Here is a 576,716-nt window from a genome sequence, read left to right on the forward strand (position 1 = left end):
TTTTATTTTGACCATTTCTCCTTTTCAGTAAAAAACTACAAAATTTATTGCTTGGAAATTCGGAGACATGTTGTCAGAAGTTTATAGAACAAAAGAAAAATTTTCATTTTACTCAAAAATATACCTATAATGACAAAAAATGAGACAAACTGGAAAGTTTGCAGTGATCTCTTAATTTTTGCCAGAGCTGTATATATTGGGAAGATGTCCGGGATGAAAGACATTACTACATAATGAAGGGAGGCAAACATATATGTCTTTATAGGCTACAGTGCAGTGGGAAGGACCCACGTCCAAATTTTGCACTGAGGCCCATCAGACTCTAGTTACGCTACTGAATGCACCATAACAAGGGCTAGATGGACTGTTTTCTACTATGGAAAAATTGTTCTACAGACACTGTTAAATATCAGTCACATCTAGTGTTCTCGATATGCTGAGCAGTGCAGAAAGAAGAAAATTGAAATAACCTATTAATGACGTTAAAAAGGCCAATTACATATATGCTATACCTGTAGAGATTGGAGGATCTTTCACAATTTAATTTTTTTGTTGAATGCATACACATTGTGGCCACAGAGCAGAATAAAACATGCTTTTTGACATTTCTGTTAGAGTAATTGCACACAACTGTTTTTTGTCCATTACAGAAAAATGGTCCTATTTTTCTAACCAAACTCTGATCAAAGTTTGATCAGAGTAGCATCAGTTTTTCTTGGAGGTGTAGAGAAAGAAATGTTTCTCCATTCTATGCATTTTTTCAGTCTTTGAAAATTGAACTATACTATGATGTCATTCAAGTACGGGCCAATGTTTTTCACGTACCCATGGACTTGTATTGCCAATTTTGATCCAACACTCAGATCAAAATTGGACATGTCTCTGTTTTGTTTCCTTGGACCATTAGGTTTGAGAAATAAAAATCAAACATGTGAACAGCCTCATAGAATATTATGGCTACTAGTGCTATCCATGAAAACCATGGATAGTACTCGTCTGATATAATCTTTTATGTGCACAGACCTTATGAAGAAATTTGCAATCAAAATATTTGGAAGCTAATGAATTAATTTTCATTAAAGTGAACCTGTCACCCCCAAAATCGAAGGTGAGCTAAGCTCACCAGCATCAGGGGCTTATCAACAGCATTCTGTAATGCTGTAGATAAGCCCCCGATGTATCCTAAAAGATGAGAAAAAGAGGTGAGATTATACTCACCCAGGGGCGGTCCCACTGTGGTGGGCTTCGCGGTCCAGTCCGGGGCCTCCCATCTTCTTACAATGAAGTCCTCTTCTTGTCTTCACGCTGCGGCTCCGGCGCAGGCGTACTTTGTCTACCCTGTTGAGGGCAGATCAAAGTACTGCAGTGTGCAGGCTCCGGAAAAGGTCAAAGAGGCCCAGCACCTGCGCACTGCAGTACTTTGCTCTGCCCTCAACAGGGCAGACAAAGTACGCCTGTGCCAGAGCCGCAGCATGAAGACAAGAAGAGGACATCATCTGATGAAGATAGGAGGCGCCGGACCGGATCACGACACCCATTGGACCGGACCGGGACCGCCCCTGGGTAAGTATAATCTAACCTCTTTTTCTCATCTTTCAGTATACATGCTGTAGATAAGCCCCTGATACTGGTGGGCTTAGCTCACCTTCAATTTTGGGGGTGACAGGTTCCCTTTAAGTGTCTGGGAAAAAATAAAGTTAATTTTCTCCTGGATGCCGCACTTTCAGTACAGTGGATGAGCACCTTCATAATGCTGTTTACCTGTAGATAAACCCTATATCTGCAGGTGAATAGCGTTATCTGACGTGTTAGGTTTCCTTTAACATTGAACTTGTTAACCATGCTTCTAACTCTATTTCTAGGAGCATACATTTTATCTTTTTGTATTGTTTTCCCTGTTTATATAAAACAATGATTACTGTCTTGACTTTGTGATATTTCTAACGTAAATCAAATGATGAAGTCAACAAACATCCTGTCAGTCCAGATATTTGATGTGTTTTATATCAACCACACCTGATGTAACTAGTGAAGCTATTGTGTGCATGTGACAACATCTGATGTAAAAATGTATGCTCCAACGAGGGTCTCATTTCAGAAGGTTGAACAACTTTGAGAGTGCAGTGGTCAGTAAAAAAGCCATTTCATCTTGAATTTTAAGAAATTATTTATTATTCTTGTGTTGAGCTATTTATATTGTTCCTGCTTGAATGCTATGTTGCAAATAACACAGTTTGTAAATTATGCTAATGAACCTAATAAATTAATTTGCAATGTGGCTGAGTAATTTTGATATCAACTATGTGTGGTAGGAGAATTATATATAATAGACTGGACGCAGCCTCGCTCAATACAAGTGTATTAAATGAGGAGACACCTACGAGACGGGTTATGGCAGAGAGTATGCACATTGCATACTTGAGCACCACTTCCGGCGCAGACACCAGCAAATCCCAGCAGCACACAGCGCGTGCTCTAGAAAGATTCACAAGTCTACAGTCATAAAGAGTTACTGCAGACTTATCATTTTGAACTTGACAGCACCTTTAAGTAGAGAATTTCTTTTGGTGGTTTGTAGAGTTACTTTTTTTAGTTGTTTCTCCATATTCTATTGTCTCTACCGTTCTATTTTTGCAGTGATGGAGCTATGTGAGGGCTTGTTGTTTGTTTCACAAGCTGACAGTTTGGTAATGTTTAGATGAGCATATAAGAAATCCTTCATAATTTCATCCAGAATACAATTTTTGTCTCACTTGTCAGCATTGTTTTACAAGACTATTCACAGTTTACTATGCTACCGTATTGCACTTTATCTGGAAAAAAATATATACTATTTTGTGGCTCTGTATGGCATCCAATTTCTTTTTCACACCTATAGTCTTTAGTGGGCAACTCTCATCTGATTTAGAGAAGAAAATAGTGAATTCTGTAATTTTATTCAAACGCCGATTTGGTCAGTAAAAAGAATCATTCATCTGCAGTGCCCTATTAAATAACATTATTCCCAGTGCTATCCGTTTTTTTTCATGGATAGTATTTGGACTAAAAATAGGGTTGTGTGAACATGAACTTTTTGGTAATACCACTTTGTGCTGCAAACAACATTTTGATCAGTTTCTATTGCATTTTGTTAGGGAAGAGTAGTTACCGAAAAAAATGTAATTCTGTTGTTTTTATTTTATTTCTTGCTAAGCTACGGTATTTACTCAGCTAAGCTTATTAACTAAAGATGTTGATTGATCTGACTCTTGCAAATGCAGCAATTCCAATAGTTTTTTTTACATCTTTAACTTCTTTATGATGGGGCAAAGAGAGGGTGTTAAGCATCTAGATTTTATTGCTGAAAATATGATGGATCCCAAGCCTTATCTGCCTCTGCGGTCTGCCATTCAGCTTCGGTTGCTGCGTGTGCTTCTGAGCATAGACATCGGTACCAGCATCTTGCTCAGACTTGTGCTGTTCGTTTGGTTACTGCTGGCTTTCCAGCCAAGTCTATGATAACCAGCGATAGGCAACGGCGACCGGACGCTCTGGAGTCTAAGCCCAGAAATCACTCTACTGAGCATGTCTATGATGTGGCATCTTCCTATTGGTGGTTGGATGTCTCCAGCTCTGGTGATGTGGAAGCTTCGGATTGGTCCACGTGCGAGTCTTATGTATAAAAAGACCCCAGTGGCGCACACGGGCACGCTAGTATCATTTTATGTACATCTATGTGAGTGGAGTCTCTACCACTCTGTCTGCAAGTGGTGTGTGTCTGTCTAGCTTGGGACTGTACACGTAGGCAGGCAGCTAGCATCAGTGAAGGCAATTAGCTGTTGGGTTAGCATGTGGTTCATACATGTGTGTTGTTAGCACAGTAGAGTTCCCGAGCAAGCAAAACCCTAGTCAGAGTATTAAGCTCAGAGCATCTGATCCTTTTCTGTGTGCGAGTGACACAGTTCAGTTGCAGAGCATTTATTTCATTTCTGTGTGCGAGTGACACAGCTCAGTTGCAGAGCATTTATTTCATTTCTGTGTGCGAGTGACACAGCTCAGTTGCAGAGCATTTATTTAATTTCTGTGTGCGAGTGACACAGCTCAGTGGCAGAGCAGCTCTTTTGTTTCTGTGTATTCAAGTAAATCACTTGCCGTGTGTTCCATTATTGCTCACTAGCAGCAGTTCAATATCTCTGCACAGTGGACCCCGGGTTGTGATTGCACTTTATTATTTATTTTATTTAATGCAATCCGCCAACCCTAACAGAGGGGATTTCAACTTTTAAGTTTTTTTTTTTTTTAATGTAATCAGAATCTGTTACCTTTTTAATTTTTTTTTTGCTGTCTCCTTATCTGACTTGAATCTGTGATCATTTGATCACAGATTCAAGTTCCATATGGAGACAACAAAATATATGTTTAAATAACGCAATCTTGCAGAACACTGTGTAAATCTCTGTCCCCTTTGAAGCTCAGCATATATCTGAGCCAGACAAGAAGAGGCGGCCTTCAGCGGACCCCTGGCTATCATAGTAGTTCAGCGGCACCTCCCAATCATGTTACAGGGAGCTAGTGGTAGTTGGTACTCATGAACAGTAGTTGACAGTGGCATTTAAAAGATTGAGAGCTCATCTCTCAAGTTTCCAAAAGGGCATCACATCCAGCCAACATGATTCTGAGTGATACCAGGGACTAAAATACATATCTGAAAAAGCAGAAAGTATAGCGTAAATAAGTATAGATCTGATAGTCCATGATGGCCACCATACTAATGAAAGCACATATAGTAAAACTATATACATATATAGTATAAATAATATATATATAATGTATTACAGGGGTGGATTATAATGAGGTCAATCTGTGCGGTAGCCCAGGTCCCAGTGGTGTGTGGGGGGCCCTGGGCTACCACTCAGATTGACCGCCGCCATCAGGGCATTACTGCCCTCACTGGCGTATTGGCCCGGTGGGCCGAAGGAGTGCGGTGAGAAGAACTCATTTTTTTTTACTTTTTTTATTGAGAGTGGCAATCCTTGGGACCCGGGCCAGAATGCTGGAAACTGGGGGCAGAGATGCTGGAGACTGGAGGCAGAGATGCTGGACACTGGGGGCAGAGATGCTGGACACTGAAGGCAGAGATGCTGGACATTGGGGGCAGAGATGCTGGACACATTTGGGGCAGAGATGCTCAACACATTGGGGGCAGAGATGCTGGACACATTGGGGGCAGAGATGCTGGACAATGGGGGCAGAGATGCTGGACACATTGGGGGCAGAGATGCTGGACACTGGGGGCAGAGATGCTGGACACACTTGGGGCAGAGATGCTGGACACACTGGGGGCAGGACTGGAGACAGATGGGGCAGGATGGGAGACATGGGCAGAATGTTAATACGAGGCATGATTGGAGACACGGGGCAGAATGAAAAACATGGGGTAGGATTGGAGACAGATCATGCAGGATCATGGGGCAGGATGGATTCGATAGAGACTGATAGGGCAGGATGGGGAGATCATATGGGGCAGGATGGATACTCATGAGGGCAGGATGCGAGAACATATGGCTGGGGCCAGTAATGAGATACACGGGGCCAGGATGGGGCATATTATTATTACCATAGGGGCTAGTTAAGGGATAATATTACTGCAGTGATGTATTTATTTTATTTATTGAGTATACTGTTTTAAATGGGGGGGCGGTTCTGGTACAGTGCAGAGTGACACTATGTCGCCTTTTTTTCTTCATGTGGTGTAATGTAGAAGTTGGGAAAAATTAAGTAATGTGTTCTGCAAGCGGAGCTCGAGATAACTGTTATTTCCTGCAGAGACGAGTCCTGGCTGGATGAAGTGATGGCGGTATGCGCTGGATGAAAGATAAAGGACTTCACCTAGAGATGTCACTGGTGAGTCAGTGTGTTACCTATACACTGACACTATACAATGTATACTATATACAGAGGTCCTGTGTATAATGTCACTGGTGATCACTGTATTACCTCTACACAGACACTGTATACTAAGTACAGATTTCCTGTGAATACTGGCACTTATGGTGATAGTATTGTGTTTTTTTATTACTGATCAGTATTGTAGTATTCAGTCACTATGTGGTGGTAATATGTGGTCTGATCTTGGTGTTGCGGTATGTGTCCCTTGTATGTGCTATTTGGTCACTTTGTGGTGGTAATATGTGTTCTGGTCATGGTGCAGTGGTATTTGTTCTTTTTATGTGATATTATTTGGTCACTGGTGGTAATATGTGGTCTGGTCATGGTGTTGTATTTGTTCCTTGTATGTGATATTATTGGTCATTTTAAAAATTGAAAAATAAATAAAACTATACCTAAATTGTATTGCATATTTTAGCAAATATTTAATAGGTTACAGTAGAGTAGGGCCCGATCAAAAGTGTCTACCGTGTTATGGTGGCGGCTTGAAAAATCTTTTGGCAAAAACAAAAGCTGCCGGTTATATGTGTGATCTGGTGATGGGAACTGTTAATGTGTGATAGGTAAGAAGTGGAGTTTCACTCAGCAACTATTTTTCTGGAATAATCTGGTTCAGGTATATGATAACCCCGTTGCATGACCCCATCGCATGACTAGGGGGCCCACAGAGTCTGAACAGCCCGGGGCCCTGGCTACCCTTAATCCACCCCTGACTGTATATAATACCAATCAGAGGTAAGGGGGAAGTCAAGATACTGAGACAGCTAATCACGGGCCTTTAAATGAAACATATAACACAAAAGTTATTTCTGCAATTTTTCAAGACTTCAGAACATGGATACATTTTTTATGTTTTTTCCTATTAATGTTCATTGAAATAGACCAAATATGTGCAGTCATGACTCATGACCAAAATTTTGAGAATGACACAAATTTAGCTTTTACAAAGTTTGCTGCTTCAGTATATCTAGGGCAAACGACAGAAGTCTTGAAAAATAATCATTCTTTGCCCTGTAAATATTGAGTCTATGCATAAACTTGATTTGTCATTAAAAGTATGAAAACGTATAAAATGCTTATAATTGTACTTAAGTATGCAATAGGAATATCTGACTACAGACTGCCTTACACTTCAGTGATTTTTTTTGCAAATTACAGTCCAAATTTCATCTGTGTTTTTTTATCATGGTGTCACATTTCTGAAACCTCTCCTACTAAACAGTCTTTGAAGAATGGACAGCACACGAATGGTATCCTAGTGCTGTCTGATTATTTTTTTTACATATCCATAGACTTACAGTGGAAAGTTTAATCCAACACCAAGGTCAATATAGGGCAAGTCTCCATGCTTTTGTGAGTACCAGTCATTCATAGGAAAAAGTTAGATATGTGAACTACCAAATAAACTGTAGGGCTACTTTCACACTAGCGTCGGGCCGAGGTTCCCGACGCTAGCGTTGTCTCCGCCGCACAACGGGGGCAGCGGATGCACTTTTCCAGCGCATCCGCTGCCCCATTGTGAGGTGCCGGGAAGTGCGGGGAGGTGGGGGCGGAGTTCCGGCCGCGCATGCGCGGTCGGAAAAAGCGGACCGTCGTTAGCAAAAAGCGTTACATGTAGCGTTTTTTGGTCCCAACGGTCCGCCACAACACGGCGCAACCGTCGCACGACGGTTGCGACGTGTGTCAATCCGTCGCAATACGTCGCTTAATGTAAGTCTATGGGAAAAAACGCATCCTGCAAGCACTTTTGCAGGATGCGTTTTTTCGGCAAAACGACGCATTGTGGCGGATTGCAGTTAACGCTAGTGTGAAAGTAGCCTAATAGATACGAGTGCCCTAATAGAAGTACAAATATTGAAATAGTAAGCTGAAAACATTTGTCCACAACTTTCCCCATTTGGAAAATGTAAATCAAAGTTTAAATGATAAGGTTACTATTTTTTAGTAAGAACTATTTATTTCAGCACAGTTAATAATTGAAGTGGTTGTGGCTAATGAGGGTAAAAATTGTTATCTTTGGCAGAGCATGACAGTTCAGAATTTACTGATATTTACTTTTAAAAGTTGTGGAAAAGCTATAGGATAGCAAATGGAAAATGTAGAAACAAGTGTGTGAACATATATTTCTGTAAGCATGATGTACATGTTTGTCATTCGTACACCTAGACAAAGGAATAGTATCTTAGTGAAAAATGTCTTGGAATTCAAACCCATTTATCACTGAAAATGGAAAAGCAAAGGGCACAGGAACAAACTAACATCACAAGCATCACAAAACAGAGAGAAATAAAGTAAAGACAAAAGATCAGTGTGTGAAGGGTAAACTGATAAAATTCAGAAGTATGCTTGACTCCCAACCATATCGAAAGCAGTCATCTACTTTTAAACTGTTATGGTTCACACGGGTTTCAATATGAATTTATAAGAAAGATTATTACTATTTCTCTACTCTAAAAATACTAAAACTGTTTCTCTAATGGACAGATTATGTAAAATGTTACAATTTTATTGTCTCTGAAACAGAGTGCTAACAATTGTTGCTGTAAATTGTATTCTTAAAGTGAAGCTTTGACATTACATTTACAAATTACATTTTTGTATACAATAGGTTGTAAAGCACATTGATTGATTTGTTGCTGTTGCTCAAATGCTCAAACTTCTAACTGGATCTACAGAAAAAAACAATCTAAAGTAGAGGTCAGATATACAGTGGGGCAAAAAAGTATTTAGTCAGTCAGCATTAGTGCAAGGTCCACCACTTAAAAAGATGAGAGGTATCTGTAATTTACATCATAGGTAGACCTCAACTATGGGAGACAAACTGAGAAAAAAAAATCCAGAAAATCACATTGTCTGTTTTTTTATAATTTTATTTGCATATTATGGTGGAAAATAAGTATTTGGTCAGAAACAAACAATCAAGATTTCTGGCTCTCACAGACCTGTAACTTCTTCTTTAAGAGTCTCCTCTTTCCTCCACTCATTACCTGTAGTAAAGGCACCTGTTTAAACTTGTTATCAGTATAAAAAGACACCTGTGCACGCCCTCAAACAGTCTGACTCCAAACTCCACTATGGTGAAGACCAAAGAGCTGTCAAAGGACACCAGAAACAAAATTGTAGCCCTGCACCAGGCTGGGAAGACTGAATCTGCAATAGCCAACCAGCTTGGAGTGAAGAAATCAACAGTGGGAGCAATAATTAGAAAATGGAAGACATTCAAGACCACTGATAATCTCCCTCGATCTGAGGCTCCACGCAAAATCCCACCCCGTGGGGTCAGAATGATCACAAGAACGGTGAGCAAAAATCCCAGAACCACGCGGGGGACCTAGTGAATGAACTGCAGAGAGCTGGGACCAATGTAACAAGGCCTACCATAAGTAACACACTACGCCACCATGGACTCAGATCCTGCAGTGCCAGACGTGTCCCACTGCTTAAGCCAGTACATGTCCGGGCCCGTCTGAAGTTTGCTAGAGAGCATTTGGATGATCCAGAGGAGTTTTGGGAGAATGTCCTATGGTCTGATGAAACCAAACTGGAACTGTTTGGTAGAAACACAACTTGTCGTGTTTGGAGGAAAAAGAATACTGAGTTGCATCCATCAAACACCATACCTACTGTAAAGCATGGTGGTGGAAACATCATGCTTTGGGGCTGTTTCTCTGCCAAGGGGCCAGGACGACTGATCCGGGTACATGAAAGAATGAATGGGGCCATGTATCGTGAGATTTTGAGTGCAAACCTCCTTCCATCAGCAAGGGCATTGAAGATGAAATGTGGCTGGGTCTTTCAACATGACAATGATCCAAAGCACACCGCCAGGGCAACGAAGGAGTGGCTTCGTAAGAAGCATTTCAAGGTCCTGGAGTGACCTAGCCAGTCTCCAGATCTCAACCCTATAGAAAACCTTTGGAGGGAGTTGAAAGTCCGTGTTGCCAAGCGAAAAGCCAAAAACATCACTGCTCTAGAGGAGATCTGCATGGAGGAATGGGCCAACATACCAACAACAGTGTGTGGCAACCTTGTGAAGACTTACAGAAAACGTTTGACCTCTGTCATTGCCAACAAAGGACATATTACAAAGTATTGAGATGAAATTTTGTTTCTGACCAAATACTTATTTTCCACCATAATATGCAAATAAAATGATAAAAAAACAGACAATGTGATTTTCTGGATTTTTTTTTCTCAGTTTGTCTCCCATAGTTGAGGTCTACCTATGATGTAAATTACAGACGCCTCTCATCTTTTTAAGTGGTGGAACTTGCACTATTGCTGACTGACTAAATACTTTTTTGCCCCACTGTATATGGATCAAACACCTCTTTCCCTTGCGTGAGATTTTTTTCTTCAATAACAACCTACCTACCCTTCTCACTACAAGGTTGTTATATTTCCTTAATTCCCCTTCTCATCTGCTGTGGTGATGGTCAATCTCAGTTACTACAGGTTACTATGTGAAGTCTGAGTAAGGATTCAGAGACAGGATAAATGACTAGAGAAAACCATCTGTGTGTTGTGTGCTGTAGAACGTAAAAACATTATTATAATATCATCCACAATTGCCTGTTTTGACTGGAGTGGACAACATATTAATGTGTCAATGTGTAGAGTCTCAGTAGGTATTTGGAAAAAGAGTATTAAACATGCTAAATTTCAATGTCTATTCTACATGCAAAGATGTTTGATGATGTCTATGTTCCCAATAAGCTGGTAAAATTAAGAATGGAAAAACAACCTAATAATGAGGTCAGTGACCATGAATAACAGATATACTTGTGTGATAATTTTTTAATCATTTCCAGCACATACAGCTCAAAAGTAGTGTTGAGCGATACCTTCCGATATTTCAAAGTATCGGTATCGGATTGGATCGGCCGATATCCAAAAAATATCGGATATCGCCGATACCAATAACCGATACCAATACAAGTCAATGAGACACAAATATCGGAAGTGATCCTGGATGGTTCCCAGGGTCTGAAGGAGAGGAAACTCTCCTTCAGGCCCTGGGATCCATATTCATGTAAAATATAAAGAATAAAAATAAAAAATATGGATATACTCACCCTCGGACGGGCCCTGACTGCCACTGCTGCAAGAGTCTGCCTCCGTTCCTAAGAATGCAGAGTGAAGGACCTTCGATGACGTCGCGGCTTGTGATTGGTCGCGTGACCGCTCATGTGACCGCTCACGTGACCAATTACAAACCGCGACGTCATAGCAGGTCCTACACTCACTGCATTCTTAGGAATGGAGGCAGACGCTTGCAGCTGTGACAGCCAGGGCCCGTCCGAGGGTGAGTATATCCATATTTTTTATTTTTATTCTTTATTTTTTACATGAATATGGATCCCAGGGCCTGAAGGAGAGTCTCCTCTCCTCCAGACCCTGGGAACCATACGCACCGCACACGCCTGGGAACTTATAGGAACTTCCGATTCCGATTTCCGATATCACAAAAATATCGGAACTCGGTATCAGAATTCCGATACAGCGAATATCGTCCGATACCCGATATTTGCAGTATCTGAATGCTCAACACTACTCAAAAGGAAAAGTGGTAAGAGTTTACAACATAATCAGTCATCATCACATCTTTTTATCACCATCATGAGTGCTGAGTCAATCTTGCATAAGTTTGTGTAAGATCACGATGTCATGACACCACGACATGTACCTTGACCTTGAAAACACATGCGCAGAACTGTACTGGGCCTCTTCAGAGACCAAAGTCTTAATTTAGCATGAAAAGGTCTGACCTAAATTGAACAGGCCAGGAGATGTGGTTTGCAGGGGGGAGGGAAAGTGGTGGCTCTGAGGACTAGACATCAGATAGTAAGCAGCGGATAGGCTCTTAGGCAGGTAAGCAGTAAGATGATTATTATTGTTATTTATCATTATAAGCACCATTTATTCCATGGCACCTTGTATGTGAAAGGGGTATACATAATGAAACATAAGTTCCAATAATCTTGAACAAAAGTCACCGACTGGTACCGGAGGAAAGAAGACCTGCCAGCGAGGGCTCACACTCTACAAGGGATCGGTAAGGGTACAGTAGGCGAGGAAAGAGCTGCTCGTGCAGCAGTAGGTATGGTGGAGCAAGGTTTACTGCATGTTGTAGGCTTGTCAGAAGAGGCAGGTCTTAGGGTATGTGTCCACATTCAGGATTGCATCAGGATTTGGTCAGGATTTTTCATCAGTATTTGTAAGCCAAAACCAGGAGTGGGTGATAAATGCAGAAGTGGTGCATATGTTTCTGTTATACTTTTCCTCTAATTGTTCCATTCCTGGTTTTGGCTTACAAATACTGATGAAAAATCCTGACCAAATCCTGATGCAATCCTGAACGTGGACACATACCCTTAAGGTTCCTTTTGAAGGTTTCCACTGTAGATATAATGTTTTCGTCTGTTATTTTTTACATCTCACAATTCTTGCACTCTGGGTTAAAGAGGCACCAGAGCATAATAATAAACATTTGATTTGCAGAGGATAACTTTGCTGCAAATCAAATTTACCATGAAATTCCATGTGATTTTGGTAGACTCTCTCATCTCAATTTGCTATTTCTATTTTCCATCTATTCAAATTTTTTTGTAAAGAACAATTAATATGGCAATAAATTAATAAATTAACCCTTTCATTACCAAGCCTATTTTGACCTTAATGGCCTGGCCATGTTTTCTGACCAATGTCCCTTTATGAGGTAATAACTCAAGAACGCTTCAACGGATCCTAGTGATTCTGAGAAAGTTTGTTTGTGACTTATTGAGATTCATGTTAGTGGTAAATTTAGGTCGATAATTTTTGTGTTTATTTGTTAAAAAAAAAACGGAAATTTTGAAAATGTTGCAATTTTCAAATTTTGAATTTTTATTCTGTTAAACCAGAAAGTTATGTGACACAAAATAGTTAATAAATAACATTACCCACATGTCTACTTTACATCAGCATAATTTTGGAAACAACATTTTTTTTTGCTGGAAGTTATAAGGGTTAAAATTTGACCAGCGATTTCTCATTTTTACAGCAAAATTTACAAAACCATTTTTTTTAGGGACCACCTCACATTTGAAGTCAGTTTGAGGGGTCTATATGGCTTAAAATACCCAAAAGTGACACCATTCTAAAAACAGCACCCCTCAAGGTGCTCAAAACCACATTCAAGAAGTTTATTATCCCTTCAGGTGTTTCACAGGAGCAGTAGCAACATAGAAGGAAAAAATGAACATTTCACTTTTTAGTCACAAAAAATGAACATTTAGCAACAATTTTTTTAATTTTCACAAGGGTAAAAGGAGAAACTGGACCCTGAACGTTGTTGTACAATTTGTCCTGAGTATGTCGATACCCCATATGTGGGGGGAACCACTGTTTGGAAGGGAAGGAGCGCCATTTGACTTTTTGAATGAAAAATTGGCTCCAATCGTTAGCGGACACCATGTCGTGTTTGGAGAGCCCCTGTGTGCCTAAACATTGGAGCTCCCCCACAAGTGACCCCATTTTGGAAACTAGACCCCCCAACGAACTTATCTAGATGCATAGTGAACACTTTAAACCCCCAGGTGCTTCACAAATTGATCCGTAAAAATGAGAAAGTACTTTTTTCACAAAAAAATTATTTTAGCCTCAATGTTTTCATTTTCACATGGGCTACAAGTTAAAGTGGATCTTAAAATGTGTTGTGCAATTTCTGCTGAGTACACCGATACCTCACATGTGGGGGTAAACCACTGTTTGGGCACAAGGTAAGGCTCGAAAGGGAAGGAGCACCATTTGACTTTTTGAATGAAAAATTAGCTCCAATCATTAGCGATCACCATGTCACGTTTGGAGAGCCCCTGTGTGCCTAAACATTTGAACTCCCCCACAAGTGACACCATTTTGGAATCTAGACTCCCCAAGGAACTCATCTAGATGTGTGGTGAGCACTTTGATCCCCCAAGTGCTTCACAGAAGTTTATAACGCAGAGCCGTGAAAATAAAAAGTAATTTTCCTTTCCTCAAAATTATTTTTTAGGCTGCATTTTTTTTATTTTTACAAGGGTACCAGGAGAAATTGGACACCAAAAGTTGTTGTGCAGTTTGCACTGAGTAAGCTGATACCCCATATGTGGGGGTAAACCACTGTTTGGGTGCATGGTAGAGCATGGAAGGGAAGTAGTGACGTTTTGAAATGCAGACTTTGATGGAATGGTCTGCGGGTGTCATGTTACATTTGCAGTGCCCCTGATGTGCCTAAACAGTAGAAACCCCCCACAAGTGTCCCCATTTTGGAAATTAGAGCCCCCAAGGAACTTATCTAGATGTGTGGTGAGCACTTTGAACCCCCAAGTGATTCACAGAATTTTATAACGCAGAGCCGTGAAAATAAAAAATCATTTTTTTCCCACAAAAAATAATTTTGTAGCCCCCATTTTTTTATTTTTCCAAGGGTAACAGGAGAAATTAGACCCCCAAAATTGTTGTACAATTTTTCCGGAGTACGCTGATACCCCATATGTTTGGGTAAACCACTGTTTGGGCGCACGTCGGGGCTTGGAAGGGAGGGAGCACCATTTCAATTTTTGAATGCAAGATTGGCTGGAATCAATGGTGGCGCCATGTCGTGATTGGAGACCCCTGATGTGCCTAAACAGTGGAAACCCCTCAATTCTAACTCCAACACTAACCCCAAAACACCCCTAACCCTAATCCTAACTCTAATCATAATCGTAATCACAACCCTAACCCAAACACACCCCTAACCCTAATACCTACCCTAAACACAACCCTAACCGCAACACACAAACATCCCTAATCCCAACACTAACCATAACCCTAACCACAAGCCTAACCCTAACCTCAACACACCTCTAACCCTAATCTTAACCCTAATTCCAACCCTAACTCTAGTTCCAACTCTAACCCTAAGGCTACGTGCCCACGTTGCGCATTCCTGTGTGGATTTTTCCGCACCGTTTTTGAAAAATCTGCAGGTAAAACACACTGCGTTTTACTTGCAGATTTACCTCAGATTTCCAGTGTTTTTTGTACGGATGTCACCTGCGGATTCCTATTGAGGAACAGGTGTAAAACGTTGCGGATTCCACAAAAAGAATTGACATGCTGTGGAAAATACAACTCAGCGTTTCTGCACGGTATTTTCCACACCATGGGCACTGCGGATTTGGTTTTCCATAGATTTACATGGTACTGTAAACGTGATGTAAAACTGCCACAAATCCACAGCGGCCAATCTGCACCGTGTGCACATAGCCTAATTCTAACCCTAATTCTAACCCTAACCCTAATTGAAACCCTATCCCTAATTCTAACTCTAACCCTAATTGCAACCCTAACCCTAGCCCTATCCTTAGCCCTAACCCTAACCCTAGCCCTAACCCTAGCCCTAACCCTAGCCCTAACCCTAACCCTAATCCTAAACCTAGTTCTAACCCTAACCCTAGTTGAAAAATAAAAGTAAATATATTTTCTTTGTTTTATTATTGTCCCTACCTATGGGGATGATAAAGGGGGGTTCATTTACTATTTTTTTATTTTGATCACTGTGATAGGTTTTATCACAGTGATCAAAATGTACCTGGAATGAATCTGCCAACCGGCAGATTCGGCGGGTGCACTGCGCATGCGCCCACCATTTTGGAAGATGGCGGCGCCCATCACTGAAGACGGACAGACACCGGGAGGGACACCGGGACTTGGTAAGTATGAGGGGGTGGGATCGGACAGTGGGGGGGGTGGAGGGCAGAGGAGGCAGCGGAGCACAGAATGGAGGGGAAGGGGCAGATTGCGGTCTCCAGCCATGGCTGATGATATTACAGCATCGGCCATGGCTGGATTGTAATATTTCACCAAGTTTCATAGGTGAAATATTACAAATTGCTCTGATTGGCTGTTTCACTTTCAACAGCCAATCAGAGCGATCGTAGCCACGTGGGGCAAAGCCACCCCCCGGGCTGAAATACCACTCCCTCTGTCCCTGCAGATCGGGTGAAATTGGAGTTAACCCTTTCACCCGATCTGCAGGGACGCGATCCCTCCATGACGCCACATAGGCATCACAGATCGGATTGGCACCGACTTTCATGACACCTACGTGGCGTCACAGGTCGGGAAGGGGTTAATATCCTTTTGGACCTCTCAGAGATAGGAAAGTGACATAGTAGGTTTTGCTGCAGAACCCTGTAATTTTTCTGTAAATCCCTCTGTCCTTCCAAATAGGGTGGAAAAGAATAAGCAAAATAAAAAGTCTAACACTTCTTAAGGTTCTATGCCAATAATTAATATTTGAACATAAGGTAATGCCACCTTATTTAACAAGCTTTACAAGAAAATTGTTTTTTTAGATCCTTTTTCTAAAGTCTGCACAAAACATAAAAAATGCACAAGATAAACATTGAAATATAAAGTCAATAACGTCTTCCCAGTATCCTATTTTTCTAATACTTTACTCATTATATGGAAATTCTCCCCAATGTATATTGATCATTATTTACTCCAGCACACATATTGTTGCTCATGCATTGTCAATTTCTATGAAGCACAGTTGCAATGAAAAAAGGTGTCCTACTCCTTACCCAAGAAAGGATGAATGTGCAACACTTAACAATGCTTTCAATTAGACAAGTGACAATAAATATTGCAGACCTTTCATTGGTGAAATGTTTTCACTTAGCGCTGTTTTAAATACGGTATCTTGCCAAGTCGGAAAATGAACAAAAACAATGATTTAAAAACATGCACTGTTATGCAGAAAATTTCCAGAGACTGAGTTACTACTGAATAGACCCCTTGGCGAACTAAAAGTTATTTAAGCTGAAAATAAAGGACATTGGTTCATGAGACTCATGCTTTTTTAATGACTTTAGCACCTCTATTCTTCACTCAAAGTGACTGAGGCCCAGATAATAGCCAATGCAGTTGCTTTTATTGCCTTTGGAAATGGTATTATACTTCAAACTTGCTAACGTCTACCAGGGGAAAGGCAACATTCTAATGAGAGGATGCTTAGTGAACTCCTGTCTCACAGAAAATGTGTCCAGCTCTAATTGAAATCACTGCCTCAGTTCCAGCACCATTTACAGCAAACACCTTTTCATTACTAATGAAAGATGGCATTATGTGCAAAGTGGAGCCAATAACTAAGGCAGACAGCAATCCTAAATGCAAAGCAGCTAAAACAAGTTATGGAAAGTCACTGCAGAAGTTATCAAGCACTTTGATTTCTAAGTTCTTACAGTTCAATTTCAGATATATACAGTATTTCTTACTGCAGATTCCGAATTGTTGCATAGCTCTCATTGGCATAAGTTACACAATATTATTTGCAAGACTAAATGCTGCTTTGAAAATGAATATCTTCATAACATGAATGCATGTACAAATATTTATATTGCTAACATGATTTCAGAAGGGTATTCATACAAGGAAGTATTTCAAAACTCTGTCTACCAATGACATTTTTTGGAAATAAGAATGCTGAAAGAGTATAAAATGAAACAAAATAAAATTGGAGTTCTATTGCACTTCCCTTGAGCTCTGTGGGAGCCTTTCATCTTCTATAGGATCTTAGTTGTGTTGTTTCATGTGTGCTTGGTGCATCAATAAGATATGAAAATTATATGTGGATCAGCATAAGGATTGATATCTAGAGAATAAAGTTAAATAAATAAGGTGCACATAAGTGAACAGCAGAGGTTGGCAAGGTGAGCATACTTTAAAGAAAATGTCAACTCCCAAAAGGCATTTTTAATGGGTTATAAGACAGTGATGTAGGGGTATTTGCCCTTATAACAGCTGTACTTGCACTATGCTTGTTACTGTTACAGTCCCTGATAAAAAAAACCATTTTCATTCACATGCAAGTTTGGAGGCTTCAGTGCACCTTAAGCGTTGCCAAGTGATTAGTGCACCGTTATGTATTTTCATTTACATAGTGGGGCCCTGCCTAACCTTCTGATTGACAGTGCTCAGTTTCCAGAGTGAGTGCGGTATGAATTCAGCCAATGTGTGTGCAGCCGCAAATGCACGCAGTGGCCGGGCATGCTCTCCCCCTGTTTCCTTTCTTCTGATGCCATTCCCTGAACTTCTGGGTGTATTAGTGTAGTGGATGACACCAGAAGAAAGGAGACCGGGAGGAGATTGTGCATGGCTACTGCGTTGGGAGCTCGGCCCCACAAGTGCTGTTGGCATTCAGAATGTGGTCACTCTGGAAATCAGACACTGACAATCAAGTGGAGAAAGAGCCCTAACATGTAAATTAGAATGCATTATGGTACATTAAACTCTTGGCCAAGGCAATGGAGCATAGAATCCATCTCATTTACATATGAATTAAAAGTTATTTTCTCAGGCACTGTACCAGTAACAGATTCCGTGCTAGGATGGTTGTTATTTGAGCCAAGTCCCTCAAAACACTGTAAAGCTAATTGAAAATGCATGTTTGGGATGACAAACTCCTATAAATATGTTATGGCATTCTGGATGTTTTTAAAGCACAATCAGAGAGGAAAGCCTCTGTCTACATGGATCTTTATTGTGAATTAAAAGTCAGGTACACACAAAGGATTTGTGAAAAATAGAGGGAAATGTGGATGTCTCTCTTCATTCTGGTATATGGGTATTATGGAAACAAGTAAATATGTTCTTCAGAAATAGAATGGGATTTCTGGCTCTGATGAAACTTGAGAGTTCCGACCAAGTGCGGGAAAGGTAATAATGTCATAATATCATGACATGGGCCGTTGCCTTGCCAGGACTAATTTAAGCATGCTGGAATAGGAAGATATGATAAGAAGCAGACAAGTGACTGTGAGATGCAAAACTGCCAAGGAGGAGAGAGATAAGTTGAGTGCAAGAATTTTTACATTTTTAACAACTTTTAGATGATTCTTTAAAATGTAGAAAAATTGCAGCCAGCAGTCAACATTTCACTAAGTCCTTACAGGAGTGAATAACTGTATTTACCCAAGTAAAAGCCAGCCCAAGTATAAGCCGAGGCACCTAATTATATCACAAAAAGCTGGGAAAACTTATTGACTTGAGTATAAGCCGGTATACATTGTCCCATCATCCCTATCCTGATATGCATGGCTCCTGATCCCCATCCTGGTCTGCATGGCCCCCTCATCACCATCCTGGTCTGCATAGCTCTCTCATCACCATCCTGGTCTGCATAGCTCCCTTATAACCATCCTGGTATGCATGGCTCCCCATCACTATTTTAGTATACATGGTTCCTCATTCCTATCCTTGTTTGCATTGTCACATCATCCCTATCCTGGTCTGCATGGCCCCCTCATCCCCATCCTGGTCTGCATGGCTCCTCAACCCTATCCTGGTATGCATGGCTCCTCATCCCTTTCCTTGTATGCATGACTCCTCATCCCTATTTTTATATGCATTGCTCCTCACCCTTATCCTGGTATGCATGACCTCCTCATCTATATCCTGGTATGCATGGCTCCTCATCCCCATCCTGGTATGCATGGCTCCTAATCCCTCTCTTTGTATGCATGGCTCCTTATCCCTATCTGTGTATGCATGGCTCATTATCCCTACCCTCATATGTATGGCCACCATAAAAAACATTAAAAAAATAAGTAATCCTACTTATCTTCCTGTGCTCCCTCACAGCATCTTGTTCTGATGCCAGCAGCTGATTTATGCTTGTAAGCAGCGCATAGCAGGAACTTCATGCACTGCTTCCAAGCAGAGGACAGCTGCCAGAATACTCACTGCTCCTCATGCCAGGACTATGTGTGTGGAGGACAGTGAGTATTCATTTTTATTAAGAAGTGCGCACAGTGTCAGTTGCAATCGCTATACAGTCATGTGTGCCCGCTACTTAAGAGAAATGAATATTCACTTCTCTCCACTCCAATGGGAGTGGAGAGAAGTGAATATTCATTTCTCTTAAATAGTGGGCACACTTGACTGCCCAGCCACTTCAGGAAGCCGGTGGCTGCAGCTGAAACTGTGCGCGATATTACAGAAAAATGAAAAACATTACTGCCAGTTCAGTGAATATTCATTTCTCTTTAGCAGTGGGCACGGGCTCTTGTTGCAGCAGCCGGCTCCTGATTCCTGTGATGCACAGCTCCGATGCTACCATTCCCTCCATCTTCTGGGACTGTCACTCGAGTATAAGTCGAGGGGGGGCGTTTTCAGCACAAATAAATGTGCTGAAAAACTTGGCCTATACTCGAGTATATATGATACTAAAAATACGCATTTTGGCAAATATAGATTTTTGTTTGAGCAGAGGTAAATTTCACTCAAATGAACTTGGTTATCTTTTTTCTTTTTATAATGGTACCAATAACCTTTTAATAAATTTCTTGTAGCTTAAATCCTGTTTCATATTACTGCTGTTTTCTGCATTGGTTTCTGAAACGCAAATTAAAAGGGGTTTCCATAAAATGATTGTGCTAGAATCCGTCTATAATCAAGCATTATTTGTATTACAAAACACCACATTTTAGAAATAGACAGCAAATATTACACAGAAAAAAACACAGGAAAATAATAATTAAAGTGAGCGATCATCGCACTTCTAAGTATCATACTAAGATGTTAAATTGAAGTAATACACACTATGATTGCTATATAAAGACTTGTGCAGCTCAGAAATTGCACAAAGCAATAATACAGAATTGTGAGTAAACCCTACTCCATTTTTGACCTTGTGATATCTAATGAAGGAGTTCTGGAGTTATTAAACCTTATATTGACGTCACAAAAATCAATTTGAATAAGCGCTGAACTACAGTTGTTTCTTTAATTTCCCAGAACACATCTTGAGCAGAACAATAAAATCCTGAATCATCTTTCATTTTCTGTTTTATTTTCTATTGCTACAAATGTGCTTTAAAATACTCAGTAGGCAATTTTAAAAGCAAATGCCACAAAAAGCAATACAAGAAAGACATTCAAAGCAGAAATTCCTATTTCCTAAATTAGGTACAGTTTGTGATATTAATTACACCAAATGTCATTTTTTTAAATTCCTTGTGGTTTTGCTCCCCCAGTGTTGTTAACCAGCCACATTTACAAAAAAAAGCAAAAGTTTTTTTCAAATGCAAATAAAATATCCTCGTCTCCGAAAAGGGAAAATTTTGAAAGCAAGATAGTATAATAGTGAAACATAATCTTAATTACCATAAAACCCTAACAAACAGAGCTCACATCTCATTAACTTACAGTACAATATGACAGCAGCAATAGTCATCTCCCTGGAGAGTACTTATCTGTAGAAAAAGAAGATAAAAGTTTTGCTAAGAACTGCCACTAATGACAACATTAACTTTACTTATTAGGGAATTCAATTCATTTTAGAAATTCATATCTTGCTCCATCTTATCCTTCCCTCATATATTTTATGAAGTAGAATAGAATATGATTGTTTAATTTGTATTTGTCAGCTTAAGACACTTTTTCTAACTGCTGGTTAATGCTGAAACAAGAAGAAATGTTTTGAATGTGCCTAATTCTAAATTGCATGTTGGATTTTAAAATATCTTTCCTTTTCAATAAAAAGAAGACACTGGAGCCTTCAAAGTTAGACAGTCTGTAATATAATACATTATATTGTATTCAGCAGACTGGGAAATTTAGTGGCTTTAGCGTTTTAATCTGTGCCTTTTTTTAGTAAATGTGGTTATGTCAATTATGTTTTAAATGGACTTTAAAACTTTTTTTAAAATTAAGCCGATCTATAATAAAAACCATTCTTCCCTTAATTTACAATAAACAAATAATTATAGCTTTCATACAGAGACAGATACTCACAGAAAGTGACCCCAATGTAAGGATAATATCCAGATCCTCTGATCTCAGATAACCCATATCAAACCTATATTTAAAGGAGGTGTCCATTATTGTGGACACACAGTTCAAATTATATAAGCATACATTCTTTTTATTTAATGCACCACACTAAAGTCATTCATAAAGTGTTTTTCCATAGCATACACCCCCTTTTAGTATTCTGTCATCCACTAGTAATTGTGAGCTATGAAATTGTGACCTCCGCTGCCACTGTCGCTGCCTGGGTCACTGCCCCTGCTGGGTCATCCACTGCCACCGCTGCTACCCGGTCCTCTGCTGCTGCTGCCCGTCTTCTCGCCGCTGCTGTGTCCTGGCGTGCTGTCCCTGCGCGGCCCCACCGCACATCTCCTTGGCTTCCGAGCGTGCGCTCTGTGATGGATTCCTGGCACCTGTGCATGCGTCCTGGATCACTTAGAGTGTGGGTGCATGCAGCACCAGCCTTTTAAAGACTCTAGGTGTCCTGACCCGGAAATCCTTCTGGCCAATCAGGGGTAGGATTAGGGTATTTTAGGCTGCCTCCTCTTAGTGGAGGTGCCTGATTATCTTATAGGTTCTGCTTATTCTTCCCAGGCCCCCTGTGTCTCTGTGCGAGCTGCTGTCTCCTTATCCATTTTCCTCCTGAGCTACCCCTATTGGTTTTGGCTACTGTGGTTTCTGCAACCTCTGGGCTTTCCCCTAATGGTCCCTACAGTTGTGGCCAAAAGTACTGACACCCCTGCAATTCAGATAACACTCAGTTTCTTCCTGAAAATGATTGCAAACACAAATTCTTTGGTATTATTATCTTCATTTAATTTGTCTTAAATGAAAAAAACACAAAAAGAATTGTCCTAATGCCAAATTGGATATAATTCCACACCAAACATAAAAAAGGGTGGACAAAAGTATTGTCGATGTTCGTTAATAGCACCTGTAACTTACCTGTGGCACCTAACAGGTGTTGGCAATAACTAAATCACACTTGCAGCCAGTTGACATGGATTAAAGTTGACTCAACCTCTGTCTTGTGTCCTTGTGTGTACCACGTTGAGCATGGAAAAAAGAAAGAAGACCAAAGAACTGTCTGAGGACTTGAGAAATCAAATTGTGAGGAATCATGAGCAATCTCAAGGCTACAAGTTCATCTCCAAAGACCTGAATGTTCCTGTGTCTACTGTGCACAGTGTCATCAAGAAGTTTAAAGCCCATGGCACTGTGGCTAACCTCCTTAGATGTGGACGGAAAAGAAAAATTGACAAGAGATTTCAACGCAAGATTGTGCGGATGTTGGATAAAGAACCTCGACTAACATCCAAACAAGTTCAAGCTGCCCTGCAGTCCGAAGGTACAACAGTGTCAACCCATACTATCCGTCGGCATCTGAATGAAAAGGGACTGTATGGTAGGAGACCTAGGAAGACCCCACTTCTTACCCCGAGACATAAAAAAACCAGGCTGGAGTTTGCCAAAACTTACCTAAAAAAAAGCCTAAAACGTTTTGGAAGAATGTTCTCTGGTCAGATGAGACAAAAGTAGAGCTTTTTGGGCAAAGGCATCAGCATAGAGTTTACAGGAGAAAAAAAGAGGCATTCAAAGAATAGAACACGGTCCCTACAGTCAAACATGGCGGAGGTTCCCTGATGTTTTGGGGTTGCTTTGCTGCCTCTGGCACTGGACTGCTTGACCTTGTGCATGGCATTATGAAGTCTGAAGACTACCAACAAATTTTGCAGCATAATGTAGGGCCCAGTGTGAGAAAGCTGGGTCTCCCCCAGAGGTCATGGGTCTTCCAGCAGGACAATGACCCAAAACACACTTCAAAAAGCACTAGAAAATGCTTTGAGAGAAAGCACTGGAGACTTCTAAGGTGGCCAGCAATGAGTCCAGACCTGAATCCCATAGAACACCTGTGGAGAGATCTAAAAATGGCAGTTTGGAAAAGGCACCCTTCAAATATCAGGGACCTAGACAGTTTGCCAAAGAAGAATGGTCTAAAATTCCAGCAGAGCATTGTAAGAAACTCATTGATGGTGACTGGAAGTGGTTGGTCGCAGTTATTTTGGCTAAAGGTTGTGCAACCAAGTATTAGGCTGAGGGTGCCAATACTTTTGTCTGGTCCATTTTTGGAGTTTTGTGTGAAATGATCAATGTTTTGCTTTTTGCTTCATTCTCTTTTGTGTTTTTTCATTTAAGACAAATTAAATGAAGATAATAATACCAAAGAATTTGTGTTTGCAATCACTTTCAGGAAGAAACTGAGTATTATCTGACAGAATTGCAGGGGTGTCAATACTTTAGGCCACAACTGTACATTGCAGTCTGTTCTCACCAGGCCAGCTCACCCAGGGGTAGGCTGGTTCCACGGTCCAGAGGGTCCATTCCAGGTAGCTTGCCCTCTGGAGGTGTTACAGAAATTCATTGGTTTAAGTCTTCCTGATAGACAATTGGGTGCTATTCTTATGGTAACCCTGATTTCTCATAACTATTGAGCCCCCACATAAATGCACTAGTTGCCACATTGGATGTCCACTCTTACTCTCTGTCATTTCCATGTCTAAACAAGCAACCAGGACAAAATCAGCAAGCAGGTAAGTGTGCCCTGACTTCATGGAGTAATATGTAGATTGGTTTTAATTAGTCTTATGAATCATTTTTGATCAGTGGGGGTATATTGACTGGTTCTTATGCTAACATAGGAAGCAAATGTTTCTGTAGATATTATGAAGACAAGAGATAGCTGTAGCTTCCATACAAAGCAAACGTGGCTGTTACAATGGACCCAATGTGGATAGAATTACGGGTTCCTGAAGCTGGTGTGGAAGAAACTATCACAAGCGATGAGGGCATAAAGTATGTAGCTTTATCCATTGAGGAAAGATATATAGCTGCAATTCTATATGACTACTATAGCTGTAACCTACGGACTTTTGCATGTAGCATGATGGCATCTGTAGCTATCATGAAGGGAAGAGGTGGCTGGATATCAGGGATTTATATGTTATTGTAATTGGTTGCAATATAGTTTTGACCTGTCATCATAGAAAACAGTACATTTTGTTATCGTATGACATAACATGCAAGGTATACAATTGTTCAGCCAGGGCTAATTTTGGAGGAGGAGGAAAAACTAAGTTCACAGCATGGTGACATTCAAAGCAGCTTACGGGCATTACTGGGGAGTGGCTGGGGGATACAGAGATTACAGACGATACAGAGAACCCAGACAATAAAACTCCCATCAAGGACAGCTTGTTTCCTCCGGGCATCCTGGCACACATGAGGCAATACGTGTTGCTGTGCCTGTGAAAAGACCCCCAAGTTGTTTGGATTTTTACAAGTACCGATTACTGTGTAGCCACTTTGCTGGATCCCCACCTCAAGCACAATGTGACAACATTACTTCTGTCATTAGTGCGTGATTGGAAAATGCAGGAATAATAGCGCATGCTGGAAAACGCACTACTGACAGTGTCTACACCTGACAGCTGAGGCTCAGTGGCAGCACAAGGCACAAGAGGATGAAGTCACCAACGCAGCTGGGGCAATAGCACCACCTCAGAAGGGAGAGTTAGCATGGCAGAAATGTAGAAAACCTTACCCAGCACATTGCAACATCCAGCTCCCCCATCTGATACAATTGGTATTGACAGGTTGCAGCATTTAGGTTATTCCTGTATAGCAACTCAATCAATATTAATAGGCTAGATGGACTCCTGTGTTAATCTAGAAAGAGTGCAGCTATAAAACAGAACCCAAACACCCAGAGAAAAGGTGTGTCTCCTGTGGCTTGGCAGAAAGAGAAGCCAACCACAAAACACAAGCTCAAGGGATCAAATCCATGAGCATGATCAGTTTCAACAACTTGGTGGAAGAGTAAGTGTCCACACGTCTCTACATACTGAGTGATAGGTCTAGCCATTTAACTTCTACGTCTTCAAATTGGACACGTGGCCTGAGCTTGCCTTTTACACCTTGGAGGTGCTGACCTGTCCTGCAGAAAGTGTACTGTCAGAATGTTTGTTTAGCATAGTAGGAGGTGGGATCACAGACAAGCTCATGCGCCTGTCCACAGCCAACGTGGACAATCTCACATTCAATAAAATTAACTAGTCATATATTCCACAGGTCTTATCCGTACCTTTGGCTGAATATAGGAGCATACCAGCTGCACTCAGCCAGTGTTAGACTTCATTGTAGTTTGTTTGTTCTATTTTCCATTCAAAATCTTTTGGGGACTACCCAAATTATAATAAAAAAAGAGGGTGTTTTGCAGAGTACACTCACACAGGCTGCTTTGTAGAGTACTCCTACGGAGGTTTTTTTTTCAGACTACTCCCAAGGACAGGCAGGCAGAGTACAGACAGGTTTTTTGGCACATTATACCCACAGACACGGTTGCAGAGTGGAAAAATGTGTTTTTACACACAGTGCTCCCACAGATAAAGGTGAATAGTATAACTTTTTTAGTCCCAAAACTCATACTGACACAGCGGTGTTAAATAATAGTTAATGATTATTATTTATTCTTATTCTCAATTCGGTATTGAGCACATTGCCTCAAGGAAGGTTTAGCTGACATTACATGTGGTTTTTTTGTACATTTAGCTCAGGGTAGATGTTAACACCATATAGAGAGAACACGTGATTTGTGGGACATACATAATCACATGACTCACAGGAAGGCTCACACTTCAAGCACACTTTGCAGTGACATCAGATGGACACCAGGTTGTATGTTGGGCAGATGGTATGTGAGTTAACCACATTGTGACATTTTCTTTAGAGCATCACATCTGGTAAGGGTCCTGAATAAATAAATATACAAGATAAGTATATCTTACAAGCAACAGAGTATAATTATTTTTTAGGCACACTACTAGTACAGACACGGCTGCAGCATACACAAAGACTTCTTGGCACAGTACTCCCAGAGGCTTTTTGGCACAGTTTACACAGAGGCTTTTAGGCACAGTATACTCAGGGGCAGGGTTTGTAGAGTACACACACATTATTTTTTGGCACAGTATGCCCAGATGGTTTTTGGCACAGAATTCCCAGAGGCAGGGGTGCAGAGTACATATAGAGACTTTTTGGCACAGTACTCCAGTGACTTGTTGGCACAGTCCACATAGTGTCTTTTTGGCACCATACTCCCAAAAGTTTTTTGGCATAGTACACAAGGAGACTTTTTAGCACAGTATACACAAATTATTTTTGGCACAATACTACCAGAGACTGGATTGCAGAGTATACACAGAGGTTTTTTGACACAGTAGACACAGAGGTTTTTTGCCACATTACTCCCAGAGGCTTTTTGGCAAGGTGCTCTCAGAGGCAGTGTTGCAGAGTACACACAGAGGCCTTTTGACACAGTACACAAAGATACTTTTTGGCCCACAAATGGGAAAGAGACGACTGAAGAGTAGAATTATTTTAGTCACACTATTCACAAAAAGACAGCTGCAGAGTATAAATATTTTTAGACACACTACACATGAAAAGACATCTGCAGAGTAGAGTAGTTTTTTAGACACATTACTCACAAAAAGACATCTGAAGAGTAGAATAATTTTTTAGACACACTACTCACAGAAAGACGGCTGTAGTGTGGAATACATTTTTAGACACACTACTCTTATAGACAGTGGTAGAAAAAAATATTTTTATGGCCCACAAATTGGAAGAAGATGGCTGCATAGTAAATTGATACTTTCTATTACTCCCAATTTTCTTTAGGCCTCTGGCTGTCTTCACCTTCATTTTTATGTACAGATGATTTTTTTATGGGAGGGTGGATCAAAAGTAGGAAATGGACCCCTTTGCAGGGATTGAGTCAATGGGCAAAAATTGCCATATATACAGTTATATGTAAAAGTGTGGGCACCCCTATTAATCTTAAGCTTAATGTTTTCTAAAAATTGTTTTTTTTGCAACAGCTATTTCAGTTTCATATATCTAATAACTGTTGGACACAGTAATGTTTCTGCCTTGAAATTAGGTTTATTGTACAAACAGAAAATGTGCAATCTGCATTCAAACAAAATTTGACAGGTGCATAAGTATGGGCATCCTTATCATTTTCTTGTTTTAAATACTCCTACCTACTTTTTACTGACTTACTAAAGCACTTTTTTGGTTTTGTAATCTCATTGAGCTTTGAACTTCATAGCCAGGTGTATGCAATCATGAGAAAAGCTACTTAAAGTGGCCACTTGCAAGTTGTTCTCCTGTTTGAATCTCCTCTGAAGAGTGGCATCGTGGGCTCCTCAAAACAACTGTCAAATGATCTGAAAACAAAGATTATTCAACATAGTTGTTCAGGGGACGGATACAAAAAGCTGTCTAAGAGATTTAACCTGTCAATTTCCACTGTGAGGAACATAGTAAGGAAATGGAAGAACACATGTACAGTTCTAGTTAAGGCCAGAAGTGGCAGGCCAAGAAAAACATCAGAAAGGCAGAGAAGAAGAATTGTGAGATCAGTCAAGGACAATCCTCAGACCACCTCCAGAGAGCTGCAGCATCAACTTGCTGCAGATGGTGTCACTGTGCATCGGTCAACTATACAACGCACTTTGCACAAGGAGAAGCTGTATGGGAGAGTGATGCGAAAGAAGCCGTTTCTGCAAGCACGCCACAAACAGAGTCGGCTGAGTTATGCAAAAGCACATTTGGAGAAGCCAATTTCTTTTTGGAAGAAGGTCCTGTGGACTGATGAAACCAAGCTTGAGTTGTTTGGTCATACAAAAAGGCATTATGCATGGCGACAAAAAAAACACAGCATTCCAAGAAAAACACTTGCTACCCACAGTAAAATTTGGTGGAGGCTCCATCATGCTTTGGGGCTGTGTGGCCAATGCCGGCACCGGGAATCTTGTTAAAGTTGAGGGACGCATGGATTCCTCTCAGTATCAGCAGATTCTTGACAATAATGTTCATGAATCAGTGACAAAGTTGAAGTTACGCAGGGGATGGATCTTTCAGCAAGAAAATGACCCAAAACACCGCTCCAAATCTACTCAGGCATTCATGCAGAGGAAAAATTACACTGTTCTGGAATGGCCATCCCAGTCCCCAGACCTGAATATCATTGAACATCTGTGGGATCATTTGAAGAGGGCTGTCCATGCTCGGCGACCATCAAACTTAACTGAACTGGAATTGTTTTGTAAAGAGGAATGGTCAAAAATACCTTCATCCAGGATCCAGGAGCTCATTAAAAGCTACAGGAAGCGACTAGAGGCTGTTATTTTTGCAAAAGGAGGATCTACTAAATATTAATGTCACTTTTCTGGTGAGGTGCCCATACTTATGCACCTGTCAAATTTTGTTTGAATGCAGATTTCACATTTTCTGTTCAATAAACCTCATTTCAAGGCAGAAACATTACTGTGTCCAACAGTTATTAGATATATGAAACTGAAATAGCTGTTGCAAAAAAACCAATTTTTAGAAAACTTAAGCTTAAGATTAATAGGGGCGCCCAAACTTTTTCATATAACTGTAAAATTGTTGTTGGTCTTCTATATCTCCCGATTTTCTTTGTCTCTTTTTCATGGTAATTTTTTTGCATATGAATTTGTTAGGGGAAATATACTGGGGTGAATTCCTTTGATACAACCATATGCATGATTGGGCCCCTGTGCAAGGATGGGCAGAATGGGCAAAAATTGTAATACATTAGGAAAAAAAATCTTGATATTCCATGAATCAAATTTTTGTTAACAAACTTCTCAATTTTTGCATAAATATTATTTAATTACTTTTTTGAAAGGGTGAAGGCTCCTAGTAGAACCCTGTAGAAGACTGGGCTTATGCCATGAATGGAGAAAATTTTAAATGCTCTTTAGCTTCCCTACACACAGCCAATGCTCTTAATTTTATGGAGTTCCACTTTCCACAAGAAGTGCTAATAAATGACAGAGGGCACCTTTAGACTTAACTGTAGATTGCTTCCCTTACATCAACTGACATTTTAAAGAATAATGGGCTTGTAAATTGATATTATTACAGGATATTATAGATTAAATAGCATTAACCATTTAATGTCCTTAACAGACTATGGTTTTTGGAAACAGTAATGTATAGTCACTATAAATTATTTAATTATGGAAGAAGTCTTTAAGTAATTTCAGCAATAGTAAGAGCTACATTATCTTCCATGCATAGATTTTTATTAGTGTTTTCAATTAAAACATGCAGAGACTTGATATTTTGGATTGAAGTTCTAGAATCACAATTTACAGTATGTTATTTAGCATAAAAGTGCAGCTACTATTGGTATTGTAGTAGATTTATTGTTTGCTTCTTCTGTAGTCAAGAAATTGGTTGTAATTGTTTTTATTTCTGGAATAATTCTCTAGATAAACAAATTGAATGAGTTTTTCCACTTTCAAGAAAGTGGACCACAAATGGTTTCATATACCTAAAATAACAAATAGACTCACCTTCTTTGGGTCCAGTGTCAGTACTGAACTGTGCTTCAAGTATCTATATTTTGGGAACAGTGGTGACGCCAAGTCAACAGCGTGTTTCACTTCTGAAGATAGTTGCTGAGATGGAAGTGGTTTTTAAAAGTTGTTAACCCCTTCACAAACTTGGACATACTCATACATCATAGTGCCTGCCGATTGCCGCTGGGAGCCTGGCTTAAGTAAAAGCTGAGACCTGGTTGTCACTTTCAGGAATGATACTTGCCCCACCTCGGGTATTTTAACCCCCTGAATCATATGCTAGATATAGAGTCAGGGACTCATCAGCGCGAGGGCAACCCCACAAGCTGGGAATAATGTATGAGCATTACAGTGTAATGGACACTACACTGTCAGATTTTCAAGCGGCAACATCCACTACTGCTTGTTTCTGGAAAACACCCATGAGGGGTGTAATTTATAAAATGGGTTCTATTGAGGTGGGAGATTTCTTGCATTTAGGGGCTCTTTATATTGAGTCCACAAATGATTTTATAATAATTGGTTCTACAAGAGTCAAATAGTGCTCTTACCCTCCCGAGTCTCGCCGCATGGCTAAGCAGTACTCTATAGCCACATGTGGGGTATTTCTACATTCAGCAGAAATTGAAAAATGACAAAGTGACAAATTTTGTTTGCATTTTTACCCATTTCTACATGTGAAAATGTAAAATCCAGGGCTAAAATTATTTTTTATGGTAAAAATGTAATATTTTTTTTCTTCATTGCCCAATTGTATAAAATTGTGTGACACACCCGTGGTGTCAATATGATCATAGCAATCTTAGATGAATTCATTAAGGAGTGTAGGTGCACTTCCAGTAGCATTTATCACCTGAAAGCCATAATAGGCAAATCTGCACTACAATATGGTGCTCCTTCTCCACTGAGCTTTCCACTGTGCCTGAAAAGTGATTCCCAATTACATGGACATTTTTCCTATTAGCCCTAATAAAATTAAAAAAAGGGACTAAATCAATATTTTAGTGGTAAAAAATTAATTATTCTTTCTTCATCACATAATGGGAAAAAAACTATGTGAGGTATAAGTGGTGTCAATATACTGAATTCATCCCTAGATTAATTCACTAAAGGGTGTAGTTTGCAAAATTTAGGAACTTATGGGGGTCTTGCTTTTCTGGCACCTTTGGGCTCTGCTCCTATGATGTGGCACCCTCAAACCATTCCAGCAAAATCTGAACTCTAATATGGGTCTGCTTATCTTCTCAGCTTTCCGCTGGGCTTCAAAATTTCTTTTTGACCATATATGGCATATTGGTGTGCACAGGACAAATTGCTTAACAAATTGCATGGTTCATTTTCTCCTATTATCCCTTTGAAAATGAAAAAACTTTGGGACTAAAACAACATTTTAGTTTTCCATTGACTCAGCCCAATGTTATACAATTCTGTAAATCGCAATAGGGTTGAAAATGCTCACTCATTCTTAGATTAATTCTTTAAGAGGCAAATCAGAAGGCCAGATTTCCACATAAAAATCATTAGGCCTACTATAGTGATGCAGCCACGAGGCTCAAATAGCTACTCCAAATCGTTTGTGTCAAAACTGTTTCAGTGGCAAATCAGAAATCTATATTTCCACTTAAAAATTGTTAGGCAATACAGTGTTGTTCAGACACATTATCTAAGAAAATAAATAGCAATTGTTCATTTAGTGACAGGTGACTGACAGATGTGGGCCTAAGGTTGTCAAACAGCATGGTACAAGAGGGGAAGGCTACTTACAACATGAATGGGAAAAGTGAGATCATGGTGGAAGGCGGAATAGGCTTGGTGTTATTGTGAATGAAAGCTCAACTAAACTGAACCATTTTGTCCTATCCAAAGACCACTGACAACATCTGTTACTGGTCAGCCTACCTGACTCCCTTTCTGTGACAGCCGCACAGTGGTACGCCTTGTAGATGAGGCTCAGAAATAGCATGTGCTCGAGTGGATGGTCAGCACTGCCTCAAGTGGCCTATCCTCCTCTTCCTCCACCATAACATCAAACAATCCTCATAGGTGGCACCTCAATCAACCTTGTTTCCACCCGCATCAAAAATTTCCACTGTGGGGAACCTCAGATGGACCATTCAGAAGAGATGTTCACACATTGTACTCCATGGGCATCAGAGGTATGCTCCGAAGAATTACAGAATCCAGAGGAGAAAAGCATCTGCACTGATGCCCAAATTTTTTTCATGTTGAATCTGGGGCCTGGACAAAGTAGGGTCCGAGCAGAATCAAGAACCTTGTCACCAGATGTTAACCCAGAGGTATACAGCTGAGTAGCTCAGCAAAGAAGGTGGTGGAGGAGGAAATAGAGGAGGTTACTTTGCAGCTTCTCACACAGACACAAAGTGATGCAACCATGACAAGCAATGCATCCTTAGATCCAGTTCTGCCTGTGGCCAACACGGGTCCCGATTGTGCAGTTCTCAAGGGAGGCTAGGGTTGCCTAGCCTGTACATATTTTGAGACCACAAAGGATGCCCCAACACACGTTATCTTTCAAATTTGTAAAGCAAAATTCAGTAGTGGCAAAAATACCAGCACATGCATGATAAACATGCCTTAGTGTGGGAACCTCGCTGCACAAAAATGCAGACCAGCAGTGTCACCACTGACACCAGGATGAGCAAACATGGGCATTACATCTTGCTGACTGTTCACTGGGTGACTCTGGCGGTTGCCGGGGCAGGTGGTCAAAGGGCTGCTCCACATGTCTTTGAATCCCCAAGGCTTGAAAGGACAAACCTCTGTATCTAACAGTTCCTTCCCTGCTTCTGCCTCCTCCACCTCCTCTAGGGCCTCTAGCTGTGCCCTCAACCTCTTCGTGCAGACAGAATCTCCCCCACTTCCGTACTGCTCAGCCATGGCTCACCGCAATCATGTAGTGTTTAAATTAATATGCCTTAGAGATCACAGTCACACAGTTCAAGAGTTGTGGACAGCTATCCAGGCCGAGTTAAAGCAATGGCTGTCTCCGCTAAACCATTTCCACCTCACACTTGTGCTTTGTACAGCTCATGTCCACAACCTGGTGGTATAGTAATTTCTCTGCCACTATCCTGGCCTTGATAATCTGCTACAGAAAGCATGGTTGCTGTGTGCTCACTTTCACTGATCGCACCTCGCAGGTCATCGACTTGTATCGCTACAGAGGTCTTTCAGCCTACCAGTTAACCGTTTGATTAGCGATGTTAGGACATGATGGAATTCCACTCTGCACATGTTGCACCCTGGTGGACCATGTCCTTTTGCATAGCCTGGGCCAATGCAGTCCAGACGTTGTGCAAATCGTGCTTGCGGAGTGGGCACAGGTAAAGGACCTCTGCACCCTTCAGCATAGTTTTGAAATGACTGCTAAGATGGTTAGTTCTGATGATGCCATCCTCAGCATCACTATTCTTCTCATCAACATGTGTAGCACACTTTGAATAGTCTGTGTAAGGAGGTGATAGTTCTGGAGGATGCAGAAGGGATAACAATATCTCAAATTTACAGACTGTCATATCACAGGCGGGTGTCATGGGAAAGGTGGCTTACAGCAATAAAGGAGGGCTCATGGTACCAGACAAATTGCTGGTGAAGATGATGAAGCCGAAGAACTAATTGAGGAGGATGAGGAGATGGACATGCAACAGTCAGGAGCTGAAGAGGATAATAATACACTCTGTTTTCCATGGTTGGCGGGAGGGGATGGAGGAAGCAACCACGAGTGTTACCCCACCTCAGAACAGCATGGACTTAGACCTCATAAAAGCTCCTGACACATGAGCGCCTTCTTGCGGCACTATCTTCAACACGATGCTGTATTCTTAAGGTTAGAAATAGTGCTGACTACTGGGTTGCCACTCTGTTAAATCCATGGTACAAGAGTAAATTTAGCCAGATGCTTCCCCCCTGAAAAGGGATGCATGCATGCTGGAGTATTAAAATATACATGTAGACAATTTTAAGAGTGGTTTTAACCAAGACAGCAGCGAGGCACACAGTGTGCATTTCAGTTGAAGACGTCCAACCCCGGGAATGTCAAGGCATCATCACAAAACATTAGCAGCAGTGTAAGTGGCATAAGTAATTTCTGTGAGTCATTTAGCACATTTTTTAGACCAGTTTGGGCACCAGCATAACAGAGTTCAAGTCTGTAATGTTGTAAATGACAGGAGAGGATGGTGCAGGAATATCTGGAGCTCAATATCAATGCCATTGAGGGAGTTTGGACCCTTTTACATTTTGTTCTTCAAAAAGGGAATAGTGGTCTGAGCTTGCCTGTCACACCTTGGAGGTTTTGTCATGCCCAACTGCCAGCCTTCTCTCATTACATGTTTTCAGTGCTGCTGGTGGTGTCCTGACTGATAGGCGCATCCGGCTGTCTCCTCAAAGTGTATACTGCCTAACTTTCATTAAAATGAACAAGTCATAGAACTCCGATGACTTTTGCACCCCAGCTGCAGATTGGGCAGACTAGGCGATGGTGTCATTTTTAGTGACATGTATTGATCTCGCATAATTACAGTCTGTGCCATCTTTGTGGTGCCATCTGTGCCTGCTGTTGCTACTGCTGCTGATGTTACAATTTTTTAAATTGTGGAGACTCCAAGTTTTTTCTTCATCTGGTGGATTGCCTGTGGAGAAAGGTGTGTCAGATGCCTATTATACTGTTTCTACTCTGTGGTAATTGATGCCACTTTAGTGCTGTGTAACAGTTTTGTTTTTTTTAAATGTCGAGACTCCAAGTTGAGTCTCCACCTGGTGGGTTGCCTGTGGTGGAAGATGTGTCAGAAGTCTAAATTATAATTTCCATTCTGTGAAAATTGATCCCACTCTAGTGGTGTGTGATAATTATTTTTTGAAATGTGGAGACTCCAAGTCGGGTCTCCATCAGTTGGGTTGCCTGTGGTGGAAGGTGTGTCAGATGCCTATTATACTATTTCTACTCTGTGGAAATTGATGCCAATTTAGTGCCATGTGACAATTATTTTTTGAAATTTCAAGACTCCAAGTTGGGTCTCCATCTGGTGGGTTGCCCGTGTAAGTACATCTCCCACACAGGCAGGCCTGCACTTACTTTCAGTCAACCACCTGTGTTACGTTCCTTACATTTTTCTACCAATAGTAGTTTATAAAACTGATGTTTGTTCCATCTGAGTGTGGCTGGATTAAAAAAAGAGGTGTTGCATGAGATGTGATGTGTCCCAGCTAATAAGGCTTAAACCACCAGGTTCTCATTGAAACCAATTCCAAGCTGTAATGCTGAGCCAGGCCCTGATACCTTATGCATGGCTCATGGCTGACTGCTGCTGTGCCATTTGCAAATTTCTACTGTAGGTCAATTGATGCCACTTTTCCTGGTTTCTTCCCTAATTTCAGCTGCTTGGGAAGCTTTTTGTCACCCCTTAAGGTATGGTTTATGCATTTATTTTTGCCTTCCACTGAATATAAGGGGTATTTTCTGCGAACTGTCCCATTGTGATGGAAATATATATATCATGTAGATCTCACTTGCATGTATACTCCTCTATAATCATATATACTCTTATACTCACAGCTAATATATACATTATAATCAATGGATTAAAATGGCTGACAATGAACTGATATGAGCCAGACAGATTGTATGGGGTTTTCCATCTCTCAAAAGCAGAAGAGTGTCAGATGTTTGGTGACTGCTGATCAGATGTCTCCACTTTGTCCTAGACACAGAACTCAAGTTTAGTTGCTTAATCCGCTGTCATATGAGCATTAGTCACAATATTCCATATATGTTTAGATAACCAATGACAGAGGAGCTAGACAATATGGTAATTAACTAACCACCCCTGACAACCCCTAACCACTCCTTTCTATGTGAAAATATAAAACTATGTATGTACAATAAAGTATCAGTATTGATGGAATGTTGTTCTGTCACAGTTGTGTACAGTCCATTCTTGATGAGCGCTCAAAATACTCAGTCTAATTGGGAGCGGCCGCAGCACACACAGAGGGATAAATTTATCCAACCCTAATATTTCCATAACATTAATGGCCCCCAACAGCGAGGCATGGATGAAACGCACGGGATCCTTCTAACCGGAGATACGGAAGTTGTGGCCGTGGCCTTGGCACAGGGGCAGGAGACTGCGCAGCTCCATAAGTAAGGTAAGAAAATGTTATCATCTTACCTGAAAGTCCCCTGTGCCCAGTCCTTGTCTATACCTCTTGCCGGTCAGGTGTGGTCTGGTCACAAATTCCCAGGTAGTGTAAAAAATCCGTAGCCACGAATCCACCCTGGGAGGTGTCTGCTGTGGACCGTGTATGTGTTTGTGTAAAATCCGAGAGAAGAAGGAAAAAGTGACTTTTGTTTGTGGTTGCTGGGAAACAGACCGCAGGAGGTCAAATCGCTCGATAAGTTATTGCAGGATTCCCGTGCATAGGAGGAACAGGTAGAGTTCCGGGGCAGGTAGTCCCATGTTCCAGGCACGGGTAGTGATAACTTAGAGGGCTACTGCAGATTCCCGTAGCCGGCGGCCAGTCAGGATGACCGGAGCGGAGGGTGGTAGTACCCGGCATATGCGTGCCAGTGCGATTGGCAGTAGTCTGTTCCCAGCGCAACCTGCACGTGTCACAGAATTAAAAAGGGCATCTCTCGGATTGTCTATCTGTTTCTGTTTGTGTCATGTACTATTGCCGCTTTAAGGGCATATAACTGTAAAAGAAAGTTTTTTTTCTTTTCTCTCTCTCTTCTCCGAACTTCCTCTTTCTCCGTGCTGTTTAGCAGAGAGATATGCATTGTAAATCACACTGTCACATCGGGGGTTTTTTTTTTACTGACTGTTTTCAGCTGCAATGCTGGCTATGTGTAGCTTTTTGTGAAGAAGTTGAGTTAAATTGTATCTATCATTTTTGATGTGAGATACATGTTTTCAGATATGTGATTTTAGTGACATTTGATATTATTGCAATAGCATACGGAATAAAAAGAGGAAATGTGTCTCTGACTGCATTTGAGCGCAGAGATTCTAAAACAAAAAAACAAAAAAAAAGGAGAAGAGAAAAGCCGTTTTCATTTTTAATTTTTTTTACTCTCTTAAAGGGTCTTTTTCTTTTTGCGGCATTTTAAAATTTTTAATTAAGTTTTCCTCAATCTTCAATCTCTTTACCTTTTTACTTTTTTTGGGGGAAAAAGTTTTTTTTTCTTTCCTTTTGTATCAAAATTTTGAGTTTTTGGTTATGAGCTAAGTTTTTGACGGTTTTTCTTATCGTTTTGGGTTTTTCTTAGAGTTTTATATACTAATTTTTAGAAGTTTTTTTCCTTTTTTTAGCACTGTTTTTTTTTCATTTTTGTGTGTTTTTCATTTTTTTGCTTTTGCCATGGGGAATAAAGTGGCCGAGCAACAGGAAAGTCTTTTTACTTCCTGATGAGAAAACAGCCCCTAGATAGTGGCAGGACACGAAGGTGTTAAGTATGTGAAGATTTTTGGAAGGTATAAAGTACGTGAAATTCATTAGAATGGCAGATTTCAAGCTGCGGAGTGGCATGACGTAGAAGGGAAAATAAGGGAAGTTAGCTGATGTTAGATTGCTGAATACTAATACATGGTATGAAGTAGCAGCAGAGCTTACATCGTTTAGGTGGTACAGAAAGTTATGTGAGCAAACCAGGAAGTGATTTTTGTAGGCATTGAGATGGGAGAATCTGCGCAGTCTGCTTTTAGCAGAATCCATGGTATAGGTAGTTATTTTTGCACAGTATGTGGTGTGCCCCGTCTCTCCCTACAGGGAGAAGGCATAATTGCTCCTCTCTATTATTCTTGTTGTTCTCATCTATCCTCTTTTTTTCTCTATCAGTCTTTTCTCTCCGCATTCTCTCTCTCCTTTCCTCTCCTCTTCCTCCACATTTTTTTTTCTCTTCTCTCTCTTCCCCTCTCTATCTCTCTCCTCCATACCCTCCATCTTCTCCTCCCTCTTTCCCCACTCCCCCACCACACCTTTCTCCTCCTTCTTTTCCTTGACCACACCCATCTCCTCCCTCTTCTCCTCACCCTCTCTCTCTCCTCCTTCTCTCTCCTCCCTCTTCTCCTCACCCTCTCTCTCTCCTCCTTCTCTCTCCTCCCTCTTCTCCTCACCCTCTCACTCCCCTCCTCCACTCCTCTCTTCTCCCTCTTCTCCACATTCTCTCTCTCCTCCTACTATTCCTTTGTCTCACTCATCAACCCCTCCTCCTTCTTCTTCCTCTTTTTCCCTCTTCGTTGCCGGCTGGGCCAACGCCCAATTCAAACAATATGGTGCTTACAGCACAAGGTTTCCCTCTATGCCCCTGGCACAGTCCAGCCATTGCCAGTTGTGATATCGGGGAAAGAAGTGGGCAGCCCCAGACACATCAGGTAGCAGACAGCTCAGCCCTGGGTGCAGAGGGGGGAGGAATGATATCAGAATGAGCTCACTGACAGATCCTCCGTTACCTCATTTCACAGTCAAACAATATTGTAACCCTTAAGGTACAACTTCAGCACCGGTCAGAGCTGCCTACATTCACACCAACATAGAACTATAAGCCTAATCCATCACAGCTTCAGCAAGGGGGGAGACATCCTCACATAAAAAAGCAACTTCTAAGTCCAATATCAGTCAGTGTACGACCCCAGTACAAGCTATCACAACTATTCCTCTGATGAAGATGAAGAGGGAACATCATACATGCTGTCCAGTACTAGAAAAGAAACCCACAGGCACCAAGAATGCAGGGGCAGATAGAGGCACCACCATTACACTATGTACACTCCACCCCAAGTCAGGTGACAATCTTCCAGACCCAGGGATGCATCCCATGCCATTTTACCGAAGAAAGTAGCAGAAGCAGCAAACATATGCAGCCAGCTGGAATGATCTCTGGGCCATGAATGAAAATAGAAGCAGGTGATGCACTCTGGCCAATCATGAAGGAACAATTCAAACTTCCAGCAGAATCAGACGTACACGCTTGGGAGTCAGGGCCACAGCTAATTGAACAGCTCAGAGAGTGGGCCAAAGGCAGATTGGCAGGACAAGCCATGACATGAGCCAAGATAAGACAGAGTCTGTAAAGAAGTTTCATGGCAGAGTAATGCAAGTATTCTAAGACTTGGGCTTCACCATTCATGACCAGATACACAGGCCTTTGGGCATGGACTGAGACAGCCAATCAGGAAACCACTGATAGTGGCTAGGCCTAGGAACAGGTCAATAGCAGTGGACTGGCCCAGAAAAAAAATGTTTTATGTGCGCCTAGGAGACTGTTTATTGCTAATTGTTGCCAAAACTGCCGCCATTATAGCACCACAAAGAGCGCAAAGAAGGAAAAGGGTGCCATGCTGCTGAGAACACCAGAAGGGAAGCCAGAGGTGAAGATGCTACAAAGTGCCGATCGACACACCGGAAGAACCGCTGCAGACTCCAGAGAGGAGACACCGACCTCATTAAGGTTAGCAAAGGGGAGAAGCTATGTCGGAGCAGGAGGAAGAAGTGATGGCAGATGCAGCCACAGCCCCTATAATGCCCCAAGACCTTGGGTTGGATGCAGCCGCCGGTCTCATGGCACCCCGGGCCTCGCCACGAATGCACCTGCAGGCCCCGTCTTACCACCGCAGCTTCAATCAGCAGGCCGGACCCCGCTGCCGCTGCAGTACCCATCATGTTGTCCACAGTAGCCAAAGGGATTGAGTCCCAACCAGGGGTGCAGAAGACAGCCCCTCTCATGGTGACCACTGACCTGGAAGCCCAACCACCCTACAAAGACAGAAGAAGTGCCAAGTGTTACATCTGTGGCAAGTTTGGCCATTTCCAGAACCAGTGCAAAGCACCCACGCCCCCGAAGAGACTGGACCCATGCAATCCAAGAGTTGGTCCAGAGAAACAGGTCAAGGAGGAAGTGCAGAAAGCAGTGAAGTACCCCGTCCATAGGACAGAGGCAAGCAAGCCAGGCCCGCAAGACACTATGCTCCTGACATGTAAAACTTCATCTGCAAGACCACTACCTCAAATTACCCTTAAAATGGATGGCATTGTCAGATCCAACGTGGTGTAGCCAGAAGTGTGATGACACCTGTGGAACTCACTGATCCCACCTGCCTATCAGAATCCTCTGTGTCTCGCATGGGCATTGATGGTCAAGTCAGACATTCTCAGCTTACAAAGCCACTGAGCGTGTGCACTCAGCCAGGACACTCTATCCTGTCCCAGTTTGTGGTGTAAAGGACCTGCCACTCAACCTACTGGGAGCGAACCTACTGCAGAAGCTGAAGGCAACCACAGTGTTCCAGGAAGATGGGACAGTGACACTTTCTTCATCCCTGACCCGAGAAGAGTCATGCTGGCGGCCCTACAAGAACATTAAACAATCGATGAGGCCTACCCAAGGAGGTACTGGATGTAGTACCAGAAAGTCTATGGTCTAAGGGTCCCCAGCACATGAGAAAACCTCAAGTTGCCCCAGTACGGGTGTCAATCAAGCCATGTACCCCGTACCCTCGTAAGGCCCAGGCCAGGCCTAGAGTCAAGCTGCCTCTGACCAACTGAAGGTCTACCTGGAAATAGGAATCATTGTTCCTCGCACATCGCCTTGCAATACCCCGCTTTTCCCCGTCAAGAAAAAGACTGTAAAAGGAGAGCCAGCCAAGTTCACAATGGTATATGACCTGAGAGCTGTGGATGACGCCACGGTGTTTGAAACTACAAATATGCCGAATCCGCACAATCTGCTCTCAAATGTGCCTACCACAGCAAAAGTGTTCACAGTGACCGACCTGGCTAATGTTTTCTCCAGTGTTCCCCTTCATCTGGAAGACCAGTTCCTGTTTGCCTTAATGCACCAGGGGGGACACCACACATGGACAGTGATGCCACAGTGGGCCCAGAACAGCCCTTCACAGCTCACCAAAGCAATGTCCACAGTTCTCACCAACTGAGTCACAGAACAAGCAGAAGTAACCCTGCTACAGTACATGGACAATCTACTCCTTTGTGCAATTGACTTTGACACGTGTAAAGCCCATTCCTTTTATCTCCTACTCTACCTGGCGGAGCAGCACAGCAGGATCTCAAAGAACAAAGTCCAGTGGTGTCTGAAGCAAGTTACGTTCCAGAGACACTGTATTGCTCACCAGGCGAAACACCTGACAGATGACCGGAAGACCACAGTGGAGAAGATGGTCCCTCCGAGAACTCCAAAGGTGCTACAGGCCTTCCTTGGTCTAGTTTCGTATTGCAGAGCCTGGATCCCTGATGCTTCCGTCCTAATGCAGCCTCTGTGTGAATACGTCAGCGTGACCCCGTTCCTCCGGACAGATGTGGCCTTCAGTTCGTTCAAGAAGTTAAAAGGCTCTGTAGTCTCAGCGCCAGCACTAGGCCTATCTGACTACAAGAAGCCATTCCGTCTCTACTTGATGAGAAGAGAAGGCCTTGCTACTGGAGTCCTGACACAACTTCAGGGGGGAAAGCAGAGACTTTCGGACTACTTTTCAGCTTGCCTGGATCCAGTTGCAGGGGAAGCCTCTTCCTCCCGCATGAGAGCAGCAGTTGCAGCACACGCCCTCCTGGACAGGACTACTGACATCAGTGGAAATAACCATTGGAAATCCTGGCTCTGCATGACATCTCAGCAATCCTCAACCAAACCCAGCTAAAACATCTCTCCACAGCCAGGCATCTTCGCCTCCAGTGCTCTCTACTCCTGCCCAACAATGTCACCATCTCCAGATGCACAGTCCTCAACCCGTCCACTCTACTCCCACTCCCAAGGGGGGATACAGATATGGACCCTCAGATAAAAAGTCTGATCAAAATCTGCATGACACCTTCTGCAGGGATCTGAATTTGCTCCGGACGGATGACCATGATTGCTTCAGCATCATGCAACAGGAAACAGCAGGACTACCCAAGGTGGCAGAAGAGCCACTGACCAACCCAGAGTTGATCCTCTATGTGGATAGCTCCAGATTCGCAGATGATGAAGGAATATTTCACACGGGATGTGCAGTGACCAGCAATCAAGAGATCCTGTGGTCCAGAAGTCTGCCGCCCAGTCTGTCAGCCCAGGAAGCAGAACTAATAGCGCTGATGAAGGCCTACCAGATGGCAGAAGACAAGACTGAGAAAATGTATACCGATTCAAGGTACTTGCATGGCATAGCACACGACTTCGGACCCATCTGGGCTGCAAGGGACTTCATCACAGCAAGTGGAACAACCGTGAAGCATCATGGAGCCATTAAGGACCTGCTGAACACACTTCAACTTTCAAAAGTGGTGGCAGTACTAAAAGTCAAAGCGCACGGAAAACTAAACACAGTAGGGGCACGAGGCAACAACATCGCGGATATGGCAGCCAAAGAAGCAGTCAAGGGAAGACAATATGGAAAAGTGGAAGAGGTCGCAGAGCCAGACGGCTACTACATGACGACTGAAGACAAGAAACCTGACCAAATGACGTCCTGTGATCTGCTCAAAAAGCTGCAAGAGCAAGCCCCAAAGGACAAGAAGGAATGCTGGATGCAGAAAAGAGCAGCACATGAAGAAGGAAGGGTATACTAAATGGACTACAAACCCGGTTTACCCCGAAGCATGTACCCTATGGTGGTCCAGTGGGCACATGGGCCCACACACAGATTAAAGACACAGATGAATGTTCCGATTGGTGCTTACTGGTTCGCTCCAGAAATCTCCACCCCAACAGCCAAGTTCATAAACAGCTGTCTGACCTGTGGCAAATGCAACCCTGGAAGAATGAAGAAAGTTCCCACACATCATCTTGCCAGACCACTGTACCACTGTTCCAGAGGATCCAGATAGACCACATCCAAATTCCGCCAAGTGAAGGATTCGAATATGCCCTTGTGGTCGTGGACATGTTCTCAGGATGACAGCCAGAAGCTTTCCCAGTGCGGAATCAGTCAGCAAAGACTACTGTAAAGAAGCTACAATCAGAGACAAGATATGCAGCTATGGGGTCCCAGAAGTGATAGAGAGTGACCAGGGACCCGCATTCACAGCAAATCTCACACGAGAGATCTAGTCAGCAGTAGGGTCAGACTTAGGCCTACACACTCCCAATCACACTACTCAGTGTTAGGCACACTTCCAGAGGCCCAGCAAAGCTGTCACTATATGAAATTTTGTTTGTGTCTAGTCCCAGGTTAGGGGTATCTTTTCCCTCAGCAGCTGACTATGTAATATGATACTTTGTCTGCTTATGTAATTGAACTCACCAAGAAACTTGCTAACATCCATTCTCGAGTTTTTTTCTTCATTGCCAGATCCAGATTCAGTGTCCGGTATGCACTCCTAGAAGCCAGGAGACTGGGAGTTGGTGGAAAAAAGTTTGTAAGGAGAACACCACTCGATCCCAGATTTGATGGTCCTGTTCAAGTGCTGCTGATGACACCAATCTCTGTGAAACTGGAGGGAAGACCCACTTGGATCCACTCATTGCATGGCAAGAAAGCTCCCCTACCAGAAGATGACACCCAAGCCAGAATGATGTTGCGGCCTGACCGAAAAGATGACCTACCTGATAAAGACTATACATCGCTCACTACACATGCTATTGACTAAGAGACTGATTGCAACGAACCCCCTTTAGGGAAAGATCTCTGTACGGAGTGGGGCACAGGCGTTAGGCTTGTGTCAGTTCGCCGACAGCACAAAAGAGTTGCAGCGCTTTGGGACAGGAGACTAGGATTAGGGCAAGTGATATCTAAGGGGGGCTTGTGATAGAAATATATATATCATGTAGATCTCACTTGCATGTATACTCCTCTATAATCATATATACTCTTATACTCACAGCTAATATATACATTATAATCAATGGATTAAAATGGCTGACAATGAACTGATATGAGCCAGACAGATTGTATGGGGTTTTCCATCTCTCAAAAGCAGAAGAGTGTCAGATGTTTGGTGACTGCTGATCAGATGTCTCCACTTTGTCCTAGACACAGAACTCAAGTTTAGTTGCTTAATCCGCTGTCATATGAGCATTAGTCACAATATTCCATATATGTTTAGATAACCAATGACAGAGGAGCTAGACAATATGGTAATTAACTAACCACCCCTGACAACCCCTAACCACTCCTTTCTATGTGAAAATATAAAACTATGTATGTACAATAAAGTATCAGTATTGATGGAATGTTGTTCTGTCACAGTTGTGTACAGTCCATTCTTGATGAGCGCTCAAAATACTCAGTCTAATTGGGAGCGGCCGCAGCACACACAGAGGGATAAATTTATCCAACCCTAATATTTCCATAACACCATGAACGGAGGTCTGTTCGGCAAATCCGAACAGAACTGAACCTTGAAATGTTTGCTCATGTCTATTTAAGAGTACACAAAAAGATGCCAACCAGTGGTATGGGGGGTGTTATAGCATATAACATCAGTTATAGCACGGTTAAGCATTCTGAGCACAGGTACTGTAAATCTGCAGAAGAGAAAACAGTGATTGAATGAAAATGACAGCATTCATGTCAGTTACTGAAACACCATGGGTAGGGTCCACTCTCCTGTACCAATTGTTTATTGTTTAAGATTACTGCACCCCTTTTCGCATGTAAAGCACCATGGAATAAATGGCGCTACATCAATAAATAATAATAATAGTAATAATCATGGGAATAAGGGTCTCTGTACTTACATCATGCTGCTCTCAGATTACAGAGCAAAACATGGTGACAGATTTCCTCAATAACAAATATGTTCTAAAGGTATGACATCGATCTTCAAAAACCCTATGAACCTGCATGCATCTGTACATATCTGTACATATCAATCTCCCTTACTCATGAAGATTAAGGCAATAACTCTGCATACATACTCGCAAGTCAACACTATGTTTTCCTGTTTTTTATCTTTAGACATATTTCAACGAAAAAAGCAAATGTTTCTGTAATCATTTTAAAATTAAAAAAAAGTATTTTGTCAAAATTTCTTTTTCATAATATGATTAAATACTCATAATTTTTTGACAACTTTTTGAAGCATATATTTAACTAAATGTTGACGGATATGATAAAAAATTACAATTTTATGTATTCTATAAAGAATCAAAATCTGACACAAATCTATCTTTGGGCAATGAATGTGCTTGCTATTACGGTGCAGGAAGCAATGTCCTAGAATTTAACTATCTGTAAACAAAATGAAGTTATGCTACTTTTAACTTAATCTCTAAGGCAGTTTACAGCATGATGTGACAGGTGGCCTTATGTTTAAAGATGGGCATCTTGTTGGATAACTTCATCATTAGATGCCCTCGTACTGCCAAAACAAACACACGTTTAAAGTGAGAGATATATTCTGCTAATCGGTTGACAGATGTTTCCTGCAAGCAGGCCAGTCTCAAACATTCATTGTATTTTCTGCCTTAATGAGCACATAAGATGAGAATGCTTGTGGGCATCAGTGATATCTTTTGGACCAGATGTTCAGAGAAAAATGGATTAAGTTTATAGTAAGACCAGATCTATTGGCAGTCATAGGATGGGTTGCTTTCTGGGTGACAGTTATATCAGCTCTAAACTAATATCAACTGTAATGATGCCTCCAGGGATCAACTAACTACTTTTATCACTCAGACCATTCATGTTTACAGGAAATCCTATATATTTCATACTGTATACTATATACCTGCACAACTTGGTAAATTAACAAGGTAGTGAAATATTGAGCAATATATTGAATTATTAATAAACAGCTTTTTTCAACTTTTTCTAAAATAATCATGTTATAATGAAATGTAAAAATGATAACCCTAAATATTTTACCATAAGCTTCATTAAGCACCAAATAAATATGCAATAATCGGAATATAAATATAGAGATCTATATATATGTATTTATGCAGTGCCTTGAAAGAGTATTCACACCCCGTGAACTCTTCCACATTTTTTCACGTTACTCTCAGAAACTTAAATGTAATTTATTGGAATTTTATGTGATATACCAGCACAAATTAGCAAGTTTTTGTGAAGTGTAAAGGATGTTATACATGGTTTTCTAATTATTAAAAATATAAACCTGAAGATTGTGATGTGCAATTGTATAGAATCATCATAAACCAAGGAACACAACAGACAGTTATGGAGAAGAGTAAAGCAGGGATAGATTATTAAAAAATAAACCACACCCTGAACATCTCACATAGCACTGTTCAATCTATCATCCAGAAATGATAGAAGTATGCCACAATTGCAAACCAAGACATGGCCATCCACCTGAGCTGACATCAAGCAAGGAGAGCACTAATTAGAGAAGCAGACGAAAGACTTGGTGCAAAAACTGCAACGAAAGGTAGTCCTACAAAGTATTGACTCAGGGGAATGGAATACAAATACACTTCACAATTTTCAGATTTATATATTTTTTAAATAATTAGAAAAACATGTATAATTTCCTTTACAATTCAGGGATCCAAAGGGTAACGCTTCTCCTTGTGGAGAGTGACAAGCAAGGCCTTGCATGTCAGAGTGAGAAGACTTGTATATGCCATGCATGCGCCTCTGGGAAATTAAATATGCAAATGGACTTTTCAATTCACAAATACTTGCTATTTTGTGTTTGTGTATCCCAAAAAATCCAAATAAAAAACATTTAAGTTTGTCGGTGGATAGTGAAAAAATGTGGATGTATACATATATATTAATTAGGAATTAATTTATCTGAGTAAAATGTAACTTCTGCACGTGTGATCACCATCAGATGTCAGCTAATTCTGACAGCTAACATCCAGCACTCAGTGCCAGAAGTAGTGTCCACACTGCTCACGGCATGTAAACCCCCTAAAAGCATTTAGCATTTAGAAGGCAGTCAGAGGAAGGGAGCTCCCTCTGCCCTCTGATCGGTGCCCCCCGTGATGCCATCATGGGGGCCGGATTGTTCCCATGGTGACCCGATGTCATCTTGACGACATCCAGGTCACCAGGCACTAGCAAGTTAGTTAGATTATGTGCAGTTCATGATCTAATTAACTTGTGTAGGGCTGACACATTATAAGCATTGAATTCTTTATTACTGTGATAAATTGCAAAAAATGAAAGTGCCATAATAGGATTCAGCAAAAATTAAAAAAGAAAACACACATTTTTTGTATTGCAGCATCTGAAGTGACCTGATCTATAAAACTGTCCCACTAGTTAACCTTTTCAGTGAACACTGTAAAAAAAAACTGACTGAATGCCGGAGAGGTATGGTATATTTTTGGTTTGTTATTTTTTCATTTATTACAGGAGATCGAGGGTGTCACATGGATTAGCAGTAACAATAAAATGGTCAATCTGTGTTAAATGTTTTATTTCATTAAAATACTTTATCCTGGCTGTGTCCTTATTTAACCCTTTAACAATTATAGGATTAGTAATTGATAGGTGTCTTATTGACATGTCTCCATTGTTAAGCCAGCTTGATGTCACCTTACAATACAAAGGTGTCATCAACCCCACAACTTCAACCCCTGGCAAAAATTATGAAATCACTGGCCTTGGAGGATGTTCATTCAGTTGTTTAATTTTGTAGAAAAAAAAGCAGATCACAGATATGGCACAAAACTAAAGTCATTTCAAATGGCAACTTTCTGGCTTTAAGAAACACTAAAAGAAATCAAGAGCAAAAAATGTGGTAGTCAGTAATGGTTAGGCTCGCCCTAACACACAGGTGCTAAAAAATGGGCAGCACTCACATGATGTGAGTGCTGTGCATTTTTTTCTCGCATCCATTGACTTGCATTGGCTAGTCTCATGTGAGATACGCAGCAAATCGCAGCATGCTGCAATTTTTTTCTCAGTCCGATTTCAGCTGAGAAAAAAATTGTAGATGAGATGTCACCCATTGAATAACATTGGTCAGAGTGCAATCCGATTTTTATCGGATTGCCCACGTCCATTTCTCGCACAAAGGGGTATGAGCCCTAACTTGAAGAAAAAGCTGTCTTATTAATTTTAAGATGCACAGGGAGGCATAAAAAAGCCCCAAAAAACAATTCCTGATTCCTGGAACAGAATAAAAAGCAATCAAAAAATGTCATGTGCCCGTAAATGATGCTAATAAAAACATCAACTCGTCCCACAAAAAAACAAGCCTTCACATGACACTGTCTGCAGAAATATGGAAAAATTGTAGCTCTCAAACTATAGTGATGCAAAAAAGCGTTTATTAGTGTATGACAGCAGGCAAACAGAAAAAAATCTACATAAATCTGGAATTGCTGTAATCGCACCAATAAAAAGTATAAAGTTGTCTAACCACTTATAAGTCACGAAGATCATCATAAAAAATAAAACCAATTCTTCACCTGCTGTTATTTTTTTCATTTTGCCTCCCAAAAATCGCAGTAAGGCTCGGCTTACAATTATCCTGAGCTTGTGGAGCGCCCATTAGGACCCTGGGGTACTCGGTACTGGGTCCGGTCGTCATTAAAGGGGTAGTCATGGTGGCAGTGATCCATTCCATGGCCTGGGAGTCCAAGTTAAAGGGAAGGTCTTTAAAGGGCTTGTTGTGAATAAAGAATGTTTGTGACGCCACCTGTGGTATTCGGTAAGGGATGACCGACGCTGCTTCAAGGGGTCCACTGAGGATGATGCTATTGCAGCAAGGATGGTATGGCTTCTCACAGGTGAAGCTTAGTCCCCAGGACTCCTGGTGTAGTGGGCAAAGATGACAGACGGTGTAGTGCTGGAAAGAATTGGAGCTAATATTTGAAAAGAAAGGGGAGACACAAAGCGCAAATAGGGTCTTATCTCACAAAAGGAATAGAGGAATCACCAAGAAAATCGCTCACCTGGTGAAGCTGATAGCAGGCTTGTAAAGATTTTGGCTGCCGCAGATCCACAGGCCGGTCACCGACTATATGAAGCAATATACTGGATAGGTAATGTGGATTAGATCTGCGCTGCCGTAATAATGAAGTTCCAGTTAATAGTAGAATTAAAATAGTGGTTTATTCAATGCATTTCAATGCTCCTATGGCCCCTTCTTCAGGATGTACCTCATACAACATACTGTATGTGGTAATTCCTGAAGAAGGGGCCATAGGAGCCTTGAAACGCGTTGAATAAACCACTATTTTAATACTACTATTAACTGGAACCTCATTATTATGGCAGTGCGGATCTAATCCACATTACCTATCAAGCATATTGGAAAGTATTGGAGGACATAAGGTTGCAGTCTCTTTACCTTTTCCTGGTAGTATGCAGCCGCAGTACAGGATACGGATCACAGGTGATGGTGAGGTCTGGCCAGCCTGGAAGCAATTCAGAATCCCCCTAGCCAGGTGGGGTTGGAAGCTTTCCTTACTGTGCTGTGTTGTAGTCCCTAGCTGCCTAAGGCTTCACACAAGGTCTACACTTCCTCTGTCCTATTTGCAGGACAATAATCTGTATGACAGGCAACTAGAGCCTTTTTACAGGTGTCCCTGGTTGCGGCAATGCCGGGCTCTATATGCTGCTGTGCCTTTGGATGTGATGGTGGACAGGAGACTTGAAATCTCCTGCCCGCCGGTTTCTGCTGTGGGGCATACATTTACCCCCACAACCTCGGAATTCTGACCTCTGCTATTCTGCGCTTCAGCATCGAGGGAGCTCAGTTGCAGCTCTCCTCTAGCTCTTCACTTCTCCTATGCTCCTTCTCCCCTCACAGACCCTCACAGACTGCTCTGTCTCTCTATCTTCCCTTTCCAGGAGCTGCAGAACCTCATATTAGCATGGCCCCAGTTTTCCACTCCTCACTGAAAGACTAACTAACTCCTCCCACAGCCAGAATATAAATATAGGGAAGCTCCCCTGAAACTGGGTCTAGAGCTCCCCTGTTGTGAATTGGACTTTTTGGCTCCCTCTTGTGGTCACTAGCGACATGACACTTTGAGCTTCTTTCTCTAGCTTGGTACCCACCTGGCTCGTTAGTCCAGGGGTGTTGCTATTTAAGCTTCCTGGATTTTCAGTCTGGTGCCTGGCATCGTTGTAATCAGTTCCTTTCTGTTTGCTCCTGTCTGCTGGTCCTGGTTCTTGCAAAATAAGCTAAGTCCTGCTTCCTTATTTTTTGGTTAATTGCATTTGCTCTTATTTCTGTCCAGCTTGTACCAAATGTGATTCCTGATATAGCTGGAAGCTCTAGGGGGCTGATATTCTCCCCCCGTGCCGTTAGACGGTTTGGGGGTTCTTGAATATTCAGCGTGGAAATTTTGATAGGATTTTTGCTGACCGTATAAATCATCTTCCTATATTCTGCTATTAGTCAGTGGGCCTCTCTTTGCTAAAAAAAACCTAGTTCATCCTTGCGTTTGTCTTTTCTTCTTACCTCACCGTTATTATTTGTTGGGGGCTTGTATCCAACTTTTGGAGTCTTTTCTCTGGAGGCAAGAAAGGTCTATCTTTTCCCTTCTAGGGTTAGTTAGTTCTCCGGCTGGCGCGAGACGTCTAGAACCAACGTAGGTACGTTCCCCGGCTGCTGCTATTTGTGGTGCTAGGTTCAGGTATACGGTCAGCCTAGTTACCACTGCCCTATGAGCTGGTTTTTTGTGTTTGCAGACTTGGTTATAAATTCTGAGACCCTCTGCCATTGGGGTCATAACAGTATGCCAGGCCAAAGGTGAATGTTTAATGCATTGCAGAAGTGGGATAATAAGAAAGGAAATTCTGAGTTTTTTTTTCTTTCTTCCTCCCCTTTACCTCAGAGTGGCTTGAGCTTGCTGCAGACATGAATGTCCAGACCTTGATTACTAATGTGGATCAGCTTGCTGCTCGTGTGCAGGGTATTCAAGATTTTGTTACCAGTAGTCCTATGTCAGAACCTAAAATACCTATTCCTGAACTGTTTTCTGGAGACCGATTTAAGTTTAGGAATTTCAGGAATAATTGTAAATTGTTTCTATCTCTGAAACCCCGTTCGCCTGGAGACTCAGCTCAGCAAGTTAAAATTGTTATCTCTTTCTTGCAGGGCGACCCTCAGGATTGGGCTTTCTCGTTAGCGCCAGGAGATCCGGCATTGGCAAATATTGATGCGTTTTTTCTGGCGCTCGGGTTGCTTTACGAGGAACCCAATCTTGAAATTCAGGCAGAAAAAGCCTTGCTGGCTATCTCTCAGGGCCAGGATGAAGCTGAAGTGTATTGCCAAAAATTTTGGAAATGGTCCGTGCTTACTCAGTGGAATGAGTGTGCTCTGGCCGCAAATTTCAGAAATGGCCTTTCTGAAGCCATTAAGAATGTGATGGTGGGTTTCTCCATTCCTACAAGTCTAAATGATTCCATGGCGCTGGCTATTCAGATTGACCGGCGTTTGCGGGAGCGCAAAGCCGCTAATCCTGCTAATCCTCTGGTGGTGTTGTCTGAACAGACACCTGATTTAATGCAATGTGGTAGAATTCAGACTAGAAATGAATGGAAAAATCATAGACGTCTGAATGGGTTGTGTTTTTACTGTGGTGATTCTACACATGTTATATCAGCATGCTCTAAACGCCTAACAAGGGTTGTTAGTCCTGTCGCCATTGGTAATCTGCAACCTAAATTTATTTTGTCTGTGACTTTAATTTGCTCATTGTCTTCCTACCCTGCTATGGCGTTTGTGGATTCAGGTGCTGCCCTGAGTCTTACGGATCTGTCATTTGCCAAGCGCTGTGGTTTTGTACTTGAGCCGTTGGTAAATCCTATCCCTCTTAGAGGTATTGATGCTACGCCATTGGCGGAAAATAAGCCGCAGTTTTGGACACAGGTAACCATGTGCATGACTCCTGAACATCGGGAGGTGATTCGTTTTCTTGTTCTGCATAAAATGCATGATTTGGTCGTTTTGGGTCTGCCATGGTTACAGACCCATAATCCAGTTTTGGATTGGAAGGCAATGTCAGTGTCAAGTTGGGGCTGTCAGGGAATTCATGGTGATTCCCCGCCGGTGTCTATTGCTTCCTCTACTCCTTCGGAAGTTCCTGAGTATTTGTCTGATTATCAGGATGTTTTCAGCGAGTCCAGGTCCAGTGCTCTTCCTCCTCATATGGATTGTGACTGCGCTATAGATTTGATTCCAGGTAGTAAATTTCCTAAGGGAAGATTATTTAATCTGTCTGTACCTGAGCATACCGCAATGCGTTCGTATATCAAGGAGTCTCTGGAGAAGGGGCATATCCATCCATCCTCTTCCCCTCTTGGTGCGGAATTCTTTTTTGTGGCCAAGAAGGACGGATCTTTGAGACCTTGTATAGACTATCGGCTTCTGAATAAAATCACTGTTAAATTTCAGTATCCTTTGCCTCTGTTGTCAGACTTGTTTGCCCAGATTAAGGGTGCCAAGTGGTTCACCAAGATAGATCTTCGTGGTGCGTACAACCTTGTGCGCATTAAGCAAGGAGATGAATGGAAAACTGCATTTAATACGCCCAAAGGTCATTTTGAGTACTTGGTGATGCCTTTTGGGCTCTCTAATGCTCCTTCAGTTTTTCAGTCCTTTATGCATGATATCTTCCGGAAGTATCTGGATAAATTTATGATTGTTTATCTGGATGATATTCTGTTTTTTTCTGATGATTGGGACTCTCATGTTAAGCAGGTCAGGACGGTGTTTCAGGTTTTGCGTGAGAATGCTTTGTTCGTTAAGGGCTCAAAGTGTCTCTTTGGAGTACAGAAGGTTTCCTTTTTGGGTTTTATTTTTTCCCCTTCTGCGGTGGAGATGGAACCAGTCAAGGTCCGAGCTATTCATGATTGGACTCAACCCACGTCAGTTAAGAGTCTTCAGAAGTTCTTGGGTTTTGCTAACTTCTACCGTCGTTTTATCGCTAACTTTTCTAGCGTTTTTAAACCTTTGACGGATATGACCAAGAAAGGTTCTGATGTTGCTAACTGGGCTCCTGCAGCCGTGGAAGCTTTCCAAGAGCTGAAGCGCCGGTTTACTTCGGCGCCTGTTTTGTGCCAGCCTGATGTCTCACTTCCCTTTCAGGTTGAAGTGGATGCTTCTGAGATCGGGGCAGGGGCCGTTTTGTCGCAGTGAGGCCCTGGTTGCTCTGTAATGAGACCATGTGCTTTTTTTTCTAGGAAGTTTTCGCCTGCTGAGCGGAACTATGATGTTGGCAATCGGGAGTTGTTGGCCATGAAGTGGGCATTTGAGGAGTGGCGTCATTGGCTCGAGGGTGCTAAGCATCGTGTGGTGGTCTTGACTGATCACAAGAATCTGATGTATCTCGAGTCTGCTAAACACCTGAATCCTAGACAGGCCTGTTGGTCATTGTTTTTCTCCCGTTTTGACTTTGTGGTCTCGTACCTACCAGGTTCAAAGAATGTGAAGGCTGATGCTCTTTCAAGGAGCTTTGTGCCTGACTCTCCTGGAGTTTCCGAGCCAGCTGGTATTCTTAAAGAGGGAGTAATCTTGTCAGCCATTTCTCCGGATTTGCGACGTGTGTTGCAGAGATTTCAGGCTGGTAGACCTGACTCTTGTCCACCTGACAGACTGTTTGTTCCTGATAAATGGACCAGCAGAGTCATTTCCGAGGTTCATTCCTCGGTGTTGGCAGGGCATCCGGGAATTTTTGGCACCAGAGATTTGGTGAGTAGGTCCTTTTGGTGGCCTTCCTTGTCACGGGATGTGCGGTCATTTGTGCAGTCCTGTGGGACTTGTGCTCGAGCTAAGCCTTGCTGTTCTCGTGCCAGCGGGTTGCTCTTGCCTTTACCTGTCCCGAAGAGGCCTTGGACACACATTTCCATGGATTTCATTTCAGATCTTCCAGTGTCTCAGGGCATGTCTGTCATCTGGGTGGTATGTGATCGCTTTTCCAAGATGGTCCATTTGGTGTCCTTGCCTAAGCTGCCTTCCTCTTCCGATCTGGTTCCTTTATTCTTTCAGAATGTGGTTCGCTTGCACGGCATTCCTGAGAATATCGTGTCTGACAGAGGATCCCAGTTTGTTTCCAGGTTCTGGCGATCCTTTTGTGCTAGGATGGGCATTGATTTGTCATTTTCGTCTGCCTTTCATCCTCAGACTAATGGCCAAACGGAGCGAACAAATCAGACTCTGGAGGCTTATTTGAGGTGTTTTGTTTCTGCAGATCAGGATGATTGGGCGACCTTCTTCCCATTGGCTGAGTTTGCCCTTAATAATCGGGCTAGTTCCGCTACTTTGGTTTCGCCATTTTTCTGCAACTCTGGTTTTCATCCTCGTTTTTCCTCGGGACATGTTGAGCCCTCTAACTGTCCTGGGGTAGATTCTGTGGTGGATAGGTTGCAGCGGATCTGGAATCATGTGGTGGACAACCTAAAGTTGTCACAGGAGAAGGCTCAGCGTTTTGCCAACCGCCGCCGCGGTGTGGGTCCCCGACTTCGTGTTGGGGATTTGGTGTGGCTGTCTTCTCGGTTTGTTCCTATGAAGGTCTCCTCTCCTAAATTTAAGCCTCGCTTCATCGGTCCTTATAAGATATTGGAAATCCTTAATCCAGTGTCCTTTCGCTTGGATCTTCCGGTGTCGTTTGCCATTCACAACGTGTTCCATATGTCTTTGTTGCGGCGCTACGTTGTGCCTGTGGTTCCTTCTGTTGAGCCTCCTGCTCCGGTGTTGGTTGAGGGCGAGTTGGAGTACGTGGTGGAGAAGATCTTGGATTCTCGTCTCTCCAGACGGAGGCTTCAGTATCTGGTCAAGTGGAAGGGCTATGGTCAGGAGGATAATTCCTGGGTGGTCGCCTCTGATGTTCATGCGGCCGATTTAGTTCGTGCCTTTCACGCTGCTCATCCTGATCGTCCTGGTGGTCTTGGTGAGGGTTCGGTGACCCCTCCTTAAGGGGGGGGTACTGTTGTGAATTGGACTTTTTGGCTCCCTCTTGTGGTCACTAGCGACATGACACTTTGAGCTTCTTTCTCTAGCTTGGTACCCACCTGGCTCGTTAGTCCAGGGGTGTTGCTATTTAAGCATCCTGGATTTTCAGTCTGGTGCCTGGCATCGTTGTAATCAGTTCCTTTCTGTTTGCTCCTGTCTGCTGGTCCTGGTTCTTGCAAAATAAGCTAAGTCCTGCTTCCTTATTTTTTGGTTAATTGCATTTGCTCTTATTTCTGTCCAGCTTGTACCAAATGTGATTCCTGATATAGCTGGAAGCTCTAGTGGGCTGATATTCTCCCCCCGTGCCGTTAGACGGTTCAGGGGTTCTTGAATATTCAGCATGGAAATTTTGATAGGATTTTTGCTGACCGTATAAGTCATCTACCTATATTCTGCTATTAGTCAGTGGGCCTCTCTTTGCTAAAAAAAACCTAGTTCATCCTTGCGTTTGTCTTTTCTTCTTACCTCACCGTTATTATTTGTTGGGGGCTTGTATCCAACTTTTAGGGTCTTTTCTCTGGAGGCAAGAAAGGTCTATCTTTTTCCTTCTAGGGTTAGTTAGTTCTCCGGCTGGCGCGAGACATCTAGAACCAACGTAGGTACGTTCCCCGGCTGCTGCTATTTGTGGTGCTAGGTTCAGGTATACGGTCAGCCTAGTTACCACTGCCCTATGAGCTGGTTTTTTGTGTTTGCAGACTTGGTTATAAATTCTGAGACCCTCTGCCATTGGGGTCATAACACTCCCCCTTCTGGCCTGGTATCAGAACAGTGTTGTGTGTACATATTACCTGTTAAAGGGATCCTCGTCGCATCCAAGCATGGCGTCACCCTCCCCGTGAGGAAGGTAATACCACTGTGACAACCGAACTCCTGGGTAATCACACTTGCATCTTCCTTTTCTTGTCCTGATGAAGAAGTCTATAGCACTTTGAAATGTATTGACTAAATAAAAAAAGCCACATATACTGGATTTGGATTTATAATATGGGATACCTAGCGCAGATTATCAGCAAATCTGTGTTTTCCCAGTCTGATGACCAGTTGGATCTGCAGCAGCTAGATGTATACAGTACAGACCAAAAGTTTGGACACACCTTCTCATTTATAGATTTTTCTGTATTTTTATGACTATGAAAATTGTACATTCACACTGAAGGCATCATAACTATGAACTAACACATGTGGAATGATATACTTAACAAAAAAGTGTGAAACAACTGAAATTATATCTTATATTCTAGGTTCTTCAAAGTAGCCACCTTTTGCTTTGATGACTGCTTTGCACACTCTTGGCATTCTATTGATGATCTTCAAGAGGTATTCACCGGGAATGGTTTTCACTTCACAGGTGTGCCCTGTCAGGTTTAATAAGTGAGATTTATTGCCTTATAAATGGGGTTGGGAACATAAGTTGTGTTGTGCAGAAGTCTAGTGGATACACAGCTGATAGTCCTACTGAATAGACTGTTAGAATTTGTATTATGGCAAGAAAAAAGCAGCTGAGTAAAGAAAAATGAGTGGCCATCATTACTTTAAGAAATGAAGGTCAGTCAGTCTGCAAAATTGGTAAAACTTTGAAAGTGTCCCCAAAAGCAGTGGCAAAAACTATCAAGCACTACAAAGAAACTGGTTCACATGAGGACCGGCCCAGGAAAGGAAGACCAAGAGTCACCTCTGCTTCTGAGGATTAGTTTATCCGAGTCACCAGCCTCAGAAATCGCAGGTTAACAGCAGCCCAGATTAGAGACCAGGTCAATGCCACACAGAGTTCTAGCAGCAAACATCTCTACAACAACTGTTAAGAGGAGACTTTGTGCAGCAGGCCTTCATGGTAAAATAGCTGCTAGGAAACCACTGCTAAGGACAGGCAACAAGCAGAAGAGACTTGTTTGGGCTAAAGAACACAAGGAATGGACATTAGACCAGTGGAAATCTGTGCTTTGGTCTGATGAGTCCAAATTTGAGATCTTTGGTTCCAACCACCGTGCCTTTGTGCGATGCAGAAAAAGTGAACGGATGGACTCTTTATGCCTGGTTCCCACCATGAAGCATGGAGGAGGAGGTGTGATGGTGTGGCGGTGCTTTGCTGGTGACACTGTTGGGGATTTATTCAAAATTGAAGGCATACTGAACCAGCATGGCTACCACAGCATCTTGCAGCAGCATGCTATTCCATCCAGTTTGCGTTTAGTTGGACCATAATTTTTTTTTCAACAGGACAATGACCCCAAACACACCTCCAGGCTGTGTAAGGGCTATTTGACCAAGAAGGAGAGTGATGGGGTGCTACGCCTAATGACCTGGCCTCCACAGTCACCAGACCTGAACCCAATTGAGATGGTATGGGGTGAGCTGGACCGCAGAGTGAAGGCAAAAGGTCCAACAAGTGCTAAGCATCTTTGGGAACTCCTTCAAGATTGTTGGAAGACCATTCCCGGTGACTACCTCTTGAAGTTTATCAAGAGAATGCCAAGAGTGTGCAAAGCAGTCATCAAAGCAAAAGGTGGCTACTTTGAAGAACCTAGAATATAAGACATAATTTCAGTTGATTCACACTTTTTTGTTAAGTATATAATTCCACATGTGTTAATTCATAGTTTTGATGCCTTCAGTGTGAATGTACAATTTTCATAGTCATGAAAATACACAAAAATCTTTAAATGAGAAGATGTGTCCAAACTTTTGGTCTGTACTATAAGTGATTGAAATGTTATTTATACACAACTAAATCAGGTTAGTATAACCTCATTTAAACACCTTTATCTTTCATAGATAAAACCCTATTGCGCTGTATTTTTCCTCCTAGTTTTTATTCTGTTTCTTCAACTCTCTGAATGAAGGTCATAAAAAATGTTTTTTGAAAATAACAACATTTTAAAAATGTTTGCCAAATTTAATTTTTTTCGCAAACTAAAGTCATATCAAAGAAATGTTACCACAATCATGAAGTACAATATGTAAAGAAAGAAACAGAGGCACTCCTTATGTGAATCAGCCCAGACTGGCTTACTCGAGCCCAATACTGAAAAGGCTCACCTGGAATTTATTGGCAAACTCAGTCACCGCTCTGATGTTAGCACACTTCAGCCGTTGTCATTAGCACCAGCTGAGGGAGAAGTTACCAATCCAAACAAAAACTTTTAAAAGAAGAATGGCAAACCAATGGTGCTGTCATTCCATTTAATTATTAAAAACAATGCCGATACGCCTTTTAACGGTGACAGTTAAGGGTACTTATTCCTCAGCGCTTCTTTTTATTGGCGATGAGAAATAAGGGTATAGCTCCTCTCAGCATCAGAAAATCTCTGGAATCTCAGCTATAGGGGTAGCTTAAAGCCTGGAGAAAATGATCAGTGCCCGGTTTTTACAGTTCCTTGGCACGTGATTGCTGTGAATCACCAAATAACGGCGATCACATAAAAAAATCCAACTTAAAATTAATTTATCTCTTCCCTAGTATGACATGTCAGAGAAGAGAGAAATGGGGTCCTCTGAGAACCCCCAATACCGCCACCATCCCAAGGTCCTTCCTACTCCATCCCCCAGCATCTTCCTGGAAAAAAATGGCAGATGCATGTGCAGTGTGCCTACCGATTTCTGCCAGCTGGTACCCGGCAACAATAGGGATTTTTTTTCCTATTGGTTCCTTTTGATCACTGTGATAGACACTATCAGATCAGTATTGTCTGGCTGCTGGATGGGAAGCTGGAAACTCTCTTACTTTTTTAGATCCCTGTTGTGGCATTTGATTAGCTGGGCTACCTTGACGTCATCTGCGAATCACAACACAGTGATGCTGCTGTGCCAGCCCATGTAGATATTCTAAGAATTATGGCTAGATATAATCTGTAATGTATAAATTTTCCTCATAGAGGGAGTGATTTTTAATAAAAATAAGCTTATTTTGTGAGATGATTTATGTGTAAGCATAGATTTATACATTTGCATTTATACTGAATTAAGTGTCCATAACATGTTTAAATAACTGCAATAAATGTTTCTGCTTCACAAATGGTGAGGATATTTAGTCCAGATTTTACTAATTCTGATGCAAGATTGGCCAACAAGGATTAGTGTTTGTTTTGTTCAAAGATTTCAGATGTTGCTGTTTTTCACAAAGAAAGTGTTTTGGAGTAATTTGCTCCATGCCATGAAAAACAAGTCTTGCAAACAAGCTAAATTAATATTGTTTACAATGATGGTAACACAATCTGGTGACTATTTTTCAGTTCGTGCATGTGTCCTAATTTTTCCAGCTACAATGTTACTTTTTTCTTTTATATTTTAAAAGCATAACTTAATTAATTAGTCATTGATTTGATATGAAATGCGACAAAGATATAAAGTACCCCAAAATATTTTGGAGGGCTTAAAATATTACAATATAATTTTACCAGGACCTGTTAAGAGAAGGTGACTTACAGTGATTAGCTTAAAAAATAAAACTATAGACAAGTGAAGCGAGTGTTATTGGTTTTTACAATAGTACCTGTCAAGAGGTGAGAAACATTAGGCAACGGTCAAATAGTCAATCTTAATTGATATGCTGGAAGCAGATAAAAAAACAACTAGAATCATCTTGGTGACTTCGACAAGAAACTATTTGTGATAACTTGAAGACTGGGTCACAGCATCTAGAAGATGGTAGGTGTTGAGAGATGCTACTGGTATGTAGTGGTTAGTATCTTCTAGAGATCGGAGCATCAAATAAATTTTGAATTTGTCTCTTTGCACAAAGTTTTTTACAGGAATTTTGATTCACAAATATTCTTCATTAATTTAATGTTACATATTATCTGGAGTGTTTACATTTTTTTTTAAATAGTTATACTCAGCTTACTGTCACCTCTCCGGCCCCTACGCTGCTCACTGTCACCAGTCTGGTTCCCGGCGCATCTTCTTACCACCACTGCAAGTGCTGAATTCATGGGTCAAGGCTTAGACTGGCCTACAGGGAAACAGGTTTATTCCCCAGATGGGTCCCTGTTCAGGAGTGGTCCGCCTATCTCCTTTTATGAGCAGTAGTTGGTACAATGCATTTGATTCCCTATGTATAGACAAAGGCAGTCTTACCTCATTTATATAACATACTACCCAGTTTATTATTATGTCGAAGCATAGGTAAATTTGTGACTGAGGTTTGGGTAGTATGTGAGGTCATACCGTCATGACATCATGACGTACACTGTGACATTGCGGTTCTCTTACTCTCTCTATTATAGCAATTAAGCTATTATAGCCAGAAGGGTTCATTCTGTTGAGCAATTAAATGCTTTCCAAAATTGAGATGTGTGCAAATTTGTCTGCATTAAATAACATACGGGAACATCTTGCAAAGTCGCCAAATTCTAATTTCAAAACATCTTATCATCTTGACTGACTATGATAGTAGAGTGTGTTTCAACTTACTGTGTTTGGGATGTTTTGTCACAGTATAATCACAATGACTATTCTCACCCCTGTCCACTAGCAAAACAGCAACAACATGTAATATAAACACTGAACATGGAACATAATAAATAGACCATGAAAGATGGTGGGTCTACATTGAGAATTCAGATTTTTTTACATTTTGCTGATAGCCAATTGCATAAGATGGGTAGCTGGGGTGTATTGATACTTGTGAAATAAATGCAAAATACTCAACTACATTGTGCTCTAGTGTATAGGAAGGAGATAGCTGTACTAGAACAAATGCGGAGAAGAGTGACCAAGTTTATTTAAGGAATGGGTGGACATGTTATCGAACTTAGTGTTATTTGGTTATTAGGAAAAATGAAAGATTAGTTGAAATCTAATTATACTGAACACACACATTATGAATAGACAATATAGAGCTTTTTTGAATAGTCATTTTGCATCTATGCCTGAAACAATGACAAAGGATAAGCTTTCAAAGAGGAGAAGGAATGTGAGCACTCACCTGATCTTAAGGTAAATCAGTCCATTTTTATTTTCTTATCATCCTGGACAATAACATAAAGTGCAGTAGTGCTATTATTGCAGGTGCAGGGATTTCAAAAGAAAATGATAGACATGATGGACAACGACCGTTTGCGCTTCACTTGCACTTCTACAGATCCTGGTCGGATAACACCCGACATGCTTGGATAAGATGTTATCCGAGCAGTTCGCTCATCACTAGTTATGAGTAATGTAAGGGGGGCACAAAGACTGGTATATGCCCCTACCCCTTTAAGTACATCCCGGTTGCTGCACTGTGTAAGGATAAGTTAATTTAGTTATGTATATGGTGTCTTCTAAATGTTTGCTGTTATGTGAACGTGTTGCACTACTGTGCATAGTGTTTTTCCATAATTATATAGGGACAGTGTAGTACCTTAGTTGGGACACAAGATTGGTACATAATAAATAGTGGATTATAGGAGGAGTTTACTGGGGTAAGGCAGGAACAGTTTCCTGGTTAGAGTCAGAGGGGCTAGGGAACCCAAACAGCTTGGGTGGGCCTTAGATCCTGAGCTACTCAGTAGCTCCGTAATGTTATAAGTGAGAAGCCCAGCCATCCAGGGCCCAGGGGGGCAGAAGTACAGCTTGAACAGCAGTGTGCCAGCAGTGGTGGAGAAGAGGTTACAGCAGCGGTCATAGCAGTATGAGATGGCTCTATAATGTGGCAGCTTACTGCATGGGCTGATGCCCTCAGATCAAGTGCAAAATGGATGAGGGAACTCCTGAGCATGGTGAGTCTGAACAGGGAGGATGCTGCGTTACTGCAAGACATGGTAGGACCCGGGCACATTCTGAGGACCGTAGGAAGAGATGCAGGGAAAGTGGACTATAAGGACTGTATGGAACCCTATTCTGTTGTATCAAATAAGGATGTGCTGCAAAGAGAAACAAGTAAAGTTTTGCATTTCAATTTACAACTGGACTGTCTCTGTTTGTGCGCAAATGTATGGAGAAGATCTCCAGCAACCTGGAAGAGAATTTGAAGAGATGGAGAACAGAGAGACAGGTACACTGATTTAAGCACAGCCTTTTCATATAAACGGAGACCAGAGCATGCAAGATCTATTATGCTCAGCCATGGCTATGGCTCTGGTGCTCCCTCACAGTACTACATGCTGTGATGATATGTGTTAGGAGTCAAGTTCCCGCCGCTGCACAAGGGGAATCTCGAGCCATGTCTGCTGCGGTCTCCCATTCTGCATCAGCCGCAGTGGAGCCTGCTCAGCGGAGATGTCAGTCCCAGCATCTCGCTCAGTCTGATATTGTACAAAGGGTTACTGCTGCCTTTCCAGGCTCTGCTATTGTACCCTTTACTGGTTTGCGGCAAGCAGGCTTTCCTGGACTAAGTCCTGCTTTGCACACACTGAGCATACCCACGGGAGGGCCACTCATTGGAGGTCGGGGGTCACACGCTCAGGCCCTGTTGCAGCTCCCATTGGTCCTCCAGGAAGGTCCTGTAGAGCTGCAACTTTAAAACATCTGCAGGTCCGCACGGCCATGCGCTAGTGTCAATTTATGTATACATACATAGCTCCTTTGGTTGCCCTCACCAAGAAGGGAGCAAATCCCAAGTTGTGGTCAGAAGAGATCTCTAAGGTCTTTCTCTCGATTAAATCACACTTTGCTAGCGCTCCCATCCTACATCGTCCCGATGTAGATAAGCTGTTTATCATGGAGGTGGATGCCTCATCCATTGGTTCTGGAGCAGTCCTTTTCCAAAAGGATGCTCAAGGTCGGAAGCATCCTTGCTTCTTCTTCTCCAAGAACTTCACACCGGCGGAGAGGAATTATTCCATCGGGGACAGGGAGTTGCTAGCCATGAAGTTGGCTTTTGCAGAGTGGAGACACCTCTTGGAGGGAGCTCGCTTTCCCTTCCTAGTGTTCACTGACCACAAGAACTTGGTGTATCTACAGACGGCCCAGCGGCTGAATTCTCGCCAGGCTAGATGGTCCCTGTTCTTCTCCTGGTTTCATTTTACTCTCCATTTTCTCTCTGGGGAGAAGAACACTCGTGCTGACGCTCTCTCCCGCTCCATAGTGTCATCTGAGGAGGAGGAAGAGAAGCCTTGGCTTATTGTCCCTTCTGAGAGCCTGAGAACTGTGGCTCTGGTTTCGCTAGAGTCTGTGCCCTCGGGAAAGACTTTTGTACCAGCAAATTTGTGACCGGAGGTTCTCTCTTGGGCTCACTTGTCCAGGGTGGGTGGACATTTTGGGACCAAGAAGACATCTGAGCTTCTGGCAACGACGTACTGGTGGCCGCATACGGCTCATGACGTCGGGGACTATATTAGGGCGTGTGTCTCCGGCGCCAAGAACCAGTCTCCTCGGCAATGGCCTGCTGGGCTACTTTACCCCCTGCCGGTGGCAGACAGGCCTTGGGAGATTGTCGGGATGGACTTCGTGGTGGGCTTACCCAAGTCTCATAACTGCACCATTATCTGGGTAGTCACCGATCATTTCTCTAAGATGGTGCATTTGGTGATGCTTCCGCAGTTACCTTCTGCACAGGCCTTGGTGGCGTTGTTCGTAAAACATATTTTCCGTTTACATGGAATGCCTGATAAAATTGTCAGTAACCGGGGTCCCCAGTTCGCATCTCGGTTTTGATGAGAGCTCTGTCGTTTACTCAGCATTGAGCTAAATCTCTCCTCTGCATATCATCCCGAGATGAATGGGTTGGTAGAGAGGGCCAACCAGACTCTGGTGACATAGCTGCGACATTTTGTCTCTGCTAGACAGGATGACTGGGCATCTTTGCTACCTTGTGCAGAATTTGCCTTGAACAACGCCGTAGCCGATTCCACTGGGCAGACTCCTTTTCTCCTTAATTACAGCAAGCATCCGCTTGTCCCTGTGCCCATGCCCGTGTCATCCACCGATTCTAGGGGGGCAGACTGGGCAGTGGAGGCACGTGACATTTGGAATCGCACACAGGATGCCATCCAGGCCTCCAAGGAGAGAATGAGGGTTTCTGGTGATGCACACCGGCGCCCCGCTCCGACCTTTGCTCCTGGTGACTTAGTGTGGCTCTCCGCCCGTAACATCAGGCTGCGAGTTGAGTCCACTAAGTTTGCGCCTCACTACATTGGTCCTTTCAAGGTTCAGGAACAGGTCAACCCTGTGGTATACCGTTTGGCTATTCCTCCGCACCTTGGTATCACCAACACCTTTCACGTTTCTCTCTTAAAGCCCGTCCATTTGTCCCGGTTTTCCGAGTCATCTGCCGGGACATCAGGTTCATCCACGGATGAGTTTGAGGTGAATGCTATCATGGGGTGCAAGGTGGTACGTGGCAAGAAATAATATCTGGTGGACTGGAAGGGCCACGGTCCAGAGATTAGAACCTGGGAACTTGTGGAGCACATTCGGGCTCCGCTGCTCATTGCAGCTTTTGAGCATAGCGAGGCTCAAGGAGGGGGGCCCTAGGAGGGCAGGTAATGTTAGGAGTCAAGTTCCCACCGCTGCACAAGGGGAATCTCGAGCCATGTCTGCTGCGGTCTCCCATTCTGCATCAGCCGCAGTGGAGCCTGCTCAGCGGAGACGTCGGTCCCAGCATCTCGCTCAGTCTGATATTGTACAAAGGGTTACTGCTGCCTTTCCAGGCTCTGCTATTGTACCCTTTACTGGTTTGCGGCAAGCAGGCTTTTCTGGGACTAAGTCCTGCTTTGCACAAACTGAGCATGCCGACGGGAGGACCTCTCATTGGAGATCGGGGGTCACATGCTCAGGCCCTGTAGCAGCTCCCATTGGTCCTCCAAGAAGGTTCTGTAGAGCAGCAGCTATAAAACATCCGCAGGTCCGCACGGCCATGCGCTAGTGTCAATTTATGTATGAGCTCAGCGCCAGTGTGGTCTTGTTTGTATGCAGTCAGGGACCCGGCTGAAATAAGCCCCTAGAATGCTGGCACCTCCGGCAAGGAGTTTCGTGTGTGTGTATTCAGGGACCCGGACGAAATAAGCCCCTAGAATGCTGGCACCTCCGGCGAGGAGTTTCACGTGAGTGGATTCAGAGCTGGCTTATAGCCATTAGAATTCCGGCTCCACCGAAGAGGAGCTGCGTGTTTGCATTTGACTGCATGACCACTATCTGCTCTACTAAGTAGCTGTGTTCCTCTGTGAGCTAAACAGGGCACAGCGTTCTCTTTGCTAACAGACTCTGTGAAGTAACAGAGTTTGTTTATACTACTATATGGTACCGCCATATCTAGCAGCAGGTTCTTTCTTGCACGGTGGATCCCGGGTTGCGAACGCACCTACTACTTCTAATAAATACATATTTGGTGCATTCCACCAACCCTAATAATATGTTAATTTAAGAATCTAGCTTGATTGCCTTTTTTTCAAGATGGAAATTATTCCTTAATATGGGGATATTAGCATCTGCCTCATGGTGTTGGCCTTCCTTGGTATCAATATTTGAAGTTATAGATTGATCTAAATGGATGTGTGTTTTCTTTATTATTTATTATTGCAGACATTTTACTCATGTACATGGTGACAGTAATCCCTGATGGCGGTAGTCACTTTCATGAGGATATTGTACCACATCAGCTGCAAAATAGATCAGATATGTTTCGAGGAATATATGAAATGTACCAGATGTTAACTTGGTCTCCAAATCTTCAGGATCTCAATCTCATTGAGTAATGGAAGGATGTGCTATTAAAACAAGCCAAATCAATACATCCAATAAATCCATCTTTCAATTTACATGATTACTAATGCCTTTTTGTAGATTAGGAGGAATTACACAATATAAAGTGTCAGTTCTACAATTATGTATTATTCAGATTTGGCAAAAAAATTCAGTATTGTGTTATCTAAATAAAACTGCAGAAGTCATCACATTCATGAGACTATTGTTACAATACTAAAATCTCAGTAAGGAACTTTTTCAGCAAATAATTGCAATAATTCTATTTTATGAGAAATTAAAAAAAAAAATAAGTTAGAGAGGAAAATTACATTTTAATGTTTATAAATGACCGAGAATGCAAATGGGATTTAATGTACAACAGATAAGAATTGAAGCACTACTCCAACGGTTTTTCAAGATTTTACTGCTGGAGTGGTGCTTCAAATCTAAATCCACTGCCTCATGTCTTCTACTCACCTCCAGCATCTTCATCCATTATCACGGCCGCACCCTTTGGGGAACTGGAGGTCACAGCTCAATACAAGTCTATGGGAGCCACGTTCCGGCTCGCATAGACTTGCATTGAGATCTTGTGATGTAGCTTTTGACATCTAGTTCGTCAGAAACTGCGATCAAAAGATGACACTGTGGCACTGTAAATCTTCAGTTGCTTTCAACAAAGCTAGCACGTGATCTGACATTGAAGTTAGATTTTGTTTCTGTAAAACCTATTGGGTTGTCTTGCTTATGCTTTTATGTGCATTAAGAATTAAAACATGTAATTATAATTCAAATGCAGCATGATAAATGTCATTTACACTGAGTCTGGTCCTGCTATTTGCATCTCTTCTATCACGCTTCCCCTATCACTTGAATGTCAGTTTTGTTACCTGACTACTACTTTCATTTTCTTCACTGCTGCAGTTATACAACCCATTTTTGTCTTAAAAATTTATCCAATTCTTCAGCTCTTTCATCATCTAGCTCTACTGTTGAGCTGTTAGCACAGACATACTATCACTTTCCTATAATCAACATAGAATGGCTGCAGCATGCCCGGTTTAGGCATTTATTTTTAGAATGTTTAACTTTTTGAATTTTTTAAGTTGGAAAAGGGTGGTGATTTAAACTGTAATATATATTTTAATTTTTAATTACCTTTTTTATTTCTTATTTATTTTTTTACTCTCTCTTAGAGGACTTGATGCTGCAATAATACAAGTGCATGCTATATACTGTAATACTACATAATTGCAGTTTATAATGAAATTGTAGTTCTCCAAGGAAGCTCAGCCTGTTTGCTGAGTATCACAAGAGTGCTAACATGACAAGGGGGCCTTGATCAGACACTTGGATGCCATGGTAAAGCATCATCAATTTGAGACTTGAGAGTGCATTGCAAGGAGCCTGTGGGAGTGTGTGCGCATGCACACTTGAAGTGGCATCATTTAACCCCTTAACAACATATTGTGATGCCACTACTCCCGGACAAATCATGAGACATGCTAGTAAGCTGGTCTGAGGTCAGATACCAGGAGGGCTCATAGTACCGAGGAGCAAGACAAAGGTGTGGTAAGGTAACAGTCCGGTGTCAAAAGTCAGAAGTGAACGTGAAGACAAGGGAGTAAAGCAATTGAATAGACAGAGGCCAAGTCTGAGGTCATATACTTAAAAACAGCACATAAACAAGCCTCAAAACTTCTGGACCAAAGTAATTTGAAGTGATGAGACCAAAATTGAACTTTTTAGCCACAACCATAAACGTTACATTTCGAGAGAGGTCAACAAGGCCTATGATGAAAGGAACACCATTCCTACTTTAAAGCGTGGAGCTGGATTGCTGATGTTTTGTGGATGTGTGAGCTACAAAGGCACAGGAAACTTGGTAAAAGTTGAAGGAAAGATGAATGCAGCAAGCTTTCAGCAAATACTGGAGGCAAATTTGTACTCATCAGCCTGGAAGTTGCGCATGGGACAAACTTGGACTTTCCAACATAACAACGATCCAAAACAGAAAGCCAAGTCAACCTGTCAATGGCTACAGCAGAATAAAGTGAAGGTTCTGGAGTGGCCATCTCAGTCTCCTGACCTCAATATCATTAAGCCACTTTGGGGAGATCTCAAGCGCGCAGTTCATGCTAGACAGCCCAGGAATTTAGAGGAACTGGAGGCTTTTTGCCAATAAGAATGGGCAGCTTTACCATCTGAGAAAATAAGGAAACTCATCCACAACTGCCACAAAAGACTTCAAGCTCTCATTGAAGTTAGGGGGGGGGCAATACACGGTATTAAGAAAAGGGGTATGTAAACTTTTGATTAGGGTCATTTGGATGTTTTGAGTTGTCATTATTATTTAAAAAGAGAAAACACAGTAGTTTGACAATAAATGGCTTCACCCAACCACTAATCATGAGTGGATAAAAAGTTTTGGTGTTATCATTCATATTCTCTGAAAAAGTACAAAAAAGCAAAAATTCTACCGGGGTAAGTAAACTTTTGAGCACAACTGTATGCATTGCACACAGTGTGTGCCTGGCTTGAAGCAGGTTCACCTACTGAGCTGGCCTAATACAGCCCTTAGTAATCTATGACAAAAAGGTACATCGTAGGTTATTAAGTGATTGATGTGGAGTACAAGGAAGCAGTAAACAGTCATTTCTCAAAAGTGTCTAAAATACAAACTGTCTTTGTTACCTGTTCATTTTTAAACTGCTCTGATAAAATGAAATATGCACTGTGATTGTGTAACAAATACAGTGTCTCTTTTAAACACGTATGCTAAATCTGCTCCATAATTTTTTAATACCTGCTCTTAACCATTTTACCTCTATAGGCCCTGCCATCTGAGCTACTCATTCTTTAATTTGACTTATTACCAGACTATTTTCTTTTTTTATGATATAGTTTGTAACTACCATCATGTTTTGTTTATTCACACAGACTGTAGACTCTGCTGTCTGACCTTTTCCACATTCTATAGTATATAGCATTGATCATTCCCACAACCCACTATTTACTGTAAAAGTAGCCAGGGTGAAACTAGAAGCATAGTCAGCTAATCAAATGCAGAATATTGAAAAGGTTAAGGTCTGTGTCTATAAGTCTTTTCAAAGTTCATAGTATTTAGTAAACTGGATATGAGATTAAAATTTGCATGCTGTGTTTTTTCTGGCAGGACAGAATTCAGAATTTCTTGCCACATGTTAATTAACATCTCATGTAATATGAAGGAGTATACAAAACACATCATGGAGCTAGAGCATTAAACATTTTGTATGTAAAACATAAATACAAAGTAGTAGTAACTTAAGTAATTAAAATAATTAAATCTTGACAGAGAGATCTATTGCAGTCAGAAGAAAAAGCACTTAGCTCAGTTAATATTTAAAATTTATATTCTGTTCGGAATCATACTTACTGTGATTAAAACTGCTTTGCAAAGTTAATTTGTAGCTTGACCCCTTAGTGACAGAGCCAATTTGGTACTTAATGACCGAGCCAATTTTTACAATTCTGACCAGTGTCACTTTAAGAGGTTATAACTCTGGAACGCTTTATCGGATCCCACTGATTCTGAGATTGTTTTTTCGTGACTAGTGTTGAGCGATACCGTCCGATACTTGAAAGTATCGGTATCGGAAAGTATCGGCCGATACCGGCAAAGTATCAGATCCAATCCGATACCGATACCCGATACCAATACAAGTCAATGGGACTCAAGTATCGGACGGTATTCCTGATGGTTCCCAGGGTCTGAAGGAGAGGAAACTCTCCTTCAGGCCCTGGGAACCATATTAATGTGTAAAATAAAGAATTAAAATAAAAAATATTGCTATACTCACCTCTCCGAGGGAACCGGCAGCGTTGTTTGCTTAAAATTTGCGCTTTTCTTTCCTTACGTGAAGTCCCGGCTTGTGATTGGTTGCGTGCCGCCCATGTGACCGCAACGCAACCAATCAAAGCAAGCCGTGATGTAATTTCAGGTCATTCAGTATTTTAAAATTACGCTCCGGCTTTGTGATTGGTTGCGTCGCAGTCACATGGGCGACGCAACCAATCACAGCAAGCCGTGACGTAATTTCAGGTCCTTAAGGATTTTAAAATTACGTCCCGGCTTTGTGATTGGATGCGTCGCAGTCACATGGGCGACGCAACCAATCACAAGCCGTGACGTCACGGGAGGCTGGACACGCGCGCATTTTAAAATGTGCGCGAGTCCAGCCTCCCGTGACGTCCCGGCTTGTGATTGGTTGCGTCGCTGTCAACCAATCACAAGCCGGGAGGCTGGACACGCGCGCATTTTAAAATTCGCGCGAGTCCAGCCTCCCGTGACGTCCCGGCTTGTGATTGGTTGCGTCGCTGTCAACCAATCACAAGCCGGGAGGCTGGACACGCGCGCATTTTAAAATGCGCGCGTGTCCAGCCTCCCGTGACGTCACGGCTTGTGATTGGTTGCGTCGTCCATGTGACTGCGACGCAACCAATCACAAAGCCGGGACGTAATTTTAAAATACTGAATGACCTGAAATTACGTCACGGCTTGCTGTGATTGGTTGCGTCGCCCATGTGACTGCGACGCAACCAATCACATAGCCGGAGCGTAATTTTAAAATACTGAATGACCTGAAATTACGTCACGGCTTGCTGTGATTGGTTGCGTTGCGGTCACATGGGCGGCACGCAACCAATCACAAGCCGGGACTTCACGTAAGGAAAGAAAAGCGCGAATTTTAAACAAAGAACGCTGCCGCTTCCCTCGGTAAGGTGCAGGCTGCGTCGGAGAGGTGAGTATAGCAATATTTTTTATTTTAATTCTCTCTTTTACACATTTTTACATTAATGTTGTTTCGATACCGATACCCGATACCACAAAAGTATCGGATCTCGGTATCGGAATTCCGATACCCGCAAGTATCGGCCGATACCCGATACTTGCGGTATCGGAATGCTCAACACTATTCGTGACATATTGTACTTCAAGTTAGTGGTAAAATTTCTTCGATATTACTTGCGATTATTTATGAAAAAAATGGAAATATGGCGAAAATTTTTAAAATTTTGCAATTTTCAAATTTTGTATTTTTATGCCCTTAAATCAGAGAGATATGTCACAAAAAATAGTTAATAAATAACATTTCCCACATGTCTACTTTACATTAGCACAATTTTGGAAACAATTTTTTTTTTTTGTTAGGGAGTTATAAGGGTTAAAAGTTGACCAGCAATTTCTCATTTTTACAACACCATTTTTTTTTAGGGACCACATCTCATTTGAAGTCATTTTGAGGGGTCTATATGATAGAAAATAACCAAGTGTGACACCATTCTAAAAACTGCACCCCTCAAGCTGCTCAAAACCACATTCAAGAAGTTTATTAACCCTTTACGTACTTCACAGGAACTGAAACAATGTGGAAGAAAAAAATGAACATTTTACTTTTTTTTGCAAACATTTTACTTCAGAACCATTTTTTTTAATTTTCACAAGTGTAAAAACAGAAATTTAACCACAAATTTTGTTGTGCAATTTTTCCTGAGTACGCCGATACCCCATATGTGGAGGTAAACCACTGTTTGGGCGCACCGCAGAGCTTGGAAGTGAAGGAGCACCGTTTGACTGTTTCAATGCAGAATTGGCTGGAATTGAGATCAGACGCCATGTCGCGTTTCGGGAGCCCCTAATGTGCCTAAACAGTGGAAACCCCCCACAAGTGATACCATTTTGGAAACTAGACCCCTTAAGGAACTTATCTAGATGTGTGGTGAGCACTTTGAACCCCCAAGTGCTTCACAGAAGTTTATAACGTAGAGCCGTGAAAATAAAAAATCGCATTTGTTTTCACAAAAATGATGTTTTCGCCCACAAATTCTTATTTTCACAAGGGTAACAGGAGAAATTAGACCACAAAAGTTGTTGTGCAATTTCTCCTGAGTACGTCAATACCCTATATGTGGGGGTAAACCACTGTTTGGGCGCACCGCAGAGCTTGGAAGTGAAGGAGCACCGTTTGACTTTTTCAATGCAGAATTGGCTGGAATTGAGATCGGATGCCATGTCGCGTTTGGAGAGCCCCTGATGTGCCTAAACAGTGGAAACCCCCCACAAGTGATACCATTTTGGAAACTAGACCCCTTAAGGAACTTATCTAGATATTCGGTGAGCACTTTGAACCCCCAAGTGCTTCACAGAAGTTTATAACGTAGAGCCGTGAAAATAAAAAATCTCATTTTTTCTACAAAAATGATCTTTTTGCCCCAAAATGTTTATTTTCACAAGGGTAACAGGAGAAATTAGACCACAAAAGTTGTTGTGCAATTTCTCCTGAGTACGTCAATACCCAATATGTGGGGGTAAACCACTGTTTGGGCGCACCGCAGAGCTTGGAAGAGAAGGAGTGTCGTTTTACTTTTTCAATGTAGAATTGGCTGGAATTGAGATCGGACGCCATGTCACGTTTGGAGAGCCGCTGATGTGCCTAAACAGTGGAGACCCCCCACAAATGACACCATTTTGGAAACTAGACCCCTTAAGGAACTTATCTAGATGTGTGGTGAGCACTTTAAACCCCCAGGTGCTTCACAGAAGTTTATAACGTAGAGCCGTGAAAATAAAAAAATCACATTTTTTCTACAAAAATGATCTTTTTGCCTCCAAATTTTTATTTTACCAAGGGTAACAGGAGAAAATGGACACCAGAAGTTGTTGTACAATTTGTCTTGAGTACGCTGACACCCCGTATGTGGGGGTAAACCACTGTTTGGGTGCATGGCTGAGCTCGGAAGCAAAGGAGCGCCATTTGACTTTTCAATGCAAAATTGACTGGAATTGAGATCGGACGCCATGTCGCGTTTGAAGAGCCCCTGATGTGCCTAAACAGTAGAAACCCCCCAAAAGTGACCCCATTTTGGAAAATAGACCCCCCATGGAACTTATCTAGATGTGTAGTGAGAACTTTGAATGCCCAAGTGCATCACAGAAGTTTATAATGCATAGTAGTGAAAATAAAAAAAAAAAAATTTTCCCACAAAAGATTTTTTTAGCCCCCAAATTTTTATTTTCACAAGGGTAACAAAGGAAATTGGACCCCAAATGTTGTTGTCCAATTTGTCCTGAGTATGCTGGTACCCAATATGTGGGGGTAAACCACTGTTTGGGCGCACGGCAGAGCTCGGAAGAGAAGGAGCGCCATTTTGGAATGCAGACTTTGATAGAATTGTCTGCGGGCGTTATGTTGCGTTTGCAGACCCCTAATGTACCTAAACAGTAGAAACTCCCAACAAGTGACCCCATTTTGGAAAATAGACCCCCCAAGGAACTTATCTAGATATGTGGTGAGAACTTTGAATGCCCAAGTGCTTCACAGAAGTTTATAATGCATAGTAGTAAAAATAATAAATATTTTTTTTTCCCACAAAAGATTTTTTAGCCCCCAAATTTTTATTTTCACAAGGGTAACAAGAGAAATTGGACCCCAAATGTTGTTGTCCAATTTGTCCTGAGTATGCTGGTACCCAATATGTGGGGGTAAACCACTGTTTGGGCGCACGGCAGAGCTCGGAAGAGAAGGAGCGCCATTTTGGAATTCAGACTTTGATAGAATTGTCTGTGGGTGTTATGTTGCGTTTGCAGAGCCCCTGATGTACCTAAACAGTAGAAACCCCCCACAAGTGACCAAATTTTGGAAACTAGACCCCCTAAGAAACTTATCTAGATATGTGGTGAGAACTATGAATGCCCAAGTGCTTCACAGAAGTTTATAATGCATAGTAGTGAAAATTAAAAAATATTTTTTTTTCCCACAAAAAAGACTTTTAGCCCCCAAGTTTTTATTTTCACAAGGGTAACAGGAGAAATTGGACCCCAAACGTTGTTGTCCAATTTGTCATGAGTATGCTGGTACCCACTATGTGGGGGTAAACCACTGTTTGGGCGCACGGCAGAGCTCGGAAGGGAAGGAGCGCCATTTTGGAATGCAGACTTTGATAGAATTGTCTGTGGGTGTTATGTTGCATTTGCAGAGCCCCTGATGTACCTAAACAGTAGAAACCCCCCACAAGAGACCAAATTTTGGAAACTAGACCCCCCTAAGGAACTTATCTAGATATGTGGTGAGAACTTTGAATGCTCAAGTGCTTCACAGAAGTTTATATTGCAGAGTAGTGAAAATAAAAAATATTTTTTTTTCCCACAAAAGATTTTTTTAGCCCCCAAGTTTTTATTTTCACAAGGGTAACAGGAGAAATTGGACCCCAAAAGTTGTTGTCCAATTTATCCCGAGTACGCTGATGCCCCATATGTGGGGGTAAACCACTGTTTGGGCGCACGGCAGAGCTCAGAAGGGAGGGAGCACCATTTGACTTTTTTAGCGCAAAATTGGCTGTTGTGTTTGGAGACCCCCCTGATGTACCTAAACAGTGGAAACCCCCAAATTATAACTCCAACCCTAACTCCAACACACCCCTAACCCTAATCTTAACCCGATCCATAATCCTAATCACAACCCTAACGATAATCACAACCCTAACCCCAAAACAGCCCTAATCTCAACCCTAACCATAACCCTAATCAAAACCCTAAATCCAACACACCCCTAACCCTAATCCCAAACGCAACCCTAATCCCAACCCTAATCCAAACCCTAATCCCAACTCTAACCCTAACTTTAGCCCCAACCCTAACCCTAACTTTAGCCCCAACCCTAACCATAACTTTAGCCCCGTCGTCACAAAAAAAGTTCAATGTAACCTTTTTTTTGTACGTCGCGTCCGCCATTTCCGCGCATGCGTGGCCGTAACTCTGCCCCCTCCTCCCCAGGACATAGACTGGGCAGCGGATGCGTTGAAAAACTGCATCCGCTGCCCACGTTGTGCACAATTTTCACAACGCGCGTCGGTACGTCGGGCCGACGCATTGCGACCACCCCGTACCGACGCAAGTGTGATAGAAGCCTAAGGCTACTTTCACACTAGCGTCGTACTCGGCCCATCGCAGTGTGCCGGGCCGACGTACCGACGCTAGCGTTGTAAGCGCCACACAACGGGTGCAGCGGATGCTGTTTTTTCAACGCATCCGCTGCCCCATTGTGAGGGGAGGCGGGGGCGGAGTTCCGGCCGCGCATGCGCGGTCGGAAATGGCGGACACGTCGCACAAAAAAGTTACATGTAGCTTTTTTTGTGCCGACGGTCCGCCAAAGCACGACGCATCCGTCGCACGACGGATGCGACGTGGCAATCCGTTGCAATGCGTCGCTAATGCAAGCCAATGGAGAAAAAACGCATCCTGCAAGCACTTTTGCAGGATGCGTTTTTTCTCCGACGCATTGCGACGGAGGCCAAAAAACGCTAGTGTGAAAGTAGCCTAACCTTAGCCCTAACCCTAACCCTAAATTTAGCCCCAACCCTAGCCCTAACCCTAACCCTAACTCTAGCCCTAACCCTAACCCTAACCCTAACCCTAACTCTAACCCTAACTCTAACCCTAACCCTAACTCTAACCCTAACTCTAACCCTAACCCTAACTCTAACCCTAACCCTAACCCTAACTCTAACCCTAACCCTAACCCTAACCCTAATTTTAGCCCCAACTCGTCTTCTCCTGCCGGCCGGCAGATGGCAGCAGATGGCGGGCGCACTGCGCATGCGCCCGCCATAAGGAAAAAGCCGGCTGGCAGGAAAAGACAGAAGAGGACCCAGGGACACCGGGTGAGTATGTTAGGGTCCCCGAATCCCCCTATTTCTCTGTCCTCTGATGTGTGATCACATCAGAGGACAGAGAAATACAGATCGCTTTTTTTTTTTTTTTTTTTTGCGGTCGCCGGTAACCTGTTAATTACCGGCGATCGCAAAACAGGGGTCGGTGCAAACCGACCCCGATCATGTTCTTTGGGGTCTCGGCTACCCCCGGCAGCCGAGACCCCAAAGAACATCCGGGTGCCGGGCGGCGGGCGCACTGCGCGTGCGCCCGCCATTTTTTCCCGGAAAAAAGATGGCGGCGCCCATGGGGACCCACGAGGAGCACCGGGGGAGGTAGGTAAGTATCGGGGGGCTATTGGGGGCCATCGGGGACCCTATTTCTCTGTCCTCCGATGTCACATCGGAGGACAGAGAAATTAAACGGCACATCGCGTTTTTTTTTTTTTTTGTTGCGACCGCCGGTAAACGGTTAATTACCGGCGATCGCAACTCGGGGGTCGGTAAAAAACCCCCGAATCATGTTCTCTGGGGTCTCGGCTACCCTCGGCAACCGAGACCCCAGAGAAAATCCGACTCTGGGGGGCGCTATTCACTTTTTCCACAGCGCCGTTAATTAACCCCTTAACGACCGCCGATACGCCTTTTAACGGCTGCCGCTAAGGGTACTTAATCCACAGCGCCGTTAATTAACGGCGCTGTGGAAAAAGTGAATAGCGCCCCCCAGAGTCGGATTTTCTCTGGGGTCTCGGTTGCCGAGGGTAGCCGAGACCCCAGAGAACATGATTCGGGGGGTTTTTACCGACCCCCGAGTTGCGATCGCCGGTAATTAACCGTTTACCGGCGGTCGCAACAAAAAAAAAAAAACGCGATTTGCCGTTTAATTTCTCTGTCCTCCGATGTGATCGCACATCGGAGGACAGAGAAATGTGGTCCCCGATGGCCCCCAATAGCCCCCCAATACTTACCTACCTCCCCCGGTGCTCCTCGTGTCTCCCCATGGGCGCCGCCATCTTTTTTCCGGGAAAAAATGGCGGGCGCACGCGCAGTGCGCCCGCCGCCCGGCACCCGGATGTTCTTTGGGGTCTCGGCTGCCGGGGGTAGCCGAGACCCCAAAGAACATGATCGGGGTCGGTTTGCACCGACCCCTGCTTTGCGATCGCCGGTAATTAACAGTTTACCGGAGACCGCAAAGAAAGGTCCCTGGGTCCTCTTCTGTCTTCTCCTGCCAGCCGGCTTTTTCATCATGGCGGGCGCATGCGCAGTGCGCCCGCCATCTGCTGCCATCTGCCGGCCGGCAGGAGAAGACAAGTTGGGGCTAAAATTAGGGTTAGGGTTAGGGTTAGGGTTAGAGTTAGGGTTAGAGTTAGGGTTAGGGTTAGGGTTAGGGTTAGGGTTAGAGTTAGGGTTAGAGTTAGGGTTAGGGTTAGGGTTAGAGTTAGGGTTAGGGTTAGAGTTAGGGTTAGAGTTAGGGTTAGGGTTAGGGTTGGGGCTAAATTTAGGGTTAGGGTTAGGGCTAGGGTTAGGGTTAGGCTACTTTCACACTAGCGTTTTTTGGCTTCCGTCGCAATGCGTCGTTGGAGAAAAAACGCATCCTGCAAAAGTGCTTGCAGGATGCGTTTTTTCTCCATTGGCTTGCATTAGCGACGCATTGCGACGGATTGCCACATGTCGCATCCGTCGTGCGACGGATGCGTCGTGCTTCGGCGGACCGTCGACACAAAAAAAACTACATGTAACTTTTTTGTGCGACGTGTCCGCCATTTCCGACCGCGCATGCGTGGCCGGAACTCCGCCCCCGCCTCCCCGCACCTCACAATGGGGCAGCGGATGCGTTGAAAAAACAGCATCCGCTGCACCCGTTGTGCGGCGCTTACAACGCTAGCGTCGGTACGTCGGCCCGACACACTGCGATGGGCCGAGTACGACGCTAGTGTGAAAGTAGCCTTAGGCTTCTTTCACACTTGCGTCGGTACGGGGCGGTCGCAATGCGTCGGCCCGATGTACCGACGCACGTTGTGAAAATTGTGCACAACGTGGGCAGCGGATGCAGTTTTTCAACGCATCCGCTGCCCAGTCTATGTCCTGGGGAGGAGGGGGCAGAGTTACGGCCACGCATCTGCGGAAATGGCGGACGCGACGTACAAAAAAAAGGTTACATTGAACTTTTTTTGTGACGACGGGGGCTAAAGTTATGGTTAGGGTTGGGGCAAAAGTTAGGGTTGGGGCTAAAGTTAGGGTTAGAGTTGGGATTAGGGTTAGCGTTTGGATTAGGGTTGGGATTAGTGTTACGTTTGGGATTAGGGTTGGGATTAGGGTTAGGGTTGGGATTAGGGTTAGGGGTGTGTTGGATTTAGGGTTTTGATTAGGGTTATGGTTAGGGTTGAGATTAGGGCTGTTTTGGGGTTAGGGTTGTGATTATCGTTAGGGTTGTGATTAGGATTATGGATCGGGTTGAGATTAGGGTTAGGGCTGTGTTGGGGTTAGGGTTGGAGTTAGAATTGGGGGGTTTCCACTGTTTAGGTACATCAGGGGGTCTCCAAACACGACAGCCAATTTTGCGCTAAAAAAGTCAAATGGTACTCCCTCCCTTCTGAGCTCTGCCGTGCGCCCAAACAGTGGTTTACCCCCACATATGGGGCATCAGCGTACTCGGGATAAATTGGACAACAACTTTTGGGGTCCAATTTCTCCTGTTGCCCTTGTGAAAATAAAAACTTGGGGGCTAAAAATCTTTTTTGTTGGAAAAAAATATATTTTTTTATTTTCACTACTCTGCATTATAAATTTCTGTGAAGCACTTGAGCTTTCAAAGTTCTCACCACATATCTAGATAAGTTCCTTAGGGGGTCTAGTTTCCAAAATTTGGTCACTTGTGGGGGTTTCTACTGTTTAGGTACATTAGGGGTCTGCAAACGCAACATAACGCCCGCAGACAATTCTATCAAAGTCTGCATTCCAAAATGGCGCTCCTTCCCTTCCGAGCTCTGCCGTGCGCCCAAACAGTGGTTTACCCCCACATATGGGGTACCAGCATACTCAAGACAAATTGGACAACAACTTTTGGGGTCCAATTTCTCTTGTTACCCTTGTGAAAATAAAAATTTGGGGGCTAAAAAAATCTTTTTTGTGGGAAAAAAAATATTTTTTATTTTCACTACTCTGCATTATAAACTTCTATGAAGCACTTGGGCATTCAAAGTTCTCACCACATATCTAGATAAGTTCCTTGGGGGGTCTATTTTCCCAAATGGGGTCACTTGTTGGGGGTTTCTACTGTTTAGGTACATTAGGGGTCTGCAAACGCAACATAACGCCCGCAGACAATTCTATCAAAGTCTGCATTCCAAAATGGCGCTCCTTCCCTTCCGAGCTCTGCCGTGCGCCCAAACAGTGGTTTACCCCCACATATGGGGTACCAGCATACTCAGGACAAATTGGACAACAACTTTTGGGGTCCAATTTCTCTTGTTACCCTTGTGAAAATAAAAATTTGGGGGCTAAAAAAATCTTTTTTGTGGGAAAAAAAATATTTTTTATTTTCACTACTCTGCGTTATAAACTTCTGTGAAGCACTTGGGCATTCAAAGTTCTCACCACATATCTAGATAAGTTCCTTGGGGGGTCTATTTTCCAAAATGGGGTCACTTGTTGGGGGTTTCTACTGTTTAGGTACATTAGGGGTCTGCAAACGCAACATAATGCCCGCAGACAATTCTATCAAAGTCTGCATTCCAAAATGGCACTCCTTCCCTTCCGAGCTCTGCCGTGCGCCCAAACAGTGGTTTACCCCCACATATGGGGTACCAGCATACTCAGGACAAATTGGACAACAACTTTTGGGGTCCAATTTCTCTTGTTACCCTTGTGAAAATAAAAACTTGGGGGCTAAAAAATCTTTATTGTTAAAAAATATATATTTTTTATTTTCACGACTCTGCGTTATAAACTTCTGTGATGCACTTGGGCATTCAAAGTTCTCACTACACATCTAGATAAGTTCCATGGGGGGTCTAGTTTCCAAAATGGGGTCACTTTTGGGGGGTTTCTGCTGTTTAGGCACATCAGGGGCTCTCCAAACGCGACATGGCGTCCGATCTCAATTCCAGTCAATTTTGCATTAAAAAGTCAAATGGCGCTCCTTTGCTTCCGAGCTCAGCCATGCGCCCAAACAGTGGTTTACCCCCACATATAGGGTGTCGGCGTACTCAAGACAAATTGTACAACAGCTTCTGGGGTCCATTTTCTCCTGTTACCCTTGGTAAAATAAAAATTTGGAGGCAAAAAGATCATTTTTGTAGAAAAAATGCGATTTTTTTTATTTTCACGGCTCTACGTTATAAACTTCTGTGAAGCACCTGGGGGTTTAAAGTGCTCACCACACATCTAGATAAGTTCCTTAAGGGGTCTAGTTTCCAAAATGGTGTCATATGTGGGGGGTCTCTACTGTTTAGGCACATCAGCGGCTCTCCAAACGTGACATGGCGTCCGATCTCAATTCCAGCCAATTCTACATTGAAAAAGTAAAACGACACTCCTTCTCTTCCAAGCTCTGCGGTGCGCCCAAACAGTGGTTTACCCCCATATATGGGGTATCGACGTACTCAGGAGAAATTGCACAACAACTTTTGTGGTCTAATTTCTCCTGTTACCCTTGTGAAAATAAAAATTTTGGGGAAAAAAGATCATTTTTGTAGAAAAAATGAGATTTTTTATTTTCACGGCTCTACGTTATAAACTTCTGTGAAGCACTTGGGGGTTCAAAGTGCTCACCACACATCTAGATAAGTTCCTTAAGGGGTCTAGTTTCCAAAATGGTATCATTTGTGGGGGGTTTCCACTGTTTAGGAACATCAGGGACTCTCCAAACGCGACATAGCATCCGATCTCAATTCCAGCCAATTCTGCATTGAAAAAGTCAAACGGTGCTCCTTCAATTCCAAGCTCTGCGGTGCGCCCAAACAGTGGTTTACCTCCACATATGGGGTATCGACGTACTCAGGAGAAATTGCACAACAACTTTTGTGGTCTAATTTCTCCTGTTACCCTTGTGAAAATAAGAATTTGTGGGCGAAAAAATCATTTTTGTGAAAACAAATGCGATTTTTTATTTTCACGGCTCTACGTTATAAACTTCTGTGAAGCACTTGGGGGTTCAAAGTGCTCACCACACATCTAGGTAAGTTCCTTGGGGGGTCTAGTTTCCAAAATGGTGTCATTTGTGGGCGGTTTTTACTGTTTAGGCACATTAGGGGCTCTCCAAACGCGACATGGCGTCCGATCTCAATTCCAGCCAATTCTGCATTGAAACAGTCAAACGGTGCTCCTTCACTTACAAGCTCTGCGGTGCGCCCAAACAGTGGTTTACCTCCACATATGGGGTATCGGTGTACTCAGGAAAAATTGCACAACAAAATTTGTGGTTAAATTTCTGTTTTTACACTTGTGAAAATTAAAAAAAATGGTTCTGAAGTAAAATGTTTGCAAAAAAAAGTAAAATGTTCATTTTTTTCTTCCACATTGTTTTAGTTCCTGTGAAGTACGTAAAGGGTTAATAAACTTCTTGAATGTGGTTTTGAGCAGCTTGAGGGGTGCAGTTTTTAGAATGGTGTCACACTTGGTTATTTTCTATCATATAGACCCCTCAAAATCACTTCAAAGGTGATGTGGTCCCTAAAAAAAACATGGTGTTGTAAAAATGAGAAATTGCTGGTCAACTTTTAACCCTTATAACTCCCTAACAAAAAAAAAAATTGTTTCCAAAATTGTGCTGATGTAAAGTAGACATGTGAGAAATGTTATTTATTAACTATTTTTTGTGACATATCTCTCTGATTTAAGGGCATAAAAATACAAAATTTGAAAATTGCAAAATTTTAAAAATTTTCGCCATATTTCCATTTTTTTCATAAATAATCGCAAGTAATATCGAAGAAATGTTACCACTATCTTAAAGTACAACATGTCACGAAAAAACAATCTCAGAATCAGCGGGATCCGATAAAGCGTTCCAGAGTTATAACCTCATAAAGTGACACTGGTCAGAATTGTAAAAATTGGCTCGGTCATTAAGTACCAAATTGGCTCTGTCACTAAGGGGTTAACAGTGGTTTAAGTACCCTTAGCGGCCGCCGTTAAAAGGCGTATCGGCGGTTGTTAAGGGGTTAAATATATGCATTATTGTTACTAATGCCTTCCAAAGAATATAAGAACAATATCTAGGTTTTGCATGCAGATTGGAATTATAATAATATAATCCTAATCCTTAAACATGACAACAAAGATTTATTTGAAAATTATTCACTCCTTTCTTGTAAAATGTATGAAGGTACCTTTGCTTTTTAAAAATATTTACTTTGAAATGTAATCTAATGCTAATTAAAGTATTTCAGCTTCCCAATCTTTGCTTGTGCTGCAGGCATGTACAGTAGGTAAGCAGAATTCTTAGTTACATTTCTATAGGTATAACCAGTAAAAAGAGGGATATTTCCTCCCAATGCATAGAGTTCTAATGAGATTACATCTAGAATACTATGTCCAGTATCAAGAGTACTATCTTCCATTCTTTACAAAAATAAATAAAATAAAACTAGAGATATGCAAATCTGTGGAAATTTAAATTTGTCAGATTTGTTTGAATACAGCCAGGAAATATGATTCACATTAAATAAATAAAAGAAAAATCCTTTCAATTGGAGGGTATTGAGAAAAGCCAGATAAGTATAGTTGGTGGGACATAAACACAAGTGTGTAAATCGCATACATTCGAGCATGTAACGGCTGAGGGGAATAACGTAAAAACATGTCAGCATGCACATTGCATGTCTACATTTACATAGGGTAGCTGTAGACTTTTGTCCCAAGTTGAGATGAGTGAATTTATTTTTATTTGAATTTTCCTGCTTTGCTGAATTTTAGTAAGAAAATTTGTTTTGCCTTGAGTTACATAACTAAAAAGGCTCTAATTGCCTTGAATATATGTGCACAACATTATGATCTCCCATTTGAATCTATTGAACCCAATTTTAGGTCTGTAATGCAAATGCAGCCATTTTTAATATTTACGTATCCTTACCCTATCTGGCGACAGGAAACTGGATGCAAACAACTGGTAACCAACACTGAAGTTTCAGACTTTGTAGGCTACTAATATCATATAATCAGTTTAAAAATGATATAAGCTTAAAAAAAACTGCTTAGAGTAATCACAAAATAATCCAAAAATGACAGATCAATAGCTTTATTAAGGACACCAAAATGACATTGCAAAATAAAAAAACACGAACCACAAGAGATGAGTAAAAGCCACATAAATACATTAAAAATAGGAGGTGGATAGATAATAACTTGAATCAAACATGGCCCTATGGAAATAGGATAATAAATAATTAAGTGTATAAAGTGGGAGTGCAGAATAAAATTTAATTATCAACAATATCAATTAAATATGATGTGGATGTTGCCGCCTATCAACACTCCAACGCTCATTTCACACAAAATTCCAGTATGAGGAAGTGATTATCATGCTTCTGGATTTGAATCCTTGAGCCTGTGCTTTGTCGTCATCTTCTATGTCTGCGGATCAACACAGATATACCAATTACATCAATGGACTTATGCAAATTTACACCATTTGGCTTATGAAAATTTCAATTTCAAAATGTGCAGTTTAAAAATAATGCCTGCTTTGTTGTTGCTTTTTAGACAGATTGTGCAAATAGAAAAAAAGTGATATTTTAAAAGTTTGACAGCAAAAGACCTTCAGAAAGATTTTGCTGACTCTGGAGATGTGGTACATTGTTCTACTTACTGTTCAGAGTCACCATCACAAATATGGACTTCATTAAAACTGTCATCAGAAGAAAACCTCTCCTGCATCCTCACCATAAAATTCAGCATCCAGAGTATGCAAAAGGATATCTAAAGAATCCAGATGCATTTTGGAAACAAGTCGTGTGGAGCGATGAGCTTAAAATCCAACTCTTTGGCAATGATGATCAGAAGTACGTGCAAAAAAAAGCACAGAATTTCAGGAAAAGAACATTTGAATTGAAAAATTCTTAGATGAATAAAAAATTATTTCTGTTTATAGACTATTAAGAGATTAGCAATTTGATAAATGTAAATGTAATAGCTTTTTCACAAGCTATCCAAAAAATATGCCAATGAAGGTTATCTGTCAGGCGGATTATACCCCCAGCTATTTATTTGAGCATGTAGCTATTTTAAAGAAACATCCTGGATAGTGTTGAGCATTCCGATACTGCAAGTATCGGGTATCGGCCGATATTTGCTGTATCGGAATTCCGATAACGAGGTCCGATACTTTTGTGGTATCGGGAATCGGAATCGGAAGTTCCCAGTGTATGGTTCCCAGGGTCTGAAGGAGAGGAAACTCTCCTTCAGGCCCTGGGATCCATATCCATGTAAAAAATAAAGAATTAAAATAAAAAATAGGGATATACTCACCCTCTGACGCACCCTGGTAGTAACCGGCAGCCTTCTTTGCTTAAAATGCGCGCGTTTACTGCCTTCTGTGACGTCACGGCTTCTGATTGGTCGCATGCCGCCCATGTGACCGCGACGCGACCAATCACAACAAGCCGTGACGTAATTTTCAGGTCCTGAATGCCGAATTCTAGGCAATCAGGACCTGAAAATTACGTCACGGCTTCTGATTGGTTGCGTGCCGCCCATGTGACCGCGACGCGACCAATCACAACAAGCCATGACGTAATTTTCAGGTCCTGAATGCCTAATTCTAGAATTAGGCATTCAGGACCTGAAAATTACGTCACGGCTTGTTGTGATTGGTCGCGTCGCGGTCACATGGGCGGCACGCGACCAATCAGAAGCCGTGACGTCACGGAAGGCAGTAAACGCGCGCATTTTAAGCAAAGAAGGCTGCCGGTTCCCTTCGATAAGGTGCAGGCTGCGTCGGAGAGGTGAGTATATCAATATTTTTTATTTTAATTCTTTATTTTACACATTAATATGGATCCCAGGGCCTGAAGGAGAGTTTCCTCTCCTTCAGACCCTGGGAACCATCAGGGATACTGTCCGATACTTGAGTCCCATTGACTTGTATTGGTATCGGGTATCGGTATCGGATTAGATCCGATACTTTGCCGGTATCGGCCGATACTTTCCGATACCGATACTTTCACGTATTGGACGGTATCGCTCAACACTAGTCCTGGAATAACTTTACCTAGACAGTCCATTCCTCCATTTTGGAGAAATCAGCTTTCAAATTGATTTGAAAATGGGGCTTAAGATGTAAAGTGGCTGGTGTGACTGTGCTGCAGTAATACTGTAGTAGCACGTTAGAATGTTAGATTGAGGCAAACAAGGAGATGTGTGGCAGTTTAGAGTCAGCAATAACAGCACGGGAAGCAGCACTGCAATCTAGCACTATGAAACACAATAGGGAGTCAGGACATGTGTGTCTAACATGGTTGTTGCACTTATGGAAGTGAAATAATCTTAGTTTGATATGTTTAAACAATTGAGATCTTTCTGACAATTATCCGGCCACAAAAATTTCTCAAGAATTTTGGAAAAAATATATTTGTGAAGAAAATTTTACTTATGGAATTCAAAGAATTTTTGGTAAATAGTTTTAGGAATTCTTCCCTTTCTGACGTGCTATGTACATGGTTCATACATGCAAGGAAGTTTTAACTGAAGGGAGCAGAGAAGGGTCATCTGGATATACAAACATTCAGCAACTATCTGCTGTATGAAAGCTTAACCATTTAGGGCACATCGATTTTACACATAATATGCCAATATATATGCCTCAAAAATGTCTGAACACTTTTGGAAAAAATGACACTTTTTGGGAAGAAAATTTCACCTAATCAAAGAATTTTATTTTGATAAAGTTAAAGAGGTACTCTTGTTTTAATTTTGATTTCATAAATTATTAGATCATTTGTACATATGAAAATAAGAAACCTAGTAATATACCTTATCAGAGAAATCAGTTTCTCATCTGGGACTGATTTGTTGCTCTCACATTTCTCAATTCATGGGTAAGATCTGTATTCAGTGAAGACAAGCTTTGCTATAATGCTTGTCATAATACAGATGTTATACTGAAGTTATATATGAATCTAATCTTTTTAGGCTTGATTAATGTATACACCATGGTGAAATGTTGAAATGCCTCTGAGTAAAATAATTGTTTAAAATTAAATGTAAGTTAACAGACGAAGTGCGGCTGCACATGAGTAGATTAAATACTGGCAAAAGCCCAGGATGTAATGCCATTCATGCAAATTATTGAGAGAGTTGAACTCAGCAATTGAAACATCACTTTATCTCATATTCTGAGCCTCTCTTGAAACAAGTTCCATGACCCATTACTGGAAGATGGCTGATGTGGTACTAATATTTATGAAGGTAAAGTGAGTGGATCCAGGCAAAAGACAAGTTATGTCCAACCAAAATGCTGGATTTGTTTGAGAAGTGCAGGATTTCATGCTCTTTGGTAGGCATTAGGCCTCAAGTAGTGCCCAAATTCATGAAGTTTTTTGCTTTCCACAAACTCTACAGCACCAAAATAAACCTAAAAACATAAATCCCTAGCCTTTTTAAGGAGTAAGGTTTCTCCTTGTGGAGAGTGATATGCCAGGTTTGGCAAGCCAGTATGAGGAGACTTAAACACCTTGCATGCTCCTCTGAGAAATGAAATATGCAAATTGTCTCTTCAGAGAGGAAAATGACTTGAACTCTAGTGCCACCTATTGGAAGTAGCAATAATACAAGTCATTATTGACCCTTTAATGAGACTCGAAATATGACTTAGAATAAGCAATACCACGAAACACTGTGTCTACAAATTGAGATTACAAATTGATAGCTTTTATTCTAAGTCTACAATTGATTTAGCTTTTATCCTAAGTCAGATTTCAAGGCTCATTAAATGTTCGATAATGACTTGTAGGATTTCTACTTCCAATAAGTGACACTAGAGTTCAAGTCCTCTTCCTCTTTGAATAGACAATTTTCATATTTAGCCTTTTCCAGGCGCTAACTAAACAGAACAGACCCTGGATACTCAAACATGGCTGATCCAGTGACAGCTTGGTCAAACAAAACAGCAATCAACCATGGGAACCACTGATATTTGTGGTTTTATGCACACTGCCTGTGTGCATAGATTTCAAGCCTGCCTCTATATTTCAGCATCAGGACACATCCAGTCGGGTCAGCTTCCCTGCGCTGACTGCTTTAGATAAGCACATAGCATGTTTATATGAAGAGCCAGCCAGCTGCACCCAATTAAAGCCTGCAGCTTAGGATTTAACTCTATCCTACCTGGAGCTGCTACAGGAGGTAAGTGCAAATCTGGATGTTGGTCATCTGGCTGATATGATATATCTAGACTTTGCAAAGTCATTCATTACTGCACCATATAACAGCCTTGTACTGAAGATACATAAGTAGAGACTAGAGAAAACTATATACACATAGGTAAAACTGGTTAACGGACAAGAAACCTAGAGTCATTTTAAGTGATACATTCTTTAGGTGGGTTAAAGGCAACAGCGGGATGCCAAAATAATCAGTATTAGGCACAATTCATTTTATTCTCTTTATTAACCCATTAGCTGCCAATGTCCTTTTTTTGGGACGCCTAATCTTTAGCTTCTAGCAACTAAGATTTTATAATTTTTATAATTAGGTCCAATTTTTGTGTTGTGCTTGTAAAATGAATGATTACAAAATAGGAAATCATGTCATTGTCATTTTTAATTGAATATTGGGATGCCCTTTTCTGAAAAATTTGTACCTGAAAAAATTTTGCAAATTATGTTTCTGATTCATTAGGACCCAAATCATTAAAAATCTGTCTTTAAAAGAAAAGAAAAATGAAAATTGCTAATTTGGCAAGTAATGGGTTAATGAGCTTTTGGATGTAATTGAAAGCAAAGTGTCATGACCCCAACCATTGTAGGATAATATAATAATATAAACTCGTAAGTCCTCTATATGTTCAAGCAGGTCATAGAAAGTGGAATAAAATAATACTTTGATATCTACAATCTGATGGTTTATCACAAAGAAGTCCAGTTTTTTCAATATGTAAATGAGCTGTTAGGATCCATGGTCTGGACATAAATCTATTTGAGAACCTGCCTACATGGCTTATTTTTAATTAAAGGAATGTTACCAGTGTGAGATATGTAATGACTGACTGTCCGCTCTTTGATCGTCATGTCTCATACTGATGACGCCTCAATTCATTTAAAATAAACTTTGGAGGCAGATTTTCATGAAGATCTATATCAGATGCCTTTTCATATTACAAAATTATCTAGATAAGATGTCTGCATCAGCAAACACATGGCAGATAAAATAAATTTTGATAAATATAGAGAAATGCACCTAGGCCACAGTAATAATATTGCACATATATTTTGAACGTAAATATATTACAGATTACGGAACAGAGAATGATTTGGGTATTTGTCATGGTTTCCAATGGCAGGGACTCAGGCAAAAATGGACTAGCTCTAGGAATGATGGAATCTCAGATGACCGCGACGCTGAACCTAACACGCAACTAATAGTAGCCAGGGGGTGTGTGTTGTGAATTCGGTTTGTGGGCTCCCCCGGTGGTTTGTTATGGTAGTGTCTCTTATGTGCCTTCTTCCATCTCTGATTACCTGTCGCCACCCTCTAGGGGAGTTTCCTATTTAAGGCTGCTTGGCTGTTAGTCATATGCCGGCCAACAATGTGCTAGTAGCATTCTGTTGCATTCACCTGCTTCAAGTCCCAGTTCAGCTAAGTTGAATTTTGTTTCTTGTTTTGCTATTTTTGTCCAGCTATCTGCAATGTGACCTTTCAGTGCTGGAAGCTCTTGTGGACAGAAAATTACTACTCCAGTGGCATGAGTTGTCACTGGAGTTTAAAGTAGTTTCTGGATGGTGTTTTTGAATAGTGTTTTTAGGTTGACCGTGAAGTAACACTTTCCTGTCCTTCTGCTATCTAGTAAGCGGACCTCACTGTGCTAAATCTGCTGTTCATCCTACGTATGTTATTTCCTCTGAACTCACCGTCAATATCTGTGGGGGCCTACTATCATCTTTTGGGGTTCCTCACTGGAGGTAAGGCAGGCCTGTATATTCCTCTTATAGGGGTAGTTAGATCTCCGGCTGGCGCGTGGTGTCTAGGGCATCGTAGGTACATCCCCCGGCTACTGTAAGTGTTGGGTCAGGTTCAGGTCACGGTCGACCTTAGTTTCCATCACCCGAGAGCTAGTCCGTTTTGTATTTTTATTCCCCTGGTCATTGGGGTAACCATAACAGTTTGGCCGGCCGCTAAAAAATCTATGTGTTAAAATATGCACTAAAGCAGGAAGGAGGAGAAAAGGTTTTTTTTTTTTTCTGTGTTTGAAAGTGTACCTTAGTTTGCTCATTTGTATTCCTTGCTTAAATTGCAGTCTTCAGCCTTTTTTTTTTTCTCCTCTCCTCTTAACCTCTGAATGCTTGGGTTACACCCATTTGAATCATGGATTCACAGAGTTTAGTTGCAGGTTTGAATAACCTTGCGACAAAAGTACAGAACCTACAAGATTTTGTTATACGTGCTCCAATGTCTGAACCTAAGATTCCTCTGCCTGAATACTTTACCGGAGACAGATCCCGGTTTTTGAGTTTCAGGGAAAATTGCAAATTGTTTTTGTCTCTGAGATCTCACTCTGCTGGTGATCATACTCAACAAGTTAAAATTGTTATCTCTCTACTGCGCGGCGACCCACAAAGTTGGGCATTTGCATTATCGCCAGGGGATCCTGCGTTGTTAAATGTAGATGCGTTTTTTCAGGCTTTGGGGTTGCTTTATGAAGAGCCTAATTTGGAGATTTTGGCTGAGAAAGCCTTGATAGCTCTTTCCCAAGGGCAAGATGAAGCTGAGATATACTGCCAGAAATTCCGTAAATGGTCGGTGCTTACTAGATGGAATGAGTGCGCTTTAGCAGCTAATTTCAGAGAAGGTCTCTCTGATGCCGTGAAGGATGTCATGGTGGGGTTCCCTGTGCCTACAGGTCTGAATGATGCCATGAAATTGGCTATCCAGATTGATCGGCGTTTGCGGGAGAGCAAATCTGTGCACCATATGGCGGGGTCTTCTGAGGAAAAATCTGTGCACCATATGGCGGTATCTTCTGAGCAAAAACCTGTGCACCATATGGCGGTGTCTTCTGAGCAAAGACCTGTGCACCATTTGGCGGTGACCTCTGAAAAGGCATTAGAGCATATGCAATGCGATCGTGTTTTGTCTAGAGGCGAACGTCAAAATTACAGGCGCAAAAATGGATTGTGCTTCTACTGTGGTGATCCAGCTCATGTTATATCAGCATGCTCTAAACGTATAAATAAGGTTGATAAAAAGGTTGATAAATCTTTTTCTACAGGTACCTTGCAGTCAAAATTTCTTTTGTCCGTGACATTGATTTGTACTTTATCATCTGTTACTGTGAATGCTTATGTGGATTCTGGCGCCGCTCTGAGTCTCATGGATTGGTCCTTTGCCAAGCGTTGTGGGTTTGATTTGGAGCCGTTGGAAGTTTCTATTCCCCTGAAGGGTATTGATTCTACACCTTTGGCTAGCAATAAACCACAATATTGGACACAAGTGACTATGCGTCTTACCCCAGACCATCAGGAGATTATTCGTTTCCTTGTATTATATAACCTACATGATGTCTTAGTGCTTGGATTACCATGGTTACAGATTCATAATCCCGTCTTGGACTGGAAATCTATGTCTGTGTTGAGCTGGGGATGTCGGGGTATTCATGGGGATGCACCTTTGGTTCCTATTTCTTCATCTACTCCCTCTGAGATCCCAGCATTTCTGTCAGATTTTTATGATGTCTTTCAAGAGCCTAAAGTTGATTCTCTCCCTCCCCACAGAGAGTGTGACTGCGCTATTGAATTGATCCCCGGTAGTAAGTTTCCTAAGGGTCGCTTGTTTAATTTGTCTGTGCCCGAACATACTGCTATGCGGGAGTATATCAGAGAATCCTTGGAAAAGGGTCATATTCGCCCCTCGTTGTCTCCACTAGGGGCAGGATTTTTCTTTGTAGGTAAAAAGGATGGTTCATTGAGACCTTGTATCGACTATCGACTTTTGAATAAGATTACAGTTAAATACCAGTACCCGTTACCTTTACTGACTGATCTGTTTGCTCGTATAAAGGGGGCTAAGTGGTTCACTAAGATCGATCTACGTGGTGCGTATAATTTGGTGCGGATTAAGCAGGGGGATGAGTGGAAGACCGCATTTAATACGCCTGAAGGCCATTTTGAGTATTTGGTAATGCCTTTCGGTCTCGCAAATGCCCCTTCCGTTTTTCAGTCCTTTATGCACGATATTTTCCGTGAATATCTGGATAAGTTTATGATTGTGTATTTGGATGATATTCTTGTTTTTTCGGAGGACTGGGAATCTCACGTTCAACAGGTCAGGAGAGTTTTTCAGGTTTTGCGAGCTAATTCTCTTTTTGTAAAGGGCTCAAAGTGTAGTTTTGGAGTTCAGAGAATTTCCTTTTTGGGATATATTTTTTCCCCTTCATCTATGGAGATGGACCCTGTCAAGGTCCAGGCTATTTGTGATTGGATGCAACCTACTTCTTTGAAGAGTCTGCAGAAGTTCTTGGGTTTTGCTAATTTCTATCGCCGATTTATAGCGGGTTTTTCTGCCATTGCTAAACCTTTGACTGATTTGACCAAAAAGGGTGCTGATGTTGCTAATTGGTCCTCTGCGGCTGTGGAGGCCTTTCAAGAGCTTAAGCGCCGCTTTTCTTCCGCTCCTGTGTTGCGCCAACCTGATGTGTTACTTCCGTTCCAGGTTGAGGTGGATGCTTCGGAGATCGGAGCAGGTGCAGTTTTGTCGCAGAAAGATCCTGACTGCTCAGTAATGAGACCATGTGCGTTTTTCTCCCGAAAGTTTTCGCCCGCTGAGCGAAATTATGATGTGGGAAATCGGGAACTTCTGGCCATGAAGTGGGCGTTTGAGGAGTGGCGTCATTGGCTTGAGGGTGCTAGACACCAGGTGGTGGTCCTCACTGACCACAAGAATCTAATTTATCTTGAGTCGGCCAGGCGTCTGAATCCTAGACAGGCGCGCTGGTCGTTGTTTTTCTCCCGATTTAACTTTGTGGTGTCATATCTGCCTGGGTCCAAGAATGTGAAGGCGGATGCCCTCTCTAGGAGTTTTGAGCCTGACTCGCCTGGTGATTCCGAACCTACCGGCATCCTGAAGGATGGGGTGATATTGTCAGCTGTCTCCCCAGACCTGCGGCGTTCTTTGCAGGAGTTTCAGGTGGATAGGCCTGATCGCTGTCCGCCTGGTAGACTGTTTGTCCCTGATGATTGGACCAGTAGAGTTATCTCGGAGGTTCATTCTTCCGCGTTGACAGGTCATCCTGGAATTTTTGGCACCAGGGATTTGGTGTCTAGGTCCTTCTGGTGGCCTTCTTTGTCTCGAGATGTGCGCATGTTTGTGCAGTCTTGTGATGTTTGTGCTCGGGCCAAGCCCTGCTGTTCTAGGGCCAGTGGGTTGTTGTTGCCCTTGCCTATTCCTAAGAGGCCTTGGACGCACATCTCTATGGACTTTATTTCTGACCTTCCGGTTTCTCGTAGGATGTCTGTCATCTGGGTGATTTGTGACCGTTTTTCTAAGATGGTTCATTTGGTACCTTTACCCAAATTGCCCTCCTCCTCTGAGTTGGTTCCTCTATTTTTTCAGAATGTGGTGCGTTTGCATGGTATTCCTGAGAATATAGTGTCTGACAGGGGTACTCAGTTTGTGTCTAGATTTTGGCGGACGTTCTGTGCCAGGATGGGTATCGATTTGTCTTTTTCGTCTGCATTCCATCCTCAGACTAATGGCCAGACTGAGCGTACTAATCAGACCTTGGAGACTTACTTGAGGTGTTTTGTGTCCGCTGATCAGGATGATTGGCTTGACTTTTTGCCGTTGGCAGAGTTTGCCCTTAACAATCGGGCCAGTTCTGCTACTTTGGTTTCTCCATTTTTTTGTAATTCAGGGTTTCACCCTCGGTTTTCGTCCGGTCAATTGGAGTCTTCGGATTGTCCTGGAGTGGATGCTGTGGTTGATAGGATGCATCGGATTTGGGGACAGGTTGTGGACAATCTAAAGTTGTCCCAGGAGAAGACTCAACAGTTCACTAATCGTCATCGGCGTATTGGTCCTCGTCTTTGTGTTGGGGACCTGGTGTGGCTGTCTTCTCGATTTGTTCCTATGAAGGTCTCGTCTCCTAAGTTTAAGCCTCGGTTTATCGGCCCTTATAGGATTCTGGAGGTTCTTAATCCTGTGTCCTTTCGTTTGGACCTCCCAGCATCTTTTAATATCCATAATGTTTTCCATCGGTCATTATTGCGGAGGTATGAGGTACCGGTTGTTCCTTCTGCTGATCCACCTGCTCCTGTGTTGGTTGAGGGTGAATTGGAGTATGTGGTGGAAAAGATCTTGGACTCCCGTGTTTCCAGACGGAAACTTCAGTATCTGGTTAAGTGGAAAGGTTATGGCCAGGAGGATAATTCTTGGGTGACAGCATCCGATGTTCATGCTCCCGATTTGGTTCGTGCATTTCATAGTGCTCATCCAGATCGCCCTGGTGGTTCTGGTGAGGGTTCGGTGCCCCCTCCTTAAGGGGGGGGTACTGTTGTGAATTCGGTTTGTGGGCTCCCCCGGTGGTTTGTTATGGTAGTGTCTCTTATGTGCCTTCTTCCATCTCTGATTACCTGTCGCCACCCTCTAGGGGAGTTTCCTATTTAAGGCTGCTTGGCTGTTAGTCATATGCCGGCCAACAATGTGCTAGTAGCATTCTGTTGCATTCACCTGCTTCAAGTCCCAGTTCAGCTAAGTTGAATTTTGTTTCTTGTTTTGCTATTTTTGTCCAGCTATCTGCAATGTGACCTTTCAGTGCTGGAAGCTCTTGTGGACAGAAAATTACTACTCCAGTGGCATGAGTTGTCACTGGAGTTTAAAGTAGTTTCTGGATGGTGTTTTTGAATAGTGTTTTTAGGTTGACCGTGAAGTAACACTTTCCTGTCCTTCTGCTATCTAGTAAGCGGACCTCACTGTGCTAAATCTGCTGTTCATCCTACGTATGTTATTTCCTCTGAACTCACCGTCAATATCTGTGGGGGCCTACTATCATCTTTTGGGGTTCCTCACTGGAGGTAAGGCAGGCCTGTATATTCCTCTTATAGGGGTAGTTAGATCTCCGGCTGGCGCGTGGTGTCTAGGGCATCGTAGGTACATCCCCCGGCTACTGTAAGTGTTGGGTCAGGTTCAGGTCACGGTCGACCTTAGTTTCCATCACCCGAGAGCTAGTCCGTTTTGTATTTTTATTCCCCTGGTCATTGGGGTAACCATAACAGGTGTGCCTACGATTATCCCTAGACACCTCGCACCAGCCGGAGATCTAGTTACCCCCTAGTAGAGGAATACACAGACCTGGCTTGCCTCCAGGGAAACCCCAAAAGTGATAGTAGCCCCCCACATATAATAACGGTTAGGTAAGAGGAAAACACGTACGCAGTATGAATATAGATTCAGCAAAGAGAGGCCCTCTGACTAGATAGCAGAAAATACAAAAGAGGACTACGCGGTCACCTCAAAACCCTAAACAGCCATCCTGAAATTACTTTAACTCCGTTATCAACTCATGACACCGGAGTAGTAATTTCAGATCACTAGAGCTTCCAGCAGCAAGAGAAATATAAATGCATGCTGGACAAACAAACACAAAAAATGCCAAAGATCCAACTTAGCTGAGTTGCAGACTTGGAGCAGGTAGCAAGCAACAGAGGTGCTCTGGTAACATTGATTGCCGGCACTAGAATGACTGAGAAGCCAGACTAAATAGGAAACTCCCAGTTTCCTGATGGGAACAGGTGCAAGACAAAAGTCAGCCAGTACCACCAGTAACCACCAGAGGGAGCCCAAAACAGAATTCACAACAGTACCCCCCCATAAGGAGGGGGCACTGAACCCTCATGAGAACCACCAGGGCGATCTGGATGCGCCCTATGAAAGGCGCGAACCAAATCAGAGGCATGAACATCGGAGGCAGTCACCCAATAATTATCCTCCTGACCGTATCCCTTCCATTTAACCAAATATTGAAGTCTCCGTCTGGAAACGCGAGAGTCCAAAATCTTCTCCACAACATACTCCAATTCACCCTCCACCAGCACAGGAGCAGGAGGCTCAACAGAAGGAACAACCGGTACCTCGTACCTCCGCAACAACGACCGATGGAAGACATTATGAATGGTGAAAGATGCTGGTAGGTCCAAATGAAAAGATACAGGATTAAGAATCTCCAAAATCTTATAAGGACCTATGAACCGAGGTTTAAACTTAGGAGAAGAGACCTTCATAGGGACAAAACGAGAAGATAACCACACCAAGTCCCCAATGCGGAGATGATGACCCACACGACGATGACGATTAGCAAACTGCTGAGTCTTCTCCTGAGACAACTTCAAATTGTCCACCACATGACTCCAAATCCGGTGCAGTCTATCCACCACCGTGTCCACTCCAGGGCAATCCGAAGATTCCACCTGGCCAGATGAAAAACGAGGGTGAAACCCTGAATTGCAAAAGAAAGGAGAAACCAGAGTGGCAGAACTGGCCCGATTATTGAGGGCAAACTCTGCCAACGGCAAAAAGGCGACCCAATCATCCTGATCAGCAGACACAAAACACCTCAAATAAGTCTCCAAGGTCTGATTAGTTCGCTCCGTCTGGCCATTAGTCTGAGGATGGAATGCAGACGAAAAAGACAAATCAATGCCCATCCTGGCACAGAACGCTCGCCAGAACCTAGACACAAATTGAGACCCCCTGTCAGAAACGATGTTTTCCGGGATACCATGTAAACGAACCACATTCTGAAAAAATAAAGGAACCAACTCAGATGAAGAAGGCAATTTGGGCAAGGGTACCAAATGAACCATCTTAGAAAAACGGTCACACACCACCCAAATGACGGACATTTTCTGAGAAACCGGGAGGTCCGAGATAAAGTCCATAGAAATGTGCGTCCACGGCCTCTTCGGAATAGGCAAGGACAACAACAATCCACTAGCCCGAGAACAGCAAGGCTTGGCCCAAGCACAAACATCACAAGACTGTACAAAGGCACGCACATCCCGAGACAGGGAAGGCCACCAGAAGGACCTGGCCACCAAATCTCTGGTACCAAAAATTCCAGGGTGACCTGCCAACACAGAATAATGAACCTCTGAGATGACTCTACTGGTCCATTCATCTGGAACAAACAGTCTCCCAGGCGGACAACGATCAGGCCTATCAGTCTGAAACTCCTGCAAAGCACGTCGCAAGTCTGGGGAGACAGCAGACAAAATCACCCCATCCTTAAGGATACCCGTAGGCTCAGAATCACCAGAGGAGTCAGGCTCAAAACTCCTAGAAAGGGCATCTGCCTTCACATTTTTTGAACCCGGCAAGTATGAAACCACAAAATTAAACCGGGAGAAAAACAACGACCAGCGCGCCTGTCTAGGATTCAGACGCCTGGCAGACTCAAGGTAAATCAGATTCTTGTGATCAGTCAAGACCACCACCTGATGTCTAGCACCCTTAAGCCAATGACGCCACTCCTCAAATGCCCACTTCATAGCCAAGAGCTCCCGATTACCGACATCATAATTTCGCTCGGCGGGCGAAAACTTTCGAGAGAAGAATGCACATGGTCTCATCACTGAGCAATCGGGACTTCTCTGCGACAAAACCGCCCCCGCTCCAATCTCGGAAGCATCAACCTCGACCTGAAAAGGGAGCGAAACATCAGGCTGGCGCAACACAGGGGCGGAAGAAAAGCGGCGCTTAAGCTCCCGAAAGGCCTCCACAGCCGCAGAGGACCAATTGGCAACATCAGCACCCTTCTTAGTCAAATCAGTCAGAGGTTTAGCAACACTTGAAAACCCAGTTATAAATCGACGATAGAAATTAGCAAAGCCCAAGAACTTCTGAAGACTCTTCAGGGAAGTAGGCTGCGTCCAATCACAAATAGCCCGAACCTTGACAGGATCCATCTCAACAGAAGAAGGGGAAAAAATATACCCCAAAAAGGAAATCTTCTGAACCCCAAAAATACACTTTGAACCCTTTACAAACAAAGAATTGGCCCGCAAAACCTGAAAAACCTTCCTAACCTGTTGAACATGCGACTCCCAGTCATCCGAAAAAATCAAAATATCATCCAAATACACAATCATAAATTTATCCAGGTATTTACGGAAAATATCGTGCATAAAGGACTGAAAGACTGAAGGAGCATTAGAAAGACCAAAAGGCATTACCAAATACTCAAAATGGCCCTCGGGCGTATTAAATGCAGTTTTCCACTCATCTCCCTGCTTAATCCGCACCAAATTATACGCACCCCGAAGATAAATCTTAGAGAACCACTTTGCCCCTTTAATACGAGCAAATAAATCAGTCAATAGTGGCAAAGGATACTGGTATTTGACTGTAATCTTATTCAACAGGCGATAATCAATACAGGGCCTCAGGGAGCCATCTTTTTTACCCACGAAAAAAAAACCTGCTCCTAAAGGGGATGAGGATGGATGGATATGTCCCTTTTCCAAGGACTCCTTAATATACTCCCGCATAGCAGCATGCTCAGGCACAGACAGATTAAACAAACGACCCTTGGGAAACTTGCTGCCCGGAATCAAGTCTATAGCACAATCACAATCCCTGTGAGGGGGGAGAGAACTAAGTTTGGGCTCCTCAAAAACATCACAATAGTCAGACAAAAATGCCGGAATTTCAGAGGGAGTAGATGAAGCAATGGAAACCAAAGGTACTTCCCCATGAGCCCCCTGACATCCCCAGCTTAACACAGACATTGTTTTCCAGTCAAGGACTGGATTATGAGTTTGCAACCATGGCAATCCAAGCACTAAGACATCATGCAAGTTATGCAACACAAGGAAGCGAATCACCTCCCGATGGTCAGGAGTCATACACATAGTCACTTGTGTCCAGCATTGTGGTTTATTCCTAGCCAATGGTGTGGAGTCGATACCCTTCAGAGGGATAGGAACTTCCAAAGGCTCTAGGCTAAACCCACAGCGTTTGGCAAAGGACAAATCCATAAGACTCAAGGAAGCGCCAGAATCCACATAGGCATCCACAGTAATAGATGATAATGAACAGATCAAAGTTACAGACAAAATAAACTTAGACTGTAAAGTGCCAATTGCAAAAGACTTATCAACCTTTTTTGTGCGTTTAGAGCATGCTGATATAACATGAGCAGAATCACCACAATAGAAGCACAACCCATTTTTACGCCTATAATTCTGCCGTTCACTTCTGGACAGAATTCTATCACATTGCATAATCTCCAGTGTCTGCTCAGAAGACACCGCCAAATGGTGCACAGGTTTGCGCTCCCGTAAACGCCGATCAATCTGAATAGCCATAGTCATGGATTCATTCAGACCTGTGGGCGTAGGAAACCCCACCATGACATCTTTAACGGCGTCAGAGAGACCTTCTCTGAAATTCGCCGCCAGGGCGCACTCATTCCACTGAGTAAGCACAGACCATTTTCAAAATTTTTGACAATATATTTCAGCTTCATCATGCCCTTGAGAGAGGGCTATCAAGGCCTTTTCAGCCTGAATCTCCAAATTAGGTTCCTCATAGAGCAACCCCAGTGCCAGAAAAAACGCATCCACATTGAGCAGCGCAGGATCCCCTGGTGCCAATGCAAATGCCCAATTCTGGGGGTTACCCCGCAACAAGGAAATCACAATTTTAACCTGCTGAGCGGAGTCTCCAGCGGAGCGAGATCTCAGAGAAAGATACAATTTACAATTGTGCTTAAAATTCAAAAAACGAGATCTATCTCCAGAAAAGAACTCAGGTATAGGAATCTTGGGTTCTGACATAGGAGCATGTATAACATAGTCTTGGATATTTTGAACCTTAGAAGAAAGAGCACTCAGGCCTGTAGCTAAACTCTGGATATCCATTTCTCAACAGCTGAGATCTGAGCCATTCAGGGGTTAAGAGGAGAGAAAAAAGCAGCAGATTGCAATTATGGCTAGACAGAACTTCTAAGTAAAAAAAAAAAAAAAGTGTCAGAAACTTCTTCTTTTCTCTCTTTCTTCAGCCAATACCTTTAATACATTTGCGGCCGGCAATACTGTCATGGTTCCCAATGGCAGGGACTCAGGCAAAAACGGACTAGCTCTAGGAATGATGGAATCTCAGATGACCGCGACGCTGAACCTAACACGCAACTAATAGTAGCCAGGGGGTGTGCCTACGATTATCCCTAGACACCTCGCACCAGCCGGAGATCTAGTTACCCCCTAGTAGAGGAATACACAGACCTGGCTTGCCTCCAGGGAAACCCCAAAAGTGATAGTAGCCCCCCACATATAATAATGGTTAGGTAAGAGGAAAACACGTACGCAGTTTGAATATAGATTCAGCAAAGAGAGGCCCTCTGACTAGATAGCAGAAAATACAAAAGAGGACTACGCGGTCACCTCAAAACCCTAAACAGCCATCCTGAAATTACTTTAACTCCGTTATCAACTCATGACACCGGAGTAGTAATTTCAGATCACTAGAGCTTCCAGCAGCAAGAGAAATATAAATGCATGCTGGACAAACAAACACAAAAAATGCCAAAGATCCAACTTAGCTGAGTTGCAGACTTGGAGCAGGTAGCAAGCAACAGAGGTGCTCTGGTAACATTGATTGCCGGCACTAGAATGACTGAGAAGCCAGACTAAATAGGAAACTCCCAGTTTCCTGATGGGAACAGGTGCAAGACAAAAGTCAGCCAGTACCACCAGTAACCACAAGAGGGAGCCCAAAAACAGAATTCACAACAGGTATTCTACTTACAAGTAAGCTAACTCAATGCCAGGTAGTAGCAGCACAAGCAGAGAAAATCTAATTGTATCATTACTCCTCTGTAAATCACATGTAAGACTACATCTTCCCTAGACCCCAGAGCATAATAATGGACAGTAAATTCACATAGAATAACTTCTCTTCAAAATAAATTTCCTGGGAAAATATATGCAAATAGGCAAAGGTCTCTATTATAATGAGAGACTAGAAAATCTGGGGTTGTTTTAGCTAAGAAAAAAGACACCTTAATGTGATCTTATTTATATGTAGAGTATAAATACATGTGTGTACGATACAATGGAATGGTACAACATATATTCCCTCCAAGGTCCATACCTAAGGCCAAGGTCATTCTATCAATGTGGAGGAAAAACATTTCTGCTTGCTAAATATGAAAGGATTCTATGCAGTTAGAATTGTCAGATTGTGGAATGCCCAAATGTAAGAAGTAGTAAAAATGGCTTGCTGCATTTCTCATAGCAAATAGAATAGTGAGTTATGAATAATCTAGCAATATATAATGTATCATTGGTGGAGAAAGGTTAAACTTGAAGAAAAAATGTCTTACATACAGTAATAATGTATAATAATAATGTAACTACATACAGAACTCAGCGTAAATGAGTACCCCCATTTCAAAAGTAAGTTTTCAATACAATTCTCACTGAGAACAAGAACAATTTCCTAAATTTTCATAAGAGTTTCATGGAACATTTTTAACCCATAACATGAAAGTAAGATTAATAATATAACTTTCATTAAAAAAAATCTTCAAGTTCTTGTTTTTGGCATGGCCTCTATTATTTTTAAGGACTGTACCAAGTCTTCTAGGCATGGAATGAACAATCAGCAACATATTGCAACATCTAGCTTTTTCCATACTTCAAGAACAACCTCAGTTAGAGCCTGGATGCTGGATGGAGAGTGATGCTCAACTTGTCTCTTCAGAATTCCCCATAGGTGTTTTGGTTGGATTCAGATCAGGAGACACTTGGCCGCTGAATCACTATCTGTTAAGGCTAAGGGGACACATCTAAAGAATGTATATATTTTATTAGGATAGATGCGTTCGCAGCCCGGGGTCCACCGTGCAGGAGAACCTGCTGCTAGCAAATAGCGGAACTAAATGGCGGTGTTAGCTAACTCTGTTACTTCACAGAGCAGCCGTGAACTCAAAGCACTGTGCCCTGTTAGACTCCACAGAGGCACAGGCTAACTGTCTAAACAAGAACAGTCAGTGGTCTTGCATGCACACGAAACTCCTCGCCGGAGGTGCCAGCATTCTAGGGGCTTATTTCGGCCAGGTCCCTGAACAGACAAGCATACAAACTCCTCGCCAGAGGTGCCAGCATTCTAGGGGCTTATTTCAGCCGGGTCCCTGAACACACTCATAAAGGACCACACTGGCGCAAAGTACATAAATGAAAGCAATACTAGTGCATGGCCATGCGGCCATGCGAGCCTTAAATAGTTGCAGCACGTACAGGACCTACCAAGAAGGACCAATGAGAGGCTGCCACAGAGCGTGAGCACCTACAGGACCTTAGATGCAGTGTCTGATCATGTGACCCTCGATCTCCACTGAGAGATCTTACTCTGGGCATGCTCAGAACGAGAAAAGCAGGACTTAGTCCCAGAAGCGTCTGCTCGCTGCTGCCCAGCACTGACTTCAATGGCAGCAGCAGCTCTCTGTACAGAGTCAGACTGAGCAAGATGCTGGGACCGATGTCTCCGCTGAGCAGACTCCACTGCGGCAGGAGAAGAATGGGAGACCGCAGCGGATATGGCCGGAGATTCCCCCTGTGCAGAGACGGGAACTTGACCCTTAACACTATCATCTTGATTTTCTTCAGAAATGCAATAGGTTTGTGTTTTTGATCATTGTCATATTGAAAAAGTGCATGTCTACCAAGGACAGAGAGTGTTGTTAGGATCTTCTTTCAATATAGAACACTATATTAGTGAGTACAAAATACCATTAATAAAATGTAACTGCCTGACACCAGAAGCACTCATACAGGCTCACGTAAGGACACAGTCACCTCCATGTTTCACTGTAGGCACCATAGAAAAAGGAATTTAGAAATTACTTGTGCTTACAGTGAAGCATGATGGTGGCAGGGTCCTTTTGTGGGGCTACATTAATTCTACATGTGTCAGGGATCTACAATTCATTATTAGTATCATGAATTGACAGTTGAGATAAAATGCTCTATATTGAAAAAGAAAATGTTGCCATCACTCTGTGCCGTAAATCATTTTTTTGTAAATGCATGGCATCGATTGTGAAATATAAGGCCATATACTGTATCTTCATGTGGGGCTCTGTGAGTGCTACTGTTGTCAAGGAGCTACAATTCACTGATGGGACCATGTTTTCACACATGTATTGCTTTAAATTATAACTCTAAAAATGTAAGTGGAAATTATTCAAAATTACTTTCTTTGGTCATGTTTTGTAAAAAAAATATGCTGAATTATTAAAACTCACAAAAATGCATGAAAGGAGAAGATTAGTAAGTAGAATTTAGCTAATTTATTTGAGTGGAATTGGATTGTATTTGAATTGTAGAAAAATCCACATTTTCCAGAATAAATACTAATTCCTGTATAAATCCATGAAAATGTCAGCCAGCTAGCCAACATTTTGGTAAACAATGGAGAGTGGCAAAAGGTAAACAAAAAACACTACTATTCAACTCACTACATGTCTTTACAGCCACCTCCTCTGCTCACTATAATCTAAATGGTCCTTGGCACCTCTTCTTACCACAGACCACACACTAGTGCATATTTATGGATGTTACAAACCTAGTTGCGACTTGAAGTCCTGGCCTGGTGTGAAGATATCCGTGGCAGTGGTAAGAAGAGGCACTGAGGACCATTAAGGCGATAGTGCACTTTGGACATAAGGTCAGTATTACTTGTTTTGGAGTTTTATTTTTCTATTTATTGTGCTGTTGAGTCTCTTCAGACCCCAGAGAGTAATAAAAGGCATTCAATTATCAGAGAATAAGTTTGCTGCAAATCGAGTTTCTGGGTAAAATCTACACAATTTGAATATATCTAGATCCATTCATCTATACTAATAAGTATTCAGATTCAGACAGTTTATTAGTGTATCAATAAGGGCTTTATGGTGACCTAGCTTCAGTGCATTAGAGCTAGTGGCTTGTGCTTTGCAGCTGGAATGGTAAGAATATTAAAATGTAGCTATATTATTTTTAAATATAAAGCATATCCTCACTTTAACAAGAAAATGAATATAGTGCAGAACTCGATAGTATAGTCACTATATCAGTTTTTTATGATAACATGCAGAATGGACTATTCAAAGTCCGTGTTGCTGGCTACTCTAAACTATGCAGATCACTGCTTGTAACGTTATGCTTTATTCTTCAGTGCAGGAGTGAGTTCTGTAAAATTCTATGATACACGCCCCAATGACCTGGCAGCAGGAAAAGGATGCCGCTTAGATTAGTGCTGCCGAAAGCACAGACTTGAGCACTCCATGCTGTGGGTTATCATCAAATACCACTAGTAAGTAATTTAGAAAAACAAATATTCTGGAAAGTTTTGCTCTTTAATTATTTTCTTTAATGTTGAATCAGTTCAAGGGAGACAAAAATCAATACATTACAAATCCTTAGCTAAGAAATATCTGTTGATGACTACAGCAATAGCTGCATAATCATTTATTCAATTTCCTAGAAATTGCTTTGATTTATTTTTCATTATCCTTGAGAAAGAAGTTATCATATCCTGAACATCTATCAGTCTCTTTGGGAATTCTGTGACCATGTCTTGATTTAGTAAAAACATGGAAATGAAAGATAATTATGGCTTTAATGTAGTATTAACAAACAATTTTGTCATTTCATTACTTTTTAATACTTGCTGGCATTTTCTGAAAGTAGATTAAGGCCAGCTGTGATTTCCCATAGTAAAAGTCACTGGTTAAAAATATCAAAACGCTTTCTGTTAGGTGTCGAGTTCTCGCCGCTGCACAGGGGGAATATCGAAACATGTCCGCTGTGGTCTCACATTCTACTACAGCCGCAGTGGAGCCTGCTCAGCTGAGACATCGGTCTCAGTGTCTGGCTCAGGAAGGTAGTGTGTGCTTGGTTACTACTGATCTTCCAGGCTCAGCCATTGTAACTAGCACTATTCTTCAGCGGGCAGATGCTCCTAGGACTAAGTCCTGCTTTTCCTCTACTGAGCATGCCCAAGGGTCGACCTTCCATTGAAGGTCTGGGGTCTCACGCTCAAGTCCTATAGTGGCTCCTATTGGACCACTAGGAAGGTCCTTGTCTGCTACAGCTAAAAAAGGTTCGCATGGCCGCACCTATGTCATGAGCTTTGCTACTTTGTGGTCATGTCTGCATGTGGTCAGGGTTGGCTGAAATAAGCCCCTAGAATACCAGCATCTCCGGTTAGGAGTTTTGTGTGTGTGAATTCAGGGCTGGCATATAGCCACTAGAATTCCAGCTCCACCGGAGAGGAGTTGTTCGTGTGCTAGGCTGACTGCATGACCACTATTTGGATAATTGAAATGCTTTGAGTTATGATGCAAATATCAAACACTGGTTATTTAAATGAGAATGCTATCAAGCTGACAAACTTTACATACACTTCTACTCCCTACACATGTGACCATATTAGCACTGTGATACTGATTAAAACAGTGGTGATATCTGTGGTGAAGAAACGTGTTTTTGTGGATTTTATTTATATGAAATGTAATTATAATCATAGCTTCATTCATTGGGGAAGGACTGTGTGTAGGGTCTTCAGCTCTGCCACGGACCCACCACTGCTCTTGTTGTCTTTATCATTTTCCTGGTTTAAACTTTACCCTGGCCACGGGTGACACTTGCGCACATTGATCTTCTGGCAGTCTTCAGGAAAATGGTCCCAGTGGTGGCGCATATGCATATTGATCCCCCGGTGGTCTTCAGTAAAATGGTGCCAGTGGCGACTCATCATTAAGATCTAATTTTGTACATGTGCTGTTACTGGCACCATTTTCCTGAAGACTGTCAAGAGAACAAAGTGCGCCTGTGTCACCAGCAGCTAAGAAGGCACAAAGTTTAAACCAAGAGGATGATAATGACAACAGGAGCAGCGGAGGGGCCGGGACAGAGCCAAAAACCCTACCCACAGTCCCCGCCCCACAGTCCCGCCGGATGCACGAAGCTATGATTATAAGAAAGCTTTAAATCCTGATTACACAAAATTCATGACATTTCTCTATAAGTGAATATTTTAATTATTTTGCAGGAAATTACACCACAATCAAAATAACGCAAAATTGGTGGTCACCACCGCTGCTGCACCACACTGCTGGACAGATCCGTTTGGCCACTGAGACCCACATCTCAGCCTCTCCCCCTGCCCTGAGGAGCACTGTGGTAGTATTCTAATCTTCAGCCACCACTTTTTCTCCCCCCAGTTTGGGAGCAGCAACATTACTTCCTAGCCTACAGTTAAGTCTAGCGATGTTTGAAAAAGACCCGGACGAGGTCGAAACAATACTTGCTACTTAACATATCTTTCACTCACCAATTTCGCATTATTTTGATTGTGGTGTAGATTCCTGCACATTAATTAAGGTTTTCACTTTGCATCCACCTGAGTGCGGCTGATTAACTTTTTCTAACAATTTTGGATTATTCCGGTTCAGACAGCACCTCTAATTTTTATGAGCTGTGTGCACCTTCCTCTTTTTCCGATACAATTTCTCCATGAGTATCATTTTAATGATTATCACAGCACTAATATTATTATGTGTGTACTTTACTTCACAAAATCTTGCTGACAGGTTGTATTTAAAGTATTTCTCACCAATCCATAGACTTTAAAAGGAGCAACAAGCTGCAGGCTTGACTGATGTGCCACAGAAATACCTTCTAGTACCATTCTTATCGTTGCGAGGAGCAGGGGAGTGCGCACCCTTGCTATGGTGGATTTTGGAGTTCCCAATGATAAGACATATGCCCAACATTTTTTTTAAATTTACATTTCTATGTGTCTGTATGTGTGCTTGTATTAGATGAATTGTCTGGGAATACATATCAGTAAAAAAAGTATTCATTGTCAGTTCACTTTTCTACATTTTGTAACTTTACAACCACAAACTTAAATGTTTTATCTATTTGCTTTTTATGTCCTATGCCAACACAAAGCAACAAGCATATGTACAGTATAAATGAAATGATGCAGTATATGGTCTGTTAAATACTGAAACACCTTTCCGACATCGGGTGTAATAGTACTCCGATGTTGGACACTGTCCCTTTGATGTGGGCTTCGGCGCTGAGCCCACATCGTTCTGGCATGTCAGCTGTTTTAAATAGCTGACATGTGCCTCTAACAGTCGCGGGTGGAATCACGATCCACCCGTGGCTGTTAACTAGTTAAATGCCATTGTCAAACTCTGACAGCAGCATTTAACACGCCCTTCCGACAAGCATGTCAGAAATACCGCCCATCGGTGCCCATGTCACATGACCGCGGGTCACCGCTGGGTTGGCATGACAACCAGAGGTCTCCAGCAGACCTCTATGGCTGTCACTGCTGTATTGCTATGAGCGCCGCCTGTGTTATGATCCGGTGACCTTGGAGCCGCATGACAGACTTTCTCAGGAGAAGGTGGTACCTGTACTGACCACAAACCCTAAACTAACACCGCAACTAGAAGTAGCCGTGGGATGTACCTAACACGTCCTAGACACCTCGACACAGCCGGAGGACTAAATACCCCTATAGATGGAAATGGGAATTCTATCTTGCCTCAGAGCAGAACCCCAGAGGATAGGCAGCCCCCCACAAATATTGACTGTGAGTATAAGAGGAAAAACACACGCAGGCAGAAAAACAGGATTTAGCAAAAGAGGCACTTCTAGCTAAACAGAAAAGGATAGGACAGAATTCTAAGCGGTCAGTATTAAAATCCTAAAAATATCCACAGCAGATAATACAAACATACTACATCTAACAAAAGACATAGAAAGTATATCTGCATCTCCTGAGAATCCAGCATGACTGAAAAATCCAAACAAAGTCTAAGCTGGACAAAAACACAATGAATTGCACTGAATTGCAAAGCAAACTGCATGTGTGCACAGAGACAAAAAACCAGACACTTAGCTGAATTGGCAGCAGGGCATGAGGAGCCAGAGAGAGATGCAATCCCTCCAAGTACAATGGACAACTGGCATGGACTCATGGATCCTGCACACTTAAATACCTAATAGAGCTGCAATCAGCAGAAACACCTGCCCGGATTACAACCCCAAGACAACTGCACTACCACCAACAACCACTGGAGGGAGCCCAAGAGCAGAATTCACAACAGTACCCCCCCCTTGAAGAGGGGTCACCAAACCCTCACCAGAGCCCCCAGGCCGATCAGGACGAGCCAGATGAAAGGCACGGACCAAATCAGCAGCATGGAAATCAGAGGCAAAAACCCAAGAATTATCCTCCTGGCCATAACCCTTCCATTTGACAAGGTACTGAAGCCTCCGCCTCGAAAAGCAAATCCAAAATCTTCTCAACCACATACTCCAACTCCCCATCAACCAACACAGGAGCAGGAGGATAAACCGAGGGAACAACGGGCACCACATATTTCCGTAATAAAGATCTATGGAAAACATTATGGATGGCAAAAGAGGCCGGAAGGGCCAAACGAAAGGACACAGGATTGATAATCTCAGAAATCCTATAAGGACCAATAAACCGAGGCTTAAACTTAGGGGAAGAAACCTTCATAGGAACATGACGGGAAGACAACCAGACCAAATCCCCAACCCAAAGCCGGGAACCAACACGCCGACGATGGTTAACAAAACGTTGAGCCTCCTCCTGAGACAACACCACATTGTCCACCACATGAGCCCAAATCTGCTGCAACCTGTCAACCACAGAATCTACACCAGGACAATCAGAAGGTTCAACTTGCCCCGAAGAAAAACGAGGATGAAAACCAAAATTACAAAAGGTAGCCGAACTAGCCCGATTATTAAGGGCAAACTCGGCCAATGGCAAGAAAGCCACCCAATCATCCTGATCAGCAGATACAAAGCATCTCAAATAAGTTTCCAAAGTCTGATTAGTTCGCTCGGTCTGGCCATTTGTCTGAGGATGAAATGCGGAAGAAAAAGACAAATCAATGCCCAGCCTAGCACAAAAGGCCCGCCAAAACCTAGAAACAAACTGGGAACCTCTGTCGGACACAATATTCTCCGGAATACCGTGCAAATGAACCACATGCTGAAAAAACAACGGAACCAAATCAGAAGAGGAAGGCAATTTAGGCAAAGGCACCAAATGAACAATCTTAGAAAACCGGTCACAAACCACCCAGATAACCGACATCCTCTGGGAAACCGGAAGATCTGAAATAAAATCCATAGAAATATGCGTCCAGGGCCTCTCAGGGACTGGCAAAGGCAAAAGCAACCCACTAGCATGGGAACAACAAGGTTTGGCCCGTGCACAAGTCCCACAGGACTGCACAAAAGAACGCACATCACGCGACAAAGAAGGCCACCAAAAGGACCTAGCAACCAAATCTCTGGTACCAAAAATACCAGGATGGCCAGCCAACACAGAACAATGAACCTCAGAAATCACTCTACTAGTCCATCTATCAGGAACAAACAGTTTCCCCACTGGACAGCGGTCAGGTTTGTCAGCCTGAAATTCCTGCAGAACCCGTCGCAAATCAGGGGAAATGGCAGAAAGGACCACCCCTTCCTTCAGAATGCCGACCGGCTCCAATACCTCAGGAGAATCAGGCAAAAAACTCCTAGAGAGGGCATCAGCCTTAACATTCTTAGAACCCGGAAGATACGAGACCACGAAATCAAAACGAGAGAAAAACAGGGACCATCGAGCCTGTCTAGGATTCAGCCGTTTGGCAGATTCGAGGTAAATCAGATTTTAACGATCGGTCAAGACCACAATACGGTGCTTGGCTCCCTCAAGCCAATGTCGCCATTCCTCAAACGCCACTTCATAGCCAACAACTCCCGATTGCCGACATCATAATTGCGTTCAGCAGGCGAAAACTTACGGGAAAAGAAGGCACACGGTTTCATCAAGGAACCATCAGAAGTCCTCTGAGACAAAACGGCCCCTGCCCCAATCTCAGAAGCGTCAACCTCAACCTGAAACGGAAGAGAAACATCTGGCGGACGCAACAGCGGGGCAGAAGTAAATCGGCGTTTAAGCTCCTGAAAGGCAGAGACAGCCACAGGGGACCAATTCGTTACATCAGCGCCTTTCTTCGTCAAATCGGTCAGGGGTTTAACCACACTGGAGAAGTTAGCAATGAAACGGCGATAAAAATTAGCAAAGCCCAAAAATTTCTGAAGGCTCTTCACAGATGTGGGCTGAATCCAATCATGAATGGCCTGAACCTTAACCGGATCCATCTCTATAGCTGAGGGAGAAAAAATGAAGCCCAAAAAAGAAACCTTCTGCACTCCAAAGAGACACTTAGACCCCTTCACAAACAAAGCATTATCACGAAGGATCTGAAATACCATCCTGACCTGTTTCACATGAGACTCCCAATCATCGGAAAAAATTAAGATGTCATCCAAATATACAATCATGAATTTATCAAGATAATTCCGGAAGATATCATGCATGAAGGACTGAAAAACAGATGGAGCATTAGAGAGCCCGAATGGCATCACAAGGTATTCAAAATGGCCTTCGGGCGTATTAAACGCAGTTTTCCATTCGTCACCCTGCTTAATACGAACAAGATTATATGCCCCCCGAAGGTCAACTTTGGTAAACCAACTAGCCCCCTTAATCCTGGTAAACAAATCGGAAAGCAAAGGTAAAGGGTATTGAAATTTGACCGTGATCTTATTCAAGAGGCGATAATCAATACAGGGTCTCAAATCAACAAAAAGCAACAACAAAAAATCCCGCTCCCAACGGTGAAGAAGATGGGCGAATATGCCCTTTCTCCAAAGACTCCTTAACATAACTCTGCATGGCGGTATGTTCAGACACAGTCAGATTGAAAAGTCGGCCCTTAGGAAACTTACAGCCTGGAATCAAGTCAATAGCACAATCACAGTCCCTATGCGGTGGAAGGGAACTGGACTTGGGCTCATCGAATACATCCTGAAAATCAGACAAAAACTCTGGAACTTCAGAAGAGGAGGAAGAGGAGATTGACATCACAGGAACGTCATTATGAACCCCCTGACAACCCCAACTAGTCACAGACATAGACTTCCAATCCAACACAGGATTATGTATCTGCAACCATGGAAAACTAAGCACAATAGCATCATGCAAACTATGCAACACCAGAAAATGACAATCTTACTGATGGGCTGGCGCCATGCACATGGTCACCTGTGTCCAAAACTGGGGTTTATTTTTAGCCAAAGGTGTTGCATCAATGCCCCTTAAAGGAATAGGGTTCTGCAAAGACTGCAAGGGGAAACCATAACGCCTGGCAAATTCAAAGTCCATTAAATTCAAAGCAGCGCCCGAGTCCACAAACGCCATGACAGAAAATGATGACAATGAGCAGATCAAGGTCACCGATAACAGAAATTTAGGTTGTACAGTTCCGATGGTAACAGAACTAGCGATTCTCTTTGTACGCTTTGGGCAGACTGAAATGACACGAGAAGCATTGACACAATAAAAACACAACTTATTCTGACGTCTGAATCCTTGTTGTTCCATTCTAGACAGAATCCTATCACACTGCATAGGCTCAGGCATCTGCTCTGAGGACAACGCCACAGCGCGCACAGTTCTGCGCTCCCGCAAGCGCCGATCAATCTGAATGGCCAGAGACATAGAATCACTCAGACCAACAGGCGTGGGAAACCCCACCATAACATATTTAACAGATTCAGAAAGACCCTTTCTGAAAATTGCCGCCAAAGCATCCTCATTCCATTTAGTCAGCACAGACCATTTTCTAAATTTCTGACAATACAATTCTGCAGCTTCTTGACCCTGAGACAGGGCCAACAAGGTCTTCTCCGCTTGATCCACAGAATTTGGTTCATCATATAATAATCCTAGAGCCTGAAAAAAGGCATCTACATTATGCAAGGCTGGATTCCCAGATTCCAGGGAAAATGCCCAATCCTGAGGGTCACCACGCAGCAGGGAGATGACAATTTTAACCTGCTGAATGGGATCACCAGAGGAACGAGGCTTCAGAGCAAAAAACAGTTTACAATTGTTTTTAAAACTCAAAAATTTGGACCTGTCCCCAAAAAAACAAATCAGGAGTAGGAATCCTAGGCTCTAAAAGCGGAGTCTGAACAATATAATCAGAAAGACCCTGTACCCCAGCAGCAAGCTGTTCTATACGAGAAACTAATCCCTGAACATCCATGCTAGCACAAGACTCCTCAGTCACCCAGAGGAAAAGAGGGAAGAAAAGACAAAGCAGGCTACAGAAAAAAAATGGCTCTTTCTTCCCTTCTTCTGAGATGCATTTAACTCATTGTTGGCCAGTTGTACTGTTATGATCCGGTGACCTTGGAGCCGCATGAGAGACTTTCTCAGGAGTAGGTGGTACCTGTACTGACCGCAAACCCTAAACTGACACCGCAACTAGAAGTAGCCGTGGGATGTACCTAACATGTCCTAGACACCTCGACACAGCCGGAGGACTAAATACCCCTATAGGTGGAAATGGGAATTCTATCTTGCCTCAGAGCAGAACCCCAGAGGATAGGCAGCCCCCCACAAATATTGACTGTGAGTATAAGAGGAAAAACACATGCAGGCAGAAAAACAGGATTTAGCAAAAGAGGCACTTCTAGCTAAACAGAAAAGGATAGGACAGAATTCTAAGCGGTCAGTATTAAAATCCTAAAAATATCCACAGCAGATAATACAAACATACTACATCTAACTAAAGACATAGAAAGTATATCTGCATCTCCTGAGAATCCAGCATGACTGAAAAATCCAAACAAAGTCTAAGCTGGACAAAAACACAATGAATTGCACTGAATTGCAAAGCACACTGCATGTGTGCACAGAGACAAAAAAACAGACACTTATCTTAGCTGAATTGGCAGCAGGGCATGAGGAGCCAGAGAGAGATGCAATCCCTCCAAGTACAATGGACAACTGGCATGGACTCGTGGATCCTGCACACCTAAATACCTAATAGAGCTGCAATCAGCAGAAACACCTGCCCGGATTACAACCCCAAGACAACTGCACTACCACCAACAACCACCGGAGGAAGCCCAAGAGCAGAATTCACAACACGCCCGGCAGTCATAGCAAGTAAGCAATTCTGCTAAATACAGCCGATCTGATCATCGCCTGTATGTAGCAAAGCCAATCGGATTATGGCAGCTTCTAGTCTCCCATGGAGACTATTGAAGCATGTCAAAAGTAAAAAGAAAATGTTTGAAAAAACATTTTAAAAGTTAAAAAAAAATAAAAGTTTAAATCACCCCCCTTTTGCCCCATTCAATATAAAACAATAAAAAATCAAACATACACATATTTGGTATCGGCACATTCAGAATCACCTGATCTATCAATATATCAATATATAAAAATAATTAACCCAATTTCTAAACGTGTAAAGAGAAAATAAGAATAAACACTAAAATTATGTTTTTTTGGTCGCCGCAACAATGCATTAAAATGCATTAACGGTCAATCAAAAGATCATTTCTGCACCAAAATGGTATAATTAAAAACATCAGCTCAGTGTGCAAGCGATAAGCCCTCACTCAACTCCAGATCACGAAAAATAGAGACGCTACGGGCATCAGAAAATGGCACAATTGTTTTTTTAAAACAAACTTTGGAATTGTTTTTCACCACTTAGATAAAAAATAACTTATACATGTTTGGTGTCTATGAACTTGTAATGACCTGGAGAATCATAACCAGTTTTAGCATTTAGTAAACATGGTAAAAAAAACAAATGTGGGATTGCACTTTTTCTGTAATTTCACAGCACTTGGAATTTTTTACCCTTTTTCCAGTACACAATGTGTGAAAACCAATAATGTCTTTCAAAAGTACAACCCGTCCTGCAAAAAACAAGCCCTCACATGGCCATATTGACCAAAAAAAAAACTTATGGCTCTGGGAATTAGGGGAGCAAAAAATGACGAAAAGTGAAGATAAAAGAATGTAATTTTAACGAAAAAACAAAAATACATCTGGGGGTTAAGGGGTAAAATATATAAATCTAAAAACTGTAATGTGCATTTGTATTCAGCCCCACTAAGTCAATATTTTATAGGACCACCTTTCACTGGAATTACTGATGCAAGAGTTTTGAGGTATGTCTCTACCAGCTTTGCACATCTAGAGGTTGAAATTTTTGTCTATTGTTATTTGCAAACTAACTCTAGCTCAGTAAAATTGGATGGAGAGCATCACTGAACAGCAATTTGCAAGTTCTACCACAGATTCTTAGAGAGATTTAGGTCTGGACTGTGACTGGGCCATTCACACACATGAATATGCTTTGATCTAAAGCACCCATTGTAGCTCTGGCAGTATGTTTAGGGTCATTGTCCTGCTGGAAAGTGAATCAACATCCCAGTCTTAAGCCTTTTGCAGCCTTTAAAATGTTTTTCTCCAGGATTGCCCTGTATTTATCTCCATACATCTTCCCATCAACTTTTACCAGCATTCCTTTCCCTGCTGAAGAAAAACACCACTATTACATGAAGGTGCCACAACCATGTTTGATGATGAGGATGGTGTTTTCAGGGTAATGTGCAGTGTAAGTTTTCTGCCACAGATAGCATTTTGCATTCACTCAAAAATATCTACTTTAGTCTCATGTCACTAGAGCAACTTTTTCCATATGCTAGCTGTGACCCCTACATGACTTTTTGAAAACTGCAAATGGAATTTCTTATGGCATTCTTCTTTAAACTCCTCAATAAATGCCAGATTTGTAGAGTATTTTATTTACAATAGTCCTGTGGACAGATTCTCCTACCTGAGCTGTGAATTTCAGCAGCTCCTCCACAGTATCTATGGGCCTATTGGTAGCTTCTCTAATTGGTGCTCCCCTTGCTGGCATTTCAGTTTAGGTGGACAGCCATGTCTTGTTAGGTTTGCAATTGTGTCACACTTCAATTTTTTTTGATGAATTGAACAGTGCTCCGTGAGATGTTCAGAGTTTGGGCTATTTTTTTATAACCTAACCTTGCTTTACTATTTTCCACATCTTTATCCCTGGCCTGTCTGCTGTGTTCCTTGATTGTCATGATGCTTTTTATCCATCATGTTCTCAAAAAAGCCTCTGAGGCCTTCACAAAACAGCTGTAGTTATACTGAGAGTAAATTACACACAGACGGACAGAATTTACTAATTATGCTAATTATGTGACTTCTGGAGGCTATTTTTAATTATTTATTGTGTATTTTTAATTGTTTTCTACTTTCTTTCCAAAGGAATGTATTATTAAAATCTGTTTATATTTTTAAAAACACAGGATCGGACAAATATATTTCTTGTGTTTACAATTAAATGAAATTAGTCTATATGCAATTTGAAATATAAGTTGAATAACATACGTAGAGGCGTTATTATAGAATCTTAAGAATGAATCTTTGTCCTTAGTTATACTGTACATTTCTAGATGTATTTCTGTATCTATAGTCATTCTTCTGCCAGACTTTTCTGCATAACAAAACAAGAATAACACCCTTCTGTTCTGAGAACTCTAACACCTCTTTTTGGCATTATTGCCTTTCACACTTTGCTCGATGGAAAAAATAGAAATGAAAATATATGTAAAGCTGTTATCTTGTAAATGAGAAGACAAATGACTTAGCTAAAAAAAAAGTAAAATAAATATGGTAATTGATGAGAACTGATAGATAAAATGCTAAAATGTAACTATACCGATAGTAATATAACCTAATATAACATAAAATGTCAAGAAAAAATGTAAATGTAATAATATTGATCACTCCTTTTTGGCTGATTTTTTTTGATCCAAGGATCTGACACATTTGGTCAGTAGTTTACTACCCTCAAGCTAGGGTCACACCACATAATTTTCTCTCAGTCGAAAGAATCAGATAAATCCCACTTTAATCAGAGTCTCATCAGAGGGTGGTCATAATGTGATCTGATTTTCTCGAATGAGAAGATGGAAAATAATCCTGTTTTTCAGATTGCACTTGGACCGAAAATTCAGTCTTCATCTGCATGAGCCCAAAAGCCAAGTACTGATGAACACACTGTACTTTAAATCCAATCTGACCAATTTGCAGCTTATGTGCTAGTGCATGTGACAGACTTCAGGGCAATGTGTAAAAAATTGCAACATTTACTGCAGCTCTAGTAGTAGTCTTTTATAGTGTCTGATGCACATGAACGCATAGAGATGTACACAAAGCTAGTCACTAGGGTTGAGTGAAACGGGTTGGCCATTTTCAGAAGTCGCCGACTTTTGGCAAAGTCGGGTTTCATGAAACCCGACCCGACCCCTGTGTGGGCTCGGCCATGAGGTCGGCAATCTTCTGAATCTGGTATCGGAATTCCGATACCGAGTTCCGATATGTTTGCGATATCGGGAATCGGTATTGGAATCCATATTTAAGTGTTAAATAAAGAATCAAAATAAAAAATATTGATATACTCACCCTCGGACGCGCCCTGGTACTAACCGGCAGGCTTCCTTCCTAAGAATGAGCACGTGAATGACCTGCGGTGACGTCGCGGCTTGTGATTGGTCGCGAGCGGTCACATGGACAAGCCGCGACGTCATCTAAGGTCCTTCACGCGCTCATTCTTAGGAAGGAAGGCTGCCGGAAAGAAGCAGGGCGCGTCCGAGGGTGAGTATATACCTAATAGGAATATACTCACCCTCGGACGTGCCCTGCTTCTTTCCGGCAGCCTTCCTTCCTAAGAATGAGCGCGTGAAGGACCTTAGATGACGTCGCGGCTTGTCCATGTGACCGCTCGTGACTAGTGTTGAGCGATACCGTCCGATACTTGAAAGTATCGGTATCGGAAAGTATCGGCCGATACCGGCAAAGTATCGGATCCAATCCGATACCGATACCCGATACCAATACAAGTCAATGGGACTCAAGTATCGGACGGTATTCCTGATGGTTCTCAGGGTCTGAAGGAGAGGAAACTCTCCTTCAGGCCTTGGGAACCATATTAATGTGTAAAAGAAAGAATTAAAATAAAAAATATTGCTATACTCACCTCTCCGAGGGAACCGGCACCTTACCGACGGAACCGGCAGCGTTCTTTGTTTAAAATTTGCGCGTTTACTTGGTTACGTGAAGTCCCGGCTTGTGATTGGTCGCAGCGGCCATGTTGCCGGGACGCGGACTAATCACAGCAAGCCGTGACGTAATTTCAGGTCCTGCAGGATTTTAAAATTACGTCCCGGCGTTGTGATTGGTTGCGCCGCAGTCACATGGGCGACGCAACCAATCACAAGCCGTGACGTCACGGGAGGCTGGACACGCGCGTATTTTAAAATGTGCGCGTGTCCAGCCTCCCGTGACGTCACGGCTTGTGATTGGTCGCGGCGGCCATGTTGCCGGGACGCGGACCAATCACAGCAAGCCGTGACGTAATTTCAGGTCCTGCAGGATTTTAAAATTACGTTCCGGCGTTGTGATTGGTCCGCGTCCCAGCAACATGGCCGCCGCGACCAATCACAAGCCGGGACGTCACGGGAGGCTGGACACGCGCGCATTTTAAAATGTGCGCGTGTCCAGCCTCCCGTGACGTCCTGGCTTGTGATTGGTTACGTCGCCCATGTGACCACGACGCGCCCAATCACAACGCCGGAACGTAATTTTAAAATCCTGCAAGGACCTGAAATTACGTCACGGCTTGCTGTGATTGGTCCGCGTCCCGGCAACATGGCCGCCGCGACCAATCACAAGCCGGGACTTCACGTAACCAAGTAAACGCGCGAATTTTAAACAAACAACGCTGCCGGTTCCCTCGCTGAGGTCCGGGCTGCGTCGGAGAGGTGAGTATAGCAATATTTTTTATTTTAATTCTCTCTTTTACACATTATTACATTAATGTTGTTTCGATACCCGATACCCGATACCACAAAAGTATCGGATCTCAGTATCGGAATTCCGATACAGCAAGTATCGGCCGATACCCGATACTTGCAGTATCGGAATGCTCAACACTACTCGTGACCAATCACAAGCCACGACGTCACCGCAGGTCATTCCCGCGCTCATTCTTAGGAAGGAAGCCTGCCGGTTAGTACCAGGGCGCGTCCGAGGGTGAGTATATCAATATTTTTTATTTTGATTCTTTATTTTACACATTAATATGGACCCCAGGGCCTGAAGGAGAGTTTCCTCTCCTTCAGACCCTGGGAACCATAGTATCCCATTGCACTGCATTGGGTTTCGTGTTTTGGCCGACCCCGACCCCGACTTTTTTATAGGATCGGCCGATTTCACTCGACCCGACTTTTGAGAAACCCGACCCGATCCTATAAAAATAAAAGTCGCTCAACCCTACTAGTCACTAATCAAATTATCGACATGTCTAGTCATTTTTACATTGACCTTTGAATTCAGATTAAAGATTGAGCTAACTTTTTGGCCTTGAGAACCAGAAAAATTGTTTCGAGTTTTTTTATGTATTTTTTTGCAATTTGGTGGTCATAACTATTTTTACCCCCAGATTGCAGTATAAGCTGTATGAGGCTTTTTATGTGAATAAACTGCAATTCTGTACGTGATATATGTTGGTACATATAATGTACATAAGTGATAAATATACATTTTTTGTTGGCAAAAAAACAGAAAAGCTAATTCCATTTATTTTTACAGCATAAGACATTCATCATAATTGATGCTACAAACATCTTGTACAAGTTGTAAAGGTCATGGATAGAGACAAATGAACCAAATCAGTACACAATTTGCAATTTATAACATTTTTAGGAAATTACAGAACCCCGATATTTTTTATAATTTGCGGTTCAGTTTGAGTGATTCAACAAAAATGATCACCGTTATTTGACACATTGCAGAAAATTGTATCATCCCAAAAAAGCCTCACGTGACATCGTGCACAGATTTAGCAGCTAACTGCTATCAAAAGCTTTGGCGAGAGGCCATTTTTTAATAGTCTCAGAATGAGAGACTTAATGATATTTCTATAACATATGGTTGCAAAAACCATTGTCACTTGTGTATCTGTAGTCTAGTACATTTTCGCACTACTTCATTGCATTGAGATAAAAAAAAGTAGAGTTAAAATCTGTAGTCAAAGAATGTAGAAGGTTCAATAGATTTGTTCTAAAGTAGTGCATTAAAATGCTTTGTGATAAAGACCATATACATTGCAATCTTTTTTCAATTTTCAACCATACACCATGTTCTGTTTCAAAGTTGCTTCATTCTTTAAATTTAATATGACATCTAGTTTCTTTATAATATGACCTATTGATTAATATTTTGTACATTTTTTTTGCAGGTAGAGGAACAAGAATGTTAATGCACTGTAAACATTGCTCCCAGAAAATAAAAATACTTTACATGTTCTATGCAAATTATTCTGTTTCAAAATGTCAGGTTTATTCCTAACTATAAGCTATAAATGCTATTTAGCAAAAGTGGAAACATAAAAAAATAGTTCTAGATAACATTTGTGTATGAATTGGAATAATTTTTCCTAAACTAGATTATGCAATTTTTTCAGTTTATCAACTTTCAGAGAGACAAAAGGAAACAGTCTCATTAATAATTTTCAACCTCTTTAAAACTTTCGTAATTGAACTAACATGTCTGTTCCTCAACCCCTTCCCGACATTTGACGTACTATCCCGTCGAGGTGGGGTGGGCCCCCATGACCGCCGACGGGATAGTACGTCATACGCGATCGGCCGCGCTCACGGGGGGAGCGCGGCCGATCGCGGCCGGGTGTCGGCTGCATATCGCAGCTGACATCCGGCACTATGTGCCAGGAGCGGTCACGGACCGCCCCCGGCACATTAACCCCCGGCACACCGCGATCAAACATGATCGCGGTGTACCGGCGGTACAGGGAAGCATCGCGCAGGGAGGGGGCTCCCTGCGGGCTTCCCTGAGACGATCGGTACAAGGTGATGTACTCACCTCGTACGAACGTCTTCTCCCTGCAGGCCCCGGATCCAAAATGGCCGAGGGGCTGTATCCGGGTCCTGCAGGGAGCACTTCCGGGTCGGAGCAGGCTGCAGATGAAAGCTGCAGCCTGCTCCGATGAAAGTATGATCGCAGATCTGATAGAGTGCTGTGCACACTATCAGATCTGCGATCTGTGATGTCCCCCCCTGGGACAAAGTACAAAAGTAAAAAAAAAAAATTTCCACATGTGTAAAAAAAAATAAAAAAAATTCCTAAATAAATAATAATAAAAAAAAAAATATTATTCCCATAAATACATTTCTTTATCTAAAAAAAACAAACAAAAACAATAAAAGTACACATATTTAGTATCGCCGCGTCCGTAACGACCCAACCTATAAAACTGGCCCACTAGTTAACCCCTTCAGTAAACACCGTAAGAAAAAAAAAAAAAAACGAGGCAAAAAACAACGCTTTATTACCATACCGCCGAACAAAAAGTGGAATAACACACGATCAAAAAGACGGATATAAATAACCATGTTACCGCTGAAAGCGTCATCTTGTCCCGCAAAAAACGAGCCGCCATACAGCATCATCAGCAAAAAAAAAAAAAAAGTTATAGTCCTCAGAATAAAGCGATGCCAAAATAATTATTTTTTCTATAAAATAGTTTTTATCGTATAAAAGCGTCAAAACATAAAAAAATGATATAAATGAGGTATCGCTGTAATCGTACTGACCCGACGAATAAAACTGCTTTATCAATTTTACCAAGCGCAGAACGGTATAAACGCCTCACCCAAAAGAAATTCATGAATAGCTGGTTTTTGGTTATTCTGCCTCACAAAAATCGGAATAAAAAGTGATAAAAAATGGTCACGTGTCCGAAAATGTTACCAATAAAAACGTCAACTCGTCCCGCAAAAAACAAGACCTCACATGACTGTGGAGCAAAATGTGGAAAAATTATAGGTCTCAAAATGTGGTAACGCAAAAACTTTTTTGCTATAAAAAGCGTCTTTTAGTCTGGTTTCACACTTGCGTTTTTATCTGCATGCGTTTTTTAAAAAAACCACATGTGTGAAAAAATGCATGTAAACGCGGTAAAACGCATGCGTTTTTATAGAAAAACACAAGAAAACAAGAAAAAAACAAAAAACCCTAACCCTACCCCTACCCCTAACCTGAAATACGTGGCACTGAAATACGTGGCACTGAAATATACGTTTATATACGTATATACGTATATAAGTGCCACGATATTTCAGTGGCCACGTATATAAGTGCCACGTATTTAAGTGCCACGTATTTAAGTGCCACGTATTTCAGTGCCACGTATTTCAGTGCCACGTATTTCAGTGCCACGTATTTAAGTGCCACGTATTTAAGTGCCACGTATTTCAGTGCCACGTATTTCAGTGCCACGTATTTCAGTGCCACGTATTTTTCAGTGCCTGGAATACGTGGCACTGAAATACGTGGCACTGAAATATCGTGGCACTGAAATATCGTGGCACTGAAGTATTTACGTGCCACGTATTTTTCAGTGCCTGAAATACGTGGCACTGAAATACGTGGCACTAAAATACGTGGCACTAAAATACGTGGCACTGAAATATCGTGGCACTTAAATACGTGGCTCTTAAATACGTGGCACTTATATACGTGGCACTTATATACGTGGCACTTATATACGTGGCACTTATATACGTGGCACTTATGACTGTCAGAAAATGTTCAGTAAACAGTTAGGGGTGAGGTTAGGGGTAGGGTTTCAGGTAGAATTGGGGAGTTTCCACTGTTCAGGCACATCAGGGGCTCTCCAAACGCGACATGGCGTCCAATCTCAATTCCAGCCAATTCTGCGTTGAAAAAGTAAAACAGTGCTCCTTCCCTTCCGAGCTCTCCCGTGCGTCCAAAAAGGGGTTTACCCCAACATATGGGGTATCAGCGTACTAGGGACAAATTGAACAACAACTTCTGGGGTCCAAGTTCTCTTGTTATCCTTGGGAAAATAAAAATTTGGGGGGCTAAAAATCATTTCTGTGGGAAAAAAAATATGTTTTATTTTCACGGCTCTGCGTTGTAAACTGTAGTGAAACACTTGGGGGTTCAAAGTTCTCACAACACATCTAGATAAGTTCCTTGGGAGGTCTAGTTTCCAATATGGGGTCACTTGTGGGGGGTTTGTACTATTTGGGTACATCAGGGGCTCTGCAAATGCAACGTGACGCCTGCAGACCAATCCATTTAAGTCTGCATTCCAAATGGCGCTCCTTCCCTTCCGAGCTCTGTCATGCGCCCAAACAGTGGTTCCCCCCCACATAGGGGGTATCAGCGTACTCAGGACAAATTGGACAACAACTTTTAGGGTCCAATTTATCCTGATACCCTTGTGAAAATACAAAACTGGGGGCTAAAAAATCATTTTTGTGAAAAAAAAAATAATTTTTATTTTCACGGCTCTGCGTTATAAACTGTAGTGAAACACTTGGGGCTTCAAAGCTCTCAAAACACATCTAGATAAGTTCCTTAGGGGGTCTACTTTCCAAAATGGTGTCACTTGTGGGGGGGTTTAATGTTTAGGCACATCAGGGGCTCTCCAAACGCAACATGGCATCCCATCTTAATTCCAGTCAATTTTGCATTGAAAAGTAAAATAGCGCTTCTTCCCTTCTGAGCTCTGCTATGCGCCCAAACAATGGTTTACACCCACATATGGGGTATCGTCGTACTCAGGACAAATTGCACAACAACTTTTGTGGTCTAATTTCTTCTCTTACCCTTGGGGAAATAAAAAAATGGGGGTGAAAAGATCATTTTTGTGAAAAAATATGATTTTTTATTTTTACGGCTCTGCATTATAAACTTCTGTAAAGCACTTGTTGGGTCAAAGTGCTCAACACACATCTAGATAAGTTCCTTAAGGGGTCTACTTTCCAAAATGGTGTCACTCGTGGGGGGTTTCAATGCTTAGGCACATTAGGGGCTCTCCAAACGCAACATGGCGTCCCATCTCAATTCCAGTCAATTTTGCATTGAAAAGTCAAATGGCGCTTCTTCCCTTCTGAGCTCTGCCCTGCGCCCAAACAATGGTTTACACCCACATATGGGGTATCAGTGTACTCAGGACAAATTGCACAACAATTTTTGGGGTCCAATTTCTTCTCTTACCCTTGGGAAAATAAGAAATTGGGGGTGAAAAGATCATTTTTGTGAAAAAATATGATTTTTTATTTTTACGGCTCTGCATTATAAACTTCTGTAAAGCACTTGTTGGGTCAAAGTGCTCACCACACATCTAGATAAGTTCCTTAGGGGGTCTACTTTCCAAAATGGTGTCACTTGTTAGGGGTTTCAATGTTTAGGCACATCAAGGGCTCTCTAAATGCAACATGGCGTCCCATCTCAATTCCAGTCAATTTTGCATTGAAAAGTCAAATGGCGCTCCTTCCCTTCCGAGCTCTGCCCTGCGCCCAAACAATGGTTTACACCCACATATGGGGTATCAGCGTACTCAGGACAAATTGCACAACAATTTTTGGGGTCCAATTTCTTCTCTCACACTTGGGAAAATAAAAAATTGGGGGTGAAAAGATCATTTTTGTGAAAAAATATGATTTTTTATTTTTACGGCTCTGCATTATAAACTTCTGTAAAGCACTTGTTGGGTCAAAGTGCTCACCACACATATAGATAAGTTCCTTAGGGGGTCTACTTTCCAAAATGGTGTCACTTGTTAGGGGTTTCAATGTTTAGGCACATCAGGGGCTCTCCAAATGCAACATGGCGTCCCATCTCAATTCCAGTCAATTTTGCATTGAAAAGTCAAATGGCGCTCCTTTGCTTCCAAGCTCTGCCACGCGCCCAAACTGTGGTTTACCCCCACATATGGGGTATCAGCGTACTCAGGACAAATTGCACAACAACTTTTGGGGTCTATTTTCTCCTGTTACCCTTGGTAAAATAAAACAAATTGGAGCTGAAATAAATTTTGTGTGAAAAAAAGTTAAATGTTCATTTTTATTTAAACATTCCAAAAATTCCTGTGAAACACCTGAAGGGTTAATAAACTTCTTGAAAGTGGTTTTGAGTACCTTGAGGGGTGCAGTTTTTAGAATGGTGTCACACTTGGGTATTTTCTATCATATAGACCCGTCAAAATGACTTCAAATGAGATGTGGTCCCTAAAAAAAAATGGTGTTGTAAAAATGAGAAATTGCTGGTCAACTTTTAACCCTTATAACTCCGTCACAAAAAAAAATGTTGGTTCCAAAATTGTGCTGATGTAAAGTAGACATGTGGGAAATGTTATTTATTAAGTATTTTGTGTGACATATGTCTGTGATTTAAGGGCATAAAAATTCAAAGTTGGAAAATTGCGAAATTTTCAAAATTTTCGCCAAATATTCGTTTTTTTCACAAATAAACGCAAGTTATATCGAAGAAATTTTACCACTAACATGAAGTACAATATGTCACGAGAAAACAGTGTCAGAATCGCCAAGATCCGTTGAAGCGTTCCAGAGTTATAACCTCATAAAGGGACAGTGGTCAGAATTGTAAAAATTGGCCCGGTCATTAACGTGCAAACCACCCTTGGTGGTGAAGGGGTTAAAGCTGTGCAATATGTCCACTGGAATGGTGAATTTACATGTTACAATAAATAAAGATTCTTATGAACATTTGTTCTCTAATTGTGCAAAACAAGCTGCTGATGTCCAATGACGGAGCAAAGCACTACAGGAAACCTGTCGCAATTTTTTTCTGATATAACATACTGCCACCATCTTTCAGTCCCATGTGACAGCATTCTATATTGATGAACATATGATTCCATTTCTCCCTACAAGGCAAACAAAAAGACCTTTTTATAAACTCACCCAAATGATAGTCCGGTCCAACGGACATCACTGGTCTAGGTCCGGTGCCTCTTCTCTTCTTGCGATGCCATCCTCCTTCCTTGTAGATGACGAGGAAAAGGCTAACATATTAAACACCTTCTTCTCCACGGTATTCACGGTGGAAAATGAAATGCTAGGTGAAATCCCAAGAAACAATGAAAACCCTATATTAAGGGTCACCAATCTAACCCAAGAAGAGGTGTGAAACCGGCTAAATAAGATTAAAATAGATAAATCTCCGGGTCCAGATGGCATACACCCACGAGTACTAAGAGAACTAAGTAATGTAATAGATAAACCATTATTTCTTATTTTTAGGGACTCTATAGCGACGGGGTCTGTTCCGCAGGACTGGCGCATAGCAAATGTGGTGCCAATATTCAAAAAGGGCTCTAAAAGTGAACCTGGAAATTATAGGCCAGTACGTCTAACCTCTACTGTTGGTAAAATATTTGAAGGGTTTCTGAAGGATGTTATTCTGGATTATCTCAATGAGAATAACTGTTTAACTCCATATCAGCATGGGTTTATGAGAAATTGCTCCTGTCAAACCAATCTAATCAGTTTTTATGAAGAGGTAAGCTATAGGCTGGACCACGGTGAGTCATTGGACGTGGTATATCTCGATTTTTCCAAAGCGTTTGATACCGTGCCGCACAAGAGGTTGGTACACAAAATGAGAATGCTTGGTCTGGGGGAAAATGTGTGTAAATGGGTTAGTAACTGGCTTAGTGATAGAAAGCAGAGGGTGGTTATAAATGGTATAGTCTCTAACTGGGTCGCTGTGACCAGTGGGGTACCGCAGGGGTCGGTATTGGGACCTGTTCTCTTCAACATATTCATTAATGATCTGGTAGAAGATTTACACAGTAAAATATTGATATTTGCAGATGATACAAAACTATGTAAAGCAGTTAATACAAGAGAAGATAGTATTCTGCTACAGATGGATCTGGATAAGTTGGAAACTTGGGCTGAAAGGTGGCAGATAAGGTTTAACAATGATAAATGTAAGGTTATACACATGGGAAGAAGGAATCAATATCACCATTACACACTGAATGGAAAACCACTGGGTAAATCTGACAGGGAGAAGGACTTTGGGATCCTAGTTAATGATAAACTTACCTGGAGCAGCCAGTGCCAGGCAGCAGCTGCCAAGGCAAACAGGATCATGGGGTGCATTAAAAGAGGTCTGGATACACATGATGAGAGCATTATACTGCCTCTGTACAAATCCCTAGTTAGACCGCACATGGAGTACTGAGTCCAGTTTTGGGCACCGGTGCTCAGGAAGGATATAATAGAACTAGAGAGAGTACAAAGGAGGGCAACAAAATTAATAAAGGGGATGGGAGAACTATAATACCCAGATAGATTAACAAAATTAGGATTATTTAGTCTAGAAAAAAGACGACTGAGGGGTGATCTAATAACCATGTATAAGTATATAAGGGGACAATACAAATATCTCGCTGAGGATCTGTTTATACCAAGGAAGGTGACGAGCACAAGGGGGCATTCTTTGCGTCTGGAGGAGAGAAGGTTTTTCCACCAACATAGAAGAGGATTCTTTACTGTTAGGGCAGTGAGAATCTGCAATTGCTTGCCTGAGGAGGTGGTGATGGCAAACTCAGTAGAGGGGTTCAAGAGAGGCCTGGATGTCTTCCTGGAGCAGAACAATATTGTATCATACAATTATTAGGTTCTGTAGAAGGACGTAGATCTGGGGATTTATTATGATGGAATATAGGCTGAACTGGATGGACAAATGTCTTTTTTCGGCTTTACTAACTATGTTACTATGTTACTATGTTCTATGCATCTGCCCTGATGATGGAAGAACCAAGATACAGCAGTGTGCATGCACTGGTGCTCTATGGCCTCTCCCAGCACATACACACTGCAGTACTTTGCTCTGCCCTCGACAGGACGAGAGATGGGCAAAAGTGCGAAGTGGAACCGAACTGCTTCATAGATGAGTATAATAAAAGGTCTTTTTTTTTTTGCAAGGTGAATTGGAGTCATATGTGCAGCATTATGTAATGCTGTTTCATGAGGCTGAAAGATGGTGGCCATAGTTTATATTAGAGAAAACTGGTGACAGATTCCGTTTAAGTATTTTGTTGATTTGCCAATAAGATCTTCATACTCGGCAGTGCATTGTCGGGACTGGCAATGCAAGAAAAATGGCAGGCTAGATGCAATGAACAGGTTCCTACAGACTTGTTCAATGTGCAAGTGGCCCATGTGTTTCTGGTTCTATAATTGTTCTCTTGTTTCTACAAGACTGGGGAGTCCACTACTCCTCTGTGGGTCATTTGCATTTAACTGCTCCATCCTGCATGTCCACATGGATAGTCCTTCTCTGAACCCTGCTTATACAGGTATTATACAGATGATCAGGTTTTAAATACATCAGATAGGGATTCTATACATTAGTTAGGACTGCTCTATAAGGGTATACCTTGACGATTTGGTGGAGCAACTTAGTATACATTTTTTTGCAAAAAACATATCAACTAAATACCCTGTTTTCTTTACATCTTTTGACTAGCACTTGCTGATTACTGTGATTTTTTTTTTACAACAGAGTATTTTTGACCTCACTGTGCTCTTTTGTGTCTTCATAGATGCAATGAACAGTCTATTATAGGTCATTCAATGTGTATCTGAAGTGCAGCCTGCCTGTGTAAGGCCTCATTCAGATGTCAGTTTTTAACATGCGAGAAAAACAGACCGAGTTTTGCCAGAGTTTGATCAGTTTGGTCAGAGTTTCATCAGTTATTTGCACTTGTGATGAAAAAAGGTTCTCCTCTTTATCCTATCATTTTCTGAAAAGCGGACAGCACATGGATGGCATCCAAATGTTGTATTATTTTTCACACAGATCAGTAGACTATGATTCGCGACTTTTTTTCCGATGCTCTGACATGTCTCTTCGATTTTGCAAGTACCACTCAGTCCTAGGAAAAAAAATCAGACATATGAAAAAACCTATAGACTGTCAAAGGTATGAGTGCTATCAGTGAAAAAAATGAAAAGCCCTTGTTTGTGTAATGGTTAGAATTTACTTTTCTTACCATGCCAAATTGTTCAAATTTGACATGTCTCTTTTCATGTAGTAATAACTTGGGAACGCTTTCATATATCTAAGTGATTCTGAGATTTTTCTTAACACATTGTCCTTTGTACTGTATTTTTGGTAAATTTAGGTCAATATGATTTACAATTATTTATGAAAAAAAATGATTTTTTTACAACTTAAAGTTTAATGCCCTGAAGGATGTTTCCCAAGTGAGTTTTTAGGGAGTTTCTAATGCTGCAAATTTTTGTAATGCAAAAATCACAGCACTTTACAGTTCCAGCGAAGTTGATGTTATATATAGAATCTCATGCCCACTGTGGTTTTTTTACACTGCATTAACTGAACTGGGGTTCATGTTTGAAATCATCAACATGTCAATTTCTCATGTGGATGCAGTGAGTTGAATGTGGTGATTTTCTTCATAGAATTGCATTAGATGCAGAAAATCTGTAGGCTAAAAATGTAGGTGTTAATCATTTTAAGTACATATGGGAATTGTCTGCACTTAAAGGATTATGACTCTGTATTAATCAATGGACACTAATCTGCTAAGAGTTAATGAAGTTATATCTGCCCTCAAGAATTACCTTTTTGAGGGAAGAGAAATGATAAGTAACCCTCCTTATGATATAATACTGATACTGTACCTATAATGAAGTGATTACCATCTTATGAGTGGTTAATGCATAATGTGACATGAGCAGTAGTGCTATAAGCACTATTAATCTAACAAAGAGGTGATATACCAACTCAGTCATGTGCAGATCATTTATTTCTATATGCATTCTTACTTTTTTTTCATGGAAGACTGTGGTCAGTACGCACGTGCACACACGTCAGCACGATGACCCCGAGGCGGATCGGATCAACGTAGATCCAACCTCCAGTAAACTCTCCTCATTGAAAGGGGAAGAACTGAGACAGGGAACCTGAAGATAAAGCGTCATATCCCAGAAGGAAGTAAGGGGGGGCACATGCTCAAAATATGTCTTGTGTATCTTTCCCTTGTTGACTATGTCCTAATAGGTGAGTGCAAATTGCAACAGACTAATAATAATTGAGGTCGATATAACAGAGGCAGGGGTTGGTGAAAGCAATGAACGCAAATGATGCTTTCACTTACTGGCTCTATGCATAGTTCACTTTGATTGAACATCACATTATGACTTCAGAACCAAGCTTTCAATGGCTCAGGTTTTCCATGAGCTCACTCAAACAGCCTCAATACCCCTGATGACGCCAGGTCTCTGGTGAAACATGTCAGGGAGGCTTAGGGTACTTTTTAATTATCATTGGCCATTTATGTATGGTTAGATTGAAGGAAGTGAGGGAGTGGCCGCACCAAGCAATTCCTATAAAACATAACAGAGTGTTAGAGTGGGTATGGAAAGTATTCAGACCCCATTACATTTTTCACTCTTTGTTCATTGCAGCCATTTGGTAAATTCATTTTTTTCTCATTAATGTATACTCTGCACCCCATCTTGATTGAGAAAAAACAGAAATGTAGAAATTTTAGCAAATTTATTAAAAAAGAAAAACTGAAATATCACATAGTCATAAGTATTCAGACCCTTTGCTCAGTATTGAGTGGAAGCACCCTTTTGAGCTAGTACAGCCATGCGTCTTCTTGGGAATGATGCAACAAGTTTTACACACCTGGATTTGGGGATTCTCTGCCATTCTTCCCTGCAGGTCCTCTCCAGTTCCATCAGGTTGGATGGTGAATGTTGGTGGATAGCCATTTTCAGGTCTCTCCAGGTCTCTGGGCCAGGCAAGAATTGTCACAGATTTGTTCTGAAGCCACTACTTTGTTATGTTAGCTGTGTCCTTAGGGTCATTGTCTTGTTGGAAGGTGAACCCTCGGCCAAGTCTGAGGTACAGAGCACTCTGGAAGAGGTTTTCATCCAGGATATCTCTGTACTTGGCCGCATGAATGTTTCCTTCAATGGCAACCAGTCATCCTGTCCCTGCAGCTGTAAAACACACCCCATAGCATGATGCTGCCACCACGTTTCACTGTTGGGATTGTATTGGGCAAGTGATGAGCAGTGCCTGGTTTTCTCAAGAAAAATGGTCTATCTTCATCTCATCAGACCAGAGAATCTTATTTCTCATAGTCTGGGAGCCCTTCATGCGTTTTTTAGCAAACTCTATGCGGGCTTTCATATGTTTTGCACTGAGGAGTGGCTTCTGTTGGGCCACTCTGCCATAAAGGCCCAACTGGTGGAGGGCTGCAGTGATAGTTGACCTTGTGGAACTTTCTCCCATATCCCTATTGCATCTCTGGAGCTCAGCCACAGTGATATTAGGTTTCTTCTATACCTCTCTCACCAAGGCTCTTCTCCCACGATTGCTCAGTTTGGCTTAACGATCAGGGCTAGGAAGACTTCTTGTGGTCCCAAACTTCTTCCATTTAAGGATTATGGAGGCCACTGTCCTCTTAAGAACCTTGAGTACATCAGAAATTCTGTTGTAACCTTGGCTAGATCTGTGCCTGGTCTCTGAGCTCCTTGGCCAGTTCGTTTGACCTCATGATTCTCATTTGGTCTGACATGCACTGTGAGCTGTGAGGTCTTATATAGACAGGTGTGTGCTTTTCCAAATCAAGTCCTATCTGTTTAATTAAACACAGCTGGACTCCAATGAAGGAGTCCTGCTCAAGGAGGATCACAAGGAATTGGACAGCATGTGACTTAAATATGAGTGTCTGAGCAAAGGATCAGAATACTTATGACCATGTGATATTTCAGTTTTTCTTTTTTATTAAATTTGCAAAAATTACTACATTTCGGAGTTTTTTTTAGTTAAGATGGGGTGCAGAGTGTACACGTTTTGATACCCTTGCTGTGAATTGAGATTGTTAGATGTAAATACCCCTTTAAGTCAAGCAAGTTTTTTGGAGGATTCAGGCAGGCACAGCTCCTCTACCCACATGGTCAGTAGTATGACAAACTGGTACATTAATTTGCAGGAAGATCTTCACTAGTAGAATCTTCCATGACATCCACTGTCAGGAGTGGATTAAGTAGACTGGAAAACTTTAACAAAAGCAAATTATGTGTCTGTAAGTGATGTTCTGCTCATAACAAGATATTTGTGTACACACTTAGCAATCATAATAATGTCTGTTTTATGCACAAAGAATTGTGGTTGGCTTTCCTAAGCAGCTTATCAGCAGTAGTCTAACAGTTCCAATTTTGTATTGAAAACCTAGTATAAGACGTTCTTATCTAAGTTTACACCACCCTTTAGTTGACTTATTTTGAGTTAGAAATTTCTGCCAAAAGAATTTGGTGCATTTTTTGGTGCCCAGTGTTGCTTAAATTACTCTTTTTTCCATAAAACATAATCAATATCAGGCAAGTTAATAAAGACAGGGATTTTTTGTAAATTATAACAGAATTATGGCACGATTAGCTTCATAACTATTCCTCTTCAGCTTTATATTTTGTTTATACTAATGTTTGCGGCATTTTATATTATACTTTTATAAGCTCTATATCTTTATGCTTTTCTAAACATATGTATAACACATTTCAACTTACATATGAAAAGACAGGGAGATGAAATACAATTTCTTTCATTATGAAAAAGGATGAAAGCCACAAAATGAAAGTGAAGAATATATAAGGACTATAATCGAACATTTTGGCAAAGACAGTTTACATTTATTGAGTGGCCACTAAAGGAGCACTAAACTAGTAGCCTGTGACATTACAGTCATTTGGCTCTATTTCCTACATAAAAATTTGGTCTTATGCTTTAATATGCTATATTCCTCAAATTATACACATCAAATAAACCCGGCTGCCTTTGGACCTCAGCAGCAAAACTGTAATGTTTGATCATTTTTAATGAAATGATATCAATCTTGATGGAAACTACATCTTTATGTATCTCTCCAGCTAATAAAGATCAAAATATTTCATAGTTAATGCTGCACTAGGCAGATAAAACTCATTTGTGGGCATATGTAAATGAAGGACACTGAAAAATAGTTATATTCATTGTCTATCGGAATATGAATGTGGGAATAAAGAACTTACATGTACTGAAATCAGCAGTGAGAACTATTCAATTCTTTTATTGGAAATTTTGCAAACTTTTTCAAAATTTCTCGTCGTATCAGTTGTATTTTATTATGGGATTTACACATATTGGATGATGATTCTTCCTCAGTTCCTAGTATAATTATTACGTTTCTGTACACTCAAAAGAAGACTTAAGAGGATTGTTTAGGAATATAAATATATGGCTGCCTTATTATTATTTATTATGCTTTTCTTAAATAGTGCCATCATATTCCGCATTGCTTTACATACATTATCATCTCTGTACCCATTGGGGCTCACAATCTTAATTTACTACCAGTAAGCCCTTGAAATGTGAGAGAAAACCAACAAAAACATAAGGGAGAATATACAAATGCCTTGCAGATGTTGCCTTAGTGGGATTTGAACTCAGGACCCCAGTGCTGCAAAACAACAGTGCTAACCACTGAGCCACCGCTCTGCATTCCTTCATGAATAGCACCAACACTCAAGGGATCTGAGTTGCAGTGCCAGACGTGCCCATAGTCATATGTCGCGCTGTTTCTAAATGCCAACATTCTCATTTGTGTATTCCTGTACTACCCCTATAATAATTTACTCCAAATACACTGGTCTAATATGTGGATATCAGCGTCTTCACACTATTAGCCCATTCATGCATAATTTTAAATAGTAGGCAAAGTTTTCACTCTTTTTTTGTTTCCGTAACTCAGCAGTACGCATAAAAATTAAAAACTTTGAAATTTATCTTATCACAGAAACTTGTTTCTTTCTTCTACAAATTTGTTTTTGGTGACTTTCCTATTATAGAAATAGGAGATGGCAGCTGGTTCTCATGAACTTCTATGGAGAGGAGAAGGGAGAAGAAAAGGGAGGATCTGTAGGCAGACACAGACATTCTGCTGCAAGTTCTCCTGAAATAATAGGTATATTTTAATAATGTTTGGAAGCATCATTCAAACCTTCACATCATATCTATAATATAACGCTGGGAGCGTCACTCTGTCCGAAGCCTCTATAGACTGCGCAAGCGCAAGCGCCGGCGCAGTCTGGACCGCACAGAGCGACGCTCCCAGGAGATCGCGGTATGCGTAAACACTGAACGCACACCGCGATCTCCAACGGAGCAGCAGGGACCGCCAGGAGGGTAAGTATCAGCTATATTCACCTGTCTCCCCCGTTCCAGCGCTGCGTGCCGCTCCGTGTTCCGGGTCCTCTGCCTGTGACGTTCACAGTTCAGAGGGCGCGATGACGCGCTTAATGCGCGCCGCCCTCTGACTGAACAGTCACAGCCAGAGGAGCCGGAACATGGAGCGGCACGCAGCGCTGGAACGGGGGAGACAGGTGAATATAGGAAGTGTCGGGGGCCTGTGCTAGCGGCGATACCGGCACCTGACCCCCACAGCGCGCCGGTATCCCCGCCTGCTCAGGCCCCCAGCACAGCCGCCCGCACTCTCAGCACCACCCCGCACAGCCGCCCGCACTCACCCCAGCCACGCACAGCCGCCCGCACTCACCCCAGCCACAGCCGCCCGCACTCACCCCAGCCACGCACAGCCGCCCGCACTCACCCCAGCCACGCACAGCCGCCCGCACTCACCCCAGCCACGCACAGCCGCCCGCACTCACCCCAGCCACGCACAGCCGCCCGCACTCACCCCAGCCACGCACAGCCGCCCGCACTCACCCCAGCCACGCACAGCCGCCCGCACTCACCCCAGCCACGCACAGCCGCCCGCACTCACCCCAGCCGCCCGCACTCACCCCAGCCGCCCGCACTCACCACAGCCACGCACAGCCGCCCGCACTCACCACAGCCACGCACAGCCGCCCGCACTCACCACAGCCACGCACAGCCGTCCGCACTCACCACAGCCGTCCGCACTCACCACAGCCGTCCGCACTCACCACAGCCGCCCGCACTCACCACAGCCACGCACAGCCGCCCGCACTCACCACAGCCACGCACAGCCGTCCGCACTCACCACAGCCGTCCGCACTCACCACAGCCGTCCGCACTCACCACAGCCGTCCGCACTCACCACAGCCGTCCGCACTCACCACAGCCGTCCGCACTCACCACAGCCGTCCGCACTCACCACAGCCGTCTGCACTCACCACAGCCGTCCGCACTCACCACAGCCGTCCGCACTCACCACAGCCGTCCGCACTCACCACAGCCGTCCGCACTCACCACAGCCGTCCGCACTCACCACAGCCGTCCGCACTCACCACAGCCGTCCGCACTCACCACAGCCGTCCGCACTCACCACAGCCGTCCGCACTCACCACAGCCGTCCGCACTCACCACAGCCGCCCGCACTCACCACAGCCGCCCGCACTCACCACAGCCGCCCGCACTCACCACAGCCGTCCGCACTCACCACAGCCGTCCGCACTCACCACAGCCGTCCGCACTCACCACAGCCGTCCGCACTCACCACAGCCGTCCGCACTCACCACAGCCGCCCGCACTCACCACAGCCGCCCGCACTCACCACAGCCGCCCGCACTCACCACAGCCGTCCGCACTCACCACAGCCGTCCGCACTCACCACAGCCGTCCGCACTCACCACAGCCGTCCGCACTCACCACAGCCGTCCGCACTCACCACAGCCGCCCGCACTCACCACAGCCGCCCGCACTCACCACAGCCGCCCGCACTCACCACAGCCGCCCGCACTCACCACAGCCGCACTCGGGCAGTAGAGCCGGAGAGAGAAAGATGGGGGCAACATATGGCAGAATGGAAACAGGAACAGGCAGAATGGGTGCAGCACATTACAACAGAATGGGGGCGCGGGATGGGAGCAGCACATGACAGAATGGGGGCACAGGATGGGAGCAGCACATGACAGAATGGGGGCGCACACATGACAGGATGGGGGTGCAGGATGGGAGCAGCACGTGACAGAATGGGGGCACAGGATGGGAGCAGCACGTGACAGAATGGGGGCACACACATGACAGGATGGGGGGTGTAGGATGGAGCAGCATATGGCAGGATGGGAGCACATGACAGGATGGGGACGCAGGATGGAGCAGCACATGATAGGATGGGGGCGCAGGATGGAGCAGCACATGACAGGATGGGAGAGCAAGATGGGAGTAGCACATACCAGGATGGAGACATATACCAATATAAATGCTCGACACCCGGGCGTAGAACGGGTTCAATAGCTAGTATTTATATACTTTTGGTTCTAAATGCTGCGTGTGGAGTATTATTCTTATTAAAATTTGAGTGTTTCACTATGACTTCCGTGCATTATTTCTGGTCAGCTGTTCATCTGCAGTTTGTTGCATGCATTAGATTTTATGCAAACTGTAAGTCAGCTAGCGGATTTCGAACTTTTCCTCCCAAATTTGCTGTCTGTTCTTTCATATCTGGATGTCACTGATGTTTGTAAGGTCTAAGGTGTAACTTTTCTCCTTGCGGAAAGTGACATACTGGCTGTGGCATGCCAAGGTAAAGAGTCTTATTCACCAATCAATGCTCCTCTGGGAAATGTAATATGCAAATTGTCTCTTCAGAAAAGAAGCAGCCATCCTACAAGTCACCGTTGACTGTTTAACAGGCCTTTAAATGTGACTTAGGATAAAAGTAAAATCAAAACCTCAATTTGCAGAGACAGAGTTTCGGGGTATTGCCTCTCATCACTGTAAAGTTTGAGAACTGATTTGGCTAGATGAGAGGCTCTGGACTGAGGTCTAAGGGGTAAGGTTTCTCCATGCAGAAAGTCACATTTCAAGGCCTATTAATGGTTGATAATCAGTTGTAGGATTGCTGCTTCCTACAGGGGGTGCTATAGAGTTCAAGTCCTCTTCCTATCTGAAAAAGCAATTTGCATATGATGTTTGTGAAGCACTGCTAAAACATGCAACTGTATTAGGCTACGTTCCCATCATGAGCATTTGGTGAGTCTTTGATGCTGCAGGTTTTCTTTGCCATTTCTGCACCTTCAAGCTAAATTAGGTTATTTTGTGTTTTTGACTCTGTTTTTCTCACATGCATTTTTATCACATTTTTTATGTTCCAGAATCAGTGAAACAGCAGCAATTGGAAGAGGTACTTTGTATAAATAAAAAAAAATCACAAAAACATCATCTTTAAATTTCTAGTTGTACAGGTTACTGTGTTAGTGCAAGGCAAATATGGTAGCACGCATGTTTTTTTCCTAAAAACTCTGTGCGGATCTTAGCATTTGCTACATCTTACATTTGTGTTAGATTGCTTTAGCATTTCCCTTTAGCTTGAAAGTGCAAACAATGTTGATATTTGCATGACTGTCGCCAATCTTTCCAAGGACAATATTAATTAATATGAATTGCTTCTAACAACCTTAGGTCCATTTATAGTCCTTGGCCTAAGAGATAAGTCTGTGTGAATGGTGAGTGTATACATGAATCATTTTAAAATAAATGGCTTTGCTGAATTTTTTTCATTTGCAGTGAATTGTTACCCAAAGTGAAATCTGCAATGGAAAGAATTTTGTATTTGTAGATGAATTTAAAAATAATCAATATTTTTTCCGGTAGTGTGAACACAGTTTCCTGATCTGAAATTGTGGAATTATATTAGCATTTTAATTTTCCTGTTGTTTATAGCTGAAGTTTTACCATATCCACTTTTTCAGCAAAAGATAAAATTAGAGATAAGCAGATTGATCAGCGGAGGATCGAGTTTGAGTTGAATTTCATGAAATTTGAGGTTTTATGTGACTTCCAACACTCTTAACAAAGAATCATTGTCCCAAGAGGTCGGCGGGGAGGAGGAGTGGCAGGAGCAGGCAGCTGTCACATCATACTCACCCACTCTTTGCGTGATCACTGCAAGTCCTCCCTGCAACACTCTGTTGTCCCGGTGAGTCAGCTTCTTCCTGTGTTCAGTGGTCACGTGGTATCGTTCATTAAAGAAATGAATATTGATGCGTCTCCACTCCCATAGGTATGGAGCACATATTCTTTACTTTAGTGAGCAGTACCACATGACCGCTGAACACAGGAAGAAGCTGCTGGTCCCGGGACAACAGAGAGATGCAGGGACATGCAGCGACAGTGTGAACATGGTGAAGTAGACTGGGGAGGATGAAAAAGGAAGGAGGATGATGGGAGAGCAGAACGGAGCCATGCATACAACAGGGGGAGGAAGGAAGAGCCATGCATACAACAGGGGGAAGACAGAGGAGCCATGCACACAACAGGGGGAGGATGGAGGAGCCATACACACAACAGTGGGAGGATGGAGGAGCCATGCACACAACAGGGGGAGGACAGAGGAGCCATGCACACAAAAGGGGGAGGATGGAGGAGCCATACACACAACAGGGGGAGGATGGAGGAGCCATGCATGCAACAGGGGGGGCCACACATACCAGCACAGGGATGAGTGGACAATACATACTGGCTTATACTTGAGTCAATAAGCATACCCAGTTTTTCGTGGCAAAATTAGGTGCCTCGGCTTATACTCTGGTTGGCTTATTCTCGAGTATATATATGGTACAATACCAGTCATGGTCCATGGACAAGAGTGGCGCTGTTTGTATTCAAAAGTGAACCCTTATTCCCAATTGTGAATAAATCTTTTAATAAGCAGGACACTATGAAAGTATACCATAAAGATTCTTTTTTATGGAAAGGTGATTTAAACTGTTAAATAAATATGCCTTTTCCTACTTTTGGAGCATTTGACAATGAATGTCCTATTATACATAATCATTGTCAGAAATCAAGCAGTAATTCTACATTGAATTAGTTTTTAAAATAGTATGAACATCAAAAATGATTCTGGAAAACTTGCAAGCTCTTGACCTGCTTAGTGAAAAGTTTTATGAAAGGAACTTTTGGTGTTACGCTCACAGAAGATAACAGCTGTCTGTAGATATAATACATTATGGCAATATAAGTTACACAGTTATATAAAACTAATTGAAAGTCAATGTATAAACCCCATGAGGTAAAAATTAACATAATCCATTGGGTGGTAATTATGCAGCCTTTATTATCAGGCAGAACACACCAGTAATATAGACCAGCAGGGAACAATTTCTAATGCTCAGAATCCCTTGTCCAAAAATATTTAAAGAAATTCCCATTAAAATAGCTTAATGTAGTCTTTTGTAAAGAACTATGATCAAAGTATTTAGAAAGAAGGGACTCATGAGTTTTGTATTTTAATTGGGTTACAACAATATAGGTCTCAATAATGAGGGGAAATGAAATGTATATCTTAGATGAGTCAAAGGTTTTGGGTATAAAGTTGGTCATAATGTGATGTGTATTGTGCAATAATATCGAAAAGTATTAACAATAAAACAAAACTCAGTTTAACTTTGTTCAGCTAAGTGACATATAAAATTGTAATGCCTCGACTATGCTCTTCCGTATGTTTATTCAAATTATGGTAAATGTATTTTCTTAAATCTGCCTCAATTTTGGAAAACAAGTTCTGTTTGTATTAATGACATTTTCAAGTAGTAATCAATGAAGGATCATTTCATTGGGTCTAGCCTCACCGTAATACCTCAAGAGATATGCGATTGAAGCTTAGCTGTCATGTCTAAAACTAAGCCTCAGTCTCCTCTAGCGATAAATTGATCATAGATCCATGTATGTATGTGGCCCTGTTATGTACAGCAGCATATGGGTTAGAGAAAGTGGATGTGGCAAGATTAAAATTCACCAAATTGCATAAATATTCCTAGGAAATTTGATTTTTATGCAAAGCTATTAATAGAGGTTAACAAACTTAAGATATAAAAAAGTGATGCTCATTTTACCTCTCACCCCTGTGCATGCTAGCCTCTCTGACCTCATGGCCTCTTTTTTAGCCATCACATGCTGCATTTCTAGTATTTTCACTCTCAATCAGGATCTCACTTTGATCTTGTTTTGATGTCTCTGCACATCGGAAAGGAAGCAATATAATGATGCAACGTTCGCTGCCATCTTACTATGGCAGTTACATTCAAGGTCTGGTCTTAAGCCCCATTTTAGAGTGCAGACACCAGAGATACAGCAAGTACAAAAAATTCACAATCCTAAGAATACAATTTTTTTAAATGTGATAGGAATTCAATTTCACCCAAATATGTTCACCCATCTCTAGTTAGATTGCCTAAACAAGTTCCATAGCCAATTTGATCTGTAGATCAGTGGGGTTAACAGAGTTTATGTTTGATGTGATCAAACATTAATGACCTGTTCTAACAATGTGCAACTATTGTGACAATTACATCCCTCTATGAGGTCTGGTTCTCAGTGCCTTTTTATATATGGGTCCCTATTTGCTTATGCAGTGAGAGACCTGTCAATCCAGAGCCACTGATGGGGAGAAGACTCCAGGGACCCACCTGTCTGACTACTCTACAGCACATCTTGGTTTCCGGTGGCTTTTAAAGATTTTTTTTAAAGCCACTGCATTTCAGATTTAAACATTCCTGACTTAGATCATACAGCCAGTCTCTAATACATGTTGCCCCTTGATTGGGCAAGATGTTCAAGCTCTCATGTTCACTAGAAGAGTGAACCTTAAAGAAGCTATCCACTACTAGGACAACTCCTTGTCATTACCCATGCTTGGCAACAATAAAACTAAAAAGCCTATGTCACCTCCCGTGCCGGCGCCATTCTCTTGGTGACAGCACTTGCCCTCCCCAGGTCTTCTGTGCGATTGTATGACACGTGACACCTGAGCCCAATCAGCGCTGGCATCATTGTCCCTGCCTCTGAACATGAAGAGGAAGTCTGAGTTTCAGCTGATCTCTGGCTTCCACTTCATGTTCAATTTGTCCAAGGGTAAGGTCAGAGACACCAGCGCTGATTGGGTGCCGAAATCACTTGTCAAACAGCCACATGGAATCTCCAGGAAGAGCAAGTGCCAACACCAAGAGAAGGGGTTGTACTAGTAATGGGCAACCCCTTTATCTTGTTTCTCACAGCAGCCAATTACATTGAAAATGTTTACAAAATATAAGCAAACTTCAGAATGTTTGTTATGGCTAGAAAGACAGTATTTATTTTGATATGGTTTTATAAATCTGCCACAAAGTTTTACACATTTTAAAGTAGATGTGTATTAAACTGTTATCCAACTTTGCAAAAATATTTGTGTTCATTTTGGTTTAGCCTTATTTTCTATTTTAAAATGTGTTATATTCCAGATGCACTTAGAATTTTGATGTAACCAGTTGCCGTGCTTTTTTGCAATCATTAGCCACTCTAAAATAAAATAGAAATACTGAAGTGTATTTCTGCTAAGGCGAAGCTATGAAAATTTGATAATTTTCAATACCGTGCTAAACAGCTTTGAATCATATTTTTCATGCAGTCACTTATATTCTATTTATTAAATTATCATGTCCTCCTTTTCAATACTATTTATTTCTGTACCGTCTCCCCAAAATAAGATTGTCTGTATGTCATTGTTACTTTTTTCTCTAATATAATAAACTGAAAGGATTCCATTTTAGATTCTTATCAGTAGGGTTGAGCGAAATGGATCGGACAAATTCAAAAATCGCCGACTTTCGGCAAAGTCCGGTTTCGTGAAACCCGACCCAATCCCAGTGTGGGAAAAAGGGAGATTCAAATTCTCACAAAGTGGATATACGTCAGTTCTGTTAGATTGTCATATATCAGCCAGCCACGTTCTGCCACTTACATTGTGTTGTAAAATACAGTGGGCCTGAGTTTGGGTTCAGTCTCCCCCCAAAAAAAGTGAGATTGAAATTCTCACAAAGTGGATATACCTCAGTCCTCTTAGTTTGTGGAATATCAGCCAGCCACTTGCTGCCACTCACATTGCGTTGTAAAATACACTGGGCCTGAGTTTGGGTTTAATCTCCCCTCCAAAAAAGTGAGATTGAAATTCTCACAAAGTGGATATACCTCAGTCCTCTTAGTTTGTGGTGTATCAGCCAGCCACTTGCTGCCACTCACATTGCGTTGTAAAATACACTGGGCCTGAGTTTGGGTTCTGTGTCCCAAAAAAAAAAGTGAGATTGAAATTCTCACAAAGTGGATATACGTCAGTTCTGTTAGTTTGTCATATATCAGCCAGCCACTTTCTGCCACTTACATTGTGTTGTGTTATACACTGGGCCTGAGTTGGGGTGCAGTCTCACCCCCAAAAAAGGGAGATTTAAATTGCCACTAAGTGGATCTACATCAGTTCTGTTTGTTTTATATCTGCCAGCCACGTTCTGCCAATTACATTGTGTAGTGTAATACACTGGGCCTGAGTTTGGGTGCAGTCTCCCCCCAAAAAAAGGGAGATTTAAGATCTCAACAAGTTTAGATACACCTTCTACCTTGTTTTACAGTACCATATAACGGTTGTTATTTTGGTTACATTTTCCCAAAAATGAGGAAGTCTGGTGGAAGAGGCCATGGGCGGTCGTTGGCAGCTGGTAATGATGGTGGTGGTGGTGGAGCATCTGGTGGTAGTGGGGAAAGCAAAATAGCACCTAAGGCTCGAGTTGTTGAGCCAGCGTCATCATCTGGCTACAGAAGGCCTCGAAGGCTCCCTTTTCTGGGAGTAGGAAAACCGCTTTTAAAGCCGGAGCAGCAGGAAAAAGTTTTGGCTTTCCTTGCTGACTCAGCCTCTAGCTCTTTTGCCTCCTCTTCAGAAAGTTCCAAATATAAAAGCAGCGAGTCGTCAGTGGATGCTCCCGGTCAGGAACAAGTCGCTTCCTTGTGTCCTTCACCCAAAACAAAAGTGAAGGATGCGTCAGGCGACACTACAGGTTACTCCATGGAGCTCTTTACACATACCGTGCCTGGGTTAGAAAGATAAATTGTTAACAGCCCATTACAAGATGAATCGGACATGGAGTGCACTGATGCACAGCCACAGCTAGATTATTATGCTGTTCCATTGACTCAGATCACTACATTTCCCTCGCAGTGTACTGAGCCAGAAAATGACCCTGATGAGACTATGGTGCCCCATCCCGAACGCTATAGCACCTTATACGGTGACACAGAGAAAGGTGCACATGACATTGAAGAGGAGGTGATAGATGACCCAGTTGTTGACCCAGATTGGCAGCCATTGGGGGAAGAGGGTGCTGCTGACAGTAGATCAGAAGCAGAGGAAGATGATCCGCAGCAGCCATCAACATCACAACAGCTTTCATCTGGCAGGCCCCTCTCAGGCCAAAAACGTTTGTCAACCAAAAAAACAGTTTTAGGACAGCGTGGCCATCCGGTGAAAGTAGCACAGCGTGCAATGCCTGAAAAGGTATTGCATAGTAGGAAGAGTGGAGTGTGGCAATTTTTTAACCAAGATCCGAATGATCAGTGCAAAGTTATCTGTAAGAAATGCTGTAATGGAGAAAAAGGGTCAGTGGGTGCTCTCGTCCACTGGCCCAGCTATCTTTAGCAAGACTGCATGGACCACGGCTCATACCACTGAACGCCCGCTCTATCTCCCAGTGGGCAATACACTACACAGACAACACAGGGTTAAGGTAAAACAGGGTGGCAATACTTTATTTAACCACAACACACAATAGCAAACAGCACAATCCCACCATGACTGGAATTGTTTGGTTACATGGGTGCATATAAAATTTCACTGCGTCTCCACGCATTTCCAGTATGACACGATGTCAGATCTCCCAGGGTCGCTACTCCATCTGTGGATGAACGCACAGAGAAGGGGTAACGACTAGTGTTGAGCGATACCGTCCGATACTTGAAAGTATCGGTATCGGATAGTATCGGCCGATACCCGAAAAGTATCGGATATCGCTGATACCGATACCCGATACCAATACAAGTCAATGGGACACCAAGTATCGGAAGGTATCCTGATGGTTCCCAGGGTCTGAAGGAGAGAAAACTCTCCTTCAGGCCCTGGGATCCATATTACTGTGTAAAATAAAGAATTAAAATAAAAAATATTGATATACTCACCTGTCATGATCTCAATGGCAAGAGAACATAGCATAAGCATATATAGGAACTAGCTCTTGGAAGATGGGAACTGAGCTGACCATGAACTAAACCTAACGCACAACTAGCAGTGGCCGGGTAGCATGCCTACGTTGATTCTAGATGCCCAGCACCAGCCGGAGGACTAAATAAAGCTAGCAGAGGAAAATATTAGTCCTAGCTCTCCTCTAGAGAAATACCCCGAAAGGAGACAGAGGCCCCCCACATGTATTGGCGGTGAGTTAAGATGAAATAACAAACGTAGTATGAAAATAGGTTTAGCAAATTTGAGGTCCACTTACTACATAGCAGAAGACAGAAAGGACACTTTCATGGTCAGCTGAAAACCCTATCAAAAACACCATCCAGAAATTACTTTAAAACTCTGGCATTAACTCATAACACCAGAGTGGCAATTCCTGTTCACAAGAGCTTTCCATACACAGTAACGAAACTACAGCTGTGAACTGGAACAAAAATGCAAAAACAAACATGGACAAGAGTCCAACTTATCTAGTAGTTGTCTAGGAGCAGGAACAAGCACAGAGAGGCTTCTGATAACATTGTTGACCGGCAAGCAACTAACAGAGCAGCAAGGTTATATAGCGACTCCCACAACTTGATGGGAACAGGTGAACAGAGAAGATGAAGACACCAGTTCAATTCCACCAGTAGCCACCGGGGGAGCCCAGAATCCAAATTCACAACAGTACCCCCCCCCTCAAGGAGGGGGCACCGAACCCTCACCAGAACCACCAGGGCGATCAGGATGGGCCCTATGAAAGGCACGAACCAGATCGGAGGCATGAACATCAGATGCATTCACCCAAGAATTATCCTCCTGGCCGTATCCCTTCCACTTGACCAGATACTGGAGTCTCCGTCTGGAAACACGAGAGTCTAAGATTTTCTCCACAACGTACTCCAACTCACCCTCAACCAACACCGGAGCAGGAGGCTCAACGGAAGGCACAACCGGTACCTCATACCTGCGCAATAATGACCGATGAAAAACGTTATGAATAGAAAAGGATGCAGGGAGGTCCAAACGGAAGGAAACAGGGTTAAGAATCTCCAATATCCTATACGGGCCAATAAACCGAGGCTTAAACTTAGGAGAAGAGACCCTCATAGGGACAAAACGAGAAGACAACCACACCAAATCCCCAACAGAAAGCCGAGGACCAACACGACGGTGGCGGTTGGCAAAAAGCTGAGTCTTCTCCTGGGACAACCTCAAATTGTCCACCACCTGCCCCCAGATCTGATGCAATCTCTCCACCACAGCATCCACTCCAGGACAGTCCGAAGATTCCACCTGACCAGAGGAAAATCGAGGATGAAACCCCGAATTACAGAAAAACGGGGACACCAAAGTGGCAGAGCTGGCCCGATTATTGAGAGCGAACTCCGCCAATGGCAAAAAAGCAACCCAATCATCCTGGTCAGCAGACACAAAACACCTCAGATATGTCTCCAGGGTCTGATTAATCCGCTCGGTCTGGCCATTCGTCTGAGGATGGAAAGCGGACGAAAAAGATAAATCTATGCCCATCCTAGCACAGAATGCCCGCCAAAATCTAGACACGAATTGGGTCCCTCTGTCAGAAACGATATTCTCAGGAATACCATGCAAACGAACAACATTTTGAAAAAACAGAGGAACCAACTCGGAAGAAGAAGGTAACTTGGGCAGAGGAACCAAATGGACCATCTTAGAAAAACGGTCACACACCACCCAGATGACAGACATCTTCTGAGAAACAGGCAGATCTGAAATAAAATCCATCGAGATGTGCGTCCAAGGCCTCTTAGGAATAGGCAAGGGCAACAATAATCCACTAGCCCGAGAACAACAAGGCTTAGCCCGAGCACAAACGTCACAAGACTGCACAAAGCCTCGCACATCTCGTGACAGGGAAGGCCACCAGAAGGACCTTGCCACCAAATCCCTGGTACCAAAAATGCCAGGATGACCTGCCAACGCAGAAGAATGAACCTCAGAGATGACTCTACTGGTCCAATCATCAGGAACAAACAGTTTATCAGGTGGGCAACGATCAGGTCTATCCGCCTGAAACTCCTGCAAGGCCCGCCGCAGGTCTGGAGAAACGGCTGACAATACCACTCCATCCTTAAGGATACCTGTGGGCTCAAAGTTACCAGGCGAGTCAGGCTCAAAACTCCTAGAAAGGGCATCCGCCTTAACATTCTTAGAACCCGGTAGGTATGACACCACAAAATTAAACCGAGAGAAAAATAATGACCAGCGCGCCTGTCTAGGATTCAGGCGCCTGGCGGTCTCAAGATAAATCAAATTTTTGTGGTCAGTCAATACCACCACCTGATGTCTGGCCCCCTCAAGCCAATGGCGCCACTCCTCAAAAGCCCACTTCATGGCCAAAAGCTCCCGATTCCCAACATCATAATTCCGCTCAGCGGGCGAAAATTTACGGGAAAAGAAGGCACAAGGCCTCATCACGGAGCAGTCAGAACTTTTCTGCGACAACACTGCCCCAGCTCCGATCTCAGAAGCGTCGACCTCAACCTGAAAAGGTAGAGCAACATCAGGCTGACGCAACACAGGGGCAGAGGAAAAACGGCGCTTAAGCTCCCGAAAGGCCTCCACAGCATCAGGGGACCAATCAGCAACATCAGCACCCTTCTTAGTCAAATCGGTCAATGGCTTAGCAATATCCGAAAAACCAGCAATAAATCGACGATAAAAGTTAGCAAAGCCCAAAAATTTCTGAAGACTCTTAAGAGAAGAGGGCTGCGTCCAATCACAAATAGCTTGAACCTTGACAGGATCCATTTCAATAGAAGAGGGGGAAAAAATATATCCCAAAAAGGAAATCCTCTGTACCCCAAAAACACACTTAGAACCCTTCACACACAAAGAATTAGACCGCAAAACCTGAAAAACCCTCCTGACTTGCTGGACATGAGAGTCCCAGTCATCCGAAAAAATCAGAATATCATCCAGATACACAATCATAAATTTATCCAAATAATCGCGAAAAATATCATGCATAAAGGACTGGAAAACTGACGGAGCATTTGAAAGACCAAAAGGCATCACTAAATACTCAAAGTGGCCCTCGGGCGTATTAAATGCGGTTTTCCACTCATCCCCCTGCCTGATTCGCACCAAATTATACGCCCCACGAAGGTCAATCTTAGAGAACCACTTGGCCCCCTTTATGCGAGCAAACAAATCAGTCAGCAACGGCAATGGGTATTGATATTTAACAGTGATTTTATTCAAAAGCCGATAATCAATACATGGTCTCAAAGAGCCGTCTTTTTTTGATACAAAGAAAAAACCGGCTCCTAAGGGAGATGACGATGGACGAATATGTCCCTTTTCCAAGGACTCCTTTATATATTCTCGCATAGCAGCATGTTCAGGCACAGACAGATTAAATAAACGACCCTTTGGGTATTTACTACCCGGGATTAAATCTATGGCACAATCGCACTCTCGGTGCGGAGGTAACGAACCAAGCTTAGATTCTTCAAAGACGTCACGATAGTCAGACAGGAACTCAGGAATTTCAGAGGGAATATATGATGAAATGGAAACCACAGGTACATCCCCATGAGCCCCCTTACATCCCCAGCTCAACACAGACATAGCTCTCCAGTCGAGGACTGGGTTGTGAGATTGCAGCCAAGGCAATCCTAGCACCAAATCATCATGTAGATTATACAGCACCAGAAAGCGAATAATCTCCTGGTGATCCGGATTAATACGCATAGTTACTTGTGTCCAGTATTGTGGTTTATTATTAGCCAATGGGGTGGAGTCAATCCCCTTCAGAGGAATAGGAGTCTCCAAAGGCTCTAAATCATACCCACAGCGTTTGGCAAAGGACCAATCCATAAGACTCAAAGCGGCGCCAGAGTCGACATAGGCGTCCGTGGTAATAGATGACAAAGAGCAAATCAGGGTCACAGATAGAATAAATTTAGACGGTAAGGTGCAAATGGAAACAGATTTACCAAGCTTTTTAGTGCGCTTAGAGCATGCTGATATAACATGAGTAGAATCACCACAATAGAAACACAACCCATTTTTCCGTCTAAAATTCTGCCGCTCGCTTCGGGACAGAATTCTATCACACTGCATACTCTCTGGCGACTTCTCAGTGGACACCGCCAGATGGTGCACTGGTTTGCGCTCCCGCAAACGCCTATCGATCTGAATAGCCATTGTCATGGACTCATTCAGACCCGCAGGCACAGGGAACCCCACCATAACATCCTTAATGGCATCAGAGAGACCCTCTCTGAAAGTCGCCGCCAGGGCGCACTCATTCCACTGAGTAAGCACAGACCATTTACGGAATCTTTGGCAGTAAATTTCCGCTTCATCTTGCCCCTGAGATAGGGACATCAAAGTTTTTTCTGCCTGAAGCTCCAAATGAGGTTCGTCATAAAGCAACCCCAAGGCCAGAAAAAACGCATCCACATTGAGCAACGCAGGATCCCCTGGTGTCAATGAAAAAGCCCAGTCTTGAGGGTCGCCCCGGAGCAAGGAAATCACAATCCTGACCTGCTGTGCAGGGTCTCCGGCAGAGCGAGATTTCAGGGACAAAAATAATTTGCAATTATTTCGAAAATTCTGAAACCCGGATCTATTCCCCGAGAAAAATTCCGGCAAAGGAATTCTCGGCTCAGATACAGGTGCATGACAAACAAAATCTTGCAAATTTTGTACCTTCGTGGCGAGATTATTCAAACCTGCAGTTACACTCTGAAGATCCATTACAAACAGGTGGACACAGAGCCATTCAAAGATTAGAAGGAGAGAAAAAAAAAAAAAAAAAATTTCAGCAGACTACTTATTTCTCTCCTTTCTCAGCCAAGGATTTTAACCCTTTAGTGGGCCGGTCAAACTGTCATGATCTCAATGGCAAGAGAACATAGCATAAGCATATATAGGAACTAGCTCTTGGAAGATGGGAACTGAGCTGACCATGAACTAAACCTAACGCACAACTAGCAGTGGCCGGGTAGCATGCCTACGTTGATTCTAGATGCCCAGCACCAGCCGGAGGACTAAATAAAGCTAGCAGAGGAAAATATTAGTCCTAGCTCACCTCTAGAGAAATACCCCGAAAGGAGACAGAGGCCCCCCACATGTATTGGCGGTGAGTTAAGATGAAATAACAAACGTAGTATGAAAATAGGTTTAGCAAATTTGAGGTCCACTTACTACATAGCAGAAGACAGAAAGGACACTTTCATGGTCAGCTGAAAACCCTATCAAAAACACCATCCAGAAATTACTTTAAAACTCTGGCATTAACTCATAACACCAGAGTGGCAATTCCTGTTCACAAGAGCTTTCCAGACACAGTAACGAAACTACAGCTGTGAACTGGAACAAAAATGCAAAAACAAACATGGACAAGAGTCCAACTTATCTAGTAGTTGTCTAGGAGCAGGAACAAGCACAGAGAGGCTTCTGATAACATTGTTGACCGGCAAGCAACTAACAGAGCAGCAAGGTTATATAGCGACTCCCACAACTTGATGGGAACAGGTGAACAGAGAAGATGAAGACACCAGTTCAATTCCACCAGTAGCCACCGGGGGAGCCCAGAATCCAAATTCACAACACTCACCTCTCCGGAGGCCCCTGGACATCACCGCTGGTAACCGTCAGCCTTCTTTGCTTAAAATGAGCGCGTTTAGGCCTTCCATGATGTCACGGCTTCTGATTGGTTGCGTGCCGCTCATGTGACCGCCACGCGACCAATCACAAGCCGTGACGTCATTCTCAGGTCCTAAATTCCGAATTCTAGGAATTTAGGACCTGAGAATTACGTCACGGCTTGTGATTGGTCGCGTGGCGGTCACATGAGCGGCACGCAACCAATCAGAAGCCGTGACATCATGGAAGGTGCTGAACGCACTCATTTTAAGCAAAGCAGGCTGCCGGTTACCAGTGGTGATGTCCAGGGGCCTCCGGAGAGGTGAGCATATCAATATTTTTTATTTTAATTCTTTATTTTTTACATGGATATGGATCCCAGGGCCTGAAGGAGAGTTTCCTCTCCTTCAGACCCTGGGAACCATACACTGGGAACCTCCGATTCCGATTCCCGATACCACAAAAGTATCGGATCTCGGTATCGGAATTCCGATACCGCAAGTATCGGCCGATACCCGATACTTGCGGTATCGGAATGCTCAACACTAGTAACGACAAGCATAGGGAGATGACCAAGAGCTGTCCATAGAGTCCATACAAGTTCCACAGCTAGTTGATACGAGAGTCACCACCTGGCTTATCTGACCATCTCCATGGAACCAAGCGACCAGCGGGTCCCAACTCTGGCTTTCTCTAAACATATCCATGGTGCAGAGAAGGTCACTGGATCAGATCTGTGTCCTTCCAAGAAGAGCCGAAAACCCCTAGGTTGTATCCCATAGAATCCTAGATCAGTGTCCCTCGTGATGGTGCCATGATTAATTGGCTGCAGTCCTTTCTCTTGTCTGTTGGGTGGTTTGCAGAATGTCTGACTGGTAGCTCTGTATAACTTCAGACTCTCAAGATGTGAACTCTGAGTCATTTTATACCCAAGGCATGTAAGCTATTTTTAGAATTACCCAGTGTCCTTTAGTTCAACATCAAGATATGGCAAACAATGGTGATGAGATTACCTAGTACTACTTAACCATTCAATCTATTTGCACAGTCTTTCCTTCTCTGCTTTAGGGTACCGTCACACATTGAAATTTCCATCGCTACGACGTTACGATTCGTGACGTTCTAGCGATATCGTTACGATATCGCTGTGTCTGACACGCTACTGCGATCAGACACCCTGCTGAGAATCGTACGTCGTAGCAGATCGTTTGGAACTTTCTTTCATCGCTTGATCACCCGCTGACATCGCTGGATCGTTGTGTGTGACAGCGATCCAGCGATGTCTTCGCTTGTAACCAGGGTAAACATCGGGTAACTAAGCGCAGGGCCACAGACGGCAAGGGACCTGAAGGACACCGACGGGTGAGCATGTACTGTTTGTTTTTTTACATTTACGCTGGTAACCAGGGTAAACATCGGGTTACTAAGCGCGGCCCTGCGCTTAGTTACCCGATGTTTACCCTGGTTACCCGGGGACTTCGGCATCGCTCCAGCGCCGTGATTGCAACGTGTGACCGTGCCGTCGCAGCGATGAAAATTTCAATGTGTGACGGTACCCTTAGAAGTCACCAAACTAGTTCTGGAATTCAATGCACAATTAGCATATCAGCACACATCAATAAACAAAGATAAACACACACTATGTACAAGTCACTATTACAGACTTACATTGTATGTTAAATGGTATATCAGTGGGCAAAGTCTGTCTCCTTGACCCACCAGACATAAACACTTAAATTCACAAGCCAATATACAGATAAAAAGCCAGTTCTTTTGTTTTTGCAAAACATGGTTGTCTGGGAAATTAAGATACAATCTGGTTTCTTCACAAATGCTCAAAGACCTTTAGCAGAGGGAAGAATCCCCTAAATTTAAATACAACGTGCATGTGTAGACATTTAATCAGCATGAACTTGCAAGTCCCGTACCATTGGTGCACCTGCTCAGAATGAAGGTAGTCAGCAATGCTACATTGCTTCCCTCACTGTAAGCCCACCAGTTAGGACACCACCAGCAGCAAATGTGGAGGTATCGTCGCAAGGCCAAAGCAGTCAGGGAATCACAAGGTTTTTGGTAGGAAACACTGTATGTAGGTCAACATTAAGAATAGCCTCACCAACCCTCTCTCAATCTGCCATGTCCACCACCACCGCTAGTTCCACCATATGCACCTCTCCAGTGCAGCTCACCCTACAAGAGACTCTTGTTAGGAAAAGAAACTACTCATCCTCTCATCCGCATACACAGGGTTTGAATGCCCACATTGCTAGACTAATCTCGTTAGAGATGATGTCCTACCGGTTGGTTGAAAGCGAAGCTTTCAAAGCCCTGATGGCCTATGCAGTACCAAGCTATGAACTACCCAGTCAACACTTCTTTGCAAGAAAAGCCATCCCAGCCCTCCACCAGCATGTCAAAGACCGCATTGTCCATGCACTCAGGCAATCAGTCAGTAGAAAGGTGCACCTCACAACAGATGCATGGACCAGTAGGCATGGCCAGGGACGTTACATGTTTATCACGGCACACTGGGTTAATGTGGTGGATGCAGGATCCACAGGGGACAGCCATAGTGGGACAGTTCTGCCTAGCCCACGGCCTTGGAAACAGTTGGCTGTAGGCGTTCGCCACCCCTCCTGCTTCTCCTCCTCCTCCTGCAGAAGCGAAAGCTCATCCACAGAGCGCAGTCGCACGACCACTCCATCTGTAGCTGCCAGTGTTGCACACAAGGTGTCCCATTATGGAACTGCTAGTGGTAAGCGTCAGCAGGCTGTGTTGGAAATGAAGTGTTTGGGCGACAACAGACACACCACAGAAGTTCTGGCCGAGTTCTTGCAGCAAGAAACTCAGTCATGGCTGTGCAGTGTACATCTTGAGGCAGGCAAGGCAGTCAGTGATAACGGAAGGAATTTTATGGCTACCATAGCCCTTTCAGAGCTGAAACACATACCTTGCCTGGCTCACACCTTGAACCTGGTGGTGCAGAGCTTCCTGAAAAATTATCCGGGGTTACCAGCCCTGCTCCTGAAGGTGCGAAGACTTTGCTCGCACATCCGCTGGTTGCCCGTACACTCCAGCTGTATGCTGAATAGTGTTGAGCGATACCGTCCGATACTTGAAAGTATCGGTATCGGAAAGTATCGGCCGATACCGGCAAAGTATCGGATCTAATCCGATACCGATACCCGATACCAATACAAGTCAATGGGACTCAAGTATCGGACGGTATCCCTGATGGTTCCCAGGGTCTGAAGGAGAGGAAACTCTCCTTCAGGCCCTGGGAACCATATTAATGTGTAAAAGAAAGAATTAAAATAAAAAATATTGCTATACTCACCTCTCCGACGCAGCCTGGACCTTACCGCGGGAACCGACAGCGTTCTTTGCTTAAAATGCGCACTTTTCCTTCCTTCCGTGACATCACGGCTTGTGATTGGTCGCGTGCCGCCCATGTGGCCGCGACGCGACCAATCACAGCAAGCCGTGACGTAATTTCAGGTCCTGATGCCTATTTCTGCATTCAGGACCTGAAATTACGTCACGGCTTGCTATGATTGGTCGCGTTGCGGTCACATGGGCGGCACGCAACCAATCACAAGCTGCGACGTAATTTTAAAAATGCGCGCGTTTCCTGCCTCCCGTGACATCACGGCTTGTGATTGGTCGCGTCGCCCATGTGACCGCGACGCGACCGATCACAAAGCCGGAACGTAATTTTAAAATACTGAATGCCTAGAAGGACCTGAAAATTACGTCACGGCTTGCTGTGATTGGTCGCGTCGCGGCCACATGGGCAGCACGCGACCAATCAGAAGCCGTGACGTCACGGAAGGAAGGAAAAGCGCGCATTTTAAGCAAAGAACGCTGCCGATTCCCTCGGTAAGGTCCAGGCTGCGTCGGAGAGGTGAGTATAGCAATATTTTTTATTTTAATTCTTTATTTTACACATTAATGTTGTTTCGATACCGATACCCGATACCAAAAAAGTATCGGATCTCGGTATCGGAATTCCAATACCCGCAAGTATCGGCCGATACCCGATACTTGCGGTATCGGAATGCTCAACACTAATGCTGAACCATCAGCGATCGCTGAATCTTCCACAGCACCGCCTAATAATCAACATTGCAACAAGATGGAACTCCACACTGCACATGCTTCAGAGGCTTTGCGAACAGAGGCGTGCTGTAATGTATTTGTGGGAGGATACACATACACAGTCAGGCAGTTGGATGGCAGACATGGAGTTGTCTGGTGTGCACTGGTCGAAGCTACAAGACCTCTGTCAAGTCCTTCAGTGTTTTGAGGAATGCACACGGCTGGTAAGTGCAGACGACGCCATCATAAGCATGAGCATCCCACTAGTGCGTCTGCTGATGCAAAGTTTGACACACATTAAGGAGCAGGCATCTGCAGCCGAGGAGGAGGGAAGCCTTGATGACAGTCAGCCATTGTCTTCTCAGGGAACTCTCCTGGATGAGGTGGTGGACGAAGAGGAGGAGGAGGAGGATGATGGGGATGAATATTTATGGGAGGAGGATGCTTCTCAGGGGGCAATAGAAACTGGTGGCGTTGCAAGGTCAGGTACAGGATTTTTGCGGGAGACAAGTGATGTTGATTTGCAAGACAGTGCTCCTCAACCCAGCACAAGCAGTGAATTGACACCTGGAACATTGGACCACATGGCTGAGTATGCCTTGCGTATCCTAAAAAGGGACCCCCGCATTATCAAAATGATGACCGATGACGATTACTGTTGTGAATTCCGTTCTCGGGCTCCCTCCTGTGGTCGTGAATGATACTTTGGTGAGTTCTGTCCTTGGACACCCTCTGGTGGCTTTAAGTGGAACTGCTGATCTTTGAGGTTGGCTTTCTCAGCTGCCCTCATTTATTGCTACTGCTGGCTTCCCTATTTAACTCTGCCCAGGTCGTTAGTTCATGCCAGCTGTCAATGTCTCAGTACTGGTTCAGATCTCTCTTGGATTTCTCAGATGACCTGTCTACTCCAGCAGAAACTAAGTCCTCGCTAGTCCATTTGCTGTTTATTGGTTTTTGAATATATTTCTCTGTACATGCTATGTTTCTAGTCCAGCTTGCTATTATGATATTTCCTTGCTAGCTGGAAGCTCTGGGGGTGCAGAGCTGCACCTCCACACCGTGAGTCGGTGTGGAGGTCTTTTTGCACACTCTGCGTGGTTTTTGTAGTTTTTAATACTGACCGCATAGTTCCCTTTCCTATCCTCTGTCTGTCTAGAGAAGATTCGGCCTCCTTTGCTAAAATCTGTTTCATTCCTGTGTTTGTTACTTCCTCTTAACTCACAGTCAATATTTGTGGGGGGCTACCTTTACTTTGGGGAATTTCTCTGAGGCAAGGTAGGCTGCTATTTCTATCTTTAGGGGTAGTTAGCTCTTAGGCTGTGAAGAGGCGTCTAGTGAGAGTTAGGTACGCTCCACGGCTATTTCTAGTGTGTGATAGGATTGGGGATTGCGGTCAGTAGAGATACCACTTCCTCAGAGCTTGTCCCAGCTTTTTCCATTTTAACTATCAGGTCATATCGGGTGCTCCTGACCACCAGGTCCATAACAGTACAGCTGGCCCACAAAGTGTTAATGCATCTCAAAAGAGGGAAAAGAGAAGTTCTGAGTCAATTTTTTTTCTTTGCTGCTTGTTTTGTCTTTCTTTTCCCCTTAACCTCTGGGTGGTTCAGGACTCAGGTGTAGACATGAATATTCAGGGTTTGTCCTCTTGTGTGGATCAACTCGCTGTTAGGGTACAGAGTATTCAAGATTATGTAGTTCAGAATCCGATGTTAGAGCCTAGAATTCCAATTCCTGATTTGTTTTCTGGGGATAGATCTAAATTTTTGAATTTCAAAAATAATTGCAGACTGTTTCTTGCTCTGAAACCCCGCTCTTCTGGTGATCCCATTCAGCAAGTAAAGATTGTTATTTCTTTGTTGCGTGGTGACCCGCAAGACTGGGCATTCTCCCTTGAGCCAGGAAATCCTGCATTGCTTAATGTAGATGCATTTTTTCTAGCGCTTGGATTGCTTTATGACGAACCTAATTCTGTGGATCAGGCAGAAAAGATCTTGCTGACTCTATGTCAGGGTCAGGATGAAGCAGAAGTATATTGCCAGAAGTTTAGAAAGTGGTCTGTGCTTACACAATGGAATAAGTGTGCCCTGGCAGCAATTTTCAGAAAGGGTCTTTCTGAAGCCCTTAAAGATGTTATGGTGGGGTTCCCCACGCCTGCTGGTCTGAATGAATTAATGTCTTTGGCCATTCAGATTGATCGGCGTTTGCTCGAGCGCAAAGTTGTGCACCATTTGGCGGTGTCCTCTGAGCAAAAGCCTGAGCCTATGCAATGTGATAGGACTTTGACCAGAGCTGAACGGCAAGAACACAGATGTCAGAATGGGCTGTGTTTTTACTGTGGTGACTCTTCTCATGCTATCTCTGATTGTCCTAAGCGCACTAAGAGGTTCGCTAGGTCTGTCACCATTAGTACTGTGCAGCCTAAATTTCTCTTATCTGTTACTCTGATTTGCTCATTGTCATCCTACTCTGTTATGGCATTTGTGGATTCGGGCGCTGCTCTGAATTTGATGGACTTGGAGTTTGCCAGGCGCTGTGTTTTTTTCTTGGAGCCTTTGCAGATTCCTATTCCCTTAAGGGGGATTGATGCTACGCCATTGGCCAAGAATAAACCTCAGTACTGGACTCAGCTGACCATGTGCATGGCTCCCGCACATCAGGAAAATATTCGCTTTTTGGTGTTGAATAATTTGCATGATGTTGTCGTGTTGGGTTTGCCATGGTTACAGGTTCATAATCCAGTACTGGATTGGAAATCAATGTCTGTGTCTAGTTGGGGTTGTCAAGGGATACATACTGATGTTTCTTTGATGTCAATTTCTTCTTCCACTCCTTCTGAAATTCCTGAGTTTTGTCAGATTACCAGGATGCATTTGATGAGCCCAAGTCCAGTGCCCTACCTCCTCATAGGGACTGTGATTGAGCAATTAATTTGATTCCTGGTAGTAAGTTCCCTAAGGGCCGACTGTTTAATTTATCTGTGCCAGAACATGCCGCTATGCGGAGTTATGTAAAGGAGTCCTTGGAGAAAGGACATATTCGCCCATCTTCGTCACCGTTGGGAGCAGGGTTCTTTTATGTGGCCAAGAAGGATGGCTCTCTGAGACCCTGTATAGATTACCGCCTTCTCAATAAAATCACGGTCAAATTTCAGTACCCTTTGTCTCTGTTGTCTGATTTGTTTGCTCTTATTAAGGGGGCTAGTTGGTTTACCAAGATTGACCTTCGAGGGGCGTATAATCTTGTGCGTATTAAACAGGGCGATGAATGGAAAACAGCATTTAATATGCCCGAGGGCCATTTTGAGTACCTGGTGATGCCATTCGGGCTTTCTAATGCCCCATCTGTGTTTCAGTCCTTTATGCACGACATCTTCCGGAAGTATCTGGATAGGTTCATGATTGTATATTTGGATGATATTTTGGTCTTTTCGGATGATTGGGAGTCTCATGTAAGGCAGGTCAGGATGGTGTTCCAGGTCCTTCGTGCTAATGCATTGTTTGTGAAGGGGTCTAAATGCCTCTTTGGAGTTCAGAAGGTTTCCTTTTTGGGCTTCATTTTTTCCCATTCTACTATCGAGATGGACCCTGTTAAAGTTCAGGCCATTTATGATTGGACTCAACCTACATCTGTGAAGAGTCTTCAGAAGTTCCTAGGCTTTGCTAATTTTTACCGTCGCTTCATCGCTAATTTTTCTAGTGTGGTTAAGCCTTTGACTGATTTGACGAAGAAAGGTGCTGATGTGGTGAACTGGTCCCCTGCGGCCGTTGAGACTTTTCAGGAGCTTAAACATCATTTTACTTCGGCCCCTGTGTTGCGTCAGCCAGATGTTTTGCTCCCTTTTCAGGTCGAGGTTGATGTTTTTGAGATTGGGGCAGGGGCTGTTTTGTCTCAGAGAAGTTCTGATGGCTCTTTGATGAAGCCGTGTGCTTTCTTTTCTAGAAAGTTTCGCCTGCTGAGCGTAATTATGATGTCGGCAATCGGGAGTTGTTGGCAATGCAGTGGGCATTCGAGGAGTGGCGACATTGGCTTGAGGGAGCCAAACATCACGTGGTGGTCTTGACTGATCACAAGAATCTGACTTACCTTGAGTCCGCCAAAAGGTTGAATCCTAGACAGGCTCGATGGTCACTGTTTTTCTCCCGTTTCGATTTTGTGGTCTCATACCTTCCGGGATCTAAGAATGTGAAGGCTGATGCCCTTTCTAGGAGTTTTTTGCCTGATTCTCCAGGAGTCTCTGAGCCGGCTGGTATTCTCAAAGAGGGGGTGATTTTGCCTGCCATCTCCCCTGATTTGCGGCGGGTGCTGCAGGAGTTTCAGGCTGATAGACCTGACCGCTGTCCAGTGGAGAAACTGTTTGTCCCTGATAGATGGACTAGTAGGGTTATTTCTGAGGTTCATTGTTCAGTATTGGCTGGTCATCCTGGGATTTTTGGTACCAGAGATTTGGTTGCTAGGTCCTTTTGGTGGCCTTCCTTGTTACGGGATGTGCGTTCTTTTGTGCAGTCCTGTGGGACTTGTGCTCGGGCCAAACCTTGCTGTTCTCGTGCCAGTGGGTTGCTTTTGCCTTTGCCTGTCCCGAAGAGGCCCTGGATGCATATTTCCATGGATTTCATTTCTGATCTTCCTGTCTTTCAAAGGATGTCTGTCATCTGGGTGGTTTGTGATCGGTTTTCTAAGATGGTCCATTTGGTACCCTTGCCTAAATTGCCTTCCTCCTCTGATTTGGTTCCATTATTTTTTCAGCATGTGGTTCGTTTGCATGGCATTCCGGAGAACATTGTGTCGGACAGAGGTTCCCAGTTTGTTTCTAGGTTTTGGCGGTCCTTTTGTGCTAAGATGGGCATTGATTTGTCTTTTTCTTCGGCGTTCCATGCTCAGACAAATGGCCAAACCGAACGAACTAATCAGACCTTGGAGACCTATCTGAGATGCTTTGTCTATGCTGATCAGGATGATTGGGTGACCTTCTTGCCATTGGCCGAGTTCGCCCTTAATAATCGGGCTAGTTCTGCTACTTTGGTTTCGCCTTTTTTTTGTAATTCTGGTTTTCATCCTAGTTTTTCTTCAGGACAGGTTGAGCCTTCTGACTGTCCTGGTGTGGATTCTGTAGTGGACCGGTTGCAGCAAATTCGGACTCATGTGGTGGACAATTTGACGTTGTCTCGCAATGTTTTGCTAACCGCCGTCGCTGTGTTGGTCCCCGACTTAGTGTTGGGGATTTGGTTTGGTTGTCTTCTCGTTTTGTTCCTATGAAGGTTTCTTCTCCTAAGTTCAAGCCTCGTTTCATTGGTCCTTATAAGATTTCCGAAATTATCAATCCTGTGTCGTTTCGTTTGGCCCTTCCAGCTTCTTTTGCCATCCATAATGTGTTCCATAGGTCGTTGTTGTGGAGATATGTGGCGCCTAAGGTTCCTTCCGTTGATCCTCCTGCTCCGGTGTTGGTTGAGGGGGAGTTGGAGTATGTGGTGGAGAAGATTTTAGATTCTCGTATTTCGAGACGGAAGCTTCAGTACCTGGTTAAATGGAAGGGCTATGGTCAGGAGGATAATTCCTGGGTTATTGCCTCCGATGTCCATGCTGCCGATTTGGTTCGTGCCTTTCATTTGGCTCGTCCTGATCGGCCTGGGGGCTCTGGTGAGGGTTCGGTGACCCCCTCCTCAAGGGGGGGGTACTGTTGTGAATTCCGTTCTCGGGCTCCCTCCTGTGGTCGTGAATGGTACTTTGGTGAGTTCTGTCCTCTGACACCCTCTGGTGGCTTTAAGTGGAACTGCTGATCTTTGAGGTTGGCTTTCTCAGCTGCCCTCGTTTATTGCTGCTGCTGGCTTTCCTATTTAACTCTGCCCAGGTCGTTAGTTCATGCCAGCTGTCAATGTCTCAGTACTGGTTCAGATCTCTCTTGGATTTCTCAGATGACCTGTCTACTCCAGCAGAAGCTAAGTCCTCGCTAGTCCATTTGCTGTTTATTGGTTTTTGAATATATTTCTCTGTACATGCTATGTTTCTAGTCCAGCTTGCTATTATGATATTTCTTTGCTAGCTGGAAGCTCTGGGGGTGCAGAGCTGCACCTCCACACCGTGAGTCGGTGTGGAGGTTTTTTTGCACACTCTGCGTGGTTTTTGTAGTTTTTAATACTGACCGCATAGTTCCCTTTCCTATCCTCTGTCTGTCTAGAGAAGATTCGGCCTCCTTTGCTAAAATCTGTTTCATTCCTGTGTTTGTTACTTCCTCTTAACTCACAGTCAATATTTGTGGGGGGCTACCTTTACTTTGGGGAATTTCTCTGAGGCAAGGTAGGCTGCTATTTCTATCTTTAGGGGTAGTTAGCTCTTAGGCTGTGAAGAGGCGTCTAGGGAGAGTTAGGTACGCTCCACGGCTATTTCTAGTGTGTGTGATAGGATTAGGGATTGCGGTCAGTAGAGTTACCACTTCCTCAGAGCTTGTCCCAGGTTTTTCCATTTTAACCATCAGGTCATTTCGGGTGCTCCTAACCACCAGGTCCATAACAGATTACTGGTTGGCCTGCCTCCTGGATCCACGATATAAAGGAAAATTACAAAATATCATGAGAACCTTGAGCAAATATTGGCTACCAAATAAGCAACTCTTGTAGACCGTTTGGTTCAGGCATTCCCAGCACACGGTGGCGGTGCTGGTTCTCACACGAGCTGTAGGGGGCAACATGGCAGAGGTGTTAGAAGTGCAAAAATCAGAAGTGGCGTTGGACAGAGGGGTTTTATGACCAGGTTGTGGAGTGATGTCGCAATGACTGCAGACACGACAGGTACTGCTGCATCAATTCAAAACGACAGGAGACTGCATTTGTCCAGTATGGTTACAAACTATTTTTCCTCCCTTATCGATGTTCTTCCTCACAGGTCATTCCCCTTTGATTACTGGGCATCTAAAATAGACACCTGGCCTGAATTGGCTGAATATGCATTACAGGAGCTCGCTTGCCCTGCTGCTAGTGTGCTATCAGAAAGAGTCTTCAGTGCTGCTGGTTCAATACTGACCGAAAAAAGGACTCGTCTGGCTACCCAAAATGTTGATGATCTAACCTTCATTAAAATGAACCAATCATGAATTTCTAATTATTTTGCCCCACCTTCCCCTGCTGACACGTAGCTTGCCTGGAAAATGTCTTGCTTTTGGCCTCCTATTACTGACTGCTCCAATTCCTCCATTGGCAGCTGCTGAATGTCCACCATAGGCCATTTTTATACCTCCCTAAATGGGCTGACTCCCCCCACAGGGCCGTGGTCACAACTTGGCGCAAGCACCCATGCGAGTGCTGTTTGCCTGGACAGGTGGGTGTGCCCACTCTTGGGCGATGGCACTGGTACAGGGTCCCTCATAGTGTCTCTGACGGTGGTGGTGCACAACCAACATCAGACACACCGTCGTAATATGAGGGGCCCTGTGCTAGTACCGCCGCCCACGAGAGAGTGTTCCCCCCTGCTCAAACAGTGCTCTAACACTTGCAATACTTACCACTCCCTGCTCCACCACTGTGTAGTCTGTGCTGTTAAATTCTTCAATGGCACTGCCAATACAAATTTGTTGAAATGATAGATGATAGTAAAAATATACAGGGGCCCTGGCCTCCATTTAGACCAGTTAATACTTTGCGCCTACTTCCACTTTCTGCTACTCAGCAGAGGAGCTCACCCCTGTACCTAGCTATGCCACGATTTTACTTATGAACAATTTTTTGGCAGACATTTAGCCCACTTTATTATTTGGGCCTACTAACTTAGTCTGCTACTCATTACAATTTTCCTCCACTGAACAAAGCAATGCCGCCTGTTTACTCCAGTTACCAATTTTGAACTGCATTTAGCCTACTTTTTATTTTAAGCCTACTACCTGTGTCTGTCTGTGCCACTCAATACAGCTGTCCTCGAACAAAGCTATGCTGCCTGTGTACTCCAGTTACCAATTTTGAACTGCATTTAGCCTACTTTTTTATTTTAGGCCTACTACCTGTGTCTGTCTGCACCACTCAATCAAGCTGTCCTCCACTGAACAAAGCTATGCTGCCTGTTTACGCCTGTTACCATTTTTGAACTGCTTGGAGCCTACTTTTTTAATGTGGGCCTACAAACTGTGTCTGTGCCACTCCTTACAATTGTCCTCCGCTGAAAAAAGCTATGCCGCCTGTGTACTCCTGTAACCAATTTTGAATTGCATTGAGCCTACTTTTTTGTTTTAGGCCTACTAAGTCTGTCTGCACCACTCCTTACAATTGTCCTCCGCTGAACAAGGCTGATCCGCAGTTTCATCCTGTTTCGAATATTAAACTGCATTTGGCCTACTTGTTTGGTTGGGCCTACTAACGGTGTCTGCCGCTCCTTGCTTTTCTCCTCCACTGAACAAAGCTGAGCCTCAATTTTCATCTTGTGTCAAATATTAATCTGCATTTGGCCTACTTGTTTGGTTGGGCCTACTAACGGTGTCTGCCGCTGCTTGTTGTTCTCCTCCACTGAACAAAGCTGAGCCTCAATTTTCATCCTGTGTCAAATATTAAACTGCATTTGGCCTACTTGTTTGGTTGGGCCTACTAACGGTGTCTGCAGCTCCTGGCTTTCCTCCTCCACTGAACAAAGCTGAGCCTCAATTTTCATCCTGTGTGGAATATGAAACTGCATTTGGCCTACTTGTTTGGTTGTGCCTAATAACGGTGTCTGCCACTGCTTGTTGTTCTCCTCCACTGAACAAAGCTGAGCCTCAATTTTCATCCTGTGTCGAATATGAAACTGCATTTGGCCTACTTGTTTAGTTGGGCCTACTAATGGTGTCTGCAGCTCCTTGCTTTCCTCCTCCACTGAACAAAGCTGAGCCTCAATTTTCATCCTATGTGCAATATTAAACTGCATTTGGCCTACTTGTTTGGTTGGGCCTACTAATGGTGTCTGCTGCTGCTTGTTGTTCTCCTCCACTGAACAAAGCTGAGCCTCAATTTTCATCCTGTGTCGAATATTAAACTGCATTTGGCCTACTTGTTTGGTTGGGCCTACTAATGGTGTCTGCCGCTGCTTGTTGTTCTCCTCCACTGAACAAAGCTGAGCCTCAATTTTCATCCTGTGTCGAATATTAAACTGCATTTGGCCTACTTGTTTGTTTGGGCCTACTAACGTTGTCTGCCGCTGCTTGTTGTTCTCCTCCACTGAACAAAGCAGTGTCGCCTGTTTACTCCTGTTACTAATTTTGAACTGCATTTGGCCCACTTTATTACTTGGGCCTACTAACTGTGTCTGCCACTCATTACAGTTTTCCTCCACTGAACAAAGCATTGCTGCCTGTTTAGTCCTCTTACCAATTTTGAACTGCATTTAGCCTACTTTATTATTTGGGACTCTATCTCTGTTTTTCCTCCTCACTCTGCCCATTGTCCAGCCACTGCTAGATGTGCCTCAATTTTCATCCTGTGTGGAATATTAAACTGCATTTGGCCTGCTTGTTTGGTTGGGCCTACTAACAGTGTCTGCCGCTGCTTGTTATTCTCCTCCACTGAACAAAGCTGAGCCTCAATTTTCATCCTGTGTGCAATATTAAACTGCATTTGGCCTACTTGTTTGGTTGGGCCTACTAACGGTGTCTGCCGCTGCTTGTTATTCTCCTCCACTGAACAAAGCTGAGCCTCAATTTTCATCCTGTCTCAAATATTAAACTGCATTTGGTCTACTTGTTTGGTTGGGCCTACTAACGGTGTCTGCCGTTGCTTGTTGTTCTCTTCCACTGAACAAAGCAGTGCCACCTGTTTACTCCTGTTACTAATTTTGAACTGCATTTGGCCCACTTTATTACTTGGGCCTACTAACTGTGTCTGCCACTCATTACAGTTTTCCTCCACTGAACAAAGCATTGCCGCCTGTTTAGTCCTCTTACCAATTTTGAACTGCATTTAGCCTACTTTATTATTTGGGCCTCTATCTCTGTTTTTCCTCCTCATCCTGCCCATTGCCCAACCACTGCTAGATGAGTCTGCTGGTACATTGACCCAGACCCCTACATTCTCCTTGCACTCTACACAGCCAGAATCTGACCCTGCTGAAAGTCAGGTTCCCCTTCCCGCATACTATACCACCTTACACGGGGACAAAGAGGAAGGTGCAGATGAAAGTGCAGGTTCCTTCATCAGGTGGGGGGAATACTCGTTGGCAATGTCACTGGTACAGGGCCCCTCATAGTATACAAAAGTGTCTCTGCTGGTGGGATGCGCCCCCGCCGTCAAACACACCGCCGTACTTTGAGGGGCCCTGTGCCAGTGCCAGTGAGAACGAGTGGGCCCCCTGCTTGCTCAGAATCACAGCACTTGCAAAGTTTAAATGCTTACCTCTCCCTGCTCCACCGCCGTGACATATTCCGCGTTTCCTTGGCCAGCGAAAAACTTGAGCCAGCCCTACCCCCCCACAAATTTAGTCAAATTACCCCCAGTTTTCAATGCCTAACTATTATTATAAAGTAAATTAAGATTGACAAGCTTCAGTAATAAGAATTGATGTTTTTGGCATTAAAATGGGCACTGTAGGTGTTTTCCTGTCCTCCACTCTCTGCTGACTTTGATTCCCCATTGACTTGCATTGGGTTTCGTGTTTCAGACGGCCCCCGACTTTTCGCAATAATCGGCCGATTTCACCCGACCCGACTTTTGAGAAAGTCGGGTTTCGCAAAACCCGACTCGATCCTAAAAAAGTAAAAGTCGCTCAACTCTACTTATAAGTAATCATCCCTTTATTGAGCAGATCAAAGTGAACTGTAACTATGGTCTGATTAGTATTTACTTTGAACCGTAAACTCTTAACATTGCCTTTCACATCATGAAGTTTGTCAGGAGCTGAGCCCACTCGAGATGGGGCAATTGCTGACTATGTTACATAGCTGGTGTCTGATTTTAACTACTTAAATGCAGCTGTTAGTCAGTATTTTTGCACTGCATTCCAGCCCAACTACTGTGTTCTCAGAGAGCCAATGAGTTAGTATGACAGCTGGGGGCTGGCTAAACGCTCTCATGTGTATTATTTTTATCTATTTTACCTACATCTCACCATGATATTTCATAGCACGTTACACATTAGCATCACTGTCCCCACTGGGGATTATGATCTACATTCTCTTCACTGACCTGAAGAATCATATTGTTTAGGCCAGTTTTACTACACATTTAACACCTTAAAAAAACACAAAAATTAAGTGAAAATGAGGGTTTTTTTTCACCAATTCACCACAGTTGGATTTAGTTTGCCATTTTACTTGGCTTTATATGATAAAATGAATGGTGTCATTCGAAACAAAAAAGTAATCCTGCAAACAACAAGACATAATACTGTTTGGATCATAAAAAATAAAAACTCATTGCTATTTGAATAAGGAGAGGAATAAGTGTTAATGCCAAAATGGAAACTGGCTTTGTCCTTAAGGTGTTTAAAATGTAAATTCATACTCTGTAATCGTGTTATGTTTTCAAATATAATCATTAATTCTTGTTAAAATCAATTGGTCTCATGTGAATCATGAATTTGAGATATTTTCTTTTTTTGAATCATATGCAGTTTGTAGCTTCTGACATGTGCCGTAAAAGGTGCAGGCTCATTGCCAGAGCCTGCAGCAAACAGGGGGAGGTGTCCTATACCTCCAAGGTCCTAAAAGAGTTAAAGGCTCATGCTCATGTCAATATTGCTATTCCATAAAAGCACAAATGTCTATGAAGTTCTAACATTGTGCTCATAGAAGTATATGGCGCATACCATACATTGTTATAAAAACTGATTTTATTCAGCAGCATTTGGTTGTTTTTCTTTTGCTCAGTAAATGGAGAATGTAACAGAATAAAATGTAAGATATTTTCAAAAGCATGATGTTTTACAGTTACCTTTAGTTTTTTGCCTCTAGGTCCATAGTTTGCAGCTGTAAAACCTTAGAGTGTTGCCTTAGATCATTCTCCCCAAAAGTACACAATAGCAATCTGCTCTTATTATTGCTGTGTTTTATTCCCTTTTATATGTGTTTTTGATGCAGATTTGTTTTAGACATTTTAAATATGTATTTTAGTTTAGAATCAATGGAATTGAGCACTAAAAAATTAAATAAAATAATTTTTTAGATGCATTTTTCAGACACCCCATAAAAGCCTATAGGGAAATAAAATGTGCAGTCCAACAGTATCTTTGTATGGTCAACCTGAATTTTCACAAAATCTCATCTACTTGAGGCAAATTGATTTTCTACACAAAAAAATGCAGTGGGAAAATGCAGGGATACATGGCCTTTTTCTGCACAAAACAGCAATTTCTATGAAGCAGTGTATTGAACAGTATTTAGAAAATCATATAAAAAGATATGATATACCACACCAATTTTTATATCATATAATACTTTTGTGCATTTCTTGATAAATCTAATGGATGTTAGGGCTAGCGGAACACACCAAGTAAATATAGATGTTATTATTGGTGCGTTCGCAGCCCGGGGTCCACCGTGCAGGAGGAACCTGCTGCTAGCAAATGACGGCACTATATGGCGGTTTAAGCGAACTCTGTTACTTCACAGAGTCGCATGGAAACAAGACGCTGTGCCCTGTTAACCCCACTGGAGTTCACAGCTAACTGCCGAGCTGAAGGCAGTCTGTGGTCACACAAGCATACAATCTCCTCACCAGAGGAGCCGGTATTCTAGGGGCTTATTTCAGCCGGGGCCCTAAATCCACGCACACAATCTCCTCGCCAGAGGTGCCGGTATTCTAGGGCCTTATTTCAGCCGAGTCCCTGAACACACATAAATGTGACCACACTGGCGCATGCACATAACAGATTTGCTACTAGCGCATGGCCGTGCGGCCATGCGAACCCTTTATAGCTGCAGCAGGTACATGACATTCCAAGAAGGACCAATGAGAGGCTACCACAGAGCCTGAGCACCTTCAGGACCTTCCTGGAGGACCAATGGGTTTTGCTGCAGTATCAAAGCATGTGACCCTCGACCTCCAATAAGAGATCTCACCCTGGGCATGCTCAGGTGAAAAGCAGGACTTAGTCCAAAAGCGTCTGCTCGCCGCAGCCCAGCACTGGTCTTAATGGCATAACCTGGAAGAACAGCAGTAACCAGGCGCAGAGTATCTGCCTGAGTCAGACGCTGGGACCGACGTCTCCGCTGAGCAGGCTCCACTGCGGCTGGAGAAGGATGGGAGACTGCAGTGGAGATGGCTTGAGGTTCCACCTGTGCAGAGGCGGGAACACGACACCTAACATTACCCCCCTCCCAGGGCCCCCCTCCTTGGACCTCGCTATGTTCGAATGCAGCAATGAGCTGCGGAGCTCGAATATGCTCAGCAGGCTCCCAGGACCTGTCCTCAAGGCCATAACCCCTCCAATCCACCAAATCAAATTGTTTGCCATGTACCACCTTGCACCCCAAGATAGTGTTCACCTCGTAATCATCCGAAGATGAACCTGATGTCCCGGCAGATGACTCAGAAAGCTGGGACATGTATACGGGCTTTAAGAGGGACACATGAAAGATACCCAGGCATGGAGGAAGGGCCAGATGGTAGACCACATGGTTATCCTGTTCGAGGACCTTGAAGGGACCCAAGTAGCGAGGTGCCAACTTAGTGGACTCAACTCGCAGCCTGATGTTACAGGCGGAGAGCCACACTAAGTCGCCAGGAGCAAAGATCGGAGCGGGATGCCGATGTGCATCGGCGGAGGACCTCATTCGCTCCTTGGAGGCCCGGATGGCATCCTGAGTGCGATCCCAAATATCCCATGCCTTCTCAGCTCAGTCTGCCACCCTGGAGTCGGCAGAAGACACGGGCATAGGCACAGGAACCCGCGGATGCTGACCGTAATTGAGGAGGAATGGCGTCTGACCAGTGGAGTCGGCTACAGCATTGTTAAGCGCAAACTCCACCCATGGTAGCAAGGATGCCCAGTCATCCTGCCTAGCAGAAACAAAATGTTGCAGATATGTGACCAGAGTCTGGTTGGCCCTCTCTACCAACCCATTCATCTCGGGATGATATGCTGAAGAGAGATTCAACTCAATGCTGAGTAGACGACAAAGCTCTCTCCAGAACCGAGACTCAAACTGGGGACTCCGGTCACTGACAATTTTGTCCGGCATACCGTGTAGGCGAAATACATGTTTAATAAACAACGCTGCCAGAGCCCGTGCAGAAGGTAGCCATGGAAGAGGCACCAAATGCACCATTTTGGAAAAATGGTCGGTGATCACCCAAATAATGGTGCAGCCACGGGACTTGGGTAAGCCCACCACAAACTCCATCCCGACCATCTCCCAGGGCCTGTCTGCCACCGACATGCGATAAAGTAAGCCAGCTGGCCGTTGTCAAGGAGACTTATTTTTGACACAGGAGACAAACGCCCGAATATAGTATCCGACGTCATGGGCCATATGCGGCCACGAGTACGTCCTCGCCAGAAGCTCAGATGTCCTTTTGGTCCCAAATTGTCCACCCACCCTGGACGAGTGAGCCCAAGAAAGAACCTTAGGTCGCAAATTTGCTGGCACGAAAGTCTTACACGGGGGCACAGACTCTAGCGAAACCGAAGCCACGGTCCTCAGACTCTCAGAAGGGACAATAAGCTGAGATTCCTCCTCCTCCTCTGCTGATGACACTACGGAGCGGGAGAGAGCATCGGCACGAATGTTCTTCTCCCCGGAGAGAAAATGGAGGGTGAAATGGAGCCGGGAGAAGAACAGGGACCATCTGGCCTGGCGAGAATTTAGCCGCTGGGCAGTCTGAATATAGACCAAGTTCTTGTGGTCGGTGAAAACTTGGAAGGGAAAATGAGCCCCCTCGAAGAGATGTCTCCACTCCGAAAAGGCCAACTTCATAGCTAGCAACTCCCTGTCCCCAATGGAATAATTCCTCTCCGCCGGTGTGAAAGTCTTAGAGTAAAAGAAGCAGGAATGCTTCCGACCTTGAGCATCCTTTTGGAATAGGACTGCTCCAGCACCGAGAGATGAGGCATCCACCTCCATTATGAAAGGTTTATCTACATCGGGGCAATGTAGAATGGGAGCACTAGCAAAGTGGGACTTAATAGAGAGGAAGGCCTTGGAGGCCTCTTCCGACCACAACTTAGGATTTGCTCCATTTTGATGAGGGCAACCAAAGGAGCTACCAAAGTTGAGAAGTGGGGAATGATCTGGTGATAGTAATTAATGAACCCCATAAAGCACTACACCACTTTGAGAGAATGGGGTTCTTGCCAGTCCATCACAGCCTGCAGCTTGGCAGGATCCATAGCCAATCCTTGGGCCGAGATGATATAGCTCAGGAAAGGCAAAGACTCCTGCTCAAGCACACACTTCTCCAACTTGGCATAGAGGGAATTTGCCCGTAGGAGGTTGAAGACTTTGCACACATTTCTCCGGTGGGAGTCTATATCCGGAGAGTAGATGAGAATATCATCCAGGAAGACTACAACCGAGGTGGAGAGCATATCCCGGAAGATATCCTTTACAAAGTCTTGGAAAATGGCGGGGGCATTACAAAGCCCAAAGGACATCACCAGATATTCATAGTGCCCATCCCTGGTGTTAAAAGCCATCTTCCATTCGTCCCCCTCACGGATGTGAATCAAGTTGTAAGCACCCCGCAGATCTAGTTTAGTAAACACTCTTGCTCCCCGAAGCCTGTCAAAAAGCTCAGATATCAGGGGCAGAGGGTACTTGTTCTTAACGGTGATGGCATTAGGACCCCTGTAATCTATGCATGGACGTAATTCTCCGTTCTTCTTCTGCACGAAGAAGAAACCAGCCCCTGCAGGTGACACAGACTTCCTAATGAATCCCCTTGCCAGATTCTCCTGGATGCACTGAGACATTGCCTCCGTCTCTGGGAGAGACAATGGGTAGACTCGACCCCGGGGAGGCTCAGCACCAGGCAAGAGGTCAATAGGACAGTCATAGGGGCGGTGAGACGGAAGAGTCTCCGCAGCCCTTTTGGAGAACACGTCCGCATAGGGCCAATATTACATAGTAACATAGTAACATAGTTAGTAAGGCTGAAAAATACATTTGTCCATCCAGTTCAGCCTATATTCCATCATAATAAATCCCCAGATCTACGTCCTTCTACAGAACCTAATAATTGTATGATATAATATTGTTCTGCTCCAGGAAGACATCCAGGCCTCTCTTGAACCCCTCGACTGAGTTCGCCATCACCACCTCCTCAGGCAAGCAATTCCAGATTCTCACTGCCCTAATAGTAAAGAATCCTCTTCTATGTTGGTGGAAAAACCTTCTCTCCTCCAGACGCAAAGAATGCCCCCTTGTGCCCGTCACCTTCCTTGGTATAAACAGATCCTCAGCGAGATATTTATATTGTCCCCTTAAATACTTACACATGGTTATTAGATCGCCTGTTGTGAATTTGCTTTTGCTCCCTCTAGTGGTTACTAGTTTTTTGACTCTGGTTTTTCTGTCATTCCTTTTATCCGCACCTGGGTCGTTAGTTAGGGGTGTTGCTATATAAGCTCCCTGGACCTTCAGTTCAATGCCTGGCAACGTAGTTATCAGAGCTAGTCTGCTGTGCTCTTGTCTACTGATCCTGGTTCCAGTTATATCAGCTAAGTCTGCCTTTTGCTTTTTGCTATTTGTTTTGGTTTTGTATTTTTGTCCAGCTTGTTCCAAATCTATATCCTGACCTTTGTAGGAAGCTCTAGGGGGCTGGTGTTCTCCCCCCGGACCGTTAGACGGTTCGGGGGTTCTTGAATTTCCAGTGTGGATTTTGATAGGGTTTTTGTTGACCATATAAGTTACCTTTCTTTATTCTGCTATCAGTAAGCGGGCCTCTCTGTGCTAAACCTGGTTCATTTCTGTGTTTGTCATTTCCTCTTACCTCACCGTCATTATTTGTGGGGGGCTTCTATCCAGCTTTGGGGTCCCCTTCTCTGGAGGCAAGAAAGGTCTTTGTTTTCCTCTACTAGGGGTAGCTAGATTCTCCGGCTGGCGCGTGTCATCTAGAATCAACGTAGGAATGATCCCCGGCTACTTCTAGTGTTGGCGTTAGGAGTAGATATATGGTCAACCCAGTTACCACTGCCCTATGAGCTGGATTTTTGTATTCTGCAGACTTCCACGTTCCTCTGAGACCCTCGCCATTGGGGTCATAACAGTTTGCCAGGCCAGTATTAAATGTTTAATGCATTGCAGAAGAGGGATTATAAGAAAGAAGATTCTGAGTTTTTTTTTTCTTTTTCCCCTTTACCTCAGAGTGGCTATGCTTGCTGCAGACATGAATGTCCAGACCTTGATTACAAGTGTGGACCAGCTGGCTACTCGTGTGCAGGGCATACAAGACTATGTTATCAGAAATCCTAGGTCCGAACCTAAAATACCGATTCCTGAACTGTTTTCCGGAGACAGGTTTAAGTTTAGGAATTTCGTGAATAATTGTAAATTGTTTTTGTCCCTGAGACCCTGTTCATCTGGAGATTCTGCTCAGCAAGTAAAAATTGTTATTTCGTTCTTACGGGGCGACCCTCAGGATTGGGCTTTTTCGCTGGCGCCAGGAGATCCGGCATTGGCTGATCTTGATGCGTTTTTTCTGGCGCTTGGTTTACTTTATGAGGAACCCAATCTTGAGATTCAGGCAGAAAAGGCCTTGCTGGCTATGTCTCAGGGGCAGGACAAGGCTGAAGTGTATTGCCAAAAATTTCGGAAATGGTCCGTGCTGACACATTGGAACGAGTGTGCACTGGCCGCTAATTTTAGAAATGGCCTTTCTGAAGCCATTAAGAATGTTATGGTGGGTTTTCCCATTCCCACAGGTCTGAATGACACTATGGCACTGGCTATTCAAATTGACCGGCGGTTGCGGGAGCGCAAAACCGCAAATTCCCTCATGGTGTTGTCTGAACAGACACCTAATTCGGTGCAATGTGATAGAAAAACCGCAAATTCCCTCATGGTGTTGTCTGAACAGACACCTGATTTAATGCAATGTGATAGAATCCTGACTAGAAATGAGCGGAAAATTCATAGACGCCGGAATGGCTTGTGCTACTACTGTGGTGATTCTACACATGTTATCTCAGCATGCTCTAAACGTATAGCTAAGGTTGTTAGTCCTGTCACCGTTGGTAATTTGCAACCTAAATTTATTCTGTCTGTAACTTTGATTTGCTCACTGTCATCTTATCCTGTCATGGCGTTTGTAGATTCAGGTGCTGCCCTGAGTCTCATGGATCTCTCATTTGCTAAGCGCTGTGGTTTTACTCTTGAACCATTAGAAAATCCTATTCCTCTTAGGGGTATTGATGCTACACCATTGGCAGCAAATAAACCGCAGTATTGGACACAGGTTACCATGTGTATGACTCCTGAACACCGCGAGGTGATACGTTTCCTGGTTTTACATAAAATGCATGATTTGGTTGTTTTAGGGCTGCCATGGTTACAGACCCATAATCCAGTCCTGGACTGGAAGGCTATGTCAGTCTCAAGTTGGGGCTGTTGTGGTATTCATGGGGATTCCCTGCCTGTGTCTATTGCTTCTTCTACGCCTTCGGAAGTTCCGGAGTATTTGTCTGATTATCAGGATGTCTTCAGTGAGTCTGAGTCCAGTGCACTGCCTCCTCATAGGGACTGTGACTGTGCTATAGATTTGATCCCAGGCAGTAAATTTCCTAAGGGAAGACTGTTTAATCTGTTGGTACCTGAACATACCGCTATGCGTTCATATATCAAGGAGTCTCTGGAGAAAGGACATATTCGTCCGTCTTCTTCCCCTCTTGGTGCGGGATTCTTTTTTGTGGCAAAAAAGGACGGATCTTTGAGACCTTGTATTGATTATCGGCTTTTAAATAAGATCACTGTCAAATTTCAGTATCCTTTACCGCTGTTGTCTGACTTGTTTGCCCGGATTAAGGGTGCCAAGTGGTTCACCAAGATAGACCTTCGTGGTGCGTACAACCTTGTGCGCATTAAGCAAGGTGATGAATGGAAAACCGCATTCAATACGCCCGAAGGTCATTTTGAGTACTTGGTGATGCCTTTTGGGCTCTCCAATGCGCCTTCAGTTTTTCAGTCCTTTATGCATGACATTTTCCGGAAGTATCTGGATAAATTTTTGATTGTTTATCTGGATGATATTTTGGTTTTTTCTGATAATTGGGATTCGCATGTGGAGCAGGTCAGGTTGGTCTTTAAAATTTTGCGTGAAAATTCTTTGTTTGTCAAGGGCTCAAAGTGTCTCTTTGGTGTACAGAAGGTTCCCTTTTTGGGGTTCATTTTTTCCCCTTCTGCTGTGGAGATGGACCCAGTCAAGGTCCGAGCTATTCTTGATTGGACTCAGCCCTCGTCAGTTAAGAGTCTTCAGAATTTCTTGGGCTTCGCTAACTTCTACCGTCGTTTTATCGCTAATTTTTCTAGCATTGTGAAACCTTTGACGGATATGACCAAGAAGGGCTCCGATGTAGCTAACTGGGCTCCTGCTGCCGTGGAGGCTTTCCAGGAGTTGAAACGCCAGTTTACTTCGGCGCCTGTTTTGTGCCAGCCTGACGTCTCACTTCCCTTTCAGGTTGAGGTGGATGCTTCGGAGATTGGGGCAGGGGCCGTTTTGTCGCAGAGAGGCCCTGGTTGCTCTGTTATGAAACCTTGTGCCTTTTTCTCTAGGAAGTTTTCGCCTGCCGAGCGAAATTATGATGTGGGCAATCGGGAGTTGTTGGCCATGAAATGGGCATTTGAGGAGTGGCGTCATTGGCTCGAGGGTGCTAAGCATCGTGTGGTGGTCTTGACTGATCACAAAAATCTGATGTATCTCGAGTCTGCTAAACGCCTTAATCCGAGACAGGCCCGCTGGTCATTGTTTTTCTCCCGCTTTGATTTTGTTGTCTCGTATTTACCAGGTTCAAAGAATGTGAAGGCCGATGCTCTTTCTAGGAGCTTTGTGCCTGATGCTCCTGGAGTCGCGGATCCTGTTGGTATTCTTAAAGATGGAGTTATCTTGTCAGCTATTTCTCCGGATCTGCGACGTGTGTTGCAGAGATTTCAGGCTGATAGGCCTGAGTCTTGTCCACCTGACAGACTGTTTGTCCCGGATAAGTGGACCAGCAGAGTCATTTCCGAGGTTCATTCCTCGGTGTTGGCAGGTCACCCGGGAATCTTTGGCACCAGAGATCTGGTGGCCAGGTCCTTTTGGTGGCCTTCCTTGTCAAGGGATGTGCGGTCATTTGTGCAGTCCTGTGGGATTTGTGCTCGAGCTAAGCCTTGCTGTTCTCGTGCCAGCGGTTTGCTCTTGCCCTTGCCTGTCCCGAAGAGACCTTGGACACATATCTCCATGGATTTCATTTCTGATCTTCCGCTATCTCAGGGCATGTCCGTTATCTGGGTGATATGTGATCGCTTCTCCAAGATGGTCCATTTGGTTCCTTTGCCTAAGCTGCCTTCCTCTTCCGATCTGGTTCCTGTGTTTTTCCAGAACGTGGTTCGTTTGCACGGCATCCCTGAGAATATTGTGTCAGACAGAGGATCCCAGTTCGTTTCCAGGTTCTGGCGATCCTTTTGTAGTAGGATGGGCATTGATTTGTCGTTTTCGTCTGCTTTCCATCCTCAGACTAATGGACAGACGGAGCGAACCAATCAGACTTTGGAGGCTTATTTGAGGTGTTTTGTCTCTGCTGATCAGGACGATTGGGTGACATTCTTGCCGTTGGCTGAGTTTGCCCTTAATAATCGGGCTAGTTCCGCCACCTTGGTTTCGCCTTTTTTCTGCAACTCTGGTTTCCATCCTCGCTTTTCTTCGGGTCATGTGGAGCCTTCTGACTGTCCTGGGGTGGATTCTGTGGTGGATAGGTTGCAGCAGATCTGGAATCATGTGGTGGACAACTTGAAGTTGTCACAGGAGAAGGCTCAGCGCTTTGCCAACCGCCGCCGCGGTGTGGGTCCCCGACTACGCGTTGGGGATTTGGTATGGCTTTCTTCCCGCTTTGTTCCTATGAAGGTCTCCTCTCCCAAATTTAAACCTCGTTTTATTGGGCCTTACAAGATATTGGAAATCCTTAATCCTGTATCTTTTCGTCTGGATCTTCCTGTGTCGTTTGCTATTCACAATGTATTTCATAGGTCCTTGTTGCGGCGGTACATTGTGCCTGTAGTTCCTTCTGCTGAGCCTCCTGCTCCGGTGTTGGTTGAGGGCGAGTTGGAGTACGTGGTGGAGAAGATCTTGGATTCTCGCCTCTCCAGGCGGAGGCTTCAGTACCTGGTCAAGTGGAAGGGCTATGGTCAGGAGGATAATTCCTGGGTGGTCGCCTCTGATGTTCATGCGGCCGATTTAGTTCGTGCCTTTCATGCCGCTCGTCCTGATCGCCCTGGTGGTCGTGGTGAGGGTTCGGTGACCCCTCACTAAGGGGGGGGGGTACTGTTGTGAATTTGCTTTTGCTCCCTCTAGTGGTTACTAGTTTTTTGACTCTGGTTTTTCTGTCATTCCTTTTATCCGCACCTGGGTCGTTAGTTAGGGGTGTTGCTATATAAGCTCCCTGGACCTTCAGTTCAATGCCTGGCAACGTAGTTATCAGAGCTAGTCTGCTGTGCTCTTGTCTACTGATCCTGGTTCCAGTTATATCAGCTAAGTCTGCCTTTTGCTTTTTGCTATTTGTTTTGGTTTTGTATTTTTGTCCAGCTTGTTCCAAATCTATATCCTGACCTTTGTAGGAAGCTCTAGGGGGCTGGTGTTCTCCCCCCGGACCGTTAGACGGTTCGGGGGTTCTTGAATTTCCAGTGTGGATTTTGATAGGGTTTTTGTTGACCATATAAGTTACCTTTCTTTATTCTGCTATCAGTAAGCGGGCCTCTCTGTGCTAAACCTGGTTCATTTCTGTGTTTGTCATTTCCTCTTACCTCACCATCATTATTTGTGGGGGGCTTCTATCCAGCTTTGGGGTCCCCTTCTCTGGAGGCAAGAAAGGTCTTTGTTTTCCTCTACTAGGGGTAGCTAGATTCTCCGGCTGGCGCGTGTCATCTAGAATCAACGTAGGAATGATCCCCGGCTACTTCTAGTGTTGGCGTTAGGAGTAGATATATGGTCAACCCAGTTACCACTGCCCTATGAGCTGGATTTTTGTATTCTGCAGACTTCCACGTTCCTCTGAGACCCTCGCCATTGGGGTCATAACAATCGCCCCTCAGTCGTCTTATTTCTAGACTAAATAATCCTAATTTCGCTAATCTATCTGGGTATTGTAGTTCTCCCATCCCCTTTATTAATTTTGTTGCCCTCCTTTGTACTCTCTCTAGTTCTCTCTCTAGATCTCTAGTTACATAGTTTTGTATCATCTGCAAATATCAATATTTTACTGTGTAAACCTTCTACCAGATCATTAATGAATATGTTGAAGAGAACAGGTCTCAATACCGACCCCTGCAGTACCCCACTGGTCACAGCGACCCAGTTAGTAGACTATAACATTTATAACCACCCTCTACTTTCTATCACTAAGCCAGTTACTAACCCATTTACACACATTTTCCCCCAGACCAAGCATTCTCATTTTGTGTACCAACCTCTTGTGCGGCACGGTATCAAGCGCTTTGGAAAAATCGAGATATACCACGTCCAATGACTCCCCATGGTCCAGCCTATAGCTTACCTCTTCATAAAAACTGATTAGATTGGTTTGACAGGAGCGATTTCACATAAACCCATGCTGATATGGAGTTAAACAGTTATTCTCATTGAGATAATCCAGAATAACATCCTTCAGAAACCCTTCAAATATTTTACCAACAGTAGAGGTTAGACTTACTGGCCTATAATTTCCAGGTTCACTTTTAGAGCCCTTTTTGAATATTGGCACCACATTTGCTATGCGCCAGTCCTGCGGAACAGACCCCGTCGCTATAGAGTCCCTAAAAATAAGAAATAATTGTTTATCTATTACATTACTTAGTTCTCTTAGTACTCGTGGGTGTATGCCATCCGGACCCGGAGATTTATCTATTTTAATCTTATTTAGCCGGTTTCGCACCTCTTCTTGGGTTAGATTGGTGACTCTTAATATAGTGTTTTCATTGTTTCTTGGGATTTCACCTAGCATTTCATTTTCCACCGTGAATACCGTGGAGAATAAGGTGTTTAATATGTTAGCCTTTTCCTCGTCATCTACAACCATTCTTTCCTCACTATTTTTTAAGGGGCCTACATTTTCAGTTTTTATTCTTTTACTATTGATATAGTTGAAGAACAGTTTGGGATTAGTTTTACTCTCCTTAGCAATGTTCTTCTCTGTTTCCTTTTTGGCAGCTTTAATTAGTTTTTTAGATAAAGTATTTTTCTCCCTATAGTTTTTAAGAGCTTCAATTGTGCCATCCTGCTTTAGTGCTGCAAATGCTTTCTTTTTACTGTTAATTGCCTGTCTTACTTCTTTGTTTAGCCACATTGGGTTTTTCCTATTTCTAGTCCCTTTATTCCCACAAGGTATAAACCGCTTACAGTGCCTATTTAGGATGTTCTTAAACATTTTCCATTTATTATCTGTATTCTTATTTCTGAGGATATTGTCCCAGTCTACCAGATTAAGGGCATCTCTAAGCTGGTCAAACTTTGCCTTGTGTTTTTGTGACTCCCTGACAAGTCCCCCTAGTGAAAGACAAGTGAAACTGTACAATATTGTGGTCGCTATTTCCTAGATGCTCGACCACCTGCAGATTTGTTATTCTGTCAGGTCTATTAGATAGTATTAGGTCTAAAAGTGCTGCTCCTCTGGTTGGATTCTGCACCAATTGTGAAAGATAATTTTTCTTGGTTATTAGCAGAAACCTGTTGCCTTTATGGGTTTCACAGGTTTCTGTTTCCCAGTTAATATCCGGGTAGTTAAAGTCCCCCATAACCAGGACCTCATTATGGGTTGCAGCTTCTTCTATCTGCTTTAGAAGTAGACTTTCCATGATTTCTGTTATATTTAGGGGTTTGTAACAGACCCCAATGAGAATTTTGTTACCATTTTTCCCTCCATGAATTTCGACCCATATGGACTCGACATCCTCATTCCCTTCACTAATATCCTCCCTTAAAGTGGACTTTAGACAAGAATTTACATAGAGACTAACCCCTCCTCCTCTCCGATTTTTACGATCCTTTCTAAACAGACTGTAACCCTGTAAGTTAACTGCCCAGTCATAGCTTTCATCTAACCATGTCTCGGTTACTCCCACTATGTCAAAGTTACCTGTAGATATTTCTGCTTCTAGTTCTTCCATCTTGTTTGTCAGGCTTCTGGCGTTTGCGAGCATGCAGTTTAGAGGATTTTGTTTTGTTCCAATCTCCTCGCTGTGGATTGTTTTAGAAATGTTCTTACCTCCCTTCTGAGTATGTTTTCCTGGGTCTTCTTTGTTCGAGTCTAATGTTTTTCTTGGGGAGAGAGGATAGATCTGTGGGTGCCTCTGTAGTAGCAACCTGGACACATTCCCTCTGACATCTACCCCCACAAGATTCACTCCATCCCAAAATCCTGCCTGTGGACCACTCAATATCAGGAGAGTGGTACCGTAGCCAAGGTATCCCTAAGAGGACCTCATCAATTCCCTCATGAATGACGAGCAGAGATATTATCTCCTGATGAGATGGCGACATTGATAGAGTAAATGGGATGGTCTGGTGTGTAATCTGTGAGGGCAGTGTCGACCCATTCACCACTCGTACGGTCACTGGTTGGGCGAGCATCACCAGAGGTATTGCGTGTCATTGGGCAGAGGCGGTGTCATTCTGTGCAGAGGCGGGAACTCGACACCTAACAATGGATTCCTAAAAAACCTATGAGCAATTCAGATTTTTTGTATTGCTGTACAATCCTTTAAATTGTATTCAGGTTAGACAACATGTTAGAAAAGCTGGAAAATTCCAACTCAAATTTATAAATGCCCTAACTTGTTCTAGAGGCATTTATGATTTATAATCAATTCAAAGGGTAATCTAGCCATCTCAAATGTGAAAAAAATGTTTTATTAGAAATGCAATCCAGAAATGTCATCCAAAAACTTGTGTGACATTACAGTCTAATGCTCAGACATTCATCAAATGATTGCTATTCAGATTAGGGACCAAGAAGTGGTGCTACAGTGAAGAGCAAAATGGTAACAATGTTTTGAACTTTTGACTTTCAGGCTCCATATCTCACCATCCACTATTGCTTTGATGTTGAGACGACCATCATTTTCTACACAATCATCTTGGCTTTTTCATATATATATTTGACCTGCAACTATTTAGAATGTGATCACTTTTGCAGATTCTTGTCATGTCACTGCATTGCTACTATTTTGCTCCTGGTGGTGGAACAATATTTTTTCTTGAATACTCCAAAATACAACCTGGTCTCAAATTCTCTAATAGCTCAGTGTATTATTAGGTTAATTCCAAAGTGAAATATCATTGGTTCGAATCGAGGAGAAGCCGTGAAGACAATTTCCCAAGAAAAGAGAAACAGCATCATCCAGCTCATCGATGGCTGTCTCTCAGGCAAGAAAATTGCCTAACTGCACCATGTAATTGCTATGACAGTTGGAAGAATACAAAATGAAGAAAATTCAGAAACTGAAAGGTGGACATCCAGGCAAAATAGCGGAGTCAATAAGTTGGCTTATCTCAAGGTCTATCATTTCTGGTGCTACAAATACAGAAGTAGAGGTGGCTCATAGGCTTAATAATAATGAGATCATAAACATTGATGCAAGCACCATGCAACACACATTACACAACTCTAGAATAGTGTCCCAACAAAAGGTGAAGAAGCCTCAACTTCAATATTGTCATAAGAAGCATCGGCTTGATTTGGAGCAATGAGACAAAAGTCAATTTGATAGGTGCAAATGGGCATGAAAGAAACAAGGGAAAAAAGGGGCTAAGGTATTGAGAAATTGAAGGAAATGTCAAGTTTGGTGGAGGAAGCCTGCTGATATGGGGCATTGGATACCTGACCAGGATCGATGGTGGTCTCAATCCTGAGCTGTATCCTACAAGATGGTTTATTTTGCACACTCAAGTACTATGGGTATCAAAGGATGACATAGTGTTCCAACAGGACAACAACATGAAGCATACATAAATATTGGTGAAAAAAATGGTTCAATGACAATGAAGTAGAGATGCTGGAATGGCCCTCACAGACCTCAGACCTCAACCCAATCAAACACTTGTGGGTAGAATTGAAGAAAAACTGTATACATAACCAAGTGAGTCGATCAGTATATACCAGCTTTGGGATCGTGTAGAAGAGACCTGAGATCAAACTTCGGTCAACACATGTTTGAATCTGATCGAGAGTATGCCCAGGAGGATTAAGTCAGTGTTAAAATACTAACAAAACAATAAAAATTAAAATGTAGATCTTTGGGATAAAAAAGTAACAATGCAGTGACATGACAATAATCTGCATAACTAATCATATGCTTAATAGTTGCAAGTGAAATTTAAGTATGAGATAGCCAAGATGATTGTCTATAAATTGATGGCAGGCCCAAGATCAAATTAGAAGTGGATAATGAGATATGGAGCCTGAAAGTCAAAATTCAAAATATTATTATCCTTTTGCTCTTCACTTTATAGAAGAATTACGAGTTAGCAGCTTAAATGATAATATCATTTGGACTGCTACCCGCTGCTGTGATACATTGCCAATTTTGCAATTTTCCCACCTACAAAGAATGGAGACTTCAACTGTGAGAGACAGAATCTTAAAAAAATTCCAGAAAATCACATTGTATGATTTTTACATAATTAATTTGCATTTTATTACATGAAATAAGTGTTTGACACAACAGAAAAACAGTCAAGCAAATAAGGCAGCACACTGCAGCGCTGAAACATGCAAACATGAAACACAAAAAATTGAACTGCATTACTGCACTAGAAATATGAAAAATGAGAGCGTTTAGCGCATAAAAATGGCCAATTTTATGTGTATCTGGTAGCCACTTTACGGCATCTCTCTTATACCAGGTCCTACGGTTTCCTTTCGTCGCTGAGAATAAACATCTCCATCTGAATGGGTACCTATGAAAACCTCTTCTTAGACTAGCATTCTCACTTTCTTTGGAGGGGTAATGGACCTGTTGTGGAGGAAGCCTGATGATATGGGGCATTGGATACTTGACCAGGATCGATGGTGGTCTCAATTCTGAGCTGTATCCTACAAGATGGTTTATTTTGCACACTCAAGTACTATGGGTATCAAAGGGTGACATAGTGTTCCAACAGGACAACAACATGAAGCATACATAAATATTGGTGAAAAAAATGGTTCAATGACAATGAAGTAGAGATGCTGGAATGGCCCTCACAGACCTCAGACCTCAACCCAATCAAACACTTGTGGGTAGAATTGAGGATTAAGTCAGTGTTAAAATACTAACAAAACAATAAAAATTAAAATGTAGATCTTTGGGATAAAAAGTAACAATGCAGTGACATGACAATAATCTGCATAACTAATCATATGCTTAATAGTTGCAAGTGAAATTTAAGTATGAGATAGCCAAGACGATTGTCTATAAATTGATGGCAGGCCCAAGTTCAAATTAGAAGTGGATATTGAGATATGGAGCCTGAAAGTCAAAAGTTCAAAACATTATTATCCTTTTGCTCTTCACTTTATAGAAGAATTACGAATTACGACTGCTACCCGCTGCTGTGATACATTGCCGATTTTGCAATTTTCCCACCTACAAAGAATGGAGACTTCAACTGTGAGAGACAGAATCTTAAAAAAATTCCAGAAAATCACATTGTATGATTTTTACATAATTAGTTTGCATTTTATTACATGATATAAGTGTTTTACACAACAGAAAAACAGAACCTAATATTTTATACACAAAACTTTGTTTGCAATTACAGAGGTCAAATTTTTCCTGTAGTTCTTGACCAAGTTTGCACACACTGTGGCAGTGATTTTGGCCCACTCCTTCATACAGATCTTCTATAGATCTTTCAGGCAACATTGTTGGGCAACATTGAGTTTCAGCTCCCTCCAAAGCTTTTCTATTGGGCTCAGGTCTGGAAACTTCCTAGTCCCCCCAGGACTTGCTTCTTTGAAATGCTTCTTTGGAGCAACTCCTTAGTTGCCCTGGCTGTGTGTTTCTGGTCATTGTCATGCTGGAAGACCCAACCATGCCCAATCTTCAATGCTCTTACTGAGGGAAGGTGGTTGTTGGCCAAAATCTTGTGATATGTGATGCAGTTCATCCTGCCTTCAATGAGGTGCAGTAGTCTTGAAAACTTTGCACAAAACTGTCCCTATAGCATGATGTTTTCCCCACCATGCTTCACGGTTGGCATGGCATTCTAGGGGTTTTACTCTTCTTATAACACCAAACCTCCAAAATCCTTTTCTACTTCCAAACACGGTGAGTGGAGTTAATACCAAAATGTTCTATTCTAGTCTCATCAGACCACATGACCTTCTCCCATGCCTCCTCTGGATCATCCAGATGGTCATTGGAGAACGTCAAATGGGACTGAACATATGCTGGCATGAGCAGGGGGACCTTGCATGCCCTGCATAATTTCATTGAATGATGGCGTAGTATGTTACTAATGGTATTATTTGAGAATGTGGTCCCAGCTCTCTTCAGTTAAAAATTACAGACTTCTCGATTCTTTGTAAGTAGGAAAACTTGCAAAATCATCAGTGTGTCAAATATTTATTTTCCCCATTGTATATAGTGCTACTTTTATGTCCCTAATCTAAACAGCATTCTGTCTGATGAAGGTCTGAGTATTATACTGAAAGGTTACACACTACTTTCTCACATTTCCAATAAAGCATTTTTTTGCACTATTGAGAATGCCAGATTCTTTTTTGTTTTGAATATTTGAAGTGGTATCCTATCCGAGAACCGACCTATACAGAGTGATGCATATCCTTGCTCTATTCTCTATTATTTATGATAATTAGCAGGATGTAATATTTAAAATAACAACATTTATACCAAGAAGTTAACAGTTGCTTTTTACTTTTGACTGTCATGTCTAGTATTAGGTTCAGCCTTTTAGCAATTTTACTGTTTGTTTTTTTCATGGAAAAAAATGTACTGATTTGTCTCAAAAATAGGTGTACAAAAAAAATTCCTGATTCAAATAATCCATGACTGAACAAATAAGAAGTCTAATTGAATTTTCAATAGCACAGCTTGCACAAAGAGGATCTATTTCTAGGTATGTCTATACTAGAACTAAAGATACCTCTGAAACCATTGGGTTATCTTAATGCAATCTATTTTACAGCTTAATTATGGGAAAAAGACAAATAATTGCAGTGCTTGGACATGGTTTTAAATAATTTTACCTGAATACAGGAAGATAAGTGACCTTTCATTAGAAGGTTGGCTTTCTTATTAACAGAGGAAGAGAACATATTGTTTAATTTAAAAAAATGATCAATTAACTCCCTGAGACCTAAAAAGACATTAAGAAAACAATAAATATTGACAATGTATCTTTCTGCTTGACTACTCATTGCTTAAAAATCTTTGTTAGCATGAGATGAATGGTCCCTGGGACATAGAATACAATACTGTGCATGTGTATTCCCCCATTTACATTCCCTTTTGAAGTATTCTATATGTCATGAACATCTACCGAGCTGGACAGTTACAGAAAATCAATGCGTGCTAATGTTTTCAAATCAGCAATAGACTTCAGCTCACCTTATATGGTGGTTGCATTTGCTGAGAGCAATATTTCTGTCCAATTTAAGAAAACCACAAGAGATTTTTATTTAATTGGGAGCACTGAGAATTCTAACTATATTGCATAACCTAAACAATGATTTTTATAATGAAAATGACCTAGTTTTAGGCATGAAAACTGAAAAGGAAAAAGGAAACAATTAGGCCTCCTCAATGTGTTGCTAAAAGGACGCTGGGTCGATAAAACAAAAAAGGATACATTATAACATTAGAATCTAAATATGAATTACATGAGAGAGAAGCTCAAGCAAATAGTTGGCTGCAAATGTATTATCTGCTGAAATTGCTTAAGAGCATGGTTTGGCCAGACAATTAGGAGCCTCATAGACAAGCAACACTTACTATGCCACTTGTCTGTTAGTTCATACTTATACTTATTACTCTGATATATTTTAAGGATCAAGGCACATGTGAAGCATGTATATTAACTGACTAATTATGACTAAATGTAGCAGAGTCTCGCAAGGTTCATGATTTATAGTGAGTCCAAATGGTTTGTAGTTTTCAGAATCTATGGAATTTTTAAAGATCCATGATCTGTTCTTTTCTACTGATTATACATTTAGAGGAACAAAATATTAAAATATAGCACCATTCAATGGGCACTAAATGCCAAGACTGGATGTGTAACAATGCTTCAACGGTCCTAAATATTTTGCCACTTTTCCTTCTTTATATATATATTAAATAGGGGTGATATAAAGGGTACAATGTGCTTAAAAAGTCTTGGATGGTCCAGCCATGTCTATAAGAAATAAGCTTTTTCATATAATTCTCTTTGAATTGGTCACAAGCCTGCATCTTTGTTTATACAGTTACACTTTAATATCGGTATTCCATGTAAGACTGTGAAAGGATCTTACAATAGAAACTGAAAACATGACTATTTCAGATCACAAACCTCATCAAAAATTCCTAATTAAAACCAGATCAGTATATCTGTACACTTCATCTATTTGATGTCCTTTTTTCTTCTATCAAACTCATTCATGTTTTCTTTACTGATCCCTGGCTTTAGATATAAACTGAAGTTCAAACGATTTCTTGGATACATATATTTTAACCATCTTTTTATGCAAACTACATATTTATAAAACAAAATCTTGCATGCAAGAAAAAAGAAATGGGGTCAGTTCACTACAAATATATAATACATGGAAAGTTAATTTAGGTTGTGGGTATAGATTAGATAGCTGAGGTAAGGGGATATTTTGTAACAAAATGCTTATAATGAAATATCAGAGCACTTGCAAGATAAAGGAACAGAGAGTAAAGAAATTTCTGCTCATTTCATTAGTCTTATTAGTGCAGCCAATCAAAACAGAAAAGAAAGATCACAAATTGAAGCATTACCAATTTTCACTTTTCCTTTAGTTAATGCCCTTATGCTCTATAATTTGATATTCTATTTATGCTTCTACTAATGGATAAAAGATGTCAAAGAAAAACTACATTTCAGAAGATGCTTACAGTTTATCTCCGAAATACATATCTCAGAAATACATATACATTTATCCAAATATATGACCAGACAAACAAACATTTAGAAATACTTTGCAGCTTGTTTATGGAAATATAATGCCAAAAAGTACAGAATACACCATAAAAGAAGGAATCACGTAGGTATGTGAAGGTTAATCTACTATGGATCAACTTTCATTTTTTTTTAATATAAATTTGTAGGTCTGTGTGAAATAGATAAATAAGCAAATTGATTTAGGAGTATCACAAAACGAAAATATAAACCCAACACGGTCATAGAAAATATTAAAAATCTTTGAGGTCCCTCATGTCCCACCTCCCTTATTTATTTCATCAACCATTTGTCCTGAGGAGCTGGGAGCTAGCAATCAAACCTGTCTTTACTTAAAATGGCAGTGACAAAGCTATATGAAGCAGATTAATTAAAATTCGAGGATTCTCTTTATGTCCAGGTGACTGCAGAGGATGTCTATTGTCCCCACAGAGAGACAGAAAAAGGCCTTATTAGGGTCTGAAGTTCATTTTCTCATAATTATAACCCCCACCAAAAAGCCCTAAATCCATAGGGGCCATATATCCACCAGCGGATAAGCCATGTTTGGTCTCTAAGCGTAGTTACAATCCTGATACAAAATATGGTATCAGTCTTGATCTTCTGTGATCGCTCTATGAAGAATTATTACATAAATTGTGATTTCTTAAAATTATGAAGAGAAGAGTCCAGCCCATAACCGGGACCTTGTGAGGTCATCACAGAGGGGTGTGTGAGTGGTACTCAGGGTCTCATAAAAGATCAATCACAATTATCATCAGCGTTCGTACAGGGAATTACATGTCATGTATGTAGTGACCCTGTTATTGATGGCCAAATCGAAGCGCTCTCCTTCGGCTAAATTGCATCGTCTCTGCAATCGGTGTAGTAAGTCTCCTGTTAATCAATTTTATTTTATGCAACTGTTTATGCTGAATTGGTTTGCCCCCTTGTAAAATCTTTTGCATATTTTAATAAGCAATGCCTCCTTTTGGATTAAATATAAAATGTAATAGTTCTGTTCCTTCTGTTCTGTAAACTACGCCTCAAAGCCATAAGCTACTGTAAACAGTGATCATTCAACCAAAACAGAGTGGTGGTGGCGGTGAGTAGTCTGGGGTTTTCGGAGAGTTAGCTGTGACTGTACCGGGGTGTGTACACATATTCCATGTGTTGGAATCCGGAATGCCTTGCGAAAGTATTCGGCTCCCTGGAACTTTTCCACCTTTTCCCACATATCATGCTTCAATCATAAAGATACCAAATGTAAATTTTTGGTGAACTATCAACAAGTGGAACACAATTTTAAAGTTGAACAAAATTTATAGGTTATTTTAAATTTTTGTGGAAATTCAAAAACTGAAAAGTGGGGTGTGCATTATTATTTGGCCCCTTTAACTTAATACTTTGTTGTGCCAACTTTTGCTGCAATTACAGCTGCAAGTCGCTTGGGGTATGTCTCTATCAGTTTTGTACAAAAAGACTGAAAATTCTTGCCCACTCTTCCTTGGCAAACAGCTCGAGCTCAGTAAGTTTTGATGGAGATCATTTGTGAACAGCAGTTTTCAGCTCTTTCCACAGATTCTCAATTGGACTAAGGTCTGGACTTTGACTTGGCCATTCTAACACCTGGATACGTTTATTTGTGAAACATTCCATTGTAGATTTTGCTTTATGTTTGGGATCATTGACATGTTGGAAGACAAATCTCCATCCCAGTCTCGGGTCTTTTGCAGACTCCAACAGGTTTTCTTCAAGAATGGTCCTGTATTTGGCACCATCCATCTTCCCATCAATTTTAACCAACTTCCCTGTCCCTGCTGAAGAAAAGCAGGCCCAAACAATGATGCTGCCACCACCATGTTTGACAGTGGGGATGGTGTTCTCAGGTTGATGAGCTGTGTTGCCTTTATGCCAAACATATAATTTGGCAGTGTTGCCAAAAAGTTCGATTTTGGTTTCATCTGACCAGATCACCTTCTTCCACATGTTTGGTGTGTCTCCCAGGTGGCTTGTTGCAAACTTTAAACAACACTTTTTATGGATATCTTTGAGAAATGGCTTTCTTCTTGCCACTTTTCCATAAACGCCAGATTTGTGCAGTGTACGACTGATTGTTGTCCTATGGACAGACTGTCCTACCTCAGCTGTAGATCTCTGCAGTTCATCCAGGGTGATCATGGGCCTCTTGGCTGCATCCCTAATCAGTCTTATCCTTGTTGAGATGAAAGTTTAGAGGGACGGCAGGGTCTTGGTAGATTTGCAGTGGTATGATACTCCTTCCATTTCAATATGATCGCTTGCACAGTGCTCCTTGGGATGTTTAAAGTTTTGGAAATCATTTTGCATCCAAATCCAGCTTTAAACTTCACAAGTATCACAGACCTGACTGTTGTGTTCCTTGGTATTCATGATGCTCTCTGTGAGAACCCTGAGACTATCACAGAGCAGGTACATTTATACGGAGACTTGATCACACACAGGTGGATTATATTTATCATCATTAGGCATTTAGGACAACATTGGATCATTCAGAGATCCACAATGAACTTCTGGAGTGAGATTGCTGCACTGAAAGTAAAGGGGCCGAATAATATTGCCCTCCCCACTTTTCAGTTTTTGAACTTCCACAAAAATTTAAAATAACCAATAAATTTCGTCCAACTTCACAATTGTGTTCCACTTGTTGTTGATTCTTCACCAAAAATTTACATTTGGTATCTTTATGTTTGAGGCATGATATGTGGGAAAAGGTTGAAAAGTTCCAGGGAGCCGAATACTTTCGCAAGGCACTGTATATGCCATACATTCATGGTTAATTTTCTGATAGCCAGCCTAGATCAGGCTGCAGCCTTCTCCATTGATTATGTAATTGTCCAGATGATGGGGGTAGCAGAGAGCTGTTCACTCTAAAGATCGCAGTGGGTGGTATTCATGACCTTCTTAGCCTATGATATCAGGGATTTGGGAGATTAGAGAGGTCCTGAAGAATATTTGTATCCCTGCAAACACCATTTAACCATTATCAGCAGCACAAGTAGGTTGATTACATCAGGCTTGGATGCACAGGCTTGCCCATAATGCATTTTAGCTATCACATCAAATGGTCTAGTGCAGCCAATCAAGGGACTATCACAGTCATTATAAAATATGATGGATGGCCATTTAAGATTTAATGTTTCATTACACAAAGAGCTATTAAAATACCTAAGCCTGATAATGGTATACTACTTCAGCACTGAAGCGAATTGAATATGGGAATAGTCATCTTATCTGGTAGCAATAATCCAAACTGATAAGGAGGTGCTGGACCTCCACAGTCGGTGTAACTATAAATTCATTGATCTGTGATATATGGCAGCAACAATACCTTAACAGCATTTTTAAAATTATGCATACACTGCTAGCAAGGAGTGCAGTTCAATACTCCTCTACCCTAATTTGCCTGTACAGATATATCCTGAAACTAAGGCATGTTTCTTACATAACAGAAAAAGTGTGCTTCCTGACTTTGGTAGACTGACCGGCCATATTAAAAGAAATCTCTAAAATCTCTACCTTCTAGAAATTTAAACACAACCTCATAAAGTGTGCATGTTGAAAAAAAAATGTTTTGCATACTGTCTTTTTGTAACCGACCAATATTAGACTCATGCAGGCAACCAGTAGAGCAAGCATCTACCAACCAAAAGGGGAATTTTTAGATCTTTTTTAAATTTAAGTAGTCTGATATTGTGGTGCTTTTTTAATAGGATTTTAGTTACTGCCTGTTATGGACTGTCCTGGGTTGGAGTAGTGGTATTATAACCACTAATGGCAGCAGCGGCAGGTAGCGTAGTTAGGGATAGCCAGAGGTCAGTATGCAAAGCAGCAATGTAGTTTGAAGGAGCAGCACGTAGCATAGTAAGTGATAGCCAAGAACTCAGTACACAGGAGCAGCAATTTAGTTTGAAGGAGCAGCATGTAGCATAGTCAGGGATAGCCAAGAATCAGTACACAGAGCAGCAGTAGAATCATGAGGATAAGCAGCAGTTGAAAGGAAGGTTGATTAGAGGCTGGTTGCTCAATAATTTTGTAAGGAAAGGAGTGCAATGTAATGCCAGGTCTAAATAGGGTGTTCAATCAGGATGGAGCCAATCAGAAACTCAGGGTGGAAACCAAAAGTAACTCAGGGTGGAGACCATCAGAAACAGCATAGGTACAAGCATTTGGGTTTGTTTGGGTTAGCACAGAGCTGTCCAGTGAGCTGAATAGCACAGAGGGAAGAGTTGCCTCCTGGTGCCACAAGAGGTGCTGGGTTTGAATCCTGACCCCGCTGGTTTCATACATTTTTCCATAGCCTGATAAGATTTGCTTCCAATCGAATTTTTGAGAAAAATTTGATGAAGCCAGCTAATTCGAATTTCAAAAGATCCACTAAACTTTATTAGTTTCTAATTAAATATGACAGAATGTTTTTTTAAAATTTGCTTAATTAGAAATTAATCTAAAAGACCAATTTTTTGACAGTGAAATTTTGAATCAAATTAAGAATATAGGGATCTGCATGTTTTTGGTGGCTACTTACTGAATATGAACGCATATGAGTGCAATAAACATATAATTTTTGGAAAAGTGATAAGATGGGAAAAGTTGTGCATTTACAAAAGTTATTCAAATATAACTTTTATTATCGCAATTAGTATTATTCGTACACTAGAAATTTGATAATATTTTCATTATTAACTAAAAGTAGCTTAGGGAGAGAGATCCCTAAACTGGGGTCCCATAGGTAAAAAAAAAACAGTTTTACTACGCTGTTCCTGTTAGGATATCTTGTTAATTAGGAGCAAGGAACAGATGTCTCTTAAATAGGGTTATTCTAAATTGTAGAGGCAGCAGGGTATGGATGAGTTGACAAGTGTGCTATGTCTTCTTTACTTATTATAATTTGAAAACACTTAACTTTGTCATTCTAGACTGTCTATATATGCAGCCCAACAAATGTGCTTTCCTGGAGTTGAGGGGCAATCTGCAGGAGAGTCACTGTTGAAAATAGCTTGTCTTGCTGCAGAATAAAGGATGGGCTCATAGACCAGATGCAAATAGATTGTGACTATAACACCTATTGAATCACACTGTAGTAGTTCTTAAACTGTCCAGTGTTGAGTGATCTCACAATTGACATCAGAGACCACCGGGTCGCCGGTATGCAAGATCACAGTTCATGCTGCAATATCGCTGTCCTTTGCTCCTGCGTGAAATATTTTTAGGTCAATTGAAGGCTGTGAAATAGTTTTGATTAGCCCCAAATCAAATTTTCTGGGAAAATTAGGCAAAGTTGTCAAATTTTAATTTAAAAAGATTTGCTTATCTCCAGTCAACAACTTTTTTATTTTAACTTTAAGTAGCATATAACTAAAGATGAATGAATTGATTCACAGAGGTAAAGTTCTGGTTGAATTTCCAGAAATCCATGGTTTCAGGCAAATTCAAACATTTTGAGATTTGTTTTGCAGTCCTCAAAAATATTCCCTTCACCATTTCACACAATACTGAAGCATCATAGAGTAGGCAAACATCATTTTGCACTGCTGCCTTAGCTTTGCCATATTGCTAGGCAGCTATGACATTTTAGAAATTATCATACCTTGTACGGTGGTGGTCAGTACCTGGAACATCTGAAATCAGTGGTTCCCAGTGGAGCAAGCTTTTTATCTGCAGAGTCACTGGGCAAGTGTCTTTCTACCGTATAGTATAAGCTCTTATCATCAGCAGGGTTCTCTCACTCTTCACTCCAAATGTGTATTTTGCAAGAAATGACAAGCTTTCAAGTATTTAAAGTTGCACAAATTTTGTTGTCACATATCAAACTTTTAGGGAAAATTCTACAAAGTCAACAAATTTGAATTTTAAAAGATCCGCTCATCTCTATTTATAGCCAATACCCTTTGCAGTAATTAATTTCTTGCTTCCTTTATTCTCATTTTATTGTATTGATTCACTGTGACCTAGCCTTTCCCATAGATACAGAAATCCTTATTCCAGTCTTCAAAAGAATATAGTCATTTATGTGGAACTATGGCATTCTGCCATTTAATTAAAACATTACATGATTGCAGAATTTGTGTATTTAGTTTCCTTTGAGAACCATTCAGCTATGACCATGACAAACCTTCAGTTTTATGGTATGTGTATGTTTTTTTTGGTCTTCTCAAAAATATAATCATAGTGCATCCTATAAATGAGCAGGCTCCTCAGGGTGTTAAAGTCAAGAAGCCTGATTAAAATCTTGACAGACAATGAGCACAGCCTGTACCCCTTGATAACTTCCTCAGAGACAGTAATAAAGTTACTGACATTTGACACAAATAGCTGTGATTGAAGTAACGTTCAGTAATGGAGATCATGTCATTTTAGTCTTACAATACCTTAGCTCAGAAGCTTAGGATTTAGGCTTTCTTGCCCTTGCTAGTCAGGGGTTATGCCCTACTTAGATTGTAATTAAAATGGCAGTTTTCCAATTTCTTTTTCTAAAATGCCATAGAAAGGTTTCTCAAAAAAGACTTTAGTTTTGTATCGGTATGATCAGCTTCTTCTAAAGATAGAATCTTTGTAAAACTGTCACTATCTCAAGTACTCAGTTTGTCTGGTAACATAAGAATATTGTATCACAGACTAGGTACCAACTATGTTCAAAATCAAGTTTTTTGAAAGGTAATACATTGGAGTTAAGTATATGAGTTCACACATGGATTCTTCTTATCCATAAAATGTAACAAAAAATGAAAGCTTACACTCTGAACAGCATAAATATGCTATAAAACATTCTTACTGTATACAATTTCTTTTAGTTACAATTTCAATAGCAATTTCATATTTCTTACATTACCATATGCTGATGAAATGTCCTCAGTCCTTTTTGGCACAAAATGTTGAAAAATCTCCGGGGTCTCAGCTATCGGGGTAGAGAGGAGCGAACCTTTCAAGGTTCAATTTGGATTGGCGAACGTTCCGATGTTCACCACAAATGTTGGTGTCAAGCTCTACAAAATGTATGAGAGCATGTCAGGCTACACATCCACCTTCCTAATATATGAAGGTAGAGACCACCAAATTAGCTCCCCAAACTACCCCCAGAAAATTGACATTCCAGTTAAAATTATTTGTCTGGGAGCTAATGGCATCTTTTCTCCATCAATGGTATCAAGTGTATATGGACAACTATTACACAAACATCCCCCTATTCAAATCCATCCATGCTGCAAATACAGGGGCCTGAAGGACAGTCAGGAAAAACCAAGTGGGGTTTCAGTCACAGTTGATGACCATACGTTTGGAGGAGATGGCATCATTCTCACTTGCAAGCGACCAACTTCTTGTAGTGAAGTGGAATGACAGGAACAACATCCACATGCTGACCACACTGCATGCGGACACCACTGTGATGGTCAGAGACAGGGGCGCAACCAGGAACAAACTGATATTCAGACAAATTCTCATCCACATCTGTATACTCCAGAATGTGAACCCCACAAATGTTCTTGAAAAAAGTCAGGTCATCTCACAATTAATTCCAGGATTTGATTACTCACATAAACATTTTTGACCATTCATGTTAGTTTGACTGTTTTTATGACTATCTTGCTGCACAAATATTTTTTCATTTATATTACTTTTATATTATTTATATTGGTGATACAGGCATGATCATTTTATTGAAGGATCTCTAATAATAAGGCTGTTCCGTACTTATACACTATGGGCTTTACTGCATGGTTCTTGCCGAACCTCCTATACCAGACAATACTTTACTGATTCTGTAAGGGATTGGTTGTTTTACGCATATAGTGGTTCCTTCCTTGGTGGGTGGGAGCTTGCTATGGTGTACCATGTCTATTGGAACATTTGGTTTTTATATAGGGATTGATGGAGCTAACTGGACATTGAATTACCAGTTTCTGAAAGTCTCTGTCATTATAGCCTAGCTGGTGTTCTTTTATCTTAGGAACAAACTCAGCTTTGCCACATAGTTGACTGAATTTTTCCCCACATTTTGCCCTTCATTCCAGTACACTTTATTCTTCTGCTACAATATACGCAATTGCAAAACAAGTGTTTTGTTAGCAATACTAAGTTTTATTATCAGCAAATATTTTTTTAGGGGTATGCCTCTCTATGTGAGTAATAATTTCTGGAAAGATTTTCTTGTTTGGTAGCTCAATTTCTCTGTAAGCTTTAAATAAGTCCTGAAATTCCTTCAATTTTACTCTAAAGACCAAATGGTGTGTGCAAGCTATGATTATAGGCATGGCCGTGTGTCCAGTACTTACATTGGTGCCATATTGGATGTGTTTGTGAACACCGAAAAAGTTGTGCAATCAAATCCGTGGTGTATTCCTTGGAACATGCAAAAAAGAATCATAAAAGAAACAGTGGAAAAAATGCAAATTGTAAATTTTCAAAATTCTGTTGCATCAATTGCATACAAAATGGTGGTATAAAACTACTCACTACCTCCCTAGATAAACAGATTACAAAGTATAATTGACAAAAAAACACATTTATGGGGGATTTATGTTGCTCTCGAGCCACACAGACTCTGCAAATATGACAATCTATTTCAAAGAGAGCAACATTTGTGTACAAAATTCACATTGAGCTCCTTCCATTCCAAGCTCTACTGTTTATCCAAACATAACTTTTTTTTATTAAATGTGGAGCATCGCTGTGCTTGTAAGGAAATGGGTAACAAACTATTGGGTTCACTTTTTGGTGTTATCTCTGGCGAAAGTGAGAAATTTGGAGCTAAAGCAAGAGTTTCATGAAAAAAATGAACTTTTTCAATATTACGACCAAAAGTTATGAAATTCTGTGCTGTCTCTGTAGGCTCAAAATGCTCAATATACCCCTGGAAAAAATCCTTGGGGGTATATTTTACAAAATGGTGTCAGTTGTGTGGGGTTTCTGCTATTTTAGCAGCTTAGAGGCTCTGCAAATGGGACATGGTGCCTGACGTCTTTCAGACAATTTTGTAGTCCAAAATTCAAGTATTGCTCCTGCTGCTTGTCCAAACAGAACTTTTTGACTACATGTGGTGTATCACCGCACTCGAAAGAAAGCGGGTAGCAAATTGTGGGGTCCACTTTTTGGTGTTATCTCCAAAAGTGGAAAATTTGGGGCTAAAGCAAGATTTTTGTGAAAAAAAAGATTTTTTCAATGTTATGACCTAATGTTAGCAAATCCGTGTCGTGCCTGTGGGTTCAAAATCCTCAATATAACACTGAATAAAAATCTTGAGGGGCCTAGTTTCCAAAATTGGGTCATTTGTGTGGGTTTTCTGCTGATCTAAGCATCATAGGGACCCTGCAAATTGTACATGATGCGCCTGTCAGCCAAAATTCCAGTATTGCTCCTTTCGTTTGTCCAGAAAAGAACTTTTTGATTGCATGTGGGGTATTACTGCACTTGTAAGAAAGTGTGTAACAAAATGTGGGTTCACTTGTTGGGGTTATCTCTGGCAAAAGTGAGAAATTTGTTTATAAAGCAAGATTTTTGTGAAAAAAATGAACTTTTTCAATATTACAACGTAATTTTATCAAACTCTGTTCTGTACCTGTGGATTTAAAATGCTCAGTATACCCCTGTAAAAAATCCTTGATGGTTGTAGCTTCCAAAATAGTCACCTGTTGGGGGAATTTCCACTTTTTAGGCACATAAGGGACTCTCTAAATTGCGTCCGCTTTTGATTCCAGCCAATTTTGTGTTCAAAAAGTCAAATAGTGCTCCTTCTCTTCTGAGCTCTGCTGTGCACCAAAACAGTGTCTTTTTCCCCACAAATGGAATATCTGTATTCTCAGGAGAAATTGCTCAACAAATTTTATCATCCATTTTTCTTGTTACACTTGTGAAAATGAAACAATTTGGTTGTGAAGTGAATAAAGTTAAATGTTCATTTTTTTTTCCTTCCACATTGCTTCAGTTCCTGTGATGCACGTGAAGGTTTAATAAACTTATGGAATGTGGTTTTGAGCACCTTTTGGGTTGCTGTTTTTATATTGGTGTCACATTTTGGTATTTTATGTCACTTAGACCCCAAAAAGTCACTTCAATGATGTGATGTGTTCCATAATAAAAAGTTTGTGTAAATTTTGTTGGAAAAATGAGAAATCGCTGGTCAATTTTTAATTCATAACTTTCTATGAAAAAAAAAAAAATTGTTTCAAAAATTGTGCTGATGTAAAGTAGACATGGGTAAAATTGTATTTAATGACTATTGTTTTTGATATAACTCTCGTATTTAAGTGCATAAGAATTCAAAGTTTAAAAATTGTAAAATATTTGTCAAATTTCCATTTTTTTTCCAAAATAAATGTCATGTCAAATAATTTTACCACTAACATGAAGAACAATATGTCACAGAAAAACTGTCTCAGAATCAGTGGGATCCAGAGTTATTTCCACATAAAGTGACAGCGGTCAGAATTGTAAAACTTGGCTTGGATATTAAAGGGAACCTGTCACCTGAATTTGGCGGGACCGGTTTTCGTCATATGGGCAGGGTTTTTGGGTGTTTGATTCACCCTTTCCTTACCCACTGGCTGCATGCTGACCACAATATTGGATTGAAGTTCATTCTCTGTCCTCCATAGTACACGCCAACTGCGGACAAAGCCGAAAAGCATTAGTGCGCATGCGCCGGCGCACTATGTTGCGGAAGTATTTCGCTGTGTTCTGGGACATAGTGTGCCGGTGCATGCGCACTAATGCTTTTTGGCTTTGCCCGCAGTTGGGCAAAGCATACTGCGTGTGCGCAAGGCAAGATTGCCTTGCACAGGCATGTACTACGGAGGACAGAGAATGAACTTCAATCCAATATTGCGGCCAGCATGCAGCAAGTGGGTAAGGAAAGGGTGAATCAAACACCCGAAAACCCCGCCCATATGACCGAAAACTGGTCCCCAAATTCAGGTGACAGGTTCCCTTTAAGGTCATAATTGGCTCGTCACTAAGGCTACTTTCACACTGGCGTCGTGCACTGCACATCGCAATGCATCGTTGTGGAAAAAAAACTGCATCCTGCAAAGTTGTCTGCAGGATGCATTTTTTCCTCATAGACTAACATTACCTACGCATTGTGACGCAGTGCCACACGTCGCAACTGTCGTGCGACGGTTGCGTCGTGTTTTGGCGCACCGCCGCCACAAAAAAAGTTACATGTAATGTTTTTTTGTGCGTCGGGACTGCCATTTTCGACCGCGCATGCGCGGCCGAAACTCCGCCCTCTCCTCCTTGTACCTTACAATGAAGCAGTGGAAGCGTCTTAAGACTGCTTCTGCTGCCAACGTCGAGCATTTTCTTCACAGTATGCGTCGTTACGTCGGGCCGACGCAGCGCGACGGCCCCGTACTGACACTAGTGTGAAAGCAGCCTAAGGGGTTGATTGGTTTGCTAGTCACTGGTTATGACTAAAGAGAATATGAAAGCATAATTTACCCCTAATGATATTTGTATGAACTTTACCTGTCTCCTGATGACATTTTTAATGACACTTGTGTTATACCTAAATGTTACATATGTGTTTAAAAATAATTTTTAGCTCCTTCCCGTTTGGGGGTAGTGGACTAGTAAGGGACTATTGTCAATCATTGCTGCAGTGTTCTGATATCACACCCACAGCGGCTAAACTGACATCCAGGTATGTGTAGGGAGGACATGGAGGCGGTTAATATGGATTTATTTATCTTCTCCTACCTGCTGTCCCTGCACATGCACACTGCTGTAGCCATGATCCCATTGGGTTGTAGCAATGTTAAATAGTGGGTTGTGACTAATCTGCTAACCACAGATAAGTAGTGTTTAAGATTTTAACACAGACATAATGTTTAGAAATAGCACAGAAATCATTTAAAATGAAACTAGCATGCTCAAAAAGTTTTCGTAATACATTTTAAAGAGAAAACCTTGTGTCAGGTTACCCTTGATGTCCTCACACTTTTATTTACTTAGAAACATAAAATTGTGAATGACTGAATCCTGGTCTTGTGTTTTGCTGACTAGCATTCTTACTGAGAATAAATTTTAGAATGAATATAAAAATTGGCATACCAGCTAGGCCTTGAAAGGAGCATTCTCCAACACTGAGATTTGTTCTTGTGTTTGCAAACTGCATTCAAGGAGAAAACAGCATGAAGTATCTAAACAAGACCATACATTCTTTAGAGATGTATAAACATGTACATAACACTTAACTTGTGAAGGTGGCAGAGATAGAACAGTGCTCCCATGAAAGAGGTGAAAACATAGTTGCCGTTATTGTTTTGAATATTTGGGCAGCATGACAAGATGAGTTTAAACTTCAGATGATAGACACTTCAATCTTTGGTGTCATCTTCCTTATTGACTCTACTAAGGAAAAATGGAGTCAGACACAGACATGAAAATACATTTAAAACAAAAAAGTTCACAGTTTATTTTAAAATATCAGGTTTTCCAAGTTTGATACTCATACAGATAGTTAATATTGATTTATAGTTAAATATATTAATGAGATAAAAAATTACAATTGATATATGTAAATTGTTTCAAATATCATTGAAAATATAATTCTTGTACTAAAGACATTTTACATCTTCCATGTTATGAAGACATTGTCTGTTGTGGCTTTTGAATCCCTGTTCAGTCCTGTCTCAGCCTGTTATATTTATTGTATTAATGCAGAGAATTACACATCAAAGTGAAACAGAAGTATACACTGCACAGGCAGATGCATAATGTTCTCTTACTTGTGACAGACATGAATGGAAGAGCACAAATTATCTGTAAGATGCTGCTAGAATTAGAGTTTGGAGTAAACAGACAAACAAACAAGCAAGCAAAGTGTCAGCCGCTGAGCAGAGTATAAATGTGAGCAGATGTCATTTTCAGAGCAACATCAGGCATAATGAACAGAATTTTTTTAAAAAAAAATTCTAACAAAATAAAAGCATTTTTCCCCTAACTTCCAAGGGTAGATGAGAGTTCAAAATCAGTTTTTTGAAGTTATTAATATTCAACGCAATAAATTAAATAGTGATGTTATCCCGTGTCAACTTAGTTAATTTGATTTGATTCTAGAGCATAAGGGAATATGGAAAAAACAAAACCTGTGGGTTACAATGCAACAGCAAAATAATGTTGGCAATGTCTTTCAGAACTAGAGATGAGCGAACCTTTCAAAGTTCGGCTCGGATCGGCGAATGTCCCGATGTTCACCGAACATGTTCACCTAAAGGTTTGACGAACATGCCAGAACCCCATTGACTTCAATGGGAGACAAACTAAATGCATAGACAACTTCAGGGAGGCAGAAAAGCTGCCAAAACAGCTAAAATTAGGGGCAGACACCAGGAAAAGTGGTATCAATTGACTCATAAAAAAATAATTAAAAAATAATTTACGTGGTTCCCCAGTATTTTTGAAAACAAGCATAGAGACACCGGAACTAAACACAATGTGCACCTTGATGGATCCATGTCAGGTTGGCGGTGCTTTTGCTTCACGGACACAGCTGCAGCTCAACAGACATGCATTGTCATCAGGAATCCAAGAGAAGTAAAGGGGTGCCATTCTGATTTCCAGTAAAAAAAAAAAAATTGTTCATGCAATATATCAGATTAAAATTGTGGAGGCAGGTGAGTCAGTTGTGTGGCGGATAACTGACGTTTTGCCTGCTTCTTATGCTTCAACAGGTCCAGGTGTGACCTGTTGAAGCAAAAGAATCACGCGAAACGGCCGTCGTCCACCACAGAACTGCCTCCCCTGCCTCCACAATTTTAATCATGATGTATTTAATTAACAAGATTTTTTTAACCGGAAATCAGAGTGCCACCCCTTCACATCTTTTCTTGGATCCCCTGTAATTTTGATAACCAGACAGGCAAAACTGACAGCTGTGGGTTGCAACTCACAGCTGTCAGCGTTAGCCTGGCTGGTTATCAAGAATAAAGGGGTCCCCACTCTGTTTTTTTTAATTATTTAAATAAATAATTAAAAAACAATGTTTGGTCATCCCAATTTTTAACATGCAGCCAACCTAAAGCTGACAGCTAGCATTCTAAGGCTGCTAAGGGGCCATGGATATTGCCCCCCCAGCCTAAAAATAGTAGTCAATTCTGGTGCTTTGCCTGGCTCTTCCCACTTGCTCTGTGGCGTTGGCAAGTGGGGTTCATATTTGTGGGGTCATTTAATTGAAAAAATGGCACAGACTCCTTTAACGAAGCTAAATTAACCCAATGTTAGGACTGGCGGAATGCACCAAATAATTTTAAGGAAGATATAAGGTGTGTTTGCAGCCCGGGGTCCACTGTGTAGAGATGACACCTGCTGCTCGGTAATGGCAGACAGGATATGGCGGTATAATGTGAACACATGGGTTAGCTTCACCTGGTGTGTAAGGAGGCAAACCCTGCTGTGTCACAGGGCCGCAATACTGCAGAGTGAAAACTAGTGTTTGGTTGCAGGATTCTACCCCAAGTACACAGGGTTAGAGTCCTTCTAGACACACTAGTGCTCGGCGCCGCAACTGTGATGCCTGGAGAAAACTGAAAGATAATAGATTTAGCGCACTAGGTGTGCACAGCGCCACTCTGGCGGATGCCACTAACCACGCTGTTGTGAAATTGGATTTTGGGCTCCCCCGGTGGCCACTGGTGGAATTGAACTGGTGTGCATCATCCTCTCTGTTCACCTAGTTCCATCAGGATGTGGGAGTCGCTATTTAGCCTTGCTCCTCTGTCACTTCCATGCCGGTCAACATTGTAATCAGAAGCCTTTCTGTGCATGTTCCTGCTGCTAGACAACTCTCAGCTAAGTTGGACTTTAGTCCTTGTTTGTTTTTGCATTTTGTTCCAGTTCACAGCTGTAGTTTCGTTTCTGTGTCTGGAAAGCTCTTGTGATCTGAAATTGCCACTCTGATGTTATGAGTTAATACTAGAGTCTTAAAGTAATTTCAGGATGGTATTTTGATAGGGTTTTCAGCTGACCATGGAAGTGCCCTTTCTGTCTTCCTGCTATCTAGTAAGCGGACCTCAATTTTGCTAAACCTATTTTCATACTACGTTTGTCATTTCATCTAAAATCACCGCCAATATTTGTGGGGGCCTCTGTCTGCCTTTCGGGGAAATTTCTCTAGAGGTGAGCCAGGACTATATTTTCTCTGCCAGGATTAGTTAGTCCTCCGGCCGGCGCTGGGCGTCTAGGGATAAAACGCAGGCTACGCTACCCGGCTACTGTTAGTTGTGCGGCAGGTTTAGTTCATGGTCAGTTTAGTTTCCATCCTTCCAAGAGCTAGTTCTTATGTTTGCTGGGCTATGTTCTCTTGCCATTGAGAACCATAACAGTTTGACCGGCCATAAAGGGTTAAATTAATTGACAGAGAAAGGAGAGAAAAGAGAAGTCTGCTGAAGATTTTTTTTTTTTTTTTTTTTCCTTCAGTTCTGAGTGTGCTTGTAATTGAATCTCTTGCAAGTCTGCCTATATTGCAGCCTTTCTCTCTCTCTCTCCTTCTAATCCTGGAATGGCTCTGTGTTCACCTGTTTAAAATGGATATTCAGAGTTTAGCTGCAGGTTTGAATAATCTCACCACGAAAGTTCAAAATTTACAAGATTTTGTTGTTCATGTTCCTATATCTGAACCTAGAATTCCTTTGCCTGAATTTTTCTCGGGGAATAGATCTTGCTTTCAAAATTTCAAAAATAATTGCAAGTTGTTTTTGTCCCTGAAATCTCGCTCTGCTGGAGATCCTGCTCAGCAGGTCAGGATTGTGATTTCCTTGCTCCGGGGCGACCCTCAGGATTGGGCTTTTGCATTGGCTCCAGGGGATCCTGCGTTGCTCAATGTGGATGCGTTTTTTCTGGCCTTGGGGTTGCTTTATGAGGAACCTCAGTTAGAACTTCAGGCGGAAAAGGCCTTGATGTCCCTATCTCAGGGGCAAGACGAAGCTGAAATATACTGCCAGAAATTCCGTAAATGGGCTGTGCTTACTCAGTGGAATGAGTGCGCCCTGGCGGCGAATTTCAGAGAGGGTCTCTCTGATGCCATTAAGGATGTTATGGTGGGGTTCCCTGTGCCTGCGGGTCTGAATGAGTCCATGACAATGGCTATCCAGATCGATAGGCGTCTGCGGGAGCGCAAACCTGTGCACCATTTGGCGGTGTCTACTGAGAAGACGCCAGAGAATATGCAATGTGATAGAATTCTGTCCAGAAGTGAACGGCAGAATTTTAGACGAAAAAATGGGTTGTGCTTCTATTGCGGTGATTCAACTCATGTTATATCAGCATGCTCTAAGCGTACTAAGAAGCTTGATAAGTCTGTTTCAATTGGCACTTTACAGTCTAAGTTTATTCTATCTGTGACCCTGATTTGTTCTTTATCATCTATTACCGCGGATGCCTATGTCGACTCTGGCGCCGCTTTGAGTCTTATGGATTGGTCCTTTGCCAAACGCTGTGGGTATGATTTGGAGCCTCTTGAAACTCCTATACCCCTGAAGGGGATTGACTCCACCCCATTGGCTAGCAATAAACCACAATACTGGACACAAGTAACTATGCGGATTAATCCGGATCACCAGGAGATTATTCGCTTTCTTGTGCTGTATAACCTACATGATGTGTTGGTGCTTGGATTGCCATGGCTGCAATCTCATAACCCAGTCCTTGACTGGAAAGCTATGTCTGTGTTAAGCTGGGGATGTAAGGGGACGCATGGGGACGTACCTGTGGTTTCCATTTCATCATCTATTCCCTCTGAGATTCCTGAATTCTTGACTGAATATCGTGACGTTTTTGAAGAACCTAAGCTTGGTTCATTACCTCCGCACCGGGAGTGCGATTGTGCCATAGATTTGATTCCGGGTAGTAAATACCCTAAGGGTCGTTTATTTAATCTGTCTGTGCCTGAACATGCTGCTATGCGAGAATATATAAAGGAGTCCTTGGAAAAGGGACATATTCGTCCTTTGTCATCTCCCTTAGGAGCCGGTTTTTTCTTTGTGGCTAAGAAAGATGGCTCTTTGAGGCCGTGCATTGATTATCGGCCTTTGAATAAAATCACGGTTAAATATCAATATCCGTTGCCACTGCTGACTGATTTGTTTGCTCGCATAAAGGGGGCCAAGTGGTTCTCTAAGATAGATCTCCGTGGGGCGTATAATTTGGTGCGAATTAAGCAGGGGGATGAGTGGAAAACCGCATTTAATACGTCCGAGGGCCACTTTGAGTATTTGGTGATGCCTTTTGGTCTTTCAAATGCCCCTTCAGTCTTTCAGTCCTTTATGCATGACATTTTCCGTGATTATTTGGATAAATTTATGATTGTGTATCTGGATGATATTTTGATTTTTTCGGATGACTGGGACTCTCATGTCCAGCAGGTCAGGAGGGTTTTTCAGGTTTTGCGGTCTAATTCCTTGTGTGTGAAGGGTTCTAAGTGCGTTTTTGGGGTTCAAAAGATTTCCTTTTTGGGATATATTTTTTCCCCCTCTTCTATCGAGATGGATCCTGTCAAGGTTCAGGCTATTTGTGATTGGACGCAACCCTCTTCTCTTAAGAGTCTTCAGAAATTTTTGGGCTTTGCTAACTTTTATCGTCGATTTATTGCTGGTTTTTCTGATGTTGTTAAACCATTGACTGATTTGACTAAGAAGGGTGCTGATGTTGCTGATTGGTCCCCTGCTGCTGTGGAGGCCTTTCGGGAGCTTAAGCGCCGCTTTTCTTCCGCCCCTGTGTTGCGTCAGCCTGATGTTGCTCTTCCTTTTCAGGTTGAGGTCGACGCTTCTGAAATCGGAGCTGGGGCGGTTTTGTCGCAGAGAAGTTCCGATTGCTCCGTGATGAGACCTTGTGCTTTTTTCTCGCGTAAATTTTCACCCGCCGAGCGGAATTATGATGTTGGGAATCGGGAGCTTTTGGCCATGAAGTGGGCTTTTGAGGAGTGGCGTCATTGGCTTGAGGGGGCTAGACATCAGGTGGTGGTATTGACTGACCACAAAAATCTAATTTATCTTGAGTCCGCCAGACGCCTGAATCCTAGACAGGCGCGCTGGTCGTTGTTTTTCTCTCGGTTTAATTTTGTGGTGTCCTACCTGCCGGGTTCTAAGAATGTTAAGGCGGATGCCCTTTCTAGGAGATTTGAGCCTGACTCCCCTGGTAATTCTGAACCTACAGGTATCCTTAAGGACGGAGTGATATTGTCTGCCGTTTCTCCAGACCTGCGGCGGGCCTTGCAGGAGTTTCAGGCGGATAGACCTGATCGTTGCCCACCTGGTAGACTGTTTGTTCCTGATGATTGGACCAGTAAAGTCATTTCTGAGGTTCATTCTTCTGCGTTGGCAGGTCATCCTGGAATCTTTGGTACCAGGGATTTGGTGGCAAGGTCCTTCTGGTGGCCTTCCCTGTCTCGAGATGTGCGAGGCTTCGTGCAGTCTTGTGACGTTTGTGCTCGGGCCAAGCCTTGTTGTTCTCGGGCTAGTGGATTGTTGTTGCCCTTGCCTATCCCGAAGAGGCCCTGGACGCACATCTCGATGGATTTTATTTCGGATCTTCCTGTTTCTCAGAAGATGTCTGTCATCTGGGTGGTGTGTGATCGTTTCTCTAAGATGGTCCATTTGGTTCCCCTGCCTAAGTTGCCTTCTTCTTCCGAGTTGGTTCCTCTGTTTTTTCAAAATGTGGTCCGTTTGCATGGTATTCCGGAGAATATCGTTTCTGACAGAGGTACCCAATTCGTGTCTAGATTTTGGCGAGCATTCTGTGCTAGGATGGGCATAGATTTGTCTTTCTCGTCTGCTTTCCATCCTCAGACTAATGGCCAGACCGAGCGGACGAATCAGACCTTGGAGACATATTTGAGGTGTTTTGTGTCTGCAGATCAGGATGATTGGGTTGCTTTTTTGCCTTTAGCGGAGTTTGCCCTCAATTATCGGGCCAGCTCTGCCACCTTGGTGTCTCCCTTTTTCTGTAATTCGGGGTTTCATCCTCGATTTTCTTCTGGTCAGGTGGAATCTTCGGATTGTCCTGGAGTGGATGCTGTGGTGGAGAGGTTGCATCAGATTTGGGGGCAGGTAGTGGACAATTTGAAGTTGTCCCAGGAGAAGACTCAGCTTTTTGCCAACCGCCGGCGTCGGGTTGGTCCTCGGCTTTGTGTTGGGGACTTGGTGTGGTTGTCTTCTCGTTTTGTCCCTATGAGGGTTTCTTCTCCCAAGTTTAAGCCTCGGTTCATCGGCCCGTACAAGATATTGGAGATTCTTAACCCTGTGTCCTTCCGTTTGGACCTCCCTGCATCTTTTTCTATTCATAATGTTTTTCATCGGTCATTATTGCGCAGGTATGAGGTACCGGTTGTGCCTTCCGTTGAGCCTCCTGCTCCGGTGTTGGTTGAGGGCGAGTTGGAGTACGTTGTGGAAAAAATCTTGGACTCCCGTGTTTCCAGACGGAAACTCCAGTATCTGGTCAAATGGAAGGGATACGGTCAGGAGGATAATTCTTGGGTGACTGACTCTGATGTTCATGCCTCCGATTTGGTCCGTGCCTTTCATAGGGCTCATCCTGATCGCCCTGGTGGTTCTGGTGAGGGTTCGGTGCCCCCTCCTTGAGGGGGGGGTACTGTTGTGAAATTGGATTTTGGGCTCCCCCGGTGGCCACTGGTGGAATTGAACTGGTGTGCATCATCCTCTCTGTTCACCTGTTTCCATCAGGATGTGGGAGTCGCTATTTAGCCTTGCTCCTCTGTCACTTCCATGCCGGTCAACATTGTAATCAGAAGCCTTTCTGTGCATGTTCCTGCTGCTAGACAACTCTCAGCTAAGTTGGACTTTAGTCCTTGTTTGTTTTTGCATTTTGTTCCAGTTCACAGCTGTAGTTTCGTTTCTGTGTCTGGAAAGCTCTTGTGATCTGAAATTGCCACTCTGATGTTATGAGTTAATACTAGAGTCTTAAAGTAATTTCAGGATGGTATTTTGATAGGGTTTTCAGCTGACCATGAAAGTGCCCTTTCTGTCTTCCTGCTATCTAGTAAGCGGACCTCAATTTTGCTAAACCTATTTTCATACTACGTTTGTCATTTCATCTAAAATCACCGCCAATATTTGTGGGGGCCTCTGTCTGCCTTTCGGGGAAATTTCTCTAGAGGTGAGCCAGGACTATATTTTCCTCTGCCAGGATTAGTTAGTCCTCCGGCCGGCGCTGGGCGTCTAGGGATAAAACGCAGGCTACGCTACCCGGCTACTGTTAGTTGTGCGGCAGGTTTAGTTCATGGTCAGTTTAGTTTCCATCCTTCCAAGAGCTAGTTCTTATGTTTGCTGGGCTATGTTCTCTTGCCATTGAGAACCATAACACCACGCTAACTAAGGACTGGAAAGTGCACTGGTTGCGCATGGCATCACACTGGCGAACCCTGCTGAAATGCCGCAGTATTTCATGCTCTTGTGCTGGATTACACTATCTTGAGTTAGCCAGCTCCAAATACCCAACCGCATACAACAACAATAGGGAAAAGGATCAGTAGGAGCTTTTGCCAGACAACATACACGCATCCACACACACACGATATTAGATTTACACTAGTGCATGGCTGATAGGCCATGCAAACTTTTTATAGCTGAGTCCTTCCGGGACATTCCCGGTGGTGCAATCAGGGCTGCTTCAGGAACTGGACATGTGACCCCCCGACCTCCAATGAGAGGTCATCCTATGGGCTGTTGTGAATTCTGATCTTGGGCTCCCTCCGGTGGTTGTTGGTGGCAGTGCAGTTGTCTTGGGGTTGTAATCCAGGGCAAGTGTTTCTGCTGATAGCAGCTCTACTAGGTATTTAGGTGTGCAGGATCCATGAGTCCTTGCCAGTTGTCCATTGTTTCTTGGAGGGATTGCATCTCTCTCTGGTTCCTCATGCCCTGCTGCCAATTCAGCTAAGATAAGTGTCTGGTTTTTTGTCTCTGTGCACTCATGCAGTGTGCTTTGCTATTCAGTGCAATTCATTGTGTTTTTGTCCAGCTTAGACTTTGTTTGGATTTTTCAGTCATGCTGGATTCTCAGGAGAAGCAGATATACTTTCTATGTCTTTAGTTAGATGTAGAATATTTGTATTATCTGCTGTGGATATTTTTAGGATTTTAATACTGACCGCTTAGAATTTTGTCCTATCCTTTTCTATTTAGCTAGAAGTGCCTCTTTTGCTAAATCCTGTTTTTCTGCCTGCGTGTGTCTTTCCTCTTATACTCACAGTCAATATTTGTGGGGGGCTGCCTATCCTTTGGGGTTCTGCTCTGAGGCAAGATAGAATTCCCATTTCCATCTATAGAGGTATTTAGTCCTCTGGCTGTGTCGAGGTGTCTAGGAAGTGTTAGGTACACCCCACGGCTAGTTCTAGTTGCGGTGTCAGTTTAGGGTTTGCGGTCAGTATAGGTACCACCTACTCCTGAGAAAGTCTCTCATGCGGCTCCAAGGTCACCGGATCATAACAGTACAACTGGCCAACAATGAGTTAAATGTATCTCAGAAGAAGGGAAGAAAGAGCCATTTTTTTTTCTGTAGCCTGCTTTGTCTTTTCTTCCCTCTTTTCCTCTGGGTGACTGAGGAGTCTTGTGCTAGCATGGATGTTCAGGGATTGATTTCTCGTTTAGACCAGCTTGCTGCTAGGGTTCAGGGTCTTTCTGATTATATTGTTCAGACTCCAGTTTTAGAGCCTAAGATTCCTACTCCTGATTTGTTTTTTGGGGACAGGTCCAAATTTTTGAGTTTTAAAAACAACTGTAAACTGTTTTTTGCTCTGAAACCTCGTTCCTCTGGTGATCTTATTCAGCAGGTTAAAATTGTCATCTCCCTGCTGCTTGGCGACCCTCAGGATGGGGCATTTTCCCTGGAATCTGGGAATCTGGCCTTGTTTAATATAGACGCCTTTTTTCAGGCTCTAGGATTATTATATGATGAACCAAATTCTGTGGATCAAGCGGAGAAAACCTTGTTGGCCCTGTCTCAGGGTCAAGAAGCGGCATAATTGTATTGTCAGAAATTTAGAAAATGGTCTGTGCTGACTAAATGGAATAAGGATGCTTTGGCGGCAATTTTCAGAAAGGGTCTTTCTGAATCTGTTAAAGATGTTATGGTGGGGTTTCCCACGCCTGTTGGTCTGAGTGATTCTATGTCTCTGGCCATTCAGATTGATCGGCGCTTGCGGGAGCGCAGAACTGTGCGCGCTGTGGCGTTGTCCTCAGAGCAGATGCCTGAGCCTATGCAGTGTGATAGGATTCTGTCTATAACGGAACAACAAGGATTCAGATGTCAGAATAGGTTGTGTTTTAATTGTGGCGATGCTTCTCATGTCATTTCAGTCTGCCCAAAGCATACAAAGAGAATCGCTAGTTCAGTTACCATCGGAACTGTACAACCTAAATTTCTGTTATCTGTGACCTTGATCTGCTCATTGTCGTCATTTTCTGTCATGGCGTTTGTGGATTCAGGCGCCGCTTTGAACTTAATGGACTTTGAATTTGCCAGGTGTTGTGGTTTCCCCTTGCAGAACCCTATTCCTTTAACCCCTTAAGCCCCGAGGGTGGTTTGCACGTTAATGACCGGGCCAATTTTTACAATTCTGACCACTGTCCCTTTATGAGGTTATAACTCTGGAACGCTTCAACGGATCTTGGCGATTCTGACACTGTTTTCTCGTGACATATTGTACTTCATGATAGTGGTAAAATTTCTTCGATATAACTTGCGTTTATTTGTGAAAAAAACGAATATTTGGCAAAAATTTTGAAAATTTTGCAATTTTCCAACTTTGAATTTTTATGCCCTTAAATCACAGACATATGTCACACAAAATACTTAATAAATAACATTTCCCACATGTCTACTTTACATCAGCACAATTTTGGAACCAAAATTTTTTTTTGTGACGGAGTTATAAGGGTTAAAAGTTGACCAGCAATTTCTCATTTTTACAACACCATTTTTTTTTAGGGACCACATCTCATTTGAAGTCATTTTGACGGGTCTATATGATAGAAAATACCCAAGTGTGACACCATTCTAAAAACTGCACCCCTCAAGGTACTCAAAACCACTTTCAATAAGTTTATTAACCCTTCAGGTGTTTCACAGGAATTTTTGGAATGTTTAAATAAAAATGAACATTTAACTTTTTTTCACACAAAATTTATTTCAGCTCCAATTTGTTTTATTTTACCAAGGGTAACAGGAGAAAATAGACCCCAAAAGTTGTTGTACAATTTGTCCTGAGTACGCTGATACCCCATATGTGGGGGTAAACCACAGTTTGGGCGCATGGCAGAGCTTGGAAGCAAAGGAGCGCCATTTGACTTTTCAATGCAAAATTGACTGGAATTGAGATGGGACGCCATGTTGCATTTGGAGAGCCCCTGATGTGCCTAAACATTGAAACCCCCCACAAGTGACACCATTTTGGAAAGTAGACCCCCTAAGGAACTTATCTAGATGTGTGGTGAGCACTTTGACCCAACAAGTGCTTTACAGAAGTTTATAATGCAGAGCCGTAAAAATAAAAAATCATATTTTTTCACAAAAATTATATTTTCACCCCAAATTTTTTATTTTCCCAAGGGTGAGAGAAGAAATTGGACCCCAAAAATTGTTGTGCAATTTGTCCTGAGTACGCTGATACCCCATATGTGGGTGTAAACCATTGTTTGGGCGCAGGGCAGAGCTCGGAAGGGAAGGAGCGCCATTTGACTTTTCAATGCAAAATTGACTGGAATTGAGATGGGACGCCATGTTGCATTTAGAGAGCCCTTGATGTGCCTAAACATTGAAACCCCTAACAAGTGACACCATTTTGGAAAGTAGACCCCCTAAGGAACTTATCTAGATGTGTGGTGAGCACTTTGACCCAACAAGTGCTTTACAGAAGTTTATAATGCAGAGCCGTAAAAATAAAAAATCATATTTTTTCACAAAAATGATTTTTCACCCCCAATTTTTTATTTTCCCAAGGGTAAGAGAAGAAATTGGACCCCAAAAATTGTTGTGCAATTTGTCCTGAGTACACTGATACCCCATATGTGGGTGTAAACCATTGTTTGGGCGCAGGGCAGAGCTCAGAAGGGAAGGAGCGCCATTTGACTTTTCAATGCAAAATTGACTGGAATTGAGATGGGACGCCATGTTGCGTTTGGAGAGCCCCTAATGTGCCTAAACATTGAAACCCCCCACGAGTGACACCATTTTGGAAAGTAGACCCCTTAAGGAACTTATCTAGATGTGTGTTGAGCACTTTGACCCAACAAGTGCTTCACAGAAGTTTATAATGCAGAGCCGTAAAAATAAAAAATCATATTTTTTCACAAAAATGATCTTTTCACCCCCATTTTTTTATTTCCCCAAGGGTAAGAGAAGAAATTAGACCACAAAAGTTGTTGTGCAATTTGTCCTGAGTACGACGATACCCCATATGTGGGTGTAAACCATTGTTTGGGCGCATAGCAGAGCTCAGAAGGGAAGAAGCGCTATTTTACTTTTCAATGCAAAATTGACTGGAATTAAGATGGGATGCCATGTTGCGTTTGGAGAGCCCCTGATGTGCCTAAACATTAAACCCCCCCACAAGTGACACCATTTTGGAAAGTAGACCCCCTAAGGAACTTATCTAGATGTGTTTTGAGAGCTTTGAACCCCCAAGTGTTTCACTACAGTTTATAACGCAGAGCCGTGAAAATAAAAATTATTTTTTTTTTTCACAAAAATGATTTTTTAGCCCCCAGTTTTGTATTTTCACAAGGGTATCAGGATAAATTGGACCCCAAAAGTTGTTGTCCAATTTGTCTGGAGTACGCTGATACCCCATTTGTGGGGAGGGACCACTGTTTGGGCGCATGACAGAGCTCGGAAGGGAAGGAGCGCCATTTGGAATGCAGACTTAAATGGATTGGTCTGCAGGCGTCACGTTGCATTTGCAGAGCCCCTGATGTACCCAAACAGTACAAACCCCCCACAAGTGACCCCATATTGGAAACTAGACCCCCCAAGGAACTTATCTAGATGTGTTGTGAGAACTTTGAACCCCCAAGTGTTTCACTACAGTTTATAACGCAGAGCCGTGAAAATATATATTTTTTTTTTTTCACAAAAATGAAATTTAGCCCCCAGTTTTGTATTTTCACAAGGGTATCAGGATAAATTGGACCCTAAAAGTTGTTGTCCAATTTGTCCTGAGTACGCTGATACCCCCTATGTGGGGGGGAACCACTGTTTGGGCGCATGACAGAGCTCGGAAGGGAAGGAGCGCCATTTGGAATTCAGACTTAAATGGATTGGTCTGCAGGCGTCACGTTGCATTTGCAGAGCCCCTGATGTACCCAAACAGTACAAACCCCCCACAAGTGACCCCATATTGGAAAATAGACCCCCCAAGGAACTTATCTAGATGTGTTGTGAGAACTTTGAACCCCCAAGTGTTTCACTACAGTTTATAACGCAGAGCCGTGAAAATAAAAATTATTTTTCTTTTTCACAAAAATGATTTTTTAGCCCCCAGTTTTGTATTTTCACAAGGGTATCAGGATAAATTGGACCCTAAAAGTTGTTGTCCAATTTGTCCTGAGTACGCTGATACCCCCTATGTGGGGGGGAACCACTGTTTGGGCGCATGACAGAGCTCGGAAGGGAAGGAGCGCCATTTGGAATGCAGACTTAAATGGATTGGTCTGCAGGCGTCACGTTGCATTTGCAGAGCCCCTGATGTACCCAAACAGTACAAACCCCCCACAAGTGACCCCATATTGGAAACTAGACCTCCCAAGGAACTTATCTAGATGTGTTGTGAGAACTTTGAACCCCCAAGTGTTTCACTACAGTTTACAACGCAGAGCCGTGAAAATAAAACATATTTTTTTTCCCACAAAAATGATTTTTAGCCCCCCAAATTTTTATTTTCCCAAGGATAACAAGAGAACTTGGACCCCAGAAGTTGTTGTTCAATTTGTCCCTAGTACGCTGATACCCCATATGTTGGGGTAAACCCCTTTTTGGACGCACGGGAGAGCTCGGAAGGGAAGGAGCACTGTTTTACTTTTTCAACGCAGAATTGGCTGGAATTGAGATTGGACGCCATGTCGCGTTTGGAGAGCCCCTGATGTGCCTGAACAGTGGAAACTCCCCAATTCTACCTGAAACCCTACCCCTAACCGTTTACTGAACATTTTCTGACAGTCATAAGTGCCACGTATATAAGTGCCACGTATATAAGTGCCACGTATATAAGTGCCACGTATATAAGTGCCACGTATTTAAGTGCCACGTATTTAAGTGCCACATATTTAAGTGCCACGTATTTAAGTGCCACGTATTTAAGTGCCACGATATTTCAGTGCCACAATATTTCAGTGCCACGTATTTCAGTGCCACGTATTTCAGTGCCACGTATTTCAGTGCCACGTATTTCAGGCACTGAAAAATACGTGACACGTAAATACGTGGCACGTAAATACGTGGCACGTAAATACGTGGCACGTAAATACGTGGCACTTAAATACGTGGCACTTATATACGTGGCCACTGAAATATCGTGGCACTTATATACGTATATAAACGTATATTTCAGTGCCACGTATTTCAGTGCCACGTATTTCAGTGCCACGTATTTCAGTGCCACGTATTTCAGGCACTGAAAAATACGTGGCACGTAAATACTTCAGTGCCACGATATTTCAGTGCCACGATATTTCAGTGCCACGATATTTCAGTGCCACGTATTTCAGTGCCACGTATTTCAGGCACTGAAAAATACGTGGCACGTAAATACGTGGCACTGAAATACGTGGCACTGAAATACGTGGCACTTAAATACGTGGCACTTAAATACGTGGCACTTAAATACGTGGCACTTAAATACGTGGCACTTAAATACGTGGCACTTATATACGTGGCCACTGAAATATCGTGGCACTTATATACGTATATACGTATATAAACGTATATTTCAGTGCCACGTATTTCAGTGCCACGTATTTCAGGTTAGGGGTAGGGTTAGGGGTAGGGTTAGGGTTTTTTGTTTTTTTCTTGTTTTCTTGTGTTTTTCTATAAAAACGCATGCGTTTTACCGCGTTTACATGCATTTTTTCACACATGCGGTTTTTTTAAAAAACGCATGCAGATAAAAACGCAAGTGTGAAACCAGACTAAAAGACGCTTTTTATAGCAAAAAAGTTTTTGCGTCTCCACATTTTGAGACCTATAATTTTTCCACATTTTGGTCCACAGAGTCATGTGAGGTCTTGTTTTTTGCGGGACGAGTTGACGTTTTTATTGGTAACATTTTCGGACACGTGACCATTTTTTATCACTTTTTATTCCGATTTTTGTGAGGCAGAATAACCAAAAACCAGCTATTCATGAATTTCTTTTGGGAGAGGCGTTTATACCGTTCTGCGCTTGGTAAAATTGATAAAGCAGTTTTATTCTTCGGGTCAGTACGATTACAGCGATATCTCATTTATATCATTTTTTTATGTTTTGACGCTTTTATACGATAAAAACTATTTTATAGAAAAAATAATTATTTTGGCATCGCTTTATTCTGAGGACTATAACTTTTTTATTTTTTTGCTGATGATGCTGTATGGCGGCTCGTTTTTTGCGGGACAAGATGACGTTTTCAGCGGTAACATGGTTATTTATATCCGTCTTTTTGATCGCGTGTTATTCCACTTTTTGTTCGGCGGTATGGTAATAAAGCGTTGTTTTTTGCCTCGTTTTTTTTTTTTTTTTCTTACGGTGTTTACTGAAGGGGTTAACTAGTGGGCCAGTTTTATAGGTTGGGTCGTTACCGACGCGGCGATACTAAATATGTGTACTTTTATTGTTTTTGTTTGTTTTTTTTAGATAAAGAAATGTATTTATGGGAATAATATTTTTTTTTTTATTATTATTTATTTAGGAATTTTTTTTTTTTTTTTTTACACATGTGGAAATTTTTTTTTTTACTTTTTTACTTTGTCCCAGGGGGGGACATCACAGATCGCAGATCTGATAGTGTGCACAGCACTCTATCAGATCTGCGATCATACTTTCATCGGAGCAGGCTGCAGCTTTCATCTGCAGCCTGCTCCGACCCGGAAGTGCTCCCTGCAGGACCCGGATACAGCCCCTCGGCCATTTTGGATCCGGGGCCTGCAGGGAGAAGACGTTCGGTACGAGGTGAGTACATCACCTTGTACCGATCGTCTCAGGGAAGCCCGCAGGGAGCCCCCTCCCTGCGCGATGCTTCCCTGTACCGCCGGTACACCGCGATCATGTTTGATCGCGGTGTGCCGGGGGTTAATGTGCCGGGGGCGGTCCGTGACCGCTCCTGGCACATAGTGCCGGATGTCAGCTGCGATATGCAGCCGACACCCGGCCGCGATCGGCCGCGCTCCCCCCGTGAGCGCGGCCGATCGCGTATGACGTACTATACCGTCACCGGGAATTAAGGCCCACCCCACCTCGACGGTATAGTACGTCATATGGGATTAAGGGGTTAAGGGGCATTGATGCTACACCTTTGGCTAAAAATAAACCCCAGTTTTGGACACAGGTGACCATGTGTATGGCGCCAGCCCATCAGGAAGATTGTCGTTTTCTGGTGTTGCATAATTTGCATGATGCTATTGTGCTGGGTTTTCCATGGTTGCAGATACATAATCCTGTGTTGGATTGGAAGTCTATGTCTGTGACTAGGTGGGGTTGTCAGGGGGTTCATAATGACGTTCCTGTGATGTCAATCTCCTCTTCCTCATCTTCTGAAGTTCCAGAGTTTTTGTCTGATTTTCAGGATGTATTCGATGAGCCCAAGTCCAGTTCCCTTCCACCGCATAGGGAGTGTGATTGTGCTATTGACTTGATTCCAGGCTGTAAGTTTCCTAAGGGCCGACTTTTCAATCTGACTGTGTCTGAACATACCGCCATGCAGAGTTATGTTAAGGAGTCTTTGGAGAAAGGGCATATTCGGCCATCTTCTTCACCGTTGGGAGCGGGATTTTTTTTTTGTTGCTAAGAAGGATGGCTCCTTGAGACCCTGTATTGATTATCGCCTCTTGAATAAGATCACGGTCAAGTTTCAATACCCTTTACCTTTGCTTTCCGATTTGTTTGCCAGGATTAAGGGGGCTAGTTGGTTTACTAAAATTGACCTTCGGGGGGCATATAATCTTGTTCGTATTAAGCAGGGTGACGAGTGGAAAACTGCGTTTAATACGCTCGAAGGCCATTTTGAATACCTTGTGATGCCATTCGGGCTCTCTAATGCTCCATCTGTTTTTCAGTCCTTCATGCATGATATCTTCCGGAATTATCTTGATAAATTCATGATTGTATATTTGGATGACATCTTAATTTTTTCCGATGATTGGGAGTCTCATGTGAAACAGGTCAGGATGGTATTTCAGATCCTTCGTGATAATGCTTTGTTTGTGAAGAGGTCTAAGTGTCTCTTTGGAGTGCAGAAGGTTTCTTTTTTGGGCTTCATTTTTTCTCCCTCATCTATAGAGATGGATCCGGTTAAGGTTCAGGCCATTCATGATTGGATTCAGCCCACATCCGTGAAGAGCCTTCAGAAATTTTTGGGCTTTGCTAATTTTTATCGCCGTTTCATTGCTAACTTCTCCAGTGTGGTTAAACCCCTGACTGATTTGACAAAGAAAGGCGCTGATGTAACGAATTGGTCCTCTGTGGCTGTCTCTGCCTTTCAGGAGCTTAAACGCCGATTTACTTCTGCCCCGGTGTTGCGTCAGCCAGATGTTTCTCTTCCGTTTCAGGTTGAGGTTGACGCTTCTGAGATTGGGGCAGGGGCCGTTTTGTCTCAGAGGAATTCTGATGGTTCCTTGATGAAACCGTGTGCCTTCTTTTCCTGTAAGTTTTCGCCTGCTGAATGCAATTATGATGTCGGCAATCGGGAGTTGTTGGCTATGAAGTGGGCGTTTGAGGAATGGTGACATTGGCTTGAGGGAGCCAAGCACCGTATTGTGGTCTTGACCGATCATAAAAATCTGATTTACCTCGAATCTGCCAAACGGCTGAATCCTAGACAGGCTCGATGGTCCCTGTTTTTCTCCTGTTTTGATTTTGTGGTCTCGTATCTTCCGGGTTCTAAGAATATTAAGGCTGATGCCCTCTCTAGGAGTTTTTTGCCTGATTCTCCTGGGGTACTTGAGCCGGTCGGCATTCTGAAGGAAGGGGTGGTCCTTTCTGCCATTTCCCCTGATTTGCGACGGGTTCTGCAGGAATTTCAGGTTGAGAAACCTGACCGCTGTCCAGTGGGGAAACTGTTTGTTCCTGATAGATGGACTAGTAGAGTGATTTCTGAGGTTCACTGTTCTGTGCTGGCTGGCCATCCTGGTATTTTTGGTACCAGATATTTGGTTGGTAGGTCCTTTTGGTGGCCTTCTTTGTCGCGTGATGTGCGTTCTTTTGTGCAGTCCTGTGGGACTTGTGCGTGGGCCAAGCCTTGTTGTTCCCGTGCTAGTGGGTTGCTTTTGTCTTTGCCGGTCCCTGGGAGGCCCTGGACGCATATTTCTATGGATTTTATTTCAGATCTTCCGGTTTCCCAGAGGATGTCGGTCATCTGGGTGGTTTGTGACCGGTTTTCTAAGATGGTTCATTTGGTGCCTTTGCCTAAATTGCCTTCCTCTTCTGATTTGGTTCCGTTGTTTTTTCAGCATGTGGTTCGTTTGCATGGTATTCTGGAGAATATTGTGTCCGACAGAGTTTCCCAGTTTGTTTCTAGGTTTTGGCGGGCCTTTTGTGCTAGGCTGGGCATTGATTTGTCTTTTTCTTCCGCATTTCATCCTCAGACAAATGGCCAGACCGAGCGAACTAATCAGACTTTGGAAACTTATTTGAGATGCTTTGTGTCTGCTGATCAGGATGATTGGGTGGCTTTCTTGCCATTGGCCGAGTTTGCCCTTAATAATCGGGCTAGTTCAGTTACTTTGGTTCCGCCCTTCTTTTGTAATTTTGGTTTTCATCCTCGTTTTTCTTCGGGGCAAGTTGAACCTTCTGATTGTCCTGGTGTGGATTCTGTGGTCGACAGGTTGCAGCAGATTTGGGCTCATGTGGTGGACAATTTGGTGTTGTCTCAGGAGGAGGCTCAGCGTTTTGCTAACCGTCGTCGGTGTGTTGGTTCCCGGCTTCGGGTTGGGGATTTGGTCTGGTTGTCTTCCCGTCATGTTCCTATGAAGGATTCTTCCCCTAAGTTTAAGCCTCGGTTTATTGGTCCTTATAGGATTTCTGAGACTATCAATCCGGTGTCTTTTCGTTTGGCCCTTCCGGCCTCTTTTGCCATCCATAATGTTTTCCATAGATCTTTATTGCGGAAATATGTGGTGCCCGTTGTTCCCTCTGTTGATCCTCCTGCTCCTGTGCTGGTTGATGGGGAGTTGGAGTATGTGGTTGAGAAGATTTTGGATTCTCGCTTTTTGAGGCGCAGGCTTCAGTACCTTGTCAAATGGAAGGGTTAATGCAAGGAGGATAATTCTTGGGTTTTTGCCTCTGATGTCCATGCTGCTGATTTGGTCCGTGCCTTTCATCTGGCTCGTCCTGATCGGTCTGGGGTCTCTGGTGAGGGTTCGGTGACCCCTCTTCAAGGGGGGGTACTGTTGTGAATTCTGCTCTTGGGCTCCCTCCGGTGGTTGTTGGTGGCAGTGCAGTTGTCTTGGGGTTGTAATCCAGGGCAGGTGTTTCTGCTGATTGCAGCTCTACTAGGTATTTAGGTGTGCAGGATCCATGAGTCCTTGCCAGTTGTCCATTGTTTCTTGGAGGGATTGCATCTCTCTCTGGTTCCTCATGCCCTGCTGCCAATTCAGCTAAGATGAGTGTCTGGTTTTTTGTCTCTTTGCACTCATGCAGTGTGCTTTGCAATTCATTGTGTTTTTGTCCAGCTTAGACTTTGTTTGGATTTTTCAGTCATGCTGGATTCTCAGGAGCAGATATACTTTCTATGTCTTTAGTTAGATGTAGAATGTTTGTATTATCTGCTGTGGATATTTTTAGGATTTTAATACTGACGGCTTAGAATTCGGTCCTATCCTTTTCTATTTAGCTAGAAGTGCCTCTTTTGCTAAATCCTGTTTTTCTGCCTGCGTCTGTCTTTCCTCTTATACTCACAGTCAATATTTGTGGGGGGCTGCCTATCCTTTGGGGTTCTGCTCTGAGGCAAGATAGAATTCCCATTTCCATCTATAGGGGTATTTAGTCCTCCGGCTGTTTCGAGGTGTCTAGGAAGTGTTAGGTACACCCCACGGCTACTTCTAGTTGCGGTGTCAGTTTAGGGTTTGCGGTCAGTATAGGTACCACCTACTCCTAGAAAGTCTCTCAAGCGGCTCCAAGGTCACCGGATCATAACAATGGGCATGCTCAGTTGACCAAAAGCAGGACAGTCCTGGAGCATCTGTTCACTGCTGGTTACAATTGCTGAAGCTGGTAGGGCAGCAGTAACCAGATACTCAGCATCAGCTTGAGCTAAGTCTTTTGTGGGAGCGACATCTTTGCTGAGCAGGTTCCTCTGCGGCTGAAGAAGAATGGGAGACCACAGAGGACACGGTTCGAAATTCCCCCTGTGCAGCGGCAGGAACTCGACACCTAACATTACCCCCCTCCTTGGACCTTGCTAAGTTCAAAAGCTGCAATAAGCTGAGGAGCCCGAATGTGCTCAATAGGTTCCCAGGTCCTGTCCTCTGGGCCATTACCCTTCCAGTCCACCAGATAGTATTTTTTTGCCACATACCACCTTGCACCCAACAATAGCGTTCACCTCATAATTATCCGTAGATGAGCTCGATGTCCCGAAAGATGACTCAGAAAACCGGGACATGTGAATGGGTTTTAGGAGAGACACATGAAAGGTGTCAGTGATACCTAGGTGTAGAGAAAGGGACAGATGATAGACCACAGGGTTAACCTGTTCCAGGAACTTGAAGGGACCTATGTAGTGAGGCGAAAACTTAGTGGACTCAACTTGCAGCCTAATGTTACTGGCGGAGTGCCACACTAAGTCGCCAGGAGCAAAAGTCGGAGTGGGGCGCCAGTGTGCATCGGCAGAGGCATTCATTCTCTCCTTGAAGGCCCAGATGGCATCCTGTGTGCAGTCCCTAATGTCATGAGCCTTCACCGCTAAGTCTGTCACCCTAGAGTCAGTGGAAGATGCGGGCATGGGTACAGGAACCTGTGGATGCTGGCCGTAGTTAAGGAGAAATGGGATCTGCCCAGTGGAATCAGCTATGGTGTTGCTCAGCGCAAATTTCGCCCATGGTAGCAAGGATGCCCAGTCATCCTGCCGGGCCAAAGCAAAATGTCACAGATATGTGACCAGGGTCTGGTTGGCCCTCTCTACCAACCCATTCATCCCAGGATGGTAAGCTGGAGAGAGATTCAGCTCAGTGCTGAGTAGGCGACAAAACTCTCTCCAGAACAGAGACGCGAAGTGCGCCCCTGGTCACGGACAATTTTGTCAGGCATACCGTGTAGACGAAAAACATGCTTAATGAACAAAGCCACCAAGGCTCGTGCAGAAGGTACCCACGGAAGAGGTACCAGGTGCACCATTTTGGAATAATGGTCATTGACTGCACAAATAACAGTGCAGCTACGGGACTTAGGTAAGCCCACCACAAAGTCCATCCCAACCATTTCCCTGGGCCTGTCTGCCACCGGCAGGGGGTAGAGTAGCCCAGCAGGCTGTCATCAAGGAGACCAATTCTTGGCACAGGGGACACATGCCTGAATAGTCTCATACATTACGGGCCATATGCGGCCACCAGTATGTCCTCTCCAGAAGCTCAGATATCCTCTTGGTCCCAAAATGTCCATCGACCCTTGATGAGTGAGAACAAGGTCGAACCTCCGGTCACAAATTAGGTGGCACAAAAGTCTTGCCTTGGGGCACAGACTCTAGCAAAACCATGGCCACGGTCCTCAGGCTCTCAGAAGGGACAATTAACAGAGGCTCATCCTCTTCCTCTAATGACACTATGGAGCAAGAGAGAGCGTCAGCACAAATGTTCTTTTCCCCAGAGATAAAATGGATGGTGAAATGAAACCGGGAGAAGAACAGGGACCATCTAGTCTGGCAAGAATTTAGCCACTGGGCAGTTGAAGGTACACCAAATTCTTGTAGTCTGTGTAAAATTGGAAGGGAAAGCAAGCCCCCTCCAGGAGGTGTCTCCACTCCGAGAAGTCCAACTTCATGGCTAGCAACTCCCTGTCCCCTATGGAATAATTCCTCTCCGCCGGTGTGAAGGTCTTGGAGAAAAAGAAGCAAGGATGCTTCTGACCTTGAGCATCTTTTTGGAAGAGGACTGCTCCAGCACCGAAGGCTGCGTCCTTCCGTGACCTTGCTGGTGATCCAATCAGGGCCGCTTCAGGAACTGAACATGTGACCCCCGACCTCCAATGAGAGGTCTTCCCACGGGCATGCTCAGTTGACCGAAAGCAGGACATACAGGTCCTTCTCAAAAAATTAGCATATAGTGTTAAATGTCATTATTTACCATAATGTAATGATTACAATTAAACTTTCATATATTATAGATTCATTATCCACCAACTGAAATTTGTCAGGTCTTTTATTGTTTTAATAGTGATGATTTTGGCATACAACTCCTGAAAACCCAAAAAACCTGTCTCAATAAATTAGCATATCAAGAAAAGGTTCTCTAAACGACCTATTACCCTAATCTTCTGAATCAACTAATTAACTAATGTTTATAGTATATACCTGTATGTCATCTCCCCTGTATATAGTATGTACCTGTATGTCATCTTCTTTTGTATATAGTATGTACCTGTATGTCATCTCCTCCTGTATATAGTATATACCTGTGTGTCATCTCCTCTGTATATAGTATATACCTGTGTATCATCTCCCCTGTATATAGTATATACCTGTGTGTCATCTCCCCTGTATATAGGATATACCTGTGTGTCATCTCCCCTGTATATAGTATATACCTGTGTGTCATCTCCCCTGTATATAGTATGTGCCTGCATGTCATCTCCCCTGTATATAATATATACCAGTGTCATCTCCTCCTGTGTATAGTATATACCTGTGTGTCATCTTCCCTGTATATAGTATATATGTGTGTGTCATCTCCTCCTGTATATAGTATATACCTGTGTGAAAAAAACACCATTAGAGGAAAAACCTCCACTATACTAAACAAAAAAACACCAGAACACAGGCAGAGATGCTTACCTGCTCAAGGCCTCCAACAATTGCACTAACCAGGGTGCACCAGGCCCAAGTAGAGATAGCAAATACACAGGTGCAAATAATACTAATGCAGCCAACCTACAATCAGGAATTGGCCGCTTGGAGCACCCATGCAAAAAAATAGTCTGTATGTGGCATGTTCACACAGGAATGCAAAGTATATGGTGCAAAGCCTATTAATGACGCCATATGTATAGCGGGCTAACCATGATGCATCCTGTGTGAACAGAGGCCACAGTGTACAGAGCCATCTAGGGCCCAGTCGCACCCTGGAAAAATATAAAGTGCCCAAAAACATAACAATGTATGCAAGGTATTGGTTGATATTATGGCCACAATATTTTAAGCTGCCAACCCACGTCAAGGGTCCTTGTATATTGGCAGTCCTAATCTAAAAAAAACACCATTAGAGGGAAAAACCTCCACTATACTAAATAAAAAAAACACCAGAACACAGGCAGAGATGCTTACCTGATCAAGGCCTCCAACAATCGCACTAACCAGGGTGCACCAGGCCCAAGTAGAGATAGCAAATACACAGGTGCAAATAATACTAATGCAGCCAACCTACAATCAGGAATTGGCCGCTTGGAGCACCCATGCAAAAAAATAGTCTGTATGTGGCATGTTCACACAGGAATGCAAAGTATATGGTGCAAAGCCTATTAATGACGCCATATGTATAGCGGGCTAACCATGATGCATCCTGTGTGAACAGAGGCCACAGTGGACAGAGCCATCTAGGGCCCAGTCGCACCCTGGAAAAATATAAAGTGCCCAAAAACATAACAATGTATGCAAGGTATTGGTTGATATTATGGCCACAATATTTTAAGCTGCCAACCCACGTCAAGGGTCCTTGTATATTGGCAGTCCTAATCTAAAAAAAACACCATTAGAGGAATCTCCTCCTGTATATTGTATATACCTGTAAGTCATCTCCTCCTGTATATAGTATATACCTGTGTGTCATCTCCTCCTGTATATAGTATATACCTGTGTGTCATCTCCCCTGTATATAGTATATATGTGTGTGTCATCTCCTCCTGTATATAGTATATACCTGTATGTCATCTCCCCTGTATATAGTATATATGTGTGTCATCTCCTCCTGTATATAGTATATATCTGTATGTCATCTCCTCCTGTATTAGACCGCGTTCACACGTTATTTGCTCAGTATTTTTACCTCAGTATTTGTAAGCTAAATTGTCAGCCTGATAAATCCCCAGCCAACAGGAAGCCCTCCCCCCTGGCTGTATATATTAGCTCACACATACACATAATAGACAGGTCATGTGACTGACAGCTGCCGTATTTCCTATATGGTACAGTTGCTGCTCTTGTAGTTTGTCTGCTTATTAATCAGATTTTTATTTTTGAAAGATAATACCAGACTTGTGTGTGTTTTAGGACGAGTTTCATGTGTCAAGTTGTGCGTGTTGAGTGGCGTGTGGCAACATGCATGTAGCGACTTTTGTGAGATGAGTTTTGTGTGGCTTCATGCGTGTAGCAACTTTTTGTGTGTCGAGTTACATGTGACAGGTTAGTGTAGCAAGTTGTGTGCAGCAAGTTTTGCGCATGGTGAGTTTTGCACGTGGCGAGTTTTATGTGTGGTGCGTTTTGAGTATGTGCAAGTTTTGTGTGAGGCAACCTTTGCATGTGTTGCAACTTTTGTGCATGTGCCAATTTTTCCGCGTGTGCAAGTTTTGCGTGTGGCAAGTTTTCCATGAGGTGAGATTTGCATGTGTGGCGAGTATTGCGTGAGCCTAGTTTTGCATGTGGCGAGTTTTGCGAGTGGCGAGTTTTGAGCGGTGACTTTTGTGTTTCGACTTTTTTGTGGCGAGGTTGGTGTATGTGTGGTGAAATGTGTGCTGAGGGTGGTATATGTGTTCAAGCACGTGGTAGTGTGTGGCGCATTTTGTGTGTGTGTTCATATTCCCGTGTGTGGTGAGTATCCCATGTCGGGGCCCCACCTTAGCAACTGTATGGTATATACTCTTTGGCGCCATCGCTCTCACTCTTTAAGTCCCCCTTGTTCACATCTGGCAGCTGTCAATTCGCCTCCAACACTTTTCCTTTCACTTTTTCCCCGTTATGTAGATAGGGGCAAAATTGTTTGGTGAATTGGAATGCACGTGGTTAAAATTTCGCCTCACAACATAGCCTATGACGCTCTCGGGGTCCAGACGTGTGACTGTGCAAAATGTTGTGGCTGTAGCTGTGACGGTGCAGATGCCAATCCCGGACATACACACACACATACATACACACACACATTCATACACACACACACATACACACACACACACATACACACACACACATACATTTATATATTAGATTAAAGCAAAACGTTTATTCATATGAAAAAAATGCTAACAAGCGTGCAAAATACGCATATACAGTATAGTATTATCAAAAAAGTGCTATTTGTGCATATGTTTTTTATATCTTAAATTGCATGTAAAGTGCTTGATTTTCAATATAATATTCTGTGGTTACGCAGGTACACTATATATATATCTAATATATAAAGCTGAATGTGTGTGTGTATGTGTGTGTGTGTGTGTATGTCAGGGATTGGCATCTGCACCGTCGCAGCTACAGCCACAAAATTTTGCACAGTCACACGTCTGGACCCCAAGAGCGTCATAGGCTATGTTGTGAGGCAAAATTTTAACCCCGTGCATTCCAATTCACCAAACAATTTTGCCCCTATCTACATAATGGGGAAAAAGTGAAAGGAAAAGTGTTGGAGGCAAATTGACAGCTGTCAGATGTGAACAAGGGGGACTTAAAGAGTGAGAGCGATGGCGCCAAAGAGTATACACCGTACAGTTGCTAAGGTGGGGCCCCGACATGGGATACTCATCATACACGGGGATATGAACACACACACAAAATGCGCCACACACTACCACGTGCTTGAACACATATATCACCCTCAGCACACATTTCACCACACATACACCAACCTCGCCACATAAAAGTCAAAACACAAAAGTCGCCGCTCAAAACTCGCCATGCGCAAAACTCACCTCTTGGAAAACTAGGCTCACACAAAACTCACCACATGTGCAAAACTCACCTCATGGAAAACTCGCCACACGCAAAACTTGCACACGTGGAAAAATTGGCACATGCACAAAAGTTGCAACAAACGCACCACACATAAAACTCACCACGCGCAAAACTCACCATGCGCAAAACTTGCTGCACACAACTTGCTACACTAACCTATCACATGCAACTCGACACACAAAAAGTTGCTACACTCATGTCACCACACAAAACTCATCACAGAAAAGTCGCTACATACATGTTGCCACACTCAACTCAACACACACAACTTGACACATGAAACTCGCCGTAAAACACACCCAAGTCTGGTATCATTTTTCAAAAATAAAATCTGATTAATAAGCAGACAAACTACAAGAGCAACAAATGTACCATATAGGAAATACAGCAGCTGTCAGTCACATGACCTGTCTATTATGTGTATGTGTGAGCTAATATATACTGCCAGGGGGGAGGGCTTCCTGTTGGCTGGGGATTCATCAGGCTGACAATTTAGCTTACAAATACTGAGGTAAAAATACTGACCAAATAATGTGTGAACCCGGTCTAATACAGGAGGAGATGACATACAGATATATACTATATACAGGGGAGATGACACACAGATATATACTATATACAGGAGAGATGACACACAGGTATATACTATATACAGGAGGAGATGACACACAGGTATATGCTATATACAGGGGGAGATGACACACACATATATACTATATACAGGGGAGATGACACAAAGGTATATACTATATACAGGAGGAAATGACATAGAGGTATATACTATATACAGAAAGAGGTGACACACATATATACTATATACAGGGGAGATGACACACAGGTATATGCAGCGCCCCAGAGTCCTGGTCGTTGCAGTACTGTGGCTCCGCCGCTAAGGGGAGCTATGGTACGTCTGATGGCACTGAAGGAGTTCATCTGACCAGGTATCACAGACACCAATATATTTCACCGTCGGGCCACCAGGGGGAGCTAAGGGTTCTATTCACTAGGCCACTCCTCACATACTGGTAAAACTGGGGGTCAGGCAGGAAGTTAGAAAGAAAGCCGACTGGATGGGAACCAGGCAACACCTTGTGGCAGAGGGTGTTGCAGGGGAAGATTCGGTAGGGTCCCTGTCAGGGGTGGGATCCTGACAGAGACTTGGCAACTTGAGCGAACGTAATGGGGCCGTGCCTGCTCAGCATAGCGGCGGTGCCCAAGGAGGGATTGGAAGCGAGATAGATTGTGCTGAGTGAGAAACGAGATCAAAGCAAGAAGGAGAATACCAGTAGGAGTTGTGCTGTAAGACCGAGGCAACATCCTACTGAGGCGCATAACCGGCGGCCGGAACGCCGAGGGAGTATTACAATATTTAGCTTCAAGCAATACTCTAAACCAACGGCAGGACAGTCAGTCAAAGGCGGGCTGTCTCATCTAAATCACCCATGCAGTCTTGGGGGGCAACTTGTGGAGAGGGGCGACTCTAGGGTCCCGGAAGAGCTCCGAGCCTACCCGTCATACGGGTGCCGTCCTAACCGTAACATCAGGGAGGGACGGAGGATTAGCAGAACATCATCTAATCGAGTTGTGAGGGAACTTAAGAAACAGACACAACAGTTGTGGGGACTTTCCGTAAGCACAGCAGGGAAGGACCGCAACACATAGCGCAAGAAGGAAGGCACAGATTTCCACCTGTTAAGAGAACTCTGGAGGTGCCATTGGACCGGCCGGACTTGCGAAGCCTGGTTATCCGGACTCCGGACTGAGGACCCAGAGATCTTCAGTAAAGAGGTAAAGAGACTGCAACCTGGTGTCCTCGTTATTTACTGCACCGCACCACCACATCCACATTCATCATAACGTTCACTGTGCGCCCCTCGGCAGGGTCACGGAGCGGGGCCTAGCCACCGTGACAACCCCAGAGCAGAGACTCAGAGGCCCGGTACCGGGTAACCCTCGGCCCTGCGGCAGTGGGGGCACCACAAATTTGGCGTCACGAACAGGATCTACTTAAGCCTGAAGAATCAGGTCATGTGTGCCTTGGAACTGTGATTTATTGTGCTTGGACTGTACTTTATTGCAAGGACTGTGCTGCGCTATTTACCGCCAAAATCCGCCGCCATTACAGCGCTGAGGAGAGCGCAGGAGAAGAAGAGGGGCGTGGAGTGGGCGTAAACAAGCTGAAGAGCGCGAAGGACAATGGCCGCCCAGTATAAATATTTTTGTGTCCTGAGGACGTGTCCGTCAACAGCCGAGGTCCGCCTCCTGATCTTGTTTGGAGGGTGGAGACCATGGAGACGGGGCTGCCCACGAAAGAGACCGCGGGAAGAGGACACTGGAGAAGAAGCAAAAATGGCGACGCCGGGAGCACCGCATGGGAATGACCAGACTCGGCGAGAGGCTGTACAGCCCGATGCAACCCAGGATACGCCATCACTGCGGGAGCTGACCCTTGCGGAGCCAACGATGGGCCGACCTCCCCAGCCGCCGTCCGAGGAGTGCGTGGCCGCAGCCGAGGCCCGGCGGATGGCCTACCGCTTGGAAGCCGATGCCCGTGTGATCGCTTGGCTGGGCCAGCCTACGGAGGTCCGCCTGTCTCCAGTGTCCCCTGCTTCCTCCATCCAGGCCACGGCAGAGTGTGAGCTGCGCGCATCGGGCCTGAGGATCCTGCCGGAGGCCGAACATCTGCGGCGCCTCATGGCAGCCTGGCAGAACAGACCTCAGCCTGCAGCCCAGGTTGATCTAACCAGTGTGGAAGAAACCCCACCGTCCCACTGGGGTGTGGTGTTCTCCTTTAACTCCCGACATGGAAAGGGAGTTATCCAAGAGATCGGGGAGCCACTGCAGGTCCGCGTTGACCGTGAGGAAGTCGAGCCCTGTGGAGGAAGGTATGACGCCGACCTGGAGCCTGGCGATGCCGTGACCTACACCCGGTGGAGGAGGGAAGCGGGTGGAACAGGCTGGATAGCTCGGGGTGTCCAGCGGTGCGTCGCCCTGCAGGCTGCCACTGGAACGCCGGAGGATGAGCCTTCTGTAGAGAAGGTGCCGGAGCCCGTCCCCGCGGAACCTCAGGAGGTCCGGGTCCACCGCGTGCCTCTGGGTCGCGCTCGCCCACAAGCTAGGAGGGCATCCCGGCGAGGGATCCTGTCGCTGCTGGAGCCAGGACCGGCCCTTGCCACACCAAGGCGACCCGTTGGCCGGGTGAGGCCTGGAAGAAGACCACCCCCTACACTACAAGACTGAGTAAGCAAGAACGCTTTACCAATGTAAATAGTTACTGTTCTGCTACGTTGCTGCTAAACCCGTCTAGGGTTAACTCTTAAAGGGATCCCTTTGTTGACCCGGGATCCCTATTGTTTTTGGTTATTTTCTATCTTTTCTACGTTATCAAGAACTGCCGCAATCATGAACAGTGCATGATACAAACTGCTTGTAAATAGTTTGCATCTTCTTAAAGGTGCTCCCTACTGGTTTTACTTAAAGAAGGACTCTTTGCGAAGATACCGTACCGGAGCCTTTGCTGAGTACGGACTGGTAGCTTGAGAAGATATGCTACCTCATAAAGACTTGGTCCTGTCTTAAAGGGGATGTTCACTTGTTATATTGCTTTAAGACTGAGAGATAGCAATAATGTCTTAAAAGAGAAAGTGATGATGATGCTTACTTGAAAGAGAGTAATAATATAGACGTGAAGAAGTTAAATGTAGAAAACTGGTCTATTGTAAAGAAAGTGTTTAATAATGTGTTACAAATAGAGGACAGGAAGTGAACCCGTAGGGGTTAGTGGTGAGTCCTCCTAGGAGCCATATAGAGATGGCTCAGTGCTCTTAAACTGAAAGTATGTTATGTTCTATACTATGTATAGTAGTTGAAAAGACAGAAGGCTCGGGCTGAAAGGAGCGGTCCTGTAAGAAAGGAGAGGCAGTAGGTCTGGTGCCGTTAGGACAGGCGGTCCTGCAGATATAACGAAGGAGAATGTAGCACAGTTGCTCAAGCCTTATAATGTGTTATAAGAAGGTCTTTAGTGGATTCAGAGTGTACGTCCTTAAAGGCGATGTTAAATTATTGTTCAAGAATTTGCACTCAGTAGAATACCCGGTTGGGTAACAGGAGTTGTTTATAGCCTGTAATTTATAATATTTAACCATGTTTGTAACGTTCAAGTGTCCTCACCTCCCATAAAGGGAAGCTCTGTTCAAGTATACTTATTGTTATTGCACTCAACAAAAATTGTATGTCTTTTTGCTAACCTGTATTGTTGTTTTCTTCCCAGTCCAGGAGTACTGGATTTAACCGGGGGAGAGTGCAGCGCCCCAGAGTCCTGGTCGTTGCAGTACTGTGGCTCCGCCGCTAAGGGGAGCTATGGTACGTCTGATGGCACTGAAGGAGTTCATCTGACCAGGTATCACAGACACCAATATATTTCACCGTCGGGCCACCAGGGGGAGCTAAGGGTTCTATTCACTAGGCCACTCCTCACATACTGGTAAAACTGGGGGTCAGGCAGGAAGTTAGAAAGAAAGCCGACTGGATGGGAACCAGGCAACACCTTGTGGCAGAGGGTGTTGCAGGGGAAGATTCGGTAGGGTCCCTGTCAGGGGTGGGATCCTGACAGAGACTTGGCAACTTGAGCGAACGTAACGGGGCCTTCCCTGCTCAGCATAGCGGCGGTGCCCAAGGAGGGATTGGAAGCGAGATAGATTGTGCTGAGTGAGAAACGAGATCAAAGCAAGAAGGAGAATACCAGTAGGAGTCGTGCTGTAAGACCGAGGCAACATCCTACTGAGGCGCATAACCGGCGGCCGGAACGCCGAGGGAGTATTACAATATTTAGCTTCAAGCAATACTCTAAACCAACGGCAGGACAGTCAGTCAAAGGCGGGCTGTCTCATCTAAATCACCTATGCAGTCTTGGGGGGCAACTTGTGGAGAGGGGCGACTCTAGGGTCCCGGAAGAGCTCCGATCCTACCCGTCATATGGGTGCCGTCCTTACCGTAACATCAGGGAGGGACAGAGGATTAAGCAGAACATCATCTAATCGAGTTGTGAGGGAACTTAAGAAACGGACACAGCAGTTGTGGGGACTTTCCGTAAGCACAGCAGGGAAGGACCGCAACACATAGCGCAAGAAGGAAGGCACAGATTTCCACCTATTAAGAGAACTCTGGAGGTGCCATTGGACCGGCCGGACTTGCGAAGCCTGGTTATCCGGACTCCGGACTGAGGACCCAGAGATCTTCAGTAAAGAGGTAAAGAGACTGCAACCTGGTGTCCTCGTTATTTACTGCACCGCACCACCACATCCACATTCATCATAACGTTCACTGTGCGCCCCTCGGCAGGGTCACGGACCGAGGCCTAGCCACCGTGACAACCCCAGAGCAGAGACTCAGAGGCCCGGTACCGGGTAACCCTCGGCCCTGCGGCAGTAGGGGCGCTACATATATACTATATACAGGAGGAGATGACACACTGGTATATACTATATACAGGAGAGATGACATACAGGTACATACTATATGCAGGGGAGATGACACAGGTATATAATATATACAGAGGAGATGACACACAGGTATATACTATATACAGGGGAGATGACACACAGGTATATACTATATACAGGAGAAGATGACACACAGGTATATACTATATACAGGAGGAGATGACACACAGGTATATACTATATACAGGGGAGATGACACATGCATATATACTATATACAGGGGAGATGACACACAGGTATTTACTATATACAGGGGAGATGACACACAGGTATATACTATATACAGGAGCAGATGACACACAGGTATATACTATATACAGGAGGAGATGACACACAGGTGTATACTATATACGGGGAGATGACGCACAAATATATACTATATACAAAGGAGATGACACACAGGTATATACTATATACAGGAAGAGATGACATACAGGTATATACTATATACAGGAGGAGATGACATACAGGTATATACTATATACAGGAGGAGATGACACACAAATATACAATATACAGGGGAGATGACACACAGGTATATACTATATACAGGAGGAGATGACACACTGGTATATACTATATACATGGGAGATGACACAGGTATATAATATATACAGGGGAGATAACACACAGGTATATACTATACACAGGAGGAGATGACACACTGGTATATACTATATACAGGGGAGATGACGCACGCATATATACTATATACAGGAGCAGATGACACACAGGTATATACTATATACAGGAGGAGATGACACACAGTTGTATACTATATTCAGGGGAGATGACGCACACATATATACTATATACAGAGGAGATGACACACAGGTATATACTATATACAGGAAGAGATGACATACAGGTATATACTATATACAGGAGGAGATGACACACACATATATACTATAGGCAGGGGAGATGAAACACATGTATATACTATATTCAGGAGGAGATGACACACTGGTATATACTATATACATGAGGAGATGACACACAGGTATATACTTTACACAGGAGGAGATAACATACAGGTACATACTATATACAGGAGGAGATGACATACAGGTACATACTATGTATATTGGAGATGACACACAGGTAGATACTATATACAGGAGGAGATGACACACAGGTATATACTATATACAGGAGCAGATGACACACATGTATATACTATATACAGGAGGAGATGACTTACAGGTATATACAATATACAGGAGGAGATGAAACACACATATACTATATACAGGAGGAGATGACATACAGGTATATACTATATAAAAGAGGAGATGACACATAGGTATATAGAGGAGGAGATGACATACAGCAGGTATATAAGGTATATACTATATACAGGGAAGATGACATACAGGTATATACTATATACAGGATATGACATACAGGTATATACTATATGTAGGAGGAGATGACATACAGGTATATAATATATACAGAAGAGATGACATACAGGTATATACTATATACAGGAGGAGATGACACAGATATATACAATATACAGGAGGAGATGACATACAGCAGGTATATACTATTTACAGGGGAGATGACATACAGGTATATACTATATACAGGAGATGACATACAGGTGTATACTATATATAAGGCACCAACGCAAGCAATTAATAGCCAGGTCTTTCACCGGGAAGGAACAACCACGGGAAGGGCAGCATCCAATAAAGGAAAACCACCTATGCCAAAACATGGTTTCCTACTCCACACTGATGAAGGGCAAATACACCGAAACAGCTGTCTGTGGATGGATACCATGTTTTGGCATTGGTGGTTTTCCCTTACTGGATGTTGCCCTTCCCGTGGTTGTTCCTTCCCGGTGAAAGACCTGGCTATTAATTGCTTGCGTTGAGAAACACGTGATGGTGTCTCCGCGGCTTTTCTACATGCATTTGCATATTTACCTTTAGGGATGGGGCAGTGTTCTGGATCACTGCACTGAGAAACACGTGATGGTGTCTCCGCAGTGTTGGATGTTTTGATCTCCCCGAGGTCATTTATCCTTATGTTTATAGTCTTTTCACTAGGCACTGCTCCTAATAGCCAGTTTCCTACTCCACACTGATGAGGGGCAAATACCCCAAAACAGCTGTCTGTGGATGGATACCATGTTTTGGCATAGGTGGTTTTCCTTTATTGGATGCTGCCCTTCCTGTGGTTGTTCCTTCCCGGTGAAAGACCTGGCTATTCATTACTGGCATTGAGAAACACATGATGGTGTCTCCACGGCTTTTCTACATGCAATTACAAGTTCATAGACATCAAACATGTCTAGGTTCTTTTTTATCTAAGTGATGAAAAACAATTCCAAACTTTGCAAACAAAAAGAAAAAAAAGTGCCATTTTCCAATACCAGTAGCGTCTCCTATTTTCGTGATCTGGGGTCTGGTGAGGGCTTATCTTTTGTGCGCCGAGCAAGGAGACCTCTGGTTGTTATACCGATGCATCGCTGACCCCTAATTGTGACACGGAAGTCAGCGAAGCGCTCATTTCCGGCCAGATGGCTGGAAGTGGTAGTTAAATGCCACTGTCAATGTTTGACAGCAGCACTTAACTAGTTAATAGCGGCGGGTGAATCGCGATTCCACCCACCGCTATTGCGGGCACATGTCAGCTGTTCAAAACTGCTGACATGTCCCGGCTTTGATGCAGGCTTACCTCCGGAGCCCGCATCAAAGCAGGGGATCTGACCTCGGACATACTATCCCATCTGAGGTCAGAAAGGGGTTAAAGCAAGCAGTTTTCCCCTCAGTATATACATATTTGTCATCTCCCTTATATATAGTATACACCTGTATGTCATCTTCTGCATATAGTATATACCTGTATGTCATCTCCCCTGTAAATAGTATATACCTGCTGTATGTCATCTCCTCCTGTATATTGTATATACCTATGTGTCATCTCCTCCTGTATATAGTATATACCTGTATGTCATCTCTTCTGTATATACTATATACCTGTAAGTCATCTCCTCCTATATATAGTATATACCTGTATGTCATCTCCTGTTTATAGTATATACCTGTATGTCATCTCCCCTGTATATAGTATGTACCTGTATGTCATCTTCTTTTGTATATAGTATGTACCTGTATGTCATCTCCTCCTGTATATAGTATATACCTGTGTGTCATCTCCTCTGTATATAGTATATACCTGTGTATCATCTCCCCTGTATATAGGATATACCTGTGTGTCATCTCCCCTGTATATAGTATATACCTGTGTGTCATCTCCCCTGTATATAGTATGTGCCTGCATGTCATCTCCCCTGTATATAATATATACCAGTGTCATCTCCTCCTGTGTATAGTATATACCTGTGTGTCATCTCCCCTGTATATAGTATATATGTGTGTGTCATCTCCTCTTGTATATAGTATATACCTGTGTGAAAAAAACACCATTAGAGGAAAAACCTAGGGCCCAGTCACACCCTGGAAAAATATAAAGTGCCCAAAAACATAACAATGTATGCAAGGTATTGGTTGATATTATGGCCACAATATTTTAAGCTGCCAACCCACGTCAAGGGTCCTTGTATATTGGCAGTCCTAATCTAAAAAAAACACCATTAGAGGAAAAACCTCCACTATACTAAACAAAAAAAACACCAGAACACAGGCAGAGATGCTTACCTGATCAAGGCCTCCAACAATCGCACTAACCAGGGTGCACCAGGCCCAAGTAGAGATAGCAAATACACAGGTGCAAATAATACTAATGCAGCCAACCTACAATCAGGAATTGGCCGCTTGGAGCACCCATGCAAAAAAATAGTCTGTATGTGGCATGTTCACACAGGAATGCAAAGTATATGGTGCAAAGCCTATTAATGACGCCATATGTATAGCGGGCTAACCATGATGCATCCTGTGTGAACAGAGGCCACAGTGTACAGAGCCATCTAGGGCCCAGTCGCACCCTGGAAAAATATAAAGTGCCCAAAAACATAACAATGTATGCAAGGTATTGGTTGATATTATGGCCACAATATTTTAAGCTGCCAACCCACGTCAAGGGTCCTTGTATATTGGCAGTCCTAATCTAAAAAAAACACCATTAGAGGAATCTCCTCCTGTATATTGTATATACCTGTAAGTCATCTCCTCCTGTATATAGTATATACCTGTGTGTCATCTCCTCCTGTATATAGTATATACCTGTGTGTCATCTCCCCTGTATATAGTATATATGTGTGTGTCATCTCCTCCTGTATATAGTATATACCTGTATGTCATCTCCCCTGTATATAGTATATATGTGTGTCATCTCCTCCTGTATATAGTATATATCTGTATGTCATCTCCTCCTGTATTAGACCGCGTTCACACGTTATTTGCTCAGTATTTTTACCTCAGTATTTGTAAGCTAAATTGTCAGCCTGATAAATCCCCAGCCAACAGGAAGCCCTCCCCCCTGGCTGTATATATTAGCTCACACATACACATAATAGACAGGTCATGTGACTGACAGCTGCCGTATTTCCTATATGGTACAGTTGCTGCTCTTGTAGTTTGTCTGCTTATTAATCAGATTTTTATTTTTGAAAGATAATACCAGACTTGTGTGTGTTTTAGGGCGAGTTTCATATGTCAAGTTGTGCGTGTTGAGTTGCGTGTGGCAACATGTATGTAGCGACTTTTGTGAGATGAGTTTTGTGTGGCTTCGTGCGTGTAGCAACTTTTTGTGTGTCGAGTTACATGTGACAGGTTAGTGTAGCAAGTTGTGTGCAGCAAGTTTTGCGCATGGTGAGTTTTGCGTGTGGCGAGTTTTATGTGTGGTGCGTTTTGAGTATGTGCAAGTTTTGTGTGAGGCAACCTTTGCATGTGTTGCAACTTTTGTGCATGTGCCAATTTTTCCGCGTGTGCAAGTTTTGCGTGTGGCGAGTTTTCCATGAGGTGAGATTTGCATGTGTGGCGTATATTGCGTGAGCCTAGTTTTGCATGTGGCGAGTTTTGCGCGTGGCGAGTTTTGAGCGGCGACTTTTCTGTTTCGACTTTTTTGTGGCGAGGTTGGTGTATGTGTGGTGAAATGTGTGCTGAGGGTGGTATATGTGTTCAAGCACGTGGTAGTGTGTGGCGCATTTTGTGTGTGTGTTCATATTCCCGTGTGTGGTGAGTATCCCATGTCGGGGCCCCACCTTAGCAACTGTATGGTATATACTCTTTGGCGCCATCGCTCTCACTCTTTAAGTCCCCCTTGTTCACATCTGGCAGCTGTCAATTCGCCTCCAACACTTTTCCTTTCACTTTTTCCCCGTTATGTAGATAGGGGCAAAATTGTTTGGTGAATTGGAATGCACGTGGTTAAAATTTCGCCTCACAACATAGCCTATGACGCTCTCGGGGTCCAGACGTGTGACTGTGCAAAATGTTGTGGCTGTAGCTGTGACGGTGCAGATGCCAATCCCGGACATACACACACACATACATACACACACACATTCATACACACACACACATACACACACACACACATACACACACACACATACATTTATATATTAGATTAAAGCAAAACGTTTATTCATATGAAAAAAATGCTAACAAGCGTGCAAAATACGCATATACAGTATAGTATTATCAAAAAAGTGCTATTTGTGCATATGTTTTTTATATCTTAAATTGCATGTAAAGTGCTTGATTTTCAATATAATATTCTGTGGTTACGCAGGTACACTAAATATATATCTAATATATAAAGCTGAATGTGTGTGTGTATGTGTGTGTGTGTGTGTATGTCAGGGATTGGCATCTGCACCGTCACAGCTACAGCCACAAAATTTTGCAAAGTCACATGTCTGGACCCCGAGAGCGTCATAGGCTATGTTGTGAGGCAAAATTTTAACCCCGTGCATTCCAATTCACCAAACAATTTTGCCCTCGCCACATAAAAGTCAAAACACAAAAGTCGCCGCTCAAAACTCGCCATGCGCAAAACTCACCTCTTGGAAAACTAGGCTCACACAAAACTCACCACATGTGCAAAACTCACCTCATGGAAAACTCGCCACACGCAAAACTTGCACACGTGGAAAAATTGGCACATGCACAAAAGTTGCAACAAACGCACCACACATAAAACTCACCACGCGCAAAACTCACCATGCGCAAAACTTGCTGCACACAACTTGCTACACTAACCTATCACATGCAACTCGACACACAAAAAGTTGCTACACTCATGTCACCACACAAAACTCATCACAGAAAAGTCGCTACATACATGTTGCCACACTCAACTCAACACACACAACTTGACACATGAAACTCGCCGTAAAACACACCCAAGTCTGGTATCATTCTTCAAAAATAAAATCTGATTAATAAGCAGACAAACTACAAGAGCAACAAATGTACCATATAGGAAATACAGCAGCTGTCAGTCACATGACCTGTCTATTATGTGTATGTGTGAGCTAATATATACTGCCAGGGGGGAGGGCTTCCTGTTGGCTGGGGATTCATCAGGCTGACAATTTAGCTTACAAATACTGAGGTAAAAATACTGACCAAATAATGTGTGAACCCGGTCTAATACAGGAGGAGATGACATACAGATATATACTATATACAGGGGAGATGACACACAGATATACAGGTCCTTCTCAAAAAATTAGCATATAGTGTTAAATTTCATTATTTACCATAATGTAGTGATTACAATTAAACTTTCATATATTATAGATTCATTATCCACCAACTGAAATTTGTCAGGTCTTTTATTGTTTTAATACTGATGATTTTGGCATACAACTCCTGATAACCCAAAAAACCTGTCTCAATAAATTAGCATATCAAGAAAAGGTTCTCTAAACGACCTATTACCCTAATCTTCTGAATCAACTAATTAACTCTAAACACATGCAAAAGATACCTGAGGCTTTTAAAAACTCCCTGCCTGGTTCATTACTCAAAACCCCCATCATGGGTAAGACTAGCGACCTGACAGATGTCAAGAAGGCCATCATTGACACCCTCAAGCAAGAGGGTAAGACCCAGAAAGAAATTTCTCAACAAATAGGCTGTTCCCAGAGTGCTGTATCAAGGCACCTCAATGGTAAGTCTGTTGGAAGGAAACAATGTGGCAGAAAACGCTGTACAATGAGAAGAGGTGACCGGACCCTGAGGAAGATTGTGGAGAAGGACCGATTCCAGACCTTGGGGAACCTGAGGAAGCAGTGGACTGAGTCTGGTGTGGAAACATCCAGAGCCACCATGCACAGGCGTGTGCAGGAAATGGGCTACAGGTGCCGCATTCCCCAGGTAAAGCCACTTTTGAACCATAAACAGCGGCAGAAGCGCCTGACCTGGGCTACAGAGAAGCAGCACTGGACTGTTGCTAAGTGGTCCCAAGTACTTTTTTCTGATGAAAGCAAATTTTGCATGTCATTTGGAAATCAAGGTGCCAGAGTCTGGAGGAAGACTGGGGAGAAGGAAATGCCAAAATGCCTGAAGTCCAGTGTCAAGTACCCACAGTCAGTGATGGTGTGGGGTGCCATGTCAGCTGCTGGTGTTGGTCCACTGTGTTTCATCAAGGGCAGGGTCAATGCAGCTAGCTATCAGGAGATTTTGGAGCACTTCATGCTTCCATCGGCTGAAATGCTTTATGGAGATGAAGATTTCATTTTTCAGCATGACCTGGCACCTGCTCACAGTGCGAAAACCACTGGTAAATGGTTTACTGACCATGGTATTACTGTGCTCAATTGGCCAGCCAACTCTCCTGACCTGAACCCCATAGAGAATCTGTGGGATATTGTGAAGAGAAAGTTGAGAGACGTAAGACCCAACACTCTGGATGAGCTTAAGGCCGCTATTGAAGCATCCTGGGCCTCCATAACATCTCAGCAGTGTCATAGGCTGATTGCCTCCATGCCACGCCGCATTGAAGCAGTCATTTCTGCCAAAGGATTCCCGACCAAGTATTGAGTGCATAACTGAACATTATTATTTGATGGTTTTTTTGTTTGTTATTAAAAAACACTTTTATTTGATTGGACGGGTGAAATATGCTAATTTATTGAGACAGGTTTTTTGGGTTATCAGGAGTTGTATGCCAAAATCATCAGTATTAGTCTTAGGCAAAATGATGACCGCGCTCACGGAATATATTTAAAATGGTTTATTTTAGCCTACGCGTTTCAAGAGCGTTCCTGCTCTCTTCCTCAGGGCATGTAATACATAACACAATATGGATTATATTTATAGAAAAGAAAGGAAGGGGAGGGGCGACAATGCCCCTATATTATAGTACTTGAACTAGTTAAAAACATATATATATGGTAATACAAAGGCAATACACATTAATATCAATAACCTAAAACGAAAATTTATAAAAAGACAAACAGAAACATGAAAAGATGAAAAAAATTATTAAAATAAATAAAAAATAAACTGGGAGCTGAGTATAAAAGGCAGGGATCTCAGGTAGCACAACAAGTATTCGAACCGGGGACCCTTGTATGGTAATTCTGTTATTTAAGCTCCTCAAGTCATTGTGCCACCGGTTCCTGATAGGTTAGAGGATGTCTGCTATTACATTTAGCCCTTCAGGTTCAAGGGAATTCAAGGTGTATATCCAATAAATTTCTTTCCTATTAAGTGACTGTGTACGATTAGAAACATGTGCAGGAACGTGATCAATGGGGTGAACACGAAATAATAAAGGATTACAATTATGTGCGATATTGAAATGTCTAGAAAGACCATGTTTTAGATAACCTGTTTTAATATTGTGTCGGTGTGAGTTCATACGGAGGTGGAGTGGTTGTGTAGTCCTACCAACATATATCTTGTTGCAAGGACAAGTAATAATGTAAATAACAAAGGAAGTGGTGCAGGTGAAGACATGACTGATTGGAAAAGAATAAGGAAAGGAAGGATGTTTGAATCCTGTACTGGTATGGGCTATAATACCACAACATAGACATTTTTTGTGAAAACATTTAAAAATCCCTGGTTTTTGTGCAACAAATGATTTTTTTATTTCATCAAGAAGTCTGCTAGGAGCAGTATCATCAGTATTAAAACAATAAAAGACCTGACAAATTTCAGTTGGTGGATAATGAATCTATAATATATGAAAGTTTAATTGTAATCATTACATTATGGTAAATAATGAAATTTAACACTATATGCTAATTTTTTGAGAAGGACCTGTATACTATATACAGGAGAGATGACACACAGGTATATGCTATATACAGGAGGAGATGACATACACATATATACTATATACAGGGGAGATGACACAAAGGTATATACTATATACAGGAGGAAATGACATAGAGGTATATACTATATACAGAAGGAGGTGACACACATATATACTATATACAGGGGAGATGACACACAGGTATATACTATATACAGGAGGAGATGACACACTGGTATATACTATATACAGGAGAGATGACATACAGGTACATACTATATGCAGGGGAGATGACACAGGTATTAAATATATACAGGGGAGATGACACACAGGTATATACTATATACAGGGGAGATGACACACAGGTATATACTATATACAGGAGGAGATGACACACAGGTATATACTATATACAGGAGGAGATGACACACAGGTATATACTATATACAGGGGAGATGACACATGCATATATACTATATACAGGGGAGATGACACACAGGTATTTACTATATACAGGGGAGATGACACACAGGTATATACTATATACAGGAGCAGATGACACACAGGTATATACTATATACAGGAGGAGATGACACACAGGTGTATACTATATACGGGGAGATGACGCACAAATATATACTATATACAAAGGAGATGACACACAGGTATATACTATATACAGGAAGAGATGACATACAGGTATACACTATATACAGGAGGAGATGACATACAGGTATATACTATATACAGGAGGAGATGACACACATATATACAATATACAGGGGAGACGACACAGGTATATACTATATACAGGAGGAGATGACACACTGGTATATACTATATACATGGGAGATGACATAGAGGTACATACTCTATACAGGGGAGATGACACAGGTATATAATATATACAGGGGAGATAACACACAGGTATATACTATACACAGGAGGAGATGACACACTGGTATATACTATATACAGGGGAGATGACGCACGCATATATACTATATACAGGGGAGATGATACACAGGTATATACTGTATACGGGGGAGATGACACACAGGTATATACTATATACAGGAGCAGATGACACACAGGTATATACTATATACAGGAGGAGATGACACACAGTTGTATACTATATTCAGGGGAGATGACGCACACATATATACTATATACAGGAGGAGATGACACAGATATATACAATATACAGGAGGAGATGACATACAGCAGGTATATACTATTTACAGGGGAGATGACATACAGGTATATACTATATACAGGAGATGACATACAGGTGTATACTATATATAAGGGAGATGACAAACATGTATATACTGAGGGGAAAATGAGAGGTGTGAGGTGAAAATGAGGGGTGTGAGGTGAAAATGAAAAGGTGTGAGTGAAAAATGAGAGGAGTGAGGGAAAATAGTGGAGTGATCGGAAAATGACAGATGTGAGGTCGAAAAGACAAATGTTAGGGGGAATGAGAGGAGTGAGGGGGAAAATAAGAGGAGTGAGGGGGGAAATGAGAGGTGTAAGGGAGAAAATGAGAGATGTGAGGGGGAAAATGAGAGGCGTGATGGGAAAATAAGAGAAGTGAGGTGCTATAACTAACCACAGATATTTACTATGCCCAGGCAACGCCGGGCTCTTCAGCTAGTATATATATATATATATATACATATATATATATATATTTAAATATATATATATATATTAAAAAAAGCTGCGGCAAAGCATGCATACAACTATTTAATGGTGTAATGCTATAAAGTGCCTCATTAGAAGTGAAGTGCTTTGACAATGCAAATATTTAAACTCTGCACATTTGCACAATCAGTATAATGGACTTACATGTATGAAGTTTTGGTGTAGGTGCTCCCGCCGCCCCAACGCACGTTTCATGTGGAAAAACTTCTTCAGGAGCCGGAGCCCGCATCAAAGCAGGGGATCTGACCTCGGACGTACTATCTGGTCCAAGGTCAGAAAGGGGTTAAAGCAAAGCAGGCAAAACATGATACATGAAAATATAAAGAAGAATATAAAATAAACATTTTTGATGTGACTACGACAGGGTGTTTAACTGTGTAACTTGCCATTATCACCAACTAAACAAACCAGGATGCACAAAAAAATGTATAATTTTACTTGGGCTTTGGAAAAACAACCTAGAAACATTCCAATGCATTTACTGGTTAAATATTTGTATTTGTTAAATATATATGCAAAATTGTCAAATGGTTTTAATCTTCAATTAACAATTTGATTTAATGTATATTTTGAGTCACATAAACGGATCGGAAATACTGTGCTTAATTGAATATGCAAGGCAGATGTTATTATATTTCTGCACTTTTGAATGGCATTTTCATATTTGCAGGAACCCGTATGTAATATTTCCATCAGAACTGCTGCATTAGTTATTTATATATTTCAATCTGTGCTGCAGGACCACAAAATTAAAATGCGCTACTTGTGTCAAACATCACAAAATTACTGTTTGTTTATTTTTTAGGTGCTAATAAAAAAGATTAATGGTACTGCTGGATAATGAAACAATCTGTTACACAGCAAGCGAAGGAATACCGAATGAAACTGGATCAACATACTTTTTTTTTAAACAAAAGCTTCATTTTCCTTGCAGAAATTATTATCTTGTGACCTTTTAGCACTGAAGTAAGATTAAGGTAGATTATTTTCAACGAACTTCTAAATGTCATAGTTACTTTTCCTTCAACAAGAGCACATTAACACATTAGCATCTAATTTTACAGACAGCTGATAGCCAGTGTACACAAATCCCACACAGACAGAAACCCTTGTCCTTCTATCTCTTGCTAAAGTGATCGTTATATAAAGAAGGTCTTATTTTACAAATAATATGGGCATGTTTATCCAGTTTTGCAATTTGGAATAATTTAGGACTGTATGCCATCTGGAGGGTGCAAGGCAATGCATAGGAAACTGCTTCTATGAGACTGGAAGTAAAAAAGAGAACCATAAATTCACAAGGGTTAAAAATACAAAATTTACTGCTTTGGATCTTAATAAGGGCATAGCATGTTTGCAACACACTTTTGAAGAGTTCCCTTAAACCCATGCATCAGATGTATGGAATTGCATGTCTTTTTTATTGTTCCCATAGTTTTCAATGTATACTTTCCTTCTTCGCTATCACTGAAACCTACCTTGCATCTTCTGACACAGCTTCTCCAGCTGCACTTTCGTATTGTGGATTCCACCTTTCCCACACACCCCGCCTCAGCAGTAAGCATGGCGGAGGAGTTGGTATTCTCTTGTAAGATAACATTTTTTTCACCCAAATCCCACTGCCGCCCTCTGTTACCCTCTCTTCCTTTGATGTGCACTCTGTGCGCATCTACTCCCCTACCAACCTCCAACTGGTTGTCATTTACTGCCCCCCAGGGCCAGCCATCACCTTCTTCAACCACTTCACCGCCTGACTGCTTCATTTCCTCTACACTGACATCCCCACTAACATCATGGGAGACTTCAACATCCCCATTGACATTTCCATCTGAGCTGTTACTAAACTTCTATTTCTCACTTCCTCCTTTGAACTCGCTCAATGGTCTCCTGCAGCCACTCAAAAAGATGGCCACACACTGGACCTCATCTTCACCCACTTCTGCTCTCCCTCTTTCTGACCACAACCTACCTACATTCTCTTCTTTCTCCTCTCAAGGTCCACAATCCCCACCCCACAAACTTGCACACCCTTGCAGAAATCTTAAACACCTCGATCCACACTCACTCTCAGAATCCCTTCTCCTTCTTACAGACATAAGCTCCCTACACAATGCGGATGCCGCTCCTGCTTTATATAACACCACAGTAGCTGCAGCTCTCTAATCGGATGCCCCCTCACACATACCAAAGCTCGCAAAATCAACAGACAACTATGGCGCACCAGACTGACCAAAGAACTGAGACAGGCTACCAGGGTTGCTGAGCGGAGATTGAAAAGATCCCACTCCAGCAAGCACTTCATCACATTCAAACAGTCTCTCACTACTTTCAAGGCCATACTTGCCACAGCAAAACAAACCTACTTCTCATCTCTCATATCCTCCTTGTCTCACAACCCTAAACATCTATTCAACACTTTCAATTCTCTCCTCCATCTCCCATTTCCTCCACCCTCTCCACTCATCTCAGCTGAAGACTTTGCCTCATTCTTCAAGCAGAAGATTGATAACATCAGAGAAAGCTTTGGCCTACAATACCCAATCCCCTTTTTGTAACTACTCAGCCCTCCAACTCCAAAACCAATTTCTCCACTATTACAGAAGATGAACTTTCCACTTTGTTCTCAAGTTCACATTTCACCATCTGTGCACTTGACCCAATCCCATCTCACTTCATTCTAAACCTCACCACAGTCTTCATCCCAACCATTCCCCATCCCTTCAACCTATCACTTACAACTCATATTTTTCTGCCATGCTTCAAACATGCCTCAATCACACCCATCCTCAAAAGCCCTCTCTTGACTCAATCAATGTATTTAGCTATTGCCCCATATCACTTCTCCCCTATGCCTCAAAACTCTCCTATGCTTTCTATTAATTACAAATTATCTGCTGATTCTGTAAACTACATTTTATTAATGTTTGCACTTACTTGCTAGGGTTACAAACTTAACTATGCTACATCTATATAATTTCTTAAACAAGACAAAAAAACTTTTTTTCTTCTTTGTTGGCTGTCTGTTTTCTTAGGACACATGCTGCTGCCTAATTTAGCTCAATAATCTTACTACATGATCAGACTGTAGGTAGTTCAATTAGTTTGTCACATTAATATATTCTCATAAATGGACTTATGTCATAACTGTAGTGTTTTTACGTCAAGAAGACATAATGGTACTTTTGCTGAATGTGGCAGGCACCATTTATTCACTTCCACAAAAACCCTGATTTGGAACTGACTTTTATTCCTGGGCTTTCATATTTTAAATGGCTGTAAAAATGGTTTTACATTGGGAGGTGATCCCTCGAAGTTTTCACAGGCTCACGGTGTTCAGTCCTTTAGTGAAGCTAAAAAATACCAGTGTATAAATGTTATTACAAATTTTACAGTGGGAAAAATTTTTTGAATGTTTTTAGTTCATCCTACCTCTGAAATCCTAGATACCCTAAACTGATACCGATAAAAGTTTAACTGATGTATATTAGGTCTTGGAAAAGAATAGTAAAATAAAATAGCTGCAATACTAAGGTTGAGAATAGTTGTACCTTTCAATGGTTAATATTAAAAGACCAATTAAATTAAGTCCAAAGGTTTTTAGAATTGTTAGAAAACTGTTAGATATTAAAATATTTCTATCACTATCTACTGTGCTTAAGTGTTATGGTATGTAGATAATGTCAGAAAATATATAATAATCTCCAAGTGTGCCATAAAGCAGCATACAGATTGAGAGTTCATGTAACATTCATAGCATTCTGAGATAATCATTATGTTTTTGTAATATATACATTGAAAACTATATTTTTAAGACCAGATTTGCTGCAGCTTAAATTACCTAATGCAATATTAAATAGAGTCTAGGCTATAATATAGAATCTGCAATGAATTTTGATGACATGGTCATTAACTAAGCAATGAAACTAGAGGAGTTCATGATAAACTCACATGAATTTCCCAAGGAGAATAAAGTCCTACACATTCATACATATCTATTTTGCTGACATTATCAAGGAAAATACTATATAAGTGAACAATGCAATTTAAGACATGCGTTATCAGTGAAATAAGGGGTCTGCCATCTCCAAAAATTTAATGGGATCTGTGTTCTGGCTATTTAATGTTCTTTCTTTTGAACACTAAATATTTCATTTTTTCCATTTTTGCTATGTAGAAATGCGATCCATGGGTAATGTCTTAGGGCCACTAGTTAATGGTAAGTGCAAATGTTGATATTTTCACAGCTTTCTGTAAGACTGAGTCATCTCCACATAGCCATCTCTTTGTATCCATGTCTAAAGAGTGAGGTGTATGAAGGAACATTTATATTAGAAACCACTTACTCTGCAAACGTTATAAACCTCTGAGTGACAATTACTATTATTATTATTACTATTACTATTATTATTACTATTACTAGTATTACTATTACTAGTATTACTATTACTAGTATTATTGCTATGATAACTATTACTTACTAAGATTACTATTATTATTATTATTATTATTAATATTATTATTTTTAGTAGTAATAATAATAACAACAATTTTATGACTAACGTTTTGTTTTACAGTAGTACTACAGGTGCTTCTCACAAAATTAGAATATCATCAAAAAGTTAATTTATTTCTGTTCTTCAATACAAAAAGTGAAACTCATATATTCTCCCCACGCTAACACGGGAAGAACATACAAAGTCCTTGCAGATGTTGTCCTTGGTGGAATTTGAACCCAGGACACCAGCGCTCCAAGGCTGCAGTGCTAACCACTGAGCTGCCCATGTGTGTCAATGACTGCCTTCTGGACAGCTATCAAGTCAGCAGTCTTCCCCATGATTGTGGAGCCTACTGAAACAGACTAAGGGACCTTTCTAAACGCTTAGGAAGCCTTTGCAGGTGTTTTTTGTTAATTATTCTAATTTACTGAGATAATGACTTTTGGGTTTTCATTGGCTGTAAGCCATAATCATCAACATTAACACATTAACAGAAATAAACACTTGAAATAAATCACTCTGTTTGTAATGACTCTATATAATATATGAGTTTCACTTTTTGTATTGAAGAACTTTTTAATGATATTCTAATTTTGTGAGAAGCACCTGTATATTCCATGAGTAGCAGCAATTTAAATCAAACTGATTTCATGCAAGATCACCCATTGTGGACAATTTACTTTTCTACTTGCAACATAAATCTGGCTTAATTTATACAAAAAAAGTCTTTCATGCTATATATGACATCTACTGTGTGTTTTAGAAATAGCTAGAGTGAAAAAGGTACGGCTTTCATCATGACTTCATGATTCTAAATTGTGTGGATCAAAGTTAACCAACTAACAAATGGTGAGAAATTAAATTAAACTTGATAGTGGAAAATGTGCCAAAATATAATAAAACTGCATGATATTCTTTCAGAACTGTCCCTTATTTTAAGAGTGTCCAGTCTAAAGGTGCATTTAGACTTTTAAACAAGCCAACAGGTGACATTGAATGACCACCGATCATCTGCATAGAAGTTTTTGGTGGTCATTCAATAGCTTGTATAAACAAGATGACTGCACATTTCTTGTGCATAGAATGATTGGTAATAGATCACTCTGTGCACTTTAACTGACATTTTACCCTGCAGCACATGTCCTGTTTACACAGGGCAATGTGCTGCCAAGTCTGAAAACTTTAAGCAGCCTTAAAAGTGGTTTCATGTGACAAACAAGTGTTTAGCTCATGCTCTTTCTATGTTGTTTCTAATAATTAATTTACACTTATAGAATTGGATATCTACTGCTATTTAGGCCAGACAACTGAACATATCTAATATGTTTAGTTAATATACTGTATATAAGTAATGAAATCTGAAACATATAATGAAAATATGAATTTTATTTTTTTATTTATATTTACATCAAACTTTATGCCTTTAACCCCTTAATCCCATATGACGTACTATCCCGTCGAGGTGACCTGGGACTTAATTCCCAGTGACGGGATAGTACGTCATCACGGGGGAGCGCGGCCGATCGCGACCGGGTGTCAGCTGACTATCGCAGCTGACATCCGGCACTATGTGCCAGGAGTGGTCACGGACCGCCCCCGGCACACTAACCCCCGCCACACTGCGATCAAACATGATCGCAGTGTTCCGGAGGTATAGGGAAGCATCACGCAGGAAGGGGGCTCCCTGCGTGCTTCCCTGAGACCCCCAGAGCAACGCGATGTGATTGCGTTGCTCCAAGCATCTCTTACCTCCTATTCCTGCAGGCCCCGGATCCAAAATGGCCACGGGGCTGCATCCGGGTCCTGCAGGGATTACTTCCGGGTCCAGTGAAGGCGCTGGTAAGCTTGCAGCGCTGTCAGTCAGATCGCTGATCTGAAAGAGTGCTGTGCAAACTGTCAGATCAGCGATATGTGATGTCCCCCACTGGGACAAAGTAAAAAAGTTGAAAAAAAAATTCCACATGTGTAAAAAAAAAAAAATTCCTAAATAAAGAAAAAAAAATATTATTCCCATAAATATATTTCTTTATCTAAATAAAAAATAAAAATAAAAATACACATATTTAGTATCGCCGTGTCCGTAACGACCCAACCTATAAAACTGTCCCACTAGTTAACCCCTTCAGTGAACACCGTAAGAAAAAAAAAAAAGAGCCAAAAAACAACGCTTTATTATCATACCGCTCAACAAAAAGTGGAATAACACGCAATCAAAAAGATGGATATAAATAACCATGGTACCGCTGAAAACGTCATCTTGTCCTGCAAAAAACAAGCCATGATACAGCATCATAAACAAAAAAATAAAAAAGTTATAGTCCTCAGAATAAAGCGATGCCAAAATAATTGTTTTTTCTATAAAATAGCTTTTATCGTATAAAAGCGCCAAAACATAAAAAAATATAAATGAGATATTGCTGTAATCGTACTGACCCAACGAATAAAACTGCTTTATCAATTTTACCAAACGTGGAACGGTATAAACGCCTCCCCCAAAAGAAATTCATGAATAGCTGGTTTTTGGTCTTTCTGCCTCACAAAAATCAGAATAAAAAGCGATCAAAAAATGTCATGTGCCCGAAAATGTTACCAATAAAATCGTCAACTCGTCCCGCAAAAAACAAGACCTCACATGACTCTGTGGACCAAAATATGAAAAAATTATAGGTCTCAAAATGTGGAGATGCAAAAACTTTTTTGCTATAAAAAGCGTCTTTTAGTGTGTGACAGCTGCCAATCATAAAAATCTGATATAAAAAAACACTATAAAAGTAAATCAAACCCCCCTTCATCACCCCCTTAGTTAGGGAAAAATAATAAAATATAAAAATGTATTTATTTCCATTTTCCCATTAGGATTAGGGCTAGGGTTAGGGCTAGGGTTAGGGTTAGTGCTAGGGTTAGGGATAGGGTTAGGGTTAGGGCTAGGGTTAGGGCTAGGGTTAGGGATAGGGTTAGGGTTAGGGTTAGGGCTAGGGTTAGGGCTAGGGTTAGGACTAGGGTTAGGGTTAGGGCTAGGGTTAGGGCTAGGGCTAGGGTTAGGGTTAGGGCTAGGGTTGGAGCTAAAGTTAGGGTTAGGGTTGGGGCTAATGTTAAGGTTAGGGTAGGGGCTAAAGTTAGGGTTAGAGTTTGGATTACATTAACGGTTAGGATTAGGGTTTGTGTCAGGTTTAGGGGTGTGGTTAGGGTTACCATTGGGATTAGGTTAGGGGTGTGTTTGGATTAGGGTTTCAGGTAGAATTGGGGAGTTTCCACTGTTCAGGCACATCAGGGGCTCTCCAAACGCGACATGGCGTCCGATCTCAATTCCAGCCAATTCTGCGTTGAAAAAGTAAAACAGTGCTCCTTCCCTTCTGAGCTCTCTCGTGTGCCCAAACAGTGGTTCCCCCCCACATATGGGGTATCAGCATACTCAGGACAAATTGGACAACTATTGGGGTCCAATTTATCCTGTTACCCTTGTGAAAATACAAAACTGGGGGCTAAAATATCATTTTTGTGGAAAAAAAATAATTTTTAATTCCACGGCTCTGCGTTATAAACTGTAGTGAAACACTTGGGGGTTCAAAGTTCTCACAACACATCTAGATAAGTTCCTTGGGAGGTCTAGTTTCCAATATGGGGTCACTTGTGGGGAGTTTGTACTGTTTGGGTACATCAGGGGCTCTGCAGATGCAATGTGAGGCCTGCAGACCAATCCACCTAAGTCTGCATTCCAAATGGCGCTCCTTCCCTTCCGAGCTCTGCCATGCGCCCAAACAGTGGTTCCCCCCACATACAGGGTATCAGCGTACTCATGACAAATTGGACAACAACTCTTGGGTTCCAATTTCTCCTGTTACCCTTGGGAATATACAAAACTGGGGGCTAATAAATCATTTTTGTGAAGAAAAAAAAGGAATTTTTATTTTCATGGCTCTGCATTATAAACTTCTGTGAAGCACTTGTTGGGTCAAAGTGCTCAACACACATCTAGATAAGTTCCTTAAGGGGTCTACTTTCCAAAATGGTGTCACTTGTGGGGGGTTTCAATGTTTAGGCACATCAGGGGCTCTCCAAACGCAACATGGCGTCCCATCTCAATTCCAGTCAATTTTGCATTGAAAAGTCAAATGGCGCTCCTTTCCTTCTGAGGTCTGCCATGCGCCCAAACAGTGGTTTACCCCCACATATGGGGTATCAGCGTACTCAAGACAAATTGTACAACAACTTTTGGGTCCATTTTCTCCTGTTACCCTTGGTAAAATAAAACAAATTGTAGCTGAAATAAATTTTGTGTGAAAAAAAGTTAAATGTTCATTTTTATTTAAACATTCCAAAAATTCATGTGAAACACCTGAAGTGTTAATAAACTTCTTAAATGTGGGTTTGAGCACCTTGAGGGGTGCAATTTTTAGAATGGTGTCACACTTGGGTATTTTCTATCATATAGACCCCTCAAAATGACTTTAAATGAGATGTGGTCCCTAAAAAAAATGGTGTTGTAAAAATGAGAAATTGCTGGTCAAATTTTAACCCTTATAACTCCCTAACAAAAAATTTTTTTTGCCAAATTTCCATTTTTTTCACAAATAAACGCAAGTTATATTGAATAAATTTTAACACTATCATGAAGTACAATATGTCAAGAGAAAACATTGTCAGAATCGCTGAGATCCGTTGAAGCTTTCCAGAGTTATAACCTCATAAAGAGACAGTGATCAGAATTGTAAAAATTGGCCCGGTCATTAATGTGCAAACCAACCTCGGGGCTTAAGGGGTTAAAGGAAATAAAATCAAATTCCTTATTTAAGAAGAAGGGTTACTGGATTTTTTATTTTTTGTGTGACCTTCATTTGTTATACATTTCATATTCGGTTATACACTAGTGTTTGAATATACTACATAGAAATAGCTATGGAGGATATCCACTAGATTAAAACATAACCTTTAATAAATATATAAAAAACTCGGGTCCTAGCAAAACAGAGGATTCATTTTAAGCTGCGGACACAGCTATTGTTTTGCTGACTTTTGGCGGGACTCCCAGCCACTGCGGGACCCAATTTGCACAGATGTATACGGACCAGTATGGACTTTAATGGACTGTCTTTTCTGGACTACTAAGGAGACCCATTGGTATTTCCTATATATAACTCCCCTGATGATTCTCCTTTATTGGAGTTGAAACGCGTAGGGAATAAGAGACAATTAGGGTATATTGTGGTTGGTGGGCGTCCATAGCAGGGCTCACTTGGGGCCTGTCCTTGTGAGGACAGGAGCTCTTCAAGGGTTCACAGGGAAGACAGTGACAATATTCCATTCCCTACCCTTGGCCCGGTTTCCCCTCGTTTTGTATCTATCTTGGAACCACCTACCCTACAGAATTGGTGAGACTTTCTCCATTCGTCCGTCTAAATTGTAAAGACTGTTCCAATTTTTTATATTGAGCACTGGTTCACTTTAGCACTTTGTTTCACTGTCCATGTGTATGTTTTGCTAGGACCCGAGTTTTTTATATATTTATTAAAGGTTATGTTTTAATCTAGTGGATATCCTCCATAGCTATTTCTATATTGATTCTGAGGGTTTAGACACGGCAAGTTCTATTACAAGCCTTAGCTGCTTTCCTTTGAATATACTACACATAATAAACAAACCTTATTACAATTAACTGTATCTTTCATTCTATTATATTGTCACTATTTATACATAACAAAAAGTACAATTGTGTATTTAAAACAAGCATACAGTATATCAGAATAACTATTAAGCTATTAAGCATATAAAACTTTGTTTATTTAAGGAACCTTGGAAGATTCAAATTATTGGTTACAGATTACTTTAATTTGTGTTGGGGTACACAATTTGGAATCACACATAATCCTCTATCTACTTGCTGACTCAAAACTACATGATTTTAAAAAAATTATGAAAAAATGACATTCATACATTCTAAGAATGAGATTATTTGATAAAAACAAGCACATTAATAAATAACAATTATATTTCACATAGTCTTTTAGTCCATCTTTTATGGTGATACCAAGTAAATAGTGCTGTCGTAGGCACCGTGCTTGCATTAACCTTATCAGATGAAAAGATTTCTACAGTATACTTGAAGACTGCATCACTACTTAAACAATAACATTATTGGAATGGAATTTGAATAGATATTCAAAACACAAATTTCTTGTAGTAATGTAGTGCTGTTTGCTCGAATATAGCAAAAAAGTTGCATTAAAGATACTTTTGAATGTATCTAAGAGGAAAGAAAAGGCTGAACAGAATGGAAGACCAAATGGTGAGCTTCAGGAGACAATTGACAAGTGAGATACTGATATTTTTTTAAACCCTTCTCTTGGACCTCTATAATTCAACAAAATAGTGGTTAGTCAGCTGTCATTTGGCTGAATTTGCACAAAGTGAATCTAAAAAAAAATTGGATTCAGGACAGTCCTTGTTTTTAAAAAAATCTATTTTCTTCAAACTGGTTCAATTATTTCAAATTTTTTTACTTGAATATTTTCATGTATCATGGTTCTATTGTCCTCAGTAACATTTTTTCATAAGGAAAATGGCAACTAATAGCTTTTTGCTCTCAGAAAGTTGACATTCTCCCTCTTTTTATAAAGTAACCTAACAGGAATCTCACACTATTCTTCACTTTATTTGACAATAAAACATCCAAAATCAACAAGAAATTGGAGTTTACAGAAAAAAATATTAACAAACATTTTTTACTGTATAAAGACTGGTATATGAAGATAAATTTAAAAAGGATTTTAAAAAATATATAAATTAAGTATACCAAAATTGATATTTTATTAAAAAATTGGAGATTTCAGTGTAATAAAGGAAGGAAGAAGTACCAAAAATTATGGACTCAGATACCACCTGTGTTAGACATAAAAGAGGGTCTCATACAGATTCTGCTTAAATTGTCATGTAGTGGTACCCATAAACTCATAAAGCTTCAATAAGTGCAAATCCTGCCCAAAATTAGTAGCAGGGTCATCCATAAACCCATGAAGGCACCAACTGTAGTGCCTTAATCAAATATTTTGAACAAAGTGTACTTATGGTACTCCTGTACTCCTAAAAGTTATGTAGAGTGCAAAGCCTTCCAAAAACTAAAAGCAGGGTCATCTGTACACCCTTGAAGGCAACAACTGGATGACCTCATTAAAATATTAAAAATATTAAAGAAGTGTACACCTGTAGAATGCCAATTTTGTTTTCTATTTCAAACCAACATAATTTCACACAAAGCAGGTTCTACAGTACATATGACAACAGTCAATTTTTTTTACCAAAAATATTTTATGAACTGTACCAGATCAAGCGGTTTTTAAAAAATGTAATCCACCATAATTTTGCACAAAGCATGTAAAACTATATGGATGAACCTTTGAATCCATAAAAACTTTTGGAATTTTTTTTTTTTGCAGTTTAATATACCAGCTAAATGTAACAAGGACCACATTATAGTTTATGGATGAATCATTGAATCCATAAAACAAAATTTCAGTTTTTTACAGTATATCTGATATTTTCATAAATAAACACAGATTTTATCACCCTAAATTTGGTATAAAAAAAAGTGACTTGGAAAAAACAATTCTAAAATTACCATGAGATATAGAAGCATTTCAGAGTTATTTTTACATAATGTGACACATCAGATTTGAAAAATATTGCCTGGTCAGGAAAGTGAAAACTGGCTTTAGTGAGACTGGCTTATTAAAGATTTTTTAAGAGGTATAGGGTTTGACCCCAATTAACATTAGAATAGGGATCACATCTTCCAATTTTTGTTTTGAATATAAGAATTTCCCTTCAAATTTCAACATATATTATATAGATAGATATATAAATATATATACACATGGGTGGAAATACTGCCTGTTCAACCTGTGCAACCGCACAGGGGCCCAGAGCTGGAGGGGGCCCCCGACAGGCATACAAAGCAATGAATGTGAATGACAGCCGGCAGTAGTATTACTGCTAACAGGAGAAGCAGGGGGGCCCGCTCTGCTGCACGCATGTGATATGACAGTTAAACGTGCCCCCCTCCTCACCTGCTAGCATATATTATGTTATGGTCCAGCCGTCTGTCACTGCTGCAGTCTGCGGTGAGGTGACGGATAGCAGATTCTGGACCAGGAAGAGAGGAGGGAGGGGGAGGGCCTCTCAGTCACAGTGAGTCACTGAAGGTTGCTCAGGACCTGTGATGAGGTCACAGGAGGGGAGGAGTCATGAGTCACATGATCAGTGGCCTCCGTGTATTGCAGGACTCTGCTGTGCTGTCATGGTGCTAGACAGTAAGCTTTTGTGTAGGGTCAGGAGTTGTTTACAGTGTAGATGTAGCAGAGCCGTGTGTGTACGAGCGGAGCTGTGTGAGTATGAGGTGTACAGAGCAGAGGCATGTGTGTATGAGGTGTACGGAGCGGAGCCGTGTGTGTATGAGGTGTACAGAGTGGAGCCGTGTGTGTGTATGAGGTGTACAGAGCGGAGCCGTGTGTATGAGGTGTACAGAGCGGAGCCATGTGTGTATGAGGTGTACAGATTGGAACCGTGTGTGTATGAGGTGTACGGAGCAGAGCCATGTGTGTATGAGGTGTACGTAGCAGAGCCATGTGTGTATGAGGTGTGCGGAGCAGAGCCATGTGTGTATGAGGTGAACGGAGCAGAGCCGTGTGTGTATGAGGTGTAAGGAGCGGAACCATGTGTGTATGAGGTGTACGTAGCAGAACCGTGTGTGTATGAGGTGTACGGAGCAGAGCCGTATATGCAAGGTGTACGGAACAGAGCCGCATGTGTAGGAGTAACTATGTGTGGCCATTATACTGTACGCAGTATCATGTGGGGCCATCATACAGTATGTAGCATAATGTGGGGCCATTATACAGTATGGAGCATCATGTGTGGCCATTGTACAGCATGGAGCATCATGTGTGGCCATTATACAGCATGTAGCATCATGTGTGGCCATTATACAGTATGGAGCATCATGTGTGGCCATTATACCGTATGTAGCATCATGTGTGACCATTATAAAGTATGGAGTACTATGTGGCCATCATACAGTATGGAGCATCATGTGTGGCCATTAAACAGTATGGAGCATCATGTGTGGCCATTATACAGTATGGAGCACTATGTGGCCATCATACAGTATGTAGCATCATGTGTGGCCATTATACAGTATGGAGCACTATCTGTGGCCATTATACAGTACGTAGCATCATGTGTGGTTATTCTACAGTATGGAGCACTATGTGGCCATCATACAGTATGTAGCATAGTGTGTGGCCATTATACAGTTTGTAGCATCATGTGTGGCCATTATACAGTATGGAGCATAATGTGTGGTCATTATACAGTATGTAGCATCATGTGTGGCCATTATACCGTATGGAGAATCATGTGTGGCCATTATACAGTATGGAGCATCATGTGTGGCCATTATACAGTACGGAGTACTATGTGGCCATCATACAGTATGGAGCATCATGTGTGGCCATTATACAGTATGGAGCATCATGTGTGGCCATCATACAGTATGGAGCATCATGTGTGACCATTATACAGTAAGGAGCATCATGTGGGGCCATTATACAGTATGGAGCATCATGTGTGGCCATTATACAGTATGTATATATAGCATAATGTGGGGCCATTATACAGTATGTAGCATCATGTGGGGCCATCATACAGTGTATAGCATAATGTGTGGCCATCATACAGTATGTAGCATCATGTGTGGCCATTACACAGTATGGCGCATCATGTGTGGCCATTATACAGTATGGAGTAATATGTGGCCATCATACAGTATGGAGCATCATGTGTGGCCATTATACAGTATGGAGCATCATTTGTGGCCATTATACAGTATGGAGCACTATGTGGCCATCATACAGCATGTAGCATCATGTTTGGCCATCATACAGTATGTAGCATCATGTGCGGCCATTATGCAGTTTGTAGCATCATGTGTGGCCTGTTGTGAATTCCGTTCTGGAGCTCCCTCCTGTGGTTGCTAATGGTATTATTGTGAGTTCTGCCCTTGGGCTCCCTCTGGTGGTTTCGAGTGGAACTGCTGCTCTTTTAGGTAGCTGTGGCAGCTGCCTTCACTAATCGCCTTGCCTGGGTTTGTTATTTAATCCTGCTCTGGGCTTTAGTTCATGCCAGCTGGCAATGTTCTTGGTTGGATTTGGTTCTCTCCTTGGATTTCTCATATGGCCTGTCCTTGTCAGCAAAAGATAAGTTTTTACTAGTTTTGTTTGTCCATTTGTTTGGACTCTATTGCTCTGCAAATATGTCTCTTTTTGTCCAGCTTGTCACTATGTCATATTCAGGCTAGCTGGAAGCTCTGGGAAATCAGATTTGCCCCTCCACACCATGAGTCGGTGTGGAGTTCATTTTTGTAAACTCTGCGTGGATTTTGTAGTTTTTAATACTGACCGCACAGTATCCTTTTCTCTCTGTCTATCAAGTTAGTATTGGCCTCCTTTGCTGAAATCTGATTTCATTTCTGTGTACGTCATTTTCCTCTTCATTCACAGTCAATATTTGTGGGGGGCTGTCTTTCCTTTTGGGGTTTTCTCTGAGGCAAGATAGCTTTCTATTTCCTTCTTTAGGGGTAGTTAGTTCTTAGGCTGTGAAGAGGTGTCTAGGGAGAGTCAAGAACATCCCACGGCTATTACTAGTGTTGTTCTTAGGATTAGGGACTGCAGTCAGTAGAGGTACCACCTTCTCAGAGCTCGTCCCATGTTGCGTTTTAGCCACCAGGTCATATCAGTGTGGCCTCTTAACCACCAGGTCATAACAGTACAGCTGGCCTACAATGTGTTAAATGCATCTCAAAAGAGGGAAAAGAAAGCTCTGAGCCATTTTTTTTTCCTTTGCAGCTTGTTTTGTCTTTTTTTTCCCCTTAATCTCTGGGTGGTTCAGGATTTTGGTGCTGATATGGAGGTTCAGGGCCTGTCCTTGCGCGTGGATCAACTCGCTGCAAGGGTACAGAGTATCCAAGATTATGTTGTCCAGACTCCGGTATTAGAGCCTAGAATTCCTATTCCTGATTTGTTTTCTGGGGATAGATCTAAATTTTTGAACTTTAAAAATAATTGCAGATTGTTTTTGCTCTGAAACCCCGTTCCTCTGGTGACCCCATTCAGCAGGTGAAGATTGTTATTTCTTTGCTGCGTGGCGACCCGCAGGACTGGGCATTCTCCCTTGAGCCAGGAAATCCTGCATTGCTTAATATTGACGCATTTTTTCAAGCGCTCGGATTGCTGTATGACGAGCCTAATTCTGTGGATCAGGCAGAAAAAACTTTGCTGGCTCTGTGTCAGGGTCAGGAAGCAGCAGAAGTATACTGCCAGAAATTTAGAAAGTGGTCTGTGCTCACAAAATGGAATGAGTATGCCCTGGCAGCGATTTTCAGAAAGGGTCTTTCTGAAGCCCTCAAAGATGTTATGGTGGGGTTTCCTATGCCTGCTGGTCTGAATGAGTCAATGTCTTTGGCCATTCAGATTGATCGGCGCTTGCGCGAGCGCAAGGTGGTGCACCATATGGCAGTGTCCTCTGAGCAGAGTCCTGAGCCTATGCAATGTGATAGGATTTTGACTAGAGCAGAAAGGCAGAAATTCAGACGTCAGAATGGCCTGTGTTTTTACTGTGGTGATTCTGCTCATGCTATTTCTGATTGCCCTAAGCGTACTAAGAGGGTCCCTAGGTCTGTTATTATTGGTACTGTACAGCCTAAATTTCTCTTGTCTGTTACCCTGATTTGCTCATTGTCGTCCTTTTCTGTTATGGCATTTGTGGATTCTGGCGCTGCCCTGAACTTAATGGACTTAGAATTTGCCAAGCGCTGTGGTTTTTCCTTGGAGCCTTTGCAGAGTCCTATTCCCTTAAGGGGGATTGATGCTACGCCATTGGCCAAGAATAAACCTCAGTACTGGACACAGTTAACCATGTACATGGCTCCAGCACATCAGGAAAATATTCGCTTTTTGGTGTTGCATAATTTGCATGATCTTGTTGTGCTGGGTTTTTCATGGTTACAGGTACATAATCCAGTGCTGGATTGGAGATCTATGTCTGTAACTGGTTGGGGTTGTCAGGGGATACATAGTGATATTCCTTTGATGTCCATTTCCTTGTCCCCTTCTTCTGAAGTTCCTGAGTTTTTGTCGGATTTCCAGGATATATTTGATGAGCCCAAGTCCAGTTCCCTGCCTCCTCATAGGGACTGCGATTGTGCCATTAATTTGATTCCTGGCTGTAAGTTCCCTAAGGGCCGACTTTTCAATCTGTCTGTGCCAGAGCATGCCGCTATGCGGAGTTATGTAAAGGAGTCCTTGGAGAAGGGGCATATTCGCCCGTCTTCGTCACCATTGGGAGCGGGATTTTTCTTTGTTGCCAAGAAGGATGGCTCCTTGAGACCCTGTATAGATTATCGCCTTCTCAATAAGATCACTGTCAAATTCCAGTGCCCTTTACCTTTACTTTCTGATTTGTTTGCTCGGATTAAGGGTGCCAGTTGGTTTACTAAAATCGACCTTCGAGGGGCGTTTAATCTCGTGCGTATTAAACAAGGTGATGAATGGAAAACAGCATTTAATACGCCCGAAGGCCATTTTGAATATCTTGTGATGCCATTCGGGCTCTCTAATGCTCCATCGGTATTTCAGTCCTTTATGCATGATATCTTCCGGAATTATCTGGATAAATTCATGATTGTGTATTTGGATGATATTTTGGTTTTCTCCGATGATTGGGAGTCTCATGTGAGGCAGGTTAGGATGGTATTTCAGGTCCTTCGTGCTAATGCGTTGTTTGTGAAGGGGTCTAAGTGCCTCTTTGGAGTTCAGAAGGTTTCTTTTTTGGGTTTCATTGTTTCTCCCTCGGCTATTGAAATGGACCCTGTTAAAGTCCATGCCATTCATGATTGGACTCAACCTACATCTGTAAAGAGCCTTCAGAAATTTTTGGGCTTTGCCAATTTTTATCGCCGCTTTATTGCTAATTTTTCTAGTGTGGTGAAGCCTCTGACCGATTTGACGAGGAAGGGCGCTGATGTGATGAATTGGTCCTCTGCGGCTGTTGAGGCCTTTCAGGAGCTTAAACGCCGTTTTACTTCTGCCCCTGTGTTGCGTCAGCCAGATGTTTCTCTCCCTTTTCAGGTTGAGGTTGATGCTTCTGAGATTGGGGCAGGGCCGTTTTGTCTCAGAGAAATTCTGATGGCTCTTTGATGAAACCATGTGCTTTCTTCTCCAGAAAGTTTTCACCTGCTGGGCGTAATTATGATGTCGGCAATCGGGAGTTGTTGGCTATGAAGTGGGCATTTGAGGAGTGGCGACATTGGCTTGAAGGAGCCAAGCATCGCGTGGTGGTCTTGACTGATCATAAGAATCTGATTTACCTCGAGTCTGCTAAGCGGTTGAATCCTAGACAAGCTCGGTGGTCTCTATTTTTCTCACGTTTTGATTTTGTGGTCTCGTATATTCCGGGATCTAAGAATGTGAAGGCTGATGCCCTTTCTAGGAGTTTTTTACCTGATTCTCTGGGAGTTCTTGAGCCGGCTGGGATCCTCAAGGAGGGGGTGATTCTTTCTGCCATCTCCCCTGATTTGCGGCGGGTACTTCAGGAATTTCAGGCTGATAAACCTGACCGCTGTCCTGTGGGGAAACTGTTTGTTCCTGATAGATGGACTAGCAGGGTAATTTCTGAGGTTCATTGTTCGGTGTTGGCTGGTCACCCTGGGATTTTCGGTACCAGAGATTTGGTGGCTAGGTCCTTTTGGTGGCCTTCCTTGTCGTGGGATGTGCGTTCGTTTGTGCAGTTCTGTGGGACCTGTGCTCGGGCTAAGCCTTGCTGTTCCCGTGCCAGTGGGTTGCTTTTGCCTTTGCCTATTCCTGAGAGGCCCTGGACGCATATTTCCATGGATTTTATTTCTGATCTTCCTGTTTCTCAGAGGATGTCTGTCATCTGGGTGGTTTGTGACCGGTTTTCTAAGATGGTCCATTTGGTACCGTTGCCTAAGTTGCCTTCCTCCTCTGATTTGGTTCCATTATTTTTTCAGTATGTGGTTCGTTTGCATGGTATTCCAGAGAATATTTTGTCTGACAGAGTTTCCCAGTTCGTTTCTAGTTTTTGACGGTCCTTTTGTGCTAGAATGGGCATTGATTTGTCTTTTTCTTCAGCATTCCATCCTCAGACAAATGGCCAAACGGAGCGAACCAATCAGACCTTGGAAACCTATTTGAGATGCTTCGTGTCTGCTGATCAGGATGATTGGGTGACCTTTTTGCCGTTTGCCGAGTTTGCCCTTAATAATCGGGTTAGTTCGGCTACCTTGGTTTCGCCTTTCTTTTGTAATTTTGGTTTTCATCCTCGTTTTTCTTCAGGGCAGCTTGAGCCTTCTGATTGTCCTGGTGTGGATTCTGTGGTGGACAGGTTGCAGCAAATTTGGACTCATGTGGTGGACAATTTGACGTTGTCTCAGGAAAAGGCTCAACGTTTTGCTAACCGTCGTCGGTGTGTGGGTCCCCGGCTTCGTGTTGGGGATTTGGTCTGGTTGTCTTCTCGTCATGTTCCTATGAAGGTTTCTTCCCCTAAGTTCAAGCCTCGCTTTATGGGGCCTTATAAGATTTCTGAAATTATCAATCTGGTGTCTTTTCGTTTGGCCCTTCCAGCTTCCTTTTCCATTCATAATGTGTTCCATAGATCTTTGTTGCGGAGATATGTGGTACCTATGGTTCCCTCCGTTAATCCTCCTGCTCCGGTGTTGGATGAGGGGGAATTGGAATATGTGGTGGAGAAGATTTTGGATTCTCGTTTTTCGAGGCGGAAGCTTCAGTATCTGGTCAAGTGGAAGGGTTATGGCCAGGAGGATAATTCTTGGGTTGTGGCCTCCAATGTTCATGCTGCCGATTTGGTTCGTGCTTTCCATTTGGCTCGTCCTGATCGGCCTGGGAGCTCTGGTGAGGGTTCGGTGACCCCTCCTCAAGGGGGGGTACTGTTGTGAATTCCATTCTGGAGCTCCCTCCTGTGGTTGCTAATAGTATTTTTGTGAGTTCTGCCCTTGGGCTCCCTCTGGTGGTTTTGAGTGGAACTGCTGCTCCTTTAGGTAGCTGTGGCAGCTGCCTTCACTAATCGCCTTGCTTGGGTTTGTTATTTAAACCTGCTCTGGGCTTTAGTTCATGCCAGCTGGCAATGTTCTTGGTTGGATTTGGTTCTCTCCTTTGATTTCTCATATGGCCTGTCCTTCTCAGCAAAAGATAAGTTTTTGCTAGTTTTGTTTGTCCATTTGCTTGGACTCTATTGCTCTGCAAATATGTCTCTTTTTGTCCAGCTTGTCACTATGTCATATTCAGGCTAGCTGGAAGCTCTGGGAAATCAGATTTTCCCCTCCACACTGTGAGTCGGTGTGGAGTTCATTTTTGTAAACTCTGCGTGGATTTTGTAGTTTTTAATACTAACCGCACAGTATCCTTTTCTCTCTGTCTATCAAGTTAGTATTGGCCTCCTTTGCTGAAATCTGATTTCATTTCTGTGTATGTCATTTTCCTCTTCATTCACAGTCAATATTTGTGGGGGGCTGTCTTTCCTTTTGGGGTTTTCTCTGAGGCAAGATAGCTTTCTATTTCCTTCTTTAGGGGTAGTTAGTTCTTAGGCTGTGAAGAGGAGTCTAGGGAGAGTCAGGAACATCCCACGGCTATTACTAGTGTTGTTCTTAGGATTAGGGACTGCGGTCAGTAGAGATACCACCTTCTCAGAGCTCGTCCCATGTTGCGTTTTAGCCACCAGGTCAGATCAGTGTGGCCTCTTAACCACCAGGTCATAACAGTGGCCATTATACAGTATGGAGCATCATGTGTGGCCATTATAAAGTATGTAGCATCATGTGTGGCCATCATACAGTATGTAGCATCATACGTGGCCATTATACAGTTTGTAGCATCATGTGTGGCCATTATACAGTATGGAGCATCATGTGTGGCCATTATAAAGTATGTAGCATAATGTGTGGCCATTATACAGTATGGAGGATCATGTGTGGCCATTATACAGTATGGAGTACTATGTGGCCATCATACGGTATGGAGCATCATGTGTGGCCATTATACAGTATGGAACATCATGTGTGGCCATTATACAGTATGGAGCACTATGTGGCCATCATACAGTATGGAGCATCATGTGTGGCAATTATACAGTAAGGAGCATCATGTGGGGCCATTATACAGTATGTAGCATCATGTGGGGCCATCATACAGTATGCAGCATAATGTGTGGCCATTATACAATATGGAGCATCATGTGTGGCCATTATACAGTATGGAGAATCATGTGTTGCCATCATACAGTATGTAGCATCATGTGTGGCCATCATACAGTATGTAGCATCATGTGTGGCTATTATACAGTATGGAGCATCATGTGTGGCCATTATACAGTATGGAGCATCATGTGTGGCCATTATACGGTATGGAGCACTATGTGGCCATCATACAGTATGTAGCATCATGTGTGGCCATTACACAGTATGGAGCACTATCTGTGGCCATTATACAGTATGGAGCATCATGTGTGGCCATTCTACAGCATGGAGCACTATGTGGCCATCATACAGTATGTAGCATCATGTGCGGCCATTATACAGTTTGTAGCATCATGTGTGGCCATTATACAGTATGGAGCATCATGTGTGGCCATTATACAGTATGGAGCATCATGTGTGGCCATTATACGTAGGCAGCATCATGTGTGGTCATTATACAGTATGAGCATCATGTGTGGCCATTATGCAGTATGGAGCATCATGTGCGGCCATTATACAGTTTGTAGCATCATGTGTGGCCATTATACAGTATGGAGCATCATGTGTGGCCATTATACGTAGGCAGCATCATGTGTGGTCATTATACAGTATGAGCATCATGTGTGGCCATTATGCAGTATGGAGCATCATGTGTGGCCATTATACAGTATGGAGCATCATGTGTGGCCATTATACGGTATGGAGCAATGTGTGGCCATATTTTTTGTTTATAATTATTGTTTATGAAACAGTGTGATCAGCAATGCTAAATGGCTGTGGTTGGGATGTGGATATGGGTGTGACTAGTTGTGAAATGGGTGTGGTCAGAGGCGTGGCTTAAAATTTGCCACGGCACGCATTGATAGTTGTTTTCTAAACTGATAAATATTACAACCTATATGTTTACATAACTTTGTTGCGCTATGGAGGGGTGCCCTGGAAGATTTCTTGCACAGGGGCCCTCTGCAGTCTGTGTCCGCCCCTGTATATACATACACACAAAAGAGAAGCAGCAATAGGCAAAAGCATTCCTGGGTGCCGTGCCCCCCAACAGATACCAAAACTTCAATACAGAAGACAAAAAATAGAGGCAGCACACCAGTTAAAGGTGAAAATGGTGCTGTTTAATAGCCCAAAATGGTGACTTTTCAGCTCAAAGTGTGAGCCTTTACGAAGCAGTATGCGTGCCCCCGGCAGATACCAAAACTTCAATACAGAAGACAAAAAATGGAGGCAGCACACCAGTTAAAGGTGAAAATGGTGCTGTTTAGTAGCCCAAAATGGTGACTTTTCAGCTCAAAGTGTGAGCCTTTATGAAGCAGTATGCAATTGTTTCTTACAACATTGAAACGGATTCACTAGAAACTGAAACTAAAAGCTAACAACCCCTATAGTATACTGGTCAGTTTATATTCATTATTTAGATCATTATACTGTTCAGTTTATATTCAACATTTAGATCATTCCGTCTCAAAGTTTTAGGTCAAAACATCCATTGTAACTCCTTTCTTTTTAATATTTTTACCCTATCAACTCCTATTTTAAGTGGTGGTCAGTGATCTGAAATTTAAGGTTTTTTTCTGTGTGTCCATAACTGCTTGCTTTTGGTTTTCGTTTCTGGTAAATCTTCCATTTCCATGTTGTAGTTGGATTTCATTTTTAACATACCTTTAGTTTTTCATAATTTTGTTGTTTTTTATATTTTTCAGGTAATATGAACAGTGAAAATTGATCCAAGACTATGACTCTTCCCATCCCATTGTTGTAATGAATAATGAAAATATATTTTATGTATGTGTTTTTCCTAAATGTATTTTTTGATTAGTTTTTATTATTTTTTCACTTTTTATTTGTTATTTATTATTTTTCTTTTTATACAAATGGAGTGATAATACTAGTAGACTCTCCGTATGTTATCTAATCTTTTATAATTGAGCGTGAATGATTATAATATATATAATTAAACATAAGAGATAGGGTTGGAATTACCTTCTCTACTATATAATATAGCAGTCTTAACTGCTACATGGAGATTTTTTGTTTAATTCAAAGATACTATTTTGATTTGTATGAGAGTGATCTAGAAGATATGCATTAGTGTACAGTAATTAGTTAAACACACTAGTTATGCCAAGGTATCATATAGAATATAAATAAGTATGAAATATAAAACCATATGTTGTAAAGTCAAGATACCCAGGATCACCAAATGTGTCAATAGCGTAGTATGACACTACAAAGAGCTAAAGAGGTCGTGCTCATAGCATGGTAAGGCCAAGAAACCATTCACAGCAGAGGATATGAATAATTAAATATTTATTTATTACATGGTATAGATCAATTTATAAAAAATCAATATTAAAAACCAAATAAGGTAGGGGTGCACCATACCTTATTGGCGATCCATCTAATTACCCCATATATCCAAAAGTAAGTGACTTCATATGTTGATCCAACCATTAGCACTTTATCCAGATAGGTTTTTTTGCACCTAATGCATCTGCACCTTTTCACTGATTGCACCTTATTTTGCTCCCTTCCTTATATGCACATTGTTGCACTTTATTATAAAAAGAGCTTTTTACGCACATTTTTGCAAAAAATTCCTTTGTTTTTTACACTACTATTTTTAACTATAGTAAGTAATTTTGAGTCCTTATGGGTATGAGCATACATATAATATATACAATGGCAGCCAAATAGGTATGGGCACTAATATAATTGTTACATACATGTATATGGAATGATATTTTGTTTTTTAATATTGATTTTTTATAAATTGATCTATACCATGTAATAAATAAATATTTAATTATTCATATCCTCTGCTGTGAATGGTTTCTTGGCCTTACCATGCTATGAGCACGACCTCATTAGTGTACAATAGTAAGGTTGCAGACTTTTGGTCTCGCACATGTGCATGACTAATGTCCTGCTTTGGCATAGTTTTCCTCCCTGTGATCAACTCTGCGATATAGTTTGCGCATGCGCATTACACTGTGCTGAATCCCTCTTTCAAGATGGCAATGATTTTCCTTTGACGCCACTGCGCATGCGCAGAGTGGTGATTTTTTGATTGGAAACATACTGGCACACGCAATAGATACTATGATGGTGTGAGTCATTGGACTAAAATGCGACACACTTGTGGATTCATTGATAATTATTTTTTTCTGATGTATTTTATGTGTGACATGTACTTCTATTGCATTGTATGCACTTTAATATGAAATCACGATTATGCACTGTTGCACTTTTATGGCTATTATGTAGTATACTGAACAGTGTTCCTTAATTTTTGTATATTCTATTTATTAATTATGCAAATGTATACACATATAAAAGGTGGGCACTGGCACTTGTATGCTGCTTGGGAAAGGCTCACATTTTGAACTGAAACATGATATTTGTTTTAAAATGCAATTAAGACTATTTGCTGTGTCATTACAGTAGAAGTAGGAAACACCTATGTACTATGTCATGCTTTCTCCTATTGTAGTGATTTTGCATAGCTGCGAGGGATTAAATGACCATGTAGAATATACACCACTGTTAACTTACTACTATTCTAACCAAACTCACTCAGTCATTGAATGCTCATAAAGGTTTTAATAACCCAATGGCTAGACTTGCTTTTCGAAGAAAGAGCTATGACCTTTAAATAAATTATATGCTCCATTGTTTTATCTTTCCCTTTCATAGTTCTCCATACTTTGCATATAAAGTGAAGGTTTTATATTTGGGAATTATGTACATAGCTACTCAACAAAGGACAGCAAGATATAAAGTAGAAAATACAGCAGAAGATGTGGCTGAGACACCAGCAAATATATTTTGCTCTTTATTGATGTAGATGATCCTAGTATTTCTCAGAAGCCTCAAACTAATAAAAATAAATTTATAGTCAAACATCATTTTAGTGCAAGTGACCATGATTTTGCGTAGAATTTATGTTTTATTTATTTCAGAAACTGGAATTTGTTTGTTACAAGTGTAATCTAAAAAGGAATTGAATTTTATGTAGTGTTGTAGAAGTAGGATTTCATTTTCTTGGCCACTTTCTATACAGCAATAAATATGTAAACACTCACACATAAGAAATCTGTGCAATGTGGCTGGCGAATAGAGATGTGAAGCAAAGATGCTTATATGCTAGATTACTAAATTACATTCACCAAGTAAATCTGATCCAATAGTAGCAGTTACACTGCACTATTATCATGAATGAGCATTTCTAGGAATGTTCATTTCATGATAATCATGCAGTCAAATCAAGCTGTCGATCACCTGATGAATGAGCAAAACGTTCATTCGTAGAGAGAAATGATCTGTTGGTTTGCACAAAAGATCATCATTCTCAGCATCAAATATCCCACGAAACCAGAATCTGCGTTGCTGAGAGCAATGGTAGCGTCCATTTACTAATCTATTACAGAACTTTTCACTTGTATAATATGATGACTGCAATGTATTAGGGTATGTGTCCACGGTCAGGATTGCATCAGGATTTGCTCAGGATTTTATGCAGGTAAAATCTGCACCAAATCTGCACCTGAGGTCACTGGCAGGTCACCTGCGTTGTCCTTGCGTTGTTTCTGCATTGTAAGGACATGCTGCGTTCTGAAAAGATGCGCCGCATGTGCGTTTCCGCGGGTCTGCCGCATGCGTCTTTTAATGCATAGTGGAGACGGATTTCATGAAATCCCCTCCACTATGCTGTAACATCTGGACGCTGCGGCGCTACACAGCGTCAAACACGCAGCGTTTCCTGAACGTGGACACATACCCTTAGGGTATGTGTCCACATTCAGGATTGCATCGGGATTTGCTCAGGATTTAACGCAGGTTTTTGATGCGTTTTTACATGCATTTTTCATGCGGTTTTTTTCATGCGGATTTGTGTGTGTTTTTGTAAGCTAAATAAAAAAAAAAGAATTGTGATGTCATTTCTTGTCCAAACTCTTAATTTACATACTCCATTGAAGAATATTGTTTACACACACATCTAAATACTGTAGATAGATAGATAGATAGATAGATAGATAGATAGATAGATAGATAGATAGATAAATATCACATCTATCTATCTATCTATCTATCTATCTATCTATCTATCTATCTATCTATCTATCGTATTTATCTATGGTATCCATCGATATATCTATCTATTATCTACTGATATATCTATCTACAAAATCGATAGATAGATATATTGATAGATAATAGATAAATAGATAAATAGATAGATACGATAGATAGATAGATACAATCGATAGATACAATAGATAGATGGATACTGTAATGTTTAGTACACAGTCTATTTAGAGTCTTGTGCTTGGGTGCGAGGAAGACACAGGAGACATAGGTTTAGTTAGGACTTGCTTGTATTACTTCATACAAGTATGCCACAGAGAAACAGGTTTTACATAATTGCAGGTACAGAGGTACAGAGGCAGGAGACACAGCGGGCGACACAGCAACCCAGAGTAAACCTGAAGTTCAGCATTAAGCAAAAAACAGGTTCAGAATCTCTCTGTTACTTCCCTGGTAAATGTTGTTTAACATGCAGCAGAGTTCCAGTGTCCACAAGTGTTCCAGAGATCCACAGTAGGAGATGGCTGAATTACTAAGTCCAAGACTTCCAGGAGCAGGTCACAGGCTGACTGCAGACATGATTCAGAAGCACTGATTGAACAACTGAGGCTGCTTATAAAGGCAAGAGGTGGAGAACAGGGCAGAAACATAGAAGCTACAAACTCCATACTGACTCAGGGCAAAGTAGCTGCAGGCAAGACAAAGCAAAATGGCCGACGGAAAAGCATTAAGCTACTTACGGGTAGCGGCATTTTTCGGAGGCCCATGACAGCACTACGAGAGAGGGGATCCGCCCTTCAGGAACAGGAAACCTACAGATATAAATGGGCGGCACCTCTCCCTATGCATCAGTTGTATATTAGAGCCTGAGAGGACTACCGTGGTTAGTAGCACACAAATATACATTATATACATTATATACAGTTTATATACAAAATTAATCCATTGCATTATAACTAGATACCACATGTGAGATCTATATATCTCTTTATATACATTATAGGAAGTGCAGCCCCCACGTGAAAAGGGAGGGAACTAAGGGTGCTGTCATGGGCCTCCGAAAAATGCCGCTACCCGTAAGTAGCTTAATGCTTTATTCGGACTCCCATGACAGCACTACGAGAGAATTACAGAGATGTAAAACTACCTTAGGGAGGGACTATAGCTTGTAGCACCCTTAACCCAAAGGTGAGATCAGAGGAGAACCCCAAGTCCAACCGATAGTGTTTGAAAAAGGTGGAAGGGGACGACCACGTAGCTGCCTTACATATCTGGTTGATTGATACTCCAGATCTTTCCGCCCAGGATGTAGCCATGGCCCGGGTGGAATGCGCCCTCAGATTCTGTGGAGCCGGACCTCCACCTGCAGTATAAGCCAGAGAGATAGCCTCCCTAATCCACTTCGCTGGTGTGTATTTCAATACTCTAAGCCCTTTCCTAGGACCTTGGAAGGATAAAAATAACGCACTCTCTTCCAAGCGTCAGTGACTGCGATATATTCTAACAGGCATCTCCTAACATCTAATGTATGGAGCAGTTCTTCCTTAGTATTAGAAGGATTAGGGAGAAATGATGGTAACACTATCTCCTGTAATCTGTGAAAATGTGAGGCCACTTTTGGCAAATAGGCTGGGTCCGGTTTGAGGACTACTCTGTCCTGTAGAAACTCTGTATAAGGGGAGAGTCTAGAGAGCGCTTGTATGTCCCCTACCCTACGAGCAGATGTTATTGCTACTAAAAAAGCTGTTTTGAGGGACAATAATTTAACTGAGGCTGAATGTAAGGGCTCAAACGGTTCTCTAGTCAAGGCTGAAAGGACTAGGTTGAGATCCCAAGGCACCGGCCTGTTCTTGTGTATAGGTCTAGCTCTACTAGATGCTTTTATAAACCTTGATACCCAATAATTATTAGCAATGTTACAAGAAAACAGGGCCCCTAGGGCTGAGACTTGTACTTTCAACGTACTTGTAGATAGATTTAGCTCTAACCCTTTCTGCAGGAATTCTAAAATCTGGTTAATTGGTATCCCTTCTTCGATTTTAAAATCTGAAGAGGCCAGGAACTTCCTCCAGGTTCTAGAGTAGATCTTTGTTGTTATATGTTTCCTACTCTTCATAAGGCTATCAATTAAATTTGGGGAAAAACCTCTGTTTTTTAACAACGACCTCTCAAACTCCATGCCGTCAAATGGAGCCCCTTCACTTGCGGATGGCCGATCGGACCTTGATGGAGTAAATTCGGAATGTTCGGGAGTACCCAGGGGTCTTCCACCGACATGGTCCTGAGCCACGCAAACCAAGCCCTTCTGGGCCAGAACGGGGCGATCAGTATGACTCTTGCTCGATCCTCCCTTATCTTTCTGACCACAAGAGGCAATAGGCCCACCATTCGCGGAGAATCAGATCCTGTATTTTGTCAATCACCGGAAAGGATCTTTGTCTCTTATGGTCTAATCCACTGAACATTATTTCCTGTCTGGAAGGCTGTTTTAGGCTCTTCTAAGCCCAACGTACCCCTGACCGATTTAACTAATTTATCAACCCGGTCTAGAGGTAGACAAAATCGGCCAGAGTCCTCTTCTGATGATGAGGAAGAGGGAATAGAGCCATCCTCTCTTTCTTCCTCTGAAGAATCAGAGATCAAGGGAGTTTTATGTCTTGAACTTCCCGCCTGGGATAGAGACCACAGGGATTCCCCTACTTCCGTACGGATCATCTCCTTTAAGTTAGCCGTACTGACCGATTCTTCCGCTACCTAGGGGGGACAATAAGGGTGATACCATCTATCTGACCTGATGTCACTTAACCCCTACCACACCTGTAGACCTCACCGTCTGCTGTATACAGGGGGCGTATACTTTTTTGGGACAAGAATCTGGCAAAGGATTCCACATAGGGTGCACTCCCTATGTTTCATCTTTGTACTTTTCTTTCCCTAGAATGACAAAGTACAAGGGGGCCCACGTCACTGAGTGAACATTCACGTAGATCACTTACCAGTGCACGCCAAAAAAAAGGTACCGGAACACGAGGGGGTTCTTTCCCAGTCGAAGCTCTCGATCCCTGCTTGGACGAGCTTTTACGGCTGGACTGGTCACTTCTGACATGCTCCTTCTCCAAGGGCTTCTGTCGCACTTCATCCAGCAGCTGAGGCCGCTGCTCACCATCACTCTCCATGATGAAGATGTGGCCAAAAGCAGGGCTCTTAATCCAACACCTGCTTAAATCCCCTGAATTCTGGTCAGCAGGCTGCCTGGCATCACTCTCATTGGTCTTTGTCCTTCCAGACTGCAGCTGGGAGGTCAGCAGGGTCTGTGAAGAATCCAGCGTTCAGGATCGATGGGCGCCACCATCTTGGATAGACTGTGCATGTGCAGTCACCCAGCGACCTGGAAGCGTCTGCTGACTCCGCCCCCGACATCACCGCACCTGGAAACGCTCCAGCACACGCTGAGAGCGGTGCAGGATGCCGGAGAACATGCAGCAGCGCTCCGGACGGCGTACGCCTCCTGCCACTGCTACTTCACCACCCCGCTGCACCTCCGCATGGACCGAAGGAGCGCTATACTTACCGGCGCCGGCGCTAGAGGAGATCAGGAATCCTCCGGACTCTGCTCCCTGCTGCAACACGCCACCGCCGTGCAGTCCTGCCAGGACCACCGTGGCGTCTCCAGGGACTCCCGCACCGGCCGAGGTAGGAGACCCCCTCGCTACCTGATTCGGCTGGCCTGGGCCTTTAGGATTTATCTGTAGGCATCTGTCCCTCCAGGAACAGGAAACCAACTGATGAATAGGGAGAGGTGCCGCCCTTTTATATCTGTAGGTTTCCTGTTCCTGAAGGGCGGATCCCCTCTCTCGTAGTGCTGTCATGGGAGTCCGAATAAAACCAGGTTACAATAACAGAAAATCACAGAAGATATAGAAAAGGGACTGAGAACCTTACATTACTCCCCCCTTAGGGACAGCCTCTGGATGACCTGAGATCAGGCTTGTCTGGGTACCTCTGATGGAACTGGCAGAGTAAGCGAGGAGCATTAATGTTATTTACCGGTTCCCATGAGTTGTCCTCAACTGGGTAGCCCTGCCATTTAATCAGGTATTGTAGCTGATTCCTATATAACCTGGAATCCAGAATCCTCTCCACCACAAATTCCTCCTGACCATCAATCAGCACTGGATCAGGATGGGGAGAGGAACGTCCAGGAAAAGTATTAGGTACTGCTGCTTTTAGTAGAGAAACATGAAAGACAGGGTGATTTCTCATAGTTCTGGGCAGTTGAAGACGACAAGCAATGGCACTTACAATCTTACTGATCTTGTAGGGTCCAATGTACTTATGTCCCAATTTGGATGATGGGATTCTCAATTTAAGATTTTTAGTTGATAGCCAGACAGAGTCTCCTACCTTGAAAGTTGGTGCAGGTTTACGAGTTTTATCTGCTGCTCTCTTATACCTTTCCTGAGTCAATTTCAGATTTTCCTTTAAAAGATCAATATTCTGTTGTAAAGACGTGATTCTTTCAGCCACAGCTGGCAAGGGTGTATCTATGGGAAATTGAGGAAGAATGTTAGGGTGATAACCTAGGTTGGCGTAAAAAGGAGACTGCTTAGTGGAAGCGCTCTGAGAGTTATTATAGGAGAACTCGGCCAGTGGAAGTAAATCCACCCAATCATCCTGTAGGTGGCAGATAAAGCAGCGGAGATACTGCTCCAGGGTCTGATTAGTCCATTCTGTTTGTCCATTAGTCTGGGGATGAAAAGCAGAAGAAATGTTTACTTTAATGTCCAATGCGGCACAAAAATTTTGCTAAAACCTTGAAGTGAATTTCACCCCTCGATCATAAATGACCTCATCTGGTACTCCATGCAAGCGAAACACATTTTGAATCATTAAATCTGATGTCTGTTTAGCAGTGGGTAAGCCGACGCAGGGAATAAAATGAGCCGCCTTTGTTAACTGATCCAGTACCACTAGAATGGTGTTCTTCCCTTGAGAGGTTGGTAACTCCACAATGAAATCCATGGAAATGGATCCCCATGGAAGGGAAGGAGTGGGTAAGGGTTGCAATAGGCCCGTTGGCGAGGAACGTGGTGTCTTACATCTCGCACAAACTTCGCATGAAGTGACATAATTTAGAACATCTTTTCTGTAAGTGGGCCACCAAAAGAAATTCTTGTGTCTTTAGAACTCCTCTATGCCCAGCTATCTTAGAATCGTGGATGAGTTGCAATACTCTCAATCTGACTGTTTCAGGTATTTACAGGCGTTGCCCCTGAAACCACACACCATTCTTATAAACAAGGCTTACGTCTCTAGGTGGTTGTGCCAGCAAAGAATCCAAATGGTATGCTTCCTTGATGTCCTTAAGTAGGTCTTGATTATGAATCACTCCCAGGAATCTAGAATCAGGAAGAATAGTCTTAGGAGGAGTAGAAGGACGAGTCTCCATTGAATGGATCCTAGAGAGTGCATCAGCCCTTCCATTGCGCGATCCTGGCCTATAAGATTATGAAATCAAATTGGTTTAAGAAAAGGTTCCAACGGGCCTGGCAAGGAGTCAGGCACTAAGCCGATCTTATAAATTCAAGGTTGTGGTGGTCAGTTAGCACGACTATTTGCTGTGCAGCTCCCTGAAGTAGGTGTCTCTATTCCTTGAATGCGGCAATAATAGCTAGCAATTCTCTGTTGCCTACATCATAGTTCCTCTCAGCCGCAGATAATCACTGGGAAAAGAAAGCACAGGGATGCAAGACATTCTTCTCACCTGTTCTCTGGGAGAGTATAGCTCCGATGGCACAGTCTGAGGCATCCACCTCTACTATAAAGGCAAGTTCAGGGTTGGGATGCACAAGGATAGGTGCTGTGGTAAATTTATCCTTCAGACAGGAAAATGCTTCTTGGGCTTGAGGGGTCCAAGTGAAGCTAGACTCTTTCCGGGTAAGTTGTGTGATAGGTGTGACTACCTCAGAAAAATTTCTAATAAAACGGCTGTAGAAATTGGCAAACCCAATGAAGCACTGCACTTCCTTCACATTCCTGGGAACTGGCCAATTCTTGATGGCTTGAGTCTTGCTCCCATCCATACTAATTCCCTGTGTAGACATTACATACCCCAGAAATTGAATTTCGGTCCAATGGAATTCACACTTCTCCAGTATAATGTAAAGATGGTTCTGTCGTAGACATTCCAAGACCATTCTCACATGTCCATGATGTTCCTCTGTGGAGTTAGAAAAAATTAAAATATCATCCAGATAAATCACCACGAATGTATCTAAGAGATCCCTGAAAATGTCCTTCACTAAGTGTTGGAAAGTGGCTGGGGTGTTACACAGACCGTGCTGCATAACTAGATATTCAAAGTGTCCGTAGCGTGACCTGAATGCAGTCTTCCATTCATCCCCAGGTCTAATACGGACCAAATTATAGGCCCCACGGAGATCTAGTTTAGAAAAAATCTTGGCATGCCGTACTCTCTCCAATAACTCAGGGATCAATGGCAATGGATAACGGTTTCTAATAGTGACTTTATTGAGTTCCCGATAATCTATGCAGGGTCTAAGAGATCCATCTTTTTTCTTCACAAAGAAGATGTGTGCACCTGCAGGAGATGAAGAGTGGCGTATGAAGCCCTTGGCTAGATTTTCGTCAATATAGTCCTTCAAAGCTTTAAGTTCGGGCCCTGCCAGAGGACAGATCTTACCAAAGGGTATTCCCGCTCTGGGCAATAATTCAATTGGACAGTCGTACTGACAGTGAGGGGGAAGCTGATCCGCATTATTCTTATCACATACATCCGCATACCCCTGGAATATGGCTGGTAGTTCAGAGACTGGCATGGGTTTCTTAGGAATCGAACAAGCTGAAACTTCTGGGCCCATCTGTTTCTCTGGAAAGTGCAGCTCCTTGGTCTCCCAGTTAATTGTAGGGTTCTGAGCCTGCAGCCATGGTAGTCCTAGAATAATCAGGAAGTGGGGAGAAGAGATGAGCATAAAAGACAGCCTCTCCTGATGATCTTTACCCATAAGGACCTTCAAAGGCTCTGTTTCCTGATCCACTGGTCCAGAGCTTAGCAGGGAACCATCCACAGTTTCCATCTGTACAGGAGTAGCCTTCTTCACTGAACGTATCCCATGTTTCTGAGCAAAGGAGATGTCCATAAAATTACCGCTTGCCCCTGAGTCAATCATAGCAGAGCTAGACACCCAATCCAAGCCAACCCAGAGTTTGATGGGAAGAAATCAATGAGAGTTGTTCTTCTTACAGCTCAGCTGCGACACTGCTGAGGAAACTTGAAAAACTGCCGCATTTACACAGTCATCAGAATCAGAAATAACAGAGTTTAATCAACATCTATCACTGCAGATCTTTCTGGAGCCTGAGGTTCAGATATAACTGATCTCCTTTCGCAACACTCACAGTGAATGACTGCTGCAGTAGTCTTATGAGAATGGCTGGGGCAGTTTATTATGAAATGTCCTGACTTACCGCAATAGAAACATAGATTTTCTTTTAGGCGATGTTCTTTGCGTGCATCACTAACCCATCTCTGTAAAGAGTCTGCCTGCATGGGTTCGGGTTCTGGTTCCCATGTTATCTTGCTCAAAGGTTCCCTAGCTGGGGAAGAAGGTAGGAAAAGGTTAATTCGATTACTTTCAGACCATCTCTCCCATCTGCATTCAGTAAGACGGGCATCAATACAAATGCAGTAGTTAATAAAGTCTCCTAATGCAGTGGTAGGGTCAGCACGCGCAAGTTCATCCTTAATCATGGGAGACAACCCTTTCCGGAAAATAGATTTTTTGGCAGAACTGTCCCAAGTGGTATCGAGGGCCCATCTCTTGAAATCCAGGGCATATTTGGCTACTGAGCACTTACCCTGGTGCAAAGTCAACATGGCTGCTTCAGCTGTTGCACCTCGGTTAGGGTCATCAAACACCTGCCCCATGGCTGAAATGAAAGCATCAAGATTATTCAAACATTCATCCTCAGTCTCAATCAGAGGGTTTGCCCACATTAGAGCTTTGTTAGAGAGCAGCATGATTATAGTAAGCACTTTGGATCATTCCGAGGTAAATTGTGAAGCATGTGCAGAAAAAAAAAGTTTGCATTGGTTAATAAACCCTCTGAATTTTTCACATTCGCCACCAAAACGAAAAGGAGGTAACTTGGGAATCGCAGAACCTGGGGGTAGGGATGGTGCCTGGACTCGTTCCTCCAGAGCCTCAATCCTGGCTCGTAAATCCTGAGTATTTTGTCTGAAAACTTGCAGATTGTGGTTGTTAAGATCCTGTAGACTTGCAAAGCTTAAGCCCCGAGGGTGGTTTGCACGTTAATGACGGGCCAATTTTTACAATTCTGACCACTGTCCATTTATGAGGTTATAACTCTGGAACGCTTCAACGGATCTTGGCAATTCTGACATTGTTTTCTCAGGACATATTGTACTTCATGATAGTGGTAAAATTTATTCGATATAACTTGTGTTTATTTGTGAAAAAAATGGAAATTTGGCAAAAATTTTGAAAATTTCACAATTTTCCAACTTTGAATTTTTATGCCCTTAAATCACAGAGATATGTCACAAAAAAATACTTAATAAATAACATTTCCCACATGTCTACTTTACATCAGCACAATTTTGGAACCAAAATTTATTTTGTTAGGGAGTTATAAGGGTTAAAAGTTGACCAGTAATTTCTCATTTTTACGACACCATTTTTTTTAGGGACCACATCTCATTTGAAGTCATTTTGAGGGGTCTATATGATAGAAAATACCCAAGTGTGACACCACTCTAAAAATTGCACCCCTCAAGGTGCTCAAACCCACATTCAAGAAGTTTATTAACCCTTCAGGTGTTTCACAGGAATTTTTGGAATGTTTAAATAAAAATGAACATTTAACTTTTTTCACACAAAATTTATTTCAGCTCCAATTTGTTTTATTTTACCAAGAAAAACAGGAGAAAATGGACCCCAAAAGTTGTTGTACAATTTGTCCTGAGTACGATGATAGCCCATATGTGGGGGTAAACCACTGTTTGGGCGCATGGCAGAGCTCGGAAGGAAAGGAGCGCCATTTTACTTTTCAATGCAAAATTGACTGGAATTGAGATGGGACGCCATGTTGCATTTGGAGAGCCCCTGATGTGCGTAAACATTGAAACCCCCACAAGAGACACCATTTTGGAAAGTAGACCCCTTAAGGAACTTATATAGATGTGTGGTGAGCACTTTGACCCAACAAGCAGTGTTGAGCATTCCGATACCGCAAGTATCGGGTATCGGCCGATACTTGCGGTTATCGGAATTCCGATACCGAGATCCGATACTTTTGTGGTATCGGGAATCGGTATCAGGATTAATATCAATGTGTAAAATAAAGAATTAACCCCTTAGTGACAGAGCCAATTTGGTACTTAATGACCGAGCCAATTTTTACAATTCTGACCAGTGTCACTTTATGAGGTTATAACTCTGGAACGCTTTATCGGATCCCACTGATTCTGAGATTGTTTTTTCGTGACATGTTGTACTTCAAGTTAGTGGTAACATTTCTTCGATATTACTTGCGATTATTTATGAAAAAAATGGAAATATGGTGAAAATTTTTAAAATTTTGCAATTTTCAAACTTTGTATTTTTATGCCCTTAAATCAGAGAGATATGTCACAAAAAATAGTTAATAAATAACATTTCTCACATGTCTACTTTACATCAGCACAATTTTGGAAACAATTTTTTTTTTTGTTAGGGAGTTATAAGGGTTAAAAATTGACCAGCAATTTCTCATTTTTACAACACCATGTTTTTTTTAGGGACCACATCACCTTTGAAGTGATTTTGAGGGGTCTATATGATAGAAAATAACCAAGTGTGACACCATTCTAAAAACTGCACCCCTCAAGCTGCTCAAAACTACATTCAAGAAGTTTATTAACCCTTTACGTACTTCACAGGAACTAAAACAATGTGGAAGAAAAAAATTAACATTTTACTTTTTTTTGCAAACATTTTACTTCAGAACCATTTTTTTTAATTTTCACAAGTGTAAAAACAGAAATTTAACCACAAATTTTGTTGTGCAATTTTTCCTGAGTACGCCAATACCCCATATGTGGAGGTAAACCACTGTTTGGGCGCACCGCAGAGCTTGGAAGTGAAGGAGCACCGTTTGACTTTTTCAATGCAGAATTGGCTGGAATTGAGATCGGATGCCATGTCGCGTTTGGAGAGTCCCTGATGTGCCTAAACAGTGGAAACCCCCCACAAGTGATACCATTTTGGAAACTAGACCCCCCAAGGAACTTATCTAGATGTGTGGTGAGCACTTTGAACCCCCAAGTGCTTCACAGAAGTTTATAACGTAGAGCCGTGAAAATAAAAAATCTCATTTTTTCTACAAAAATGATCTTTTTGCCCCCAAATTTTTATTTTCACAAGGGTAACAGGAGAAATTAGACCACAAAAGTTGTTGTGCAATTTCTCCTGAGTACGTCGATACCCCATATATGGGGGTAAACCACTGTTTGGGCGCACCGCAGAGCTTGGAAGAGAAGGAGTGTCGTTTTACTTTTTCAATGTAGAATTGGCTGGAATTGAGATCGGACGCCATGTCACGTTTGGAGAGCCGCTGATGTGCCTAAACAGTAGAGACCCCCCACATATGACACCATTTTGGAAACTAGACCCCTTAAGGAACTTATCTAGATGTGTGGTGAGCACTTTAAACCCCCAGGTGCTTCACAGAAGTTTATAACGTAGAGCCGTGAAAATAAAAAAATCGCATTTTTTCTACAAAAATGATCTTTTTGCCTCCAAATTTTTATTTTACCAAGGGTAACTGGAGAAAATGGACCCCAGAAGCTGTTGTACAATTTGTCTTGAGTACGCCGACACCCCATATGTGGGGGTAAACCACTGTTTGGGCGCATGGCTGAGCTCGGAAGCAAAGGAGCGCCATTTGACTTTTCAATGCAAAATTGACTGGAATTGAGATCGGACGCCATGTCGCGTTTGGAGAGCCCCTGATGTGCCTAAACAGCAGAAACCCCCCAAATGTGACCCCATTTTGGAAACTAGACCCCCCATGGAACTTATCTAGATGTGTAGTGAGAACTTTGAATGCCCAAGTGCATCACAGAAGTTTATAATGCAGAGTCGTGAAAATAAAAAATATATATTTTTTAACAATAAAGATTTTTTAGCCCCCAAGTTTTTATTTTCACAAGGGTAACAAGAGAAATTGGACCCCAAAAGTTGTTGTCCAATTTGTCCTGAGTATGCTGGTACCCCATATGTGGGGGTAAACCACTGTTTGGGCGCATGGCAGAGCTCGGAAGGGAAGGAGTGCCATTTTGGAATGCAGACTTTGATAGAATTGTCTGCGGGCGTTATGTTGCCTTTGCAGACCCCTAATGTACCTAAACAGTAGAAACCCCCAACAAGTGACCCCATTTTGGAAAATAGACCCCCCAAGGAACTTATCTATATATGTGGTGAGAACTTTGAATGCCCAAGTGCTTCACAGAAGTTTATAATGCAGAGTAGTGAAAATAAAAAATATTTTTTTTCCCACAAAAAAGATTTTTTTAGCCCCCAAATTTTTATTTTCACAAGGGTAACAAGAGAAATTGGACCCCAAAAGTTGTTGTCCAATTTGTCCTGAGTATGCTGGTACCCCATATGTGGGGGTAAACCACTGTTTGGGCGCACGGCAGAGCTCGGAAGGGAAGGAGCGCCATTTTGCAATGCAGACTTTGATAGAATTGTCTGCGGGCGTTATGTTGCGTTTGCAGACCCCTAATGTACCTAAACAGTAGAAACCCCCACAAGTGACCAAATTTTGGAAACTAGACCCCCTAAGGAACTTATCTAGATATGTGGTGAGAACTTTGAAAGCTCAAGTGCTTCACAGAAATTTATAATGCAGAGTAGTGAAAATAAAAAAATATATTTTTTTCCAACAAAAAAGATTTTTAGCCCCCAAGTTTTTATTTTCACAAGGGTAACAGGAGAAATTGGACCCCAAAAGTTGTTGTCCAATTTATCCCGAGTACGCTGATGCCCCATATGTGGGGGTAAACCACTGTTTGGGCGCACGGCAGAGCTCAGAAGGGAGGGAGTACCATTTGACTTTTTTAGCGCAAAATTGGCTGTCGTGTTTGGAGATCCCCTGATGTACCTAAACAGTGGAAACCCCCCAATTCTAACTCCAACCCTAACCCCAACACAGCCCTAACCCTAATCTCAACCCGATCCATAATCCTAATCACAACCCTAACGATAATCACAACCCTAACCCCAAAACAGCCCTAATCTCAACCCTAACCATAACCCTAATCAAAACCCTAAATCCAACACACCCCTAACCCTAATCCCAACCCTAACCCTAATCCCAACCCTAATCCCAAACGTAACACTAATCCCAACCCTAATCCAAACCCTAACCCTAATCCCAACTCTAACCCTAACTTTAGCCCCAACCCTAACTTTAGCCCCAACCCTAACCATAACTTTAGCCCCCGTCGTCACAAAAAAAGTTCAATGTAACCTTTTTTTTGTATGTCGCGTCCGCCATTTCCGCGGATGCGTGGCCGTAACTCTGCCCCCTCCTCCCCAGGACATAGACTGGGCAGCGGATGCGTTGAAAAACTGCATCCGCTGCCCACGTTGTGCACAATTTTCACAACGTGCGTCGGTACATCGGGCCGACGCATTGCGACCGCCCCGTACCGACGCAAGTGTGAAAGAAGCCTTAGGCTACTTTCAGACATAGCGCATTTTTGAGCGCTATTTTGCGGGCGCTTTTCAAAAATGCGCAATGTCATTTTCGTCTGCCGGCAAAGTGAATGAGAAATTCACTTTGCCGTTCAGACACACCGCAAAAAAACGCGGCGCTTTTGTCTGCAAACACGCCGGCGTAAAAAGAATTGACATGTCAATTCTTTACGCAGCGGCGTGTCTGCGTATCCCCCTAGGGCCCCATATTACCTTCCACACACAGCGCCTTTGTCCTGGGTGTCGGCGTCTTTGTACGGAGGGGTTGACACCCAGGACCGGACGTGACGTCGGACAGGAAGAGGGAAGCCCCCGCCCCCCAGTGAAGCAGCATGGAGTCCTTCTGTGTGTGTGTGTGTGCGTGTGTGTGCGTGTGTGTGCGTGTGTGTGTCCCCATGCGACGCTAGTGCCACCATTGTACTAAGTCGCCGTATGGGACTACTACTCCCATCCGGTATTAGGATGGGAGAGTTGTCCCTGTGTCCGGCGACTTAGCACAATTGTAAAGTTACACAAAACACCTACACACAATACACATACATGACACACAGTACATACAACATATAACACAGAGTATATACTCACCAACAGCACACTTGTAGGCGAAGCCCTCGATCCTCCAGGAAAAAATCCAAAAATAATAAACCAAATTCATACTCCCTGTCCGCAGAATCCATAAATCGAGTGTCCCACGCCGATCGGCTGCTCTCCGGCGATACACTGCCAGGAGCGAAGCTCCTAGCAGTGTATCGCGTACTGTTCCGGAGTTCAATGACTCCGGCATCTCGGTTAACAGCAGTACAGCTGCGTTGAACTTTCCCACGCAGCACTGCCGTTAAGCGAGAGTGCCGGGGTCAATGACCGCCGGTAAACTCGCTCGCGCATGCGCAGTGACACACCGACAGGAACTATAGCTCCTGTCAGTGTGTTGCTGCAGCCGTGGAGAGCAGACATATCTCTGGATGTGTCTGTTCTCCATGGAAAATCTTGATACGTGGCACTTAAATATGTGGCAATTAAATACGTGACACGTGGCACTTATACGTGATACGTGTCACTTAAATACGTGGCACTGAAATACGTGATACGTGGCACTTTGATACGTGGCACGTGTCACTTAAATACGTGGCACGTGGCACTGAAATATGTGGCACGTGGCACTTTGATACGTGGCACGTGTCTCTTAAATACGTGGCACTGAAAGATGTGGCACGTGGCACTTTGATACGTGGCACGTGGCACTTTGATACGTGGCACGTGGCACTGAAATATGTGGCACGTGGCACTTTGATACGTGGCACGTGGCACTTTGATACGTGGCACGTGGCACTTTGATACGTTGCACGTGGCACTTTGATACGTGGCACGTGGCACTGAAATATGTGGCACGTGGCACTTTGATACGTGGCACGTGGCACTTTGATACGTGGCACGTGGCACTTTGATACGTGGCACGTGGCACTTTGATGCGTGGCACGTGGCACTTTGATACGTGGCACGTGGCACTTTGATACGTGGCACGTGGCACTGAAATATGTGGCACGTGGCACTTTGATACGTGGCACGTGGCACTTTGATACGTGGCACGTGGCACTTTGATACGTGGCACTGAAATATGTGGCACGTGGCACTTTGATACGTGGCACGTGTCACTTAAATACGTGGCACTGAAATATGTGGGACACGTCGCACAAAAAAGTTACATGTAGTTTTTTTTGTGTCGACGGTCCGCCGAAGCACGACGCATCCGTCGCACGACGGATGCGACATGTGGCAATCCGTCGCAATGCGTCGCTAATGCAAGCCAATGGAGAAAAAACGCATCCTGCAAGCACTTTTGCAGGATGCGTTTTTTCTCCAACGACGCATTGCGACGGAAGCCAAAAAACGCTAGTGTGAAAGTAGCCTAACCCTAACCCTAGCCCTAACCCTAACCCTAAATTTAGCCCCAACCCTAACCCTAACTCTAACCCTAACCCTAACCCTAACCCTAACCCTAACCCTAATTTTAGCCCCAACTTGTCTTCTCCTGCCGGCCGGCAGATGGCAGCAGATGGCGGGCGCACTGCGCATGCGCCCGCCATGATGAAAAAGCCGGCTGGCAGGAGAAGACAGAAGAGGACCCAGGGACCCCGGGTGAGTATGATAGGGTCCCCGAATCCCCCTATTTCTCTGTCCTCTGATGTGCGATCACATCAGAGGACAGAGAAATAACTGATCGCTTTTTTTTTTTTTTTTTTTTTGCGGTCGCCGGTAAACTGTTAATTACCGGCTATCGCAAAGCAGGGGTCGGTGCAAATCGACCCCGATCATGTTCTTTGGGGTCTCGGCTACCCCCGGCAGCCGAGACCCCAAAGAACATCCGGGTGCCGGGCGGCGGGCGCACTGCGCGTGCGCCCGCCATTTTTTCCCGGAAAAAAGATGGCGGCGCCCATGGGGAGACACGAGGAGCACCGGGGGAGGTAGGTAAGTATTGGGGGGCTATTGGGGGGGCCATCGGGGACCACATTTCTCTGTCCTCCGATGTGCGATCACATCGGAGGACAGAGAAATTAAACGGCAAATCGCGTTTTTTTTTTTTTGTTGCGACCGCCGGTAAACGGTTAATTACCGGCGATCGCAACTCGGGGGTCGGTAAAAACCCCCCGAATCATGTTCTCTGGGGTCTCGGCTACCCTCGGCAACCGAGACCCCAGAGAAAATCCGACTCTGGGGGGCGCTATTCACTTTTTCCACAGCGCCGTTAATTAACGGCGCTGTGGTTTAAGTACCCTTAGCGGCCACCGTTAAAAGGCGTATCGGCGGTCGTTAAGGGGTTAAAATAAAAAATAGGGATATACTCACCTCTCCGGCGGCTCCTGGACTTTACCGCCGTAACCGGGAGCCGTTGTACCTAAGAATGCGCGCTTGAAGGGCCTTAGATGAGGTCACTGCGCTCTGATTGGTCCGTAGCGGTCGCGTGACCGCTACGCGACCAATCACAAAGCAGTGACGTCACCTAAGGTATTTCAAGCACTTGAAAGACCTTAGGTGACGTCACTGCTTTGTGATTGGTCGCGTAGCGGTCACGCGACCGCTACGGACCAATCAGAGCGCAGTGACCTCATCTAAGGCCCTTCAAGCGTGCATTCTTAGGTACAACGGCTCCCGGTTATGGCGGTAAAGTCCAGGCTGCGTCGGAGGGTGAGTATATCCCTATTTTTTATTTTAATTCTTTCTTTTACACATTGATATGGATCCCAGGGCCTGAAGGAGAGTTTCCTCTCCTTCAGACCCTGGGAATCATACAGGATACCGTCCGATACTTGGTGTCCCATTGACTTGTATGGGTATCGGGTATCGGTATCGGTTTAGATCCGATACTTTGCCGGTATCGGCCGATACTTTCCGATACCGATACTTTCAAGTATCGGACGGTATCGCTCAACACTACCAACAAGTGCTTCACAGAAGTTTATAATGCAGAGCCGTAAAAATAAAAAATCATATTTTTTCCCACAAAAATGACTTTTAGCCCCCCAAATTTTTATTTTCCCAAGGATAACAAGAGAACTTGGACCTCAAAAGTTGTTGTCCATTTTGTCCCGAGTACGCTGATACCCCATATGTTGGGGTAAACCCCTGTTTGGGCACACGGGAGAGCTCAGAAGGGAAGGAGCACTGTTTTAAATTTTCAACGCAGAATTGGCTGGAATTGAGATCGGACGCCATGTCGCGTTTGGAGGGCCCCTGATGTGCCTGAACAGTGGAAACTCCCCAATTCTACCTGAAACCCTAATCCAAACACACCCCTAACCCTAATCCCAATGGTAATCCTAACCACACCCCTAAGCCTGACACACCCCTAACTCTAATCCCAACCCTAATCCCAACCATAAATGTAATCCAAACCCTAACCCTAACTTTAGCCCCAACCCTAACCCTAACTTTAGCCCTAACCCTAACTTTAGCCCCAACCCTAACCCTAACTTTAGCCCCAACCCTAACCCTTACTTTAGCCCCAACCCTAACCCTAACTTTAGCTCCAGCCCTAGCCCCAACCCTAACCCTAGCCCTAACCCTAACCCTAGTCCTAACCCTAGCCCTAACCCTAGCCCTAATCCTAGCCTTAACCCTAGCCCTAACCCTAGCCCTAATGGGAAAATGGTAATAAATACATTTTTTTAATTTTTTAATTTTTCGCTAACTAAGGGGGTGATGAAGTGGGGTTTGATTTACTTTTATAGCAGGTTTTTTAGCGGATTTTTATGATTGGCAGCCATCACACACTGAAAGACGCTTTTTATTGCAAAAAATATTTTTTGCGTTACCACATTTTGAGAGCTATAATTTTTCCATATTTTGGTCCACAGAGGTCATGTTTTTTGCGGGACGAGTTGACATTTTTATTTGTAACATTTTCGGGCATGTGACATTTTTTGATCGCTTTTTATTCCGATTTTTGTGAGGCAGAATGACCAAAAACCAGCTATTCATTAATTTCTTTTGGGGAGGCGCTTATACCGTTCCGCTTTTGGTAAAATGGATAAAGCAGTTTTATTCTTCGGGTCAGTATGATTACAGCGATACCTCATTTATATCTTTTTTTATGTTTTGGTGCTTTTATACGATAAAAACTATGTTATAGAAAAAAGAATTATTTTTGCATCGCTTTATTCTGAGGACTATAACTTTTTTATTTTTTCTTTCATGACACTGTATGGCAGCTCGTTTTTTGAGGGATAAGATGACGTTTTCAGCGGTACCATAGTTATTTATATCTGTCTTTTTGATCGCGCGTTATTCCACTTTTTATTTGGCGGTATGATAATAAAGCGGGTTTTTTTTGCCTCTTTTTTTTTTTTTTTTACGGTGTTCACTGAAGGGTTAACTAGGTCCCTTCAGACCCTGGGAACCATCCAGGATACCTTCCGATACTTGTGTCCCATTGACTTGTATTGGTATCGGGTATCGGTATCCGATATTTTTCGGATATCGGCCGCTACCATCCGATACCGATACTTTCAAATATCGGAAGGTATTGCTCAACACTAGTCATCACAGAATGTATAAATGAATATCTTCCTAGATCCTCTATGGCAGAAATGCTGGAAGAGAAACAAGGGCGCACAATAGTGTTTACCTGTGGTAACACACCTGGCTGAAAAAGAAGGGAATGCGCTCACCTGAAAAGGTTGTGAGACGTCACAACCACTGTCATCACAGAAGGAATAAACAGATACACGGTCCACAGCAGACTCGGCGTCCTCAGACCCAGCAGACACTAAAGTTGGCTTCTGAATCTTGTAATGTTTAGTACACAGTCTATTTAGAGTCTTGTGCTTGGGTGCGAGGAAGACACAGGAGAAACAGGTTTAGTTAGGACTTGCTTGTATTACTTCATACAAGTATGCCACAGAGAAACAGGTTTTACATAATTGCAGGTACAGAGGTACAGAGGCAGGAGACACGTCTGGCGACACAGCAGCCCAGAGTAAACCTGAAGTTCAGCATTAAGAACAAAACAGGTTCAGAATCTCTCTGTTACTTCCCTGGTAAATGTTGTTTAACATGCAGCAGAGTTCCAGTGCCCACAAGTGTTCCAGAGATCCACAGTAGGAGATGGCTGAATTACTAAGTCCAAGACTTTCAGGAGCAGGTCACAGGCTGACTGCAGACATGATTCAGAAGCACTGATTGAACAGCTGAGGCTGCTTATAAAGGCAAGAGGCGGAGAACAGGGCGGAAACATAGAAGCTACAAACTCCATACTGACTCAGGGCAAAGTAGCTGCAGGCAAGACAAAGCAAAATGGCCGACGGAAAAACCATGTTACAATAACAGAAAATCACAGCAGATATAGCAAAGGGACTGAGAACCTTACAGATATGATAGATGGATAAGATAGATAGATAGATAGATAGATAGATAGATAGATAGATAGATAGATACGATAGATGGATCACACATGTGAGAAACTCGGACGTGTCTCACATCTTAATACCGAGCACTGCCACCCGCACTCGGGAGCGGAGTGTGCTGTTGCACGTATTTCTATGCAGCCTCATGCTCCAGTCCCGAGTGCCGGCTGCAGTGCCGGATATTAAGATGCGAGACTCGTCCGAGTTTCTCGCATGTGTAATCCCGGCCTTAAATAAAGACACATACACCCATGAAATCTGTGTTAGGCTGGGGTCACGTTAGGCTGGGGTCACACTCGCGAGAAACTCACACAAGTCTCTTGCTTCAATACCCGGCACTGCCGCGGGCACTCGGGACTGGAGTGTGCGGCTGCATGTATTTCTATGCAGCTGAACGCTCTGGTCCTGAGTGCCCGCGGCAGTGTTGGGTATTTACCCCAGCCTTAAATGCAATATGTTTAATTAAAAAAAAAATTGAAAAAAAAAAATGGCGTGGGCTCCTGCGCAATTTTCTGCGCCAGAGAGGAAAAGCCAGCGACTATGGGACTGATATTTGTAGCCTGGGAAGGTGTTAATACCCATGGAGCTTCCCAGGCTATGAATAGCAGCCCACAGCTGTCTGCGTAGCCTTTGCTGGCTATAAAAATAGGGGGACCCCCCAAAAAAATGATGTGGGGTCCCCCTATAATTTATAGCCAGAAAGGCTACGCAGACAGCTGCGGTCTGATATTCATAGCCTAGAGATGGACCATGGATATTGGCCCCCCTAGCTACAAATACCAGCCCCCAGCCGCCATAGGAATGGCGCATCTAATGATTATCTATGGGAAATGTACGGCTCGGCGACGGAGCATCGCCGCACTGTAAACAGACATGCTACATTCTGAAAAGACGCGTCGCATGTCCGTTTACGCGGGTCTGCCGCCTGCGTGATTTACCGCATAGTGGAGATGGGATTTCATGAAATCCCCTCCACTATGCTGTAACATAGCTCGATGCAGTGTCAAACATGCAGCTTTTCCTGAATGTTGACTCATACCCTTAAACGATAAAAACTTAGATATGGGTGCTTCTTTAATCCAAGCTCCTGGCGGTGATTGTGGAGGCGGAGCTCTGAGCATCTGGACAAACTGGTATGTCCATTTGCATGAATTCCCTGCAAAATGGAATGTACCCTGACTTCCAATGCCAGGTGTGCTTAACATATGGTTTTGATATTTTAAAAGAATGAAGTTTAGCAGATTTGATGATACCAAATAAATATTTTTTTTATATTTAACATTTTTTTACAATATTTTTCTTAAGCTTTACTTCATTATTTAGTCCTCTTAGGGAACTTTTACCTGTTATTGCTTGTTCACTCATACTGTATACAGCAAAACTGCTGTATTTCAGTTTATTGTTCAACTGATGTTTTCTAATTCAGCCCACACATGAGGATGACTAAGATGGCAGCCATGGGGGCCTGCAGAAAGCCTCTAGCTGCAATGGAAATCCATCATCTCCCTGCAATTATATTGCTGGAGGGCCAATGGAGCCAGTGCACAAGCAAGTCTTTTAAATCCTGTTGTCAGAGATTGAAAGTGTCATTTAAATGGTAGTCACCAGAGCTTGGATCTAGCTTAGGTCATGTGCACAGTTTGAGTGTTCAGTAAATTTTTTACCCCAATATTTCTAAGCAAAAATCAAGAGTGGAGGAGACAGATGAAAAATATAGTAGAAACATATCACCACCTTTGTATATTTCACCCACTCTTGGTTTTGGCTTACAAATACTAGGTTAAAAAACTCACCAAATTCTGAATGTGAGCACCGTGGCCTTAGAGTCAAGTACTGGCAGTGAAACTCTGCCAGCATCTGCCCAGTGTAGATTAGAAATATGAAAGGTTCCAAATAGCACACAAATGAGTGAAATCTGACATTGAAACTATGTATGGAATAGGTGTGCACTCAACTATTCAAGTTGTGCAATGAGGCATAATTGTACTAAAGCAAGTGGGATCGAATTGATTTAGCTTCAGCTCCCTCAGCAGGTGCCAGTGATTAGGAGTTAAAATGCCAATGTACTGAAAAAGGAGACTAGCTGTCAACAGAAGTGCTGCTTGGACCAAAGATGAAAGTCAAGGTCTTTCTTATGATAAATAGGACAATACAGTATGTGGTTAGTCTTAACTTTTAGATGGCCCTAAGTAAGATAAGACTGATCTCGAAATGCTTTATTCTATGCATTATACTAAAGAACTTTTGTTTTTGGTGTCTAGTTTTTGGTGTTTTATACCTGTTTTTGTTTTGTCAAATGTTTGTTGAATATTCACTTTCTTTTAACGCTCCGTCAGGAACAATGCTTTCACTAGCGAGTTCAGGTACAATGCATCTGCAAGATGCAGGCTAGAAAAATGCTTTCAATATCTAATTTTTTTCAATTTCATTGCTCTAGAATTGATCAGTAACTTTTATAGGGATGCTATAAAAGAGAATACACATAATCAGGTGCAAAAAAAGCCCATTTACTTACCAAAAAAGTAATAACTCTAAAAGTACACACATTTCACAACTCCCGCCAAATAGCCCCCAGTTTTCAATGCATTATTAAAAAGTAAATATAGGGGAAAAAGCTTAATTTTAAGGTACCTAAAATAGTATTACACACATATTCATTCAGAAGTAGATGTTAAAGATTCCCCAGATAAAAACATATTTGCAGAGCAAAGAGCAAGAATTGCACATCATTTTCGCATGTGTCAGGCAGATCGCATTATGACATTTGTGACATTTATAATTAGAAACCCTTCTGTGTCCACATTCCATGGTGCAGGTAGTACATCTCCTTTCTTTTGGGAGGTGGTAGAGATGGTGGATTTTCACTATCATCTTCTGGGAGGATTCTTTTGAGCTGAGCTTGAAGGTTAGAGAGGATACCAATAGTTTTGATACTACTCCTGCGTAGCTCTCCAAGCACTAGTCCATGGGCCACATTTTTAAACTAGGCTCTTCTATGGAGTGGTTCAAGCTGTTTTTCAAGGTAAGTCATTTGTGAATTTATACCACCCAAATACAACATAGTGAAAAATATGATCATTGGCCAGTGCCTGGAGTTTCTGCTGACCCTGAAAGTTGAGCAAAGCTCATCAGCTGTATCAACATCCCCTCTTGCTGCATTATAAAATTTAATTATTTCAATTTTTGGGGTGCTTAAAACCCAGGATCAATGGCATCATCATCATCAAGCATTGAGGCAAAAATGACATTTTTCTTTTCGCGTGGTACATAGTAAATCAAAACTTTTCCATTATTGAATGCAAACATACTGCTGTACTGTTTTCTCTCTTTCAGATTTACAAACTGTGGTGGCAATTCTTTTTTTCTTTTTTCTTTTTTCTTACTTTACCTACATATGAAAGGTTCTGCATTTTCAGATAGATCACAATTTGAAAACCAATTCTCAGCTGTTGTATTGTGACCCGATCCAAATGAGAAATGTTGTATGTGTAGGTCTTCCTGGCATCAACAAGGGCATACATTTTAATTCCGTGTATTTGCTAGGCTTTGATGGAATGTATTCAGGGCCGTATTTAGAGTTTCTGCTGCCCTAGGCACTTTTAGTGCTGCCTCCCCCTTTGGTGAATATGACACTATCGGCAGTGACTTTGGCAAGAATCGCTGATGTGGAAGTAGCTTTTTGCAGCAGATCCGGCAGTTTTTCTGCATCTGCCGCGTAACGGATCACTTACAGCACCAGTGCGTTCGGCCTCATTCATTCCCTATGGGATTTATGGCACTTGCCGTGATCTGGCAAATGCGGTACCATACCCCCCACCTTTTGATGAAGGGAAGGAGGTATAAAGTTTGCGGCGCGCATAGTGCGCCGTGGCAAATTTTAGGCCATGCCTCTGACCACACCCATTTCACAACTAGTCACACCCATATCCACATCCCAACCACAGCCATTTAGCACTGCTTATCACACTGTTTCTTATACAATACTTATAAACAAAAAAATATGGCCACACAGTGCTCCATACTGTATAATGGCCACACATGATGCTCAATACTGTATAATGGCCACACATGATGCTCCATACTGTATAAAGGCCGCACACAGTTCTCCATACTGTATAATGATCCCACATGATGCTCAATACTGTATAATAGCCACACATAATGCTCCATACTGTATAATGGCCACACATGATCACATGATGCTCCATACTGTATAATGGCCACACAGTTCTCCATACTGTATAATGATCCCACATGATGCTCAATACTGTGTAATGGCCACACATGATGCTCCGTACTGTATAATGACCCCCCCTTCTGTATGCATGGCTCATCTGCCTCCCATCCCATATGCATGGCTCATATACCCCCTCCTGTATGCATGGCTCATATCCCCCTCCTCCTGTATGCATGGCTCATATTCCTACCCTCCTGTATGCATGGCTCATATTCCCCCCTGTATGCATGGCTCATATTCTCCCCCTGTATGCGTGGCTCATATTCCCCCCTGTATGCATGGTTCATATTCTCCCCCTGTATGCGTGGCTCATATTCCCTCCCGTATGCATAGCTCATATTCCCCCTCCTGTATGCATGGCTCATATCTCCCCTCCTGTATACATGGCTCATATTCCCACCTGTATGCATGGCTCATATTCCCCCTCCTGTATGCATAGCTCATATTCCCCCTCCGGTATGCATGGCTCATATTCCCCTTGTATGCATGGCTCATATTCTCCCCCTGTATGCGTGGTTCATATTCCTCCCGTATGCATAGCTCATATTCCCCCTCCTGTATGCATGGCTCATATCCCCCCTCCTGTATACATGGCTCATATTCCCCCCTGTATGCATGGCTCATATTCCCCCTCCTGTATGCATGGCTCATATTCCCCCTCTTGTATGCATGGCTCATATTCCCCCTGTATGCATGGCTCATATTCTCCCCCTGTATGCGTGGCTCATATTCCCCCCGTATGCATAGCTCACATTCCCCCTCCTGTATGCATGGCTCATATCCCCCCTCCTGTATACATGGCTCATATTCCCCCCTGTATGCATGGCTCATATTCCCCCTCCTGTATGCATGGCTCATATTCCCCCTCCTGTATGCATGGCTCATATTCCCCCTCCTGTATGCATGGCTTATATTCCCCCCCCCCTGTATGCATGGCTCATATTCCCCCCTTGTATGCATGGCTCATATTCCCCCCTGTATGCATGGCTCATATTCCCCCCTGCATGCATGGCTCATATTCCCCCTGTATTCATGGCTCATATTCCCCCTCCTGTATGCATGGCTCACATTCCCCCTGTATGCATGGCTCATATTCCCCCTGTATGCATGGCTCATATTCCCCCTCCTGTATGCATGGCTCATATTCCCTTCCTGTATGCATGGCTCATATTGCCCCTGTATTCATGGCTCATATTCCCCCCTTGTATGCATGGCTCATATTCCCCCTGTATACATGGCTCATATTCCCTCCCTGTATGCATGGCTCATATTCCCCCTGTATGCATGGTGTTGTGAATTCCGTTCTCGGACTCCCTCCTGTGGTCATGAATGGTACTTTGGTTAGTTCTGCTCTTGGACTCCCTCTGGTGGTTTTGAGCGGAACTGCTGGTCACTGAGGTTGGCTTTGTCAGCTGCTCTCGTTTATTGCTATGTTGGCTTCCCTATTTAACTCCACTCAGATCGTTACTTCATGCCAGCTGTCAATGTTCCAGTATTGGTTCAGATCTCTCTTGGACTTCTCTGAGGACCTGTCTACTCCAGCAGAAGCTAAGTCTTTGCTAGTTCATTTGTTGTAACTGCTTCCTGAATATATTTCTTAGTACTGCCAATTTCTAGTCCAGCTTGCTATCATGATATTCCCTTGTTAGCTGGAAGCTCTGGGGTGCAGAGTGGCACATCCACACCGTGAGTCGGTGTGGGGAGTCTTTTTGCTTACTCTGCGTGTTTTTTTGTAGTCTTTTGTGCTGACCGCATAGTTCCCTTTTCTATCCTCTGACTATTTAGTGAAGTCTGGCCTCCTCTGCTAAAACCTGTTTCATTCCTGTGTTTGTGACTTTCCTCTTAACTCACAGTCAATATATGTGGGGGGCTACCTTTACCTTTGGGGAATTTCTCTGAGGCAAGGTTAGGCTTCTATTTCTATCTTTAGGGGTAGTTAGCTCTTAGGCTGTGAAGAGGCGTCTAGGGAGAGTTAGGTACGCTCCACGGCTATTTCTAGTGTGTGTGTGATAGGAGTAGGGTTTGTGGTCAGCAGAGTTCCCACTTTCCCAGAGCTTGTTCCGATTACTAGTTTACTCATCAGGTCATTCCGGGTGCTCCTAACCACCAGGTCCATAACAGCATGGCTCATATTTCCCCCCTGTATGCATGGCTCATATTCCCCCCTGTTTGCATGGCTCATATTCCCCCTGTATTCATGGCTCATATTCCCCCTGTATGCACGGCTCATATTCCCCCTGTATTCATGGCTCATATTCCCCCTGTATGAATGGCTCATGTTCCCCCCTATATGCATGGCTCATATTCCCCCTGTATGCATGGCTCATGTTCACCCCTGTATGCATGGCTCATATTCCCCTCCTGTATGCATGGGTCATATTCCCCCCTGTATGCATGGCTCATGTTCCCCACTGTATGCATGGATCATACCCCCCTGTATGAATGGCTCATATTCCCCTCCTGTATGCATGGCTCATATTCCCCTTGTATGCATGGCTCCTATTCCCCCTGTATGCATGGCTCATATTCCCCCCCTGTATGCATGGCTCATATTCCCCCCCTGTATGCATGGCTCATATTCCCCCTCCTGTATGCATGGCTCATATTCCCCCCTGTATGCATGGCTCATATTCCCCCTCCTGTATGCATGGCTCATATTCCCCCCGGTATGCATGGTTCATATTCCCCCCTGTATGCATGGCTCATATTCCCCCCCGTATGCATGGCTCATATTCCCCCCTGTATGCATGGCTCACATTCCCCCTATATGCATGACTCATATTCCCCCCTGTATGCATGGCTCATATTCCCCCTGTATGCATGTCTCATATTCCCCCTGTATGCATTGCTCACATTCCCCCTGTATGCATGGCTCATATCCCCGCTGTATGCATGGCTCATACTCCCCCTGTATGCATGGCTCATATTCCCCCCTGTATGCATGGCTCATAGTCCCCTCCTGTATGCATGGCTCAAATTCCCCCTGTATGCATGGCTCATATTCCCTCCCTGTATGCATGGCTCATATTCCCCCTGTATGCATGGCTCATATTCCCCCCTGCATGCATGGCTCATATTCCCTTCCTGTATGCATGGCTCATATTCCCCCCTGTATGCATGGCTCATATTCCCCCCCTGTTTGCATGGCTCATATTCCCCCTGTATACATGGCTCATATTCCCCCATGTATGCATGGCTCATATTCCCCCTTTATTCAAGGCTCATATTCCCCCCCTTGTATGCATGGCTCATATTCCCCCCTTGTATGCATGGCTCATATTTCCCCCCCTGTATGCATGGCTCATATTCCCCCCCTGTTTGCATGGCTCATATTCCCCCTGTATTCATGGCTCATATTCCCCCTGTATGCATGGCTCATATTGCCCCCTGTATGCATGTCTCATATTCCTTCTGTATGCATTGCTCATATTCCCCTTGTATGCATGGCTCATATTCCCCCCCGTATGCAAGGCTCATATTCCCCCTGTATGCATGTCTCATATCCCCCCTGTATGCATGGCTCATATTCCCCCTGTATGCATGGCTCAAATTCCCCCTGTATGCATGGCTCATATTCCCCCTGTATGCATGGCTCATATTCCCCCTGTATGCATGGCTCATATTCCCCCCCTGCATGCATGGCTCATATTCCCTTCCTGTATGCATGGCTCATATTCCCCCCCTTGTATGCATGGCTCATATGCCCCCCCTGTATGCATGGCTCATATTCCCCCCTGTATGCATGCCTCATATTCACCCTGTATGCATGGCTCATATTCCCCTCCTGTATGCATGGCTCATATTCCCCCTGTATACATGGCTCATATTCCCTCCCTGTATGCATGGCTCATATTCCCCCTGTATGCATGGCTCATATTCCCCCCCTGTATGCATGGCTCATATTCCCCCCGTATGCATGGCTCATATTCCCCCTGTATTCATGGCTCATATTCCCCCCTGTATGCATGGCTCATATTCCCCCTGTAATCATGGCTCATATTCCCCCTGTATGCACGGCTCATATTCCGCCCTGTATGCATTTCTCATATTCCTCCTGTATGCATGGCTCATATTCCCCCCCCTTTATGCATGGCTCATATTCCCCCTCCTGTATGCGTGACTCATAATCCCCTCCTGTATGCATGGCTCATATTCCCCCTCCTGTACGCATGGCTCATATACCTCACTTGTATGCATGTCTCATATTCCCCCTCCTGTATTCTTGGCTCATATTCCCCCCTTGTATGCATGGCTCATATTCCCCCCTTGTATGCATGGCTCATATTTCCCCCCCTGTATGCATGGCTCATATTCCCCCTCCTGTATGCATGGCTCATATTTCCCCCTGTATGCATGGCTCATATTCCCCCCTGTATGTATGGCTCATATTTACCCCCTGTATATATGGCTCATATTCCCCCTGTATTCAAGGCTCATATCCCCGCCCTGTATGCATGGCTCAGACTCCCCTTGTATGCATGGCTCATATTCCCCCCTGTATGCATGGCTCATAGTCCCCTCCTGTATGCATGGCTCATATTCCTCTTGTATGCATGGCTCATATTCCCTCCCTGTATGCATGGCTCATATTCCCCCTGTATGCATGGCTCATATCCACCCCCTGTATGCATGGCTCATTTTCCCTTCCTGTATGCATGGCTCATATTCTCCCCCTTGTATGCATGGTTCATATGCCCCCCCTGTATGCATGGCTCATATTCCCCCCTTATATGCATGGCTCATATTCCTCCCTGTATGCATGGCTCATATTCCCCCTCCTGTATTCTTGGCTCATATTCCCCTCCTGTATGCATAGCTCATATTTCCCCCTGTATGCATGGCTTAGATTCCCCCCCTGTATGCATGGCTCATATTCCCCCCTTGTATGCATGGCTCATATTCCCCCTTGTATGCATGGCTCATATTCCCCCATGTATGCATGGCTCATATTCCCCCTGTTTTCATGGCTCATATACCCCCCTTGTATGCATGGCTCATATTCCCCCTGTATGCATGGCTCATATTCCCCCCCTGTATGCATGGCTCATTTCCCCCCTCCTGTATGCATGGCTCATATTCCCCTCCTGTATGCATGGCTCATATTACTCCTGTATGCATGGCTCATATTCCCCCCTGTATGCATGGCTCATATTCCCCCTGTATTCAAGGCTCATATTCCCCCCCTTGTATGCATGGCTCATATTCCCCCTGTATACATAGCTCATATTCCCTCCCTGTATGCATGGCTCATATTCCCCCGGTATGCATGGCCCATATTTCCCCCCTGTATGCATGGCTCATATTCCCCCCCTGTTTGCATGGTTCATATCCCCCCTGTATTCATGGCTCATATTCCCCCTGTATGCACGGCTCATATTCCCCCTGTATTCATGGCTCATATTCCCCCTGTATTCAAGGCTCATATCCCCGCCCTGTATGCATGGCTCAGACTCCCCTTGTATGCATGGCTCATATTCCCCCCTGTATGCATGGCTCATAGTCCCCTCCTGTATGCATGGCTCATATTCCTCTTGTATGCATGGCTCATATTCCCTCCCTGTATGCATGGCTCATATTCCCCCTGTATGCATGGCTCATATCCACCCCCTGTATGCATGGCTCATTTTCCCTTCCTGTATGCATGGCTCATATTCTCCCCCTTGTATGCATGGTTCATATGCCCCCCCTGTATGCATGGCTCATATTCCCCCCTTATATGCATGGCTCATATTCCTCCCTGTATGCATGGCTCATATTCCCCCTCCTGTATTCTTGGCTCATATTCCCCTCCTGTATGCATAGCTCATATTTCCCCCTGTATGCATGGCTTAGATTCCCCCCCTGTATGCATGGCTCATATTCCCCCCTTGTATGCATGGCTCATATTCCCCCTTGTATGCATGGCTCATATTCCCCCATGTATGCATGGCTCATATTCCCCCTGTTTTCATGGCTCATATACCCCCCTTGTATGCATGGCTCATATTCCCCCTGTATGCATGGCTCATATTCCCCCCCTGTATGCATGGCTCATTTCCCCCCTCCTGTATGCATGGCTCATATTCCCCTCCTGTATGCATGGCTCATATTACTCCTGTATGCATGGCTCATATTCCCCCCTGTATGCATGGCTCATATTCCCCCTGTATTCAAGGCTCATATTCCCCCCCTTGTATGCATGGCTCATATTCCCCCTGTATACATAGCTCATATTCCCTCCCTGTATGCATGGCTCATATTCCCCCGGTATGCATGGCCCATATTTCCCCCCTGTATGCATGGCTCATATTCCCCCCCTGTTTGCATGGTTCATATCCCCCCTGTATTCATGGCTCATATTCCCCCTGTATGCACGGCTCATATTCCCCCTGTATTCATGGCTCATATTCCCCCTGTATACATGGCTCATATTCCCCCTGTATGCACGGCTCATATTCCGCCCTGTATGCATTTCTCATATTCCTCCTGTATGCATGGCTCATATTCCCCCCCCTTTATGCATGGCTCATATTCCCCCTCATGTATGCGTGACTCATATTCCCCTCCTGTATGCATGGCTCATATTCCCCCTCCTGTACGCATGGCTCATATACCTCACTTGTATGCATGTCTCATATTCCCCCTCCTGTATTCTTGGCTCATATTCCCCCCCCTGTATGCATGGCTCATATTCCCCCCTTGTATGCATGGCTCATATTTCCCCCCCTGTATGCATGGCTCATATTCCCCCCCTGTTTGCATGGCTCATATTCCCCCTGTATTCATGGCTCATATTCCCCCTGTATGCATGGCTCATATTGCCCCCTGTATGCATGTCTCATATTCCCCCTGTATGCATTGCTCATATTCCCCTTGTATGCATGGCTCATATTCCCCCCCGTATGCAAGGCTCATATTCCCCCTCCTGTATGCATGGCTCATATTTCCCCCTGTATGCATGGCTCATATTCCCCCCTGTATGTATGGCTCATATTTACCCCCTGTATATATGGCTCATATTCCCCCTGTATTCAAGGCTCATATCCCCGCCCTGTATGCATGGCTCAGACTCCCCTTGTATGCATGGCTCATATTCCCCCCTGTATGCATGGCTCATAGTCCCCTCCTGTATGCATGGCTCATATTCCTCTTGTATGCATGGCTCATATTCCCTCCCTGTATGCATGGCTCATATTCCCCCTGTATGCATGGCTCATATCCACCCCCTGTATGCATGGCTCATTTTCCCTTCCTGTATGCATGGCTCATATTCTCCCCCTTGTATGCATGGCTCATATGCCCCCCCTGTATGCATGGCTCATATTCCCCCCTTATATGCATGGCTCATATTCCTCCCTGTATGCATGGCTCATATTCCCCCTCCTGTATTCTTGGCTCATATTCCCCTCCTGTATGCATAGCTCATATTTCCCCCTGTATGCATGGCTTAGATTCCCCCCCTGTATGCATGGCTCATATTCCCCCCTTGTATGCATGGCTCATATTCCCCCTTGTATGCATGGCTCATATTCCCCCATGTATGCATGGCTCATATTCCCCCTGTTTTCATGGCTCATATACCCCCCTTGTATGCATGGCTCATATTCCCCCTGTATGCATGGCTCATATTCCCCCCCTGTATGCATGGATCATTTCCCCCCTCCTGTATGCATGGCTCATATTCCCCTCCTGTATGCATGGCTCATATTACTCCTGTATGCATGGCTCATATTCCCCCCTGTATGCATGGCTCATATTCCCCCTGTATTCAAGGCTCATATTCCCCCCCTTGTATGCATGGCTCATATTCCCCCTGTATACATAGCTCATATTCCCTCCCTGTATGCATGGCTCATATTCCCCCTGTATGCATGGCCCATATTTCCCCCCTGTATGCATGGCTCATATTCCCCCCCTGTTTGCATGGTTCATATCCCCCCTGTATTCATGGCTCACATTCCCCCTGTATGCACGGCTCATATTCCCCCTGTATTCATGGCTCATATTCCCCCTGTATACATGGCTCATATTCCCCCCCTGTTTGCATGGCTCATATTCCCCCTGTATTCATGGCTCATATTCCCCCTGTATGCACGGCTCATATTCCCCCCTGTATGCATGGCTCATATTCCCCCTCCTGTATGCATGGCTCATATTCCCCTACTGTATGCATGGCTCATATTACTCCTGTATACATTACTCATATTCCCCCCCTGTAAGCATGGCTCATATTCCCCCTCCTGTATGCATGGCTCATATTCCCCTCCTGTATGCATGGCTCATATTACTCCAGTATACATGGCTCATATTCCCCCATGTATGCATGGCTCATATTCCCCCTGTATTCAAGGCTCATATTCCCCCCTTGTATGTATGGCTCATATTCCCCCTGTATACATAGCTCATATTCCCTCCCTGTATGCATGGCTCATATTCCCCCTGTATGCATGGCTCATATTTCCCCCCCTGTATGCATGGCTCATATTCCCCCCCTGTTTGCATGGCTCATATTCCCCCTGTATTCATGGCTCATATTCCCCCTGTATGCACGGCTCATATTCCCCCTGTATGCACGGCTCATATTCCCCCTGTATGCATGGCTCATATTCCCCCCCTGTTTGCATGGCTCATATTCCCCCTGTACTCATGGCTCATATTCCCCCTGTATGCACGGCTCATATTCCTCCTGTATGCATGGCTCATATTCCCCCCCTTTATGCATGGCTCATATTCCCCCTCCTGTATGCTTGGCTCATATTACTCCAGTATACATGGCTCATATTCCCCCATGTATGCATGGCTCATATTCCCCCTGTATTCAAGGCTCATATTCCCCCCTTGTATGTATGGCTCATATTCCCCCTGTATACATAGCTCATATTCCCTCCCTGTATGCATGGCTCATATTCCCCCTGTATGCATGGCTCATATTTCCCCCCCTGTATGCATGGCTCATATTCCCCCCCTGTTTGCATGGCTCATATTCCCCCTGTATTCATGGCTCATATTCCCCCTGTATGCACGGCTCATATTCCCCCTGTATTCATGGCTCATATTCCCCCTGTATGCATGGCTCATATTCCCCCCCGTTTGCATGGCTCATATTCCCCCTGTATTCATGGCTCATAATCCCCCTGTATGCACGGCTCATGTTCCTCCTGTATGCATGGCTCATATTCCCCCCCTTTATGCATGGCTCATATTCCCCCTCCTGTATGCTTGGCTCATATTCCCCTCCTGTATGCATGGCTCATATTCCCCCTCCTGTACGCGTGGCTCATATTCCTCTCTTCTATGCATGGCTCAAATTCCCCCCTGCATGTATGGCTCATATTCCCCCCTGCATGCATGGCACATATTCCCCTCTTTATGCATTGGTCATATTCCCCATGTATGCATGACTCATATTCCCCCCTGTATGCATGGCTCATATTCCCCCCTGTATGCATGTCTCATATTTCCCCCTGTATGCATGGCTCATATTCCCCACTGTATGCATGGCTCATATTTCCCCCCTGTATACATGGCTCATATTCCCCCTGTATTCATGGCTCATATCCCCGCCCTGTATGCATGGCTCATACTCCCCTTCTATGCATGGCTCATATTCCCCCCCTGTATGCATGGCTCATATTCCCCCTCCGGTATGCATGGCTCATATTCCCCTCCTGTATGCATGGCTCATATTCCTCTTGTATGCATGGCTCACATTCCCCCCTTTATGCATGGCTCATATTCCCCCTCCTGTATGCATGGCTCATATTCCCCTCCTGTATGCATGGCTCACATTCCCCCTCCTGTACGCATGGCTCATATTCCCCCTCCGGTATGCATGGCTCACATTCCCCCTCCTGTACGCATGGCTCATATTCCTCTCTTGTATGCATGGCTCATATTCCCCCCTACATGCATGGCTCATATTCCCCCCTGCATGCATGGCTCATATTCCCCTCTTTATGCATGGCTCATATTCCCCCTTGTATGCATGGCTCATATTCCCCCCATATGCATGGCTTATATTCCCCCCCTGTATGCATGACTCATATTCCCCCTGTATGCATTGCTCATATTCCCCCTGTATGCATGGCTCATATTCCCCCCGTATGCAAGGCTCATATTCCCCCTCCTGTATGCATGGCTCATATTTCCCCCTATATGCATGGCTCATATTCCCCCCTGTATGCATGGCTCATATTTCCCCCTGTTTACATGGCTCATTATTCCTCTCCTGTATGCATGGCTCATATTCCCCCTGTATACATGGCTCATATTCCCTCCCTGTATGCATGGCTCATATACCCCCTGTATGCATGGCTCATATTCCCCCTCCTGTATGCTTGGCTCATATTCCCCTCCTGTATGCATGGCTCATATTCCCCCTCCTGTACGCATGGCTCATATTCCTCTCTTGTATGCATGGCTCAAATTCCCCCCTGCATGCATGGCTCAAATTCCCCCCTGCATGCATGGCTCATATTCCCCCCTACATGCATGGCTCATATTCCCCTCTTTATGCATTGGTCATATTCCCCCCTGTATGCGTGGCTCATATTCCCCCCATATGCATGGCTTATATTTCCCCCCTGTATGCATGACTCATATTCCCCCCTGTATGCATGGCTCATATTCCCCCCTGTATGCATGTCTCATATTTCCCCCTGTATGCATGGCTCATATTCCCCCCTGTATGCATGGCTCATATTTCCCCCCTGTATACATGACTCATATTCCCCCTGTATTCATGGCTGATATCCCCGCCCTGTATGCATGGCTCATACTCCCCCTGTATGCATGGCTAATATTCCCCCCCTGTATGCATGGCTCATATTCCCCCTCCAGTATGCATGGCTCATATTCCCCTCCTGTATGCATGGCTCATATTCCTCCTGTATGCATGGCTCATATTCCCCCCCTTTATGCATGGCTCATATTCCCCCTCCTGTATGCATGGCTCATATTCCCCTCCTGTATGCATGGCTCACATTCCCCCTCCTGTACGCATGGCTCATATTCCTTTCTTGTATGCATGGCTCATATTCCCCCCTGCATGCATGGCTCATATTCCCCCCTGCATACATGGCTCATATTCCCCTCTTTATGCATGGCTCATATTCCCCTCTGTATACATGGCTCATATTCCCCCTTTATTCATGGCTGATATCCCCGCCCTGTATGCATGGCTCATACTCCCCCTGTATGCATGGCTCATATTCCCCCCTGTATGCATGGCTCATATTCCCCCTCCAGTATGCATGGCTCATATTCCCCTCCTGTATGCATGGCTCATATTCCTCCTGTATGCATGGCTCATATTCCCCCCCTTTATGCATGGCTCATATTCCCCCTCCTGTATGCATGGCTCATATACCCCTCCTGTATGCATGGCTCACATTCCCCCTCCTGTACGCATGGCTCATATTCCTCTCTTGTATGCATGGCTCATATTCCCCCCTGCATGCATGGCTCATATTCCCCCCTGCATACATGGCTCATATTCCCCTCTTTATGCATGGCTCATATTCCCCTCTGTATGCATGGCTCATATTCCCCCCATATGCGTGGCTTATATTCCCCCCTGTATGCATGACTCATATTCTCCCTGTATGCATTGCTCATATTCCCCCTGTATGCATGGCTTATATTCCCCCCGTATGCAAGGCTCATATTCCCCCCTGCATGCATGGCTCATATTCCCCTCTTTATGCAAGGCTCATATTCCCCCCTGTATGCATGGCTCATCTTCCCTCCATATGCATGGCTTATATTCCCCCCCTGTATGCATGACTCATATTCCCCCTGTATGCATTGCTCATATTCCCCCTGTATGCATGGCTCATATTCCCCCTCCTGTATGCATGGCTCATATTTCCCCCTATATGCATGGCTCATATTCCCCCCTGTATGCATGGCTCATATTTCCCCCTGTATACATGGCTCATTATTCCCCTCCTGTATGCATGGCTCATATTCCCCCTGTATACATGGCTCATATTCCCTCCCTGTATGCATGGCTCATATTCCCCCTGTATGCATGGCTCATATTCCCCCCCCTGTATGCATGGCTCATATTCCCCCCTGTATGCATGGCTCATATTCCCCCTGTATTCATGGCTCATATTCCCCCCTGTATGCATGGCTCATATTCCCCCTGTATTCATGGCTCATATTACCCCTGTATCCACGGCTCATATTCCCCCCTGTATGAATGGCTCATATTCCTCCTGTATGCATGGCTCATATTCCCCCCCCTTTATGCATGGCTCATATTCCCCCTCCTGTATTCGTGGCTCATATTCCCCTCCTGCATGCATGGCTCATATTCACCCTCCTGAACACATGGCTCATATTCCTCTCTTGTATGCATGTCTCATATTCCCCCTCCTGTATTCTTGGCTCATATTCCCCTCCTGTATGCATGGCTCATATTCCCCCTGTATGCATGGCTTATATTCCCCCCTGTATGCATGGCTCATATTCCCCCCTTGTATGCATGGCTCATATTCCCCCTTGTATGCAAGTCTCATATTCCCCCCATATGAATGGCTCATATTCCCCCCCTGTATGCATGACTCATATTCCCCCCTGTATGCATGGATCATTTTCCCCCTGTATGCATGTCTCATATTCCCCCTGTATGCATTGCTCATATTCCCCCTGTATGCATGGCTCATATTCCCCCCCATATGAAAGGCTTATATTCCCCTTCCTGTATGCATGGCTCATATTTCCCACTGTATGCATGGCTCATATTCCCCCTATATTCATGGCTCATATCCCCGCCCTGTATGCATGGCTCATACTCCCCCTGTATGCATGGCTCATATTCCCCCCTGTATGCATGGCTCATAGTCCCCTCCTGTATGCATGGCTCATATTCCCCCTGTATGCATGGCTCATATTCCCCTCCCTGTATGCATGGCTCATATTCCCCCTGTATGCATGGCTCAAATGCCCCCCCTGTATGCATGGCTCATATTCACTTCCTGTATGCATGGCTCATATTCTCCCCCTGTATGCATGGCTCATATGCCCCCCCTGTATACATGGCTCATATTCCCCCCCTGTATGCATGCCTCATATTCCCCCCTGTATGCATGGCTCATATTCCCCCTCCAGTATGCATGGCTCATATTCCCCTCCTGTATGCATGGCTCATATTCCTCCTGTATGCATGGCTCATATTCCCCCCCTTTATGCATGGCTCATATTCCCCCTCCTGTATGCATGGCTCATATACCCCTCCTGTATGCATGGCTCACATTCCCCCTCCTGTACGCATGGCTCATATTCCTCTCTTGTATGCATGGCTCATATTCCCCCCTGCATGCATGGCTCATATTCCCCCCTGCATACATGGCTCATATTCCCCTCTTTATGCATGGCTCATATTCCCCTCTGTATGCATGGCTCATATTCCCCCCATATGCGTGGCTTATATTCCCCCCTGTATGCATGACTCATATTCTCCCTGTATGCATTGCTCATATTCCCCCTGTATGCATGGCTTATATTCCCCCCGTATGCAAGGCTCATATTCCCCCCTGCATGCATGGCTCATATTCCCCTCTTTATGCAAGGCTCATATTCCCCCCTGTATGCATGGCTCATCTTCCCTCCATATGCATGGCTTATATTCCCCCCCTGTATGCATGACTCATATTCCCCCTGTATGCATTGCTCATATTCCCCCTGTATGCATGGCTCATATTCCCCCTCCTGTATGCATGGCTCATATTTCCCCCTATATGCATGGCTCATATTCCCCCCTGTATGCATGGCTCATATTTCCCCCTGTATACATGGCTCATTATTCCCCTCCTGTATGCATGGCTCATATTCCCCCTGTATACATGGCTCATATTCCCTCCCTGTATGCATGGCTCATATTCCCCCTGTATGCATGGCTCATATTCCCCCCCCTGTATGCATGGCTCATATTCCCCCCTGTATGCATGGCTCATATTCCCCCTGTATTCATGGCTCATATTCCCCCCTGTATGCATGGCTCATATTCCCCCTGTATTCATGGCTCATATTACCCCTGTATCCACGGCTCATATTCCCCCCTGTATGAATGGCTCATATTCCTCCTGTATGCATGGCTCATATTCCCCCCCCTTTATGCATGGCTCATATTCCCCCTCCTGTATTCGTGGCTCATATTCCCCTCCTGCATGCATGGCTCATATTCACCCTCCTGAACACATGGCTCATATTCCTCTCTTGTATGCATGTCTCATATTCCCCCTCCTGTATTCTTGGCTCATATTCCCCTCCTGTATGCATGGCTCATATTCCCCCTGTATGCATGGCTTATATTCCCCCCTGTATGCATGGCTCATATTCCCCCCTTGTATGCATGGCTCATATTCCCCCTTGTATGCAAGTCTCATATTCCCCCCATATGAATGGCTCATATTCCCCCCCTGTATGCATGACTCATATTCCCCCCTGTATGCATGGATCATTTTCCCCCTGTATGCATGTCTCATATTCCCCCTGTATGCATTGCTCATATTCCCCCTGTATGCATGGCTCATATTCCCCCCCATATGAAAGGCTTATATTCCCCTTCCTGTATGCATGGCTCATATTTCCCACTGTATGCATGGCTCATATTCCCCCTATATTCATGGCTCATATCCCCGCCCTGTATGCATGGCTCATACTCCCCCTGTATGCATGGCTCATATTCCCCCCTGTATGCATGGCTCATAGTCCCCTCCTGTATGCATGGCTCATATTCCCCCTGTATGCATGGCTCATATTCCCCTCCCTGTATGCATGGCTCATATTCCCCCTGTATGCATGGCTCAAATGCCCCCCCTGTATGCATGGCTCATATTCACTTCCTGTATGCATGGCTCATATTCTCCCCCTGTATGCATGGCTCATATGCCCCCCCTGTATACATGGCTCATATTCCCCCCCTGTATGCATGCCTCATATTCACCCTGTATGCATGGCTCATATTCCCCCTCCTGTATTCTTGGCTCATATTCCCCTCCTGTATGCATGGCTCATATTCCCCCTGTATGCATGGCTTATATTCCCCCCTGTATGCATGGCTCATATTCCCCCCTTGTATGCATGGCTCATATTCCCCCCTGTATGCATGGCTCATATTCCCCCCTGTATGCATGGCTCATATTCCCCCTGTATTCATGGCTCATATTCCCCCCCTTGTATGCATGTCTCATATTCCCCCTGTATGCATGGCTCATATTCCCCCCCTGTATGCATGGCTCATATTCCCCCTCCTGTATGCATGGCTCATATTCCCCTCCTGTATGCATGGCTCATATTCCCCCCTGTATGCATGGTTCATATTCCCCCCTCGTATGCATGGCTCATATGCCCCCACTGTATGCATGGCTCATATTCCCCCCTTTATGCATGCCTCATATCCACCCTGTATGCATGGCTCATATTCCCCCTCCTTTATTCCTGGCTCATAGTCCCCCCCTGTATGCATGGCTTATATTCCCCCCTGTATGCATTGCTGATATTCCCCCCCTGTATGCATAGCTCATATTCCGCCATTGTATTCATGGCTCATATTCCCCCTTGTATGCATGGCTCATATTCCTCCCTGTATGCATGGCTCATATTCCCCCTGTATTCAGGGCTCATATTCCCCCCTTGTATGCATGGCTTATATTCCCCCTGTATGCATGGCTCATATCCCCCCCCACGTATGCATGGCTCATATTCCTCCTCCTGTATGCATGGCTCATATTGCCCTCCTGTATGCATGGCTCATATTCCCCCTGTATACATGGCTCATGTTCCCTCCCTGTATGCATGGCTCATATTTCCCGTGTATGCATGTCTCATATTCCCCCTCCTGTATTCATGGCTCATATTCCCCCACTTGTATGCATGGCTCATATTCCCCCTGTATGCATGGCTCATATTCCCCCCCCCTGTATGCATGGCTCATATTCCCCCTCCTGTATGCATGGCTCATATTCCCCCTGTATACATGGCTCATATTCCCTCACTGTATGCATGGCTCATATTCCCTTCCTGTATGCATGGTTCATATTCCCCCCCTTGTATGCATGGCTCATATGCCCCCCCTGTATGCATGGCTCATATTCCCCCCCTGTATGCATGCCTCATATTCACCCCGTATGCATGGCTCATATTCCCCCTCCTGTATTCTTGGCTCATATTCCCCCCTGTATGCATGGCTTATATTCCCCCCTGTATTCGTGGCTCATATTCCCCCCTGTATGCATGGCTCATTTTCCCCCCTGTATGCTTGGCTCATATTTCTCCCTGTATGCATGGCTCATATTCCCCCTGTATTCATGGCTCATATTCCCCCCCCTTGTATGCATGGCTTATATTCCCCCCCCTTGTATGCATGGCTTATATTCCCCCTGTATGCATGGCTCGTATTCCCCCCCTGTATGCATGGCTCATATTCCCCCTCCTGTATGCATGGCTCATATTCCCCCTGTATACATGGCTCATATTCCCTCCCTGTATGCATGGCTCATATTCCCCGTGTATGCATGTCTCATATTCCCCCTCCTGTATTCATGGCTCATATTCCCCCACTTGTATGCATGGCTCATATTCCCCCTGTATGCATGGCTCATATTCCCCCCCTGTATGCATGGCTCATATTTCCCCTGTATTCATGGCTCATATTCCCCCTGTATGCATGGCTCATATTCCACCTGTATGCATGGCTCCTATTCCCCCCCTGTATGCATGGCTCATATTCCCCTCCTGTATGCATGGCTCATATTCCCCCTGTATACATGGCTCATATTCCCTCCCTGTATGCATGGCTCATATTCCCCGTGTATGCATGTCTCATATTCCCCTGTTATGATCCTTAGTGGTTGAGGATCACGAATTACTCCAGCTAAGTAAAAAACATAGGAAAATCTCTAGGGAGGTGGCAAACTGGACTGACCACAAATCTGAACCTATCCAAACACACTAGAAGTAGCCGGTGAACATGCCTAAAAAATCCTAGACATCTCGAGCCAGCCTGAGGAACTAACTACCCCTAGAGAGAAAGAAAGACCTCTCTTGCCTCTAGAGAAATAATCCCCAAAGATATAGAAGCCCCCAACAAATAATAACGGTGAGGTAAGAGGAAGGCACATACACAGGGGTGAAAACAGATTCAGCAAATTAGGCCCACTATTACTAGATAGCAGAAAATAGTAAGGGGTCTGTGCGGTCAGTAAAAAACCCTAACAAAATATCCACACTGAGATTTCAAGAACCCCCGCACCAACTAACGGTGTGGGGGGAGAAACTCAGTCCCCTAGAGCAACCAGCAAGCGAGGAGATCACATCCTAGCAAGCTGGACAAGAAACATGATGAATGCTGATAATAAAAAAATGAACGGACAAAAACTTAGCTTGTCTTGGAGAGGCTGGGAGCAAGGTAATCACAAGGAATCTGAAGAGCACTGAATACATTAATAGCAGGCAAGGAACTGAGTATCCATGTGAGTTAAATAGGAAACGAACCAAGGATAACGAACCAGCTAATGCAGTCAACCTGCAGAAGACAACACTACACAGTACCGCTTGTGACCACTAGAGGGAGCCTAAAAATAGAGTTCACAACAGTACCCCCCCCTTGAGGAGGGGTCACCAAACCCTCATCAAGACCCCCAGGGCGATCAGGATGAGCCGCGTGGAAGGCACGAACCAAATCGGCCGCATGAACATCAGAGGCGACAACCCAGGAATTATCCTCCTGACCATAGCCCTTCCACTTCACCAAATACTGAAGCCTCCGTCTAGAGATACAAGAATCCAAAATCTTCTCCACCACGTACTCCAATTCACCCTCGACCAGCACCGGAGCAGGAGGCTCAACAGAAGGAACCACAGGTACCACATACCTCCGCAACAAAGACCTATGGAACACATTATGAATGGCAAACGATGCTGGGAGATCCAAACGAAAAGACACTGGGTTAATGATTTCCAAGATCTTATAAGGACTGATGAAGCGAGGCTTGAATTTAGGAGAGGAGACCTTCATAGGAACATACCGAGAAGACAGCCACACCAAATCCCCAACACGAAGTCGGGGACCCACACCGCGGCGGCGGTTGGCAAAACGCTGAGCCTTCTCCTGTGACAACCTCAAATTGTCCACCACATGGTTCCAAGTCTAAGAAGAAGACACCATTCACCTAGAACAAGGATAGCAGTCCCAGAAAAGGAAAACCAGAGCAAGGAATGTGTAATCATATAAATTTTATTAGTAGTAATGATACATACAATTAAAAAGTGCACTTGTTGGATAATAGATTAAAACAAAAATTGTCAGACAGATATACAAGCCACATAGGCTTGCGGTGTGCCACAAGGTTTAAAAATGGTAAAACAATAATTAAGTATGTATGTCTCCCCAATAATTAAAAGCACTAACAAAAGTGAAGATAAAAAAATAATTAATTAAAAAGAAGTAACCCTAAATGGGGTTAGAAAGTGCCAAGTGTGAAAAAAGTGCAACAATGTGCAAAATATGCAAACATGTGCTCAATATAACTTAATAGTCACACAAGAGGTATAAGGTGCATAGCAAACAAAAAAAGAGGGGACAATATGAGAGGAGACAAATACCTTGTAGACCTCACCGAGACCAACAAAACGCACCCCGACGCGCGTTTCGGATGCACGATCCTTCGTTCCAAGTCTGCTGCAACCTATCCACCACAGAATCCACCCCAGGACAGTCAGAAGACTCAACCTGACCCGAGGAAAAACGAGGATGGAAACCAGAATTGCAGAAAAAAGGCAAAACCAAAGTAGCAGAACTAGCCCGATTATTAAGGGCAAACTTGGCCAATGGCAAAAAAGTCACCCAATCATCCTGATCAGCAGAAACAAAACATCTCAAATAAGTTTCCAACGTCTGATTAGTTCGCTCGGTTTGGCCATTAGTCTGAGGATGGAAGGCCGACGAAAAAGATAAATCAATGCCCATCTTAGCACAAAAAGTCCGCCAAAACCTGGACACAAACTGGGATCCTCTATCAGACACAATATTTTCAGGCATGCCGTGCAAGCGAACCACATTCTGAAAAAATAGAGGAACCAAATCGGAGGAGGAAGGCAACTTAGGCAAGGGCACCAAATGGACCATCTTGGAAAAACGATCACACACCACCCAGATGACAGACATTTTCTGAGATACTGGAAGATCTGAAATAAAATCCATGGAAATGTGCATCCAAGGCCTTTTCAGGACAGGCAAAGGCAAAAGTAAACCGCTGGCACGAGAACAGCAAGGCTTAGCCCGAGCACAAATCCCACAAGACTGCACAAAGGAACGCACATCCCGCGACAAGGAAGGCCACCAGAAGGACCTAGCCACCAAATCTCTGGTACCAAAAATCCCAGGATGACCCGCCAACACCGAAGAATGAACCTCGGAAACAACTCTGCTGGTCCATCTATACGGGACAAACAGTCTCTCTGGTGGACAACGGTCAGGTCTATCCGCCTGAAATTTCTGCAGCACTCGTCGCAAATCTGGGGAAATGGCAGACAAAATCACTCCCTCTCTGAGAATACCAGCCGACTCAGAAACTCCTGGAGAGTCAGGCACAAAACTCCTAGAAAGTGCATCAGCCTTCACGTTCTTCGAACCAGGCAGGTATGAGACCACAAAGTTGAAACGGGAGAAAAACAGCGACCAACGAGCCTGTCTAGGATTCAGGCGCTTGGCAGATTCGAGGTAAATCAGGTTTTTGTGATCAGTCAAGACCACCACACGATGTTTAGCTCCTTCGAGCCAATGTCGCTACTCCTCAAATGCCCACTTCATAGCCAACAACTCCCGATTACCAACATCATAATTCCACTCGGCAGGCGAAAACTTTCTTGAAAAGAAAGCACATGGCTTCATTACAGAGCCATCAGAGCTTCTCTGCGACAAAACAGCCCCTGCTCCAATCTCAGAAGCATCAACCTTGACCTGGAAGGGGAGAGAGACATCTGGTTGACATAAGACTGGAGCTGAAGAAAACCGGTGCTTCTGTTCCCGAAAGGCCTCCACGGCCGCAGGAGACCAATTAGTCACATCAGAACCCTTCTTGGTCAAATCCGTCAAAGGTTTAACCACGCTAGAAAAATTAGCGATGAAACGACGGTAAAAATTAGCAAAACCCAAGAACTTCTGAAGACTCTTAACAGACGTAGGCTGAGTCCAGTCATGAATAGCCTGGACCTTGACTGGGTCCATCTCCACAGTAGAAGGAGAAAAAATAAAACCCAAAAAGGAGACCTTCTGTACTCCGAAGAGGCATTTTGTGCCCTTCACAAATAAAGCATTAGCACGCAGGACCTGAAACACCATCCTGACCTGCTTCACATGGGACTCCCAATCATCAGAAAAGACCAAAATGTCATCCAGATAAACAATCATAAATTTATCCAGATATACTCGGAAGATGTCATGCATGAAGGACTGAAACACAGAAGGAGCATTAGAGAGTCCAAAAGGCATCACTAAGTACTCAAAATGGCCTTCGGGCGTATTAAATGCTGTTTTCCATTCATCTCCCTGCTTAATGCGCACAAGGTTATACGCACCACGGAGATCTATCTTAGTGAACCAACTGGCCCCCTTAATCCGAGCAAACAAATCAGACAATAGTGGCAAAGGATACTGAAATTTGACTGTGATTTTATTCAGAAGACGATTATCTATACAAGGTCTCAAAGAACCGTCCTTCTTGGCCACAAAAAAAAATCCTGCACCAAGAGGGGAAGAGGATGGGCGAATATGTCCCTTCTCCAAAGACTCCTTTATATAACTCCGCATCGCGGCATGCTCTGGTATAGACAAATTAAAAAGTCGTCCCTTAGGGAATTTACTACCAGGAATTAAATTTATAGCACAGTCACAATCCCTATGAGGGGGCAGGGCACTGGACCTGGGCTCATTAAATACATCCTGGTAGTCAGACAAAAACTCAGGGACCTCAGAAGGAGTGGAAGAAGCAATAGACACCAACGGAGTATCGCCATGAATTCCCTGACAACCCCAACTTGACACAGACATAGCTTTCCAATCTAAAACTGGAGTATGAGCCTGCAGCCATGGCAGACCCAAAACGACAACATCATGCAAATTATGCAGAACGAGAAAGCGAATCACCTCCTGATGTACGGGAGTCATGCACATGGTCATTTGCGTCCAATACTGAGGCTTATTCTCAGCCAATGGCGTAGCATCAATTCCCCTCAGAGGAATAGGAAATTCCAAAGGCTCCAGGACAAAACCACAGCGCCTGGCAAATGACAAATCCATCAGATTCAGGGCAGCACCCGAATCCACAAAAGCCATAACCGGGTAGGACGACAAAGAACAAATCAAAGTAACAGACAAAATAAATTTAGGCTGTATCGTACCAATGGTGACAGGTTTAGCGATTTTTTTTAAACGTTTAGAGCATGATGAGATAACATGAGTAGAATCACCACAGTAAAAGCACAACCCATTTTGACGTCTATGACTTTGTCGCTCAAATCGGTCACATTGCATAGACTCAGGTCTCTGTTCAGAAAATACCGCCACAGGATGAACAGATTTGCGCTCCCGCAAACGCCGATCAACCTGAATGGCTAAAGCCATAGAATCACTCAGACTTGTAGGGGTGGGAAACCCCACCATAACATTCTTAATGGCCTCAGAAAGACCTTCTCTGAAATTTGCAGCCAGGGCACACTCATTCCATTGAGTAAGCACCGACCATTTCCGAAATTTTTGACAATACACCTCTGCTTCATCCAGACCTTGAGAGATAGCCAGCAACGCTTTTTCTGCCTGATTCTCAAGATTAGGCTCCTCATAAAGCAGTCCAAGAGCCAGAAAAAATGCATCTACATTAAGCAATGCAGGATCTCCTGGCGCCAGAGAGAAGGCCCAATCTTGAGGGTCGCCGCGCAACAAGGAGATAACAATTTTAACTTGCTGAGCGGAATCACCAGAGGAACGAGGTCTCAGAGACAGAAATAACTTACAATTATTCTTAAAATTCTGAAACCTAGATCTATCTCCAGAAAACAACTCAGGGATGGGTATCTTTGGTTCTGACATAGGGCTATGAATAACAAAATCCTGAATACTTTGCACCCGTGCAGTAAGATGATCCACACTAGAAGTCAGAGTCTGAATATTCATGTCTGCAGCTGAGCTCAAAACCACCCAGAGTTCAAGGGGATGAAAGAAACTAAACAGACTGCAGCAAAGGAAAAGCGGGAGGAAAAAAAAAAAAATGTACTCAGGTCTTCTTTTTATCCCACTTCTGCGATGCATTAAACACTTTTTTTTGGCCTGCTATACTGTTATGATCCTTAGTGGTTGAGGATCACGAATTACTCCAGCTAAGTAACAAACATAGGACAAGCTCTAGGGAGGTGGCAAACTGGACTGACCGCAAATCTGAACCTATCCAAACACACTAGAAGTAGCCGGTGAACGTGCCTAAAAAATCCTAGACATCTCGAGCCAGCCTGAGGAACTAACTACCCCTAGAGAGAAAGAAAGACCTCTCTTGCCTCCAGAGAAATAATCCCCAAAGATATAGAAGCCCCCAAGAAATAATAACGGTGAGGTAAGAGGAAGGCACATACACAGGGGTGAAAACAGATTCAGCAAATGAGGCCCACTATTACTAGATAGCAGAAAATAGTAAGGGGTCTGTGCGGTCAGTAAAAAACCCTAACAAAATATCCACACTGAGATTTCAAGAACCCCCGCACCAACTAACGGTGTGGGGGGAGAAACTCAGTCCCCTAGAGCAACCAGCAAGCGAGGAGATCACATCTTAGCAAGCTGGACAAGAAACATGATGAATGCTGATAATAAAAAAATGAATGGACAAAAACTTAGCTTGTCTTGGAGAGGCTGGGAGCAAGGTAATCACAAGGAATCTGAAGAGCACTGAATACATTGATAGCAGGCAAGGAACTGAGTATCCAGGTGAGTTAAATAGGAAACGAACCAAGGATAACGAACCAGCCTATGCAGCCAACCTGCAGAAGACAACACTACACAGTACCGCTTGTGACCACTAGAGGGAGCCTAAAAATAGAGTTCACAACATTCCCCCTCCTGTATTCATGGCTCATATTCCCCCCCTTGTATGCATGGCTCATATTCCCCCTGTATGCATGGCTCATATTCCCCTCCTGTATGCATGGCTCATATTCCCCCTCCTGTATGCATGGCTCATATTCCCCCTGTATACATGGCTCATATTCCCTCACTGTATGCATGGCTCATATTCCTCCTCCTGTATGCATGGCTCATATTCCCCTCCTGTATACATGGCTCATATTCCCCCTCCTGTACGCATGGCTCATATTCCTCTCTTGTATGCATGTCTCATATTCCCCCTCCTGTATTCTTGGCTCATATTCCCCTCCTGTATGCATGGCTCATATTCCCCCCTGTATGCATGGCTTATATTCCCCCCTGTATGCATGGCTCTTATTCCCCCCTTGTATGCATGGCTCATATTCCCCCCTGTATGCATGTCTCATATTCCCCCTCCTGTAATCATGGCTCATATTCCCCCCCTTGTATGCATGGCTCATATTCCGCCTGTATGCATGGCTCATATTCCCCCCCTGTATGCATGGCTCATATTGCCCCTCCTGTATGCATGGCTCATATTCCCCCTGTATACATGGCTCATATTCCCTCACTGTATGCATGGCTCATATTCCCTTCCTGTATGCATGGTTCATATTCCCCCCCTTGTATGCATGGCTCATATGCCCCCCCTGTATGCATGGCTCATATTCCCCCCCTGTATGCATGCCTCATATTCACCCTGTATGCATGGCTCATATTCCCCCTCCTGTATTCTTGGCTCATATTCCCCCCTGTATGCATGGCTTATATTCCCCCCTGTATGCATGGCTCATATTCCCCCCTGTATGCATGGCTCATATTCCCCCCTGTATGCATGGCTCATATTTCTCCCTGTATGCATGGCTCATATTCCCCCTGTATTCATGGCTCATATTCCCCCCCTTGTATGCATGGCTTATATTCCCCCTGTATGCATGGCTCGTATTCCCCCCTGTATGCATGGCTCATATTCCCCCTCCTGTATGCATGGCTCATATTCCCCTCCTGTATGCATTGCTCATATTCCCCCTGTATACATGGCTCATATTCCCCCCTGTATGCATGGCTCATATTCCCCCTCCAGTATGCATGGCTCATATTCCCCTCCTGTATGCATGGCTCATATTCCCCCTGTATACATGGCTCATATTCCCCCCTGTATGCACGGCTCATATTCCCCCTTGTATGCATGGCTCATATGCCTCCTTTATGCATGGCTCATATCCCCCCCGTATGCATGGCTCATATTCCCCCCCTGTATGCATGGCTCATATTCCCCTCCTGTATGCATGGCTCATATTCCCCCTCCTGTACGCATGGCTCATATTCCTCTCTTGTATGCACGGCTCATATTCCCCCCGGCATGCATGGCTCATATTCCCCCCTGCATGCATGGCTCATATTCCCCTCTTTATGCATGGCTCATTTCCCCCTTCTGTATGCATGGCTCATATCCCCCCCCTGTATGCATGGCTCACAGTCCCCCCCTGTATGCATGGCTCATATTCCCCCTGTATTCATGGCTGATATTCCCCCTCCTGTATGCGTGGATCATATTCTCCCCTGTATGCATGGCTCATATTCCATCCCTGTATGCATGGCTTATATTCCCCCCTGTATGCATGGCTCATATTCCCCCCCTGTATGCATTTCTCATATTCCCCCTCCTGTATGCATGGCTCCTATTACCCCCTGTATACATGGCTCATATTCCCCCCCCCTTTATGCATGGCTCATATTCCCCCCTGTATGCGTGGCTCATATTCCCCGTATGCATGGCTGATCTCTCAACCACCCCTGCTCCCATCTTGCATGGTGCCGCTTACCATCCTCCTTCATCCCCCCGTCCTCTATACTCACCTTTCCCACACCACGCCAACATCCCTCTGGCTCTGTCCCGACTCCCGGCACAGCACCTTCTTCCTGCGTGAGCGGTCATGTGATACCGCTCATTAAGGTCATGAATATGCGCACTAAAAGCATAAAATACCAACCTTATATATTGTGACGTGTCCGGGAACAATGTGTCTGAGAAGCCAGCACAGTTATATCTGCTCTCCTGAGTCTCTGCAGTACAACTGTGAGATCAGGTTTCACAAAGCATCAAGAGTCAGGAAGGTATTGGGGATGGGGTATTTCCTGACAATCTGGTGAGGATGGAAAAATTAAACTAAAAGAGCTGCCCCTGTCAGATGACCAGTAGTGTTGAGCATTCCGATACTGCAAATATCGGGTATTGGCCGATATTTGCTGTATCGGAATTCCGATACCGAGTTCCGATATTTTTGCGATATCGGAAATCGGAATCGGAAGTGTGCGGTGCATATGGTTCCCAGGGTCTGGAGGAGAGGAGACTCTCTTTCAGGCCCTGGGATCCATATTCATGTAAAAAATAAATAATAAAAAAAAAAATATTGATATACTCACCCCTCCGGCGGACCCTGGCTCTTAGCGGTGCCTCCGTTCCTAAGAAAGCAGGGAGTGAAGGACCTTCGATGACGTCGCGGCTTGTGATTGGTCGCGTGAGCGGTCACATGAGCGGTAACGCGACCAATCACAAGCCGTGACGTCATTGAAGGTCCTTCACTCTTCATTCTTAGGAACGGAGGCAGACGCTTGGACCGATGAAAGCCGGGGCCGTCGGAGGGGTGAGTATATCAATATTTTTTATTTTTATTCTTTATTTTATACATGAATATGGATCCCAGGGCCTGAAGGAGAGTTTCCTCTCCTTCAGACCCTGGGAACCATTCCGATATTTTGTGTCCCATTGATATGCATTGGTATCGGGTATCGGTATAGGCGATATCTGATAATTTTTAGATATCGGCCGATCCAATCCGATACCGATACCTTTGCAAATCCGAAGGTATCGCTCAACACTAATGACCAGTTGTTCCTGATGGAGGTGAGTCGCCCGCCAGGGCTGTGGGGTACTTGGTACCAGGTCCGGTACTTAAAGGGATGTGTCATGGAAGCAGTGACCCGGTCCGTAGCTCTGGGCGCCCATGTTAAAGGAAAGGTCTTTAAAGGGGTGTGTGAAATAATAAAAGTTCATGATGCCACCTGGGTTACTCGATCAGGGATGACTGACGCTGCTTAAAGGGGTCCACTGGGGTGATATTATGGCAGCTGGGATGGTATGGCTTCCCACAGGTGAAGCAGGGTCCCCAGGGCTCCTGGTGTAGTAGGGACAGGTGATAGGTGGTGTAGAAAGAAATGGAGGACACAAATTTGCAGTCTCTTAAGCTCTTTACTAAAGGGTTCAGGCAGCCACAGTCCAGGGTACCAGATCACAGGTACTGGTATGGTACGGCCTGCTTGGAAGCGAATCTGGAGTCTCCCTTACCAGGTGGGGTTTGAAGCCTTCCCTCTAGTGCTGTGGTATAGTCCCTTGCTGCCTTAAGCCTCACACAAGGTCCTTACGTTTTCTCTCTGTCCCCCTTTTGGTAGGACACTATGACAGGTAACTCAAGCCTTTTCACAGGATCTCTATCATGACCCGGTCTCTATCTGCTACTGTGTCCTCAGGTGATATTGGTGGACAGGTAACTTGAAATCTAGCGGTCCGCTGGCATGAAGTTACCCCACAACCTCGGTCTTTTGGCTACCAGTATATGTGCTCAGCGTGGAGGAAGCTCATTCGCAACTTCTCTCTCCAGCTCTTCACTTCGCCTTTGCTCCTTCCTCCTTTCAGTTTCTTTACAAGTTGCTCTGCTCTCTTTTTCCTTTGAAGGAGCTACAGAATTACTTGTCTGCATGGCCCCAGCTTTCCTTCCTCACTCCTCGCTCTCTTCTAACCAACTGTCTAACTCTACCCAACTGCCTAGCAACTGCCTAGCAACTGACTCCTCCTCCCGACCAGATAGAGTAGCTTCCCTGAAGTCGGGTGTAGAGCTCCCCCTTTTTGGCCTGGAGTTAGAACGGTGTTGTATGTGCTGAATACCTGTTAAAGGGATCCTTCTTCACTTCCAAGCATTACATCACTATCCCCATGAGGAAAGCAATGCCACTGTAACAACCAGTTACGAGGGGTGTTACAGAGGGTTAATCTATGTGTTGGCCTGGGTATTTTTTTGTTCTCCTTGGTGGGCTCTATTTTTTCCAGATGTTTGCTTATTCATTATTAGTGACCTTTTTATATGACTGTAATTTTTCTTCAAGTCATGCAATTATTTTGAAGAATTTGATAGAAAGAATTGCAAATGAATAAAACAAGACAAAAAAGTAACTTAACAAAATAATAAAATGTAAAAGATGAGTTATAGCAAAAGCTGCCATCAAACGGTACTCATTCATGGATTCTTTATTACCTCATATAGGGCCCAATTCATCAAGATCGGTACAGTACACTCTTCTTCATGAATCTGGTACATGTGACGAGTGGCGTGTGCCTACATGCGCCATGACAGAAATCTGATTCCAGTCATGCAAAGGAGTGAGATTTCTGGAGTAGGAAATGCCACACCTTGTCATGAGTTAGATGAGATGTGGCACTCCACAGCACCACTACCATGCCCCAGCTCAGCCCATTTTATTGGAGTCTTGAAAAATGCCTAAGGCTATGTTCACACGTTGCGGATTTTGGTGCGGATCCGCAGCGGATTTGACGCTGCGGATCCACAGCAGTTTTCCATGCCGTGTACAGTACAATGTTAACCAATGGAAAACAAAAACTGCAGTGCACATGCTGCGGAAAATTCCGCACGGAAACGCTGCGGAAAAAAAGAAGTAGCATGTCACTTCTTTCTGCGGATTCCGCAGCGGTTTTCAACCTGCACCAATAGGAAAGTGCAGTTGAAAACCCGCAGAGGAATCTGCAGAAGAAACCGCATGAAAATCCGCAGTAAAAACCGCAGTGGTTTTGCACTGCAGATTTTCCAAATCCGCTGTGGAAAAATCCACAGCAAAATCCGCAATGTGTGCACATACCCTAACATTGCAAGATTATGGCACAATTTCAAGCTGGGTCTAAATTTTGCCACTTTTCAATGCTTTTACATCAGATTTCTGGCTTGAATCATTTGATAGATTGGGCCCATAGCCTACGCAAACCAAATTACACAAAACATGTTAATGAACAGAGAGTACAAAAATTATTTTTAACCCCCAAACGCTTTCTATTAAAAAGAACCTGTCTGTTAGCAATCTTAGAAACAAAAGAAATAAAATAAAAAACTCAAGGCAGGGAATACATAAGTACTTCAGTCACTTTGTAAGGTAATCAACAAAATTGAATTATTTATTACAAAATACAAAATTATATATCATATGTACCCCAGAATGGACATAGTAATGGACAAATCGGAAGGAATGCACGAACAGAGAGAACAAAAAACCGAACTAATGCCCAAATAATCAATTAAATTAATTTATTTATGAAAAAAATATATATATACAGCAAATGGTAGGGGGAAAAGAATCCAAAAAGAGGGCACAACACCAAGGAGACAGAGCAATGTAATGAACACAGTCCTGGAATGGTTAAATAATGGCGTGATATAAATAAATATATATATATATATATATATATATATATATATATATATATATATATATATATCACCAAACACAGAACTGAAAATATATATATACACACTACAATAGATGTATGTGATCGAAAAAAGAGATGAAATATATATAAAGATACACCTTTACAAATGGCCTGAAATATTTTTTAGGCTAAGGTGCATAAAGTAACTACAAGTGTAGTGAACAACATGTGTATATATATATATATATATATATATATATATATATATATATATATATATATATATACCAGCATAAAATGCAGGAAAGTGCAGCCATGATGCAAATATAAAGTGCACAAGTGCGGCCAGGTATATTGCTGGAACGAATAATACGTGCCAGTATCTGCTGGATATTAATAGGCACTGTAGCAAGTGTCACACATAATGAATCCTATATTTCAGCACAATGTATTAAAGATAGGTGCCTAGAGCAGAGATTACCTGGAACACTGCCGTCTCCTGGATGTGCCAGTCCCCGACGCGCATTTCGGCGTCAGCCTTCATCAGGGTGTGGCATATCCAGCAGAGAGGAAGTATATAAAGGTGGAGCACCCAATGAACAGAGGGCACGGATGTGGAGCGACGCGCACCACTATTGGATGTTACCGTGGCGACCCCCGCCGCCAGCCCATATGATACCCGCCGCTGCGTGCAATTGACGCAGCACCGAGGGACATGAAGCCAGCAGGAGGAGGCTTATGTTATCTATGCAAAGTATCTGAATTATTGATTATGTCTATAGGTTTGTATTATGTCAATTTCCCATTTTTTAAGAAATCCATCGGCAAATGTTTATGCACATGAGCTTGCTTAGTCATTGTCATTGCTGTGGTCAGTTCACGCGTAGTAAGGTCATGATGTTTGGAGAGCTGGATTATGGATCTGTGAATGCGCCCCCATGGTAATGATGTTGCCTGAGCAAGATATTTGGACTAAGGGCAGGTTACAGAGAAGAATGACCTGTCAGTCACTGATAAAAGGCTGACAATGTGAAGAAAAAGGAGAGGCCAAGGAGCTATAAGTGAAGGCTAAGCCTCCTGCACTTGCAAGCTCATTTGCATCAATATTAGACGATGGATTTCTAGAAAATAGAGAATCCACCTTCCAATACAAAGGTATAGATGTCATCATCATGACAGATGCTTTATATAATTGATATTAGTTTAGGTTCTAAAAGCATTTGACAACTTCCCTGTAAGTAATAAAAATTGACATGAAGGTGTCCATATCTTTTAAGGATTTTGGTAAACTCGTCATTAAATCCTGTGAGGTTGAAATCTAGAGTGTCCAAGCTGTATTTGCTGGAACTTTAAGAACAGGCTTTCACTCGCAAACATGATATACAGCAGAGGTGTCAAACTGCATTCCTCGAGGGCCGCCAACAGGTCATGTTTTCAGGATTTCCTTGTATTGCACAGGTGATAATTTAATCACCTGCACAGAATGATTCCAGCACCTTGTGGAATGCTAAGGAAATCCTGAAAACATGACCTGTTGGCGGCCCTCGAGGAATGCAGTTTGACACCTCTGATATACAGTACTTGCTATCAGATCACAGTTTCAACTGCAGTCAATTGCAAAAAAAATGTGTCCTTATTTCAGGTCTTATCGGAAAATTTCTGGATATGGTAAGATCTCACTTAATATTGTATAGGAAAATAGATGCTTATATATTTCACTATAAGGTGGATAAGTAGACATTACCTCTTTGTTGGATAAACAGATTAGTAACATAGGCAGTCTTTTAGCAATGGCTATTTTGTATTGTAAGCCTTTTCTTTATCTCCAATATTTAATTATAGCAATACAGATACATTCACACTAGTTACATTCAAAAATGTTTGCATATGCAATTTATATATACGTGTGTGTGTGTGTGTGTGTGTGTGTGTGTGTGTGTGTGTGTGTAGAATAATGAATGCAAACATTAAATTATGAATTATTTGAGTACATAAATATAAACAATACAAATAATTAGAGTGGTTGCTTAATGCAGGAGCAGTAATAAAGATTGTGAGACCAGCTGTTAAATTCGAATGCCGGGCAGGCTTCTCATGCAAACTAAAGTTGACTTCATTGACCTTAAAATTAATGCTTCTTTTCTCTAATGTAGAAAAGCTCTGATGAAAAGTCAACTCCATTTTGCAAGTAGCTGTAAAATGTGATTAAAGAATAATGCTGCTCCATTGATATGCAACCTGGAGATGCATAAATGGTCAACTACCTGTGAAATTGTGATTTTCCTTTTTAATTGGTCGTGCTTTATACCATTAGGAAAATGATTTTTGTGTTGTGTTGAAGCAGATGTGATGCTTTTAAGCTCCAAAAATTGATAAATGTATTCTATCATGGCCTTTCTATCATTTACTTAGCATATTTATTTATTACAATTGGGTAATTTGCATAAGTACAATGCAATAAGCCCGGGGTGGGAAACCTCCGGCAGATTCCCGGGGACCACAGCGCTTGGACTGGCAGCCAGCAAAATGTTAGCAGCTGGCTCTTTAATTGCAACTGACACCTGTGTGCACGCGCACACAGTGTTCACTGCTGAACACTGCAGAGCATGGAGAAAAGTCAGGATGTGCTCTGTGGGTGGAGTCGGCATGTTCCAGTCTTAAGGTACCTTCACACGAAACGACATCGCTAGCGATCCGTGACGTTGCAGCGTCCTGGCTAGCTATATCGTTTCGTTTGACACGCAGCAGCGATCAGGATCCTGCTGTGATGTCGCTGGTCGCTGAATAAAGTCCAGAACTTTATTTGGTCGTCCGATCGCTGTGTATCGTTGTGTTTGAAAGCAAAAGCAACGATACCAGCGATGTTTTACACTGGTAACCAGGGTAAACATCGGGTTACCAAGCGCAGGGCCGCGCTTAGTAACCCGATGTTTACCCTGGTTACCAGCGTAAAAGTAAAAAAAACAAACAGTACATGCTCACCTGCTCGTCCTCCAGCGTCTGCTTCCTGACACTTACTGAGCGCCGGCCCTAAAGTGAAAGTGAAAGCACAGCGGTGACGTCACCGCTGTGCTGTTAGGGCCGGAGCTCAGTCAGTGTCAGGAAGCAGACGCTGGAGGACGAGCAGGTGAGCATGTACTGTTTGTTTTTTTTACTTTTACGCTGGTAACCAGGGTAAACATTGGGTTACTAAGCGCGGCCCTGCGCTTAACAACCCGATGTTTACCCTGGTTACCCGGGGACCTCGGCATCGTTGGTCGCTGGAGAGCGGTCTGTGTGACAGCTCTCCAGCGATCAAACAGCGACGCTGCAGCGATCGGCATCGTTGTCGCTATCGCTGCAGCGTCGCTTCGTGTGAAGGTACCTTTACTGATGACAAGAGCAGCGGAGTCTCAAGTGATATATATGCCCCCACCCCCTCCTATAGTGTATATGCACCCAGTCCTACCTGTGATGTATGTGCCCCTGGCTTCTCCTGTCATGCATGTGTCCCAGCTCCTCCTGTGATGTATGTGCCCCTAGATCCTCCTGTGATATGAGTCCCGGAATTTCATGTGATTATGTGCCTCGAGACTCTCCTGTGATGTACCATATTTTTTGTACTTTAAGACACACAGGACCATAAGACACACCTAAGTTTTAGAGGACGAAAATAGAAAAAAAAGTTGAAGCACAAAAGTGGTCATGACTCACTGTTATGAGGGAGATCTGCTGCTGACACTGTTATAGTAGTGATGTCCCCAAATCTGTATTAATATCCCCATCCTGATTTATACAGTTGAAACCAGAAGTTTACATACAATATATATAAATACACATATTCATGTTTTTCTCAATATCTGACATGAAATTAGAATAAACCTTTCCCGATTAACGTCAATTAGGATTACCATAATTATTAATATTTGCCAAATTTCAAAATAATGATAGAGAGATAGAATGTTTAAAGGCATTTTTATTACTTACTGCAAAGTCAAAAGTTTACATACACTAAGATTACTATAAAAAATAGAAAAATGTTTGAGGCTTAGCCTCTGCCAGCTCACCGATACCACAGGTGCGCGGAACTTGTCTTGAACCCGACGTGTAGTGGATCCAATATGCAGAATAAAGTAATAGTTCCAGCTCCTTGAAAAGTTATAAGGGTATGTGTCCACGTTCAGGATTGCATCAGGATTTGGTCAGGATTTTTCATCAGTATTTGTAAGCCAAAACCAGGAATGGGTGATAAATGCAAAAGTGGTGCATATGTTTCTGTTATACTTTTCCTCTAATTGTTCCACTCCTGGTTTTGGCTTACAAATACTGATGAAAAATCCTGACCAAATCCTGATGCAATCCTGAACGTGGACACATACCCTAAGTCTTTATTTCCCAAGTTAAAACTTCATTGTCATCAAAGAATCCTTGTACATTGTAGATGCATATGCAGCGGACAGAACAGGTATAAGCAACGTGTTTCCATCAACTAAGATCTTTATCACAGCTTAGTCCTACATTTACCTTCCAGTTCTTATAAGATGTTTCATTAACTGTGACACAGCTGATATGTTCACCCGGTAATAATTGCAGAGTCTGCACCTATCAGATTTCACACAGAATTTTTTTTACAAATCTTTAAAACATCATAACAAATATAATACAAAAACTATTTACAGATAATGATACATTAATTTGTTTCTCCTATTTAGGCCACTTGGATATCTTGTTTCCAGATTGTAAATCCAGAAAGCCTCTCTGGTTAAAAGACGTCTTTGACAAGTTGGATCCACTACACGTCGGGTCAGGACGAGTTCCGCGCACCTGTGGTATCGGTGAGCTGGCAGAGGCTAAGCCTCAAAAATTTTTCTATTTTTTATATTGTGTATCCGACTAGCCGAGTTCTTCCGATTATTATCCTGTCATTAATAGAAATGTGGATGTAAGCAGCGTATATTATTTTGTTTCTCCAATAATGGCCACCATGTATTCTAAACATAGATCTGAAAAGGCCGCTCGTGTGTTTGGAGGTATTCCAGGAAATGCAACTGACCCCATAGACTTTACCAATAATATGATGGAGTTGGAAAAACTTTCTAAACAAGAAACCAGAATTTGGTGGAATTATACCACATTAAAAAATTATGTGGTGAAGGACATGATACCAAGGGGCTTGAGAATAAAAAAAGTACCCACAATCGCACACACAGAAGATTTTATAAAAGAGTGGAACCAAATACTGACTAATTGCTCTATAAATTTGATGAAACTCCTAATAAAATATGATGAAGTAAAACTCTCAGAAATCCAGAAAAATATAGAAGAAACTAATGGCTCATTAAATGAATACAAAAGCCTGCCACAATTTGAAATCTCTCTTTTTAAGATGAAGGAGAACGTAACCATATTAGAGGAGGATATAATGAGCAGAAAAAAAAGCAAGTTTGAAAGAGACTTAAAAGCTTACTCCACAAATAAAGTCTATGATTGGGGTCAGTGGGAAAATGCATACAAAACCCCTAGATCTATACTCAAACACAGCCAGTCTCACTAAAAATCTACTCATAGACCACAGGTGGGGTTCACTGTTATGGACCTGGTGGTTAGGAGCACCCGAAGAGACCTGATGGTTAAAACAGAAAACCTGGGACAAGCTCTGAGGAGGTGGTAACTCTACTGACCGCAATCCCTAATCCTATCACACACACTAGAAATAGCCGTGGAGCGTACCTAACTCTCCCTAGACGCCTCTTCACAGCCTAAGAGCTAACTACCCCTAAAGATAGAAATAGCAGCCTACCTTGCCTCAGAGAAATTCCCCAAAGTAAAGGTAGCCCCCCACAAATAATAACTGTGAGTTAAGAGGGAAGTGACAAACACAGGAATGAAACAGATTTTTAGCAAAGGAGGCCGAATCTTCTCTAGATAGACAGAGGATAGGAAAGGGAACAATGCGGTCAGTATAAAAAACTACAAAAACCATGCAGAGTGTGCAAAAAGACCTCCACACCGACTCACGGTGTGGAGGTGCAGCTCTGCACCCACAGAGCTTCCAGCTAGCAAGGAAATATCATAATAGCAGGCTGGACTGAAACATAGCATGTACTGAAAAATATATTCAAAAACCAATAAACAGCAAATGACTAGCAAGGACTTAGCTTCTGCTGGAGTAGACAGGTCATCTGAGAAATCCAAGAGAGATCTGAACCAGTACTGAGACATTGACAGCTGGCATGAACTAACGACCTGGGCAGAGTTAAATAGGGAAGCCAGCAGCAGCAATAAACGAGGGCAGCTGAGAAAGCCAACCTCAAAGATCAGCAGATCCACTCAAAGCCACCAGAGGGTGCCCAAGGACAGAACTCACCAAAGTACCATTCACGACCACAGGAGGGAGCCCGAGAACGGAATTCACAACAGTACCCCCCCCCTTGAGGAGGGGTCACCGAACCCTCACCAGAGCCCCCAGGCCGATCAGGACGAGCCAAATGAAAGGCACGAACCAAATCGGCAGCATGGACATCGGAGGCAACAACCCAGGAATTATCCTCCTGACCATAGCCCTTCCACTTAACCAGGTACTGAAGCTTCCGTCTCGAAATACGAGAATCCAAAATCTTCTCCACCACATACTCCAACTCCCCCTCAACCAACACCGGAGCAGGAGGATCAATGGAAGGAACCATAGGCGCCACATATCTCCGCAACAACGACCTATGGAACACATTATGGATGGCAAAAGAAGCTGGAAGGGCCAAACGAAACGACACAGGATTGATAATTTCAGAAATCTTATAAGGACCAATGAAACCAGGCTTGAACTTAGGAGAAGAAACCTTCATAGGAACATAACGAGAAGACAACCAAACCAAATCCCCAACACGAAGTCGGGGACCAACACAGTGACGGCGGTTAGCAAAACGTTGCGCCTTCTCTTGAGACAACGTCAAATTGTCCACCACGTGAGTCCAAATTTGTTGCAACCTGTCCACCACAGAATCCACACCAGGACAGTCAGAAGGCTCAACCTGCCCTGAAGAAAAACGTGGATGAAAACCAGAATTACAAAAAATAGGCAAAACCAAAGTAGCAGAACTAGCCCGATTATTAAGGGCGAACTCGGCCAATGGCAAGAAGGTCACCCAATCATCCTGATCAGCAGAAACAAAGCATCTCAGATAGGTTTCCAAGGTCTGATTGGTTCGTTTGGTTTGGCCATTTGTCTGAGGATGGAACGCTGAAGAAAAAGACAAATCAATGCCCATCTTAGCACAAAAGGACCGCCAAAACCTAGAAACAAACTGGGAACCTCTGTCCGACACAATGTTCTCCGGAATGCCATGCAAACGAACCACATGCTGAAAAAATAATGGAACCAAATCAGAGGAGGAAGGCAATTTAGGCAAGGGTACCAAATGGACCATCTTAGAAAACCGATCACAAACCACCCAGATGACAGACATCATTTGAGAGACAGGAAGATCAGAAATAAAATCCATGGAAATATGTGTCCAGGGCCTCTTCGGGACAGGCAAAGGCAAAAGCAACCCACTGGCACGAGAACAGCAAGGTTTGGCCCGAGCACAAGTCCCACAGGACTGCAGAAAAGGACGCACATTCCGTGACAAGGAAGGCCACCAAAAGGACCTGGCAACCAAATCTCTGGTACCAAAAATCCCAGGATGACCAGCCAACACCGAGCAATGAACCTCAGAAATAACCCTACTAGTCCATCTATCAGGGACAAACAGTTTCTCCACTGGGCAGCGGTCAGGTCTATCAGCCTGAAACTCCTGCAGCACCCGCCGCAAATCAGGGGAGATGGCAGACAGAATCACCCCCTCTTTAAGAATACCAGCCGGCTCAGGGACTCCCGGAGAATCAGGCAAAAAACTCCTAGAAAGGACATCAGCCTTCACATTCTTAGATCCCGGAAGGTATGAGACCACAAAATCGAAACGGGAGAAAAACAGTGACCATCGAGCCTGTCTAGGGTTCAACCGCTTGGCGGACTTGAGGTAAGTCAGATTCTTGTGATCAGTTAGGACTAGGGTTGAGCGAAACGGGTCGTTCATTTTCATAAGTCGCCGACTTTTGGCAAAGTCGGCGTCTCATGAAACCCGATCCGATCCCAGTGTGGGTCGGCCACGTGGAACGCGAACTTGGCGCCAAAGTCGCGTTTCGAATGACGCCTTCCCCGCCATTTTTTTGAGCCAATTAATTGTGGGCAGCATGATGACATAGGTTCCGGCTCCTGCGGCATCATAGTGCTATGTTACGTTTTCGGACGTAGTAATTTCCGGAGTCAAAAAATAACATATGCCTTGCACGGAGGGGAGAGAGAGAGAGAGAGAGAGAGAGAGAGAGAGAGAGAGAGAGAGAGAGAGAGAGAGAGAGAGAGAGAGAGAGAGAGAGAGAGAGAGAGAGAGAGAGAGAGAGAGAGAGAGAGAGAGAGAATAAAAAAAATAATTTCATTGACATACATTGGGTTTCGTGTTCCGGGTCCGGAACCCGACTTTACAGTAGAATCGGCCGATTCCATACGATCCGACATCCGAGAAGGTCGGGTTTCACAAAACCCACCTCGATCCTAAAAAAGCTAAGGTCGCTCAACCCTAGTTAGGACCACCACGCGATGTTTGGCTCCCTCAAGCCAATGTCGCCACTCCTCAAATGTCCACTTCATAGCCAACAACTCCCGATTGCCGACATCATAATTACGCTCGGCAGGCGAAAACTTTCTAGAAAAGAAAGCACACGGCTTCATCAAGGAGCCATCAGAACTTCTCTGAGACAAAACAGCCCCTGCCCCAATCTCAGAAGCATCAACCTCGACCTGAAAAGAGAGCAAAACATCTGGCTGACGCAACACAGGGGCCGAAGTAAAACGACGTTTAAGCTCCTGAAAGGCCTCAACGGCCGCAGGGGACCAATTCACCACATCAGCGCCTTTCTTCGTCAAATCAGTCAAAGGCTTAACCACACTAGAAAAATTAGCGATGAAGCGACGGTAAAAATTAGCAAAGCCCAGGAACTTCTGAAGACTCTTCACAGATGTAGGTTGAGTCCAATCATAAATGGCCTGAACTTTAACAGGATCCATCTCGATAGTAGAAGGGGAAAAATGAAGCCCAAAAAGGAAACCTTCTGAACTCCAAAGAGGCATTTAGAGCCCTTCACAAACAATGCATTAGCACGAAGGACCTGGAACACCATCCTGACCTGCCTTACATGAGACTCCCAATCATCCAAAAAGACCAAAATATCATCCAAATATACGATCATGAACCTATCCAGATACTTCCGGAAGATGTCGTGCATAAAGGACTGAAACACAGATGGAGCATTAGAAAGCCCGAATGGCATCACCAGGTACTCAAAATGGCCCTCGGGCGTATTAAATGCTGTTTTCCATTCATCGCCCTGTTTAATACGCACAAGATTATACGCCCCTCGAAGGTCAATCTTGGTAAACCAACTAGCCCCCTTAATCCGAGCAAACAAATCAGACAACAGAGGCAAAGGGTACTGAAATTTGACCGTGATTTTATTGAGAAGGCGATAATCTATACAGGGTCTCAGAGAGCCATCCTTCTTGGCCACAAAAAAGAACCCTGCTCCCAACGGCGACGAAGACAGGCGAATATGCCCTTTCTCCAAGGACTCATTTACATAACTCCGCATAGCGGCATGTTCTGGCACAGATAAATTGAACAGTCGGCCCTTAGGGAACTTACTACCAGGAATCAAATTAATAGCGCAATCACAGTCCCTATGAGGAGGTAGGGCACTGGACTTGGGCTCATCAAATACATCCTGGTAATCTGACAAAAACTCAGGGACTTCAGAAGGAGTGGAAGAAGAAATTGACATCAAAGGAACATCACCATGTATCCCTTGACAACCCCAACTAGACACAGACATTGATTTCCAATCCAGTACTGGATTATGAACCTGTAACCATGGCAAACCCAACACGACAACATCATGCAAATTATGCAACACCAAAAAGCGAATATTTTCCTGATGTGCGGGAGCCATGTACATGGTCAGCTGAGTCCAGAACTGAGGTTTATTCTTGGCCAATGGCGTAGCATCAATTCCCCTTAAGGGAATAGGACTCTGCAAAGGCTCCAAGGAAAATCCACAGCGCCTGGCAAACTCCAAGTCCATCAAGTTCAGGGCAGCGCCCGAATCCACAAATGCCATAACAGAGTAGGACGACAGTGAGCAAATCAGAGTAACAGATAAGAGAAATTTAGGCTGCAAAGTACTAATGGTGACAGACCTAGCGAACCTCTTAGTGCGCTTAGGACAATCAGAGATAGCATGAGAGGAGTTACCACAGTAAAAACACAGCCCATTCTGACGTCTGTGTTCTTGCCGTTCAGCTCTGGTCAAAGTCCTATCACATTGCATATGCTCAGGCCTCCGCTCAGAGGACACCGCCAAATGGTGCACAACTTTGCGCTCGCGCAAACGACGATCAATCTTAATGGACAAAGACATTGACTCATTCAGACCAGCAGGCGTAGGGTACCCCACCATAACATCCTTAAGGGCTTCAGAAAGACCCTTTCTGAAAATTGCTGCCAGGGCACACTCATTCCATTGAGTAAGCACAGACCACTTTCTAAACTTCTGGCAATATACTTCTGCCTCATCCTGACCCTGACATAGAGTCAGCAAGATCTTTTCTGCCTGATCCACAGAATTAGGTTCGTCATACAGCAATCCAAGAGCTAGAAAAAATGCATCCACATTAAGCAATGCAGGATTTCCTGGCTCAAGGGAGAATGCCCAGTCTTGCAGGTCACCACGCAACAAAGAAATAATAATATTTACTTGCTGAATGTGATCACCAGAGGAGCGGAGTTTCAGAGCAAGAAACAGTCTGCAATTATTTTTGAAATTCAAAAATTTAGATCTATCCCCAGAAAACAAATCAGGAATTGGAATTCTAGGCTCTAACATCGGATTCTGAACTACATAATCTTGAATACTCTGTACCCTAGCAGTGAGTTGATCCACACAAGAGGACAAACCTTGAATATCCATATCTACACCTGAGTCCTGAACCACCCAGAGATTAAGGGGAAAAGAAAGACAAAACAAGCTGCAAAGAAAAAAAATTGACTCAGAACTTCTCTTATCCCTCTTTTGAGATGCATTAACACTTTGCGGGCCAGCTGTACTGTTATGGACCTGGTGGTTAGGAGCACCCGAAGAGACCTGATGGTTAAAACAGAAAACCTGGGACAAGCTCTGAGGAGGTGGTAACTCTACTGACCGCAATCCCTCATCCTATCACACACACTAGAAATAGCCGTGGAGCGTACCTAACTCTCCCTAGAAGCCTCTTCACAGCCTAAGAGCTAACTACCCCTAAAGATAGAAATAGCAGCCTACCTTGCCTCAGAGAAATTCCCCAAAGTAAAGGTAGCCCCCCACAAATAATAACTGTGAGTTAAGAGGGAAGTGACAAACACAGGAATGAAACAGATTTTAGCAAAGGAGGCCGAATCTTCTCTAGATAGTCAGAGGATAGGAAAGGGAACTATGCGGTCAGTATAAAAAACTACAAAAACCACGCAGAGTGTGCAAAAAGACCTCCACACCGACTCATGGTGTGGAGGTGCAGCTGTGCACCCCCAGAGCTTCCAGCTAGCAAGGAAATATCATAATAGCAGGCTGGACTGAAACATAGCATGTACTGAAAAATATATTCAAAAACCAATGAACAGCAAATGACTAGCAAGGACTTAGCTTCTGCTGGAGTAGACAGGTCATCTGAGAAATCCAAGAGAGATCTGAACCAGTACTGAGACATTGACAGCTGGCATGAACTAACGACCTGGGCAGAGTTAAATAGGGAAGCCAGCAGCAGCAATAAACGAGGGCAGCTGAGAAAGCCAACCTCAAAGATCAGCAGTTCCACTCAAAGCCACCAGAGGGTGCCCAAGGACAGAACTCACCAAAGTACCATTCACGACCACAGGAGGGAGCCCGAGAACCGAATTCACAACAGTTCACATCGCCAGGCCCTGACTCTTCAGACACAAACTTCAGTGCATCAGATTTATCCCTGAATGACACAACAATGGATAACCAAAAGAAAAATCCAAAACGTTCAAAAAACGCCAAAGGCAAGGAGGGAGGAAACATAAGAAATCTGTCGGGAGTAACAACCCGATACAAAAAGAAACTGAAGTATTAAATGTTATCAATTTATCCACACAGGGACTCACAACAGATCAAGTAAAAGTCCTATCATTAGGTCTCAACTTTGTGCCAGACATGGAATTTAACCTGTTCACTGGATATAAATAAATGTATTCGTAATTTGACCATCAAGAGACATTTTTCGAAAGAAGAAGACACTTAGGAAGAAAAAATGGACAACAATGTTGTAAACGAATATGAAAACTTGGACTACAGGGAACAAATGGCGCTTCTGTGCCTACAAGAATTATCATCTCAGGAAAAGAGAAATTAAATCAACCAATTACAGAAATTCATCACTAAAAATCCATACTTTTATCCTATACAAACTAGAGTGAAAAGCATGGACAAATTCCTAGAGGAAAAGAAGTGACAAAAGAGGAACCATTGTTGTGCTAAATGCAGAAGATTACAAAGAGAAAATGTGTGAACTATTATCAGATAGAACAACATACAAAAAAATAATGAGAAATTCTATTAAGACATTCGATGAAGACATAAATCAAATCATCCAGGACGGTCTTAATTTGGGGATCATAAACAAAAAACAAGCGGACTATTTAATAGCACCGCACCCAACATTACCAATACTGTACGGGCTCCCAAATGTACACAAAAGCAGTGGAATACCACTGATGAGACAAATTGTCTCAGGTGCAGGATCCATGAATGAGCATTTGTGCGAATGGGTGGACACACTGCCACAGCCGCTTGTGTTAAGACTACCGGGATACATTAAAGACTCCAGGGAAGTCCTAAAAACTTTTTCCAGAAAAACGTGGCAAAGCCAATATACATGGATATGCTGTGATGTCATATCACTGTATACATGCATACCACATGACCTGGCTATGAGAGCCCTGGAATTTCATATTGAAAAATATAGCAAATATTCACAAGATCTAAAAAACTTTATGCTACAAGTGGTTTTCTTTCTGTTAACTCACAACATTTTTTCTTTTGATGATGATGTATTCCTACAGAAGACAAGTGTCCTGATGGGGGCCAAATACTCACTGTCCCTGGCTAATTTGATGATGGCTTTCTGGGAATATAAATACATATACTCTGTGGATAATCCCTATTCAGGGAGTGTAGTCTGGTATGGCAGATACATCGACGACCTGCTCATTATAATTCAAATACATGAATAATAACAGTTTCAATATCAAATTCACTTATGGGTATGATAGAAAGCACATTTCATTCCTGGATATGGAGCTACTGGGCAGGGAGGGTCAAACCATCATTTGTAAAACGCATTTAAAACCTGTTGGTGGAAACACTGTCCTGCACGCCACCAGCAGCCACCCCAAACACACCATTAAGTTGATACCAGTGGGGGAGTACACTAGACTAAAAAGAAATTGTAGTAGAACAGAGGATATGAATAGGGAATTCAAAGAACTAGAAAGCAAATTAGGTGCAAGAAAATACCCTAGATGGACTTTAAAAAGAGCAGAAAATATAGTGAGTAAAAAGACAGAGAAGATATGCTAGCACCCAAGAAACAGGATAGGAAAATAAAGGATCAGAGGAAAAAGAAACCATTAATTTGTTTACAAGACAGGCCACAATTCAATCAAATCAAACAAATAATTAATAAACGCTTGCCATTCTCTATGAGGATACCGCATTATCCAACATATTAGAGGTGAGAATCTGGAATTGCTTGCCTGAGGAGGTGGTGATGGCGAACTCAGTCGAGGGGTTCAAGAGAGGCCTGGATGTCTTCCTGGAGCAGAACAATATTGTATCATACAATTATTAGGTTCTGTAGAAGGACATATATCTGGGGATTTATTATGATGGAATATAGGCTGAACTGGATGGACAAATGTCTTTTTTCGGCCTTACTATGTTACTATGTTACTATGTTACTAGAGGACGGTATTAATGTGGTATCTAGGAGAGCACCAACATTAGGAAATTTGATTTCCCTGGGACTTTTTCTGTCTAAAAATAAATCCAGAACATGGCTGGAAGTCAATGGCTTCTACAAGTGTGGGACTACATCATGTAGCACTTGTGAACACGCACTTACAAGCAAAACCTTTACTGATAAAAGAAATTCAACAATTTATAATATAAAGCACTTCATAAATTGTCATATGACTAATGTGGTCTATAAAATAGATTGTAAAATCTGCAATTTAACATATGTGGGCTGCACCACAAAGAAACTAAAGACGCGCATATCCAAACATTTAAGAAACTAAAGACGCGCATATCCAAACATTTAAGTGATATATCTAAAGGAAATAGTTATAATCGCAACATTTCCACTATGAATGTTCAAGGTATAGAACAAAAAAAAAATCACTGCGCGGTGGAGACACAAAAAGACGCCTTTTAACCACTTTCTGGATTTACAATCTGGAAGCAAGATATCCAAGTGGCCTAAATAGGAGAAACGAATTAATGTATCATTATCTGTGAATTGTTTTTGTATTATATTTGTTATGATGTTTTAACCCCTTAAGCCCCGAGGGTGGTTTGCACGTTAATGACCGGGCCAATTTTTACAATTCTGACCACTGTCCCTTTATGAGGGTATAACTCTGGAACGCTTCAACGGATCTTGGCGATTCAGACACTGTTTTCTCGAGACATATTGTACTTCATGATAGTGGTAACATTTCTTCGATATAACTTGCGTTTATTTGTGAAAAAAATGGAAATTTGGCGAAAATTTTGAAAATTTCGCAATTTTCCAACTTTGAATTTTTATGCCGTTAAATCACAGAGATATGTCACACAAAATACTTAATAGGTAACATTTCCCACATGTCTGCTTTACACCAGCACAATTTTGGAACCAACTTTTTTTTTGTTAGGGAGTTATAAGAGTTAAAAGTTGACCAGCAATTTCTCATTTTTACCACACCATTTTTTTTAGGGACCACATCTCATTTGAAGTCATTTTGAGGGGTCTATATGATAGAAAATACCCAAGTGTGACACCATTCTAAAAACTGCACCCCTCAAGGTGCTCAAAACCATATTCAAGAAGTTTATTAACCCTTCAGGTGTTTCACCGGAATTTTTGGAATGTTTAAATAAAAATTAACATTTAACTTTTTTTTACACAAAATTTATTTCAGCTCCAACTTGTTTTATTTTACCAAGGGTAACAGGAGTGTTATGACCCCAATGGCGAGGGTCTCAGAGGAACGTGGAAGTCTGCAGAATACAAAAGTCCAGCTCATAGGGCAGTGGTAACTGGGTTGACCATATATCTACTCCTAACGCCAACACTAGAAGTAGCCGGGGATCATTCCTACGTTGATTCTAGATGACACGCGCCAGCCGGAGAATCTAGCTACCCCTAGTAGAGGAAAACAAAGACCTTTCTTGCCTCCAGAGAAGGGGACCCCAAAGCTGGATAGAAGCCCCCCCACAAATAATGACGGTTAGGTAAGAGGAAATGACAAACACAGAAATGAACCAGGTTTAGCACAGAGAGGCCCGCTTACTGATAGCAGAAATAAGAAAGGTAACTTATATGGTCAACAAAAACCCTATCAAAATCCACACTGGAAATTCAAGAACCCCCGAACCGTCTAACGGTCCGGGGGGAGAACACCAGCCCCCTAGAGCTTCCAGCAAAGGTCAGGATATAGATTTGGAACAAGCTGGACAAAAATACAAAAACAAAACAAATAGCAAAAAGCAAAAGGCAGACTTAGCTGATATAACTGGAACCAGGATCAGTAGACAAGAGCACAGCAGACTAGCTCTGATAACTACGATGCCAGGCATTGAACTGAAGGTCCAGGGAGCTTATATAGCAACACCCCTAACTAACGACCCAGGTGCGGATAAAAGGAATGACAGAAAAACCAGAGTCAAAAAACTAGTAACCACTAGAGGGAGCAAAAAGCAAATTCACAACAGTACCCCCCCCTTAGTGAGGGGTCACCGAACCCTCACCACGACCACCAGGGCGATCAGGATGAGCGGCATGAAAGGCACGAACTAAATCGGCCGCATGAACATCAGAGGCGACCACCCAGGAATTATCCTCCTGACCATAGCCCTTCCACTTGACCAGGTACTGAAGCCTCCGCCTGGAGAGGCGAGAATCCAAGATCTTCTCCACCACGTACTCCAACTCGCCCTCAACCAACACCGGAGCAGGAGGCTCAGCAGAAGGAACTACAGGCACAATGTACCGCCGCAACAAGGACCTATGAAATACATTGTGAATAGCAAACGACACAGGAAGATCCAGACGGAAAGATACAGGATTAAGGATTTCCAATATCTTGTAAGGCCCAATAAAACGAGGTTTAAATTTGGGAGAGGAGACCTTCATAGGAACAAAGCGGGAAGAAAGCCATACCAAATCCCCAACGCGTAGTCGGGGACCCACACCGCGGCGGCGGTTGGCAAAGCGCTGAGCCTTCTCCTGTGACAACTTCAAGTTGTCCACCACATGATTCCAGATCTGCTGCAACCTATCCACCACAGAATCCACCCCAGGACAGTCAGAAGGCTCCACATGACCCGAAGAAAAGCGAGGATGGAAACCAGAGTTGCAGAAAAAAGGCGAAACCAAGGTGGCGGAACTAGCCCGATTATTAAGGGCAAACTCAGCCAACGGCAAGAATGTCACCCAATCGTCCTGATCAGCAGAGACAAAACACCTCAAATAAGCCTCCAAAGTCTGATTGGTTCGCTCCGTCTGTCCATTAGTCTGAGGATGGAAAGCAGACGAAAACGACAAATCAATGCCCATCCTACTACAAAAGGATCGCCAGAACCTGGAAACGAACTGGGATCCTCTGTCTGACACAATATTCTCAGGGATGCCGTGCAAACGAACCACGTGCTGGAAAAACACAGGAACCAGATCGGAAGAGGAAGGCAGCTTAGGCAAAGGAACCAAATGGACCATCTTGGAGAAGCGATCACATATCACCCAGATAACGGACATGCCCTGAGATAGCGGAAGATCAGAAATGAAATCCATGGAGATATGTGTCCAAGGTCTCTTCGGGACAGGCAAGGGCAAGAGCAAACCGCTGGCGCGAGAACAGCAAGGCTTAGCTCGAGCACAAGTCCCACAGGACTGCACAAATGACCGCACATCCCTTGACAAGGAAGGCCACCAAAAGGACCTGGCCACCAAATCTCTGGTGCCAAAAATTCCCGGGTGACCTGCCAACACCGAGGAATGAACCTCGGAAATGACTCTGCTGGTCCATTTATCCGGGACAAACAGTCTGTCAGGTGGACAAGACTCAGGCCTATCAGCCTGAAATCTCTGCAACACACGTCGCAGATCCGGAGAAATAGCTAACAAGATAACTCCATCTTTAAGAATACCAACAGGATCAGCGACTCCAGGAGCATCAGGCACAAAGCTCCTAGAAAGAGCATCGGCCTTCACATTCTTTGAACCTGGTAAATACGAGACAACAAAATCAAAGCGGGAGAAAAACAATGACCAGCGGGCCTGTCTCGGATTAAGGCGTTTAGCAGACTCGAGATACATCAGATTTTTGTGATCAGTCAAGACCACCACACGATGCTTAGCACCCTCGAGCCAATGACGCCACTCCTCAAATGCCCATTTCATGGCCAACAACTCCCGATTGCCCACATCATAATTTCGCTCGGCAGGCGAAAACTTCCTAGAGAAAAAGGCACAAGGTTTCATAACAGAGCAACCAGGGCCTCTCTGCGACAAAACGGCCCCTGCCCCAATCTCCGAAGCATCCACCTCAACCTGCAAGGGAAGTGAGACGTCAGGCTGGCACAAAACAGGCGCCGAAGTAAACCGGCGTTTCAACTCCTGGAAAGCCTCCACGGCAGCAGGAGCCCAGTTAGCTACATCGGAGCCCTTCTTGGTCATATCCGTCAAAGGTTTCACAATGCTAGAAAAATTAGCGATAAAACGACGGTAGAAGTTAGCGAAGCCCAAGAACTTCTGAAGACTCTTAACTGACGAGGGCTGAGTCCAATCAAGAATAGCTCGGACCTTGACTGGGTCCATCTCCACAGCAGAAGGGGAAAAAATGAACCCCAAAAAGGGAACCTTCTGTACACCAAAGAGACACTTTGAGCCCTTGACAAACAAAGAATTTTCACGCAAAATTTTAAAGACCAACCTGACCTGCTCCACATGCGAATCCCAATTATCAGAAAAAACCAAAATATCATCCAGATAAACAATCAAAAATTTATCCAGATACTTCCGGAAAATGTCATGCATAAAGGACTGAAAAACTGAAGGCGCATTGGAGAGCCCAAAAGGCATCACCAAGTACTCAAAATGACCTTCGGGCGTATTGAATGCGGTTTTCCATTCATCACCTTGCTTAATGCGCACAAGGTTGTACGCACCACGAAGGTCTATCTTGGTGAACCACTTGGCACCCTTAATCCGGGCAAACAAGTCAGACAACAGCGGTAAAGGATACTGAAATTTGACAGTGATCTTATTTAAAAGCCGATAATCAATACAAGGTCTCAAAGATCCGTCCTTTTTTGCCACAAAAAAGAATCCCGCACCAAGAGGGGAAGAAGACGGACGAATATGTCCTTTCTCCAGAGACTCCTTGATATATGAACGCATAGCGGTATGTTCAGGTACCGACAGATTAAACAGGCTTCCCTTAGGAAATTTACTGCCTGGGATCAAATCTATAGCACAGTCACAGTCCCTATGAGGAGGCAGTGCACTGGACTCAGACTCACTGAAGACATTCTGATAATCAGACAAATACTCCGGAACTTCCGAAGGCGTAGAAGAAGCAATAGACACAGGCAGGGAATCCCCATGAATACCACGACAGCCCCAACTTGAGACTGACATAGCCTTCCAGTCCAGGACTGGATTATGGGTCTGTAACCATGGCAGCCCTAAAACAACCAAATCATGCATTTTATGTAAAACCAGGAAACGTATCACCTCGCGGTGTTCAGGAGTCATGCACATGGTAACCTGTGTCCAATACTGCGGTTTATTTGCTGCCAATGGTGTAGCATCAATACCCCTAAGAGGAATAGGATTTTCTAATGGTTCAAGAGTAAATCCACAGCGCTTAGCAAATGAGAGATCCATGAGACTCAGGGCAGCACCTGAATCTACAAACGCCATGACAGGATAAGATGACAGTGAGCAAATCAAAGTTACAGACAGAATAAATTTAGGTTGCAAATTACCAACGGTGACAGGACTAACAACCTTAGCTATACGTTTAGAGCATGCTGAGATAACATGTGTAGAATCACCACAGTAGTAGCACAAGCCATTCCGGCGTCTATGAATTTTCCGCTCATTTCTAGTCAGGATTCTATCACATTGCATTAAATCAGGTGTCTGTTCAGACAACACCATGAGGGAATTTGCGGTTTTTCTATCACATTGCACCGAATTAGGTGTCTGTTCAGACAACACCATGAGGGAATTTGCGGTTTTGCGCTCCCGCAACCGCCGGTCAATTTGAATAGCCAGTGCCATAGTATCATTCAGACCTGTGGGAATGGGAAAACCCACCATAACATTCTTAATGGCTTCAGAAAGGCCATTTCTAAAATTAGCGGCCAGTGCACACTCGTTCCAATGTGTCAGCACGGACCATTTCCGAAATTTTTGGCAATACACTTCAGCCTCGTCCTGCCCCTGAGACATAGCCAGCAAGGCCTTTTCTGCCTGAATCTCAAGATTGGGTTCCTCATAAAGTAAACCGAGCGCCAGAAAAAACGCATCAAGATCAGCCAATGCCGGATCTCCTGGCGCCAGCGAAAAAGCCCAATCCTGAGGGTCGCCCCGTAAGAACGAAATAACAATCTTTACTTGCTGAGCAGAATCTCCAGATGAACAGGGTCTCAGGGACAAAAACAATTTACAATTATTCACGAAATTCCTAAACTTAAACCTGTCTCCGGAAAACAGTTCAGGAATCGGTATTTTAGGTTCTGACCTAGGATTTCTGATAACATAGTCTTGTATGCCCTGCACACGAGTAGCCAGCTGGTCCACACTTGTAATCAAGGTCTGGACATTCATGTCTGCAGCAAGCATAGCCACTCTGAGGTAAAGGGGAAGATGAAAAAAAAAACCTCAGAATCTTCTTTCTTATAATCCCTCTTCTGCAATGCATTAAACATTTAATACTGGCCTGGCAAACTGTTATGACCCCAATGGCGAGGGTCTCAGAGGAACGTGGAAGTCTGCAGAATACAAAAGTCCAGCTCATAGGGCAGTGGTAACTGGGTTGACCATATATCTACTCCTAACGCCAACACTAGAAGTAGCCGGGGATCATTCCTACGTTGATTCTAGATGACACGCGCCAGCCGGAGAATCTAGCTACCCCTAGTAGAGGAAAACAAAGACCTTTCTTGCCTCCAGAGAAGGGGACCCCAAAGCTGGATAGAAGCCCCCCACAAATAATGACGGTTAGGTAAGAGGAAATGACAAACACAGAAATGAACCAGGTTTAGCACAGAGAGGCCCGCTTACTGATAGCAGAAATAAGAAAGGTAACTTATATGGTCAACAAAAACCCTATCAAAATCCACACTGGAAATTCAAGAACCCCCGAACCGTCTAACGGTCCGGGGGGAGAACACCAGCCCCCTAGAGCTTCCAGCAAAGGTCAGGATATAGATTTGGAACAAGCTGGACAAAAATACAAAAACAAAACAAATAGCAAAAAGCAAAAGGCAGACTTAGCTGATATAACTGGAACCAGGATCAGTAGACAAGAGCACAGCAGACTAGCTCTGATAACTACGATGCCAGGCATTGAACTGAAGGTCCAGGGAGCTTATATAGCAACACCCCTAACTAACGACCCAGGTGCGGATAAAAGGAATGACAGAAAAACCAGAGTCAAAAAACTAGTAACCACTAGAGGGAGCAAAAAGCAAATTCACAACACAGGAGAAAATGGACCTCAAAAGTTGTTGTACAATTTGTGATGAGTACGTTGATACCCCATATGTGGGGGTAAACTACTGTTTGGGCGCATGGCAGAGCTCGGAAGGGAAGGAGCGCCATTTGACTTTTCAATGCAAAATTGACTGGAATTGAGATGGGACGCCATGTTGCGTTTGGAGAGCCCCTGATGTGCCTAAACATTGAAACCCCCCACAAGTGACACCATTTTTGAAAGTAGACCCCATAAGGAACTTATCTAGATGTGTGGTGAGCACTTTGACCCACCAAGTGCTTCACAGAAGTTTATAATGCAGAGCCATAAAAATAAAAAATCATATTTTTTCACAAAAATTATCTTTTTGCCCCCAATTTTTTATTTTCCCAAGGGTAAGAGAAAAAATTGGACCCCAAAAGTTGTTGTGCAATTTGTCCTGAGTACGCCGATACCCCATATGTGGGGGTAAACCACTGTTTGGGTACATAGCAGAGCTCGGAAGGGAAGGAGCCCCATTTGACTTTTCAATGCAAAATTGACTGGAATTAAGATGGGACGCCATGTTGCATTTGAAGAGCCCCTGATGTGCCTAAACATTGAAACCCCCACAAGTGACAACATTTTGGAAAGTAGACCCCTTAAGGAACTTATCTAGATGTGTGGTGAGCACTTTGACCCAACAAGTGCTTCACAGAAGTTTATAATGCAGAGCCGTAAAAATAAAAAATCATATTTTTTCACAAAAATGACTTTTTCGCCCTCAATTTTTTATTTTCTCAAGGTTAAGAGAAGAAATTAGACCACAAACTTTGTTGTGCAATTTGTCTTGAGTACGCCGATTCCCCATATGTGGGGGTAAACGACTGTTTGGGTGCATGGCAGAGCTTGGAAGGGAAGGAGCGCCATTTGACTTTTCAATGCAAAATTGACTGGAATTAAGATGGGACGTCATGTTGTGTTTGGAGAGCCCCTGATGTGCCTAAACATTGAAACTCCCCACAAGTGACACCATTTTGGAAAGTAGACCCCTTAAGGAACTTATCTAGATGTGTTGTGAGAGCTTTGAACCCCCAAGTGTTTCACTACAGTTTATAATGCAGAGCCGAGAAAATTTTCACAAAAATGATGGGAAGGGAAGGAGCACTGTTTTACTTTTTTCAATGGAGAATTGGCTGGAATTGAGATCGGATGCCATGTCGCGTTTGGAGAGCCCCTGATGTGCCTAAACAGTGGAAACTCCCCAATTCTAACTGAAACCCTAATCCAAACACACCCCTAACCCTAATACCAATGGTAAACCTAACCACACTCCTAACCCTGACACACCCCTAACTCTAATCCCAACGTAAATGTAATCCAAACCCTAACCCTAACTTTATCCCCAACCCTAACCCTAACTTTAACCCTAACCCTTACCCTAACTTTAGCTCCAACCCTAGCCCCAACCCTAACCCTAGCTTTAACCCTAGCCCTAACCCTAACCCTAACCCTAGCCCTAAACCTAACCCTAACCCTAGCCCTAACCCTAGCCCTAACCCTAGCCCTAACCCCTTGCCCTAGCCCTAACCCTAACCCTAGCCCTAACCCTAACCCTAGGCCTAACTCTAGCTCTAACCCTAGCCCTATCCCTAGCCCTAACCCTAACCCTAGCCCTAACCCTAACCCTAATGGGAAAATGGAAATAAATGCATTTTTTTAAATTTTATTATTTTTCCCTAACTAAGGGGGTGATGAAGGGGGGTTTGATTTACTTTTATAGCATTTTTTATATCGGATTTTTATGATTGGCAGCCATCACACACTAAAAGACGCTTTTTATAGCAAAAAAGTTTTTGCGTCTCCACATTTTGAGACCTATAATTTATCCATATTTTGGTCCACAGAGTCATGTGAGGTCTTGTTTTTTGCGGGACGAGTTGACGTTTTTATTGGTAACATTTTTGGGCATGAGACATTTTTTGATCGCTTTTTATTCCGATTTTTGTGAGGCAGAATGACAAAAAAAACAGCTATTCATGAATTTCTTTTTTGGGGGGCGTTTATACCGTTCCACGTTTGGTAAAATTGATAAAGCAGTTTTATTCTTCGGGTCAGAACAATTACAGCAATACCTCATTTATATCTTTTTTATGTTTTGGCACTTTTATACGATAAAAACTATTTTATAGAATAAATAATTATTTTGGCATCGCTTTATTCTGTGGACTATAACTTTTTTATTTTTCTTTGATGATGCTGTATTGCCGCTTGTTTTTTGTGGGACAAGATGACGTTTTCAGCGGTACCATGGATATTTATATCCGTCTTTTTGATCGTGTGTTATTCCACTTTTTGTTCGGTGGTATGATAATACAGCGTTGTTTTTTGCCTCTTTTTTTTTTCCTACGGTGTTCACTAGGGGTGTTCTTCCTAGGGGTTACCTAGTGGGAAAGTTTTATAGGTTGGGTCCTTATGGACGCGGCGATACTAAATATGTGTACTTTTATTGTTTTGGTTTTTTTATTTAGATAAAGAAATGTATTTATGGGAATAATATTTTTTTTTTATTTATTTAGGAATTTTTTTTTTTATTTTTTTTTACACATGTGGAAATATTTTTTTTTTACATTTTTACTTTGTCCCAGGGGGGACATCACAGATCGCTGATCTGACAGTTTGCACAGCACTCTGTCAGATCGGCGATCTGACTTACAGTGCTGCAGGCTTACCAAGCGCTTGCTCTGAGCAGGCACTCGGTAAGCCACCTCCCTCCCTGCAGGACCCGGATGCCGCGGCCATTTTGGATCTGGGGCTGCTGCAGGGAGGAGAGGTAAGAGACCCTCGCAGCAATGTGATCACAACGCGTTGCTCCGGGGGTCTCAGGGAAGCCCGCAGGGAGCCCCCTCCCTGCGCGATGCTTCCCTATACCGCCGGCACACCGCGATCATGTTTGATCGTGGTGTGCCGGGGGTTAATGTGCCGGGGGCGGTCCGTGACCGCTCCTGGCACATAGTGCCGGATGTCAGCTGCAATAGGCAGCTGACACCTGGCTGCGATCGGCCGCTCTCCCCCCGTGAGCGTGGCCGATCGCATATGACGTACTATCCCGTCACTGGGAATTAAGTCCCAGGTCACCTTGATGGGATAGTACGTCATATGGGATTAAGGGGTTAATGATTTGTAAAAAAAATTCTGTTTGAAATCTGATAGGTGCAGACTCTGCAATTATTACCGGGTGAACATATCAGCTGTGTAAGAGTTAATGAAACACCTCATAAGAACTGGAAGGTAAATGTAGGACTAAGCTCTGATAAAGATCTTAGTTGATGGAAACGCATTGCTTTATACCTGTTCTGTCTGCTGCATATGCATCTACAATGTACAAGGATTCTTTGATGACAATGAAGTTTTAACTTGGGAAATAAAGACATAACTTTTAAAGGAGCTGGAGCTATTACTTTACTCTGCATATTGGATCCACTAAGATTACTATGCCTTTAAACAATTCTGGATGCCCATATGATGATGTCATGTGTTTTTTTTGGCAACATCTGAGTTAATTAGAAACACACCTATGAATGTATTTTAATGCACACCTGAAACACACTGCTTCTGTGTGTAGCATCATGGGAAAGTCTGAAGAAATGAGCCAAGATATCATGAAGAGTATTGTCGACTTACACAAGTCTGGCTCATCCTTGGGTACAATTTTAAGATACCCGAAGGTGCCTCATTCATCTGTACAAACAACAAAACACAAGTAAAAACAAGGTGGGAATGTCCAGCCATCATACCTCTCAGGAAGGAGATGGGTTCTGTGTCCCAGAGATGAATATGCTTTGGTTCAACTTGTGCATATCAAGCCAAGGACAACAGAAAAAGATCTTGTGAAGATGATGGCAGAAGCTGGTAAGATTCTGTCAATATCTACAGTGAAGTGACTACTGTATCAACATGGGCTGAAAGGCCACTCTGCCAGAGAGAAGCCATTACTTCAATAGAAATGTGAAAAAGACAGATTAATGTTTGCAGATGCACAAAGGAACAAAGACCCTAATTTTTGGAGACATGTCCTCTGGTCTGATGAAACTAAATTTGAATATTTTGGGCATAATGACCATCGTTGCATTTGGAGGAAAAGGGGAGATGTTGGAAGCATAAGAAAACATCCCAACTGTGAAACACGGGGGTGGCAGCATCATATTTTGAGGTTGTTTTGCTGCATCAGGGACTGGTGCACTTCACAAAATAGATGGCATCATGAGAAAAGAAGATTATGTAACAACATCTGAAGACATCAGCCAGGAAGTTAAACCTTGGGTGGAAATGGGTCTTCCATATGGAAAATGACTAGATGCATACTGCAAAATTGGAAACAAAGTGGCTTAAGGATAACAAAGCCAATGTTTTGTTGTGAGCATCACAAAGCCCTGACCTCATTCTTATTTAAAATGTATGGGCAAAGCTGAAAAAGCACGCGTCAGTAAGGCGACCTACAAACCTGGATCAGTTACATCAGTTTTGTTAGGAGGAATGGGCCCGAATTCCAACCAAATATTGTGAGAAGCTTGTGGAAGGATATCCCAAATGTTTGACTCAAGTCATTCAGTTTAAGGGCAATGGTACCAAATACTAATGAAATGTATCTAGACCTTTGACTTTGCAGAAAGTAATAAAAATGCCTTAAAACATTTTTTCTTTCTCATTATTCTGGCATTTGGCAAATATTAATAAGTATGGTAATCCTAATTGACCTTAAAAGGGAAAGTTTATTCTGATTGCATGTCATATATTGAGAAAAACATGCATTTGTGTCTTTTTATATAGTGTATGTAAATTTCTGGTTTCAACTGTATGCCGCATCCTGATATATATGTCCCCATCAAGGCATATATGGCCCCCATCCAGGTATACATGGCCCCCCATCCAGGTATACATAGCCACCCCATCCAGGTATACATGTCATCCCATCCTGGTATACTGGCCTCCCCATCCTGGTATGCATGGTCCACATCTCCAACCTTTGCATACATAGCCTCACCATCCCCATCCTAGTATACATGCCCCCCTCATCCCCATCCTGGTATATATGCCCCTGCATCATGGCACAAATGGCCCCCATCATGCTGCACACATAAAAAAATAAAATTATTCTACTTACCTTCCCTCTGCTCCCTTGGAGTGCAGCAAATTGTTCTGATGCCGGCAGCTGATTTCAATGCATAAGCAGTGCATGATGTCACACAATCACATGTTCCCGCTATTAAAAAATGAATATTCACTGCTCTCCACTCCCATGGGCATGGGCAGCAGTAAATATTAATTTTCTTTAATAGCGGGCACATGTGATCACCCAGCAGCTGCAGGAAACTGGCAGCTGCCTGCTATTAAAGAAAATTAACACTCACTGCTCTCCATTCCCATTGTCTCTCCTTCCTCTCATCGATAGCTTTAGTGCATAGAAGTGGGAGGGACTATGGGCATGAGGAGCATGAATATTAATTTTCTTTAACAGCGGGCAGACATGTTAGCGGCAGCCGCTGACTACTGCCCCCTGTGACCTGCTCCTCTGCCACTGCACCCATCCACAGCCGCGTAAGATACATCTAGACTATAAGATGCATCCATCTTCTTTCCTCCTAAATTTTTTCAATGGTGCGGATCCAATACTGGAGTCATATGCTGGCGGATGACCGGGTGCCCGCCCTCATTAAGACAGCCAAGACAACAATGCTAGTCTGACCTCACCCAAGGTTACCGTTGAAGCACCGCCCCTAGGAAGGTGTGAGAGCCCTGGGGAGGAAGAAGTGAAGGAAGAGCTGAGTCCCGCACCCATAGCTTTGAAATGAGCCTGGACCAAACAGTTTAATTGGAACCAAGTGATGTGTGGTCCCTCACCCCCTATAGTCAAAAATTCCCTGGGGATCCTTTGGCAGCAGGAGGAGCCTAATGTGGTGGAAGAAAGAATGAAGGTGGCCTGGGAGTTGTTGTCCATCCTGAAGTGGCCATTATTTGAAGAGCAGTGTGCAGAAAGCTGCGTGGAAGACTTCAACCATATAAAGGGATTCGGCTTTATCAAGGAACAGGGAAGAGCAGATGAAGCATATGTGAACCGAGCATGACACTCATACCGTTTGCATAGCCTGTATGTGGGAGAGAAAGTAATTTTTTGCAAAATGTGGTGTCGCAAAGACTGTTCTGTGATTGGGGTAACTCACCCCGCTGCCAGTACTGTTATCCCATGTTCATCATTTTGGCCAAGCATAAAATGGATATTGTTTGTATGAACTGGTCTGGCCTCAAGATTGAAAGGGTGAGAGTGAGTGATTTTGCACCGAGTACATCAGAACGGATGGTGGCAGTAGGAATAATATCGCAAATGCTCATCTACAACACTTGTTTATATGTAAGGTGCCAGGTCGTGGAGAAGCATCAGCAGCTCAGTCATGGCTATCGCCCTGGGAACATTATATCTACTCACTACTTACAGCTTAAATTAAATAAAAAGATGCTTGCAGTGGAGTCATCACAGAAGCGATAGTAAAACAGTCTTAGAATGTGCTTCATGGAAAATACCACCGGCTTTTTCCTAAAGCGGCGTAAGCTAGGAAAATCTTGGAGAGTCTGCACATACCCTGACAAGGTTTCTTAATGCTAGTTCCATCTCTAATTAGCAGTTACTTATGAAATGTTATGCAAAAAGAAAAGCTCAAGTCTTTGACATGCTGATATTTCTATATTAAGTAATACACATTCCTATTTACTCCTGAGGCTGTGCAGCATTCTTCATGCCTCTCTTTGGTTCATTTCCATTGCAGGGCCCTCTGCTATACTTACTTTACCATCATCTACCCCGCTATACGTGTACACTTCTATGATGATGCCTTGTCATTGAATTGGAAATGCGCTGGGAGGGATTTAGAGGTCCTACTAAGCATAGGTCTTAATTGGGTACTGCCCTTGTTAGTGGTTAAGGGAGTCGTGTAAGTCTTCTTAGCTAGGAGACCTCATACCTCATGCAACACTGCCAATTTACTTTTATTGCAGCCACACTCAGCTGGCACGCACATCAGTTCCATAGACTACTATTGGTGCAAAAATGTAAGAATAGTAACACAGGTAGATGACTAATCAATTGACCCATAGTAGAATCTTTTATAATGTCACAGAAACAGTCAGCCATGGGCAATGCATGACGTACCAGTTTCTGGACCAGCATTTACAGCTTGAAACTGAAGTTTCAATGAGGACCTTGTGGTTAAGGGAGCAGTGTAATCGTTCTTAGCTGGGAGACCTCATACCTGATGCAACACCTCACAGTTTTTTTTTCTTTATTTTTTTATTCCAGCCACACTCAAATGTCAAAAACATCAGTTTCATACAGTATTATTGGTAGTAAAAAATGTAAGGCGAGTAATACAGGTAGATGACTTAAGGTAAGTGCAGGCCTACCTATCTGGGAGACCTACTTACAAGGGCAACCCACCAGATGGAGACCAAACTTGGAATCCCCAGAATTCAAAGAAATTATTGTCACACAGTACAAAAGTGGCATCAATTTCCACAGAGTAGAAACAGAATAATAGGCCTCTGACACACCTTCTATTACAGACAACCCACCAGATGGAGACCCAACATGGAGCATCCACACTTCAAAAAAATAATTTTCACACACCACAAAAGTGGCATCAATTTCCACAGAGTAGAAATATTATGTTACGCCTCTGACACATCTTCCACCACAGTCAACCCACCAGATGGAGACCCAACTTGGAGTCTCCAGATTTCCAAAATATGTTTGCAACATCAGCAGCAGTAGCAACATCAGGTACAAAAGACACCACAAAAATGGCACAGACTGCAATAATGTAAGATCAATAAATGACACTAAAAACAACACCATCAGCCTAATCTGCCCATCTGTGACTAGTGTGCAAAAGTCATCGGAGATCCATGACTTGTTCATTTTAATGAAAGTTAGGCAGTCTACATTTTGAAGGGACAGCCGGGTGCACTTATCCATCAGGACACTACCAGCAGCTCTGAAGACATGTTCTGAGAGAACTCTGGCTGCCGAGCACAACAAAACCTCCAAGGTGTGACAGGCGAGCATAGCCCACTCTTCCACTTTGGAAGACCAAAATTCAAAAGGGTCCAAACCCCCCTTGATAGCATTGTTATTGAGCTCCAGATGTTTCTGCATTACTCTCTCCAGTTGTTCACAACGTGCCAGACTTGTACTCTGTTCTGCTGGTCGTCGGGTTGGCCTAAAAAAATGTGATAAATGACTCACAGAAATTGCTTATGCCACTTACACTGCTGCTGCCGCTGCTTATGTTTTGGCGATGACACCTTGACGTTCCAGGGGTTGGACGTCTACAACTGGAATGCACACTGTGTGCCTCACTGCTGTCTTGGGGAAAACCACTCTTAAGCTTGTCTTGATACTCCAGCATGTGTGCATCCATTTCTAGAAGGGGAAGCATCTAGCTAAATTTACTCTTGTACCATAGTACTAACAGAGTGGCAACTCAGTAGTCAGCACCATTTTAAACCATAGGAATGTCAACATCATGTTAAAGATAGTGCAGCAAGAAATCGCTCATGTGTCAGGGCCTTCCACTAGATCCAAGCCCATGTTGTGTTGGTGGTGAGGTAACACTCAAGGTTGCTTCCTCCGTCCCCTCCTGCCAACCATGGAAAACAGAGTGCGTATCATTATCCTCTTCATCTCCCGACTGTCACGTTGTCTCCTCAATTTTTTCCTCAGCTCCTGCAACTTCACTAACAGTTTGTCTGGTACCATGAGTGCCCCTTGATCACTGTTAGCCACCCTCCCATGGCACCCACCTGTTTGACTAGAAACCAGAAATTTGAGATATTATTATCCCTTCACCATCCTCCTCTGTTTCCAACTCTTCCTCTGGGACCATCACTTCCTCATGCAGATGATTCAAAGTGTGCTCTAGCATGTAGATAACCGGAATATTGATGATAATGAAGGCATCATCACCGCTAATCATCTTAGTAGCCATTTCAAAACTGTGCAGAATACAGTAGTGCAAAGGTCCTTCACCTGTACCCACTCTGCAAGTATGATTTGCACCACGTCTGGACTGCATTGGCCCAGGCTATGCAAAAGGACATTTTGCACCAAGGCTCGTTGATGCTGCCACAACTGCTGCAATATGTGCAGAGTGGAATTCTACCATGTTGGAACATCGCTAATCAAGCAGTTAACCGGTAGGCCAAAAGACCTTTAGCGATGCAAGTTGATGACCTGCGGGGTGCGATCGAGGGAATAGAGCACCCAGCGGCTGTGGTTTCTGCAGCAGTGAATTTTGGCTGGGATAATGGTGTAGAAATTACTGTACTACCAGGTTGTGGATGTGAACCATGCAAGTGGAGGACAGAGTAGGCTCTTAAAGAAGTTACAGGTCTGTGAGAGACAGGAATCTTGCATGTTTTTAGTTGCCCAAATACTTATTTTCCACCATAATTTGCAAAACATCTTGCCAAATCAGACAAGGTGATTTTCTGAATTTGTTTTCTCATTTTGACTCTCATAGTTGTGGTCTACCTATGATGTCAATTACAGGCCTCTCTTATCTTTGTAAGTGAGATAACTTGCACAATTGATGGCTGACTAAATACTTTTTCTCCCCACTGCATGTATGCTCATCATCATCCTGTCTGTTCTCACACGCCTCACCCTGACAGTCACCCTCCTCCTCTTCCTGTCCTAATAGCACAGTACAGTCCGCATGCACCTCTAGTATCTGAGTCTCATCAGGATAACCTTCACCCTTGGTGGCTAACATCTGCTGATGAGGGTCTGGATTTTGCTCGGACCCTACTTCATCCGGCCCTGGATCCAACATAATAATAATAATAATAATTTTTATTTATATAGCACCAACATATTCCGTAGCACTTTACAAATTATAGAGGGGACTTGTACAGACAATAGACATTACAGCATAACAGAAATCACAGTTCAAAACAGATACCAGGAGGAATGAGGGCCCTGCTCGCAAGCTTACAAACTATGAGGAAAAGGGGAGACACGAGAGGTGGATGGTAACAATTGCTTTAATTATTTGGACCAGCCATAGTGTAAGGCTCGGGTGTTCATGTAAATCTGTATGAACCAGTTAACTGCCTAAGTGTGTAGCAGTACAGACACAGAGTGCTATTAACTGCATAAAGTGTATGAGAACATGATGCGAGGAACCTGATTATGTTTTTTGTTTGTTTGTTTTAATTATAACATTTTGGGCATCGGTGCAGATGATTCTGTGATTCTTCGGAGCAGACCTTTGATATCCAAGGAATACAATGTTTGAACAACTCTTTCAAATGACTCATCTGAGGTTCCCCACAATCAGATGGGCATTTGGAAATTTTTGACGCAGAGGGAAACAAAGGTGATTGGGGTGCCATCTATAAGGATTGTACTGTGTGTCATGTTAAGGTGGAGGAAGAGGAGGAGAGGCTACTTGATGCAGTGCTCACCATCCACTCGTGCACATGCTCTTTCTGAGTCTCACTTACAAGATGTACCACTGTGCGGCTACCAAAGAAAGGGAGTTGAGTAGGCCGACCAGTAACAGATGTTGTCAGTGGTCTTTGGATAGGATGAGATGGTGTTTGTTCAGTTGAGATTTCATTCACATTAACACCTCACCCACTTACATGTTGAACATCAAGCCTATATCCCCTTCCACCATGACCTCACTTTTTCCCCTCTTGTAGCCTGCTGTTTCACAACTTTAGGCCTACAGCTGTCAGTCACCTGTCACTAAATGAACAATAGCTATTTATTTTCTTAGAGAGTGTGCCTGAACAACACTTTTATGTCTAATGAATTTTAAGTGGAAATCTGGCCTTCTTATTAGCCACTAAAACACACTTTTAGCACAGTTGTGTAGGAGTATCTAATTGAGCCTCATGGTGGCACCAATATATTAGGCCTAACAATTTTTAAGTGGAAATATCGCCTTCTGATTTGCCACTGAAACACAGTTTTAGCACAAACAATTAGGAATAGCTAATTGTGCCTCGTGGTTGCACCCATATAGTAGGCCTAATGATTTTGATGTGGAAATCTGGCCTTCTGATTTGCCATTGAAGCACAGATTTAGCAAAAACTATTTGGAATAGCTAATGGGGCCTCATGGCTGCAACACTATATTAGGCCTAACAATTTTTAAGTGGAAATCTGGCCTTCTAATTTGCCACTGAAAGACAGTCTTAGCAGAAATGATTTGGTGCTTCCAGAGACTGCCACACAGTATTTACACAGTCTACTTTGATGCTGGAAGATCGATTTCACACAGGATAATTTCACTTTGAGCAACAACAGCACTAGCACAGGAGCAACCTCTCTGCATTGTGACACTGAGCAAATGATGCCAGCAAAACAAAAAGTCCACTTTTTATATGGCCAGGAACATGTGACTTCTGCAACCAATCATAGAAGACCTTATGTCATGACATTGTGGATGGTTTGTGCACCCTGATTGGTTGCTGGAATCAACACACATAAAGTTAAGAGGGAAAAAAAGTGCACACTGTTCTTGTAATCTCTTCAGATGCTCTTTTACCCCTCCACTCCCCCTCCCCTCATGAAACACGTTACCCCGTCATCCTCACTCATTATTCAGCACCACTATCCTAGCCAAAGTCATGATGATTAACCGAACTATGACCGACTTTTGCCGACTTTAAGTAAAAATGCTTGTGAAAACGAACACAAATCCTAATGTGCTATGTTCGTGACGAATTTGAGATTGGTGAACGTTTTCCGAACACGTTCGCTCATCTCTACTTAAGAGCTCCATTAGAAAGAGGTTTTATTTTACAATAGTTGTATGACTATTTACTTTATACCAGGTACAATGATTTCAATGAAGCATTAAAGGGAACCTGTCACCACGTTTTTGGAAGATGGGATAAAAATAGCGTTAAATAGGGGCAGAGGTGGGCGTTACATTAGTGTGTGTGTTATGCGTTTATTACCCACCTAAGTTGCCGAAATAACTTTGCAAAGTCTCCGTTTTCGCCTGTCAATCAGGCTGGTCAGGTCACATGGGCGTGGTGTCTTCACCCAGATTTGGCGTAGTTTTCCGTTGGTGGCGTAGTGGTGTGCGCATGCCCAAAGTCCGGAATCCTCTTCCAGGGGATTTAAAATAGCGCGGTGTTCGTTATTGCATTGGTGATCGGTGGGCGCGGCCATCTTCCTTTCGCCGCGCGTGCGCAGAAGCGGCGCTCTGCTGGCCGCGGCTTCAGGAAAATGGCCGCGGGATGCCGCGCGTGCGCAGATGGATATCGCGGCGGCCATTTTCCTGAAGCCGCGGCCAGCAGAGCGCCGCTTCTGCGCACGCGCGGCCAAAGGAAGATGGCCGCGCCCACCGATCACCAATGCAATAACGAACACCGCGCTATTTTAAATCCCCTGGAAGAGGATTCCGGACTTTGGGCATGCGCACACCACTACGCCACCAACGGAAAACTACGCCAAATCTGGGGGAAGACAACGCCCATGTGACCTGACCAGCCTGATTGACAGGCGAAAACGGAGACTTTGCAAAGTTATTTCGGCAACTTAGGTGGGTAATAAACGCATAACACACACACTAATGTAACGCCCACCTCTGCCACTATTTAACGCTATTTTTATCCCATCTTCCAAAAACGTGGTGACAGGTTCCCTTTAACCAATTCAAAATTGCAGCCTGGGAAAATATTTGAAAAAAAAAAAAACATTAGGCCTGCTATGCTTTTTATAATAGAGGAAAAGTTGCTAAACTCGAGCGGATATGTTTTGCTATAGTTTGTTCAGTACTTTCATGAAAAAAAGCTTCAAAGAAATCTGTCACCAGATTTCAGAATGCAAACTACATATATTAATAAAGTTATTATCCCCATTTCCAATGTTGCCATTTTTTTTTCTTGTCAGATTCAAAGAGTCATAATTTTTATTATGTTTTTCTTTAATATACCCTAATGAGGATTTGTTATTTGCACTCTGACTAGTAATGTCAAAAGACATCATTCGTTTTACCATATTAGTGGCTTGTAGTGAAAAAAACAAACACAGGAATTACTTTGATTACTTTGTTCTGTGTGTCAGTGGAGATACCAAATGTATATTGTTCTGTTTTAACTACTGAAAAATAGTAATAATAATAAAACAAATGTTTTGCTTCAGTCACCTTAATCTGAAAGCTATAACTTATTTTTTGGTCAATAGTTTTTTGAGTATTTGTTTTTCTTTGCAAGAGGCCTATTCATTTTAATGGTCTAATTTGGGATCCGTATGACTTTTTAATATTTTTTTATTCAGTTTTATTTCATGGGTATATGACCAAAACAGCAATAAAACTTTCAACATTTTTTTGTAATGTGTTTAATTTTTTTTTTCAGCCATCTTACTGGACCTGAACATGTAATTGCTCTATCAACTATTCAATACATTGTAATACCGTAGCAGTAAAATCTATTGTATAATTACTAGTCTCCTATGAACCTCATAAGTATTTCAAGACAGACATCAGTGCTTCAGACTTCAGTAACTATTTCTAACCTTCTAAGAGCTGCTGTCAGTCATCTAAGAGGCTAAACTGTTGACAGAGGCAAACAGTTGTGAACTGGGGTAGATCCAATTATAGCAGATGTGGCAGCTGTATAATGCAGTCAGCATTCACTCTTAATAAAGCGTATTCAGATACTGAATCCACTTATTAAGGTTGCGCATTCATTTTAAATATAGAATGGATGGCACCAAAGAGTTAAATAGACATCTTAGACCTGGATTTTGCATACCTACTTTGTAAATCAATTTCAGAATAGAGTATAATTCTGGTATTAAAATGTATAAGGAATGGAGATGAGTGAACCCAAACAGTAAAGTTTGGTGTCCGTACCGAACTCCTACTGTTCAGGCATGGACACCAAACACGACATCACCAAGAAGTCCCTCAAACACCAGGTGTTTCTCGCACTGTCATTTGCATGACAGCATGTAAAACACTGCCTCTCATCAGTGGTAAAATCATTACCGATGGTCGGACAGCCGCGGTTGTGATCGGAGGTAAAAAGTTTACCTCCAGTCACTGGCGTTGGCTGATGGGACTACTGCTCACATCAGCCTATGCCTGCTGCTGCTAATAACAGCAGTAATAAATCAGTATGAAAACTATTTAATCCCAGACATGGATTATGATGTGGGACAGAATGTTGGACAGGTGATGAATATGTTTTTTTATTTTATTTCAAGAGATGAGGGCTTCATTGGAATGGGCGTTAGATGAGTAAAACTGTGTTTGCTATTTTAAATAAAAAAGGATGAAGCTTGTTTTTTATTTTAAATACAAGACTTTATTCTTGCTGTGGTTTTATTTAAAATATAACTGTAGGATTAGTAATTAATAGGTGTCTTATATGCGCCTATCCATTTCTGAACCGTGGGTTTGATGTCATCAGACAATACAAAACCTCACATAGCTTGGGTGGTTGTCAAACATGGGAGGGAACTCACTCTGCTTTTTTAAATTATTTATATAAATTATTTAAAAAAATGGAGCGGGGACCCCTCTATTCTTGATAACCAACTTTGCAACAGCTGAGAGCTGAGGGTTGCAGCCCACAGATGTCAGTTCTCTCTGCCTGGTTATCAAAAATATTGGGGAACCCAGGCCATTTTTCTTTTATTATTTATTTAGAGCTTAGAATCCAGCTGATGAATACTCCCATCAGCTGCGCCTGCTCTCATTGATATTAGCAGCAGCAGGCATAGGCTGATAGGAGCAGTAGCCCCATCAGCTGATGCCAGTGACTGGAGGTAAACTTTTTACCTCCAATCATAGCTGAGGGCTCAAGCTGTCATCTGACAGTGTGGGAACCGCAGTTGTCTGACTATCGGTAATGATTTTACTGTAGGTCAGTGGCAGTGTTTGCCGTGCTGTCATGCAAGCACTGGATGTTTGGGACCCCATTCAAGTGAATAGGATCCGGGTTCGGATTCGGATCTGGGTGCTGTTCTGGTACCCGAACCCAAACTGTTCAGCTGAACCAGCCGGACCCAAACATCCAGTGGTCCGCCTTTCTCTAATCAAGAAATCATGAGTCCTGCCTTTTTCACCCGCATAGAATTATTGACAGCTCTTTCGGTATGCAAACATATAAGGGAAAGCTGTCAATCAAGTTGTGTAAGAGGGAGAAACGTGACTCGCAGGATTTGTCTGCGAGTTTTGAAAGCATGGTGACATGCCAAATCACTTTGCCAAACAAAAAATAACCAGCAAAATAAAGCTTTCATAGTAAGTGGGGGCTCAAGAGATTCAAATTATCCTTTGGCTACTAATACATATACAAACTCACTATTACACACAGACATTGATTTTACTTACATTTGGATCTTTTCAATTATGAAAATAAACAATAATATTTCAGCAAAAATACATAAAAAGTATCATCAATTGTGTGGATATGCACTGTCTGAGTGTTTATCAATATCACTGCACAATCAATAAGATCTGAAAAACAGTTTAAGTACTCATAAACCAAAATAAGCAATCAATGTTTTACCCCTCCTCCTTCTGCTGCCTAAAGTTATGATAAAAGTTCAATCAATCAAGTAAATCTATTCCAAAAATTCTGTCTTTGTAACTTTATTAAATTATTTCCCATATCATCTGTCAAATGTATCAATAGCATTAATAATGTACAGGGAAGAAAAACATTAAAAATTCATAAGTAAAGAGTTAAGTCGCCACATTGAAAATCATACACAATTTAATACATATTTTTTACTGGAAATGAAGGAACATGTATTTTATTTGCATTGTATATACTCACTTTCTATTCAGTCGTATGGAAAACAATTCATTAAAGTGTACCAGCAATTAAAATAATTAGTAAAAATAAAAAAAATGTACATAAAAATTACTATTGATTCCTGGACCTCCATAACTAGAACTTAGCTGAATCGGCAGAAATTCAAAAAATCCACACAAATTAGCCTAAGAAATTTGATTTTCTTTGCAACTTGATTGTGACTTGAATGTGCCTTGAATGTTTTTAAGCCATATATGAGGAATATGGTGGTTTAGAGTCGGCTCTGTTTAAGATTCAAAGGTACAATCAAACACAAATGCATGAATGAATGTGGTTTATTTTGTCAACGCATTTCAAATATTTCAAATCTCTTCATCCATACGAAACCACAATAATTATTGTGGAAGAGCTGTGGGTGCTCTCGTACTGTATTAAATATCTTTGGGGGCATCATACTGTGTGAAATCTGTGGGCCCATCATATTATGTGTGGGGGCAAAAAACTGTCTAGTATGCTTTTGGAGAATCATACTGTGTGTGAGGGGACATTGTGGGAACATTCTACTGTGTTTGTGTAGCTGTGAGGGCATCATATTTTCTGGGGGGCCACTATGATATGCAGAGGCTGTGGGGCTCATACTGTTATTGTTTGTGTGGTTTGGAGGGCTGCAAGCACTTCATACTGTGGGAAAATCTATTGATTGAGGTACAAGGGATAAGTAACTCACACAGTATGATCACCTGATCATAGGAGCTGATCAAAGGAAAAAGCTGATTTAACCCCAGAAAATTTGACGCAGGCCACGTGCTCTGTATATAAGCAATACCAGTAACCTCCTTCTCTGTTGAATTCAGCTTTTTGTCATCTTGTCACCTGTCTTGTTCCCATCAAAAACATGTTAAAGTGTTAAAATTAGCAAAAATAAATAATAGATGGATGCTATATTGTCAAAGGAGTACTGGGTAGACTAAGGCTGGTTACCCGGGCCCCTGCGATATCCCTCAGGCTAGGTAAACCCTGTCTGTCCCTTTCCCAGAAGTTACACTAAAGGTGTGCATGTCTGGGCCGCCAGGCCTGACCCTGTCTCCTGTTTCAGCCCTAAGCTGAAACCACCACCCGACACCCAGTGAAGAGACCACACACCAATCCCCACAGGAAGCACAGACCGGGAAAACTGAAAAACGCACCACGCCGCAGACACACAGGAATACACTATAATGTGCACAGGACAAAACAAATACAAATATAGGAAGGAGGAATATGACAAAGGATAATACACCACCAGTTACGATATTCCTGCAACAAGACCACCACTCCAGACCAAGATCACCAGGCACAAGACACAAGCTATAATCGGCGACGCCCAAAGTCCAGCATGACTATTTAAAGGCCGTGGGCGTGACCCAGCCTACAACCTGATTACCAGCTAGATTAACCCCGAGCAAGCTGGATAAAATCTAGCCAACGCCACTGAGCGTGTAGTGGACGTAAGTGGAATTACTGCTGTCTGTTGGACGCCCTAGTGTGAACAGCATCCGACATGACAGTACCCCGCCTTCTACGAGGGACCCCAGGGCCCTCATGACTTATAGGATCCGGCTTGTCCGGATGGCGGTGGTGAAACATACTGACTAGCCGGTCCGCATGTATGTCCGAGGCAGGTACCCAGGACCTCTCTTCCAGCCCATAACCACACCAGTGTACCAGGTACTGTAATGTGCGGTGCACTACACGAGAGTCAACCACCTTGGAGACTTCAAACTCCAAATTTCCATCCACCAAAACTGGAGGTGGCATAGGCGCCGTGTCCACAGAACCCACCACCTTTTTTAATAAAGATCTGTGGAACACGTTGTGTATTTTATATACCGTAGGGAGCGCCAAATGGTAGGCTACCGGGTTAATGATGGCGGCAATCCTAAATGGACCAATAAACCTTGGACCCAATTTCAAGGATGGAATCTTGAGTTTTATGTTTTTTGTGGACAACCACACCCAGTCACCCACACTCAGGTCCAGACCTGTCATACGTTTACTGTCAGCCACTCGTTTGTACCTTGCACCTACGCTTAGCAAGCGCTGTTTCACTCTCCTCCACACGGATGCCAGTTGTGCTCCTAAGTGGTCCTCCTCCGGGACGCCAGAAGAACCCCCCTGACGTAGAGTACAAAACTGAGGATGGAGCCCGTAAACACAAAAGAATGGGGACTCCCCAGACGATTCCTGACAGTGATTATTTATAGCAAACTCAGCCAAAAGAAGGAACGTTGACTGAGGATGAAACGCAGAAGAATGTGACAACTTGATCCCCCAGCCATGAGCAAAAAGCTTTCCAAAATTTTGCCACAAACTGAGTACCCCTATCAGACATGATGTCAGACGGGACCCTGTGAAGTCTGACCACCTCCTGCACAAAAACCTGAGCCAGAGTCTTAGCGTTAGGCAACGAAGGCAAAGACACAAAGTGCGACATTTTTGAGAACCGATCAACAACCACCAGAATGACCGTGTTCCCAGCAGAGGAGGGCAAATCTGTGATAAAATCCATGGAAATCTCCATCCATGGCCTACTGGGTACCCCGAGAGGATGTACTGTGCCAGCAGGACGAGAGTGGGACGTCTTAGCCCTAGCGCACGTGGTACATGCTGATACGTACGAGACCACGTCCTGTCGGATTGTGAGCCACCAAAACCGACGTGACACCAACTCCAAGGTACCCCTAACCCCTGGATGGCCAGACAGGACAGCATCATGATGCTCACCCAACACCTTTAGGGGAAGATGGAGTGGTACAAATGATTTGTTAATGGGAAGCTCTGGTGGTACCTGTTGTGAATTCTGCTCTTGGGTTCCCTCCGGTGGTTGTTGGTAGTAATGCAGCTGTCCCTGGGTTGCAATCCTGTTGTGAACTCTGTTAGCAGGCTCCCTCTTGTGGTCACAACTGGTACTGTGTGAGTGTTGTCTTTGGGCTCCCTCTGGTGGTTTTGTTTGTTCTCCTGCGGGTTTGTGGCTGGATCAGCTGCCTCGTTATCCACCAGTGAGGTTTTCTATTTAGCTCAGCTGCAACTTCACTTGTTGCCTGCTGTCAATGTGTTCAGACCTATTCTGATTTCATCTGACTACGTTTGGTCTCAGTCTTTCTTTCAGTTTCTTACTCATCAGTTATCAATATGTGTTCTGTGTATGATGAGTTTAATCCAGCTCGCTAACATGTGATTTTCTGCTTGCTGATAGCTCTGGGGTTCAGACTTGCTCCCCTCACACCGTTAGTTGGTGTGAGGGACTTGCGCATTGTCTGAGTGGATTTTTAGAGGGTTTTTTACTGACCGCATAGATCCCTTTCTATTTTCTGCTATCTAGTATTAGCGGGCCTCCTTTGCTAAATCTGATTCATCTCTGTGTTTGTACTTTCCCCTTAACTCACCGTTATTATCTGTGGGGGGCTTTCTATATCTTTGGGGTCATTTCCCTGAGGCAAGGGAGGTCTTGCTTTCTCTCTAGGAGCAGTCAGTTTCTCAGGCCGTGACGAGACGTCTAGGATTTTAGGAACGTTCCACGGCTACCTATAGTTGTGTGTGGTTAGGATCAGGTATGCGGTCAGTCCAGTTACCACCTCCCAGAGCTGGTCTATTGTTTAGTACTTAGCTGGTCTGGTTTTCGGATCCTCTGACACTGGGATCATAACAGTACAGCAGGCCAAGTGTTAATGCATTGCAGAAGCGGGATAAAGAGAAGCCTGGAGTTTTTTGTTTTTTTTTCTCCTCCTCTGCTGCAGTGTGTCTAGCTTGTCTAGCTTCTCTCCTCCCCTTAATCTTTGTGTGGCTTTGAATTCAGCTGCAGACATGGATATTCAAAGTTTGACTTCTAGTGTTGATCATCTTGCTGCAAGGGTACAGAGTATTCAGGATTTTGTTGTTCACAGTCCTATGTCAGAGCCGAAAATACCTATTCCTGAGTTATTTTCTGGAGATAGATCTAAGTTTCTGAATTTTAAGAACAATTGTAAGTTGTTTCTCTCTTTGAAACCTCGTTCCTCTGGTGATTCCGCTCAGCAGGTTAAAATTGTTATTACCTTCTTGCGTGGCAACCCTCAGGATTGGGCCTTCGCATTGGCGCCAGGAGATCCTGCATTGCTTAATGTAGATGCGTTTTTTCTGGCGCTTGGAATGCTCTATGAGGAACCTAATCTTGAGAGCCAGGCAGAAAAGGCCTTGTTGGCTCTCTCTCAGGGTAAAGATGAAGTAGAGGTGTATTGTCAGAAATTTCGGAAGTGGTCGGTGCTTACTCAATGGAATGAGTGTGCTCTGGCTGCAAATTTCAGAAAAGGTCTTTCTGAAGCCATTAAAGATGTCATGGTGGGGTTCCCCACGCCTGTTAGTCTGAATGATTCCATGACTTTGGCCGTTCAGATTGATCGGCGTTTGCGGGAGCGCAAACCAGCGCACCATTTGGCGGTGTTTTCTGAGCAGAGACCTGAATCTATGCAATGTGATAGAATTCTGACCAGAAATGAACGGCAAAATTATAGACGTCAAAATGGGTTGTGTTTTTACTGTGGTGACTCTACTCATGTTATCTCAGCATGCTCTAAACGCACAAAAAAGATCGATAAATCTGTCACCATCGGTACTTTACAGCCTAAGTTCATTTTGTCTGTTACCTTGATTTGTTCCCTGTCTTCCTACCCGGTTATGGCTTTTGTGGACTCGGGTGCTGCCCTGAGTCTAATGGATTTGTCATTTGCCAAGCGCTGTGGTTTTGTCTTGGAGCCATTAAAATTCCCGATTCCACTGAGGGGAATTGATGCTACACCATTGGCCAAGAATAAACCTCAGTACTGGACTCAGGTAACCATGTGGTGGACAACTTGAAGTTGTCACAAGAGAAGGCTCAACGCTTTGCCAACCGACGTCGCTGTGTGGGTCCCCGACTTTGTGATGGGGATTTGGTGTGGTTGTCTTCTCGTTTTGTCCCGATGAAGGTTTCTTCTCCTCAGTTCAAGCCTCGGTTCATCGGTCCTTATAAGATTTTGGAAGTTATTAACCCTGTGTCATTTCGTTTGGACCTCCCAGTATCGTTTGCCATTCATAATGTGTTCCATAGGTCATTGTTGCGGAGGTATGTGGTGCCTGTGGTTCCTTCGGTTGAGCCTCCTGCCCCGGTGCTGCTTGAGGGAGAATTGGAATACGTGGTGGAGAAGATCTTGGATTCTCGTATTTCAATATGGAGGCTTCAGTATTTGGTTAAGTGGAAGGGCTATGGTCAGGAAGATAATTCCTGGGTTGTCGCCTCTGATGTTCATGCGGCCGAACTGGTTCGTGCCTTCCATGTAGCTCATCCTGATCGCCCTGGGGGTTTTGATGAGGGTTTGGTGACCCCTCCTCAAGGGGGGGTACTGTTGTGAACTCTGTTAGCAGGCTCCCTCTTGTGGTAAAAACTGGTACTGTGTGAGTGTTGTCTTTGGGCTCCCTCTGGTGGTTTTGTTTGTTCTCCTGTGGGTTTGTGGCTGGATCAGCTGCCTCGTTATCCACCAGTGAGGTTTTCTATTTAGCTCAGCTGCAACTTCACTTGTTGCCTGCTGTCAATGTGTTCAGACCTATTCTGATTTCATCTGACTACGTTTGGTCTCAGTCTTTCCAAGACAAGCTAAGTTTTGCTTTTCAGTTTCTTACTCATCAGTTATCAATATGTGTTCTGTGTATGATGAGTTTAATCCAGCTCGCTAACATGTGATTTTCTGCTTGCTGATAGCTCTGGGGTTCAGACTTGCTCCCCTCACACCGTTAGTTGGTGTGAGGGACTTGCGCATTGTCTGAGTGGATTTTTAGAGGGTTTTTTACTGACCGCATAGATCCCTTTCTATTTTCTGCTATCTAGTATTAGCGGGCCTCCTTTGCTAAATCTGATTCATCTCTGTGTTTGTACTTTCCCCTTAACTCACCGTTATTATCTGTGGGGGGCTTTCTATATCTTTGGGGTCATTTCCCTGAGGCAAGGGAGGTCTTGCTTTCTCTCTAGGAGTAGTCAGTTTCTCAGGCCGTGACGAGACGTCTAGGATTTTAGGAACGTTCCACGGCTACCTATAGTTGTGTGTGGTTAGGATCAGGTATGCGGTCAGTCCAGTTACCACCTCCCAGAGCTGGTCTATTGTTTAGTACTTAGCTGGTCTGGTTTTCGGATCCTCTGCCACTGGGATCATAACACAATCCTGGGCAGGTGTCCCTGCTGATTGCAGCTCTGACTGGGATATTTAGTTGTGCAGGATTCATTAGCCCTTGCCAGTTGTCCATTGTTCTTGGAGGTTTTGCATCTCTGACTGGTTCCTCCTGCCCTGCTACCAAATCAGCTAAGATAAGTGTCTGGCTTTGTATCTACAGCACACATGCTGTGTGCTTTACAATTCAGTACTATTCAATGTTTTTTCTTGTCCAGCTTAGACTGTGTTTGGATATTTCAGTCAAGTTGGATTCTCAGGAGATGCAGATATACATTCCATGTCTTTAGTTAGATGGTGGAATTTTTGTATTATCTGCTGTGGATATTTTTAGGGTTTTAATACTGACCGCTTAGTATTCTGTCCTATCCTTTCCTATTTAGCTAGCGTGGCCTCTTTTGCTAAATCCTGATTTCTGCCTGTGTGTGTCTTTCCTCTAATACTCACAGTCAATATTTGTGGGGGGCTGCCTATCCTTTGGGGTTCTGCTCTGAGGCAAGATAGGATTCCCATTTCCATCTATAGGGGTATTTAGTCCTCCGGCTGTGTCGAGGTGTCTAGGATGTGTTAGGTACACCCCACGGCTACTTCTAGTTGCGGTGACAGTTTAGGGTTTGCGGTCAGTACAGGTTCCACCTACTCCTGAGAAAGTCTCATGCGGCTCCAAGGTCACCGGATCATAACAGTACAACTGGCCAACAATGAGATAAATGCATCTCAGAAGAAGGGAAGAAAGAGCCATTTTTTTCTGTAGCCTGCTTTGTCTTTTCTTCTCTCTTTTTCTCTGGGTGGCTGAGGAGCCTTGTGCTAGCATGGATGTTCAGGGATTAGCTTCTCGTGTAGACCAGCTTGCTGCTAGGGTACAGGGTATTTCTGATTATATTGTTCATACTCCAGTTTTAGAGCCTAAGATTCCTACTCCTGATTTGTTTTTTGGGGACAGGTCCAAATTTTTGAGTTTTAAAAACAACTGTAAACTGTTTTTTGCTCTGAGACCTCGATCCTCTGGTGATTCCATTCAGCAGGTTAAAATTGTCATCTCCCTGCTGCGTGGTGATCCTCAGGATTAGGCATTTTCCCTGGAATCTGGGAATCCGGCCTTGCTTAATGTAGACACCTTTTTTCAGGCTTTGGGATTATTATATGATGAACCAAATTCTGTGGATCAAGTGGAGAAGACCTTGTTGGTCCTGTCTCAGGGTCAAGAAGCGGCAGAATTGCATTGTCAGAAATTTAGAAAATGGTCTGTGTTGACTAAATGGAATGATGATGCTTTGGCGGCAATTTTCAGAAAGGGTCTTTCTGAATCCATTAAAGATGTTATGGTGGGGTTTACCACGCCTTTCGGTCTGAGTGATTCTATGTCTCTGGCCATTCAGATTGATCGGCGTTTGTGGGAGCGCAAAACTGTGCGCGCTGTGGCGTTGTCCTCAGAGCAGATGCCTGAGTCAATTCAGTGTGATAGGATTCTGTCTAGAATGGAACAACAGGGATTCAGACGTCAGAATAGGTTGTGTTTTTATTGTGGCGATGCTTCTCATGTCATTTCAGTCTGCCCTAGGCGTACAAAGAGGATCGCTAGTTCAATTACCATCAGTACTGTACAACCTAAATTTTTATTATCTGTGTCCTTGATCTGCTCATTATCATCATTTTCTGTCATGGCGTTTGTGGATTCAGGCGCCGCCTTGAACTTAATGGACTTTGAGTTTGCCAGGCGTTGTGGTTTTCCCTTGCAGTCTTTGCAGAACCCTATTCCTTTAAGGGGCATTGATGCTACACCTTTGGCTAAAAATAAGCCCCAGTTCTGGACACAGGTGACCATGTACATGGCGCCAGCCCATCAGGAAGATTGTCGATTTCTGGTGTTGCATAATTTCCATGATGCTATCGTGCTGGGTTTTCCGTGGTTTCAGGCACATAATCCTGTGTTGGATTGGAAGTCTATGTCTGTGACTAGTTGGGGATGTCAGGGGGTTCATAATGATGTTCCTTTGATGTCAATCTTCTCTTCTTCCACTTCTGAAATTCCAGAGTTTTTGTCTGATTTTCAGGATGTTTTCGATGAGCCCAAGTCCAGTTCCCTTCCACCGCATAGGGACTGTGATTGTGCGATTGACTTGATTCCAGGCTGTAAGTTTCCTAAGGGCCGACTTTTTAACCTGTCTGTGCCTGAACATACCGCCATGCGGAGTTATGTTAAGGAGTCTTTGGAGAAAGGGCATATTCGGCCATCTTCTTCACCGTTGGGAGCAGGTTTTTTTTTGTTGCTAAGAAGGATGGCTCCTTGAGACCCTGTATTGATTATCGCCTCTTGAATAAGATCACGGTCAAGTTTCAATACCCTTTACCTCTGCTTTCCGATTTGTTTGCTAGGATTAAGGGGGTTAGTTGGTTTACTAAGATTGACCTTCGGGGGGCATATAATCTTGTTCGTATTAAGCAGGGTGATGAATGGAAAACTGCATTTAATACGCTTAAAGGCCATTTTGAATACCTTGTGATGCCATTCGGGCTCTCTAATGCTCCATCTGTTTTTCAGTCCTTCATGCACGATATCTTCCGGACTTATCTTGATAAATTTATGATTGTATATTTGGATGACATTTTAATTTTTTCCGATGATTGGGAGTCTCATGTGAAACAGGTCAGGATGGTATTTCAGATCCTTCGTGATAATGCTTTGTTTGTGAAGGGGTCTAAGTGTCTCTTTGGAGTGCAGAAGGTTTCTTTTTTGGGCTTTATGTTTTCTCCCTCATCTATAGAGATATATCCGGTTAAGGTTCAGGCCATTCATGATTGGATTCAACCCACATCTGTGAAGAGCCTTCAGAAATTTTTGGGCTTTGCTAATTTTTATCGCCGTTTCATTGCTAACTTCTCCAGTGTGGTTAAAGCCTTGACCGATTTGACGAAGAAAGGCGCTGATGTGACGAATTGGTCCTCTGCGGCTGTCTCTGCCTTTCAGGAGCTTAAACGCTGATTTACTTCTGCCCCGGTGTTGCGTCAACCAGATGTTTCTATTCCATTTCAGGTTGAGGTTGACGCTTCTGAGATTGGGGCAGGGGCCGTTTTGTCTCAGAGGGATCCTGTTAGTTCCTTGATGAAACCGTGTGCCTTCTTTTCCCATAAGTTTTCGCCCGCTGAACGCAATTATGATGTCGGCAATCGGGAGTTGTTGGCTATGAAGTGGGTGTTTGAGGAGTGGCGACATTGGCTCGAGGGAGCTAAGCACCGTATTGTGGTCTTGACCGATCATAAAAATCTGATTTACCTCGAGTCTGCCAGGCGGCTGAATCCTAGACAGGCTCGATGGTCCTTGTTTTTTTCCCGTTTTGATTTCGTGGTCTCGTATCTTCCGGGTTCTAAGAATATTAAGGCTGATGCACTCTCTAGGAGTTTTTTGCCTGATTCTCCTGTGGTCCTTGAACCGGTCGGCATTCTGAAAGAAGGGGTGGTCCTCTCTGCCATTTCCCCTGATTTACGACGGGTTCTTCAGGAATTTCAGGCTGACAAACCTGACCGCTGTCCAGTGGGGAAAACTGTTTGTTCCTGATAGATGGACTAGTAGAGTGATTTCTGAGGTTCATTGTTCTGTGTTGGCTGGCCATCCTGGTATTTTTGGTATCAGAGATTTGGTTGGTAGGTCCTTTTGGTGGCCTTCTTTGTCGCGTGATGTGCGTTCTTTTGTGCAGTCCTGTGGGACATGTGCGCGGGCCAAGCCTTATTGTTCCCATGCTAGTGGGTTGCTTTTGCCTTTGCCGTTCCCTGAGAGGCCCTGGACGCATATTTCTATGGATTTTATTTCTGATCTTCCGGTTTCCCAGAAGATGTCTGTCATCTGGGTTGTTTGTGACCGGTTCTCTAAGATGGTCCATTTGGTGCCTTTGCCTAAATTGCCTTCCTCTTCTGATTTGGTTCCATTGTTTTTTCAGCATGTGATTCGTTTGCATGGTATTCCGGAGAATATTGTGTCCGACAGAGGGTCTCAGTTTGTTTCTCGGTTTTGGCGGGCCTTTTGTGCTAAGCTGGGCATTGATTTGTCTTTTTCTTCCGCATTTCATCCTCAGACAAATGGCCAGACTGAGCGAACTAATCAGACTTTAGAAACTTATCTGAGATGCTTTGTGTCTGCTGATCAGGATGATTGGGTGGCTTTCTTGCCATTGGCCGAGTTTGCCCTTAATAATCGGGCTAGTTCGGCTACCTTGGTTTCGCCCTTCTTTTGTAATTTTGGTTTTCATCCTTGTTTTTCTTTGGGGCACGTTGAGCCTTCTGACTGTCCTGGTGTGGATTCTGTGGTTGACAGGTTGCAGCAGATATGGGCTCATGTGGTGGACAATTTGATATTGTCTCAGGAGGAGGCTCAACATTTTGCTAACCGTCGTTGGGTGTGTTGGTTCCCGGCTTCGGGTTGGGGATCTGGTCTGGTTGTCTTCCCATCATGTTCCTATGAAGGTTTCTTCCCCTAAGTTTAAGCCTCGTTTTATTGGTCCTTATAGGATTTCTGAGATTATTAATCCGGTGTCTTTTCGATTGGCCCTTCCGGCTTCTTTTGCTATCCATAATGTCTTCCATAGATCTTTATTGCGGAAATATGTGGTGCCCGTTGTTCCCTCTGTTGATCCTCCAGCCCCTGTGTTGGTTGATGGGGAGTTGGAGTATGTGGTTGAGAAGATTTTGGATTCTCGCTTTTCGAGGCGGAGGCTTCAGTACCTTGTTAAATGGAAGGGTTATGGCCAGGCGAATTCTTGGGTTTTTGCCTCTGATATCCATGCTGCTGATTTGGTCCGTGCCTTTTATCTGGCTCATCCTGATCGGCCTGGGGGCTCTGGTGTGGGTTCAGTGACCCCTCTTCAAGGGGGGAGGGTACTGTTGTGAATTCTGCTCTTGGGTTCCCTCCGGTGGTTGTTGGTAGTAATGCAGTTGTCCCTGGGTTGCAATCCTGGGCAGGTGTCCCTGCTGATTGCAGCTCTGACTGGGATATTTAGTTGTGCAGGATTCATTAGCCCTTGCTAGTTGTCCATTGTTTTTGGAGGTTTTGCATATCTGACTGGTTCCTCCTGCCCTGCTACCAAATCAGCTAAGATAAATGTCTGGTTTTGTTTCTACAGCACACATGCTGTGTGCTTTACAATTCAGTACTATTCAATGTTTTTTCTTGTCCAGCTTAGACTGTGTTTGGATATTTAAGTCAAGTTGGATTCACAGGAGATGCAGATATACATTCCATGTCTTTAGTTAGATGGTGGAATTTTTGTATTATCTGCTGTGGATATTTTTAGGGTTTTAATACTGACCGCTTAGTATTCTGTCCTATCCTTTCCTATTTAGCTAGCGTGGCCTCTTTTGCTAAATCCTGATTTCTGCCTGCGTGTGTCTTTCCTCTAATACTCACAGTCAATATTTGTGGGGGGCTGCCTACCCTTTGGGGTTCTGCTCTGAGGCAAGATAGAATTCCCATTTCCATCTATAGGGGTATTTATTCCTCCGACTGTATCGAGGTGTCTAGGATGTGTTAGGTACACCCCACGGCTACTTCTTGTTGCGGTGACAGTTTAGGGTTTGCGGTCAGAACAGGTTCCACCTACTCCTGAGAACAATGCCCAGCGAGCCTGCCTGGGGGACAGATGCTTGGCTGGCTCCAAATACAGCAGATTTTTATGGTCGGTGATAACTGTAACCTGATGGACCGACCCCTCCAAAAAGTGTCGCCATTCCTCAAAAGCTAACTTGATAGCCAACAACTCCCTGTTGCCGATATCGTAATTACGTTCGGCAGACAACAGGTTCTTGGAAAAGTAGGTGCAAGGACGCAACTCGCCCAAGGATGAGCCTTGTGACAGCACCACCCCCACTTGAGCCTTGTGACAGCACCACCCCCACTCCAACCTCAGATGCATCGACTTCCACAGTAAATGGTTTTGATACATCCGGTTGCACCAGAATGGGGGCCGAAGCAAAACTGTTCTTCAGAAATTCAAATGCGTGCACAGCAGCCTGAGGCAAGGCAGAGAAATTGGTAACCTTTTTCGTCATGTCAGAAAGCGGTTTAGCAATGGTAGAAAAATCTTTGATAAACTGTTATGATCCGGTGGTAGGATCTCTAAACTGACCTGACACATATGACCAGAATATAGGACAAGTTCTGGGGATGTGGAAGCTATACTGACCGCAATCCTGATCCTATCCACAAACACTAAAGGCAGCTGTGGAGCGTTCCTAAAATCCTAGACGCCTCGTTCACAGCCTGAGAAACTGACTACCCCTAGAGAGAAAGCAAAGACCTCACTTGCCTCAGAGAAATAACCCCAAAGTTATAGTCAGCCCCCCACAAATAATAACGGTGAGTTAAGGGGAAAAAGACAAACGTAGAAATGAAACAGGTTCAGCAAATGAGGCCCGCTAACACTAGATAGACTGAAAATAGATAGGAGTCTGTGCGGTCACTACAAAACTATCAAAAATAAACCACGCAGGGAATACAAGAACCCCCACACCGACTCACGATGTGAGGGGCGCACTCTGCACCCCAGAACTAACCAGCAAGCGAAAAATCACATATAAGCAAGCTGGACTGAACTCATCATATACAGAGAAACGTTTTCAAGGAAATAATGAGCAAAATGAACAAACAAACTTAACTTCTCCAGCAGGAGACTGGTCACAAGGAATATTCAGGAGCTCTCAGAAACAGGACTGAATACACCGACAGCAGGCAACAAATGAAGGTCCAGGTGAGTTAAATAGGCCCAGCATAGAAGGAAATGAAGCAGCTGAGCCCAGCCATATCGGTAAAGGCCACCAGAGGGAGCCCAAGAACAAACTCACACAGTACCACTCATGACCACAGGAGGGAGCCCGAGAAAGGAATTCACAACAATAAACTTTCTATAATAGTTGGAAAACCCAAGGAACCACTGGAGTGCTTTTAAGTTATCAGGCCGTTCCCAATGCAGCACCGCTTGCACCTTAGCGGCGTCCATTTTAAACCCTGAAACTGACACAATATAACCCAAAAGGCAACTCCTGAACCGAAAATACACATTTCTCAAGTTTTGCATAGAGCTTATTTTCCCTGAGAAGCTGTAACACCTGCCTCACATGCTCTAAATGAGAATCACGGTCGCATAAATATATGAGAATGTCATCTAGGTACACAATAACGAATTTCCCCAGAACATGCGAGAATACATCATTTATGAAATGTTGAAAAACTGCAGGCGCGTTTGTCAACCCAAATGGCATCACCAAATTTTCAAAATGACCCTCATGAGTATTAAAAGCTGTCTTCCACTCATCACCTTGACAGACTCTTATGAGGTTGTAAGCACCCCTGAGGTCAAGCTTGGAAAACCACTTAGCACCAGCCACCTGGTTGAACAAATCAGGTATCAGTGGCATAGGTTATGGATCACGAACCGTAATCTGGTTTAACTCCCTGAAATCCAGACACGGGCGTAGTCCGCCATCTTTATTTTTAATGAAGAAGAACCCCGCTGCCACTGGCGAGGACGAAGGCCTGATGTGCCCTTTGCTCAGACTCTCAGCAATGCAATCTTTTAAAGCTAGCCTCTCAGGACCAGAGATGTTGAACATCCTTGCTTTCGGCAATTTAGCCCCTGGTTTAAACCTAATAGTACAGTCATAGGGGCGATGTGGTGGCAATTCTGAGCAACCCTTCTCTGAGAACACATCCGCAAAATCCAGTAGTGACTCAGGAATGCTTGGAGTCACAGCGGACACACATGTGGCCAGTCAATTCTCCTGGCAAAATCCGCTCCACTGAATTATGTCCTAAGTTTTCCAGTCAATAACCGGGTTGTGCATAGATAACCATGGAAAACCCAGAACCATTTGTGCAGGAAGATTACTGAGCACCCTACATGTAACCTGCTCAGAATGTAGGACCCCAATGTGGAGTTTAACCTCAGCCACAAACTCAGTAATCTCCCCCTGTGGGAGAGGGGTAGCATTGATGGTGACCACCCGGATAGGATGAGGCAATTTTTCGACCGTGAACCCGGCCGTGCGTGCAAACTCCTCATCAATGAGATTAGTGGCTGAACTACTATCCACGAAAACAGTGATTGGCAGCTCTCTGCCAGCGACCATAACTCTAGCAGGGAGCCTACATTGAGAGACCACCATGGAGGATATGCATAAGCTCAGATTGGCCTCCTCCACACCCTCTGAGCTTAGTAGTTTTCCGCCGTTGCACTTTTTTTTAGAAAACAGAGGACAAGCATTTACATAATGCCCCTTTTTACCACAGCAAAAACAGAGTCCCTGCTTCCTGAGCGAGGGGGCTTGATGACGCGACACCCCTGCGATTTGCATAGACTCCGTGGGCTCACCTGCAGCAATGTCATGTGCACCTACAACCTCCCCCATAGGCGGCATCTCTAGCGCCCCCTGATGCAAACGGCAATCAATGCGGACAACAAGACTCATGGCAGACTCTAGAGAAGCAGGAGTCTCATACATCAGAAGGGCTTGTTTAACCCTTCTCGAAACCCCACATACAAACTGACTTCACAGCGCTGGGTCATTCTATTGTGTGTCCACCGCCCAGCGGTGAAATTCAGAACAGTAATCCTCTGCCATTCGCTCCCCCTGGCAGAGAGCGCGTATTTTAGATTCTGCTAGAGCCAATCTGTCAGGATCATCGTATATGAGTCCAAGAGCAGATAAAAAACTCTCTACTGAGTTAAATGCAGCTGAATCAGAAGGTAATGAAAACACCCATGCTTGGGGGTCTCCGTTCAGTAATGACAAAACCAAGCCCACACGCTGAGCATCATTACCTGAGGAAAGCGGGCGCATACGAAAATACAATTTGCAAGCTTCACGGAAAACAACAAATTTACTGCGTTCCCCAGCAAACCTCTCAGGTAAAGGGATTTTTGGCTCTGCAACTCTACCTGCAGTTTCCACTTGCACATTAGATACCACAAGACTCTGTTGCTGAACTGCCCCCCTCAATTCAGTGACCTGTAAGAACAGCGCCCTCAACTGGCGGTTTATGGAAGTCATGGGATCCATGACATAAAAAAAAAATATTATTTATTTATTTTTTGGGGGGCCGATTATAATGTCACGAGAGTACTGGGTAGACTAAGGGTGGTTACCCGCGCCCCTGCGATATCCCTCAGGCTAGGGAAACCCTGTCTGTCCCTTTCCCAGAAGTTACACTAAAGGTGTGCATGTCTGGGCCACCTGTCTCCTGTTTCAGCCCTAAGCTGAAACCACCACCCGCCACCCAGTGAAGAGACCACACACCAATCCCCACAGAAAGCACAGACCGGGAAAACTGAAAAACGCACTACGCCGCAGACACACAGGAATACACTATAATGTGCACAGGACAAAACAAATACAAATATAGGAAGGAGGAATATGACAAAGGATAATACACCACCAGATACGATATTCCTGCCAAAAGACTACCACTCCAGACCGAGATCACCAGGCACAAGACACAAACTATAATCGGCGACGCCCAAAGTCTAGCGCGACTATTTAAAGGCCATGGGCGTGACCCAGCCTCCAACCTGATTACCAGCTAGATTAACCCCGAGCAAGCTGGATAAAATCTAGCCGACGCCACTGAGCATGTAGTGGACGTAAGTGGAATTACTGCTTTCTGTCGGACGCCCTAATGTGAACAGCGTCCGACATGACATTTATTGTTTGGAAAATGATGATGAAAGTACTTACATTTTCATTTCATGAAATTGTGTTTTTTTTTTACCTGTTTCTATTTTCTTACGGCCACACCATTCATGACTAAAAGCTGATGCATCAAGAAAAACTAAAGTTCTTTTTTTTTGAGTGTCACACTTTCAGTACCTCCATAACACTATTAACCTTCAGATTAACCTTATAGCTGCAGGTTAATAGAATAATTAGACCTGACAGGCTCCCTTTAGGCTACGTTCCAACAATGAGCTTTCGATGCTACAGATTTTCTGTATCATATTAATTTAATTAGGTTATTGACATTTTTTTCATTTGTGTTTTTGAGTACTTTTTTACATGCATTTTTATCATGTTTTTAATGCTGCGGTTATTGTCTCTTCTTGGTACATCATGTAAACTAGAAAGCAAATAAGTGAACAATTAAAGAGAAAAGAAATGTTAATATAATTAGTTTTTATTAGAATTTATTGTTTCCCTTGTGAAGATAAATTGTAGTTCTTTGCTCCGGCTATGGAAAGTTGCCATTATATGCATGAACAAATTTCACATTGCATTGGCGTAAATATATAAAGATAATTAACTATATACATAAACCATATAATAGATTACATTTACCTGGATTATTAAAATAATTATTCAAAGTTGAAAATCAGGGACTATACTAAAGTTTTAACTATGATTGAAAATCAGGATACCTGCTGCAGTGTATATACCTTAATTAGGGTTCCCGGAGGACATAAAAGTAACCTGAGTTTTATAAACTTAAATCCATTCTGCCTCCAGCATTCCTTATTAAATACTTCTACAAAGTACTTTTTTTCTATGGTTAACTAATTTTTTAATTCAAACAATATCCAAAAGAGTCTTAAATAATCATTTAATATGCTGAAGAACATAAAAGGCAAATGGGAACTAGTGCTAATTAGGATATGCAAGCCCCATAGGTCAAAAGTACATAATAGTATTAAAAATGGTGGCTTTTTATAAACTCTATGCGCCTCTGATTTAATAAGATATTGAGGTACATCTCGGCAAGCTCATATGTGGGTGCTCTGTTTCACTAGAAATGTTAAATTGACCATCTATAACGACTATAGGCATTAATTATGTTACTTGTGTAGCATGGCTGTATTACTAAAAGGTACATTTATATGATCATACTAGCAGCCGATTGCTTCCAGCCACGCATGCTCCAGAGAAGGCTGGTATTCAAAGTGCAGGGGAGTGTTTATTAACTTGTAACATTTGCAAAGAAATTGTGTTTTTGGAGGGAACAGATTCCCTTTATGGAAAAAAAAGGCCACATGACTTTACAATGGTCTCCTTCTATCGCTTACTCTGCTGGGTAAACTAACCCTTTCAATAGTTATCACTTTTAGACTATTGATGTTGTTGGCATGACACTCCTCAAATCCCACAATGCTGCAGAGTTATTTTTTTAAAGTCTCATTCATACATCCAATTTTTCCACATATGAGAAAATAGTCAATTTTTTGGATCAGACTTTGATTATTATTATTTCATTATTATTATGCTTTTGTTTATATAGTGCTATATTATTCCCCAGCGTTTTACATACAATATCATCACTGTCCCCAATGCGGCTCACAATCTAAATTCCCATTCAGTATGTTTTTCGAGAACCCGGACGAAACTCACGCAAACATGGGAAGAACATACAAACTCCTTGTAGATGTTGTCCTTGGTGGGATTTGAACCCAGGACTGCAGCGATGCAAGGCTGCAGTGCTGACCCTAATCAGAGTTTGGTCAAAGTGTCATCATTTTTTCTCGTACGCAGAGAAAAAAAAATTCTCCATCTCCTCCATTCTGACAGTCAGAAAATTAGATGTCATCCAATTGTGAAGAAGAAAAGGAAAACAACTAATATATCAAAAAACTTTATTTAACCAAATTATGATTTAAAAAGTGACACAACACCCAAATCCCTTTTTATGGGGGTGGGTTAATAAAAACCTGGCCCGAAAAAATGAGGGGCAAAGGGTGAGGGGCAGAAAACAGGACGAAATGCAACTACTACACGTCCCTAGAAATACTCCCTGCCTATCTGCGGAGGTTGGCACCCTCTTGAGCGCAATATGGCACCCCCGCTCCTCGTCGACTCACCCTTAAAACCCTAAAAGTCCCTATATACGTGTGGGAATGCTATACCACTAACAAAACCTAATGCTAGACCCACAGCCTGGGGACCAACAAATGAAACACAAAAGCCAGGTAGTAATTCACCAAAGACAGCTGGTCTGACCGTACAAACCCCTATAGTATTTTATAAATCGCCTGTTGCTAAGGCTAGTTCACCCTAGGGAGTCCCTAGCCGAGTAGCCCTGCCTGTCAGCGGAGGTTGGCACCCTCTTGGATGCAAATGGCGCCCCCGCTCGTCGGCGGCTGCCCCTACTAACCCTAGCTGAATCCCTGCAAAGATTAGGGATCCTAAACCTGGGTAGTGCCTTAGGGGCTGCACTAGTGACCCATGTTGCAGATACCTATAGCTCGGTCAGACCCTAAATAGATAACACTATGAAATAACTTTAACCAGTCATAGCTTAAATACACCTAGTAACTAGCGGATACCATTTAGATTAATGTAACAAATGATCAGGTACCATATGTATATGCAGTGGTTACAAGTGCACAGATGGTGAGCAACTAACTTTAACCGGCGAAGAAACAAAATACACCTAGTAACTAGCGGATACTTTTTAGATTAATGTCACAAACTATCTAGTACCCATATGTGTATGAAATGGTTACAAATGCACAAGTGGTGAATAACAAACAAATAAATTTAAAAAGCCTGAAACACTTATCTGTGTCCAGGTTTAGCCTCTACGCGTTTCCCCCCCATGATGTGGTTCCTCAGGAGGCGTATGGGAAAATGAAATTCTGTGTGGTTGAAACACATCGGAGATGCATGCTGTGCCTGGTTGCAGGTACAAGAACTCCACTGACCAAACCACCATTAAATAGCTACCACCCTAAAGATAAAGAGTTAAGGGGCTAATTACTACCTGTATGTGCTGCTACGAAAGTGTCCTAGGCGTGGATATTAATTGCCAGGCTCCGGACTGTATGATATAATGCTGCAGCCGCCATTATTCCTGTCTCTCGGCGTCCTCCTCTCTGCGCATGCGTCGGCACCTGGCCCTAGAGATTCAATTGCCAGGTTTACAACCGCTCTGTGCTGGAGCGCCATTTTCCTGTAGACTAAGTTCCACATAGAGAACAGCTGCGCAAGTGCTGTGATGCCGGCCTGGAGCTCCACCCATATTGAATCGTGCTAGCATCCATCAAACACAGACGCTCCAATTCCCCAATAGGCATCGTGTTGCCGGCATAAATCTCCGCCCATATTAAATCGCGCTATTATCTATCAAATATAAATATTCCACCTCCTTATCGGCATATTTGGTACCTTAAAAGTACGGTAGTCGTGCTGGCAAGATTTTACTATTGATGCCGCCTACAGAACCCAGTCGGCATAACTCCACTACCGCCTATACACTTCTCACCTATATTGTGCCGCGGATAGCTGCAGTTGATCGCATAAAATGTGTTGACAATCTGTCTTGCTATCACGCTTCGTGCAAAGACAGCACAGCACAGTAACATACACTAATACACTAGTTCCTCCTGTAATATTATATACTAAATAATTCTTGTGCACAGACAGGATGGGCATTAAAGTGTAGCAATCACTTGTATATTAAAATGGTGGAAAACTAAATATACATGCATTAAATCCTACAAATTCTCATGTGTATATGTATTCTTTTTGAAACAAAGGAACGATACATACACATATATTTTCATCAGAAACATGCAACTAACGCCATCTTTATGTTATGGAATATCTCCTCTAAATACAGGGCCAACATATACCATACATTCAGTATCTAGTGTATGATGACGTACACATGTAGTTATAAAGTATGTAGTAACCCATGGTGTCAATCAGTGAAGGCCAGTACCCACAACTATACTATCCTAAGTCCATTATATACATATGGTCTGGGGTATACACATTACGCACCAAACTCCTATGTTCTTATATAATTCACTGCAAACCATCTACTAGGTCTGCAACGCTGTCTCATTTTTATCAGGGAGGAAGGGGAGCTAAGGCGAAACTGACGAAAACAATTCACACAAAGCAACCATAAGTAAGCCGCTCATTAAGTCCTCCCGGGACTACTGACTCCATCCTGAATATCCACTGAGTTTCCTTTTGCAGGATAACCCTATCCCAGTCACCTCTCCTACCGTTTTGCTTTATAACTTCCAGAACACAAAAAGAGAGAGCCTTAATTTCATCCTGGTGTACCTCCCAGATGTGCCGTGCTACGGGAGTATCTCTTTTATTCTTGATATCTCCCAAGTGTTCCCCAATCCTCCTTCTAAATTCTCTTTTGGTCTTCCCGATGTAATTTTTCAGGCATGTACACGTAGCCATATAGACCACGCCGGCGGTCTTGCAATTAGCAAAGTCCCTGCAGAAATTTTTTTTTCCATTATGTACACTCCTAAAGCTCTTACATGGTGCTATATAATCACAAAATGAACAATTCCCGCACCTAAATGTACCATTAATACGTCTATCAAGCCAGGTTCCCTCCTGTTTTGGTCTTTTATAATGGCTGTGTACAAGTCGATCTTTCAAAGACCGTCCTCTACGGAAGGTAATTTGGGGTCTACTTGGGATAATATCTGCCAGGGTCTCATCCAACTGTAAAATACCCCAATGTCTTTTGAAAACACTAAAAACTCGATTCATTTGATTATCATAAGTTCCAATGATCCTTGGGATATTCTCAGCCTTTGGTTCTCTGTATGTCTGTAGGAGAGTCCGTCTCTCTCTACCTATAGCGTTCCTAAAGGCCGGGTCTAAAACCTCATCCGGATATCCCCGCTCTCGGAATCTCTCACTCAGATCGTATGCTTGTGCCCTAAAAGTGGCAGGATCCGAGCAATTTCTCCTTGCTCTTAGGTATTGGCCCCGAGGAATCCCCCTCCTCAGGGGAGCCGGGTGATGACTCTCCCACCGAAGAAGGGCATTACTGGCTGTCGGCTTCCGAAATTACCTTGTGTCCAACGTGCCATTGGCATTGATGGTGATTTTAACATCCAAAAAAGCCAATTCACTTCCATCACTCTCTGACGTGAATCTTAGGCCAAAACAGTTATCATTCAACCCTTGTACAAAGCTGTCAAACTCTTTTTTTGTACCACTCCACATGACCAGGACGTCGTCTATATATCGGTACCAAGCCGATATCTTATTTGTCCACCATTCCTCCACCTCAGAGAACACTACGGTTTCCTCCCACCAGCCCAGGAGGAGATTTGCATACGAGGGTGCACAGGAACAACCCATCGCGGTCCCCCTGAGCTGGTGGAAGTACTTACCGTTAAAAAGAAAATAATTGTGGGTCAAAACAAACTCCATTAACTCCACTACAAAATTATTGTGTTTCTCGAAGAAGACGGCTCTTGTCCTTAGATAATATTCCAATGCCTTGAGGCCCATGCTGTGAGGTATACTACTATATAAAGCCTCGACATCGATTGAACCCAAGATGGTCCCCTGTTCGACCACAACACCGTCTATCTTTTGGAGTAGGTCTGATGTATCACGCACGTGTGAGGGTAATGATGTTACGAACGGACGTAAAATGTTATCTATATAAATGCCGACATTCTGACTCAAAGAACCAACGCCTGAAACTATGGGACGTCCTTTAAGGGGGGAGAGACCTTTATGGACTTTGGGGAGGGCATAAAAAGTTGGAATCATCGGGGTACGAGGAGCCAAAAACTTAAATTCATTGTAAGAAATCAATTTCTCATGTAGACCAGTGTTTAGAATAGCCATTAATGACCCAGTAAATCTCTCTGTCAGGTCATTCTCAAGTATGCCATACGTCTCTGTCATTAAGGATAGATTTACACATTCCCACATATCTACATCAGATCGCTGCTATGTAGCAGAGCGGATCGAGTTGTGCCAACTTCTAGCCTCCTATGGAGGCTATTGAAGCATGGCAAAAGTAAAAAAAAGTAAAAAAAAGTGAAAAAAATAAAAAAAATATAAAAGTTTAAATCACCCCCCTTACGCCCCAATCAAAATAAATCAATAAAAAAAAATCAAACTTACATATATTTGGTATCGCCGTGTTCAGAATCGCCTGATCTATCAGTAAAAAAAAGCATTAACCTGATCGCTAAACGGCGTAGCGATAAAAAATTTGAAACGCCAGAATTACTTTTTTTGGTCGCCGCGACATTGCATTAAAATGCAATAATGGGCGATCAAAAGAACGTATCTGCACCAAAATGCTATCATTAAAAAATGCCAGCTCAGCATGCAAAAACTAAGCCCTCAACCAAAAATGGAGACGCTATGAGTATCGGAAAATGGCGCAATTATTATTATTTTTCTTAGCAAAGTTTGGAATTTTTTTTCACCACTTAGATAAAAAATAATCTAGTCATGTTAGGTGTCTATGAACTCATACTGACCTGAAGAATCATAATGGCAGGTCAGTTTTAGCATTTAGTGAACCTAGCAAAAATGCCAAGCAAAAAACCAGTGTGGGATTGCAATTTTTTGCAACTTCACCGCACTTGGAATTTTTTTCCTGTTTTCTAGTACATGACATGGTAAAACCAATGATGTCGTTCAAAAGTACAACTCGTCCCGCAAAAAATAAGCCCTCACGTGGCCAAATTGACGGAAAAGTAAAAAAGTTACGGCTCTGGGAAGGAGGGGAGTGAAAAACGAACACGGAAAAACGGAAAATCCCAAGGTCATGAAGGGGTTAAAGGGGTTGTCCACTACTTTCAATTAACCCCCCAATGTATCCCCCTGGGGCCCCTAATAAATTGTGTATATACCTTCAATTGCCGTTTTCGCCTGTGATCGGCACTAAGCTGGTGGCTGAGTTCCGGTCACAAGACCCCCAGGCTGCAGCCACCGCTAATTTCTGCCGACGTCACGTCAATTTCCAGACTCTGGAAATTGATGTGACGTCATGAGCAGGCGTGACCCAGCCTCCACAGACAGCGGTCACTCATCAAGAGTGACTGGGCTGTGGGCGGCATTGGGGGCTGCGGGCAGGGCTAGGCTGGGCTGGGATGGGTGGGCTTGCGGGGGTCTGCGTGCCAGCACCAGGATGTGCGGGCAGTGCTGGGGTCTGTGGGTGTGTGCAGTGGGTCTGCTGCGGGGGGGTCATTAATGTGTGTGTGTGTCTGTGTGCAGGCATCATCTGATGGGACTACAAGTCCCATCGGGCTCTGGCTGCTACAGTGACAGTGAGAGACACATTAGCCAATGATGGGACAGTAGTAGTCCCATCATCCGGCTAATGTGTTATATACATATACAGTACATGCATACAACATACATACATAGTTACATAGTTACATAGTTATTAAGGTTGAAGGAAGACTTTAAGTCCATCTAGTTCAACCCATAGCCTAACATGCCCTAACATGTTGATCCAGGGGAAGGCAAAAAAAACCCATGTGGTAAGAGTAAGCTCCATCATGGGGAAAAAAATTCCTTCCTGACCCCACATACGGCAATCAGACTAGTTCCCTGGATCAACGCCTTATCAAGGAATCTAATATATATACCCTGTAATATTATACTTTTCCAGAAAGGTATCCAGTCCCCTCTTAAATTGAAGCAATGAGTCACTCACTACAACATCATACGGCAGAGAGTTCCATAGTCTCACTGCTCTTACAGTAAAGAATCCGCGTCTGTTATTATGCTTAAACCTTTTTTCCTCCAGACGTAGAGGATGCCCCCTTGTCCCTGTCACTGGTCTATGATTAAAAAGATCAGCAGAAAGGTCTTTGTACTGTCCCCTCATATATTTATACATTAACTTAAGATCACCCCTTAGTCTTCGTTTTTCCAAACTAAATAGCCCCAAGTGTAATAACCTAACTTGGTATGGCAGACCCCCCAGTCCTCTAATAACCTTGGTTGCTCTTCTCTGCACCCGCTCCAGTTCAGCTATGTATTTCTTATACACCGGAGACCAGAACTGTGCACAGTATTCTAAGTGTGGTCGCACTAGTGACTTGTACAAAGGTAAAATTATGTTCTCCTCATGAGCATCTATGCCTCTTTTAATGCATCCCATTATTTTATTTGCCTTTGTAGCAGCTGCCTGACACTGGCCACTGAATATGAGTTTGTCATCCACCCATACACCCAGGTCTTTTTCATTGACGGTTTTGCCCAGAGTTTTAGAATTAAGCACATAGTTATACATCTTATTACTTCTACCCAAGTGCATGACCTTACATTTATCCCCATTAAAGCTCATTTGCCATTTATCAGCCCAAGCTTCTAGCTTACATAAATCAGCCTGTAATATAAAATTGTCCTCCCCTGTATTGATTACCCTGCAGAGTTTAGTGTCATCTGCAAATATTGAAATTCTACTCTGAATGCCCCCTACAAGGTCATTAATAAATATGTTAAAAAGAAGAGGGCCCAATACTGACCCCTGTGGTACCCCACTACTAACCGTGACCCAGTCCGAGTGTGCTCCATTAATAACCACCCTTTGTTTCCTATCCCTGAGCCAACTCTCAACCCACTTGCACATATTTTCCCCTATCCCCATTATTCTCATTTTATGTATCAACCTTTTGTGTGGCACCGTATCAAAAGCTTTTGAAAAGTCCATATACACTACATCTACTGGGTTCCCTTGGTCCAGACCGGAACTTACCTCTTCATAGAAGCTGATCAAATTAGTAGAAACATCCAAGAAAAATAAACAAAAAAAAAGGGGAAATCAAAAAACGTGTAACATATTAACCCCTTAAAAAATTAGATTTTAATCAGATATATTTAAAAATACCACTTCCCAGTGAAGACAGAAAAAAATTTTTTGATAGAGAACAAATCTAATGGGTGCACCTGTCCTAATACAATCACCCTGCGCTTACCTGCTGTCCCTACCTAACAGTGGAGGTTGGCACCCTGATAGATTATTTGGCGCCCCCACTCCGCGACGGCTATCGCCTGCTGGCCCTATTGAGCAACTGACCAACTATAGGCGGGAAAACAATGAGCAATAAAAAGAAATGAAAAAAGCGAGGGTAGAAGAAAACTCAGGTGCACACTAAATATATGCTAACAACCTCCCTTATTGAGGTCCCACATAGGACAATAGATTACTGAAAATATATATTTAGAGCATATAACCAATATCACTCATAAAATTTATAATGTAGCCGTCCTCATGCACAATTATAAAAGGATATACCTATGTGCATAGATGATGAGACATCAATAGGCGGAAAGACATAAATACAAATGACCTGGTTCAGTCCGAATTTTAGAACTGTGCATGGCCACACCACCTGGCGGTATTCAGAAATAGTTATAATAAATATATACAAGAGTGTCTAGATAATATTGCACATTTCAACACAATTGCTAATACCCATAGGCAAGAAAAGAGTTTCCACATGCCATACCCCATTAGACAAAAAAGATAACACACCAGTACATTAAACTGTACATTAGAAAATAGTATGCAAATGCCTATAAGCAATAGTGACCAGTAGTCAGTGTCTATACTCATACACAGTACGATGGACCAAAAGTAGATGGTATCAAAGGCAGCCAGTGAAGGGGGTATTGTCCCCAAAATAAGACACTTAGCTGTCAGTAGAACGCCCCGACGCGTTTCCCCGTCATACGGTTCTTCAGGGGGCACAAACGGATATGATGAACCGGAGGTCAATGATGCAGGTGCCCTGATGACGGGACAGACCTGAGTTTTCTTCTACCCTCGCTTTTTTCATTTCTTTTTATTGCTCATTGTTTTCCCGCCTATAGTTGGTCAGTTGCTCAATAGGGCCAGCAGGCGATAGCCGTCGCGGAGTGGGGGCACCAAATAATCTATCAGGGTGCCAACCTCCACTGTTAAGTAGGGACAGCAGGTAAGCGCAGGGTGATTGTATTAGGACAGATGCACCCATTAGATTTGTTCTGTATCCAAAAAATTTTTTCTGTCTTCACTGGGAAGTGGTATTTTTAAATATATCTGATTAAAATCTAATTTTTTAAGGGGTTAATATGTTACACGTAAGCTGATCAAATTAGTCTGACATGATCGGTCCCTAGTAAACCCGTGCTGATACTGGGTCATGAGGTTATTCCTCTTCAGATACTCCAGTATAGCATCCCTTAGAATGCCCTCCAGGATTTTACCCACAGTAGAGGTTAAACTTACTGGCCTATAATTTCCGAGTTCAGTTTTTGTCCCCTTTTTGAATATTGGCACCACATTTGCTATACGCCAGTCCTGTGGTACAGACCCTGTTATTTTGGACTCTTTGAAGATTAAAAATAATGGTCTATCAATGACTGTACTTAATTCCAGCAGTACTCGGGGGTGTATCCCATCTGGGCCCGGAGATTTATTAATTTTTGTGATTTTTAGACGCCGCCGTACTTCCTGCTGGGTTAAGCAGGTAACATTAAATTCGGAATTATTATCACTAGTCATATTGGCTGCCATGGGATTTTCTTTTGTAAATACTGATGAAAAAAAGTCATTTAGCATATTGGCTTTTTCCTCATCCTCATCCACCATTTCACCCAGACTATTTTTAAGGGGGCCAACTGTTGTGAAATTGGATTCTGGGCTCCCCCGGTGGCCACTGGTGGAATTGAACTTGTGTGCATCATCCCCTCTGTTCACCTGCTCCCATCAGGATGTGGGAGTCGCTATATAACCTTGCTCCTCTGTCAGTTTCATGCCGGTCAACAATGTAATCAGCAGCCTTTCTGTGCATGTTCCTGCTACCAGACAACTCTCAGCTAAGTTGGACTTTTGTCCTTGTTTGTTTTTGCTTTTTGTTCCAGTTCACAGCTGCTGTTTCGTTACTGTGTCTGGAAAGCTTTTGTGATCGGAAATTGCCACTCTGGTGTTATGAGTTAATGCTAGAGTCTTAAAGTAATTTCTGGATGGTGTTTTGATAGGGTTTTCAGCTGACCATGAAAGTGCCCTTTCTGTCTTTCTGCTATCTAGTAAGCGGACCTCGATTTTGCTAAACCTATTTTCATACTACGTTTGTCATTTTGTCTTAAATCACCGCCAATATATGTGGGGGCCTCTGTCTGCCTTTTGGGGAAATTTCTCTAGAGGTGAGCCAGGACTGTATTTTCCTCTGCCAGGATTAGTTAGTTCTCCGGCTGGCGCTGGGCATCTAGGGATAAAAAAAACGTAGGCATGCTACCCGGCTACTTCTAGTTGTGCGGCAGGTTTTAGTTCATGGTCAGTATAGTTTCCATCTTCCAAGAGCTAGTTCTCATATATGCTGGGCTATGTTCTCTCGCCATTGAGAATCATGACAGTTTGACCGGCCCAAAAAGGGTTAAATTACTGCTGAGAAAGGAGAGAAAAAAGAAGTCTGCTACAATTTTTTTTTTTTTTTCCCTCTAGTTCTGAGTGTGCTCATAATTGAATCACTTGCTAGTCTGCCTATACTGCAGCCTCCCTCTCTTTCTCTCCTTCTAATCCTTGAATGGCTCTGTGTTCACCTGTTTGAAATGGATCTTCAGAGTGTAGCTACAGGTTTGAATAATCTTGCCACGAAAGTACAAAATTTGCAAGATTTTGTTGTTTATGCACCTATGTCTGAGCCTAGAATTCCTTTGCCCGAATTCTTCTCAGGGAATAGATCTCACTTTCAAAATTTTAAAAATAATTGCAAATTGTTTTTGTCCCTGAGGTCTCGCTCTGCCGGAGACCCTGCACAGCAGGTCAGGATTGTAATTTCCTTGCTCCGGGGCGACCCTCAAGACTGGGCTTTTGCATTGGCACCAGGGGATCCTGCGTTGCTCAATGTGGATGCGTTTTTTCTGGCCTTGGGGTTGCTTTATGAGGAACCTCATTTAGAGCTCCAGGCGGAAAAGGCCTTGATGTCCCTATCTCAGGGGCAAGATGAAGCTGAAATATACTGCCAAAAATTCCGCAAATGGTCTGTGCTTACTCAGTGGAATGAGTGCGCCCTGGCGGCGATTTTCAGAGAAGGTCTCTCTGATGCCATTAAGGATGTTATGGTGGGGTTCCCTGTGCCTGCGGGTCTGAATGAGTCCATGACGATGGCTATTCAGATCGATAGGCGTCTGCGGGAGCGCAAACCTGTGCACCATTTGGCGGTGTCTACTGAGAAAACGCCAGAAAATATGCAATGTGATAGAATTCTGTCCAGAAGCGAGCGGCAGAATTTTAGACGAAAAAATGGGTTGTGCTTCTATTGTGGTGATTCAACTCATGTTATATCAGCATGCTCTAAGCGTACTAAGAAGCCTGACAAGTCTGTTTCAATTAGCACTTTACAGTCTAAGTTTATTCTATCTGTGACCCTGATTTGTTCTTTATCATCTATTACCGCAGACGCCTATGTCGACTCTGGCGCCGCTTTGAGTCTTATGGATTGGTCCTTTGCCAAACGCTGTGGGTATGATTTGGAGCCATTGGAGGCTCCGATACCTCTGAAAGGGATTGACTCCACCCCATTGGCTAGTAATAAACCACAATACTGGACACAAGTGACTATGCGTGTTAATCCGGATCACCAGGAGATTATTCGCTTTCTGGTGCTGTATAATCCACATGATGTTTTGGTGCTAGGATTGCCATGGCTGCAATCTCATAACCCAGTCCTCGACTGGAAAGCTATGTCTGTGTTAAGCTGGGGATGTAAAGGGACTCATGGGGACGTACCTTTGGTTTCCATTTCATCATCTATTCCCTCTGAGATTCCTGAATTCTTGTCTGACTTTCGTGACGTTTTTGAAGAACCCAAGCTTGGTTCACTACCTCCGCACCGGGAGTGCGATTGTGCCATAGACTTGATTCCGGGTAGTAAATACCCTAAGGGTCGTTTATTTAATCTGTCTGTGCCTGAACACGCTGCTATGCGAGAATATATAAAGGAGTCCTTGGAAAAGGGACATATTCGTCCTTCGTCATCTCCCTTAGGAGCCGGTTTTTTCTTTGTGTCTAAGAAAGACGGCTCTTTGAGGCCGTGTATTGATTATCGACTTTTGAATAAAATCACGGTTAAATATCAATATCCGTTACCACTGCTTACTGATTTGTTTGCTCGTATAAAGGGGGCCAAGTGGTTCTCTAAGATTGATCTCCGTGGGGCGTATAATTTGGTGCGAATCAAGCAAGGGGATGAGTGGAAAACCGCATTTAATACGCCCGAGGGCCATTTTGAGTATTTGGTGATGCCTTTTGGTCTTTCAAATGCCCCTTCAGTCTTCCAGTCCTTTATGCATGACATTTTCCGCGATTATTTGGATAAATTTATGATTGTGTATCTGGATGATATTCTGATTTTTTCGGATGACTGGGACTCTCATGTCCAGCAGGTCAGGAGGGTTTTTCAGGTTTTGCGGTCTAATTCCTTGTGTGTGAAGGGTTCTAAATGCGTTTTTGGGGTTCAAAAGATTTCCTTCTTGGGATACATTTTTTCCCCCTCTTCCATCGAGATGGATCCTGTCAAGGTTCAGGCTATTTGTGATTGGACGCAACCCTCTTCTCTTAAGAGTCTGCAGAAATTTTTGGGCTTTGCTAACTTTTATCGCCGATTTATTGCTGGTTTTTCTGATGTTGTTAAACCATTGACTGATTTGACTAAGAAGGGTGCTGATGTTGCTGATTGGTCCCCTGATGCTGTGGAGGCCTTTCGGGAGCTTAAGCGCCGCTTTTCTTCCGCCCCAGTGTTACATCAGCCTGATGTTGCTCTTCCTTTTCAGGTTGAGGTCGACGCTTCTGAAATCGGAGCTGGGGCGGTGTTGTCGCAGAGAAGTTCCGACTGCTCCGTGATGAGACCTTGTGCTTTTTTTTCCCGTAAATTTTCGCCCGCCGAGCGGAATTATGATATTGGGAATCGGGAGCTTTTGGCCATGAAGTGGGCTTTTGAGAAGTGGCGTCACTGGCTTGAGGGGGCCAGACATCAGGTGGTGGTATTGACTGACCACAAAAATTTAATTTACCTTGAGTCTGCCAGGCGCCTGAATCCTAGACAGGCGCGCTGGTCGTTGTTTTTCTCTCGGTTTAATTTTGTGGTGTCATACCTACCGGGTTCTAAGAATGTTAAGGCGGATGCCCTTTCTAGGAGTTTTGAGCCTGACTCCCCATGTAATTCTGAGCCCACAGGTATCCTTAAGGATGGAGTGATATTGTCTGCCGTTTCTCCAGACCTGCGGCGGGCCTTGCAGGAGTTTCAGGCGGATAGACCTGATCGTTGCCCACCTGGTAGACTGTTTTTTCCTGATGATTGGACCAGTAGAGTCATCTCTGAGGTTCATTCTTCTGCGTTGGCAGGTCATCCTGGAATTTTTGGTACCAGGGATTTGGTGGCAAGGTCCTTCTGGTGGCCTTCCCTGTCACGAGATGTGCGAGGCTTTGTGCAGTCTTGTGACGTTTGTGCTCGGGCCAAGCCTTGTTGTTCTCGGGCTAGTGGATTGTTGTTACCCTTGCCTATCCCGAAGAGACCTTGGACGCACATCTCGATGGATTTTATTTCGGATCTGCCTGTTTCTCAGAAGATGTCTGTCATCTGGGTGGTGTGTGACCGTTTCTCTAAGATGGTCCATCTGGTTCCCTTGCCTAAGTTGCCTTCTTCTTCCGAGTTGGTTCCTCTGTTTTTTCAAAATGTTGTTCGTTTGCATGGTATTCCGGAGAATATCGTTTCTGACAGAGGGACCCAATTCGTGTCTAGATTTTGGCGGGCATTCTGTGCTAGGATGGGCATAGATTTGTCTTTTTCGTCTGCTTTCCATCCTCAGACTAATGGCCAGACCGAGCGGACTAATCAGACCTTGGAGACATATTTGAGGTGTTTTGTGTCTGCGGATCAGGATGATTGGGTTGCTTTTTTGCCTTTGGCGGAGTTGGCCCTCAATAATCGGGCCAGCTCTGCCACCTTGGTGTCCCCGTTTTTCTGTAATTCGGGGTTTCATCCTCGATTTTCCTCCGGTCAAGTGGAATCTTCGGATTGTCCTGGAGTGGATGCTGTGGTGGAGATGTTGCATCAGATTTGGGGGCAGGTGGTGGACAATTTGAAGTTGTCCCAGGAGAAGACTCAGCTTTTTGCCAACCGCCGTCGTCGTGTTGGTCCTCGGCTCTGTGTTGGGGACTTGGTGTGGTTGTCTTCTCGTTTTGTCCCTATGAGGGTCTCTTCTCCTAAGTTTAAGCCTCGGTTCATCGGCCCGTACAAGATATTGGAGATTCTTAACCCTGTGTCCTTCCGTTTGGACCTCCCTGCATCCTTTTCTATTCATAATGTTTTTCATCGGTCATTATTGCGCAGGTATGAGGTACCGGTTGTGCCTTCCGTTGAGCCTCCTGCTCCGGTGTTGGTTGAGGGTGAGTTGGAGTACGTTGTGGAAAAGATCTTAGACTCTCGTGTTTCCAGACGGAAACTCCAGTATCTGGTCAAATGGAAGGGATACGGTCAGGAGGATAATTCTTGGGTCACTGCCTCTGATGTTCATGCCTCCGATCTTGTCCGTGCCTTTCATAGGGCTCATTCTGATCGCCCTGGTGGTTCTGGTGAGGGTTCGGTGCCCCCTCCTTGAGGGGGGGGTACTGTTGTGAAATTGGATTCTGGGCTCCCCCGGTGGCCACTGGTGGAATTGAACTTGTGTGCATCATCCCCTCTGTTCACCTGCTCCCATCAGGATGTGGGAGTCGCTATATAACCTTGCTCCTCTGTCAGTTTCATGCCGGTCAACAATGTAATCAGCAGCCTTTCTGTGCATGTTCCTGCTACCAGACAACTCTCAGCTAAGTTGGACTTTTGTCCTTGTTTGTTTTTGCTTTTTGTTCCAGTTCACAGCTGCTGTTTCGTTACTGTGTCTGGAAAGCTTTTGTGATCGGAAATTGCCACTCTGGTGTTATGAGTTAATGCTAGAGTCTTAAAGTAATTTCTGGATGGTGTTTTGATAGGGTTTTCAGCTGACCATGAAAGTGCCCTTTCTGTCTTTCTGCTATCTAGTAAGCGGACCTCGATTTGGCTAAACCTATTTTCATACTACGTTTGTCATTTCGTCTTAAATCACCGCCAATATATGTGGGGGCCTCTGTCTGCCTTTTGGGGAAATTTCTCTAGAGGTGAGCCAGGACTGTATTTTCCTCTGCCAGGATTAGTTAGTTCTCCGGCTGGCGCTGGGCATCTAGGGATAAAAAAAACGTAGGCATGCTACCCGGCTACTTCTAGTTGTGCGGCAGGTTTTAGTTCATGGTCAGTATAGTTTCCATCTTCCAAGAGCTAGTTCTCATATATGCTGGGCTATGTTCTCTCGCCATTGAGAATCATGACAGCCAACACTATCATTTTTTAGTTTCTTACTATTTATGTAGTTAAAGAATATTTTGGGGTTATTTTTGCTCTCCCTAGCAATGAGTCTCTCTGTCTCAATCTTTGCTGCCTTGATTTGCTTTTTACATAATTTATTTAATTGTTTGTATTTATTTAATGCCTCCTCACTACCTACTTCCTTTAATTCTCTAATGCTTTCTTTTTGTCACTTAGGCTACGTTCACATTAGCGTTTGGCTAATGTGCGTCGGGTTTGCGTCGGCGACGCAGCGGTGACGCATGCGTCATGCGCCCCCTATACTTAACATGGGGGACGCATGCGGTTTTTTTTGTTGCGTTGTGCCACACATGCGTCTTTTTTGCCGCAAGCGTCGGACCAAGAAAACGCAACAAGTTGCATTTTTCTTGCGTCCGATTTTCGGCAAAAACCGACGCATGCGTCGCAAAACGCAGCGTTTTTGCGTGCGTTTTGCCGCGTTTTTGCGTGCGTTGTGCGTTGCGTCGCCGACGCAGCGGCGCACAACGCTAGTGTGAACGTAGCCTTATTGCGCCCCTTACAGCTTTATTTAGCCATACTGGTTTCCTCCTATTTCTAGTATGTTTATTCCCATACGGTATATACTGTGCCCAGGTCCTATCCAGGATGCTAATAAATGGCTCCCATTTTCTTTGTGTACTTTTATGTCTCAGGATATCGTCCCAGTCAATTGCACCAAGATCCTCTCTCATCCGTTGGAAATTTGCCCTCCTGAAGTTTAGTGTCCTTGTCACCCCTCTACTACACATCTTATTAAAGGAGACATGAAAACTTATTATTTTGTGATCACTATTCCCCAAGTGACCCCCAACCCTTATATTTGATATGCGGTCTGGCCTGTTGGTTAATATTAGGTCTAGCAGTGCCACCCTCCTTGTTGGGTCCTGAACCAGTTGTGAAAGGTAATTGTCTCTCATAGTTGTCAAAAACCGATTACCTTTACTGGAACTGCAGGTTTCTGTTCCCCAATCTATTTCAGGGTAGTTGAAGTCCCCCATAATAATGACTTCTCCTTGAGTCGCAGCTTCATCTATTTGCTTTACAAGGATATTCCCCATTGCTTCCATTATTTTTGGAGATTTATAACAAACCCCTATCAGTAATTTATTATTTTTTCCCCCTCCCCTTATCTCCACCCACAGGGACTCTACATTTTCATTAGATTCACCTATATTATCACGCAGGATGGGTTTTAAGGTCGATTTTACAAACAGACACACCCCACCCCCTCGCTTATCTGTACGGTCATTTCTGAAAAGGCTATAGCCCTGCAAGTTAACAGCCCAGTCATGGCTCTCATCCAGCCATGTTTCAGATATCCCCACCATGTCATAATTATGTTCCAACAACATTAGTTCTAATTCGTCCATTTTGTTGGCGAGGCTTCGGGCATTAGTATACATGCACTTGATGTTCCTCTCTGTACCTCTATTCCTTCTTAAATTACTAACTGTTCTAACCCCACCCCCCATGCCTCCGCCACCCCCAACTTCCTTATTTGTGCCCAGGTCTCTATCTGCACTATCTTCCCCACCTATAAAATGAATACCCTCCCCCCCATTCCCTAGTTTAAACACTCCTCCAACCTTCTAACCATTTTCTCCCCCAGCACAGCTGCACCTTCCCCATTGAGGTGCAGCCCATCCCTAGCGTAGAGCCTGTAGCCAACTGAGAAGTCAGCCCAGTTCTGCAGGAACCCAAACCCCTCCTTCCTACACCAATTCTTGAGCCACTTATTAACCTCCCTAATCTCCCGTTGCCTCTCTGGCGTGGCACGTGGTACAGGCAGTATTTCAGAAAATACCACGTTGGAGGTCCTTGCTTTCAGCTTGCAGCCTAATTCCCTGAAATCATCTTTAAGGACCTTCCACCTACCTCTAACTTTGTCATTTGTGCCAATGTGCACCATGACCACTGGGTCCTCACCAGCCCCTCCCAGTAATCTGTCCACCCGATCAGCGATGTGTCGGACTCGAGCGCCAGGTAGGCAGCACACCGTTCGACGATCCCTGTCTTTGTGACAGATTGCCCTATTTGTTCCCCTAGTAATTGAGTCCCCCACTACCAGCACCTGTCTGGCCTGCCCTGCTCTCCTATTTCCCTCCTTACTGGAGCAGTCACTCCTCCGGCTTTCAGAGGACATGCCTGGCTGCAGCAGTGCTACCCCTGTACTGGCACCCCCCCTCATCTGCCAACTTAGAAAACTTATTGGGGTGTTAAAGATCAGGACTAGCCTCCCTGGCACTCTTCCCTCTACCCCGCTTTCTGAATGTCACCCAGCTACCTACTTCACTGTCCTGCAGCTCCATCCTACCATCCCCCTCCTCATCTATCCCATTGAGCGTCTGCTCTGTGAGCAGAAGACTCCTCTCCATATTGTCTATGGATCTCAGTGTTGCCAGCTGCACATTTAGATCCATTATCTGGGTTTCCAAATGCACAAAGTGCTCACATCTCGCACAGCAGTATGCACCCTCGACCGCTGATCAAGGATTGCATACATGTGGCAAGATGTGCACTGGATGGCATTAACAATTGTGGAGCACATTTCCTAATGGATACAGTACATACAGACATACAACATACACCATGTGACATGCAACATGTGACATGTAACATGCAACATGTGATGACATGCAACATGTGACGACATGCATCATGTGACATGCAACATGTGACAACATGCAACATGCAACATTTGACAACATGCCACAGTTCTCCGTGTGCACATGTGTGGCACGTTTTGCAGCTTGTGTGTCCAGGTTAAAACGAACATGTCTGTGTGTTTTGCACATGGACACACGGTCCATGAAAGCATGCTGGCATGTGCATAGGCCCATTCATTTGAATGGGTGTACATGTGTCAGTGTCTCCGGTACGTGAGAAAACTGTCACCATACGTAATGGAGACACTGACGTGTGAAACCAACCTTAAATTGAGCTTCAGATATTCCTGCACCATCCAATTCAGTCATTGACAATGAGTCAGTAGTGTACTCTGTTCCGCTGGTGCATGGGCTGGTCTAAAAAATGTTAAAAATGACTCAGAAATTGCTTATACCACTTACACTGCTCTTGCTACTGCTGGTATTGTTTTTGTGATGGTGCCTTGCTGTTCCTGGGGATAGAAGTCTTGAACTGGGATGCACACTGTGTGACTCACTGTTGTCTTGGGGAAAGCCACTCTTAAGATTGTCTACAAGCATGTTTCGATTCTCCAGCATTCATGCATCCCTTTCCAGGGAGGAAGCATCTGGCAAAATGTACGCTTGTACCATGGATGACGATTGACAACTAATTAGTAAGCACTATTTCTAACCCTAAAAATATGGGCATCGTGTTGAAGATAGTGTAGCAAGAAGGAGATCATGTGTTGAGTGCTTCCATGATGTCCAAGTCCATATTGTGCTGGTGGCTGGGAAACACTCAAGGTTGCTTCCTCCGTCTCCTCCCGCCAACCAGAGACAACAAAGCAGGGATCAATATCCTCTTCATTTCCTGACTGTTGCCCATTCCTCACCTCTTTCTCCTCATCCTCCTTAATTTGTTTTGCGGCTCCAGCACCTTAACTAACAATTTGTCTGGTACCTTGAGCCCCCATTGATCGCTGTAATCCACCTTCCTATGGCACCCACCTCTGCAATGACAGTCTAAAACTTACTGATATTGTTATCCCTTCCGCATCCTTCTCTGATCCTCTTCCTTTGGAACCACCATCTCTTCCTGCAGAGTATTCAAAGTGTGCTTCAGCTTGTAGATCACTAGAATAGTGATGCTGATGATGGCATCGTCAGTGCTAACCATCTTAGTAGCCATTTCAAGTCTGTGCAGAATGGTGTAGAAGTCCTTGATCTGTGCCCACTCTGCAAGCGTGATTTGCACCACACCTCTACTGCGCTGGTACAAGCTTATATGATATACTGCACCAGGGCTCATCACTGCCGCCACAGTCACTGCAAGGTGCAGAGTGGAATTCCACCATGTCGGAACATTGCAAATCAAAATGGTTAACCAGTAGGCTGTTAAACCTCTGTAGCGATGCAAGGCTTAATAATTTGAACACTGCCTGATTGAGGTGAGGTTCTTTAAACTTTTGTGATTTATTTACAATTATGTAAAAAATTTTTGTGTCCCATCATCATGGGTCACATTTACTAGAGTTGTAGAGTTATGTAAAAAAACTAAACAGAAAGATTATTTTTTAGCAATGGCTGAAAAAAATCTTCATGAAAAATGTGATAGCTAGTCAATTGTACAATTGATTAACGAAAACACTGAAATTGAAATCATCGCTTTGATAAATATAAGAAGCTGCATGCTATAAACTCTGTATTTTATTCTTGAACATCAAGTGTTATGTCAGCTTGTGTGCAACTATACTAAGCAATAGTGTTTGTTACCTTTTGGGAATTCTATGCTAGCAATACAAATATTGATTGTCACAGATGTCATTGTATTCCTGGAAGGAGCACTTGTGCTTATGAAATGATGGATTTCCGGGACTAGAACTAAAATATATCAGCAAATACTTATGAAATAATTGACTTTGAGGGGTCCATATGACAGAAAGCATCTAAAAGTGACACTACTCTACAAACTGCACCCCTCAAGGTGCTCAAAACCACATTCAAAAAGTTTTTTAACCCTTCAGCTGCTTCAAAAAACTGAAGCAGTGTGGAAGGAAAAAATAAACATTTAACTTGTTTCACAAAAAATTAACTTGAGACCCCAATTTTTCTAAGAGTAATAGGAAAAATTGTACCCCCAAATTTGTTGTGTAATTTCTCCTGAGCATGCATATATCTTATCTATGGGGGAAATCTACTGATTGGGTGCACGGCAGGTCTCGGAAGGGAAGGAGAGTAATTTCACTTTTTGAATGTAAAATTTGCTGGAATTATTAGGGGACACAATGTTTGGAGAGTCCCTGATGTGGATAAACAATGGAACCCCCCCTACTCGAGGCTCCATTTTATCCAAGGGTATAATGAGCATTTTGAACCCACAGGTACAACACAGAATATATTAACATTAGATTGTCATATTGCTTAGGTCATCATTAGTGTTGAGTGCCAGTACTCGCTACTCCAGCTTGCATCAGTTGCTCGGGTATGCACCAAATATCGCGGGTGCACAATTGACATGCTCGAGCCCCCACTTAGCATGCTTTGCAGCTTTTAGAAATCCCTCAAAAAATGTTGGGATCCGCAATACTCTGTGTATACCTTAGAACCTGATGCAAATTCGAGAATCAAGCACTTGCACTCCACACTAGCTGTCATATTGTCAAATTTTTTTTTCCTTTTGAAAAAAAAAACAATTCTGACTCTAACCCAGCCCTAACCCGAACTCCAAACCTAACACAACCATATCCCAAATCCTATCCCTAACTCTAACACCAACTGCAAATAATGGAAAAAAAATATTTTATAATTTTTATCCAACTAAGCGGGTAACTAAGGGAGATTTTAAATAAATCAGAAATCCACTGGCACCATACTCAGTATATGGAGTATTGGCTTTCAGTAGTGTTAAAGTAGGGATTTCCAACCTACTCAGGTATTCTGTCTTTTTGGTACCTACGCAATGAAGCAATAAAGGAGGGGCTGCCTGTTCCAGGGGGGGACGAAGCTGCAGATTTCTTTACATACTTCTTGCTCCTCAAATGTGCTTCATCACTATCATCCTCATCATCCTTCTCCGTATTAAAATACGGGTCATGTCATTCAGAGGTTCTGATCCACACTGCAACTTGCATCCCAAAATCATTTTTATCAATCCATGCGGCATGCTTCTTACTTAAATGCTTCCATCTCTCAGCATCCAAAAATCCATTCCTTGGCATTCCTGCCTTTTCTAGAATTATTAGCGGTATCCTTATCTGCTTTATTTCCCACCAGGTCCTTTATCTTATATCTCGGATCCGTAATCTATCCTGACCTAGTTAATCTATCACCCATAACAGCTGTCAAAGGTAGCGACCCCTATCTTCAGCCCTGTTACGTATAAGCTGGATCCCACTGGTCTACTGTGATAGCCAGCAATCCTGCTTTCAAAGAAATAAGCTGAACCACAGTTCTCTGTTCTCTTCTAATGCTGATACAAAGTCTCCTGAATAAGTAGATGTATATCACTATAAACACAGTTCCAAAGGCAAGCGCTATATATTCCTCATACATCGATATCCGAGTCTCACTACTCACTAGATATCCGAGTCTTCACTTGACCCTGAATATGCCAAATCTATTCCTGAATCTATTCCTGAGATTCCAAAGTAATAATCATGCGTGACAGTATCCTGCCACTGTGGCATATACCATGTAGTATCAACGATGTATGTCCAACTTTTCGACAGCGCATGAGGGTGTGGTACTATGTGACAAGAGAACACTCTATATAGCCTATTCCCCCGTCTGTACTGGTGCGGAATTACAGGCGTCAAATGTACTCTTTCTAAAAACCAGTCCACCACCCCTGCCACTCGTTTCTCAACTATAGTGACTGAACACAAACAGTTTTCACACGGCATGCAGCATGAACATGAGGAGCATTTCCAATTCAAAACAAAGAACTTTCTATAAATTATTGACTCTGGTTCTTATCACACTCAGCAATTTAACAATTCCACATACACATCCATACACACAGTACTTCTGTACTTTCTCGCTCTTCACATTTTATCAAAATGCTCTAGTGCCAATGGACAAAAACATAAATCCCATCTATTTGTATAATCTCTTACTTGGTTCACTATGTCCTCTAATTCATTTCCTATCTGAGTACGGGATTGTATACAAAAATGAGCATTTATGTTCACATAGATTGTCTTCACGTGATCTTTCCCACTTCACTACAAACTCCCACCCGGGACCTTCCTGTAAGTTTTTTCAAGTAGCAACTAACCGGAGAGTTTTATCTTACTCCCTGCTTTTAATGAGAAGACTATTTATACACTGAGCACACATCATTTAGTCTCCATACATCATATGAGCGCTGCTCCGTACCCCACAACACAGATTCAGCAATATATCAGAAACCCAGTGTAATCAGAACAGTTCAGCCCAGCTCTATCAGTACTACTTATCAATTATCAACTGACAAGGCACCAATAAACTCAACTAATATAATTAACTAACCAAAAGCACAATGACAGTGGTAAAGGAAAGAAACAATAGAACAAACATAGGACATGTATAGCAGAGCATAGCAGAGCAGGATCAAGACAATGTAATTACAATATTTACAGTATCAACAAACATTGACATCGTTACAAACAGACAGACAGGAACCCTTGTATAGGTACAGACAAAACAAATTATGGAAAATCATCGTACTTCATAATGAAACAAAAACAATTGTTAACAGCACTTAAACAAACATATAAAACAGACAAAAAGAGACAACAAAACAAATAACAGATACTTTCTTTTACCTGAGGGCTTTTCCTGTTAGAAATCCCCAAAGACTGACTCTAGAAAGCCTCCTTTCCCAGAGAGAAAACTGTGTGAGTAATAAATCTACTCACTTACCCGGGATTTGGTTTTCTGCTCAGGACGGAGGCAGTCAATTGTTCAGTCTAAGATGAATGTCGAAGGAGAAATTATATCCCGCTTGGGGCCTCCAAGTTGTTAAAGTAGGGATTTCCAACCTACTCAGGTATTCTGTCTTTTAGGTACCTACGCAATGAAGCAATAATCAGAGAGACACACGCTCGTTGTCTGTCCAAATAGTCTCATCCTCTTTATTTTTAGGGCTGGGCTTTTAAAGGCCCAAGATCAAAAGGAAATGTAGAGTGACATAATAAATTGGCACATATACATGGGTTACACAATGGGTTGTCATATACATCCTGGAACACAAGATGGATGAGGTGAAAAGAATGTAGGGAGTCTTTGCACATGCCTGTGGTTTTATGAGATGTTGGCTGGATATTGACATTTCTGGAGGTTTTTCGGACAGAAAAACATAATCTGGGCAATAACAACCTAACAACCAGATGTCCTTGATATTTTCTGGGAAAGATATTGGGGAAATGAGACTCAGATGATGACCTTGTGCAATACTTTGTTTTTTAGCTATTTTTCTGATATAAATGAAAATGAAGATTAACCATTTCTTTAACAGTAGCCTATTAGGAAGACAATAACCACCTGTTGTCGAGAAAAAAATAATGGTCAAGATACTACATAGAATCCTATAGTACTTGAAAACTCATTTCAATAACTCACTGTTAGGGGTCGAGTTACCGCCTCTGCACAGTGGGAATCTCGAACCATCTCCGCTGCTGTCTCCTATTCTTCTCCAGCCACAGTGGAGCCTGCTCAGCGGAGACATCGGTCCCAGCATCTGGCTCAACCTGATGCGGTGCGGATGGTTACTGCTGCCTTTCCAGGTTAGCTATTGCAGCCTGTACTGGTCAGCGGCAAGCAGACGTCACTGGGACTAAGTCCTGCTTTTTCCCTTCTGAGCACACCCAGGGTAAGACTTTGGAGGTTGTTGGTCACATTCTCAAGTACTGCAGCAGCTCCCATTGGTCCTCTAAGAAGGTCCTGAATTTGTTACAGCTATAAAAGGTTTGCATGGCTGCACGGCCATGCGCTAGTATCAACTAAGTTACGTGTTCAGCGCCAGTGTGGTTATATGCATGTGGTTTCAGGGTTCGGCTGAAATAAGCCCCTAGAATACCGGCACCTCCGGTGAGCAGTTTTGTGTGAGTGGATTCAGGGCCCAGCTGAAATAAGCCCCTAGAATACCGACACCTCCGGTGAGGAGTTTTGCGTGTGCTATTCTGACTGCATGACCACTGTTTACTTTATTTGGTAGCTGTGTTCCTCTGTGAGGTTAACAGGGCACAGCATTCTCTTCTCTTAAGTGACTCTGTGAAATAACAGAGTTCACTCATACCGCCATATAGTACCGTCACTTACTAGCAGTGGGTTTTACGCCTGCACGGTGGACCCCGGGATGCGAATGCACCTAGTACTCTATAAATAAATATTTGGTGCATTCTGCCAAAACTTAACACTCACTGTAACATACAACCCGAAACACTAGCAGTAGGCTATTGTGTGGCATAAACACCAGTAAAGGAGGTGCTTAGTATACCAGGATTAGGGTACTTACGGCCACAAGTCACAGATCTGATGGTTGCTTTTTGTCGTTTATTTAGAAAAGATACCATATGATTAAAAAATATGCACTACTTGAATGTCACAAATAAATATAGAATAAATGCTATAGAAGTAAGTGCTCTAGGGATGGTTGAGTATGGAGTTACTTGCCAAAGGGATTTAGGTGCTTATATTGATTAGATAGAGCAGGATATACAGTCTCTTTTAGAGATGGCAAGTAGCCATGGCTGCACCATAAGCAATACTAAAGGGCACAATGTTGGTCCATTCTTGTGGTTGCAGATTGAGTCGTGTGTCTGGAATACATGTGGTACCAGTGAATATGTCTGTGTTTGCATGTAGAGGCAAAATGCCTGGCAGAAAGGAAACTGATGTCATGCTGCAAAGAAAATAGAGGTGCAGTTCTTAAGAGGAATAATGGAGTTTGTGGCTATAAGGAGCAGGAGTTATGGAGAATGTCTGCCACTAACCTGTTAGTGTCCGTCCGTGCTGTTTGAAGGGTTCATAGGTACCTGTGGCTAGCAGTGGTATCTGGATGGTATGCGCAGTAGAAACAGTCATGGTAACACTGAGCAGCCAATGTAATAGTATATGTCTGCCACTAACCTGTTGATGTCCGTCTGTACTGTTCAAATAGTTTGTAGGTGTGAGACAGAACACCAGGCAGGGAGGAAGCAGCTGACCTTGAGGTCATGTGTTGCAAACAGAGGGTAGCACGGTGCTTGAAGGGGGTAGTGAAGTATATACCACTGAGTTGCAAGAGTTATGAGGTTGTCAACTACTAAACTGTTGGTATCCATGTGTGATGGTCAAAATTTTTGCAGGTACCACACAGAACTGTGGAGGGTAGTGAAATTATAGATGACTGTCAGATGGTTGAAGAGTCACATGCTGGAAATACAATATATAGCAATAGACAGCAGGATATTGGTATATGGGTTACCTGCCAGTATCCTGTAACCAGTAAGGAATAAAGGTTCAGGTGTATCACACAGGACTATGATAGACAGTGAAAGAAGGGACCAAACACTGCCCCGGCCGGAGGAAAGCATAGAAAAAAATGTCTTTAGACCTTAGTGATATTATCGCTCTTGGATAAGAGTAGTGACATCACTCCCGTACCAAAAGGTTGGGTCTAAGAGAGCAGTTGTGGGATACTAATCCAACGCATTTCGGGAGCTAAAGTGGCTTCCTTCATCAGGGATAGTATGTATCCACTATAATGCAATCTTAAATATCCATGTGAAAAGGTCAGGGCCATCATGTGACTCAAATTAGGGTTGATTGCTTGCAAGCTGTGTTACCTGCCTAAGTCTTTTATTGTAAGACTGTCCTGTGGATTAGCTAAATTATCAATAGGGATTCTCAGGGACAGGCATCGTGGAGCAGGGGTACCATATCCGCTGACAAGTAGGGTGTCAACCTCCGCTGTTAGGCAGGAGTCCAATCAGCAGGGAACAGTATAGAGAGGTAGTTGTTAATTCTTTTGCACATGTTACTTTAGTAGTGTGATATTGCTCACCGTTTTTGCACATCTTTATCATTGCCGTCTACTTTTATTATTAATCCTTACAGGACAATCCCTGTCTCCTCCTTCCCGATATATGCACAATAGGTGCATCTTGGAGATCTACGGATAGCCGCCGAGGAGCAGGGGTGCCATCACTCGTTTATTTGTTTCAGGGTGCCAACCTCCGCTGTCAGGTAGGAGTTGGATGCACGCAAATTGGTGCAGGGTGAACACAGCTAGCACGGTTGCGTGTATGGTGATTGATGGTTGCATATATTCTTTAAGAGGAATTTATTAAAAGTTAAATTTTATCTGACAAATGTTTAAGTGCTATAGGGTTAATTTGTTAGCTTTCTTGATTTATTAACCATATAAGATTATTGTTACAGTAATTTTTCAGCTTATAAATTTTGTAGAAAAAAATAAAAAATTGGAAATAAAATTTTAAGCCTATGCTAAATTAATTAAAAAAGAATTACAACATGATGTCAATGTAAAGTAGACATATGGTAAATGTAATTTATTAGCTATTTTGCGTGGTGAAACTGATTTAAATATCTTAAAATTCTAGGTTTGAAATTTGCTAATTTTACTAAGTTATTGTTAAACTTTAGATTTTTCATAATTAAAAAAACACTAAAATAAAGTACAATGTCTAACAAAAAGAATTTCCATACTGGCAGCAGAAGGATTACATACGTTTCATCAGCTTAAAGTAGTTGACCAAGTTTGGCATGAAAGTCTGCAGTCATTTTCTGGAGGTCATGTGACTGCAAATATGTGATATGCATACCTCAGGCCACATTCTGACTAAACATGTGAGGCCTCACTCAACTCACACATATAGAATGGGGTCGGGCATGTCAAATTGTAATATCATAGGGGGTGAGCATGCAGCATACTTGCTTCCTGTTGCCACCACAGAAGAGTCTTGACAGCGCACATTGTGTGGGATGTGAGGATTCACAAGTCTTAAGTCATATAGAATGACTGCAGACTTTTGTGCCAAACCCCTACAGCCCCTTTAAGAAAATGTCAGCAACATACTTATTTTTATCAAAGAAATCACTAACAATAAACATTTGTTTATATAAAAAAATGCAGTCAATTATGTTTAAGGGAATCTGTCAATAGGTTTTTGCTATGTAATCTGTTATGACCCCAATGGCAGGGGGTCTCAGTGACAATAGCGAAGTCTGCAAACATAAAACCCAGCTCATAGGGCAGTGGTAACTGGGCTGACCATATACCTGAACCTAGCACACAAATAACAGCAGCCGGGGAACGTACCTACGTTGATTCTAGACGTCTCGCGCCAGCCGGAGAACTAACTAACCCTAGCAGGGAAAAGAAAGACCTTTCTTGCCTCCAGAGGAAATACCCCAAAAAGTTGGATACAAGCCCCCAACAAATAATAACGGTGAGGTAAGAAGAAAAGACAAACGCAAGAAATGAACTAGGTTTTAGCAAAGAGAGGCCCGCTAACTAATAGCAGAATATAGGAAGATGACTTATGTGGTCAGCAAAAACCCTCACAAAAACTCCACGCGGAATATTCAAGAACCCCTGAACCGTCTAACGGCACGGGGGGAGAACATCCGCCCCCTAGAGCTTCCAGCAATATAAGGAATCACATTTAGTACAAGCTGGACAAAAATAAGAGCACAGAAATTAACCAAAAACAAGGAAGCAAGACTTAGCTTAATTTTGCAAAGAACCAGGACCAGCAGATAGGAGCAAACAGAAGGATCTGATTACAACGATGCCAGGCACCAGACTGAAAATCCAGGAAGTTCAAATAGCTACACCCCTGTACTAACGAGGCCAGGTGGGTACCAAGCAAGGGAAGGAAAATCAAAGTGTCAAATCACTAGTGACCACAAGAGGGAGCCAAAAAGTCTAATTCACAACAGGAGCCAAAAGGTCTAATTCACAACAGTACCCCCCCCCCTTAAGGAGGGGTCACCGAACCCTCACCAAGACCACCAGGGCGATCAGGATGAGCAGCGTGAAAGGCACGAACCAAATCGGCCGCATGCACATCAGAGGCGACCACCCAGGAATTATCCTCCTGACCATAGCCCTTCCACTTGACCAGATACTGAAGCCTCCGCCTGGAGAGACGAGAATCCAAGATCTTTTCCACCACGTACTCCAACTCGCCCCCAACCAACACCGGAGCAGGAGGCTCAACAGAAGGAACCACAGGCACAACGTACCACCGCAACAAAGACCTATGGAACACGTTGTGAATGGCAAACGACACAGGAAGTTCCAAGCGAAAGGACACTGGATTAAGAATTTCCAAAATCTTATAAGGACCGATGAAGCGAGGCTTAAATTTAGGAGAGGAGACCTTCATAGGAACAAAGCGAGAAGACAGCCACACCAAATCCCCAACGCGAAGTCGGGGACCCACACCGCGGCGGCGGTTGGCAAAACGCTGAGCCTTCTCCTGTGACAACTTCAAGTTGTCCACCACATGATCCCAAATCCGCTGCAACCTATCCACCACAGAATCCACCCCAGGACAGTCAGACGGCTCCACATGTCCCGAGGAAAAACGAGGATGGAAACCAGAGTTGCAGAAAAATGGCGAAACCAAGGTAGCGGAACTAGCCCGATTATTAAGGGCAAACTCAGCCAACGGCAAGAAGGTCACCCAATCATCCTGATCTGCAGAAACAAAACATCTCAAATAAGCCTCTAGAGTCTGATTTGTTCGCTCAGTTTGGCCATTAGTCTGAGGATGAAAGGCAGATGAAAACGACAAATCAATGCCCATCTTAGCACAAAAGGATCGCCAGAACCTGGAAACAAACTGGGATCCTCTGTCAGACACGATATTCTCAGGAATGCCGTGCAAACGAACCACATTCTGAAAGAATAACGGAACCAGATCAGAAGAGGAAGGCAGCTTAGGCAAGGGCACCAAATGGACCATCATGGAAAAGCGATCACATACCACCCAGATGACAGACATGCCCCGAGACACTGGAAGATCCAAAATGAAATCCATGGAAATGTGTGTCCAAGGCCTCTTCGGGACAGGCAAGGGCAAAAGCAACCCGCTGGCACGAGAACAGCAAGGCTTAGCCCGAGCACAAGTCCCACAGGACTGCACAAATGACCGCATATCCCGTGACAAGGAAGGCCACCAAAAGGACCTAGCCACCAAATCTCTGGTGCCAAAAATACCCGGATGTCCTGACAACACCGAGGAGTGAACCTCGGAAATGACTCTACTGGTCCATTTATCAGGAACAAACAGTCTGTCAGGTGGACAAGAGTCAGGTCTATCAGCCTGAAATCTCTGCAACACACGTCGCAAATCCAGAGAAATGGCCGACAAGATTACACCCTCTTTAAGAATACCAACTGGCTCTGAGGCTCCAGGAGAGTCAGGCACAAAGCTCCTGGAAAGAGCATCAGCCTTAACATTCTTTGAACCAGGCAGGTACGAGACCACGATGTCAAAACGGGAGAAAAATAATGACCAACGGGCCTGTCTAGGATTCAGGCGTTTAGCAGACTCGAGATACATCAGATTTTTGTGATCAGTCAAAACCACCACACGATGCTTAGCACCCTCGAGCCAATGACGCCACTCCTCAAATGCCCACTTCATGGCCAACAACTCCTGATTGCCAACATCATAATTCCACTCAGCAGGCGAAAATTTCCTAGAAAAAAAAGCACATGGTCTCATTACTGAGCAACCAGGGCTTCTCTGCGACAAAACGGCCCCTGCACCGATCTCAGAAGCATCCACTTCAACCTGAAAGGGAAGCGAGACATCAGGCTGACACAAAACAGGCGCCGAAGTAAACCGGCGCTTCAGCTCCTGAAAAGCCTCCACGGCTGCAGGAGCCCAGTTAAAAACATTAGAACCTTTCTTGGTCATATCCGTCAAAGGTTTAACAACGCTAGAAAAATTAGCGATAAAACGACGGTAGAAGTTAGCAAAACCCAAGAACTTCTGAAGACTCTTAACCAACGTGGGCTGAGTCCAATCATGAATAGCTCGGACCTTGACTGGGTCCATCTCCACAGCAGAAGGGGAGAAGATAAAACCCAAAAAGGGAACCTTCTGCACACCAAAGAGACACTTTGAGCCCTTAATAAACAAAGCATTCTCACGCAAAACCTGAAACACCATCCTGACCTGCCTTACATGGGAGTCCCAATCATCAGAAAAAACCAGAATATCATCCAGATAAACAATCATAAATTTATCCAGATACTTCCGGAAGATGTAACGCATAAAGGACTGAAACACTGAAGGAGCATTAGAGAGCCCAAAAGGCATCACCAAGTACTCAAAATGACCTTCGGGCGTATTAAATGCAGTTTTCCATTCATCTCCCTGCTTAATGCGCACAAGATTGTACGCACCACGAAGGTCTATCTTGGTGAACCACTTGGCACCCTTAATCCGGGCAAACAAGTCCGACAACAGAGGCAAAGGATACTGAAATTTAACAGTGATTTTATTCAGAAGTCGATAGTCTATACAAGGTCTCAAAGATCCGTCCTTCTTGGCCACAAAGAAAAATCCCGCACCAAGAGGGGAAGAGGATGGACGAATATGTCCCTTCTCCAGAGACTCCTTAATATACGAACGCATTGCGGTATGCTCAGGTACAGACAGATTAAATAATCTTCCCTTAGGAAACTTACTACCTGGAATCAAATCTATAGCGCAGTCACAGTCCCTATGAGGAGGAAGAGCACTGGACCTGGACTCGCTGAATACATCCTGATAATCAGACAAATACTCAGGAACATCCGAAGGAGTAGAGGAAGCAATAGACACCGGCGGGGAATCGCAATGAATTCCCTGACAGCCCCAACTTGACACAGACATAGCCTTCCAATCCAAAACTGGATTGTGAGTTTGTAACCATGGCAGACCCAAAACGACCAAATCATGCATTTTATGCAAAACAAGAAAACGAATCACCTCTCGATGATCAGGAGACATGCACATGGTCACCTGTGTCCAAAACTGCGGCATATTCTCCGCCAATGGCGTAGCATCAATACCTCTCAGAGGAATAGGATTAACCAAAGGCTCCAGAACAAAACCACAGCGCTTGGCAAACGACAGATCCATAAGACTCAGGGCAGCACCTGAATCCACAAACGCCATAACAGGATAGGAAGACAATGAGCAAATTAAAGTCACAGACAAAATAAATTTAGGTTGCAAATTACCAATGGCGACCGGACTAACCACCTTTGTTAAGCGTTTAGAGCATGCTGATATAACATGTGTAGAATCACCACAGTAGAAACACAACCCATTCTGATGTCTATGATTTTTCCGTTCAATTCTAGTCTGAACTCTATCACATTGCATTAACTCAGGTGTCTGTTCAGACAACACCACCAGAGGATTAGCGACTTTGCGCTCCCGTAAACGCCGGTCAATTTGAATAGCCAACGCCATGGAATCATTCAGACTTGTAGGAACGGAAAAACCCACCATCACATTCTTAATGGCTTCAGAAAGGCCATTTCTGAAATTTGCGGCCAGAGCATACTCATTCCACTGAGTAAGCACGGACCATTTCCGAAATTTTTGGCAATAAACTTCAGCTTCATCCTGGCCCTGAGAGATAGCCAGCAAAGCTTTTTCTGCCTGAATTTCAAGATTGGGCTCCTCGTATAGCAACCCAAGCGCCAGAAAAAACGCATCAACATCTGCCAAAGCCGGATCGCCTGACGCTAACGAGAAGGCCCAATCCTGAGGGTCGCCCCGTAAGAAAGAGATAACAATTTTTACTTGCTGAGCTGAGTCTCCAGACGAACGAGGTCTCAGAGATAGAAACAATTTACAATTATTCCTGAAATTTCTAAATTTAAATCGGTCTCCAGAGAACAATTCCGGAATAGGTATTTTAGGTTCTGACATAGGACTGCTAGTAACAAAATCTTGAATACTCTGCACACGAGCAGCAAGCTGATCCACACTAGTAATCAAGGTCTGGACATTCATGTCTGCAGCAAGGCTCCAGCCACTCTGAGATAAAGGGGAGGAAAGAAAGAAAAAAAAAAAAACTCAGAATTTCCTTTCTTATAATCCCACTTCTGCAATGCATTAAATATTCACTTATGGCCTGGCATACTGTTATGACCCCAATGGCAGGGGGTCTCAGAGACAATAGTGAAGTCTGCAAACATAAAACCCAGCTCATAGGGCAGTGGTAACTTGGCTGACCATATACCTGAACCTAGCACACAAATAACAGCAGCCGGGGAACGTACCTACGTTGATTCTAGACGTCTCGCGCCAGCCGGAGAACTAACTAACCCTAGCAGGGAAAAGAAAGACCTTTCTTGCCTCCAGAGGAAATACCCCAAAAAGTTGGATACAAGCCCCCAACAAATAATAATGGTGAGGTAAGAAGAAAAGACAAACGCAAGAAATGAACTAGGTTTTAGCAAAGAGAGGCCCGCTAACTAATAGCAGAATATAGGAAGATGACTTATATGGTCAGCAAAAACCCTCACAAAAACTCCACGCGGAATATTCAAGAACCCCCGAACCGTCTAACGGCACGGGGGGAGAACATCCGCCCCCTAGAGCTTCCAGCAATATAAGGAATCACATTTAGTACAAGCTGGACAAAAATAAGAGCACAGAAAATAACCAAAAACAAGGAAGCAAGACTTAGCTTAATTTTGCAAAGAACCAGGACCAGCAGATAGGAGCAAACAGAAGGATCTGATTACAACGATGCCAGGCACCAGACTGAAAATCCAGGAAGTTCAAATAGCTACACCCCTGGACTAACGAGGCCAGGTGGGTACCAAGCAAGGGAAGGAAAATCAAAGTGTCAAATCACTAGTGACCACAAGAGGGAGCCAAAAAGTCTAATTCACAACAGGAGCCAAAAGGTCTAATTCACAACAGTAATCTGAGGATAGCATGAGGTAGGTGCTGAGACACAGATTTTGGGAAATGTTGCTTAATAAGCTGTGTGCTGTTGTTTTTGCATTGCTCCCATACAATTAATGTTTTCTCAAGAGGAGATTATTCACTGCCCAGATTTGCTCCCTTGTGCCATGTGGTTTGACCACGCCCTCTCCTGTGATAAGCAGCTCACTGTCAGTAGACAATGTACACAGAGATGTTTTATTTTCCTACGCCATGCTGCTCTCTGATGAAGTTACAAAAACTGATGATAGATTTGCTTTAACAGATAAAATGAAACTATTCCAAATGTAGGTACATTTACTGTGTGTTAATATTTCCTGCTTAACTGTACTATTGAGTGTCGCCTAGAATTATTATGTCTATGAATATATACTAACCAATATAATTACAATTTACAGTTTTTAATAGAGGAAGAAAACAACATCACGGAACTATTTAGTCTTGTAAATCTGTATCTCTAGATTAAAAAAAGTTTTTAATTCGCATAACTTAATAAATGCCATAATGACCAGTGGCCTACATAGCATTTTATATCTTTTAGAGAGTAAAAATGTACTTTGCACTAGTTTAGTATATTAGTAACCCAATTTGTAATACTGCCTTGAGGAATAATTGAACTTTTTCTCTTTTTGTGTTCAGCTTTCGATTGCTAGATATTTTTACTGTTTCATTTATGCTTTTTACATTGTTACTTGTGCTCTCATTTGATTTTTATGAGCTCAATATTATAGTTAATGCCTCCAAGTGATACATATTTGAGAAATTAAAAAATAAGAGTGAAAATAATTATTCTTTCTAAATATTATATAAAGTTTTTGCCTGATCTAGAAACGCTAATAAATGTCTTTCTTTCTCAAGGGCTTTTGTTAAACACTATGGGGTTGTCGAGCAATAAAGGAACCAGTTTTATAAGAATCACAGACATGTTTTATAGAACAATAATGTCAAGTTGGTGATGTTTACTGTTGAGAACCACATATTTAAAAGCAGTAACAATAGAAATAAGACCAAGCTGTCGATATTGCTGCTGAAATAACAGACGGTAAACTATTATTTTAACAAATTAAGCTTTAACCCGTTAATGACCGAGCTAATTTTGACCTTAATGACCAAGCCAAATTTTACAATTCTGACCACTGTCACTTTATGAGGTTATAACTCTGGAACATTTCAACATATCCCACTGATTCTGAGATTCTTTTTGTCATGACTTACTATACTTCATGATAGTGGTAACATTTCTTTGATATGACTTGCATTTATTTGTGAAAAAAATGAAATTTGGCAAAATGTTTGAAAATTTCAATATTTTCCAATTTAAAATTCTTATGCCCTTAAATCAGAGAGATATGTTACACAAAATAGTTAATACATGACATTTCCCACATGACTACTTTACATCAGCACAATTTTTAAAACACTTTTTTTTGTTTGAAATTTAAAAAGGGTTAAAATTTGACCAGCATTTTTTTATTTTTCCAAAATAATGTACAAAACTATTTTTTTAGAGACCACATCACATTTGAAGTGACTTTAAGGGGCCCATATGATATAAAGTACCCAAAAGTGAAACCTACTAAAAATTGCACCCCTCAAAAACACATTAAAGAAATTTACCAACCCTTCAGTTGCTTCACAGGAACTGAAGCAATGTGGAAGGAAAAAATGAAGATATAAAATAAAAAAACTAATAATTTAAACCAAAACTTTTTTATTTTTACAATGGTAACAGGAGAAAATGGACCTCAATATTGGTTGTTCAATTTCTCCTGAGTACGCCGATACCCCATATGTGGGGAAAATCTACTGTTTGGGCTCGGCATGGAAGAAGTGCCATTTTTACTTTTTGAATGTAAAATTTCCTGGAATAATTAGCGGATGCCATGTCACGTTTGTAGAAACCCTGATGTGCCTAAACAGTGGAAACCCCCAACAAGTGACACCATTTTGGAAACCACACCTCTCAAGGATTTTATCCAAGAGTATAGTGAGCATTTTGATACCACAGGTGCGACACAGAACTTGATAACATTTGGTTGTCATATTGAAAATGTCATCATTAGTGTTAAGCGCAAGTGCTCGCTACTCCAGTCTGCATCGGGTGCTTGGGTATGCACCAAGTATCACGGGTGCACGAGTAACATGCTTGAGTCACCGCCCCGCATGTTTTGCAGTTGTTAGACATTAAAAAAAAAATGTTGGGATCCCCGATATTGAGCAATAACCCTGCAGTAACTAAGTAAATAAAAAGCAAAAAGTGCATTTAAATAACACAGAGTTTTTAGTAATACTGATTTTGATCAAAAATAGCACAAAAGCCATCTCACCATGACAAGGTAACTCTGATTGGGACGGTCCTACACTATCTAATATTAAAAACTTGCCATATGTCAGTGTTGACCTCAGTGTGAATAAGGGCAGACAAAATAAGCTGGCCCATCCAGTGAAACACCAGTCTGTGGAAGCCTTATATGCAATCTCTAGCTCGGAACCAGGGAGGTCACACCCCGGCTTACACAGAATGCAATAATACAAAGAAAAAACAAAAAAATTGAGCTTCACTTTTGTGTTATTTTTGATCAAAAAGACTACTAAAAAGATTAAGATAATAAAAGATTGCTAAAAATTCTGTGTTATTTAAATGCACTTCTTGCTTTTTATTTACTTAGTTACAGCAGTGTTTTTGCTCATTTTTTCTATTGTAGGTTTTTTATGTTTTATGGCCAATATGAACATGCGCTTATGAGCTGCATTTGTACAAACTTAAAGGGAACCTGTCACCTGAATTTGGCGGGACCTGTTTTGGGTCATATGGGCGGGGTTTTCATGTGTTTGATTCACCCTTTCCTTACCCGCTGGCTGCATGCTGGCCGCAATATTGGATTAAAGTTAATTCTCTGTCCTCCGGAGTACACGCCAGTGCAAGGCAATATTGTGGGTGAATCAAACACCTGAAAACCCCGCCCATATGACCCAAAACTGGTCCCGCCAATTTCAGGTGACAGGTTCCCTTTAAGAGAAGCTCAATTTTTGTGTTTTTACTAGCTGTCATATTGTCATTTTTTTCCTTTTGAATAAAACCCAGTTCTACACCCAACCCTAACCCTAACCTAACTCTAAAACCAACACTACAACCAACTCTAACAACAACTCAAGCCCTAACCCAACCCTAACACCAACACTAACACCAACCCTAACCTTAACACCAAATGCAAAGTATTGAAAAAATTATCAAAATTTAAAAATTGAATTTTATAAGTTTTATGCAACTAAGGGGGTGACAAAGGGGATTTGAATTACTTTTTCTCTATTTTGATCACTGTGATAGGGTAACGACCCATCTTGAAAAGTTTTCCTCCTCTCATATACTACTGCGCCACAATCAGGAAGTTGATATCACCAACCATTCACATTTTATTTAGGTGTATCCATATACATGGCCCACCCTGTATTTTTCATTGAAAGTTTTTACCAGGTTTTTCACCATTTAGTACATAATTATACATTTTATTTCCTCTGTCTAAGTGCATGACCTGAAACTTATCTATAGTAAACTTCAGTTAACATTTTTGAGCCCAAGTCGTCATCTTACATAAACCCTTCTGTGGACCTTCTGTGGACCTTCTTATTAAATATGTTAAAAAATGAGGGCCCAACACAGACTTCTGTGGTCGCCACTGTTAAATCTAAACCCATCAGAGTGTGGCGCCCCTAGGGGTATTTGCCACAAAAATAGTTATTGACACCAAATACAAATATTAAAATAGCAAGACTGCACTACCATCTCCGGCCAGAAGGGGGAGCTCCAGAGACTCCACTTGATCTATTCTGGTCTGAGAAAAGGACTGGCAGTTGGGTTGAGGAGCTGAAAGTGAGAGGTCGTATAACTGAACTCCTAACAGCCCTATGACGGATTATAGGCCCGTAATACCCATAGTAGGAAAAGAGGAATAGAGAAAAAGGACATTGTGAGAACCGGGTAGCAATAATTTCTACCCAAAATAGGCGCAGAGACGGATACCGGATCCTTGGCTATATTCGTTATATATAATACAGCAACCGGAAGAAAGTGATGTGATATCAGCTTCACCAGGGTAAGACGCAGCAACAGACACAGAGTTCAGCGGTACTCCCAAAGGGGGTAAGCTGACAAAAAGGACTCGGGTTGTCTGTCGAACCAGAGCACAGAAGAGACAGATTGGGTCAGCAGCCAGTTCACATACAGCAGCAGGGCCATACAGAAACTGCGCATAATAAGAGGTGGAAATCCTGACAGGGTCAAAGTAATTCAGAGTTCTTATACAGACTCCGGTGACAGTATTGGTTGCAAATCCCTTTTTGTTGAAGTAAACTGGTTAAACGTTTCAGCGCCTCAGTCTTTCATTTGGACAATAGCCATCGATCCAGGATCACAGCTGAGAGGACCTGCTGCTGATCAAGTAAGTGTCTGTTCCTTCATGATATCCCTTGCACTGTGCATCGCCTGAGGCCACAGCAGCGGGTCAAGCCACTAGTGACATCCCCCTCAAGAGACGGACCTCTTTGATCTGGTGCTGGGTATCTCGGTCTCCCGGGCGTCACAACTGGCGTCACAAACAGGATTGGGCCAGCCCATACACCGGGTATTGTGTGCCGTAATTGGAGTCTGAAACTGTGAAAATTTGGATGAAAAATCTTGGAAATTGACTTTGTTAAAGAAAATTCCGTTCCCCATTGAAAACTATTGAAAGTGACTTTTCTCCATTGGTTATAATGGGGTAAAAATGGCCGCCATCCCCTGATGTGATCATCTCATAACCGTTAGGCACAAAACTGTTAATCGAGCTTCGTCTTTACCCAAGCCCCAGTCTAACTGAAAAACTTCAAAATTCATCATCACAGAGCGTGCGGCAGTTAGAGGCAGCAGGGGGCATGTCATTGTCATCCTGCTGCACAGAGGAACAAATCTACATTATCTAGACGGAAGCTGGGACCAGAGGGGTCTGGATTAACTAAGGGGGTACAGTATGTCGCAGCACGGAGACGCTGCAGCACCCGGCGACGCTAATGCAGCTGAAAGTCAGAGTGTCGATAGAGAGCCTGGCAGCGCAGCAGTGCAAGGAGTGGCGCCCATCATGCCAGTGTTGATGCCATATACCTCGGGTGGCCCGTGGATTCCAATGTATAAGGGTGAACCTAATACCCTTGACGGTTTCAGGGAAAAGATGCTGGATCATTTTGATATGTTCCCCGTGGGTGAAGCTCAGCATGTTATTCTCCTGATGATGCAGTTAAGTGGCCATGCTAAGCGAGAAGTCACGGCATGGGCAACTGATCTAAAAGGTACTGTTGAACGCATATTTGCTGGATTAAAAGCTACATTTGAAACCACTGCCAGCAGCAAAGCTAAAGTACGATTCTTTAATTGCAAACAAAAAGCTAATGAGGGCGTGAGAGATTTTGACTTAAACCTGCAGGAAGCCCTTAAATCACTTACACTGGCTGAACCCATTTTTAACACAGGAGCCGATAAAATGCTAAGAGATCAATTTATTGAGGGACTCTACACCCCTTCTCACCGGGGGCATGTGAGCATGCATGTTTTTTAGAACCCTGAATTGACATTTGCCCAATTAAAGGAGAGCGCTATACGTCTCCAGCTGGCAGAGGCACCTCGGGATCAGGATCTCACACAACTCATGGCAGATGCACTTCAGCAACGGGGAATACCAGTGACATCAGCTACGTCCGGTGCCAGTGCTAAGTCCCTGGGGCCCATTACTAATAAGACTCTTCAGCAAAAGCTTGACTCTTTAACTGATGTTGTTGCTTCAATGGCTAAAACCATGCAGGAGATGAGAGAACCCAAGATGGAGTTGGTAAACCGTAGAGAGGATGTTCCATGGATGAGGTCCCGGAAATACCCGACATGGAGAGGACGGCCCCGTGACAGCTACCAACCGGATGGACAGCCCATTTGCCGCCGATGCCAGCAGCCAGGCCACTTTGCACGAAATTGTGATTTAAATGGGAATCCCCTGGGAATGCGGGCCGCTTCGCAGGAATGAATTTTCAAGGCCCAACACCCTGGCATGACAGATACATCGGAGGACGACCCATCATCCCTATTGTGCTGGACGGAATTCCCCTCAACGCTTTGCTGGATACAGGTTCCCAGATTTCATCTATACCATATATCCTTTATAAGAGGTACTGGGCTGAGGTAGATATTGATAAAGGACCCTCTGATGTTGAACTAGATATATGGGCCAGTAATGGTAAGTTGGTACCGAAACTAGGATTCAGGGAGATGACCATAAAGATTGGTAAAGCAGAATTGAAGAAACAGGGTATAATTGTCGTTGATGTTGATCGGCAGAACTGTGAACCAACTGTATTGATAGGGATGAATGTGTTAGAGAATTGCTTTTCCGAAGTTATTTCTGTCTTACAACAAATTGCTGAAACTGCCCGATCCTGCCAGCAGAGAGTTCTCCGGAGGGAAATAAAAGTATTAATGTTAAGGCAACAGATAGAAGTTGCAGGTGGAGAGATTGGCAGTGTGAGGGTGAGTGATCCAACGTCTATTGTAATCCCACCAAAAACAGAAATGCTGGTATGTGTTATGATCCTAGTGGTAGAGGATCTCAGAAGTTCCAGCTAAGTCCGCAAACACAAAAACCAGCTCATAGGGAGGTGGTAACTTGGTTGACCGTATACCTGATCCTAGCACAACAACTAACAGTAGCCGGGGAACGTACCTACGTTGATTCTAGACATCTCGCACCAGCCGGAGAACTGACTAACCCTTTCAGAGAAAATAAGACCTCACTTGTCTCACCACCCGATGCTTAGCTCCCTCGAGCCAATGACGCCACTCCTCAAATGCCCACTTCATGGCCAACAACTCCCGATTACCAACATCATAGTTCCGCTCCGCAGGCAAAAATTTCCTAGAAAAAAAAGCACAAGGTCTCATCACAGAGCAACCAGAGCCTTTCTGCGACAAAACAGCCCCTGCACCGATCTCAGACGCGTCCACTTCAACCTGAAAGGGAAGTGAGACATCAGGCTGGCACAAAACAGGCGCCGAAGTAAAGCTTCAGCTCCCAGAAAGCCTCCACGGCTGCCGGAGCCCAATTAGCCACATCCGAACCTTTCTTGGTCATATCCGTCAAAGGTTTAACAACGCTAGAGAAATTAGCAATAAAGCGACGGTAGAAATTAGCAAAACCCAAGAACTTCTGTAGACTCTTAACAGACGAGGGTTGAGTCCAATCATGAATAGCTCGGACCTTGACTGGGTCCATCTCCACTGTAGAAGGGGAGAAAATGAAACCTGTCATGGTTCTCAATGGCAAGAGAACGTAGTAAAGCATACAAAGGACTAGCTCTTGGAAGATGGGAACTCGAGCTGACCGTGAGCTAAACCTACCGCACAACTAACAGTGGCCGGGTAGCGTGCCTACGTTTTATCCCTAGACGCCCAGCGCCAGCCGGAGGACTGACTGACCCTAGCAGAGGAAAATACAGACCTGGCTTACCTCTAGAGAAATTTTCCCCAAAAGGCAGACAGTAGCCCCCACATATATTGTCGGTGATTTCAGAGGAAATTGACATACGAAGTATGAAAATAGGTTTAGCAAATTGAGGTCCGCTTACTAGATAGTAGGAAGACAGAAAAGGGAACTTCACAGTCAGCTGAAAACCCTTTCAAAACACCATCCTGAAATTACTTTAAGACTCTAATATCAACTCATGACACCAGAGTGGCAATTTCAGCTCACAAGAGCTTCCAGCCTCAGAAATATTCTAACACAGAGAACTGGAACAAAAATGCAAAACAAACTTAGGACTAAAAGTCCAACTTAGCTGATAGTAGTCTAGAAGCAGGAACATGCAACAGAAAGGCTTCTGGTAATATTGTTGGCCGGCATAGAAATGACTGAGGAGCAAGGCTAAATAGACAACTCCCACATCCTGATGGAAACAGGTGAACAGAGGAGATGAAGCACATAAGTGCAGTACCACCAGAAACCACCGGGGGAGCCCAGAAACCAAATTCACAACAGTACCCCCCCCTCAAGGAGGGGGCACCGAACCCTCACCAGAACCACCAGGGCGATCAGGATGAGCCCTATGAAAGGCACGGACCCAATCGGAGGCATGAACATCAGAGGCTGTCACCCAAGAGTTATCCTCCTGACCGTAGCCCTTCCACTTGACCAGATACTGAAGTCTCCGTCTGGAAACACGGGAGTCCAAGATCTTCTCGACAACGTACTCCAACTCACCCTCAACCAACACCGGAGCAGGAGGCTCAACGGAAGGCACAACCGGTACCTCATACCTGCGCAACAATGACCGATGGAAGACATTATGAATAGAAAAAGATGCAGGGAGGTCCAAACGAAAGGACACAGGGTTAAGAATCTCCAATATCTTGTATGGGCCGATGAACCGAGGCTTAAACTTAGGAGAAGAAACCTTCATAGGGACAAAACGAGAAGATAACCACACCAAGTCCCCAACACAAAGACGAGGACCAACACGACGACGGCGGTTGGCAAAATGCTGAGTCTTCTCCTGGGACAACTTCAAATTGTCCACCACATGCCCCCAAATCTGATGCAACCTCTCCACCACAGCATCCACTCCAGGACAATCCGAAGACTCCACCTGACCGGAAGAGAAACGAGGATGAAACCCCGAATTACAGAAGAAAGGAGAAACCAAGGTGGCAGAACTAGCCCGATTATTGAGGGCAAACTCCGCCAAGGGCAAAAAGGCAACCCAATCATCCTGATCCGCAGACACAAAACACCTCAAATAAGTCTCCAAGGTCTGATTAGTTCGCTCGGTCTGGCCATTAGTCTGAGGGTGGAAAGCAGACGAAAAAGACAAATCAATGCCCATCATAGCACAGAACGCTCGCCAAAATCTAGACACGAATTGGGTTCCCCTGTCAGAAACGATATTCTCCGGAATACCATGCAAGCGCACCACATTTTGAAAAAACAGAGGAACCAGCTCGGATGAGGAAGGCAATTTAGGCAAGGGAACCAAATGGACCATCTTAGAGAAACGGTCACACACCACCCAGATGACAGACATCTTCTGAGAAACAGGGAGATCAGAAATAAAATCCATGGAGATGTGAGTCCAAGGCCTCTTCGGAATAGGCAAGGATAACAACAATCCACTAGCCCGAGAACAACAAGGCTTGGCCCGAGCACAAACATCACAAGACTGCACAAAACCTCGCACATCTCGCGACAGGGAAGGCCACCAGAAGGACCTAGCCACCAAATCCCTGGTACCAAAGATTCCAGGATGACCTGCTAACGCAGAAGAATGGACCTCCGAGATGACTCTACTGGTCCAATCATCAGGAACAAACAATCTACCAGGCGGGCAACGATCAGGTCTATCCGCCTGAAACTCCTGCAAGACCCGTCGCAAATCTGGGGAAACAGCAGATAATATCACTCCATCCTTAAGGATACCTGTATGTTCAGAATTACCAGGGGAATCAGGCTCAAAACTCCTAGAAAGGGCATCCGCCTTCACATTTTTAGAACCCGGTAGGTAAGAAACCACAAAATTAAACCGAGAGAAAAATAACGACCAGCGCGCCTGTCTAGGATTCAGGCGCCTGGCGGACTCAAGATAAATCAAATTCTTGTGGTTGGTCAATACCACCACCTGATATCTAGCCCCCTCAAGCCAATGACGCCACTCCTCAAAAGCCCACTTCATAGCCAAGAGCTCCCGATTACCAATATCATAATTTCGCTCAGCGGGCGAAAACTTACGAGAAAAGAACGCACAAGGTCTCATCACGGAGCAGTCGGAACTTTTCTGCGACAAAACCGCCCCAGCTCCGATTTCTGAAGCGTCGACCTCAACCTGAAAAGGAAGAGTAACATCAGGCTGACGCAATACAGGGGCGGAAGAAAAGCGGCGCTTAAGCTCCCGAAAGGCCTCCACAGCCGCAGGGGACCACTCAGCAACATCAGCACCCTTCTTAGTCAAATCAGTCAACGGTTTAGCGACATCAGAAAAACCAGTTATAAATCGACGATAAAAATTAGCAAAGCCCAAAAACTTCTGAAGGCTCTTAAGAGAAGAGGGTTGCGTCCAATCACAAATAGCCTGAACCTTGACAGGGTCCATCTCAATGGAAGAGGGGGAAAAAATGTACCCCAAAAACGAAATCTTTTGAACCCCAAAAACGCACTTAGAACCCTTTACACACAAGGAATTAGAGCGCAAAACCTGAAAAACCCTCCTGACCTGTTGGACATGAGAGTCCCAGTCATCCGAAAAAATCAAAATATCATCCAGATACACAATCAAAAATTTATCCAAATATTCACGGAAAATGTCATGCATAAAGGACTGAAAGACTGAAGGGGCATTTGAAAGACCAAAAGGCATTACTAAATACTCAAAATGGCCCTCAGGCGTATTAAATGCGGTTTTCCACTCATCCCCCTGCTTAATTCGCACTAAATTATACGCCCCACGAAGATCAATCTTAGAGAACCACTTGGCCCCCTTTATTCGAGCAAACAAATCAGTAAGCAGTGGCAAAGGATACTGATATTTAACCGTGATTTTATTCAAAAGCCGATAATCAATACACGGCCTCAAAGAGCCATCTTTTTTAGATACAACGAAAAAACCGGCTCCTAAGGGAGATGACGAAGGACGAATATGTCCCTTTTCCAAGGACTCCTTAATATATTCCCGCATAGCAGCATGTTCAGGCACAGATAGATTAAATAAACGACCCTTTGGAAACTTACTGCCCGGAATCAGATCTATAGTACAATCGCACTCTCTGTGCGGAGGTAGTGAACCAATTTTAGGCTCCTCAAAAACGTCACGATAATCAGATAAAAATTCCGGAATCTCAGAGGGAATAGATGACGAAATGGAAACCAAAGGTACGTCCCCATGAGTCCCCTGACATCCCCAGCTTAACACAGACATTGCTTTCCAGTCGAGGACTGGGTTATGAGATTGCAGCCATGGCAATCCAAGCACCAACACATCATGTAGATTATACAACACAAGGAAGCGAATAATCTCCTGGTGATCCGGATTAATACGCATAGTTACTTGTGTCCAGTATTGTGGTTTATTACTAGCCAATGGCGTGGAGTCAATACCCTTCAGAGGTATAGAAACTTCCAGAGGCTCTAAATCAAACCCACAGCGTTTGGCAAAGGACCAATCCATAAGACTCAAAGCGGCGCCAGAGTCGACATAGGCGTCCGCGGTAATAGACGATAAAGAGCAAATCAGGGTCACAGATAGAATAAATTTAGACTGTAAAGTGCCAATTGAAACAGACTTATCAACCTTCTTAGTACGTTTAGAGCATGCTGATATAACATGAGTTGAATCACCACAATAGAAGCATAACCCATTTTTTCATCTAAAATTCTGTCGTTCGCTTCTGGACAGAATTCTATCACATTGCATAATCTCTGGCGCCTTCTCAGTAGACACTGCCAAATGGTGCACAGGTTTGCGCTCCCGCAAACGCCGATCAATCTGAATAGCCATTGTCATGGACTCATTCAGACCTGTAGGCACAGGGAACCCCACCATAACATCCTTAATGGCATCAGAGAGACCCTCTCTGAAATTCGCCGCCAGGGCGCACTCATTCCACTGAGTAAGCACAGACCACTTACGAAATTTTTGGCAGTATATTTCAGCCTCATCTTGCCCTTGAGACAGGGCCATTAAGGCTTTTTCAGCCTGAATCTCTAAATGAGGTTCCTCATAAAGCAACCCCAAAGCCAGGAAAAACGCATCCACATTGAGCAACGCAGGATCCCCTGGTGTCAAAGCAAATGCCCAGTCCTGAGGGTCGCCCCGGAGCAAGGAAATTACAATCCTGACCTGCTGTGCAGGATCTCCAGCGGAGCGAGATCTCAGAGACAAAAATAATTTACAATTATGTTTGAAATTCTGGAAGCGAGATCTATCCCCGGAGAAAAATTCAGGTAAAGGAATTCTAGGTTCAGATATAGGAGCATGAATAACAAAATCCTGTAAACTTTGAACCTTCACAGCGAGATTATCCAAACCTGTAGCTAAACTCTGAGGATCCATATTAATCAGGTGAAATCAGAACCATTCAAGGATTAGAAGGAGAGAGAGACGAAGGCTGCAGTAAGCAGAGATGCTAGAGAATCAACTAATGAGCAAACTCAGGTAAAAAAAAAAAAAAAAAAAAATTCTCTGCAGACTTCTTTTCTCTCCTTTCTTCTGCCAATTATTTTAACCCTTGGCCGGCCAAACTGTCATGGTTCTCAATGGCAAGAGAACGTAGTAAAGCATACAAAGGACTAGCTCTTGGAAGATGGGAACTCGAGCTGACCGTGAGCTAAACCTACCGCACAACTAACAGTGGCCGGGTAGCGTGCCTACGTTTTATCCCTAGACGCCCAGCGCCAGCCGGAGGACTGACTGACCCTAGCAGAGGAAAATACAGACCTGGCTTACCTCTAGAGAAATTTTCCCCAAAAGGCAGACAGTAGCCCCCACATATATTGTCGGTGATTTCAGAGGAAATTGACATACGAAGTATGAAAATAGGTTTAGCAAATTGAGGTCCGCTTACTAGATAGTAGGAAGACAGAAAAGGGAACTTCACAGTCAGCTGAAAACCCTTTCAAAACACCATCCTGAAATTACTTTAAGACTCTAATATCAACTCATGACACCAGAGTGGCAATTTCAGCTCACAAGAGCTTCCAGCCTCAGAAATATTCTAACACAGAGAACTGGAACAAAAATGCAAAACAAACTTAGGACTAAAAGTCCAACTTAGCTGATAGTAGTCTAGGAGCAGGAACATGCAACAGAAAGGCTTCTGGTAACATTGTTGGCCGGCATAGAAATGACTGAGGAGCAAGGCTAAATAGACAACTCCCACATCCTGATGGAAACAGGTGAACAGAGGAGATGAAGCACATAAGTGCAGTACCACCAGAAACCACCGGGGGAGCCCAGAAACCAAATTCACAACAGAAACCCGGAAAGGAAACCTTCTGCACTCCAAAGAGACACTTTGAGCCCGTCACAAACAAAGCATTATCACGCAAAACCTGAAACACCATCCTGACCTGCTTTACATGAGAATCCCAATCATCAGAAAAAAACAGAATATCATCCAGATAAACAATCATAAATTTATCCAGATACTTCCGGAAGATGTCATGCATAAAGGACTGAAACACTGAAGGAGCATTAGAGAGCCCAAAAGGCATCACCAAGTACTCAAAATGACCTTCGGGCGTATTGAACGCAGTTTTCCATTAATCTCCCTGCTTAATGCGCACAAGGTTGTACGCACCACGAAGATCTATCTTGGTGAACCACTTGGCACCCTTAATCCGAGCAAACAAGTCCGACAATAGTGGCAAAGGATACTGAAATTTGACCGTGATTTTATTCAGAAGCCGATAGTCTATACAAGGTCTCAAAGACCCGTCTTTCTTGGCTACAAAAAAGAATCCCGCACCAAGAGGGGAAGAGGATGGACGAATATGTCCTTTCTCCAAAGACTCCTTTATATAAGAACGCATTGCGGCATGCTCAGGTACAGATAGATTAAATAATCGTCCCTTAGGAAATTTACTTCCAGGAATCAAATCTATAGCGCAGTCACAGTCCCTATGAGGAGGAAGGGCACTGGACCTGGACTCACTGAATACATCCTGATAGTCCAACAAATACTCCGGAACTTCAGAAGGAGTAGAAGAAGCGATAGACACCGACGGGGAATCGCAATGAATTCCCTGACAACCCCAACTTGACACAGACATTGCCTTCCAATCCAAAACTGGATTATGGGTCTGTAACCATGGCAGACCTAAAACAACCAAATCATGCATTTTATGCAGAACAAGAAAACGAATCACCTCCCGATGTTCAGGAGTCATGCACATGGTCACTTGTGTCCAATACTGCGGTTTATTCTCCGCCAATGGCGTAGCATCAATTCCTCTAAGAGGAATAGGATTTTTTAAAGGCTCCAGGACAAAACCACAGTGCCTGGCAAACGACAAGTCCATAAGACTCAGGGCAGCACCTGAATCCACAAATGTCATAACAGGGTAGGAAGACAATGAGCAAATTAGAGTTACAGACAAAATAAACTTAGGATGCAAATTACCAATGGCGACAGGACTAACCATCTTTGTTAGGCGTTTAGAGCATGCTGAGATAACATGTGTAGAATCACCACAGTAAAAACACAACCCATTCTGACGTCTATGATTTTGTCGTTCATTTCTAGTCTGAATTCTATCACATAGCATTGAGTCAGGCGTCCGTTCAGACAACACTGCCAGAGGGTTAGCAGACTTGCGCTCCCGCAAACGCCGATCTATCTGAATGGCCAGAGCCATAGAATCACTCAGACTTGTAGGAATGGGAAAACCCACCATCACATTCTTAATGGCTTCAGAAAGGCCATTTCTGAAATTTGCGGCCAGAGCACACTCATTCCATTGAGTAAGCACGGACCATTTCCGAAATTTTTGGCAATACACTTCAGCCTCATCCTGGCCCTGAGAGATAGCCAGCAATGCTTTTTCTGCCTGAATTTCAAGATTGGGCTCCTCATAAACCAATCCGAGCGCCAGAAAAAACGCATCAATATTTGCCAATGCTGGATCTCCTGGCGCCAATGAAAAAGCCCAATCTTGAGGGTCGCCACGCAAGAAAGAGATAACAATTTTAACTTGCTGAGCTGAGTCTCCAGACGAACGCGGTCTCAAAGATAGAAATAATTTACAATTATTCCTAAAATTCCCAAATTTAAATCGATCACTGTTGTGAATTTGGATTCTGGGCTCCCCCGGTGGCCGCTTGTGGAAACAGACTTATCAAGCTTCTTTGTACGCCTAGAGCATGCTGATATAACATGACTGCCTTGATAATCAGAGAGGAACTCAGGGACTTCAGAGGGAATGGACGACGAAATGCTACCTGGCTATTTCTAGTTGCGCGGCAGGCTTAGTTCATGGTCAGTATAGTTCCATCTTCCGAGAGCTTGTCCCTCTATAGGCTTGCTATGATCTCTGCCTGCAGAGATCATGACAGTTTGACCGGCCGCGAATACTGTTGTGAATTTGGATTCTGGGCTCCCCCGGTGGCCGCTTGTGCTCCCGCAGACGCCTATCAATCTGAAAAGTCTTCTCCTGGGACAACTTCAAATTGTCCACAACCTGCCCCCAGATGTGATGCAATCTCTCCACCACCGCATCCACTCCAGGACAATCCGAGGATTCCACCTGACCGGAGGAAAATCGAGGGTGAAACCCCGAATTACAGAAAAACGGGGACACCAAGGTGGAAGAACTGGCCCGATTATTGAGGGCGAACTCTGCCAATGGCAAAAAAGCAACATGTTATATCAGCATGCTCTAGGCGTACAAAGAAGCTTGATAAGTCTGTTTCCACAAGCGGCCACCGGGGGAGCCCAGAATCCAAATTCACAACAGTAAGTTTTCTGCCAAAAATTCCGTAAATGGTCTGTGCTTACTCAGTGGAATGAGTGCGCCTTGGCGGCAACTTTCAGAGAAGGTCTCTCTGATGCCGTTAAGGATGTTATGGTGGGTTAAGCTCATTTCTCTGGTGGTTTCTTGCCGGTCAACAATGTTATCTGATGCCTCTCAGTGCTTGTTCCTGCTTCTAGACAACTACTAGATAAGTTGGACTTTTGTCCATGTTTTGTTTTGCCTATTTGTTCCAGTTCACAGCTGAAGTTTTGTTACTGTGTCTGGAAAGCTCTCGTTGATCAGGGATTGCTACTCTGGCGTTATGAGTTAATGCCAGAGTTTAAGGTAATCTCTGGATGGTGTTTTGTTAGTGTTTTTCTGCTGACCATGAAAGTATACTATCTGTCTTCTGCTATCTAGTAAGCGGACCTCAAATTTGCTAAGACTATTTTCCTGCTGCGTTTGTTGTTTCATCTGAACTCACCATCATTATATGTGGGGGGCTACTGTCTTCTTGGGAATATTTCTCTAGAGGTGAGCCAGGTCTTATATTTCCCTCTGCTAGCTATTTAGGTCTTAGGCCAGAGCTGGGCATCTAGCGATAAATAGGAAATGCTACCTGGCTATTTCTAGTTGCGCGGCAGGCTTAGTTCATGGTCAGTATAGTTCCATCTTCCGAGAGCTTGTCCCTCTATAGGCTTGCTATGATCTCTGCCTGCAGAGATCATGACAGATCACCAGAGAAAAGCTCAGGAATAGGTATCTTAGGCTCTGACATAGGACTGCTAATAACAAAATCCTGAATGCCCTGCACTCGTGCAGCAAGCTGATCCACACTAGTAATCAGAGTCTGAACATTCATGTCTGCAGCAGAGCTTCAAGCCACTCAGAGGAAAAAGGGGAAGAAGAAAAAAAAAAAAAAACTCAGAACTTCTTTTCTTTTAATCCCGCTTCTGCAATGCATTAAATATTCACTTTTTGGCCTGGAATACTGTTATGATCCTAGTGGTAGAGGATCTCAGAAGTTCCAGCTAAGTCCGCAAACACAAAAACCAGCTCATAGGGAGGTGGTAACTTGGCTGACCGTATACCTGATCCTAGCACAACAACTAACAGTAGCCGGGGAACATACCTACGTTGATTCTAGACGTCTCGCACCAGCCGGAGAACTAACTAACCCTTTCAGAGAAAATAAGACCTCACTTGCCTCAAGAGAAAGGACCCCAAAGTAATGATACAAGCCCCCAACAAATAATAACGGTGAGGTAAGAAGAAAAGACAAACGTAAGTATGAACTAGATTTAGCAAAGAGAGGCCCACTAATTAATAGCAGAAAATAGGAAGAGGACTTATGCGGTCAGCAAAAACCCTACAAAAATATCCACGCTGAATATCCAAGAACCCCCGCACTGACTAACGGTGTGGGGGGAGAATATCAGCCCCCTAGAGCTTCCAGCAAAAATCAGGAATCACATTATATCAAGCTGGAACAAAATAGCAGCAATGCGAATACACAAAAATAGAAAGCAGGACTTAGCTTATCTTGCAAAAAGCAGGAGACCAGGAGTCAGGAGCAAACAGACATAGACTGACTACATCGATTCCAGGCACTAGACTGAGTTTCCAGGAAGTCTAAATAGGAACACCCAAGGCCTAACGAACCAGGTGGGTACCAACCTGGAGAAAGACAATCCAAGTGTCATACTGCTAGTGATCACAAGAGGGAGCCAAGAAATACAATTCACAACAGTACCCCCCCTTTAAGGAGGGGTCACCGAACCCTCACCAAGACCACCAGGGCGATCAGGATGAGCAGCGTGAAAGGCACGAACCAAATCGGCCGCATGAACATCCGAGACGACCACCCAGGAATTATCCTCCTGACCATAGCCCTTCCATTTGACCAGATACTGAAGCCTCCGTCTAGAGAGACAAGAATCCAAGATCTTCTCCACCACGTACTCCAACTCACCCTCAACCAAGACCAGAGCAGGAGGGTCAACAGCAGGAACCACAGGCACAACGTACCGCCGCAACAAAGACCTATGGAACACATTGTGAATGGCAAACGACACCGGAAGATCCAAACGAAAAGACACCGGATTAAGGACTTCCAAAATTTTATAAGGACCAATAAAGCGAGGCTTAAACTTAGGGGAGGAAACCTTCAGAGGAACATACCGAGAAGACAACCAAACCAAATCCCCAACACGAAGTCGGGGACCCACACCACGGCGGCGGTTGGCAAAACGCTGAGCCTTCTCCTGTGACAATTTCAAGTTGTCCACCACATGATTCCAAATCCGCTGCAACCTATCCACCACAGAATCTACCCCCGGACAGTCAGAAGATTCAACATGACCCAAGGAAAAACGAGGATGAAAACCAGAGTTGCAAAAAAATGGCGAAACCAAAGTAGCGGAACTAGCCCGATTATTGAGGGCAAACTCAGCCAATGGCAAGAAGGTCACCCAATCATCCTGATCCGCAGAAACAAAACATCTCAAATAAGCCTCCAGCATCTGATTGGTTCGCTCCGTTTGGCCATTAGTCTCAGGAATGAAAGGCAGATGAAAACGACAAATCAATGCCCATTTTAGCACAAAAAGATCGCCAGAACCTGGACACAAACTGGGATCCTCTGTCAGACACGATATTCTCAGGAATGCCATGCAAACGAACCACATTCTGAAAGAACAAAGGAACCAGATCGGAGGAGGAAGGCAACTTAGGCAAGGGCACCAAATGGACCATCTTGGAAAAGCGATCACACACCACCCAGATGACAGACATTCCATGCGACACCGGAAGATCTGAAATGAAATCCATGGAAATGTGCGTCCAGGGCCTCTTCGGGACGGGCAAGGGCAAAAGCAACCCACTGGCACGAGAACAGCAAGGCTTATCCCGAGCACAAATCCCACAGGACTGCACAAAAGAACGCACATCCCGTGACAAGGAAGGCCACCAAAAGGACCTAGCTACCAAATCTCTGGTACCAAAAATCCCAGGATGCCCTGCAAGCACTGAGGAATGAACCTCAGAGATAACTCTGCTGGTCCATTTATCAGGAACAAACAGTCTATCAGGTGGGCAAGGGTCAGGTCTACCAGCCTGAAATCTCTGCAACACACGTCGCAAATCAGGAGAAACGGCCGACAAGATTACTCCCTCTTTAAGAATACCAGCTGGCTCTGAGACTCCCGGAGAGTCAGGCACAAAACTCCTAGAAAGAGCATCAGCCTTCACATTCTTCGAACCAGGCAGGTACGAGACCACAAAGTCAAAACGGGAGAAAAACAACGACCAACGAGCCTGTCTAGGATTCAGGCGCTTAGCAGACTCGAGATACATCAAATTTTTGTGATCAGTCAAGACCACCACCCGATGCTTAGCTCCCTCGAGCCAATGATGCCACTCCTCAAATGCCCACTTCATGGTCAACAACTCCCGATTACCAACATCATAGTTCCGCTCCGCAGGCAAAAATTTCCTAGAAAAAAAAGCACAAGGTCTCATCACAGAGCAACCAGAGCCTTTCTGCGACAAAACAGCCCCTGCACCGATCTCAGACGCGTCCACTTCAACCTGAAAGGGAAGTGAGACATCAGGCTGGCACAAAACAGGCGCCGAAGTAAAGCTTCAGCTCCCGGAAAGCCTCCACGGCTGCTGGAGCCCAATTAGCCACATCCGAACCTTTCTTGGTCATATCCGTCAAAGGTTTAACAACGCTAGAGAAATTAGCAATAAAGCGACGGTAGAAATTAGCAAAACCCAAGAACGTCTGTAGACTCTTAACAGACGTGGGTTGAGTCCAATCATGAATAGCTCGGACCTTGACTGGGTCCATCTCCACTGTAGAAGGGGAGAAAATGAAACCCGGAAAGGAAACCTTCTGCACTCCAAAGAGACACTTTGAGCCCGTCACAAACAAAGCATTATCACGCAAAACCTGAAACACCATCCTGACCTGCTTTACATGAGAATCCCAATCATCAGAAAAAAACAGAATATCATCCAGATAAACAATCATAAATTTATCCAGATACTTCCGGAAGATGTCATGCATAAAGGACTGAAACACTGAAGGAGCATTAGAGAGCCCAAAAGGCATCACCAAGTACTCAAAATGACCTTCGGGCGTATTGAACGCAGTTTTCCATTCATCTCCCTGCTTAATGCGCACAAGGTTGTACGCACCACGAAGATCTATCTTGGTGAACCACTTGGCACCCTTAATCCGAGCAAACAAGTCCGACAATAGTGGCAAAGGATACTGAAATTTGACCGTGATTTTATTCAGAAGCCGATAGTCTATACAAGGTCTCAAAGACCCGTCTTTCTTGGCTACAAAAAAGAATCCCGCACCAAGAGGGGAAGAGGATGGACGAATATGTCCTTTCTCCAAAGACTCCTTTATATAAGAACGCATTGCGGCATGCTCAGGTACAGATAGATTAAATAATCGTCCCTTAGGAAATTTACTTCCAGGAATCAAATCTATAGCGCAGTCACAGTCCCTATGAGGAGGAAGGGCACTGGACCTGGACTCACTGAATACATCCTGATAGTCCAGCAAATACTCCGGAACTTCAGAAGGAGTAGAAGAAGCGATAGACACCGACGGGGAATCGCAATGAATTCCCTGACAACCCCAAATTGACACAGACATTGCCTTCCAATCCAAAACTGGATTATGGGTCTGTAACCATGGCAGACCTAAAACGACCAAATCATGCATTTTATGCAGAACAAGAAAACGAATCACCTCCCGATGTTCAGGAGTCATGCACATGGTCACTTGTGTCCAATACTGCGGTTTATTCTCCGCCAATGGCATAGCATCAATTCCTCTAAGAGGAATAGGATTTTTTAAAGGCTCCAGGACAAAACCACAGCGCCTGGCAAACGACAAGTCCATAAGACTCAGGGCAGCACCTGAATCCACAAATGCCATAACAGGGTAGGAAGACAATGAGCAAATTAGAGTTACAGACAAAATAAACTTAGGATGCAAATTACCAATGGCGACAGGACTAACCATCTTTGTTAGGCGTTTAGAGCATGCTGAGATAACATGTGTAGAATCACCACAGTAAAAACACAACCCATTCTGACGTCTATGATTTTGTCGTTCATTTCTAGTCTGAATTCTATCACATAGCATTGAGTCAGGCGTCCGTTCAGACAACACTGCCAGAGGGTTAGCAGACTTGCGCTCCCGCAAACGCCGATCTATCTGAATGGCCAGAGCCATAGAATCACTCAGACTTGTAGGAATGGGAAAACCCACCATCACATTCTTAATGGCTTCAGAAAGGCCATTTCTGAAATTTGCGGCCAGAGCACACTCATTCCATTGAGTAAGCACGGACCATTTCCGAAATTTTTGGCAATACACTTCAGCCTCATCCTGGCCCTGAGAGATAGCCAGCAACGCTTTTTCTGCCTGAATTTCAAGATTGGGCTCCTCATAAAGCAATCCGAGCGCCAGAAAAAACGCATCAATATTTGCCAATGCCGGATCTCCTGGCGCCAATGAAAAAGCCCAATCTTGAGGGTCGCCACGCAAGAAAGAGATAACAATTTTAACTTGCTGAGCTGAGTCTCCAGACGAACGCGGTCTCAAAGATAGAAATAATTTACAATTATTCCTAAAATTCCCAAATTTAAATCGATCACCAGAGAAAAGCTCAGGAATAGGTATCTTAGGCTCTGACATAGGACTGCTAATAACAAAATCCTGAATGCCCTGCACTCGTGCAGCAAGCTGATCCACACTAGTAATCAGAGTCTGAACATTCATGTCTGCAGCAGAGCTTCAAGCCACTCAGAGGAAAAAGGGGAAGAAGAAAAAAAAAAAAAAACTCAGAACTTCTTTTCTTTTAATCCCGCTTCTGCAATGCATTAAATATTCACTTTTTGGCCTGGAATACTGTTATGATCCTAGTGGTAGAGGATCTCAGAAGTTCCAGCTAAGTCCGCAAACACAAAAACCAGCTCATAGGGAGGTGGTAACTTGGCTGACCGTATACCTGATCCTAGCACAACAACTAACAGTAGCCGGGGAACGTACCTACGTTGATTCTAGACGTCTCGCACCAGCCGGAGAACTAACTAACCCTTTCAGAGAAAATAAGACCTCACTTGCCTCAAGAGAAAGGACCCCAAAGTAATGATACAAGCCCCCAACAAATAATAACGGTGAGGTAAGAAGAAAAGACAAACGTAAGTATGAACTAGATTTAGCAAAGAGAGGCAAACTAATTAATAGCAGAAAATAGGAAGAGGACTTATGCGGTCAGCAAAAACCCTACAAAAATATCCACGCTGAATATCCAAGAACCCCCGCACCGACTAACGGTGTGGGGGGAGAATATCAGCCCCCTAGAGCTTCCAGCAAAAATCAGGAATCACATTATATCAAGCTGGAACAAAATAGCAGCAATGCGAATACACAAAAATAGAAAGCAGGACTTAGCTTATCTTGCAAAAAGCAGGAGACCAGGAGTCAGGAGCAAACAGACATAGACTGACTACATCGATTCCAGGCACTAGACTGAGTTTCCAGGAAGTCTAAATAGGAACACCCAAGGCCTAACGAACCAGGTGGGTACCAACCTGGAGAAAGACAATCCAAGTGTCATACTGCTAGTGATCACAAGAGGGAGCCAAGAAATACAATTCACAACAGGTATGGTGTAGAGCGGCCATTGGTACTAAAGGACAAGACTATCAAGCCTTAATAGAACCAGCGTACACCGACAGCAGGCCCACTATACTCACGGCACGAGGGGTGGTCTGTTGTGAATTCCGTTCTCGAACTCCCTCCTGTGGTCATGAATGGTACTTCGGTGAGTTCTGTCCGTGGACTCCCTCTGGTGGCTGTGAGTGGAGCTGCTGGTTCTGAGATTCCTTCTCCAGCTGCCCTCGTTTGGGGCTAGGCTGATTCTCTATTTAACTCCACTCAGATCGTTACTCCATGCCAGCTGTCAATGTTCTAGTACTGGTTCAGATCTCTCCTGGATCTTTCTGAGGACCTGTCTACTCCAGCACAAGCTAAGTTCCTGCTTGTTTATTTGTTACATATGGTTTTTCTTGCTAAGTTCTAGTCCAGCTTGCTATCATGAAACTACCTGGCTAGCTGGAAGCTCTGGGGGTGCAGAGTGGCACCACCGCATCGTGAGTCGGTGCGGGGGTATTTTTTGCACACTCTGCGTGGGTTTTGTAGCTTTTTGTGTTGACCGCAAAGATCCCTTTTCTATCCTCAATCTGCTTAGTTAGACTGGCCTCTCTTTGCTAAAACCTATTTCATCCTGTGTTTGTGATTTCCTCTTATCTCACAGTCAATACTTGTGGGGGGGCTGCTTTTACCTTTGGGGAAATTTCTCTGAGGCAAGTAAGGCTTTGTTTCCTTTCTTTAGGGGTAGTTAGCTCTTAGGCTGTGAAGAGGCATCTAGGCAGAGTCAGGCACGCTCCACGGCTGTTTCTAGTTGTGTTGATAGGAGTAGGGTTTGCGGTCAGCAGAGTTCCCATTTCCCCAGAGCTCGTCCTGATTCCGTGTTTAACTATCAGGTCATTCCTGGTGCACCTAACCACCAGGTCCATAACAGTGGTCGAGGTACACCAGGGACGGGTGCCGGTACGACTTTTGAACTGTGGAGAGGAAGAGGTCACTTTGCCAAGGTACGCTACAGTGGCAAAGTTATATACTGTTGACAACAATGCCATCACAACCGTTGAGCCCTTAGAATCGACCTGTCAGGTGGAAAATAACGGCTCAGATGGAGAATCGGAGGATTGGTGCCAACAGCTAGACGTGGGTGTAGATTCAACACCTATCCATCAAAGACAAGGGGTGTATAGATTAGTGACGGAATATGAACAGGTCTTCAGTAAACACCCATTGGACTTCGGATGGATGGAAGGGGTGGAACATACAATCCCCACCGGTGACCATCCCCCGATAAAAGAAAGATATAGACCCATACCGCCCGCTCACTGTCAATGCGCGAAGGACATGCTGAGAGAGATGAAACAGGCCGGGGTAATAAGAGATAGTTGTAGCCCTTGGGCGGCCCCTCTGGTGATTGTCAAAAAAAAGGACGGAACCATGAGAATGTGCGTAGACTACCGGCGGATTAATAATATCACCCATAAAGACGCCTATCCTTTGCCTAGGATAGAAGAGTCCTTGACTGCTTTGAAATCTGCTAATTATTTTTCCACCTTAGACTTAACAAGCGGGTATTGGCAAGTCCCTGTGGCTGAGAGAGATAAAGAAAAAACGGCATTCACCACACCAATGGGTCTAAGCGAATTTAATCGCATGCCGTTCGGACTCTGCAACGCATCCTGTACTTTCCAGCGACTGATGGAATGTTGCCTCGGACACAAGAACTTCGAGACCGTCCTCCTGTACCTAGATGATGTGATCGTCTACTCAAAGACTTACGAACAGCACTTAACAGACCTGGCAGAGGTGTTCGAAGCCTTATCCAAGTATGGTATGAAAATCAAACCATCCAAATGTCACCTTCTCAAGCCAAAGGTACAATACTTAGGGCACATCGTGAGTTCGGAGGGAGTAGCACCGGATCCCGAGAAAATAACTGCCATAAGGGATTGGCCAAGACCTACCAACGCAAAAGAAGTGAGGCAATTCTTGGGATTAGTGGGTTACTATCGTAGATTTATAAAAGGATTTACCAAATTGGCAGCGCCCTTGCAAGATGCTTTGATAGGGCAGACGAAGAAACCTTCAAACCGAAACCCTCCTTTTCAGTGGAACGACGAAAGAGAAGACTCCTTTGAACAACTAAAGAAAGCACTAACCGGAGAAGAAGTTCTGGCGTACCCGGATTACCATCAACCTTTCATCCTCTACACCGATGCCAGCAATGTGGGATTGGGAGCGGTGCTGTCACAAAAGCAAGAAGGTCGGGAGAAAGTCATCGCCTTTGCAAATAGAAAACTCGGGCCTACTGAAAGAAATTCAGAAAATTATGGTTCCTTCAAATTGGAGTTACTGGCAGTAGTTTGGGCTGTGACTGAACGTTTCAAACACTATTTGACTGGTGCAGAATTTATTGTCTATACTGACAACAATCCATTGACCCACCTAGACACGGCTAAATTAGGTGCGTTAGAACAGCGATGGATAGCCCGGTTATCTAATTACAACTTTGTGATCAAGTATCGAGCAGGTCGCAAGAATGGAAATGCCGATGCCCTATCCCGGATGCCACACTTGAGAGATGTAGAAGAAGAAACGGGGGAGCTTGAAGAAATTGAACTACCAGCCTTTCATCAGCTCAAGGCAAAACATCGTCAGTCAAATACCTATCAGAAACAACAAAAAGTGAATTTTAATCCGTTAGCACACCATAGATGGGCTGACACCCAAGATAGCAATCCGGCTATGAAGCTAGTGAAGGAACTATTGACTGAGCAAAGTGCATATCCCAATGAGGATGCCCCAGAAGAGACGCATCAACTCTGGAAAGAGAGAGGCAAAATGTTCCTGTATCAAGGGAAACTCTGTAGAAGATACACCAATCCGAAAACACATGAATTGGTTTGGCAGATTATCGTGCCTAAACAAGATGTGAAGATGGTCCTCGAGGCTTACCACAATGGTGCTGGTCACTTTGGTTGGAAAAAGCTAGAAGTACTTCTGAGAGAAAGATTTTATTGGGTCGGGATGAGAAAATCAATCGAACAGTGGTGTAGAAACTGTGGCCCGTGCAACCTCAGAAGGAACGATCAAAAGAGCCAAAGAACACCACTGCAGCCCATAATCACCAAACAACCACTTGAACTGGTAGCCATGGACCACGTGAAGTTGACACCGAGCCGGTCCGGTTACATCTATGCCTTGACCATCGTGGACCATTATTCACGCTTCTTGGTAGTAGTACCTGTAAAAGATCTAACTGCAAAAACAGCAGCCAAAGCGTTCCAAACGTACTTTTGTAGACCCCATGGATATCTGGAACAGGTTCTCACTGACCAGGGTACAGCCTTTGAATCAGAGATCTTCAGAGAATTCTGTAATATGTATGGTTGCAAAAAGATCCGGACGACGGCCTATCATCCGCAAACAAACGGCTTATGTGAGAAGATGAACCATATTGTGATAGACCTACTAAAGACTTTACCTGAAACGGAAAGGAATCAATTGCCAGAGAAATTGCCTGACTTGGTGGATCTGTATAATCATGTCCCGGTGAGCTCTACCAACTGCAGCTTATCTTATGCGTGCAAGACCCGGCCAATTGCCAATCGATCTAGAAATGGGAATTCTGAAACCAGGCGCAGAAGTTCAAGACTCCAATTGGGATGTCGTACGGCAAAAGCAGTATCACCAAGTGCAAGAGAGTGTGGAAAGAAGAGTCCAGCAAACCAGAGAAAGACAAGAGCGAACTTTCAACCAGAATGCTCTAGCAACTCCATTAAGACTGGGTGACCAAGTACTCAAGAGGAATCGTCGAACCAATAAACTGGATAATCAATGGGAAGCCGTACCCTACACAGTTTTACCAACAAGAATGGATAATCCTAAAATGTGTCTCATTAGCAAAAATGGAGGTTTAACATCTGTACTAGTGTCAAGAGACAATCTTAAATTATGTCCGGAAACGTTGAAAGAGCCAGAAGTTGTCCAGCCAGAATCAGAAGTTATTCAACCTATACAGGTTCAACCAGTAAAGGAAAAAGAGGAGGAAATGTATCACACCTGTATAGGAGACTTTCCCAAAACCCTACTAACATACCATGGTGCAGTAGTGGTTCCCATGGTGGCCTTTTATCCAACACCGAACCCAATATTAGAAGTCCCAAGACAGGAAGAGGCTGACCCCGTACTACAAGAGGTTCCAGGTCAGGAAGAACAGATTCCTGATCAGAGTGATCCCATTCACGGTGGACTTGCCAACCCCATAGTGGTGGAATCATCTATAGCAGAGAGGGCAGATACTATATCCGCAGTAGACAGTAGTACACCACATAAAGAGACACCGCTATTACGTAGATCCCAGCATAGTACCCAGGGTCAATTACCGGCCAGGTATGCGGATTACCAACTATAAGACTATAGTCATTGTTATCGTTCTGTAACGTTTAAGCCCAGTACCTACAGAGACTTACCTGTATGAACTTCTTGCATATTCTTGAACTTTTATCAGCCTGGAAACACTAAATCAAAGCTCCGGAAAGACTGCTTTGTGAACTTTGCTTCCTAATACCTTCAAGGATAAAACTGTATTAATTGACGCTATTTGAAGTGACTTTCTACAGAATTCCATTTTTTTTGTTTCTTTGAGTGGTTTTTGTAACTTTTCATTTTTAAGACTCTGTACATATCAATTGTTATTTCAAAATGTTATCGTCCCACAGTCCCGGAGTACTGTTCTTAACTAAGGGGGAATGTGGCGCCCCTAGGGGTATTTGCCACAAAAATAGTTATTGACACCAAATACAAATATTAAAATAGCAAGACTGCACTACCTTCTCCGGCCAGAAGGGGGAGCTCCAGAGACTCCCCTTGATCTATTCTGGTCTGAGAAAAGGACTGGCAGTTGGGTTGAGGAGCTGAAAGTGAGAGGTCATATAACTGAACTCCTAACAGCCCTATGACGGATTATAGGCCCGTAATACCCATAGTAGGAAAAGAGGAATAGAGAAAAAGGACATTGTGAGAACCAGGTAGCAATAATTTCTACCAAAAATAGGCGCAGAGATGGATACCGGATCCTTGGCTATATTCGTTATATATAATACAGCAACCGGAAGAAAGTGAGGTGATATCAGCTTCACCAGGGTAAGACACAGCAACAGACACAGAGTTCAGCGGTACTCCCAAAGGGGGTAAGCCGACAAAAAGGACTTGGGTTGTCCGTCGAACCAGAGCACAGAAGACTATAAAGGCACGGATGATTGACCTCGTGGAGACCAAAACATCCAACACTGCGGAGACACCATCACGTGTTTCTCAACGCAGTGATCCAGAACACTGCCCCCAAATATGCAAATGCAAGTAGAGGAGCTGCGGAGACACCATCACGTGTTTCTCAACGCAGGCAGTGAATAGCCAGGCCTTTCCCCGGGAAGGAACAACCAAGGGAAGGGCAGCATCCAATAAAGGAAAACATCCAATAAAGGAAAACCACCTATGCCAAGCATGGTATCCATCCACAGACAGCTGTTTCGGGGTTTTTGCCCCTCATCAGTGTGGAGTAGGAAACTGGCTATCAGGAGCAGTGCCTAGTAGAAAGACTATAAAGGCACGGATGATTGACCTCGTGGAGACCAAAACATCCAACACTGCGGAGACACCATCACGTGTTTCTCAACGCAGTGATCCAGAACACTGCCCCCAAATATGCAAATGCAAGTAGAGGAGCTGCGGAGACACCATCACGTGTTTCTCAACGCAGGCAGTGAATAGCCAGGCCTTTCCCCGGGAAGGAACAACCAAGGGAAGGGCAGCATCCAATAAAGGAAAACATCCAATAAAGGAAAACCACCTATGCCAAGCATGGTATCCATCCACAGACAGCTGTTTCGGGGTTTTTGCCCCTCATCAGTGTGGAGTAGGAAACTGGCTATCAGGAGCAGTGCCTAGTAGAAAGACTATAAAGGCACGGATGATTGACCTGGCCTGGCTATTCACTGCCTGCGTTGAGAAACACGTGATGGTGTCTCCGCAGCTCCTCTACTTGCAGAGCACAGAAGAGACAGATTGGGTCGGCAGCCAGTTCACATACAGCAGCAGGGCCATACAGAAACTGCGCATAATAAGAGGTGGAAATCCTGACAGGGTCAAAGTAATTCAGAGTTCTTATACAGACTCCGGTGACAGTATTGGTTGCAAATCCCTTTTTGTTGAAGTAAACTGGTTAAACGTTTCAGCGCCTCAGTCTTTCATTTGGACAATAGCCATCGATCCAGGATCGGAGTCATCACAGCTGAGAGGACCTGCTGCTGATCAAGTAAGTGTCTGTTCCTTCATGATATCCCTTGCACTGTGCATCGCCTGAGGCCACAGCAGCGGGTCAAGCCACTAGTGACATCCCCCTCAAGAGACGGACCTCTTTGATCTGGTGCTGGGTACCTCGGTCTCCCGGGCGTCACAAGAGCATGTTCCATTAATAATCACCCTATATTCCCTATCATTGATCCAGTTGCTAAACCAATTACACATATTTTTCTCTAATCCCATTTCTTTCATTTTATGTACCAACTTATTATGTGGCATTGTACGAAATGCCATTGAAATGTCCAGATGAGAGAACACACATGGCCTTGCTCTGGTCCAGTCCAGAATCCACCTACTCATAGAGGCTGAGCAATTTAGTTTGAAAGGACCAACTCCTTATAAACTCATGTTAATGATTGGTTAAGAGGTTATGTTTTTTTTTATACAAATTGCCTTTTTAAAGAGGAAGATTTCAGTATTGACCATTTAATGAATTTTGACAACATGACTTGGCATAACGCAGTCTGTTAATGCTGCCATTAACCCCTATGTCGGGCGCATTGCCAATGCATGCCATAATGGGCATGCGCTAGTGATATGCCGTCATTGAGTGACGGACCCTCAGACACGGGCTGCAGCATTTCTGGGTCTGTCACTGCTAGCGCAGATAGAGCATCTGCTAGCTCTATCTGTACTAGCGCAATGGCATGTCATCATTTGCGTTAACGCAGTCCGTTTAACACATGCGTTGAACAGGCTGCTTTAACGCAATGTGAACCCAGCCTAGGATAACAAGCCAAACCAGAAACTGCAAACACATGTTTCGGGGTATTTACCTCTCCTTATTGCAAATCAGATCTGATTAGGCTAGGTGAGAGACCTCTGATAGAGGGTCTATGAGGGAATGATTCTCCTTGTGAAAAGTGCCAAGCAAGCAAAAGCAGACTTACAAGCCATGCAATGCTACTTTGGGTATTTAAATATGCAAATAACCACTTCACAGCGGAATAGCACTTGAACTACAGTGCCACCTATTAGATGTAGCAATCCTAAAACTCAATATCTACCCTTGCCACATTATTTAAGATAAGAAGCCAGACAATTTTGTATTGCTACGTAAAGGGACTCTAGCTGTACAGAATCAGGGTATGTGCGCACGCCAGGATTTCTTGCAGAAATTTCCTGAAGAAAACCAGAAATTTTCTGCAAGAAATCCGCATTTTTTTTGCATTTTTTTTCCTGTTTTTTCGCGTTTTTTAAGCATTTTGCAAACGAAAATAGCTTGCAGAATGCTAAAGTTTTCCAAGCGATCTGTAGCATCGCTTGGAAAACTGACAGGTTGGTCACACTTGTCAAACATAGTGTTTGACAAGTGTGACCAACTTTTTACTATAGATGCTGCCTATGCAGCATCTATAGTAAAAGATAGAATGTTTAAAAATAATAATAAAAAAGAAAAAAAAATGCTTATACTCACCTGCAGACAGCGGATCTCCTCAGCGGCGTCCGTTCCTATAGATGCTGTGTGTGTGCAGGACCTTCCATGACGTCGCTGTCACGTGAGCGGTCACATGACCGGTCTCGCGACCAATCACAAGACCGCGACGTCATCGCAGGTCCTTCACCGCACACCAGCTATAGGAACTGAAGCGGCAGCATGCACCGGAGAGGCGGGAAGACTCTGGAGGCCATCGAAGGTGAGTATATCACTATTTTTTATTTTAATTCTTTTTTTTTGACCAATTATATGGTGCCCAGTCTGTGGAGGAGAGTCTCCTCTCCTCCACCCTGGGTACCAACCGCACATAATCTGCTTACTTCCCGCATGGTGTGCACAGCTCCGTGCGGAAAGTAAGCAGATCAATGCACTCCTAGGTGTGCGGAATCCCCGCAATTCCGCATTTTTAATGAACATGTTGCTTTTTTTTCCGCGATGCGATTTTTTCGCGGAAAAAAATGCAACATTTGCACAAAAAAATGCGGAATACACTGTAAATAATAGGAGGCATGTGTTAGCGTTTTTTTCGCGTTTTTATCACGTTTTTATAGTGAAAAAACGCGAAAAAAACGCGAAAAATACTGAACGTGTGCACATGGCCTGACTGTTCAAAGAGCAGCCACAAAATTCACAAAGGTGTGGACAATCATTTGAGTGCACCTTCCCACCTGCTTGTTTACCTCTATCTCAATCTCCTTCTTTGAATTACAGTTCTGGCTTCATAGAGCCAGAGAAGAACAGAGATAGATGGAAACCAAGCAGGTGACAAAGTGCGGTTAAATGTTTGCCTGTGCTGTGATGCACCGATTGCCTGTTTTTGGTTTGATCAGTCATTCTGTGCTGTCCGAGTACCTTTAAGAGCCATGTTCATGAGGTTAAAGATTACCTATCAATCATGAATCTGGGGCTGCTCTTTTTACTTAATAAAAGAATGCGCAGTCAAATACTTGTAATTTTATTAGATATACACTGTAGGTTAGTGTTGAAATCTCTCATACGTGTTCCTAATACCCCTCAGAAGGGCCCATCTTTCTAACAATGCCTGGTCCAAATGCAGACTGGGATTCCAGAACACTCTGTGTCACTTTTTCAGTGTGAGAGTGAGATCTAACAAGATCTCGCTCTTTTCACTATTCCAACACTGCTGCATACTTTACTTAGATGTTACCTAATGGTATGAGTAACTTTAGTACAGCTGGCAGGCATTTTGCTGAACTATAAATGGTTTGCAAAAAGTAAAAAAACAAAACAAATACCTCTGGACTCACCCTTTCTGCTCACTGTGCAACATCCAGTTCTCCACAGCTCTTTTTTCATCCATGGCGCTGCATCTCTGGCCTTTCAATCAAGCTCAGGGCTTCTGACCAGGCCTCTGAGATCAATGTGCATAATATCAGGACGTGCTCTGGATCAACTTGACAGGAAGGAATGCCTAAAGGTCTGGTTGTGAACCAAAGTCCTGGGCTAATGTAAAGACAGTGCGTATGTGGCAGAACAAAACAAAGAAGAGGCTCAGAAGACCCTATGGTGGGACATGAGAGATGTGGGTGGAAAGAGAAGTGAGAGTGGCAGATAAGTTACAGGTGTTTTTTTTTGCATCCTACAGTTATTATGCTCTGGGGTATGGAAATACCCCAGTGCATAATAAAGAACATTCAATTTGTTGCAAATAACTTTGCTAGAAATTGAATTTCAGTATCACAGCAATTTAGCAAATTTGACTGTTGCCAGATCTGCTCATCTCTACTTGCCAACTGAAATACATTAATAAAATGAATATAACTAGTCAATCTCTAATTGTACTTTATATAAGATTGTTAGTCTGTGAGTCTTCAGTTCATAAGACATCATTTCATGTTTTTGTTTGTTTTCAATTATTTAAAGTATTTACTTAATAACAAGGAAGCAAGTATTGATGAATGACATGTATAACACCAACACGTCAATACCATTCTTAACAATAAGTACAACGTTAATAAGTACTTTTAATGACTGTTTTATCAACTTAGATGTGGAAACAATTATGCCTTGTTATTTTTATAAATGATAGCTTGAAACCAAACAGTTATTGAAACTAATGGTGAGGTGGGCCGATGAGTCTTTTATATAATTCGTTTGTCCGATGGAGGGTTTGCATATTGATTCTTTGTCAGTATACTGCTTGACTGATAGTTTAATAATGGGTTTTAGAGCTTTACCAAATCAGTTCTGTGGCTTGACCTTGAAAGAATATTAATAGGTTGTTCTGCTGGCTCCATCTAATTACTGTTTTTCTGTGTGGACTGCACTACACTGACCCGCCACTCATCAAGTCCATTTGTTTGTGAGCTAGCTAAATTAAACACATCAAATTCAATTTACTTTTTATTTTGCACATCTTAAAAACCATGACCATTAAACATTTACTCCTCCACCAGTAGTTTATCACTTGGAGTATTTTAACAGAGCTCAGAGTTCATGCAGTGAGAACATTTTGAATGTATTTTAAGAGCTTGAAAAAAAATTTTTTTTTTTACAATGTTCGCTGCTTTTTGAATTTCAAAAATGCCAAAAACAAAAATACTGTGTATGTTGCCGATATTGCCACCATTATAGTCCACTCCTGGAACATCAGTTTTATGTGTAAGGGTCTGTGTTGCCAAAGTAGGGTCATAGAACTGTCAAATTCATTTGTCATCCAGTATATACACAGGAAAGAAGGATTCACCATTTTCATATACAGGGATTCTTTCTTATGGAACTCTCTGCCACTTAAAGATTTGATGGTTCATTACCTATAAAAGTTCACAATGCCTTTACTGAAAAAAACTAAATATGTAGTCATTGATCCTGGGATTAATGCTAATTACCATTACTGAATAGAAAAAAATATTTTATCCCAGTATAGAAGAATTTGCATTTGTCTCCCTCTGGATAAACACTATAAAATGGTATAGCAATTTTGATTTGTTTAAATTGAAAATAACTGTAAAGCTGTATGAATCCATCCTCATCTTCCAGTCTTGCATTTTCCATTTTATTTCTCTATGCAGGTGATGCACTGATGTATTCATGCCACCAGTATCATTCAGCAGGATTTCTGCCAATGACATTAAGGAAAGTGGTGCAATGTAGGATCATCAAGAGGTCAGTGGTTCTCGTATTTATAATTGTGGTGACAACACAGTTGGGGGAAGGCACTGCAATAATGGGCAGAGAAAAATAGTTGGGAGAAACTTTAGCGGCATAGCACAGTGAGAGGAAAAGCACAATGAGGGAGAACACAAAGAGGGATATAACAGTGTTCCTCAACTACAGTCCTCAATGTCCTCCAATTATCACCAGTGCAATTCTAATGAAATCCTAAAAACATGATCTGCTATTAGTCCTTGAGGCCTGAAGTTGAGCTGCACTGAGGTATACCATAATGGGTGAGAGACTAAAGTGGAGGGAAGCAGAATTGATGGAGAACACAGTGGAGGAGACAACAGTGTAGGGTAGCACATTTGTTGGGTGAACACAGTGGAGGAAAATGCAGTGGAAGGGAGAATCCAATGGGAGGGAAACACAACATGGAATGAATAGCAAAAGGGAGCACAATTGTGAAGTATAATTTGGGTGGAAAATACAGTGGAAGAGGAGCACAAGTGTGGGAACAGCACAATGCTTAGAGGAAAAATACACAGGACAAAGACTGTTAATGAATTGGCAGGGGATAGGAGCACAGTTAGGGGATACATTGGAGTGCAGTGGAGTGGAGAGGAGCAAAGTGGTTAGTTAATCTACCCTCCTCAACATTGGAATTGCAATAAAAAGGAAAACTTGTGGAATTGTGGGAATCACAGGATTGATAGACAAGTTATTGATAGTGCCAAAAACAGAACTTTTTTAGACGATCAGCCACGGGTTCACCCACTACTACTTCCTACTGACTATAAATGAAACATTTTAAAAACTGATACTTGCAAGTTTTGCAATAAAAGGTTAGCATGTTTATCAATTCTGCAGTTTCCATAATATGTGTGACAGTGCAGCACACCTAACGTGCTTCAACCAACTGGATCCGATATTTCCTTGCTGATTTATCCACCAGCCACGGTGCAGCAGCAGTTTTTTTTCAAGACTACAACTCCACCAGTTGAGTGTTAACCAAGCACTTACCCACTCGCCCTCCAAAAAGACATACATCTAGATTTCTTCAAGTTAGTTTTAATACTGCATGATCTTGCAAAAACAGGGTGATCTCACAAGATCACACAGTTTGATCAGTTTTAGATGCTCCCAAGCAGTGACTGCATGGCATTATATAGAAGGAGGACTACTCGCTGCTCCGAGAAAACTCTTCTGATACAACGTCTTGTTCAATGTTAATATATGAAGCTATGTTTCTCACATGTAAGACAAAGAGCGTTGGAATAATGAAATAGCCTTCATGAAATGAGTGCAAAACATTTCTCCATAATATCATTTAAAAGTCATGGACAACCGCTTTAAGCTTGTAGTGAGTGTCACTTTCCAAGCAATAGTAGTAGCAACTTTGTGATTTAAAAATGAGGTATAACAGCTGTTCTCAGCTGGTCATCACATTAGGCCTCCTGTATTTTATGGATTCTTTATATGGTAGATTAGTAATTGATCATATTACAGTGCCTTGCGAAAGTATTCGACCCTCTGGAACTTATCAACCTTTTCCAACATATCATGCTTCAAGCATAAAGATACCAAATGTAAATTTTTGGTGAAGAATCAACATCAAGTGGAACACAATTGTGAAGTTGAACGAAATTTATTGGTTATTTTAAATTTTTGTGGAAATTCAAAAACTGAAAATTGGGGCGTGCATTATTATTTGGCCCCTTTAACTTAATACTTTGTTGGTCCACCTTTTGCTGCGATTACAGCTGCAAGTCGCTTGGGGTATGTCTCTATCAGTTTTGTACATAGAGAGACTGAAATTCTTGCCAATTCTTCCTTGGCAAACAGTTCGAGCTCAGTGAGGTTTGATGGAGATCGTTTGTGAAAAGCAGTTTTCAGCTCTTTCCACAGATTCTCGATTGGATTGAGGTCTGGACTTTGACTTGGCCATTCTAACACCTGGATACGTTTATTTGTGAACTATTCCATTGTAGATTTTACTTTACGTTTGGAATCATTATCTTGCTGGAAGACAAATCTCCGTCCCAGTCTCAGGTCTTTTGCAGACTCCAACAGGTTTTCTTCAAGAATGGTCCTGCATTTGGCTCCATCCATCTTCCCATAAATTTTAACCATCTTCCCTGTCCCTGCTGAAGAAAAGCAGGCCCAAACCATGATGCTTCCACCACCATGTTTGACAGTGGGGATTGTGTGTTCAGGGTGATGAGCTCTGTTGCCTTTACGCCAAACATAGCGTTTGGCATTGTTGCCAAAAAGTTCGAATTTGGTTTCATCTGACCAGAGCACCTTCTTCCACATGTTTGGTGTTTCTCCGAGGTGGCTTGTTGCAATCTTTAAATGACACTTTTTATGAATATCTTTGAGAAATGGCTTTCTTCTTGCCACTCTTCCATAAAGGCCAGATTTGTGCAGTGTATGACTGATTGCTGTCCTATGGACAGACTATCCCACCTCAGCTGTAGATCTCTGCATTTCATCCAGAGTGATCATGGGCCTCTTGGCTGCATTGCTGCTTAGTCTTCTTCTTGTTTGAGATGAAAGTTTAGAGGGACGGCCGGGTCTTGGTAGATATGCAGTGGCATAATACTCCTTCCATTTCAATATGATCGCTTGCATAGTGCTCCTTGGGATGGTTGAAGTTTTGGAAATAATTTTTTATCCAAATCCAGCTTTAAACTTCTCCACAACAGTATCACGGACCTGCATATTGTGTTCCTTGGTCTTCATGATGCTCTCTGTTCTCTTCAAACAGAACCCTGAGACTATCACAGAGCAGGTGCACTTATACGGAGACTTGATTAAACACAGGTGGATTATATTTATCATCATTGGGCATTTAGGACAACATTGGATTATTCAGAGATCCACAATGAACTTCGGGAGTGAGTTTGCTGCACTGAAAGTAAAGGGGCCGAATAATATTGCCCTTCCCACTTTTTAGTTTTTGAATTTCCACAAAAATTTTAAATAACCAATAAATTTCGTTCAACTTCACAATTGTGTTCCACCTGTTTTTGATTCTTCACACCAAAAATTTACATTTGGTATTTTTATGTTTGAAGCATTATATGTGGGAAAAGGTTGAAAAGTTCCAGGGGGCCAAATACTTTCGCAAGGCACTGTATACCCTCTTCATTATATCGTAGTTTGTTTTGGGACCATGCTGTATCCTTATGTGCCATTGATTTTATAAAGAAGAAACAGATTTTCTTTTTCACAGATTCTGTAAAATTGTAAGAGAAAAGATTGTTACATGCCCTATTACATATGTAGGTAAGTAAAAAGAGGCTTGTTGTAATCTTACGAAGAATAAAGGCTACCATTTATTCAATCAGGCAGACAATCAAAAGGCTTAGACAAGAGTTTAGCTAATATTCTTTGTACACTATTAAAGACCCAGCAGTAGGGAAGAGTTTTGTTACAGCCAGTTGTCAAAAGGCAAAGGACTTTCAGGGGAACATTAGGTTTAGGAGACATAGAAGAATATTTTATACACCTCTCAGTTCTTTTGTGATATGAGAAAAAAATTGTTTCAAAGAATGAAGAAGATTATTGGTAATTTGCTAGGGTTTTATAATTATGGGGGTGAGTGTATTTCCATTTTTTTTCAAAGTTTTCTGTTCTACTAAAATATTACAAAGTTCTATTTTACCAATAAGTCATTAAACTAGCTATAGGGGTACACTGAGAATATGCAAAGTACAAACTCTGCTCTCTGGCTCTTATCAGTGTAATAAATTATACTTTCTTTTATCAGAATGAAAATGTAACTAAACCTTATAGTTATTTTTATTTTTCATCTTATTGAATGCCATTTTTAAATTAGTGGTGGTCTTTGCACTGATACACTTGACCACAAACCACTGTGCAGAAGTGCACAGCTCCTAAATGAGCCACCTATACAGCACAAAAAGTCTATGGGTCCGTGTAGAGCTGTGTGTGCCCTCAGCTTGGTGATATCACCACTACTGCACAATGGTTTGTGATTGGTAGGGTGTAAAGACCTAGACTCTCAATTATTTATGGATATTTGAGGGGCTTAAAAATATTAAGACATTTGATAACACTTCAGAAGTAATATAACACCATACTTGCCATTTTTTAGGAACTGCCTTCAGGGAGATTCATAATTGCTGTGCATCCCAAGCCCCTTTTTGCACCCGACACCTCTTTATGAAGACCACGCCTATTTACAAACCCCGCCCTCACTGTAATGTTGTTCTGTCATAGCATAACACAAACTGAAGGGCTTGGATACTAAAGCATAAGTAAAAAGTAATGGTGACCAAAATTAAAGGCATATTAATTGTTCTGCAAAGATTGTAGATGTTTCCTGTAGTCTTATGCAATACCACTAATAACACAGTGATAACTCTCTGAGTACATATAATGTAGTAGATGTAAGCTACAATCCCCTGTACCGCTATATATAACACTAGCTGAAGAGCCCGGCGTTGCCTGGGCATAGTAAATATCTGTGGTTAGTTATAGCACCTCCCTTCTCTTATTTTCCCATCACGCCTCTCATTTTCCCCCTCAGATCTCTCATTTTCTCCCTTACACCTCTCATTTTCCCCCTCACTCCTCTTATTTTCCACCTCATTCCTCTCATTCCCCCCTAACACTTGTCATTTCGACCTCAAATCTGTGTGTGTCATCTCCTCCTGTATATAGTATATACCTGTATGTCATCTCCTCCTGTATATAGTATATACCTGTGTGTCATCTCCCCTGTATGTAGTATATATGTGTGTGTCATCTCCTCTGTATATAGTATATACCTGTATGTCATCGCCTCCTGTATATAGTATATACCTGTGTGTCATCTCCCCTGTATATAGTATATATGTGTGTGTCATCTCCCCTGTATATAGTATTTACCAGTGTGTCATCTCCTCCTGTATATAGTATATACCTGTGTGTCATCTCCCCTGTATATAGTATATATGTGTGTCATCTCCTCCTGTATATAGTATATACCTGTATGTCATCTCCTCCTGTATATAAAAAACATCACAAAAATGCAGTCAAATAGTACCATAAAATGTACAAATTTATTAAATATTTCAATAAAACAGTAATCAAACAAAGAACAGATAAATGGACAACAAAAGGGGGGAAGGTAAAGCACTATGTGGCGGTACAAGTTGCCCAAGGACTCCAAGGCCCCATCACTGCAACAATATCCTTAGTACAATATATGAAAGACCAATGGCCATATGAATAAAAGGATCAATATCCCAATGTATTATAACACAATAGCACTGCACCAATCATGGCCAAATCGCCTAAGTATACATTATAAATACCTGGTATATGTTACAGTGGGAAGCCAGGAGTCCACCCTGTCGTGCGTTTCAGAGCAAAAAGCTCCTTCCTCAGGGGGCATCCTGTATATAGTATATACCTGTGTGTCATCTCCCCTGTACATAGTATATATGTGTGTGTCATCTCCCATGTATATAGTATATACCTGTGTGTCATCTCCCCTGTATATAGTATATATGTGTGTCATCTCCTCCTGTATATAGTATATACCTGTGTGTCATCTCCCCTGTATATAGTATATATGTGTGTGTCATCTCCCCTGTATATAGCATATACCTGTGTGTCATCTCCCCTGTATATAGTATATATGTGTGTGTCATCTCCCCTGTATATAGTATATACCTGTGTGTCATCTCCTCCTGTATATAGTATATACCTGTGTGTCATCTCCCCTGTATATAGTATATATGTGTGTGTCATCTCCCCTGTATATAGTATATACCTGTGTGTCATCTCCTCCTGTATATAGTATATACCTGTATGTCATCTCCTCCTGTATATAGTATATACCTGTGTGTCATCTCCCCTGCATATAGTATATATGTGTGTGTGTCATCTCCTCCTGTATATAGTATATACCTGTGTGTCATCTCTTCCTGTATATAGTATATATCTGTGTGTAATCTCCTCCTGTATATAGTATATACCTGTGTGTCATCTCTCCTGTATATAGTATATACCTGTGTGTCATCTCCTCCTGTATATAGTATATATCTGTATGTCATCTCCTCCTGTATTAGACCGCGTTCACACGTTATTTGGTCAGTAGTTTTACCTCAGTATTTGTAAGCTAAATTGGCAGCCTGATAAATCCCCAGCCAACAGGAAGCCCTTCCCCTGGCAGTATATATTAGCTCACACATACACATAATAGACAGGTCATGTGACTGACAGCTGCCATATTTCCTATATGGTACGTTTGTTGCTCTTGTAGTTTGTCTGCTTATTAATCAGACTTTTATTTTTGAAGGATAATACCAGACTTGTGTGTGTTTTAGGGCGAGTTTCATGTGTCAAGTTGTGTGTGTTGAGTTGTGTGTGGCGACATGCATGTAGCGACTTTTGTGAGATGAGTTTTGTGTGGCGACATGCATGTAGCAACTTTTTGTGTGTCGAGTTGCATGTGACAGGTTAGTGTAGCAAGTGGTGTGCAGCAAGTATTGCGCATGGTGAGTTTTGCACGTGGTGAGTTTTATGTGTGGTGCGTTTTGAGTATGTGCAAGATTTGTGTGAGGCAACTTTTGCATGTGTTGCAATTTTTGGGCATGTGGCAATTTTTCCAAGTTTTGCGTGTGGCGAGTTTTCCATGAGGTGAGTTTTGCACGTGTTGCGAGTTTTGCGTGAGCCTAGTTTTGCATGTGGCGAGTTTTGCGCGTGGCGAGTTTTGAGCGGCGACTTTTGTGTTTCGACTTTTATGTGGTGAGGTTGGTGTATGTGTGGTGAAATGTATGCTGAGAGTGATATATGTGTTCAAGCACGTGGTAGTGTGTGGCGCATTTTGTGTGTGTGTTCATATCCCCGTGTGTGGTGAGTATCCCATGTCGGGGCCCCTCCTTAGCAACTGTACGGTATATACTCATTGGCGCCATCGCTCTCACTCTTTAAGTCCCCCTTGTTCACATCTGGCAGCTGTCAATTTGCCTCCAACACTTTTCCTTTCACTTTTTCCCCTTTATATAGATAGGGGCAAAATTGTTTGGTGAATTGGAATGTGCGGGGTTAAAATTTCACCTCACAACATAGCCTATGACGCTCTCAGGGCCCAGACATGTGACTGTGCAAAGTTTTGTGGCTGTAGCAGTGCAGATGCCAATCCCGGACATACACACACACATACACACACACATTCAGCTTTATATATTAGATAAAGTGATAAGTTTTTGAATACAAAATTTAGTAGATGTGACATGCCGTCCTATGTGACACCACACAGTGATAATTTTCTAAATATACTGTAGACAATGTCATATATGTTACCAGTAGTCCCATGTTACACCACTTATTACTTAGTGATAACTCTCTAACTACAGATTATATAGTAAATGATACAAGCAGTCCTGTGTAAGGGCATACACAAAAACACAAATTGATCAAATTCTTAGTACATATAATTTAAAGATATTATTTGCAGTTCTATGTGGCAAAACAAAGAACACAGTACTAATTCTGAATACAGATAATGTAGTAAATGATACCTGCATACATATGAGACATCACAGAAAACAAGGTGTTAACTCTGTGGGTACAAATAATGTAGTAGATATTACCTGCAAATGTAACACTACAAATAACAGAGGTAAACATAATTGCTAACATGTTAACTGCAGTCCTATGTAATACTACAGATAATACAGTGATATCGCTATCAGTACAGATAATGTAGTGAATGTTAAGGCTGAGTCACACATAACGATATCTTTAATGATATCATTGCAACGTCATGCTTTTGGTGACGTAGCAACGATCCCGCTAACGATCTCGTTATGTGTGACAGCGACCAACGATCAGGCCCCTGCTGGGAGATCGTTGGTCATTGGGGAATGATCAGGACTAGTGTGGAGCATTCCGATACTGCAAATATCGGGTATCGGCCGATATTTGCTGTATCGGAATTCCGATACCGAGTTCCGATATTTTTGCGATATCGGAAATCGGAATCGGAAGTGTGCGGTGCGTATGGTTCCCAGTTTCTGGAGGAGAGGAGACTCTCCTTCAGCCCCTGGGATCCATATTCATGTAAAAAATAAATAAAAATTAAAAATATTGATATACTCACCCCTCCGGCGGACCCTGGCGCTTAGCTGTGCCTCCGTTCCTAAGAATGCAGGGAGTGAATGATTTTCGATGACAACGCGGCTTGTGACTGGTCGCGTGAGCGGTCACATGAGCGGTCATTCGACCAATCACAAGCCGCAACATCATCGAAGGTCCTTCACTCTGCATTCTTAGGAACGGAGGCAGACGCTTGGACCGGTGAGAGCCGGGGCCGTCAGAGGGGTGAGTATATCAATATTTTTTATCTTTATTCTTTATTTTATACATGAATATGGATCCCAGGGCCTGAAGGAGAGTTTCCTCTCCTTCAGACCCTGGGAACCATTCCGATATTTTGTGTCCCATTGATATGCATTGGTATCGGTATCAGCGATATCCGATATTTTTTGGATATCGGCCGATCCAATCCGATACCGATACCTTTGCGTATCGGAAGGTATCGCTCAACACTAATCAGGACCATTTTTTGGTCGCTGATCACCCGCTGTCATCGCTGGATCAGCGTGTGTGACGCCGATCCAGCGATGTGTTCACTTGTAACCAGGGTAAATATCGGGTTACTAAGCGCAGGGCCGCGCTTAGTAACCCGATATTTACCCTGGTTACCATTGTAAAAGTTAAAAAAAAAAAACAGTACATACTCACATTCTGATGTCTGTCACGTCCCCTGCCGGCGTCCACAGGGTTAAAACTGCTTTCGGCAGGAGCGCTGCTGATGCACGCGCTGCTGCCGAGAGCTTCTCTGCACTGATTGTGTCAATCTTAATTAAGTATTAAGCTTGTCAATCTTAATTAACTTTATAATAATAGTTGGGCATTGGAAATTAGCGGTCATTTGGCAAAAGTTGTGGGGGGTAGGGCTGGTTCAAGGTTTTAGTGGGCCCAGGAAATGTGGACTACGTCACGGCGGTGGAGCAGTGAGAGGTAAGTATTTCAACTTTGCAAGTGCTGTGATCCTGAGCAAGCAGGGAGGCCCACTCGTTCGCATTGGCACTGGCACAGGGCCCCTCAAAGTACGGTGGTGTGTTTGCACGGCGGGGGCACCTCCCACCGGCAGCGACACTTTTGCATACTCTGAGGGGCCCTGTGCCTGTGACGTTGCCCCCCTACCTGTTGAAGAAACCTGCACTTTCATCTGCACCTTCCTCTTTGTCCCTGTGTAAGGTGGTATAGTATGCGGGAATGGGAACCTGACTTTCAGCAGGGTCAGATTGTGGCTGTGTAGTGTGCAAGGAGAATGTAGTGGTCTGGGTCAAAGTACCACAAGACTCATCTAGCACCGGCTGGGCAATGGGCAGGATGAGGCGGAAACACTGATATAGACCCAAATAATAAAGTGGGTAAAATGCAGGTCAAAATTGGTAACAGGACTAACCAGGTGGCATTGCTTAGTTCAGTGGAGTAGAAAACCCAGGAGCGGCAGACAGACACCATTAGTAGGGCCGAACCACACTAGTAGGCCCTATGCAGTTTAATATTGCAAATGAAGGCCGAAAGCCTGAAGATTAAAGGTCAGGAAAATAACACAGGACAACACCAAGGTGCGGCACACACCGTTACTAGGACCAACCAAAGTAGTAGGCCAACTGCAGTTTAATTATTTAAAATGTAAGCCGAAAGCCTGAACATTGAAGGTCGGGATAACAAACCAGGAGAAAACCCAGTAGCGTCAGACACCGTTTTAAGGGCCCAACCACACATTTTAAAAACAACTACTTAATGAGAGCTTTAAGATTGAAGCTCAGCTTTATACAGTGGAGGACAACACCATGGAGCGGCACACACTGTTAGTAGGCACCAACCACCAATTTTTACCAACAAATACTTAATGAGAGCCAGAAGGTTGCAGCTCAGACAAGGAAACCTGGAGGAGAACACCCAGGAGGAGGAGAACACCCAGGAGGAGGAGAACACCAAGGAGGAGGAGAACACCAAGGAGCGGCAGACACCGTTACTAGGCCCCAACCCAGGTAGCAGGGCAACTGCAGTGTTACATTTAAAAATACTTAATGAGAGCCTGAAGGTTGAAGCTCAGACAAGGAAACCTGGAGGAGAACACCGTGGAGGAGGAGAACACCAAGGAGCGGCAGACACCGTTACTAGGCCCCAACCCAGGTAGCAGGGCAACTGCAGTGTTACATTTAAAAATACTTAATGAGAGCCTGAAGGTTGAAGCTCAGACAAGGAAACCAGGAGGAGAACACCAAGGAGGAGGAGAACACCAAGGAGCGGCAGACACCGTTACTAGGCCCCAACCAAAGTAGTAGGGCAACTGTAGTGTGACATTAAAAAATACTCAATGAGAGCCTGAAGGTTGAAGCTCAGCTTTTTCAGGGGAGGACAACACCAGGGAGCGGCAGACACCGTTACTAGGCCCCAACCCAGGTAGCAGGGCAACTGCAGTGTTACATTTAAAAATACTTAATGAGAGCCTGAAGGTTGAAGCTCAGACAAGGAAACCTGGAGGAGAACACCAAGGAGGAGGAGAACACCGTTACTAGGCCCCAACACAAGTAGTATGGCAACTGTAGTGTTACTTTTAAACATACTTAATGAGAGCCTGAAGGTTGAAGCTCAAACAAGGAAATCTGGAGGAGAACACCAAGGAGGAGGAGAACACAGTTACAAGGCCCCAACCCAAGTAGTATGGCAACTGTAGTGTTACATTTAAAAATACTTAATGAGAGCCTGAAGGTTGAAGCTCAGACAAGGAAAACTGGAGGAGAACACCAAGGAGGAGGAGAACACCGTTACTAGGCCCCAACCCAAGTAGTATGGCAACTGTAGTGTTACATTTAAAAATACTTAATGAGAGCTTGAAGGTTAAAGCTCAGACAAGGAAACCTGGAGGAGAACACCAAGGAGGAGGAGAACACCGTTACTAGGCCTGAACCCAAGAAGTATGGCAACTGTAGTGTTACATTTAAAAATACTTAATGAGAGCCTGAAGGTTGAAGCTCAGACAAGGAAACCTGGAGGAGAACACCAAGGAAGAGGAGAACACCGTTACTAGGCCCCAACCCAAGTAGTATGGCAACTGTAGTGTTACATTTAAAAATACTTAACGAGAGCCTGAAGGTTGAAGCTCAGACAAGGAAACCTGGAGGAGAACAGCAAGGAGGAGGAGAACACCGTTACTAGGCCCCAACCCAAGTAGTATGGCAACTAGTGTTGAGCATTCCGATGCTGCAAGTATCGGGTATCGGCCGATACTTGCTGTATCGGAATTCCGATACCGGGATTCCGATACTCTTGTGGTATCGGGTATCGGGTATCGGAACAACATTAATGTTAAAATGTGTAAAATAGAGAATTAAAATAAAAAATATCGCTATACTCACCTGTCCGACGCAGCCGGGACCTCAGCGCAGGAACCGGCAGCGTTGTTTGTTTAAAATTCCCGCTTTTACATGGTTACGCGAAGTCCCGGCTTGTGATTGGTCAGGGCGGCCATGTTGCCGGGCCGCGGACCAATCACAGCAAGCCGTGACGAAAATACGTCACGGCTTGCTGTGATTGGTCCGCGTCCCGGCAACATGGCCGCCATTAACCAATCACAAGCCGTGACGTCACGGGAGGCTGGAAACGCGCTCATTTTAAAAAGGGCGCGTGTCCAGCCTCCCGTGACATCACGGCTTGTGATTGGTTGCGTCGCGGTCAACCAATCACAAGCCGGGAGGCTGGACACGCGCCCATTTCAAAATGAGCGCGTCCAGCCTCCCGGCTTGTGATTGGTTGATCGCGGCGCAACCAATCACAAGCCGTGACGTCACGGGAGGCTGGACACGCGCCCATTTCAAAATGAGCGCGTCCAGCCTCCCGGCTTGTGATTGGTTGATCGCGGCGCAACCAATCACAAGCCGTGACGTCACGGGAGGCTGGACACGCGCCCATTTTAAAATGAGCGCGTGTCCAGCCTCCCGTGACGTCCCGGCTTGTGATTGGTCAGGGCGGCCATATTGCCGGGACGCGGACCAATCACAGCAAGCCGTGACGTAATTTCGTCACGGCTTGCTGTGATTGGTCCGCGTCCCGGCAACATGGCCGACCTGACCAATCACAAGCCGGGAATTCACGTAACCAAGTAATAGCGCGATTTTTAAACAAACAACGCTGCCGGTTCCCTCGCTGAAGTCCCGGCTGCGTCGGACAGGTGAGTATAGCGATATTTTTTATTTTAATTCTTTCTTTTACACATTTATATGGTTCCCAGGGCCTGAAGGAGAGTTTCCTCTCCTTCAGACCCTGGGAACCATCAGGGATACCGTCCGATACTTGAGTCCCATTGACTTGTATTGGTATCGGGTATCGGTATCGGATTAGATCCGATATTTTGCCGGTATCGGCCGATACTTTCCGATACCGATACTTTCAAGTATCGGACGGTATCGCTCAACACTAATGGCAACTGTAGTGTTCCTTTTAAAAATTCTTAATGAGAGCCTGAAGGTTGAAGCTCAGACAAGGAAACCTGGAGGAGAACACCAAGGAGGAGGAGAACACCGTTACTAGGCCCCGACCCAAGTAATATGGCAACTGTAGTGTTACAGTTAAAAATACTTAATGAGAGCCTGAAGGTTGAAGCTCAGACAAGGAAACCTGGAGGAGAACACCAAGGAGGAGGAGAACACCAAGGAGGAGGAGAACACCATTACTGGGCCCCAACCCAAGTAGTATGGCAACTGTAGTGTTACTTTTAAAAATACTTAATGAGAGCCTGAAGGTTGAAGCTCAGACAAGGAAACCTGGAGGAGAACACCAAGGAGGAGGAGAACACCAAGGAGGAGGAGAACATCGTTACTAGGCCCCAACCCAAGTAGTATGGCAACTGTAGTGTTACTTTTAAAAATACTTAATGAGAGCCTGAAGGTTGAAGCTCAGACAAGGAAACCTGGAGGAGAACACCAAGGAGGAGGAGAACACCAAGGAGGGGGAGAACACCGTTACTAGGCCCCAACCCAAGTAGTATGGCAACTGTAGTGTTACATTTAAAAATACTTAATGAGAGCCTGAAGGTTGAAGCTCAGACAAGGAAACCTGGAGGAGAACACCAAGGAGGAGGAGAACACCAAGGAGGAGCAGAACATCGTTACTAGGCCCCAACCCAAGTAGTATGGCAACTGTAGTGTTACTTTTAAAAATACTTAATGAGAGCCTGAAGGTTGAAGCTCAGACAAGGAAACCTGGAGGAGAACACCAAGGAGGAGAACACCAAGGAGGAGGAGAACACCGTTACTAGGCCCCAACCCAAGTAGTATGGCAACTGTAGTGTTACATTTAAAAATACTTAATGAGAGCCTGAAGGTTGAAGCTCAGACAAGGAAACCTGGAGGAGAACACAAAGGAGGAGGAGAACACCAAGGAGGAGGAGAACACCGTTACTAGGCCCCAACCCAAGTAGTATGGCAACTGTAGTGTTACTTTTAAAACTACTTAATGAGAGCCTGAAGGTTGAAGCTCAGACAAGGAAACCTGGAGGAGAACACCAAGGAGGAGGAGAACACCAAGGAGGAGGAGAACACCGTTACTAGGCCCCAACCCAAGTAGTATGGCAACTGTAGTGTTACATTTAAAAATATTTAATGAGAGCCTGAAGGTTGAAGCTCAGACAAGGAAACCTGGAGGAGAACACCAAGGAGGAGGAGAACACCGTTACTGGGCCCCAACCCAAGTAGTATGGCAACTGTAGTGTTACATTTAAAAATACTTAATGAGAGCCTGAAGGTTGAAGCTCAGACAAGGAATCCTGGAGGAGAACACCAAGGAGAAGGAGAACACCCAGGAGTAAGAGAACACCCAGGAGCGGCAGACATCACTAGTAGGCCCCAACCAAACTAGTAGCCCAAATGCAGTTTCCTATTTTTTTAAAAAGACAGAAAACCTGAATTGAGGACAATTTTAATTAGGGACTGCAGACAGACTTAGTAGGCTGTCCCCTGTGGACCATGCATCCACCACATTAACCCATTGCGCCGTAATGGACACGTAACCTTCCGTGGCCATGCCTACAGGTCCATGCGTCTGTTGTCAGGTGCACCTTTGTACTCAAAGATTGCCAGAGTGCATGGACAATGCGGTCTTTTACATGCTGGTGGAGGGTTGGGATGGCTTTTCTCGCAAAAGAAGTTTCGACTGGTTAGCTTGTAGCGTGGTACAGCGTAGTCCATCATGGCTTTATTAATATTAAATAAAATATATAAATAGGCTCTATGAACTTTTAAATAGGTTCCAGGGGTACACGGGCAGCATTGGTGTGGTCAGCGGAGGACGATTGCAAGGAGGGACCGCAGACAGGCTTACTGGGCCTAAAATAAATAAAAATAGGCTATATGCACTTTAAAATAGGTTACATAGGTACACAGGCAGCATTGGTGTGGTCAGCGGAGGACGATTGCGAGGAGGGACCGCAGACAGGCTTACTGGGCCTAAAATAAATAAAAATAGGCTCTATGCAGTTTTAAATAGGTTACATGGGTACACAGGCAGCATTGGTGTGGTCAGCGGAGGACGATTGCGAGGAGGGACCGCAGACAGGCTTACTGGGCATAAAATAAATAAAAATATGCTCTATGCAGTTTTAAATAGGTTACATGGGTACACAGGCAGCATTGGTGTGGTCAGCGGAGGATGATTGCAAGGAGTGTTTGACACAGTTAGTACTCCCAAAAAATAAATAGATGTTAATGTCTCGCAAAACAACAAAACAAAAAAACAAGACTGTGACATACTTAGGTTCAGGGGTGGGCTCCTCTGCTGAGTTTCAGACATAGTAATTTGGCACTAAGTATTTACTGGTGTCAATATAGGACACTGACCCAGACTATTTTAACTAGCATCATAGATGTCAACAAATTGGTATTGTCAGTGCCATGCATTGAATGATGTCAGCGCATAGACTAAACATTGGTGGAGCTGTGAGAGATAATTTTGCACGTGGTAGAGCACAGTTTGAGCTGGGGGGGTGAACTCTCTTGTGGCCGGCGGTACCGTCCCAGGGCCCCTCATGTTACAACGGTGTGTCTGACGTTGGGTGCGCGCCCCCACCGCCAGAGACACTTTATTGTACTATGAGGGACCCAGTGGCAGTGCCGTCGACCAAAAGCGGGCACATCCACCTCTTCAGACAAACGGCACTCTAACGGGTGCTTGCGCCAAGTGGCGAGACCATGGGGGGAGTTTTCCCATTGAGGGAGGTGTAAACATGTCGTATGCTGGACAAACAGCTGCTGCAAATTAAGAGATTGGAACACTTAGTAAGACCAGTCCACAAGCAAGACCTTTTTATAGGAAAGCTAGGTGTCAGCCGGGAAAGGTGGGGAAAAATAATTTGAAATCCAGGAGTGGTTCATTTTAATGAAGGTTAGATCATCCACATTTTGGGTAGCCAGATGAGTCCTTTTTTCGGTTAATATTGAACCAGCAGCACTGAATACTCTTTCTGATAGCACACTAGCTGCTGGGCAAGCAAGCTCCTGCAATGCATATTCTGCCAATTCAGGCCAGGTGTCTAATTTGGATGCCCAGTAATCAAATGGGAATGACGGTTGAGGGAGAACATCGATAAGGGATGAAAAATAGTTAGTAACCATACTGGACAAATGTTGTCTCCTGTCACTTTGAATAGATGCTGCAGTACCTGTCCTGTCTGCGGTCATTGCGAAATCACTCCACAACCTGGTCAGAAAACCCCTCTGTCCAACGCCACTTCTGATTTGTGCACCTCTAACACCTCTGCCCTGTAGCCCCCTGCAGCTCGTGTGAGAACCATCACCGGCGCTGTGTGCTGGGAATGCCTGATTCAAACGGTCTACAAGAGTTGCTTGTTTGGTTGCTAATATTTGTTCGAGGTTCTCATGTGGCATAATATTTTGCAATTTGCCTTTATAGCGAGGGTCAAGGATGCAGGCCAACCATTAATCGTCATCGGTCATCATTTTAATAATGCGTGGGTCCCTTTTGAGGATACGTAAGGCATAATCCGCCATGTGGGCCAAAGTTCCAGTTGTCAAATCTGCAGTTGTGCTGATTTGAGGGGCAGTTACAGGCAAATCTACGTCACTTGTCTCCCTTAAAAAACCAGAACCCGGCCTTGCAACGCCACTAATTTCTGTTGGCCCAGGAGAAGCTTCCTCATTAAAAAAGTACTCATCCCCATCATCCTCCTCCTCCTCCTCCTCCTCTTCGCCCACTACCGCGTCCTCTACACAGCCCTGACCAGACAATGGCTGACTGTCATCAAGGCTTTCCTCTTCCTCAGCTGCAGACGCCTGCTCCTTTATGTGCGTCAAACTTTGCATCAGCAGATGCATTAGGGGGATGCTCATGCTTATTATGGCGTTGTCTGCACTAACCAGCCATGTGCATTCCTCAAAACACTGAAGGACTTGACACAGGTCTTGTAGCTTCGACCACTGCACACCTGACAACTCCATGTCTGCCATCCAACTGCCTGCCCGTGTATCCTCCCACAAATATCTAACAGCACGCCTCTGTTCGCACAGTCTCTGAAGCATGTGCAGTGTGGAGTTCCACCTTCTTGCAACGTCGATGATTAGGAGATGCTGGGGAAGGTTCAAAGACCGCTGATAGTTCTGCATACGGCTGGAGTGTACGGGCGAACGGCGGATATGCGAGCAAAGTCTGCGCACTTTGAGGAGCAGGTCGGGTAACCCCGGATAACTTTTCAGGAAGCACTGCACCACCAGGTTTAAGGTGTGACCCAGGCAAGGAATGTGTTTCAGTTGGGAAAGGGCTATGGCAGCCATGAAATTCCTTCCGTTGTCACTCACTACCTTGCCTGCCTCAAGATGTACAGTGCCCAGCCATGACTGAGTTTCTTTCTGCAAGAACTCGAACAGAACTTCCGTGGTGTGTCTGTTGTTGCCCAAACACTTCATTGCCAATACAGCCTGCTGACGCTTGCCACTATCTGTCCCATAATGGAACACCTGGTGTGCAACAGTGGCAGCTGCGGATGGAGTGGTTGTGCGACTGCGGTCTGTGGATGAGCTCTCGCTTCTGCAGGAGGATGAGGAAGAGGAGGAGGGGGGGCGAACGCCTACAGCCAACTGTTTCCTTGACCGTGGGCTAGGCAGAACTGTCCCAATATTGCTGTCCCCTGTGGACCCTGCATCCACCACATTCACCCAGTGTGCCGTGATGGACACGTAACATCCCTGACCATGCCTACTGGTCTATGCATCTGTTGTCAGGTGCACCTTTGTAGTCACAGACTGCCTGAGTGCATGGACGATGCGGTCTTTAACATGCTGTTGGAGGGCTGGGATGGCTTTTCTAGAAAAGAAGTGTCGACTGGGTTGCTCGTAGCATGGTACAGCATAGTCCATCAGCGCTTTGAAAGCTTTGCTTTCAACTAACCGGTAGGGCATCATCTCTAATGAGATTAGTCTAGCAATGTGGGCGTTCAAACCCTATGTACGTGGATGTGAGGATGAGTACTTCATTTTCCTAGCAAGAGTCTCATATAGGGTGAGCTGGACTGAAGAGCTGGAGATCGTGGAACTAGCGGTGGTGCCGGTGGACATGGCAGACTGAGAGAGGGTTGGAGATGGTATTCTTGCCGGTGCCCCACATGCAGTGTTTCCTACTACGAACCTGGTGATTCCCTGACTGCTTTGGCCTGGCGACGAAAGCTGCACAGATACTGCAGGTGGTGCGGGAAATGGTGGGCTTACAGTGAGGGAAGGGATGTAGTGTTGCTGACTAGCTTCATTGGCCGAGGGTGCTGCAACCTTTAGGGACGTTTGGTAGTTAGTCCAGGCTTGCAAATGCATGGTGGTTAAATGTCTATGCATGCAACTTGTATTTAGACTTTTAAGATTCTGACCTCTGCTTAAGGTAGTTGAACATTTTTGACAGATGACTTTGCGCTGATCATTTGGATGTTAATTAAAAAAATGCCAGACTGCACTCTTTCTACTATCGGATACCTTTTCAGGCATTGCAGACTGAGCTTCTTTAACTGGATGGCCACGCTGTCCTCCAACTGGTTTTGGTTTTGCCACGCGTTTTTGGCCAGATACGGGCCCGGCAGATGGAACCTGTTGTGATGTTGATGCCTGCTGTGGCTCCTCCTCCTCCTCCACTTCAGAACTACTGCCGCCTGCACCCTGTTCCCCCAATGGCTGCCAATCGGGGTCAACAACTGGGTCATCTATGACCTCCTCTTCTATCTCGTGTGCAACTTCGTCTGTGTCACCGTGTAAGCCGGTGGTATAGCATTCGTGACGGGGCACCATAGTCTCAGCTGGGTTTGATTCTGGCTCAGTACACTGCGAGGGCAATGTTCTGGTCTGAGTCAAAGGAACAGCATAGTAATCTGGCTGTGGCTGTGCATCAGTGCACTCCATGTCCGATTCAACTTCTAATGGGCATGGCCTGTTAACTGTTTCACTGTCTAACCCAGGAACGGTATGTGTAAAGAGCTCCATGGAGTAACCCGTTGTGTCTCCTGACACATCCTTCTCTCTTGTTCTGGGTGAAAAGACAAGGAAGCGACTTGACCCTGACCGTGAACATCCACTAACGATGCGCTGCTTTTACATTTAGCACTTTCAGAAGAGGAGGCAAAAGAGCTAGAGGCTGAGTCAGCAAGGAAAGCCAAAACTTGTTCTTGCTGCTCCGGCTTTAAAAGCGGTTTTCCTACTCCCAGAAAAGGGAGCGTTCGAGGCCTTGTGTAGCCAGACGACGAACCTGGCTCAACAACTCGAGACTTAGGTGCTGTACTGCTTTTACCAGGACCACCTGATGCTCCACCACCACTACCATCATTACCAGCTGACAATGACCGCCCACGGCCACGACCTCTTCCACCAGACTTCCTCATTGTTTGCAAAACGTAACCAAAGTAACGGTATTTGTTACTGTAAAACAACTTATAAGGTGTACTCTAACTTCTGTAGGATTTATATATACCTTTATAGGTGGCTGACACTGAAAGGAAAATCAGGCCCAATGTTACACACTAGGTTTTCTGTGCCCCAATAATTTGAGACAGATGGCACACACAGGACCGGCACTCAAGCAGAAATGCCAATCTTAATCTCCCACTATTTTTTATTTCAGGGAGAATTTAAAAAAAAAAATTAACAGTATGACACACTAGGTTTTCTGTGCACCAATAATTTGAGACAGATGGCACACACACGACCGGCACTCAAGCACAAATGCCAATCTTAATCTCCCACTATGTTTTTTTTGTCAGGGAGAATAAAAAAAAAAAAAGGGACTGTCCTACAATTACTATCTCCCTGCAGTAATCTCAGCAAGGTATGGCAGGCAGCAATAACAAGGAGTGGACAGCTGCACAAAAAAAACAAAAGTGTGGACAAACAAACAAGATAGCTGTGCAGAAAGGAAGGAACAACAGGATTTGTGCTTTGAAAAAAGCAGTTGGTTTGCACAGCGGCGTACACACACAGCAACGCAGCTATCAGGGTCAGGGAGCCTTCTAGGGCAGCCCAATGAGCTACAGCGCTGAGGAAAAAAAATGTAGCTTCCACTGATCCTGCAAACAAAAGGTGGTGTTGGACAGTGGAAATCGCTACAGCACAAGCGGTTTGGGGCTTTATGTACCCTGCCTAACACTATCCCTGCTTCTGAAGAAGCGGCAGCAACCTCTCCCTACGCTCAGATCAGCAGCAGTAAGATGGCGGTCGGCGGGAACACCCCTTTATAGCCCCTGTGATGCCGCAGAAAGCAAGCCAATCACTGCAATGCCCTTCTCTAAGATGGTGGGGACTGAGATCTATGTCATCACGCTGCCCACACTCTGCGTCCACCTTCATTGGCTGAGAAATGGCGCTTTTAGCGTAATTGAAACGCAAATTTGGCGCGAAAGTCGCGTACCGCATGGCCGACCACACACAGGGATCGGGTCGGGTTTCATGAGACGCCGACTTTGCCAAAAGTCGGCGACTTATGAAAATGACCTATCTGTTTCGCTCAACCCTACTGGTTAGTGCAAAGTATGAAACCTTATTTGGCTAGGTGAGAGGCTCTGGACAGGGGTCTAAGGGTACCGTCACACAGTGCCATTTTCATCGCTACGACGGCACGATTCGTGACGTTGCAGCGTCGTATGATTATCGCTCCAGCGTTGTAGACTGCGGTCACAATACACGGCGCTGGAGCGATAATTTCATGACGTATTTGCGATGTAGAAGCTGTTGGTTACTGTGCGCACATCGTATACAACCTGTGTCACACGATGCAATCATGCCACCACAGCGGGACACTAGACGACGAAAGAAAGTTTCAAACGATCTGCTACGACGTACGATTCTCAGCGGGGATCCGGATCGCAGTAGCGTGTCAGACACAACGATATCGTAATGATATCGCTAGAACGTCACGAATCGTGCCGTCGTAGCGATGAAAATGGCACTGTGTGACGGTACCCTAAGGGGTAAAGCTTCTCCTTGTGAAGAGTGACATATCAGCTCTGACTTGTCAAGATAAGGAGGAGGCTTATTCGCTGTGCATTACTACTCTGGGAAATTTTATATGCAATTTGACTCTTTAAAGAGAAAGAGGACTTGAAATCTATATAGCGCCTCCTGTTGGAAGTAGCGATCTTACAAGTCACAATCAACCCTTTAACGAGTCTTGCAATATGACTTAGGATAAAAGCTAAATCAGAATCTCAATTTGCAGACTTCGTGTTTCGGGCTTTTGGCCCTCATCAGTGCAAAGTATGAGAACTGATTTGGCTAGATGAGAGGCTCTGGACTGAGGGCTAAGGGGTAAGGCTTCTCCTTGTGAAGAGTGACATTCCAGCTCTGGCTTGTCAAGGTAAGAAGGCTTATTCACCGTGCATTGCTCCACTGGGAAATTTTATATGCAATTGCCTTTTCAAAGAGAAAGAGGACTTGAACTCTATATAGCGGCACATGTTGGAATAAGCGATCCTAAAAGTGTATGGAAGTAGAGGAAGAGAAAAAGACTAGAACAGTTCAAGACAAAATGTTCAGAGGATTAAAATAAAAAAATAAGTTAGTATTCCAATTCACGATAATATTCAGAGTTTAATAACAGATGAATGTGAAGCTTCCTGAATAAAGGCTTAGTACTCTAGGAGAGCTGTAGGATAAATTCCCCCTTGACAAAGATATAACCAAGATCCCAAAAGTGGATCTACAGGTGGCAAGTGTAGCAAAGAAGACGATTTTACCATTTGATGATTCTTCTCAGCTCAAAGATCTGATGGACCGGAAAATGGACAGCTTGTTAAGAAAGTCTTGGGAAACATGTGGTTTCTTTGAAGACTAACATCGCTTCAACTTGTGTAACAAGGTCTTTGTTCTGCTGGTTACATCAACTGGAAGAGCATATCTGTATGGGTACTCCTATGGGAGACCTACTTGCCTCATTTCCCTTACTTGAAAAAACTACAGGATTTCTAGCAGATTCTTCTGCGGAGTCGCTCAGGATTTCAGCTAGATCTTCAGTCTTATCTAACTTTGCGAGCTCTCTGGTTGAAGATGTGGAACAAGGATAGTGTTTCTAAGTCCACGCTTTGCTCCATTCTCTTTACAAGGGAGTATGTATCTGAAAAACACCAAAAAAGGAAAAATTCAAGAACACACCAAAAACAGGCAGAGATGCTTACCTGTCCAAATGAGCCTCAATACAAATGCACAAGCAGGGTGCAGCTGACCCAGATAACATAGCAAATGCACAGGTGCAATACTTAATGAAACAGCCAGCCTTCAATCAGGGATTGGCCGTGTGGTACACCAATGCACTAAGATACATACTCTGAATATGTTATCGCCACCTGGATGCCATTCCTCTCTCTGGGTTTCAGCGTGAACTAACTCTACTGGTGGATGAGGGAGTTGAGAATCATATTATTACCAACAAAATGCGTGAAGCCCTATTACCAGAATGTCCTATCATTCCAACCTTTTATATGCTTCCCAAAGTTCACAAAGACCCCCGTTGCCCACCAGGGAGACCCATCGTTTCAAGCATCGGGGGTCTTTGTGAACCAGCATGTAGGTTCATCGATTTCTATTTGCAAAAGTGTATAGAGACACTTCCATCTTTTGTTAGAGACACCACTGACGTTCTCAAGAGAATCGATGGCCTTACCCTTGATGATGACATGTGGCTCGTTACCTGTGACGTGGAGTCCCTGTATACCTCGATCGGACATAGCCACGGGATCCGAGCTGCGAGATTTTTTCTTGAGATGAATAATTTTGATTCTGCTCTTATTCAGTTTATTCTTGATTTACTGGATTTCATTCTTACTCATAATTTTTTTGTGTTCAAGGACCGCCCCTTCCTACAGCTCCAGGGAACAACGATGGGGGCGTCTTGCATGCCCTCTTACGCTAACCTGTTCCTGGGGCTGTGGGAGAGGGACACGGTCCTTTAGACACCTGGTCACAGCTCGGTTATCTCGTGGCTACGTTATATCGATGACATACTGTTCATATGGCAGGGCTCCACGTCGCAGCTCGAGTCATTTTTATGTCATCTAAATAACAACATATTCAACATTAAACTTACATGGAAGTATAGTCAGACCATCGTGGAATTTTTAGATCTTCAAATCTTGAAACTGGAGGATGGGTCTGTAAGTACAGACATATTTAGAAAAGCTACCGCTACAAATTCGCTCCTACTCTTCACCTCATCTCATCCTCCTAAATTAAAAAGTTCTATCCCCATTGGACAGTTCTTGCGAGCACGTCGCATTTGTTCTGATGACACATTTCACACACAGGCCAGGGATCTGCGCCATAGATTTAGAAACAGGGGTTATCCTGATTATGATATTAACAGAGGCTATTCACGTGCCCTGCATACAAACAGATCTACTCTCTTATCCAAACCTAGCTGTAAGAAAAAAACACAAACAGACGGAACACATAGATTCATAACCAAATTTAATTCAAATTGGATGGAAATTAATCGGATATTCAAAAGACATTGGTCTGTCTTATTATCTGATAGAGATCTACAACGGCAACTTACTCTGTATCCTTCGATCACATGGCGTAGATCCTAGACTCTGGGTGATCTGTTGTGCCAGAGCCATTATGTCGTACCCAAAAGCAATCCATTTGCAGTTAACAGTAAGGGCCCCCCTTGGGGTTGCTTTTCTTGTGGCAAATGTTCGGCATGCCGCTATATTTTACGAACTAAAGAATTTCCAAATGCAAAAGGAGATAAAATTTATAAAATAGTACACCACATCACATGCGACACAGAGGCGGTTGTTTATCATGCCAGCTGCCCCTGTGGTCGCATCTATGTGGGAATGACAACCAGATCTCTCAAAATCCGAGTACAAGAACATGTCAGAGACATTAAAAATGCAATTACTTGCTCAGAACCACATCTGTTAAAATCTATTCCGAGGCATTTTTTTGAAATTCACAATTGCAACCGCAAGGGATTTTCTGTTAGGGGCATTGACCATGTCTACATGGGTATACGCGGCGGTAATTTGAAACAAAAACTGCTCCAAAAAGAAACGCGCTGGATAGCGACGTTGGATACTCTAACACCAAATGGTCTCAACGAGACTATTAGTTTCAAGTCTTTTCTCTAATTTTTTGTGCGCTATTTTAATGGGTTACGGATTTTTAGTGGTTGTTTTTATCCATATTGTATGTTGTTTTTCTTGTTATTCATTCATCTCTTTTTATTTTTATAGATATATGGTTAGCTTTTTAGGAACCCTCTACTATGACCTATCAGCATAATTCTGTGGTGCATCTGCAGCGCATATTCTATCGGATGAAAAAAGCTTCTAACAAGATTTGGTGTTACTACTCCATACGCATTGACGGCCTTTATTCTGCAATCGTTTACCTTTTCTCTGATGCAATGATTGGATTTTTTTGTATTTAGATGATTGGATGTTCTTCATTCATATCTATTACTTATTATTTTGTAATATCGTGTGGTTTGACTATTTTTACTGCTTAATTGTCTTTATTGCCTTTTATCATATTTATATGTAATTGCATTACCCCGATATTTTGGTAGAAGTCGGTTAATATTTATTCGGCAGTGTATCTTCGCTGCCTTTTGGACTATTTATACTTCTATCTGCCCTTATTGTTTTCTATCATATTTATCTATAATTGCACTACCCCGATATTTTGGTAGATGACGGCTAATATATATCTGGCAGGTTATTTTCACTGCTGTTAGGATTTTCGGGTTAGTTATTATTAGATTTTCAGTTATATTTACGCTTTACCTCCTTGCCTGATACTTACGTAGCAGCTGCAGTTCTTTCTAGCTATGTCTTGACATGCGCAGAAGCACCTCCTGTATGCGCTGTACTCTTCCGGTGGCGTCGCTGGCCGAGCGCGTCGTTATGGTGATGGGTAATGATGACGCACGTCCTCTTCCCCATCGTCTGTGCGGCGCCGGCGAGCGTCATCACCGGGCGGGACATCATGCACCACGGCGCTTCGATTCGCTAATGAGGGCCCTTAGCTACATATATAGTCCGTCTTTTCCGTTTTTAAGCCACGCCTCCTGACGAAGCCGAGGACGGTGAAACGCGCGTCGAGGCTTCTGCGTGTGTCCATCGGTGTCTCACTCATACCCCGGTCTTTCTCCTTTTTGGTATCTCTGGGCATTTATATATAACTGATGATTATCTCTGTATATGATTATTCCTTACATCGGTGATTTTACCCAGACCCAATTGGGAACTTGTTTGGTTTCATGTATATAGCTTCAGGGGTATGGTCCCAAGTAGCTATGGTGACCATTTTGTAGGTTTTTATACTCTGTATGTGGCGTGTTCACACAAGGAATGCAGAGCATCTGGTTCTCAGCCTATTAATGACGCCCTATGGCGGGCTGCCCAGTGCTTACTATAATGCATCCTGTGTGAACAAAGGCCACAGTGTACAGAACCATTTGGGCCCAACTGCACCCTGCAAAAAATACAACGTGCAAAACAAAACATATAAATATATGTAAGGTATTGGTTGATATTCTGGCCATAATATGTAAGCCGGCAACCCGTGTCAAGGGTCCTTACGTTTTGACAGTTCTACTCTAACATGAAAAACACCAAAAAAGGAAAAATTCAAGAACACACCAAAAACAGGCAGAGATGCTTACCTGTCTAAAGGGGCCTCAATACAAATGCACAAGCAGGGTGCAGCGGACCCAGATAAAATAGCAAATGCACAGGTGCAATATCTAATGAAACAGCCAGCCTTGAATCAGGGATTGGCCGTGTGGCACACCAATGCACAAAGATACATACTCTGTATGTGGCGTGTTCACACAGGGAATGCAGAGCATCTGGTTCTCAGCCTATTAATGACACCCTATGGCGGGCTGCCCAGTGCTAACTATGATGCATCCTGTTTGAACAGAGGCCACAGTGTACAGAACCATTTGGGCCCAACTGCACATTGCAAAAAATACAACGTGCAAAACAAAACATAAATATATGTAAGGTATTGGTTCTGTACACTGTGGCCTCTCATCACACAGGATGCATTATAGTTAGCACTGGGCAGCCCGCCATAGGGCGTCATTAATAGGCTGGAGCCAGATGCTCTGCATTCCTTATGTGAACACGCCACATACAGAGTATGTATCTTAGTGCATTGGTGTGCCACACGGCAAATCCCTGATTGAAGGCTAGCTGTTTCATTAGGTATTGCACCTGTGCATTTGCTATTTTATCTGGGTCCGCTGCACCCTGCTTGTGCATTTGTATTGAGTATGTATCTGATCTGGATGATCTTTTGTAGAAAACATCAGATAGGAAGAAATCGGTACCTGAGCCAAAAATTATTACGAACAGATCCTTTCATCAATTATGGGCCCAAACCCTACAGTACAAAGGGAAGGGAAAATTGAGTCACTGGAGATATCGTAAAGGAGGAAGAGGAAAGAATATTTTCCAGAACTAGCGACAAGAGACGCAATGATACCAGGTGGGTAGGAGGCAGAATTGCAAAATTTCTTGCACAATGGCAAGAAATATTTTCAGACCAAAAGGTTCTAAAATCAGTTAGAGTGGGAACAAAAATCGAGTTTTCATCTTATCCTCCTCTGAGACTACAAATAACATCTCTGTCATCTCCAAAACTACAGAACAGCCTCATATCAGGGCTTTAAGATCTTCAGGAATCAGGAGTGGCATCAACAATGTCACAGATGGAATGGGGCCAAAGCCAAAATTCTTGTTTAATCATAACAAAAAAAGCCCAAAGGGGCTTACAGGATAGTACTAGATCTAAAACATATGAATCATTATGCCATCTACAGAAGATTCAAAGTGAAATCTATGAAATCTACGATTCCTCTGATTGAATAACAATTTCACAGTAACAACAGTTCAGACTATATGACATTATCACTATGCCCTCTATGCTCTGTGGCTACCAGTCTGGCCCTAGTACTGGCCTTGGAAACCTAATTGCTGCCATAAAAAACAAACCTAGAGCTATGGCACCCTAGAAGTGAGACACTGATATCCTATTCATCAAGTAACTGTCCCTGTCTGTCCTAAAGCATGTAGCCCCTGACTCTCAGACTCACTAATCTTTGTACTGCTCAATTAACCATCTGTTGGCCAATTCACTATAGATTATGCACAACATACAATTCTGGTTGAAACAACAGTATTAATATAAAACAAGTACAATACACGTGAGTATGAATATATCTGAGTTAATACACAATAACATGGTGAAAAGGATATGGTGACCTGTCCACCAACTGCAGCCACATTGAATCCACATTTTATCTTCTTCCCTTTCTTTTTTAACCACAGTTTGATCAGAGTGTCATTTGCATAATTGGCCCATATTGTAGGAATAATTTTGTAAAATTTGTCTCTGTAACTTTAACCAGATTGAATAATGCAAATATATTGAATGAAATGTAATATTAAAACTAGATTTAAATAATAGGTCATTTTCAGATGCCACATTCCCTTTAATAAAGAAAGAAAATACAATCACAGTCACTGTTATAAATATGGTACTGATATATGAGCAAGTAATTGTTGCTAACTTTCATTACCGCTCACATTTGCTTTGAAGATCAGACCGTAAGCACTTAGATTACTAATGTATGCAGTTTTTATTTAAACATTTTAATTGCATTTATCAAGGCTGAAGGTTTTAATGTGAGCATTGTTAATTCAAAGAACTTATAATTATTACATGCAGAACAATACTGAAAGATTTCTAATTAAATTGTATAAAATCAGGCTTTTGACAGGCAATAATCACTGGCATGTAAAGTGTTAGAGGTCAAATAAACTAAACACAAGAAATATATTCACAGGCCATTTTGTATAATACATTACTTTTTCTTTCTTCCAATTTTAGTATCTTTAAAAATCACCTGACCACTGAAACCAATCACAAGCTTGTCACGTGACAAAAGAATGGGACTTTATCATTTATAATCCCAGCCGCAGAGAACCAGAGTGACCTGCTAGATCCATTGATTTGAGTGAGTGAATATAATTGGATTTTATTGGGTTTAATATATCCCTGACATTTAATTTTCTTTGTTTTTACAGTTTGGACAACTATATTAGCCCTATCACAGTGTCTAATCCCACAAAATGAACTTGGGGCAGGCAGGGTCCAGCTGTATTTGGCTTTAATTGAAAAGGCTTGAAGAGATATAATTTTTTAGTATTTTACATCAGTCCAGGCCAGCATTATTTTTTTAAACTAGGCAAAGCTTGATCAGGTTAAAATATTGATTAGCACATCAGACAAATCATAACCATTTATGCCACAAAAGTGGTGTAAATTACTCCAGAAATATAGGCTATTTCCTTGTTGATGTACATCAAATTCATAGAGATGTCATGCGCATGACAGCGCAACAAAAACTGTTTCTGATCGGCGATAAAATCATTACTGCTCGTCAGACAGCTGCTGTTCCCATGCTGTGAAATGACAGCGTGAGCTCACAACTGTGATTGAAGGTATAAAATTTACCTCCAGTATTGGCGTTGGCTGATGGGACTACTGCTCCCATTAGACTACACCTGTTGCCGCTAGTAACAGTGAGAGCAGGCGGCTGCTGATGGGAGTATTCATCAACCGGGGCCTGCACTCTATATAAATAATTTAAAAAATGGCTTGGGTTCCCCTGTAATTTTGATAACCAGCCAGGCAAACTCACAGCTGATGGCTGCAAACCTCAGTTGTCAGCGTTAGCAAGGTGGGTTATCAAGAATGGAGGGGTCCCCATGCTGTTTTTTTTAATTATTTAAATAAATAATTTTAAAAAATGACATGGGATCCCCCCATTTTTGACAACCAGACTTGTTAAAGCAGACAGCTGGGGGCTGGTATTCTCAGGCTGGTAAGAGGCCATGGATACTGCCCCCCTACCCAGCCTAAAAATAGCAGCCTGCAGCAGATCAGAAAAGGCAAATCTATTAGAGGTACCAATTCTGGCGCTTTGCCCAGCTCTTCCCACTTGTCCTGTAGTGGTTCAAGTGGGGTTCATATTGGTGGGGTTGATGCTGCCTTTGTATTGTCTGGTGAAATCAAGGCCATGGTTTAGTAATGGAGAGGTGTCTATAAGACACATATTCATTACTAATCCTATAGTTGAATTGTAAATAAAGACACAGCAAGAATAAAGTCTTTTGTTTGGTATAAAAACAAAACACACTTTGTTTCTTCTTTAAAAATAACAAACAAGGTTACAATCATCTAACACCTATTCCATTGAATCCTTCGAGAATTGTAATGAAACAAAAATAAAGAACAACAATATCCCTCACCTGTCCCTCATTCTGTCCCACTCTGTTAACCATGTCTGGGAATTGCTAGTTTTCAACCTGGATGATACCACTGGTGAATAAGCTGCTGTGAGTTCATCGGGAAAATTTCACTACCCTGAATTTGAACTGGGGTGAACTCGACTCTGCACCTTCAGACGTTTTCTCACTGTGCTAGTTTAGATCACATCAGTACATTGGCACGGTTGTCAAAGCAGCCTCAGTGACCTGTGGTAACCTTGATGAGGTTACCACTGCTCACTGATGCTGTTCTCCCAGCATCTCATTCATCAGTGGTTCTCAACCTGGAAGGTCGCATCTTGGCACTATGCAGATTGAAATCTATTAATCCCCAGACATGGATTACAGCATGAGATAGAACTACGAACAGGTGAGGGATATTTGTTTTTTATTTTTGTTTTATTTCAGGAGATGAGGGACTCAATGGAATGGGCATTAGGTGAGTAGAACTATTTTTGTTATTTTTAACCCCTTTCCGACATAGAAATAATACATCTACGCATCCTGGTACTTATTGACATGGGACAGTCTGTACATGAGCTATTGCTGCCGAGTGTCAGCTGATTCTGACAGCTGACACCCGGCACTAAGTGCCAAGAGCAATCCCGCACTGCTCCCGGCACTTTAACCCCCAAAATGCTTTGCTCAAACTCAATTGCAGCATCCCCGGGAATCAGCAGAGGGATGACAGCCTCTCTGTCCTTGGATTGGAGACCGTGCAGCGTGATGTGGGGTCCCAATCGTGGACATGGTGATCCAATGTTGTTATTATGACATGCTCAGTGCATGATCAGCAACTTTCTCTGTCAGTGCAGAGCTGACAGTTTGCATAGCATGGGGATGCTGCTGCATCCTCATGCTATACAAGTGATCAGCCTGCAAAAAATGATAGTTCCATAGTGGAGGAAAGTAAAAATGTTAAAGAAAGCAAAAACATAAAACAAAAATTGATAAATATTAATAAAAAAATCTAAAGATATTGTATCCGTAAATAAATATTTGCATGAAAAAAACAATAAAAGTACACATATTTGGTGTCACCGCATCCAGAATGACCCGACCTACAAAACTATCCCACTAGTTAACCCCTTTACTGAACACCATAAAAAATAAATAAAAAACAAGACAAAAACCAATGCTTTATCATCATACCACCAAACAAAAAGTGAAATTAAACACGATCAAAAAGACGGATGAAAATAAACATGGTACGCTGAAAACTTCATCTTGTCATGCAAAAAACAAGCAGCCATACAGCTCTATCAGCAGAAAAATAAAAAAGTTATAGCTCTCAGAATAAAGCGATACAAAAATAATAACTTTTTCTATAATAGTTTTTATTGCGTAAAAGCAAGTGAAAAATATGGTATTGCTGTAATCATACTGATCCGAAGAATAAAACTGCCTTATCAACTTTGAAAACAAATACATAAAAAGGAAAACCGCACTAGCAGCCGGTATACTTGGGGCACTGGGTAAACTTCAAACTGCGTGAACTCTGCCAGTCCTAAGGATTTGGGTGCTTCAGAAAACTGTTATAGTCCAAGAATAATTGCAAAAAATTAGAAAAGAGCACTCACCATCCGAAGGATAATTCAGTCTTTATTGTGGCATAAAAGATTAGCAAGGTCTTACGGGAGAACGGAGGTGTCACGAGATCACGGCCGTTTCGCGCTGTGCGCTTCTATGGGTCTAAGGTAAGACTGGAAGGAGGGGGACTTTCAACAGCTGATCGCCGTACAAATCCCGCCCCTAATCCAGCGTCAGCCAAGACACCGAGGAACTTACTAATCAGGTAAAAGTGAACAGAAAATAGTTAAAAACAAATATGTACAATATACAATGACACCTATTGCGAAATTATTACTCTAGTATATGGAACAAAACTTTTTTTACTTACAGAAATACGGACATATCCGATCTCTCATTGAGACCCATAGGACCAGTTGCATTCACCCGCAAGATCCATTTGCTTTCTCTCTGCAACAACAGCCTATTGAGATCTCCCCCTTGTGGAGGGAGTCTAACCCTTTCTAAGCCGGCAAAACGTAATAAAGTCGCATTTCCTTCATGGTGAGCTCGAAAATGGTTAATTAGCCGAGGGACTCCTTTGCCCGTATTTAGAGAATTAACGTGTTCTCTAAACCTTACATAAAGGGGCCGAATGGTTTTACCCACATAGTAGAAACCACAGGGGCAGAATAATGAATAAACTACATGTGTGGTTTTGCATGATATAAAATCACGCACCTGATGGTTGATGGGACCTATTTTAATTATTTTATCTGTCACCCGAAACTTACAAAAATTACATTGCCCACATTTGAAATTTCCCTGTGGTGTTCCTGATTGGAGCCAATTGTGCCATTCCGTCACCACCCTGTTGCGGACTAAAACGTCTTTTAAATTCTTGCCTCTACGACACGCAAATAGGGGTCCCTGGCTGGAGGGTTGTGCAAGAACTGGGTCTTTTTCCAAAATATGCCAGCTCTTTCTGATGGCAGATGATACAATTGTCCATTGGGCCAAATTTGAAACTAAACACAAATCTTTTCTGGGCACTGTTTGCATTTTTTTCCACTTTTTTTATTCCCATGGTGTCTTGCATTTCTGCTCTTTTTTTGCAGAATCTAATACCGAACGAGGGTAACCTCGTGTTCTAAATCGGTCATAAAGCTCTCGAGATTGTCTTACATAGCCTTCTTCACTATTATTCACCCTTCTTACCCTTAAAAATTGACTATAAGGGAGATAATTTTTTGTGTATTGAGGGTGTGCGCTGTTGTAGTGTAAAAGGGAATTAGTGGCTGTGGGTTTTCGGAACACCTCAGTCCGTATACCTCCCTCTGTAACCCTTAATTTGACATCTAGAAATTCCAACATCAGCCCACCAAAAACTGACGTCAACTTCATGTTCATGGTATTAACTCCTTCCAAGTACCTGACAAATTGGTTAAATTCCTCCTCTGTTCCGTCCCAAATGATGAAAACATCATCCACAAACCTTAAAAAAAGTTTTATGTTACTAAGAAAAGGATTGATGTCTGCATAAACGTACCGATTTTCAAAGACCCCCAAAAACAAGTTAGCAAGGATACATGCAACGGGCGTACCCATTGCGGTCCCTTCCACTTGGAGGAACCAAGTGGAATCGAATTGGAACGCATTATGTGATAATACGAACTGTAAACCTTCACAAATGAAGTTAATAGTATTTGAGTCCGTTGTGGTACTAGACAAAATTTCTCTCACTGCCTCTACACCTTTAGGCGGAGGACGCGCCGAGGGGGCAGAAAACACAGAACCCGACAATCAACGGAAAAGAAAAACAGTTTCCTGGAAACGGATGTATCAGCCGACTTACCATCAACAACGATAATAAACTTATCTTCTCATGACCTGAGTGCAGCGCATCAATCGGTCCTGACTAAAGGCTTGAATTTCAGTTTACCTGAAGAGTTTGATATTGTTGAATTCAAAATAGACTTATTTAAAGCAGTAAGGAAAATATATTTGTTTAAACATTTTTCCTCCTCAGGTGTTGTCACTGCTAAACCCCCAGGTGAAGTTCCTTGCACTATAGGCCCATTAGGCTTTATGGTAGATCAGAAAGCAGACATGGAGTTTCTAAATGACGTCCAGCTCTTACTCAGCCTTACAAATTCGGAGGGAGAAATAGCTGGGAAAAAAACTTCGGAAATAACCCCCTTTACAGGAGGTGTACCTTCTACATTTATGCCACCAGTAGCGCCAGGTAATTTGATCGATGCGTTTGAACATCAGGTCATAAAAGAAGTAGAAGCTCTGTTATATAAAAAATTACCCTCTAATTTAACCCCAGCGGAAAAAACGGCTTTGAGAGAGATAAGTAGTTGGTCAGATACCATAATACGGACAGCTGATAAGGGGGGCAATACCGTCTTGATATCAAAAGAATTTTATATGTTGGAGGCACACACCCAGTTAGCTAAATCTGATACATATCATATACTAAAATCGGATCCTACGGCCAAATATAAAAATGAGTTGCGCACATTTTTAAGAACCCATGTAGAGGGTGGGATAATTTCATCCAAACAAGCAGAAAAATTATTCCCAAATTTTCCGAAAAAGCCTCATTGGTACCATGTACCGAAGATCCACAAATCGGCAACAGCACCACCGGGCCGCCCCATTGTGTCTGGGGTAGGCTCACTGACTGAACCCCTTTCACGTTACCTAGATTGGTTACTGCACTCTCTGCTTCCCGATATCCCATCTTATATACGAGATACAAAAAATTTTTGGGAAGTTTTGAAAAACTTCACTTGACAAGAGAGTTTTTTTATGGCATCCATTGATATAGAGAGCCTGTATACTTGTATTCCACAGAACCAAGGTGTAGAGGCAGTGAGAGAAATTTTGTCTAGTACCACAATGGACTCAAATACTATTAACTTCATTTGTGAAGGTTTACAGTTCGTATTATCACATAATGCGTTCCAATTCGATTCCACTTGGTTCCTCCAAGTGGAAGGGACCGCAATGGGTACGCCCGTTGCATGTACCCTTGCTAACTTGTTTTTGGGGGTCTTTGAAAATCGGTACGTTTATGCAGACATCAATCCTTTTCTTAGTAACATAAAACTTTTTTTAAGGTTTGTGGATGATGTTTTCATCATTTGGGACGGAACAGAGGAGGAATTTAACCAATTTGTCAGGTACTTGGAAGGAGTTAATACCATGAACATGAAGTTGATGTCAGTTTTTGGTGGGCTGATGTTGGAATTTCTAGATGTCAAATTAAGGGTTACAGAGGGAGGTATACGGACTGAGGTGTTCCGAAAACCCACAGCCACTAATTCCCTTTTACACTACAACAGCGCACACCCTCAATACACAAAAAATGCTCTCCCTTATAGTCAATTTTTAAGGGTAAGAAGGGTGAATAACAGTGAAGAAGGCTATGTAAGACAATCTCGAGAGCTTTATGACCGATTTAGAACACGAGGTTACCCTCGTTCGGTATTAGATTCTGCAAAAAAAAAGAGCAGAAATGCAAGACACCATGGGAATAAAAAAAGTGGAAAAAAATGCAAACAGTGCCCAGAAAAGATTTGTGTTTAGTTTCAAATTTGGCCCAATGGACAATTGTATCATCTGCCATCAGAAAAAGCTGGCATATTTTGGAAAAAGACCCAGTTCTTGCACAACCCACCAGCCAGGGACCCCTATTTGCGTGTCGTAGAGGCAAGAATTTAAAAGACATTTTAGTCCGCAACAGGGTGGTGACGAACGGCACAATTGGCTCCAATCAGGAACACCACAGGGAAATTTCAAATGTGGGCAATGTAATTTTTGTAAGTTTCGGGTGACAGATAAAATAATTAAAATAGGTCCCATCAACCATCAGGTGCGTGATTTTATATCATGCAAAACCACACATGTAGTTTACTCATTATTCTGCCCCTGTGGTTTCTACTATGTGGGTAAAACCATTCGGCCCCTTTATGTAAGGTTCAGAGAACACGTTAATTCTCTAAATACGGGCAAAGGAGTCCCTCGGCTAATTAACCATTTTCGAGCTCACCATGAAGGAAATGCGACTTTATTATGTTTTGCCGGCTTAGAAAGGGTTAGACTCCCTCCACAAGGGGGAGATCTCAATAGGCTGTTGTTGCAGAGAGAAAGCAAATGGATCTTGCAGGTGAATGCAACTGGTCCTATGGGTCTCAATGAGAGATCGGATATGTCCGTATTTCTGTAAGTAAAAAAAGTTTTGTTCCATATACTAGAGTAATAATTTCGCAATAGGTGTCATTGTATATTGTACATATTTGTTTTTAACTATTTTCTGTTCACTTTTACCTGATTAGTAAGTTCCTCGGTGTCTCGGCTGACGCTGGATTAGGGGCGGGATTTGTACGGTGATCAGCTGTTGAAAATCCCCCTCCTTCCAGTCTTACCTTAGACCCGTAGAAGCGCACAGTGCGAAACGGCCGTCGTCTCGTGACACCTCCGTTCTCCCGTAAGACCTTGCTAATCTTTTATGCCACAATAAAGACTGAATTATCCTTCGGATGGTGAGTGCTCTTTTCTAATTTTTTGCAATTTGCCTTATCAGCTTTGCCACATGCAGAATGACATAATCACCCCCCACAAAAAAAATTCCGGAATTGTTGGTTTTTGTTCATTCTGCCTCCCAAAAATCAGAATAGAAAGCGATCAAAAAATGTAATGAGTCTGAAAATGGTACCAATTAAAAACGTCAACTCCTGATGCAAACACTATTTTTTGCAATAAAAACCGTCTTTTAGTGTGTGACAGAAGTCAAACATAAAAACCTGATATAAATCTGGTATGGCTGTAATCATACTGACCCAAAGAATAAAGTTGCCAAATCATTTATACCACATGAGGAATAGTGTAAAAAATAAAACCAATTCTTCACCTGCTGTTGATTTTTTCATTCTGTCTCCCAAAGATTGGGTAAGGCTCGGTGTACATCTATCCTGCGCCCTGCGCTGAGCACTTTCACCAGGGTTTCCAAGTAAATATCTGAAAAACATGATTCAGACGGAACCTCTGGAGGCAGATTACCAGTAATGAGGCAGATGGAGGCATTGTGGATGCCCTCTTACCTGTGATCCAGTAGTGTCCGTCTTTTTAGGATTGCATAAATGCCGTTGGCCACAGTTTAGTGCACTTCTGAAAAGAAGGACAACAGTGAATAGAGGCCAGAAAGAATCTAGAGTAACTTTTTGTGCCTCAATATATAAATAATGGATCCCTCAGGGGTTTCATCTAAATCTTGTCAGTAAGAGATTTAGATGGAAACCCCAAAGTAAGTGCTCAGTGGATACATGTGATCCCAAATGTTATGTAAAATGTTCCTAATAAAAGCTTCAACCCAATCCATAAAAAAGCAAGTCTCCACTGAAGTCTGTCATCTGTTAATGGAAATATAGGGGGATTCCATGTTACTGGTAGTACAAAGGCTCTGGAAAAGTGAAATGGTTCCACAACCACCGAAAGAAATTCAGCAAATTCTCCGCTCCCAAATCCAAATGCTTCCTTCATTCTGAGCCCCACACTGTACCTACAGCACATATAGCATCCAAGTGTTTGGCATTTCTGAAGTGATGGGAGCCTGCCTAACTTACAGGTTTATGTCTCCAGGAGCAAGGGTGGGGCTTAATGTACTGGAGACTGCAACATACTGGTCACTACAATGTACTGGTCACTACAATGGCAGTTTGCAATTTTCACTCTGCAACATTCATTGCTGCTTGTTGCTGGAAAAAACACAAGGAGTCAAAATTGTCACTATACCTGTAGATAAATTCCCAAAGGAGTATAATTTCCAAAATGGGGTCACATGAGGTGGGATTCTGCTCTTCTATCAATTAAGAGCTGTGAATGTGGAGTCTGCAATCTGTTCTAGGAAAATCTGAGCTTCATGAGGCAAATAACGCTCCATTCCTCCCGAGTCTCTTCGTATGGCTAAGTAGTACTGTACAGCCAACATATGGGGTATTCCCACATTCAGTAGAGATTGTGGAGCAAATTATGGTGGCATTTACCCACTTCTCTTGAGAAAATGTAAAATCTGGGACTAAAACAAAATTTTAATGCCAAAAATGTAGTTATTTTTTCTTCACTGACGAATGGTATACCATTCTGTGATACACCTGTTGTGTGAATATGATCACTGCACCCCTAAATAAACTCATTGAGGAGTGTATTTTATAAAAAGGGGTCATTTATGGGGGGTTATGCTGTTCTGGCACCTCATGAGCTCTTCCAGCGTGTCATGGCACCTGCAAACCATAACAGTAAAATCTGGCGCTCCTTGCCTTCTGAGCTTTGCACTGTGCCTGAAAACCATAGCCAACAAATATATTCTTATTTAACATCAGAGATACGTGGTTCATTGGCTATATAACCCTCCAATTCCAAATTAGGACTAATAGATGCCTCTCCATTACTAAGCTGTGGGCTTGATGTCAACACACAGTACAAAGGTGACATCAACCGTACAAATATGAACCCCACTTGCCAGCGCTACAGGGCAAGTGGGAAGAGTCGGGCAAAGAGCCAGAATTGGTGCATCTAATATATGTGCCTTTTCTGGGTGGCTGCAGGCTGTTATGTTTAGGCTGGGGGCTATGTCCATTGCCCCTTACCAGAATGAGAATACCAGCCTCTAGCGGTCTTCTTTAGCAAGCCTGGTTGTTGAAATTGACTGTGCTCTAATTATTTACAAGAGCACAGTTGCTGGCTGATGAATACTCCCATCAGTCGCTGCCTGCTCTCACTGTTATTAGCAGCAGCACACAGCAAGCTGCAGCAATTGACACCTGTGTGTAATAATTATAGGGGATAATTCAGGAGACTCTTTGCGTGGAACAAGACAACAGGACACAGTTTTATAAGTGGTAAAGTTTATATTATCACACGGTGATTCAAACAGGTGCAGAGAGAAACTCAAGTCCACAACACTTGGTGCAAATAATAAATGCAGCTTAGCAGTCAATAGGAAATTTCAGAGGTAGATGCAAACAAACAGAAAGTCTATGAAGCACAGTTATTCTTGAGGAAATTTGACACAAATAGATCCTTGACTTAGTCCAGACACAGATAGATATGCTATAAGGCAGTTCAAATCATATCTTAGCTCAACCAGGGAGTCCTGGTTAATAGTCTCAGGTTTTGCAGAGCAGCAAACAGCTTACATGTCCAGCAAATGCTGATGGAAGTAACACGAGCAGCAGATGAAGGAGGATTACTAAACACTGGTGTATGCAGCAGGAACTCAGAGCAGAGTGGCAGGATCTCCAACACAGGTTCACAGGAGCAGGTGCAGGTGCAAGGCCAGGGAGTAATCAGGAGCTGGATGCAAAGCAGAATAATCTAGCACAGGCTGAAGGCTGGGGTGGAGTTTTATAGCAGGAAGACAAGTGCACATGAGACCAAAGACGCCATGTTGGAAAAGGGCAGTAATGCACAAAAGGTAAAAAATGTTCAGAGTCCTGACACTGTGTTTCATCATCAGAGATGTACTGCTATGACCATTTGCACTACCCCTCCCATGCACTCATCCTCCGGCACAACAAGTGGTTCAACATCAGTGCACTCAATCTCTTACAATTGTGGGGTAAGGCCAGGTGGATGGCCCATGACCACAGCCAGCAGAGTCATCAAAAAGAAGGAGCAACTGCTACATGACTTGGGGCTAAGGCTGCTTGCCTGATTTGCAAGGCAGGAGGTGAAAAACAGATGTACATGGACCGCAGACACAAAATCTACACTTTTTGGCAGGGATCCTAGGGGAAGACAAAATGAAGGAACTGAAGGCTATCTCAGCCAACCAATTTAAATCCACCTCTACTTTTTCTGGCCTCACCATTCATTCATTTAGATTAGTGACATATTTGCAGGTTTTGCTTAAAGGGAAGGTACCGCATTTGTAGATCATTAATAAATCAATGTTATATAGCATAACATGCTGTTATAACCAAGCTTTGATCGCATTTGAAACATATTGTGTGTGTTATAGGAGTTTAAAGAAGGCACTGGAGGCTAACATCATAACATCATAAGTGTCATAATACGGCATCCCATAGTCATAGGAAATAAAAGACTGACTCCGACCCTATCTATCTTAATAGAGCTGTCACTGCTGTGAACTGGGCACGCCTCTGTTGGCTGCACAATTCACCATAGTGGGAGTGTTCTGCTGTCATATTCATGGAGCCCTTGGATCTGCTAACATAAGCAGTACTGCTTCCAGCAGAACAGATCTAGACTGACAGGAGTAAAATTCAGGAGAAAAGCTGGGGCAGAGTATCAGAGACTGCAAAGACATCAAGGAGGAACAGTGTACCATTAGCAGTGAATGGCTGGGCATTGTGGAGGGGGTGAGAGATACATATAATCTGGGTGAGAGAGATATATGAAGACTGATGGGAGAGAGAGAGACAGTAACTGCTGGTGATAGCAGATCACCCACAAAATGGCTCTGCCCTTTGATGCTACTCTTCATTCTGCCCCAGGGATACTATAACACCCAAAAGGGGAGGGAAATGGTGATGTCAGCAGTTGCTGTGCCAATTTTCCAGCTAACAGTAAAGCTGGTAAGCCTTACTATAGCTGCTTGAGGTCTAAACGGAAATTGCTCCCCCTAGTGAAAATTATATATATTTGTAAAAAAATATATATTTTTTATATAGAAATCTTTGCAAACAGTGCAAACATTGCATTAATACATTTGAATTACTATTTTAAGTTTAATTTCACAAAAAAACAAACTATAAGAAAACTGGTGGCACCTTCCCTTTAAAGCATATTAGTTCATTCAACCAAAAAAAAACCTTAACAAAACAAATAACAGGAGGTAGGAACACAGCAAGGAAAAACTGCAATAGGCCACAGTATAGTTGGTAGCTGTATAGTTGGCAAATTAGATTATTGAACAGGTATGTAAAGTAAAACATGTGTATTATGTTTTTTATATTTTAACTAATATTATAATCTGTTGAAAAAACTTAGTCAAAAATGATATGCTGGCTAGAAGGTACACTTATGAAAAGGAATTGTGCACTCATATCCCTAGAGTGTAAAAGCTTAAAGTGGCACTGCTTGGTAAGCCCTTATCTTTCTATACTGGCTCTGATAGTCCCACCTTTTTGACTGTTGTGATAGGAGCAAAGCATAAGGTAAAAGCCCATTTCACCACACCTGATATCAAAAGCCCGCTCTTTGCCTCATCCAATTTTCAGCAATGTGTGAACTGATGACAATTTTTTTTAAATTCATGCAAATTTAATTCATAGATTGTTTGATTTTGCAGTGACCATACAATTTCAGGGAATGTGACGCTAAGTCGATCTACGGTGGAGTGATTAGCTTGTGTCTAGTGTGCATGTCTGTTTTGATCTCCTATTGTGTAATGCATTTTCCTTTAAGAACTTTTTTCTATAATTGCACTTGAAAACTTTTTTTGATTAGTCTTGTGAATAAGGATGTTTGTGCATAGAATAAAAGATGTTAACATCTCACTTATTTTTTTCCAGGAGCAATCAGTGAGATATGTTTTGCTTCTTTGTCCTACAGTAGTTATTGTACTCTTTGTGTGTTCAATACAAAAGTTGCAACCACCTAAATGGATGCAAATTTCACTTGTCAAATGAAACAATTTTTAATCATTTGCTAAAACATCTGTAACAATACACGTAATAATTCAAGATCAAAATATCTCTATTATTAACATTTATCTTTAAAGACGAGAAGTTAGAATGACTGAGTTATGTTCATTTTATTGGGAGATACTTACATTCCTAAAAAATGATTTACTTTTATTAAAAAAGTAATAATTACCCATATGAATCATAAAGAGGTTTAAGCTTATATTTTTTTCTGCCCTGACAAAAAAACAAGATCCAGACTAAACTATTTTTTACTAACAATGGAGATTAAGACATCATGCTTTGATTTTCTGCAGTTTTCAACAGCATTATAGTCAACAAAACGAAATATGATGCACACTAGGCCTAAAAATCATGGTTTCCCTATAACTGTCTCCGTAATAAGTACTACTGCACTTTGATAGAGTTTTTAAGTGTCTGAGTACAGACTGTAATGAATAGTCCAAATAATACCACATACATGGAGAAATATTGCCACACCGTGACCAGGCCTCAAATTACCACTACATAGTGACCGAATACTACAATACTGATCATGAATAAAAACCACAATACTAACAACACTTATTACCACTAGTGACATTATACACAGTATCTCTGAATATAGTGTCAGTGTATAGGTAATACAGTGATCACCAGTAACATTATACACAAGAGCTCCGTATATAGTGCCAGTGTACAGGTACTACAGTGATCACCAGTGATATTATATACAGGAGCTCTGTATATAGTGTTATTGTACAGGTAATACAGTGATCACCAGTAGTGTTGAGCATTCCGATACCGCAAGTATCGGGTATCGGCCGATATTTGCGGTATCGGAATTCCGATACCGAGATCCGATACTTTTGTGATATCGGGAATCGGTATCGGGATTGATATTAATGTGTAAAATAAAGAATAAAAATAAAAAATATTGATATACTCACCTCTCCGACGCAGCCTGGACCTTACCGATGTAACCGGCAGCTTCCGTTCCTAAGAATGAGCGCTTGAAAGACCTTAGATGACGTCGCGAATCACAAGCCGCGACGTCATCTAAGGTCTTTCAAGCGCTCATTCTTAGGAACGGAAGCTGCCGGTTACATCGGTAAGGTCCAGGCTGCGTCGGAGAGGTGAGTATATCAATATTTTTATTTTTATTCTTTATTTTACACATTAATATGGATCCCAGGGCCTGAAAGAGAGTTTCCTCTCCTTCAGACCCTGGGAACCATACAGGATACCTTCCGATACTTGGTGTCCCATTGACTTGAATTGGTATCGGGTATCGGTATCGGCGATATCCGATACTTTTCGGGTATCGGCCGATACTATCCGATACCGATACATTCAAGTATCGGACGGTATCGCTCAACACTAATCACCAGTGACATTACACAGAGGAGCTCTGTATATAGTGTCAGGGTAAAGGTAATGCAGTGATCACCAGTGACATTATACACAGGAGCTCTCTATATAGTGTTAGTGTACAGGTAATACAGTGATCACTGGTGACATTACACACAAGAGCTCTGTATATAGTGTAAGTGTATAGGTACTGTAGTGATCACCGGCGATGTTATACACAGGAGCTCTGTATGCAGTTACACTATGTCAGATGAAGAAGAAAAGCGATGTGTTGTCACCCTGCACAGTTACAGGACCTACCTTTTGTTCCCTCTGTGGAAAACAGTTTCCTAAAAAATAAATTATATTACAGTAGTAATAATGTCCCTAATTGAACCCTAAAGAAATTATGCTCCCCACTTGTCACCATAAACTAATATAGCATGTTCCTCATTCTGTCCCTCGAACAGAAATTAAATCCTCATCCTGGCCCCCTTTATTTAATAATCTTGCCCATCCTGGCCCCCTATATTTTATTATATGCTCCATCCTGGCCCCCTATGATATATCCATCCTGGCCCCACATATATGCAACCTAGCCCCCCCATATAAATCTATCCTGGCCCCTCCCTATATATCCAATCTGCCCCCCCGTACATATGCATCCTGGTCCCTTGTCCTGCCCCCCTCCTCCATAAATCCATCTTGGCCCCCCATCTATATATATATATATATATATATATATATATGCATCCTGCCTGTACCATATATATGCATCCTGGTTCCTCATACATCCATCCAGGTTCCATGTCCTACACCTCCCCCATATATCCATCCTGTCCCCATATAGACATTCTGGCCCCCTCATATATATCCATCTTGCCACCTCCATATATCCATCCTACCCCCCATATATCCATCCTGCCCCCCATATCCATCCTGCCCCCCATATATCCATCCTAGCTGCCCCATATATGCATGCTGGCCAACCATATATGTGCATCCTGGTCCCTTGTCCTGCCCCCATAAATCCATCCTGCCCCCATAAATATGCATCCTGGCTCCCCCATATATCCATCCTGGCACCCCATATATCCATCTTGATCAATTGTCCTGCCATCCCCATATATCCATCCTGGCCCCCCATATATATGCTTCCTGGTCTCTTGTCCTGCCCTCCAATATACCCTTCCTGGCCCCATATGCAGTATATGCAACCTGGCTCCCCCGTATATCCATTCTGGCCCCTCCCCATATATCCATATTTGCGCCCCCCCATTTACAGTATATGCATCATGGTCCCTTGTCCTGCCTCCCTTCCCCATAAATCCATCTTGGCCTCCCATTTATATACATCCTGGCTGTAACATATATATACATCCTGGCTCCCCATATATCCACCCCGGCCCCCATATATGCATTCTGGCCCCTTCATATATATCCATCCTGCCCTCTCCATATATCCATTCTACCCCCCATATATCCATTCTAGCTGTCCCATATATCCATCCTGGCCCCTCTCCATATATCCATCCTGGCCCCACATATATGCAATCTGGTCCCCTAATATCCTGGCCCCTCCCCATATATCCATCCTGCCCCCATATATATGCATCCTGGTCCCTTGTCCTGCCCCTTTCCCCATAAATCCATCTTGGCCCTCATGTATATGCATCCTGGCTGTACCATATATGTGCATCCATCCTGGTCCCTTGTCGTGCCCCTCCCCATATATCCATCCTGGCCCCCATATATATGCATTCTAGCCCCCTCATATATATCCATCCTGCCCACTCCATATATTCATCCTACCCCACCATATATCCGTCCTGGCCCCCGTATATCCATCCTAGCCCCTTGTCCTGATCCTCCATAAACCCATCCTGGCCCCCATATATATGCATCCTGCTCCCCCATATAACCAACCTGGTCCCTTGTCCTGCCACCTCCATATATCCATCCTGGCCCCCATATGTATCCTTCCTGGTCCCTTGTCCTGCCCCCCATATATCCATCCTGGCCCCCCATATGTATTCTTCCGGCCCCCTGTCCTCCACCTATATCTCTATCCTGGCCCCATATGTATTCATCTGGCCCCTTGTCCGGCCCACCATATTTCCATCCTGGCCCCCCATATGTATCCATCCTAGCCACCCTGTATGTGTATCCATCCTGGCCCTCCCATATGTGTATCCATCCTGGCCCCCTTATGTGTATCCATCTTGGCCCCTTGTCCTGCGCCTGCCCCCCGTATGTGTATCCATCCTGTCCCGTATGTGTATCCTTCTTTTCCCCTTGTCCTGCCCATGCCCCGTATGTGTATCCATTCTCCCCCCTCCCCCATATGTGTATCCATCTTGGCCCCTTGCCCTGCCCCTGCCTCCCATATGTATATCTATCTTGCCCCCCCTATGTGTATCCATTTTGGCCCTTTGTCCTGCCCCTGCCCCGTATGTATATCCATCCTGCTCCTCTGGAGAGAGAGAGAGAAGAAAAAAAATTCCTCTTACCTCCCTGCGCTCCCGGAGGCGGCGTCCTCCTCTTCTGCAGGTCGGCGTTCACATGCTAACATGGCCACCGACATAGCAGAGGTCGGCGATGGATGTGTGCACCCGTCACATGTGGCACATGACATTGACATCATACGCCGGTGACGACGGGTGCATACTCTTCAGTATTTATCAAAATGTGCACTGCAGCAGTTCAGGTAATAAATGGTGCATCCACACACCCCTGCAAATACGCTGCCTGCGGTTTTAAAGGGCCCGTGCAACTAAAAACTGCATAATTTTTTTTTATTCTCTCTTCTTCTTCTCTACCTCTCCTCGCCACAGCCTAGGGCCCACCGGCACCCTGCCAGACCAGACCTACCCTGAGCATGTGCCTTGGTTTAGATGTTCGGGGATCATATCTCAGCCAGTAAATGTTGAAACTATAGCAATTGATAAGTTTTATGTGACTTTTATATCAATATACAGCTCTGGCAAAAATTAAGAGACCACAGCAAAATTTTCTGTTTGTCTGATTTTTCTCTTTATAGGTATATTTTTGAGTAAAACATAAGGCTGGTTTCACATATATGCGTCTTTGTGCGCAGCTTTTGATCTGCATAGATCCGCATGTATCATGCGTACATATCTTTAGCATCATGTATGCAAGGACATGCGTTTGCATGAGTTTGCATGCTTTTGCGTATGCATGCATCATTTTGCGGTGTGTGGTGGGGTGCGGCGAATGCAACATGTTGCATTTTTGGTGGTGGCAAATATTACGCAATCGTCCGCATGCATCAAAACATGCATTACTGTCTATGGGAATGCATTGGTACGCAGGGATATGCATTTGCATGCTTTCTATACACAATGCGTACTTTACACTGTGTATAAAACTATACAGGAAACTATGTTACCACCTGCAAATCACTGATGTATAAAAGGGGGTGTGGAGACAGGTAGTCCATTACTCTAAAGACTGGATGGAAGCACAAGACTCTGGATGGAAGCACAAGACTCTCGATGCAAGTGCAAGACTCTTGAGAAGACTTTGGATGTAAGTATAGAAGCTTTGAAAATGTCTGTCTCTCTCACTGCTGTCTGGACTTTGTAACGCTTTTTTTTCTGTTCCTTTTAGACTGGTCGTCTCCTAGTGCTGCCATCTCTCCTGGTGCTGGTGTCCCTCCTGGTGCTGCCATCTGTCCCGATCCTGCTGTCTCTAGTGCTGGCATCTGTCCTGGTGCAGCAGTCCTGGTGAGGACAACACTGGCTATGTAAGTATAGAACCTTTGAAAATGTCTGTCTCGCTTAATTTTTTTTCTGTTCCTTTAGACTGGTTGTCTCCTGGTGCTGCCATCTCTCCTGATGCTGACATCTCTCCTGGTGCTGCCATCTGTCATTGTCCTGCTGTCTCTGGTGCTGGCGTCTGTCCTGGTGCTGCCATCCTGGTGAGGACAACACTGGCTATGCAAGTATAGAACCTTTGAAAATGTCTGTCTCTCTTAATTTTTTTTTCTGCTCCTTTAGAATGTTTGTCTCCTGTTGCTGCCATCTCTCCTGGTGCTGGCATCACTCCTGGTGCTGCTGTCTCAGGTGCTGGAATCTGTCCTGGTGCTGCCATCTGTCCCTATCCTGTGCTCACTGCTGTGCTGTTGGACTACTCCCTGTAATATAAGTATTTGTGTCCATTTTTGGTAGGGCTACATTGTGTTTGGCTCTTAACAAGTTAAACTTTTGTTTTATTTTTTTCTGTAGTGTTTCACTTGACTGCTGCCTGCTCCTCAACCATGTCCTCAAGTGAAGAACAGACTTTTTCTCAGGGTGGACATGATAACAATTTTGTAATCACATTTGCTATACTGATTGGTATGTGTTGACTGGCAATACTATACATCTGTTAAATCATGTGATTTCTTTGCAGGTACCTTCCACTGATGAAGAGCAGGAGCAGTCAAGTGGAAATGATTCTTCCCAGGGTCGTTGGGCTCATGTGTCTCAGGAGGAAAGACGTGGTGTAAGTATTCTTTTCATCAGAGTTGTAATTGATTCTTTTTTACATTTCTACTTAAATTTATTCTGTTTTATTTGATCTACAGGTTCCACAATTGGAAGAAGCCAAATGTTGGCCCATGTCAGAGTTTTTGAAAGTCTGAGAGTCATTTCCTTGTCCAAATGAGCCAATGTCCAAGGCGACAAATCGACATTCAGCATCTACAATCGCCATGAGAACAATGGAAAAGTTTTTTTTGTAATTAAAATACTCGGTTCCACTTCCAGCAGGTTTCATAATCCAAATGTGTTTGCCATCCATAGCCCCCACACAGATAGGAAAATTACAAATGTCCTCGAATTTTTCTGTTTTTTCAATTTAGAGTTCAGTTGTGGGTTGGGGAGGAATTCTTGATGCAGAACATCACATAAAGCCCTGCAGGTGTTTCCAACAATCCCAGAAAGGGTGGACACTCCAATCCGGAACTGGAAATGGAGAGATGATAAGGTCTGTCCAGTAGCCAGGAATATGCCAAACAGAAAATGGAAAAAACATATTACATGGGTTTTCTTGCAATAATACTGTGAACATGTGTTTGTTTTTCAAAATTATGTATGTTAGGGCTGGCGGAACGCACCTTTATTGGTGCGTTCGCAGCCTGGGGTCCACCGTGCAAGAGACCAACCTGCTGCTAGCAAATGGTGGCACAATATGGCGGTAGAAGCAAACTCTGTTACTTCACAGAGTCAAGCAGAAGGGAAAACGCTGTGCCCTGATAGCATCACAGGGGAACACAGCTGCCTAACAGAGCAAAAGCAATCAGTGGTCAGGGAGTAGCAAGCACACAAACACTTCCTTTCCGGTGGAGCCGGAATTCTAATGGCTTTACGCGAGCCCTGAATTCACCATACAAACTCCTCACCGGAGGTGCCAGTATTTTAGTGGCTCATTTCACCCGGACCCTGACAACAAGCAGACAAGACCACTGAGTAGCTAAAGCTCATAACATAAGCTGATACTTATGCGAACCTTTTATAGCTGCAGCAACTTCAGGACCTTCCTAGAGGACCAATGGTAGCTGCCACAGTACCTGAGCATGTGACCCCCGACCTCCAATGAGAGGTCTTACTCCGGGCATGCTCAGAAGGGGAAAAACAGGACTTAGTCCCAGAGACGTCTTCTCGCCGCTGACCAGTACTGGCTACAATGGCAGAGCCTGGAAAGGTAGCAGTAACCATGAGCACAGTATCAGGCTGAGTCAGACGCTGGGACCGACGTCTCCGCTGAGCAGGCTCCACTGTGGCTGGAGAAGAATGGGAGACCGCAGCGGAGAGGGTTCCAGATTCCCCCTGTGCAGAGGTGGGAACTCAACGCCTTACAACGTACCTCAGAGTCACCAACAGACATTCCTCAGCAGGAATTGCTCTACAGAGTTGTGTGTCATGCCTGGAAATGGATCCTCAGACATGTTGCAGCAAGTCATCAAAACTGCATTCAGACATCCTCGTGTAGTCAAAAAACTTCTGAGGGTTTACACGCAGCCGGTGTATAACAGGTGGTAGGCTCCACGGCTCTCTTGAAGTTCAAGGATGGATGTTTACAATAGCGACGACAATATCTTCTCAGTCTTTGTCTTCTTCTTTCTTCTTGAGAAGCAAGCGCAAAGGCAACAGCCAATTTCAATAGTAAATCCAGATTAGCATAGAAACTCTCCATGTCCAGATCCATCTTGCAGCTGGATACAGCATCCAAAGAGGAGGATTTCCTCAGTGCAGTGTGTCTATAAATAGAATTCCCATGAGACACGCATATTGGGGGTTTGCTGTCAAGGAAAAGCTACTGATAAACATTGGAAATATCGAACGCATGCGCATAATCAATGCAAATGCAGCGGGGCTTTTTTCGTCATGCATAAGAACGTTGAATAAGCATGCGTTGTTGCATGTGTTTGTGCATGCGGATGATACGCTGCGGACTCAAACATGTATCCGAAGTGCCAAGAAAAAAAAATTGTATTTATCTTCTGAAAATTAGAAATGGTCAAAATAACAAAAAAATGCATTGCTTGCAGAGCTCAAATAATGGGAAAAAAATAAGTTCATAATAATTTAGAAACAACAATACTAATATTTTAACTCTGGAAAAGTTCAGAAATCAATATTTTGTGGAATATCCATGACTTTTAATCACAGCTTTCATGCGTCTTGGCATGCTTGCCACCAGTCTTTCACACTGCTTTTGGGTGACCTTATGCCATTCCTAGTACAAAAATTTGAGCAGTTCTTTGTTTGATGGCTTGTGACTATCCATCTTCCTCTTGATTACATTCCAGAGGTTTTGAATTTGGTTCAGGTCCGGAGATTAGGCTGGCCATGACAGAAATTTGATTTGGTGGTCCTTCATCCAAACCTTGATTGACCTAGCTGTGTGGCATGGCGCATTGTCCTGCTGGAAAAAACAGTCCTCAGAGTGGAGGAATGTTGCCTGAGCAGAAGGAATCAACTGTTTTTCCAGGATAACCTTGTATGCGCCCTTTGCAAAGATTAACCTGCCCAATTCCAGCCTTGCTGATGCATCCCCAGATCAACACCTGGTCATTAGTGATGAGCAAGCACTAAAATGCCCGGGTGCTCGTTGCTCGGGTACAACAATTTGTAATACTCGGGTACTCAGACAGAACAACGAGTGCAATGTAAGTCTATGGGAGGCCAGAGCATTTTTACCGTGATCCCCCCGGGGGTCCTTTTAAGGTCTACAAATGTCTGAAAATTATGGAAACACTGCTCAAATGACATGGGAACATAATGGAAAATATCCCTGGAAGCATTTCTGACTCCTAGGTCACAGCTGTAAACAACGTTGTCAGAATTTCATGCCATTTTAACAGGTGCACCAAAAAACATACAAAACCGAAATCCAAATGGATTTTTCTGGGAAATATGTTAAGGAAAATCTTTCCAGGGTAATGACTTGTATATAAGGCAAAATAATTAACCCCAAATAAAAATGTTCCTCCCCCATTTGGGCTATGTTCACACAGCATTTTTGATTTGTTTTTCAACTTTAGCATTGCTTTCAACCAATACAAATGCATTCACTTGGCAATGTCATTGTAACATTTAACAAACCTAGCTGGCCATGTGTTGTGTGACACATAAGCAGACACATCTTGTTTCATTTATGAAGGAGGGACTCTTAAAGTCACAGAGCCTATTTTTAGAGGGGCATCAGGCAGCATTAATCTTCTTAAAGGGCCATTAAACAGCGGGTCTCCAATACTGTTATTGCCTATGCAGTGAGTGGCTGGGCTACCAAAAATTCGGATGCACCCGAACACCCTATTTATGAGATGTACAGGAGGGCCTCCTGAAAAAATGTTGCATTGAATGCAAGGCCTGGCCTGCACCCCAATAACTGTTTTAGAAAATGTACTTGAGGGCCTCAGACCAAATTTGTTCCCATTAAAAGAAAGTGTGTCTCCCATATTGTATGCTTAAGCACTGAATGCAAGGCCTGCCCTGCACCAATGTTACATGCACCCCAATAACTGTTTCAGCAGACATGCTTGAGGGACTCAGGACAAAATTGTTCCCATTAGAAAAAAGTGTGTCTCCCATACTGTTTGCTTATGCACTGAATACAAGGCCTGGCCTGCACCAATGTTACATGCACCCCAAATAACCCTTTGAAACCACATACTGGATGGCCACATGAAACAAAAGTTTCCAATTTTTTTATTCTTTTTTTATTACCATAAAGTTTGTCCATGAAGTGAATGCAAGGTCTGGCCCTAATTTGCACGCACCACAATCCCCCTTGGAAGAAACGAGGAGTGTTTCAAAAAAAAAATTCCCCATTACAAAGGAGCGGTTCACCTATACTTGGAATGCCCATACACTAAGTGTATGGGCTGACAAACATTTTTCCCTGGGGGGTACATATCAACATAGTGTGTAAATTTTTTTTAGGGGCGTTATAAACACCTTGCAAAACAGTAATGTGTCTTCCTACACAGTTGCTGCTGGGAAGGTGCAGGTTTTTATTAAAAATATGGTGGACTAATCATTGGATGAAGTGATCAAGAAAAGGTTCATGGTGACGGCAGGAATGACAACGTACAGGATTAATAACAGCGGTGGCTAAGGGAGGTATGACCTCCAGTACAGCCTACAATGATTAGTCATTTAGCCGGCCCACCACCAATTACCAGAATGTGTTTCATGCCTGTCAGAAGATCGGTGTAACACATGTGCTTGTGAAGCTTGACATAAAAAATGGCCATAAAAAATATGTTGCCAAAGACGCACATGTCTGTATAAAGGGCAAAGTGCAACATGTTTGTGAGATGTTGAGTTATAGAAAGCAGATCATTGTTGGAGTAAAACCAAACAAAGTGATGGATGCTCGTGAAAAACTAAGTTTAAAGAGGAGTGAACCGTCCCTAATTATCAACACACTCATGGCACAAGGTTCTTCATCTTCACCCATACATATTACCAATAATATCCAAATGTCACAGTCGAAAATTATTTGTTCAAGTATAACGTACACTGTTAAAGTGGATCCTGGGAAACACCAGATTTGCTCTTTACAAGATATGGACGATGATGGTATTGATGACTTGATGACGATTTTGAACTTTACCACATTCCCACCAAGAAGATGAAGATCACAGTTGCAAACAATGTTCAAAAAAGGCCGTAAATGTCTGGAAATTAATTTTCTCTTAGGCAAACTATCCCTCTTACTATAGTGGTACCGAATGATGCATACACAGCTCTCATGTCTACTCAGCGTGAGATGATTGAAAGATGATGTATTCAATTTTGTCCTTGTCCACTTTTTGAAAGCGAGCAGACAAGGATGAAATATTGGGAAAACATGTGATTTTGGTCAGTAAGGAGGTGATGTCAGGTACAGATAGGTAGATCTTTGTGTCATCGGCGTACTGATGATATTGCAAACTGTGTCATTACATGAGCTGTCCCAGGCTGAAGATGTAGATGGAGAAGAATAGGGGTCCTAGAACTTAGCCTTGGGGTACACCAAAAGACAGGGGTCGAGGTGAGGAGGTGGTGTGGGAGATAAAGACACTGAATGTCCCTGTAACAGTCTGATAGTTTTTTAAAGACTCTGCCGATAACCCCAAAAAGGCCATTTGCATCACTGGCCATGTCCGCATAAGCAGGGGTAGCATAACTACCAGCCTAACACCACCAGAATGATCAGGCACATGGCAGGAAAGCACCTGACTTTGTTCGGCGAACACCAGGCTCCATGAATAGTGTCTGCAAGTGATACCACTGCTTCTTCCGCTGTTGTGCATGCAAGCCAATCCCCTGTCCATGGTGCATGCAAAGATGCCTACTGCACACAAACTCAACTAGTATCATCAAGAAGCACATCCTTGTCCCAGTGCAGCATTCAGTTGTCCATACCCCAGTTCTTGGAACGCAAGCGGAAATGCACAGCCAACGCCACACAGGCCATAGTACTAAATTCACACGTCTCGTCTGCTTGCGTTCTAAATGTTGAATTTTAGGCTCGTGGGAGATGGAAGCTTTCCACAACCTGATGGCGGCGACCATCACAAGGTACTCGGTCCCAGCCACCACAATTTCTCCCGCTGTGCTGGCACGGCATTACACAAACAAGCATATGTCCCACAACAGTATCCGGGCCCTCAACAATGTTGTTACTGAGAAAGTGCATCTAACCACGGACATGTGGACAAGTGCTTGAGGGCAGGGATGGTACATCTCACTGATGGCGCACTGGGTTAGCATAGAGGAAGCCATAACCCAGTCGGACATTGGGAGACCATGTCACAGATATATGGAGAAGACAGGTTATGGAAGGCTTTATATGTCTTAGTTAGGGTTTTGTATATAGCAAAAACTCAGCACTCAACTTAACGTAAGACAGTGATTTAATGGTGTCCACAAAATAACAAACATTTCGGTCCTACATCCGGACCTTCATCATTCACAGTTGATAAATGTGAGGGAGCGAGTGGACCCACAGAATTGCTGATTGTGGAATGAGATCACACTTGTGTGTGAGCGCTGCCTGTATGTGGACAGTATAGCCCCACAAGTGCTTGTGGGCAAAGACATTACATATCGCTGATGGCACAATCAGTTAAAATAGTGGAAGCCGGGACCCAGTCCGACCTTGGGATGGTGCACGTCCTCCCAACCCCTACGTCAATCTGGGTTGCCCCACAGTCTACAGCTCCTGCACCTCCTCCTCCTCTTCAGCCTCCATCTCCGAAAGTAGCACAACAGTCACAAGCTGGAAGCACTGCAACACTGCCTCATCCAAGGTGCAACAGCCTGCGCTGAAGCTAATATGCTTAGGTGACAAACTGCACAATGCTGAAGAGTGGTGGACAGTAGGGTTGAGCGAAACAGGTTGGCCATTTTCAGAAGTCGCCGACTTTTGGCAAAGTCGGGTTTCATGAAACCCGACCCGACCCCTGTGTGGGGTCGGCCATAAGGTCGGCGATCTTCTGAATCTGGCATCGGAATTCCGATACCGAGTTCCGATATGTTTGCGATATCGGAATCGGTATCGGAATCCATATTTAAGTGTAAAATAAAGAATCAAAATAAAAAATATTTATATACTCACCCTTGGACGCGCCCTGGTACTAACCGGCAGCATTCCTTCCTAAGAATGAGCGCGTGAATGACCTGCGGTGACGTCGGAAAGAAGCAGGGCGCGTCCGAGGGTGAGTATATACCTAATAGGAATATACTCACCCTCGGACGCGCCCTGCTTCTTTCCGGCAGCCTTCCTTCCTAAGAATGAGCGCGTGAAGGACCTTAGATGACGTCGCGGCTTGTGATTGGTTGCGACCGCCCATGTGACCGCTCACGCGACCAATCACAAGCTGCGACGTCACCGCAGGTCATTCACGTGCTCATTCTTATTAAGGAAGGCTGCCAGTTAGTACCAGGGCGCGTCCGAGTGTGAGTATATCAATATTTTTTATTTTGATTCTTTATTTTACACATTAATATGGATCCCAGGGCCTGAAGGAGAGTTTCCTCTCCTTCAGACCCTGGGAACCATAGTATCCCATTGCACTGCATTGGGTTTCGCGTTTCGGCCGACCCCGACCCCGACTTTTTTATAGGATCAGCCGATTTCACTCGACCCGACTTTTGAGAAAGTCGGGTTTCGTGAAACCCGACCCGATCCTATAAAAATAAAAGTCGCTCAACCCTAGTGGACAGCTCTGAAAGAGCAGTCAGATCTGTGTAGACAGCCAAAAAAGTGGAATGTAAGCCTGAAAAGCAACTATTTGTAGTGCACAGATAGACCAAGAGTTTGACGGAGATATCACACTCTTCAATATGTGGCCTGTATTTTTTTATTTTATACCCCAAAATAGTGTACAGAACTAGGGTAACAGACACCAATGACAGTGGAATGTAGGCTGAATTGCCAAAATTTATAGGCCACAAATAGATCAGGCATCTGACAGCGATACCAGACTGTTCAATACGTGGCCTGTATTTTTTTATTTTTTACCCCAAAATAGTGAATAGACCAAGGGTAGCAGACAGCCCAAAATGTGGAATGTAGGCCTGAAAAGCAACTATTTGTAGAGCACACATAGACCAGGAATCTGACGGAGATATCACACTCTTCAATATGTCGCCTGGAGTTTTTATAATTTTTTTTACCCCAAAATACTGTAAAAACTTAGAGTAGCGGACAGCCAAAAAATGTAATATAGGCCTGAAAAGCAACTATTTATAAAGCACAGATAGATCAGGAGTCTGACAGAGATAACAGACTATTCAATATGTGGCCTGTATTGTTTTAGTTTAGTTTAGTTTAGCTAATATGCTTAGGTGAAAAACCGCACAATGCTGAAGAGTTGTGGACAGCTCTGAAAGAGCAGTCAGATCTGTGGCTGACATCACTGAGCCTACAACTAGGCATGATTGTGTGTGACAATGGCTGGAACATGGTGGCAGCTCTGAGGTGAGGCAAGCTCATACACATGCCATGCCTGGCCCATATGCTTAACCTCATTGTTCAACAGTTTATGAAAAGCGACCCGGAGGTGTTGGATCTGCTAGGGAAAGTACAATGCCCAGCGTATCCATTTTAGAAAGTTAGCTAGAGCTTCATCCGCCATTGCCATGCTTCAGCAGCATTTGCAGCTTCTCGCTCACCGACTGGTGTGCGATGTCTGCACGTGTTTGAACTCTACACTGCAGATGTTGGAAAGGATTTGAGAGCAGAAGAGGGAAGTTGGTGACTACCATCATCAACAAGGCCACCAGTATTCATTTGTGACTTCACACATAAGATCTCTGTAGTGGACATGGATGTCAGACATATGTTCCATTCTCCAAAACTTTGAGGAATCCACCAAGATGGTAAGCAGCAATGACGCCATACTTAACATCTCCATCCTGCTTCTCTGTGTTCATATAATAATATTTATATTTACTTATATAGCGCCAACATATTTACAGTTTTACAGTTTCAAACACAACAGTCCTAAAAACAACGAAAATAACAATACAATAATTAAACCAAAATAAAACGACCCTGCTCGTTACTGCTTACAATCTACACTTAGTAACAACAATAACAATAATACAATAATTAAACAGAAATAAAACTACCCTGCTCATGACAGCTTACAATCTACACAAAGTAACAATGATAACAAGAATTAAACAAAAAAAACGATCCTGCTTCTGACAACTTACAATCTACAATGAGTGCAGGAAATTAAGACTACAGGAGTGTTTTTATAATGATGTATTTACAATGATAGTACTAAGGTTAGTCAAAAGTTGCGGAGGCTTGAGGACAAGGAGAAGGAGGAGACCATGGTCACTCATCCTCTTGTTGAGAACACGGAAGCATTAACTGTTACCAGTCTTGCACGCATGGCTGCGTTTATGTTATGCTGCCTTTCCCGTCACCTTTGCATTCTCAAAATTTTGGGTGACAGGCAATACTGATTGGTGACACTTCTAGACCCATGCTACAAGGAGAACTTTATATCTCTTATTTCAGAGGCAGACAGGTGTACTAAAATGTTGGAGGAACAGAGGGCCCTTCTTGTGGAATTATTTAAAAATTTCCCGTCTGAAAACACTGGCAGCAGAGGTGACAGACACAGTTCATTGGCAAAGCAAGGAGTACAGGTGATAGGGACACAACTCCAATCTAGCAGAGGCAGTGGAACACTGGCAAAGTTCTGTGAGAGTTTTCTCAGACCATCCCATCGCCCAGGCCCAGAGGCGCGAAGGGCTCTCACAAGGAGTGCAAAGTTTGGGAAGATGCTGAGGGAGTACCTTGCTGACCGTACCAACGTCCTCTGTCATTCCTCTGTGCCTTTTAATTATTGAGAAATATAGATAAACACTGGGGCTCTGTGAATGACTGACCCAAGGGAGAGATTTATGTAGAGAGCTGCTAGTGATTAAAGCAGGTTCTGTGTGTACCTGCTGGAAATCAAAACCTAATAGAAATCAAAAATATATCACCGCGCTACTCCACACATGTATAAAGACGATGACAGTGGGGGAGTAATTGGGAGGATACTAAATATATGATTGAAGGGAAACTTACTGTGGTTGCGCCAAGGATACAGATCTGGTGAGGGGTACTTAGTTCAAAAAGGTGATGTCCCAGAATTTAATGGGATGGGGTATGTTCCCCCTATATAGAGAAAGGGAGTTTTTTATTACCAACAAGACTAGTAATGAGACTTCTATGTACAATGAATTGCAATATGTGTCTGCAATTGTACTTACTGAAGTAGCGTAAGGTAGTGTAACCACTTGGAGATCGATATTGGTGGAAAGTTGGTAGTATAGTCCGTTGATACTGCGTGAATAGGCTGTTATTTAGAAACAGATATGGTATCCTGCTAGGTTGCCCCTAGTTTAAGCACAATAGATATTCGTTTTAAAATTGTCTAATTGGGATATAGTGAGCTCAGTGATCAATAGTTCTTGCAGTGAGTGGATAATACAGTATTTAGCAACAGTACACTTGTGTACTAAATCAGGGTTTAAGCGGTACTCTCTGTGTTGATCATTGATGTGGGAAGGCGAGTAATGTGCCCGTGTCCGACTGACTGCTATGCTGCAGAAGGCGACTGCAGTTTGTGTGCGAGAACTGCTGCAGTGGAAGCTGGCAATAACCACAGGTGCCCTGGCGGAAGCATGCTGTGTTTGCGGCGGGAGTGGAGTGGGTGGGGTTTCGGGGTGATGTCACCGAATAGGAAAAGGACGGGTGCGCAGAAGGAGCAATAAACCAACGTGTTTGGAAGGACAGCAGCCCTCTTCATCAGGGTAGTTCCTTTCTACATCTTGCTCCGTCCTTATATAGGTGCAGGGTTGTCCTCAATTGAGCACAGCTACGGTCAGTCTAATGTAGAGTGTTTGAAGTCAATTAAGGATCAATGAAGGTGAATAAGGGGTAGTTATTTAATTCATTGGATTCTTAAATGAGGTCTTTGTTTAAAATCGTACAAATGGATGGGGCAGTGTAAAAACAAGACTTTTTTTCTTTGCAATTAAAAACGTTTTACAACGTATTATAAAAAAGAGATCTGAATTAAAAGCTGTCATTAGACAGTATAAAAATGCAACTAACACCATGTATATATTTACATTTGTAAAAATATAGGATGCTAAAGTGCATAGCCTGTTTCAATTCTTTAATATCATGTGCATATATAGGGGGCTTTGGGAGGCTTTCTCTTGGGTCCCAGCATTATGTTGCAGCATTAATAGAATATCAAGATCCAATATTTTCCATTATAAGAGGTATACATTAATTTTCTTAATGGGTTTAGATTCAATATTAAAAACATGTTATATTAATGATCCCCAGATATCTGAGTTTTTTTCACCCCAGAGTTATGGTGTTTTTGATTGGTATTTATGCTACATAGTATATGCTATCTAGGCGGGGGTGAAAGGTGTATAAAAAGCACGTGTGTATTAAAAAATGCGTACCTGCATAAAAATGATGTGTATACCTATTAGGTATATACTCACCCTCGGACGCGCCCTGCTTCTTTCTGGCAGCCTTCCTTCCTAAGAATGAGCGCGTGAAGGACCTTAGATGACGTCGTGGCTTGTGATTGGTCGCGTGACCGCCCATGTGACCGCTCGCGACCAATCACAAGCCGCGACGTCACCGCAGGTCATTCACGCGCTCATTCTTAGGAAGGAAGGCTGCCGGTTAGTACCAGGGCGCGTCCGAGGGTGAGTGTATCAATATTTTTTATTTTGATTCTTTATTTAACACTTAAATATGGATTCCGATACCGATTCCGATATCGCAAACATATCGGAACTCGGTATCGGAATTCCGATACCAGATTCAGAAGATCGCCGACCTCATGGCCGACCCCACACAGGGGTCGGGTCGGGTTTCATGAAACCCGACTTTGCCAAAAGTCGACGACTTCTGAAAATGGCCGACCCATTTCGCTCAACCCTAGTCATACACTTTTGCTGCAAATTCTATTAGTTGGTCACATTTTGAGGTTCATTTTCTGCTGTTAACTTTGTGAAAATAAAAAAGTTTTGGTCTAAAGAAATTTTTTGTAAAAATAATTAAATGTTAATTTTTTATTCTACTTTGTGTCAATTCCTGTGATGCACCTGAAATGTTAATACACTTCTTGAATGTGGCTTTGAGCACCATGAGGGGTGCCAGTTTTGGAATAGTGTCACTTTTGGGTATTTTATATCCTATGGCTGCTCAAATACACTTCAAATGTGATGTGTCCCTAAAAAAAATGGTTTGGTATATTTTGTTGGTAAAATGAGAAATTGCTGGTCAACTTTCAACCCTTAAAAATTCCTAACAAAAAAATGTTGATTCAAAAAGTGTGCTGATGTAAAGAAGACATGTGTGAAATATTATTTATTAACAACTTTGTATGATATTACTCTTTTATTTAAGGCCATCAAAAGTAAAAGTTTGAACATTGCAAATTTTTTAAAAATCTTTGCCAAATTTAAATTTTTCACACAAATAAACAGAAGTCATATTGAAGTAATTTTCCACTATCACGAAGTACAATGTGTCCTGAAAAACCAGTCTTGGAATCAGTGAGATCTGTTGGAGCATTCCAGAGTTATTACCTCATAAAATGACACTGCTCAAAATTGAAATTTTTGGTCTAGTCATTAATGTGCAAACTGCCTTGGCTGCTGGTAAAGGGGTTAAAATGTAAAAGATTGCAATATGTGTGTGTGTGTATATATATATACCGTATATATATATATATATATATATATATATATATATATATATATATATATATATATACATATACATATATATATATATATATATATATATATATATATACATATATATATATATATATATATATATATATATATATATATATATATATATTGCCCAAAATGCAAAAATGCAAAGTGTGTTATCTTTAACTTTATCTAATTTTTTTAAAGATTATTTAAACTTTAACTTGCTTAGCTATTCACAATAACAGTAATTTTGACCCAATGATGCCCAAACTTTTACATGCCACTGTATGGTGCCATGGGTTGTAAACTTCTTGATTATGTTGTGCACTATGGACAAAGGAACATCAACATCTCTGGAGACAGACTTTTAACCTTATGAGAATTAATATTGTTGATCAATTTTGGTTTTCAAGTCCTCAGACAGTTCTCATCTCCTCTATCTTCTCCATGCTTAGTGTAAAAGGTATCAACCACTGAGGACTCTCAATTCTAAATATTTTTCCATGCTTAGTGTGACACACACAGATGCACAATGCAAAGATTAAGTCAACTTCTCCCTTTTTATCTAGTATCAGGTGTGATTTTAATATTGCCCACATCTGTTAGGGTACCGTCACACAGTGCAATTTTGATCGCTACAACGGCACGATTCGTGACGTTCCAGCGATGCATTTACGATATCGCTGTGTCTGACACGCTACTGCGATCCGGATCCCCGCTGAGAATCGTACGTCGTAGCAGATCGTTTGAAACTTTCTTTCGTCGTCTAGTGTCCCGCTGTGGCGGCATGATTGCATTGTGTGACACAGGTTGTATACGATGTGCGCACAGTAACCAACGGCTTCTACATCGCAAATACGTCATGAAATTATCGCTCCAGCGCCGTGTATTGCAACGTGTGACCGCAGTATACGACGCTGCAACGTCACGAATCGTGCCGTCGTAGCGATGAAAATGGCACTGTGTGACGGTACCCTTACTTGCCACCAGTGAGTTTGAATGAGTATCACATGCTTGAAACAAAGTTGTTTACCTACAACTTTGGAAAGGTGCCAGTAAATTTACCCAGCCCATTTTTGAAGTCTCGTGTGAAATGATGCCCAATCTGCCTCTTTTTCTCAGTTTTTTTGTGTTGTCCGAATACACACAAAGGAAATAAACATGTGTATAACAAAACATGTATTTGCAATAATATTCTGGGAGAAATACTTCATTTTCTGGAACAATTTCAAGGGTGCCAACACTTTTGGCCATGACTGTATATATATTTTGGTTTACCTTCTCACCCACAAGTAACTATACACACAATAATGTAGATGCAGCAAAAGTCAGATGTATTGTTTTGGTGTGTTCAGCTACTTAACCCCTTCATGACCGTGGGATTTTCCATTTTTCCGTGTTCGTTTTTTGCTCCCCTCCTTCCCAGAGCCATAACTTTTTTATTTTTCTGTCAATTTGGCCATTTGAGGGCTTATTTTTTGTGGGATGAGTTGTACTTTTGAACGAAATCATTGGTTTTACCATGTCGTGTACTAGAAAACAGGAAAAAAATTCCAAGTGCGGTGAAATTGCAAAAAAAAGTGCAGCCCCACACTTGTTTTTTGTTTGGCTTTTTTGCTAGGTTCACTAAATGCTAAAACTGACCTGCCAATATAATTCTCCAGGTCAGTATGAGTTCATAGACACCTAACATGACTAGGTTATTTTTTATCTAAGTGGTGAAAAAAAAAATAGAAAAAAAAAAGAAAAATAAAAATAATTGCGCCATTTTCCGATACCCGTAGCGTCTCCATTTTTCAGGATCTGGGGTTGGTTGAGGCCTTATTTTTTGTGTGCCGAGCTGGCATTTTTAATGATACCATTTTGGTGCAGATACGTTCTTTTGATCGCCCATTATTGCATTTTAATGCAATGTCGCGGTGACCAAAAAAACGTAATTCTTGTGTTTCTAATTTTTTTCTCATTAAGCCGTTTAGCGATCAGGTTAATGCTTTTTTTTATTGATAGATCGGGCGATTCTGAAAGCGGCGATACCAAATATGTGTAGGTTTGATTATTTTTTTATTAAATTATTTTGAATGGGGCGAAAGGGGGGTGATTTAAACTTTTATATTTTTTTTATTTTTTTTCACATTTTTTTTACTTTTTTTTTACTTTTGCCATGCTTCAATAGCCTCCATCTGATGTTCGCTGCTATGTAGCAGAAATGCAGGTGTGCTGTGAGCGCCGACCACAGGGTGGCGCTCACAGCTGCCGGGGATCAGTAACCATAGAGGTCTCAAAGACCTCTATGGTTACTATTCTGAAGCATCGCCGACCTCCGATCATGTGACGGGGGTCGGTGATGCGCTCATTTCCGGCCGCCTGTCTGGAAGCGCCGGTTAAATGCCGCTGTCTGCATTTGACAGCGGCATTTAACTAGTTAATAGCGGCGGGTGAATCGCGATTTCACCCGCCGCTATTGTGGGCACATGTCAGCTGTTCAAAACAGCTGACATGTCCCAGCTTTGATGCAGGCTCACCGCGGAGCCCTGCATCAAAGCAGGGGATCTGACCTCGGACGTACTATCCCATCCGAGGTCAGAAATGGGTTAATTGGACTATTAATATAGTTATGTAAAAACTAGACTGTGGCCCGATTCTAATGCATCGGGTATTCTAGAATATGCATGTCCCCGTAGTATATGGACAATGATGATTCCAGAATTCGCGGCAGACTGTGCCCGTCGCTGATTGGTCGAGGCAACCTTTATGACATCATCGTTGCCATGGCAACTATTATAACATCTACGTCGATACTGTGCCCGTCGCTGATTGGTCGAGGCGAATTCGCGGCAGACTGTGCCCGTCGCTGATTGGTCGAGGCAACCTTTATGACATCATCGTCGCCATGCTGTGCCCGTCGCCTGGCGGCCTTGACCAATCAGAGATGCAGGATTTCCAGGACAGACAGACAGACAGACAGAAAAACCCTTAGACAATTATATATATAGATATAAATGTGAGCTTTTTTAAAGAGTAAAAATCACCTTCTGAGCTTTTTCTAAAAAATATTTGACGCAGAAAAAAGCCTTAAAAGTCCCAAAATCAATGACCTACAGCAGGTCATTGCATTCAAGCCACATGAATGAGTTTAATATTGTACTATAAGGCTATGTGCACACGTCGGGATTTTATGCAGAATTTTCCTGAACAAAACTGGACTTTTTCTGCAGGAAATCCGCATGCGTTTTTTGTGCGTTTTTTTCAGGAGCTTCCCAATGCATTAAATAGTGGCAAAAATGAAAAAAATCTGCAAAATTAATGAACATGCTGCGTTTTTTACCGCAATGCATTTTTTTCGCGGAAAAAACGCATCATGTGCACAACAATTGCAGAATGCATTAAAAATGATGGGATGCATATGTATGCGTTTTTTAAGCATTTTTTCAGCGGAAAACGACCAAAAAAAGTGAAAAAAAACACAAAAAATCCTGAACATGTGCACATAGCCTTAAAGCTCTATAAAAACAATTACACACATTTTATGAGGAAGACAGTTGCACTTTAATTTTTGAGATTTTACTTTTTATTTTTAAAAAGAACAAAAACACTCTCACCTTGAAAACAAAAAATGCAAAAGACGTGGAGCTCCCCGAACCTGGCGAAAGTTCAAACCTTTTTAACTCTACGTTGCACAAAAATCTTTTGAGTTTTCCAAGCATATTTTTCTGGTATAATCACTTTAATAAATTGAGGCCATTGTCTTTACTATTCGTCGTGAAATAGATGCCTCCTACAGGACTAAATGCGCTTTCTGCTCGAAACACATAGGTCTGTGTCTTCCACTACCTCTGTATGTTTTCCTTGTGATTTTATTCACCTCACTCTCTTAATGGTCGTGAATAAAGTCATGTTTTACCTATTTTTGCTGTGGTTGCTGGATTTTTTTTTTTGCCATAGAAAGTACAGAGCTATGATCAAGTCTATATAGATATTCTTGAATTTATTGGTGCATTTTGGCTCCTTATATCTAGCTCGTTATACTCAGATGCATAGCGGGCAAGAGTTTTCATAAAATCACATCCACATTATTGGGACAGTTAAACTTAGCAAATTTTCTATGGGAAAAAAAATGCAGCAGAAAAAAACATAGTATTTACTCTACACATGAACACAGCCTTACAGATGTGTTAGGCAAAATAGCACTAAAAAAAACAGTTTGTCTGGCAAAAAAAGAAATTATAAAGTGAAGCTTATTTACAAATGAAAGAGTTATGGCTGTTACAAATATAAATGAATGAATAGGAAAAAATGCTTTGGTTCTAAACGTCCTAGATACAGTGGGATGGCATCAAATTTGGGTCTTCGTCATGCTGTCAGACAGGGGAATGTCTCTCATTGCAACCTTGCTCCATCTAACATCTTTTCCTGCATGGATGTAAATAAATGGTAATGGGTTTTTGTTAAGGACATAGAATAGTTGCTCCCAATGAAATGCAACTTTTTTAAGGTCAGTATAAACACAGTGATTCAGTTTTTTTTTTGCCTCACTGAAATTAATATGTCCATTGCATGTTTGTTTCTACAAAGGTATATAACAGTATAATGGTGGACTGTCAACGTAATTCATCTGTTTGAAATTCGAGATATATAGATGTACAGCTAAATCTTATGCACCTTTGAGTCTCAGTAATGATAATAGTTACAATTTAAATCATACACAGTAACATAATTGCAGTAACAGAGTTATTACACAATGTATATGCATAATTGTATTTTAATAATACACCAAACAATCACATTTCTTTTTTCTAATATTGTCTTTTAAACTCATTACTGTACAGTAAGAATGAATTGCTTGTAATTTTGAATTCTTCACAATTTCTTTTGCCTCCTTGGAAGATTTACAGGTAATAGTTTGGAAAGGATTTCTGAAGTTTTTCTTCTCACTGTACACATTAAGATTACAGCAGCCGGAAGTTTAATTACAAATCACTTAAAAACTTACAATATTTATTCTGAAAGCCATTTATTCATATTTTTAATAACATTTCCCTAATTTGCTGTTTTAAACTGGAGCACAATTAGTTGATGATATATTATTATAGATGCATGCATTAGTACATCCTTGAACTTTGTGAAACAGCACCTTCATATTTTGTTGTTTTTAATGAATATTCATTAGAATCCTTGCTTTTGTTCAATTTGTTCCTGTGTTCATTCACTCTACAGTTTTATATTTGTAAAATATAATGAACTCATATTGTACAGTCACTAAAAAACAAGAATATATTAATATATGCTTTGCATAAATTATGTAAGGACCCAGGTGCACATTGGTCTCTTCCTTATAAAAATGTTCAATAATCAAAACTGCTTATGATACACATATGTTTAAACATATTTGTGAAGGTTTCTCATTTTACCATTTAAGAACCTGAAGAGTTTTAATTTTTGAGTTTTTTTTTCCATCATTTGTTTCAACAATCATAACTTTTTTAATTTTCCCTCATTGTAACGGAATCAAAGCTTTTTTTTTCAGGATAAGTTAGGCTGTGTGCACACGATGCGGAATTAGTGTGGATCCGCAGCGCATTTTTCCGCGTAGAAACGCTGCAGTTCTGCACAGTGATTTACAGTACAATGTAAATCAATTGGAAAAAAAAGCTGTGCTAATGGTGCGGAAAAATAATAACAATAACAAAAATAACAATAATTAACCCTATCAATAAACACCATAAGCAGAACATTTTTTGTTGCTTTGGCAGTCGAAAAACAGCAAAAAATTTTCAATTTTCACAAGAAGTCAAAATGGTTATATCTCTCACAAAATTATATTAGTAAAAATGTTGTTTTGCCCTGCAAAAAACAAGCTCTCATATAGTTATATGAACCAAAAAAATTTAAACATTACTTGTCTCAGAAAATGGCAAAATATCAATTTATTTTTTTTTACACATTTCTGTTTTTTCCCAAAAAATAATTTAAAAAATGAACATGTTTGGTATGAAGGTAATTATACTGATATGTTGTCAAATCATTTTTGTCACACAATGTAAGACATAAAAACAATTCCCAAAAAACAATTCCAGAATTGCATTTTTTTGCAATTTCACTGTACTTGGAAGTTTTTTCTAATTTTCCAGTAGATTACGTAATAAAATAAATGGAGTCTTTCAAAAGTACAACTCTTTCCACAAAAACACAAGCTATCATACATCTACATGTGCTTCTCACAAAATTAGAATATCATCAAAAAGTTAATTTATTTCAGTTCTTCAATACAAAAAGTGAAACTCACATATTATATTAAGTCATTACAAACAGAGTGATCTATTACACGTGTTAATTCCTGTTAATGTTTATGATAATGTCTTACAGCAAATGAAAACACAAAAGTCATTATCTCAGTAAATTAAAATACTTTATAACACCATCTTGAAAACATATTTTAAAATCCAAAATGTTGGCCTATGCGGCGTGGCATGGAGGCGATCAGCCTGTGGCACTGCTGAGGTGCTATGGAAGACCAGGTTGCTTTGATTGCAGCCTTCAGAGCACTTCATGCTGACAAGTGTTTTGAAGATGGAAACTTCATACACCAGCAGGACTTGACACCCCTCCACACTGCCAAAAGTACCAATACCTGGTTTTAAAAAACAACAGTATCACTGTGCTTGATTGGCCAGCCAACTTTCCTGACCTTAACCCTATAAAGAATCTATGGAGCATTGCCAAGAGGAAGATGAGAGACACCAGACCTAACAATGCAGACAAACTGAAGGCTGATATCAATGCAACCTGGGCTTCCATAACACCTCAGCATTGCCACAGGCTGATTGCCTCCATGCCACGACTCTACTGCTCTCTTACCTGCTAATTTTTTTAAGTCAAAACTGGCCAATAATCAGAGCAAGCCTCAGGTTGTTCTCCTCCCCTTGATCTTTCTATCAGCTAAACCACACCTTTGAGTAGCACCTGTTCACTGTTATCCTCAACACCATCATCATCATCGTCCTCTAGCGCATGTAGTACTCAAAGTACTCTTTCTTCCCCTTCAACAAAATGGCAAATATCCATCATCGATTGTGTGGTAAAAAAATAACTGTCCGCTAACAGTCATCCTCTGGTTTGACAACTAAACTTGTATCTTGTCAAGTTGCTGGTGGTGCAGTCACTGCCTTACCAGCTTGTACTTTTTGAGAAAAGATGGGGTGCATTCCTCAGCCTTGCTGTACCATGCCAAGTTGCCATTATTTCTCGCTATCTGCTTTCATGAGTTGGATAACTTGGTCATTCTCTGGTCTTTTCTTTAAGCTCAAAAATACACTGCACTATAGATATCTGGAACAGCAACCATGGTCAGGGACAAAAAAAGAGTTTCACAACTCAATATGGGAATGTTTTCAGTATTAGCAATGCACCACTGCATCTATGACAGGTTATGAATACAGGGACCGATGTCTGTTTTCACAGCCAGGTGTTAGTTATCTGTCCCCATGATCCTGCTCAGCTGACATGACCTCATCCCCAACAATCAAAATGTATATTGCTGAGTACACATACTCATGGAAGGCAAGAACTGTTAAGCACTTTTACAATTTAAAAGCCTGGGGAGAAAAGCCACAACGTGGAATAGTTACTGTTGTGCATCAAGAGGCAACTCACTGGCTGGCTGGCTCCACATGAACGGCAACTTGGATATGTAATGAATGATGTATTAATCAGCAGTATAGATCAGAGAACCTTTCAAAGTTCGATTTTGTTTGAATTCGCCAAAAAGACCGCCGCTCACTGAACAGTTCACTGAATGTACCTGAACGCCACTAGATTCAATGAGAGACAAAACCAAATGCATACACAAAACCTTAAAGGGTCACAAAAATCTTCCCAAACAGCTAAACTTAGGGACAGACACTATGAAAAGTGGCATCAATTGACCCACAGTAGAAATTTGCAGATGGCATAGTAAGCCATGGGCCATGCATGAGGTATCGGGGTCTGGCCCAGCAATTACAGCTTTCAAATGAAGTTCGAATGAGGACTCAGTGATTAAGGAAGTGGTGTAAACTTTTTTAAGCTGGAAGACCTCACAACTCATGCAACACCTCCATTTTTTCTTCAATTCCAGCCACAATAAGATGGCACAAATATCAGCTTCATAGACTACTATTAAAAATGTAAGAATAGTAACACAGGTAATTGATAGAAAGTGAGTGCAGGCCCGCCTGTCTGGGAGCCCTCATTACACGGGCAACCCACCAGATGGAGATCAAACTTTGAGTGTCCACATTTAAAAAAATAATTGACACACAGCACTAGAGTGCCATCAAATTCCAAAGAATAGAAACAGTATAATAGGCCTCCAACACACCTTCTACTACAGGCAACCCACCAGATGGTGACCCAACTTTGAGTTTCCATATTTTTTAAAATAATTGTCACACATCACTAAAGTGTGATCAATTTCCATAGAGCAGAAACAGTATAATAGGCCTCTGACACATCTACTACAGGCAGCCCACCATATGGAGACCCAACTTGGAGTCTCCACATTACAAAAAAAATGCTTGTAATATTTGTAACAGCAGTAACAACAGCAGACATAGAAGACACCACAAAGATGACATAGAGTGAAATAACACAAGACCAATACATGACACTGAAAACAACACCATAGCCTAGTCTGCCCAATCTGCGAATATGGTGCAAAAGTCATCAGAGAACCATAACTTGTTCATTTTGATGTAAGTTAGGTAGCCTACACATTGAGGGGACAGCCAGATGCGCTTATCCATCAAGACATCACTAGCAGTGCTAAAGAGACATTAGGAGAGAACGCTGGCTGCTGATCAAGACAAAACCTCCAAGGCGTGACAGACGAGATCAGGCCACTGTTAGGGCTAGTGGAACACACCAAGTAATAGAGAGATAGATATGAGGTGCGTTTGCAGTTCGGGGTCCACCGTGCAGAGATACCTGCTGCAAAGTAATGGCGGATGGACACTGAGTTCAAACGTGGGTTAAACTTCACCCCGTGTGAAATGGAAGCGAGCTCTGTCCAAAGCTAAACAGACTCACACCACATATAGACTGAGTGGTAGAGTATCCACTGGCAACAGCCTCATACAAATGATACTAGCGCATGGCCGTGCAGCCATACAAACCTTTTATAGTTGTAGCTCCTTCAGGACCTTCCTAGTGGACCAATAGGAGCTGCTACAGCACCTGAGCATGTGCCCCCGACCTCTAAGAGGCATGCTCAGAAGGAGAAAAGCAGGACTTAGTCCCAGAAGCGTCTGCACATCGCTGACCCATACTGGCTTCTATGGATGAGCCTGGAAGGGCAGCAATAGCCAAGTGCACAGTATCTGCCTGAGCCAGATGCTGGGACCGACGTCTCCACTGAGTGGGCTCCACTGCAGCTGAAGAAGAATGGCAGACTGCAGCGGAGGCGGTTCGAGATTCCCCCTGTGCAGTGGCGGCAACTTGAGACCTAACTGCCACTCTTCCATTTTTGAAGACGAAAATGTAAAAAGGTCCAAACCCTTGTTTTAAACAACTCAGAGAAATTGCTTATGCCACTTACACTGCCGCTGCTGCCAATGTTTTGTTGATGATACCTTTACGCTCCCAGGGTTGGACATCTACAACTGAGATGCACACTGGGTGCCTCAGTGTTGTCTTGGAGAAAACTCTTAATATTGTCTACAAGTGTATTTCGATACTCCAGCATGTGCACATCCCTTTCCAGGGGGGAAAGCATCTGGCTAAATTTACTCTTGTACCATGGATCTAACAGAGTGACAACACAGTAGATAGCACTATTTCTAATCCTAAGAATATGGGCATCATGTTGAAGAGAGTGCAAAAAGAAGTTGCTCATGTGTTGGACTCTTCTATGAGGTCCAAATCCATGATGTGTTGGTGGCGTGGTAACACTCAAGGTTGCTTCCTCCGTCCCCTCCCGCTAACCATCTTAGTAGCCATTTCAAAACTTTGCAGAACAGTGCAGAGGTCCTTCACCTGTGCCCACTCCCCAAGCATCATTTTCACCACATTCAGACTGCGTTGGCCTAGGCTATGCCAAAGGACATACTGTACCAGGGTTGGTCGCTGCTGCCACAGCCGCTGCAATATGTGCAGAGTAGAATTCCAACATGTCAAAACATCGCTAAACAAATGGTTAACTGGTAGGCTGAATTACCTCTCTAGCGATGCTAGTTGATGACCTGTGGACTGCGATCATTGGAAGTTAGCACACTGAGACCGTGCTTTCTGCAGAAGCAGATCTGGACCATGATAGTGGTGAAGAAATTGCTGTATCACCAGGTTTAAGATGTGAGCCATGCAATGCACGTGTGTGAGGTTGCCACGGTGTAGGGCTGCCACCAGGTTTGCACCATTATTGCACACAGACTTCCCTGGCTCTAGGTTTAGTGGAGACAGACATTGCTCTACCTGGATACCTGTCCACAACTCTTGAGCTGTGTGACTGTGATCTTCAAGGCATATTATTTTAATGACTGCCTGATTGCGGTAATCCATGGCTGCACAGTAAGGAGGTGGGGGAGACCATGTCTGATTAAGGGAGAGGTTGAGGGCACAGGTGGAGGCTCTAAAGGAGGTGGAGGAAGCAGAAGCAGTGAAGGAAGTATTAGATACAGAGGTTTATCCCACAACCCTTGGGGATTCAAAGACTTTTGGAGCAGCCCCTTGATCGCCTTCCCCCACAGCTACCAGAGTCTCCCAGTGCCCATTCAGCAAGATGTAACACCTTTTCCTATGTTTGCTTGTCCAGGTGTCAGTGGTGAAATGCACCATGACAGACATAAATGTTTTCAGAGAATGGGTGATGGTATTGCTGGTGTAGCGCAGGCACAGCTTTCTTAGAGAAGTAATGGTGACTGGGCAACTGGTCTTTGCGGACTGCGACTGCTATCAACTTTTCCAAAAGTATTCATATCCACCAGGCAGAAAGGCAGCATGTCTGTGGCCAACAGATTTGAGATGGTGGAGTTCAAGCTCTTCATTCTTTTATGAGACCACAACTGCGGGACCGAGAGCTGGCTGCTGTGCTGAGAGAGGGCAGAGAATGGAGAACAGGACAAACTGCTGGACTGTGAGTGAGATGCAGGTGGAGATGTTATGGTGGATTGAGAAAGATGTATTGTGCTAGGTGACACAAAATCAACACTCAAGTCTACTTCCGTAACAGCTGCCTGGCTTTCACTCACACCGACTGTGGTGGTTAAACAATTGGAGTTTCTGTGTGAGAAGATTTGGAATGGCAACAGAGGAGGAATAAGCAGCAGATGGGGTTGATGGGACAGCTGTTGGTTGGTGAGAACCGCTAGTCCACATTTGAAAGCAGTGAGATTCCCAGGCATGTTGACGCTCATTGTTGGTCCATGCATGTTGTTGTCAAATTTGTGCAATTTTTGCCTCTACTGAGGTTTTTTGCAAACTTGACAGATAACATCTGTAGGGTCATCCTTTGCAAGTCTCAAAAAATGCCCAGTCTGGGCAACCCTTGCCACCCCTGTGAACTGTACACTCTCGACTGGTGCAGGCCACAGCCAGAGTTAGGGCTGAGGATGCAGTGCTTGTTGCGGTTGCATTACTTTGTCTCTGTGTGATAAGCTCAAAATGTAAACTTCTCATCTTCCTTCTAATCAGCTGCTGAGCTACTTAGCTGCATAACTCTGGGTTCATACCAAGTGGGATCTGCAACCTCACTATCATCCTCTCTGTTCTCACGTGCCTCATGCTGGGAGTCACCCTCCTCCACTTCCTTCCATGACACCACTAAATAGTCCATGTGTGCCTCTAGTATCTGAGTTTCATCAGGATCACATCCACCCTTGGTGGTTAACATCTGGTGATGAGTGTCTGGATTCTATTCAGACCCTACTTTCACTCAGCCCCGGATCCAACATGAAAACATTTTGTCTTTATAAATACCCTGGTTTAGGGAAAAAGGGAAAAAAAGAGACTTTATAGTGCTTATTGTATGTCTGTTCTTTTTGTTTTTTTTGCTACCTGATGAAAGCTGCACTGTAAAAATAACAGCCGAAACGTGTTGTACTGTATTTTAAAAATATTTTACAAATACATATATATATATTTTTTTTTTTGTTTTGAGAAAATAAATGAATTTTTACTAACATTTTTCACTGGAAGTGGATGCATTCAAAAAATCCGTAGGTGCTTAGCGCCACATTTGCTTGGAGTTTATTTTCCCTATGAAAACATTTTGGGCATCTGTCAATATGCTTTCCTCCTCTGCATTCTGTGATTCTTCAGAGCAGACCTCTGATGCCCATGGAACACAATGTGTGAACAGCTCTTCAGAATGGCCCATCTGAGGTTCCCCACTGTCGGTTGGGCATTTGGAAATTTTTGAAGTGGGGGAAATAAGGGTGATTGGGGTGTAATCTCTGAGGATGGCACTGTGTGTGATTTTAAGGAGGAGGAAGAGGAAGAGAGGTCACTTGATGCGGCGCTTGCCATCCACTCGAGCATGTGATCTATCTGAGCTTCATCTACAAGGTGTTCCATTGAGTGGCTTCCAAAGAAAGGGAGTCAAGTAGGCAGGCCAGTGACAGATATTGTCAGCGGTCTTTGTATAGAACTAGACAGTGTTTGTTCAGTTGAGCTTTCATTCACATTAGCACCTAACCCAGGTGCATGTCGAACATCAAGGCTATTCCTCCTTTCGCAACCTCACTTTTTCACAATCGTGTTGTAAGTAGCCTTCCCCTTTTGCACCCTGCAGTTTCACAACCTTTGGCCCACAGTTGTCAGTCACCTGTTACCAAATAAACAATCACTATTTATTTTCTTAGACAGTGTGCCTGAACAACATTGTTATGCCTAATAATTTTTAAGTGGAAATCTGGCTTTCTGATTTGCCACTGAAACACGGTTTTATCACAAATGACTTGGAGTAGCTAATTGATTCTCTTGGCTGCAACACTATATTAGGCCAAACGATTTTTAAGTGGAAAACTAGCCTTCTGATTTGCCACTGAAGAACAGTTTTAGCACAAACGACTTGGAGTAGCTAATTGGGCCTCGTGGCTGTACCACTATACTAGACCTAGCAATTTTTACATGGAAATCTGGCCTTCTGATTTGCCAGTGAAACACAGTTTTAGCACAAACAATTTGGAGTAGCTAATTGGGCTTTGTGGCTGCAACACTATATTAGGCTTAATGATACATAAGTGGAAATTTGGACTTCTGATTTGCCACTGAAACAGTTTCAGCACAAACGATTTGGAGTAGCTAAATGGGCCTCGTGGTTGCAACATTATATTAGGCCTAACAATTTTTAAGTGGAAATCTGGTCTTCTGATTTGCCACTGAAACACAGTTTTAGCACAAACGACTTGAAGTAGCTAATTGGCCCTCCAGGCCGCAACCCAATATTAGTCCTATTAATTTTTAAGTGAAAATCTGGCCTACTGATTTGCCACCAAAACACAGTTTTAGCACAAATGATTTGATGCAGCAAATGGCGCTTCCGGAAACTGCCACACATTTTTTGTATAATGTAGTTTGATGCTGGAAGATCGATTTCACACAGGACTAGTTCACTTTCTGCAGCACCAGCACTATCGCAAGAGTGACCTCTCTGCACTGTGACACTGAGCAAATGGTGCCTGCAAAACAAGATATCTGCTTTTATAAGTCCTGTGACATTTTACTTCGGCAACCAATCACAGAAGACTTAGTGCCTTGATGTTATGAATTGTGTCTGCACCCTGAATAGTTGCAGGAATCAACTCACATAAAGTGAAAAAAAGCTGCACCACTCCTGTAATCACTTCAGATGCTCCTTTAACCTCTCTATACCCTCTCCCCTCATCAAATACATCCCCCCGCTTATTATAAAGCACCACAATCCTAGTCAAAGTTATTCAAAAGCATTAATGGAAACACGATGAGTTACCTAACTTTGACAGACTTTTGCCAACTTTGAGTAAAAATGCTTGTGAAATCATACACGAATCTGAATGTTCTTGCCAAATTTTAGATTGGCGAACATTTTCCAAGTACATTCTCTCATCTTTAATCATCAATCAAACTTGAGTGTATGTTTCTTTTAGATCTGACATTGGCAGATATTGAGGGATTTGTGTCACCTACTTTGAAGTGGTGCCAAAAATGTAATGTATGAACATGTGAAACAAAACACTTACAAGCATACAAAATGTAGGGGGGAGAACACCAATTTGTACTAGTTGTCAGGACTCTGAACATTTTTTACTTTTTGTGCATTACTGCCCTTTTCCAAGATGGTGTCTTTGGTCTCATGTGCATTGTGTCTTCCTGCTATAAAACTCCACCCCAGCCTTCGGTCTGTGCTAGAGTATTCTGCCTTGCATCCAGCTCCTGATCTCTGATTACTCCCTGGCTATATACTTGCTCCTGTGAACCTGTGTGGTGATCCTGCTACCCTGCTCTGAGTTCCTGCTGCATACACCAGTTCCAGTAATCCTCCTTCATCTGCTGCTCGTGTTTACTTCCATCTGCATTTGCTGGACATGTAAGCTGTTTCTACTCTGCAAGAACCTGAGACTATTAACCAGGCATCCCTGGTTGAGCTAATATATGATTTGAACTGCCCTATAAGTTTATCTATCTGTGTTTGGACTAAGACAAGGATTTATTCGTGTCAAGTATCCTCAAGAATAACTGCTTCATAGACTTTCTGTTTGATTGCATTTTCCTCTGAAGCTTCCTAAAGACTGCTAAGCTGCGTTTTATATTCACACCAAGTGTTGTGGACTTGAGTTTCTCTCTGCACCTGTTTGAATCACCGTGTGATAATATAGACTTTACCACTTATAAAAATGTGTCCTGTAGTTGTCTTGCTCCACGCAAAGAGTCTCCTGAGTTAGCCCCTATAATTATTACACTAGTTTAGTGTAGCCCCGTGTTTGTTGAGGACCCTCAAGGTAAATGTTACAAGCTGCAAGATTTAGTGGAGAAAGAGGAGGAGTAGGAAGAAGAGGAGGAGCAGGTATAAGTTGAGGAGAACATATACTTGGTGCAGGTAGTGAACAAGGCACACTAACATAAAATGACAATGACAATGGTGGTGGCCATGACAACCAATCATTTCAGTGAGGTTACAATAATGAAACAAAAATGTGTATGCAAAGGAAAAAAGGGAAGGGGAAAAAATTCAGCTCACCAGTTTGAAGCAGAAGTCCTTGTGTGCAAGTTTGCTCAGGAACAAAAGTCTTGATTGACTCAGAACGTAATTCATGCAAGGAGGTGCCTAGATCAGAGGTGTTGTCCACATCAGAGAAAAAAAAGGAAGTAAATCTCCAGCGTGAAACTTGGATAAAAGTTCAATTTGTTTAGACAAATCCATTAAAATCCTTATTTCATAGTGGTACAGCAAATGATGGGGTACATGATACAACCAATGCGTTTCGACCTGTTAAGGTATGATTAAGACCTTAACAGGTCGAAGCGCGTTGGTCGTATCATGTGCCTCATCATTTGCTGTACCACTATGAAATAAGTATTTTAATGGATTTGTCTAAATAAATTGAACTTTTATCCAAGTTTCACGCTGGAGATTTCCTTTTTTTTTCTCAATAATGAAACAAAGGGGCCTTTGGTCATGCTGGCAGGAATAGCAAGCTATATTCAAAGTGATGACCATTGGAAAGCCACTTTTTTTGGGTTTTGATAGGGAAGCTAAATTGGCTTACTTCCAGGATCAGATTACCTGCTCCGCGAACCTTTCATTGATCAAAAGCAAAAGATTAACCAGCAGACCACTCTGCGATCCATGCAGACACAATGCTCCCCACCTGTGCCCTTAGGACTAAAACAAGTAGCCGAGGCAGTAGCAGTGAATACAGTATATTTGACTTGATGGATCAGATGTTTATTCTGCCATTGCAACAAGCTGGCGCATTTCAGTAAACAGCAATGTACCATTTGAACAGCCATGTTCAGTTAAACCTACACTGTGTCCTTTCTCAAATAGACACCCTGAGTCCCAATTTCGTGAATTTTTGGGTCAACATATTGGACTTGAGTCAAGAATTGGCCTTGTTTGCTATGGAATTAGTGTTGTTTACAGCCTCTAATGTCGTGTCAGAAAGGGTCGTCAGTGCAATAGGTGGATATGTCACTCCAAAGTTGACCAGGTTATCTGTCACAAGCATGAAAAACTTGATATTTATCAAAATGAATCAGGCATGCATCAGTGCACACGCTCATGAAATGATGGCTGATTCAAATGATAACAACAGCTATACAATCTGTTTGATTATCTGTCTTTTGACTGTCGTCTACACGATTCCACTACCACCAGTACTGATGGGCCACACTCTGCTAGGCATCCACTCACTGTCCAATATGTCACCTATTCTGTAGTACTGTGGCTGCCAGGCTGCTGTTGTTGGAAGTAAATTGCCCATCATCTCATTGACTGCTCCATTTTAACGCTCTGCCATGCTTTTCCTACCGCAGCCAGTGCACAGCCATGTCAGCCACACACCTCCTTGCTGCCCACTGTATTTCATACTGCTTGAATGTACTACTAATGTTGGGAAACCTATTTTTCATGTTATTTCACCCAGAAGAAATAACTGTAAAATAGCTAATTCTTTAAAAAACTTGATGATAAGCAAGAACTTATTCATGCTCAAAACAATGCTACTGTTTTGTCTTCAGAAATAAGATAATAATTTTTGGACTGCTTGATAAAAAGACTTTGTCATTACCTAAATATTTTGTGATTTTTTTGTCTCTTCTGGTTGAGAGGCTGATACTTTGTCTCATTCAAAACAGTACAGTGCACCTCTATTGGTTCTCTAGTAAAGGAATAATTTTTGGATGGCTTATAAAAAGCTATTGCATGACTTGTTCCATTTGCACCACCTGTCTATAAACAACTGCAATACTTGCATCTGCCTCTCCCCAAAAAAAGAGAAAATGATAAGACCATTTATACAATTTAAGTAGCTTAAAAAGCCTCATACTGCAGTTTGTTGTTAAATACGCTGTTGATTACCTATGGTTGCCCTTGTCATCCATTTTTCCCTAGCCAGATAGGAGGAAGCCATTTGAACATTAAAAAGGCTGTATTTACATTATCGAGCTCAAACATGATTAATTGATTCCAGGGGGAACTCATTGTGTTCAACACATATTTTGTAGGCAATTAGAGGCTTCTTAATTCGTGCGGTTTGCAGGAATATATTTTCCGCATATGAAATGTTTTGGGGAAATTCAACAAAGTCAAATAAAAAAAAGATCCACTCATTTATACCTGCACATATACCTCTCTACAATATCTCAGACATGCTCACATCTATTACTCTATGTGGCATATTTATAAATTCTTAATGGCAAAATTTTGCCATGTAAAAGTTTTCTATCAATCTGGCTTGTCCGACTTAGTATGCAATTTTTTTTCTAGAATAAAAATGTGAGCAATTAAACATTTAAAAAATACATGTTAAGAATCATCATGACATAAGTGTAACACCTAATTTAATGGAATAAATAAAGGCAATATTCTTCATTGATTGATTGATAAACCACAGGTTGTAGAAAAAGTTTGACTGCATCTATGATTAAGACCAGACAGAAATACGAAGTATTAGAAAGCTATGCTTTATCTGGCACATTCAGTAAAAATGCAGTAACAGGAAATATTGCTTGGAATTCTTTCTTAAAGTCTGCTAACATCAGATGACCTGCTAACCCAGGATATGCTCAATCACTGGGTTGATGTGAACCTGTCATCCTTAACTGAATTATGAGTTTTAGACATCACAGTAATGAATAATTTTTACATAGCTCATAAATTTCCTCATGTGACAAAATTGATAAATCTAGCATCACAATATTCCATATTGCTGTATGAGACATCCGCTATCACCAGTTCCCAATCTATTACACACACAGTGAGGTCCGTGTTATATAGGTGCCATGCTGCTAGTCATCCATTAACACCCAGTAAGGTCAACTTTTTTGCTATCCATTCAACATCTCAGTATGTTTGTTTTGAGTGTAGAAGGAAACAGAGAACTTGAAGCTTACCTTTTTAATTCTGACATAGACACATGAGGGCTTGATTTTTTAAAGAAAAGAAATGTTTTTGCCAGTTGCATAGCCTTCGTGTACATACAGTGGTTACAGAAAGTATTCATACACTTTTACATTTTTCAGTCTTTGTTTCATTGCAGCCATTTGGTGAATTCAAAAAAGTTCATTTTTTTCACACTAATGTACACTCTGCACCCCATCTTGACTGAAAAAAACAAATGTAGAAAATTTAGCAAATTTAATAAAAAGGAAAAGCTGAAATATCACATCATCATAAGTATTCAGACCCATTGCTCAGACACTTATTTTTAAGTCACATTCCGTCCATTTCCTTGTGATACTCCTTGAGACGGTTCTACTCTTTGATTGGAGGCCAGGTATGTTTAATTAAACTTATTGGACTTGATTTGGAAAGACACGCACCTGTCTATATAAGACCTCACAGCTCACAGTGCATGTCAGACCAAATGAGAATCATGATGTCAAAGGAACTGGCCAAGGAGATCAGAGACAGAATTGTGGCAAGGCACAGATCTGGCCAAGGTTACAACAAAATTTCTGCAGTACACAAGGTTCCTAATAACTCAGTGGCCTACATAATCCTTAAATGGAAGACGTTTGGGACCACCAGACATTTTCCTAGACCTGGCCATCCAGCTAAACTGAGCAGAGAAAAGCCTTGGTAAAAGAAGTGAAGAAGAACCAAAAGATCACTGTGGATGAGCTCCAGAAATGCAGTAGGGAAATGGGAGAAAGTACCACAAGGTCAACTATCACTGCAGCCCTCCACCAATCAGGCCTTTATGGCAGAGTGGCCTAACGGAAGCCTCTCCTCATTGCAAAACATATGAAAGCCCACATCCAGTTTGCTAAAAACACATGAAGGGCTCCCAGACTTTGAGAAATAAGATTCTCTGGTGTGATGAGATTAAGATAGACCTTTTTGGTGATAATTCTAAGTGGTATGTGTGGAGTAAACAAGGAACTGCTCATCACCTGCCCAATACAATCCCCACAGTGAAACATGGTGGTGGCAGCATCATGCTATGGGGGTGTTTCAGCTGCAGGGACAGGACATCTGGTTATCATTGAAGGAAACATGAATGTGGCCAAGTACAGAGATATCCTGGATGCAAACCTCTTCCAGAGTGCTCTGGACCTCAGACTTGACCGAAGGTTCACCTTCCAACAAGACAATGACACTAAGCACACAGCTAAAATAACAAAGGAGTGGCTTCAGAACTCTGTGACCATTCTTGATTGGCCCAGCCAGTGCCCTTAGCTAACCCCAACTGAGCATATCTGGAGGGACCAGAAAATGGCTGTCCACCAGCATTCACCATCCATCCTGATGGAACTGGAGAGGAACTGCAAGGAAAAATGGCAGAGGATCCCCAAATCCAGGTTTGAAAAACTTGTTGCATCATTCCCAAGAAGACTCATGGCTGTACTAGCTCAAAATAGTGCTTCTACTCAATACTGATCAAAGGGGTTGAATACTTATGACCATGTGATATTTCAGTTTTTCTTTTTTAAAAATATGCAAAAATTACTACATTTCAGTTTTTTTTGTCAAAATGGGGTGCAGGGTGTACATTAACCCCTTCACCCCCAAGGGTGGTTTGCACGTTAATGACCGGGCCAATTTTTACAATTCTGACCACTGTCCCTTTATGAGGCTATAACTCTGGAACGCTTTGACGGATCTTGGCGATTCTGACATGGTTTTCTCGTGACATATTGTACTTCATGTTAAAGGTAAAATTTATTCGATATAACTTGCGTTTATTTGTGAAAAAAATGGAAATTTGGCGAAAATTTTGAAAATTTTGCAATTTTCCAACTTTGAATTTTTGTGCCCTTAAATCACAGACATATGTCACGCAAAATACTTAATAAGTAACATTTCCCACATGTCTACTTTACATCAGTACAATTTTGGAACCAAAATTTTTTTTTGTGACGGAGTTATAAGGGTTAAAAGTTGACCAGCAATTTCTCATTTTTACAACAGCATTTTTTTTAGGGACCACATCTCATTTGAAGTCATTTTGAGGGGTCTATATGATAGAAAATACTCAAGTGTGACACCATTCTAAAAACTGCACCCCTCAAGGTGCTCAAAACCACATTCAAGAAGTTTATTAACCCTTCAGGTGTTTCACAGGAATTTTTGGAATGTTTAAATAAAAATGAACATTTAACTTTTTTTCACACAAAATTTATTTCAGCTCCAATTTGTTTTATTTTACCAAGGGTAACAGGAGAAAATGGACCCCCAAAGTTGTTGTACAATTTGCCCTGAGTATGATGATACCCCATATGTGGGTGTAAACCATTGTTTAGGCGCATGGCAGAGCTTGGAAGGGAAGGAGCGCCATTTGACTTTTTAATGCAAAATTGACTGGAATTGAGATGGGACGCCATGTTGCGTTTGGAGAGCCCCTGATGTGCCTAAACATTGAAACTCCCTACAAGTGACACCATTTTGGAAAGTAGACCCCCTAAGGAACTTATCTAGATGTGTGGTGAGCACTTTGACCCACCAAGTGCTTCACAGAAGTTTATAATGCAGAGCCGTAAAAATAAAAAATCATATTTTTTCACAAAAATGATCTTTTCGCCCCCAATTTTTTATTTTCCCAAGGGTAAGAGAAGAAATTGGACCCCAAAAAATGTTGAGCAATTTGTCCTGAGTACGCTGATTCCCCATATGTGGGTGTAAACCATTGTTTGGGCGCATGGCAGAGCTTGGAAGGGAAGGAGCGCCATTTGACTTTTCAATGCAAAATTGACTGGAATTGAGATGGGACGCCATGTTGCGTTTGGAGAGCCCCTGATGTGCCTAAACATTGAAACTCCCTACAAGTGACACCATTTTGGAAAGTAGACCCCCTAAGGAACTTATCTAGATGTGTGGTGAGCACTTTGACCCACCAAGTGCTTCACAGAAGTTTATAATGCAGAGCCGTAAAAATAAAAAATCATATTTTTTCACAAAAATGATCTTTTCGCCCCCAATTTTTTATTTTCCCAAGGGTAAGAGAAGAAATTGGACCCCAAAAAATGTTGTGCAATTTGTCCTGAGTACGCTGATACCCCATATGTGGGTGTAAACCATTGTTTGGGCGCATGGCAGAGCTTGGAAGGGAAGGAGCGCCATTTGACTTTTCAATGCAAAATTGACTGGAATTGAGATGGGACGCCATGTTGCGTTTGGAGAGCCCCTGATGTGCCTAAACATTGAAACTCCCTACAAGTGACACCATTTTGGAAAGTAGACCCCCTAAGGAACTTATCTAGATGTGTGGTGAGCACTTTGACCCACCAAGTGCTTCACAGAAGTTTATAATGCAGAGCCGTAAAAATAAAAAATCATATTTTTTCACAAAAATGATCTTTTCGCCCCCAATTTTTTATTTTCCCAAGGGTAAGAGAAGAAATTGGACCCCAAAAAATGTTGAGCAATTTGTCCTGAGTACGCTGATTCCCCATATGTGGGTGTAAACCATTGTTTGGGCGCATGGCAGAGCTTGGAAGGGAAGGAGCGCCATTTGACTTTTCAATGCAAAATTGACTGGAATTGAGATGGGACGCCATGTTGCGTTTGGAGAGCCCCTGATGTGCCTAAACATTGAAACTCCCTACAAGTGACACCATTTTGGAAAGTAGACCCCCTAAGGAACTTATCTAGATGTGTGGTGAGCACTTTGACCCACCAAGTGCTTCACAGAAGTTTATAATGCAGAGCCGTAAAAATAAAAAATCATATTTTTTCACAAAAATGATCTTTTCGCCCCCAATTTTTTATTTTCCCAAGGGTAAGAGAAGAAATTGGACCCCAAAAAATGTTGTGCAATTTGTCCTGAGTACGCTGATACCCCATATGTGGGTGTAAACCATTGTTTGGGCGCATGGCAGAGCTTGGAAGGGAAGGAGCGCCATTTGACTTTTCAATGCAAAATTGACTGGAATTGAGATGGGACGCCATGTTGCGTTTGGAGAGCCCCTGATGTGCCTAAACATTGAAACTCCCTACAAGTGACACCATTTTGGAAAGTAGACCCCCTAAGGAACTTATCTAGATGTGTGGTGAGCACTTTGACCCACCAAGTGCTTCACAGAAGTTTATAATGCAGAGCCGTAAAAATAAAAAATCATATTTTTTCACAAAAATGATATTTTGCCCCCAATTTTTTATTTTCCCAAGGGTAAGAGAAGAAATTGGACCCCAAAAAATGTTGTGCAATTTGTCCTGAGTACGCTGATACCCCATATGTGGGTGTAAACCATTGTTTGGGCGCATGGCAGAGCTTGGAAGGGAAGGAGCGCCATTTGACTTTTCAATGCAAAATTGACTGGAATTGAGATGGGACGCCATGTTGCGTTTGGAGAGCCCCTGATGTGCCTAAACATTGAAACTCCCTACAAGTGACACCATTTTGGAAAGTAGACCCCCTAAGGAACTTATCTAGATGTGTGGTGAGCACTTTGACCCACCAAGTGCTTCACAGAAGTTTATAATGCAGAGCCGTAAAAATAAAAAATCATATTTTTTCACAAAAATGATCTTTTTGCCCCCAATTTTTTATTTTCCCAAGGGTAAGAGAAGAAATTGGACCCCAAAAAATGTTGTGCAATTTGTCCTGAGTACGCTGATACCCCATATGTGGGTGTAAACCATTGTTTGGGCGCATGGCAGAGCTTGGAAGGGAAGGAGCGCCATTTGACTTTTCAATGCAAAATTGACTGGAATTGAGATGGGACGCCATGTTGCGTTTGGAGAGCCCCTGATGTGCCTAAACATTGAAACTCCCTACAAGTGACACCATTTTGGAAAGTAGACCCCCTAAGGAACTTATCTAGATGTGTGGTGAGCACTTTGACCCACCAAGTGCTTCACAGAAGTTTATAATGCAGAGCCGTAAAAATAAAAAATCATATTTTTTCACAAAAATGATCTTTTTGCCCCCAATTTTTTATTTTCCCAAGGGTAAGAGAAGAAATTGGACCCCAAAAAATGTTGTGCAATTTGTCCTGAGTACGCTGATACCCCATATGTGGGTGTAAACCATTGTTTGGGCGCATGGCAGAGCTTGGAAGGGAAGGAGCGCCATTTGACTTTTCAATGCAAAATTGACTGGAATTGAGATGGGACGCCATGTTGCGTTTGGAGAGCCCCTGATGTGCCTAAACATTGAAACTCCCTACAAGTGACACCATTTTGGAAAGTAGACCCCCTAAGGAACTTATCTAGATGTGTTTTGAGAGCTTTGAACCCCCAAGTGTTTCACTACAGATTATAACGCAGAGCCGTGAAAATAATTTTTTTTTTTTTTCTCAAAAATGATTTTTTAGCCCCCAGCTTTGTATTTTTACAAGGGTAACAGAATAAATTGGACCCCAAAATTTGTTTTCCAATTTGTCCTGAGTACGCTGATACCCCATATGTGGGGGGGAACCACTGTTTGGGCGCATGACAGAGCTCGGAAGGGAAGGAGCGCCATTTGGAATGCAGACTTAAATGGATTGGTCAGCAGCCGTCACGTTGCATTTGCAGAGCCCCTGATGTACCCAAACAGTACAAACCCCCCACAAGTGACCCCATATTGGAAACTAGACCTCCCAAGGAACTTATCTAGATGTGTTTTGAGAACTTTGAACCCCCAAGTGTTTCACTAAAGTTTATAGCGCAAAGCCGTGAAAATAAAAATTCTTTTTTTTTTTCACAAAAATGATTTTTTAGCCCCCAGTTTTGTATTTTCACAAGGGTAACAGGATAAATTAGACCCCAAAAGTTGTTGTCCAATTTGTCCTGAGTACGCTGATACCCCATATGTCGGGGGGAACCACTGTTTGGGCGCATGACAGAGCTCGGAAGGGAAGGAGCGCCATTTGGAATGCAGCCTTAAATGGATTGGTCTGCAGGCGTCACGTTGCATTTGCAGAGCCCCTGATGTACCCAAACAGTACAAACCCCCCACAAGTGACCCCATATTGGAAACTAGACCTCCCAAGGAACTTATCTAGATGTGTTGTGAGAACTTTGAACCCCCAAGTGTTTCACTACAGTTTATAATGCAGAGCCGTGAAAATAAAACATCTTTTTTTTCCCACAAAAATGATTTTTAGCCCCCCAAATTTTTATTTTCCTAAGGATAACAAGAGAACTTGGACCCCAGAAGTTGTTGTTCAATTTGTCCCGAGTACGCTGATAACACATATGTTGGGGTAAACCCCTTTTTGGGCGCACGGGAGAGCTCGGAAGGGAAGGAGCACTGTTTTACTTTTTCAACGCAGAATTGGCTGGAATTGAGATTGGACGCCATGTTGCGCTTGGAGAGCCCCTGATGTGCCTGGACAGTGGAAACCCCCCAATTCTACCTGAAACCCTAACCCAAACACACCCCTAACCCTAATCCCAACGGTAACCCTAACCACACCCCTAGCCCTGACACACCCATAATTCTAATCCCAACCCTAATCCAAACGTAAATGTAATCCAAACCCTAACCCTAATTTTAGCCCCAACCCTAACTTTAGCCCCAACCCTAACTTTACCTCCAACCCTAGCCCTAACCCTAACCCTACCCCTAACCCTAACCCTAAACGTGACTGAAATACGTGGCACTGAAATACGTGGCACTGAAATACGTGGCACTGAAATACGTGGCACTGAAATACGTGGCACTGAAATACGTGATACGTGGCACTTAAATACGTGGCACTGAAACACGTGGCACTGAAATACGTGGCACTGAAATACGTGGCACTGAAATACGTGGCACTGAAATACGTGGCACTGAAATACGTGGCACTTAAATAAGTGGCACTGAAATATGTGATATGTGGCACTTAAATACGTGGCACTGAAATACGTGGCACTGAAATACGTGGCACTGAAATACGTGGCACTGAAATACGTGGCACTGAAATATGTGATACGTGGCACTTAAATACGTGGCACTGAAACACGTGGCACTGAAATACGTGATACGTGGCACTGAAATACGTGGCACTGAAATACGTGGCACTGAAATACGTGCAACTGAAATACGTGGTACTAAAATATGTGGCACTGAAATACGTGATACGTGGCACTGAAATACGTGGCACTGAAACACGTGGCACTGAAATACGTGATACGTGGCACTGAAATACGTGGCACTGAAATACGTGGCACTGAAATACGTGGCACTGAAATACGTGGCACTATGACTGTCAGAAAATGTTCATTAAACGGTTAGGGGTGAGGTTAGGGGTAGAGTTAGGGTTAGGGTTTGGATCCCTTTATCACCTTGATGGTGGTGGGTGGCTTTTCAGTGTGTTTTCTGTTTTTTTCGATAAAAATGCATGCGTTTTTAACGCAAACAAACGCATGTGCTTAAAAACGCAAGAAAATACTGCAGGTTGTATTTCTGAAAATGAACGCATGCAGAAAAAAACCGCATGCGTTTGAAAACGCGACCAAACGCGTACAAAAAAACCGCATGCGTTTTCAATGTTAAATATAGGGAAAAAACGCATGCGTTTTTTTGTGCAAAAAACGCTGCAGACAAAAACGGAAGTGTGAAACCAGCGACGCTTTTTATAGCAAAAAAGTTTTTGCGTCTCCACATTTTGAGACCTATAATTTTTCCACATTTGCTCCACAGAGTCATGTGAGGTCTTGTTTTTTGCGGGACGAGTTGACGTTTTTATTGGTAACATTTTCGGACACGTGACCGTTTTTGATCGCTTTTTATTCCGATTTTTGTGAGGCAGAATGACCAAAAACCAGCTATTCATGAATTTCTTTTGGGAGAGGCGTTTATACCGTTCCGGGTTTGGTAAAATTGATAAAGCAGTTTTATTCGTCGGGTCAGTATGATTACAGCGATATCTCATTTATATCATTTTTTTATGTTTTGACGCTTTTATACGATAAAAACTATTTTATAGAAAAAATAATTATTTTGGTATCGCTTTATTCTCAGGACTATAACTTTTTTATTTTTTTGCTGATGATGCTGTATGGCAGCTTGTTTTTTGCGGGACAAGATGACCTTTTCAGCGGTACCATGGATATTTATATCAGTCTTTTTGATCGCGTGTTATTCCACTTTTTGTTCGGCGGTATGGTAATAAAGCGTTGTTTTTTGCCTCGTTTTTTTTTTTTTTTCTTACGGTGTTTACTAAAGGGGTTAACTAGTGTGGCAGTTTTATAGGTTGGGTTGTTGCGGACGTGGCGATACTAAATATGTGTACTTTTATTGTTTTTTTTTTTTAATTTAGATAAAGAAATGTATTTATGGGAATAATATTTTTTTTTTTTTTTCATTATTTTGGAATATTTTTTTTTATTTTTTTTTACACATTTGGAAATTTTTTTTTAAACTTTTTTACTTTGCCCCAGGGGGGGACAATACAGATCGGTGATCTGCCAGTTTGCATAGCACTCTGACAGATCACCGATCTGCGAGAAGTACAGGCTGCTTCACAGTGCCTGCTCTGAGCAGGCGTCTGTGAAGCCACCTCCCTCCCTGCAGGACCCGGATCCGCGGCCATCTTGGATCCGGGTCTGGAGCAGGCAGGGAGGGAGGTAAGACCCTCGCAGCAACGCGATCACATCGCGTTGCTGCGGGGGGCTCAGGGAAGCCCGCAGGGAGCCCTCTCCCTGCGCGATGCTTCCCTGCATCGCCGGCACATCGCGATCATGTTTGATCGCGGTGTGCCGGGGGTTAATGTGCCGGGGGCAGTCCGTGACCGCTCCTGGAACATAGTGCCGGATGTCAGCTGCGATATGCAGCTGACACCCGGCCGCGATCGGCCGCGCTTCCCCCGTGAGCGCGGCCGATCGGCTATGACGTACTATCCCGTCGGCGGTCATACGGGCCCACCCCACCTCGACGGGATAGTACGTCAAATGTCGGGAAGGGGTTAATGAGAAAAAAAAGAACTTTTTTGAATTTACCAAATGGCTGCAATGAAACAAAGAGTGGGAAATTTAAAGGGGTCTGAATACTTTCCGTACCCGTTGTGTATATATATATATATATATATATATATATATATATATATATAATATATAAATATATATATATATATATATATATATATATATATATATATGTGTGTGTGTGTGTATATATATACAGGGTGGGCCATTTATATGTATACACCTAAATAAAATGGGAATGGTTGGTGATATCAACTTCCTGTCTGTGGCACATTAGTATATGGGAGGGGGAAAATTTTTCAAGATGGGTGGTGACCATGGTGGCCTGTTGTGAATTTGGTTTCTGGGCTCCCCCGGTGGTTTCTGGTGGTACTGCACTTATGTGCTTCATCTCCTCTGTTCACCTGTTTCCATCAGGATGTGGGAGTTGTCTATTTAGCCTTGCTCCTCAGTCATTTCTATGCCGGCCAACAATGTTACCAGAAGCCTTTCTGTTGCATGTTCCTCCTCCTAGACTACTATCAGCTAAGTTGGACTTTGAGTCCTAAGTTTGTTTTGCATTTTTGTTCCAGTTCTCTGTGTTTGAATTTTTCTGAGGCTGGAAGCTCTTGTGAGCTGAAATTGCCACTCTGGTGTCATGAGTTGATATTAGAGTCTTAAAGTAATTTCAGGATGGTGTTTTGAAAGGGTTTTTCAGCTGACTGTGTAGTTCCCTTTTCTGTCTTCCTACTATCTAGTAAGCGGACCTCAATTTGCTAAACCTATCTTCATACTTCGTATGTCAATTTCCTCTAAAATCACCGACATTATATGTGGGGGCTACTGTCTGCCTTTTGGGGAAAATTTCTCTAGAGGTAAGCCAGGTCTGTATTTTCCTCTGCTAGGGTCAGTCAGTTCTCCGGCTGGCGCTGGGCGTCTAGGGATAAAACGTAGGCACGCTACCCGGCCACTGTTAGTTGTGCGGTAGGTTTAGCTCACAGTCAGCTCGAGTTCCCATCTTCCAAGAGCTAGTCCTTTGTATGCTTTACTACGGTCTCTTGCCATTGAGAACCATGACAGTTTGGCCGGCCAAGGGTTAAAATTATTGGCAGAAGAAAGGAGAGAAAAGAAGTCTGCAGAGAATTTTTTTTTTTTTTTCCTGAGTTTGCTCATTAGTTGATTCACTAGCATCTCTGCTTTCTGCAGCCTTCGTCTCTCTCTCCTTCTAATCCTTGAATGGTTCTGATTTCACCTGATTAATATGGATCCTCAAAGTTTAGCTACAGGTTTGGATAATCTCGCTGGGAAGGTTCAAAGTTTACAGGATTTTGTTATTCATGCTCCTATATCTGAACCTAGAATTCCTTTACCTGAATTTTTCTCCGGGGATAGATCTCGCTTCCAGAAATTCAAACATAATTGTAAATTATTTTTGTCTCTGAGATCTCGCTCCGCTGGAGATCCTGCACAGCAGGTCAGGATTGTAATTTCCTTGCTCCGGGGCGACCCTCAGGACTGGGCATTTGCTTTGACACCAGGGGATCCTGCGTTGCTCAATGTGGATGCGTTTTTCCTGGCTTTGGGGCTGCTTTATGAGGAACCTCATTTAGAGATTCAGGCTGAAAAAGCCTTAATGGCCCTGTCTCAAGGGCAAGATGAGGCTGAAATACACTGCCAAAAATTTCGTAAGTGGTCTGTGCTTACTCAGTGGAATGAGTGCGCCCTGGCGGCGAATTTCAGAGAGGGTCTCTCTGATGCCATTAAGGATGTTATGGTGGGGTTCCCTGTGCCTACAGGTCTGAATGAGTCCATGACAATGGCTATTCAGATTGATCGGCGTTTGCGGGAGCGCAAGCCTGTGCACCATTTGGCGGTGTCTACTGAGAAGGCGCCAGAGATTATGCAATGTGATAGAATTCTGTCCAGAAGCGAACGACAGAATTTTAGGCGAAAAAATGGGTTATGCTTCTATTGTGGTGATTCAACTCATGTTATATCAGCATGCTCTAAACGTACTAAGAAGGTTGATAAGTCTGTTTCAATTGGCACTTTACAGTCTAAGTTTATTCTATCTGTGACCCTGATTTGCTCTTTATCGTCTATTACCGCGGACGCCTATGTCGACTCTGGCGCCGCTTTGAGTCTTATGGATTGGTCCTTTGCCAAACGCTGTGGGTTTGATTTAGAGCCTCTGGAAGTTTCTATACCTCTTTAGGGTATTGACTCCACGCCATTGGCTAGTAATAAACCACAATACTGGACACAAGTAACTATGCGTATTAATCCGGATCACCAGGAGATTATTCGCTTCCTTGTGTTGTATAATCTACATGATGTGTTGGTGCTTGGATTGCCATGGCTGCAATCTCATAACCCAGTCCTCGACTGGAAAGCAATGTCTGTGTTAAGCTGGGGATGTCAGGGGACTCATGGGGACGTACCTTTGGTTTCCATTTCGTCATCTATTCCCTCTGAGATTCCGGAATTTTTATCTGATTATCGTGACGTTTTTGAGGAGCCTAAAATTGGTTCACTACCTCCGCACAGAGAGTGCGATTGTACTATAGATCTGATTCCGGGCAGTAAGTTTCCAAAGGGTCGTTTATTTAATCTATCTGTGCCTGAACATGCTGCTATGCGGGAATATATTAAGGAGTCCTTGGAAAAGGGACATATTCGTCCTTCGTCATCTCCCTTAGGAGCCGGTTTTTTCTTTGTATCTAAAAAAGATGGCTCTTTGAGGCCGTGTATTGATTATCGGCTTTTGAATAAAATCACGGTTAAATATCAGTATCCTTTGCCACTGCTTACTGATTTGTTTGCTCGAATAAAGGGGGCCAAGTGGTTCTCTAAGATTGATCTTCGTGGGGCGTATAATTTAGTGCGAATTAAGCAGGGGGATGAGTGGAAAACCGCATTTAATACGCCTGAGGGCCATTTTGAGTATTTAGTAATGCCTTTTGGTCTTTCAAATGCCCCTTCAGTCTTTCAGTCCTTTATGCATGACATTTTCCGTGAATATTTGGATAAATTTTTGATTGTGTATCTGGATGATATTTTGATTTTTTCGGATGACTGGGACTCTCATGTCCAACAGGTCAGGAGGGTTTTTCAGGTTTTGCGCTCTAATTCCTTGTGTGTAAAGGGTTCTAAGTGCGTTTTTGGGGTTCAAAAGATTTCGTTTTTGGGGTACATTTTTTCCCCCTCTTCCATTGAGATGGACCCTGTCAAGGTTCAGGCTATTTGTGATTGGACGCAACCCTCTTCTCTGAAGAGCCTTCAGAAGTTTTTGGGCTTTGCTAATTTTTATCGTCGATTTATAACTGGTTTTTCTGATGTCGCTAAACCGTTGACTGATTTGACTAAGAGGGGTGCTGATGTTGCTGAGTGGTCCCCTGCGGCTGTGGAGGCCTTTCGGGAGCTTTAGCGCCGCTTTTCTTCCGCCCCTGTATTGCATCAGCCTGATGTTACTCTTCCTTTTCAGGTTGAGGTCGACGCTTCAGAAATCAGAGCTGGGGCGGTTTTGTCGCAGAAAAGTTCCGACTGCTCCGTGATGAGGCCTTGTGCGTTCTTTTCTCGTAAGTTTTCGCCCGCTGAGCGAAATTATGATATTGGTAATCGGGAGCTCTTGGCTATGAAGTGGGCTTTTGAGGAGTGGCGTCATTGGCTTGAGGGGGCTAGACATCAGGTGGTGGTATTGACCGACCACAAGAATTTGATTTATCTTGAGTCCGCCAGGCGCCTGAATCCTAGACAGGCGCGCTGGTCGTTATTTTTCTCTCGGTTTAATTTTGTGGTTTCTTACCTACCGGGTTCTAAAAATGTGAAGGCGGATGCCCTTTCTAGGAGTTTTGAGCCTGATTCCCCTGGTAATTCTGAACCTACAGGTATCCTTAAGGATGGAGTGATATTATCTGCTGTTTCCCCAGATTTGCGACGGGTCTTGCAGGAGTTTCAGGCGGATAGACCTGATCGTTGCCCGCCTGGTAGATTGTTTGTTCCTGATGATTGGACCAGTAGAGTCATCTCGGAGGTCCATTCTTCTGCGTTAGCAGGTCATCCTGGAATCTTTGGTACCAGGGATTTGGTGGCTAGGTCCTTCTGGTGGCCTTCCCTGTCGCGAGATGTGCGAGGTTTTGTGCAGTCTTGTGATGTTTGTGCTCGGGCCAAGCCTTGTTGTTCTCGGGCTAGTGGATTGTTGTTATCCTTGCCTATTCCGAAGAGGCCTTGGACTCACATCTCCATGGATTTTATTTCTGATCTCCCTGTTTCTCAGAAGATGTCTGTCATCTGGGTGGTGTGTGACCGTTTTTCTAAGATGGTCCATTTAGTTCCCTTGCCTAAATTGCCTTCCTCATCCGAGCTGGTTCCTCTGTTTTTTCAAAATGTGGTGCGCTTGCATGGTATTCCGGAGAATATCGTTTCTGACAGGGGAACCCAATTCGTGTCTAGATTTTGGCGAGCGTTCTGTGCTAGGATGGGCATTGATTTGTCTTTTTCATCTGCTTTCCACCCTCAGACTAATGGCCAGACCGAGCGAACTAATCAGACCTTGGAGACTTATTTGAGGTGTTTTGTGTCTGCGGATCAGGATGATTGGGTTGCCTTTTTGCCCTTGGCGGAGTTTGCCCTCAATAATCGGGCTAGTTCTGCCACCTTGGTTTCTCCTTTCTTCTGTAATTCGGGGTTTCATCCTCGTTTCTCTTCCGGTCAGGTGGAGTCTTCGGATTGTCCTGGAGTGGATGCTGTGGTGGAGAGGTTGCATCAGATTTGGGGGCATGTGGTGGACAATTTGAAGTTGTCCCAGGAGGAGACTCAGCATTTTGCCAACCGCCGTCGTCGTGTTGGTCCTCGTCTTTGTGTTGGGGACTTGGTGTGGTTATCTTCTCGTTTTGTCCCTATGAAGGTTTCTTCTCCTAAGTTTAAGCCTCGGTTCATCGGCCCGTACAAGATATTGGAGATTCTTAACCCTGTGTCCTTTCGTTTGGACCTCCCTGCATCTTTTTCTATTCATAATGTCTTCCATCGGTCATTGTTGCGCAGGTATGAGATACCGGTTGTGCCTTCCGTTGAGCCTCCTGCTCCGGTGTTGGTTGAGGGTGAGTTGGAGTACGTTGTCGAGAAGATCTTGGACTCCCGTGTTTCCAGACGGAGACTTCAGTATCTGGTCAAGTGGAAGGGCTACGGTCAGGAGGATAACTCTTGGGTGACAGCCTCTGATGTTCATGCCTCCGATTTGGTCCGTGCCTTTCATAGGGCTCATCCTGATCGCCCTGGTGGTTCTGGTGAGGGTTCGGTGCCCCCTCCTTGAGGGGGGGGTACTGTTGTGAATTTGGTTTCTTGGCTCCCCCGGTGGTTTCTGGTGGTACTGCACTTATGTGCTTTATCTCCTCTGTTCACCTGTTTCCATCAGGATGTGGGAGTTGTCTATTTAGCCTTGCTCCTCAGTCATTTCTATGCCGGCCAACAATGTTACCAGAAGCCTTTCTGTTGCATGTTCCTGCTCCTAGACTACTATCAGCTAAGTTGGACTTTGAGTCCTAAGTTTGTTTTGCATTTTTGTTCCAGTTCTCTGTGTTTGAATTTTTCTGAGGCTGGAAGCTCTTGTGAGCTGAAATTGCCACTCTGGTGTCATGAGTTGATATTAGAGTCTTAAAGTAATTTCACGATGGTGTTTTGAAAGGGTTTTTCAGCTGACTGTGTAGTTCCCTTTTCTGTCTTCCTACTATCTAGTAAGCGGACCTCAATTTGCTAAACCTATCTTCATACTTCGTATGTCAATTTCCTCTAAAATCACCGACATTATATGTGGGGGCTACTGTCTGCCTTTTGGGGAAAATTTCTCTAGAGGTAAGCCAGGTCTGTATTTTCCTCTGCTAGGGTCAGTCAGTTCTCCGGCTGGCGCTGGGCGTCTAGGGATAAAACATAGGCACGCTACCCGGCCACTGTTAGTTGTGCGGTAGGTTTAGCTCACAGTCAGCTCGAGTTCCCATCTTCCAAGAGCTAGTCCTTTGTATGCTTTACTACGGTCTCTTGCCATTGAGAACCATGACAGTGGCCATTTTGAAGTCTGCCATTTTGGATCGAACTTTATCTTTTCCAATGGCTAATAGTGCCTGAAACATAAAGATGGTGGCTGCACTGTGGTAACCAATAGGGACGCCTATGCTAAGTTTACATGGGGCAGCATGGTCCCGGATTATTGACCAAACAGTGATTGGTGATTTAGCCACATAATGTTTACATAGCCTCTCTTATGCTGCTATATATTTCTGACAGTATCGATTACAGAATGGTGATACATGTGGCCTGTGTTCTTTTCCATGACTGATCATGTCAGGTTCATCTTAGCTTACAAATAAGTGACAATTAGGGTTCATTGTTCACTGTATATGATCACATGATTTGTTGCCACATATGTGTATTCATTAATAAGATATAACCGGCTATAGTCGTGGTTGAAATCCACTACTTGTTCCTAACAAATATCTCCAGTATAGCCTTATACATATGGGCCTGTTTTGTTTGGAGAATTGGGATATAGCCCAGCATACATTATATTTGAGTGTATCCTGATTGGAGCACAGAAGGAAGGAGATTTACAGAACCATCGTCCCAACTATACGTATGGTCTTAAGTGACTCCTTGATACTGGCAGATGTGTTTGTTTTTTTGTTTTTATATTGTCTCTTTTTTCACTCTGTGTTTGGTAGGGTTCACTCACACAAAAGGGGTTTTCTTCTCATTTGTTATTGTGGTGTCATTCATGTTTGAGTATTTTATACAAACCTATTAAAGGTTAAGTTTTATCCAATTGCTATTTACCATTTATATGTATACACCTAAATAAAATGGGAATGGTTGGTGATATCAACTTCCTGTCTGTGGCACATTAGTATATGGGAGGGGGAAAATTTTTCAAGATGGGTGGTGACCATGGTGGCCATTTTGAAGTCTGCCATTTTGGATCGAACTTTATCTTTTCCAATGGGAAGAGGGTCATGTGGCACATCAAACTTTTTGAGAATTTCACAAGAAAAACAATGGTGTGCTTGGTTTTAATGTAACTTTATTCTTTCTTGAGTTATTTACAAGTTTCTCTTTGTTTACAGCCATTGACATGTCGCAGAGGTTAATACGTGTGGAACGTATAGAAATTGTGCTGATGTCTGTTGAAATCAGTACCTGGGTCACTGCAGCAGATTTCAATACAAAACACCCTACGAGACCTCCCATCTCCCATGCTACAGTTAACAAACTGCTTGCTAACTTTTATGAAACAGGTTCAGTGTTGGATTTGCCAAAATGTGGATGCAAGAAAACTGTCACTAATGATGAAACATCAGTGGCTGTTCTAGATTCATTCAGCAAGAGCCTACAGTGTAGCACTCGCTGTATGTCACTGGAGAGAGGCATCAGTCGAACATCCCTTCAGCGGATATTAGCTACTCATGAATAGCACCCTTACAAAATCCAGCTGCTGTAGCATCTCAACAAGGATGACCCAGATCGGCGCACTGAATTTGCAGAATTGGCAAAACAAAAACTGGAACAGGACCCTCAGTTTACACAAAACAGTATGTTCAGTGATGAGGCAAACTTTTTTGTGAAAGGTGAAGTTAACAAACAAAACCACCGCTATTAGTCTGACACTAACCGACAGTGGGTAAATACCTTCAAGACTGTTGAAACACAAAAATTGATGGTATGGTGTGGTATATGGAGTACAAAGATAGTGGGGCCATTCCTCATCAATGGAAACCTCAATGCCACTGGATATCTGAAATTGCTACATGATGATGTGTTGCCCTCTTTATGCACTGAAGATGGCATGCTCCATGAGTTGTTCCAGCAAGATGGTGCACCACCACATTATGGGTGTCAGGTCCGAGCATTCCTACATGAACAGTTTCTTGGAAAGTGGATTGGTCTTATATAGACAGGTGTGCGTCTTACCAAATCAAATTCTTTCAGCTTAATTAAACACAGCTGACCTCCAATGAAGATCCTTGAGCCATCTCAAGGAGTATCACAAGGAAATGGACAGCATTTGACTTTAACCTCTTTCTGCCATCAGATGGAATATTATGCCCGATGGCGGAAACCCCGCTGGAGCTCGCATCAAAGACGGGACATGTCAGCTGTTTTGAACATCTGACATGTGCCTGCAAAAGGCATGGGTGGAATCGCAACCAACCTACACCTATTAACTAGTTAAATGCCACTGTCAAACTCTGACAGCGGCATTTAACGGGCGCTTCCAGCATATGGCCAGAAATGCGCACACTGGTGACCGTCACATGATCGAGGGTCATCGGTGCATCGGCATAACAACCAGAGCACTCCTGCAGACCTCTATGGTTGTTGATGTCAGATTGCTATGAGCACCACTCTGTGGTCGGCGCTCATAGCAATGCTGTAATTCTCCTACATAGAGGCCATCTGTGCATCGCCTCTCTGTAGCAGAGGCAATTGAGTTGTGCCAGCTTCTAGACTAGCATTGAGGCTAGAGTTGAGCGACTTTTACTTTTTTCGGATCGAGTCAGGTTTCGCGAAACCCGACTTTGTCAAAAGTCGGGTCGGGTGAAATTGGCCGATTATTGTGAAAAGTCGGGGGCCGACTGAAACACAAAACCCACTGCAAGTCAATGGGGAATCAAAGTCGGCAGTGAGTGGAGGACAGGAAAACACCTACAGTGCCCATTGTAATACCAAAAACATAAATTCTTATTACTGAAGCTTGTCAATCTTAATTGACTTTATAATAATAGTTAGGCATTGAAAACTGGGGGGCATTCGGCTAAAGTTGTGGGGGGGTAGTATTTCAACTTTGCAAGTGCTGTGATTCTGAGCAAGCAGGGGGGCCCACTTGTTGGCATTGGCACTGGCACAGGGCCCCTCAAAGTACGGCGGTGTGTTTGATGGCGGGTGGCGCCTCCCACCAGCAGAGACACTTTTGCATACTATGAGGGGCAATGTGCCAGTGACGTCGCCAACGAGTATGCCCCCCACCTGATGAAGGAACCTGCACTTTCATCTGCACCTTCCTCTTTGTCCCCGTGTTAGGTGGTATAGTATGCGGGAAGGGGAACCTGACTTTCAGCAGGGTCAGATTCTGGCTGTTTAGAGTGTTATGATCCTAGTGGCTGAGGATCACAAAACGGACTAGCTAAGTTTATGAACATAGACACGAGCTCTAGGGAAGTGGTAACTGGACTGACCGCAAAACCTGATCCTAACCAAACACACTAAAGGTAGCCGGTGAACGTGCCTAAATTCCTAGACGTCTCGACGCAGCCTGAGAAACTAGCTATCCCTAGAGAGAAAGAAAGTAAGACCTCACTTGCCTCAGAGAAATAACCCCAAAGATATAGAAAGCCCCCAACAAATAATAACGGTGAGGTAAGGGGAAAATACAAACGTAGAAATGAAACAGATTCAGCAAATGAGGCCCGCTAATACTAGATAGCAGAAGACAGATAGGAAACTGTGTGGTCAGTAGAAAACCCTGTACAAAATATCCACGCTGAGAATTCAAGAACCCCCACACCAACTAACGGTGTGAGGGGAGAAACTCAGCCCCCTAGAGCTACCAGCAAGCGAGGAAATCACATATTAGCAAGCTGGACAAGGACAGATAATAAACCAAGAAACATATTGAACACTGATGATCAAAAAATGAACAAACAGAAACTTAGCTTCTCTTGAAGAGACTGATAACGAAGGACTGCAGGAGAGCTCCAAAATAGCACTGAAGACATTGACAGCAGGCAACAACTGAGAGTCCAGGTGAACTAAATAGGAAACCAGCTAACAGATAACGAGACAGCTGATCAAGCCTCAGACCTGCAGAATGACACAAAGAGCCACCAGAGGGAGCCCAAAGACAGCACTCACACAGTACCAGTTGTGACCACAAGAGGGAGCCCAAAAACAGAGTTCGCAACAGTACCTCCCCTTGAGGAGGGGTCACCGAACCCTCATCAAAACCCCCAGGGCGATCAGGATGAGCCACATGGAAGGCATGAACCAAATCGGCCGCATGAACATCAGAGGCGACAACTGTGATGATCCTTAGTGGCTGAGGATCACGAATAGACCAGCAAGTGAAAAAACTAAGGACAAGCTCTAGGGAGATGGTAACTGGACTGATCGCAAATCTGAACCTATGCAACACAACTAGAGGTAGCCGGTGAACGTGCCTAAAAATTTCCTAGACGTCTCGAGCCAGCCTGAGGAACTAGCTACCCCTAAAGAGAAAGAAAGACCTCGCTTGCCTCCAGAGAAATAATCCCCAAAGATATAGAAGCCCCCAACAAATATTAACGGTGAAGTAAGAAGAAGGCACATACGTAGGGATGAAATCAGATTCAGCAAAAGAGGCCCACTAGTACTAGAAAGCAGAAAATAGAGCAGGGGTCTATGCGATCAATAAAAAACCCTTACAAAATATCCATCCTGAGATTTCAAGAACCCACGCACCAACTAATGGTGTGTGGGGAGAAATTCAGTCCACTAGAGCATCCAGCAAGCGAGGGAATCACATTTTAGCAAACTGGACAAGAAAACATGATAAACACTGCTGATCAAAAAATGAGCAAACAAAACTTAGCTTGTCCTGGATGGACTGGGAGCAAGGTAGTCAGAAGGAATCTGAGTAGCACTGATTACATCGACAGCCGGCAACAAGTGAAAGTAAAACAGAGCTATATAGGAACCTCCCAGAGGATAACGAACCAGCTGATAGCCAGAGACCAGCAGGATAACAAACAAAGCCACCAGGGGGAGCCCAAAGCAAAAGTCACACCATACCACCAGTGACCACAAGAGGGAGCCCGAAAACAGAGTTCACAACAGACAAACCCAGGAATTATCCTCCTGACCATAGCCCTTCCACTTAACCAAATACTGAAGCCTCCGTCTAGAAATACGAGAATCCAAGATCTTCTCCACCACGTACTCCAATTCGCCCTCAACCAGCACCGGGGCAGGGGGTTCAACAGAAGGAACCACAGGCACCACATACCTCCGCAACAAAGACCTATGGAACACGTTATGAATGGCAAACGACACTGGGAGATCCAAACGAAATGACACCGGGTTAAGGATTTCCAAAATCTTATAAGGACCGATGAAGCGAGGCTTGAATTTAGGAGAGGAAACCTTCATAGGAACATACCGAGAAGACAGCCATACCAAATCCCCAACAAGAAGTCAGGGACCCACACCGCGACGGCGGTTGGCAAAGCGCTGAGCCTTCTCCTGTGACAACTTCAAATTGTCCACCACATGGTTCCAAATCTGTTGCAACCTATCCACCACAGAATCCACCCCAGGACAGTCAGAAGGCTCAACCTGACCCGAGGAAAAACGAGGATGAAAACCAGAATTGCAGAAAAAAGGCGAAACCAAAGTAGCAGAACTAGCCCGATTATTAAGGGCAAACTCGGCCAATGGCAAAAAAGTCACCCAATCATCCTGATCAGCAGAAACAAAACATCTTAAATAAGTTTCCAAGGTCTGATTAGTTCGCTCGATTTGGCCATTCGTCTGAGGATGGAAGGCCGACGAAAAAGACAAATCAATGCCCATCTTAGCACAAAAGATCCGCCAAAATCTGGACACAAACTGGGATCCTCTGTCAGACACAATATTTTCAGGGATGCCGTGCAAGCGAACCACATTCTGAAAAAATAGAGGAACCAAATCGGAGGAGGAAGGCAACTTAGGCAAGGGCACCAAATGGACCATTTTGGAAAAACGATCATACACCACCCAGATGACAGACATTCTCTGAGAGACTGGAAGATCCGAAATAAAATCCATGGAAATGTGCGTCCAAGGCCTCTTTTGGACAGGCAAAGGCAAAAGCAAACCGCTGGCACGAGAACAGCAAGGCTTAGCCCGAGCAAAAATCCCACAGGACTGCACAAAGGAACACACATCCCGCGACAAGGAAGGCCACCAGAAGGACCTAGCCACCAAATCTCTGGTACCAAAAATCCCAGGATGACCTGCCAACACCGAAGAATGAACCTCGGAAATAACTCTGCTGGTCCACCTATCTGGGACAAACAGTCTCTCTGGTGGGCAACGGTCAGGTCTATCCGTCTGAAATTTCTGCAACACTCGTCGCAAATCTGGGGAAATGGCAGACAAAATCACTCCCTCTCTGAGGATACCAGCCGGCTCTGAAACTCCCGGAGAGTCAGGCACAAAACTCCTAGAAAGAGCATCAGCCTTCACGTTCTTCGAACCAGGCAGGTACGAGACCACGAAATCGAAACGGGAGAAAAACAACGACCAAAGAGCCTGTCTAGGATTCAGCCGCTTGGCAGACTCGAGATAAATCAGATTTTTGTGATCAGTTAAGACCACTACACGATGCTTAGCTCCCTCGAGCCAATGTCGCCACTAGGGTTGATCAACTTTCATTTTTTTAAGATCGAGTCGGGTTTTGTGAAACCCGACTTAGTCCAGAGTCGAGTCGAGTGCAGTCGGCCGATTATCGCTAAAAGTCGGGGATCGACCGAAACACGAAACCCAATGCAAGTCAATGGGGAAGCATAGTCGGCAGTGAGTGGAGGCCAGGAAAACACCTACAGTGCCCATTTTAATGCCAAAAACATCCATTCTTGTTTTCTGAAGCTTGTCAATCTTAATTAACTTTATAATAATAGTTGGGCACTGTAAATTGGGGGTCATTTGGCAAAAGTTGTGGGGGGTAGGGCTGGTTCAAGGTTTTAGTGGGCCCAGGAAACGTGAACTACAACACGGCGGTGGAGCAGGGAGAGGTAAGTATTTCACCGTTGCAAGTGCTGTGATCCTGAGCAAGCAGGGGGGGCCACTCGTTCGCATTGGCACTGGCACAGGGCCCCTCAAAGTACAGCGATATGTGTTTGCATGGCGGGGGCGCCTCCCACCAGCAGCGACACTTTTGCGTACTCTGAGGGGCCCTGTGCCAGTGACGTCGCCAACGAGTATGCTCCCCCCACCTGATGAAGGAACCTGCACTTTCATCTGCACCTTCCTCTTTGTCCCTGTGTAAGGTGGTATAACATGCGGGAAGGGGAACCTGACTTTCAGCAGGGTCAGATTCTGGCTGTGTAGAGTGCAAGGGGAATGTAGTGGTCTAGGTCAATGTACCAGCAGACTCATGTAGCAGTGGCTGGGCAGTGGGCAGGATGAGGAGGAAACAGATATAGGGCCAAAGAATAAAGTAGGCTAAATGCAGTTCAAAATTGGTAACAGGACTAAACAGGCGGCATTGCTTTGTTCAGTGGAGTAGCAAACCCAGGAGCAGCAGACACTGTTTTAAGGGCCCAAACGCACTAATAGGCCAAATGCAGTTTAATATCTGCTACTGTAGGCCAAAAGCCAGAAGGTTGAAGCTCAGCTTTATTCAGTTGAGGACAAACACCACGCAGGGGCAGACACCGTTAGTAGGCCAGAACCAAAGTTGAAGGCCAAATGCAGTTTAATATCTGATACTATAGGCCGAAAGCCAGAAGGTTGAAGCTCAGCTTTTTTTAGTTGAGGACAAACACCAGGGAGGAGCAAACAGAGCTATTAGGCCCCATCCAGCAATTAAAAAAAAAAAAAAAAAAAAAGAGCCAGAAGGTGGAAACTCAGCTTTGTTCAGTGGAGGACAACACCAGGCAGGGGCAGACACCATTAGTAGGCCCTAAACATTTTTTTTTTTTTAAATCTTAATAAGAGCCAGAAGGTAGAAGCTCAGCTTTGTTCAGTGGAGGACAACACCAGGCAGGGGCAGACACCGTTAGTAGGCCCTAAACATTTTTTTTTTTTTTAATCTTAATAAGAGCCAGAAGGTTGAAGCACAGCTTTATTCAGTTGAGGACAACACCAGGGAGGGGCAGACACCGTTAGTAGGCCCTAAACACCCAATTTCTTTTTTAAAAATCTTAATTTGGAACAGAAGGTTAAAGCACAGCTTTATTCAGTTGAGGACAACACCAGGGAGGGGCAGACACCGTTAGTAGGCCGTAACCAAAGTTGAAGGCCAAATGCAGTTTAATATCTGATACTATAGGCCGAAAGCCATAAGGTTGAAGCACAGCTTTTTTCAGTTGCAGCTTCTTGGCAATAATATAAAGAAGACGCGACAGGACAACACTCGGTGGATGCCATATCTGTGTTTTCAACTGAAAAAAACCTTTCAGTTAACTACTTGCAGGGGAAAGTTTTTGTAGCTGGTGGCCAATTTTTGTACTGTACCAGTTTTTTGTTGTATGTGTTTTTGTTTTTAATGTTAAAATGTCTGCATTTGATATCTCTCCAGTATTTTCTTTTTTATAAGCAAAATACTTATTTTTATATTTTCTGATGTTTTATACCGGAGTGTTCCTCGGGACACGCTTATAAAGTGTCTTATATATGTGTTTCTAATGAGTCACATTATATATTTTTTGTAATTGTGGCTCTAAGAGATCTCAAAGATTTCATGGTTTGGAAATGATTGTTATGCCTTTACTGTTATATATAATAAAAACTGAATGGACACTTGTCAGCTCTTCTCAGGTGAAATGTTATCAAGTTCCGTCTGTTGGGCCATTATTCTAGGTCATACCCCCAGATCTGTGAACTGAGCAGTAAGGAAAATTAGCTGGTCTAAGAAGCATATCCATCTTTCCTACTTAATCACTTTCTTCATTGCTACTTAATGTGTTATATTTTAAAGCCATTGCAAGATTTTATAGAAGGAACTGATTGCAATTATCACCATAGGTATCATCACCTTTTAAGGACAGTGGGCAATCATTCAGCACTTTTTTGTAGGCATACATCCTCTCCCCAGCAACCTGTATGCATTTGACATGACATTATTTGTTCCTTTTATTGCATTACTTTCTTCATTGATTCCTTTTGCATAATTTATATGTAGTTTTAGTGCTGGTTTTGTACTCTGAGCTTGTTGCCCTGTGCACAATATTTTAAGACAGACTGAAATGTCAAGTTTGTTCTGTCAAAAGCAGTAGTGTTTCAAAATAGATAAAAAACAACATAAAGACAACATTCTAGAGCTGCTGTTATACTTATAAAGACAGTAAAATGTGATAACAACTATTAGCAGGTCATCTTTAGTATAAAGGTTTGATGAATCGGTGAGTGGTTGTATTGTATTGTGTGTGGTATTGTTATTAGTATTGTGAATTTTATTAAAATGTTTGCCTTCTGATTCAGTGTTTACTTTTCTTAATTTCCAAAATGCATGATTTCTTTGAAGGTTGTGTCTTCTGTCTTTACACACTTCTTTCTTAACCCCTTCCCAACATGCGCCATATATGTACAGTGCTGTGGGATCATATGAGCTCACACAAAGCACCGTCACGATCAAATGTGGGTGTCAACTCAATATGTGAGGTGACGCCCTGCTAGCATTGATCGTGGGCGTTTAGCCCCTCTGATGCTGCTGTCAATATGGGGAGAACTACGTCCATGCATAGACTACTGGGGTCTTAACGCCATCACTTAAGAATAAGTATCCTTTGCCCTTGATATCTGAGCTCTTTGATAGTGTTGAGCATTCCGATACCGCAAGTATCGGGTATCGGCCGATCCTTGCGGTATCGGAATTCCGATACCGAGATCCGATATTTTTGTGGTATCGGGTATCGGAATCGGAAGTCCCCACAGTGCTAAAATCACTATAATGTAAAGTGGGCGGTGCGTGGGCGGAGACTGCGTGTCTCTGTGCGGGCGGGGTCTGTGCGGGCCTGCCAGGGATCTCATTCTATGCGGCCGGCGCTGTATGCCCAGGCTTGATGCGGCGTGCCGGGGCTTGATGCGGCGTGGGAGGGCTCTGCGGCGTGCTGGGGGGGTCTATGCGGCGTGAGGGGGGGTCTATGCGGCGTGAGGGGCTCTCTGCGGCGTTCTGGGGCGTCTATGCGGCGTGCTGGGGGATCTATGCGGCGTGAGGGGCTCTCTGCGGCGTTCTGGGGCGTCTATGCGGCGTGCTGGGGGGTCTATGCGGCGTGCTGGGGGGTCTATGCGGCGTGCTGGGGGCTCTATGCGGCGTGCGGGGGTCTCAGCGGCGTGCGGGGGTCTCTGCGGCGTGCTGGGGGGTCTCTGTGGCGTGGGGGGGGTCTTACGGATGCGCCATTTTCGGGGCGGCTGCGGACTGGTATTTGTAGCCGGGGGGGGCCAATATCCATGGCCCCTCTCTAGGCTATGAATATCAGCCCGCAGCTGTCTGCGTAGCCTTTCTGGCTATAAAATATAGGGGGACCCCACGTCATTTTTTTGGGGGGTCCCCCTATTTTAATAGCCAGTAAAGGCTACGCAGACAGCTGCGAGCTGATATTCATAGCAGGCTACAAATATTGGCCCCCGGCCGTCGGCTTTCCCCCTCTGGCGCAGAAAATTGCGCGGGAGCCCACGCCGTTTTTTTCCATTTTTTTTTTTAAATTCAACGCTCATAAAGGCCTCTTTCACCCTTGCGTCAGTACGGGTCCGTCGCTATGCGTCGAGCCGACGTACCGACGCACGTTGTGAAATTTGTACACGACGTGGGCAGCGGATGCAGTTTTTCAACGCATCCACTGCCCATTCTGAAGTGCGGGGAGGAGGGGGCAGAGTTTCTGCTGCGCATGCGCAGTAGAAAATGGCAGACGCGACGGACAAAAAAACGTTCACTTGAACGTTTTTTCGTGCCGACGGTCCGCACCAAAAACTGCATCAAAAATCGCATCAAAAACTGCACCAAAAACCTGCAGCAAAAAAGCACCAAAAACTGCATCAAAAACTGCATCAAAAACCTCAACAAAAAGCTACATAAAAAACAGCACCAAAAACTGCATCAAAAACCGCACCAAAAACCTGCAGCAAAAAAAGCACCAAAAACTGCATCAAAAACTGAACCAAAAACTACATCAAAAACCGCACCAAAAACATGCAGCAAAAAAGCACCAAAAACTGCATCAAAAAATGCATCAAAAACTGCACCAAAAACTGCATCAAAAACCGCACCAAAAACCTGCAGCAAAAAGCACCAAAAACTGCATCAAAAACCGCATCAAAATTTGCACCAAAAACTGCATCAAAAACCGCACCAAAAACCTGCAGCAAAAAAGCACCAAAAACTGCATCAAAAACTGCATCAAAAACTGCATCAAAAACAGCACCAAAAACCTGCAGCAAAAAAAGCACCAAAAACTGCATCAAAAACCGCATCAAAAAGCTACATCAAAAACAGCACCAAAACCTGCATCAAAAACCGCATCAAAAACTGCACCAAAAACTGCATCAAAACCTGCATAAAAAACTGGTGCAGTTTTGATGCGGTTTTTGATGCAGTTTTTGCTGCAGGTTTTTGGTGCGGTTTTTGATGCAGTTTTTGGTGCAGTATTTGATGCAGTTTTTGGTGCTTTTTTTGCTCCAGCTTTTTGATGCGGTTTTTGATGCAGTTTTTGGTGCAGTTTTTGATGCGGTTTTTGGTGCTTTTTTGCTGCAGGTTTTTGGTGCAGTTTTTGATGCAGTTTTTGGTGCTGTTTTTGATGTAGCTTTTTGATGCGGTTTTTGATGCAGTTTTTGGTGCTTTTTTTGCTGCAGTTTTTTGGTGCTGTTTTTGATGCAGTTTTTGGTGCAGTTTTTGGTGCTGTTTTTGATGTAGCTTTTTGATGCGGTTTTTGATGCAGTTTTTGGTGCTTTTTTTGCTGCAGTTTTTTGCTGCAGTTTTTTGGTGCGGTTTTTGATGCAGTTTTTGATGCAGTTTTTGGTGCTTTTTTGCTGCAGGTTTTTGGTGCGGTTTTTGATGCAGTTTTTGGTGCGGTTTTTGATGCAGTTTTTGGTGCGGTTTTTGATGCAGGTTTTTGGTGCGGTTTTTGATGCTGTTTTTGATGCAGGTTTTTGGTGCGGTTTTTCATGCAGTTTTGATGCAGGTTTTGATGAGGTTTTTGGAAAATAAATAAACGGAAAATGTGCATGATTTGAATGGAAACATGCATGAAAAATAACGGACAAAAAACGTTCCTATGAGTTTTCCGTCCGGCGGAAACATTTTTTTTAACGAATCCTGCAAAAAACGGATGAAATGTGTGGCCATCAGGCGCAATCCGGCGCTATTACAACTCTATGAGAAAAAACGGATCTGGCGGAAAAAAATGGATCCGGCAGGAAAAAACGGATCTGGCGGAAAAAAAACGGATCTGGTGGAAAAAAACGGATCCGGTGGAAAAAAACAGATCTGGCAGAAAAAAACGGATCCAATGTAAAAAAAACGGATCTGGCGGAAAAAACCGATCCGGTGGAAAAAAACCGATCTGGCGGAAAACAACGGATCCGACTGAAAAAACGGATCTGGCGGAAAAAAACGGATCCTGCAAATGTGCTCGCAGGATGCATTTTTTTTCCCCATAGACTTGTATTAGCGACGGATCGCGACGAATGGCCACACGTCGCGTCCGTTCTGCAACGGATCCGTCGAGTTTTGGCGGACCGTCGGCACGAAAAAACATTCAAGTGAACGTTTTTTTGTCCGTCGCGTCTGCCATTTTCTACTGCGCATGCGCAGCAGAAACTCTGCCCCCTCCTCCCCGCACTTCAGAATGGGCAGTGGATGCGTTGAAAAACTGCATCCGCTGCCCACGTCGTGTACAAATTTCACAACGTGCGTCGGTACGTCGGCTCGACGCATAGCGACGGACCCGTACTGACGCAAGGGTGAAAGAGGCCTTTATGAGCGTTGAATTTAAAAAAAAAAAAAATGGAAAAAAACGGCGTGGGCTCCCGCGCAATTTTCTGCGCCAGAGGGGGAAAGCCGACGGCCGGGGGCCAATATTTGTAGCCTGCTATGAATATCAGCTCGCAGCTGTCTGCGTAGCCTTTACTGGCTATTAAAATAGGGGGACCCCCCAAAAAAATGACGTGGGGTCCCCCTATATTTTATAGCCAGAAAGGCTACGCAGACAGCTGCGGGCTGATATTCATAGCCTAGAGAGGGGCCATGGATATTGCCCCCCCCCGGCTACAAATACCAGTCCGCAGCCGCCCCGAAAATGGCGCATCCGTAAGATGCGCCAATTCCGGCACTTAGCCCCTCTCTTCCCACTCCCATGTAGCGGTGGGATATGGGGTAATAAGGGGTTAATGTCACCTTGCTATCGTAAGGTGACATTAAGCCGGGTTAATAACGGAGAGGCGTCAATAAGACGCCTATCCGTTATTAATCCAATAGTAAGAAAAGGGTTAATAAAACACGCACACATTAGGAAAAAGTATTTTAATATTCTTCATTTCACCATACTTACCATACTTCAGCGCCTGCAAAAAACGTAAAATAATAAACCGCATACTACCTGTCCGCCGTAGTCCAATTAATAACGAGTGTCCCACGACGATCTCCCCTATAGAACAGTGACATCGGGTGACGTCACTGCTCTATAGGACCCTCAGTGACACACTGACAGGAGACAATGGCTCCTGCAGTGCATCACTGAGGTTACCTGAGTTCAAAGTGTCACTTTATATAATTGCTGCATGGGAAAATGTCTCATACAGCAATGCCATAAAGTGAGACTAGGGACTTTTTTTTTTACAGCGGCGGAGGAATACAGTGGCGGAAGGATACCTTCCTCCCGTCATTGTGTTTCTGAGCCCCTAGAGAGCGGTCGCATTATTTGATGCTGCTGCTCTCCACGGGAGATCGTCGTGGGACACTCGTGGATTTCTGCGGACAGGGAGTATTTTGGTTGTTTGTTTTTTTCACATTTTTTATAGATGACACTGGCTTCGGGGATCAAAATGACAAGTAATGGTGAGTATGTAATCTATGTTTAATGTAATGTATATCATGTATGTAATGTATGAATGTACTGTATGTCTATATGTATGTATGTATGTAGAATGTATGTATGGAGTATTTTTTTTTTTTTTCATTCAACACATTAGCCGGATGATGGGACTACTACTGTCCCATCATTGGCTAATGTGTCAATCACTGTCAGTGTAGCAGGCATAGCCCGATGGGACTTGTAGTCCCATCGGACGATGCCCGCACTGAGACCCTCGCACGCCGCAGAGACCCCCCCCGCGCCGCAGAGACCCCCCCCCACGCCGCAGAGACCCCCCCCACGCCGCAGAGACCCCCCAGCACGCCGCAGAGACCCCCGCACGCCGCTGAGACCCCCCAGCACGCCGCATAGACCCCCCAGCACGCCGCATAGACCCCCCAGCACGCCGCATAGACCCCCCAGCACGCCGCATAGACGCCCCAGAACGCCGCAGAGAGCCCCTCACGCCGCATAGATCCCCCAGCACGCCGCATAGATGCCCCAGAACGCCGCAGAGAGCCCCTCATGCCGCATAGATCCCCCAGCATGCCGCATAGACGCCCCAGAACGCCGCAGAGAGCCCCTCACGCCGCATAGATCCCCCAGCACGCCGCATAGACGCCCCAGAACGCCGCAGAGAGCCCCTCACGCCGCATAGACCCCCCAGCACGCCGCTTAGACCCCCTCACGCCGCATAGACCCCCCCAGCACGCCGCAGAGCCCTCCCACGCCGCATCAAGCCCCGGCACGCCGCATCAAGCCTGGGCATACAGCGCCGGCCGCATAGAATGAGATCCCTGGCAGGCCCGCACAGACCCCGCCCGCACAGAGACACGCAGTCTCCGCCCACGCACCGCCCACACTCTCCCCCCCTCCAGAACCCCATATAGAAGGACAGAAAGGGCTGATTTACCGTCCGATACTTGAGTCCCATTCACTTGTATTGGTATCGGGTATCGGTATCGGATTAGATCCGATACTTTGCCGGTATCGGCCGATACTTTCCGATACCGATACTTTCAAGTATCGGACGGTATCGCTCAACCCTACTCTTTGATAGACTCTGTAATGCCCCAGCCGTTTTCCAAGACTTTGTGAACGACATCTTCCGGGTGATGCTCACCACCTCGGTCGTAGTCTATCTGGATGATATTCTCATCTACTCTCCAGATATTGACTCCAATCAGAGAGATGTTTGCAAAGTTTTTGACCTCTTACGGGCAAACTGAAGTGTGTGTATGAGCAGGAGTCTTTGCCTTTCCTTGGCTATATCATCTCTGACCAGGGATTGGCTATGGATCCTGCCAAGCTACAGGCTGTAATGGACTGGCAAGAACCCCATTCTCTTAAAGCAGTGCAGCGCTTTATGGGGTTCATTAATTACTATCGCCAGTTCATCCCACACTTCTCATCTTTGGTAGCTCCCTTGGTTGCCCTCACCAAGAAGGGAGCAAATCCCAAGTTGTGGTCGGAGGAGGTCTCCAAGGCCCTACTCACTATTAAGTCACACTTCGCTAGCGCTCCCATCCTACATCGCCCCGATGTAGATAAGCCATTTATAATAGAGGTGGATGCCTCATCCATTGGTGCTGGAGCAGTCCTCTTCCAAAAGGATGCTCAAGGTCGGAAGCATCCTTGCTTCTTCTCCAAGACCTTCTCACCAGCGGAGAGGAATTATTCCATCGTGGACAGGGAGTTGCTAGCCATGAAGTTGGCTTTCTCAGAGTGGAGACACCTCCTAAAGTTTTTACAGACCAAAAAAATTTTGTGTACTAACAGACAGCCCAGCGGCAAAATTCTCGCCAGGCCAGATGGTCCCTGTTCTTCTCCCGGTTCCATTTCACCCTAACTTTTTTCTCCAGGTTGAAGAACATTCGTGCCGACGCTCTCTCCCGCTCCATAGTGTCATCAGAGGAGGAGGAGCCTTGGCTTATTGTCCTGTTGTGGATTCTGTTTTTGGGCTCCCTCTGGTGGTTACGGCTGGTACTGGGTGACTTTGGTGGGTTGCGGTCTCTGCTTTCCACCTGTCCATCAGAGGCTGGGTGTTTCCTATTTAACCTGGCTTTTCTGTCATTCCCTTGCCGGCTATCAATGTACTCAGATGTGCTCAGTTTGGTTCCTGACTCCCTGCTCCCAGATCTCTCAGGATAAGCTAAGTTCTGTTTTTTAGTTGTTTGATTTTTTGTCCAGCTTGCTAATTATGACTCTATGCTAGCTGGTAGCTCTAGTGGGCTGAGGTTCTCCCCATGTGCCATGAGTTGGCACATGGGTTCTTGTAATCTCAGGATGGTTTTTGATTAGGGTTTTTTGCTGACCGCTCAGACCCCTTTTGTATCATTCTGCTTTCTAGTTATAGCGGGCCTCATTTTGCTAAATCTATTTTCATCTCTATGTGCGTGCCTTCCTCTCATTTCACCGTCAATACATGTGGGGGGCAACTATACCTTTTGGGGTTCATTCCTCTGGAGGCAAGCTAGGTCTTTATTTCCTCTGCAGTGCTAGTTAGCTCTTAGGCTGGCGCGTGGCGTCTAGAATCAACGTAGGCACGCTCCCTGGCTATTTCTAGTTGTGTTTGTCAGGAGTAGGGCAGCGGTCAGCCCAGGTTCCATCACCCTAGAGCTCGTCCGTTATTTATGTTATTTTGCTTGTCCAGTGCGATCCCCAGCCATTGGGATCCATGACATTGTCCCTTCTGAGAGCCTGAGAACCGTGGCTCCGGATTCACTAGAGTCTGTTCCCCCGGGCAAGACTTTTGTACCATCAAATTTGCAACCGGAGTTTCTCTGTTGGGCTCCTTTGTCCAAGGAGGGTACACATTTCGGGATCAAGAGGACATTTGAGCTTCTGGCGAGAACATACTGGTGGCCGCATATGGCTCGTGACGTCGGGGATAATATTCGGGCATGTGTCTCCTGCGCCAAGAATCGGTCTACTCGGCAACGGCCTGCTGGGCTACTTTACCCCCTGCCAGTGGCAGACAGGCCCTGGGAGATGGTCGGGATGGACTTCGTGGTGGGCTTACTTAAGTGTCGTAGCTGCACCGTTATCTGGGTAGTCACCGATCAAAGTACAGCGGTGTGTTTGCACGGCGGGGGCGCCTCCTCACACCGGTAGCAACACTTTTGCGTACTATGAGGGGCCCTGTGGCAGTGACGTCGCCAACGAGTATTCCTCCCCCCACCTGATGATGGAACCTGCACCTTCATCTGCACCTTCCTCTTTGTCCCCGTGTAAGGTGGTATTTTATGCGGGAAGGGGGACCTGACTTTCAGCAGGGTCACAATCTTGCAGTGTAGCGTGCACGGGGAATGTTGCATTATGGGTCAATGTACCAGCAGAATCATCTATCACTGGCTGGGCAATGGGCAGGATGAGGGGGACACAGATATGGGCCCAAAGAATAAAGTGGGCTAAATGCAGTTCAAAATTGGTAACAGGACTAAACAGGCAGCATTGCTTTGTTCAGTGGAGTAGCAAACCCAGGAGCAGCAGACACTGTTTTAAGGGCCCAACCACACTAGTAGGCCAAATGCAGTTTAATATCTGCTACTATAGGCCAAAAGCCTAAAGACTGAAGCTCAGCTTTATACAGTTGAGGACAACACCAGGGAGCGGCAGAAACCGTTAGTAGGCCCTAACCACCACTTTGTTTTTTAAAAAACACCTAATGGGAGCCAGAAGGTTGAAGCTCAGCTGTATTCAGTTGAGGACAACACCAGGGAGGGGCAGAAACCGTTAGTAGGCCCTAAACACCATTTTGTTTTTTAAAAAAACACCAGTTAATGAGAGGCAGAAGGTTGAAGCTCAGCTGTATTCAGTTGAGGGCAACACCAGGGAGGGGCAGAAACCGTTAGTAGGCCCTAAACACCATTTTTTTTTAAAAAAAACAGCAGTTAATGAGAGGCAGAAGGTAGAAGCTCAGCTTTATTCATTTGAGGACAACTTGAATTAGGGACTGCAGACAGGCTTCCTAGGCCTAATATACCTAAAAATAGGCTCAAGGCAGTTTTACATCGGTTACATGGATACACAGGCAGCTTGGTGGTCAGCAGAGGAGGAGTATTTAAAGTAGGGACCGCAGACAGGCTATCAAAGGCCTAAAATAACAAAACATAGGCTCATGGCAGTTTTACGTCGGTTACATGGATACACAGGCAGCACTGTTGTCAGTGGAGGAGTATTTAAAGTAGGGACCGCAGACAGGCTATCAAAGGCCTAAAATAACAAAACATAGGCTCATGGCAGTTTTACGTCGGTTACATGGATACACAGGCAGCATTGTTGTCAGTGGAGGAGTATTTAAAGTAGGGACCGCAGACAGGCTATCAAAGGCCTAAAATAACAAAACATAGGCTCATGGCAGTTTTACGTCGGTTACATGGATACACAGGCAGCATTGTTGTCAGTGGAGGAGTATTTAAAGTAGGGACCGCAGACAGGCTATCAAAGGCCTAAAATAACAAAACATAGGCTCATGGCAGTTTTACGTCGGTTACATGGATACACAGGCAGCATTGTTGTCAGTGGAGGAGTATTTAAAGTAGGGACCGCAGACAGGCTATCAAAGGCCTAAAATAACAAAACATAGGCTCAAGGCAGTTTAAAATAGGTTACATGGATACACAGGCAGCTTGGTGGTCAGCGGAGGAGGAGTATTGCAAGTAGGGACCGCAGACAGGCTATCAAAGGCCTAAAATAACAAAACATAGGCTCAAGGCAGTTTTACATCAGTTACATGGATACACAGGCAGGCAGCATTGTGGTCAGTGGAGGAGTATTGCAAGGAGTGTCTGTCCCAGTACTCCCAAAATATAAATAGATGTTAATGTCTCGCCAAACAACCAAAAAAAAAAAAGGTGGCATACTTAGGTACAGGGGTGGGCTCATCTGCTGAGTTTCTGACATAGTAATTTGGCAGTAACTATTTAATGGTGCCAATATAGGACACAGACACAGACTACTTTAAGTAGCATCATAGATGTCTACAAATTTGTATTGTCAGTGCCAGACATTGAATGATGTCAGCGAATAGACTAAACATTGGTGGAGCTGTGCGACATAATTTTGCACGTGGTAGAGCACAGTTTGAGCTGGGGAAGGGGGGAACTCTCTTGTGGCCGGCGGGACCGCCCCAGGGCCCCTCATGTTACAACGGTGTGTCTGACGTTGGGTGCGCACCACCACTGCCAGAGACACTACATTGTACTATGAGGGACCCAGTGGCAGTGCCGTCGACCAAAAGCGGGCACACCCACCTCTTCAGACAAACAGCTCTGTAACGGGTGCTTGAGCCAAGTGGCGAGGCCACGGCCCCGTGGGGGGAGTTTTCACATTACGGGAGGTGTAAACATGTCGTATGCTGGCCAAACAGCTGCTGCAAATTAACAGATTGGAACACTCAGTAAGACCAGTCCACAAGCAAGCACTTTCTATAGTAAAGCTAGGTGTCAGCCGGGAAAGGTGGGGCAAAATAATTTGAAATCCAGGAGTGGTTCATTTTAATGAAGGTGAGATCATCCACATTTTGGGCAGACAGACGAGTCCTTTTTTCGGTTAATATTGAACCAGCAGCACTGAATACTCTTTCTGATAGCACACTAGCTGCTGGGCAAGCAAGCTCCTGCAACGCATATTCTGCCAATTCAGGCCAGGTGTCTAATTTTGATCCAGTAATCAAATGGGAATGACGGTTGAGGGAGAACATCGATAAGGGATGAAAAATAGTTAGTAACCATACTGGACAAATGTTGTCTCCTGTCACTTTGAATAGATGCTGCAGTACCTGTCCTGTCTGCGGTCATTGCAAAATCACTCCACAACCTGGTCAGAAAACCCCTCTGTCCAACGCCACTTCTGATCTGTGCACCTCTAACACCTCTGCCATGTAGCCCCCTGCAGCTTGTGTGAGAACCATCACCGGCGCTGTGTGCTGGGAATGCCTGAATCAAACGGTCTACCAGAGTAGCTTGTTTGGTTGCTAAAATTTGTTCGAGGTTCTCATGTGGCATAATATTTTGCAATTTGCCTTTATAGCGAGGGTCAAGGATGCAGGCCAACCAGTAATCATCATCGCTCATCATTTTAATAATGCGTGTGTCCCTTTTGAGGATACGTAAAGCATAATCCGCCATGTGGGCCAAAGTTCCAGTTGTCAAATCTGCGGTTGTGCTGCTTGGAGGGGCAGTTACAGGCAAATCTACGTCACTTGTCTCCCTTAAAAAAAGAGAACCCGGCCTTGCAAATCCACTAATGTCTGTTGTCCCAGGAGAAGCTTCCTCGTTCAAAAAGTACTCATCCCCATCATCCTCCTCGTCCTCCTCTTCCTCCTCTTCGCCCGCTACCGCGTCCTCAACACGTCCCTGACCAGACAATGGCTGACTGTCATCAAGGCTTTCCTCTTCCTCGGCTGCAGACGCCTGCTCCTTTATGTGCGTCAAACTTTGCATCAGCAGACGCATTAGGGGGATGCTCATGCTTATTATGGCATTGTCTGCACTAACCAGCCGTGTGCATTCCTCAAAACACTGAAGGACTTGACACAGGTCTTGTAGCTTCGACCACTGCACACCTGACAACTCCATGTCTGCCATCCAACTGCCTGCCCGTGTATGTGTATCCTCCCACAAAAACATAACAGCACGCCTCTGTTCGCACAGTCTCTGAAGCATGTGCAGTGTGGAGTTCCACCTTGTTGCAATGTCGATGATTAGGCGATGCTGGGGAAGGTTCAAAGACCGCTGATAGTTCTGCATACGGCTGGAGTGTACGGGCGAACGGCGGATATGCGAGCTAAGTCTGCGCACTTTGAGGAGCAGGTCGGGTAACCCCGGGTAACTTTTCAGGAAGCACTGCACCACCAGGTTTAAGGTGTGAGCCAGGCAAGGAATGTGTTTCAGTTGGGAAAGGGCTATGGCAGCCATGAAATTCCTTCCGTTATCACTCACAACCTTGCCTGCCTCAAGATGTACAGTGCCCAGCCATGACTGAGTTTCATTCTGCAAGAACTCGGACAGAACTTCCGCGGTGTGTCTGTTGTCGCCCAAACACTTCATTGCCAATACAGCCTGCTGACGCTTGCCACTAGCTGTCCCATAATGGCACACCTGGTGTGCAACAGTGGCAGCTGCGGATGGAGTGGATGTGTGACTGCGGTCTGTGGATGAGCTCTCGCTTCTGCATGAGGAGGAAGAAGAGGAGGAGGGGGGGTGGACGCCTACAGCCAACTCTTTCCTTGACCGTGGGCTAGGCAAAACTGTCCCAATATTGCTGTCCCCTGTGGACCCTGCATCCACAACATTCACCCAGTGTGCCGTGATGGACACGTAACGTCCCTGGCCATGCCTACTGGTCCATGCATCTGTTGTCTGGTGCACCTTTGCAGTCACAGACTGCCTGAGTGCATGGACGATGCGGTCTTTAACATGCTGTTGGAGGGCTGGGATGGCTTTTCTAGAAAAGAAGTGCCGACTGGGTAGCTCGTAGCGTGGTACAGCGTAGTCCATCAGCGCTTTGAAAGCTTCGCTTTCAACTAACCAGTAGGGCATCATCTCTAATGAGATTAGTCTAGCAATGTGTGCGTTCAAACCCTGTGTACGCGGATGCGAGGATGAGTACTTCCTTTTCCTAACAAGAGTCTCATGTAGGGTGAGCTGGACTGGAGAGCTGGAGATTGTGGAACTAGCGGTGGTGCCGGTGGACATGGGTGAGTGAGAGAGGGTTGGAGATGGTATTCTTGCCGGTGCCCTACATGCAGTGTTTCCTACTGCAAACCTGGCGATTCCCTGACTGCTTTGGCCTGGCGACGAAAGCTGCACAGATACTGCAGGTGGTGCGGGAAATGGTGGGTTTACTGTGAGGGGAGGGATGTAGCGATGCTGACTAGCTTCATTGGCCGAGGGTGCTGCAACCTTTAGGGACATTTGATAGTTATTCCAGGCTTGCAAATGCATGGTGGATAAATGTCTATGCATGCAACTTGTATTTAGACTTTTAAGATTCTGACCTCTGCTTAAGGTAGTTGAACATTTTTGACAGATGACTTTGCGCTGATCATTTGGATGTTGTTTAAAAAAATGCCAGACTGCACTCTTTCTACTATCGGATACCTTTTCAGGCATTGCAGACTGAGCTTCTTTAACCGGATGGCCACGCTGTCCTCCAACTGGTCTTGGTTTTGCCACGTGTTTTTGGCCAGATACGGGCCCGGTAGATGGAACCTGTTGTGATGTTGATGCCTGCTGCAGCTCCTCCTCCTCCGCTTCAGAACTACTGCCGCCTGCACCCTGTTCCCCCAATGGCTGCCAATCGGGGTCAACAACTGGGTCATCTATGACCTCCTCTTCTATGTCGTGTGCAACTTCGTCTGTGTCACCGTGTAAGCCGGTGGTATAGCGTTCGTGACGGGGCACCATAGTCTCTGCTGGTTTTGATTCTGGCTCAGTACACTGCGAGGGCAATGTTCTGGTCTGAGTCAAAGGAACAGCATAGTAATCTGGCTGTGGCTGTGCATCTGTGCACTCCATGTCCGATTCAACTTCTAATGGGCATGGCCTGTTAACTGTTTCACTGTCTAACCCAGGAACGGTATGTGTAAAGAGCTCCATGGAGTAACCTGACGCATCCTTCACTGTTGTTCTGGGTGAAGGACACAAGGAAGCGACTTGTTCCTGACCGGGAGCATTCACTGACGATGCACTACTCTGACATTTGGCACTTTCCGAGGAGGAGGCGAAAGAGCTAGAGGCAGAGTCAGCAATGAAAGCCAATACTTGTTCCTCCTGCTCCGGCTTCAAAAGTGGTTTTCCTACTCCCAGAAAAGAGAGCGTTCGAGGCCTTGAGTAGGCAGACAACGTTTTTGGCTCAACAACTCGAGACTTAGGTGCTGTACTGCTTTTACCACGACCACCTGATGCTCCACCACCACCACTACCATCATTACCAGCTGACAATGACCGCCCACGGCCACGACCTCTTCCACTAGACTTCCTCATTGTTTGCAAAACGTAACCAAAGTAACGCTATTTGTTACTGTAAAACAACTTATAAGTTTAACTCAAACTTCTGTAGGATTTATATATACCTTTATAGGTGCCTGACACAGAAAGGAAAATCAGGCCCAATGTTACACACTAGGTTTTCTGTGCCCCAATAATTGGAGACAGATGGCACACACAGGAGCAGCACTCAAGCAGACTTGCCAATATTTATCTCCCACTAACTATTTTTTTTTTAAAGGGAGAATTGACCCAAAAAAACAAAAAAGGCCCAGTATGACACAGTGCTTTTTGGTGGGACACAATGAGAGACAGATGCCACACACAGGACTGGCACGGAGGCTAACTTGCCAATATTTATCTCCCATTAACTATTTTTTTTTAAAGGGAGAATTGACCCAAAAAAACAAAAAAGGCCCAGTATGACACAGTGCTTTTTGGTGGGACACAATGAGAGACAGATGCCACACACAGGACTGGCACGGAGGCTAACTTGCCAATATTTATCTCCCACTAACTATTTTTTTTTTAAAGGGAGAATTGACCCAAAAAAACAAAAAAGGCCCAGTATGACACAGTGCTTTTTGGTGGGACACAATGAGAGACAGATGCCACACACAGGACTGGCACGGAGGCAAACTTGCCAATATTTATCTCCCACTAACTATTTTTTTTTTAAAGGGAGAATTGACCCAAAAAAACAAAAAAGGCCCAGTATGACACAGTGCTTTTTGGTGGGACACAATGAGAGACAGATGCCACACACAGGACTGGCACGGAGGCAAACTTGCCAATATTTATCTCCCACTAACTATTTTTTTTTAAAGGGAGAATTGACCCAAAAAAACAAAAAAGGCCCAGTATGACACAGTGCTTTTTGGTGGGACACAATGAGAGACAGATGCCACACACAGGACTGGCACGGAGGCAAACTTGCCAATATTTATCTCCCACTAACTATTTTTTTTTAAAGGGAGAATTGACCCAAAAAAACAAAAAAGGCCCAGTATGACACAGTGCTTTTTGGTGGGACACAATGAGAGACAGATGCCACACACAGGACTGGCACGGAGGCTAACTTGCCAATATTTATCTCCCACTAACTATTTTTTTTTTAAAGGGAGAATTGACCCAAAAAAACAAAAAAGGCCCAGTATGACACAGTGCTTTTTGGTGGGACACAATGAGAGACAGATGCCACACACAGGACTGGCACGGAGGCTAACTTGCCAATATTTATCTCCCACTAACTATTTTTTTTTTTAAGGGAGAATTGACCCAAAAAAACAAAAAAGGCCCAGTATGACACAGTGCTTTTTGGTGGGACACAATGAGAGACAGATGCCACACACAGGACTGGCACGGAGGCTAACTTGCCAATATTTATCTCCCACTAATTTTTTTTTTTTTTTAAAGGGAGAATGTAGCCAAAAAAAAAAAAAAATGGCCAAGTATCACACAGTGGTTTTTTAGGTGCCACACAATGAGAGAGAGATGCCACACACACAGCAATGGCACGGAGGCAGACTTGCCAATATTTATCTCCCTGCAGTTATCTCAGAAAAGTATGGCAGGCAGCTAGAAAAAGGACTGCTGCACACAAAAGTGTGGACAAACACACAAGATAGCTGTGCAGAAAGGAAGGAAATACAGGATTTGTGCTTTGAAAAAAGCAGTTGGTTTGCACAGCGTCGTACACACACAGGCACAGCAACACAGCCAACAGGGTCAGGGAGCCTTCTAAGGCAGCCCAATGAGCGACAGCGCTGAGGAAAAAAAAATGTAGCTTCCACTGTCCCTGCAAACAAAAGGTGGTGTTGGACAGTGGAAATCGCTACAGCACAAGCGGTTTGTAGCTTTATGGACCCTGCCTATCACTATCCCTGCTTCTGAAGAAGTAGCAGCACCTCTCCCTACGCTCAGATCAGCAGCAGTAAGATGGCGGTCGGCGGGCCCTTTATAGCCCCTGTGACGCGGCAGAAAGCAAGCCAATCACTGCAATGCCCTTCTCTAAGATGGTGGGGACTGCGATCTATGTCATCACCCTGCCCACACTCTGCGTCCACCTTCATTGGCTGAGAAATGGCGCTTTTAGCGTCATTGAAACGCGACTTTGGCGCGAAAGTCGCGTACCGCATGGTTAACCCCGCACAGGGGTCGGATCGGGTTTCATGAGACGCCGACTTAGCCAAAAGTCGGCGACTTATGAAATTGAACGATCCGTTTCGCTCAACCCTAGTCGCCACTCCTCAAATGCCCACTTCATAGCCAACAACTCCCGATTACCAACATCATAATTCCGCTCGGCAGGCGAAAACTTTCTTGAAAAGAAAGCACAAGGCTTCATCAAAGAGCAATCAGAGCTTCTCTGCGACAAAACAGCCCCTGCTCCAATCTCAGAAGCATCAACCTCGACCTGAAAAGGAAGAGAGACATCAGGCTGACACAAAACTGGAGCCGAAGAAAACCGGCGCTTCAGCTCCCGAAAGGCTTCCACGGCCGCAGGAGACCAATTAGTCACATCAGAACCCTTCTTGGTCAAATCCGTCAAGGGTTTAACCACGCCAGAAAAATTAGCAATGAAGCGACGGTAAAAATTAGCAAAACCCAAGAACTTCTGAAGACTCTTAACAGATGTAGGCTGAGTGCAGTCATGAATAGCCTGGACCTTGACTGGGTCCATCTCAATAGAAGAAGGAGAAAAAATAAAACCCAAAAAGGAAACCTTCTGTACTCCGAAGAGACATTTAGAGCCCTTCACAAATAAGGCATTAGCACGCAGGACCTGAAATACCATCCTGACCTGCTTCACATGGGACTCCCAGTCCTCAGAAAAGACCAAAATGTCATCCAGATACACAATCATAAATTTATCCAGATATTCTCGGAAGATGTCATGCATGAAGGACTGGAACACAGAAGGAGCGTTAGAGAGTCCAAAAGGCATCACCAAGTACTCAAAATGGCCTTCGGGCATATTAAATGCTGTTTTCCATTCATCCCCCTGCTTAATGCGCACAAGGTTATACGCACCACGAAGATCTATCTTGGTGAACGAACTGGACCCCTTAATCCGAGCTAACAGATCAGACAACAATGGCAAAGGATACTGAAATTTGACCGTGATTTTATTTAGAAGACGATAATCTATACAAGGTCTCAGAGAACCATCCTTCTTGGCCACAAAAAAGAATCCTGCACCAAGAGGGGAGGAGGACGGGCGAATATGTCCCTTCTCTAAAGACTCCTTTATATAGCTCCGCATTGCGGCATGTTCTGGTACAGACAAATTAAAAAGTCGTCCCTTAGGGAACTTACTACCAGGAATCAAATTTATAGCACAATCACAATCCCTGTGAGGAGGCAGGGCACCGGATCTGGGCTCATCAAATACATCCTGGTAGTCCGACTAAAACTCAGGGACCTCAGAACGAGTGGAAGAAGCAATTGATACCAAAGGAGCATCGCCATGAATCCCCTGGCAACCCCAACTTGACACAGACATAGCTTTCCAATCCAGAACTGGATTATGGGCCTGCAGCCATGGCAGACCCAACACGACAACATCATGCAAATTATGCAGCAAAAGAAAGCGAATCACCTCCTGATGCACAGGAGTCATGCACATGGTCACTTGAGTCCAATATTGAGGCTTATTCTCAGCCAATGGTGTAGCATCAATTCCCCTCAGTGGAATAGGGAATTCCAAAGGCTCCAGGACAAAACCACAGCGCCTGGCAAACGACAAATCCATCAGATTCAGGGCAGCACCTGAATCCACAAAAGCCATAACCGAATAGGATGACAAAGAACAAATTAAAGTAACAGACAAAATGAATTTAGGCTGTATAGTACCAATGGTGACAGGTTTAGCGATTTTTTTAACGCGCTTAGAGCATGCTGAGATAACATGAGTTGAATCACCACAGTAAAAGCACAACCCATTTTGACGTCTATGATTTTGCCGCTCAATTCTGGTCAGAACTCGGTCACATTGCATAGACTCAGGTCTCTGTTCAGAAAACACCGCCAGATGGTGCGCAGATTTGCGCTCCCGCAAACGTCGATCAATCTGAATGGCCAAAGCCATTGAGTCATTCAGACTTGCAGGCGTGGGGAACCCCACCATAACATTCTTAATGGCTTCAGAAAGACCTTATCTGAAATTTGCAGCCAGGGCACACTCATTCCATTGAGTAAGCACCGACCATTTCCGAAATTTTTTACAATACACCTCAGCTTCATCCTGGCCCTGAGAAAGAGCCAGCAAGGCCTTTTCTGCCTGGTTCTCAAGATTAGGTTCCTCATAAAGCGCCAGAAAAAACGCATCCACATTCAGCAATGCAGGATCTCCTGGCACCAGAGAGAAAGCCCAATCTTGAGGGTCGCCACGTAACAAGGAGATAACAATTTTAACTTGCTGAGCGGAATCACCAGAGGAACGAGGTCTCAAAGATAGAAATAATTTACAATTATTCTTAAAATTCAGAAACCTAGATCTATCTCCAGAAAACAACTCAGGAATAGGTATTTTAGGCTCTGACGTAGGGCTATGAACAACAAAATCCTGAATGCTTTGCACCCTTGCAGCAAGATGATCCACACTAGAAGTCAGACTCTGAATATCCATGTCTGCAGCTGAACACAAAACCACCCAGAGATTAAGGGGATGAGAGAAGCTGGACAGACTGCAGCAAAGATAGAGAGGAAGAAAAAAAAATTGTACTCAGGGCTTCTCTTATCCCACTTCTGCGATGCATTAAACACTTTTCGGCCTGCTGTACTGTTATGATCCTAGTGGCTGAGGATCACAAAATGGACTAGCTAAGTTTATGAACATAGACACGAGCTCTAGGGAAGTGGTAACTGGACTGACCGCAAAACCTGATCCTAACCAAACACACTAAAAGTAGCCGGTGAACGTGCCTAAATTCCTAGACGTCTCGACACAGCCTGAGAAACTAGCTACCCCTAGAGAGAAAGAAAGTAAGACCTCACTTGCCTCAGAGAAATAACCCCAAAGATATAGAAAGCCCCCAACAAATAATAACGGTGAGGTAAGGGGAAAATACAAACGTAGAAATGAAACAGATTCAGCAAATGAGGCCCGCTAATACTAGATAGCAGAAGACAGATAGGAAACTGTGTGGTCAGTAGAAAACCCTATACAAAATATCCACGCTGAGAATTCAAGAACCCCCACACCAACTAACGGTGTGAGGGGAGAAACTCAGCCCCCTAGAGCTACCAGCAAGCGAGGAAATCACATATTAGCAAGCTGGACAAGGACAGATAATAAACCAAGAAACATATTGAACACTGATGATCAAAAAATGAACAAACAGAAACTTAGCTTCTCTTGAAGAGACTGATAACGAAGGACTGCAGGAGAGATCCAAAATAGCACTGAAGACATTGACAGCAGGCAACAACTGAGAGTCCAGGTGAACTAAATAGGAAACCAGCTAACAGATAACGAGACAGCTGATCAAGCCTCAGACCTGCAGAATGACACAAAGAGCCACCAGAGGGAGCCCAAAGACAGCACTCACACAGTACCAGTTGTGACCACAAGAGGGAGCCCAAAAACAGAGTTCACAACAGTAGAGTGCAAGAGGAATGTAGTGGTCTGGGTCAATGTACCAGCAGACTCATCTAGCAGTGGCTGGGCAATGGGCAGGATGAGGAGGAAACACAGATATAGGCCCAAATAATAAAGTAGGCTAAATGCAGTTCAAAATTGGTAACAGGACTAAACAGGTGGCTTTGCTTTGTTCAGTGGAGGACAACTGTAATGAGAGGCTGACACAGTTGGTAGGCCCAAATAAGTAAGTAGGCTAAATGCAGTTCAAAATTGGAAACAGGACTAAACAGGCGGCATGTTATGGTTACCCCAATGACCAGGGGAATAAAAATACAAAACGGACTAGCTCTCGGGTGATGGAAACTAAGGTCGACCGTGACCTGAACCTGACCCAACACTTACAGTAGCCGGGGGATGTACCTACGATGCCCTAGACACCACGCGCCAGCCGGAGATCTAACTACCCCTATAAGAGGAATATACAGGCCTGCCTTACCTCCAGTGAGGAACCCCAAAAGATGATAGTAGGCCCCCACAGATATTGACGGTGAGTTCAGAGGAAATGACATACGTAGGATGAACAGCAGATTTAGCACAGTGAGGTCCGCTTACTAGATAGCAGAAGGACAGGAAAGAGTTACTTCACGGTCGACCTAAAAATCACTATTCAAAAACACCATCCAGAAATTACTTTAAACTCCAGTGACAACTCATGCCACTGGAGTAGTAATTTTCTGTCCACAAGAGCTTCCAGCACTGAAGAGTCACATTACAGATAGCTGGACAAAAAATAGCAAAAACAAGAAACAAAATTCAACTTAGCTGAACTGGAACTTGAGGCAGGTGAATGCAACAGAATGCTACTAGCACATTGTTGGCCGGCATGTGACTAACAGCCAAGCAGCCTTAAATAGGAAACTCCCCTAGAGGGTGGCGACAGGTAATCAGAGATGGAGGAAGGCACATAAGAGACACTACCATAACAGACCACCGGGGGAGCCCACAAACCGAATTCACAACAGTACCCCCCCCTTAAGGAGGGGGCACCGAACCCTCACCAGAACCACCAGGGCGACCTGGATGAGCACTATGAAATGCACGAACCAAATCGGGAGCATGAACATCGGATGCTGTCACCCAAGAATTATCCTCCTGGCCATAACCTTTCCACTTAACCAGATACTGAAGTTTCCGTCTGGAAACACGGGAGTCCAAGATCTTTTCCACCACATACTCCAATTCACCCTCAACCAACACAGGAGCAGGTGGATCAGCAGAAGGAACAACCGGTACCTCATACCTCCGCAATAATGACCGATGGAAAACATTATGGATATTAAAAGATGCTGGGAGGTCCAAACGAAAGGACACAGGATTAAGAACCTCCAGAATCCTATAAGGGCCGATAAACCGAGGCTTAAATTTAGGAGACGAGACCTTCATAGGAACAAATCGAGAAGACAGCCACACCAGGTCCCCAACACAAAGACGAGGACCAATACGCCGATGACGATTAGTGAACTGTTGAGTCTTCTCCTGGGACAACTTCAGATTGTCCACAACCTGTCCCCAAATCTGATGCATCCTATCAACCACAGCATCCACTCCAGGACAATCCGAAGACTCCAATTGACCGGACGAAAACCGAGGGTGAAACCCTGAATTACAAAAAAATGGAGAAACCAAAGTGGCAGAACTAGCCCGATTGTTAAGGGCAAACTCTGCCAATGGCAAAAAGTCAAGCCAATCATCCTGATCAGCGGACACAAAACACCTCAAGTAAGTCTCCAAGGTCTGATTAGTACGCTCAGTCTGGCCATTAGTCTGAGGATGGAATGCAGACGAAAAAGACAAATCGATACCCATCCTGGCACAGAACGTCCGCCAAAATCTAGACACAAACTGAGTACCCCTGTCAGACACTATATTCTCAGGAATACCATGCAAACGCACCACATTCTGAAAAAATAGAGGAACCAACTCAGAGGAGGAGGGCAATTTGGGTAAAGGTACCAAATGAACCATCTTGGAAAAACGGTCACAAATCACCCAGATGACAGACATCCTACGAGAAACCGGAAGGTCAGAAATAAAGTCCATAGAGATGTGCGTCCAAGGCCTCTTAGGAATAGGCAAGGGCAACAACAACCCACTGGCCCTAGAACAGCAGGGCTTGGCCCGAGCACAAACATCACAAGACTGCACAAACATGCGCACATCTCGAGACAAAGAAGGCCACCAGAAGGACCTAGACACCAAATCCCTGGTGCCAAAAATTCCAGGATGACCTGTCAACGCGGAAGAATGAACCTCCGAGATAACTCTACTGGTCCAATCATCAGGGACAAACAGTCTACCAGGCGGACAGCGATCAGGCCTATCCACCTGAAACTCCTGCAAAGAACGCCGCAGGTCTGGGGAGACAGCTGACAATATCACCCCATCCTTCAGGATGCCGGTAGGTTCGGAATCACCAGGCGAGTCAGGCTCAAAACTCCTAGAAAGGGCATCCGCCTTCACATTCTTGGACCCAGGCAGATATGACACCACAAAGTTAAATCGGGAGAAAAACAACGACCAGCGCGCCTGTCTAGGATTCAGACGCCTGGCCGACTCAAGATAAATTAGATTCTTGTGGTCAGTGAGGACCACCACCTGGTGTCTAGCACCCTCAAGCCAATGACGCCACTCCTCAAACGCCCACTTCATGGCCAGAAGTTCCCGATTTCCCACATCATAATTTCGCTCAGCGGGCGAAAACTTTCGGGAGAAAAACGCACATGGTCTCATTACTGAGCAGTCAGGATCTTTCTGCGACAAAACTGCACCTGCTCCGATCTCCGAAGCATCCACCTCAACCTGGAACGGAAGTAACACATCAGGTTGGCGCAACACAGGAGCGGAAGAAAAGCGGCGCTTAAGCTCTTGAAAGGCCTCCACAGCCGCAGAGGACCAATTAGCAACATCAGCACCCTTTTTGGTCAAATCAGTCAAAGGTTTAGCAATGGCAGAAAAACCCGCTATAAATCGGCGATAGAAATTAGCAAAACCCAAGAACTTTTGCAGACTCTTCAAAGAAGTAGGTTGCATCCAATCACAAATAGCCTGGACCTTGACAGGGTCCATCTCCATAGATGAAGGAGAAAAAATATATCCCAAAAAGGAAATTCTCTGAACTCCAAAACTACACTTTGAGCCCTTTACAAAAAGAGAATTAGCTCGCAAAACCTGAAAAACTCTCCTGACCTGTTGAACGTGAGATTCCCAGTCCTCCGAAAAAACAAGAATATCATCCAAATACACAATCATAAACTTATCCAGATATTCACGGAAAATATCGTGCATAAAGGACTGAAAAACGGAAGGGGCATTTGCGAGACCGAAAGGCATTACCAAATACTCAAAATGGCCTTCAGGCGTATTAAATGCGGTCTTCCACTCATCCCCCTGCTTAATCCGCACCAAATTATACGCACCACGTAGATCGATCTTAGTGAACCACTTAGCCCCCTTTATACGAGCAAACAGATCAGTCAGTAAAGGTAACGGGTACTGGTATTTAACTGTAATCTTATTCAAAAGTCGATAGTCGATACAAGGTCTCAATGAACCATCCTTTTTACCTACAAAGAAAAATCCTGCCCCTAGTGGAGACAACGAGGGGCGAATATGACCCTTTTCCAAGGATTCTCTGATATACTCCCGCATAGCAGTATGTTCAGGTACAGACAAATTAAACAAGCGACCCTTAGGAAACTTACTACCGGGGATCAATTCAATAGCGCAGTCACACTCTCTGTGGGGAGGGAGAGAATCAACTTTAGGCTCTTGAAAGACATCATAAAAATCTGACAGAAATGCTGGGATCTCAGAGGGAGTAGATGAAGAAATAGGAACCAAAGGTGCATCCCCATGAATACCCCGACATCCCCAGCTCAACACAGACATAGATTTCCAGTCCAAGACGGGATTATGAATCTGTAACCATGGTAATCCAAGCACTAAGACATCATGTAGGTTATATAATACAAGGAAACGAATAATCTCCTGATGGTCTGGGGTAAGACGCATAGTCACTTGTGTCCAATATTGTGGTTTATTGCTAGCCAAAGGTGTAGAATCAATACCCTTCAGGGGAATAGAAACTTCCAACGGCTCCAAATCAAACCCACAACGCTTGGCAAAGGACCAATCCATGAGACTCAGAGCGGCGCCAGAATCCACATAAGCATTCACAGTCACAGATGATAAGGTACAAATCAATGTCACGGACAAAAGAAATTTTGACTGCAAGGTACCTGTAGAAAAAGATTTATCAACCTCTTTATCAACCTTATTTATACGTTTAGAGCATGCTGATATAACATGAGCTGGATCTCCACAGTAGAAGCACAATCCATTTTTGCGCCTGTAATTTTGACGTTCGCCTCTAGACAAAACACGATCGCATTGCATATGCTCTAATGCCTTTTCAGAGGTCACCGCCAAATGGTGCACAGGTCTTTGCTCAGAAGACACCGCCATATGGTGCACAGGTTTTTGCTCAGAAGATACCGCCATATGGTGCACAGATTTTTCCTCAGAAGACCCCGCCATATGGTGCACAGATTTGCGCTCCCGCAAACGCCGATCAATCTGGATAGCCAATTTCATGGCATCATTCAGACCTGTAGGCACAGGGAACCCCACCATGACATCCTTCACGGCATCAGAGAGACCTTCTCTGAAATTAGCTGCTAAAGCGCACTCATTCCATTTAGTAAGCACCGACCATTTACGGAATTTCTGGCAGTATATCTCAGCTTCATCTTGCCCTTGGGAAAGAGCTATCAAGGCTTTCTCAGCCAAAATCTCCAAATTAGGTTCTTCATAAAGCAACCCCAAAGCCTGAAAAAACGCATCTACATTTAACAACGCAGGATCCCCTGGCGATAATGCAAATGCCCAACTTTGTGGGTCGCCGCGCAGTAGAGAGATAACAATTTTAACTTGTTGAGTCTGATCACCAGCAGAGTGAGATCTCAGAGACAAAAACAATTTGCAATTTTCTCTGAAACTCAAAAACCGGGATCTGTCTCCGGTAAAGTATTCAGGCAGAGGAATCTTAGGTTCAGACATTGGAGCACGTATAACAAAATCTTGTAGGTTCTGTACTTTTGTCGCAAGGTTATTCAAACCTGCAACTAAACTCTGTGGATCCATGTTTCAAATGGGTGTAACCCAAGCATTCAGAGGTTAAGAGGAGAGGAGAGAAAAAAAAAGGCTGAAGACTGCAGTTTAAGCAAGGAATACAAATGATCAAACTAAGGTGCACTTTCAAACACAGAAAAAAAAAAAAAACCTTTTCTCCTCCTTCCTGCTTTAGTGCATATTTTAACACATAGATTTTTTACGGGCCGGCCAAACTGTTATGGTTACCCCAATGACCAGGGGAATAAAAATACAAAACGGACTAGCTCTCGGGTGATGGAAACTAAGGTCGACCGTGACCTGAACCTGACCCAACACTTACAGTAGCCGGGGGATGTACCTACGATGCCCTAGACACCACGCGCCAGCCGGAGATCTAACTACCCCTATAAGAGGAATATACAGGCCTGCCTTACCTCCAGTGAGGAACCCCAAAAGATGATAGTAGGCCCCCACAGATATTGACGGTGAGTTCAGAGGAAATGACATACGTAGGATGAACAGCAGATTTAGCACAGTGAGGTCCGCTTACTAGATAGCAGAAGGACAGGAAAGAGTTACTTCACGGTCGACCTAAAAATCACTATTCAAAAACACCATCCAGAAATTACTTTAAACTCCAGTGACAACTCATGCCACTGGAGTAGTAATTTTCTGTCCACAAGAGCTTCCAGCACTGAAGAGTCACATTACAGATAGCTGGACAAAAAATAGCAAAAACAAGAAACAAAATTCAACTTAGCTGAACTGGAACTTGAGGCAGGTGAATGCAACAGAATGCTACTAGCACATTGTTGGCCGGCATGTGACTAACAGCCAAGCAGCCTTAAATAGGAAACTCCCCTAGAGGGTGGCGACAGGTAATCAGAGATGGAGGAAGGCACATAAGAGACACTACCATAACAGACCACCGGGGGAGCCCACAAACCGAATTCACAACAGCGGCATTGCTTTGTTCAGTGGAGGACAACTGTAATGAGAGGCTGACACAGTTGGTAGGCCCAAATAAGTAAGTAGGCTAAATGCAGTTCAAAATTGGAAACAGGACTAAACAGGCGGCATTCCTTTGTTCAGTGGAGGACAACTGTAATGAGCGGCTGACACAGTTGGTAGGCCCAAATAAGTAAGTAGGCTAAATGCAGTTCAAAATTGGAAACAGGACTAAACAGGCGGCATTGCTTTGTTCAGTGGAGGACAACTGTAATGAGCGGCTGACACAGTTGGTAGGCCCAAATAAGTAAGTAGGCTAAATGCAGTTCAAAATTGGAAACAGGACTAAACTGGCGGCATTGCTTTGTTCAGTGGAGGACAACTGTAATGAGCGGCTGACACAGTTGGTAGGCCCAAATAAGTAAGTAGGCTAAATGCAGTTCAAAATTGGAAACAGGACTAAACAGGCGGCATTGCTTTGTTCAGTGGAGGACAACTGTAATGAGCGGCTGACACAGTTGGTAGGCCCAAATAAGTAAGTAGGCTAAATGCAGTTCAAAATTGGAAACAGGACTAAACTGGCGGCATTGCTTTGTTCAGCGGAGGACAACTGTAATGAGCGGCTGACACAGTTAGTAGGCCCAAATAATTAAGTAGGCTAAATGCAGTTCAAAATTGGTAACAGGACTAAGCTGACGGCATTGCTTTGTTCAGCAGAGGACAACTGTAACTAGTGGCTGACATAGTTAGTAGGCCCAAATAAGTAAGTAGGCTAAATGCAGTTCAAAATTGGTAACAGGACTAAACTGGCAGCATTGCTTTGTTCAGTGGAAGACAACTGTAATGTGAGGCTGACACAGTTAGTAGGCCCAAAAAAGTAAGTAGGCTAAATGCAGTTCAAAATTGGTTACAGGACTAAACTGGCGGCATTGCTTTGTTCAGCGGAGGACAACTGTAATGAGAGGCTGACACAGTTAGAAGGCCCAAATAAGTAAGTAGGCTAAATGTCTGCCAAAAAATTGTTCACAAATAAACAGGTGGCATAGCTAGGTACAGGGGTGGGCTCCTCTGCTGAGTAGCAGACAGTGGTAGTAGGCGCAAAGTATTAACTGGTGTAAATGGAGGCCAGGGCCCCTCTATATTTTAACTATCATCTATCATTTCAACAAATTTATATTGGCAGTGCCATTGAAGGATTTAACAGCACAGACTACACAGTGGTGGAGCAGGGAGAGGTAAGTTTTGCAAGTGGTAGAGCACTGTTCGACCAGGGGGGAACACTCTCTCATGGGCGGCGGTACTGACACAGGGCCCCTCATATTACGACGGTGTGTCTGACATTGGTTGTGCACCACCACCGTCAGAGACACTTCATTGTACTATGAGGGACCCTGTGCTAGTGCCATCGTCTACGAGTGGGTACACCCACCTGTCCAGGCAAACGGCACTCGCATGGGTGCTTGCGCCAGGTGGTGACCACGGCCCTGTGGGGGGAGTCAGCCCATTTAGGGAGGTATAAAAATGGCCTATGGTGGACATTCAGCTGCTGCAAATGGAGGAATTGGAGAAGTCAGTAAGAGGAGGCCAAAAGCAAGACATTTTTCAGGCAAGCAACGTGTCAGCAGGGGAAGGTGGGGCAAAATAATTTGAAATCCATGATTGGTTCATTTTAATGAAGGTTAGATCATCAACATTTCGGGTAGCCAGACGTGTCCTTTTTTCGGTCAGTATTGAACCAGCAGCACTGAAGACTCTTTCTGATAGCACATTATCAGCAGGGCAAGCAAGCTCCTGTAATGCATATTCTGCCAATTCAGGCCAGGTGTCTATTTTAGATGCCCAGTAATCAAAGGGGAATGACCTGTGAGGAAGAACATCGATAAGGGAGGAAAAGTAGTTCATAACTATACTGGACAAATGCTGTCTCCTGTCACTTTGAATTGATGCAGCAGTACCTGTCGTGTCAGCGGTCATTGCGAAATCACCCCACAACCTGGTCATAAAACCCCTCTGTCCAACGCCACTTCGGATTTGTGCACCTCTAACACCTCTGCCATGTTGCCCCCTACGGCTCGTGTGAGAACCATCACTGTGTGCTAGGAATGCCTGAACCAAACGGTCTACAAGAGTTAATTGTTTGGGAGCTGTCATGATCTCAATGGCAAGAGAACATAGCATAAGCATATATAGGAACTAGCTCTTGGAAGATGGGAACTGAGCTGACCATGAACTAAACCTAACGCACAACCAGCAGTGGCCGGGTAGCATGCCCACGTTGATTCCAGATGCCCAGCCCAGCCGGAGGACCAAATAAAGCCAGCAGAGGAAAATCTTAGTCCTAGCTCACCTCTAGAGAAATACCCCGAAAGGAGACAGAGGCCCCCCACATGTATTGGCGGTGAGTTGAGATGAAATAACAAACGTAGTATGAAAATAGGCTTAGCAAATTTGAGGTCCACTTACCACATAGCAGAAGACAGAAAGGACACTTTCATGGTCAGCTGAAAACCCTATCAAAAAACACCATCCAGAAATTACTGTAAAACTCTGGCATTAACTCATAACACCAGAGTGGCAATTCCCGTTCACAAGAGCTTTCCAGACACAGTAACGAAACTACAGCTGTGAACTGGAACAAAATGCAAAAACAAACATGGACAAGAGTCCAACTTATCTAGTAGTTGTCTAGGAGCAGGAACAAGCACAGAGAGGCTTCTGATAACATTGTTGACCGGCAAGCAACTAACAGAGCAGCAAGGTTATATAGCGACTCCCACATCTTGATGGGAACAGGTGAACAGAGAAGATGAAGACACCAGTTCAATTCCACCAGTAGCCACCGGGGGAGCCCAGAATCCAAATTCACAACAGTACCCCCCCCTCAAGGAGGGGGCACCGAACCCTCACCAGAACCACCAGGGCGATCAGGATGGGCCCTATGAAAGGCACGAACCAGATCGGAGGCATGAACATCAGATGCATTCACCCAAGAATTATCCTCCTGGCCGTATCCCTTCCACTTGACCAGATACTGGAGTCTCCGTCTGGAAACACGAGAGTCCAAGATTTTCTCCACAACGTACTCCAACTCACCCTCAACCAACACCGGAGCAGGAGGCTCAACGGAAGGCACAACCGGTACCTCATACCTGCGCAATAATGACCGATGAAAAACGTTATGAATAGAAAAGGATGCAGGGAGGTCCAAACGGAAGGAAACAGGGTTAAGAATCTCCAATATCTTATACGGGCCGATAAACCGAGGCTTAAACTTAGGAGAAGAGACCCTCATAGGGACAAAACGAGAAGACAACCACACCAAATCCCCAACAAAAAGTCGAGGACCAACACGACGGTGGCGGTTGGCAAAAAGCTGAGTCTTCTCCTGGGACAACCTCAAATTGTCCACCACCTGCCCCCAGATCTGATGCAATCTCTCCACCACAGCATCCACTCCAGGACAATCCGAAGATTCCACCTGACCAGAGGAAAATCGAGGATGAAACCCCGAATTACAGAAAAACGGGGACACCAAAGTGGCAGAGCTGGCCCGATTATTGAGAGCGAACTCCGCCAATGGCAAAAAAGCAACCCAATCATCCTGGTCAGCAGACACAAAACACCTCAGATATGTCTCCAGGGTCTGATTAATCCGCTCGGTCTGGCCATTCGTCTGAGGATGGAAAGCGGACGAAAAAGATAAATCTATGCCCATCCTAGCACAGAATGCCCGCCAAAATCTAGACACGAATTGGGTCCCTCTGTCAGAAACGATATTCTCAGGAATACCATGCAAACGAACAACATTTTGAAAAAACAGAGGAACCAACTCGGAAGAAGAAGGTAACTTGGGCAGAGGAACCAAATGGACCATCTTAGAAAAACGGTCACACACCACCCAGATGACAGACATCTTCTGAGAAACAGGCAGATCTGAAATAAAATCCATCGAGATGTGCGTCCAAGGCCTCTTAGGAATAGGCAAGGGCAACAATAATCCACTAGCCCGAGAACAACAAGGCTTGGCCCGAGCACAAACGTCACAAGACTGCACAAAGCCTCGCACATCTCGTGACAGGGAAGGCCACCAGAAGGACCTTGCCACCAAATCCCTGGTACCAAAAATGCCAGGATGACCTGCCAACGCAGAAGAATGAACCTCAGAGATGACTCTACTGGTCCAATCATCAGGAACAAACAGTTTATCAGGTGGGCAACGATCAGGTCTCTCCGCCTGAAACTCCTGCAAGGCCCGCCGCAGGTCTGGAGAAACGGCTGACAATACCACTCCATCCTTAAGGATACCTGTGGGCTCAGAGTTACCAGGCGAGTCAGGCTCAAAACTCCTAGAAAGGGCATCCGCCTTAACATTCTTAGAACCCGGTAGGTATGACACCACAAAATTAAACCGAGAGAAAAACAATGACCAGCGCGCCTGTCTAGGATTCAGGCGCCTGGCGGTCTCAAGATAAATCAAATTTTTGTGGTCAGTCAATACCACCACCTGATGTCTGGCCCCCTCAAGCCAATGGCGCCACTCCTCAAAAGCCCACTTCATGGCCAAAAGCTCCCGATTCCCAACATCATAATTCCGCTCAGCGGGCGAAAATTTACGGGAAAAGAAGGCACAAGGCCTCATCACGGAGCAGTCAGAACTTTTCTGCGACAACACTGCCCCAGCTCCGATCTCAGAAGCGTCGACCTCAACCTGAAAAGGTAGAGCAACATCAGGCTGACGCAACACAGGGGCAGAGGAAAAACGGCGCTTAAGCTCCCGAAAGGCCTCCACAGCATCAGGGGACCAATCAGCAACATCAGCACCCTTCTTAGTCAAATCGGTCAATGGCTTAGCAATATCCGAAAAACCAGCAATAAATCGACGATAAAAATTAGCAAAGCCCAAAAATTTCTGAAGACTCTTAAGAGAAGAGGGCTGCGTCCAATCACAAATAGCTTGAACCTTGACAGGATCCATTTCAATGGAAGAGGGGGAAAAAATATATCCCAAAAAGGAAATCCTCTGTACCCCAAAAACACACTTAGAACCCTTCACACACAAAGAATTAGACCGCAAAACCTGAAAAACCCTCCTGACTTGCTGGACATGAGAGTCCCAGTCATCCGAAAAAATCAGAATATCATCCAGATACACAATCATAAATTTATCCAAATAATCGCGAAAAATATCATGCATAAAGGACTGGAAAACTGACGGAGCATTAGAAAGACCAAAAGGCATCACTAAATACTCAAAGTGGCCCTCGGGCGTATTAAATGCGGTTTTCCACTCATCCCCCTGCCTGATTCGCACCAAATTATACGCCCCACGAAGGTCAATCTTAGAGAACCATTTGGCCCCCTTTATGCGAGCAAACAAATCAGTCAGCAACGGCAATGGGTATTGATATTTAACAGTGATTTTATTCAAAAGCCGATAATCATTACATGGTCTCAAAGAGCCGTCTTTTTTTGACACAAAGAAAAAACCGGCTCCTAAGGGAGATGACGATGGACGAATATGTCCCTTTTCCAAGGAATCCTTTATATATTCTCGCATAGCAGCATGTTCAGGCACAGACAGATTAAATAAACGACCCTTTGGGTATTTACTACCCGGGATTAAATCTATGGCACAATCGCACTCTCGGTGCGGAGGTAACGAACCAAGCTTGGATTCTTCAAAGACGTCACGATAGTCAGACAGGAACTCAGGAATTTCAGAGGGAATGGATGATGAAATGGAAACCACAGGTACATCCCCATGAGCCCCCTTACATCCCCAGCTCAACACAGACATAGCTCTCCAGTCGAGGACTGGGTTGTGAGATTGCAGCCAAGGCAATCCTAGCACCAAATCATCATGTAGATTATACAGCACCAGAAAGCGAATAATCTCCTGGTGATCCGGATTAATACGCATAGTTACTTGTGTCCAGTATTGTGGTTTATTATTAGCCAATGGGGTGGAGTCAATCCCCTTCAGAGGAATAGGAGTCTCCAAAGGCTCTAAATCATACCCACAGCGTTTGGCAAAGGACCAATCCATAAGACTCAAAGCGGCGCCAGAGTCGACATAGGCGTCCGTGGTAATAGATGACAAAGAGCAAATCAGGGTCACAGATAGAATAAATTTAGACGGTAAGGTGCAAATGGAAACAGATTTACCAAGCTTTTTAGTGCGCTTAGAGCATGCTGATATAACATGAGTAGAATCACCACAATAGAAACACAACCCATTTTTCCGTCTAAAATTCTGCCGCTCGCTTCGGGACAGAATTCTATCACACTGCATACTCTCTGACGACTTCTCAGTGGACACCGCCAGATGGTGCACTGGTTTGCGCTCCCGCAAACGCCTATCGATCTGAATAGCCATTGTCATGGACTCATTCAGACCCGCAGGCACAGGGAACCCCACCATAACATCCTTAATGGCATCAGAGAGACCCTCTCTGAAAGTCGCCGCCAGGGCGCACTCATTCCACTGAGTAAGCACAGACCATTTACGGAATCTTTGGCAGTAAATTTCCGCTTCATCTTGCCCCTGAGATAGGGACATCAAAGTTTTTTCTGCCTGAAGCTCCAAATGAGGTTCGTCATAAAGCAACCCCAAGGCCAGAAAAAACGCATCCACATTGAGCAACGCAGGATCTCCTGGTGTCAATGAAAAAGCCCAGTCTTGAGGGTCGCCCCGGAGCAAGGAAATCACAATCCTGACCTGCTGTGCAGGGTCTCCGGCAGAGCGAGATTTCAGAGACAAAAATAATTTGCAATTATTTCGAAAATTCTGAAACCCGGATCTATTCCCCGAGAAAAATTCCGGCAAAGGAATTCTCGGCTCAGATACAGGTGCACGACAAACAAAATCTTGCAAATTTTGTACCTTCGTGGCGAGATTATTCAAACCTGCAGCTACACTCTGAAGATCCATTACAAACAGGTGGACACAGAGCCATTCAAGGGTTAAGAGGAGGTAAGAAGCAGCTAGACAGCAATTAAGGGCTAGGCAGCAAAACTCTGAGGGGAAAAAAAAAAAAAAAATTTCCCTTCAACACTTCTTTTTCTCCTGCTTCAGCCCAAACAATTAACACTTTGCGGGCCGGTCAAACTGTCATGATCTCAATGGCAAGAGAACATAGCATAAGCATATATAGGAACTAGCTCTTGGAAGATGGGAACTGAGCTGACCATGAACTAAACCTAACGCACAACCAGCAGTGGCCGGGTAGCATGCCCACGTTGATTCCAGATGCCCAGCCCAGCCGGAGGACCAAATAAAGCCAGCAGAGGAAAATCTTAGTCCTAGCTCACCTCTAGAGAAATACCCCGAAAGGAGACAGAGGCCCCCCACATGTATTGGCGGTGAGTTGAGATGAAATAACAAACGTAGTATGAAAATAGGCTTAGCAAATTTGAGGTCCACTTACCACATAGCAGAAGACAGAAAGGACACTTTCATGGTCAGCTGAAAACCCTATCAAAAAACACCATCCAGAAATTACTTTAAAACTCTGGCATTAACTCATAACACCAGAGTGGCAATTCCCGTTCACAAGAGCTTTCCAGACACAGTAACGAAACTACAGCTGTGAACTGGAACAAAATGCAAAAACAAACATGGACAAGAGTCCAACTTATCTAGTAGTTGTCTAGGAGCAGGAACAAGCACAGAGAGGCTTCTGATAACATTGTTGACCGGCAAGCAACTAACAGAGCAGCAAGGTTATATAGCGACTCCCACATCTTGATGGGAACAGGTGAACAGAGAAGATGAAGACACCAGTTCAATTCCACCAGTAGCCACCGGGGGAGCCCAGAATCCAAATTCACAACAGGGAGCCAAGAATTGCTCTAGGTTCTCATGTGGCATTATATTTTGTAATTTCCCTTTATATCATGGATCCGGGAGGCAGGCCAACCAGTAATCGTCATCGGCCATCATTTTGATAATGCGGGGGTCCCTTTTTAGGATACGCAAGGCATACTCAGCCATGTGGGCCAATGTTCCAGGTGTCAATTCACTGCTTGTGCTGGGTTGAGGAGCACTTTCTTGCAAATCAACATCACTTGTGTCCCACAAAAACCCTGTACCTGACCTTGCAACGCCACCAGTTTCTATTGCTCCCTGAGAATCATCCTCCTCCCATAAATATTCATCCCCATCATCCTCCTCCTCCGCCTCTTCTTCCGCCACCTCGTCCAGGAGAGTTCCCTGAGCAGACAATGGCTGACTGTCATCAAGGCTTCCCTCCTCCTCGGCTGCAGATGCCTGCTCCTTAATGTGCATCAAACTTTGCATCAGCAGCTGCATTAGTGGGATGCTCATGCTTATGATGGCATCGTCTGCACTTACCAGCCATGTGCATTCCTCAAAACACTGAAGGACTTGACAAAGGTCTTGTAGCTTCGACCACTGCACACAAGACAACTCCATGTCTGCCATCCAAGTGCCTGCCCGTGTATGTGTATCCTCCCACAAATAAATTACAGCACGCCTCTGTTCGCACAGCCTCTGAAGCATGTGCAGTGTGGAGTTCCACCTTGTTGCAACGTTGATTATTAGGCGGTGCTGGGGAAGATTCAGCGATCGCTGATAGTTCAGCATACGGCCGGAGTGTACAGCCGACCGGCGGATGTACGAGCAAATTCTTCGGCTTCGCACCTTCAGGAGCAGGGCTGGTAACCCCGGATAATTTTTCAGGAAGCACTGCACCACCAGGTTCAAGGTGTGAGCCAGGCAAGGTATGTGTTTCAGTTCTGAAAGGGCTATGGCAGCCATAAAATTCCTTCCATTATCACTGACTACCTTGCCTTCCTCAAGATGTACACTGCCCAGCCATGACTGAGTTTCTTGCTGCAAGTACTCAGCCAGAACTTCCGCGGTGTGTTTGTTGTCGCCCAAACACTTCATTTGTAACACAGCCTGCTGATGCTTACCACTAGCTGTTCGATAATGAGACACCTCGTGTGCAACACTGGCAGCTGCGGATGGAGTGGTCGTGCGACTGCGCTCTGTGGATGAGGTTTTGCTTCTGGAGGAGGAGGAGGGGTGTCGAACGCCTACTGCCAACTGTTTCCTAGACCTTGGGCTAGGCAGAACTGTCCCACTATGGCTGTCCCCTGTGGATCCTGCATCCACCACATTAACCCAGTGTGCCATGATGTACACATAATGTCCCTGGCCATGCCTACTGGTCCATGCATCTGTTGTGCGGTGCACCTTTCCACTGACTGATTGCCTCAGTGCATGGACAATGCGGTCTTTGACATGCTGATCGAGGGCTGGGATGGCTTTTATCGCAAAGAAGTGCCGACTGGGTAGGTCATAGCATGGTTCTGCGTAGGCCATCAGGACTTTGAAAGCTTCGCTTTCAACCAACCAGTAGGGCATCATCTCTATCCAGATTAGTCTAGCAATGTGGGTGTTCAATCCCTGTGTATGCGGATGAGAGGATGAGTACTTTCTTTTCCTAACGAGAGTCTCTTGTAGGGTGAGCTGGACTGGAGAGCTGCATATGGTGGGACTAGCGGTGGTGGTGGTGGTGGACATGGCGGATTGAGAGAGGGTTGGTGATGGTATTCTTGATGTTGGCCTACATACAGTGTTTTCTACCAAAAACCTTGTGATTCATTGACTGATTTGGCCTTGCGATGATACCTCCACATTTGCTGCTGGTGGTTTCCTAACCGGTGGGCTTACAGTGAGGGAAGCAATGTAGCGTTGCTGACTACCTTCATTCTGAGCAGGTGCACCAATGGTACGGGACGTTTTGTAGTTAGTCCAGGCTTGCAAGTGCATGCTGGTTAAATGTCTAAGCATGCACGTTTTATTTAAATTTTGAAGATTCTTCCCTCTGCTAAAGGTCTTTGAGCATTTCTTACAGGTAACTTTTGACTGATCATTCGGATCTTGGTTAAAAAATTGCCACACTGCACTCTTCCTACTCTGGAATACCTTTTCAGGCATTGCACGCTGTGCTACTTTCACCGGATGGCCACGCTGTCCTAAAACTGTTTTTGCTTTGGACAAACGTTTTTGGCCAGATACGGGCCTGCCAGATGAAAGCTGTTGCGATGTAGATGGCTGCTGCGGATCATCCTCCTCCGCTTCTGAGCTACTGGCAGCGGCATCCTCTTCCCCCAATGGCTGCCAATCCGGGTCAACAACTGGGTCATCTATCACCTCCTCTTCAGTGTCATGGGCACCTTCCTCTCTGTCACTGTGTAAGGTGCTATAGCATTCAGAATGGAGCACCATAGTCTCATCAGGGTCAGATTCTGGCTCAGTACACTGCAAGGGCAATGTAGTAATCTGAGTCAATGGAACAGCATAATAATCTAGCTGTGGCTGTGCATCAGTGCACTCCATGTCCGATTCATCTTGTAATGGGCTGTTAACAATTTCCCTTTCTAACCTAGGCACGGTATGTGTAAAGAGCTTCATGGAGTAACCTGTAGTGTCGCCTGCCTCATCCTTCATTTTAGGTTTGGGTGTAGGACACAAGGAAGCGACTTGTTCCTGACCAGGAGCATCCACTGACGACTCGCTGCTTTTATATTTGGAACTTTCTGAAGAGGAGGTGAAAGAGCTAGAAGCTGAGTCAGCAAGGAAACCCAATACTTTTTCCTGCTGCTCCGGCTTTAAAAGCGGTTTTCCTACTCTCAGATAAGGGAGCCTTCGAGGCCTTGTGTAACCAGACAATGACGCAGGCTCAACACCTCCAGCCTTAGGTGCTATTTTGCTTTTCCCACTACCACCAGATGCTCCACCACCACCACCACCATCAGTACCAGCTGGCAACGACCGCCCACAGCCTCTTCCACCAGACTTTTTTGGGAAAATGTAACCAAAATAACAACCGTTATATGGTACTGTAAAACAAGGTAGAAGGTGTACATAAACTTGTTGAGAATTTAAATCTCCCTTTTTATTTTGGGTAGACTGAACAAAAACTCAGGCCCAGTGTATAACATAACACAATGTAAGTGGCAGAACATGGCTGGCTGTTATACGACAAACTAACAGAACTGACGTATATCCACTTTGTGACAATTTGAATCTCCCTTTTATTTTGGGGAGACTGCACCACAACTCAGGCCCAGTGTATAACACAACACAATGTAAGTGGCAGAACGTGGCTGGCTGTTATACGACAAACTAACAGAACTAACGTATATCCACTTTGTGACAATTTGAATCTCCTTTTTTGGGGGGGAGACTGCACCGCAACTCAGGCCCAGTGTATAACACAACACAATGTAAGTGGCAGAACGTGGCTGGAAGATATCTGAAAAAAATACAAGGACTGTAGTACAATTTCAATCTCCCTACAATGATCTCAGGACAAGTATGGCAGCAACAAAAAGGACTGCTGCACACAAAAGTGTGGACAAATAAACAAGATAACTGTGCAGAAAGGAGCAACAGGATTTTTGCTTTTAAAAAAGCAGGTGGTTTGCACAGCAGCGTGCAAACAGCAATGCAGCTATCAGGTTGCCTTATAAGGCAGCCTAATAAGCTACAGAGCTGATGCACAAAAATATACCCTCCACTGTCCCTGCAAACAAAAGGTGGTGTTGGACAGTGGAAATCGCTACAGCACAAGCAGTTTGGGGGTTAATCTTCCCTCCCTAACTATGTCCCTTCTTCTGATGAAGCTGCAGCAACCTCTCCCTATGCTAAGATAGGCAGAAGTAAAATGGCGGTCGGTGTGCACACCTCTTTGTAGCCCCTGTGACACCGCAGAAAGCAAGCCAATCACTGTCATGCCCTTCTCTAAGATAGTGGGGACCGAGACCTATGTCATCACGCTGCCCACACTCTGCGTCCTCCTTCATTGGCTGAGAAATGGCGCTGAATACGTCATACAAAACGCGACTTTGGCGCGAAGATCGCCAACCTCATGGCTGATCCCACACTAGGATCGGGTCGGGTTTCATGAAACCCGACTTTGACAAAAGTCGTCGATTTTTGAATTTGTCCGTTTCGCTCATCCCTAATTGAGGCTATTGAAGCATGGCAAAAGTAAAAAAAAGTTTTTAAAAATATGAAAAAAATAAAAAAATATAAAAGTTCAAATCACCCCCCTTTTGCCCTATTCAAAATAAAGCAATAAAAAAATCAAACCTACACATATTTGGTATTGCTGCATTCAGAATCGCCTGATCTATCAATAAAAAATGGATTAACCTGATCTCTACACCGCATAACGATAAACAATTTCAAAGCGCCAGAACTACTTTTTTGGTCGCCGTGACATTGCATTAAAATGCAATAACGGGCAATCAAAATATCTGCACCAAAATTATATCATTAAATACGTCAGATCTGCTTACAAAAAATAAGCCCTCGTCCAACCCCAAATCACGAAAAATGGAGACGCTAAGGGTATCGGAAAGTTGCGCAATTTATTTTTTTAGCAAAGTTTGGACATTTTTTTCACCACTCAGATAAAAAAGAACCTAGACATGTTTGGTGTCTATGAATTCATAATGAAGAATGATAATGGCAGGTCAGTTTTAGCATTTAGTGAAGCTAGCAAAAAAGCCAGACAAAAAACCAGTGTAGGATTGCACTTTTTTGCAATTTCACCGCACTTGGATTTTTTTTCCCATTTTCTAGTACACCACATGGTAAAACCTACTGTATGTGTCGATCAAAAGTGCAACTCATTCTGAAAAAAATAAGCCCTCATATGGCCATATTGATGGAAAAATAAAAAAGTTATGGCTCTAGGAAGGAGGGGAGTGTAAAATGAAAACGCAAAACCAAAAAAAGCTCCGGGGAGTTAAGGGGTTAAATATGAGTGTCTGAGCAAAGAGTCTGAATACCAGGCTATGACCATGTGATATTTCAGTTTATTTTTTTTATTAAATTTGCAAAAAAATCTGCATTTCTATTTTTTTCACTCTGCACCCCAACTTGACTGAAATAAAAACTGAAATGTAGAAATGTTTGCATTTTTATTAAAAAAGAAAAACTGATACATCCTGGTCTGGATGGCTCGTCATCCCTATCCTGGTCTGCATGACCCCATTCCCCACCCTGGAATGCATGGCCCCCATCAAAAAACATACAGGAAAATAAACCATTATACTTACCTTCCTGCGTTCTCTCGCAGCATCTTGTTCTGGTGCTAGCAGCTACTTTTTGCTTGAAAGCAGCACATGGCAGGGACATCAGGGATTCTATGAAAACTGCACCAAGCAGTCCAGTAAGTGATCCATTGTTGAAATCAGGCTCTCTGCCCCTATTTTATGCTGTTCTCACAGCAAAAACATGCTGACCGATTTTGTTATAAATATTATCCTAACACTTTTTTTTAAACAGCTTTAATTTACAACTTCCAGAGGTTGTCAAAAAATACCTTTTCCTTATGGGCGTAATTGTTCATTGCATTTTGGGAATTTGGCATGCTATCCATTAAAACAAATAAATTTAAGGAAAGTAAAACATGAAGTACAAGTTTCACTTTTATTTAAATCTATAGATTTAGTTTTTGGTAAACCATTCTCTATCTTTATTACAGTACACTTCGTTCAACAAATAGCATCATAAATTTAAATGACAAGTTCAGCAAATCTTCTCTAAAACTTGCAGAGACCACAATCATGATTAATTTACCTGAGCATTCAAAAAAAAACCCCTTTAATAAGCAGACTAGCCACAAAATGAGTTGATTGAGTAGAACTTTCGATTTTGATTACACATACTGAAAGCTTGCTTTTTTATAATGTTCCAGAATAGAATCTTTTGTAATATGATTAAGTTTTACAACAATAACACAAGGTTATCTCCAGGCTATAGGAAAATGGCTTTTATACTCAACAAAGTCTAAGGACAATCTTATCATCTGGCCATCTATAGAATCTAGCTTTCTTATATTTCACCTTAGAGATAAACAGGACACCTTCATGAAATATCATCAGGAGAAAGTCTCAGAAAAGCCATTAAGTTTGTTCTTTGCAAAAATATTTTTCCTGTCATGTTGTAGATAGTTTATCCATTTCCAAGATATTCAAGTTCCATTTTTTTGTTTTCGTTTTTTCTTTCCCTTCTAACAGAAGCCATAACTTTTTTTTATTACCTTATTCACTTAGCAATACACGGGCTTGTTTTCCATTCAACAAGATGTACTTTTGAATGACATCATTCATTATATCAAATAGTGTACTGACTAACGGAGAAAAAAATTCAAGTGTGGTGAAATTTTTTTTTTATTTTAGTGGGAAAAAATGTATCAGACATTTGAAAAACAAATTTTTTGGATTGCACTGCCATTTTCAATGACCCATAACTATTTATTTTTTGAAGAGTAATACAACATTTTTAATAAAACAATTCTAAGATAGATATGATGTTTTGATCGCTCCTTACAGTATTTTCTGTGGCACTGCTGTGACATTTTAAAATGCGCGCGTATCCAGCCTCCCGTGACGTCACGGCTTGTGATTGGTCGCATCGCCCATGTGACCGCGACGCGACCAATCACAAGCCAGAACGTAATTTTAAAATCCTGAAGGACCTGAATTACGTCACGGCTTGCTGTGATTGGTCGCGTCGCGGCCACATGGGCGGCACGCGACCAATCACAAGCCGGGACTTCACGTAAGGAAGTAAACGCGCGAATTTTAAGCAAAGAACGCTGCCGTTTCCCTCGGTAAGGTGCAGGCTGCGTCGGAGAGGTGAGTATAGCAATATTTTTTATTTTAATTCTCTCTTTTACACATTATTACATTAATGTTGTTTCGATACCGATACCCGATACCACAAAAGTATCGGATCTCGGTATCGGAATTCCGATACCCGCAAGTATCGGCCGATACCCGATACTTGCGGTATCGGAATGCTCAACACTATAGATAAGAGGAAAGCTGTAAGGAAAAGAGTTTGCACACCCATAATGTAAACTATATGAGGGTACCAAAAAAAAAAATTACTCGGCTTCTTTTTGTTCAAAATAATGAACAAACACCTAAAGGGAACACATTTTAATGTAGGAAAGGTTAAGGAAAATAGCTGGAGGCACTTAGCAATAGTTCTGAAGAATCTAAAATGTTTTGAACAATGGAAAAACCATGAGGACAAGTGCATATCATCTAATGGACATTATTTTGAAGGAGATGAATGTTTCCAAGATGTTACCTTGCATAAAAAATTGAAATAGGTAATTCTCATTTTTTTGGGCACCCCCTATATATATATATATATATATATATATATATATATATATATATATATATATATATATATATATATATATATATATAGTTTATTGTAAAGTAATATGACAATATATATATATATATATATATATATATATATATATACACCGTATTTTTCAGATTATAAAATGCACTGGATTATAATACGCACTCTAAATTTGGAGGAGAAAGTTGGGAATTTTTTTCAAATAAAATGGTGGTGCTTCTTATAATCCACGTGTCTTATTGCTTACCAGGGGTGGTGACTGTGCTGTAGCGGGATTCCTGGGTCGCTACTGGAGGAAGCAGGAGTGGGGTGATGCTGCAGGCTGCAGGGGGTGTTCCGATGTGCTGTGTGCCGCGCTGTGGGTGTCCGCTGCTGCTGCGGGTGTCCGGCGCTGCGGGGTGCCCGGCAGTGCTGCGGTAGTGTCTGGTTCTGCTGTTGGTGTCTCTGTTGCTGCAGAGGCTCTTCTGACATTTTGTAATTTCCTGTGCGGTGGACTCTAGGAAAATGGCCACCGGGGGGGCGGCGCTGCACAGATGGATATCTCGGCACCAAGATGATATCTCAGCGCTGATGTGACTGAAAAAAAAACTAAAGGTATGAACTGGGATATAGACTGGTGTTTATGCACATGTTCACACTGGCCACTGAACAGAAGAAAAACAAAGACAGAAGCATAATGATTAAATGCCCTGCAATAACTAAACAGCAATAGTGCATGAAAATAATATAGTGTACTTAGTTAACATGTTTTTTCATTAAAAAAAATGCAAAAACCATCCCACCACTTCACGGTGATCTTAATTTGGACAGTCCTAACTCTATTATTCTGTGGCCAGTGTGAATGTTCGCTTACACGCTGCATGCACACCGTTTTATATCCAGACTCATACCTTTTGGTTTTTTTCAGTCTGTTTGCATCATGTGCATATAAAGGTGTGGCCTGCCTTTCCTTTGAGCTGGGCATTATATTGATGTGGTTTTCCATGGCTGTGTGTCTACTAGCTGGGCCCAGTCCTTCTCAGCCGTTATCCATATACATGTCACTTGACAAAAGGTAAAGTTTTTAATATTACAGTTATGACTATCCCAATTAGGGTCACCGTGAAGTGGTGGGATGGCTTTTGCATTTTTACTTTTAAAAAACATGTTATCTAAGTACTCTACATTATTTTCATGCACTATTGCTGTTTATTTACTGCAGGGTAATCAATCATTATGTTTCTGTCTTTGTTTTTTCTGTTCATTGCCCAGTGAGAAAGTGCACTTACAAGCTGCATGTAGACCAGTTTATATCCCAGTTCATACCTTTAGTTTTGTTTCAGTTTGGACAATAAC

The sequence above is a fragment of the Ranitomeya variabilis genome, chromosome 2 (genome assembly GCF_051348905.1).
Source record: "Ranitomeya variabilis isolate aRanVar5 chromosome 2, aRanVar5.hap1, whole genome shotgun sequence".
NCBI lineage: Eukaryota > Metazoa > Chordata > Amphibia > Anura > Dendrobatidae > Ranitomeya > Ranitomeya variabilis.